Genomic DNA, 569,406 nt, shown 5'->3' on the forward strand with positions numbered 1-569,406 from the left:
AGACTTGCCCTGTAAAACCTTCTATACAACTGGGCATCATGCTCCCTGTCCCTTCCTGCAGCTGCCAACTGAATGCAAAGGGTCCAGCAGGCACAGTGAGCAGAACCTTTAGTGGACCTGGCTGCTTCCCACTGCCACCAGGTGGGCCGTGCACTGCAAGCCTACATGAAACCCCGCTGTTGCACCTTCTACTGAGATAAGCCAGCGATGTTGGGGGGCCCAGAGTAGCCCGCCCTACCCAATGCAGAAATAAACAAAGTATCCAGTTACAACATTAAGAGTGCTTAAGTCTAATATTCCCATCAGGTCAGGAAGTACAGACTCGGTACCTGGGGCAGCATATCCTTCACTATCTCCAAACAGCATTTTTTTCTCTTTGGTCCAAGTATAACATCAGTCCCTCACCCCACCCCCCACTCCTACCCACCCCCATTTCCTTCCCCCTTTGAAAGGAGTCTGTGACCCAGATGTTGTTCTCCGTCCTTTTCCTCAGGTTTTCTTTTTCCAGATTTGTCTTCAGCCGATAAAAACATCTGGCTTGTGTAGCATCTGCCCTCCAGTAGAGGAGGTAGGCTTAACATCCCCCACCCACCGACCCCACCCCTTCAGTTTCTTACAAATGGATCTTGGCAATTGGTGTGAAGGCGCTAACAGGTCCTGTGGCCAGGGATGGTCCAAGCCACCTGTAGGCAAGCTGATTTCTTCCTCTGTCCACAGCAGGCCAAGAGCAGTTCTGTTTGGGTGGAAGGCACGTCCACCGCCGGCTCTGCAGAGCTAGCACAGTATAGGCTGCTGGACTCTTCTGGCGCTGGAGGGACGGCTCAGCAGTGTCCAGCGTGTCCTGCTTTTGCAGAGGAGCCCAGCTCTGTTCTCAGCATCCACATCTGGAGGCTCACAGCTGCAGAGTATCCCACACTTTCTTCTGGACTCTTCCGGGACCTGCACTCAAGTGCACATACTCTGGACACACACATAGATACATATAATTACAAAATAATAATTAGAAAAAAAAAAACACCTTTAAAAAGAAAGAAAGAAAGAAAAACTCTTCCTAAGGCAGATGTTACTCACCCTTTGTTTTCAAGACCCAGTGAGAGGAGGAATGAGGTAGCGTTTCTTAGACAGAAACAAAATTCCAAAGTCATCAAGCCTCATTTCATAAAGAGGAAAGAGGAGAGATGGCTCAGAGGTTATGAGCACTGGCTGTTATTCCAAAGGTCCTGAGTTCAATTTTCAGCATCCACATGGTGGCTCATAACCGCCTATAATGAGATCTCGTGCCCTCTCCTGGTCTGCCGACATTCATGCAGACAGAATACTGTATGTATAAATAAATAAATAAATCTTAAAGAAAAAAAAAAAGAGGACCGAGGGATCACAGTGATTATGGAGCACTACTAAGGTCACAGAGTCATGGTCTGACCAGAATCCAGGCCAACACTTTTCCTTGCACTTTTCCTCCTTTATCTTCTAGCCCAAATGGAAACCGTTCAGTTTGAGGAGTCAGAGTAACAGATGTAATTAGGCTCCTAAGTACTGGAGTGTGCAGTCCCTAAGGACCCATCTTTCCATGCCCTTGGCCAACCTCTAGCCTCCCTCTGAAAGCCTTCGACTGCTTCTTTGAGAAGCCGGCTCCAGCACCCACTAGGGAACGCCGTAAACAGTCTGGCCGGGGGTGAGTCTCTCAATTCCAAGGTGAAGCAGCAGAAGAGTGAACGGTTCCACTTAGAGCTCCGGGGCATCTGGGAAGGGAGAGCACCAGCAGACTGGAAAGGCATGGAAATTTCCCTGAGCCCAGAAGCACGCTTGGAATAGTATCAACTGCCGCATCGCCACTCCAGCCCGGCCTTGTTAGTGAGGCAAGCCACAATCAGGGAGATAATTAGCTTGCTGTTATTTATTCACTGCTTGCACAGTGGAGAGGGCTCCCGCCCCCAGAGCTATGGGGGGTTCTCGGGGACCTCTAGTTACCAGCCAGCAAACAAACAGCAGAAGACAAAGGGCTAGGGAGAAGGACAGAGGAAGGAAGAGACCTTGGACCCCAGGCCCAGGCTCCTCTGCAAGGCTTTCTGCTCAGTGTACAGGTCCCTGGGGGAGAGCCAGGCCAAGCCGCTGCTCCAGGAGCTCAGGGCCACGCCACACTCTTCTTCGTTTTGTTCTTGGGCTGGGCTCTGGTCGATAAAGGGCGGCTGGTGTTCAGTTCCCTGTTCTGCCTCACTGAAGTCAAATTGCCTTTTTTTTTTTTTTTTCCAAGGCGACTTTCAAAAAAAGATGACATTTATCAAAGCCTGCTGAGCGGTGACCTTGGTGGGAGGGAGAAAGGGCGGGCGTACTGTCTGTGGAAGCAGACACAGAAAATGAAGAAAACCTGCAGGGAAGGAAATGCTTTCAAACCTCAGAGTGGTTGGAACAATTATGGAACGATATGGCCCTGGGTTTGGGCGTAGGCAATCTGGGCTCGGTACATGCCTCTCTGTCCATTTCAACGTCCTCACCAGCCCATTCTCACAGGCACTCCCTGGCTTCCACCCAAATTGAAGATGTTCCATCCCACTGCTAATACTGGGATGGCCTCAGGATGTAGGGTCAGTTGGCAGTCCTAGCATTTCCACACAGGCCAGGCTAAGGGGGGGCCAACTGGTTGAAAGGCTAGAGGTGAGTGTTGAGGGTTAGAAGCTTTGCCCTGATGTTTATGTGTATGTGTAGACCTTGCACCGTTGCTGTTTTACTTAACAATACATCTGTCTGGAAGGACCTGGCTGAAGCCCTCTCCTACCCCAGTTAACCGTTGGTCCTGTTGCTGCACTGGACATCAGAGCTGGAAGGAACCTCAAGGTCATCCAGTCTGTGCAGGACCCATCTGTGGATTCATTTCTTTCTCTTCTCTGGCTTTTTGAGCCTTTTACACATGAGATCTTGCTGTCATTATGCCCCATGACCACCTGTGTCTTGGTTTCCTTTTACTTAACGGTGACATTGAGGACAGACAGAGTTTCTCCTGTCTATCTTTGCACTCCGCTCTTGTATTCCTGAACACTCACAAGAGTTCTCACCATGTATGAATGGGGGTGTGTATGAAAGAGTAAATGGGGGGAAAAAATGAATGGACATCTGTGCAAAGTGGCCATGCTCCTGATCGCCTCCTATGATGCGAAGCTCACTACCTCAACTTGGAGACGATACATCACTGGGATGTCACAGGATATTCCTGAATGTGCAGTGAAAACCTGTTCCTCTCTCTTTTACTACCCAGTAGTACAGTTATGTCATTTAGAGATCCAGAGGAATAGATGCTCTCAATCTAGTAATGCATGAAGTCTATGCCTCTCAAAAATTAATGTGAAATTGCATGTATGTCTGCCCATGTACTCAAAAGGAAGGAACCTACTAGTTTCACAAAGAGAACCGTCTTGCCAAATTTCTGGACCATGCTTCATTTCTTTCTTCCCTCTTTTCCATAAACATCTATACTAGATGAACAAAGGGCTTGCTTTTTGCTTTTTCTTCTTCTTCTTCTTTTAGATTTTTCAGATTTTTAATTAATTGTATGTGGGTAGGGAGGAGGTGTGCACATGAGTGCAGTGTCCACGGAGGCCAGAAGAGGGCATCAGATCTCCTGGAGCTGGAGTTATGAGTGGTTGTGAGCCACCTGGTGTGGGTGCTGGGAAGTGAAGGAGGCTCTTGGGAAAGAGCAGAACTTGCTCTTAATGGCTGAGTCAACTTGTCAGCCCTATACTTACCGTTAAAGATTTTCCATGCTAACTTTCCTGAAAGGAAAGCAGACTCCAGGTATTATGTACCCAAGGTATTATGAGCAAAACTAACTCTGTTCCACTAATCACAGTAATTAGATGGAGAGTGGTCAAAGTACTAAAATTAAACATGAGTGGTTGGGGAGCACCTAGACCAAAGGAAAGCACTTGATAAAAATTCTATTCAAAGGAGTTCTGCACATTGGATGGTAGCAATATGACTTATTCAAGACCTTCATTTGGAGGTGAAGTATGGCCTGTGGAAACCAAAAACAAGTAAGTGACTCTTGAATTACAAGCTTTTTTTAGTATTTAAAATTTTTTATTCATATGAGTGCTTTGCCTTCACGGATGTCTGCACACCACATGCATGCCTGGTGCCTGTGGACGTGGTGAGCCTCCACATGGGTGGCAGTAATCAAACCTGGTTCTTCACAAGAACGAGTGCACTTAACCACCGAGCCCGCTCTCCAGCCCCTGCCATTCCAGAACACCATTTCGGTTCTCTAACTCACGGAGGCTCCGGGCCATGGTTCCTACAGCTAGAACCCTGGCTGTCTCTTGGGGTCCTACAGTAAATCTTCCTTCCCAACACCTGATGTGTAAAATTATCGTAATGTTATCATTTTAGGAAGACGGAGGAGGAGGAGGAGACAGGGTTTCACTATGTGTCCTTGGCTGGCCTGGAGCTCACTGTGTGAACCAGACTGGCCTCCAGATTCACATAGATCAGCCTCTGTGTCCCAAGTGCTGGGCTTAAAGGCGCTCACCACTCTACCCAGACTGCATAAAACTCTTCCTTGCAGCTGTGAAAATTCAAAACAAAACAAAACAAAACAAAAACCAAAAAACCAAACTCTTCTACATTGTTCAAAAGTGCTTAAGATGACTTCTTCCCATGCCCTGTCACCCTTTGTGTGTGTGCTGCCAGCGCCTCCCTGGGTGTCTTCATTTAATCCTGCCCAAATACTACAATGATGGCTCTTAAATCTAAGATTCACTTAGAAACACATTATATAAGATTTATAGGGCCCCAAACACAGAGTCCTAAGAAAGCCTGGGGATGGCTTTGGATTCTTCTTTCCAAGTTCCTTCGGCTTCTGATGTGGCTGGGTGAAGCCCACATCTGGAGAACATTGTTGTGAAGAGGAAGTGTCTCGCTCAGTGAAGGTTTTATTGCTGAGAAGAGACACCATGACCACGGCAACTCTCACAAAGGAAAACATCTAACTGGGGCTGGCTTACAGGTCTAGAAGCATGGCAGCCTCCAGGCAGACATGGTCCTGCACAAGAAGCTGAGAGTTCTACATCTTGACCTGCAGACAGCTGAAGGAGACCGTGTGCCACACGAGGTGTAGCATGAGCATAGGAGAGCTCAAAGCCCTCCCCCACAGCGATGCACTTCCTCCAACAAGGCCACACATCCTGATAGTGTCACTCCCTAAGGGCCAAGGACTCAAAACATATGAGTAGATGAGGGCCATTCCTATTCAAACCACCATAGGTAGTGTTGCCCAATCTCCCCGGTCAAGTTCCTCCCAGGATATTAATCATGAAGATTCTGATTCAGTAGGTCTGAAGCTCTGCAGTTTGAACTTTTTAAAGATTTATTTTTACTTTACGTATCCAGGTGTTTTGCCTGAACGTGCGCTATTTGCACATGTGTACTTGCACCATGTGCATGCAGTTCCCACAGAGGCCAGCAGAGGGCACTGGAGCTGGTGCTAGGCATACCCTCTGCAAGGGCGGCCAGTGCTCTTAACCCCTGAGCCATCCCTCCAGCCCCAGGATGAAGTGTTAATAAAGGAGCTCTTATAACTCCTACTTTCTATGTGAGAAAACTGAGGCTCAGGGTAATGTCTCCACAGTCTCACGGCTAGTTGACAGGGGGGAAACCCAAATCTAGCTGCCTTGGAGTCAACCCAGTGATTGTCCTACAAGACCCCAGAAGCCACGCCACCTACAGGGAACCCTGAACATCCCAGGCAGTTGATAGGTACTTGCTAAATTGAATACAAGCCATTTATCTTGCTTTCTAGGCCCCAGACAGGGGAAGAACTCTTTCCAAAGCATATTTACATCCCACTTTACCCAGCCTCACCCTGAGGCCTGTAACAGAGTGCTCTGCCCTAGGGACGCAACAGATGTTTGTGAGCATATGATATGGTTACTGGACTGTGCACAGCTTCATCAGCGACCTCTGGCTGTGCTCCAGGCTGCAAATGAGCTTCCCAGAACTGATCTGGATGCTGCAGCTATGGTCTGACCCAACCTGAGTACAGCAGAGATCCTGCACTCTTAAAGGAACTCCTGTCTGTGCTGGTGGCTGGACCTGTTGGAATGACATGAGCCCTCTCAGGAACTGGCACAACTGACTGACCGACCCTTGGCCCTTCTTGCTGGTTCAGCCTCCATTATGGCTTCCTTTTGACTTCCCAACCCTTTAAAAATGTTTCCTTTATTTTATGTATATGAGTGTTTTCCTTGTATGTAAGTCTGCGCACTACATGTGTACAGTGTGGAAGCCAGAAAAGGGCATCAGATCCCCTGGAATTGGAGTTACAGAGGGTTATGAACATTCACGTAGGTTATGGGAATCTGACCTGGGTCATCTGGGAGAGCAGTCAGTCCTCTTAACCCCTGAGCCATTTCTCCAGCCCCCAGCTTCCCATTCTTTAAGACACAGAGCTCTGTTCTGTCCATAAGCTCCATGGGCCCCTAGAACATAGGACTCTGCAGAGCACAGACCGCAGATCGCAGCATTCCCCCTGTTCTGTGTGTCTGGATTGTCCCTAGCAGTCTCATGGCACATTGAGACTCGGTGGAGCTGTAATTACCTGTTTGACATTAGGCCCATCAACATTCCATCACAGACAGGGAAAGAGCTCATGAGGTCCTGCCCTTCTCAGAGGGACTATTGACAGTTAATTGTGGCTGGAGTAAGAGGTACGGCTTTCTTTAGTGATGTGGCCATTCATAAGCTGCCCATACTCCTTAATAATAAATAATCTCCCAGCTATGCTTGAACAAGAAAGCTTGATTAAACTCAATTACATACCCAAATGCACATGCATGTGCACACGTGTACACAGGCATGCCCACACACACACACACACACACACACTGAGAACATGAAAGAAGGAGGCACAGTGATGAAAGAGAGTAACAGGTGTGTGAAAATGACTACAATTCATTATGTACATGTATGTACATGTATGAGACTGTGCAAGTACAAAAATAAATTTAAGAGAAAGACCCCAACCAAAGATGCAAAGACAGCCCACTCCTACTTCCTGCTATATGTAGTACCTGTTCCAGAGACTGTGTTGGGATGTATAGGCTTGTTAAAGTCTTACTATCCCATGGGGCAGGTCTTCTTATTTTCTTCATAGTGTAGGCCGAGTAACTCCTTCCTGTCACACAGCAAGGGCCAGAGCAAAGCCTGGCTGCAGAGACTGCACTCTAAACTACAAAAGGACACTTGTCTCTCCTAGCTCTTGCTGCTCTGCCCGTCAGCTTGAGAACTTGACGGTTAATATCTCTTATAACATGGGCCGTTTCTTGCTCTTATATATATGTAAGGGCCGGACCAGCCAAGGTTTTAGTTAACATGATAGCCAGTTAAGAACAGTAGAAATGGGTGAAATTCCTCAAACATAATTGAACTGGATTCAAGAGGTCTGAGTAGAGCTGGGCATGTTTGTTACAGTATTTTGTATCTGTTCAGCCTACAAAGCAAATAACTGACACAGGGAGACTGAAACGTACGTTAAAGCTGCCAGCACTTCGCCGGGCAGAGTCTGAACTGATTCTAATCTACTCGTAAACTAAACAAACTACTCTAAACTTTATAACACACGTATATTCAAAGCCCTTGCCACTAGGACCCCTGGGCAGGTCTGGGTCAAGTTCCCACCTCCAACTCCACCCCCCTCCCGCCCCCCAACCGTCCAACTTTTCTCCTCCCCTCCAGGAAGTCCCGCCTTCCACTGTCCTTCTGCCCATCTGATCGGCTAAACAGCGCTTTATTGACGGTTGATGCATTTACTCAGCCTTCTTCCACACAGGGTGACACATTTTTTTTATTCCTGTATGCCGGAGGCAGAGGCAGGTGGATCTCTGTGCGTTTGAGGCCAGCCTGGTCTACACAGTGAGTTCCAGCATAGCCAGGGCTGTAGAGATAGCCTGACTCAAGAAACAAAACAAACGAGAACAGGGCGGGGGGAGGAACGCAGATTAGATTCACACAAAGAGTTAATCAAATGGCTGTAGGCCAGGGAGGGAAATTCTTAGCTGTTTGTTTAACAATTTTTCTTCCCTAAGTCAAAAAGCCCTGATTTCCTAAACAGGAATATTAAACTCTCCCCACACAATACAAACTAGCCAAGAATTTGTATGATATGAAAATTAGCTGAGAAGTCTCAATGTTAGCTAGAATTTAATTTTTGAGTTACGAGCCTTTAAAAATCAAAAGAGATGGGTGAGTGAAGAGGGAAAGAAAATATTTTCAGGTCCATGACAAAAATCCTTAATTTAAAAAAAAAAAAAAAAAGCCAAATCCCTTTTATACGACTGTTGTCGGGAGCTCTAGGGGATTCTTGTTTGTAACCATGCCTGGGACCAGTCCTCTACCTCTGGGATGCCTGGTCAGGTGCAGCAAGCTTTCCGTAGTAAAATCTTGCCCCTCAGGGATGAAACAAGATTTTGAACCATGAAGTTGTCAGATATATTTCCAAGAAACGTCTACCTGATGACTCAGTTCAGAACTATTTTGAGATATGTCCATACGTGAGTATGAAAAGTCAAGAAAAATGTTCATAACTTAGCTATCTGAAACAATCCTTTCCATAACGGCAGGACAGCCCTGACTGTACGCTATAGATTAAATGAAATACCATTAGCGGGGGGTCCAGAGCATTGGAAACTGTCTATGGTACCCCTGCTGGCCCACACCGTTGATCCATTTTCTGCCTCCAGTTAACACGCTCGTCCTTGTGGTTTCTGGGGACCACCCAGGGCCTTCAGGAAGTGTGCATGGTTGACGGCAAAAGTGGCAACGGGGAGTGTGGAGCTGATTGTCTAAAAAGAAGGATTTATTTCCCTCCAGGATGGGAAAGCCATCAATGTATGAGCATGCTCAGAACCGAGTCAGTAAAGGAGCTAAGGAAACAGGGCTAATTTATAAAGTGGGAACTGGCCATAGAAATTCCCTTAGAAAATGCACCATCAGAAATGAAACAAAAAGGGAAATGCAGGTGAACTTCTTTTTGTTGTTGTTGTTTTGTTTTTCGAGACAGGGTTTCTCTGTGTAGCCTTGACTGTCCTGGACTCACTTTGTAGACCAGGCTGGCCTCGAACTCACAGCAATTCGCCTACCCCTGCTGGGATTAAAGGCGTGCTCCCCCACGCGTGGCCCGCAGGTGAACTTCTTGCTATGTGAAGACTGCAAGCCAATGGTGAGTGGCAAACTTTATCCCTTGAAGCAGTTCTCAACATGACCCATGTCTTTGCTAATTGCCCCAAGGTAGTCTTAAATGTATAGGCCTCACTTTCTGGAGACATGGTAAGAACAAATGTTACAGCTTTTACTAACACCTCAAAGTTCTCCACAAAATACAAGAACACTTAAAATATTCCAGTTTGGGGCCTGGAGAGGTGCTCAGCAGTTCGGAACATCTCCCGTTCTTGCAGAGAAGCTAAGTTCCCAGCATGCACAGCGGGCACTCACCAACACCTGTTAACTCCAGCTCCACAGGATCCAGCACTCTCTCCCAGTCTCTGCAAGGGCACCCACACATGTACAACACACACACACACACACACACACACACACACACACACACACACGTACTTTTCTTTCCCAAAAAAGCTTGGATCTTTGCTTAACTTTAAATTTTAAGATGGAATCTTATAAGCCAGGCGAGGTGGCACACTCTTGTAATCCCAATACTCAGGGAGGCAGAGGCAGGTGGATCTCTGTGAGTTTGAGGCCAGCCTGGTCTACAAAGTGAGTCCAGGACAGCCAGGGCCACACGTGCTGGGTCTTTATCAAACCTGGGGTTTCTTGAAAGCTAGACAGGCACTCTACCAACTAAGTTCATTCTTAAACCCAAATTTTTGTGTTTTCTAGCCCCCAAAGTTAGGTTCTTAATTCTCTACTTTGATTTTAATGGTCAATATCAGTCAATCCAACAGAAAGAAAAAAAAAAAAAAAACCCACTTCTATCGTGGAAGAAAGCAATTCATTCTTGCAGCCTCTTTTGTTCAAGTTCTGAGCTAGACAAATCAGCTTTGAAATTGCCTTGAGGAACACTGGGTTGATCTAGTCTAGCCCACTATAAATAACCTGTTGCCATTTATCTTGCACAGGTTGTCTTTTGTTGTGAATTAATAGATAGTTGTTTAGTTTAAAATGCAGCCGTGGGAGAGTTATTATGAGTCAATTCTCTATACAGTGCCACCCAAAGGACTCTCTGGGACAATGCCTTGTTCCATTGGGTAGCTAGCCACATGTCACCACTATTTTCAGTGTGGCTAGGAAAACTGAAGAAATAGTTTCTTAGTTTTTACTTTTGTTTTTGTTTTTCCAGGAGAGGGTTTCTCTGTGTAGCCTTGGCTGTCCTGGAACTCACTTTGTAGAGGCTGGCTGGCCTTGAACTCACAGCCATCTGTCTGCCTCTGCCTCCCTGAGCACTGGCGTTATAGGTTTCGTTTGTTTGTTTGTTTGTTTGTTTGTTTTTTGAGACTGAGTTCTCTGTGTGGCCTTGGCTGTCCTGAACTCACTTTGTAGACCAGGCTGGCCTCAAACTCACAGCGATCTACCTGCCTCTGCCTCCCAAGTGCTGGGATTAAAGGTGTGCGCCACCACCACCCGGCTGGGTTATAGGTTTCTAATGCTATTTGTTTGTAATTAACTCAAATACCTAGATGCACTGAGCAATGGCTACCTGTCTGAATGGTGCATGCCTAGCCTCTTGTGACTCAATACACGGCCTGTGGATGGAAGCATTAATATCTAGCCTGTTAGAAACATAGCTTCTTGGGGCCGCTCCCTGGACTAGTGATTCAGAATGTCACTATTAACAAGATTCCTCAGTGGTTTGTATGCATTTTATTTTTATTTTTTTTTTTTGGTTTTTCGAGACAGGGTTTCTCTGTGTAGCCTTGGCCATCCTGGACTCACTTTGTAGACCAGGCTGGCCTCGAACTCACAGCGATCTGCCTGCCTCTGCCTCCCGAGTGCTGGGATTAAAGGCGTGCGCCAGCACGCCAGGCTTTGTATGCATATTTTTAAAAAAATTTTAAGTGTAATCAAGATTAAGAGAAACAGAGGAGCTACCCAAATTATAGATACCAATTTTATTTTTTTATTTTATTTTTGTTTGTTTTCTTTTTCAAGATGGAGTTTCCTTCTGTAGTCCTGGTTGTCTTGGAGTTCAATCTGTAGACCAGGCTGGCTTTGAACTCAGAGACCCGCCTACCTCTGCTTCCCAAATGTTGGGATTAAAGGTGTGTGTCACCACCACCTGCCTTAGATTACAACTCTTAAATCCGACGTCTGGTACAAAGGGCCTTTTTCTTTCTTGCAACCTGTGTTTTCCCTACCTTTGAAACACAGTAGAAAGAGGGTGGGATAAGAGAAGAGAGCCTGGAATGCTGGCGCCGGGAAGGGAAGAATAGAGGGCAAAGCAGGGCAGGAGGAGCATGCATTTTTCCAGAGACACTAGCATAAAATACGACAATATTTCCTTGTCACTTATTGAATAAGGACTGTGGATCTATGGGCGTTTGTTGCATACTTTTAGTGTGTTTGAAATTTTCAAAATCAAAAATTGATGTGACCTCAGAGACTGCTCCCAACAATCCTCTTTGACTGGAACTCATGCCCTTGTGCGGTCTCTTTCTATCCGGCTCTGACTACGCAGTCAAAGTGATGATGACAGCAACACTTTAAAGAGTTAGGTCTTAGATCTCTTGCCCTGAGAGAAACTGTCCCGTCAGGGCACAGGTCTCTTGGCAACAGCCAATCATCTGAGGCATCCATATGACCCTCTGTGAGTTTTCTGGTGACCAGCTCCCATGTGAGGACATGTACCTAGCAAGTTTCTCCCGAATCTCTGGCCAACAGAAACTGTTTCACAGCAACTGGTTTCCTGATTCCTTCTTCCTTCTCCTCCAAAAAGGACCACCCACCCTCTCTGACTTCTCCCCATGCCTGGATTAAACAGGGGCGGAAGAAATATTTTTAGATTGTGCATAAGGTTAATGTGCCAACATCCCTTGAAGAGATAATACAGTCACTTAAATTCATGGTAAAACTTATGGGACAGATAGTCCTTTGTTTTTAAAACTCTTAGCAAGCTAATTTGTTGAGACATTAATTTCAGGCTTGGTCTTGCTACTGTAAGACACTAAAAAAGAAAAACTTGGTAATTTCTGCTTCCTTGTCCACTGTCTCAAGAATGAAGTCACGGATGGTACCCTCTTGGTTCGCCCTGTGCCCCGCCCCCAATCATCAATATCATACCCTGATTAACGGTTTCTTTGTGTTTGGAGGGGCATCCTACAGAAAGCACGTCAACCCCCTACCACTAGCCTTCATCTTGAGAATTACGTTAATAAAGAAACTACAGGAATCATCTCACAATCAGAAACTGATTCAAGAGAGGCGTAAGATGGGAAGTGGGGAGACCACTAAAGGGCAGTCTATAGGACACACCTCCCAACTCCACTGGGGTGCCTAGCAGGCTTGCAGGCTACGGAGCTGTTTTCTTCGACAGTATTCCAAAGTGTATGGACTAGTGGCATCAAGACGGAATGCCACAAAAACAAAAACAAAAAATAAAAACAAAATAAAGCTCTTTCCCCCAAATTTTTGGGACGTCACAGCTCCACAGAGAAAGCAGGAGGAACGTCAAAAATATGACTAATGAATTTCCCGCCAACACTGACAAGCGGGAGTCGAGCCAGAGTTCTTTAATTTGGAAAATTAAAAGACGTGTGACGCTTCTTGCCCCGAGCTTGTTCACTGGTTCCAGCGAACTTACTCCTGTTTAGACTCAACTTTTTCTGACGGTGGGTTTGGGTAGGAGGAGAGGTACTGGGGCATGAAGAGAATGGACAGAGGGAGGCGAGGCAGGAGAGGCGCTTAAGGGGCCACGGTTGCTAGCTTTGGGTCCAGCACCGGTTCGCAGAAGAAATGAACCCTGACTCCAGGCAGCCGGCGGCGTGTCCGCCGGGAGCCCGAGACAAACACACGCACGTGCGCCCCGCCCCCGCCGCGCGCACGCGCCCGGAGGCTCCGGCGGCGGCGACGGGCGCGCGCGCGGTGCTCGCTGCCCCCACGCTGCTCCCTCGGCTGGGATCGCGGCGTCTCCCGCTCGCCGCACTGCTCCACGCCTGGCCCGTGGGTCCGGAGGCGGCAGTCGTGCCAGGTGGGCTCGGGTGGACGGGTGCGGCGGTCGAGGCGAGGCGGCGGCGCGGGTGGACAGCGCGGAACCCAGCAAGTTCCTCGCAGGCGATGTCGCCGGGCGCGGGCCCCTGCGTACGCCGGGCGCCGTGACAGGCCGACCGGGGAGGTGCGGACGGGGGAGGCCGCGACGGAGCTCCCGGACTGGCCATGGGCTGAGACGCATCCTCGAGGAGCAGGTGCAGTGACCGGAGGTTCTGGGGAGGGAACGCGCGCCACAGACCCCGGGAACCTCCGGCCCTTCCCAGCCTGGTACCCTGTTGACCTTCCCTTGGTTCCTGGGGAAAGGCCCTGATGACCCCGCCTCCAAAGCTCGAGCGTACAGTCCCTGTGACACTCCACCAGTACCACCACAGGTGACACTTTGTACATACCCTCACGCTACACCAGCGACCCCAGCCCAGTGGGCCTTTGCGCCACTGCCTCTAATGCCCTAGTATTCTGAGCCCACTGTCTGCCTGCAGTGAGCCTGGGAACTACCTGGGATTCCGTCCTTTTTCAACTCGACCAAGGGGTGGGGGCAGGGGTGAGAGGGGGGAAAGTGGGAGTAGTGGTCCTTCCCTCCTGGGTCCTTGGTGACTACAAACCCATCCTCTTTCTCCCAAGCCTGTAGTGAAAGTGACTTTTCCACCCGTCACCAGAACATGCCGGGGTGACTCTGTCCCAGATCTTCCTGTGGCCTTCCTTGCTCTCCCCGGTGACACTATGCAACCCCAGCGTGACCTGCGAGGCCTCTGGCTCCTGCTTCTTTCCTTGTTCCTGCTCCTCTTGGAGGTAGCCAGGGCTGGCCGAGCTGTGGTTAGCTGTCCCGCCAGCTGCCTGTGCGCCAGCAACATCCTCAGCTGCTCCAAGCAGCAGCTGCTCAATGTGCCCCAATCTTTGCCCAGCTACACAGCGCTACTGGACCTCAGCCACAACAATTTGAGCCGGCTGCGGGCTGAGTGGACCCCCAGCCCTCTGAAAAGCCTGCACTCTCTGCTGCTGAGCCACAACCACCTGAACTTCATCTCCTCCGAGGCCTTTGTCCCAGTACCCAACCTGCGGTACCTGGACCTCTCCTCCAACCATCTTCACACCCTGGATGAGTTCCTGTTCAGCAGCCTGCACACACTGGAAGTGCTGTTGCTCTACAATAACCGCATTGTGGTGGTGGACCGGTATGCCTTCGATGACATGGCCCAGCTGCAGAAACTCTACCTGAGCCAGAATCTCATCTCTCGCTTCCCTCTGGAACTGCTCAAGGATGGGAACAAATTACCCAAACTGATGCTCTTGGATCTGTCCTCCAACAAGCTGAAGAAGTTGCCGCTGGAGGAACTGAAGAAATTGCCGGCGTGGGTCAAGAATGGGCTATACCTGCATAACAACCCTCTGGAGTGTGACTGCGATCTCTACCACCTCTTCTCGCACTGGCAGTACCGGCAGCTGAGCTCCGTGATGGACTTCCAGGAGGATTTGTATTGCATGCATTCCAAGAAGCTGCACAGTGTCTTCAGCCTAGATTTCTTCAACTGCAGCGAGTACAAGGAAAGTGCCTTGGAGGCTCACCTGGGAGAGAAATTCAACATCAGCTGTGATACCAAACAGCAAGGGATGACCAAAGTGTGGGTGACACCAAGCAATGAACAGGTGCTAAACCAGGGGGCCAATGGCACAGTGACCATGCTCAAGGATGGCAGTCTCCATTTTAAAAGCGTGCAGGTGGAGGATGGGGGTGTGTATACCTGCTATGCCATGGGGGAGACTTTCAACGAGACCCTCTCTGTGGAGTTGAAAGTGTACAACTTCACCTTGCACGGACACCATGACACGCTCAACACAGCCTATACCACCCTGGTGGGCTGTATCCTCAGTGTGGTTCTGGTCCTTATATACTTGTACCTCACGCCTTGCCGCTGCTGGTGCCGGGGTGTAGAGAAGCCCTCCAGCCATCAAGGAGATAGCCTCAGCTCTTCTATGCTTAGTACCACACCCAACCACGATCCCATGGCTGGCGGGGACAAAGATGATGGTTTTGACCGGCGGGTGGCTTTCCTGGAACCTGCTGGACCAGGGCAGGGTCAAAATGGCAAACTCAAGCCAGGCAACACCCTGCCGGTACCCGAGGCAACAGGCAAGGGCCAACGGAGGATGTCAGACCCAGAGTCGGTCAGCTCGGTCTTCTCGGATACACCCATTGTGGTGTGAGCATAGGCTGGTGGGGAGGTTCTGCCCCAGGAGAGGAAGTATACCCCTGAGGGATATGAGGGGGGATGGAAGAGAGGGCTGGATGCCCAAGGGAGTGGGTTTCTCCTGACCGCCAGGGAAATTGGTCATGGGCACAAGAGCAGGCAAGTCCCAGTGAGGGTGTGGATGCTGCAAGTTTCACCTACAGATATATTCACCCTCAAGCAGATACCGCACCCCTGCCCAAAGCCTTGGCTATTCTCTGTGGTAGAGGAAGAGGGATGCATCTGAGTTGGACAGGAATGAGGAGATGGGGGATGGGAGGAGCAGATTCCCTAAACTTTTTTTGAGGTCATCCTTAGCTCCTTAAGAGAAAACCATTTGAAAAACAAAAAAAAAAAAAAAAAAAATTTTTTTTTTCTGTGTCTCTGCCCACCCACACCTGTGAAGTTGTGTGTGTTGGGGGAGCCTCCACAGGAGCCGTGCTGGGAAACTGCAGTATCCTGTCTGGTCAGGAAGTCATAGGCGCAAGCTAGGGAATTAGAAACCTTTGGGAAATGAGTCAGGAAAAGATTGAGGCCTGGATCGATAACACTCCCTAAAGCTGATGATGTGCGGCTTCTCACTAGAGCTGCCTTCTTTCCCCCTGAGTCCTGAGTAGGTGGATCCTTGCAGGAGCCTGGCCTCTTGCCTGTCAGTTATGGCAGCAGTATAGGACGCGGTGTCTGTGCCTTGTCCTGGGGCAGGTGGCACAATGGGCAACAGAATGAATTAAGAGGTCCCTGGCAGAGGATAGCATCCTCTGTAGATAGGACGTGCATCCCAGGGATGCTAATTCCCTTGCTGAGGGCAAGCTTTCATTGGCATTTGACTCCCAATGTCTGTCTATCTGTCGGGACCAGAGTAGGGGCTACTGAAGGCGGAGGAACATTAATGGATGCCTGTCACCAATGTGGCACAGGGGCGGGGCGGGGGGTGCTCCTGCAGAGAAGATGAGGAAAACCAGCCTCTTCGATGTAGCAGCCAGCCAGCCCTACCTGATTTTCTCTGTGAATGCCATCTCTTCAGCCAGCCTTCTAAGCAACTCAGGTGGGGTTCTAAGCCTTCCAAAGGATGCTGCTCTGCGAAGGGAGGAGTCCAGTAAGGTCTGGTCCTGCCCAGTTAGGCTAGGTCTGAAGATAGACAGGGCCCAGCATTTATTTATTTATTTTTTCTCCCTTGCTGCCAAGGCTGCCTCGCTCCTGCTGCAAAGCCAAAGTGAGGGATCTTGTCGCCTGCAGGGTTGGAACCTAGAGGTCTCTGTACCAGAATGGTGGCACAGGGTGTGGCTTAGAGCTCTGGTCTCCCCCACCAGCCTCTAAGGCAGGCGGTCTTGTGACAGAGGTGTAAGGGGCACTAAACTTTGAAAACTTCTGCCATAGTCTTCCTCTCAGTCGGAGGTCAGTGCACTTGTCAGAGCAGAGGAACTTAAAAACAAACTCAGCCTTAGCTTCCATCCAGGCTTACAAAAATACTTTGGGTACAGAGGTGTCTGTGACCTGCGTCCTTTGACCATACTGTGGGCCCCCCCCCCCCCCCCCGCCGGGAGGCAGGTGTTCTGAGATTTGGAAGAGGGCCGAGCAGGGCGAAGATGTTCTCCAGCATTGGTCTTTCCCAGTGTCTTTTCTTTCCCTTGTTTCCTGTGGTTGGAAGTTGTCCAGGTCCTCCGGTTTCCTGACCTGCTTTTGAGGTTCTCAGGGGTGTTGTTTACCTGTGGGTGAGGGCTGCTTAGTGCTTAGGAGGGCCTTGTCAGGACTGGGGAAGAAAAACTGAACTAAACACCGTCCCTTGTGTGCTCCTGGGGTCTCAAGGCTGCGGTCCATCCTATATTAGTAACCTAGTTTTGTCAAGAGAGAGGCGCAGCGATTCCTCTTAAGTAGTTGCATGCTCTTAGGTACGCATGCTCATAGGCACGCATGCTCACCAGCACCTTGACCTCCACCAGGACAGTGACTCTGTGGCCCCCTCTAACACCACCATTTCTAGAACAGCCTCCACCCATGTGCACAACTTCTCACACACAATTTTCTTGTACTGTAGGAGAGACAGTGACCATGCCGGGGCTCCTCAAATGCACAGTCTTCCTGTACGTTAGTTTCCAGACACCCTGAACCCTTTACCCATACCTCCATGGCTCTGAATCACTCTTTGCAGAGGCTGGAATTAGGGGGACCACACATTGAAGCATTTGGGAGAAGGGGTAGTGAGGCACTAGCTGGTTCGTCCGACTCTTCACGAACCCTCCTGAAAGACTACACATCTATAAGACGGGAGGCTGGAACCAGAGCAATGAAGGACCCCCCCCAAAGAATGCTGGTGAAGGCTAAGCTGCTCTGGGGTCACCTGTCCTAACAGACAAGGGTAGGAAAGGAATGCTGCCTGGTCGAATTCTAAAGACTTCTGAGGACTTTGTCACTGGAGATCCAAGAGCCAGACCTCTGTCCTCAGACTCGTCAGGGAATGGGACAACCTCTTATATGGCGGTACCCTCTCCTGACACCATCTTGGTCTGGGAAACTCTTTAAAATGGGGGGGGGGTCAAGTGAATTTCACCTTCTGGGGCATTCTAGCTAGATTCCCGAGGACCAGGGGGGCCTTTTTTTTTTTTTTTTTTTTTTTTTTTGGTAAATCTTACTCTAACAGTCCTAACTCTCCCTTCTGTATCCACTTGGGCGCTAGTTCGAGACCCCTGCAGGACATGTCTGGATGTTTCCACCAGGACATTTCTGCTGGTTTAGTCTCTTCTTGCGGTTTCAGTTCTCACCCAGTGGTAGCTCTCTCCTTGTAAGAGGGAGTATGTGTATGTGTCCGTAGCCTGCGTGGATATTCCCATTAGACCTTGGGAAGAAAACTGCTGGGTGCAGATATAAGAAAGGCTGACCTTCACCCCCCACCTGTACCCAGAAACTGTATATCCAAGGAAGCAGGTGTCTCTGGAGACAGGATGTGACAGGGCTCTGCAGTCTGTGTAATTATCTGTGACCTTTTTCTTTGCTGTATCTGTGGGGTCCCTGGAAGAGGCCTGGAGAGGGTAGACCCATCTGGGGAAGAACCAAGCCAGCTTCCCGGTTTTGTGTCTGTTCTTGCCTCTGTAACTCCTTCTCTCTGTGTCTAGAACAATCCTCCCACTGTGTACACCAGGCTGGCAAACCTCGGAGCCCATGGCCTCTATAGCTAGACAATGAACATTAAACCTGGCTTGAGTCTCTGCTCTGGCAGAGTTTGTGGTTGGTTTATTTATCTTAGCCTGTGGGTGGGTTCAGTGTACTTCAAAAGGGTGTGACGTATGGAAAGAGAGTCTCTTTTAAGTGCTGTTGTCTGCATCGTCTAGGATTTTAAGTATGAACTCTGCATCACCCAGGCATTAAGATTAGGGAAGACAAAGGCAAACTTTCCCCCTCAAGCCAGACAGCAAATACATGGGGTTTTCATAGGCTTCACCGTCTGTTGAACCTCAGCTGCACTGCTGCAGCAGACAAATGTCCCCAAACAGCACACAGATGGATGACTGGTTTGGTCCCAATGAGGTAATCTGTTTGCTAGAATTAAATGCCCGAGGCAGAGTATTTTATGAGGAAGAAAGGGTTACTTAGTTCATAGTTTTGGAGGATGAGAGTCTAAGGTCTAGGGGTCCTATTTGCTGTGTACGTGGTGAGGGCCCTGTGGTGTGTATCATCACAGTAATGGGACCACATGCAGAATAGGAGACATAGGGAAACAGGGAGCAAGCTAGACTCAGGGGTCTGCTTTGCCCTTTTTATAACAACTTCTTCTTGTAAGAACTAACCAGGGACCTGTGAGAGCTAGATTAATGTCTTCTAGGATGACTTAATTGTCTCTCACTGGGTTGCACCAGCTTTCATCTCTATAACACCGAGGTCCAGGGTTCTAGGATGTGAATCTTTAAGGCACATAATTCAAATGCTGCCGAAACAGCATCCGGTGAGAATTTACCTACAGGCATTAAAATGTTAGTGTCTTTTGAGGTTTGTTGTTGTTGTTGTTGTGTTTTTTTCTCAATCAGTTAAAAATGTAAAAGCTACTATTCTTACAGACCACACAGAATCAGGCAGGGGGCTGGTCTGCCCAACAGACCATAGTTTTCTAACCTCTGAGACAACCTCAAAAGCGGCATCCCAGAGCCTTTAGCAAGCAAGAGTTTAGATACCCTGGGCGAGGGCTTGTACATAATGACAACTTCCTAGATCCCTAAGGAAGGGGATTGCCTCCCGACAGAGTTCTCTTAAAAGGCTAGATTGAGCTTTCTACTGGTACAGTGGGAAAACGCTTGGGTTGGAAGGTTGCTTTTTTCCCCTCCCTTAACGGCATGAAACAGCTCACTTTCATAAAATTTTGATTATTACCAGGATATTTTCATCTTGAGCTAAAAGCATATTCATCTAATGGGTATGTTAATACTCAGTGACCGTTTCATGTGCACTGAGTATTCTGTGTAACAGGGAAAAAATGCCCCAGAATCTTTACTTTTTCTTATAGACATACCCTACCAGAAACAGGCCTGTAAACTGTGGGCTGGACTCTGACTAGGCTCGTGGGGTTTCTGGAAGGGACTGTCCCAGTAGGTAGCAAGATGGTAAGGTTCAGGCCCACACCACCCTATATGTGCCAGATCTCAACTGATCTCAGACGCTAAGTATGGTCCGCCCTAGGACATACTTGGGTGACTGAGCCACTGTAGCCCTCTTCTGCCTGGGGAACTGTCTTTCTTCAGGAACAGTGGAGCCATTTCCCCACCAAATGCAGATGCTGAGTGAGGTCACAGCTCTCCCATAGTCCACACTCTGTATGTTTTCGCATCTTTCCCTTTGCTATTGCTGACCACCTGGTTGAGAGGAATGGCGCTGATAGAGAATAGGCTGGGAGGACTACTTGGAGTTCTTCCCCATCGTGCTATCTGAGCTCTCTCGTCTTCCCGAAGCCTTATCTCTTCCACTGTTTTTGCCCATCCCACTCCTAAGCCACAGCTCCCTGGATCATAGACAAGATAGGCAGTTTTGCCTGCTGGGTCTTGCAAGACTTTCCGTCATTCCTCACAGGCAGGGGGTGGTGGTGGTGCGGGGACAGAGAAGGCTAATGTGACAGGGTACAAGTCCAGTGCATAGGCAAACCCGGTCTTTCTTCCACCTGGCCTCTAAACTCCTCCCCTTTCTTTATTTGTACCACTTATCTTGTCTCCTAGGCAACCAGTGGTGATGCTGTACTTTCCCCACCCACATGGCAAAAAAAAGCTCAGGCCCTGCAGTAAGGACAGTTGGCTTTTTTGGTCAGGCCTCAGGGAATCTATGCTGGGAGCTTCCTCTCCCAGGGCTTTGAAAGAGAAGGCTAAAGCTGCCGCTCAAGCACTTTTATCGGCCTCAGACACTGACAGGTAGAAGATATCAAATGGCCAGGATCCTTAGAACTGCCCTGAGGCCCCCCCTGCCAGTGTGGGCCAGCCTGATTACAGTCTGACGCACAGAGGGTATAGGATGGGGCTAGGTGGTGCTTCGCATGTCTTCCCCCTCCTCTCCCGCTGCTCCCTCACTTGGTTCGGTTTACTTTAGGTGCGGCTCTGATCATCACTGCTAGGACACGCTGGAAGATAGCTGAGAACTTTTTCTTTTTAAAAAGAGAGCGCGAGCGCCGGGCGTGGTGGCGCAAGCCTTTAATCCCAGCACTCGGGAGGCAGAGGCAGGCGGATCGCTGTGAGTTTGAGGCCAGCCTGGTCTACAAAGTGAGTCCAGGATGGCCAAGGCTACACAGAGAAACCCTGTCTCAAAAAACCAAAAAAAAAAAAAAAAAAAGAGAGAGAGAGAGAGAGAGAGAGAGAGAGAGAGGGCGAGCCACTTGTGCCACCAGTAACACAATCAACCCCCCAGATTCCACAGACTAGCCTGCTCTGAAGACAGGTTAAAAACCTCTTTGGGAAATTCTGACAATAGTTGGCCAGTTAATAATGGTCTTCTGTTCTCTGACCATATCTGTGGCTAGTCAGGCCTTCTGGGATAAGGTTGTCCCACAAGAGGTCATTTGTTTGTGTTTAGCCCAGGGATGACCGTCTACTACTCTAACCACCCACCCACCCAGGGCAGTTCTGGGGCACTGCCCTCCTCCTGCCTGCAGCTTCTGTTTTCTTTATGCCACTCTGGCAAGAATGGCTAAGGCTAGACTAGCATTTCATTCCTGGACCTCAGGACAGAAAAAGACAATTTAAGATTTTTTTTTTTTAAAGACAAATGTTTGAGGCTGCATGCTGCTGTTAGTTCTGCTTGCCTTCATCCACTCTGGGCCAAATGCTGCCTGCCCTTAGACAAACGAAATGGGAAGTATCCTTCCTCTTAAGTAAAAGCTTACACAGAACTGCCTTCATCCGTGTGTGTGTGTGTGTGTGTGTGTGTGTGTGTGTGTGTGTGTGTGTGTGTTGTGTGTGTGTGTTCCACTAAAGCCTTTTGCCAAAAGCCATGCCTTTCACAGTATCACATCCCTAGTAGTAAGGATATAGGCCTGAGGCCACAGAGGGGAAACACGGGGTCAGGGTGGTAGTGCAGTGGTCACTAATAATGACCCTCCCTTTCTGTGTGTGCCCCATTCTTCCTTTAGAAGGGCAGAGTTAGGGAGGAGAGATTTAGATAAGTTATGACCCAAACTCCTGGCTGAGACCCGACCCTCCAAAATGGACCTGGAGGAAGCCATACAGCCTCAGATCTGCAGTCAGCCCACATGAGGTAAGCAATATGTAAGACAGACCTCAATAACCATGACCTTACTGGCATCTCCTGCAGGGAGAGGTAAGAGACAATCTTGCATCCAAAAGTAAGAAATGTGGCTGTTAGATGGCTCCCAAAGCCCCTCTGAGACTTGGGTCCTCTGAGCATCATCTCCTGCCATCTACTGCCTCCCTAGGAAGCGTAAAGTCCAGAGCCAGACAGAACATAACCATCTGCTTTCCACTTGTTTAATGCTTTGAACCTTGTTCTCTGGTCGAACCCTCACAACATTCCTGTGAGGTAGGACGAGAAGCAAAGGGTTTGCCTATGCCACCCAGTGTTAGGAGCTGAGACACACATAGAGCAGCTTTCCCAGCATGGGCCGACACACCTTCCAGTTCACCACACACACAGGTTCTTAGTGCCAGTCACAGGCAAGGACATTGTGAGGGTACTGACCCAGAAACTTCCTTGCTCTGTAAACTTGCTTAAGGGCACTGAGGTGGAATGCCCAGCAGGGGCCAAGGCAAGTACGCAGGAGCGCTAGAGCTGTGGAGCTACCTCAGCCATGGTGGTCTCAGCGGAGCATACTGTATTCTGTGTCTCTTGGCCTCACTCTTCACTCTCTCGGAGAAGAGCCTCTGGCGTGGCCATGCAGCCAGAATCCTGGTTCCCTCTTCTCCCACAGTGCCTTTCCATGCTGCTGCACTCCACAGCCCAGGCAGAGGGGGAAGGTGAAGGCTGGCTGACTCAGCCTGCAAGTGCTTACAGATCTGGAGCTGAAAGGCCCCAGCACCATTCAACTAATGATTATTATTAACTCTGAACAGGCCTTGGCACCACAGCCAGCTGGCTCAGGGAGGGTGCCCGGGTCTCCCACAGTGAGCTTTGAAAAAACAAGACCCACAGCAGCTATGCATGGAGGTGGAAAGGTGGGGACCGTGAGAGATGAATCGAGGGCAGGCCAGTATCATGGAGGAAGGGTGGCCTGCCTTGACATGGGGAGAGCAAGGGCAGGCTGGCAGGTAATGGCAGCCTATCTTGCATGGGGATGACAGCCAGAGCCGGAAGCGAGAGTTCTCATATGCCTGTCATTCATTCCCTGCCGCCCCCAACCCCAATGGGAGGCAAAGGGAGGCTACAGGAACAAAGGGCTCCTGAGAAACTTCAAACCCTATGCCCATTACCATTTGGGTGTGATACAAAACTATCTTTCTAATGCAGTCAAGGTTGAGTCTGAGTATAATCAAGCTTGGAGCACAATCAAATATAGAATCAGGTCTTAGCATGATATGGAAATTTGTGCAAATAATGGGTGATTTTTTTTCTTTTTTAAATATTAAGCATTTTAAGTGTTCCCATCCCCTTTAAAAAGCAAAACAGGCGACTAGCTTTCCCTAATCAAAGAACACGGACAAAGGATAGATATTTCTGTCCCCTCCTAAGGTTCCTGCCTTGCTGCTGAGAAGCCCAGGTAGTATCCAGACATTGGAAGATACAAAAAGGAAGGGAAGACGGTGTGGGGAAAGAGGGAACACACAGCCAGGAGGCATATGCAGCCGGCAGCCACAGATCCCAGCTGGAGGAAGAATACCCTGGCACTGAGGTCTTAATGGCTGTCCAGCTGCTGCCCCAGGATGTGAAGGCAGGTGGTGACGGAAAAGTGAAAAGACAGGAGGGGAGGAAAGCTTCCCTACCCCCCAAGGCGGTCTTACAGAAAGAAGGGCTCTTCCCAGTGCTCTGTCAGCTATACACGGGTCAGATCCCTAAGCAGGAGACCACCACTACCTCTGCCCTCCTCTCCACTCTGCACCGATGCCCTCCAGGCCCGCTGGTCAGAGGAAGCGACAGCTGGGTCCCTTCTTCCTGCAGAATATAAATGACTCCCCTTTCTCCCGGGGCTGGGAATAGACATCAGATGGCACAGCCCACGCAAACTGCCGGCTGTCAGCACGCCCGCCCGCCCGCCCACCAGCCCCCGCACCACCTGGGAGGAGGCAACACCTCAGGCAGGCTCAGGCTTTCCGGCATTGCCTCTGTGCTCTGAGAACAAGCTGCTGAACCTTACCTGGCCCACCCTGGGGAGCCCCCAGCACTGGCCTTGATGAGGGAAGGAAATGGGAGCCCTATATCAAAGCGACCCTACTGAGACTCTCTTTCATGTGGCGGGTTAGCCATTCCTTCCAAGTTCATGGCACACTGGATAGCCTGAGAGGGAGAGAGGGCACTGGAAACGACAAGAACAGCTCCCCTCAGCACTGCAGGGGCCTCTGCTCAGTGAGCTGTATTTAGAGCTTAGGAGTGATGCTAGCTAGCTCCCTGAGGCAAAGCATGGTGAGGTCCACTGAGAGGACTTCTGCCCCAGAGTCCACGTTTCTGTACTTTTGAATCCCACCTGCCTTGTTTCTGAGCCACCTGGAGAAGAGGCCTTCGATTTTCATAGGATCTGAGGCACCTTTCTCTTGTCTCTGGAACGGGAGCTCCGCCCTTCTCCTGCCCGCCTCCCAGGGTTTCATATGGGCTCTGTCTCCCGGGTAGAAAGCTGCACAGGGGCCTTTCCTTGTCCAGCAGTGTCTAGCCCGTACTAGGATCTATAAAGGGCCCATTTCCTAGACCAACCCACACCACAGCTAACTAGTTTGACACCCTGCCCTTACAACCAAGGATGCTCTGGGGAGTGCAGATGACCCAGGGAAGCATCTCAGCAGGGCAGACAGGCCAGTTGGTACCAAAAGCATCCCACTCTTAAGCCAAGGGGCTGCCAGGAAACAAGAACTAAGGAGAACTTAAGTGACAAGGCAAGAAGGGCAACCAGGAAGACGCTGTTTTCCTTGGATCAAGAGGGTCCTACCCCTTGGTTTTTATTTTGTTCTAGAAGCTTCAGAATAGTTCTGTGGAGCAGTGTGCTGAGTAAACACTCAAGCCGCGAGGGTGAAGCATAAGAGACCCAGGAATACTCTGCCCTGAGAATGAATGTCAGGAGCACACCCAGAGTCTACAGTCTGCACCCAGAGGTAGCCTGGAGGAGGTTCTCAGCTGAGCTAAGGGGCCCAAGAGTCAAGGGCTTGGTAAGACCAACACCCTTCTGTTCCTCCAAAGAACTTTAAAGTGACTTTAGTGCCTTTACTATCTTACTGTCCAGGAGACCCTCACAGGGTCCCTTCCCTCCACAGATTGTGGCCCTTGTTTCTTGGCTCAGGAGCCAGGTAAGCATGATTTCTGAAGGGTACAAGTGTAGATGCATCCTTCCAGGGGAGAGGAGGAAGAATGGACCAAAGGATAATATCCTGAGCTGTCCCCACGGTCCACAGCTAAGAGGATGTTCAGTGACATCAGTCTGCCAGACATTGGATGTTAAAGATAAGGGACTTTCGGATGAGAGAGCTCGGGTCCTGAGATGTGGGACTTGTCAACACAGCCTAAGAGATGATTGCAGGCTCTCCACGGTGCTGCCTTCTCAAAAGGGACCCCGATGTCTGTGGCTGTCATCCATAACGTGCAAGAGCTCCTCATCAGCCACATAAGAAACCACCACCACCACCACCACCACCACCACCACCACCACCACCACCACCACCACCACCCACCGCCCAATACTATCAACAGCGAGGCTTCAGGTTTTCCATAACCCTCCACCTGCACCCACTAGTACATTTCCCCACTTGAGCCCACTGGATCCTGCCCCAGCAGGAGCAGCTATGGTTTCTGCACCCTGTGGTTTGGCCATGAAGTACAAAATGTGTCCACTTCTGAACTGGGTCCCGTGAAGATCACCAAGGAACTGCTGAAAATCCAAGGCAAGAATCCCACTTCGAGCCAGAGTTTGGAGGCATTTCATATTTCCACTTTCTTCCTTGGCAAGTAGGAGCTGGAGATCTGGTGCATGATCACCAGGGCTGGGTACAGAGGTAGTACCAGGCACAGGTACCAGGCTGCACCTCTGATCTGGGCCTGGAACCACACTGAGTACATACCCAAGAGCACCGTTACTGTAGCCATCAGGTAGACAACCAGGCCACACGTCAGATGGTAGAGCTTGAGACGAGCCACCCTTGAGACACGGGCTGCCCGGGGACAGAGGAGGCCGAGCCCACACAGTGCCTGTGCCCCTGTGGCCAACAGTGTCAGAACTCCTATCCAGCTGTGCCAGGACACCAGATGGGACAGCTCACTGCGGATCTTGCTAGAAATGATGAAGCCCAGGCCTAGGAAGGCACAGAGGATGGCCATGGTCTGCCCTGCCCAGTGAAGTCGAATCCGGGTCTTTGGAGAGCAGAAGAAAAACAGGGAGTGCTCAGGGGAGAAGAGCAGGATAGCTTCAGCCATGCAGAGACAGAACTGTAAACACAGGAGAAGGCCAGTGAGCCTCGAGTCTGTGTGGAGCCTGGGAAAAAGGAGGTGTTGTCACACACCTAGAAAGACAGAGGAAGCCAAAGGGCTTCCAGCCTCACACACGTCTTTTCTGGACAACAGAACAGCAACAATGGACTTTCTCCTTAATTCTGATGGCAAGGCTTTGATAACATCCTTTTTCCTTCTCCCTCTTGAGGAGAAATATCTTCCATGGCCCCCTCCCCGACCTTCTCAGCCACCTGACACTGTGCACCAATCTCCCCAATCCTATAGGTTTTAGGGAAAGATGAAGCTTTCCCCCAACCCCCACCCCCTCTGTGATCCTTAGAAAGGCTGAAAAACTGAATGCTTCCCCAATGGTTAAGCTAAATATATCCAAACTCACCGCCAAGGCCATGAACACAGGGTGCCAGGAGAAAAGACCTAAGAAAGAATCACAGACAACAGGCTAAGGTCTGGGCACCACTGATAGCGCCCGGTGGTTTGTGAACCGCAAAGACCTGGCCACAAGGAAAAGGTCAGCATACCATCTCAAGCCTAAGCAAGAGTCAGGAACTTACCACAATGGGGTAAACGCCAAGGGGCCCTTACACCACCTTGGCGTAGGGTCCACATATACTGCCAGCTCAGTCCCTCTTACAGTAGACCGCAGTCTGCCCCGACCCCCCCCCACCCCCCCCACCCCCTCATCCCCCCCAACCCCCCTACCCCCACCGTCAGGCTTTTCCCTAAGGGGCCTCCTTCCAAGGAAGTATCAATTCTGTCTTTTTCAAGCTCCCAGGACTTCCGGGGCTCCGCCCACTAGGCCTTTACAACCACTCCACGACCCGCCCCTCCTCGGCTGAGGGTCGGGGTTTGGCGTGTCTCAGCCCGCCCAAAGCAGCCCCTCCAGCACTGAGGCTCCGCCCCCTTCCACGGCCCCGCCCCACCTTGCACACTCACTGGTTCCTGGCCGGGACAGCACAGTCAGAAAGATGGTGAAGCCCAAAGCTATCAGGTGCGCCAAGATCCCACTGCCTCTCCGCAGCCAGCGGGTCAGTCTCGGCTCCCTCGCTGGAGCGGGAACCAGACCTACCTCCATGAGATGCATGGCAACGCCAGGCCGGCCGGCACAGTACAGTCACCAGAGGCTTCTTCCGGGTTTGCGATTGCGGAGGTGGCGGCAGCTACAGGAGAGGCTCCTCCCCGGGGATGCTGCGGGGCGGTGTCGTGGAGGCGCCCACAGCGCCCTCTGGAGGGTGGGGGGGAAGCGCCTCGGCCCCAAAGGGCGGCTCCCGGAAACCTCCATTGACCTAAGCGAGCTCCCAACCCACCTTCATTTCTACACCTTTGTGCCTACCAGGGTATATCAAGCGGCCTGTGAAAATTACATCCGTAGCAATTGACATCAACGAAACTCCAACTCGCACGCTCCCCCAGGAGTGTGAAACCAGTGTTTTCAGCAGCTCTCCAGAGGCACTGGATTCCCCTGGCTGCTCACTGGACATTTCTGGCCTCTTCAGGAAACAAGATTCCTCCCTGCCTTAACATAAACGAAAAGCCAAAGCCAAAGCCAAAACAGAGTGACCCAAACGAAGTAATCTCATGCCTATCTTCTTTGCGGGTGTAGCTGTCCTCCTCCTGAGATACTCCGGAGGCTTAAGGCACTTTCAGCCTTTGCCACCTTCACGGCTGCACAGCAAGGTGATCCAGAGGAACCAGGGCCTCCCACAACCCCAAGTTCTTCCACACTACTATCCCAAAAAAGCTACGGTCTGGCCTAAAGAGGACTGACTGTGAGCAGCTTTACCCAGGTCTTCAAGGCAAATTTACAGAAGAGCCTGAAACGAGCTGTCCAAGGGCTGGGGAGATGGCTCCGTGATTCAGGGTGCATACTTCTCTTGCACAGGGCCTTAACACCCACCTCATGGGGTTCACAATAGACTGTAACTACCTCCAGGGGGATTGCACACTTCTGGCCTCCGCACACACAGACACACTGTAATAATAATAATAATAATAATAATAATAATAATAATAATAATAATAATAATAATAAAATAAATAAATAAAACAATAATGCTGTCCAGCACCTCTAAAGCAGTGGTGGTCAAGCTCAACCTTTGTGTGGTTGAGAAACTAAGGCTGCTTTTAGGAAGTGGGGGAAAAAACCACCCAAAAAAGACTGACGAAATAATTTGTATAGGGATGGAAGCCCAGAGTTGCTAGAAAACCAGAAAAGGGCCATAAGCCACCTCCCAAAGACCCTCAGGACAAAATCCCAAGAGTGGAGCCAAAAGTGTGACTTCCCTTCCTTTTTCCTTTCTTTTCCCAGTGGAACCACAGCTGTCTCTCTTAAGCCTCTAGGGGGGTCTTGCTCACTCAGAGCCATGCGGCTTATCATCCTCTCTGGAAGAGCCCCAGTGATACCAGCCCCAGGGTTTTGTGCACCGTGTCTATGTGCCCCAGCGTGTAGTGCCTATCACCAGCTCAGCCTCTCAGGGTAGGGCTGCGGAGAGTAAGGACACTCATTCGGCCACACCATTGTTCATCCTTTTCTATGTTTCTGTTTTTATATTTTTTTAGCAGCAACAGAACAGGGAGACAGTCTTGAGGTATTTTAAAGAGTTTTTTTTTTTTTCTTAAAAAAAATAATATAAAGTTATAAAAAGCGGCAGCAGCCTGGGGCCCAGATCTGGAGGGGAGGAGGTGCTGACGGCTCCGTTGCAGTGGGCAGGCACTTTCTCGTTAATGGGCTTTTGACTGCAGGAAGACAAGAGGTGAGAGACAGGGTCAAGGTAGGGGCCTACCTGTTATCCTTCCTAGTGAACATCTGGGTAACCCTTGAATTCCTTCAGCTGGCCTAAAAATACAACTGAGCACGGGGAAGAGGAACGCCAGCCTAACAGCGGGGAGGTGACACTGGAGAACACACATTCACACACCTGTACACACACAGGGAGGCCCTGCAGCAACTACCAGATTTTCCCTGATAGGTGCCAGCAGAGTCGGCACACACCTAATCCATACCTTAATCAGGAGAATACTACCCGGTATCACCTCCCGGAAGTCCCTCCTTACAGAGATCACAGGGACAGGACAAAGCAGGCTTCAACAGAAATGGTAAATAAGCCTAACTGCAAGCTCTCTAGAGATCTGAAAGGACGGTGTGGACCTCAAGCTGTGTACTTGCTTTTCAATGTCCCAGTGCCAGAAGAGGAGGCCCAGAGAAGCCCACCCACCCAGCTCTCCTGTGTGCTAGGACCCAAAGTCCCTTTCCTTTAGGGAAAAGCAGCTCCAAGTCCTAGAGGGAGGGTCACCGCCAGTTCAAAAACCAGTGGCCCGTTGGTTAAAGCAAAGGCAATGGCAGGATGGAGCAGCATGTTTTAAGGCCAAAGAAGACGGGGCACAGGGAAGGTCCCTCCGGCAAACGATGGGGTCACCCTGGAAAGAGCTGACCGACCTCTCCCTAGAGTTGAGAGCCCAAGAGCTCTTGTTTCCCCCTTTATTCCCTTTTCTGGAATCGTCATTAGCACCTTCTCCGTGTCATGAACCTGCTGTGTTCCCCAGCCTCAGCCCTCCCAACCCCTTCCTGCCCATGGTCTTCAGGAGGCTGGACTGGTACCTTCAGTGTAGAGCACTTCTCCTCAAAGGGCAGGGCTGGACCTGGCTTCTTGCGACGCACAGAGCAGGCCCCATCAGGAGGGGCGGCAGCCTGACAGTGCTTGGCCTTGACTGGCCGGCAGTAAGTGGCCAGGTTTCTCCGCTTCTTGGCTACCTCCTCCTCAGAGAGGCAGTTGGTTGGCAGGACCTTAGCTGGGTGTCCAGCCACTCCCCGGTTTTCTAGCTGAGAAGCCTTGACTGGTATGGGAGGTGCATGAGGGGAACCCCGACAGTCCAGGGGACCTGCTCTTTTTACTCTTGGCCCCACTGTCCCATTGAGCCCCATGCTCAGGGCTGTTTTAGTCTTGGCTGAGAGACCCCGACAGCCAGAGGGTTTGCCTTTTCCAGCAGGCTCCAGGATGCAGGTCCGTTTGAACGTGGTAGGGCCAGGGGATAACTTCCGCTTTCGAGACGGGGCCTCCATCTCCAGCCCTTCCTTGCCTTTGGATAATTTGCTGGCCTTGGAAGGGGGCAGCTTGCTGAAGGACGGCGATGGCGTGTTGGCAGGCAGTGGTGAGGTAATAGCCTGGCTACCGCCCATGCACTCTGCCTGGCTGCAGGCAGCTGCTACACTGGGGGAGCCTGCAGGGTAGCTAGGGACAAGGCTGTCCTTGATGGGGGGTATGGAGGCTGGGCAGGCAGGTCGAGGGGGTGGGCCTGGAAGTCGGGGGCAGTTGCCCATAGAAGACGGACTCAGGGGATCAGATAAAGACGGACTGACAAGATGGGATGGAGGTTCAGCCGCTGGTGGTATCTTCCTGCAGCAAAGAGAGAGCTCCACTGTGATACTGAGCAGACACCAGGGCTCCCCTAATAACTGCCAGTCTCTGCACCTTCAAATGGCCAGCAAAGCCCCAGAGCTGCTGCCCCCTGCTGGGAGACATGGGAACTAAGAGTTCAGGAAAGTGCAAGACATATGAACAAGCATGTAGACCCATAACAACCTGATTTTGGGTCTCAGTTTGGGCATCCCCGCCCCCCCCCATACTACTTTACCTAAAAGGAACTAGAAGTGATGAGTAAGCATCTAGATTTACCCCAACTACCCATCCATGCCCTCCTCCAGGCTGCCAAGTCTCACCCCTTTCATGCCATACCCTATTTGGGTTCTTAGCAACCAGCCAAAGCACACCAGACTGGGGCTTCTGAAGCCCAAGTCTGCTCAGGCCTGAGGAAGGAAGTTCTGAGTCCACAAAACTCACTTCCACATGTGTGAGCTGAGGTGCCGTTCTAGCATGGAGCTGAGTGCTGAGCAAAACCGGTCCAGCCGGCGGCTAAACACATAGCATCCTGGGCTCACCAGCCGGCTTCCGAAGGTGCAAAACTGGAGGCGGAAAGGAGGAACATGGTTGGGAGGGCCTGAGAGACAGGAGGGCATCTGCAAACAAGACTTGGCCACCCTCTACCCCAGCTCCCCAGCCTGGGCCTCCTTACCGCCTGTGGCCTAGGGGGCCGGGTTGCATAATGACAGTCAGGGGGAAGGTGGAGGTCATCAGATGTCCCTTCTTCTTCACTCTCCTCACTAGAGGCCTGGGCCCCACCCCGGGGCAGAGGGAAAGGGAATAGGCCTGGATCCCCATCACCACCACAGAGACCTTCATCATCTACTTCACTCTCAGAGGAGGCCTGGGACCTGGAAGGACCAAAGGGGACGCAGGCTTGTGTGAATGATATGGGGACAGGGTGAGGGTTTCCAGGCTCAAACAGCGTGGCCTCTCCCATAGACCAGGGCACACAAAGGGGCCAGTGGATGGTAACACAGCAGCGTTGCTTCACCCAGGACCCTGGCCCTTCCCGTTTAGCTCCCCAACGACAAGTGCTAACCCATGGGGTAGCTGAGAAAAAATGTTCACATCCTGGGTACCGAATCCGGCACACCTCACAGAGGCTGCAGTACTGCAGTGCTGCTTGGGCAGGAACAGGGTAATTAGTGGTCTGCCTGGCCCCACTGGCAGGGTTCTAGCTATTCTGCCATGCTTAGGGGAAGTGAATGCAACTGTAGGGCAGTCCCTGGGTCTATCTCCAGGGCTTCCTGGTACCTTAGGGGCTAAGTAACCCCACGGTAGGTAGGATTAAGGTTCTGTACGTACCTGGGAAGTGCACAGTATGGGTAGGTCTGCTTAGACCGGGGAGAGAAGGTGGTGTTGGGGGTAGCTACCGCTGCCACGCCTTGGACGGCAGCAGGAGACTCCTGGGAGGGGCGCTCAAGAGCAGGCTCTTTGCGTCCTGGGCTCTTTTCCTTGGGAGACTCTCCTTTGCGGGAGTTGGCCTTCAGTTCAGCCACTAGCACGTCAAAGTCCTTGGCCCTGCCTGGGACCTCCCTGCGCTGGTGCACTGAGTGGATCTAGAACATAGCAGAGGAGAGGAGTAAGGTGGTGCGATCTGAGCAGGAGTGAGGGGATCAGTCTTCTCTGACACAGAGAAAATGTGCGTTGTGGGTGAGGGGTTTTGTGCATCCGTCCGTTTTACTCTCTCACAGGGCCAAAATTCTCCTCTGGGTAAGGCGATCTCTACGGCACTCCCTGGCTAGTGCTCCCACCCTGTGCCCACCACAATTGTCCACTTCTCTCCTTCCCTGGTGTATGCCTAGCCCCATCCCTTGAGCTGAGTTTACAGTAACTTCTGACTTCTTCTTTCCAAGGTTCCGTGTCTCTGCTGGGCCCCTATCACCATGCAGAGGGATGGGGTTACCTTGCACGTCAACAGGCGTGTACAGATCTTCTTGGTCTCTGGATTTATGACCCCACACTGCCTATTGAGGTCGCACTCTTTTCCTGGGGGGAAAGAGGTGCTGATGAATCTCAAGTGCATTTCTGAGGAGACCAAGAAGAGTCTGGCCTCTTCCTGCCAAGGGCCCAAGAAACAGCAAGACTAAGGCACTGGGCGTAAACCACCCCAGCCCCAGCCCTGGCCCAGGCACTCTTCGGAGACTGGAAGCCCAAAGCAGAGCAACCCAGAACAAGAACAAAAGAAGCTACAGGCATCCGTGGATGCCAGGACAACCAACTGTGGGATGTGAGGAAGGAGATGATGGTCAATAGCCCAAGGCAAGGATGAGTGACTCTGCTGGCTTGGACACAGGGTCTCTTAACACTAGCTCAGAGACCTGGACCAGCGAAGCTTCCTGGGAACAAGCAGGACAGGAGGTGATGGGGCTTCTGTACCCTGCATGCTGTAAATGCCAGGCCTGGCCAGGACCACTCCTTCCTGACCCAAGAACAGAGGAGCCCAGGGAGGTCTCCACTCTGCCTTTCTGAGCCCCATGTCTATAACTACTCACGAGCCATCTTTCGGTGGGTTTTAGGAGGCAGCCTGGCTCCACTGGGCTCCTTCTCCGGAGGGCTGCCTTCAGCCCGGTGACTGGAGCCCTCACCAGGAATTAACTCCATGTTCTCTCGGCCAGGAGGTTCTTTAGGAGAGGGGGCCGTGGGGACTTTTCCAGGGGAGTCCTTAGGGAGGCCTCCTGGCTGACTGAGGAAAGCAGAGGGTGGAGCCACCCTGATTCCATGTCCATCGGGCTTCGGGAGACTGGACATCTTCTCCAGGTTCACCACAGGCACGAAAAGGCTACACGTGGAGAGAGGGTGTGGGCTGGGAGGTGGGGAGGCTGGGACCGGGGTCTGGACTCTAGCCCAGAGCCATCTCCTCCCTAGCTCTGGAACTTGGGTGGGCTCCAAGAAAGGCGTGGAAAAAAAAGGGGGGGAGCCCATGCTCCCTGGAATATATGGAAAGGAGCTGCAGATGGGGTTAGCTGGTTCTTGCGGTGAGCAGTCCCCTGCAGTCCAGGGCTAAGCATCAACCCTGTCATGGGTCAGAGTCAGGGCTAGTCTTTGGGGGTTGCCAGCCTCTTCTTACCAGAGGTTGTCCTTCTGGGTCTTCTCAGGAGGCGGATGGCCACGGCTCCGGGACCCCTGGCCCTTCTCCCTGGAGGAGGTTTTGGTGGAACCTGGGGCTCTACAAGCTGGGCCCTGGCCATTCACTACATGGCATTTCTGAGAGCTGGCGGGGGCTGGAGGTGGGGGTGGGGCCCGGGCATAAAGCTTGCTGAGGGGCCCATGTCTTCTTTCTGTCACCAGGAGGTGGAGAGAGTAACTGAGGTGAGTGGTATTGACTGCCTCCTTCCCCAACCTCCTACCCAGCCCACCAATTCTTTTTCACAGAACCTGAATTGCTAGAGCTTGGGTTGTGAGTCTGTCTCCTCCCCATTTAAAGTCGAGCCTTTCGAGAGTCAGAATTCTAGACCTAACTTCTTGAAGCTCTTCACTCTACGTGGTGCGAGAAGCTTATTCGAACAGTCATCCCGCCACCCACAAGACTCAGGCTGCCCCCAGCACCATCTTCCTTTACCCATGACCTCCCAACGGACACTGTCCGAAGAGTTCCACGGGCCACCTCCCTGCCCCCTTGTCACCTCCCTAGGGCGCCCCCTCACCGCAGTGCTTCTGGAAGGCTTGAGGCTTCACCACCTGGCTGCAGTGGTTACATACAACCAGATAGAAGTCATCATGGGCAGGGCAGTGCCCGAAGATGGACATGTCTGCAATGACAGGGGGCTTTGTCACTGGGGTTGGGGACTTGGGATTTCCCTAGATCGGGGAGCACTCCCACCCCACCGCTGAGAAGGCACTCTGCCTTCCAACTGACATACGACAGGTTTTCTTCGGCTGGATGTTTCCAGCTTCCACAGGTCCAATCTAACCGGACCCAGGGAGGATGGGCTTTCACGGGAGTGGGTACCAACTACATGTGGTCAAGGTCTCCAACAACAGGTCACGGGAGCCAGGGCAACTGGCTGGCTCCAACCTATCAAAATGAGGCTTCCCCAGCAGCTTTGTTGCTTCAGGCTACCTCTTCCAGTGGAAGAAGGGACAGTGGTCCAAGTTCCCCTGAGGCCCAGCCCCATGTGTACTGACTCTCACCTTCTTTAATGAGGGTCATGGTGTCCAGCTTCTTCATGGTTTTGCTGCTGTCCTCTAGCTCAGCCCCTGGAGGAGAAGCACAGCTCAGAAGGCCCATCCTCCTTCCCAGAACCCAGCAGGACCTTGCGGCCCAGTGGTATGAAGCCCACACTCCCTGATGAGAACTCAGGGTTCCTGGAGAAACTTTCAAGGGGTCATTCACAAGCACCCGTTTTTTTTCCTTTATGTGCCCCTCTGAGATGAGATGACCCCCATTAAGAAGGGTCCTAATGACCCTTCACTGCCAGGTACACAGGACAGAGTTCCAGTGCTGACTAGGTGGGTGACTATGGGTAAATGTCTTTTGAGGCTGCTTACATGGGTCCTTTCTGCTACTCTGTGGCATCCCAGACAAACGCCCTCCCAGATTCCCGCCCCCATAAGCTCATTTTGCTCTACCCAAGTTACCATAGTATCATCAAAGTTACACTCAGCTTCTCAGGTCCTGTACTGATAGGGTGGCCATAGAGTAGAGAAACTGCTGTCTTTGGACCCTTTGGCATCTTCAAAGTCTCCTTGATCAGCTACGCAAGCCCCTCCCCTTCTTAGGGGGGCTTTGTCCAGGGGTTGCCCTTGTACCTCAGTTTCTGGGTTAATGACAAAAACATCTTAGCTGTGCAAAGCAGCTCTTTCCCCATCCCCCTACCTCACTCCTTGCCCCCCTCCTCTAAGCCCCCTCCCTGTCCCATGGGTGTGTGTGCTGGGGTGGGGGGTGGGGGTGGGGGTGGGAATCAATTCTGAGTCACCAAATCTGTCTGAGTCCATTTCTGGTTCTCAGTGCACCTAGACCCTGAGTGGCCCCATCTTAGCCCACTAAGCATCGGGCAGTTTCAAGGATGGCCTGTGCTCCCATCTAGGGTGGCTCTCTAAGGCTCAGTAACAGAGTTGCCCCTTTCTACAATGAGAAGATTACTGCCAATCATAACCCCCAGACATGAGTGGCAGTGGGTCAGGCATGCAAAAGACGAGGGGGCAGCTCCTACTCTTTTACATCCCTTAAACGCAAGTGTGGGGGACTGACAGAACAGAACAGAGCTGGAAGTCAGATGTCTCAAAAGAGACCAACTGTCATTAGAGACTGCTCCTGAGAGATCTCCTCCTCCACCTCTTCTCACTCGCAAACTTCTTCAGGGGTGTGATGCTTGTTGTCACCCCCAAAAGGCCACGAGGCCAGGTGCTCCCTGGGGGCCCAGGAGACAAAGATCAGAAGGGGCTGCAGGCCTGCTCACCAAAGGCACTCAAGGGCCTACAGAAAATAGGGGTCAAGGTAGAGAGGCAAGGGGGCAGGGCAAGAGGCCCAGGAAAGGATGGAGGCTTGGAGGCATGGATGGATGATGGACGGATGGACAGAGGTTGGGAGGGTGGATGGATGCATGGAGGATGGAGGCACTAAAGCAGAGGGGGCGGGGGCTCAGGAACACTGCAGCGGGCAGGGAAACCTTGAAAGAAGCTAAGGTGCGGGGCAAAAAGCAAAGGATCAAGGGTGTGGAGAGGGGGCACAGAAGTGGGGTGCGTGGGAAACACGTGGAGTGGACTGTTGCAGATGGGTTAGAGCCGGAGCAGGTGCAGAACGGATAAAAGCTGGGGGCCAGCGCACAAGAAGACAAATAACGGCAAGTGAAGTGGGGAGCAGGTACTCTGCACCCGCAGAGGTGGGCAGGGTGGGCTGCAAGCGATGCGCCGGCGCTAGGACCCGGAGGCGCGAAGGTGCCTGAGAAGGCGGGCACTAGGACCCGGCGGGTCCTTTGTTTGGGGGGCCGGGGAGCCGGACGGCGGCTCTAGTCGGCGGCTCCCCTCAGCTGGAGGGGGCCCTAAAGGGGGGGAGGGGAGATAGTGATGGGGTCCTCGGACTCTAGTGTGGCTGTACTCACCGTCTGCCGCAGGCAGGTCGGCCCGCTCCACCCACGAGCTCCAGCTCTGTCCCGCGAAGTCATCGAGACTCGGCACTCGCCGCTCCAGAGCGGCCATTGCTGCCACCGCGCGTTCACGCACCGCCATCACCACCGCGGACGCGCGCCCGCCCCGGCGCCGCCGCCGCGCGGCCCCCTCCCCCCACCCTCCGACCCGGGGCACGCCTCCCTCTCCCCCTACCTTGCCAGTTCACTCTTTGCGCAAGCGCAGCTGGGTCTCCTACCACCACCTCCTCTCACTCCCCGCACAGCTTTCTGGGAAGTGTAGTTGCGGAGAGGTGGTGATGCCTACGGAGCTAGCCGAGGGATCCCTTCCGAAACGCAAAAATCGCGTGCGGGGAAGGAGAGATCAAAGCCTCGGGATATCCTCTTCCCACCCCTCTGCACACATCCTTTGTGCCACTAGTCCACTCTTCCAAGCTTACTGCTCACACCCGAGCCCCACACCTCTCTCTGTCCAAGATACCCCTCTAAAAGCCGTGCGTCCGCCAGCTGGCTGGCGCCCCTTCCTGGGCTGGCGGCCACGAAGCGACTCTGCTCCCCTGTAGATCAAATAGGGTAGGTGCAGGGAGGTGGGCGCAGTGAATCAGAAGGGCAAAGGGAGGGAGTGTGCAGGACGTGCTGAAGGACACAAGGCTGGGAGGGGGGTGGGAGGGCTTCAGCTCCTGTGCTCTTCCTCTGTGGGAAACCCTCGCTGCCTGGATGCAGAACGGTTTGGAGTGCTGTTGTCTGGGTTTGGGAGGACCTGGCTGAGCTTGCCAAGATCACCTGTCATTATGACAGAAGACTATCTCTGAGCCAGAACCAGCCCCGGAACTAGGGTGGCCCTAGGCTGCAGTGTCTCTGCTGATCCGTTTCTCTGCTCCTGGAAACTAAGATCGATAGCCTGCATCGCCTCTTCCCAAATCCTGGCTGGACCCTGCCTCCATCCATCATTTCGGCTTCTTTTTCTAATGAATATTTTCGCCACTGGAAGAGCTGCCGCTGAAGCCTTGGCATAGGGAGGTTTCGCATCATATCTATCGTTTCTTCCTTTTTGTGCTAAGGCCCAGAAAGTACCTTAATCACCCACCTTTCTTCTCAGCCGATAATATTTCTTCTCACCCTCACACAAGAGACAGAAGTCTGCCTTCACCCCCACCCCCCCCCCCCTTTCTCGTTGGAAATAAAATACCAATCCTCTTTTTCTTTGAACACCTCACACCTCACGCCATATTGCCATCTCTTTGCCTGAAATGAAACCAAGTTTGGGAGCAAATAAGTCAAGGTCTGTGACTTTAAGGCCGCCGACTTTCTGCTTTCCCTAGAAGAATAGTTTAACTACATAAAGAATAATATCTGAGGGCAGAAGTTCTAAACCCGAGGCCCACCCATACGTAGGCAGTCCCTATGAGGCCCAAGAACCTGATGGAATTAAATGTAAAACTGTGCCCAAGAACATTTTTCTAGGGAACGTACACGTGACTGTCTGAAGGCGGTGGACGTGCAAGTGTGTGCGGCATGAACCTTATAGTGAGCGGAGGGAAGCATATGGCCCTCAATTCCTGCTTTGGGTCACAGATGGTAGGAGGGCAAACGGAGACAGCACTGTGGAAGCCACTATCTTTTGCCTTTTGAATTTGATCCAAATTTGCTAATGAGCCTCAGTTTCTTTAGACTAATTGGGTGCCACCAAAAGAGTCGATGTCACCAGATTGGGGCTTGCCAGGAACAAGTGCTCAGCCAGCGTTCCCTATGGTCTTGGGTGCAGAGTAGCGAAGAGTCCATTGATGTCTTGGTAGGAAATGCTGATTTTTGTCCAAGAATAAAGGAAGCAGAGAGGAAAGAAATCCTCAGAAGTCCTCTGGCCTTGGCTTCTTCGTGGCAAATGTCCGCAGCACTGTTTATTCAAATGTGTAACAACAAGCACCAGAAAACGACATGCAACATTCTCCCTCCCCGACTGATCTGCAATCCCAGAACCAGGAGACCCATGATCAAGATGTGAAGGGAACTCATGTCTAAGAAACATCCTTCATGGGCATCTCCACATGGTCAGAGTCTACCAGGGCAAAGGGCAAGCTCCCTGCCTGTTGGCCTCCTGCAACAGCTAGGGAAACCAGATACCTTCTCCTACTTCAGGCAAAGTGACTGACCAGGCAAAGTGGTGGTGCTAGGCCTGGTTGGAGAGGACTTGAGTCTTATGAGGACAGCCCTGTCCTTGGCACTTACCCATGCGTGCCCAGCCCCCCTGGAGGTAATGAGGTGAACTGGTCTTTCCCCTTAGGGTGGCCATGGAGAGAGAGAGAGAAAGGCCATAGCCTAATGGCTCTTCTGACCATAGCCCGACTCTTGATAAGAAAGAGCCTTCTCAGCCCCAGAGAGAGCCTTGTCTGGAGTGAGCATGCTCAGTGGGTGTGGACAGTTCCCTTTTTAAAGTAGTTGATGGGCCAGTTGCTAACTTAGGCTCCAAATGAGAACACTTTATCCATCACATTTCAGATAAATTATAAATATAGACGCAGAATCCAAACACAGTTCAAGTAGAAGCTGCTCACAGATTCCCCACAGGGGCTTGCTTGAAGAAAAATGAAGGTCACCCCTTTGCTCTTTGTATCTCTAGAGCTGTAGGTGAAACTGTCCCCCTTGTCCTTAAGTAACCATGGGGACAACTTAGGATAGAGAGTTTCAGATTTAGGACCGTTCTTACCCTCATCAACTTTCTCCCTCCCTAAGTCTTTCCCCTAAAATCTAAAACAGAAAACAAAAATTCCATTTTTTTTTTAACTTAAGGACTTGGGAGCATCTGGAAGTGTTTAAATATCATACTTCCCCTATTGGGTGGGGGAACTGTAACCCAAAGAAGAAATGAATGGCCCAAAAGTTAAGGGTTCTAAGCCCCCAGGCACCCAAGTAATACATGTCTCCATGTGGGTAGCATTGAGGGGGGCAGGGAGGCTGGAGGCGGTGGACCGTGTCTTAAGGACAGGTTGGCACAGGAAACATTCATCTTTGGGGTGCTAAGTGGGCCAATTGACACTAAATTGGGAAATGGATGGTTTCCTTCTTCATCTTTCCCTGAGCAATCCAACTGCCAGGGTAGATGAAAGGATTTTGATCTGGGTAGGAGGCAGATGGCATTTACCCAGTTGGTACCCTCAGACCTTGGGGCCCAAGGAGGGAAGGAAGGAGGTGCCAGGAAGAGGAGACACATCAAAGACAAATATGGAACTGGGTCCCGAAGTGAAGAAGCACCAATAGCATCGGGCTGCCCAGGACTGGGGAAGGGATCAAACCTGGCTACCGTATGGAAACAAGAGGACAGGGCGAGATGAGGAGAGAGAACATCTCTTTGTAAAGATGGGAAAGGAAAAGTATGAAAGAACTAGAAAGGGTGCTGGCTTGATGAAATGAGCAGATAGCGAGGGACACGTGGGCCCGTGTTTCCATGTCCTGGGACTCCTGGGCACCTCAGCCTCATGATGGTCCTTCAGGCCCTCCAAAAGCCCACAGGAATGAAAGGAAGGCCTGGACAGACTTTTGAAAAGATCTTAAATGTCTCATCTCCAAAGGGCTGGGGGAAGGGGGAGGGGCTGACAGGTGTGGTGGGGGCGGGGCATGAAGGGGAACCATTTCCTAGCTGTCTCATCTTGTTTCCTAAATGTGAGACAAAAACCAAGGCCCAGGAGAAGGGAGTAAGGGGTTTCAAGAATAACTAGAGTTTAGGGTGCTACTGAAAGTGTTCCAGCTGAGGGAAAGGGAGGACTAAGGGGACATAAAATGTATTCTGCCAGCAGTTTTCCTGACTTCCTTCCTCGAAGCTGCAACACAATTGCAAACTCTATCTGCTCCCACTGAGTCCAGGTCTCATGTGGACCCTTGGAGTGCCCTTCCATAGAGTAACGGGTCTCTCTTGTTTCACGAGTGGTGAAAGCTATGGACAAACAGTGGCCAGAGAGGAGATTGGGGAGCGTACTGGGCTTGGGGTGGGTGGCTAAAGATAAGATACAGACTAGATGACAGCCATTGAAGGGTGTCTCAAAACCACTGCTGGGCCCTCCACAAAGGAATCAGGGCAAAGTTGCCAGCTGACCTCCCCTTGCCCGAGCCCAGGCAAGAGGCATTGAGATCCTGCCATCTGCTGCTCCGGTAGGAGAAGGGATAGGAAGCCAGTGGAGGCCTGCCCAGGTTACCAACAGGTGATGCCTAACCCATCCATTGTCTCAAATCTCAAAGTCCAGAATGAGGGGCGAAGGGAGTTGGAGGAGGAGACGAAGAGGTGCTGTCCAGTTCGGGAGTAGCCAGGTGAGGGCTTCTTACTGCTTCTCCACGGCTCCCTGCTCCGCTGCACTTTCCTGGCTGGGGCCCTGGCCCTGGTCCTGGCCCTGTCCGTGCCACGGGGTCTCTTTGAACACAAACCAACAGTTTCCAGCCCACAGGAAGAAGTTGATAAAGCCGAAGAGCTACAAAAGAAATCAGGAGAGTTTGTGAGAATCGTCAAGCAAGTGCCACAAGGAGAAGTGGGAGGAGGAAGAGACAGGGTTCAAGGCTGTTGTCCATTAAGGGTTTCTCTGGAGAAAGTGTGTAAATTCCATCCAGAGTACTCTGCCACTGTACAGCCTGGTCGCTAGCTGAATCCTGCCCCAGGCATGTGAAGTAAATCAAGGAATTCATGCTTGCCTGCTTGAGGTGAGTGTGGCTGGAGCTGTCCAAGGTACTCCTCTAAAGACTAAGCAAAGGCTTTATTCAAACAGCTATTGTTTTGTGTTATTGTTCCTTTGTTTTCTCTGTGTGCCTCTCCTGTTCTAGAACCTGTAACCCTCTCACCTCTGTCAGACAGGCTGTTGCTATTACAGGTGTGTGCCACACTAACTCTACTAAAATATTTGTTTAAAATATTTTGGGAAACTGATTATATGGCCGGGTGCAGTGGTATATGCCATTAATCCCAGTAGAGACAGAAGCAGGTTGGCGCTCTGAGTTTGATGCCAGCCTGATCTTTATAGAAAATTCCATGATAGTCAGGGATACATAGAGAGACCTTGTCCCAAAACACAAAAGAACAGGCTGGAGAAATGGCTTAGAGGTTAAAAGCACTGCCTGCTTTTCTAAAGGTCCTGAGTTCAATTCCCAGCAACCATATGATGGCTCACAAACATCTACAATGAAATCTGGTGCCCTCTTCTGGCCTGCTGGTGTTACATGCAGGCAGAAAACTGTATACATAATAAATAAATAAATCTTAAACACACACACACACACACACACACACACACACAAAGAACAACAAAAACTTAACAAGAGAGCAGTGAGGAAGAAAGATACTGATGTCTGAAGTGCACTTTGAAAAGTGTGTTTAAAAATGGGTTGGGAGCCGAGCGTGGTGGTGCATGCCTATAATCCCAGCACTGGGGAGGCAAAGGCAGGCGGACCTCTGTGAGTTCGAGGCCAGCCTGATCTACAAAGCAAGTCCAGAACAGCCAAGGCTATACAGAGAAACCTTGACTTGAAAAAAAAAACAAAACAAACAACAACAACAACAAATAAAATAAAAATAGATTGGGCTAGCCATGGTGGAGCACACCTTTAATCCTAATACTTTTGAGGCAGAAGCAGGCAGAGCCCCATCACTTGGACGCCGGCCTGTTGTAGACAGCGAGTTTCAGGCCAGGCAGGGCTGTATAGTAAGATTCTGTCTCAAAATAATAATAGAATTAGGATTGATAAGCTGGCCTGGTGGGTTACACCTGTGTAATTCTAGCACTTAAAAGATTAAGGAATGGGCTGGAGAGATGGCTTGGTGGTTAAGAGCACCGACTGCTCTTCCAGAGGTCCTGAGTTCAATTCCCAGCAACCACATGGTGGCTCACAGCCATCTGTAATGTGATCTGATGTGTACGGTATACATAATAAACAAAAAATATTTTTTAAAAAAAGATTAAGGAATGAAGACTGTGAATTCGAGACTAGTCTGGGTCTCAAAGCACAAATGAAATGAAAAGTTGGCTGTAGTGGCACAAACCAACAAATCCAGGTACAGGCTGAGGCAAAAGGATCATGAATTCAAAGGTAGCTTGGGCTATATATACAGTGAGTCCAAGCACAACTTGGGTACTACAGAAAGACCCTGTCTCAAAAAAAAAATCAAAACAAAAACCAATAGATGTGAGAAAACAGATAAACACCTATAAAGCAGATACATTGAAATGTCACAGTTCAGGTGGTGACCGTGTGGGCCTTCTCTGTAATTTTTTTTCAATTTTTCTGGATATGAATTTTTTCACAATTAAAAAAGAGAAACCTCTGTACAGGGTTCCAGAAGGCTTCTTGGTCCACTAGCCATTAAACATTCTAATTGCAGGGTTTGGGGAGATGTGGGACATTTTCTGGGTGGATCTGGGGTGGCTGAGACAACAGGGGGGGGTGCATTCGAGAAGTTTAATGCTGTGGGTATTTGATAGCTTGTGCAGATGCATCTCAACACTGCAACAACTGGATGGCTAAAACTTGGATTGCCTGCCAGCTGAAGCCACCACTCCCGCTCCAGTAGGGAAGGCTAAGTGACAAGAAGTATTTTCCTTCACACACCGGTCCCCTCACAGCTTGGAGCCCAGCCACAGACCTAAGCACCTTTTTCTGCGCATGCTCCCATGTGACACGTGGTCAAGCAGACATGAAAGGGGTAACCTCCAGGGCAGCTAAAAGTTGTAAAGGGAGATGGGAAAGAAGTGACTCAGATCGTTCTCACTCAAAAATATCTTCTCAGGTCAATATCAGATGCAGGGTGCATCTAGTCTGGGTGCAGAGCATAACGGCTCCGGGGACACCTTCTCAGAACCAGCTCTCTGGGATGCACGGGCTAGCCTGCCTTCCCCAGACCCCTTGGTGATCACAAGTCTCACCACAGAGATGTTAGCCAGCCCCATTGAGGGCGTGGCCCCGGCACTGCACACTGCGTCCTCTCCGTGGCACACAGACATGGCTGCAGTCAGGCTGGATGGCCGAGTGGCCCCTTTGACATCAGTCAAGCCCTTGCCCCAGGCAGCTGCAGCAACCAGCCAAAAGAAGGTAAAGGAGACAGTCACACAGAAATCCTAGGGAGAGCAGAGGAAGGAAGACATTCAGAACGGCCCCGTCATCAATTACTTTGTCTTCCCTCCTGCCACAGAGGTCCTCGGGTCCCAAGACAGATGTCTCTTCTCATCCTCCTGGATACCTAGACTCCCATGCTACCTGAGGTCTTTGTTCAGTGCCACTAAAGGAATGCTGCTACCCAAGTGACCTAAACTCCCTACTCTTCCCTGTCAGCTTCCCCCCAGTGGTCACCACTGTTCAAATTCTACGTAATGAAGAAGGCAGGTTCAGAAGACAATTTAGATCTCTAAAGTGCATTTTCCATCTTGAATGCCCGAAATACCGAAGCAGTAAAGGAAATGATACTCCTGATAGGTAGCTCTCGGAGAATAACTACACACATACTCATTTTATCCTCCTAAAGCATGGACACAAGTAGTCTTTACTTCATCATTATTTTATATCCAAGGAAATTAAAGTGTAGAGAGGCTGAGCCTAATGTCACACAGCCACTAAGAGCGAGCGCTGGGATTTGAACCCAGTTAGGTCGGCTCTACAGCCTGCTTTATATAGATACTGTTCTGTGTCCTCTGACTGCAAACCAACCATGAGAGGTAGGTAGCACAGAGAGTCCATTCCACATAGAAGCATCAAGGACTCAGAGAAGCCTTTGCCTTTGACCTCCCCTTTATCCCTGACTCCAGCCTTCTAACAAATGTCTCTTCCATTTCTTGGTCCCATCCCTTTGGGAGAGAAAGTGGGCAGTGCTCACTCACCACCAGTGGGAAGCGTTTGTTCTCTGTGTAGAGTTTGTGGAAGCGCAGGTAGAGGACTAGGGCAGCCATGGTATAGAAGAAGGAAAAGATGCCGAGGGTCACAAAGAACTCAGCGGGGGCAGAGAAGTCTCCCATGAGGTGCATTGTTTTGGAGGTGGAGTCCTCATCACAGAGAGGCATCTCATACTGGACCCGGTGCAACCTACAGGTGGCAAGGGAAGCTGTGCTGAGAAAGGGCCCCACCTCTCTCACACGCAGCCCAAGAAGGGCTCCTATGTCTGTTCTCATCCTGGGAAGGGAGTCATGCAGGTAGGAGCTTCTGAGGAAATCTTAAAGTCAAGATAGGAGCTACCCCAAAATTTTACTTTTTGTTTGTTTGGTTTTGTTTGCTTGTTTGTTTGTTTATTTGTTTTTGGTACTGGGGATTGAACCTGGGCTCTCACACATGCTGGGCAAGTCCTTTAACCATTGAGCTACAGTCCTACCTACTGCAAGGTTCCATGCAAACCCCATGACCCCCTCAGCAGCCACTCAGTGCCCATCTATCTGGCCAGAATCTAATATTTCTAGGGACCTTTAATTCATCACATTTATACAGTCTAACTATTTCTGGGAGCTAAACAACAAATCAGATTCCTTCTGCCCTTGGAAACACACAGATCCATATTAGACAGTGGCCAAATTAAGCTTTGAATCACTTGTTCCATGTGATTTGGCCACATTGGACAAAAATAAGTGGAAAATACAACTTGTTGTGTACAAGAGATACTTAACCTAAGTTGGATGCTGATGTGGTTTCAGACATCCTGAAAAGATGCCCTCTGCCTCCACCCTCTTCTGAACAGTCACCCCACTCCCTAGGCTCCCAGATACTCAGGAATAGCCTCTTCTACTTCCTGGTCAAGGCATACCTCCTTGTATTTGGGGGACATCAGGTTAGCACCTCACATCTAGTATTTAATAACTGAACTCTAACAAGCTTCCTTCCTTTAAGACACAGAGGACTCTGCAGAGGGTCAGAGAGCGCTGCCAAACTGTCCCAGAGCCCCACCACCCTTGCCCCCAGCAGCTGGGTTCCCTCTGTCTGAGCTGTGGCGAGCTGCCACGGGTTGAGTTTGGACTGGGCTACCAGAACAAATGATAAATCCACGTTTCACTGGGGTCAGAGTGCCTGAAATGGCTAAAGGACAGAAGGGCACAAGCCTTGTCTAGTTTGATCTAGAACCGCACACAATAAAGGGTCTTTGAAAGTGTGTGTCCTGTGAGCAGAAACAAATGGTAAGAGGTTGGGAGGAGCAGAGGAGGAAGACAGACCTGCTAACGTAGGAAAAGGAGGGCACTGGGCCGGAACCAATCCTTACTCACCTGAAGGGATAGCCGAACAAAACAATGATGGAGCTCACGTCCTTGGCTTCGTTGTTGCAGCGAACCATGGCTCCCGTCTCCCCGCTGTAAGAGCCGCAGGACCCGAAGGCGAAAATAGCAAAGAGCTGAGAGAAAGTGAAGTCACTTTGAGAGAGTCAGAGGGTCTCTCAGAGAACCACCCTTTGACGCCAGAGGATTCAGGTGCTTAGTGGGCAGAGAGTGACAGTTCCTTTTATTGAGTTCCTCCTGAGACTTAGATCCTCCTGCTTCTGCCTTCCCAAGTGCTGAGACTAAAGGCATTCACCACCACTGCCCGCTCTCGCTTGGTTTTTCCAGACAGGGTTTCCTCTGAGTAGTCTAGGCTGGCCCCATACTCAGAGGTTCTGCCTCTCAGAGTTCTGGGATTAAAGGCAAGTGCCACCACACCTGACCAATAGATTCCCTTTTATCAAAGCAGATCAGGTGTGCCTGGGAGTTTTTTAAAATTTCATTTTTATCCCTCGGTGACCAATCATGGACTCTTGCCCTTATCTTATTGGTAGCTTCCAGTAGTTCCCTCCCTGTTGGAGGTATGGTGGAGGGGAAGCTTCTACCAAGCCACCTCGCGGTACTGCCCGCCTTTCTTCCCTTCCAGCAGCACCACCGGCTGGGTGGATACTGACAGGCCTGGCTGAAGGCCAGGGATAAGTACCCTCCACTTGCCTTATCAGCCTCCACTGCTTCCCACTGCTGTTCCTCTTTGCTATCTGTTGATGCTGCCATTTCCCAGCATCAGGGTTGTTTCAGACCACTTGAACTGTTTTCTTTTCCACCTTTCACCACAGCTGTCTACACCTTCCATCTTGATGTTACGAAATGTCCCCATCCTATGATTCTCACGTTTCTTTCTGGGGGGGAATCCATGTTAATTAGAACAGAAAGTAAGAGGCTGTAATCTCTTGTTCTCCCACATTGTCTGTCCAGCCCATTTCCTGTGTGCTTCCCTTTGGCGTGCTGCAAGTATTCTCATTAAATGCTGAATATACTCTGTTAATTGTTTGCTTCTATCTGCTTCTCTGTGACTCAGTCAGTGTTTTGGACATTTGAGGAAGAAGAAGAAGAAGAAGAAGAAGAAGAAGAAGAAGAAGAAGAAGAAGAAGAAGAAGAAGAAGAAAGTATCTATACTCCAGGCCTGCATTCAGTCGAGAATCCAATTGTACCATCTTTTTCTACTGCTGAATGGAGTGAAAAGAGGTCTAGATTAGGAATCAGAATACCCGGGTTCTAGTCTTGGCCCTGTGACACATTTGCTAGGTGGCTTGGCTCTCTGAGTCCTAGTTTCTTCATTTAAACTGAAGAACTTGGGGATAAATTAAAGGCTGATTCCAGCTCTGGAATTCTTCCACCCTCTGAAGTTAACGCTATCAGCAGAGCATGCTCTTGGCTGGGTTGACCAACAGCTGCGCTCCACCCCCGGGTGGTGTCCAGTGCTATGGGCCTGCCTTGCCTGGCCTGGCCTGGCAGAGCTCCTTGCAGGAGCCATTGACTGCTCTCTAAAGGTCATGTGTGCCCCCTGCTTTTAGTAGACTTGTTTTAAAGGCATGAGAACTATCTCTATAGGTAAAGATGCCTGGGAAAGAAGACAGCATAACCTGCCTGCAGTGCCTATGTAACCTCTGCATCCAAACTCAGCTCTGAAAGCTGCCGTGGAGCACGGCTGGCTTAGCTTCCTGACAGAGCCAGAGAGTTGTCGCTAGAAGCCTCTGTATCATTACCCTTTGCGTACTCAAAGCTGGCCTCGCGAGCAAAACCATGGACCTTCACTAGCTCTTTCTCAGAGGGATTCCGCCTAGAAGTCTTTATGCCTCTTGGTTCCTTGTGCCCAGAACAAGGCACAACCAGGGTGTCACACTCGGGGAGGGTCTCACAGTTGGGTGTATTTTTATTCATCAGCTCTTAGTCAATGAATATCAAGGAAGCACGTAAAGACCCCTAACTTGGGGCAGTGTTGGGCATCTGCCAAAAGATGGCGTTTCACATGTATGTACCTGTACCAGGCACTTTAGCAGTGAGAGAGAGAGAGAGAGACAGAGAGAGAGAGAGAGAGAGAGAGAGAGAGAGAGAGAGAGAGAGAGAAAGAGAGAGTCAGAGAGCCAGAGGGGGTGCTGTCCTCATGGAGTTAATGCCTTGGAGCTAAACTCTCCAACGGGTAGTGTCCAGCCAACTGTGGCTATTTAAATGACTTCAAAGAAAATGAAACAAAAGCCAAGATTCAGTTGTTCAGTCATACCAGCCACATAAGCAAGAGTTCAGTGGTCACATACAGCAAACCTCTACCCTGATGACCAGCATGGATTACAGAACTTTTCCATCATCAGTGAACATTCTGAGTGAAAATGATGAACCTTACACCGATTCTTCCAAAAGCAAAACGTACTCATAACCACATTGATGCTAACTTTATTCTTTTCTATTTTAGTTCTCTGAAAGCCAGGAATATCCACACAGTATCTATAGTAGATAATTTTTACTTGTCAGAATGTATGTTTGTTTATTTATTCATTTTGTGGTGCCGGGTGTTGAACACAGGGTCTTAAGTACTTTAGACAGGCACCCTACCATAAACTCAAATCTCCAAACCCAGCACGCCACAGTCTGGGTGGCCGTATAGGAGATGTAGTGGATAACAGGAAAATCAGAGAATCTCAAGGCTCTCAAAAAGACCTCAGACATTATCGGGACCAATAGACTCATTCCACTTCGGGAAACAGAAGCCTCCTCCCTCTGATACAGTGATGGTCTCAGAGTCACGTCCAGCTAATGTGAGAGCTAGGCTTCACGGCCACCTGTCCAGAGTCCCTGCTCTGAGCTCTCCTCTACTTCATCCATTCTTTCTGAGAACAGAGGGATTTCTGGAGCGCTGATACTGGGAGCCCTTTGCTCTCTACCTCCCCCTCCTCCCCACCTGCCTTTGCACCTCCTCAAAAAGACAGCATAACCTCCCCAGTTTAAGGTTGGGGCTCCACTCTGATGCTGCCTGGCTTGCTGAGTATAATCCTGTCTCAACCCAAAGGACACTAGCCACCCGGGGAGCTCAAGGCACAGGAACACAGGCTCTTTCTCCTCGTCCTGCTTCACCATCTTTCTTGGTGTGGTGGACTCTGACAACATCCATTCAAATTACCCCGCAAAACAGGAAACAAACAAACAAGCAAAACCAGCAAACAAATAAAAACAAATCCTACCAATGAAATAGCTTCTTTGCTTATAGATTCCTAACACCCCCACCCCCAAGATAATAAGAGCCATCATCAGAAGGGCATATTTGGACAAAGTTAGTATGATCTCTTATTTGTAAGGAAATGGAATTCCATATGAAGGAGTCACCTGAATTCTTTTGTGCCTCACATTCAAATTGAAGGCTCGGCAGTGGCATTTGAGTAATCTCACCAAAAGGTAAGTCTACATAAAGAATAAAGTTAGGGAAGGTTTGGAAGTAGGCCGGAAGGGAAAACACATTTGTGGAATCTGCTCACTGTGGCCTTCAGGAATGGTCCATGCATCCTAAAAATTACTTTTGTTAATCCTCCCAAGAGCCCTAGAGGACATGGCTTAGCCTCAGATGAGAAATATGAGGCCCATAAAGATTACCTCACTAACCCAAGCTTTGAGAAATAAAAAGCAGAGGAGACCGAACTTAAGTCAAAGTCTATCTAACTTTGGTTCCTTGTGCCCAGAATAAGGCACAAGCAGGGTACCTAGTCTCTCTTTTCTTTTAAAGCTAGTTTTTAAGGCTATTGGAATGACTTAGTAGTGGGCAACGGCACTTGCCATGTAACCCTGGTGACCTGGCGTTCCACCCTCAAATCTATGTAAAAGTGAAAAGAGAAAACAAATATAGCTACATGTGCACTTAAACTTGTGCACATACCCATTCACAAACATACACCCTTACTGTCTCCATCTCTATATATCACCCTGTCCTGCCTTTATCTCTGTCTGCCTGCCTGTCTGCCTGCCTGTCTGTCTGTCTGTCTGTCTCTGTCTCTCTCTGTCTCTCTCTGACACACACACACACACACACACACACACACACACACACACGATAATATAAAAGTAAAAAAAAAAAAAGACCTACTTAAATTACTGGTCTAGATAGTTATTTGGCTGCACTTGGGAGACAGAGGCAGGCAGATCTCTATGAGCTGGAGGACAGCTTAGTCCTGTGAGTTCCAGGACAACCAGGGCTATATAGAAAGACCCTGTTTCAATAAAACCAAGATAGATAGATAGATAGATAGATAGATAGATAGATAGATAGATAGATAGAGTGAGGGAGTTATCTTGCTGGCTTGATATAAACCTAGTAAGATTCTTAAATTGGAATTGAGGTGAGATTAATTGCCAAGCCTTTTGTTTGGTCAGTTGGTTTGGTAGACTAGGCTGAGATCTGGCTGCCTCTTCCTCCCAACTGCTGGGATTAAAGGTGTGCAACACTATGACCCGCTTAAATTCTAAATCTGAAAGATGCTCTAAATCCTGACTCATAAAAGAATTATATCACCTTTTTCTCACAAGGATTCCAGTAAAAACCCATGTCTCTGAGTAGTAGTAGTAGTAGTAGTAGTAATAAAATAATAATAATAATAATAATAATAATAATAATAATAATAATAGTTTTCAGGTACCATTATAATAACTACAAAGCCTGTGCTTTTTGTTTCTCCTCTGGTGAGGACTGTTTCTCACACTGGTTCCTGTATGCTTTTCTGTTCATCACACTCTGAGTTTAGGTTACCTGGCATAGCACTGAAAGCAAATCATAACTCTTTACGATGCTACCTTGTGGATCAGTGGTTCTCAGCCTGCCTAGCGCTGTTGACCCTTTGATACAGTTCCTCATGTTGTGGTGACTCCCAACCATAAAAGTATTTTCATTACTACTTCATAACTGTAATCTTGCTACTGTTATGACTTGCAATGTTTTCTGATCGTCATAGGGACCCCTGTGAAAAGGCCGCTCGACCCCCAAAGGGATCTTGACCCGCAGGTTGAGCACCACTGCTGTAAATGAAGGCTAGTTCCAAGAAGCCTGACTTATCAGCATGGAGGAAGGAGGGTCCCTGTTTCGTACAATTCCTTTTTTTTTTTTTTTTTTTAAATAAAGATGAAGATCATAAAAGTCAGAGAGCTCTTGATTCTTAGAGGATCAGTGCTGACCTCGGAAGAAGACTGGACCACTGAGCTAGGAGACACTGTGTGCAGGAAGGTTGTAGGAAGTGGGAAAGACGGAAGGGAGACGTTTTATTAGATCCACTTGGCTAGTTTAAACATCACATGTCCTGTGCCTCAGGGTTGCTCACAATGCCTTCTTATTTCTGAAGGCGAGTTCCTTGGAAGCCTTACCTTTCCTACTCAGTGCCCCCTGGGTACTCAAGTCAGAACAACAAAGGGCAAGAGATGAAAGAGTGCAGCCATCACTCGTACCACTCTTAAAACAGCCGAAAAAGTGGAAAGTCCCAGAGTTTATTTATACTTGGGACTCCCAGGCTGGCCTGCAGCCCATCAGGGTCTCAGATACCCAGAGATAGTCCCAGATGCATTCCAGCTTTGATGAGTCCTATCCAAACCACAAATATTTAGGATTTGGTGACATCGCGCTAAGTCCTGTCTCGGGTGATTTCAAAGCTCTTTAAAACTCTGTCCTCCCATGTAGTAATGGTAAGTTACTCCCTTGTTGAATCTAGTACTGAGAGCACATTAATAGCTCCATATAGCACTTGGTATATGGATTGTCTAACAAAATCCTTTCTGCAAGAATGCACAAAACGTTCCCCCAGTAATTATGGTTTGAAAAACTGATTATGGAGAACTTGGTGGGTGTTAGGTCTAAGAAGAGAGGGCTTACCAGTGTCTTAAAGTACCAGGGAAACAAGACAGTATTCCGACTAGACCAAAGCAGTGACACTGAGGACTTGGGCCGGGCAATGTTTCAAGGTCACAGGGTAAATTAATGTAGAGCTATATTCTAGCATGCTGACAGGTTTGATCCATATTTGACTAACGTTGGAAACCGACGTCCAGAGAAGTGACTTGCCCAAGGTCACGGAGTTGAGAAAGGTAGCTCTAGGCCTGCAACCTACCATCTCACCTTCCCAGCTTAGGGGTCCGTTGTGCTAGCTGCCACATTTTAGTCACACTGTGATTTTTTTTTTCTTCTGTCTTAATTGTTTTTATTTAATCGTTGGACTGTTCATTCATTCATTCGTCATTCACTCTTTTACTCAGTTACAGGTACGCAAATCACTCCAGTAACCTCAGCTGAGTGTGACTCCAGGATCATCCGGGTCATGAGGGTTCTGGGCAGGATGGTTTCTGTAACCCTCTTCCTTCCCTCTGGTGCCCTCCATGGCTTTGCTCCCAAGGCAAAACGGACCTTACCCTCCTTGCCCTCCTCACCCCTCCCGCCACTGATGAGTGGTATGTGCAGGATCAGAGTTCTGGAAAGGTTACTCCCGGGTCCTCTCGCCCGAGTGAAATGTGAGCGCCCTGGGCAAAGGCGCCTTGCACATAGAAGGTCCGAATCCGGGACTCTGCATGTTTGGCTCCTCTCCCTCCTTCCACCGAGAGCTGTAAAAGCAGCCCTGGTCCTCCCCTCCCCCCGCCCACCTGTCGCCACCCCCCACCCCCCCCAACCCTTCCGCGGTGGCTGGGCCCGCTGCATCTCCCCAGCCTCCTCCGGGGCCACATTGCTTCGGGTCGGCGTCACAATCCAGGCTCCCGAAATAGCCCGGAGTTAGGGCCGACTCACCCACTGGAGAACTTTGATGAAGCCCAGCGGCTCCTCCAGGCGCCGCCAGCGCAGCCCCACGAGCAGGCGATCCACCTGCCGAGACAGAACCAGCAGACGGTCAAGGCAGCGGGCCGGGAGGGAAAGCGTGGGGTCCCCCTCTACTCACACTCGGGGAGCGGGGAAGACGGAATTGGACTCAAGCCGAACATCTGGGTGGAGAGGGGCTAGAAAGAGTCCACGGACCGGGCGCTCGGGGCGTACCTGCGGGCGCGGAGACTTGTCCGAGGTGCGGCCGGGGCTCTCCGACGAGGACATGTTGGAGCGGCGGAGCGCAGTATGGGGGTTCGGCTCCCTGGCCCGGAGGCTGCGGGGCGCGCGGGGGCGCTGGGGACAGCGGACTTGAGGCCGTGGGCAGGCCGGGCTCCAGGCTGGCGGGCTGGGTCGTGGGGGCGCTGCTGCTTGCGCTCTCGGAGGCTTGTGTCCGCCGCTCTGCCCCGCCGGCTGCAGAAAACCCCCGAGTCCGATTCAAACTTCTGTCAAACTCACTGGCAGACTTGGCAGCCGGAGTCACGTGGCGTGCGATCGCGAACCCTGCTCCCGCCCCCTGCGCTCCCCTTTTTTTCCGCGCCTAAGGGCGCCTTAAAGGGACCTGTGGAGCCTCTTAGCCGTCGGGCTGCCAGAAGGCTCCAGGTCTTTGACAGAAGTTTTTAGGGCGGGTCCTCACTGAAACAGCCCAGGTGCTCCAACACCACCCGGCCGAGGTCTGGAACCCACCGGGGATGCCTGGGCTCCTAGTGCACCTCTCCCGCTTTTCCTGGCTTCTGTCGAAGGGTGCCTCTCCTTTCCATGCCGTAATAACTAGAGCACCCAAGATTTTCCTAAGGCATCCTTAGCACTTGTGCTGTTGTAACAGTGCTCCACCAGCCAGAACCAAGAACTGGAATATAGACTTTTACTCCACAGTAGGCATGGGTTTATTTTTTAATAACAAAAGGCATTGGAATGTTAATGAGTTTTTAAAGTCATCAAACTTTAAAAGTAACGACTCGAACTCCTTTTAATAGACAACACCTTCTAAATGAAAATAAAGTCTTAGAGGAACTGCGGGCGGGGACATTGGAGTTCGTATTGAAAACGAGGCAAAGTTGCATTTTGGTTGGCTTTGAATGGGCCTCATTTCGGAAAGTGTTCTGTGGGATCCGGAAGCGAGCAGTCGTGAGTAACTGCGTGTTAGGTTTACAAGGAGTGACAGCTAAGTAGTAAAAGGTGACTTCATTTAACCAAAGACGCTGAGTGAGCCGATGGGCGGAGCTCGGAGGGACCCAGCCCCCTCCTTTGCTCTCCACTCTCAGCCCTCAAAGTCGTTCTTGGATGACCTACCTCTATTCCTACTCCCAGCATTCCAGGGTTTCAAAACCAGGGCTTTTTGATCAAACATTTCTGTTGTTATTTATACAGTTCAGTCATTGAATAAGAGCCTTCCCAAACCTGGGCAGAAGTGGGTGAGGCAAACAGCTAAGGCTGGGATCGAAGGAAACTTCTGTTATGGAGTTACACACAAATTTGGGGCTAAATAAGGGATTGCTGAGCCCACAAATATGACCTTAAAACATGGGGACCAGAGAAATGGTTCAGCAGTTAGCAACTTGCTTTCTTAGAGAACCAGGGTTTGGTTCCCGGAAATCACAAGGTGGCTCACAACCACCTGCAATTCCAGTTCTAGGCTATCCGTGGCCCCATCTGTCCTCTGGGCACCAGGCTTGCACATCAAATGCACAAACATACCAGCAGGTAAACACTCGTATACGTACAATAAGGATAAATACAGCTTTAAGAAAGTTATTCTGCTGTCTTAGGTTCCTGTTCTATAGTCTCATTTCTGTTTCATTTATTTTTCTTTTCATAGTATAAGATTTATTGTAGAGGGGCTGGAGAGATGACTCAGAGGTTAAGAGCACTGTCTGTTCTTTCAGAGGTCCTGAGTTCAATTCCCAGCAACTACATGGTGGCTCTAAACCATCTATAATAGGATCCAATGCCCTCTTCTGTCTGATGCTCTTTTCTGTCATGTGGTCATACATACAAATAGAGTGCTTATGTATACCAATACACAATTTTTTTTAAAGATTTATTGTAGAAGCATGGGGACAGAAGGAGGGAGAGCACCCCAGGGGGTCAGAGAGAAAGAGAGTAAGAGAGACAAAGGAAGAGACTATTTCATTTATTTTTATAAAGCCACCATAAAGACTGATGTGTAAGGCTAGGCATGCCTTTAATGCCAGCACTCTGGAGGCAGAGGCAGGCAGATTTCTGTGAGTTCAAGACCAGTTTGGTCTACAAAGAGAGTTTCAGAATAGCCAGGGCTATACAGAGAAACCTTTTCTCAAAAAACCAAAAACTAAAACCAAAATCAAACAGACTATGTAAATACCCAAACCACACAGATATGAAATAATATATATTACTGCCAAGCTGTGGTTGCACATGCTTTTAATCCCAGCACTTGGAAGGCAGAGGCACGTGGATCTCTGAGTTCCAGGCCAGCCTGGTCTACATAGTGAGTTCCAAGACAGTCAGGGCTACACAGAGAAGCCCTGTCTTGAAAAAAGAGACAAACAAAAATAATAATATTGAATAATACATATTACCGACACCCACTAACCAGCCTTGTTGGCCTCAAGTCCATTGCTTTTCTATCCAGCTCATCAGCGTCACCCCCCTCCCCACAATTATACTGTATGTAGGAACAGTACATGGACATTACATCATACTTTTTTTTTCACATTATTTTAAACTTTATCCTATTACTATCATGGATCTTTGACTTGCTTTCATTTTGTGACAATTATCTGACCCAATACATGTAGCTTTTTTTTTTCATTTTAGCTATAGAGAATTCCATCACAAATACAATACAGACTATGTTCTACTTTCATATTCATGAGCATTTAGGTTTGTTCCAAAAGTCCACTCTTCGAACACTCTGCTGTTATATATGTATCTCTCTTTTTGTATATGTTTCTTACACACCACTGAGTTTTCAGTGTGTGTGCACACTCATGTGTACATGTGTATGTATGCCCAAACACAAACTCTGGTTGTAAGTAAATGTATTTACAACCCATTTTATAAACTGAAGCAGGCCCAACAAGATGGCTCAAGGGGGTAAAAGCTTGCCAGGCAAGCATGACGACCTGAGTTCGATCCTCGGAACCCACAGAAAAGGAGACGAGAGACTCTCACAGCAGATACACAGGTCAGTCATAAATACAATTTTAAAAGTAGCCTGATAAAACAAAGATTTTTTTGCAAAACTCATATTTTTCTATTCCCTTTCATTAAGAAATTCTGGTCACCTAAAGGCAGATTCAAGTTTGATGGAACCTAAAGTCATTGCCAAACTTTTAATTTTTTCCTAAATTGTACTGTTGTAAGGTTATTTTTAAAAAGTTTTTGCGTTCATTCATGTGAGGGTGTGTTTGTGCCATATCCACTGTATGGCAGTCAGAGGACAGCCTGCAGCAGCTTAGTTCTCTCCTTTTACAATGTGGGTCCTAGGAATAAAACTTGGCCATCGGGCTTAGTAGCAAGTGCCTTTTTCCATGGAACCATCTGGCTGGCCCACGAAATTCTAAATACAAAATTAAGCCTTTGAGTACAAAGCCTAGGTCTCATTACTTTCAAGATAGTGATTTATTGCCCTTTGATGACGCATTCATAGTGGGTCTCTAGCCGCAATTTGATAAACATTGTGATCTGCTAAAGAGCAGTCTGGCAAAGTAATAAGATGTGGACATTTTGGGGGCTGGAGAGATGGCTCAGCGGCTAAGAGCACTGGTTGCTCTTCTAGAGGTTCTGAGTTCAATTCCCAGCAACCACATGGTGGCTCACAACCATCTATAGTGAGATCTTGTGCCCCCTTCTGGTGTGCAGGTGTACATGCAGGATACTGTATACATAATAAATAAATCATTAAAAAAAAAAAAAAAAAGATGTGGGCACTTCAACCCCAACTTTTGACAAATGCATGCATCCATGTCCACCACCATAACCGTGACCTGCAACATGGATTGCAGTCAGTCTCCAGGTAGCCCCCATGCTGACTTTTTTTTTTTTTCATTGAAAATGAAATTTGTACCTTTCTCTTTCCTAGTGTTCAAGATGTTGAAGGGAGGACATGGTTGGTCCTCTGGAGCAAAATCCTCCATATCCCTGGGTCTTGGTGTGATATCTGCGCTAACAATGCAGGAAACAAAACTTTGCCTATCATCTCTGTGAAGGGAATCAAGGGACAGCTGGGCAGACTTCTTGCTGTCTGTGGGTGACATGGTGACGGCCACAGTTCAGAAAGGCAAACCAGAGCTAAGGAAAAAGGTCCATCCAGCAGTGGTAATTAGACAAGTCATATAGAAGGCAAGATGCATGCTTGCTTTGAGGATAATTCAGGGGTCACAGTAAACAATAAAGGTGAAGATGAAAGGTTCTGCGGTTACTGGTCCAGCTGCAAAGCAGTGTGCAGACCCGTGGTCATCCAATGCAGGCAGCGTCACAGGATTCTTCAGTGCGTCTGTAAAATATAGTCATTAAAAAGGCTTTGCTCCAAAAAATGAAATGTGCTTTTCCTAGAATTTGAAATTATTCGGTATTAGTCTTCCTGAAATGAACTATCAAAATAAACTTCAAATAGAACTATATAGTATGACCCTTTTGTATCTGGCCTCGTTCATTTCAGCTTAGTGTTTTTGTTATTTTACCCACATTGTCAAATGTGTCAGTAGTTTGATCCTTTTCGGTGCTGAACAGTATTCCCTGACATTTATTTAGTATGGTGCGCCATAGTTTATCTATTCACCTGCAGAGAGTGCGTTTAGTTGCTTCCATTTTCTTTGTTATTTGTAGAACCTCTATAGACATTCATGTATTCTTGTGTGAGTACAAATGTCTAGGTCTAAGACAAATGCTCAGAAACGGGCTTTCTAGGTCATATGCAGACGTGAGTTTAACCTTATGTTAAACAACCAAACCCTTTGCAGGGTGGGCGGCTGTGGTAGCCCTGGCAATGCCCCCCTGTTACCTCATCTGCTCCAGCACTCGGTACAATTCATTCCTGTAGGCTTTCATCATGCTGAGAGACACGTGGCTATCTAGTTGTGGTTTTCTTTTGCATTTTCCTAGTAGCTAATAACGTTAGTATCTTTTCTTATTTTTCCATTTGAATATCTTCTTTGGTGAATTCGTTTGCTCAGGGCTTTTGCCTTTCTAAAAAAAAAACCAGGCTGTGCTTCCTTACTACAGAGTTATGAAAGATCTTCATAAACTCTGGGTGGGCATTCTTTGAGATATGTTTAGATAGACGGGTATATCTGTATCTCTTATGAATATCACACACACACACACACACACACACACACACACAACTTATACATGTTTTCTCTCAATCTTTAGTTTGTCTTTTTTCATTTTCTTTTTGTTGTTGTTGTTGTTTTGTTTTGTTTTTTGTTTTTGGTTTTTTGGTTTTTCGAGACAGGGTCTCTCTGTGTAGCCTTGGCTGTCCTAGACTCACTTTGTAGACCAGGCTGGCCTCGAACTCACAGCGATCTGCCTGCCTCTGCCTCCCAAGTGCTGGGATTAAAGGCGTGCGCCACCACCGCCCGGCTTTTTTTTTTTTTTTCCATTTTCTTAATAGTATGCATAAAGAAAAAGGTTTTAAATTTTGTTATGGCGGGCTGGAGAGATGGCTCAGTGGTTAAGAGCACCACCTGCTCTTCCAGAGGTCCTGAGCTCAATTCCCAGCAACCACATGGTGGCTTACAGCCATCTATAATGTGACAGTAAATAAATCTTTAAAAAAATTTTTTTTCGTTTTGGCAACATGTAAAGTAACTATCACACACCCTGTGGCCAAGCCAGCTACACATTCAAGCAAATGTTCCTCTCTCAGTGGTTTTGTCTGCTCAGTGAGACAGCCTGTTTATGCTGCCGAGGCTGCTCTTAAGCATCTAGGCCAAAGTGATCTCTGTACCTCAGCCTCACCCGTAGCTGATACAGGCACACACATCACCAAGCTGGTTTTCTTTTCATTAAACCTGCAGGATTACCCCATAACAGATATCCCAACAGATAGTTTGTGTCTACCTGTTAGGAGAACAAAAAATAATAGTTTAAGAGCAATATCTATATGAGAATCTGAATTAGTGGCATTTAATGTAATAAATACCTTTAAGGGTTTTACTTATTATTTGGGCTGATATCGGGAAGAGGAGGTGGGAGAGTGCATGGGTGCCACTCTCCAGGGTTGGACAAGTGCCTTTCTCCCCACGGAGCCATCTCCCTGGGCCCTGAAGCAATGGCTTAAATACTTCCATTGTTTTCTGAGGTAAGACAGAGGAAACATTCTTATGTAAACAAAGGCACGAATATGAGCACCCGGTATGCCGAGGACAAGTGAGTACTTCCGTTTGCTCTGGGAATGGGATGTATGAAAGTCAAATGCTAGAAAATATGGTTTGAATGGTACTAAAGGGCAACGGCCCTGAGTGAGAAACTCCTGGATTTTACTGATAACTCATGGCTGGGGTTGGTTGATTTGTTTTGAGACAGGAGACCTCAAATTTGCGATCCTCGGTCTCCTACTAAGTTTTGAACAGAACATGTAGAGCTTGGCTCCTAAAATCTAGCATGTAACAGCCAAGAGTGACTTCTTGGGTCTGTAAGGTTAATCTGGCTGCAGTGTGCAAAGCAAGGTAAGTGAATAGCTTTCCTTCCTAACACAGAGCCGGGGCCTGCCAAGGTTAAGGCCAAGACTGTAGAAAGTAGAATCTCTTGGTGAGAAGATGTGTCTCTGAGGGGACATTAGCAAGATTCCGAGGCCACTCTGCCTGCAGGTCAGGGATGCAGTCGTGCTTGCATGTCAGCATTTCTGCATGTCAGTGCTCTGATACACTGGGCTATTTTTAAGCAGTGAGGTTTGGGTGTTCTGCGGTGTGCTGCCATATCACTTCCCACATCTGCCAGAAGATTCCTTCACTCATGCTGTCTCCCCTCTATCCCTTAGTTTTCACATAAACCCTTACCAGATGCCCTATCGCCCTCTGCCCTCTCATTATTTCCAGGTCCTACTAACTCCCAACCTCCCCCCCAACTCCCCCTCTTCCACTACACTCTCGTGGCAAAAAGGCCACCAAGGTCCAGGCTGAAGGAGGCTTCAAAGTTAGAGATCTCCCCGTGAGAATGGGGAAGAATCAGACCGTAGCTGTGGCCCTCTAAGACTCAGGAGAGCATTTCAGCCAGAGACAATACTTCTGAAATCCCATAGGGGCTCCGCTTGGAAGTAAGGTCTGGAAGCTCTTCCAAACAGCTACGTCAGAGACGAACGTGGTGGGGAGTTCAAGGAAGGGGGCTAGCTATTCAGAAAGCGGCAGAGCTAGCAGTGGCCAGAGGACACTTTGTACTGTGTTTGTAAACTTTGGTTTTGCTAACGTTTTGGAAGTGTGTGTGTGTGTGTGTGTGTGTGTGTGTGTGTGTGTGTGTGTGTGTTGGGGGACTGGGCCTCACGCAACTGAGTGTCATCTTGCATTCCTAACGCCACGTCCTATCTTCACTCTCAAAGGCAAGGATTATAGGCATAGGCCACCATGCCGGGATCACAGTGTTTGCTTTCAGATGTGTTAAGTGCTGTTTAGTTTTCAATTTAAAAAGCATAAATGCTGGACATACACGATATATTGGAGTAGAGCCTGGTGCTTTAGTTTTGCTGGAGATGAAAACAGAAGCATCAGTAAAGCATTCCAACTACTCAGTGCGGGGAGGAAATCAAAGACGGCTTTAAGTGTGAGAGAGCGTTGAGGTCAGTTATAAAAACAGGAGATGCTATTAGGCCTCGAAACATTATCCTGAAGGCCAGAAAGCACTTGCCGAGCAAGCCTAATGACCCGAGTTCAATCCCTGGGTCCCACATGAATGTGGAAGGAGAGGACTGATTCCACATACGTGCTGTGGGATGTGCACGCTTCTACACCACAGACATAAAAAAATGATGGTGAACAATAAATACAAATAGAAAAGAAACATCATCCTGTCCTGTAAGATATTATGCTATAAGATGTGCATGACCAATAAAGCAAAGTTGTCCTTTTCTTTTCTTCCTTGTTTTGAAAGAGAGATCTTGTGGGTTTCTTTAGCCTGCATTTGGTGTAGGCTCCAAATAGCAAAGTACTTAGTTAAATGTTCAGAAGTTATAATATTTCTTTAAAAATCAGTGAAATTACTGCTGACCCACAATCCTCCACGCAAAGCCTTTCTCCTACTGTTGCTGCAAATCTGCTTGAACCAGAAAAGCGAGTGCATTCACCAAAGTTCTGCCAGTGCAGACTCTCAAATGAGCTTCAGCAAGGAAAGCAATTCATTGCGTCCTCTAACTAATGAATCCAAGAGTTTTCATCATGGCCGTCTCTCAGGGCTCAAATCACCATCAGATCCTGATTTTCCCTCTTTCTGTGTGGCTCTCAGTCTGTTTCTCTGACTTTGTTTTTATCTCTCTTTCTCCTTGGCTTTTCTCTGGGCTGGCCCTGTCTCCCAGGATACCCTCCCTATGGTGGCCCGTCCTACACGGGGCTTACATCTTTACATGCCGTTCCCCACCCCAGTGTTAAGGGATAAGCCTAGGACTAGTTATCATCACCTAGCTACATCCACAAATCGCTCCCTCCGCCCTCCCCGACCCCCCTCCCTCCCCTCCCACCCCGGCCCCTAGCCCCTACCTGGAGTACTACCAAGGGCCTTGCACAAGCCAGCCAAACCATCTACCCCTGTTTAGCTCTGATCCTAGCATGTCCGTGGACTCTCTTCAGAACGGGCTTCTCTGGATCTTGGTTCTGTCTCCATTCCCTGGGCTTGTGGATAACGTCCGCCTCTTAAACTCTAGCAAACAGGATGTGCAAGAGCTAGTTTACTGAACCCAGAGGTTCCCATGAGTGACTCCGGTTCAGTAAGATGCAGGGAGGACATACAGAACAGAGGAACGCGGACACTTGTGATTACAGACTGTAAAGGCTATCTATCACCCATGGCCCGCAAAAGAGATTCAGACAGTGAGCTCTGGGACGATCAGGAAGGCGGCATCCATGCCCTCCCTGTGGTGCTGGATCGCACTGCTCCTTTAAGCCTCAGTGCTCAGGGTTTTTACTGGGATCGTTTTTTTGTTTTTTTGTTTTGTTTTGTTTTGTTTTGTTTTTTTAATGTAGGACTAATCAATGCACTCATTAGCCAAGTGATCAGACTCGTTCTTTATGCTTCCTCTGCTGCCTCTGTATTGGTTTAACCTCTAGTCACATGTCACTCAAACACTTTTTCTTTCTTTCTTCTTTTTCAGTTTTTCTGACAAGGTTTTTCTGCGCACCTTTGATTGTCCTGGAACTCACTCTGTAAGTCAGGTTGGCCTCGAACTTAGAGATCCACCTACTGTTGCCTTCCAAGTACTAAGGTTAAAGGTGTGTGCCACATGCCCAGCTCAGACGCCTACACTTAATTCTCTCTTACCCATGCACACTTTGATGTCACTCTGCCAGCTTTCCAGCCTTGTTAAATCCCCTTGAGGGGAGTTTATTTGAAAAAGTAAGGGCTGAGTTGTTTGGTTTTGTTTGTTTGTTTTGCATATTTAATCTGCAAATCCTAAAGATCTTTGAAGCCTCATTCTCTGAAACTGAGAATATAGTTAAGGGAGACATCTGGGCTGTTCCTTCTCACTTCTTCCTCTGTCTCTGTAGAAATCTCTGCTTTTTGTCATTTGTCTTCTTAGCTCATCTTCCTTCCCAGTGTTATTATCTTCCGAACTATTGGCCTCTTTCCCCAATTCTTTGACAAGCTTCAAGCACCTAGTGTCTACCTTTCCTTTTTTTTCTCATCTTCTGTCATTATCCGGGGCCACTTCAAAGTCTGATGACCTCTCAGATTCATGTTCTTATTAACTCCAAGCCAAATCTCCACATCAGACATGTTTCTGCCTTTATCTCTTTTTTTTTTGGGGGGGGGGGCAGTTTCGAGACAGGGTTTCTCTGTGTAGCCTTGGCCATCCTGGAGTCACTTTGTAGACCAGGCTGTAGACCAAACTCACAGCGATCCGCCTGCCTCTGCCTCCCAAGTGCTGGGATTAAAGGCGCGCACCACTACACCCGGCCTGCCTTTATCTCTTTATCATGTCTTTAACTCTTAGAGTTGTACAGGTCATTGTTTTCCCAGGACAGGCATCTCTTCTGAAGCCAGCACTCCTCTGTTCAGTGTCCTCTTTACATGGCATGCTCAGGCATCTCAGGCCTCAACTTCCAGCTGTCACTTTTTTTTTTTTTTAAAGACAGGGTCTCTCTGTGTAGCCCTAGCTGTCCCAGAACTTGCTTTGTAGACCAGACCGGCATCGAACTCACAGAGATCTACCTGCCTCTGCCTCCCGGGAGTGTTGGGATCAAAGGCGTGCGCCACCACCCTCCAGCTTAGCTGTCACTCTTTTGAGCTTTACTCTGAAAAATCCATTTCAGAAAGTGAGTCCACTGGTCATTCAGTTGTGCAGACACCCTCACCCCTCCTTTACTCAGTCTTGTCCTTTTACCTGTAAGATAGTCTTGAATCCGCTGACTTCTTACTGTCCCCAACTAAGCTTAGCCCACCATTACCTCTTTTTTTTTTTTTTTCCCACCATTACCTCTAATTGGACTATTGCAGTAGTGCTCAATCGTATGGCCCTTTAACCCACTTTTACATGGTAGCCACTGTGATTTGGTGTGGATTTAATTTCACATTTTTTCTTTTAAATTTGTGGGGATATGTATTATAATATGTGAGGGTGGGGTGGGGTGTGTACCCACGTGCACGCAGGTCAGAAAAGAACTTTGTGGAATTGGTTCTTTCCTTCCACCATATGAGTTCCAGGCACCCGAACCCGGTGATCAAGTTTCTTGGCAAGTGCCTTCACCTGCTGAGCCACCTTGCAGGCCCTGTGTACTGTGTGTTTTTGAGACAGGGCCTTGTCGTCCTGGCCTAGAACTTGCTATACAAAACGGGCCTCAAACTCACAGCATTCTCAGGCTCCCACCTGCCGAGATCTACACACATGAGTCACCAAGCCTATTATGACCATCATTTTTTTTTTGTTGGTGTGAGACAGGCTCGGGTGGCTCAGTCAGATGGGCAGCTGATAAATGATCTTGAATACCTGATCCTCTTGCTTTTATCTACTGAGTGTGGGGATCACAGATGCACACCACTGTACCAAAACCATGACATTAAAAAAACATATGGATGGATGCTTTGTCTGCATCTATGTCTGTGCACGTGTGCACTGTGTATGCCTAGTGACCATGCACGCCAGAAGAGGGCGTCAGATTCCCTGGAACTGGGGCTACAGATGGTTGTGAGTCACCACTGTGTCCTGAAACCCATGGCCATCTGGGAGAGAAGCCAGCGGTCTTAACTCCGGAGCCATCACTCTCCCCCTGCTCATGAGCTGGTGCTGGTGTTGTTATCCTGTAAGGACATTTGAGAGAAGTTTTTATCTTGACATTACCTTACCTAAAATCTTTCAGCAAGACTCCTGTGATTTCATCCAAGTCTTTTTTTTTTTTTTTTTTTTTTAAAGATTTATTTATTTGTTATGAATACAGTGTTCTTCCTGCGTGTACACCTGCAGGTCAGAAGATCTTATTATAGATGGTTGTGAGCCACCATGTGGTTGCTGGGAATTGAACTCAGAACCTTTGGAAGAACAGCCAGTGCTCTTAACCTCTGAGCCATCTCTCCAACCCCTCATCCAAGTCTTTCCAGGTCATCCTGCTGTTTCCCCTCATGCGGACCAGGCTGTGGATGCAACTGACTCCTCTATTTCCCCAGCGTGTCAGGCTCCTTTGTGCCTCAGAGTGCCCGTATGTCAGGCTCCTTGTGTTTTGAACACGCTGTACCGTCTCCCTATCTCCACCTACACTGTGGCAGGAGCTGCTCTGCGAAGTCACGGAAGCTTCTCCTCTTCGGGAGTTCATATATCCGAAGCTTCTCCCCTGAAAAAGAACCAGCTAAGTACAGTATGAGAATGCAATAGAAGCATCACCAGAGTGGGGGAATGCTCATCTCTCTGTGAGCCACGAAGTGCACCAAAGTAGAAGCAGGAACATGTCCCAGGAGAGAGGCAAGAAGCACAAAAGACGCACGCCCTGGGCACTCTTGGGAGAGTAGAGGCAGGAAATAATGAGTGTGGCTGGTGGAAAGAAAATGGCCCCCATAGGCTCGTAGAGAATGGCTCTTCTAGGAGATGTGGCCTTGTTGGAGGAAGTTTGTCACCGGGGGTGGGCTTTGAGGTTTCAAGCCAGGACCAGTGTGGCATTCTCTCTTCCTGCTGCCTGCCCATCCAGATGTAGAGCTCTCAGTTCCTTCTCCAGCACCGTGTCTGCCTGCGTGCCACCCACCATGCTTTCTAAAATGCTGATAATGGACTAAACCTCTGAAAGTAGAAGGCAGCCTCAAATAAATAGTTTCCTTTTTAAGAGTTGCTGTGATTGGAGGCCGGTGAGATGACTCAGAGGTTAAGAGCACTGGCTGCTCTTCCAAAGATCCTGAGTTCAAGTCCCAGCAACCACACGGTGGCTCACAACCATCCGTAGTGAGATCTGGTGCCCTCTTCTGGTGTGAAGGTGTACATGCAGGCAGAACATTGTATACTTAATAAATAAATCTTAAAAAAAAAAAAAAAAAGTTGCCATGGTCATGGTGTCTCTTCGCAGCAAAAGAAACCTTGACTATGACAGTGGGAGATGTAGTGGGAAATGGCTCACCTCCTCTGGAAAGAGGCTTATTTTGTCTAATATGCAAAACAGGATCCCTCACAAAACAGTTTTATATAAAGAGAACAGATATGAACAGACATCACCCAGAATGCTATTATATTGTAGTAGCATGGGGGAAAGGTAGAATACCAAAGCAGTCCAAGCAAGGGATCACAAGTGACTGGGGGCAGAGAGCGTGGGAATGGAGCGGAGGTGGATACAGACATGTCTGAGAGGCAGAATGAATAGGCAGAACTCGGTTACTATGTAGCTCAACTCTAGTAGAGTGGTCACACCATACATCCAATAAGAAAGTGCAAGCCAGGTGGTGGCGCACGCCTTTAATCCCAACACTCGGGAGGCAGAGGCAGGCGGATCACTGTGAGTTCGAGGCCAGCCTGGTCTACAAAGTGAGTCCAGGACAGCCAAAGCTACAGAGAGAAACCCTGTCTCGGAAAACTAAAAAAAAAAAAAAAAAAGTGCATATGTGAGAGAATGCCTGTATTGTTATAAACTTGGAAAAATAAAGCGGAACATGCTGGGATGCGAGGAAGGGGGATCACGAGTTCAAAGCCAGACTGAGCTACTTGGCAAGTTCTAGGCCAGCCTGGGCTACATAGCAACCTTGTCTCGAGAACAAACCAAAATGTACAGAGCAAAGTAAAAGTGTAGCAAGTGGAACAGTGATTTTAGATAGGATGGTTTCCCAAGAGAAGGTGACAACGCTTCAGCAGGGACCTGAATGAGGTGAGGAAATGAGCCATGCGGATATTAGGAGAAAGGGTCCTTCCGGCAGAATGAAGAGTCAGCACAGAGATCCAGCAATGAGCCTGTCATGTGGTTGAGAAACAATGAAATCATGGTAAGAGAGGGGAGGCGAGGAGGAGAGAAAGTCATAACACAGCAAGAGGCTGGGTCATGAGGGTCTGGGGGTCACGGAAAGAAGTGAGTGCTGGCTAGTTTTTTTTGTTTGTCAATTTGACATAGTCTGGGTTTATCTGAGAAGAGCGAACTTCAACTGGGAAAATAATATTGACTGACGTAGGAGAGGCCAGACCACCAAGTGCTGTGATATGTCTGTGCAGGTCGTCCTGGGTGGCATAAGAAAACAGCCTGAGCAAACCTTGAACAGCAAGCCAGGAAACAGCATTCCTGCACGGTTTCTGCTTTAGTTCTTGCCTCGACTTCCCTACGTGATAGACTACAACTCTAATTAAAAATATAACCCTTTCCTCTTAAAGTTGCTTGTGGTCATGATGTTTATCAGCAATAGGAACCTGAGACAAAGTCTGATGCAAATCATTAGAACAGTTTGAACAGAGTCATGTACTGTAGAGTATACTGGATGAGGGTAAAAACAGTTTTCCGATTAGAAAGAAAAGATATAGAAGTTGGCTCAATGGGTGAAGAGCCTGCTAGAAAAGCACAAAGACTTTAGTTTAGAATCCTAGAACTCACATATAAGGTAGGTGCAGTGGTTCATGCCTGAACCCCAGACTTGAGGGCTTAGGGTAGACAGGAGAATTCTGACCAACCAGTCCGGAAGAAACGGCAAGCGTCTCAGTGGGAGATGCTCTCAAAAAATTTAAGTGGAGGGTGATTAAAAAAGATATTCGGGCTTTGCACAGGTGAGTGCACCCAAGAAAAGGTGACACTTCAGCAGAGACCTGACAGGTACACACACACACACACACACACACACACACACACACACACACACACATTTTTTCAAAATAAGGAACCTACCTGAAAGATGATGGTGGCCCAGGCGACACTCACGATGAAGGTCTTGTGAAATAATCAGGTTTGAAGTAGAAGGCAGGGTTGATAAAATGTATTAAATGATTTAGTGAAGATATTATGAAAATGAACGAATTGATAGTTCCCTAATATGCCTAGTCTGAGTAACAAGATCGTTGGGAAAACCATTACTGTATTAGATTTCTCACCGCTGTGACAGAGTGTCCAATAAAAGCATCGTAAGAGAGGAGGGATTTTATCTGTTTGCAATTTGAGGGTACCGTCCATCATAGCAGGAACTATATGGTGGCAAGAGTGGCTGGAGGTTGGTGGCAGTAACATGAAGTGGCTGGTCATACTGTGTCATAGTCGGGAAGTGAAGGCAGATGAATGTTGGTGCTCAGCTGGCTTCCTCCTTCTGCTCCCCCCCCCCCCCACCCCCCGGCCGACAGCTAAGGATAGCAGTCCATGAGTCTTACCTCCTCCGTAAACAGTTGTGGAGATGCCCTCATAGACATACCCACAGGGTATCTCCTAGGTCATTCTAAATCCAGTCAAGTTGACAATGAGTAGTGATCACTACCATTACTGAGATTAAAAAAAAAAAAAAAAAAAAAAAAACAGAGCAAGAGAATAAGGTTTGAGCAGCAGAAAATTGAAGCTCATAGTTTAAAAATATGTTGTTTGTATTTTTGGGGTGGGTTATGTGCGGTGTGCACCTAAGGGAAGCCAGCACTCGCATCCATCTGTTCTGCTTCCTGGGAGAGAAAAGAGCACTGAATCCCCTGGAGCTGGAGTTACAGGAAGTTATGAGCTACCCATTGTGGGTGCTGGGTACCTTTCCTCTGCAAAAGCAACAAAAGCTATTAACATGCTCAGTCACCCCCTTTAGCCATCCCCACCCCCCAATTCAGTCTTGGATGTCTTTAGTTTGACATACTCAGGACATCCACGCACAGTGGCCAGTGAAGATAAGTGGCTTTTCAAGGGAAAGGCTGAGGTTGGAGATACACACTTTTAGAACCAACAACATGGCCTGGCATGGTGGTGCACACCTTCGATCCTACAACTCAGAAGGCGAGGCAGACAGATCTCTGTGAGTTGAAGGCCAGAGGGCTGGAGAGATGGCTTAGTGGTTAAGAGCACTGGCTGCTCTTCCAAACGATCCAGGTTCAATTCCCAGCACCTACATGGTAGCTCACAACTGTCTGTAACGCCAGTTTTGGGGGATCTGGCAACCTGACACATACATACAAGCAGGCAGAACACCAATGTACATAAGTGAAAAACAAAACAAAGAGAATTCCAGGACAGCCAGGGTTACATAGAAAAACCCTGTCTCAAAATACAAACAAACAAACAAATCAATGATATACAAATGATTCCCTTTTAGGCAGTGTCTCATTGTGCAGTCCTGGATAATCTAAATATCACTATGTAGACTGTTGTGGTTCAGGAATAACCACACACTGACCACTTGGACACCAGACTCAGAAGGAAGTTTATTGAACACTAAGCAAATTTGACCTGTCAGAGACACAGTCTGGATTAGGCAACCAAGACTGTGACCCTGAGATGTTCTCAGAGTGAGGTGTTTTGTTTTTTTTTTTAAAGATTTATTTACTTATTACATATACAGTGTTCTGCTTGCATGTACACCACACCAGAAGAAGGCACCAGATCTCATTATAGATGGTTGTGAGCCACCATGTGGTTGCTGGGAATTAAACTCAGGATCTCTGGAAGAGCAGACAGTGCTCTTAACGGCTGAGCCAGCTCTCCAGCCCCCAGAGTGAGTTTTTAAAGGAAAAAATCATAGCCAGGCAAGGAAGAATCAATTCTATTCCAGGTACATTGTGCCTAGGTAGCTAGACAAAGTATTGTAAGAGGACTGGCTGGGATTTAGGGTAGGGAAATTTCCAGTTCCCTATCATTCCAAGAGAAAGGAACATAGCAGGATATTATGGTTTTGCTTAAGTTGAACATACATTTATCAGCAATCCAAGCAGAACATTTAACAAGTATAGACTTGAAAGTAAAAGGCTATTCTTATGTCTGACAGAACTTGAACTCAGTTTCACCTTGTTATCAAAATGGAGACTAAACACATAATGGCTTCAGTTACACTAAAGATGAAAGCAGGTGTTAACAGAGGAACTACAGTTACACTAAACCCACCTGTCTCAGCCTTCTAAGTACTGGGGTTAAAAACCATGTGCCATCACACCTACCTTATTTTTATTCATTTGCTTTTGAGACGGGGAGCCCTGGACTCTCTGTGGAACTTTCTCTGTATATCAGGCTGGCCTTTAACTCACAGAGATCTACCTGTCTCTGCCTCCCATGTGCTGGAACTAAAGGCATGTACCGCCACTCCTGGTTTTTGTTGCTATTTTTAATTAGTGTATTTGCACGTACGTGTGTGGTTATGGACAGACGTGAGTGCAGGTGACCCAGGAGTTAAGAAGGCACTGAGTCTCCTGGAGCTGGAGTTGCAGGACATTGTAAGTTTCTGAACATGGGTGCTGGAACCAGACTCATGTCCTCTTGCAGGAGCGATGTGATGTGTTTGTGCTCCTAACTACTACACCATCTCTCAATCACCTAGAAATGATTTTTTTCCCTGAGAAATGAGTATAAAACCTAAGTATTGGGCTGGAGAGATGGATGGTTCCGTGGTTTAAAAGCACTGGCTGCTTTTGCAGAGAACCCAGGTTCAGGTCCCATTGTCTAACTGGAGGTTCACAATCATCTGCACCTTCAATTCCAGGGGATCTGATGCTCTCTCCTGACCTCCACGGGCACCAAGCGTGTGTGTGTGTGTGTGTGTGTGTGTGTGTGTGTGTGTGTGTGTGTGTGTGTTGCGCATGCGCATATTGTAGGCAAATCACCACACATATAAATACAAATAAATAAATCTTAAAAAAATAAGTATTAGTTCAAGAGTAGAGGACTAGACTACTCCAAATTCTTAAAGGTTAAGAAAAAAAGGGGGGGGGGGGAATCTATCTAATGAAGAGTTTGGGAAGAAGTGTCTATAGACAATGGAAGCAAAGGACGTCATTCAAGAAACAAGTGGTCTTCACACCAGCCGCTGCTCGCGTCAAGTACGTAAGAGCTGGGGTGGCTAGCATGACCTGGATGAGAACAATGTCAGAAGAGAAATGGGGCGAAAGCTTCATTGGAGCAGAGCAGAAAACAGCAGAAAGTAAGGAAGTGAGGCATTTCGCTGTGTGACGGGAAGCAGAGAGGTAGCATACAAACTGGAGGTCACGCCACCACTGGAAGGCTTTGTCAAGAGGGAAGGAAATACTGCTGATTTGACAAGAGGGTCAGTGTGGAGGCAAAGTCCTCAAGTAGACGAGAGAGAGAGGTAGAGGTTGGAGGCATAGGTTTTGCATGTGACGGGCACCAGAGTGAGAATGGATGAGATCATTTAGAAAGAATGCATAAAACATGGAAACCAAGGACGGAATTCTAAGGAAAGAGTTTTATTTGTTTGTTTTTTAAAGGGTTGGGGAATAAAGGGCAAAGATTGAAGACAAAAAAACCTAGAAGAAACATCTATATTTCAGATTTTTAACGGCCATATCACAGGACATATTGTCGTCTGTTCTGTCTCTCCTCCAGCCTGTAAAGCTGTCCCGTCCCTGGATTTCATCTCCATCTGTCACAGTGTTTTATACACGTCTTTCTCAGCACCTACTTCATTGCATCTTCTGTATGTACCCGCTCCTTCAGACAACACTGACGTCCCTCTTCCTAGTCCCCCACCAAGAAAGAACTTTTATTCACCATCGTATGCAAACTATTTAACAGTGTGCCCTGAACATAGACGTGCACAATAAATACTGCACGGGGTGGGGGATGTGAAGCCAGAGAGAGAGAGTAATATATAAACATTAGAAAGTGTGAATGTCGTTTATGCTTTTCTAAAAGCAGTGTATATGCTGGAAAGAACTCACCAGTGAAGCCATCTGGAGTTTTCTCTGTAGCATGATTTCAATTATGAGTTCAATTCCTTTAGAATACGCAATTTTCTGTTTATTCTGGTGTCAGTCCTGATAAGTTTTGTTTTGTAATACATTTCCCATTTCGTGTGACTTGTCAAATTGGTGCAAAGTTATATATAGTATCCTCTTACATTTTTAGTGTCTATAGGACCTATAGTGATGTCACTTTGTTTAGTACGAATATTAGTATTTTTTTTTTACATTTTTCTCTTGGCTAATCTTCATAGTTTATTCTTTGCTTTGTTTTGTTTTCTGTTCAGATTTTATTTGAACTCTAATTAAAGTTATCAAAGCTACAAAAGGGGAGGGGGGAGTGTCTAAGTCACAACATCTCAAAACAGAATACTGCTACTGCCAGCAGATCCATTGTACATGTTTCTGATGAAATTCTTTTTCTCCTTCCGCTGTAGGTTCTGAGGATCAAATTCCAGTTGTGAGGCTTGTCTGGTTGTGAGCAATTGCTTTTACTCACTAAGCCATCTAGATGGCTTTATTTCTTTTATTTTATCTGCATTAAATTTGCTAGGAAAGAGGAGGAGGTCCATGAGCTTTGGACCCCCAGCTTTGGCTGAGAAACTACTGACTGTTGATGCTTCTGGGGTAAGGAGTGTCAGTTTTCTCTAAGGGTGTGGCCTCTGGTAGGTTGACCATGTTCCAGTTGACATCCTTACACTCGTGAGTATATAGGCACAAGTTTGACTAGGTGGGTTATTAAAAAAAAAAAAAAAAAAAAGGCATTAGGTTGAGACAGTAGAGAAAGGGGTGTGGACCTGGAAGGAGTTGTAGGGGTGAATGTGTTCAAAATACATTTTAGAAAATTCTCAAAGAAATAAAATATTATATTAAAATATAAAAATTGCTACTACATTCTTCAAACACCCCTCTGAAATTGAATCTTTCTGTTTGTTTGGTTTGTTTTGTTTTGTTTTTTGAGACAGGGTTTCTCTGTGTAGCCTTGGCTGTCCTAAACTCACTTTGTAGGCCAGGCTGGCCTCGAACTCACAGTGATCCGCCTGCCTCTGCCTCCCGAGTGCTGGGATTAAAGGCGTGTGCCACCATGCCCAGCTTTATGTGTAGTTCTTAACCAAAATAGAACACTAGTTGGGGGTTGGAGGAGAGATGGCTTAGAGGTTAAGAGTACTGGCTGTTCTCCCAAAGGTCCTGAGTTCAATTCCCAGCAACCACATGGTAGCTCACAGCCATCTACAATGAGATCTGGTGCCCTCTTCTGGCCTGCGCAGGCAGAACACTGTGTACCTAATAAATAAATCTTAAAAAAAAAAAAAAAAAAAAAGCATTAGTTGGGTCGTAGATAGTGCTAGTAATAGCTCATAGGAAGCATGGTCTCCATTGCCAACACATTGGTGTATCCTGAAAGTGAGCATCTGAGTTAATCAATTACCCGTGACGCCGCAATAGGCAAGCTGAAAGGCCTATTTTCATAAGCACCAGTCACTGCCCACAGATCTACTCCTTCACGCCAGGTTTGAGAATCTTTTCCATGGTTCCCATATGTTTTTCTTCTAAAAGGGAAACTTCTAGAGCAAAGTTAGCAGTATTAACTATAACAGTTGACCACAGAGGACACAAGTGATAGTTTTCTCTCCTCTACAACCCACTCTAAAAATCTCTTCACCCTAAGTATTACCTTAGCAGGTCTTGGTGAGGTATGTAGTGATATGATCCAAATATTTTTTTGTAAAGATTTCTGTATTCATCTATTATGTATATAGTATTCTGCCCTCTCGCCAGAAGAGGGCACCAGATCTCACCATAGATGGCTATGAGGCACCGTGTGGTTGCTGGGAATTGAACTCAGGAACTCGAAGAGTAGCCAGCAGAAGTGCACTTAACCTCTGAGCCATCTCTCCAGCCTCATGATCCAAATCTTTTTTTTTTTTAAAGATTTATTTATTTTATTTATTGCATATGAGTGTCTTATCTGCAGAAGAGGGTATCAGATTACATTATAGATGGTTGTGAGCCACCATGTGGTTGCTGGGAATTGAACTCAGGACCTCTGGAAGAGCAGGTGGTGCTCTTAACCACTGAGCCATCTCTCCAGCCCCATGATCCAAATCTTAACTTGTGGCAATTCCTATCTTCTCCAGTCATATTGGCTCCATGTGTTCACTCAGTTACAATGGGCCATGGGGATAATAGGAGACATCTAAATGTAGCACCTGGGCTTTGACAGGCCTGTGTCTTCCCATTGCTCATAATCAATTACTTCTGTCATGATACTGACACCTCTTTTTACTAACTGGTCTCTGGACTTAATGTAAAAGTATGGATTTTTTGTTTATGCCTTCCCTTGCTCTGAATAATGACAGCAAGACCTTTACATTTCTTAAAAGCTTCAGGTACAGTAGCTGGGCAGATACTCAGGTATTGTAACCTGATAATACTGGCCAGGCCTACTTCCCAGGCACACAGCCTGTTACCTGCCATCTTCATCTTGCCCTGGCTGCTCTTTCTGCTTCTGTGTCCCAATGGAGAGTCCTTGTATGCCCCTTCTTTCCCAGATTTCCCCCTCTCTCCGCCAAGAAGTCCTGCCTCCTAATCATGCCTCAGCTTATTGGCCATCAGATTTTTATTAAAACCAGCCAGAAGGTGATGGAGAACAATTTTTTTAATAAAGTATTGAGACAAGAGATGCTTCATAAAAATGACACTACCAAAGTTGGGCCTATACTCAACTCTCTGGGTACAGAAATCAGCATTTGACTACACAGTGCACAAAAACATCACTCCAACAGCTTAAGGAGTCTAGAAAGCCCTAGCAGCAGTCACTACTTGTAGCTCAACTAGATAGATACTTCCTGTGTTTCCTAATTAGGAGGAGGACCAGTTCTGCCAATCCCAGATTTGGGATACTAGAAACGTGGGTCACTGTTGGGAAAGGTAAGTGGGCCTGTGCCAGGATCCAGTCTTTGGCCAGTAGGCAGGTCTCATTTAATCATTGGGGTCACATTCTGAATTCTTTCAGAGTTGCCTCTGAACAACCCTTCACTTTCACCAGAATAAAAATCATAGCTCTCTCTGAGGCCAGACTCTGGGCCCACTCTTGCATCTCACTCTTTTATCCTAAAACAAAAACCCTCCTTCACAGCATCCTACGCGTGTGGCTTGGGTATACCATAAGCTCCCTGACAGTGAGTGATAGTAACACTTCTACCTGAAGATCTGTGAGGAGGAAAAGAAAACCAATGCTTAGAACAGGTGATCACTACTGTGAGAAGGGACCACTGTCTCCTCCAAACTGTCACTGATATATGGCCAGGTGATCTTGAGCAATGGAGCCATATTAGGGCCCAGAGTTTGTCTCTAATTTCACTAAGTTTCCATTACTGTGACAAATGCCTTAGAAAGAGAAGTTAGGCCAGAAGGCAGTCATCTTCAATGTTAAGCAAAGCATATGTTAATCTGCTTAGAGCCTCTTTTCCTTGTCTTTGTGCCTACCAAAGCTCTATCTGACTCCTAGACTCTAAAGAGGGAAAGGGAGAAGGAGAGGTTAAGAAAATAATTGTCTAACATAATTATGGAGGCTGACAAATCCTAAGATCTGTGGTCAATAAGATGGAAACCCAGGGGAAGCAGTGTATAGTTGGTTCCAGTACAAATGTATGAGACTTGGGAAGTCCAGTGGTTTAGGTAGGAGTCTGAAGGCTGGAACCCTGAGAACTAGTTCACGCCTAAAGGTCAAAAAAGACAACATCTCCCCTTAAGCAGCCAGGCAGGGGCTTCCTCTTATCCATATTTTTGTTCTATTCAGGTTTTCCACTGAATAGTGGGGGGAGGCTCATCACAGAGGGAAGGCAAAATGCTTTACTGAGTTTATCAATTCAAATGTTAATCTTATTCAGAAACACCCTCACATACCCAGAATAGATTTTGATCAAATATCTGGGAACTCAATGGCCCAGTCAAATTAACACAAGAGCAGGCACCACAAGCTCCAAAGTGCGCCTTTTCATACCTCAGACAACTTCAATAGAAAACTGCTGGGAAATATGGTCAAAGTGGGGGTGATGGTCTCTAACGAAGATGAGGATAACTTGGACATTTCCACCTTGATTCTCTTGCCAGCTCTTGCTGGTCTTTATGGTAACTGGACCTCAGAATCTGGCGACTAGACAGCACCATCTGACCTCCATCACATGGACAGTGGAGTGGCACCGTTCCCATCACGGCGCATGAGTTCCAGCGCTGTCAGGGGTTCTCCAGTTGTCAGCTCAGTATAGCAGAGAATTTAGGGATACCAATACCCCTACTACCAGGGCATTTTTAGTAGCCTCAGTAAACGGTGTTTCTTTTGTGCTCTTCTATGAAACGATATGGTCTCACATGCACTATGTTTCCATACAGCCAATTTTCCTACATTTCTGTTGATTCTTCTGGAGGTATTGGAGCAACTCAAAGCCTTTCTATTTCGTTCAGCATTGACCATAATTCCTCTAGGTGACTATGACAACTCCAGCAGTGACTTTCATGCCTTGGTCCTTATTCGGATGTTAAATCCTATGACTGAAGAAGTGCTCCCAAATAGATGAATCTTGATTGTCTAATTCCTAGCCCTTTGATCAAAGGACCTCAGAATTGAATTCCGGAACATTCCCTTGTTTTCTGCTCACCTAGCTCCTTGATAGAAAAATCTTATCAGGTCCCAGCTGGGTTTTGCTTCTATTTGGTTATTGGTCTAGCAGTCAGGAGAGGAAGTAGGAACAAGTCCTGTGGTTTTATTTGTGGGAGAGTGACTATGTACTCACCCTTACCACCACTGTGTTAGAGAGGCAGACAGCCCCTCCATCTTTGAAAGTACACAGAGACCTGCAGAGCAAGTATCCCTAAGGATGCCCACCTAGACATCCTATCCATTGTTTCAGGGTCCCTGGCTTTTTTAAATAGGGGTTGACCTGCTCTGGCTGTACATCGTAAGTCTCTGGAGCTCTGTGACTCTCATGCCCTGAGTCTGTGGCTCATCTGTGTCAGCTCTTCAATTACAAGGAGTTCCTCCATCTTCCAAACTTGGTCATTCACCAAGCTTTCCCATTATTCCTCTTCAGAGTCTGGGTAGCAGTAACCAGACAATGCCATTGTCCTTATACGTATTACCTTCCAATGTATTTCAAGTTCCTGAAATGATACTTCCGAGGGCTTTCCCTCTACTGGGATGTTTTCCCAGGCCAACACTGATAGAGCCTTTAGCAAGTGGCTCATCCACCACCTTGTGCTAGGAGCTACTCATCTATACTACTTAGCACAGCATGCTCTCTACCTAGCAGGAGTAAAACAGCCAGGAAACTTTTTTTTTAATCTTTGGTTTTTCAAGACAGGGTTTCTCTGTGTAGCATTGGCTGTCCTGGATTCACTTTTTGGACCAGGCTGGCCTTGAACTCAGAGAGATCTGCCTGCCTCTGCCTTCCCTAGTGCTGGGATTATAGGTGTGGGCCACAGTGCCTGGCCAGTCATTAAATGTTTAACTTGTGTTTTCCGGATCTCTCCTAACACTTGTGTTAGTCTAGCTGCACCAAGAAGCAAATATCAAGTTGGAATCTGACATGTGAGCTAGTTTCTGTCTGTCTGTCTTTCTTTCTTTTGTTTGTTTGTTTTGTTTTGTTTTTGAGACAGGGTTTCTCTGTGCAGCCTGTCCTGAACTCACTTTGTAGACCAGGCTGGCCTCGAACTCACAGCAATCCACCTGCCTCTGCCTCTCAAGTGCTAGGATTAAAGGTGTATGCCACCACTGCCCGGCTAGTTTTGAAAAGCTGCCAAAACAGAATAGTACAGGGTGGGTGGCTTGGATGACAGAAGTTTGTTTCTCATAGTGTGGAGGCTAGAAATCAAAGGTCAAGTACTGATGGGTTTGGTTTCTCCTGAGGCTTCTTGTGGCTAGCAGACAGCCATCCTCTCATCGTAGTAATTCCTCTGTGAGCATCTATCCCTGGGGTCTCTATGTGTGTCCAAATTTCCTCTTTTTATAAGGACGTCAGTCAGAGTGCATAGGGGCTACCCTAACTGGCTCCTTTGAAGGCGGTTTTAAAAGCCTTCTATCGCTGGGCATGGTGGCGCACGCCATTAATCCCAGCACTCGGGAGGCAGAGGCAGGCGGATCGCTGTGAGTTACAGGTTAGCCTGGCCTACAAAGCAAGTCCAGGACAATCAAGGCTACACAGAGAAACCCTGTCTCGAAAAACCCATAGATAAGTAAAATAAAATAAAATAAAAGCCCTCTATCCAAATACAGTCACATTCTGAGGCACTGAGGGCTAGGGTTAAATTTTGAAGACTCAGTTCAGCTTATAAAAATTTCTAAGACATATATTGTAGGAAATAGCTGTACAAGATAAAAGGGGAGAGAACAGAAAATTCTAGAGCCTGCAGACTGATCTAAGTTTGGCTTGTATGAAGGACAGAGCAAAGGACTGGTCATTGGTGGCTTGTCCTCAAGCAAGGGCCTCAAAAGCACAGAGCCCCCAGTTTGTATGAGTTCTCCTGCTATGCTCAGTCATCAGCCAGGAGTGTCAATTACTATTTCAGGAGACATTTGCAAGAATCAAAGCAGATAAAACTCCCAATATCCTTGCATTAAAAACAGTTATTTTTAAATAGTCCTACAAAACGATGGAGGTTAAAAAAATCTCATATAGGGAAGCAGCCAAATCTAAAATGTCTTTTTATGTAAATAACAAATTGTAGCTGCTAGAGATAAATGTGGACAGATGGATTTGCAGAACATAATATTTAAGAAGAGCAAAGAGACTTCAATTGATTTAAAATTACTTTTAAAAATTCCCTGCATATTTCCTGTATTTTGCCCAGGAATGTCTGACACCAAGTGATCCTAGGTTAACAAATAGCTCTATTTCCTTTATATTTATTGAGCAATTAACTTGGAAAACTATCATGCTGCCACAGTTTATATCTTACACTGTATCTCTAAAATAATTATGACAACCATCAATCAAGGAGCCCTTTTCCTTTCCTTGCAAAACTATCAAAAAGGCACCAAAATCTCTCTCTCTCATATTAATATTAATCTGCATGTCCACCTGAACTCCAGAAGAGGGCACCTGATCTCATTATAGATGGTTGGGAGCTGCTGGGAATTGAACTCAGAACCTCTGGAAGAGCGGCCAGTGCTCTTAACCACTGAGTCTTCTCTCCAGACTGGCACCAAAATGTAAGAGCTCCCATTCTGTGATTGAATGTGGAATTTTTATTAGTGCCTACATGACATTTCTCCATGAAGCAACAGCACTCTCCTCTCGCAGTATTTCATTTAGACAGGCTGTACCTAACTGTCCTAGTTAGGTTTCTAGTGCTGTGTTAAAACACTGTGACCAAAAGCAAGTTGGAGAGAAAAAGGTTGATGTTATGAAGGGAAGCCAGGGTGGCAACTCAAGGCAGGAGCCGGAGACAAAAACTGAAGCCGAGAACGTGAAGTGCTGCTTTCGGCTTGCTCAGTTTGCTGTTTTATAAGCCAGGACCACTGGCCCAGGGACAGCACTGCTCACAGTGACTGGGCCCTCCGTACCAGTCATTAATCCAGAAGATGCCCCATAGACTTGCCAACAGGCCAGACTGATGGAGGCATCTGCTCAGTTGAGGTTCCCTCTTCCCAGATAATCCCAGCTAGTGATAAGTTGACCAAAAAAACCAAAAAACAAACAAACAAAAAACAAAAACAAAACAAAACAAACAAAAAAAAAAACTTTAAAAATTAAGTGTCAATAAGAAACACTGAACTTTCTCAGTTTCCTTCAAGTCAGGGCTGGGGGTAGCCTGGTGGCAGAGGACATGTGTAACATGCACAAGGCTGATACCACCATCACCAACCCAGTACAACAAAAGCTTCCAATTTCCCAAACACACATTAATCTCTATGTAGTTAGAATGTTAAGTTCTTGGGTTTTTTTTTTTTTTTTTTTGTTTGTTTGTTCTTCTCAATGAATCTATCTAGAGTCCCTGTGATGGACTGGGTGGTACATGGAGTACTGAGCTGCAAAAGCTTCACATTTCAATCACTTTCCTTTTTTCTTAATTTATTCCTGTAACATTTTTAAAAACGTGTCAGTGGCATTCGGCACATTCCCGTTACTGGATCATCATCACCACTGTCCATCTCCAGAACTTTTCTTTTAGAAAAAAAAAAAAAAAACAAACCTCTGTGCCATTACATCATGACTCATTCCATCCTCTCTCCCCTTAGTGACTGCTCTTCTTCCCAGGACCTTGATGTTCTAGGTACCTCATACCGGTAGAATCATAGAACTGGCTTTTTGGGTCTCACTTACCACACTTAGCACTTCTTTTCTCTAACCTCCCTCCACACACCCTTGCAACTCTTCTGTGCAGTGCTGAGGACCAAACTCACACTAGGCAAGTGCTCAACCAATGAACTGTAGCCCAGCCTTAGCATAAACATCCGAGTTGTAGCAAATATCAGGTTAATTTCTTTTAAAGGCTATGTATATATGAGGTTGGGGAGAGCCCGAGTTGGCCTTTTCCGCCCGCTTCGCCCCCAGCACCACTCGACGCTGTCAGGCTAGCGCCGCTGTCCCCAGCCGCCACCATGATCATCTGCTGGGACCTCATCAGCCCTGATGTGCTGTTCTCCGACATCTACAAGATCCGGGAGATGGCAGACAGGCTGTGCCTGGAGGTGGAGGGCAAGATGGTCAGTAGAACAGAGGGTAACATCGATGACCCGCTCACTGGTGGAAACGCTTCCGCTGCAGGCCTGGAGGGCGAAGGTACCGAAAGCACAGTAGTCACTGGGTTGATATTGTCATGAACCATGACAAGAAACCAGCTTCACAAAAGAGGCCTAGAAAAAGTGCATCAAAGATTACATGAAATCACTCAAAGGCAAACTTGAAGAACAGAAAACACAAAGAGTAATGCCTTTTATGACTGGGGCTGCAGAGCAAGTTAAGCACATCCTTGCTAATTTCAATAACTACCAGTTTTTTTTTAATTGGTGAGACCATGAACCCAGATGGTAGTATGGTTGCTCTCCTGGACTACCGTGAAGATGGTGTGACTCCCTTCATGATTTTCTTTAAGGATGGCTTAGAGGTGGAAAAATGTTAACAAACTGGACCCGTCACCATGACTGGCTGCTGCTTGCCATCCATACAATACCAGGACTGGGACAAATGGGACTGATGTCATCTTGAGCTTTTATTTTGACTGTGATTTATTCGGAGCGGAGGCACTGTTTTTGTAAGAAAAAAAAAAAAACATGTCTTGTAGGTTGTTTAAAAATAAAGTGCATTTAAATTGAAAAAAAAAAGGTTATGTACATATGTACATATTATCTTTTTAAGATAATTTTTGTTTGATTTCTTTTTTTTTTTTTTTTTTTTTTTGGTTTTTCGAGACAGGGTTTCTCTGTGTAGCCTTGGCCATCCTGGACTCACTTTGTAGACCAGGCTGGCCTCGAACTCACAGCGATCCGCCTGCCTCTGCCTCCCAAGTGCTGGGATTAAAGGCGTGCGCCACCACGCCCGGCTTTGTTTGATTTCTTGATAGCTGCTCTTGTTACTCAGTTCTCACTTGCCTAGAATTCATGATGTAGAACAGGCTGGCCTTGAACTTGTAGTGGTCTTCCTTCCTCTGCCTTTCTAGTGATGGGATTACAGGTGAGTGCCCACACCAGGCTTTTTAAAAACAGACACCACAAAGTTTTAAAATTACCTTTAAAAGGCAGTCTCGCTCCATCCTCTCATTATGTGTCCAGGTGCCCGTTCTCTGTTTTTGTTAATGTCATGGGAAGTTGGAGGTGTTCTCTGCTGTTAAATTCAGAAATACCCCCCACGCCCTGTTTACTGTGTGCCTTATAAAAATTATCAGAACAGACCCCCGGCATGGTGGTGCACACCTTTAGTCCCAGCACTTGGGAGGCAGAGGCCACCCTGGTCTACAGAGTGGGTTCCAGGACAGCCAGGACTATATAGAGAAACCCTGTCTTAAAACAATAAACACACACACACAACACACACACACACACACACACACACACACACACACACACACAGAATAATTTCCATATAGTAAGAAAGATTTGCAAGTTGGGCAATTATAGTTTTGTTTTTTGTTTTTAAAGAATTCAAACTAGGGATTCCTGTCCCCCCTGCCACCCATGCACCGAGACAGGGTTTCTCTGTGTAGCCTTGGCTGTCCTGGACTCACTTTGTAGACCAGGCTGGCCTCAAACTCAAGAGATCCACCTACCACTGTCTTCCAAATGCTGGGCTTAAAGGTGTGTGCCACCATTGCCCAGCCCAGTAGGATTCATAATAGCTTCTTTGGGGGCAGAGATGTGTACAGTACAGTCGGTGTGAACCACCGTGTTGGGGGCTTCAGCCAACCTGGCTTATTGTTGAGAAAAGTTGGTAGGTTTGTTTGTTTTAATTTAAATTACATTTTTATTCATTTTGCAGGTATATGGACACACTCAAACGCCATGGAAAGTGTTCTAGTTTGCTTTCTGATATAGTGATACAACACTCAGACCAAAGGCAACTTGAGGAGGAAAAGGTTGTTTGGTTTATACTTCCAGGCTGCAATCCATTACAGAGAGAAGAGGACAGAAACGTAAACAGGAACTAGAAGCAGGCCACGGAGGGATGCTGCTTGCTGGCTTGCTCCCTCTCAAGCTCAGGCTTAGCTACGTCTCTTACAGTCAAGGGCCACGTGGTTGAGGATGGTACTCCACACAGAGAGTTGGGCTAAATGAATTAGCAACCAAGACAATGTTCTGCAGATGTAGTTACCGACCAGTCTGATCTGGGCGATTCCTCAGGGAGGTTCCTCTTCCCTGGAGGCTATGGATTGGGTCAAGGAGACAATAAAGAGCAACCGGGCAGTGTGTGTGCAAGTCAGAGGAAAATTTGCTGGAGTTGGTTCTCTCCTTCAACCATGTGGGTCCTGGGGTTCAAACTCAGGGAGTCAGGATTGGTGGCAGGTGCCTTTTACCACTAGGCCACACTCCTGGTCTCTAAGCTTATAGGATTTAGCTTATAAGAAAGTTAAGAACGCAGAACACACTTCTGCACGGTTAAGGTTATTTTGCCAGGCCTTCTTGGATTCACACACATGCCATCACCCCATGCAAGATTCAGACCTGGAGAGCCAAGGCTCAGGACCAGGATTCAGACTTGATCCTTGCTTTCTCTGCTACTTATGAAGAATAAGAACCTTTCGATCTGTCTTCTTCTGGCTCCTCTATTATTTTCCGGGGTAGGATGGGGTGGTACCTGGCTTAACTGTCCATGAGAGCTATTTATTAAATAGTTATAGGCAAGACATTCTGTGAAGTGCTATAGTAAAAAAAAAAAAAAAAAAAAAAAGTGATATGTGGGAACGAGCACAGGCCACTTAACAGCCAGGAGCATCTGGTATCTGTGTCTTCCTCCATCACTCCACTTTATATTTTGAGACAAGGTCTCTCACTCAACTCAGGGGTTGCAAGAACATAAGCGTTCCTTTCTTACCCACAAGCAGCTGCCTGTGAACCTCCTGCATGTCTGGTATATACGCGCAGGCATATTCATTGGTAGAGGTACATTTGTGAGACAGACACTTATCACTGCATTGGAAATCAGGAGAGTTCGTAAGGACTTTTCACCTCCACGTGTTCTCTACAGTAAGAGTATTTCTGAACAGCAGCTATGGGGGATTTAGAACCAGAACTTTTCAATAGAAAGCCACTGGCAAGTTGAAAGAAGATCTTGTCAGAAAGTTAACAAGAAAACGAAAAGGTCAGCAGTCTCTTTTCAATGGTCTACATGGATTGTTTATTAGACTTTCTCCTCTGTGTTTTTTTTTTTTTTTAAGATTTATTTATTTATTTATTATGTATACAGTGTTCTGCCTACATGTCCACCTGCACTCCAGAAGAGGGCATTAGATCACATTACAGATGGCTGTGAGCCACCAAGTGGTTGTGGGAACTGAACTCAGGACCTCTGGAAGAATAGGCAGTGCCCTTCACCTCTGAGCCATCTCCCCAGCCCTCTCCTCTGTTTTTGTTTTTGTTTTTGTTTTTAAAATGACAAACAGCAGATTGGCTAGAATTATAGCAAATAAATGGTGGGGAAACAGATACTAACAACCAAACCAGACGTTTCTACAAGCCTCTTACTACTGGAATGCCTTGGTGACTTTTAATCCTAATCCAGGGCCACATAGGAACTGTAAGTACGGCCAGAAGAACTTCATTTGGTGTTGCACACCTGTATTCCCAGAATTTGGGAGGTTGGGCAGGAAGATTGCCTTGAGTTCTAGGACAACTGGGGCTGCATAGTTAGTTCCAGGCTAGTGTAGGCTAGAAGCGAGCATTTATACAAAAGACAAAACAAAAACAAAACCCAAAGAACTAGAGATTTCCCTTTCAGACAAATATGGCCCATAACACAACTTCTTTCTTCTGCCTATGCATTCCCACTTATTAACGTAGAACTGACAAACAGCAGTTACTAACATTTACACTATAAAAACTGATGTTTTAAAAAAAATCTTTTTTGAGACAGGGCCTCTCTACATAGCCCTGGCTGGTATTGAACTCACAGAGATTGCCCCTACCTCTGCCTCCTGAGTGCTGGGATTAAAGGCACCACCATGACTGACCAAAAATGGTATTTTTTAAATGTTAATTTATTTATGTGTGTGTGTGTATGTGGTGTGACACGTAGGTAGGTGCCAGCAGAGGCCAGAAAAAGGCAGTGGATTCCCCTGGAGCTGGAATAAAAGGTGATTATGAGCAGCCTGACAAGATTGCTGAGAACTGAACTTGGGTGTTCTGGAAAAGCACTAGCTGCGCTTAACTGCTAAGCTGTCTTTCCAGCCGCCAGAATGATGTTTTGATATATCAAGAACACATATGCATACATGATGTACGTACATTATCATGATTAAGTGAAACCAACATTCACTACCTCTTACTTTTTTTGGATGGTGATTAAGATCTGCCTTCTTAGAAAAATTTCAAGTATATTAACCATAGTCACCCTGAAACTTTGTACTCTGACCATCCCCTCCCCGACCGCCGCCAGGACTGGGCAGAGGTTTATGCATTCCAGACAAGTACTCAGCCACCGAGCTACATTCCTAGAGTAACGACTTCCTAAGCTCTTAACTCTCTTTGACACACGATTCATTTACAATGTTTCTAAAAAGCTAAGTTGTTTTTCTACCCTTAGGAAAAGAAACGCACAAAACCACGGTACTTCTTCATGAAAATGCAGTGATTAATCTAAATCTCGGGTCCTGAGCTCTGGGTCTATGGGTCTGAAACTTGGGAGAGAGCTAAGGTGGTTGGTAGTATGCTTATGAATCCAGGGAAGACCTGGTAAAATAACCTTACCTATGCAGGAATTTGAAAAACTTTCTTGCAGACTAGAACCTATTAACTTTTAAAACTTTTTCAACAAGCCCGGCTGGCAGAAGCGCCGGACGCGCTGGTACAGACTCTGCACTGAGGTGCACACATCTCTGCTCAAGTCAAAGCTCTCAACAAAGCCGGTTCTGGTAGCCGCAGAGCTGGGAAGACAGCGAAGGGGGGACGGGGCAGGTGAGCATGAAGAAAGAGACCCATGCATGTCCCCCGGCTGCAGTCACGCGAGCTGGCGACACTTAGGTCACGATCGCGACCACCCAACTATCAGTCCAAGTCTTCCAGCTGTCCAACTCCTGGCGTACTCACGCCTTCTTTGCTAGGTTCACTCTCACCACTCGCCTCGAGTCCCAGCGCCCTTAGCAACCGCCGGTGATGGAAAGCGGAAGTGCGCTCTGATCCCGCCCTTCCCAATTTAACCCAGGTCCGGCGAGGAAACGTGTCGGTCCAATCATAGCGGCGAGAATCTTTATCAGCCAATAGAAGGGAGGCACCGGAGGGCGGGCTAAAAAAAAAGGTCACATGCGCAGGCGCAGACGGGAGCAGGGTCCTTGGTGCTGTGGCGGTGTGGTTGATTCGGGTGCTAGTTGGAGTCTTGTGCCCCTTGGAAACCCCGCGTAGCCACTGCCGCCTCCTGTCTTCGCCATGTTCCTCACTCGGTCCGAGTACGACAGGTTCGTACGACGGGAAGCAGGAGGGTCGAGATTTGGGTGGGCGAGTCCGGAGCCCAGGGCCGGGCCGCGGCCTGGGTTCTGCAGTGTCATGGGGCACCGGGGGGGATCCCATGTCTGGCGGGACCCGGGGAATCTGGTGCCCGAGGCGCCCGGTGGGATTCCCCAAGCAGGACTGGAGCGGATCCGGCTCCTTTGTGCTACCGCTGAGTCACCGCTAGTCCTGACTCCCTGCGGAAGCGGGAAGCTGGGGTTTGTGCTTGGGACCGGTGTCGGGGGGGGGGGGGGGGGTAGGGGGTCGGAACTCCGACCTTTAAACCTGGAGGTTAGGGGGTCACCAGCCCTGCGTTCATCTTTTCAACCTAGTATGACTGCTTTAAAAAACAAAAAAACAAAAAACAGTGAGATGAGCTGCCTTGGATAGACAGTTACCGGAGACTATTGAATGGCATGCTGTGCTGTACTTGGCAGTTTCAGCTACATTGCCTGCAATCTGGCTTTGTAGGAATTAGAGTATACAGTGGTTCTCAGAAGAGTTTTAATAACGCTGATGCCATTTGACCAGGGTCGGGGAGTTGAAAGCAAGTTAATTTTAGTGTTGTGTTGAAGGCCAGATGCTTTGTAAAGTCAAAGCTGTGTGCTTGTGTTTATTTTTTTAAAAAAAGAAAAAACTTTCAGGTCTTGGAAATGCTAACCAATACTGTCATAAAGCTGTAGACACTTTAACTTTCAGTTTCTGTTTAGAGCAGTTTTGCCAGCTACTGAGGTCCTTTAAAAGTTAGGGAAGGCAGACATTTTCTTTGTTCCAGGTAGTATGAGAAATTGCTTTTCTTGTCAAGTTATATTGAGCCTGTCAAAATAGTAGCACCTGGGATGGCTTTTTTTTTTTTTTTAACCCTTTTGCTGACTCATAGCAGATATATGTGAAGTTTAAAACTATTTCCTGCAGTCAAGTAACATGGTCGTTAACACTTGTCTTCCAGAGTTTTATAGAGTCATCTTTAGGAGATAAAATTTTGAGAAAATTCTAATCCTCACCTGGAAGGCTTTATTAAGTTTGCTCATTTCTTTATATATATTAGTTGCATTTTGGATTTTTTTTTTCCTTTTGTATCTGCTGAGACTAAGTAAAGCACGGGCCTCTGTAAATCTCTGTAGTGTGAGACAGAAGCATATTGACATCACTAGAGAAATGGAAGTCAGCGCTGGAAGTTCTGACGAGAAGTTGCCTTCTTTGTTAGGGCATGGGGGAACTTCACAAAGAAGCTGGTAGTTCAGATGGATTTTAATACACCAAGAGCACGAGAGCCAACACTTCTGTCAGATAGTAAAGGACAAACAAAGGGAGGCCAGTGGAAAGGCATAATGCATATTTGAGAAAAGTCCAGTCTTGCTGACTTACCACTTATGTGTGGTGCATATTGTGACACTAGTAGGTGACATGGAAAAGCCAAGATGGTGCTAGGTGCTGATGGCTTTGATAGACTGCTAAGGGTTTGGATCTCACTCTGGAAGCAGCTGTGTGCTATCAATTTTCTTTTTGGTCTTTTTAAAAAATTAATTACGTTTTTTGAAGGGAGGTGCTGTGTACACTGTACCTGCCTGGTGTCCTTAGAGGCCAGAAGAGGCTGCTGGATCTCTTGGAGCTGGAGTGACATGGTTTTTAGCCACTGTGTGAGTGCTGGGAATCACATCAGCCTCTTGCCCTGGAAGAGCCGCCAGTGCTCTTCATTGCTGAGCCATCTCTCCAGCTCCCCCCCCCCCTTTTTTTAAATTACTTTTTTAAAGACAAGGTATTTGTAGCCTAGGTTTGCCTAGAGCTAACCGGCTGGCCCAGGCTGGTCTAGAATTTGTGGTGATCCCTTCTGCCTTAGTGTTCTGAGATCTGGGGTTATACAAATGAGCCACTATGTCAGGCTTTAATGTTTTCCTTAAGCAGTTGCCTCATCACACTTGTTTTTATAAAGATTAATTGGCTGGATTAGAAGAACAAATCAGCACCAGCCAGTCAGGAAGCTGTTACAATAGTTAGGTAAAAGGTGACAGGGACATCGAGATGGCAGAGACGTTAGCACGGAGGAGGAGCTGCTATGATTTGGTATGACTTAGTATGTGGTCGGATAAAGGAGAAGGGAGAGAATGGTGAGTCAACTCACTCAGCACTCTGTCTTGGAGGAACTGAGAAACTGGGGGTGTTTAAAATACTAGGAATGGTATAGGTGAGTTGAATTTTTTTTTACAGGATGACTAGATTTAAAAGGTACTATTTCAGATTAGAAAATGTTGAATGTTGAGTGTAATTGGGCTATTTAAGAGGGTTGTTCCAATTTTAGATTAAATAGGTAAAAGGCACACTGGAAATAGAAATTTGCAATGATTGGTTTTTTAGTTTGTATGAAACAACAGAAGCAAGGGATGAAATTTGGGAGGAGGAGCCATATGCAGTGGCACACACCTTTAGTCCTAGCACTCTGGAGGCAGAGGCAGGCAGGTTGCTGTGAGTCAGAGTCCAGGACAGCCAGGGATACACAGAGAATCCCTGTCTTGAAAAACCAACCAACCAAACAAGACCAAAAACAAAAACCAAAGGAAATTTGGAGGAGGTGCAAGCCCAGTTTTGGAAGGATGAAATAAGAGCTCACGAGGATGAAGCTTCTAAATTAGGGTAAGAAAATAATTAGGTGCATAAATTTACAGAGTTCTTTTATTTCTCTGCACCGCCATGACGGCTCTGTCAGTGATTAAACAACAACAAACCTGTTCTTGAACCTTGAACTCCCTTCTCAATGGCTTTCGTGATATTTCCTGAGGAGAACTGGATGGTGATGTGCTCTCCATTCCTCATTTAGTGAGAATGTCCTCAGAGACAGTAGTAGACCAGGGGAGAGCTGTGACTCAGTGTGATTTCTTGAAGTCAGATTCTTCTCTTTCTCCCTCCCTCCCTTCCTCCCTCCCTTCCTCCCTCTCTCCCTCTCTCTTTCCTACCCCCCTTTCCTTCTCCCTGTCTCCTTCTCTCTTTCTCCCCCCACCCTCCCCCACGCACACTTTTCTTTTGAAAAACTCTTTGGTTAAACAAATTTTGAAAAATTAAGTGCTATATGCATACTGTTATGAAGTTTAGAATTCATGAACTAAGGATTGTAGTCACTCAAAAACATTTTTAAATTGTAGTTGTGTACTGAAAGAAAGCTTCTATAGCTAACAGTATGTTTGGTGCCTCTTCTCCACAGCGATTACCAATACACTGGTACAAACAAAAGGGGATCGTATTTTAGAGAGTAAAGTAGTCTGGCATAACTACATAGGTTTTAGTAACTATATGGATCTCAGTCTGTTGTAAATGCAATAATACTCTCTTATTCAATAGGTAGAGAAATGTACATTTAACTGACTCTCACCAAAAGAAAAAAATAAAATGCTCATAATGCGAAGAAAGAAAGAAAAAGAAGGCCATTTTGGCCGGATAGCTTTGGGGCATAAATTTATCAAAGGAATTGGTAGGTTGGTTCAGAATTCATCCAGATTGATTCAGGTCACCTGCTTTCATTTGTTCAGTTTGGTAAGACTGGTCAGGCTTGGGAGTTAAGCAGAGGTGTTTTCTGTATAGACCTGAGGGCGGTGGAAACACCTGGTACACCAGGCGACTGCGAGGTGTGCTGTGAGCAGGGAGTGATGGCACTTGTGCATCCTCCAGTCCCTGAGCCAGTTGTCAAGGAACTTGATTCCAGCGTTTGTACTTCTGATGGTTTCTAATACTGCTGTGTTGTTGTTTTTAATTACAGAGGTGTGAATACTTTTTCTCCTGAAGGAAGATTATTTCAAGTGGAATATGCTATTGAGGCTATCAAGGTATAGTAACAGTAGTATAGCTTTGGAAACCTCGTAGCAGCCTCACGCCTTGCGAGGAGGGCGTTCGGAGAGTCTGCTCTCGCCATTCTTTTACACATTCCTCTAACCAACTTCTATTTTATAATAAGTGGTTTAATAATATTTCTGAGGTTCATGTTGAGAATTTTTTAACAGATAACTGCTTCATAATTATGTGAGTAGTTTTTTTCTCCCATAAAAACGGAGGGACATGCTTTTGATTCAAGCCCTCTTGACTTTAAAGAGAAGTTTAGAAGTCCAGAGTTAGCTCCTGTGTTTGTGGGGGTGTTCAAGCAGGCATATGGTGGCTGCAGGTTGATACTGGGTGTCCTCAGTTGTTCTCTACCTTGCTTTTGATACAGGATCTCTCACTGAGCCTGGAGCTCTCTTACTTGGCTAGACTAGCTGGACAGACAAGCTCAGATGTTGTCTGCCTCCCCGGTGCTCGCACTGCATGTGTATGTGCACCTGCCGCAGTTCTAGGAGTCAAACTCAGGCCTTGATGCTTGAGTGGCAGACATTTACACTCACACACACACCAAATATGTACTTCATGCTGGCTGGGCGTGGTGGCGTACACCTCTAATCCCAGCATTTAGGAGGCAGAGACAGGCGGATCTCTGTGAGTTCGAGGCCAGCCTGGTCTACAAGTGACTCCAGGACAGCCAAGGCTACACAGAGAAATCCTGTCTTGAAAAAACAAAAGCAAAACAAACAAAGTTAGAACTGTATTTGTTGATTTAGGAGTAACTTAAGTAGCTTTTCCTTTGGTAGATAGTTAAGAAATCTGACAGGAAACACATCTGCAGTCTTGAATGGTATATTGAGAAGGAATGCTTAGAAGAAGGAAAGAAAAGGATGCCAGGCCCCAAAATAGAAGCTTTGGTTGTGGTTTCTGGGGTCAAGTCCACATAGTAGGTCCAATTTTTTAACAAGGACAAGGAATTACTTAACTAGTTGATCTCTTTACTGCTTGCTTGTGTCACCTCTCTGTCTCCAGTGTCTGTCTAGTCACTTCTGTGTACATAGTTCTAGTGACAAAACGCGTTCATTCAAAGCTGTTTATTACTGGTAAAAGTACTTGTCACCAAGCCTTATGGCCTGATTTTAATCCCCAAGTCCCACATGGTGTAAGGAGGGAACCAAGTCCCTCAGTTGGCCTTTGACTTCTACAGTACCCTAGCACACACCTGTATACACACACAAACATAGACAAATAAATATGATTAAGAACACTTTTTTTTTATTAATTTATTCTTGTTACATCTCAATGGTTATCCCATCCCTTGTATCCTCCCATTCTTCCCTCCCTGCCATTTTCCCCTTATTCCCCTCCCCTATGACTTCCTGTGGGGGATTACCTCCCCCTGTATAGGCTCATAGGGTATCAAGTCTCTTCTTGGTAAAAGAGCACTTTTTAAATGATAGCTCATTTTATTAGAAACCATTCATGATGGGAAATGATTAAAACGGAAGTCTTGCCTACTGAAGTTTCCTTCCATTTTGCTTAGTTTGCTCTGAACCATGTAGGTCATTCATAGCTGTTCTATAGAATAATACCTCATATGATTTAAGAAAACTTTATATCTCTAAGTTACTTCTTATAGGAGTATGCTGTAGGAAAGCAGTTCTGTAAGAATCCGGAAAAGGCAAGAAAGAATCTGACAAGTTGAAGTCATAGAATTGAAAGTGGAGGGCTAGAGAGATGGCTCAGAGGTTAAGAGTAATGGCTTGTGTTCAAATGTCCTGAGTTCAAATCTCAGCAACCACATGGTAGCTCACAACCATCTATAATGAGGTCTGGTGCCCTCTTCTGATGTGCAGGCATACATGCAGGTAGAGCACTGTATACATAATAAATAAATGCCTGCAAGCAGAACACTCTATACATAATAAATAAATAAAACTTAAAAGAGAGCCGAGCGTGGTGGCGCACGCCTTTAATCCCAGCACTCAGGAGGCAGAGGCAGGCGGATCGCTGTGAGTTCGAGGCCAGCCTGGTCTACAAAGTGAGTCCAGGATGGCCAAGGCTACACAGAGAAACCCTGTCTCGAAAAAACCAAAAAAAAAAAAAAAAAAAAAACTTAAAAGATATGGAAACATTGTAGTATTGTTTAAAAAAACAAAATACCAATAAAGATTCAGGAGTCAGATGCTGGGGTGAAAACTTGCTAGCTCAGAGAGGCAGAGAAAGCACCCAGCTGACCTTCCTGTTCAGCTCACATCCCGAAGGAAAAAGCCAAAAGCTTGCTGGCTCAGCTGACAGCCCAGGAGGAAAAAAATGCTAAAAGCCAAAAAGCTTCATTTTCTCCATGTTGTCTTAAATACCCTTCTCTTGAAGTCTCTCTCTCCTTTCTACTTAATCCCTGTCAGCTGATTTCTTGCTCTGCCTCTTGACCTAGGGTTAAATCCTAGGACTTATTAAATCCTGAGTACATTAAGCTCTTGGAATAAAAGTGTGTGCTAGGGCTGAACCACGCCATAATCACCTGTTTACAATAAACAGAAAGTTCATGGATTAAAGGTGTGTGTTAGGGCTGAGCCATTCCACAACTAGAAACAGGTTTTTATAGTTCACAATAGGATTGAATATCCTGCAGCATTGTAGATCAAGAAATAGAAAACACTGGGCCACCTGCTAGTCCTTGTCTTTCTGATAACCTTTGCTCTGTATTGAACAGTCAGTAAAATGAAGCCAGAATTCAAGATGTTAGTATTAATTTGAGCTTCAACTGAGACAGCAGTTCTGTTTAAAGCCAAGAGCTGCCCTGCTTTAAAGGATCTTTAGGGCTAGCAAATTTTAGAATATACTTGCCGTACAAGACTACCCCTCTTCCAACATACATCCTGTGCAGCAGACTTGGGCATGTGTCTATTTGCAGGCAGGGCACGGATAGCCAGGTGCTTTATTAAATGCCAGCAGATAGCCAGTGCCAGCCTACACTACCCCCTTGAAGATGCACAGCTATCCAAGTCAAATGGGCAGGTTCTGGTGGAGAGCCAATCTATGCTCGTGTTCTCCGTGAGGTACAGGGAGATGTGTGCAGCCTGCTCCTCCCTGCCTCATACTCCCCACATAGAGTCGGGAATCAGCCATGGCACCCCCAGCTATATGCGCTGGACATATGAAGAAAGAGGAAGCAAGCTGCAGGTAAGAACCTGATGAAAAAGACGACCCCTACCTTTGGCATGGATTTTTCAGGCTTAAAAAGTTGTCTTATACACTGGAAATACTTTATAAGTAATGTGGGTGAGATATAACCTACGGTAGTAGAGAATGCCTTTCAAATAGGTTTCTCAAACCTGTGATAACGTCAGTTATTAACCCGAAGCATCTGACATGGTTGCATTGCTGAGTAATACTCAAGGAATGTCATACAGACTCAGTTCAGATGTGCCCTGGTCTTTCCTGCCTCTCCTCACTCTACAAAGGTGACTTGGAAAAGAAATTTAGGCAAAATTAGAGTATAAAGATATGTTGGAGAATATAAGTGAAAAACAAAATATTGAATTTTGATGTTGTGTACGTTTGTATATACTGTCTGACATGTATGAAGTCAGAAGACAGTTTCCTTTCACCCTTAGATTCAAGAATTGAACCCAGGTTGTCAGGCTTATGTGGTAGGGTGTTTTACCCGCCGAGTCATCTTGCTGGCACTTGATGTATTTTATAAATAGCATGTCTCAGAAACATTGGCCTCTTGTAAAATAACAACAACAACAACAACTACTACTACTACTATTATTATTATTAAAATGGAATTCAGCCGGTGGTGGTGGCTCATGCACCAGCACTCTTTAATCCCAGCACTCATGAGGCAGAAGCAGGCAGATCTCTGAGTTTGAGGCTAGCCTGGCTTACAGAATGAGTTCCAGGACAGCTAGGGCTACACAGAGAAACCCTGTCTTAAAAAAACAAAAAATAAAATAAAACTGGGATCCAAGTTGCGTAGGCTGACAGTATATTTTTGTGTTGTGAAAGCAGGTTTTCTACATATTTGAACTGAGTATCTTTTCTATGTGGGGCCTTCTGGTGTGGGCCACTACTAGTAGCCCTTACCTTTCCAGCTATGACAAGCAGAATGTCTGCAGACTTTGTTGAATCTTGCTAGGGGGCAAGAAAGCCTCCATTTGAGAGTTGCTTTACTAGAAAATATTACAAGTAGCTGTGAATTGCTTCTGTCTTGTTCAGTTGGGGATTCAAGATCCTCCATAAACACCTTGAAGTGGGTAGGTGTGGATGTGATGCAGTAGAGTGCTTACCTAACAGCTGAGGGCCCTAGGTTAAATGCTTGCCCAAATTTTAAAATATGGCAATTAGAGGACACATAGTCTTGAATTTAATTTTTGAATAATGTTTTTTTAATTTTTAGGGCATACACATAGTTTTAGAGTCAAAGATAAAATGTCTATAAACTGTGTAATACAAACAGAGTCCCTTAGGCTTGTACCATCTATTTTCAGCTTCCTAGAAGCAGCACTCTTTTTTTTTTTTTTTTTTTAAGATTATCTTTATTTATTTTTATTTGTATGGGTGTTTTTACTTGCATGTAATTGCACCATGAGTGCAGTGCCATCGGAGGCCAGAGAAGACACTGGAACCCTTGGAGCGGTAGTTACATATGGTTAGGAACCATCCAACATGCAGGTGCTCTTAACTGCTGAGCCATCTCTCCAGCCCTGAAATTCTTTTCTTAAGTGGAATAGGGCAGTAGCTATCAGGATGCTTTGCATAGTACTGACGTACAGTGCTGCTTTTTCATGAAGCTTTTTTTTTTTTAAAGCTTTTTTTCTTGTTTGATGAAATTATGGTAGTTTTGTGTGGGAGTCATGGTTCTGCTATATTTATTAGTGTGAATTTTTGCCAGGTTATAAGAACTACTACTCTAGAGAAAAGTTCCTCATTTCAAGTGAGTAGTGGTGCTTCTGGCTCTTGGCCTTAGATCTGGGTAGGGAACTTGTGGGTGTCTATTTTAATCTATTTTATTGAGGTTCCTTATGCTTCTACCTCACTTCTAACCCTCCAACACTAGGTAGGTGAGAAGGATGGTTAGAAGGGACAAGGGAAGTAAACCTCTTTATACTTAGTTCCTGCTGAGTAGGGTCATTGGGTTCTTTGGAGCTATCCCAGTCTCGGCTGTCAGGATAGTCAGCAGTCCAGCAAACAGCAAACCACACTGCAAATGAGCAGCAGGACGAACCAGCAGCTGCTTTCTTCCTCTTTAAAGCATTTTCTTGAAGGTCTCTCTGTGTCTGGGCTCATGAGTCCTCAGAGTTCAACTCTCTCAGCTGGCAAAGACCACGCCCCTCTCCCCCTCTCCAAACCCTGACACTTACTAGCTGTGGATGAACTAAAAGCAGCCCCATATTCCCACACTTGGGATTAAAACAAAAACATAACACATAACTGGGTTTTCAAAGAAACAAAAATTTCCACTACAGGAACTAGTCTTGAGATTCTTAAAATTGAGCTCATATATTTTTACTTAACTTGGTTTTCAATGTAATACTTCCACTGTGCTTGGAATCTCTTAATCCAAAGACTGTTTTGGCATTTCTAGAGTAAACCTGGTAGAGTCTTGTACATGGCCAGTGGGTGGAGCAGCCATTAGCCTTCGAAACAGAGAAGGCAGCCTGGGCGGCAGCTTCTTTTCTCATTTGGCAGCGCTAGGAGTGGACTCAGGTCTAGGGTGTGTATTCTACCTTGGATCTACAGCCTCGCTTCCCTTTCAGTTTTAGTTTAGAGTTTAAGGCATAGTCTAGCTTGGTGTGGTGGCGCCTGTAGTTCTAGGCCTGGGGATCTGCTGCCTTTTCCTGGCCTCTGCAGGCATCCTCACACAGGTGCGCAAGACACAGAGAAACGCATAAATAAAAATGAATTAACATTTTTTAAAGATTCATGGAGTTCTGTGGGTCTTTCTTACAAAACAGGTTTAGTCAATGCGCACAGTGGGTCATTGTTGTATGGAAATTACATACAGTGGGAATCCAGGGGATAAAGCATGGTTGTAGGAGACTTTATGGATAGTGGGTAAATTTGGAGAAGCAGAAGGGGAGTGTATTTCACAGCAGACAGCTGGAAGAAGGGTGCTGCTGATAGGACGCCTTCTGGAGCAGTTGTGTTGCCTTGTACCTAAGGGATTGGTCGATTAATAGGGAGTGATAAAGTTGAGGGTGAAAGATAGCATTAGATGAGACAAGCTCACTTGGCTTTTAATTACAGGAAGTCCAGAGGCTGTCAGTTCTTGAGAGAAGTACAGTTAAAATAGCATTTTTTTTTCCTTATTGGTGTATCAGTAAAAGATATGTTCAGAGCAAGAGACTAGAGATGAGACAAAGATGGCAAGTGACTGGAATGGTGACGTGGAGGTGAAGAGGTGAATTTACTACACTGTGGACTGCTAGTGACTTTGGATTACATTAGTGTTTTACTGTGGTCAGTGGGGATGGTGGTCTTTTCTGTTCCCACTCTTTTTCCTCTCTTTTCTAGGGATGACATAGGTTTGGGGAGCATAACCTATTGGATAGACTAATATAGGTAGCAGGGATAAAGGCCATCGATTCCAGAAATACAGTGATTAGAACATTAGAACTCCTCCTCCCAGTATTAGAGTCAGCTCAGATCATTTTTCAGATGTGTTCAGACCTTATTGGATATTCCACCCTATTTTTGGTACTGGAGACTAAGCCCAGAGCCTTGCTCACTCAAGACAAGCACTCTGCTATGGCGTGTCCCCTGTTCCCCCAAGTCCCAGACTTCCTCTTCATAAGTACAGGATTCTGGGAATGCCCTTGCTATTCACGGGAACAGTGTAGAGTTTATTAGGCTCTCTGTTCTTCCTGCGTCCTAGGGATGGCTCTGCATATGAATGTGTGCAGAGCTTTCTTTGAGCTGTATGTGATAACCGCACCGTGGTTTTTGTTTTGGTTTAGCTTGGTTCTACGGCCATCGGCATCCAGACATCAGAGGGTGTGTGTCTAGCTGTGGAGAAGAGAATTACCTCCCCACTAATGGAGCCTAGCAGCATCGAGAAAATTGTAGAGATTGATGCTCATATAGGTAAGTAATAAGTGGAAGCTATTAAGCTATTATAGGATCTGCTGTGGGTTAATTAATCTTCTGTGATCCAAGGGGGTTCACACAGTAAACGGCTTATCTTCTGATTCGCTATTATTTTCAAGGCAGGAGGTCAGTATACATGAATGCAGACAGTGGAGATAGTTGTAGACCTCAGTTACACTTAACCTACTACCAGAAATTCTTCTCATCTTTCAAATTTGTTTTATTTTACTTTTTATAGTGTTTAGAATTGAACCCAGATCCTCTCACTGCTAGGCAAACATTCTTCCGCTGAACTATAACCCAAGCTTTGGCAAACGTGATGCTATTTAAATATATAATGACTGGGTCTTAGGCTAGTTCCCGTGATGGCTGTGTTTTCATTGACGCATGTTATGCTGGACAGAAGTTGGCTGGACCCAGTAAAGTGTGCAAAGTTGTGTTGTCTACTGAAAAAAGAGTGATTCTCAGTTTTTTTGGAGTGTGTGAGGTTCAAAGTGTTGGAGGAGTCACACAAACCTTGACCAGATGAATCCCATTCCTATGTGTTAGACTTGACTGTTTCCTTCCTGGCCCTCCCGACCCTCCTTTCTCTGGTCTTTGGTGTAACTTTCTTGCTTTGGCTCTTGACATGGTAGCATTAAAGATGTGTACTTTTACATTTACAGCTTTGTGCTGTAGTTGACTATCTTACCTTCTCAACCCAATTAATACAATGTTTGCAAAGTGATTAATTGCTGAAAGGCCATAAGAACTAAATGCCATGGTAACTGTTAGCTTAGTATTCTCTTTCATAGCTAGAGAAACAGATCTCATAGTTGGAATGTTAGGTCTGCTGTATCTCAGGTTAGCTGTCTTTTGGAGGTGGGTTGATAGGGGCTAAGGATGGAGGCAGGAGAATCAACAGGAATTTTTTTAAAGCTCACTTTGGCAACATGCATACTAAAATGTAAACGATACAGAAGATTAACATGGCCCCTGTGTAATGATGACACGCAAATTCATGAAGTGTTCTACTTTAAAAAAAAAAAAAAGAGTTTTCAAATAGTTCAATAATCTTTGGCCATCAGTCAAATGATGAAATTCTTCAACCAAGGCAGTGGCTGAAAAAGAACTTGGGATCTGATCAGTTGGGAAGGCTAAGGAAAAAGAGGGGTTCCAAAGGGAAGTGGCTTGAGACAGTGGTATCCAAGGAGATGGATTAAGAGTTATTAGACTTTGTAGTTCTGAAATTTTGGAGAGAAACCCAGGCTGAGACTGAGATTTGAGTCACAGCATTAAAGTAGCAATTATAGCAGTAAGTAGCCATAACCTTGGCACACTGAGCCATCAGGCAAACTCTCTCTCTAACTAATTGATGCGGTTGCTGAGAAGACGTTTGGTGTGATTCTGAGGTCTTCTGCTGCCGTCCATGGTGAGATAGTTTGTCTTTTCAGGTTTGGCTGTGTTTGCTTAGCTCAGAAGTGCATCATGGGGCCAGCAACGTGGCCCAGAGGATAAAGGCACTTGCTACCTGGTGACCTCAGTTCCATCCCTGGAACTCATGTAAAGATAAAAAAGAAAACTGACTCAACAGGAGTTGTCCTGCCCACCACATGTGTACTGGAATGCGTGCGCCCTCTCACACACACGCACACTGCACAGACACACAGACAAGCTGATAACGATGAAAGTAGATGCCAAGTGCATCATGGTCTATAACACTCCCTGGAGGGGTTCTTGGGCTGTAATGTGGAAATTCATGCTTGCTTGACTCCAGGGTCACCATAGATGGGTTTCTGTTTGTGTCATTATACCTATATTCAGTGGTCCTCATTTCCCACTTACTCTGTTGGGTTTATTGCTGAGATTGTTGCCATGGTTCCGGGCCAGATTTTCAGTGTTTACTCAGTGGATGAAAGTTCCCGATGGTTTTGGCCAGTTGGTCACTGTTGCTTTTACATTGCAGGTTGTGCCATGAGTGGGCTAATTGCTGATGCTAAAACTTTAATTGATAAAGCCAGAGTGGAGACACAGGTAAAAATCAGCATCTTCTCTGCTTTTTACTGTGATGCATGTGCTCCTTCTTCGGTGATGCCAGGGCTACCCAGGTTACACTGCATGGTCTGTGCTGGTAGTAGACATGGCTCTTGAGAGTGTTGTGTGTCCATTCCCCTGCTAAAACTCTCAGGACTTAGGATTTAGCTCTTAAGCCATTGCAGCTTACAGCAAGTTCTGGTCAGTAGACTCCACAGTCTCTTGCTTCTTCCAGGTTTACCTTACATAAAGCATGCATTGTATCCCCGGTTGACTTTCTGTGGGAGCATCATAGTGGGTGTGCTCGTAGTAAATGGATATCCTGGCAGCTGCCTTCTCTGCCAGGGTTATAAAATTGTTCTCATCTGGCTAGCTATGATTTGTACCAGGTGACAAGTACTGGCTAGGAATGGTGATTTTCTTTTGTAAAATTGTTATTTGTAAAACAACAAAACTCCACAAACAAATCCTTGTGTATCTGGTTTGACTGTAGTAAGCTAGTAAGAGGAAAACAAGGTTGAAGACTTTACACTTATTTTCAAGTTTGTCCTCCATACTTATGTAAGAATAATTTAACATAAACCCTAACAGGGTAAGATGAGCATTTAAAGAAAACTGACAATTGGTTACTAACACTTGCTTTGTGAAAAGACTAAACTTGCTGCCTTACTTTTAGGTGTTAATCCTATTTTGCAAGGGTAGCAGCCTTTAGGTCTTCCTCATTTCCAGAGCTTATCTGTGCACATGTGCGTACTCTCCCTCTGTCCTCTTCTCCTTTCATTTTCCCTGCTTCCTGTTGAGAATGGTCTTTTTATGACAGTCCAGACTGGCCTTGAACTCACCATCCTCCTGAATATAGGGACCGTGGGCATATGCCATAGCATCTGGCAGTCTGAGCTAATCCTCTTCTGATACAGTCAAGCACTCGGCTAGTGTTAATCAAGAGAAACATGTTGGTCTGGGCAGGTTCTAGGTCTGCTGTATAGTGCGACCCTGTCTCAGAAACAAGAGGCAGGTGAGCCTTTGGTTTCCCTTGGTAGAGAGGTGGTAGTTGTGTGAAGGAGTACCTTTCTTTGCCCTTTTTCTAGAACCACTGGTTCACCTATAATGAGACAATGACGGTGGAGAGTGTGACCCAGGCTGTGTCCAATCTGGCTTTGCAGTTTGGAGAGGAAGATGCAGATCCAGGTGCCATGGTGAGTTCGGCTTGTGTTGAGCCTGCTTGCTGTTCTGAGGACTGAGGACATTTGTCCTCTGCACATGTTTTCACAGACTCTCATTATTTGTAGCTTCTTCTGAATTAATTCTTTTTGGTTCCAGTCTCGTCCTTTTGGAGTAGCATTGTTATTCGGAGGAGTTGATGAGAAAGGACCCCAGCTGTAAGTACTGTTTCCCTCTGCTTTGGGGGTGCTGTAGTGGTGACTGATGTAACTTGTGAGGTGTAATAGTGTGAATCAGCTCAGAGGTTTACTGAAGCTAGAAAGGACTGGAGATGTAGCTCATTTGGTAGGTGCTTGCCTAGTGTACAGGAAGCCCTGGGCGTCACCCTGCTACAGTGTAAAAACCAGTGTGGTGGACTGTGCCTTAGACTGGTAGTGCTCTGCAGGGCTAGGTAGGATGGTAAGTTTAGTCTCATCCTTAGCTACACAGTGAATTCCAGATCAGTCTAACCGCTCTGCTTAGTTTGTTTTAAAAGGAAAGAAACAGCCAGGTGATGGCCCCTCACACCTTTAGTCCCAGCACTTGGGAGGCAAGGGAGTTTCAGGTTAATCTGGTCTATAGAGCAAGTTCCAGGACAGGGCTACACAGATACCTTGTCTCAAAAACAAACAAACAAACAAACAAAAAACCCTCCAAAACCCAAATAAACCAACAAGCAAGCAGACAAATAAATAGATGAAATTAAAAAATAGAAAGAAGCAATAATTAGGAAAAGGTGTGGCTTTGGAGCCAGTGTTTCTGTGCCATTTGTACCAGATTTGAGGACCCATGAAGACACCTCTGTAGAACCAGTGCTAATTCTCAGAAGAATTAAAAGTTGACTTATTACTGTTACCATCTGATCCTCATTCTCACATTAGTATCAAAAAAATTGACATAGGTGTCCATAAACACCGAGGTCACTCTCCTGTTAATGTCTTAGACATGCATAAGTGCCATGTTTCTGTTTATTCACTCTGTCATTCTTCTCACCCAGGACCCTAAAGAAGTTAGCAATTTTCTTAACATTTTCTTCTTGTTTAAAATACTGTTGTAATGCTTAAATTTGAATGTTAAATTTTAATTTTTTGGTTAGCACACAAAATTGTTTTTATTGTAACATTCCCATGTATACACAGATGTATATATCATTAGTAAGGCGTGTGTGTGTGTGTGTGTGTGTTATTTTGAGATTTTTTTTTTAGACAGAATTTCTGTGTGTAACCTTGGCTGTTTTGGACTTACCTTGTAGAACAGGCTGGCCTTGAACTCAGCAATCTGCCTGCCTAGGCCTCCCTGATTGCTGGGACTAAAGGCCTGCACCACCATGTCTGCCTAGTAAGGACCTTTTTAAAGAACTGTTTTCAAAACAAAAAGTCTTTAGGGGCTGTGCATCAGTATTTCATTGGCATGTCCTGGCTGCGGGGTAAAATGCTTAGACTTATTTTAGTGAGGCGTTTTGGCATAAGATCCCCTCTGAAGCTTTGTTGTCCTTTTCAGGTTTCACATGGACCCATCTGGGACCTTTGTACAGTGTGATGCTCGAGCAATTGGCTCTGCTTCAGAGGGTGCCCAGAGCTCCTTGCAAGAAGTGTACCACAAGGTAATTCTTAACTTCTGTGTCTAAAACTAGACTTGAAGAGTTTTGTTCTAAGTTTTGACAGTTGTTTGTCAACGTGGAATTGCAACCTAAAACAAGACATGGATCACTATTTCTCTGCCAAGTGATTTACTTACTAACCCTTTTCCTCATTTGCAACTGTATTTACCAGTATAGAGTTGTCTGGTCTTGTATTTCTATACGTGAGATTAACAGTTTGTCATTTTAGTTGTTGTGGGTTTGGGCTGGAATTGAAGCCAGGCCTCTGCACAGAACATGCTCTATTTTAGTTTTGAGACAGGGTCTCTCTGTGTAGTGTTAGATGTCCTGGTACTTGCTGTGTAGACCAGGCTGACTCAGTGGGCTCCTCTTAGCTTTGCCTCCCTAGCACTGAGGTCCAAGGCATATGCCACAGGCCCAGCTTTCATGTTGAGCAATGTCCTCACAGCTTCACTTAGCAGCTCATAATGCCTAGTGTGGATATTGCGGCAAGTGAACAGTTGGTACTGTCTTCCTAGACTGGAAAGAGTTAGGTTTTTTTAATTCATGGCAATGGTTGAAGGCTGCCATGCCCTGGTGGTTCACATAAAGGTGTCTGCTCACATTAACACCTAACATAGGCATGCTTTGGGGCTATTTTGGATTTGGCACATAAATGTCTATACAAAAGTTAGTTTTACATTTTCCTGCAATCTACTAATATGACTGTACTAGTTACTTTTCTGTTGCTGTGATGAAACATCATGACCAAGTCAATTTATAGAAGGAAGAATTTATCTGGGCTTATGGTTCCAGAGGGGTAAGAGTCCAGCATGATGAGGGCATAGCAGCAAGGGGCAGGCACAACTGCAGGAGCAGGAAGTGGAGAGTCACACCCTCAATGCAAGCACAAAGCAGAGAGAGTCCCCTGGAAATGGATGAGGCTTTAAGCCTGCAGAGCCTGCCCCAATGAATACTGCAAGGCTCACCTCCTAAACCTCCCCAAATAGTGCCGCCAACTAGGGGCCAGGTGCTCAGACATCAGAGCCTGTGATGTGGGGACATTGCTCGTTCACACCACCGCAGTGTGTAATGGTGTGATGGCTCTGAAAGACTCCATAGTTACATCACAATTTCTTACAGTACTAGAAATGATAGTAATTACCTGAGCCTTTAGTAATTCTTTTGCTATGGAGCTTCTTGCCCTTGGGTCGATGGCTGTTGAGGTTGGGGTGGCTGTGACAACTTCTTAAAGGGATACAGGGAGTTTATGGCATCAACTAACTTGCTTTCATGAAAGACTGACTAGGCTGTGGCATATTACAGTGTTTGATAGCATCTACCCACAGAGTTCTTTCCAAAATGGAAGGATGCTCAGGCTGTTCTTGTGCTTTATTAGCCAACCTTAGGTACTGTCTATGAAAAGGAAAAAGAGGCAGGACCAGTGCTTCCTGGGAACGCTTGCACAACATGTGTGAGGCTATCTGCTCTGTCCCTGTCTTTTCTTAAGCCACGTGAGCCAACCTCTGCTGTCTTCAGCTTTTCTTCTGCAGCTTCCTTCCTTTCAGCTTTTGTTGAATTGGAGAGTTTAGGGCTTTGCAATGGATTATGCTTGGTTTAAAGGAATGTTGTAACTGGTTTGATCTGTTCAGAATCACTAAAACTTTGTCATGTCAGCATTTAGAAAGCTCTTTAGGGGCTGGAGAGATGGCTCAGAGGTTAAGAACACTGCCTGTTCTTCCAAAGGTCCTAAATTCAATTCCCAGCAACCATATGGTGGCTCACAACCATCTTTAATGTGATATGATGCCCTTTTCTGGTGTGCAGGTGTATATGCAGGCAAAACACTGTATACTTAATAAGCAAATCTTTAAAAAATAAAAATAAAAAAAGAAGAAAAGAAAGCTGTTTAGCTCCTTTTTAAAAAAGACTTATTTTGCATGTATGTCTGTGTACCATGTATATGCAGTGCCCATGGAGACCAGAAGACGGTGTCACATCCCATAGAACTAGAGTTGTACATGGTTGTAAGCCACCATGTGGGTGCTGGGGAAAAGCTATCTCTCTCTAACCCTCTTTAATTTTCTCCCTCCCTCCCTTTAAAAGGGAGGGGCATCCAGGCATTGTAGTTGAGGCTTATAATCCCAGTGCTCTGGAGGCAGAGACAGGTGGGTCACTGGGGCTCATGTGCTAGGAAGCCTAGCACACTTGGTGAGTTACAGGTCAGTGAAAGGTATTTGAGGAATAATATCCAAGGTTGTCCTCCACATGCATGCAAACAGGATAATAATGAAATTCAAACTACTGTAAGAATTAATCAGAAATAACACACAAAATAATTTTATGCTTTAAAAAAAAATGTTTCCAGTAAACTTGTTCAACACAGAGTTGCCATGGGCCTGCAGTGCTAAGTATAGCAAAACAAAGCACAGTGCAATGTAATTTGCCTGTAATGTAGATGTTGCTTATGGAGGAAATTAGGTGTTAGTGTCCTGGCACTGGGTGTGTGTGTGTGTGTGTGTGTGTGTGTGTGAGAGAGAGAGAGAGAGAGAGAGAGCGTGCTTGACACAAGATAGATCCTATGGGAGGCAGAATTTGAATTGAAAGAATACCTCATCAAATTGGCTTGTAGGCAAGTCTCTACAATGTATTCTTGATTAATGATTGGTGTGGGGAGGATCCAGCTCACAATGGTTGGTGCCATCTCTGTTCAGGTGGTTCTGGGGTATATACGAGAGCAATCTGAGGGCTGGAGAGATGATTCAACCATTAAGAGCACTGACTGCTCTTCCAGAGATCCTGAGTTCAATTCCCACCAACCACATGGTAATCATAACTGTCTGTAATTGTAGTGCCATGAATTCTCATGCCCTCTTCTGGTGTACAAATGTACATGAAGACAAAACACACATATACATAAATAAATATATCTTTAAAAAAAAGAAAGAAAGCAATCTGAGAAAGCCAGGAGGAACAAGCCAGTAAGCATTACTCCTTCATAGCCTTGACATCCCTCAGTGATGAAGTGTGACCTGAGAGTTCAAAGATGAATAAACCCTTTCCTTCCAAAATTGCTTTGGTCATGGTGTTTATGGGGAGACCAGAGGAGAAGAGAGAAAAAAGAAAAAGGCCGTGCCATAGGTTAGGTGGGGGACGGAGATTTGGCCCAGATGATGATAATTAACAAGTATTTGGGATTATGGATGAGAAATAGCTTGATAGAAATTATTAGAAGCAGTTGGCATGGGGAGTAGTTTAGGAGATACTTTTTAAAAAAGATTTATTATTTATACAGTGTTCTGCCCACATGTGTGCCTGCCTGCACAAGAAGGAACCAGATCTCATAGATGGTCATGAGCCGCCATGTGGTTGCTGGGAATTGAACTCGGGACCTTTGGAAGAGCAGATGGTGCACTCAACCTCTGAGCCATCTCTCCAGCCCAGTTTAGGGAATTATCTGCCCTGCCCCAGATTAACTAAGGCTATTTTAAAATATAACAGGTATCAGTGTCCTGATTGCTAAATTATAGGCCTGATAATAAACATTATTAGGCCATACTGACTGATACATTAACCACAACACAGAGCAATAGGAACCCTAAGACAGGTAAATAAAATGAAAAGTGTGTTTCCTGAATCATTGGATTGCCTTTTTAGGTCACTTGGCATTATTAGAATGTTACCCAGGTTGTATTATCCTCTAAATCAAGGAAGTCAATTATACAGAGATATTTATTATATGAACGTTAGTAGCCCAAGATAAGACATTTTTCTTCTGACTAAGTATATTCTGTTTGCTATATACTTGAATATTTAGATTATTATATAATATACTATATTGTATAAATTAAGATGTAAGGTTTATTGATATTGGCTAAGTTGTCTGTAGATACGGGGGAGAGGGTTGGAGGAAGGGTTCAACTAACAGCTCGTCTCACTGTGTTTCAAGTCTATGACACTGAAAGAAGCTATTAAGTCTTCACTCATCATCCTCAAGCAAGTCATGGAGGAGAAGCTGAATGCAACTAACATAGAGGTATTGTTTCCTGCTTTACTCTGATTTTACAGACATCATGACTTCCATTGCTAAAGACTGACTGGATCAAAAAAACCACCTGTAATCCCAGTACTCGGGGAGGCAGAGGCAGGCAGATCTCTGTGAGTTTGAGGTCATCCTGGTCTACAGAGTGAGTTCCAGGACAGCCAAGGCTGTTACAGAGGGACCCTGTCTTGAAAAACAAACAAACAAACAAACAAACAAAACCCAAAACATTTTTTTGCCTGCTCTGTTTTTAGGTCATTGATAGCATTTGAATAATAATGTTAGAAAACTGGTGATGGTGGGAGTCAGTTAATTTAAGAATGAAGGGGCTGGAGAGATGGCTCAGCAGATAAGAGCACTGATTGTTCTTCCAGAGGTCCTGAGTTCAACTCCCAGCAACCATGGTGGCTCACAGCCATCTATGATGTGACCTAATGCACACTACGTGCAAAATAAATAAATAAATAAATAAAATCTTAAAAGATAAGAATGAAAGGAAAAACAGGGTTTGCTTGTTTGTTTGTTTGTTTTTGCATTTGCAAAGGAATTGGGGGCATGCATACCAATCAACAGTACAGTGCCTACCTAGCAGGAGGCCCTGGGTGCCCCCCCCCCCGGCATTGTAAAAATCAAACAGGATTTTTTAAAAAGATGTATTTATTCATGTATGCCTTCATGACAGAAGAGAGCATCATACAGAAGAGGGCACCAGATCTCATTATAGATGGTTGTGAGCCACCGTGTGGGTGCTGGGAATTGAACTCAGGACCTTTGGATGAGCAGTCAGTGCTGTTAACGGCTCAGCCACCTCTCCAGCCCCACATGCAGATTTTGAAATAAACAGGGAGAGATGTTCTGTATTTGCCTAGGAGTTCTTAGGTTACTTGATAAGTGTGCAAATGCAACTATGAAATTAAGGAGAATAGGGAATATTGAGGTGCAAGGCGTTACAGAGAGGAAAGGGGAGGATAAGGGTGAGGAAAGCGATTACTGACTACACTCCAACACTAGCTCAGGCTAGAATATAGGCTACCCTGAGAGACATAATATATATGTATATTTCTGTATATAAAATAAGTTTAAAGCCAGGCATGATGGCGCACACCTTTAATCCCAGCACTCAGGAGGCAGAGGCAGGTGGAACTCTGTGAGTTCGAGGCCAGCCTGGTCTACAAAGTGAGTCCAGGACACCCAAGGCTACACAGAAAAACCGTTCTCGAAAAAACATCAGCTTAAAAAGCATTGGCTACTATAATTGATGCTGTAATCACAAATCAGTAATTAAACTAAATCAGCACCAACCAGGAGGTAGGATTAATTAACTAACTCCTGATGGGAGATTGATTAACAACAAGCGTGGGAGTCTTGGAACCTTGTGGTTTCATAGGCTGCTTCAGAAGGGCAAAGTTGGGCCCTGGAAACAGACCAGCTTATCTTTAAGCAGAAGCAGAAAGGAGCTTTAGGATGGTTCCTTGGTAGAAGTGCACGGAAATGCATTCTAGAATAATATATAAGTGGGATTGTGTAATGTGTGCTTTGTGTCTTAGTTTTGACTCAGCATAATTTTGAAGTTCACTTGGTTGTATCAGTTCTAGATCTTTACCGCTGTAGGGCGTTATTCCTTGTGGCCTACTCTTTAACTTTATTGCTAAGTCTTTTTTCCAGACAGAAGCGACATTTGCCACCTCCCGTCTCCCTGGTCCCTTGGTCATTGTCCTTTACTTGCACTCTTTACTTGTCGAGACAGGCTCTGCTGTGCTGACTCCTCGCCAGGGTCTCCTGGCTAGCTCTAGTGCTTCCATTTGGCCATCTAACGCTGTCCTTCCTGATTGCCAGCCCTAAATTAAACTATTATCTTTCCAGGAAAAACACTTCCTCTTCTAATATTTCTAATCCTGGTTGATAACACCAACCTCTGTACTTGTCATTCACACCAGAAACCTTGAAGACTTGGTCCTCTTGGCACCAAATCCAGTTTCTCCTGCGTTACAATGACTGTGTTGGTGGTTCTTCTCCGCCCCAGTGCGGAGAGCTTTGCCTACTTAATGACTGCTGTGCGGTTGAGATTTGTTCCCACGTCTAATTGAAGTCCTGAGTTTTTGTCTTGCTTTGGTTTTGTTTTTTAACATTTTATTTATTTTATGTATATATCTGCATGTACACCTTGCATCCCTAGAAGAGGGCAGTAGAGGGTATAGATGGCTGGGAGCCACCATGTGGTTGCTGGAAATTGAACTCAGGACCTCTGGAAGAGCAGACAGTGCTCTTAAGCACTGAGCCCCTTGCCTTGTTTTTCATAGAATCTTGCTGGGTGGGCCAGGCTGTCCTGGAATTCTCTGTGTAGCTCAGGTTAGTCTCAGTCACTGTCCTGACTCAGCTAGCCTAGTGTTTGAGTTTATAGGTGTGTCCCAGCACAGCTTAGCTCTTAGACTTTAAACTGCTGTAATATTCTGTGCATGAGCTTTGATTGCTCTTCACCTCATCTTTCTCTTTCTTCTTTCTTTTTAAAATTTATTTATTTATTATTTGTACAATATTCTGCTCCATGTATGCCTGCCCACCAGAAAAGGGCACCAGATCTCATTATAGATGGTTGTGAGCCACCATATGGTTCCTGGGAATTAATCTCAGGACCTTTGGAAGAACAGACAGTGCTCTTAACCTCTGAGCCATCTTTCCAGCCCCTAGTCTCATCTTTTATTCCATCTGTTTTCAAGAATTACCTTGTTTTGCAATGTCATGTTCAAGTTCGTATGCATTTGCATATTCAGTCAGTCCAGTTAATACACAAATCAGAAGCTCCTTCTTCTCAGTCTCCTCCCTGGACCCTTGGGCCTCTTCTTTCCCAACAGTCAGCCCCGCTATCCTAGCAGTGACATTGAAAGCCTCTGGCATCTAGCATCCTTAGTGAGTGAAGAGTTGGCCTTTATCTGGAGTCCACTAGGTATATCCTTTGGGAGAATCTACTAAACAGCATTTCCTCACAAAGCGTGTCTAGTAGATTCTCCCAAAAGATGTTTTCTGAGACCAGATTGTTAGATGTTTTAAGTAAGTGAATTACTTACTTAAAAAGAATAATTGTAGAAAAAGATTATGCTAATTTTGTCAGCTAACTTTCATATCCTATTTTTAAATGCTGTACAGTGGGGCTGGGAGATAGCTTAGTCAGTAAAATGCTTGTAGGGATCTGAGTTCGGTCTTCAGAATCCATGTAAAAATGCCAGGCATGATGGTATGAAAGGTGGTTCCCTGGGGCTTACCAGACAGACAGCCTAGCCTACCTGGTGAGTTTCCAGCCAGTGGAGTCCACATCTGAACAAAACCAAGGTAGACACCACCCAAGGAGCAACAGCCAAGGTCTCCTCTGGTCTCCATGTGTACATGTGCCTGTATACATGAACATACATTTTCACACATACAAAATACACTTGTGTTTAATTTTAAAATTAAATAAGACATGAAAAAATTACATTTAAAACAAGCACAGGGACCTGCAAAGATGGCCTAGCAGTTAAGAGCACTTACTGGTCTTGCAGAGGATCCAGGCTGGGTTCCAGAACCCATATAGTGGCTTACAACCACCTGCATGCAGACAGAGCACTTATATATAAAATCTTTAGAAAAGAACAAAATTAAATATATATTTTTAATATATATAAATGTAGTACATAATATATTGACTATATAGCCTGTATTAGTATAATGTATGTTTCTAAAGGAATCTAGCTGAAATGTATCGGCTCTGTGTAATTTGCTGCTGCTCTTGTGATGCTTACTGAAGTAGCTTTAAGAAGTAACAATGGTGCCAGTTTAGCTGTTACATGGTGGATTAACCTCAAAATAGAAAAATGGTCAATAAGAAGTTTAATTTGGGGTCAGAGTTATTTTAAGGACCTGCTGCTGCCTGTAAAGGACATCCCAGGACAGCAGATCCCTTAGTTCCTAGTGAACAGCTGCCTCACCCACTCTTCTGGGCAAGCTAGGGCCACCAACAAGAAGCCCAGCCCATTTTACTAACCTGTTCTGTCTCTCTGCAGCTAGCTACGGTGCAGCCTGGTCAGAATTTCCACATGTTCACAAAGGAAGAACTGGAGGAGGTGATCAAAGACATTTAAGGAGGAGCCATTCTCAGCTATCTGTAGGACAATTTCAGTTCTCCTAATTGCCCTTAAACTTGATTTCCAGCTCTTATGTCATGGAAAATATCCAGTATATGTGTGTTTTTTTATGATGTCTGTACATAACAGCAATTCTGAAATAAAAAAATTTTAAAATATTTGTTAATAGTTTGTGTTTTTTAATTTTAAATGCTTATGTTGGTAGCAAAAAGGATAGTGCCTGATATCTTTGCTGTGAGCATGTCTGCTCTAAAGCACTCAGCACAACCAGATGAACTGCGGCCAGTCCAGCGCCCCCCAGTGGTTAGCAGATGTTAATATGACTGTAAATCCATTTTGGTTTTTTGAGACAGGGCTTCTCTCTCAAGTCCTGGCTATCCTGGAATTAGTTGTGTAGATCAGGCTGGCCTTGAACTTAGAGATCTGCCTGCTGGGATTAAAGGCGTGGGCCAATATCACCAGGCCTTTTGAATATCTCTTAAGGAAACTTCTGGTGCCTCCTTCCTATGACGACACTGCTCATTGACCATCGAACACTGTCGTGGGTGCCTCCCCAAAACATTGATGAGTTTGGGATGTCATCCCTAGGGCTATACCTCTTCTTTGTGTCTAGGTGGACAGTTTGGGAAGGGTACCCTTTTTATGAAGTTAAAAACTAAAACAAAAGTAATGGCCTTGGCCTTGACCTCAGTCGCAATGAGAGTTATGTACTTAAACTGTATAAGTAAGAGAGCTGTAAAATTCAGAAGTAGTTTCTGTTAGACTTTGGAAATGCACTGTGAACTTCCTCTACTGGAGCCGTTCTCATGATTGCTTAAGATTAACAGTCATTCCATTTGAACTTCAGAAACAGCCCTGGGACACTAACAGATAAACCTAAGGCTATCAATGGATATGTATGAAACTGTTGGGGGCTGGAGAGATGGCTCAGTGGTTAAGAGCACTTCCTTTTCCAGAGGACCAGGTTTGGTCTTAGCACCGACATGGCAGGCACACACATGGTCCAGACATATCAGCAAAATATCTATACACATTTTAAAATTAAAAGTTGTTTTTGCCAGGTGGTGGTGGCGCACGTTTAATCCCAGCACTTAGGAGGCAGAGGCAGGTGGATCCTTGTGAGTTCAAGGCCAGCCTGGTCTACAAGTCCAGGACAGCCAAGGCTACACAGAAACCTTGTCTCAACACCCCCCCCCTCCCAAAAAAAAGCTGTCTTAAATTAACAACAAAACCCTGTTGGGACTTGATCTCAGATCTTCAAGGTTTCAAATCACCAGGTCTTGAGTAACAGGCAAGTCTCAGTCCAGAGATGGTCTTTAAAGAATCAATTTTGGTTCATTGATAGCTTAAGAATTACTCACTGGGCTTTGTGTACGGTTTCATTAGTAAGTTGCACTCTGATGTTAAATAGTAACGATTTGAGTAGCTGAATTCATACGAAATTCATAGTGGAGTGAAAAATAGCTTGTGCTATTTGGAAACTGCAGTCAGCACAGGAAGCTTGGTCCTATATGCACACACACAATGAAAATAGAGCACTTGGGTTTATTGTCAACATTCTGAAGGTTTCTAGCGACGCTGATGCAGTTATGTAGTATGATGGGACATTCATTCAGCCCTTGGCCATGGTTGAGCTAAACTGTAGACGATGCTATCCAAGTTCAATTCCCAGCAACCACTTGGTGGCTCACAGCCATCTATAATGAGAACTGGTGTCCTCTTACGGTGCTCAGGCATACATGCAGGCAGAGCACTGTGTGTGTAATAAACATTTAGAAAAACTTATTGGGAAGCTATCTGCTATATGCAAAGTAATGCACTGGAGATATAGCTGTGAAAGTGCCATCTGTATACTCTCCATCCAGTCTGCAAACATTCTAGTGGGAAAACAGGCAATAATCCCTTTCATGTGTGTGGTGTATGCCCACCTGCACGTGCACTTAAGTATTTGTGAGGAGCCCGAGGAGGTCAGAAGAGGGCATCAGAGCCCTTGGAGCTGGAGTTACCAGTGGTTGTGAGCTGCCCTGTGAGTGCTGGCATCTAAGCTTGGGTCTTCTTCAAAAGCAGCAAGAGCTCTTAACTGCTGAGCTATCTCTCCAGCTCCAGTATTGGCCTGTAACACTACAGCTTCATGCAGAAACGGAAAAGAACATATTGCTTTGAAGAGGTGAGACGTCATTCATGAATATAAAGAGGAAAAAGAACTAAGGAAAAACGTAGTGTAGCTCTGCTGGCTTACAGTTCTTCCTCCTGTTGCCAAGGCATGGTGTCTACTTTATAGCTGAGAAAATGGTAAATGCTTTACCTGCTATAATTATAATGTGCATTGTTCAAAGAGAAGTCTTTTCTTTAGAATGCTAAGGTTACTTGTGTCCAAGAAATGATCTTACTACAAAAAGGTATGGCTTTGTGATAATTGCCTCATAGTAATATTTTTGCTTACAGAGAAATTTGGGGGAAGTATAGGTTTCAGTAACTTTACATGTTTGTAAAATTTACGTACTTCTAGGGGTCAAGTAAGATTTCATGTGTAGTATTTCACATTTCTACATCAGAAGTAGAGCACTTGCCCAATTTGAGTAAGATCCTGGCTTTAATCCCCTTGTTGCCAAATAATTAGATTTTATTTTTTAAGTGCACGAGCAAGTTACCATGTTTGAAGAAATTCAGGACACTGTTAGTGTATAACTAAAACAACACACTAAAAAGTGAAGGTGAAGCCAGGAGTGCTAGCACATGCCTATAGTTGCAGAACATGGGAGGCCGCTGAAGGAGCATCTAGTATTTGAAGCCATCCTGGCTACAAAAAAAAAAAAAAAAAAAAAAAAAAAGACCCCAAACATAGGTTGTACTAAATAGCTAAAAGATGTATCTGGTAGCTTCTCCAGCAGGTGGCACTGTTGAGTTAGCTTTCTTCTTTCCCTATAGTAAGACAATAGACCATTCATCTTTGTCACCCAAACAAAGAAATATTCCTTTGTAGCCCCTCTTTTCCCCTCCGTAACTGATCACATGCTACTGGAACTGACTGCCTTGTGATCTAATTCAGAGTTGGCACGAATTAAAAATAAATTGTATTTTAAAAATAATGTGGCGTTTATATTTCTGGAAAGAAACACATCAGTTTTCATCTTGTTCAGTAGCTAAGAAACTGGAGGACTTTTCTCTTGATTTGGCATCCTGCTCAGCATTCAGAAGTTTCACATCTCACTTCTTACTGTGGTTTTGGGAGAGGATTAAATAAGTAATTAGTTTTGTTTGCAAATGAACAAAATCAGTACTTCGATGTACATACTAGGGTTGGGCGTACCACTGCTGTACAACAAAACTCATCTGTGTTTACTGTTACTTTAAAGTTAAAAGTAACTTCCAGTTGCTTTCATTCTGGCATAGCATTTTGCATACTTTGTATCTTTTTATCTGGCTTCCTGTGTTCCTACAGAACAGCTTGAAACGTTGGGAAGAGGTGGAGTGAAGTTAGGGATTTAGAACTGGTTTTACCAGCACTGCATGTTCTGAAAGTTGTGTGCTCAGCTTCTGGCGTTGTAGGGAACAGTGGAGGGTTTATTTACTGGAGGTTGGGTATTAATTTAGGAGGAATCATATTCTGAGAAGGAACTGGTGCGATGCACTCACTGCAGGGCTAAGGGTACTCTAGGTAACTAAAATCACAATGCCTGTACTGAAATGATTATATATAAAGTCTCTTCCCATATACCTACACTTGCTGGCAAAACTATCGACATTTCCAAGTCCGGGGAAGCCAGTAAGTAATTCTGCCTCTGGACTACCTCCTTGCAGATGAGGAAGGTGACTGAGGCCAAACGTGTTGGAAAGACTTTTGCGGGTTGAGTGAGTCACAGACATAAAGACGTTCATCTGGCTCTATGGGATTTTCGCATTCACCTTCTTGGCTCCTTCAGCAGACAATGGGCGAGCCAGGGAGCCCAAGGTTAAAATCCTGATGCGCCGGTTTATGTCGGAGCCCCCTTTCCAGATGAGAGTAGTTAAGGGATTCCCTGACTTTTCCAGGCGTAGTTTCCTCCGAAGGAATTTTTAGGAGCTTTGGAGAGAGAGGGTGCGGGGGAAGAAAGGAAACGTGACCCAATCCTAACCCGAGGGTCTTGGGAGGCGCCGGGGACCCGCAGGCTGAACGAGGGGGGGGGGGGTTAGGACAGTCCCCAGGCCAACTCTGGGAGCCCAGCTCGCAGACGCCAAGCGACGGTGGGGAATGACCTCAGTCGTCCTGCCACGTTCCAGCCAATCAGTCCCGCATCTTGGCATCCGAATCCAGGACCCCCGAAGCCCGAGGCGACGCGAGCCAATGAGGAGTGGGCCGGGGAAGAAGGACAGGCCGCCAGCCTATGGGGGCGGAGAGGCCCGGCTGCGCGTATCCAAGCAGCGCCGGGCCGGGCTCGGGGGTGTGGCGCAGCGCCGGCGGGGGTGGGCGGGCGCGCCGGGTGGCAGGTGTCAGCGGCGTCTGCATTCGGCGGCGATGGAGCGGCCCCGGGGAGCTGCGGACGGCCTCTCGCGCTGGCCCCTCGGCCTCCTCCTGCTCCTGCAGCTGCTGCCGCCGTCCGCCGTCGGCCACGACCGGCTGGACGCTCCGCCGCCTCCTGCGTCTCCTCTGCTGCACTGGGCCGGGCCGGTTGGGGTGAGCTGGGGGCTGCGCGCCGCCGCGCCTGGGGGCCCTGTCCCCCGCGCTGGCCGTTGGCGCCGCGGCGCGCCCGCCGAGGACCAAGGCTGTGGCCGCCTCCCGGACTTCGTCGCCAAGCTAGCCAACAACACGCACCAGGTGAGCGCGCGGGGGCCCGGACGCCCACCACCACCCTCGGTGGGGACGACCCCCCCTTTCCCAGCCCGCGGCCCCCGGCGGCCGCCCCGCTCCAGCTGCTCTCTTTGAGGCTGGCGCGAGACCCCGGCTGCGGAGGGCGGCGGGGCGCGGGGACGCGGGGGCGGCGCGGGCCGGGGGCGGCTGCGGCCGTCGGCGCTGTGTGTCGTCACAGCCTAGGCAATCCGAGACTTTCACTCGCCGCCGCCTTCTTTGCTTCGGCTTAAGTTGTCAGAATCTCCCGGTCGTCCCCGTTTACCCCCAACCCCCCACGCCGAATGTAGAACCTCGGGTTCACCAACGCTGTTACCTACCAGGAAGCTGAAGGCATAATTACCCCTTGAGTGATTGCAGGAGAAGTTGGGCTGTCCAGAAGCAGAGGTGTGCCCTCCCTGGGTAGGCACTTTCGGGATGGTGAGGCTGGCGTCCAGAAATCCGACAGCGGTTGTTAGGTCACGGCTTGTGTTTTCATAGTTAAAGGAACACACATGGAAACGAACATGACATTGAAATCTAGCCATGAAATGACATCGCCGCCGCTCCTGGGGTGGGTGGGGGGAACTGTTTAAGATGTTTTCTCAGCATGAAGGCGCCGGAGCCTCTGACCTGTCCCAAAACGACCTTGAGAGGCTTCCAGAACCAAAATACTGTATGCGGAACCCAAAGAACAGAACAGGGCCTCTAGGACCTAGATTAGAAACAGTTGCGGGACAAACCAGAATTATCCAGAAGTTTCATCTAATGGCCTCACAGAGTTGCCACCTGTCCCAAACAGGAGTCTTGGGTTATAAACGGTCAGCCCCTTCGTTCTGTGCAGCTCTGGGCTCTTTAAATTTCTTTGCACCAGGCCCATTCTGGAGATGGCTCCAGTGTGCCTGGTTTCCTTGTAAATTGACCTACAGATGAGACTCTGCAGAAGTACTAGTGTTGTCTTCTGTGTGTGACCTGCAGCCAGCTGAGATCCTGTGATCTTTCTCCTTCAAAACTGCCTTCTTCCCCGGTGTTGAACTCTGACTACGACCTCTATCCTGTCCTGATTTCTAATGAAATGTACTGCAGATATTCTGCCTTAAGCCTGCTCTTGTCAAGACTTTCAAAATTGTGGTGCTTCTGTTTTGGGCTCAAGTACCTGAACCTTGACACATTGCTGCATTGAGAAATTGTTAGGAAATCTTGGTTTCAGCACAGCTAGGACATCTTCCTTCCCCCACCCCCACCCCCACGCCCACCCCAAATTTAACAATTGTTGCAACCCACGCATGGGAAAGGCATTTTCAGTTCAGTGTGTTTTCTGTGTTGTGTTTCTTTTTTCAAAGAGAAATTGCTCAGGGATGTGGAAGTGGGTGGCTTGTGCTCTGTACCTGTTCTTTCTTTGTTTATATTACGTTTCAGTGCCCTCCCACCCCCATTTTCTTTTGAGATCCATACTTGTTAGTTGTGAATCGGGGGGCCACAAGGAAGACTGTGCAGATGAGCCCTAGCAGAAAGCTCCATGAGGGTAGTTAAGGCGTGTCGAAGGGTGGGACTGGCTGGGCACAGAGAGATGGAATGAATACTGGGCAGTCTTCCTATTTAACGAAGGAAACAAAATTGTGTAGACTTCTCTCTCTATCAGTAGGGTGTTGAAAAAGGATCTGCAACACCGATACTTCATGCGAATTACATCAGGCCCAGAGCTTCCTAGCACCCCTGGACCCAACATCCTCACCCCACATTTCAGCGGCTTCTCTCGCTGATCCACCTTCAGATCTGCAACAGTTCCTGGTCGAATATGCCATTTATAACACACCAGCTCCAAAGAAAGTGGCAGCAAAGCCTGCTCGGAGAGAGCCGGAAACCTCCTATGAAGTTCATACGCAAAGCAGTTTCTCTGGTCCATTTTAGTTTAACTTGTTAGGTTTTTTTTTTTTTTTTTCTTCAGTCTTTATTTAAAATGGCTGCACCCCCCACCCCCACCCCACCCCCGCAGTTGTTTACCCTTCTGTAGTATCTACTTAAAAGAGTTTCTGTAATTTGAAAAAAAGTGGAACTTTTGTTAGTGGCCTTCAACTTAGATATCATTGAGTTAGTTTTGAAGGCTCTGTTTCCTCTCAAGAATTATGTCATCTGGCATGTTTTTTTCAGTTCTGCGTTTTGCAGATGTCATAATTCATCACACTACAGCGGAATGAAGAGATCTGGTATTTGGGGACCCTTTGTAACAGAGCGAAACAACAGCATTAGCATCACAGAACAACTTATTTATTTACTTATTTATTGTCAGAGACATTACATGTTTTTAGTCAGCTGGAGTAGGAAGGTGTTCTTGGGAGTAATTATATATACACACACACATATATATGTGTGTATATATTATACATATATGCATATTATATATAATATGAAAAGATCCAATCCAACCCCCTCCCCAGCACAAACACACACACACAAAAATCCCCCAAAACCAGATGTTCTTAGTTCTCATTTCTGACAACTTGGTCTCCTCTTCTTATCCTATCCTGGTGTGCGTGAATGCTTTCCCAAGGCCCAGAGACAGGGTGGAGGGAGGGGCTGCCAAGTCACAAAGATAATTCACACGAGGCAATGCGCAACCGCTAAAGGTTTTAGCAGGTCTCTAGACTGGCTTCTATAGCTTATAAGAACTTATCACCACTTGCGGGGTGCTTGGAGTTAAACCCCATGCTTTGCTCATACTAGGCAAGTGCTTGCTCTACCACTCAGCCATGTTTTCTGCCCCAGCATTTAATTTTAAGAAATCTACAAAATAAAGTATATGCCTTATTAGTGTGGCTTTCGAAGCCCTGCATGCTATGCTGTGACTTCGGCTCCTTCATTCAGGAAACCCAATAAGTAACCCTCCCCCCCCCCGACCCCCCCGGCCCCCCCACCCCCCCACCCCCGGCCTCTGTCGCTCTCGGCTTCCCTTCACAGCCTTTCAGTCTTGAAGTCTGTTTCAAGCGTGCTGTATTTATTTTGGTGGTGTATGCTGTTCACATCGAGGTCAGAGTGGTCCGGTGCTCTATGGGATTGAAGTGAGCAGAGAAAATACTTTTTTTTCCTAGTTACAGTGTTATCAATAAAAGTATAGTAGACTGGTAAGAAAAGGGAAAGAAAAAAAAAAAAAAAACATTAGCTGCCACTGAAACAGCAAAAAAGAATGGCAAGAAAAATGAAGGCAGAAGGGCACCACTTACATCTTACCAAAAACTTATGCTTCCTGATAGCATTCCGAGGGTTTGGCAGGCCATGGTGGCACTGCAGCCCCGAGGGGCCCTCTGTGCAGCCAGCCACACTAGCTGCACTTGTGTCTTCGCTGTGTTACGTTATCTTCATAAGTTACTTAAGCTTCCATGTCTCCTTCTTAATCCCTAAGATGGAGCTAAGCATACATGCTTATGAGGAACAAACAAGAGTGCATAAAAATACACCCTGTGTTAGCAGATTCAAAGTCTCTGATACTTAGCGCTCAGCGAGTTACCAGTGTCTGCTCTCACTTTTAGAGCTCACGCCAGACTTCCTTAGACTCAGTAATCATCTCTTGCCCTTAACCCCAAACTGTTACAGGCCCCACGGTTAACCAAGTGCTGCCTTTATGTGCTTGCAGTGTTCACAGCACGTGTAACCTTTGTACGTGGGAGAAACTGAGCTGGCCCAGAAGATTTTATTAATCTTGGTTGCTAAGTTGGGTTGCTTCAAAACATTCCCCCATAAGCACCCCTTTGAGGGTAGGCATGAAAGTCTGTCTTAAAGAAACAGTAGAAATGCCTTGGCCAGAGCTGCAGCGGTAGCTGACATAATTTCCTTGCTTCTCGTTCCTGTGTACAGACCACTGGATAGTTTCCTTAAAAGTTCTTAGACTTATGATTAATAGGGCTGGGCTCTCCCTCTCTCCCTCTCTCCCTCTCTCCCTCTCTCCCTCCTCCCTCCTCCCTCCTCCCTCTCTCCCTCTCTCCCTCCTCCCTCTCTCCCTCTCTCCCTCCTCCCTCCTCCCTCTCAGCTCCTGTCACTAACTACTTCTTTACACTCAACTCCCCAACTCCTACCCTGACATCAAAGCATCTGGTTTCTTAAGTAAACAGGCCCTGTGGAGAGGCTGTTGTAAGGCCTCAGCTCTGAGAAGAATGCATGTGTTTGTTTGCCCCACTGGCAGGCCTGTGTCCAGGCTGACAGGACTCAGTGTGTTGGTTGGCGCCTTTAGGGAGCTACTGCTCTCAGCCCATAGCGGAATCACCAGACCCGGAAATCTAATGATTTCCATAACACCCAGAAATCTGAAGGTTGCTGCCTTTACCGATCCCAGAATTTCCTAGCTGCCTCATTTATCCCAGCAACAGGCTGTCTTCATTCTGCCATCCCCATCCCCACCCCACCCCACTCCACCCCCACTCTGTAATCTCACTTATTACAAGGTCCTTTACTTCCACTCATGTTTGGGTCAAGGCACGGGAACTCAGGAGGCTGGCCCTCTTGGTCCTGGCTGAGCTGGGAGAGTCGTCTCCCATGCAGACTGGTCTGATGGGGACACATGCTTGGGATTCTAGGAGGGCCCATCAGCAGCTGTGATGAATGCTCGCCCACCTTGGAAAAGGTTGCTCTCCAGAAGGGCTGAGCTCTGGTTAACGTGAAAGTCAAAGGCTAGCCAGGTGTGACGAACAGCTGAAAAGGCATGTGGCATAATAGTTAGGTAAGTTCACAGCTGGCTCAAATATTTGCCTCTGTGAATTGGCGATTTTAATTAGACGTTTGAGTGTTGTCTCTGCCGGGGAAGGGTAACTGGAAGCAGCCCCCTGTTGTGGTCAGTTTCCAAAGGCTCTTGCTTTCTGCGGTGACGATAGGGACCCACTCTCTGCTCTGCTGTTCCCTTGTGCCTTTTCCTATCAGGCTCAGAGAGGGCTGCCCTCAGCTTCTTCTGAGCTCTGCCATTTGCAAGCAGCTCCTGTCAGCTCAGCAGGCATCGGACTCCCTTGGTGACTGCCATGTGTGTGCCCCTCCCTTTCATCACCGGCCATCTCTTAGCCTGTGTGAGTCCCACTGGACATGTAAAGCTTAGACCACTTGTAGGGGTCAGCTGGAGAGAATGTCCCCTCCTCGCCCTCACATCCCGTCCTGTCTCCCACCTCCTCTACCTCTGTCATCCCGGAGACGAAGATAACTTCATTTTGAGGCAGGAGAAATGAGGCTTGGCTGTTTCATTTGATGAAGAACAAATGTTGAGGCAGAAAACCCATCAACTTTGACATGTAGCCAGCTCTAGAGAGAGCTCTATTACGTTGGCCCCAGATATATTATAAAATAGTTATACTATGTTTGTAATTTCTATAGCTTCCCAGTTCACTGCCCTGGCAGTCAGGACATCTCTTGATCATCCCATTTTATGGCCTCAATGTCCATGTGTAGGTGGGTTTCAAGGGCAATGGTGCTTGAAGAACTAAGCACGCTGTGTGTCCGGGTGACTCCATTCAGAAATGGGTTAGTAAATGTAGTTTTGAACTAGTTGGGTTGAAAGCGTTCGGATAAGACTTTTCACACAATAGACTGTTAGGTGAACACTGGGCACATAGGTCTATTTAAATATTGAGACCAGTGTTCCTTCTCTAACCCTTAATCCAGCCTCAAGGAACCACCGTAAGAACAGAGCCCATGGCGCCTTGCTGAGAAAGCCCACAGTTCACGTTCTGTTTTGTGTTTCCGCCTCCACCCCTCTGTTCCTCATCTATGACCTTAGAAGTTTTGGATTAGCATACAAATGTGTTGTTTTGCATTTGAAATTCTGTGAGCCACGCGGAAGAAGGGGCCAGGGGCCAGAGGCTGTGATCGCAAATGTTTATCATCCGTCGATTCCAGTTTTAGAAGCAAACTTTGGCTGCTCAGCTTGCTGGTGGAGCTTGCACAGAGGGTGGATTTCACGTCTGGGATGGTTCCCTGCCACCTCCAGTGCTCACTTCAGCAAAATGTGCGCATTCTCCAAAGACAGTAGGATGTTTTCCAGGCAATTATGAAGGACCTTTGCCTCTCATTGTAGGGGGAGTGATACTTTTATCATCCCTTGTTGGCTGTGAATTTTAATGCTAATAAAAGCTACTTTAGTTAAGGTTTTGCTGTGTGTGTTAAGCTCTGGTGTTGTTCTCCTGCCAGTTTGTAAGTCTGGTTCAACTCCCTGAAGGACCAAGTGAAGGCAGTTTCACTTTAATTCTTTTCAGACAAGGTAGCTCTAACCAGATGTTTAATAGCACTTGCTCATTGCATGTGTGTGTGTGTGTGTGTGTGTGTGTGTGTGTGTGTGTAAGTGCAGGTACACACACATGCTGTGGCAAGCATGTAAGAAGGGAGGACAGCACTCAGGAGTTCTTCTTCCTGCCATCTTGTCAGATCTAGCTCAAGTAACTGGGCATGATAAGCAAGCACCTCCCTCTACCTGCTGAGCCACCACACTACCCCAACTCCGGATATTCTTGAAGGCGAATGAAAACCAAAGTATGAGAAACCAGGCTGCCCATGAACACATTTCTCTGGTTTGAATATTCATGAGCTCCAGGACAAGGCTGCCTGCTGGCTGCTCATGCGTTGAGCAGCCTGAATAGATTGTTAGGCTTGTTAGCTTGTCACCACCCTTGCATCCTCTGTTGACGCTCCATGACCTGTTGAGTCCTAGATTGCTAGGTCCGTAGCTGGTCGCATGCCTTAGTTCTACTGTTGAGGGCTCACTGGCTGAGAGCTGGGAGTGGACCCAGATGTCCCACATGATGCTGCCCTGGGAAGCTCATGAGCAGGTTTTAAGTTAATACATTTGCCATAGAGGTAAGGCAGGCTGTAGACTTCATTTCTAAGTCATGTAATTGGGAACTCCTCTCTGTTCCTTGAGGTCACCGTGCCCTCAGCAGAGCTCAGCCTCTCTAAGCCTTCAGGCTCCCTTGTATAACATGTAATGTTACCATGAGGGTTTGAAGAGAAAGTACAATGGATGTATTTTGGAAACCTCTAAGTACCTTGTAACTGTGACTGGTATAATTTTTTAATAACCCTGTTGATCTGTCACAGCCTCCACTGGGTCCAGCTGTCAGCCAGCCAAATGATCCTGATAAGTACAGCCCTGAACCAGCTCCCAAGGACCGTGTGCATAAAGGGAGCCACAGGAGGCAGAGATGCAGTGGTTCTCGCTCTTGGAAGGGTTGGCTGACAGGCTTGGGTAGGGGTGCCGTGAAAGGGAGTGAGTCAGGGCTGGCAGAAACGTAAGAAGCCTGTTAGAGTCCTTATTCTGGTGTTTGTTTATTTGTTCGTTTGTTTCAAGACAGGGTTTCTCTGTGTAGCCCTGGCTGTCCTAGAACTCACTCTGTAGACCAGGCTGGTGTTGAACTCACAGCGATCCATCTGCTGCTGCCTCCCAAGTGCTGGGATTAAAGGCATGGGATTAAAGCCACGCCCAGCTTTGTTTACACATTTTTCTAGCCACAGTATTCCTGGTGAATTCAGGGTACTCATAGGACCCACCTCTGTATTAAGAAATATGTATATTGGATTCTCAGTATCTGTGGGGTCCACACCTATGAATTTAAAGTTTTTTTCCAAATTGTATGTCTGGCCTTGGGAAATAGCTCATTCCACAGAGTGCTTGTGAGGCCACACTGTGACCTGAGTGTGATACCCAGAACCCACATGAAAAGCCAGATATGATGGCACTGGGAAGGCAAAGGGAGGATCCCCAGGGCCAACAGGCCAGCCAATGGACTTGAATGAGCAAGCTCCCAGTTCAGTGAGGAACCCTGTCTCAAAAAAATAAGGCGGAGGGTGATTGTGGAAGACACTGAAAAATAAGGCGGAGGGTAGTTGTAAGAGACATTAGATATCAGCCTCTGGCCTCCACATGCATGTGGACACACATTTCCACCTACACATGAACACATACACATCCACTCACCAAACACACACACTCGCCTCTCTCCTCCCCCACACTCACTCTCTCTCCCGTCTCTCTCACACACACTCACTGTCACACATCCTCACACACTCACTCTCCCTTTCACACGCACACTCACATACTCTCACACACTCTCATGCACCCACTCTTTCACACTCCCTCTCTCCCTGTCTTTCTTTTACACACACACGCACACACATGCACACACACTCTCTCACACATATACATACATACATACATACATACATACACGTTGCATGTAGAGTGAACGACTTATGGATATTATTTTGTACTTAATATTCTGTAGACAAAAATTACAGCTGGTATTAGCTATTGCAGATAGAGATAATTTACAGTATATGGGAGAGGGAGAAGAAATAGGTAAATTCTATGTAAACACTCCATCATTTAATGTAAAGAACTTGAGCTTAGTAGATTTTAATATCCAAAATGACAGGACCCATGCTCCTGGAACCAGCGCTTCTACTTCTAGAGCACCAATTTTTGGACTTGAATAAGGTGGAAGTGGGTAGAGGGAAGAATCTGGCTGCCTGCCTTCCTTCCCTCCCTCCCTCCCTTCCTCTCTCCCTCCCTCCCTCCCTTTCTCTCCCCCTCCCTCCCTCCCTTCCTCTCTTCCTCCCTCCCTCCCTTCCTCCACCCTGCTAGTGTCAATGAGGATGGATGCGGCAGGCACTTCTCAGGGCCTGTGCTTGGCAGTGTTAGAAGGGAATGCTGAGGGAATTCTTACACGCATGCTTCTTTAAGCCACCTCGCCACAGCGTCCGGGTTTACGTTGTTAATCCTTCATCCCAGTTAAAATGAGCCCCTCACTGGCTCCTAAGCCCCATGGCTCACCTCTTTTGTCCTCAGGTTCTCTTCTTGTCTAAATCCCCTCCCAGCCCTGCAGCTTTCTCCTGTTCCCTCCAGTAACAGCCAGTTCTACCATGGGGCACAGCACTCAGAGTGTCCTGTCTTGTGTTCAGTTTGGTTTATGAAAACATTTGTCCCCAGGCTGTAAACTCTTCAAAGGTAAGGACCAGCTTGTCTCCTGAGTTCATATTTGTCTCACACAGCGTTGGAGAGAAAAAATAGCTAGATGTGTTATCTGGAGTTGGACAGCTAGGACTTTGAAAGCATGTCCTGTCACTTACGAGCTGTATGACTTTGGGCACATTATTTCACTTCTCTGAGCAACTTTCTTCATTTATAAAGTAGCTGTGATGCTTTATAATAATTATGTAGCACTGCTATAATTAGTGCTCCTCCGAGGGGCAAGGGCCATGGCTCTGCTGGCGGAGTACTCGCCTAGTGTGCGTGAATCAGGCCCTGGGCTTGATCCTCTGCACGCACCGGCCATCCTTGCACTCCAGAGATGCAGGCAGGAGGACCAGAGGACCAGGCTCGAGGTCGTCAAGGCGACATAGAGGATTCAAGGCCACACTGGGACACTGAGACCCTATTTTTAAAAAGTCAGATTTAAAAAAAAAAAATCAATCAATCAAATGGTTTACTGAGCACACACATTAGGTACTATACTGGGTCCCAGATCCTGGGAGCTGATGTAGAAAAGACAGGTAGCCCTCCACCTTTGCACTTATATTTTATATCTCTGTGCTTTAAGAACCAATGAGAAAACGGCCAGCAAACAGTGTATAACCGTGACCATGGTGAGGAAGGAAACGACCGTAGGAGAATAGCTGGCAGAGGTCCTTTTATCTGGGACACCAAGGCCTTGTTGGGACTTTACTTGAACAGATACTGAAGATGAATAGGGCTTTGCCAGGAGGAACGCTCCGGGCGGAGAACAGCATGCTCATGAGGCCCGGGGCAAGGAAGAGCTTAGTGTACCCGAGATCTGGAAGGAAGCCAGTGTGGTAGTGTGGCAGAGGGACCGAGGGACTAGTTCCCATGCCCGCAGGGTGAGCAGCTACCTTTATGGTCCCGGTAGCATGGCCCACAACTGGCCAGTAGCTCTCCCTCTTTGGCTTCCCTTTGAGTCAGGACTTAGAGTGTCAAAAGCAAAATGGTAGGCACTGTGAAATGGGTCTCATTTATTGGGTAGGATTAGAAATCAATTGTTTCATAAAATTGGATTTTTTTTTTAAACCAAGCCTACTCCTGGAAGTGCCAAAGACTGTTATTTTTAATGAAAATTTTTTCCTAAAATTTCTTGGCCTTTTTAGTCTATTGTATGACCCTTGAGCATTGAGAGGCTGGATCGGGCTATTCATTCTGGAGAAACTCCATTCTCCCTGCAGTATCCTGCCCCTTCCTGCCCCCCCTACCCCCCACCCCCTCCACCCCCTAACCCCCACGCCTCTAGGGGCACCATTCCCCGCGTTTACTTTGTTTCCTCCATAAGCTAAGAAAACAGGTTTTGGTAAATTAAATTGGAATGGTGGCATGCAGTTTGCTTGGCGGTCCAATGCATAACTTAACTCATAGCTCCCAAACACACACATTACACTGCACCAGAGGTCTGCACCACTTCCTTTCCCAGAGTGCCCTGCTCCTCCGAGGATCTAAATAAATGCAGGGTTGCTCTCATAACAATGGGCGTTGGGATTAGGAAACTGGTTTGTAGATTTAAAAACAAAAATCCTTGTCTCCCTAGCAGTAGGAAAGCAAGAGTAAAGTATTGCTGAGTCACAGAATTGCAGTGCTCAGGGACCAGACATTACCGCTGCAGCGCCCTTCCCCCACCGTGATGTTAGGCAGCATTGCGCCCAAGTTGCACAGGGCTCCTGGCAGGGCTGAAAATAAACCCAGGCCGCCTGGTTATTAGCCCAGTGTTCTCCCTACATCTTGCCTCTCAGAGAACTCTGAGTAATTAAATCGATTTAGAAAACTTGTATTTGTTTTCAATGTTTAATTTTTTTCATTTCTAAAATTAGTTTCCCCATTTACCTGGAACATCTGTGATCTTATTTCTGGCCGTGTTTTCTGATCCTAGCAGTGCCTCTTTTAAAAGAACTACATTCTGTAAGGATCGTCTTCTTGCCTGTGAAAGCGTCAACCGTGTTGTGTTGCAGACCTTCCCTGCAGTCACACGTCCTGTCCCTGTGTCCTCCGTTGGAAATTGGAAGAGTAACTCTACATCCCTCCTTGTCTTGGTCAGCCCACTTGTGAAAGCTATGCCCCTGGAGTCTCAGCCCTGTGGGTGGAGGAGGAGGATTCATTTTTACCCTCAAGGAAATGGATTCCCAAGAGAGAGAGGATTTGTCTTCTTTTCTCACGAGTTGGCTACTGGGGTTGGCTGGATGCACATTTATTTGTAGCACTGCCCTCCCGTGCACGGTGCCAGGCATCTTCTATAGGATGTGCAGCTTTAATGTTTACATTTCTGCAGGAGAGAAGTCTGTTTATAGAACCCGAGTGCACAAACTCAGAGCCTGTGGAGCCCTGCTTCTCCCCCCGGGGGCTCTGCACAGGCTCTGGCACACGCATGATGGGGACACAGAAATAGTCAGCCTTTTGCAGTTATGATTTCTGCAGCCGCAGATTCAACTAATTTTGAATTAAAAGTTTTCAGAGAAAAAATTTTTGCCTGTATTGAACACATACAGATGGTTTTTCTTGTCATTATGTCCTTGGTAACTCAATGTGACTTTTTATTATACTTAGCACTTACATTTTAGTATAAGTAAGCTAGAGGTGGTTTAAGGTACAGAGACTATGTGAGGGCTATGTGGAAACACTATGACACTGGATGTAAGGAACTCGAGCATCATGGATGTGGCACCACCAGGGGTCCAGGAAGCCATCCCCCCGCAGATACTGAGGGAACATGGTTTGTTGAAGGAAGGCAAGTTTGTGGTCTGCCACCACTGCATTCTCCTCTTTGGTTGCCAGGGGAGACTGTTCCTGACTGTCAAATGGCAGAACCATCCACAAGTGCCTCAGCCTGCAGCCCACTCTGGTGAGCTGGACTCCTGGCACTGGGGCACGTGGTCATTCTGTCAGTATTTGACTTTCAAATCAAGTGTAACTAGATAGGCACAAATTTCTTATAACTGAGTTTTGCCAAGCTATGTGACTCTTTGGACCAGCCTCAAATTCTCCAAGTTTATAGTAACAGTGACTTAATTAGGCTTCCAGTTTAATTAGGTGTGAAGATGAGGTTATTTCTGTGAAGGATGTTGTGTTTTGTGGGTCTTTCTCCACCTCTGCCAGAAGCACAGATTATACACATGACTACAGAAGTGGGCACTGAGTTACCCATGGTCTCAAGTGTGTGGGCCTTCCCAGCCAAGACAGCAGGAAGTGAGCGAGAGAGGCTTGTATCACCAGCTCTTAGCCGGACAGCTTCAGAGAACGGAGTAACAGGCCGTCCCCTACTTCCTAGAGCAGTTAGAAAGGGTTCCTGAAAATCTGTTCCACAGTCAGATGATAAACACTGTTGCTGTCCGCCAGTGGCTTCCTAGTGCCCAGAACTCCCCTAGTTCCCAAAGTTCCAATGGGGTCAACCCAAAGCTCTGAAAGTGACAAGGAAGGGTAGACCAGTGCTTCTGTGAATGACAGGGTGAGGAAGTGAATTAAAATCTGCCTTCCCAGCCAAGACTATACAGAGAAACCCTGTCTTGGGCTCTCTGAGCCTGGCCTTAGCCTTCTGAGGCATCTGTCTGTTAGGAAAAAACTACTATGGGGGATGGATGGAGAAGTGGCTCAGTGGTTAAGGGCACTTGCTGCTCTTAAAGACCATCCGAGTTGAATTCCCAGCACTACACTGGGCGGCTCACAATCCACCCGGAAATGCAGAACTGAAAGCAATAAAAAAGAATGTGTCCCCATAACTTCTGCGGCTCGTGTTTTATTATTTTATGGATGTGGTTATTTTGCCAATACATGTGTCTGTGTGCCACATGTGTGCCTGGTGCTCACATAGGCCAGAAGAGAGTGTTGGGAGCTGGTGTTACAGATATTTCTGAGTTGCCGTGTGAGTGTTGGCAATGGAACCTGTGCTGTTCATATTTTAAATGGAATTCCTCCAGATTTATTTTTCCATAAAGAAGGATTATAGAACAGGTTTTCATGGATAACACAATACAAGGTCATTTCTCCAGTCATATGGATAATCCATGGTTCTGTCAGAGGTGAAGAAAGACTCAGGCTGGCTTTGAACTTGTGATCTTGCTGTGTGTCTACTTTGCAAGTGCTGTGATTACAGGCACATCTCACCAGACACCTGATGAGATCCTTACTTTATCTTGCTGATTTGAAAACTCTCAATGCTTCGTCACAGTGCCAGTATTTTATCCAAGTTCTTGTCAACTTTCTCTTTGGAATGTTAATACATGATTTTAAACCAGTCGAAGTAAATCCTCATGGCTTTCGCGTTTTGTATCACTTTTAGCCGAAGTTGTCTTAGGATTGTAAATGCACTCACTCAGTTCTAGCGTGCTTTGCTCCATTCAGACTGTGAGGGAAGTTAGCAATCAGCATTTTCCTTCTTCCCCCTACTCCTTTGCCTCTGACAGGAAGTGCTAACCTTGTCATCTGCTAAAAGGGACCTCGTCCAGTTCTACTCTCACTTGTGTCCATTGATCTGTCTTGTCTGTTCCTAGGCCAGTAGCAGGGACAGGAAATTAATGAATCTCTCTGGAGGCTGCCATCATTTCATCTTCATTTGCTTCCGGAAGAATGAAGCTGGTTTTGTGTCAGGCTGGCTGGAACCGCTGGCTGCTGGGCTTCCTACACTGAGTGTATGACAGGTGGTCTCCTCGCTGCCTGCTCTCTGCTTCCTCTGGACACTGGTTTCCGCCTGTTGATAGAGAAACAAAATAGTTACAAAGTTAATTTTTTTTTTTTTTTTAATTCTGCCCTTTTTCTAGAGCACACATTTGGTTGGCCAAACAGCTCCTGTTCTCTTTGTGGTGAATTATTTACCTCTTCGGGATTCTAGGTTACAGTGCACTTCAATTCTCCTTACATTGTAGGGACGTCTGTACAACTAACATGCAACTGGAAACAATGTATTTTAAATCAGGGTCTTGTTACATGACTGGAGATGCCTCAGCCTTCAGAGCGCTGTCACAGGTGTATGCCACCACACATGCCCACGATGCCTTTTCTTTTATAATAGTGCTTGAGATAGACATTCATCTTTTGGTTTGCTACCCTCCCTACTCCTAAACATTATGATGTAGTTTGGGATTTGACTTCTAGAATATTCAGTATGAGTACTGTTAGCGCTTTGAAGTTTTAGTAAAATAATAATTCTCTTTGGAGTTTTTTTCCTAGCCATAAGCTTTATTCTGTGCGTGTGTGCGTGTGCACACACCCACACACACATTTTATTCCTTCTTGATTAGAATAAGCTAATGTGTTGATTATTTTCAGCTCTTTATCCTACTGAAAGTCATCCTGGGCTGCTGATAAATAATTTATGACCTTGTCTCAGCCTCCTTTGGGTCTTTCAAGAAGAAATTCCATTTCTCAAGCATCAGACATTTTTCCTTTCTGGTGTTTTTATTCTCTTTCTGATTTAAGGGTAACTTGATTTATTCTGACCTTGAATATTTTAATGAGCATTTATTAGCACTTGCTGTATACTTAGCTCTACTTGGTGATATTAATGGCATTTTACTTGTGTTTTCTGTATCAACCACTTGTCTTGTTGCTTACAAACACCTGACAGAGTCACTTAGAGAAGGAGGGGGATGGGCTGGCCTTATCACAGTTTGAGGGTGCATTCCCATCATGATATGGGAGTCGTGGGTAGCAGGAACTTCACTGCATTGCATACCAGTCAGGAGGCATAAAGAAAGGTGGTGCTCTGGGCTGGAGAGATGGCTCAGTGGTTAAGAGCGCCACCTGCTCTTCCAGAGGTCCTGAGTTCAATTCCCAGCAACCACATAGTGGCTCACAACCATCTATAATGTGATCTGATGCCCTCTTCTGGCCTATAGGTGTACCTGTAGGCAGAGTACTGTATACATAATAATGAATAAATAAATCTTTAAAAAAAAAAAAAAAAAAGAAAGGTGGTGCTCAGCCTGCCTTCTCCCCCCTATGCAGCCCTAGCTGCACGTGACTCTTCCCACCTCTCTTAACCTAGTCTAGAGGTGTAGCCAAGATGAGACCAAATCCCACCTTGTTGGCAGGCAAGGTTAACCCTCGCAGTTAGTTCCCTGGATAGTTTTCAGAAGACCAGCATCTACGTTCCTGTGTTCCACCTATGCAGCCGCCTTCTACCATCTGTTCCCTCATCTGTCTTACATCTTATGTCTGTGTATACAGATCTTCGTTTGTACCACATCGTGTGATGTCTGCTATTAAGAATTCATGACAGAGAGCAGGGGGTATAGCTCTGTGCAGAGCACTTGCCCGGCACATACAAGGCCCGTTCTCCAGTACCCAGCACTGCATTACAATAAAGGGGGCGGGGATTTGGTAAGTTGAAAAATATGTGAATAGTCTTTTTAAAAATTTACTTTTATGTGCATTTGTGTTTTTCCTGCATGTATGTCTGTGAAGGTGTCAGATCTTAAAATTACGGACAGCTGTGAGCTGCCATGTGGGTGCTGGGAATGGAACCCAGGTCCTCTGGAGGAGCAGTCAGTGCTCTTAACCGCTGAGCCCTCTCTCCAGCCAGGGAATAGCCTTAATACAAGAAATGGCCATATGAGCTTTGAGAGTAAAACCCAGAAAGAGACCACACTGAGCATCGGTAGTTATGGACTAGAACAGCCAGCTCTTTCAGAAAGATTGCATGTAGCTACCTTCAGATCTTTCCCAGGTTCAGTCCCTTCCTTGTGACTTCAGAAGGAAACATCCAAGCTGTGTGAGCTAGCTCATGCCTGTAATCTCATTACTCAGGAGGCAAAGGCAGGAGATTCATGAGTTCAAGGCCAGCTTGCACTAAAGCAAGACACTGTTTCAAATACATGTATTAGTATACATAACATCCAAACACAGTTGTTGGGTATTTCTTTCTTTTTGTTTGTTTGGTTTTTCAAGACAAGGTTTCCCTGTGTAGCCTTGGCTGTCCTAGACTCGCTTTGTAGACCAGACTGGCCTCAAACTCACAGAGGTCCGCCGGCCTCTGCCTCCCAAGTGGTGGGATCACAGGTATGTGTCACTGCTCCTGGCTTCATTTTCAAGAAATGTCTCCTCAGTTTTCAAACAGTTTGAGTATGATGGGCTGGCATGTAGTTACCGTCTCTCCTATGCTTAGGGTTTGTGGGCTTATCTAATCTCTGGTTTTATAGTCTTAATCAAAATGAAAGAATTTATCTGCTTGGTTTTTGAGGTGGGGTCTTACTATGTAACCTTGGCTAGCCTGGAGCTTGCAGAGATCTACTGTCTTGGCCTCTTGAATGCTGGGATTAAATCTGAGGCTATTTCTTCTTTTCCCTCTTGTCTCTACACTCCAAATCTTCTCTCGTATATCTGTGCAACCATCTGTGTGTCGGTTAGATGGCTTGACGTTGGGCTCTGGGCTTCTGTGTTCATTCTCCCTACATGCGCCTCTCTCTGTTTGTATATTGGTATTTCTTCCAAGTTCTTCTTTGTGTTGGTATTATCTATAGTGTCTAACCTCCATTCGATTCTATCCTTGCTTATTTTTCATTCTTAGGTCTACAAATATGGTTTGGGCACTTTCCCGTTCTCTTCTCTCCTTCTCTTCACCCCTTTTCTTCTGTTAGACATGTTCGACATGTGTCCCTGTGTAGCACAGGATGACTTCAAACTTGAGATTTTTGTGCCTCCACCTCCCAGGTGCTGGTGTCACAGGCCTCTGCCAGCACAGCCAACAGATTTGAGGTTTTAAAATATACATTTTTGGTGTCTTTATTTAACACAGCCAACCTGCTCTTTAATTCCTGAGCATCTGGAGTACAACTTTAACTGTTTTGAAGCCAGGCATGGTGGCTCATGCCTGTAATCCCAGCACTCGGGGAGACAGAAGCAGGCAGATCTCTGTGAGGTCGAGGCCAGCCTGGTCTACAAACCACGTCCAGGTTGCCACAGCTACATAGATAAATTGTATCTTGAAAAACAAACAAACAAAAAACAAAGCAAAACAAAACAAAAATCCCCTAATTCTATTATTTGTATTTCTGAGTAATTTTGATTTTTCTTTTCATTACTGGTTGTTTTCTTTCTTTTTTTTTTTTTTTAAGATTTTTTTATTTATTACATATACAGTGTTCTGCATGCATGTACACTAGAAGAGGGAACCAGATCTCATGATAGATGGTTATGAGCCACATGTGGTTGCTGGGAATTGAACTCAGGACCTCTGGAAGAGCAAATGGTGCTCTTAATCACTGAGCCATCTCTCCAGCTCCCTACTGGTTGTTTTCTTACTCTTTGTATGCCTGGCTTTTTTTTTTAATTGAATCTTGGATATTGTGGGTTTTTTATAAGATTTATTTTTATAAATTTTAATTATGTCTCTGTGTGCGTGTGTGCATGCGTATGTAGGTTCCCACAGAGGCCAGAGGCATCAAATCCCCCTTGAGTTGGGATTGTGAACCATCTGACACTGGGGCTAGGACTGAAACTCAGGTCCTCTGGAAGGGCAGTACAAGCTCTCAACCACCAAACCATCTCACCAGCCCAGAATATTGTAAATTTTATTTTGATGGGACTTAAGCATTTTTGTATTATAAATATTCTTTTTTAATTAGACATTCACTTATTAATTCATATGCATGACTACCCATGCATGTGGGGAAATCAGAGGACAACTTGTGGGGGTCCATTCTCCCCTTTCAGCATGTGGGTGCCAGGGAATGAACTTAGACCCTCACACTTGGTGCTAATGCTTCACCTACTGAGGTATCCTGCTATCCCTGTCAATATCCTTGACCTTTGTTCTGGGTCAGTTTTTCTACGCGCTACAGCAAAATTTTCTAAGTGCTCAGTCCCCTTGCTTGCCGTGTGAATGTTTTCTGTGATTCTGGAAAAAAAGAGTTGGTGGTAGTTCTGTGCGGGGTCCAGATACTGGCCTCTCTGGACCTGAGAATTGACTCGTGGCTCTCCAGACTTGGCTGGCTGGGACAGCCCTGTTGCTGTAACCCAGTGTCACAGCCTGAACAACTCAAAGAATAGATGTGTCCTCCACTCACAGCTGTGGGTACCGGGAAGCGTAAGGGTGCCTGGTGATGGCTTCTGGCTGCATTGCAGCACGCAGATCACCATCGCGTGATGAAACGGGGCAAGCACACCGGCTTACAAGCTCTTCCTATTCTTAGGGAGCTTCTCCCTCCCAATTCTTACTACCTCCTACAAGAGCTCACAAGAATGTGGTCAAACCGCCACAGGTCCTCGAGAGTTCTCTTCTGGGCATCTCTCACCTCTCTAGTCTTCTACCCTGTGACCTCTGACCTTTGGTTTCCCCACAGTAACATGGCTTCTGGTGTCCACACACTACCGGTCTCATTTTTTCAATTTGGGAAACCTCTGGGTCCAGTATAGGTTCCCTTTCTAGTACAGTGACCTGGAAATTCTAGGCAGTGAGCTGTATACTTTGTAAGACCCTCTGGTCATCTCCTTTTGCAGATCATTATCTTTCACCTCCTGGTGTGTGGTAGCTAGAAAACTTGTTTCACACAGTCTTGTTTCTGCAGGGTTTTCCTGGGAGGGTAAAAGTACCTGTCATCCCGCTGGCCAAAAGCAGAAAGCCCCCTCTAAGAGCAGAGAGCTTATTATTACTGTGGGGAATTAAATAGATTTGCCCTTAGATCCCCTTCTTCATCTTTTTTAGGGCTTCTCAAATTGTTCTTTTTTGTTTTTTCTTTTTTGTTTTTCGAGACAGGGTTTCTCTGTGTAGCCTTGGCTGTCCTAGACTCACTTTGTAGACCAGCCTGGCCTCGAATTCACAGCGATCTGCCTGCCTCTGCCTCCTGAGTGCTGGAATTAAAGGTGTGTGACACCACGCCCAGCCCCCCCCTTTTAAAAAAAGATTTATTTATTTATTATTTATACAGTATTCTGCCCGCATGTGTGCCTGCCTGCACAAGAAGGAACCAGATCACATTATAGATGGTCGTGAGCCGCCATGTAGTTGCTGGGAATTGAACTTGGGACCTTTGGAAGAGCAGACGGCACTCTTAACCTCTGAGCCATCTCTCCAGCCCTCTCAAACTATTCTTAAAGAAAATGGGTTGCTCAGGAATGATAGTATATGCTTTTAATCCCAGCACTAGGAAAGCAGATGAGTTCAAGACCAGCTTGGTTCACAAATTGAGTTCCAGGCCAGCCAGAGCTACACAGTGAGACCCTTAAGAAAAAGAAAAGAAAGAAAATGGAAAATAGATTCCATGTTTATTGAGCACTTCCCATACACGTGGTTTAAATATAGTGGTTCCATCTCTGCACCAGATAACCTTCAGACCCAGTGACAGGAATAATATAGAGGAATAATACAGAGAGTGATTGGCGGGGGGGAGCCTCTTGGTGTCAACCTCTGGACTCCATGCATGCACATACATGAAGATGTACACACACATACACATAAATATTTACATAACACACACACACACACACACACACACACGCCTTACTAATGATATGTACATCTGTGTACTGATTAGAGTCTACAGCCTTTTGCTTACTAAGGACAAGTTGTCCAACCTTACCTGACATGGTGTGCCATCCCTGTGAAGGAGTGGGGCTGACTCTGTACCCTTGGTGCCCGTGCCTGTCCTAGTGCTTTCTGTTGCTGTGATCAACACCACAACCAAAAGAAGCAACCAGGGAAGGAAAGGATTTATTTGATCTTACAACCCCTCAGCCCACAGCGGAGAGAAACTAAGGCAGGAACTCAAGCAGGAGCTTCAAGGCAGGAACCGACGCCGACCACATGCAGCTACCTTACGTGTACAGCTGGGGGACCACCTGCTCAGGGCTGGCATCGCCCACAGGGAGATATGCCCTCGTCCATCTATGAACAGGGATGAAGATGCCCCATAGACACACCCACTGGCCAGGCCGATCCATGCAATTCTTCAGTTAAGGGTTCCTTTCCCCAGGTGTGTCTAGTTGGTGTTAAGTGACACACACTAGTCAGCATAGCTTGTAGTCTCCTGGATTTGCCTCCTTTCCATGGGAACTTGTTTTGTTTTCCTGCCTGAGCTCTGGTCATGCTGTCAGATCTGGTTTCATTTTCTCTCTCAATGTCAGACTGTAATAAGTATGTTTAAGTATGAAATATCACAGATGAGTACATTTTATGTAGTAGATGAGTGTCTCAATGAGCTTGTATATTTTCTTTTTTTAAAAAAGATTTATTTATTTATTTTACATGTGTTGGTGTTTTGCCTGTATATATGTCTATATGAGGGCATCAGATCTCCTGGAACTGGAGTTACAGACAGTTGTGAGCTGCCATGTGGGCGCTGGGAATCGAACCCGGGTCCCCTGGAAGAGCATCCAGTGCTCCTAACCGCTGAATCATCTCTCCAACCCCTTACCTTGTACATTTTCAAAAGCAAATGTTAAATGGCTAATGAGAAGGATGGGACAGGAGGTCAAGGGTAACAGAAAACCACATTACAGTTACTAAGTCTGGCCTGTGCCTTCCAGGGAGCTCTTACCATAAGCTAGGTCAGTTCCTGTTTTCGTACCTTACTTGAGGCTGAGGCTGCCAGTGGCATCCAGTGACCCTTGTTCCTAGACTGAGCAGTAAGATGTGGTGATGTGTGTTCACGCCTGAGTCATGTGTGCAGAGGATTGTATAAGAAGTGCAAAGCACAGGTCCTGGTTGTCTCAACTTGCAACACTGTGGTCTGATGAGGAAAACCAAGAACTCCAGCGCAGTGGTTAATGGGAGTTTTCATTTATTCGAGTCAGTTGTTGCAACCAGACCCTCTCTTGGGGGGAAAACCCCTCATGTTTAGGTGATGGTCAGAACACGTGGTAGCCCTGGCTAGCCCTGCTCCTCTTCAAGGGATTAGATGCTGTAATTTCAGGTGCTGCCTTGTCTCCCAAGAGAACATGTGGTCTTGCTCGGTGTGAGACATCTAAGGCACACTGGTGTGTCATTCTTTAAGCTTCTGCTTCCCAGAGTCTCCAGCAGCCCTGTTTTCCTCAGATGCTCAGCATGTCTGTATATCAATAGGCCTTCTGTCCCTCCGCGCCTTCTAGCTCGGCCTGAGCATCTGAGAGTTAAGCAGCGTTCACTGAGCAAGCCCTGTGTGTACGGCGCTAGTACTATTTATGGAGAGCGTTCAGCAGGGCCTTTTGACCTCAAAGGCATTTTCCATCCAGAAGGGAAATAGCACAGACAGACTCAGAAGCCCAGTCAGGAGGACCACAGGGAAAATTAGGAGATAAGTGAGGCGGTTTGTGCTCCGCGTTCCTTCTCTTCCAGCGTCTCTGTTGGGATTGGTGGTTGGAGTGACCAAGTAGCTGGCATTGGGCCGTTTATAGGCATGCTCTATTTTGAGATGGGGGTTGTGGCTTGGGACGGATATGTTATAATCATTTTCAACAGATGCTTATTGAGTGTTCACAGAGAGCACCCCTCCCTGCTGGAAACGGGCTCCCATTTGGGAAGGCTGGACATGTTGAGGGTGCGTAAGTGGAATTGCCTATTTCTCCCTAAAAAAAAAAAAAAGCACAAACGACAACCTTTGCAGATGTATATACTGGGCTACAATGGAGCAGGGCTTAGAGTGGTGGCATGTGAGGGGAAAAGGAAGGGCCTTCATTTTTGTTGTTTATGCATATATATGTGTATATATATCATGTAATTTCTGTACACTTACAAGTCTTTTCAAATGACAATAGTGCCTAGGTTGAATTATTTTGTTGATTTGATAAGTGATAAAGGTGGCGCTGGGCGCGGTGGTGTACATCTTTAATCCAGCACTTGGGAGGCTGAGGCAGGCGGATCTCTGAGAGTTTAAGGCCAGCCCGGTCTACAGAGCTAGTTTCAGGACAACCAGGACTGTTACACAGAGAAACCTGGTCCCGAAAAACCAGGAAAAAAACAAAAACAAAAACAAAACAGATTAAACATTAACCTGGACTATCTCTGTGTGGTAAATTATGAATGACTTTATTTCCTTTATTGTACTTCCTTATATTGTTTACATTTTCTATGATGAATGTATATTATTTTACAGATAGAAGATGGAAATATTTGAGTGAAAAATGTCTCACAGAGATGACTGTTACTTTCTTTTTACATGTTTTCTGTATTTTAGATGTAATATACCATCTTTTCCTGTTTTGTTTCCCAATTCCCAGTGCAGCCCCTATATGGCTTATTACTAATCTCTGTTATTGTTGGCTAGGCACACAAGACAAAGCCATTCACTTCGTGCTTCTGCCTCCCGTCATCTTAGCAGTTCCGCCTGGAAGCAGGAGAAAGCCGACCCCTAACTATACAGCCGCACTGTGAAGACTGCTTAGCGAAACTCCAATTATGCCGATTGGGTTATAATTATGTCTGTCAGTGTGGGCTCTGATCTCTTGTTTTAAAGCACCCTAAGAATACTTTGCTGTGTCTTTATATTTAGTTCTGTTGGAGAAAGCAATTAGACTCCCCATCTCCCATCTGGTGCAGTGAAGCTAACTCATCTGCTTGGCTTACGTTGTAGGAGAGAATTGAAGTTTCCAAGTCATCTGTGATTTGGATGAAGTAGCTAAGTCCTGTCTCTCCCAAATTTTATTCTGGGAATCTGTGTCCCCTTGTAATTATGATCTAACTACACAGAAGAGCAGTAAAGGATCGGATGACCTATCAGAGAGCTCATCCCTGGGGAAGGCTAATTCGCCCTTTGCTAGCTGCCACCATTGCTGCTGCTCTTCCCTGTGGGATGAGGCCTCGTGATATGCCGTCCATGTTGAATTTCAACCAGTGTTGTCATTGTGGAGGACATGTTTAGGTGACATAGTATTGATATTTCTTGGTGCAACTCCTCGTCATATATAGAGGACACTGTTTCGTAGCGAATCCCCTGGTTCTCTGGCTTTTTGAATCTTTCTGCTTCCTCTGCTGTGATGGTCCCTGAGCCTTAGGGGCTGTGTTGTGGATGGATCTGTCAACAGGGGCGTCATGGCCAGGTATTGAGCAGCACTGAGGGGATTCAGCAGGACAGACTCTCTGTCTGTCTGTCTCTCATACACACTCTCTTTCTCTCTCTCTTCTCTCTGTCTCACACACACACTAACATACACACTTTCTCTCACATATTCCTCTCTCTCTCTCGCTCTCTCTCACACACACACACACACACACACACACACACACTCCTTCTCTCACACACCGTCTGTCTCTCTGTCTCTGTCTCTATCTCTCACACACACTGTATATCTCTCTGCCTCTCACACACACATTTGAAGAAGAGGTTGTGAAGTTGAGAGGGAGTGAGAGAGAGGGCGTGAGGAGGAGTGAGAGAGGGGAGAATATGAAACGGAAATTATGTAAATACAATACTCATGAATGACATTCTCAAAATAATAAATGTAAAAAGGTAATAAAGGTCTGAATTATTTGATGAAACCATGGACTGAAAGTGAGTGGATAACATTTCTAAATGAATTCCATTTTCTTTTCCTAACAGCATGTCTTTGATGACCTCAGTGGCTCAGTGTCTTTGTCCTGGGTTGGAGATAGCACTGGGGTAAGTAATATTCTAAACTCCTTCAATCTAGCAGGATGACATACTTCTTCCTAAATATCATTATTTTTGGAAAGTCTCTGCAACCTTAGTCACAGAAAAGGTGCATTGAAAGCAGTCTTAAGACTACTGTTGTACCCCTGCTCAGAGCTAGCCAATGGACAGTGCGTTCTCCACAGTTGTGTGGAGAGTGGGAACTGACTCTGACATTAACTCTGGTGCTCCCTATTTGACCACTTCTTCTTGGTGGGGAGGCTTGGTGACACTCAGAGAAAGAGTAAGGAGGCTACCAGGATGAGACCTGATAGGCTGTGATCATATGGTGGGGGAGGAGGTCCCCTTCTGCCACAGACCTAGGGGAGGGTTATAGGGTGAAAGAGGGAGGGAGGGGGAAAGGGAAGATACAAGTGAGGGGATAATAATTGAGGTATAATCTGAATAAATTATTTTTTTTTAAAAGAAAGACCACTGTTATAGCTGGGTATGGTGATGCACACCTATTATCCCAGCACTCAGGAGGCAGAGGCAGGCAAATCTCTAAGTTCAAGGCCAGCCTGGTCAACAAAGTGAGTCTAGGACAGCCAGGGCTACATAGAGAAACCGTGTCTTGAAAAACAAAAACAAAACAAACAATGGACTATTGTTACCCTGCTTGACAAGGGTGCAGGGGTGGAGTTGGGGATGGTGGACAGGTATCCCATTAATGCCAACATTGGTGTGAGGTACATGATAACAATGCCAGAAAACTATGAAAACACAGCTCTGATTCTGGAAAGCAAGTTATCAGGGCTGAGGAGATGCCCAACGAGTAACGTGCTTGTGCAAACATGAGGGTGTGAGTTTGGGTCCCCCTCACACATGTAAAGAGCTGCACATAGGTTGGAGAACGTTCCAGTAGTTAGGAGCACACAATTTTTGCAGAGGATCTGCTCCCTGTTCCTAGCACCCATGTCAGCAGGTTCACAACTGCCTGTGGCTCCAGCTCCAGGACATCCAATGCCTCTGTCCCCTGAGGACATGTGTCCAAATACCCCCACATAGGCAGACACACACACACACACACACACACACACACACACACACACACACAATTTTTTAAAAATTTAAAACAAACAGCTGGGTGTCATAGTACATAGTACACACAGTTTTTTAAAAATTTAAAAACAAACAGCTGGATGTCATAGTATATGCCTGTAATCCTACCACTGCTGAGGCAGAGGCAGGAAGACCCCCAGAACTCACCGGCCAGGTCATGTTGTCTAGTCAGGTGGTTGTCAAGTTCATTGAGAAAACCTATCTCAGAAAATAAGGCGAAAAGCAGTGGATGAAGATACTTACATTGGCCTGTTGCCTGCACACACACACACACACACACACACACACACACACACACACACACACACGTGCACACACGCACATGAACGTGGACAAACACATAAACCCTATACATAGACACATAAGTAAAACAAGTTGTTTCTTATAATTACCCTTTAAGCTTCCAGTAGAATTTCCTTAAGTATATGTCAGTTTTTCTCATTTTTGACTTCTGTGCCAATTTCTATGATTTATTCACTTAGCTAAGATAGTTGGTAACTGTAAAATTCCCCCACTTCCCCCTCCTCTCCCCTCCTCCCCCCTTCTCCGGAGACACAGTCTCATGTAGCCTGACTAGCCTTAACTTTACAACATGGCTTAAGTTGGCCTTGAACTCCTAAACGCCTACATTCACCCCCTAGTGCTGGAATATTACAAGGTGTGTGTACCTCCATGCCTAGCTTAGATTTCTTATTATATAGATTTTTGGGACCTCTGCACTAATTTTTCTAGAATCTTCTTCTCATGTATATTTTTTAATAGAAAAATAATTACTTCCAAAATGAATTCCAAAGAGAACTAGCAGGCTGGAGGAATAGACCCCCAGACATATGTGACACATACTAACCTCTGAGGGCAGAAAAAAGTGCAAGTATTTTATAATCATACAGATACAAATTAGATAAATCCTTCCTTTATTATATGTCCTTGAACATCCCTGACTCACTGCCTCAGGCATAAGCAATGGAAAGAGGCAGGGACTTCTCAGATCCTCACAAACCCGTGGTCCTTGGTCCTTCCTAGTTTTCGGATGCTTTGCATTACAAGTGCCTTTCATTTCTTACCAACAGAATGCTTTTGTCTCTCTACAGGTTATTCTCGTTCTGACGACTTTCCAAGTGCCACTGGTAATTGTGAGTTTTGGACAGTCCAAGTTATATCGAAGGTGAGACAGATAACAGATCTCCGGGATGCTTGACTAAGCAACACACTCGGACAAAGGTTCTATCTTTCCTTGTCACTGTAGTTCAACAGTTCATTTCAATCTTAAGCAGACTGTGATGCTTGGTCCACTTTTGGATGACAATTTAGCAATATAAAGAAAAATGAGAAGGGGCTTAGCTTGCAGGAGATGAGGTTGACCTGCGAGAGGGGTGGAATAACACAGGATAAAGGGATGCTTCTACAGGTGTGTGTGCCCATGTTAATCTCATGGACTCTTACTGTCAGGAAGGCAGTGTGGGTTTTCTGCATCTGTATGTTATGAACTATACACACACACACACGTGCACACACATATATCTTCCAAGCAAATCTTTATCTAATATTTTGGAGTCTAAACAGGTTATTCTTATATAAGATGGTGGGTGGTCATTTCTGCCTAATAAGGGGCTTCTTAGATCACCGTACCTCAGGCTACCTCACTACTACAGTTCACACTCGTGATGAGGGTGGGATGTGTGTCTATGGCAGTGTGTCTTCTGCAGCTGGGGTAGTAGGTTCTTTTCCTCAGCAGGATGGAGAGCAGCTAATGCTGAAAGGTAAATGATTACCTTCTTTACTGTATGTATCTATCCCATCTCCACCCAAGGAACATAAATGGATCACTAAATCCCAGCAGCCATTGCGGAAACACTACAGGAGCCAGGGGGCCTCTGGGAGCCCTACTGGGTTCCAACAGTTCTTCGCTTGCTTCTTCCACAGCTGGTATTGGCCCCTGTGCAGGGAGCTGACACTGAAGCTCTGAAATGCATCAACCCCAATCCCCTCTCCCACTAGGTATGATCGTTGCCTTCTGCCCAGGGGCCTGGAGCCCAAGCTTTCTATTCAGCACGCCAGTGGAGGCTTAAAATAAGCAAATACTCCTGTAGGCCAAGAAGGAGTCACATCTTGGAATTCCCAAAGCCTCATGAAGGCTGGGAACTGCATTAACTGGAAACTCTATAGTCGCTGGCCAAGTTACACACAGTAGGCAGGCGTAAGTGTTAATTGAATGGATGGATGGATGCCTTGACTTCTGTGAGGTTTTATACTGAGAAGGTGCTTTTATTTGTTTCTTATAGATTGTCAGTACACTGTAGAGTCTGGGTGTTACAAAGGCCCACAGCAAGTGCCATTGTTCATGCAATTAGAATGGTAGTTAAGTAACTGCAGAGAGATGAAAAGTCTCCTGTTTCTGGAGGAAAAAGTATATTTAAAACTTTGTACATTGGTTTTAGTAGCTGTTTCTAGTACTTAAAAATCTTTGCTCTAATGAAGTCTTCCCCAGTACAATTTTCCTCATCAGCTTATGTTTCATTGTAAAAACATTATTATGGGAGCTAGAAAGACGGCTCAGAGGTTTAGGGCACTGACTGTTCTTCCAGAGGTCCCAGCAAACCACATGGTGACTCACAACCATCTATAATGTGATCTGATGCCCTCTTCTGGCTTGCAGGTATACATGCAGACAGAGCACTGTATACATAATAATAAATAAATCATAAAGCATTTTGAAATTCTAAATGGAAAAACAGCTGACTACAGCAGTGCTATCTTAGTTTATTTACAATTTATTATGTTGATTTTCTCTTTCAGTGTTATATCTATTGTGTGACTGTATTGTCTTGAGAGATGACATAGAAAAGCAAAGAGCTGCCAAGTTTTAGTTGGCAAAGAGCCTGGGGGTTGGATCTCTGCACTGCCATTTGCAAATAGAATAAACTTGAACAAGTCACGTGGCCTCCTAAGACCTTTCTGTCAGCTGTTAACAGAGGACAGTAGTAGTGCTCACCTCAGGGCTGCTGTGAGGTGAGGACTCTGGAGGCTTGGCATGGAGTGAGAGAGAGATCAGTCTGGTGACCACAGGGAACACACAGCAGCTACTGGTACTGCTGCCCCAGCTGCCAGAGCAAATGGAAAGCTTCCCATGATGGTTGGTAGAAAGTGACTGCCCCCAGATTCCTCCATTACTTTTGTTACTGCAGAAGTGGCTTCACAGCTCTCCTACCAGTAACTGCTCACAGGTCCCCCAGCTGCTTACCCTCATTGTTGTCAGACTGATATGGTTACTGTCTGTGGGACAGTTAGTTAGAATGTAGCCAAGTTTTCATTGACCCTAATGTTTCTAGGATGCGCCTCCCTGTTTGTGTCAAAGGATGATCGTTTCCAGTTCATTCTTCAGGAGCAAATGGACAACTCTTTTCCAATTCTGATGGCTTCATATTTCAAATGCTGTTTATAAAGCTCCTCCATTTCTAAGTTGGATTATCTTCCATATATAATGCTTTAAGGAAGATTTTCTTTTATGCCAAATTGTGTTGCTTATGTTTGTTTTGGTCTTGTACTATGTGGCTGGAATTGGAGTTAGTGAGTTCCTGAGTCAGAGCGTGGCACTGAGCCCCATCCTTTTCCATTTCAGTAATGTGCTTACAGGTCACAATCACTGTTTAAATACTGACCACAGGCCTACTCGAGCCTTTCACCCGAATGTCGCCCCGCAAACCCTTTTTGCTAACACCCCTTACTAGAGAGCAGTCTTGCTTGTTTGTGGTACAGTGTCATGTTACCAAGGCTCTTTTTCTTAGCATGTCAGTTTTGCTGTCATAGTCTTTACCAGTCATTCTAAATATTCATTACCTCTCCTCACTGTGAAGTGAAATCAGATTCTGTCCCCTCTCCTAGAGTTTAGGAAAAAACTGTAAATATGCCATGTTGCCTCTCCAGCTGGGCTGGGCTGGCCTGAAATGACTTTGTTGAGCACACCAGCCAAAGGGCACCTGTTGCTTCAGAAATGGAAAGGGGAGGAGCCATTTACTCAGCGTTGCCCAATCACAGAGTGAAAGCTGGCAGAATCACTCCAACACCTCTTCTGTTTTTCAGTTATTGAATTGCCTTTGTTCAGGAAAGCTTCATTTGGGATGCAAATTACAGGATAGGTAAATGTGTGCCTCCTGCTGAGTGGAGTTAGGCATGAAGGCGCACCAGAACACAAGGAAATTGTCTCCGCTGCCTCTGTGGAGGCATTACCGAAGGAACAGGCAGATCATAAGTTACAAGAGCGCTGAATTACCTCTCCAGCCCCATGTGCCAGCCTTTTAAAAATCGTTTTGTTAATTCTTTGAGAATTTCATACATTGTATTTTGATCATCTTTATTCCCCCACTCCAATTCCTTCTGGATCCATGCCACATTCCATACCCACCCAACTCAGTGTCCTCACTAAGCACAGACAGACAGACAGACAGACACACACACACACACACACACTCATCTAGTCCAGTTAGTTCTTGGTCTGTGGCATCAACTGGAACATATTTGACCTGCCCTTAAAGAAAGTTAGCTTTCTCTCTTTGCACAGCTCTCAGTTACCTCGGAAGTTGCCTCTCAGGAGCTCCTCAGGGAGGCGTGGTGCTTCCTGACAACCTCACCCTCCGCACTAGAACTCCTAATGGCTTGAGCTTGCACAGGTGTCTTGTGCACGTTGTCACACTACTGTGAGTTCATATGTACAACTGGCATTCTCATCCACGTTCATTGCTGCTCTCGTCACAGAAGGCAGGAAGTGGAAATACCCTGTGTCCATCAACGGAGGGATGAATAATAAAAGTGCAGTACATTTATGTAATGGAATAGTATTCAACTGCTAAGAAAAATAAAATTACTCAGTGTGAAAGTAAGTAGCTAGAGCATAAAATAATTATTCTGAGGCAAGCCAGACCCAGAAAAACAAATGTTGCATGTTTTCTCTCATTGTGAATCTTAGCTTTGAATCTTCAGATATGTTTCATTTGGAATACCCATAGAAGCCAGAAAATTAGTAAGCGGCCACGGTGAGGAGGCTGTCAAGGGAGGGGAGATAGAATATGGTGATAGAAAAGAGATAGTTGGAGCAGGAGGGATGAAACGGTGTGCAGGCTGGGAGGTGGAAGAAGAAGCAAGGAGAGATAACCAACACTAAAGATCTGAAAAGGTCATATGGAAAGCTACCTCAGAAGCATCCTAAATATATAGGCCTAAAAGAGTAGGCTACTGGGGGCTGGAGAGATGGCTCAGAGGTTAAGGGCACTGACTGCTCTTCCAGAGGTCCTGAGCTCCATTCCCAGCAACCACATGGTGGCTCATAACCATCTATAATGTGATCTGATGCCCTCTTCGGGCTTGCAGGTGTCCATGCAGACAGAGCACTGTATACATAATAATAAATAAATCTCTTTAAAAAAAAAAAAAAAAAAGAGTAGGCTACTGTCATTACTCGTGGTTACCCTCCATGATTTTACAGCACGATCCCATTGCTAAAGGGACTACATACTTAAGTCATAAAACATGGAGAGATAAAGCTAGTATTGACCGAGCTTAGCCAAGCTTTGCCTTGGCTAAGTAGCTTTTATACCGGTGGAAAGTGCTATTCATTCTTCCAGAGCATAAAATTACCAGTCTTATTGAGCTTGAATTATGCATTGCTACAGTGATGACCAGCTTTGCAAGATAGAACTGTTGGTGCAGTAGTGGCAGGGATGTCAAAGATGTAACCAACCAGTTTCTAATTGAATTTGAGGCCCATAGACTAGTGCATCTTTCAGATGTCTTCAGGGATGTTTCCTTTTGCAGTAGATGGCAGCTAATACGGAGGCCTATAACTGGTCAAGGTGCAAAGAATAAGAGACTGAGAAGAGCTCAGCCTTAAAGGGAACATCTGTGTCATGTCTCTTCCTCTGATGGTTCAGGTATCATTGTGGAAGAGGGGTGGAAAGACTGTAAGAGGCAGAGGCGGTGGATGACAAAGTGTTTTCTGTGCTAGCCTTTAAATGATAGGCTCAGTTTAGTTTTCACCACAGTAGATAGAGAAGGGCAGAAGGATCATGTGTTCAGTGCCAACCTGGGCTACATCGAGGGACAGTGTCACAAGCAACCAGCATGTATATGTGCATATATGTATACACATGTATATAGAAAGTTCATTAAAATATATAATGGGCATATTGCCTTTAACACAATTTCAATTTTACATACTCAAGAAATGTCAAGCAAAGCAAATGAAAATGAAAGGTCCCAGATTCTCTATTTTATTTTACAGTTCTATGGTTTTGTTTTCTGTGCCTTACTCTTATTTTTGCATCCATGTTTTTATGGTTTCCATAGGACAGAAATATCTTTTCAAAAATTATAAAACACAATAAAAATTTAAAAATAAAAACAAAGTAGCACTAGACAAGGGGAAAACAGATTAGAATAATGGATGTTTAGTATGAATTCAAATTCTGCCATTTTTTACCTGGCTTCTGTTTCAGGTCTATGGTTCCTTTGGCACATTTTAAGAAGCTACACTCTCCTGACTGATGTTTTAACTGAAAATCTCAATGTAATTGGTTCGTATTAGTTGTGACAGCTACGTTTTGTAAAATTGTCACAAATGCTGAATCAGCTGTGCACACCTTTGATGCCAGGTCTCAGCAGGCAGAAGTAGGCAGGTGTCAGTGGGTTTGAGCCAAACCTGATCTACATAGCAAAACCAGGGCCAGCCAGGGCTGCGTAGTGAGACCCTGTCTCAAGGAAGGAAAAAAAAAAAAAAAAAAAAAAACAGAAAGGAAAAAGAAAGAAAGAAAAAGCAAACAAAAACAAATGCTGAGCCAGCAAATGCTGAATTATGGCCTTACAGGATCTGTTCATAATATTTGCCGACCGATCAGTATATAATCTCACTTCACTTGGTTCCTATTTAAAAGTATCTTAGTTAACATGTGTTGTCACTTGATTACATCTGAGCTTACCTCCAACAGTGCCCCAGCTCTTAGCAAACGCAATGTTGCCCGCATGAGGCACATCTCGGTCTCTTACTTAGGAAGAACAGTGTGTTAACACTACACATGGAGAGCAATAACAAGCTGCCAGCAAAACGTGCAAACACGTAACACCAGCACCCGGGAAGGATCCTAGTGTATAGTGTGAAAGTGGGCACCACAGGCAGAGTGTTGTCTCGTTTCAGGGTTTTTTTGTTTTGTTTTGGTTTTGTGGGGGGCGGGGCTTACATATCTAGGCAAGCACTCTACCACTGAGCTCTGTTCTCAGTCCAAGCACCATCTTGTGTAACTTCTCATGGAAACAAATGACCAAGATGGGTTTCATTTCTTTTTTGTTTTTTGCTTTTGTTTTGTTTTGTTGTAACTGCCTGCAAATAGCCACAAAAGCACCATGAGTGAAGAGTTTGAAATTACAAATAAATTTAAGTGCATAGGCAAATTGCAATAAAGAGTGTGTGAGAAATGAAGACCAACTCTATAAGTATTTCCAATTAGTAAAACTATAAAATTGTAATTATTTTTTAATTAGTCATCATCAGCCTTACAGCTTTCATGTTAAGAGCTGTAGACTTAATCACAGAAAAACGAGTAAAAGAGACTCGGTAGAGGCCGGAAGAGTTTGAGGTGCATGCTGGGAAAGCCTGGATTGCTGTGAGTACAGTTTTGTGGGTGATTCTATTGAGGACTCAGAGAGAAAATAAGGAGAGATTATGTCTTAGGAAGCCTCTGTACTCCATGTCAGAACACTGCTGAAATACGGATGCAAAGGCCGCTCTGAGCAGGTCTCAACAGCAATGTGGCACATGTTACTAACAGTGGAGAAAAGGTACAGCTGTCTTATGCAGTAGCGACGAACTCGGCTGGGCTGGGCGCAGGATGGAGTGTTTAGAGAAGACAGAAGTCACGAGTGAGGGTGAAACTGGAAATACAATGGACTCATTTTTAAGCAAGGTGTTGAAGTTGCAGCTTGGCTTCCTGACAGCTGGATAGTAAGATGCAAAGGGAGAGAAATGACTTAAGACAGAATTGTTAAGAAGAAAAGAAGCTGAATTTAAGGATTAAGAACTTAAGCCGAGGGGCTAGAGAGATGGCTCAGAGGTTAAGAGCATTGAGTGCTCTTCCAGAGGTCATGAGTTCAATTCCCAGCAACCACATGATGGCTCACAACCATCTATAATGTGGTCTTATGCCCTCTTCTGGCCTGCAGGTGTACATGCAGGCAGAGCACTGTATACATAATAATAAATAAATCTTTAAAAAAAAAAAAAAAAAAAAAAAAAGAACTTAAGCCAAAAATCCTCAGTCCATCCATACTCCAGAACTTGTGGCCGTGAAGGAGGCCTTGATGAAGGCCTTTCGTCGGCACATGGAGCATTTAACTAGCCACCAGCACGGAAGCTCACACATTTGAGCTTGAGGAGGTGGGAGGGGATGAAGGAGGGCTGCTAGACTTCCTGCACGTCATAGGCTCAGACTAGGGTTACTCAGCTACTGTGTACTCTTCCCCAAGACCAGAAAGAGGGAGCCGAGACCAGCAAGGCTGCTTCCTCAGGTTCAAATCAGAGGGGAAGCATCCCTGGCTCAGTGGGCCGGATGGATGGCTTCCGCCTGAAGCTGTGGGCACAGGGCTTCCGAGCCGTTATACTTAGACAGCTCACGGCTTGTTTCAAGTCGTGAGAGAAAGAAACTTGCTGCAGTGCATTGTACTTTGATCTCACCCATACCGGATTGAGGTGATGTCTGTGATAATTTTACATTGTCAACCTGGCACAATAGAACCACCTGTAGGCTCAATTTTCTTAACAAATCTATTTTATTACTTGCTTATTAACCGAACGTACGTCACTTATAACCCGACTAACCAAAACAGTAGAAGAGGATTAAAGAACACAACAACAAAACCGTAAGGATATCAGTTCTGAGGAACGATTCTCCTGGTGTAATCAGCAGGATTTCTTCTGCTGGAACCTGGAGTAATCAGAACCCGGAACCTCAGCAGGAGCCCAGAGCCCCAAAGCCTTCCCTCGAGCGGTTCTCTCTAGGAGCGTCTTGAAGTAGAGTGATGAACAGACAAAACTATCCGAAGTCTCCAATCATTTGATCATATGGGGTTTGAAATATATATATTTTAGGATGTTTTATTCATTTCCAGTTCATTCTGATGCATAAAATATACTGACAGAGTCCTACTAACTCCCAAAGGTTAGCCCGAGTCCATTTTCTCTACTTACCCAACCAGCTGACATAGTGGAGTGTTGCCGTGGTTTTCTTGTTGCTGTTCACTGGTGTGGCTCCTTTTTCTGGAGGGGAGGGGTGTGTTCGTTGTACCAAGTTCTTAAAAAGCCCGCGATCATGTCAACAGGGCTGTGAAGGTTCCCTGAGGATGCTATGAAGGAAGGAGGATCTGTAAACTGGAGATAATGAAGCTGCCACAGCTCCTCGGACAGTTGTGTGAGCTGTTGATGGTGTGCACCCTGCAGAGCTGGCACTGCTCGTGCGTGTCTCCCGCTGGCTGCCTGGAGACAGGTCAAGGTCTGGACTCCAAAGCCAGAGATAGGGCAGTAAAGGAAACTGTTGTATGGTACCCACTCTCTGTTTTGTTTATCTAAGAATTAGGTGTGTGTTGTTTGTGTGTGTATATATGTGTGTTGGTGTATGTGTGTGTATTGGTCTGTGTGTGTGTGTGTGTATATGGGTGTGGTGTGTGTGTGATTGGTGTGTGCTTTGGTCTATGTGTGTATGTGTTGGGGTGTGTGCATGTATTGTGGTGTATGTTGATCTGTGTATGTGTCTGCATTGGTTTGTGTGTATGTGTTGGTGTACATGTCTGTATGTGTATATGTATATGTGTGTGTTGGTTTGTATGTATATGTTGGTGCATGTGTATATGTGTGTGTTGATATGTGTATGTGTGTTGGGGTGTGTGTGTTGGTCTCTGTATGTGTGTGTGTTGGTCTGTGTGTGTATATGTATGTGTTGATATGTGTGTGTCGGTGTGTGTGTTGATTTATGTGTATGTGTTGGTGTGTGTGTGTTGGTCTGTGTGTGTCTTGGTGTTTGTGTGTGTGTGTGTGTGTGTGTGTGTGTGTAGAACTCATTCTAGTAACTCTAAGACATGTGGTTTGCTCTATCGTCCTCAGAGACTTGCAGACAGGCACAGGCTTGTTTTTGTGCCTCTAGCCTCTAGTGCCAGGTAGAGACTCTGGCAAGAGAAGTGACGACTCCCACGTTGTACGGAAGAAGGACTCCACAGACAATGAGAAGTTGTCCTTAGTTCGGGGCTAAGAAGTAAAAGAACTAGACTGTGGTTTCAGCTTTGTCTTTAATTCTTTTTGTGTTTGTTTGTTTGTTTGTTTTTGGTTTTTTGTTTTGTTTTGTTTTTCGAGACAAGGTCTCTCTGTGTAGCTTTGGCTGTCCTAGACTCACTTTGTAGACCAGGCTGGCCTCGAACTCACAGCGATCCACCTGCCTCTGCCTCCCAAGTGCTGGGAGTAAAGGCGTGCGCCACCATGCCTGGTCAGCTTTGTCTTTAATTAGCTACTCGGCTCTTGACGCGCTGCCTCCCATGCGTCCCTCTTGTGAAGCGCAGGGGGCTACAAACACGGGCTCTTTGCATTTTTCATGTTCCTCAGTTTGTGATCATTTGTTGAGGTTTCTCCCCAAATGTGTAGTGTCTTATTAAATAATAAATGTGAAATTACTACAGATTTCTTCTGGTGCTGGGAAACTGGCTTGCAATGCAATAGATAATTTTAAAAATTGTATCTCTCTTATTCTTTGATAATTCCATACGTATAAACATATATTGATCATATACACCCCCATTTACTCTCTCCAACCCTCCCATGCCACCCCCTACTAGCTTATGTAGTCGTCATTTTGTTTTTCCTTTTTCTTTTTCTGTTTTGTTTTTGATAAATCACTAAGGTCAGTGATCGCTGCCCATATGTACCCGAGTGTGAGGCCATCCACTGGAATAGTGAGAAACTTCCCAGTGGTCACAGCAACAAAGAAACAAGCTTCTCCCGTCCCTAGCTGCTCCTCGTGAAGGGCGGGGCCTGTTGACTGTCTACCCCAGCCCTATGGGGTCTTGGCTAGCTTGAGCATGTGCAGTCAGCTATGGCAGGCGTGACTTCAAGAGCGTGATTGTTAGGTCACGTCTGGCACTTCCCAGCAGTCCTCCCCATCCTCTGGCAACGTTTTCCGTGATGTCCCCTGAGCTTGGCAGAGGGTGGGGAGTTGATGAAGATACCCCACTTAGGGCTGCCTAGCCTCTTCTCAGCCCTGTGGCCACTTAGGTGCTTCTGCCTTGAGTGCTGCCCACTCAATAGAAAAGTCTCTCTGACAAAGGTTGAGAGCAGGCCAGCTCCTGCATCAGTTCCAGTCCCTTTAAATGTAATAAATATATTCAGTGTTTTGTATCATCTAAACACATAGCACTAGATCTGTCATTTCTGTGGTTGTTGTTGTTTCTCAAAAGATTTTGTTATTTCTCAGAAATCTAAACATGGATTCAGATGCTTCCCAGAGGCTTTGTTGCGATGGAATTTTGGGTGAAACGTTGAGAACCCTAGAGTTGAAGCCAGCTATTTACTTTTTCTAGTTGTAGTTTTCATGCTACATGAGTAAGGAGCTATTGCCTGGGGATGTTACCCTCTCCCAGGAAAGCATCAGGACCACCACCACTTAATCACTGGCTTGACCGTCAGGAATGAGAACGTATAGGTTAGTTAGTTAGCTCTTTAGCTACAGGTAGCAGAGGCCCAACTCAAACTAGGTTGAATAACAAGGAAATTGTTGACTCACATAACTAAATATAGAGAAACAACATGCTTTGGGGTCCATTTTCTTCCGTGCTGTGTGCTCTGCTTTTCTGGGATTCTAGAATTACCTCAGTTGCCCTTTCATTGTGAAAAACTGGGACATTTTTGGGGAGTATTATATTCACGTACCACATTGTGGGGTTTCTCAACATTGATGCTTCAACACTTTGGACCAGGTAACTCTGTTGTGGGAATGCCCTGTGCATTGCAGCGTGCTCCTCGGCCTCTTTCCTAAATGGCATCTGGACTGTGATCATCAAAACTATCTCCAGATATTCCACAAGAGGGAGTGGGGAACATAACCACCCCATCTAGGGCCACTGGCCTCAGAGAAGGCTGACCAGTTTTTAGCAAGTGGTTTCCCTGTGTGGAAATGGGCTTCCTAGAAAATCTCAAGGGAAGGCCCTCTTCCCTTTGGTTCAACCTAGGCCACGCCCTTGTCCTGAAGCCTATCTCTGGTAAGGGAAGTGAAACGTCCCTCAGACTAAGGCCACTCTGACTGAGACAGTCATGAAAGGGAGAAGTCTGGCAGGTCTCCACACTACACTCTAAATATTCTTTTTATTTTCTTCTCCCTCTCAGTGAGGATTATGGAAAGAACTTTAAGGATATTACAAATCTCATCAATAACACCTTCATTCGGACAGAATTTGGCATGGCTATTGGTCCTGAGAACTCCGGAAAGGTAAGGCTCATTCCTGCAAGTGAAGTGGGCGCTGCATACCACCTAGAATATGTTAGTGTTGGACCAGTCCAGCAGTTCACAGTACTGCATTGGTGTGATTAGTTTTAATTGTCAACGTGACGCAATCTAGAATCACCCAGGAAGAGCCTCAGTGAAAGACTGTCTAGATTGTAGTGGCCTGTGGGAATGTCTCTGTGGGGTTGCCTTGACTGCATCAATTGGTTTGGGAAGACCAAGCCCACTGTGAGCAACTCGATTCCCTAGGCAGAGAATCCTGGCTGTGTAGTCTGGGAAGGATGCTGAGCACACGTAGACATGCATGAGGGCATGCACTCACTCCCTGCTCTTAACTGTGGATGTGAGCAGCTGCTTCAGAGTCTTGTCTTGACTTCCACACCATGATGGACCATATCCTAGAACTGTGAGCCAAATAGACCTTTCTCCCCTAAGTGTTTTTTTGTTAAGGTGTTTTATCTCAGCCATAGACATGAAATTAGGATGTCATTTTATTTTGGTATTGTTGTATTTTTAAATTTAAACATAATGTGATACTGATCATAAAAGAATGAGATTTAGCACAGATTTCTTTTTCATGGTCCAAGTCCAAGATGCACAAAAACCCTTCATACTTCTGGGGTAGTTGCAACACGTGCTCCCTACAACATTGTAATCTTTGTGGAAACTTCATCTCAAAGTGCAGGCTTGAAGCATGCTCAACTCAGGGACTAAAAGTAGTAAATAATGTACTTTTTATCATTTCTCTTTCTTTTGGATCTAAAATTCCCTTAACTAATGTATGCACGTGTGCTCGAACGAACACACACACACTCACTCTCTCTCTCCCCAGCCTTTCACAGTATTACTCCCTAACCCTGGCACCTTCCCTCTCCCCGGCCAGGTGATACTAACAGCAGAGGTGTCTGGGGGAAGCCGAGGAGGAAGAGTGTTCAGGTCGTCAGACTTTGCCAAGAACTTTGTGCAGACAGACCTCCCATTCCACCCTCTGACTCAGATGACGTACAACCCTCAGAACCCTGACTACCTGCTGGCTCTCAGCACAGAAGTAAGTGCAGCGGAACGTTCCTGTGTTTGTTTAGTGAGAGCATAGACGCTAAAGGTAGCCTTCTTTCCCACGCCCCCTTACAGTGAAATGTGTTGTTTTACACTCTGCTTCTACCCAGGTGTGACTTCTGTCCACTGTCTCTTCCAGGTACGTGTGATGTGTGACTGTCACTGTGTTTGTTTGTCTGTTTAATGAGCGGATGTCTGCTGCTGGAGTAATGACCTGGAGGACAGTTCGCAGCCATCTTCCTCGAGCTGCAAAGGACAAGTATCACTTGTCTTCCTCTTACGGTTGTCATTGTTGCCAGAGGGAGTTGAGAATAGCTCCGAAGACGGATTCTGCCGCTTTCTGCTGACACAGGATATCCCTGCCCGCCCCACCGGCTGCTCAGTGGGCTCCTGTTGCCAGTCTAATTGACATTGACAGACACCATGTTCTTAATTGCTACATTTCAAAGCAGTGGGCGATCCTGCTCTGTGACCCTTTTATCTTTGGTGGTTCTACTTTTCTGGAATGTCCTTCTTGGTCTCTTCCTTAAACTCTCTTACCCTTAACTGCCTTCTGTCCATCTTATATTGAGTAGCAACTTCTCCTCTGTTTTCCACTCATAATGTAAAAGTTTCTCATATCTTACCTCTGCCTCTGGCTTTCCTGTAGGCCAGCAGACTCCTGTCCTGCTGACCCCACGTATCTCCAGGTGTGTGTCCACAGGGACCTCAAACTTAATCCCAGCTGAGTTTCTCTGCTCTTCTATCAGGTGTGATCCTGTAATATTTATAGTAATTAATGATGCAGTGTACCCTCCACACATCCCTAGCCTGATGTTATTCTCTCTCTCTCTCTCTCTCTCTCTCTCTCTCTCTCTCTCTCTCTCTCTGTCACACACACACACACACACACACACACACACTCTGATCCAGTTCCTTGAGGCCATAGTTGAAGACCTCATCAACTCTCACTGGACTAAGTCATGCTCACTTCACATCTTACTTCTAGCTGGGACCCTCTGCCATTCAGCTTTCCCATTCTCATCTGTGGTTGTCGCCTTGAAAAGTAAAGCTGCGACAGCTGGGCGTGGCGGCGCACACCTTTAATCCCAACACTCGGGAGGCAGAGGCAGGCGAATCGCTGTGAGTTTGAGGCCAGCCTGGTCTACAAATCGAGTCCAGGACAGCCAAGGCTACACAGAGAAACCCTGTCTCCAAAACAAAACAACAACAACAACAAAAGTGAAGCTGTGATCCCCTCTCAGAGTACCGTCCTGTTGAGAACTCGAACACAGTAAAGCCAAGCTCCTTGGAAGGCGTCCTCCCCTGAGCTGGTCTCTCTTCTCTGGTTATCAGCTCCTCATCTGTTCACCCTGGGGTTTGCACCACTGATGATCTCTCCTCTTCATGCTCCTCCACGGTTCCCCTTCCCACCTTGCTCCGCGACCTCTCCCTGCCTCTGTTTTGATCAAACCACTCACCATTTCAGTCAGTGCAGTGTTCTTCAATCAACTGTCACTGCGCCATGTGCCTCCACTCCCCTCTTCTACAGTGGAACATCCATAACGCCATATGGCAGTGACCGTTGTTCTTATTTGTGTCCCTTGTTAAACTGTGAGATCCTGGAGAGGCGGGAATGCGGTGTCTGGGACAGTACCTGGTACTTGGGGTGCTTTGTATGCATTTGTGGTTCTCAGTTGCAGGACCAAAAGGAGCCTGAGGGGTGTGTGTGTGTGTGTGTGTGTGTGTGTGTGTGTGTCTGTATGTGTCTGTGTGTGTGTGTGTGCATATATGCATGTGTGTGTTCTGCTCAGGCAGTTTGTGTTTATTTCTTCTGTACTGACTAGTTAGATGTGAATTTTTAAAGGTCATATAAACAGCTGCACAGAGTAAAGCTGGAATTTTGATAAGTCATTTATAATCTTTCAGAATGGCCTGTGGGTGTCCAAGAATTTTGGGGAAAAATGGGAAGAAATCCACAAGGCAGTATGCTTGGCCAAATGGTGAGTAACACAAGACTCCATCTGTGCAGAGCCCTAAACTTTAGTGCTGCCAAAAGTCACATGAATAAATAGCAAGTGCTTGCTATGTGCTAAGTGCACTTCAGGGTCCCCTGAGGGATAGAGAAGGGCTGGGACACAGAGCTGGCCCTGGAGGAGTGTCCTGGCCTGCTGGAACAGGGCTTTGTCTCAATGAATGCTAAAAGGCACGTGACTACGTTACTGCTGCCTACAGAGTTTTTTCTCCGTAGCTGGTGACATCACTCGGGACATAAAATGGAGCTTTAATGTAGGGTCTTTGGAATCTGTCTATAGTCGGGTTCACACTTCCTCGTCTAGCACTCCACTTAGTTGTGTTAAACATAGTGAGAACTCAGGAAGAGCTGAAAGGGCTTCCAGACTGTGCAAGCACCACCATTTGCAGCAAGAAAACACTCCCATCTATGGGCGGCATGCCCTGCCCCTCAGTGCCCTCCCCCCAAAGACAGTGTGGAGGAGCTCTGACTAAGAGTAAAGTCGCCTTTGTCCCAGCCTGGCTCTGTTACTGCTCAGTGGCTCACTCTCTCTGGGCCTCAGTTTCCTCACTGGTGAATATGGAGGGTGGTGAAGCAAGAATCAAATCAACAGCCTCAAACCTCCCACAGTCTGCCTGCTCAGAACTGTGTTCTGAGTCTCTTCATGTCCCCTGACAAATTTCAGCAGGTCTGGTAATATGGTTTCCCAGTGTGTGGCAGATTGCTGCCAGAGATGAGCTATGGAGCTGTTAGCAGCAAGCACGCAACAGCTTTAAAAATCACAGCCTGAAAGCTGGAAGTGGGCAGGAAAGCCATGGGGGGAAAAACCAAACCAAAACAGACAAAACTCAGGGCAAAATTACTGTGCTAGACCAAGGAAGTCACTTACTTCTGCAGCATCCAGGAGAAGGCTGTATAATGGCCCAATGTGATTAATGTTCGGGGCGATGACCCGTACATAATCCTAAGAGTTTAATGTGTTCCACTTAGGAGACCAGAAGAAATAAATCATACATATTTGAAATAAATCTACTAAAATCAGTTAAAATACTAGCTATGCTACTTAAATGGGGTGGACCTTTTCCAGAATCACTCACTAAATGAGCATTTTAGAGCGTGGCTGTGCACCAACATATCAACTTCTAACAGAAATAAAATATGCACATCATGTTTAAGCTATGGTAGTCTCAGTCTTTAAAAACAATAAAGATCACTGGGTGTGGTGGCTCATGCCTTTAATCCCATCACTTGGGGAAGCAGAGGCAGGCAGATCTCTGAGTTCGAGGCCAGCCTGGTCTACAAAGTGAGTCCAGGACAGCCAAGGCTACACAGAAAAACCCTGTCTTGAAACAACCTCCTCCCCCACAACACACACACACACACACAGTTTCTTTGTTGTGTCTATGTGGTGTTTCATTTGAGATGGGGTCTCTCTGTGTAGCCCTGACTGTCCTAGAACTTGCTATAGAAACCAGGCTAGCCTCAAACTTGCAGAGATCCATCTGCCTCTGCCTCCTGAGTGCTAAGATCAAAAGTACATGCCACCACGCCTAGCTTTACACAAGGTTTTTTTACCTTAATTTTTTTTCCTCATGAGAGTTTTGCCTATGGTTATATGTGCGCAACATATGAGTGAGGTACTCATGGGGTCAGAAGAGACATCAGACCCTTTGAAGTTATAGACAGTTGTGAGCCATCGTGTGGGTGCTGGGAATTGAACCCAGGCCCTCTGCAAGAGCAACAAGTGCTCTTAACAGCAGAGCCATCCTTCTAGCCCTGGTATTTTACTTTTGCAGGGCATTTAATTGCTCAACTTTAAATTCAAGGCAGCTAGTTTACCAATGCAGGTAACTCACCTTTGAGATCTTTGGTCTCTAGGAATTCACAGTTCCATAAAAGCATGCTCAAACCCCGTACCTTTGCTGATGTCATCTCTAAGTGCGATCAGGGTCCAAATCCCATTCCCTGCAAATTGCCTTTCCAAGTTTCATCTTAAATAATTCAACCTCTGACCTACTTGTCTATTTGAGACCAAAGGACTAAATTATTTAGCTCATAAAAAGCACCGAGCTAACTTCAGATGTAAAACCACAAAGCCTAAAACCTAGCAGCCAACCTGAGGATGCCAGTCAGCGTGGCAGGTGCGACGTGGCACACATGGTGCAATGAGAAGAACAGACTAGGTGACGAGTGACTGGCAGATGGCTGGTGTAGTCGGTGCAGTCTTCTAGCACTGGGCTTCTCACAGGCTGGCACCTTACCTGTGGGCCTGTTGGGCCACAGAGTCATTTGAACAGGAATTCTTGCCTTCATTACCAGCACTATATTGGGCTGGGTAAGTGATGATTGAATGAGCTGCTCTGTGTACTTGAAGATGTTTAGAAGCATCCTGGCCGAACCCACCAGACGCCGGCAGTAAGTCCTGCCTTCTCCTCTCCCCACCTCAAGTGTAGCAGCCAAAAATGTCTTCAGACACTTTCAAGTGTTCTCCGGGAGGTGGAACTTCCCTTGTCGAGAATCCACTGCTCTAGGATTTTGCAGGGGAAAAAGGCTTCCAGTGAGAGTGACCAGAAGAGCCTCATAGGAGGGCTTGCTTATAAGTTCATGCTGAGAGACTGTGAGGGTATGACTTAGTGACACAAGAGAGAAGCATCTCACTGGGAGGAAATGGTATGACCCCGAGACAGATTTGGAGTGTGAGTAGATCAGTGTGACTGGAGGAGCTCTCACAATGGTGTGGATGACTGTAGGAGACCAAGGGGCCCAGGCTGTGGGCTGCACCGCCAACACCAGAACACAGCTCTCCACTTCACCTGTTGAATTCTTGCTATAAGCCTGACTAAACATGTGGCATGCCAGGCATATTCAGTGGATGGGTCTTGTCACACAGGCCAGGGGCTTTGTGACTAGGCTAACACAGTCTTTTAGTAGCTTTAATCCATTTCTTATCTCTGTCTTTGCCTCTTTATAGGGGATCAGACAACATCATCTTCTTTACCACCTATGTGAATGGCTCCTGCAGTAAGTATATTGTAGTCCCAGAAAAGAGTGTCCTGCTGTCCATTCAGGGCAGAACATTCTGGGTTGTGTGTGGTAGAAACAAATGATTTTCTCATCCTCTTGAAAATTCAATAGCTACAGAAAATTCAAAGTTGTTAATTACTTTTAAAATATTCAAAGTACAACTAAATTCCTTCATCATGCCCAGGTCAATACAAATGTCACTATATACGAAGATGATATAGTTGATTTTAGAAACTGTGTGTGTTACTTTTCTCATTATTGCGACCAAATACCTGACAGATGCAACTTAATGGAGGAGAGGTTGCTTTGGCTCACAGTTTTTAGAGGGCACAGTCCATTGTGGTGGAGAGGTCATGGTGGCTGAAGCAGTGCAGTTCTACTGTCTGACTTGTACACATCTTGGTGTGTCAGGAAGGAGAAAGCGCAGGTCAACCTATTTCTGTTAACCAGGCCACACTCTTAAAGGTTCCACACCCTCTCAGAGCAGCACCACCAGCTGGGGTCCACATATTCGAACATCTGAGTCTGTAGGGGACACTTCACATTTAGACTGTAACATTCCACCCCTGGCCACCGTTGGCACATTGTCCTTGTATAATAGAAAATACATTCAGCCCAACATCAAAAGTTACCGTTGTCTTTAATGGTCCCAACACTGCTCGGAAACCCTGTGTATATTCTGAGACCCAAGGAAGTCTTTTAACTGTGAGCACTTTAAAATCAAAACTCAAGTTGCATGTTTCCAATATAAGGGCATACATAACTTTTAAGGGAGCAATAGCAGGACAGCATGGAGAGATGGGGCAAAGGACTGCACCATCAGAGAAGCTGACTCTGGAGCCCCATGCCCATGTGTGGGCATCATGGTAGCATCATTGGAGCTTCAGTGACCTCTCAGCTCTTATTATCTGTGGTACATGTGGCCTCTTTATTGGGACAGCTCCTTTGGGGCCTCCAACCTTCCTCAGTATATGCCAACATTTCCAACATCCTGGAATCTATCACAGCTTCATGCATTGGTCCCTAAGGGTCTCCCTGCAGAGCCTCCAAACCCAGCTAACGTTGCCTGGCCTCATGGCCTCTTTTATGAGACACGTCTTGATGACCTGTCATTCTTGCACTCTGCTTACTGAAACCACCCCATGGACAACGCTGACAATCTGCAGCTATCTAGAGATGTATCTACCCTTCCCACGTGGACAACAGCTGCAGTGGCCTCTAAGAGCCTGCAGTTGGACCAGGTGGTCCTATATTTTCCCCAGGATGTCCAGGAGGCTCATGTTAATATTTTAAAAGAAAGTTTGAAAATGACTTTGTGGGCTTTGCCCTAGAGCCTTCATTGGGTGGGGTCTTCCCTCATGGTGCCTTTCATACTGTCCCAGTGAAAAGTCTTTGGCTTCACTTTTATGGCTTCACCACCAGTCTCTAACAATTACAACCACTTTGTCTCATCTGCCTTTCCTGCAGCCTTAAACTTGATCATGCTCCTTTCTTCAGCAAACTGAAATTTTTCACATCCCTTTCCACTGTTCCCTGGAGTTCTCACTGTAACCCTGACTACACACAAAGGGAGCAGTCAATAGCACAATCTAAATATTAAGCTGCCTGTCAATCTCCACCAAATAAATTAGTCCCTTAGTTTTCAGTTAAGCCTTACTCAACTTCTCAAATCATTAATTAAATTAAAAAAAAAAATTTTTTAATTTCAAATCACAGGCAGATTACAGCTAGATTCTTTACCAGAATGTAACATGAATGCTCTCTAACCCAGTTCCCAACAGAGATCTCAAGTCTGGCCTTCACATCAACATTTCTCTCAGAATTCTGGTCTCTATGAGTTCCCACTTAGAATGGCCCATTGAGTTGTGCTTGTAGCATTCTGGCACTTATCTATACCCTAGCTCCAAACTCTTGCACATTCCTTGAACTAGCCAGTTCTGAAAGTCACATGGTATGACTACCACTAAAGTGCACTCATTGATACCAATTTTTGGAACTAATTTTCTCATCACTGTCTTAGTCATAGTCACTGTTCCATTGCTGTGAAGAGACACCGTGACTATGGCAGCTCTTACAAAAGAAAGCATCTAATTGGGGCTTGCTTGCAGTTCAGAGGTTTAGTCCATTAACATCATGGCGCAAGCTTGGCGGCATGCAGGCACACATGGTGCTGAAGAAGTAACTGAGAGTTCTACATCCAAATCCACAGGCGGAATGACATCCAGCCCGGCTTGAGCTCCTGAAACCTCAAAGCCTACCCCCAAGTGACACACTTCCTTCAACAAGGCCACACCTCCTGATCCCTCTCAAGTAGTGCCACTCCCTGATGACTAAGCATTCAAATATATGAGCCTACAGGGGCTTTCTTAAACCACCACTTTGACAAAACAGTGACAAGAGCAAGTTAGGGAAAAGGTCACTTTGGCTCACAGTATAGAGGGCACAGTCAGTCATAGCGAGGAAGACATGATGGCTGAAACAGCTCTTTCCCTGGCAGTGGGAGTTTGCAGCATGACGTGGGTAAGGAAGGCTTACTCTCCTTTACAGTTTCTAGGGTAGAGTCCACGCAGTCAGGAGAACATAGCAACTGGAACAGCCCTGCATCACAGCCACTGTTTGTTGATATCTTAGGAGACCAGGAAGCAGCTTGTACCAGGATCAGAAGTGAATTCCACCTTCAAGTCCTGCCATCTGTGACCCACAGTCCCAAAGATTCCACAACTCCCCAAACAGCACCAGGCGTTTAAACACACGAGCCTGTGGGGGACATTTCATATCTAAACCATAACAGCCACATAGATAAAACAAACACTAGGCTATAAACAATAGGAAACTGACATCGCACAGTGATTCCTCCAAAAGATGGATTGTTTTCATGTTGGCCGAACTGTTGTCCTCCCAGTCCGTGCTACAGTTTCCAAGCAGAAAGCAAAATCCTTCCTTTATTCATGCAACAAATATCTGAGTTCTTGCTGTAGGCTAAACACTAGTCTAAGGACAGAACACGACAGCCAGGGTGTGCTTTCATGGAGCAATAATGTAGGAGCATTAGAGGATAAGCAAGAAAATAAGATCATTTAAAACAGAATACAATCATTTTAAAGTGTGCCACCAAGAGAGTATGAACAAATTGCCACTGTGTTATACAACACTGTATTTGAGTCATGAAAACTCAGAAAACCTCACATAAATAAAATCCAAGCACAAATTCTCTGTATATGATGCCCTGCCACATCGATGCTGTCACTTGATCACACACACTGGATTTAAAATACCTTTTTTTGTTTTTGTTTTTGTATTATAATAAGAGCAGTTCCAGAGCAGCTGTGTGAACAAGACTCACCAGGAAGTGCAATTTTAATCGATATTTTGTCTTGTTTAAGAAGCTGATCTTGGTGCCCTGGAGTTGTGGAGAACTTCCGACTTGGGGAAAACCTTCAAAACCATTGGTGTGAAAATCTACTCATTTGGTCTTGGGGGCCGTTTTCTTTTTGCCTCTGTGATGGCTGATAAGGTGAGGAGTCTGATGCCCCTGCTGATAAACACCGTGTGGATCTCTTTCACTGTGTAGCCCTGATAGCATTTCTTGTCCTCCTGCAGATTGTTTTAAATGTTTACCTTTATTTATTTGCTCTGTCTGTGGATGACATGTGTGTTGGGCGTGCACACACACACACACACACCGTGTGGAGGTCAGAGGGCAGTTTTCAGGAGCCCATATTCTTTCCATACACTGCAGAGATCCAAGGAATCAAGCCTGTGTTATCAAGCTTGGTGGCAGTCACTTTCATCCACTAAGCCGTCTTGCCAGCCTTATGATTTTAAATATCATAGTCAAAGCTTGGGAGAGATCCTGTCTACAGAGGCTGACTGGCTCTTAGGAGCCACTGTGGGCTTGGTCTTTCTCTCACTCTTAGTGTCACTTTTGGGCATGTAGGCCCAGTGTAGGCTTTACCAGACATGAATATCTGGAAGGAAAAAAAAGTTACACATTTACACATTATCATTTATCATAATAAGATATATAGTACTAGTTGAGTGTCCATTACATACTGGGTATGAGTCTAGATGCCATAAGATAGCAGTGAATATAGAGACTCATACCCTGCTCTCTGGGCTTGCATTCATGTGGGGAAGACCGTGCTAAGCAGCATCTTTAGTCAGTGGTCTACAGCTGTAAAGAGACACCTTTATAGGCAACCTTTATAAAGCTGGGGCTGCCTTACAGTTCAGAAGTTTAATCCATTATCATCATAGTGGGAAGCTTGGCAGCACACAGGTATGCTGAAGAAGGAGCCAAGAGTCCCACATCTGGATTGGTAGGCAGTGGGAGAGAGAGAGAGAGAGAGACAGACAGACAGACAGACAGACAGACATAGACACAGAGACACAGAGAAAGACAGAGACAGAGAGACACCTGGCCTGGCCTGAGCTTCTGAAAAACCTCAAAGCCCGCCCCTAAAGCTCCATGGAGGGAGGGGAGCACCAGGAACTGTCAGCACTACTCCGGCCCTGTGCTTGTGTGAGATCTAGGTGACCTAGGTGACCTGAGGAGGCACAGCTGTGTGACCATCTGGGACAAAAGCAATTGTGGAGTCAGCAAGGACAGAGACAAACATGCAGGCCGCCTGAGGACAAGGAGAGTGGCAGTGTGGCTAGAGCACTGGAGGGGGGCCCTGGAATGGAGCAGGAGGCTGAAACAGCTGGGCTGTGTTAGGATCCAGCCCCCACCGTAGCAGAAAGGGTGTGCCTGAGAGAAGGCTGTCAAGTGTCCAAGGGCCAAAGGAGATGGGAGATGGAGCCAGTGCTGGTGGCGCATGCCTTTAATCCCAGCACTCCGCAGGCAGAGGCAGACGGATGTCTGTGAGTTCGAGGCCAGCCTGGTCTACAAAGCGAGTCCAGGACAGCCAAGGCTACACAGAGTTTTTTTTTTTTTTTTTTTGTCTTAAAAAAAAGCAAACAAAAAAGTGGGTGACGGGAGAACTGGTGAGGTTGTTATGTGTGTGTTTGGATATATTGCCAATTGGGCGAGTTAGTGCCTTAGATGTCCCTTGTGAGATGAAAAAAAGTGAGACCACAGGAAACTTTCAAGTCATCCAGCCTCAGTGGCGCACACCTGTAATTCCAGCACTCAGGAGGAAAGGCTGGCAGATTTCTGTGACGTCAAGGCCAGCTTGGTTTACAAATCAAGTCCAGGACAACCAGGGCTACACAGAGAAACCCTGTCTCAAAAACAAAACAAAACAAAAAACCAGAACAAAACAAAACAAGAAAAAACAGAAGAAACTTTCAAGTCTTTGGCGGCAAGCAGCTGGATAAATGGCGGTGCTGTTTTCCGCCATAGTAAAGGGTATAGGAGGAACAGATTTGTGGGAGAAAAACCAAGAATTCAATATGTTGGATATGAAATGCCTATTGTCTAAGAGGAAATGTCAAGTCGGTGTTCATATATATGAATCTCTCAAAATTACATGGTATTTAGAGCCACGTGACTGGATGCGTTCTTCTGAAGAATGAGCAGGCAGAGGAGAGATGGGAGGCTTGCGCGAGCCCAGAGACAGCTCGCCACTGAAGGCTGCAAGGAAGAGAAGAATCTAGCTGCAAAGCCTGGGTGGGAGGAAGGGGTGAGGTAGGGGGGTCAGGACACCATGCTGCTACAGAATCAAGTGAAGAACGTGTTTCCAGACGTAGTGGTGGTCAGTCTGGCAAGCTCAAGTGAGATGTTGAGGTATTTGAACTCTGAGAATTACCTGTTGGGCTGGAAAGTGGGTTGTTGGTGCCCTTGATAGAATCAATCTCACTGGAGTAGTTGAAAGAGGGAACTGGGGAAGGAGGAAAATGGAACAGCCACTACCACTGGGCTACCCCTGCTGACCTATAGTACATGTTTTAAACAAATTATCAGACCATGATTTACTTGCCTTCTCAGCAGACCCCTTTACCAGCCAAATGCTTGCTGACCAATATCCTTGTAGGAATTTTGGACTCTTTGGTCTTTTTCTAGCCCATGCAAGGTTTCCTTCATTATGGCTATGGAGAGAATTCCTTAGAAGCATTTCTCTCTTGACTCTCCTGCAGTCTCCCAACATGAATTTCATCTTCATCTTTTAGATCATCAGTTGTCTAATTCTTTGGATTAATTATCTAAAGCCAGGACTATATCTCAAAGATACGGGACATTTAAGTGGTGATCATCATTTTGAGAATTTCAAGCAAGTATGTGCAAACAGTACGCAGCCAGCCTAGTGATAGCTCAGTGAGTCACATCCTCAGCCTAGTGATGGCTCAGTCACATCCTCAGCTTTGTTGAAGGAGAGAAGATGGCAGCCATTGGGAGGGCCACAGCAGAATGAAGGAGGCAGAGAAAGGCAAGATAGACTGTACTGCTTCATTGGGCAGAGGGGAGTAGGAGTTGCTTTGAGAATTGGTGCTGGACCTTTTGTTGCAATTGTATCCACTGAGGAAATGATTAATATAACTACTTTTAAAATGTTTCTATTCATGTTCCTTGACATGACACCTTGCAGAAGATTAAATGTGCAGACATTGGTATATTTATTCTAGGATACAACAAGAAGGATCCATGTGTCAACAGACCAAGGGGACACATGGAGCATGGCACAGCTTCCTTCTGTGGGACAGGAACAGTTCTACTCTATTCTAGCAGCCAATGACGACATGGTCTTCATGCATGTCGATGAGCCTGGAGGTAAGAGCCATCGAGCAGCCCATTCTTGAGTGGGTAAGGGTTCACGCTTTGGGCTTTGCTCAGAAAAGCTTTCCTTTCTATATGTCAACTTTTCCTCTTACCCCAAGAAGTTTATTGCTGTCCTAGAGCTAGTGTGCTGCACCTTTAAAAGGCTACTTGTTCTGGTGCCCACGGGAGTCTGTGGGGGTGGCTGAGCAGTTTGGAACAGAGCAGCTGTGGGTCACCTGCTCAGTGGGACTGAGTTACAAGCTGTGACCAGGTAAGTACAGGAAATATTCAGGGACTATTTTTGGTTTGTTTGATATTTTATTGAGACAGGGATGGCCTCCTTCTGTAGACCAGACAGTTTTAAACTCACAACGCTCCTTCCTTAACCTCCTGAATGCTGCTATTACAAGTATGCAATGCTTTGCCCAGTTTAGAATCTCATAGCCATTTGATAAAGCAATTTTATGTCTTTTGAACATAATGATAGAAAGTTATGCTGGGCATGGTGGCGCATGCCTTTAATTCCAGCACCCAGGAGGCAGAGGCAGATGGATTGCTGTGAGTTTGAGGCCAGCCTGATCTACAAAGTGAGTCCAGGACAGCCTAGGCTACACAGAGAAACTCTGTTTCAAAAAACAAACAAACAAAAAACAAAAACAACAAGTGGGCGTGGTGGCGCACGCCTTTAATCCCAGCACTCGAGAGGCAGAGGCAGGCGGATTGCTGTGAGTTCGAGGTCAGCCTGGTCTACAAAGTGAGTCCAGGATGGCCAAGGCTACACAGAGAAACCCTGTCTCGAAAAACCAAAAACAAAAAAAAACAAAAACAAAAACAAAAACAACAACCCAGGAAGTTAGGGCTGACATTTTGTCTCTTTCCTAATTTACTTTTCTAGTGATAATTTTTTTATATAAAACCATCAGTCTGTGATATATTAGAATTTTTTTCAAAAGAGCCTTCAACAAAGACAGTTTGAGAAGCATTCTAAAGTGCAAAGATTTGGGAGTGTATCAATGTGAATCTAAAGAGCATGGGCGTGCCAGCAAAATACCCTTGGGAAGAGCTTTTCAGATTATGTCAGGCAGCAAATGCATGGCTCCTGTGTTCCAGCCTCTAAGTAGAATTAAAGACAAACTTGAAGGTTTTGAATATGAAACTGTGCCTAACACCCAGGTCTGGGTCTCACTGTGAAGGCGATTAACGGGTGTGTGGGGCCAGGCATTCATGTCTAGACAGTTGTTTTGCTTTGTTTCTCTGTTTTCTCCCAAGACTCAGTGTTTTTTGCTTGTTTGCTCATGTCAGATACCGGCTTTGGCACAATCTTCACCTCTGACGATCGAGGCATTGTCTACTCCAAGTCCCTGGACCGACATCTCTACACTACCACAGGTGGCGAGACCGACTTCACCAACGTGACCTCGCTCCGTGGAGTCTACATAACCAGCATGCTCTCGGAAGGTGAGGCTCAGGGCGACTCTGCCTCCTTCAGCTGGATGGGCTAGAGTCTGAGGTCCTGCGGAACCTGGTGGTCCTTTCCCCCAATTACGTGTTTGCCAAGCCAACAAGCCACACTGACATTGTGGCTTTGTTGTGTAAAGAAAGAGTGCTAGTAGAAGTAGGACAGAGCAGAGCAACAGCGGTGGGAAGAGAGGGGCCCATATCGTAACATATGAGTCTTCTGTGTTTGGAGGTTTAGGCCTAGAGCTATGAACCTGAACTTGAAGCAGTCTGTTTTCATGTAGGGACTATATGTTCTACTGTAGGGCTCCCCTTCACTCAGGCTCTAGGCAAGGAAACATGTTGCTTCCAAGGACAGAGACCCTTAAAGCTTCTCTCTGTGTTTACATTTTGGTAGGAGGTTAAGGGCTGTTTTTCTCCCATAAGTAACTTGCCATGGCTTAAGAGGTCCTCAGTAACACTGGCTCCTCTTTCCCTCCTTGACCTCACCTCCGTCTCTTTTCTCTTTCATTTGCTCTGTGGCACTCACACTTTCCCTCTGCCAGTCTTCAAATGTACCAGGCACACACATCATCCATCACAGATCTGCCAAGCAGCTCCATTTCCTCCGATGTCCAGTCTTTGCCCCCGTGTTACCCTACTGAGTGAGACTTGTCTAGATTAGCTTATTTTAAACCCAGACCTGCTTCCTTGCACACATTTCCAACCCACGTTAAGTGTCCAGAGAGCTTTCCCCAGCACTAGGTTTGAGCAACTCACTTATGCATTCTGGGTAATGCCACTTAGTCACTGTTCCTAATGTTTGTTTCTTCCTAATGGAATATACGTTTCATAAACATTTGCTGCTGGTGGTGATGGTGATGTGTGTGGGCGTGTGCATTGCAGTGTGCCTGGGTGGAGACCAGAGGACTCCTTTCAGGAGTTGGCCTCTCCTTCCACTGTAGCTTCTGAGATCAAACCCAGCTTCTCAGGCATGGGCAGCAGGTGCTTTTTCCTAATAAGTCACCTCACCAGTCCCTCACAAGGATTCCTATCTGTGTTGTTCACTGATATATTTAATTCCCAGAAGCCTACAGTAGTTTTTACATCCTGGCTATCCAGTTTCTCTTTGTTAAATAAGTGAATTTTCCTTTATCTGCCTTCTTGGTTGATGTTCTTTAAAACTGCAGAGCATATTATCTCTGTACTTAAACCTACAGCAGTTTGTCATTAGGAATAGACTATAGGAAGGAGACATTGGAATTAAAAAAAAAAAGAGAGGGCCGGGAAGATGGCTCAGCAAGTGCTTGCTGCTAAGCCTGATGACCTAGGTTTGACTCCTAGGATCTACATGATAGGTTCCCAAAAGTTGTCCTCCAACCACATGCACTCTGTGGCACATACACACACACACACAAGTAATTAAATAAATGACATTTCATTTTTTTCTTAAAGAGAAAGAACATCAGAGGATAATGTACTAGCTAGTTTTATGTCAATTTGATACAAGTTGACGTCATCTGAGAAGAGGGAGCTTCGATTAATTAATGATTGATGAGGGAGGGCCTAGCCCATGGTGAATGGTGCCACCCCTAGGAACATGGTCCTGGGCTTGATAAGAAAGGAGACTGAGTAAGCCATGGGGAACAAGCAGCACCCCTCCATGGCCTCTGCATCAGCTCCTGCCTCCAGGTTCCTGCCCTGTTTGAGTTCCTCCTGCCCTGGCTTCCTTCAGTGATGGACTCCAATGTGGTAGTCCTTTGCTCACCAACTTGCTTTTGGTTGTGGCGTCTCATCACAGATGGTGAGGGGAAAAAAACCCTAGTTAGAAATTATTAATCCATGCGTAGACATAAATAATCTTGAGAATCCCTAAAGTAAGTTTGGTGTCATATATTTGAGTAAATATTAGGATTCCTGCCTTTGGTAGATTTTCCTCCAAGGCATCAAACAATGAAGGAGAGTGAACCTTAGCCTTTTCATACTCATCAGGAGTTGTGTTGGCTTTTATTTACTAAAATAGAATTAAGAATTCCTGAGACAGTCATTTTATAAAGAGCAACAACAAAAAATTCTCTTTGTAGCCCTGGCTTGACTATCCTGGAACTCACTTTGTAGACCAGGCTAGCCTTGAACTCACAGAGATCTGCCTGCCTCTGCCTTCTGAGTGCTGGGACTAAATAAAGGCATGTGTCACTACCTCCTGGCTGCAAAAGTTCACTTTAGCTCACAGTTTTAGAGGTTTCCGCCTGTGGCCAGTTATCCCCACTGTGTTTGCTTCTGTGGCACACCTCATGGTAGAAGTACAGAGCAGATAAGACGCGTCACCTCAGACATAGGAAGAGAAAGGGACCAAGGCCCTGATGTCCCTTCAAGGACACAGCCCTGTTGACCTAACTTCTCTCACCGGCTCCAAGTCTGGCAACCAAACCCTGAATCCCTGGCAGTAGTGAGGAGGAAGGAATTGAAACTACAGCACAAAAGAGAGCTTCGGGGTTTTTCAGTACTAGAAGTTCCCAATGGTTTCTGGAGTTAGCTGGGGCGTCCTGTTTGAGTGGTACCCCTTCTTCAGGCCTGTTGTTTGCCGGTGCTGAGCCAATGTGTAAGGTGGTAAGAGCGTGTGGGCTCCAGCGTCAAAGTGGAGTGGGAGGGGGTGGGAAAAGGGAGGAGGTATGAAGGGAAATGTGCTGATCATAGAATATATATAGTTTTGTTGGTTTTTTGAGACAGGGTTTCTCTGTGTAGCCTTGGCCATCCTAGACTCATTTTGTAGACCAGGCTAGCCTCGAACTCACAGCGATCCACCTGTCTCTGCCTCCCGAGTGCTGGGATTAAAGGCGTGTGCCACCACGCCCAGCTCATAGAACATATATTTATGTGAAAAAATAGATAGTAGATACATACATACATACATAATACTACATACATACATATATACATAAATACTACATACATGAATACATACACACATACATAGATGGTAGTTTTTTTTAAAAGATGCTGTTCTCAGGAGACAGTTTAGTTATGGCGGGCTGATCGAGACCTCCAGTGGGTTGGGCTTGCGCAACTCTTTCTCCAGTGCACTGGGCTTACATCACTCTTTCCCTGTTCAGATAACTCTATTCAGAGCATGATCACTTTTGACCAGGGAGGACGGTGGGAGCATCTGCGGAAGCCGGAGAACAGCAAGTGTGACGCTACTGCGAAGCACAAGAATGAGGTTTGTTGGCGCTGCCCGTCGTCGTCTGTGTCTACAGAAAAGCAGCCAGTCTGCCCTGCGCTGGGCAGTGCAGATCTTTTACATAATGAAACCTCGCTCCCTGTCGGGGCGCACAGGTGAAGGTGGAAGGCTTGAAAATAAAAATAAAGAACTCAGAATTTGTGAAGTAGAATGTATAAGGAGAAAAGAGAAACAAGATGGAGTACCATTTGCTTTATTAAATTTTTGGCTTTTTAAGGCAGGGTTTCTCTGTGTATCAATGGCTGTCCATTGGCCTTGAACTCACAGAGATCCACCTGACTCTGCCTCCTGAGTGCTAGATTAAAGGTGTGTGCCACCACTGCCCAGCATTTGTTAAATCTCCTGAGTGAAGACAGAATGGACAGGTTTGCTGGCTGTTAGCTGGGGGTTGGCACAGTGCGGATAAGACCTTTAGAAGTCCTCTGGGAGCCAGAGAACAGCCATGTTTACAGCATGGTATAGGTGTGTGTCGGCACTGCCTGGAAGAAGACCTGCTCCACACTGGGCCACTCTCTGCCTCTAGCCTGGAGGGTTTGGTGAGACTCTCACATGGCATGAGTTAGAGGGCACCTCCACCTCACGCGCTCTTTGTAGCCGTGCTTACTGCGTCTGCCTCTATCTTCTGCACACTTTTCCTGTCCCTCTGCCGTGGGCCTGCCCTGCCCTGCCCTGCCCTGCCCTGATCACCTCACCATTTCTCAAGGCAGGAGTGCTGGCTTCTTCTTCCCTTGACATCTCTGGTTCCTCTGCCTCTCCCTTAGCAACCTTCTCTTGGCTCTGCTTTGCCGGAGCAAAGGCTGTACCTCTGGTGAGTGAAGGCTGTGTCCTATCTGGCTCTCTCCACCCTTTCCTCACCGACACACCCTTGCTGTCACTCCTTGTTGTCCCCCCACACACACCCTGCATGCTCATCCTCTGTGGCCCCTCAGTGTCCTTGCACAAGTCTTATCTGTCTCCCCAAAGCCTGGTCAGCTGTCATCTGTGTTAGTCCTAGCCCTCCTTAGTGCCCCTCCAGTTAGAATCATCCCTTCTTCATTCCACTAATAGCTGGCTTTGCCTTTTAGCAAAATACACAAGCATTATGTTTACTATTGTGACCATTTGAGGGTCTTTTTGGTTGGTTGGTTGTTTTGAAACAGGATCTCATATACAGCTCTGGCTGGCCCTGTGTAGACCAGGCTGATCTTGAGCTCAGAGATACCCATATCTAAGGGGTCTTCCTTCCAAATGCTGGCATTACACACCTGGCTCATTTGAGTGACTTAGAGGACACTAGCTGTTAAACTGCTTTCACACATTCACCTACATTCTGACATTTGGTTTTCTCACCTAAGCTTTACTGAGGTATAATTGATAAATTAAAATGGCATATACTTATAATGTACAGTATGACATTTTGCTGTGTGTACATTGTAAAATGCATGATCACAGTCAAGCTAATTAATGCACACGTTCATTAACTCAGTTATCTTATTATTGTGTTGATGAGAACATTAGGTCTATCCTCCTAGCAGATTTAAGTATGTTACACAGTGTACAGGATGCTCTCAGCGATGCTCACTAGCTCTCCAGAACTTACTTGTCCAATGCAACTGAAACTTTAGAACCTTTGGCCAACATCATCTCTCCTCCTCTTGCCTCCAGATCCCTGGCAGCTATTACTCTGTGCTTTTTAGTGTTTTTTAGATTCCACATTTAAGTGACATCAAGTGGTATTTGTATTTTGTGCCTGGCTTATTTTATTTAGCATGTAGTCTCCTGTGGTTTCAAACAGCAGGCTCTCCTCTGTCAAGAATGACTAACATCCCCCTGTCCATTCGTTCATCAAAAGATACATACATTGGGGGCTAGAGAGATGGCTCAGCAGGTAAGAGCACCAGCTGCTCTTCCAGGGGACCTAGGTCCAATTCCTAGCACCCACGTACAGCAGCTCAAAGCTGTCTGTAACTCAAGCTCCAGGGGACCCAACACCGTCACACATACATACATGCAGGCAACACACCAAAATAAACATAGATACTTTTAAAACGATACATAGGTTCTATATCTTGAATTGAACAACAGTGGGTGTAGACTGTAGATATCTCCTTGAGATTCTAACCTTCATCTCTCTTAGCTATAGACCAATAAATACACTTGCTGGCAGTTCTGTCGTTAACTTTTAGGGGAAACACCACAATGTTTTCTGTGGTGCTGCTTCAGTTACATTTCCCCAAGAGAATACAGGGTTGCCCTTTTCCTGCAACTTCCACCAGTACTTTTGTATTTTTGAAGTTGTAGTGTGAGGTGACGATGCATTGTGGCTTTTATGTACATTTCCCTGACAATAGGGATGCTGAGCACTTCAAATACGTCTTGGCTATTTGCCGTCTTTGAAGAATGGCTGCATTGCCCATTTTTAAGTTAGATGCTTATTTCTTGTGTCATATGTAGTCTGCAGGTACTATCTGTTCTGTAGACAGTCAATTCACCCTTATGCTGTGTGCAGTCTGCAGGTAACTGTTCTGTAGACAGTCATATCACCCTTGCACCATGTGCAGCCTGCAGGTGTCTGTTCTGTAGACAGTCGTATCACCCTTGTACCGTGTGCAGCCTGCAGGTGTCTGTTCTGTAGACAGTCGTATCACCCTTGTACCGTGTGCAGCCTGCAGGTGTCTGTTCTGTAGACAGTCGTATCACCCTTGTACCGTGTGCAGCCTGCAGGTGTCTGTTCTGTAGACAGTCGTATCACCCTTGTACCGTGTGCAGCCTGCAGGTGTCTGTTCTGTAGACAGTCGTATCACCCTTGCACCACGTGTAGTCTGCAGGTAACTGTTGGCTGTTGTTTCTTCTGTGAAAGCACTTTAGTTTAATGTGATTCCACTTGTACATGTTTGGTTTTTGTTGTGTGTGTTCTTAGGGTCATATCCAGGGTTATTGCCTACACTATGTCAAGAAGCTTTCTCCCATGTTTTCTGACAGTATTTGACTTTCTAGTCTTACATTCAAGTCTAAGTTAGGGTGAATTTTTGTAAACAACATGAAGTCAGAATTCAGATCCTTGTTTTGCATGTAGACATCTAGGTTCTCCAGCAGCATTTCTTGGAGTTGTCATTTTCTCACGTGCTCTCGATACCTTTGTCAAATATTAATTGGCCATACATGCATGGATTTCTGTCTGTTCCATTGGCCTGTATGTTTGCTCTTATGGCAACATAACGATGTTTGGGTGACTGTAGCTTCGCTGCACGCTACAGATAGCGAGACCTGCTTCCTCCTTGTTCCTTTTTATTCACTTGTTTTTATTCACTTGTTTTTATTCACTTTTTTATTTTATTGTTTTTATTCACTTGTTCCTTTTTATTTCACAGTCTCTGAGGGTTCCATATAAATTTTAGGATTTTCTCACCATTTCCTGGGAAAATGCCATCAAAAATTTTTGTCTTTTATTCCCCCCATTTTGTTTTGATTTTTTTGAGACAGGGCCTTGCTCCTCTAGCCTAGTCTCACTTTAAACTTCCAGCTTTGCATCCCCAGCCCATCACAGCAGCAGGTGAAGTCTGTAGCTCACTTTGGGGAGTGTAGACACTCTTGTAGTCTTAGAGTTCCTTCCTGCCTGTTCGCGTCTGCGTCTTCTTTCACAGTGATTTGTAGTTCCTACCACACAAATCATTCACTTCCTTGACCAAACCTATTCTTAGCTAAGTAATTCATTTTTAAAAGTTGTTTTCAGATACATAAATCAAAAAAAGTTAGATTTTTTACAAAACATGTATTTTAACATATGTAAACATTGTATAATGTTCAAATCAAGATTAATATCTCTTTCTCAAACATCATCCATTCTGTATGGGGTAAATATCTGAAATCCTTTTTTCTAGGTTTTGAGAAACTATTATTGTCATTGTTCTATCCAGGACTTCCACCACAGTAATGAACAAAAGTAGAGACAAAGCACCTTTGTCTTATTTCTAATCATATAGGAAATGCATTCAGTGTTAAGATAAGGATTAGGGATGTGTCTCAGTTGTAGAGAACTTGCCTAATATGTGTAAAACTGTTGGTTCAATATGTGGACCGACAGTATTTACAGTAGCCAAGGAAGTGGAAGCAACTCCATCAATAGTTGAATGGGTTAAGAAAATATAGTGTACACTTCTCCACCCCCACCCAAAATGGAGTATTACTTAGCCTTATAAAGGAAGGGAATTCTGACAAATGCTATAATATAGGTCAACCCTGAGGATACTGTTGTAAGTGAAATGAGCCCATTACAGAATGATGACTTTTTCTTTTTTTTTTTTTTAATTAAACATTTTTTTTTATTTTTTACACATACATTTATATTATCAAAATGATGGTTTTTATAATTCTCTGTGATTTCATTTCTAAGAGGGACCCTAGAGTAGTCAGAGCTAGAGAGACAGAGTAGAATAGTGGCTTCTCGGGCTATAAGGAGACAGAAGCAGAGACTTGTTGCTTTAAAAGTGCTGGTTTTGGTTTTACAAGATGAGAAGAGGTGGCTAAGTGAGAATATGCTCAATGCTATGCTTAAAAAGCCACATAGGACATTTTACGAAATGAATTTTACCACAGTCTTTTCTTTTTTAAACGTCATCCCACTGAGGTTTGAGTTAAATTCAAAGTTTTATTGGGAGGCTCTGTGAAATGAGTAAAGACGTCATGCCTTGGGTTTTAATCTGGGCTTTGGTTTCTTTTCACAGTGCAGCCTTCATATTCATGCTTCTTACAGCATCTCCCAGAAGCTAAATGTCCCGATGGTCCCGCTGTCAGAGCCCAATGCCGTGGGCATAGTCATCGCTCATGGTAAGGAGCCCCACCTCTCACCATTGTGGACAGAGGCTACCTAGAATCACAGGGAGACCGCACCGCCCTTGAGCACCTCCCCTGCAAAGCCACTGTAGGTGGCTTTTGTGTTTTGTTCCAGTTACCTTTCTGTTGCTGTGATAACCCACTGTGACCAAATGCAGCTTAAGGAGGACAGGATTTATTTCATCTTATACTTCAGATCACACAGTTCATCGCTAAGGGAAGTCAGGGCAGGGACCATGGAGGAGCCTGTTTGTTGGTTTTTTTCCCTGGCTCCCTCTCAGCTAACTTTCTTATACAACTCAAGACTACCTTCCCAGAGGACTGATCCCGCCCACAGTGGGCTGGGCCCTCCCTTATCAATCATTAATCAAGACAATTTCTCACAATTGTGGGTGTAGGCCAATCTGACCTGGGCAGTCGCTCAACTTGAGATTCCCTGAGACAATGCTAGGCTGTGTCACATGTGCAGCCGAAGATTACTAGAACATGGTCCTTGGACAGAATTTCCTGTAGCATACAAAGCTTTGGGTTTTTAATAGACTCTCATTGGTAAGAACACCACCCAAGATTCGATAGCCTTCGTTTTACAGCAACAGGCCTAATGAAAAATACAGTACACTCGCAAGTTTTCTTTTGTCTGTAAGTCCTCTCTGCTGTGTTGCTAATGCGTGCTAATGGTCAATTACTTTGCAGGTAGTGTGGGCGATGCCATCTCGGTGATGGTCCCAGATGTGTACATCTCAGACGATGGGGGCTACTCCTGGGCAAAGATGCTGGAAGGACCCCACTATTACACCATCCTGGACTCGGGAGGCATCATTGTGGCCGTTGAGCACGGCAGCCGGCCTATCAATGTGATTAAGTATGCATGCTCTCACTCCCCGCACATTGTCTGCAGAGAGGGCAGTGATGGGGAAGCTCTTGGGCTTACTGCAGAGAGAGCCGTGGACCCTGATTTGCATTATTAGATTCTGCAGACTCTGGAAAGGCTCTCACAGGGAGCCAGATTAGATGCCCCTGCTTCTCCCTCTGACTGCTCCCAGCTATGTATTTTATCATTTTTTAAAACTAATTTTTGGGGGGCCAGCAAGATGACTAAGCAGATAAAGGTGTTTGCTGTCAAGCCTGATGGTCAGAACTCAATACCCAGGATGCACAAGGCGGAGGGAAAAACAGTCCCTCCCACTCCGGCTAGCTGTCCTCTTGCCCTACACACACACACACTGCTAAATGAAAAATATTGATCTTCTTTCTCCAACCCTGAAAACTGTAGAAATACCCAAGCACTCTGAGTTAGAAATGACTTAATTACAAATGTTATAAAATAATGTGACATATTTCCATTTGATCTAAGTTTCTATTAATTTAGAAACTCGTTTTTACCTGGTTCACTACTCTCTTTTCCTTTGAAAGAGGTATTTTCTCCCATGCGTTCTATGAGTGAATCCTTTCTCATATCCTGTTTACTAGAGATTCTGGAAATTAAAGTAGTTGTCAGACTGTTAAGTCATCCTCTACTTACAAAGGTTTCCTCTGGCTGGAGATGAAACACCTAGGCTGCGTTCCTGATGCTACCAGCACATGCTGGTCCTCCGTCATGATCCCCCCAACTCTGCTTTCAGGTTCTCCACAGATGAAGGCCAGTGCTGGCAAAGCTACGTGTTCACACAGGAGGCTGTCTACTTCACCGGGCTCGCTTCGGAGCCTGGAGCCAGGTCCATGAACATCAGCATCTGGGGGTTCACGGAGTCCTTCATCAGCCGCCAGTGGGTGTCCTACACGGTGGACTTCAAAGACATCCTAGAGCGGAATTGTGAGTGTCTCCTTCAGAATTTCTCACCAGAAATCTGAAAATGCCTTTTCCCAATTGGCCCATTCAGAGGAACCTCTTTCAACTGGGATAATCAAATTCATATGCATATGAAAGGCGTCTAGAGGATGTTCTGTGTAGGCAATCCAGCAATGGGACAGAGAAGCAGTCCTGGGGCCAGCAATACAGGGGGTATCTGTGCAATTTAAGTTATTCTGTCAGCTACATTATAAAATAGGTGAAGTGCATCTTCATGGTAGAATTATCTATCCATGTCCAAAATATTATCATTTCAACATGTTAGCGATATGAAAGATTATTGAGATAGTTTGGTTTTTTTTTTTTTCCTTTTTCTTCTAAGCCAACATCCCTGGCAAATCTCTATTCAGACCTGCTACATGGGGTGGGTGGGGGATGGGAGGCACGGGGGGGGGGGGGGCGAGAGCTGCCGTTCAGGACAGTGTAGCTTTGCACTGCAGGAAGGATCTTCCGTACGTTTTACCAGCCATTCTCCTGGTCTGTAAGAATAGTACATGTATGTGTTTGTCTAAAATTATTTTGTGATATTTGGGGGGGTTGCCCTCTCTAGACAGTGCGGGGGACTGTAGAAAGTGAGCTTTGTGAGGGAAGTGTTCAAAGGGACCTCTCTTTGCTCCTGTCACTGCGAAACACTGGAGTTCCACATGGAGGTTTGGCTTGACTGTGAGTCCCAGCTGAGGCTCTAGAATGGTCACTGGGCAGGTGTGAAAGACCTCAGGAAGAAAGCATCCAGCCCATGGCGCACCCAGAGTGTCACATGCAAACCCACAAGAAGTGCCATAGTACCTTAGTGAGAAAGATGTAGACTAAAAGAAAACGCTGGAGGGAGTTGCTCTGTGTTCACATGTTCGCACCATACAATCAAGGGCTTAAAGTTTGAGTCAGGCGTTCCTCTGTTAACCCTGTGGCTCCTGTGATGCAGGCCTCTCAGCGGGGACTTGCCTTTCTCTGAGGCATTTCAGTGTGATGGAATGCCTGAGGGTCCTTGTCTGCTGACCGCCTTAAAGAATCTGGAGGGAGCTGGCTCAGCGTTTACCCAGCAGGGACACTGCATTATCTCTCAGGCTTAAAGACTATGAAAGCATCTGTTAGGCACCTGCTCCCAGCAGGCTGCCTCAGCACTTGGTCTTCAAGTCCCAAAAGATAAAAATCTAGGCAACACTCTTTAATTCCAAACTGAGTATTTCCCTAGGAGTAGATGATGTGGAACGCTAAACCAGAAGCAGATGTCAACAGTGGGTTCTAGAGAAAAGCTGGGAAGAGACCATTTTCCCTTCTGCTTGAAGCCAAGTGTGTGTGGTAACATAGAGCCCAGCCTCTTGTTCGTGACTTACACTAAACAAAGGGCCCTGAAATGGAAGCATGACCCAGGCCATCAGGGCAGACAGCAGCCTCTGGGTCTGGAAAGACCCTAGTGCTCCCTCCCTATGCAGCCTCACTTCAAAGCAAAGCTTCTCCCCACCCCCAACCCCAAGAAGGCAGGGTGGAGTGTGTCTTCCTGTGCTATGAGAAAGTGCAGCTTCTAGTAGGTTCTAGGCTACAGTGATTTCGAGTTCGCAGCTCCAAACTGAAGCAAAACATTGAATCAGACATCCCCACCTGCCTCGCCCTCCCCTTCCCTTAGCCCAACAGCTGCCTCTCTCTCCCTCTCGTGGGTGGGCTGTGTGCTGTTCGACTCCAGAACATTCTGTCTGTCCCTTCAGGCGAAGAAGAAGACTACACCACATGGCTGGCACACTCCACAGACCCTGGAGATTACAAAGATGGCTGCATTCTGGGCTACAAAGAACAGTTTCTACGGCTACGAAAGTCGTCCGTCTGTCAGAATGGTCGAGACTACATTGTGGCCAAGCAGCCGTCCGTCTGTCCCTGTTCCCTGGAGGACTTCCTCTGGTATCAGCATTCCTCAGAGCCCTCTGTCAGCCCCTGTCCCACACTTGGGGAGCTAAAAAAAAAATCCCTTCCCCCAGGTAGAACAGCTCCTGCCCGTTGTCCACAAATGTGAAGCACAGAGAAAGGGGAGCAAGCATGGCTGACATCCAACAGATCAGTTTATCATGCTAGGTAGTTGTTGGACACAGCAGTGACCAACCTTAGAGATAATGACTTGGACATGAAGGACAGAAACTTTATAAGATGACGATGGTGCGGGTGTGTAGGGCAGGTGGCAGAGCGTGCACCTAGCGTGCACGGAGCCTGAGCTCAGTCCCCAGCATCAAGTAAACTATGTGTTTTGGGTCATGCTAATAATCCTAGCACCTGGGAGGTAGAGGCACTTCAGTAATAGCCTGAGACACATGAGAGCCTGTCTCGAAAAAAAGTTTTAAGGCCAGGTGTGGTGGCACACATCTTTAATCCCAGCACTGAGAGTTCAAGACCAGCCTGGTCTACCAAGAGAGTCCAGGACAGCCAGAGCTGTTACACAGAGAAACTCTGTCTCGAAAAACCAAGAAAAATTGTAAAATAGGAAGGGTTTGAGGGAGGCTAGTCTACAAAATAAGCCAAAACCAACAGGAAAAGTGGCTCAGGGGCAGGGAGGAAATGGAGCCTGGCAGGCAGCCTCCTGGAAGATAGTAGGCTTTGCATCACGTGCAAGACTGAGGATTGAGGGTTGGTGGTTTGGGCCTGATACTGGAGGTGGCATCAGTATGTTCATAGTGCTGAGGTCTCACTGAGGTTTAGAGGCCACAAGGGTGTACCTCCTAGAGTTTGGGACCATCAGGGATGGAGAATTACTTACTTGGTCTGGTATTGGTTGCTATGAGAGGCCGGTGGCACTTAATGAGGGAATTTGGGGCAAGTAAGTGCTGCTTCACCCTGCACAGAAGAACGTGCTGCTTGTGACAGGTACAGGAAGCAAAAGCGGGTCCTAAAGCTCTTGGGCAAAGGCGGCAGATAGTGCTCTTGTCCCCCTTGTCATAGTCCCCTGAACTGCAAGTGACAGCAAAATGCAGGTCTGAAGGAATTGCAGGTCTGACCCTCATGGCTGTGGCTCCTCCCATCTTCATGTCCACAGGAAACACTCCGGTCTGCTCACCTTTGGCTGACAGTCAAGCCTGAGGTTGCTCTGAAGGGTTGTCCTGCCCTTGACATCACAGGCGGTGGCCTTTCTCCCTGGGGCAATGTTGTTTCCCAATGGTCTGAGGTCCTGCAGAGCATTTGGTTGTGAGACTGTTTCCTCATTGCCTACTGGGCCCCACACCTGGGCCTTTAGTGTCTAAGACAGACAGCACCACTTGAAAGCCTCTTTTTCCCTCACCAGAGTCTGTCTGTCTCTGTCTCTGTCTCTGTCTCTGTCTCTGTCTCTGTCTCTGTCTCTCTCTCTCTCTCTCTCTCTCTCTCTCTCTCTCTCTCTCTCTCTCTCACACTCACACTCACACACACACACACACACACACACACACACACAGAGTAAGTAGCTGAAAGGAAGGAGATCTCAGAAGGCCTTGTTGAGGTGGCATTAAGCTCAGTGTCGATGAGTGGTGGCATCTGCCTCTGTGCGCTCAGGAAGGAAGCGGGTCATAGAAGCCAGTAGACTGTTGTGGGCTTAGACACCCAGCAGCACATCAAGGAAGGCTGTGAGCAGTCAGGGTAGTCACAAAAAAGAACCACTCGAAAGACAAAGTCAGGCAGATCCCCATGAACTACAGGCTAGCCTAATCTACGTAGTGTGTCCCAGGCCTTCTAGGCTACATTTGAAAAAAGAAAAATATGGATTGGAGTGCAAGTAGAAGACAGTCTAGCTAAATTTCCCTTTCAGGTGGTGGGGAAAAAGGCACTGTTTGGACAGATGTGGAATTGATGAGGAATTGCAACAGAGGAGAAAATGATAAGTTTGATGACCAGTAAGCTTTGTGGAGCCTTAGACATACATTTCCAAGGATGCAGAGGGTGTTGAAGCCAAAATACATGACATAAAAAAATAAATGAGGAGCTAGAGATATAGTTTAGTGGTGAAATGTTTGCCTAACACATGTAAGGGTTAGTTCTACAGCACTGTGTGTGTGTAATCTAAATAGGCAAAATAAAGTAATTAAAAGTATCCTCATAAGCAATATGGCTAGAGACAGGCTATAGCTCTGAGTTAGAGCACTTGGTGAGCATAGCAAGCCCTGAGTTCAATCCCAAGAGAGAGGGAGAGATGGGAAGGCAAAGGGGGTAGGTATTTGCCCAATAGAAAAGATAAGGGGGGCATTTCCAGGACAGACACATGAGAAGACACTAACAAGTGGGGGAGATTGGCTGTCCTTTCTCATTCTCTCTGTGGCACAAGGACCCAGGATGGTTGGAAAAGCAGGACCAAAACACAGATGCTTGTATAGCATCAGCCTTGGAGGAGAGGCAGGACCTTATTTCATGGGAGGGTGGATGAGAGGTACCACACAGGGGTGGGATGATGGAAGGTGGAGGCAGGGAGTGGACCCATGGCTAGAGTGATTGCTGGGCACGTGTGAGAACATGAATTCTGGCCCTCAGCAAGGCTTGGTGGCACACATCTGCAACTTCAGTGTTAGGGGTGGGGAGATACAGGCAGATCTGGAGTTCTCTGGCCTGCCTTTCTAGTCAGTCAGTGAGAGACCCAGTCTCAAAAAATAAGAGGGAGAGCCGTAGAGGAAGACACATGACATTGACCTTTGGCCTCCATACCCACATGCATGGGTGTGGACATGTATGCACATTCGTATGTCACCTTGGCCTTGCCCATAGGATGTTCATCTTTCCTCCTCAGTAAACTGCTCTGTGGCGTCTCCTAAGGGACTGCTTTCTTCCTGGCACTTTGGTAAATCCCCAAGATCACCAACTTACAAAGGGAAAGCTGTGGCAGAAAAGCCCTGGCCAGACTCTGCCTTCCCGGGTCTGTGGCCACAAAGTGACAGGCACCCCTGGGTGCCTGCCATCCTTCCACTGGGCTGTCACCTCACTGGGGACTACACAGGGGCCTTTGGGAGTTGCTTAAGACTAGCAAGGACCTGCAAAGAGTCCATAGCATTCCCAACCCGTTCCCAGCAGCTATTTCCCCCTCAGTTGGGCCATCCTCAGTGGGAATGTCAGCCGTCCACTTGACTACCAGTCTCGTGCTGCTTGCAGGCAGGCAACTTCAAAAGTGTCCTTATTGTTGATTCTTGCAGTGACTTCGGCTACTTCCGCCCAGAAAATGCCTCAGAGTGCGTGGAGCAGCCAGAACTGAAAGGGCACGAATTAGAGTTCTGCCTGTACGGCAAGGAAGAGCACCTGACGACAAATGGGTAAGATGACCTCTCCGTGGCACAATCCTCACTCCTTGAGCCAAAGCAGCTGATCTCCACCCAGGTCTCAATGTTCATGATGGCACCAGTAGTAGACTTTCTGTGATGGACTGTTCTGTCTTCTGCCATATCCACATGGCAGCCATTGGCCTCATGGGACTGTTCACTTCAGTGCAACTGAGAAGCTGAGTTTCTCCCTTTTAATTAATCTTTTATTCAAATGGCCTCCTCGGAAGCCTCAGCAGCTCTCCCCCTGGATGGACTCCCCTCTCTGATGCCTGCTACTTGTTAATGAGCTTTCTCCAGGTCACGGTTTTGGGTGCAGTCTGACAGCGACACACAGAAATGCTAAAGCTGTGAGGCCCTGAAACTGCACAAAACACCCCCATAGACAGTGTCCTCGCCACCTCCAGCCCTGGGTCCATGGCCATCCTGCCTACCTCACAGCATTTCAGTCAACAAAACGGTGCATTTGCAAATCAGGACTTCCTGATAAGGTGGCCAAGCTTATGGAACCCTGAGAACAAGTTTTAAGCCTGATGTCCTAAGGATAGGGTTTAGCGACATTTGTGCGATAAGGAACAGGATGAAACTGGATGGGGCAGTGCATGCCTGTAACCCAGCACTTAAGCTGGGGGGTGAGAGGGGAGGGTCACCTTAAGTTCAGCCGCAGTCTGTTCCACACACTAGCTCCATGCTAGCCAGACTTGCTGTGCTAGAAAGGGAGGGAGAAGAGCCTTACGTAGGCATGAGTAACTGTGATGCACGAGAGGGTCAGTGTTGGGCACACCAGATTATCTTCGTAGTGGCTCACAGGGCAGATACAAGCTTCGAAATGCTGTTCCATAGTCTCAGTTTGGAGGGTTTGGGGTCCTTTAATGTCAGAAGGTGACCCGTTGAATTGTGGAGGATTATTCAAAAGTCACTTGCATAGCTGCTTGAGTTGTGTTTTCACCGAAAGTGGCCATGTAAATCCCAGAAAATTGGCAGGTGTGGAGGTGCATGCCTTTAATCCCAGCACTTGGGAAGCAGAGGCAGGCCGATCTCTGGGTTCAAAGCCAACCTGGTCTACCTAGTGAGTTCCTAGGACAGCCAGAGCGACGTAGTGAGAACCTGTCTCAAAAACAAAAGTCCTAGAACATGAATGCAGGCAACTGTGATTGTCATGGCCCGTGCTTCAGAAGTGCTACAGCTAAGCTGGTGAGCAGCAGCTGTGTGACCCCACAATCGGGACCTTTAAGGTCCCTTAAAGGTAGAGCTAAAAGCGCGTGAAGCTGGAGATGAGTTCAGATTCCCTTGGTTTCCTAGAGACAAGCACTTTCTGCAGTTTTCAAATCTTGTTTTCTGGAAAGAGGTAAGAACTCAGGAATACATCCTTGTGTTCTGCTAAAGAAAAAGAAAAATATTCTTTTCTCACCCCTTTCTCTTCCTTCCTTTTCTCCCTTCTCTGAGACATTTTGGTGTCTGTGTGGTATGGTGTGTGTATATATAGTATGTATGTGTGTAGTGTGTGTGTGTGTGTGTGTGTGTGTGTGTGTGTGTGTATGGTATGTATACATATATATTGTGTATATTTGGTATGTACGGTGTAGGTGGTGTTTGATGCTTCTTGCACATTAATACATTTATCTGATGTATGTTGTATATATGTGGGATGTGTGGTATATGTACGTAGTGTGTGTGGTGTATGTCGTATGTACTGTGTGGTGTGTGTGGTTATGTGTATGGAGTGTATATGTGGTGTGTGTGTGTATGTGATGATATGTGATGTACACAAGTATGTGGGGTGTCTATGTGGTGCCGTGTGTGTCTGTGTGGTATGTGTGTGTGTGTTGTGGCGATGTGTGAGTGTGCTCTGTGTGTGGTCTGTGTGTGTGGGGTGTCTATGTGGTGCCGTGTGTGTCTGTGTGGTATGTGTGTGTGTGTTGTGGCGATGTGTGAGTGTGCTCTGTGTGTGGTCTGTGTGTGTGTCTGTGTGGTATGTGTGTGTGTGTTGTGGCGATGTGTGAGTGTGCTCTGTGTGTGTGGGGTGTCTATGTGGTGCCGTGTGTGTCTGTGTGGTATGTGTGTGTGATGCTTCTTGCACATTAATACAGACATTTATCATGTCTTCTCTGTTGCTCGGCTTAGCCTGCGAGCAGCTCTTTGGCTTCTCTGCTGCTCTGTAGAGCTTGTCTTCACTGAGGTGAGCTTCGAGCCCAATTTGATGACAGGCATCTCCTATCTGCGTTATTGGCAGCCTGCCTACACCTAGTCTTACTACTGCTTCCCATTTGCCATGCTGGGCTCAAGCCCACCTCTGCCACAGCTGCAGCTGAAGACAGATTTTGGAAGACTTTGACAAACGTGCTTCTTTGTGGCTCCATACACCTCACAGCCTAGACAGGCTGGCGCAAGTCCTATAAAGCAGTGGTCGGGTGCACTGCAGCCAAGAGGCCCTGGCTGCTGACGCCATGCCTCTCCCCAGATACCAACACAGCCACTGCCAGCCTCTGACAGAGCTCCTCTGCCCTTCAGGTACCGGAAAATCCCAGGAGACAGATGCCAAGGGGGAATGAACCCAGCCCGAGAAGTAAAAGACTTGAAAAAGAAATGCACAAGCAATTTCTTGAACCCCAAGAAGCAGGTACGTTGAAAGCAAATCTAGTTTCTGGGTACAGGTGGGATTTCAACATTCTGCCAGGAAAAATCCGTTACACTGTGGAACCAATATGGGATGGCCACGATGCTCCTACAGAACTCTGCACAGGAAGCTGTCAGGATGGAGGACCCATCATGTACCTGAATGACAAGCTCATCCTGCTAAGAGCTGGTGTGTGTCTGGGGGGAAATGGTATTGTGTAAAGTTATAAAAGTCTTACAAGAAGTTGTAGAGCTTCTGAGGCCCAGAGTCATTCAGAAAAAAAAAAAAAAAAAAAAAGACTTAAGAGTTGTGCTGTGTGTGAGGGATACACATGTTGAACTATCCCTTGCTGTCACCTGCTGATATGTGCATTTATTACATGGTAGTCAAAGGTTTTAGAATAGAAAGGGCAGAGCTAGGTACTATAGCTTGATGGGTAGAGTATTTGCCTTGTATACACGAAGCCCTGACTTCGATCCCCAGCAAGACATAAACAACCGTAATGATGCACACCTGTAACCCGAACGCTTGGGAGCAGGAGGATCAGAAGTTCAAGGTTATCTGTGGCTACATAACTAGTTTGAGGTCAACCTGGGCTACATGAGACACTATCTCCAAAACAGATGGGGCTAGAGAGATGCCTCAATGGTTCATAGTGCTTTTTCACAGGACCCTGGTTTGCTTGCCAGCACCCATGTCAGGTAGCTCCCAGGGATGTGGCACCTTCTTCTAGATTCTGTAGGTACTGAGCCCACACACACACACACACACACCTTACAAATAAAAATATTTAAAAACAAACAAGCCTCTGGGGAAAAAGATGACAGAGGACCTTGGACTGGAGATTCATGCACACACAGTAGGTAGGACTGTTGTGCTGACTCGCACGCACGCAGCAGGTAGAGACTGGAGTGTGGCCATGGTGGACTACCTCAGATCAACCATAGAAAGTGTGGTGCTGCTCTGTCTCTGGTGGAGCTCTGGGGATGAGCTAACCAGGGAGGCCTCCTGGTAGAGAGCACAGGGCCGCAGTGACTCGGGAAATACACTGGGGCATCTTCCTAAGGTGTAAATGAGAGGCTGAGAGGCTGAGGGTCCAGCAACCTCTCCCTGCCGTTCAAGGGGATGAGACACCGACCAGGGTGGGACTCAAGGCAATGAGGGAAGAGTGTGTGGGTGTGTGTATTTGCAAGGGGGGCAGCTTCCTCCTTCTCTACACCCCTGCCGTGGACTGCTGATGGCTGTCCTCAGAGTGTTTGTGTGTGTGTGATTGCACAGGACTCCCGCCCACAGGGACACAGCTTGTCCCAGAATCCAGCTCCGCCTCCTCTTGGATACACTGAAAACACACACTTCCTATCTCCTACCCAGCAGCAGGTAGGTTACATGCAAACAGCAATCTGATTAGGCTTATCTGTAGAAACATGCCGGAAGTTAGTAACCTCAGAATGGCCTGCCTGGAAGAGTACTGACACACAGCTTCAAAGATCCACTCAGCCCATATTCGCACAGTCTTCTTTCCTGCTCCACCCTTAAGCTCCAGGGGTTGTAAACAAGGGACATGGAACAGTCACGGCGACCATAGTCATCTTCCAGGCGTGTCCAACCCATGGCTACATACAGCCAAGATTAGCTATGAAGGCGGCCCAACTCAAAATTGTAAACTCATTTAAAATGTGAATTCTTGATGCGATTTTGTTTGTTTTGGTAACTCAGCTGAGCCGTTCTCAAGCTTGAGCTTTAAAGAGCAGTGTCAGAAGGCTGGACACCCCTGGTTTGAGGCAGTGGCCAAGGCCTCCACTGTGGACTTTGACACTGAGACCCTAAACTAAAGCTTCCAGGCAGTGGGCACTCAGATCCTCCTGCACCTGTGTGCGCTAGCCTCCTGTCACCTGGGGGGTGGAGACGTACCCTTACTAAGTGCTTTGGATTGTAGGTCACTCAAAGAAACGAGCAGTCTCTTTGAATGCAGCCCCAGGCTGTCTAACCTCGTCTGTCTGTCTGTTTTCCTTTGTCAAGAATTCCAAGTCGAATTCTGTCCCTATCATCCTGGCCATCGTGGGACTGATGCTGGTCACAGTTGTAGCAGGAGTGCTCATCGTGAAGAAATATGTCTGTGGCGGAAGGTAAGAAATGCAGAAGTGGGCCAGAGGAACCGCCTCCAACCCCCAAAGTCAGCCCAGCCCATGTGATCCAGTTCTCTTGGCTGAAACTAGGTAGTCAACGTGGTGACCCTGGAGATTATATCTGTGCAGCCATGAGTATGGAAAACTATGCTATAAGAAACACTCCCCTCTCAGCTCCAGAAACTAACCAGGTCCCCTCCCCAGGTTCCTGGTGCACCGATATTCTGTGCTACAGCAGCACGCAGAGGCGGATGGAGTGGAGGCCCTGGATACAGCCTCCCACGCTAAAAGCGGTTATCACGATGACTCAGATGAGGTAAGACACTTTCTTCTTGAGAAACTATGCAACAATTTAAATCTTTTTGTTTGTTTGTTTTTTGGGACAGGGCTTGTGGAGCCTTGGCTGTCCTAGAACTAGTGCTAGGTCTAGTAGACCAGGCTGGCCTGGAACTCCCAAAGATTGGCCTGCCTCCACCTCTCAAGTGCTGGGATTAAAGGCGTCCGCCAGCACTGGCAGGTGAAATTTTTAAGTCTTGAAAAGAATTGGTTTTCTACTAGTGATTAAGATAATCTCTGCAAAGACGGCTCAGAGGTTAAGAGCACTGGCTGCTCTCCCAGACGACCCGGGTTCCACTCTCTGCAAGCACAAGATGGTTTACAACTGTCTGAAACTCTAGTTCCAGGGAACCCAATGCCCTCTTCTAGCCTCCAAAGGTACCAGGCGTGCACATGGTGCACAGACATGCAGGCCAAACACCCACACATACAAAATGAAAATAAGTAAATCTATTTTAAGTCTGTGTATATATCTATGTATGTATATATATATATATATGTGTGTGTGTATATATATGTGTGTGTGTGTGTGTGTGTGTGTGTGTGTGTGTGTGTGTGTATATATTTGGGACCACGTTGTGCATAAGCCTGAATAATCATCACCTTAATGACCTCAAGATCTGACAAGCTGAGCAAGTAGGTGATTGCTTTCAAAATAGGCTTTCAGTTTGTCAGTAACATTGCACGTGTCTGTCTTTCAGGACCTCCTGGAATAGCTCTTCAGAGGGGCTGGGACCGAGTGGACGGAGCCTCAGTACCTCCTACACTCCCTGAGGCTCTGACTTGCGGAAATTAATTTCCCATAGCATCGGACCCAGCCCTGTTTCCGCTGCTTCCATGCAAGCCCAAAGGACCTACACTGAGGACTGCAGGGTGGGGGTGGGGACCCTGATGCATCTCACGGTTGGCTCTGATGGGGGTAAATTTTAAATTCTTTAACTTTTTGTTTCAAGTTCTGTCTTTTGTAAAAAAAAAAAAAAAAAAAGTGTGGGCTTTAGGTTTCTGTTGGTTTGTTTGTGTGCGGAGGGAAATGAAATGGGATTGAATGGAATTGAATGGGGTTCTTTCACTGCCCCCACTCTTGTGTGTTCTGTCTGGTGCCCACCCCAGGGCATCCGCCAACTCCACCATCAGCTCAACTCTCACGTCATACCTGGTGCTGTCCGTGCGCTCTGCTGGTCATGGGACGCAGCCTCACTGAAGGAAACAGGGTGCAGTGACTGGCACCGCCTGGCCAGCTTTTCCCCATCCGCGGACAGCCCTGCAACAAAGAACGCTGCGCACTAGACCGGCTGGCCTACCTCATCTCTGCCCCAACCACAACCACGGCCACAGCGGTTTCCTTTTCCCTTTTAATTAGGCAATACCCTTGTTAATTGCCCTTTGGCAACTAACTTAAACCATGTGCTTCCAACACACTAAATCGGGAAAACTTAGAGGGCAAGGAGGAGGGAGAACAGAGCTGACCAGACCTAACACCTATTAAAGACAGTGCACGGGCTGCCGCCGAGCTCTCTGAAGCTGTGTGTAAGCCAGTGAACCTGCTCAAGGATGGGGTGCAGGCCTGGCCGCCCACCCAGGCTCCCCCATCCCTTCCCTGGAGCTCGTCGAGTGCACAGTGCAGCCTGAGGACTGACAGCCACAGCCTTCCATTTTCCCTGTGTCGAGCTTACCACTGCAGCTGCTTGTCCCTTCCTCCTAGTTGCTACTGTTCATAGAACTGGGACTAGGAATGTTTTCAGGTTCATGGACTCTTTTTTGAAAAGAAAAAAAAAAAAAATCAAAGTTATAGTACCAGACTCTCCTCCTCACCCTTCCCCTGGTTTTGCTGAGTTATTTGTTGGCCGAAACCTTTGGCTAACCCCACTGAAGGCACACTTGTAGATGACGCCGTGTGTGATAGATACACTGCTTTCATGGTTTAAATTTAAGGCAGTTTCTATCTGATTTTTTTTTTCAAATTAAATAATAGAATATGATCAGTGGATTTGGGGGTGGCCATCTGGTTAAAAAAAAAAGCTGTGCCGATTCGTTTTAATAGAGCTTGGGCAGCAGCCGCGCAGGGAGCTGGTGTGGTAGGTCTCTGGCCCCCTGTCCTTGCTGTGGTCTCTCGGTTCCTCCCATTGGGACATTCTTTACGAGATACCATTTTGCTCTTTCTTCATTTTGTGGCTTGAAAGTCAGTGAAAAGTATATGTGCCAAACTAACGTTTGTCAGAATGCTGAGCAGATGGCTGACTCCTCTCCTCCCGAGAAGGAACAAACAGCAGCAGGGAAAGAGGGGGGGAAGTCGATGGAGCCTTGTAGAGACGATGACTTGCAGCTTAATGAGTCATGGCACTTCAGCTAGGAAATGAAGTCCGGGCCGTCTCTGAAGAGAACATTTGTTAGCGGCAGAGTGCTCTGGTCTTTTAGCTTATTCATTTCGTAATGATTATAAAACTTAAAAGTAATTCCAAAGATAGACCAGCTCATAAATTTCCCAGGTTTCTGTCTACCCTCACCTCCCGCCTAAGGGGAAAGACCTGTCTCCAGCACACGCTGTCTGTCTCAGCACATCCCCGGGTTGATGAGGCTAGATAAACCAATGTGTGGTGGTCATCGCTGGTGTCCAGATGGACTTAATGCCCATCTCTAACCATCAAGGACTAGGGCCCTCTGCCTCTGATGGCTTCCGGGACTTCTGTAGGACTTGGCAGTCTTCGCTTGCATTTCCCTTTTGAGCACAGCGCTGTTCTTGCCGTCCAGCTCAGGAGCCAAAGTTGAGTCTGTTGCCCAGGGTCTTCAGAGCTCTGAGGCACAGTTCTGCAGGAAGCTGCTGACTTGCAGCAGAGCGCTCTTAGGTGACTCGCTGGGTTTGAGGATATTGACCAGTGGCATTTCTTTCAGAGCCATTATTTGGCATCTTTTTGTTTTCTTTTTGGAAAACAAAATCTTATTCCCCTACTTCATAGCTGAAATAAAAAGCAACGGGCATCTGGAGCACCGCCTCTGCCTCGGTGGTTGGTCACTGTCAGGGCACACAGGACTGAGTCTCTGGGGTTGAGTCCTCCTTGCTGCCCTTTGGCTTCTACCCCTAGCTTGCTGCCTCTGTTGGCTTGGGACTGACCCTACAATAGCTTTCAGAATCAGTCACTCACAAATGTGCAATCCCAGCCAGAGCTTTAAGCTCTTTAAGCTATTAAAAAAAAAAAAAAAAATTGTTTGGTTTGTCCTGCTCAGCCTTGGAGCATCATCATTGGTGACCATACCATTATTCTTAGCATTGTGGTGGCACAGGGGATTGATTCTAGAGACAGACACAGGAGCAGTGACATTCAGCATTTGCTAGATAGATCAGACATATTACAAAGTCCATAGTGGCCTGAGTTTTAAATCCAAAGTGTTTTTTTTTTTTTTTTTCTTTTGCCTGAGACCCTAGGGGCTTGGAGTTTTCCTGTGACCCAAGGCCATGGCTAGATGGTCCTACACTGTGAAGCAGAGTGAATTCATGGCGAAGTGAATGGAAAACTGTTCAGAGGGCCTTGGAGCAGCCGCAGGGTGGGCTCAGGAGCTTTGTCAGTCTTGACAACTGAGCCTTGGAGCTGGCATTCTGGTGTGCAGACCCGTACTCAGGCTTACCTCTGGTCCCTTCCTGTCCATGCCTGTCCCCTCGCCTTCCCTTTCCAGCAGTGTAACAGTATGGGCCACCCTCAGCTCCTTTATTGGTGGAGCCTATAAACCATAGCTGGGCATACAATACCGAACCACCGCTTTGCCAGGATACCAGAATGCTGAGAGGGGCACAGGGCCATTCCAACAAGCCCCCCAGTAAAAGGGCTGGCATGGCGTCACTCATTTTATTGCCTTGCAAATAAACCATATAGGTAGAGAATCTCTTTCCTCCAGTGCTCTGGATAGCCCTGCCCCTTATGCACAGTAGCAAAGGGCTCATTCACTTAGCTTGTCAGCTTGTCAGCACAGCCCTCTCCACATTCAGCAGGGTTGCTAAAATAGGGTGGATGCACAGGCTTCTTGCTTTTCCATCACTTGCCTACCAGAGGGAAAAGTAACATGAACTTAATGTCTTTTGGAGCAAAACCAAAGTTTGAGATTTGCCATATGATGTAGTGACAGGGAAGCCCAGAGTTGGCAAGCAGGTGCCAGACTTTCTGTCCCATCGGCCACCGCTTCCGCAGGTGCAGGCTGCTGTGGGATCACTGAACTGCAGGTGCAGGTTGATTTCTTGGTTCCGTGTGTTATAACAATAAGAATTGGAGCATTAACTTGAAACTGTCTCCAAGGACTTGCTGTGTGCACTTTTTCACACTGGTACATTCCCTGCATCTGTTTATATGAAATAACACAAGCTAATCTGTACCTTTGTGTGTGTGTGTGTGTGTGTGTGTGTGTGTGTACATATATACATGTATAAACTGTATAGTGTACAAGTTACTGATTTATCGGTATGCCCCGAATTTTCAGTGCCGTTCTCATCCTCAGCATGCCCTCAGCTGTTGTCAGGTGACTTCCTGTCCCCTGGTGGTTCTGCCACTTCCCTGTGTTTTGAGCCTCCAGGGAGGAGGGTTTGGGCTGCATTCTCCTTCTCCTCATGCACAGAAATGCTCAGGGTCCCCATGTGCCTGTTGTCCTCCCTTCTTGTCTTCTGTTCCCTTTCTGAGCATGTGGCCCCTTCCCCGGCTGGGAAAGTGTAAAGCAGGATCGTGACCACCACTGCATGTGCACTGACAACTCCAGATTTCTGCCCGCGTGGGACAGAACGCTGCATGTGACGTGGGATTATCAAGTTTCAAAGACCTGTGTCAATTACACAGCAAAGCCAGACCCACAATGAAATCCCACAAAAATGGAAATAAAACGCAAAATTTCTTTAGCATTGTGTAAATAAATCTGGATGTGTTTAACTTTGTATTGGCAATCTTCTGTATATTTGCTATATATGGGTTAGAAATAAAACAGCCTGGACTTTGGTACCTAACCTACTAAGATGAGTAAGCTACAGTTTGTTAGTGGACTGTCTCTAGCTTTCTGCCTTCAAAAATCAAAACCCCAACAAAGAGGAAGCATCAGCTTGAAAGTCAAGACTGGGTGTTTCTAGTCTGAAAAGTGGTAGATAATTTACAAGGAAATGACTCCCAAACAAACAGGTTGCTTGCCTGTGAGCTTTTTTTGTTTTTGTTTTTGTTTTTTGTTTGTTTTCTCTGCTTAGCCTTGGCTGTCCTGGCCTCACTCTGTACACCAGGCTGGCCTCGAACTCACGAGATCCACCTGCCTCTGCCTCCCAAGTGCTGGGATTAAAGGTGTGCACCACTACCGCCTGGCTGCCTGTGAGCTTTCGAACTTCCTCGTCCTCTCATTTTCTTGATCCTTAGCTCCTCAAGATCCCCCTCTCACGGTGTGTGTAGGACCATCTCTCTTGTCATCTTCTGGAAGTCAAACAGCCTACCACACACTTTCTCTAGTGTCTGTCTGGACACTGCTGGGCACAACAACCCATGGTTACACTCCTGAACTGTGTGTCCTGTAGCTGGTTTGTCAAATGAGCACCAGAAGGTCAGCTGTGGCAGGTTCCCAGCTGTCCTGTCTTCCCTTGCTCTCTCCTGGTCTTTCCTGGAGTCTCAGCCTCCTCATTTACAAGTGTTGCCTGACGGAGCTTCCTGCCTATCTACCTTCAGCCATTAGCCATCCCACAGTGTCTGGGGATAGTATTGCCAGTCACTGTTTCCACTCGGTGCCCACGGCTCAGTCTGGAGATGCAGCACGCAGGCCTTACTTTTGAAGCGGCCACCCCACCCTCCAATAGGAGTTTTTACCCCAAGGATTGAATCAGTCCAGCTTCAGGGATCCTAATATATTCTAAGACTCTGCATCAGAATCGGGCTGGCCTGGAGCTGGTTTATGTAGCCCAGGCTGCCCTAAAATTGACAGTAATCCTACCTCCTCCTCCTCCTCCTCCTCCTCCTCCTCCTCCTCCTCTTTCTCCTCCTCCTCCTCCTCCTCCTCCTCCTCCTCCTCCTCCTCCTCCTCCAGAGTTCTGGGGTTACAAGGGAGCACCACCACTATGCCCAGCTCTGAACTGGACATTCTGATGGACAGACCTGATGACTCTATTTTTAAATTTGATTTCTTACAATTCTCCACATGTGAGGTACAAGAAGGGGCGGGGGGACTTAGAGGCTTAGGCCACTTTCTCCACATAAATATGGCCACGCATGGAATAAAAAAAGGCATCCCCTGAGCTGGGGAGAATAGTCAGTAAAGTGCCTACCACAAAAATACCAAGGACTTGAGTTCAGTCTCCAAGCCCAAGTTAAAAACCCCAGTGCCCAGGAGACACACATACAAAGATTCCTGGATCTCATGGGCCAGCCTAACCTAATCAATGGGCCCCAGGCCACAGTAGGCAGTCTTCTCTGAAAAACAAAACAGAACAATATGGGGCTGATGAGATGGCTCAGTGCCTGGCAATCTGAGTCCAATCCCTGGGGCCCACATTGTGGAAGGGGAGAACTGACTCCTAAAAGTGGTCTTGCGAGTGGGTCAGCAGTTCAGAGCCCTGACTGCCCTCTCAGAAGATCTGGGTTTGAGTCCCACAGAGCAGCTTCCTTAGTCCCAGAAGATCTGACACCCTCTTCTGGCCTTCACTGGCATCTGATGCAAAGACATACATGCAAACACCGATACCCAATAAAAAATAAAGTAGCCGGGCGCCATAGCACACTCCTGTAATCCCAGCACTCTGGGAGGCAGAGACAGGCAGATCTCTGAGTTCAAGGCTGACCTGGTCTACAAAGGGAGTCCAGGACAGCCAGGGCTGCACAGAGAAACCCTGTCTCAAAATAAAAAAATAAAAGGAAAAATTTTTAAATAAACACAGGACTTCGGGCCCCTGAGGAAAGGGAGGGATGTGATAGGAAACCAAATCATTTGGGCAGAGGGTACGATGTGTAGTACCACAGCTGGATGAGGCTGGAATCAGCTGGGGACTCGGGTGTAGCTAGCACTGACGGTGGGCTGGCCAAGGACCTGCATTTATGTTAGGTCCTGGCATCAGCATCCCTAGTTACACAGACCTGAGGTTCAGAGCCATCAGCTGGTGGCGGAATCGTACAGCCAGATGTCATACATTCCTGTCCCTGGGGAGTTTTCCTCCCTGTTAAGCTGTCTCTCACTTCATTTGTGCTTTATCTCCTAGGAAGGGAGCCATTGACAGCTTTCAAAGGGGGAAACGCTGGTCTGACCTAAAAATAGCTTCCATTTATCCAGCACTTAGTCAGCTACACTGTGCTGAGCACTTTACAGAGATTACCTCGTTTAATCCTCACACCAACCCTATGGTTATTATTATCTCCATTCCACAAATGAACCCCAACTTATGAGAGGCTGGGGGGAGCTGGGGATTTAGCTCAGTAGCTCTGTAGTAGAAGGCTTGTCTAGTAAGCACAGTGCCCTGGGTTCAAGCCCCAATACACACAACACATATAAACACACCATACAAACACACATATACACCACATACACACTCCATACACACACACACACACACACACACACACACACACACACACACACAGGGGAAGGGGGAGACTAGTTCCAGTACACACACACACCCCATATACACATACACAAACTACATATACACACACATCCATCATATACAAATACACAGGGTAGGGGGAGGCAAAGAGGGGAGAAAAGCCCCAGGACACACATACACATATGGGGTGTCATTAGTCACATAGCTACCTGATGACAGAGCTCAAGTGTAGCCAACTTAGTCTGGCAACAGAGGACTGACTGTCCCCATTTCTCCCCACCCCACCCCAGCCCTGCCCTTGGGGCTGAGACAGCAAAGGAAGGGTCCTCTGAAGGCCAAGGTCTGGAGACCTGCTGCTCAGTGAGTGTGGGAGCAGCTGAAGGTGTGCCTGAGGAGTGTGCGCTGGTCTCGGGACAGACGGTATGTCCTGTGCCCTGTTGAATGAGGTCAGGAACAGAGGTGTCGCTCAGGCCTCCCACTAAAGCCAGGAGTCCCTCTCACATACTCTGTGCTCAAGCGCACCTCCCTCCTAATGCTGTAGGGGTGTCATCTCATTCCCAAGATAACAGGGCCACCTCAGCCCCCCTCCTGTGGCTATTCTGGGCTGCTCTCTGATCCTCCTCTTCTCCTGGCCCCTACTTCTCCCTTCAGTGGGAGTAGGTGGGTGGGGAAAAGCCAGCCCACTTACATAAGCCTGTGGCTTCGACCCTGGGACAGCAGGTGCTCAGCCCCTCCCTCACCAGCACAGCAACAAAGAAAAGTTTCAGCTGGGAGCCCAGCATGGAGACAGCCACCACCCAGGAGATAGCCTCGTGCTGCCAGAGGCAGGTAGAAGAAGCTGCTGACCCAGTGGATGCTGTAGGATCCGAACCTTCTCACCAACGGGAGGCAGGCAGCCACTCTCTGCAGCTCCTGCCCTCTATTGAAGGTGACCTATGGCAATCCGGAAGCGGGGGGGGGGGGGGGGAATGTCGAGAGGTATGGGAGGGAAGTCCCACTGCCTCGAATATACCTTAGGGGTCCCCCAGGAATGTCCCACTGCCGCGAATATACCTTTGGGGTCCCCCACCTCCAACCCCTGTGTGCAGGCTTTAATAACTTTAGAGAACTGCTACTTAGGAGAATGCATAAATATTCCTAGGAGCCCTCACCTTCCTTCTAAAACTGTGACTTGCTACTTACATGTCTCTATTGTAGTTTTGTTCTTTAGCTGAAAAGTCAGTGAATGGCAGTTGTGGCATTTTTACAGTGACCAGCAAGGATCTGTTTATACTTTTAACCATCAAAACCAGTCATGGGTCCTGGGAGGACCCAGTAGACTAATAACCAGTTGGGAAGGGACGGGGTGAGACAGCCACCATCTGTAGTGAAAGCAGAACGGTTCCAGAGCTGTGGCTATGAGGAGACTGAGTGTCTTGATAGTGCGCTGTCTGGCTTCTGCCTGGGCCATGCCACAGCATCAGGACCTACCCTGACACCCCACACTAGCTCCCCTGGCTGAGGTCTCTCAGAATCAGAGCTCTGTGGAAGTAAGAGGCTTTTAGGAAGAAGCACCCCATTTCTACTCTCCAGATGAAGGCACTTGGTGCCTGCTTCTGCCCCATCACCCTACAACCTGCCCCAGTGCTAACTGTCCTGGCTGAGCATCCTACCCCACCCCCCACCCCCAGCTCACCTGGGCAACAGCTGGGAGCCAAATGAAAGTGTCTCCACTGCACCTGGGTCTGCAGACCCAGGAAAGAAATGAGAAATAGCTTTTTTCCTTCTTTCTAATGGTCTTTAGCTGTCCTGTTGCTGTGCTAAACATTTAGCCAAACAAAGTACCAGCATTATACACCCCCCCCCCTCAAATCTGCAGAAGATTTGAAAACCACACACGAGGAACCCATGACCTCCTGGGAAGAAAAGAGGTAGGAGAAAAAAGACATTCTAGGCTGGCAGGCCACAGTCTCAGGCTCTGGTCCCAGAGTGACCTCGGATGGGTCAATTTAACTGCTCCATTTTAGTTCCTTCTCTGTAAAGCGGTTTTAAACATCCCCCGAGGAGGAGGTCGGTTAGAAGGATCGCCGAGGTGATCTAAGATGCGCTTTGGAAGAGACTAAACCAACACAAGAACATTTCCAAGAAAGGGATGACAAGCAAGGTCTGCCTCCAAATAGGGCCCAGAAGCACAACTGCCCACCCCTTACCCTAGAGATCCTAACGGAGTTGCCTGAATGTCACGGACAGAGTCGGTGTGTTTAACCTCATTAGAGAGGAAGTAAGAGAGCTGCTGTGAGCTGACTACGATGGGACAGGAGAGTCAGAAACTCTTGTCCTAAAAGACCAAGAGAAATCTGGGCAGAGGAGAGAGAGAGACAGAAACACCAACTCCCCTATACTGAAGGGGATGGCACCCATCTCACCCAGGTGGTACCTCTGCCAGGGCGGGGGGCTCGCTGTGGACAGCTCTCTCTGGCAATTCCAGGCCCAGGTCCAGCCAGAAGCCCCCTCCTCCTGTATAGCAACTCTGTGTACTGCAGGCCTCAGGGCCATAGCTAGTGGCTCAGCACAGAGGTCAATAGCAATAAGGCTGTGTGCATATGTTAGCATCTTTCTGAAAAGACGATGACAATGACGTGAGTTCAAATCTTAGCTCTAGCCTGTTAGGGCACCTTTCTGAGCCTTCATTTTCTCCTCTGTAAACTGAAAGAGCTGACCCTGAGCAATGTCCTACACTTCTATGATGGCTGTCCACACCCACCCACCCACCCACCCACTGCTACCCTGGGGAAACCTGATAAAAAACTATGGACTATCAACCCTGCAAAGATAAACCAAAAAATATTCCTGAGGTTCACAGGGCCTCTGAAGCCCACCCAGAAATCCTGAAGGATGCTTGGACCTGGGCCTTTTTTTTTTTTTTTTTTTAACTTTATTTGCATAGGAATGCTTTATCTGCCAAAGAGGGCATCAAATCACACTGTGGATGGTTGTGAGCCACCATGTGGTTGCTGGGAATTGAACTCAGGACCTCTGGAAGAGCAGGTGGCTCTCTTACCCACTGAGCCATCTCTCCAGCCCACCTGATGACTCCTAAGTTCTCTTAAGAGTTCCAGAGACTATCTGCCTCCTAACACTGCTTGTTCCTTGCAGAGGGCACAGGGCCTGGGGGGTTGCTACAGAGAGCGAGGGATAGCAGGGAAAGCCGAGGAGGCAAAATTCATTGGTACATTCAGAACAAGCTGCGGCTGACGAGTAATGACTCCCAGGGCAAATTCATGACCAAATCAGGAGGAGGATGCAGCTGGAGTTAGCATCATTTGTCCTCAGCACCCCACAGAGGTACTGGGTCCAGGAATCGAAACCCAAAGGAACCAAAGGGGAGGCTGGGGAAGGGGCTGCCCCTGAGCTGGAGCAGATGGGCCTTGAGACAGAGAAGGGAAGGTCAACTGCTAATTCCAACAGAATTGCTCCCAGAGCCTGTGTACCCGCCTCTCCCTCTGAGCGGCTTCTAGGCCTAAAAGCTGATCCCATGGCCAGCCAGCCTGGGTGCTTTCCTTCTTTACCCTACAAATACCTACTGCCCTACCTATGATACACCAGACAGAATCCTAGGTGTCTGTTACAAAAAATAACAAAGTTACTTAAAAGGATGCCCTCAAGGTCTCGGCTAATAGAAGGAGAAAGACAAATAAATACATAAAACATAATGTGGCTCAGATGGTGCCGAAAGTATCCCAGGGGGAAAAGTGTTGGGGGTAGGAGGCGGGCAAACCTCATGCTCCAAATAGGATGATGGGCAAAGGCCTTAAAAATAGGGCACAATGTAAGCAGCAATATAATATACATTGAAGTGGACAGTTTTCTCTGTAGGTAGACCGAGTACAAAGGTCGTGAGTCAGGAAGGTACTTTATAAAGGGTTGGGCCACTGTGGCTACAGCACAGTGAGGGAGGAGACAACGCTAGGACGGCAGGACGGAGGCGCAGAGAGTTAGCAGGCCAATGCACCATGAAGGATGGCTTGATTCTGGGGCAGAAGGGCAGCCAGTGCAGAGTCTTGAACAAGAACTGACATAATCAAGTGTAGATTTTAGGGACTTTGGAGGGTTACTGAGTTCAAAAGAGATGATGGGTGCTTCTTGGACACAGCAAGATTGTCTGCTGGGAATGAGGAAGGACTGCAGACAGTGAGCTGAGGCTGTGACGGAGGTGTCAGGATCCTCAGGAGTGGTAGCAGTGGTACGTGCCTTGAATAGCAGAACTTGGGGGGCAGTGCCAGGAAGATGTCACGCTAGCTATAATGGCCCACACCTTTAATCACAGTACTTGGTAGGCAGAGGCAGGTGGATTTGTGAGTTCAGAACCAGCCTGGTCTACATAGGAGGCCCTGTCTTTAAAAAAAAAAAAAAAAGAAAAGAAAAAGAAAAAAGAAAAGAAAAAATTACCAAGATCCATCTGGAAGCAGTATCATAACAGTCAAATCAGCATATTTTTAATTGCTTAAATAACCAATTACATTTTAATAGGTGACCGACATTTTGCTATTCACTCTTCCCATTTGGATTTTCAGGGGCTGAGGGAATTCATGGGAGGGAAGGATTGTGTTGCCTCCTTTCAAAGATGGCATGTATCACACATCATTTTTGTCAAGAATTTCATATGCATATACGTTGCACTCTGATGTCAAGTCAGCATAGTTTTTCTGTTTCCTCCTCCATGCTTGTCTGTGCACACACAGACGCCGTGTGGGTGGAGGGTTTGTTTAGCTGGGATTAGGCACTGCCAAGAGATATAATGAAGTGAAGGAAGAATGAAGGATCTGGGTGATTATGCAAGAAACTGGATGTCACATGACCATGGACTCCAAGCTCGTGGGGAAGAGAGGGGTAGGCAGCATGAGATGGGCAGGGTAACATCTCAGTGGCATGGCAGAATTGCGATATGGCAGGACGAGAGGCCGAGGGAAAGAACCTGTATCAGTCAGGGGTTGCCAGCTGATGAAACAAGCACGCCTGGAGACAGTTGAGCTTCTTATTGCTGGTATAGAACCAAAAACAAATGTCCCTGTTAGGTAGGTAATTCTCCATGAAGCAATTCAGGGACACTGGCCTTTCTCCCATTGGGGCTTTGTCACTTAAGGGGCCCTATGATCATCTGCCTATAGACAGCAGAAGTTGGGGGCAGGGACACAGTGAAGTCACTTCTGGCTTCCCTGGCACTGAAATGACTGCCACCCTTCCTACTTAGACGTCATTGGAGAAAGTTAGTACCTAAACTATAGCAGCGGTCCTGGAAACTGTTCCTGGTGGGGCAGCCCAGTGCTAGAGGTAACTATACTGTGAAGATGTAACATTGGTGTTGGTGGTTAAGGAGCTGCACTCCGTGGAAAGACCATGGAAAGGTTCCGTTTCTAGGTCTGGAGAATGACCACAGGGTCCAAAGGCTGAAGCAGGCATTGAATTGATGAGTGTGAGATCAAAGGACACTCAGAACAAAGCAGGCCTGGTTCCTATTGACATACCAAAGTGTCTGTTGGCCTCCAGGCTCACTGGGTACCTGCGGCTCCTCTCAGCTCTTCTCACTCAGCTCCCTACCCTAAACTTCTCCAGTCCATGCGCTTCCCTTCCTCCAGGTCCTCATTTCTGTATAGCCATGCCAATTTGGCCACATAATCTTTTGGTTCTCTTGGCTCTCCCCTCTCTACTTGGTCTCCCTCTCTACTTGGTCACCCCCTCTTCTTGGTTCCCCCACTTCTTGGTCACCCCTCTTCTTGGTGCCCCCACTTCTTGGTCCTCCCTCTTCTTGGTTCCCCCTTCTCTTGTTTTCGTCCCCTCTCTTGTTTTCGTCCCCTCTCTTGTTTTCGTCCCCTCTCTTGTTTTCGTCCCCTCTCTTGTTTTCGTCCCCTCTCTTGTTTTCATCCCCTCTCTTGCTTTCCTCCTCTCTCCTCCTCCTATGGTCTGGTTCAGTTTTCTGGTCATATTTAGTCCACTACTTTCTCTCCATGCTCTGGGCTCTTCTGGATGCCTCTGGCTGTACTCTCCCTCATATCTGCCATAAAGACCTACCACTCAACCTTGCCTTGGAGCTACCATGCCCTTGCTTCATAAATCTGGTGCCCAAACCCCCACTGTATACAGTGAGGCAGCCTGTGAGAGGACACCAGCAGGGACTGGGAGGACAGACAGGGATTGAGACTTTCCACTGGAGGAATATTGAGGATGGAGGCAGTGAGCTGAGGCCAAAGCCACCAACCACGAAAGCAAGGCAGGCAAGGGATGATGGGTCTGTCACAGAGAACCATTTTCTGCTCATAGATCACTTTGTTTTTCCCAATCTTACTTTTATAGCCTTCAAGGAGGTGACAGTGTTGTCCTCTACAAGCAGGTTCTTCTGAGGTCTACCCATTCTTTTTGGCCACATTCCACCAAACAGGTTTCTAAAGCTACACCCGTGGCAGCCATCAATGTTTCTCTAAGAAATTCTGGTGTTTACTTCTTGAATCTCTGAAAATATTTACTTTCAAAACCATAGATGACTTTGAACCTCTTGCTCTTGTTTTGGCACCCACTTATTGACACGGGGATATGTTTATGTATGTATCCACACCTACGTGCATGCACACGCACTTGCAAATCTACACACTTACATGTGCACATATACAACATAGATCCCTCTCTCTCTCTTCCTCCAAAGCATCATTCCTTTTCTTCCCTTTGTGAGCCATATTGAGTAGCAATGTACGGACCATACCACCTCAGGAGATTCCTGGATAAAAGATTACATGAGAGGATATGACCAATTATTTTCTATGAGAATAGGAAAAAATGGCCATGAATGTCAGCAGATTAAAACTGGAGTAGATGGTCGGATAACCAAGACTTGGAAGGCCAGGCATGGTGGCGCACGCCTTTAATCCCAGCACTTGGGAGGCAGAGGCAGGGAGATCACTGTGAGTTCGAGGCCAGCCTGGTCTACAAAGTGAGAAACCCTGTCTCAAAAAGAATTAAAAAAAAAAAGTCTTGGACCTAACGTTCTATTGGAGAGACAGTGTGAGAACAACCCAGGTCAGAAGTCAATGATTCTCAAAGGAAATTTCAAAAGCTAGGGTCATCAGTCCTGGCCTAACCTCTGAAGATGAGCTCTGGGTTCTGAGTCACAGTTGCTTCCTGACATCTGAGGAGGAAAAGCCCTTGGGTGTGATGGGGAAGCCTCCCCAAGGTCAGTCCAATTTACACTTCACTTGCCTGGAGGTGTGAAGAGAGATGCCTCCAAGGAGCCCTAGGTAAGCATTCTGAGCAAAGGGGAAGATTGCTGACCAGGTCGAATTTGGAAGGTGACGGAACTCAACGCTGACAGGGCACCTCCAGCTGCCAGACCCTCTCTCCTGGACCGCATTCGACCCCTCCTCTCAAGGTCATCTGTGCCTCTCCCCTGAAGAGTCTCTGCAACCATTCACCCTCTGAGAGTCAGAGACGCCCTGGTGACTTCCTCTTGTCAGGGGCTTTGTATAAATAAAGAGCATAAGGGACCTCTTCAGGGAGGGAGGGCCTCCCCCACCTCAGCATCTCCTCTGTGTGGCCTCCTTCCTCTGGCTGCCTCATTGGCGTCCCCTTTAGACCTCAGAGGCTGCTCCACGTACCTGAGCTTATGTTCCTTTCCTTTTTTTCCCTCTAGTGTGGGTGAAAGCAAGCTAACATTTCCCAAGATATATTTGTAAAGAGCGAGAAATGCAAGATGGAGACAAACACCATCTGACATCAATAGGAGGCCCAGGCCTGGTCTCAAGCTGAGGCCTAGGCAAAGCAGGGCTCGGTTAATGCAACTCCCAGCATGAAGCCTGGCTACCATCTTCTCAACTCAGCCCTTCTTGGTCCTTGAGCCTATCCTCCTGCCTCCTTTCCTTCTCCCTCTTCCTCTGGGTGACTGGAGGTCATACCAGGCCCTGCCTCCGGCAGCTAGGTCTAGGAAGATACTGATGAGGGTGGGAGACTGGATGAATGAGCCACGCTTTGAAAATGGCTCCTTTGGACATCTGATCCCAGCTAGGGAGGCAGGAGTCCTGGGTGCCAGGCACAACTCTACACCTCGCCTGGACATCAGCAAATCAGTGTCTCTCTGAGCTTCTCCCTCGCTCCGGTTGGCTTGTTTTTCTTGTGCTCACTAAGATCCCTCTTAACTCCGACACTCTGGAAACAGCTCAGGGACAGAGAAGCCTGTTCCTTGGCAACTATGAAAGGTTATTCCTTTATCCAACAATGGAGAGCCAAGGCCAACAAGATGAGGGTTTTTTTTTTTTTAACCTTTCTTTCCAATTACTTCCCCCCCCCCTTTAAAACACACACACACACACACACACACACACACACACACACACACACACACACTCTCACATCTGCCTGTGTCCAACCCCTTCGTTGCTTGCCAAAATGGCCACAGGAAAGGAATGAATCACACAACACTTCTCTTGTTCCCACCCCACCCCCTGCCACCAAAGTCAGCAGAGAGCAGACAGAGCAGGGTCACTGGGCAGCTTGGGCGCCATGCCGGCCCTGTTCTTACTGAAAACACTTATGTCCTTTTAGCGCACAGTTTCCAAAGGTGCAGACCAAACCATATCCAACCCGGGTGGAGAAAGACAAAATAAGGAAACTAGATAAACGAGATGGTCAGCAAGTGTTGTGTATTAATATTCACTTCTTTTAAAAACTATTTATCCATTTATTTTATGCATATGAGCACTCTGTCTTCATGCACACCAGAAGAAGGAAGCAGACACCATTACAGATGGTTGTGAGCCACCATGTGGTTTCTGGGACTTGAACTCAGGACCTCTGGAAGAGCAGTCGGTGCTCTTAACCACTGAGCCATCTCCTCAATCCCTTATATTCACTTCTAAAGACAAATGGTTAAGTCATAATGAGAGGCAGGCTACAAATTGAGGCATAAAAAGAACACGGTAGGACCTCTGTCTACGTTCTCTCAACCAGCATCATTGAAAGGGTTGCTTTATACAACGTACACATTTAAACTGTTCAATCTATAAGCAAACATACTCGTGTCAGGGTGAATGCTTAGGAATGCACTTTGTGCTATCAGAAAGCTTGGAATGGCCCGACAGGCATTCACGCTGTTTGCCACAGGAATGTACCAGGGGTGGAATTTCCTCAACTGCTAGGAATCCATTTTGGCAGGAAGTCTTAGGTTGCGGGTGGAAACTGAGGCAGTATCACTTTCTAATTAAGAAGAAGAAGAAGAAGAAGAAAAAAAAAAGCAACAGGGGACTGACTGCCTTTGAGAAAGGAAGAAACTGCAGCCCTGGAAAGGAAGGAGGAAAAATGGTCAAGTGAGCCAGGTGGGATGTCTGCACTTCCACAGCCAAGGTAGCCCCCATCATCCTCCAGAGAACAGGACACCCAGGCTCCAAACCCTGAATGCCCTGAGAACCTCTCGCCTGCATCCTGAGAGGCAGCAAAAGACATTCAGCCCCCCAGTGTTTACTGGAAAGCCCCTGGAGATCAAAGGGCAAGTAACAGATGGCCCCAACCTTCCCCAGGTTTTTCTCGTGTGATCTACTATTGAGCGTAAGAAGAATGCAGCAGTAGGTAGGGAGCAGGGCGGCAATGAGTAAGAAGGGACCCAGATATGGGCTCCCTCTGGGATGACTTTGCACAGCCTCCCTAGGGCGGGGTGCTGACTCCTGCAGAGCAGGAAGCCTTCTGGTGGCCTGTGCCCAACTGGGAGGTCAGATTCACTTTGACAGGAGTGTTATTAAGGACCAAGCCACCCCACTCCTCCCCCACCCCAAAATCACTGTAAAGACAAGCTGTGAAGACCGGGCTGTGCACAGAAAGGAACAAAACTCGAATGGGTGGAAAGCCAGTGGTCCAGAGGTCCAAATCAAAAATAGTATCAGGTGCAGAGTGCAGTTTTTTGGGGGAGGCGAGGGGCGTGTTGAGACAAAGCCTCACCTGCTGGGTGCTGAGATTGTAGGCGGGCCCCACCACACCCAGCTCCCGTGTTCTTTCCAGTGACTTCAGCCTCTCCAGGGACTCCTTCAGCTCCCTGCTGCCCCCACCCCCACCCCCCAATCCCCGGCACAACTGTGGGAAGTTGTGGGTGTGAGCTTTACTCACAGAGCACAAGGGCGATTGAGAATGCCGAGTTTGATAACCAGCACAGTGGAAAAGGGTCTAGGGACATTCCCTGCGAAAGGGGCTTAACCTGATGGTCACATGGGTCATTGCCCAGAGACTACTACTGCATGCAGTACCCACTTCCTCCGAGCATCCATTTCCTATTCTCTTTCTATCACTCAGAGCACCCCAAGATCTGGCTACCTCGGGCCCTGAGACAGACTTACATCCGGAAGGCTGGGGAGACAGTCAATCTACTCGTCCCGTTTCAGGTGAGAACACCAGCCCCATTCGGGACCGGGTCAAGGTTCTGACGCTCAGAAACAGAATTAGGAATGAGGCAGCCTTTCTGACCTTGAATGTGAGGATCCACAGTACCAGAAGTCTGAGGCCAGGTCACCATCATCCTATACCCGCCCCCTCCGCAAGGTTGGGTTTGGCTAAGACAGGTGTGCCCCATGAGAGGAGGAAATGCTAAGGCAGCCCTGCTGTCTGCAGAGGTCTGGGGTTCTTAGGACTTTGGGCAGCTACTTGGCTACCCTGAGTATCCATGACCAAAATCATCTGAGGATGAAAGACTCACAGCCATCCCTGTGTCTCTTGAGACTACCCCGAGAGGAGGGAGCTCCCTGGAGGAGTCTTACCAAAAAGCCGCTAGCTCAAGGTATACAGCTCCATGTCGAGATACCGTGTGAGTCTGGGGTAGACTACAGCAACCGGAAGAGAGGGTGCATGCCCGTATGTGTGTGTGTGTGTGTGTGTGTGTGTGTGTGTGCGCGCGCGCGCGCGCGCGCGCGTCTGTCTATGAGCCTCTTGGTGGGGATGCTTAAACCTTAACCCCACTGCTCAGGGCAAGCCCAAACCTCAAACCACCTGGACTCACAATGGCTCTGCCTTGGACAACAGCCGTGTGAGTGTGCGGAACGGGGAGCGGGACTCAATTCTTTTCATCAGAGAAGCCCAACGCGCTGATTCAGGATGCTACCAACTCTGTGTGCAGCTTGGCGGGCTGCAGGCCACTGCCAACATCAATATCCTGGTGATTGGTAAGGTTGGGGAAGCGGGAGAGGTAATCTCTAGGACCTCCGGGCTGAACAGGAGCTATCACAGAGTGTCTGGGACATACATGGTGGTAGGTCATGGGAGGGGAGGGGTCTGAACAGAGAAAGGAGCCGGGGCTTTCTGTAAGTGAGATCGGTGCACGTGGGTTGCACAATGCCCACTGCCGTGGGTTTGCCCTTCCAGAGAAGCCGGGCCCGCCTCAGAGTATTAGGTTGGTGGATGTTTGGGGCTCCAATGCTACTCTGGAATGGACGCCTCCACAAGACACCGGCAGTACAGCGCTCCTGGGATACACGGTGCAGAAGGCTGACAAAAAATCTGGGGTGAGGCCCAGCTGGGAAGATGGGAGGGTGGCGTTATGGAATAAGCTTCTGGCAGCTCCACACGGGGTGAGATTAAAAAGAAACCCCGCCCCCCCCCTAAAAAAAAAAAGCAAAAAGCAAAGCAAAGCCTAGGTATCTCACACATGACATCACCTGGGGACCCCACAGCTCTGGTTCACGGTCCTGGAGCGCTATCACCGTACCAGCTGCATTGTCTCGGACCTCATCGTTGGCAACTCCTACCTCTTTCGAGTCTTCGCCGAGAACCAATGTGGGCTCAGTGAGACAGCCCCGGTCACCGCCGACCTTGCCCACATCCAGAAAGCAGGTAAGAAAGCTGAGGCCATGTGCCGACAAGACTTAGAAGAAACAGAACGCAAGCCGGAAGAGGTTTTTCACTCGCGGCATCATGGGTCCCCTTGGTGCCCACAGCTACTGTTTACAAGACCAAGGGGTTCACCCAGCGGGACCTCTCCGAAGCCCCAAAGTTCACCCAGCCTCTGGTGGACTGCACTACAGTCACTGGCTATGACACCCAGCTCTTCTGCTGTGTGCGTGCCTCCCCCAGGGTGAGTAGGGGAACTTGGGGGCTGTGGGGGTATCCTGCAACACTTCCTGCTACTATCCCATCTTGTCCTGAACTATGTCGCAGGGCATTCTAACCTGAACATCTGCTACCAGTGCTACCATCTGCCTCCTCGACAGCGGGTTACTTAGGAACTGTCAGGGCGTCTGTAATTCAAGACAGATGGATACAGACGGTGTCCCTTTTGAGTGGTGGGTCCTCCTGTACAAACACATCACTTCCAGCTAGTTTTCTGGCAGAAGTGTCTGATTCCCACTGGCTTCCCTTTATTGTCTCCTCATGCCTTGTCTGCTCGGGGCTATGCACATGGACAGAGCTCTGCTTGCAGTCTAGTCTTTGTAGTCCACACCAGTAACAGCCTTTACCAAATAAACTTGGGTCACAAGTACCAGTCAGACTGTGTGGAAGGAGACTTGTGGTAAAGGCCACTCTAGCAGCCACTTTCGAAACAGAGAGGACAAGCCACTCACAAGCAGTGGGGCTAGAATGTGCATAGATCACTGTGTGTACATAAAAAATGGAGACCCTGGGCTGGCAGGATGGCTCCGTGGGTAAAGGCGCTTGCTCCCAAGCCTGGCATCTCTGGGACTCACACGGTGTAAGGAAGGAACTAGCACCAGTAGATTTTCCTCTGACCCACCACACATGTGCTGTGGCACCAGTGAGCCCTTCAGCCCCTACACACACACACACACACACACACACACACACACACACACACACACAGACACACACACACACACAGACACACACACACACACAGACACAGACACACACACACACACACACACAGACACACACACACACACACACACACACACACACACACACACACACACACACACACATAAATGCTATTTTTAAATATGTTTAAAGTGGAGCCCAAAGCTAGGTGTTCTGATTCATACCTTTCATTCCAGAACTATGGAGGTAGAAAGGTAGATGGATCTCTCTGTGAGTGAGGCCAGTCTTGCCTGCCTGCCTGGTCTGCATAGCAAGAGCAGCCCAGGCTACACTGTCTGACCCTATTTCAGAAAAAAAAAAAAAAAATTGGTTTTGTTTCTGTTTTTGTGGTTTTTTTTTTTTTTTTTTTTTTTTTTTTTTTTTTTTTTTTTCTCCCAAGACAGAGTTTCTCTGTGTAGCCTTGGCTATCCTGGATCTCCCTTTGTAGACCAGGCTGTCATCAAACTCACAGAGATCCACCTGCCTCTGCTTTCCCAGCGCTAAGATTAAAGGCGTGCACCACCACTGTCTCGGGGGGGGGGGGGGGGGATATATATATCAATGTCTAGTCATAACCCATGATGGCTTCTTGAGCAATTTCACCCAAGGCAGGGACATTTGTTGGAGTTCAGGCACTCTAGTCAAACACCAGAAGAGGCTCCAGCTGCTGCGGAAGTACTGAAAGGGGACTGTTTTACCACAACATCAAGGGCAGGGAACCTTGCAGAAAGCCGCCTTCCACAAACCTTGTAGGACAAGTCCCAGATACTTGAATGCGATTGGCTCTTACCCTGCTCTGCTCCCGCCCCCCCCCCCCCCCCCCCCCAATCTTCCAGCCCAAGATCATCTGGCTAAAGAACAAGATGGATCTCCAAGGCAACCCCAAGTACAGAGCCCTCAGCCACCTGGGGATCTGCTCCCTGGAAATCCGCAAGCCCAGTCCCTTTGATGGAGGCATCTACACCTGCAAGGCCATCAATGCCCTGGGGGAGGCATCTGTGGACTGTCGGGTGGAGGTTAAAGGTAAAGATGGAAGAATTAGTGTCTCGGGTGCCAATCATCTCTTCCTTCCACCCTCCAAGAGTGACTGCCATAAGCTGAGATGGGAGACGGCCTCCCTTTGTATCAGTGACCAAATACCCAACAAGAAGCAACTTGAGGAAAGGCTTATTTGCCTCAGGGCTTGGGGGCACAGTCTGTCATGGCAGGAAGTCCACAACAGGGTAGGAGTGGATCCTCCCAACGCCAGGAGGACCATGAAACTGTTCCCGCACACAGGGACACATCCAGAGGCAGAGAGAAAAGAATGCTAATGCTTATTAGGTGTTTTCCTTTTGCCTCCCCTGCCACCTGACAATCCCCCCTGTCCCCCCCCCCCCCCCCCCCCCCCCCGCAGACAGGGTTTCTCTGTGTAGCCCTGCCTGTCCTAGTCTCGCTTTGTAGACCAGGCTGTGCCTGCCACTGCCTCCCAGGGATTAAAGGTGTGCGCCACCACGCCTGGCCTCCTGTTGCCCCCTTTTATTCAGCTTAGGCACCCAAACTATGGGATGGTGTCACTCATGATTAAGGTGGGTCTTCCCTCCTCAGATAAAACTCTCAAGAACAGGGTCGCGAACATGCCTAGAGATGTGTTTCCTAGGTAACCAAATCCAGTCAAGAGAACCAGGCAATTAGCCATCACAGCCGCCCAGGGCCCTAGTGTACCTGTCACCATTAAGATGCACTGGGAGTCCATTTTGTCACCCAAGGTTTCATTTCCGTCCATCACAATTCAACAGAAGAATCACTATTTCCATTTTTTTTTTTTTTAAGAACAAGGGTGAAGTATGAGGAAGTAACTGCTTTACCCGTGTTGGCTAGCTGAGGAGACGGCACTCCAGAGGCAAAGGGCACTTTCCTTTAAGGCCCATGATCTTTTGTCCCAGTTCAGAAACAACAGAGGTTGTTAGTTTTATTTTACTTTCCCCGCTGGCTTGCTTGGGGAGCGCTACACTCTCTCCCTTCCTCTCTAAGGTATCCATTCATTTATCCTTTCTTGCTACCTTGTGGGGATCTCCATCAGTGCATCTAGTATATTATTGGGGTGAATGTTCTAATGTTCTAATCTTCAGATTTCATACCCATATACAATAAATATGACCATCCCATCCCAACACATTATTCTGTAATTATCTATTTATAAATTTGCCTTCCAATTAAGCCATAAATAAAACTCTTTGTGAGAGCTTTGTCCCCAGTGTCCAGCATAGTTGCTGACACACAGAAGGCTGTAACTGTTTGCTGCCTGAGTCAGGAATGAGCAGCCCTTCATGTATCCTATTCTCTATGTATAGACTCCCCAGCCAGCATCCTGGACACCCCCAAAGCATAAGTAGGACATCCGTTCTCAATGCTCTGAGAGACAGTTTCCCAGGGATTTATGAAATATTAATGTTGAAAAAATGTCTGCGTTTTTTTCAGCTCCTCATTAAGGCTGTCCTAAGAAGACAGGATATCCGAAGAAGGTAAGGAAGGAGGCAAATGGTGCCTTGATGGATTATTTCATGGGATGGATGTGAGCCTCTCAACCATGTGCCCCTGGTGCCTTTTTACATTATTATTATTATTATTATTATTATTATTATTATTATTATTATTATTATTATTAATAGGTTTCACTGTATAGCTTTGGTTGTCCTGGAACTAACTCTGTAGACTAGGCTGGCCTAGAACTCAGAGATTCACCTGCCTCTGCTTCCTGAGTGCCAGGATTAAAGGCGTGTGCCACCACCACCCAACTTATTTTTATCTTTTAATTCTACCACTATCAGCTCTGCAGAGGGAACTGGTATAAAGTCTACTTCTACCAGGCCAATAATAGGGACCAAACCTAATAAACCTTGGGGAATTCAAGCTTCTACCTCATCAGGGTGCACTGTGGGAAGAGGTAGGTGGGGACAGTAAGAGAAAGAGAACAGGACTCCACCCCCACAGACCCACACTGTGGGTAGGGACGGGTCTGCTTGTCTCTCTACTTCTGTATCATAAGCAGGGCATTTCTTCCTATTCAACAGAAGAAAAAATTTTTGTTAAATGTCAGTAATGATTTAACATTTGGATATGGGGCTCCCAAGCAGCTCATCACTGGCAAAGGGCCATTGGGTCACTACTTAGAATGTGGTAGCTGCTTCAAATTCCCCCATCGCTCACAGGAGAGATCCTGTGTATAAACTGATGGACAAGGTGAAAGGAACGCCCAGGAGAGAGTGACAAAAACCCAGCTCCCAACATTCCCTCTGACTTTCAGCTCCTGGATGAAGAAAACCGATTTATTTGAGCCCATCAATGATACATAGCAAATGAAAACCCTAAGGGCTGCATTAACCGCACAGACTCTCCTCAGGAGAGCTTTCTCTGCCAGCTGGCTTAGAGACATTTTTCTCCTCCCTCCCCCCCTAGCAGTACCACATGGTGTCAGTGTGGCTCATTCTTATCCTTGGGTCCCTTCTGTCTCCCAGGCGGTGCACTCAGAAGCAAAGCATGGTGGCCAGTGAATTCACAGCACTGGACCCAGAGACCAAAGAGGGATGGTCTTAGCACATCCCAGATAAGCTCTGTGTCCCTGCGGTGATGGCTGTGGTGGTGACTCGCCCTCTCTTTTCAGGGCCTCCCCGGAAGCCCAACTCTGACAAGACTGAGATCTCAAGGAGCGTTAACTGCCTTGGCCTAGACTAAATAAAGTATAGATTCTCAATTCTTAAAATGTCCTCTTTCTGAGCCTTTCTTTTCTTTTTAAGATCTACTTATTATTTATACAGTATTCTACGCACAGTGTGTGCCAGCCTGCACAAGAAGGAACCAGATTTCATTATAGGTGGTCGTGAGCCACCATGTTGTTGCTGGGAATTAAACTCGGGACCTTTGGAAGAGCAGATGGTACTCTTAACCTCTGAGCCATCTCTCTATGCCTCTTTTCTTTCTTTCTTTCTTTCTTTCTTTTTTTTTTTTTAATTTACTTATTTTATGTATGAGTGCTCTATCTGCACTTACACCTGCATGCCAGAAGAGGGCATCAGATCCCAGTACAGATGGTTGTGAGCCACCATGTGATTGCTGAGAATTGAACTCAGGACGCCTGGAAGAGCAGCCAGTGCTCTTAGCCTCTGAGCCATCTCTCCAGCCCCTTTCTGAGCCTTTCTACAAGGAGAAAACTTATTAAGGTTGCAGCCAGGCTAGATGGTTCCAGAACCCTAAGATGCAACCTTTGCTTCTGTTCTGTTTCATCCAGCACATTCTCTCTCAGAGAAGTGTGTTCTTCTTCCCTGCTCCCTGCACTGGCTCCCCCCAACCCCATCCAGATAAGGTTGTCCTGGACAACCAGGCTGGCCTCGAACTCCTGCCTCTGCCTCCCAGAGTGCTGGGATTAAGGGCGTGCACCACCACTCCTGGCTACTGGCTTCTTCTTGAGACAGGGTTTTGTATATTCCAGCCTGCCCTTGAACTCCATATGTAAACCAATGGTGCCCTGGAATTTCTGATGCTCCTGCCTCCACTTCCTGAGGGCTGGGATAATAGGCCTGTGCCATGTTTTATGGAATTCTGGAGATTAAATTCAGGACTTCATGCAAGCAAGGCAAGCAGTCTACAAAGTCAGCCACCGCCGCCCCCCCCCCCCCCCCCCGGCCTCTTCACAGAGGACTGAATTCAATGCTACACAGCATGAGGCGCTGGAAAAAGATGAAGAGGACTTGCTGTCTTCCCCCACTGGCTTTGCTTTGTAAGCCGGTGTGACAGGATCCACACTCACTACAAAGCAGCAATAGCACAACACAGTCCTACCTATAATTAAAGGTGAAGCCCCAAGACCTGAGCTCTGGGGTGTTGTTTCTCTTCCTTCTATTTGTTTGCATACTTATAACAAGTCCTATATTGAGGACACTCAGTGATGGAATCTGTAAACGAGGATGATAGTCCCTCCCATTCCTGTATGTCCATTGTAGTCATCTCATCAAGAGCCACAAACTCAGGCCTGGAGGAGAACAGCTCAGTAGTCAAGGACACCTGATGCTCTTTCGGTGAGCCTGTGTTCAGTTCCCAACACCCACGTGATGGCTCACAACCACCTGGAACTCCAGTTCCAGGTGGATAAGTGTCCTAGCCTCTGCAGGAACAGGCACATACATGTGATGTACACACATACATGCAAGCAATTACATATACATATAAAATAAAGATGGAAAAAATTTTAAAGATTCTCAAATCAAGCCAGGTGGTGGTGGCACATGCCTCTAACCTCAGCACTCAGTAGGCAGAGGCAGGTGCATCTCTGTGAGTTCGAGGCCAGCCTAGTCTACAAAGTGAGTCCAGGATATCCGAGGCTACACAGAGAAACCCTGTCTTGAAAAACAAAATAACAAGAACAACAAAACAGAGAGAGAGAGAGAGACTCTCAAAATTCTCCTACCTTGCAGGGATGGCAGGCATGCACTACCCAGCTCCTAAGCCATTACATAACTGATAACCAAGGCTCCTGAGGCTTCTGTGTTACATGACAGAGTTGTAGCTCAGTGGTAGAGCATTGCATTTCAGCAGCTGTCTTGGTTCCCTCAGCATTAAAGCCCTGCTGCCGCAGCAAAGCGCATCTTCCTGTGAGGCCCTAGAGAAGTATGTCAATCTAAGATTGCACCGCAGATAAACAGTAGTGAGAGTCAAGCCTGGAGAGCGCCAACAGAGGGACAAGGGTTCTTATAAGTTCATGGGACACTGCTGGTGCCTGAAGCTGCCTTCTGACCCTGTGGTGGCCCAGGTTCCAAGAACCTTAGTGAAAAGCTAGACTGAGCAAGAGTGGGGGGGGGGGGCAGGGCAATGGGAGGGAGGGAGGGAGGGAGGGTGGGTAAGAGACGGAGAGAGACAGACAGACACAGAGAGACAGAGACAGTGAGAGCACCTGTGCAGAAATAGCCTTCTATGCATCCAGAACCAAAGTGACGTCTCTCTTTTAACCTTCATGTTACAACGAGAAAGTTAAGTCCACAAGGCCCCAAGTCATGGTATGGAAAGAGTCAGAGCTGGGGTTCAGCTGCAGACCTTTCCTGGTTTCAGTCATCTATGTCACCCAGAGAGTCTGGGTTGGAAACATGGGCTTAAAAGAGAAAATATTTCCGGCGGGTGGGGGGGTGGGGGGGTATTACGCCACATTTTTTTTTTTTTTTTTTTTTTTTTTGAGAGGGAAACGGATGTGGATTGGCTGAGAAGAATCCAAAGAGATCCACGTTCACTTTGAGGCCAAGTCTGTGAGAATTAAGCTTCCATGAGCTGCTACCCACCTGTACATCTAACATCAGCACCTGACCCAACTAAACCGTTACGGCTTCCGCACCAGCCTTGGGGAGGTTGAGAAAACAATCAGCAAGCCTAATGTCCTATGGAACACCCGTTTGAGGTTGTAGGAGAGAGCCAGGTTTGGTGGCTGTTGCTAAAATTTCTAACCTGGGGAATATATAAACAATGTGCACCCCTTCTCTTAAGGCCCCAACGACAAACAACAGTAGGAGTCCACCGAAATGTATCCGGGCGAAACAGTGAACTTAACAGGCTTACTTACAGAGCAGTGAGTGACCGTCAGAGGCAGCAGAGTGGCCAGAAAGCAGCCACTCACGCTGGAGGGTCTGAATCCAGCAGAGCTGATGACTTCCCCACGGCTGCCAGGAAAAACTCCTCCCCTCGCCTCTACCCACTTATAGCCCACAGCTCCCTCCCCCTTCCCCCACCAACCCCGTGCAATTAGGACAGAATTGCATACAGCTGGTTGAGAGGGACAGCCACACTATCAGGTGAAGACCCCATGACATCCCGGCCCCACCTCTTCCTTCTGTGAGGAAAGGTAAGCAAGTCCACTGGCCCAGCTGTGATGGTCTTTCCAAAGCCTGCACAAGAGAGAACACCTGAAGATGGTTGCAGTCTGGCTTAGAGGGTGCCTTTAATTCCAACACTTGGGAGGTAGAGGTAAGAGAACAGGAGTTCAAGGTCATCCCTGGCTATATGGTGAATTTAGAGTCTGTCTCAGAAAACAACAAACAAAAAATTAAGGGGAAAAGAAACAGATGGTGGGCATGCGCGCGCGCATGCGCGTGCACAGGCTTATTAATGGAGGAGAGAGGCACCAGGCACCAACATACACAACAGCAGAGGCTTCCCTCCGCCGGAAGCAGGCCTAGGGTAGAAGGTGGTGGGATATCCACAGTGTCTGTGGCCTAAGGATCAGTCAGACCTGCGCCTCTGCTATTTGCTGAACTAGTCACAGGCCCACCATTAAAGTTCACACATTTCCAACATCCTGGCAAAGGAATAAAATCTTCATACGAACAAGATCTCTAGTGATAGGTTAATCCTTCTGCATTAAGGAGCACTACCTTGAAATCCTGTATCATTATCATTATTGTTATTATTATTGATGAATTTGACACTTATTAAGTACTTTCTTAGCAAAGTCTTACTGTGTGCCTGGAAGTACAATTTCTTCATTATTAATTTAAATTCTTAAATAGCTGTTCATACTCATCGTTTTGGGGTTGAAAGTAGGGAGGAAAAATAATATCAGGTATTTCAAAGAAGAGGCCCTTATGCTAAGTGAAGAATTCTTGGCCCTCGGGAGCTGGAAAAGACAGTCTATTTGGTGTTCTCAGCAAACTAGCAAGGAACCCAGCCATTAAACCCAGCCACAGAGCCTGGAATCCAGGAGGTGGGGCGAGAGGAAGAGGCGGGGCTCCAAGCCCACATTGATTGGCCGGTTCTCCTCACAGGTTCGGGCTCGCGGTCAGAAGGAGGCGCTGTCAGACAAACGAGCATGCACTCTGGACTCCACCCGCCGCCCCGCGGAAGCCCCGCGAGGATGTCTTTTTGGGAACTGCGCTTTAGTCCAAGGGACAACAGTCTTTACTAGCTTCCAGGCGGCTCCGCCTCAGCCCCGCCCCCACGCGCCCACCAATCGCCCTGCGCTTGTAGCAAGAGTGGGTGGAGCCTAGGAAATTCGAACGAAGCCCCACCCTTCGGGAGCGTATTCCCGGGAACTTGGAGGTTGTAGAAGAAAAGCATCCTGCTTGGACAGTGAGTCGGCGTGGGGAAAGTGGAAACAGGGGCGGGAATGTGGAAAAGTGGCGTGGGGGTTGTGGGAGAAAAATCCCAGATAGTAGCAAGGAGGGAGACTGCCTGACTGAGGAGAGGCCAGGGCTCATCAGGTGTTGGAGCACGCGCGCCTTTCCCTAAAACAACGGACTAGTTTCAGGAGCCCGTGCTGTTCCTGGGCTCTTGCCTTTACCACCACCACGCCTCCCCACCCGAAATAATGCACCCCGAGTCTAGATGGGGCCCTAGGGCAGGGTGATAGCTACCTGAGGTAGCAGTGTTGTCTTTCAGGTCTAAGCTGACTGGCTTCTTCTGGCTGGGCATGGAGGATTTGAAAGAAGGTAAGGAAATCATAAAGGGAGGAATGAGGCCCCGAGAGCCTGCCGGGGACTGATAGCTGGTATTTATTCTTTACGTGCCTTCAGATGTCAAGTTCATTGTGGATGAGACCTTGGACTTTGGAGGGCTGTCCCCATCCGACAGGTACCAGCCCCTTTGTCCTACTTATTATTCCTCCGATCTTTAGCTGTAGCCCTTTAGTGCTACCTTATTGGCTTCTAGAACCAGGGTTGGTAATATAGCAGCATATGGTGCACTCTGATGCCAGCTGTCTGCCAGAGGCCTAGACGGGCCTCTAGGACGCATCTCTGGATGCTGGTGAGGAGAATTGAAAAGCTGGAGTGAAATTCAGGGCTAAATGTAATAAAGGGAAACTGTAATCGGGCATGTTGAGGCATGCCTTTGCAGACCCCTTCCTCCCAGGATAGACGAGAGAGTTGGGGGCGGGGCGGGAATTTGAGATCTTCTGGTCCACAGTGTTGAGACCTTGTGTCAGAAAATGGGGAATGGACTTGAAAAGAAAACAGGAGATGCTAAGGGCTAACTGGGCCTCACAGAACCAGAGATATCAATTCTCATGGCCAAAATGGAGTCGGGGTTTGGGATTATCCCTGACTCCACTACAGGAATGCCTTCTGCCATCTGTTGCACGGCATGGTGCCATTATTTGTTTCCTCAGTCACGAGGAGGAAGACCTAACCGTGTTGGTGAGTCCAGAGAAACCAGTTCGACGGGGCCTTTCCCACCGGAGTAACCCGAACGCAGCAGCTCCCGCCCTCCAGGCTGTGAGGTTCAGCTTGGGCCCGCTCAGCCCAGAAAAGTTAGAGGAAATCCTTGATGAAGCCAACCGCCTGGCAGCTCAGCTAGAGGAGTGTGCCCTGCAAGATCTGGACAGTGCAGGTGCAGGCCCTGGGAGGCCCAGCCCCAGAGGGAAGCCCAGCCCTCGGCGGGAGACCTTCGTCCTGAAGGACAGCCCTGTCCGAGATCTGCTGCCCACTGTGAACTCTTGGAGCACCTCATCCCCAAGCAGCCTGACTGGACTCCGGAGCGGTGATAAAAAGGGGTCAGCCAGGGCTATTCGGGTGGCAGCTGGGAAGAAGCCCCCCAGCATTAAGAAGGTGAGTTTGGGGGGAGGTTGAATTGCATGTGTACCTTTACAGGTGCGGGGGACACAGAAGACATACAGTGTTTCCCTCACTGGTCAGGAGGAGAAAGTATTCTACCACTGGGATTGTTAAGATTAAGTAAATTTGGTTGAGACGGGCCCGGTGGCACTTGGGAGACAGAGGCATGTGGATCTCTGTGAGTTTGAGGCCAGCCTAGTCTACAGATCAAGTTCCAGGACAGCCAAGGGTACATAGAGAAACCCTGTCTGGGAAAAAAAAACCAAACCAAAAAACAAAAAAGAAACAAAGGAAGGAAGCACCCCTCTCAGATTTTGTTGGCAGCTGATGTCTTCCTCACTGGCTCTAGACACGTCCTACCTCCTACCTCTTTTCCTTAATGCCATAAGGCAGAACACATACTGTCTCCATTCTAGGCTTTCTTTGTTTCTTGCTCTATTTCAGGAATCACCCACCCGCAATCTGTTCACCACATCCAAAAGCCCAGGGCTCTCTCCTCTCGCACAATCAACCCTTCCAGCCCGACGGAAAGCCGGTGTGCCCAGTGCGCGGACAACAGCAAGTGAGATCCGGGCGGCAGAGATGTGGGTGAAGCTGGTATGGGGAAGAGTGGGGGTGGGACTCACCGTGAGTACTCCTCTCCACAGGCCCACCCACCCCCGTGAGACCAGTCCTCGCTCCACAACCCTCAGCCAGCCACTCGCAGTGTTCATCCCGGGTACCGAGAGCAGCTAAATCTTCCGGTCGACTCCCCGCCCCCTCAGCCATCCCCAGGCCCGCTGCCCGATTGCCACTAACTAGCCAGCGGGTACCACCCAGCAAAGGCGTGCTATCTCCAGATTCTATCTCAGCTCGGAAAGGGCTTCCAAGTGCTGGAGGGCACAGAGGTAAGAAAGAGTGGACATATTGTCAGGCCAGGCATGGTGGCACATGTCTGTAGTCTCAACATTTGCAAGGTAGGCTCTGGAGAACCAGGAGTTCAAGGCCAGCCTTAGCTATATAAAACCATGTCTCAAAAGAAAAAGAAAAATTAGAGCTGGGTGTGCTGGGGAAAGCCCTTAATCCTAGCACTTGGAAGGCAGAAGCAGACAGATTTCTGTGAATTCAAGGCCAGTCTGGTCTAGGGTTCCAGCACAACCATGGCTATGTAGAGAGACCCTGTCTCAAAACAAACAAAAAAGCCAAAAACAAAAAACAAAACAGAAAACATTAGGTAGAAGGATATCTGCCATGGCCCAGCTTAATCTTAACAGCTATAACACACTTTCAGGTGGGAAAAGTGGGCCTAGGAAGAAATGTCTTGCTTTCCGTGTATCTCATGGTTTTACCTCAGTAGGGAGGCACATACCTTCATCTAGTCTTTCCTTTTGATAAGGTCAACAGAGCTCTGCGCTAACTCATCTCTTGTTTAATCCCCATCAAGCTCCTGTTTCCCAGCGAACAAATCTTCCAACCACCAGTGCCGCTCGGGGCAGGGCACAGCCCCTCAGGAAAGCTGCAGTCTCTGGACCTACTAGGTAAGACTGGTCCCTCTGCCCTCATCACCTAGGCTTCCAAGCTGCTGTGCACAGCATCCTTGAGTTCAGTGTGGAGTCGGGAAGAGAGGGGCTCTTTCCATCCTGAGGAGTGTGAACTTGGCTGGGTACCAGATGGGCTTGAGAGGGATGATCATCCTAAAGCAATCTCCTTCTGTCTCTTCAGGTAAGATCAGGACTGCAAGAAGATATCCACTACCATCTTAGCCATCAAAGGCTGGACTCTCCTCTGCCAGCTGTCCCTGGCTCCAGCAGATTCCTGCCTAGACATAAGAGGAAGAAGAGTTGCCTCCAGGGCTAATCTCTGGAGTAGAGACTACAGAGGATGGAGTGGGCTGAGCTTGAAGAGACTCAAATCCTAGCCCCATCCTGCCTGGAAGAAGCAGCAGAGGTCACCTGCCAGTGGATAGGTTCTCAGACAAAATGAGGAATGCAGGCCGAGTGACTTGTCTGTCTCTTCCCATCTTATGGTCAGCCCTAGAGCTTGACTTTCTGCCCAGACCATGGTTCACTGGCCATTTACACTTGAGCGCCTGTGGAACCAGCCTTCCTGCTCTCTAGGATGGGTCTTCCTGAATTGTTTCCTCCACCGGATTCCGGCCTGTTTGGAGAGAGGCCAGGTGGCCACCAGCTGTGAAGAGCTTGTTTCCTGTGAATTCTGCGACCCTTCGCCCAGGCCAGTCGATGAGAAGCTTACTCATCAGTCTGCATATTTTTTTGTTTTTTTACTAAAATAAAATGAAATTTAAAAAAAAAAAAATTTTTTTTTCTGTATATCTGAAAGTAGATTTTTAACAAAATTGAAGTAAACATCTGTGTAATTCTAAGGAGAGCTGGGATGGCCCTGAGGCAGGGAGGGGTTACACTGGGTCCTTGGGCTGTGACCCTGCAGCTCATCCTGCTGACTAGTCCCTTGATGCCATTCCACAGGGATGGGGCCTCCTTTCTGCAATTTAGTTAGACTGTCCAGATCAGCGTTAACTGTAGTTTCATCCAGTGTTGAGGCTGTTGTGCTAGGAACTAAGTCCATTGTCCATCATTACTTAAACTTGCCTATTACCTGTGACAAGACAGTGGAGCCCCTTAGGGGACAAAGAGGCTCTTAGGTCGTTTTCAGCTTCCCTGGTTGCCTCAGCCAGAAGATGCCAGGACTCACTAGTAGCATTCTTAGAGTTGCCCGTCCTCCCCTCCCTGCTCCCCTGCTGAATTTGAGGGCTGGCATCATCAGCATTTAGAAGTGCCTACTGCGCCCTCATACCACTGAGCTAGCTTACAATGAGCACATGGTGGTTGGGTACTTGTAGAAAACACGCTAAGGGCCTAAGAAGTCCAGCTTAGGATCTCCCTGGTTTTATAGCCTTGGGCTCCTGCTCTCAGAACTAAATCGGCTCCTTAGGAAGGAGACACCTCCCTAAAGGCAACTGAAGGAAGGAAGGGGGTACTGCTGGCAACTCTCCACCCATGCCTGTAAGCTGCCTTAGGCCTTCGGGTGCTCCTCCCCTATAACACATCTGTACGCACACGCACACGGGGCCGATACACACAGCAGGGGCTGTCTCTACACTCTCCTTTCCCTAAATGGGGAACACCAGCTTCTATAGCCACTGAAATTCCAAGAGCTGATATGCAGAAGGGAGAATATACACAGCTGCCACATGTTTTGTTCTGGAGAAATTGGGCAGGAGGCCTATCTCATCTTTCAAACAGCCTGGGCCAGGGATCTGTGCTAGCGAAATTTTGGGGGCCTTCTACTGGGTGGGCCATAGAGAGGGGCTAACTTACCAACCCGTAAGTAGCTGAGTCCCCTCGATTTCCTGGGGGTCTTCCAGGCTTTGCTTTCCGGTTTTCCATTCTGGGCCTCCATCTGAGTGGATAGGTCACTGCACAGAACTCGGGGAACAGGAGTTGCTGGCAACCTCCTGCTCTGACTGGCGTCTGCAGTAGCAACAAGCCTAACAACACACACCTAGGCATCGGCAGTAGGTGGCAGGGTTTTGTTCTGTTGTTGTTGATTTGGTTTGGTTTAGGTTTGGGTTTCTTTGACCCAAGCCCCTGAGGGTGGTGAAGAAGTAAAGCCAGACCCTTGTGCTGCTGCCACCTGGTGGCTAGAGCTGGCAAGGCATGTTCCCCTCTGAAGTGGCATCCATTTGGTAGTGCCTACTAGCCACAGCCGCCCTTCCCGCTCAGCTACCTGCTTGCCTCCTACCCTTTGGGCTGGATTTCTAATTTTCTCTCCGACCAGGACCCCTTCTACTCCACAAGCAACAGAGAAGGTCAGTGGTTTTGTTGTTGTTGTTGTTTTGTTTTTGTTTTTGTCTTCTTGCTATGCACTGTGAATGGTTTTAAGCACTTTGAATGTGTTAAGTTATTTAATCCTCCTAAGAGCTCAATTAGGCGGATGCTGTTACTGCTGCCCTCATTTTGTAGGCAGATGATCTAAGGCTCAGACAAATTAGGCCGCTTCATCTGGTTCCAGGTTTTGTGGATAATTTCAACCCTAACCCCCACCCCCCACCCTCCCCAGCCGTGGTAAGTCCTGTTTTGTTGGGTGGACTTCTCACAAACAAAAATGTGGAACTAGAAGCTGTGTTACTGAGCACAGGTGTATCCCCCAGAATGACTATCTGCTTCATTCCTCAATAGAACAGACAAGAAATGGCCCACAATAGTCATGTGGTGGCAGCGCACGCCTTTAAATCCCAACATTGGGGAGGCAGAGGCAGGTGAATCTCTGAGTTCGAGGCCAGCTTGGGCTACAGAATGAGTTCCAGGACAGCCAGGGCGGAGGGCGTGGGGGGGGGGGCAGGGAAAGAGAAAGGCCACCAATTTCCACCTGCCACTCATTTCTCCTTATCTACTGAATTCTGCCCCAGAAAACTTGTTTCTGTCTGGGACTCTGGCTGAGACCTAATCTGATCTGTGTAGCTTCTCCAGCCATACTAGTCCTATATCCGGTGTGGGGGGGGGGTGGGGGGGGGTGGGGGAAGATACCTTCCTCCCTGCCCGCCTTATCTTCCCTCAAACAGCCACGTCCTGGTGCTGATATGGCTTCAAGCTTCTCCGTCCTCGTGGGGTGTTCAAGGCTCTGCCTATTATTCTGTTTTCCAGAATCGAGGTTACTACACAGAAGCCAGTGATGATGACACAGGACCTGCACAGAACTAGTTTATTCAGTAGTATGGGGGAAAAACAAAAACAAAAACAAAAACAAAACTCTACCATATTTACAGCAACAATCAAACTGTACAATCTGATGGTTAGTATCAAGTTAGCATCCAGCATCTTTGTATTTTTTTTTTTAAGTCAAGTCATCAGTAGTTTTTTTTTTTTTTAAAAAAAATCCAGTTAAATTTTTAACCCTTTACAGGAATTGCTGAGGGGGAGGGGGGCAGAATCCATGGCAGAGAAGCCAGAGGCCAGCCTTCCAAGTGAGACAGGAATATCTTTCCTGCCCCGAACCTCTGTTCTAGCCACCTGCTCTAGAAGGGAAGTCAGTGACAAGTCTGGAAAACATGCTTAGAGGAAAGGGCAACTCAAATGAAAAGTGGCTGGTGAAAACTGCAGGGAACCATGGAGCAAGAAGGAGGAGGGTAGGCCCCAAATCCAGGGCTGCCAGGTACTCACCCAGCCTGCGATGGCCACATCAGAACCCCTGGGACCGGACACAAACCCATCCCAACACAAAAAAGCAAATAAATAAAACATATATTAACTCTCTCTTCATAGGGAGCTAGGGTCAAGTAACGGGACAACGAGGAACAGGACCTGGTTCTTTGAAGAAGAGAGCCAATTCCAGGAAGGGGTTAAAAATAGAACATGTCTCAGAGGCCACAGCAAGTCAGACAAAATGGCATCTGTCTGATTTTGGTGGGGGGGGGGGGGGGGGGGGAGTGGACACCAGAACTCAGGACTTGAAACCTGTCCTCAAGGTCCCTTAGGGCCACTAAGCCAGTTCTGTGCTTCCTCCTCCTGGTGCCGCCCACACAGCAAAGAAGCGCAACTCAACAGTGACTTGCCCTCCCCAGGAGAAGGTCGGGCAGGAGAAATGAAGCACTTTGGGGTCAGCAAACTGAGCAAACACCTGGGCTGTAGCACGTGGCCAGAGTCCAGGAAAAGGAGAGGGGCCGGGGTAGTCATTCCCCACTGTGGGGCACAGGCTTCCCCTGAAAACGGTTCATGCAGCATTTGGGGGTCCAGGGGCGATGAGTCCTTCTGCCCCTGGCCGGACAGGGCTTTTCAGTTCCTGGGAGAGGTGGAATTGATGGGTGGGAAGTGCCTTTTTAAATTTAATTTTATTTTATTTTTTGTCCTGACCCCTCACCAACTGAGGCCTGTCCGGTGCAGCCTTGTAGGGGTTCATGCCCCTGGTGTGCATGTGGCTTTGTCCTTTCCTTTTGGTGATGGCAAATGAGGGGCAGGCCCCCTAAAAGTCCCTCTCCTCCCAGAGGCACAGCAGATGGGAAACCGAAGAGAGGCTGGGACGCTTCCTGGCAGGTCCTATCCTCTTTGGGAAGGGAAAGGGGCGTCCATTTCCAGCGTATAAAAGAAATAATCCCTGAAGTCATGAAGAGTGGAGATCCTTTTTTTTTTTTTAATTCTTTTTTCCTCTTTTTTTTTTTTTTTTTTTTTCCTGAAAAAACTTTATCTTGGAGATGTTGGCCCCAGGGGTCCAAAGTGCAGTGAGGGAGAGGTGGGGAAGGGACTTGGCACTAGGTGGCCTTAGGTGCAAGGCCCAGGCTCCTCAGATGGACGTGTCATCATCGCTGCTGCTGCTCCGGCAGGCAGGAGGCAGGCAGGAGGGAGCAGGGGCAGGATAAAGCAGAGACAGGAGTCGGGGGGTGTGAGCGCAGCAGGGGGGGAAGGGAGCTTCGGGATGAAGGAACACCGGCCCAGGGTTAATGCAGGAAGTTAAAGAAGAGAAATCTGGAGAGGCAGGAAAGGAGAGTGGCAGAGAAGGCAGACAGAGGGTTAGCCGGAGCAACAGAGGGGACAGTGAGCAGCTCCCACCAGAGAAAGAAACAGAAAAGCAGCCCCAGCTCCAACCCTCTCACGCTGCCCAGGATGGGCTGCCGTACATAAAGCCCAAGGGGTCTGGTGTACCCCCAAAGGAGCACCATGGGGTCTGGGCACACGAGGGAGCTGGACTCCCCTCAGCCCATGTGTCTTTCAACTGCCGGACAGAGTGGCTGGTGGCAGCTCAGGGGCAGATCTGGCCCAGCCAGGACCTCTGCCGATAACACCCTGTCCCTCCCACCCAAGCCGACTCACTCGGAGCCCGATGAGTCCTCGTCCACTGTGCCTGCCTTGATGCTCATGGCGATGGGCATGACCCCGTTCAGCTGTTCCTGAAGACTCTGGCGTGGTGGTGGGCGAGGAGGAGGTCCATTACGGCTGCCCTCACTGGCTGAGGAGGCCCGGGAAGAGCCTGTGCCCTGCTCCAGGGGCAGCCTTAGGAGGCTGCTCTTTTCGCTGATGGTGGGCAGACACTTCTTCTTGAGGATGCCTGGGGACAAGGAGGAGGTGGGTACCGTGAGCTGTAGATGGCGCATCCTAAGAGCCCCAGCAGGAGGATGTGAGCAGAGCAGATGGGAGACTCCTCACTCACCTTTGTGAGGTTGGGTAGAAGGGCCCGGAAGGGGTCCCAGAGACCCTTCCCGAGATAGGGCATCTCCATTCTCCCGTGGCCGCTCTTCAAGGGGCCCACTACCACTACTCTCCTTTGTGGTGGTCCCAAAGTCTCCTGGCCAAGGGACCTTCCCAGACCCTGGACCCCCATCTGTCAAAGAAAGGGAGTCTATGAATCTCAGAGAGGGGAGACAGTTAGGATAGCCACCACCCCAGTTCTAGTTTCCAAGAAGCCCTAGCCTCTTGGACTTCTGTTGCCCCCCAATGGCCGCAGCCCTGGTGCTGGCCCACCCTTGGGGGTACTGTGCAGGGGCAGTCTCTCAGCTCCAGGACCCAGCAGGCTGTCCCAGCCCTGCTCGCCAGGGAAGGCGGCCTCCTCCTCCTCCTCTTCCTCGCTGTCTGACGAGTGGGTAGAAGCATAGGAACCACTCTGGTCATCTTCCAGGGACAGGTCACTGTCAGAGTCCGTGTCGGGATCTGGGAGGTCAGGGATGGATCACAACTGTCCCACCTGCCCCAGCCCACCCTCAGCAAAAGCCAGGCCCCTGCCCTGTTGGGCAGCCAGGGCCTTCTGTCCTCACCATGTTGCTGGTCTTGACCTTCCAAGAATAGGCCACCCGGGTCCCCTAGGCCGGGGGGACCCTGGCCAGGGTTCAGCGTGGACTCCTCCCTAAAAAGATTAAGACCATGCTGAAGGGATCAGTCTGGCCTCTCTAGCTGGATTCTCGGGCCCTATCTTGGGACCCTTACTGCTTCTAATCTAAAGCGTGACCCGTGCTGGCCACAGTCTGAGACGCTCAGTTCCCAGCAGCCGGCTGGTCTTGGTTCTAGCGTGCATGGTGTTTCCCTCCCTCCCAGCTCTCCCATTTCCGGGGCTCACCTCAGTAAGAAGGGGATGTAGCTGGGCTGGCTCTTGCCTGAGCGGCTGGCACTGTGCAATGAGCCAGCGGAGTCTCCGTAAGGCTGGTACAGCCGTCCATCTGCGTAGGGGCTAGGGCAGTTATAGGACTAAGCCAGAGACAGACATGTCAGTGAGTGGGTGAGTGGGAGGGACTGGTTCCCAAGCTAGAAAGTAAAGGGTCCCAGGAACTTGCCCCAAGCCCTACCTCCCAAAAGGCCAGGGTTTAAAGTGAAGGACCCCTCAAATATCGTCTACCCCTTAGGGCCTAGCAGTGGTCACAGCTATGCCATAGCTGTGCAGCACTGGACACTGCAAATGCCCTGGACTTGTGTAAGGGCTTGCTGGTAAAAATAGGGTACTTGGAACTGTCTCCCGAGAATATTCTGGGAGATGAAAAATTTATCAAAATCCATGAGGAACTCTCAGGCACAGGCTGTCCTACCTGACAACCGAGCTTGACCCCAGGTCAAAAGCTGTCATACCCATGTTGACAGCATTTCCTCCCAAGGCCACATACACACCACTGCACCCCTTCCTCCTAACACGAAGAGGCGCAGAGATGGGGAAATAGGGGGCCTGAGTTTAAAAAAAAAAAAGCAAAATACCACACACACACATACACACACACACAATAAATAAATAAATAAATAAATAAAACCACAGAGAACAAACTGGTTCCTTGGGCCTGCTTCCCTTGCTCCCATCAAAACACCTCTTGTGCTCAGACCCAGGCTCCCTCACCGAGGTCAGGGTAGACTTAGTGGTCAGAGCAGGGTCAGGACTGGGCTTTCGGCTGCAGGCAAACTTCAGTGCTTTCCGGACCTCCTTGCTGAGCACCACGTAGGAAAGGAAGATGAAGGGGCCCTGGCAGGCAGAGGTGGCAGTGGTTGGCATACTCAGGCACCTCCGCCCCAGGAATGCTCCCTTCCACTCACGAGGGCGGGGCCAGGTACCTGGACACAATTGCAGGCAGCAAAGAGGTAGTGGAAGAGGAGAGTGTCGCTGTTGACAGAAAGCAGTGCCAGCAGCCACGCGGCGCTGAGCAGCAGGAGGACCGCGAAGGAGCAACGCAGGCCTGAGCTGGAGGGCGGGGCAGTATATGAGTTCTGCCATGAGGCCCCCTAACACCAGTGCCTGCCCTGTGCCCAACCACCTGCCAGTACTCACACAGGGCCTTTCTTCTCGAAGCCCTGCCGTTGGGCGGCACAGGAGGCTCGAGCTGCCAGGATGTACAAGAAGACACTCATCTGGGTGTGGAGAGGTGCATGAGAGAAGCAGAGGTCAAAGACAGTTTCTGCCCTGCCCAGAGGGGGCCCAGAAGCCCCAGCTCTTCCAGAAAAACAGGATCTGAAGGACACTCTCATCCTGCTCATCCCAACTCACTTTCCAGAACTTACCGAAACAGCAAAGGCCACTGGTCCAGCAAAACTCCAGATAAGCGTGTCGTAGATGGAGAGCCAGCAGAAGTCAGGGTTCCCATAGCCTTCAGGATCCAAGCCCACGGCTAGCCCTGGAGCATAGAGACAGCAGCAGGGCAAGGAGCTCAGTGCGGAGGCCACAAGGCTGTAGTCAAAGGTCCCCAGAACCAGGTGTGGAACACAGAGGAGGGTCATCTGTCCGCTCTGTTCTCCAGGATAGCCCCTCGCACCTAATACCAGGTTGTCCAAGTATAGGGGGAAGCGCGTCTCGGGACCTGGGGTTTGGGGTGCATGGCATGCAGGTGGAGCCAGGGAATCTCATACCTGTGATGAAGGCAGGAACGCCCCAGCCCAGCATGTAGTAGAAACGCATGGGGCTTGCGTTGACGTCCCGCACCTCTGTGAGTGCCCGGTACAGGTGTAAGGCCTCCAGCAGTGCCCAGGAAAAGGTGCAAAGGTACAGGAAGTGGAGCAGGATGGCAATGACTGTGCAAGCAAACTGAAGGCCGGGACACTGATCAGGAACCAAGGCAGCCAACGCAAGGAGTGTACACGCAAGGGACGGGGCGGTGGGGGGAAAGCCCAGTGCTAGGTGCTGCCTCAGAGGAAGCCCAGGCTATATGTAAGAGCATCTGAGATGCTGGGGCATTCAGAGAGACTTAGAGAAGAGCAAACTGGGGGGCCAGGTGCTGGAACTGGGCCAGAGAGGGGTCGGCCACCAGGAAGCCTTGCTGGGGCTGGGAGTTGGGAAGGGACTCTGGGAGAGGAAGCGTCTTACAGGGAGGTCAGCCTGGTTGATCCCCAGGAGAAAGACCAGCTGAGCCAGGCCCAGGGCAGCCGTGAGGTTGCGTCGGATGCCATGTTGGTTGGAGCGTAGGGCACGAAGGAGAGTGAGGAAGAGGAAGGTGATCGTCAGGGCAGCTAAGGTGACTCCAAGGGCCACGTATGTCAGGGTCTTCAGTGGTAAGATCTCACCATTCTGAGGGATGAGCGGCAGGGGGTCAAGGAAGGGCAGGGCCTGAGCACCTAGCCCCTCTACTTGGTTCCCACCCACACAGCTCTGGGCTACTCCTCGCCCTGCACACCGCCCCCCCACCCACCCCGGGCCCCTATGTCCAACCTCTCGTCGGGACACGTCCATAAGCACAGCAAAGCTTGTCATGTGGTTGCACTGGCAGCTGACGTGGCTCTCGTTACGGAAGACAACTTCGCAGCCACGGGCAGACCAGCCACCTGTGCCACTGACCCTGCAGGAGGAAGACAGAGTGAGGGAGGCAGAAGGGTGGGCAGTCGGGAGCCTGGACTCTTGGCCTAAAGCCATGGGAATAAGGGTGGTACAAGCTCACAGGAGCGAGTGGTTCCAGAAGACACAGATGGGCTTGGTCCGCTCCTCAGTCTCCAGCAGCCGGAACTGCACTGTGACCGGCTTGTCCAGAGCACGTGGCAGGAGTTCTTCATCATCATGGACACTGATGCTTACTACAGGCGTGTTGATGACCGGGCGCTTGGGGACTCTGAAGATAGAAAGGCACGCAGCCACCAAGAAAGCCACGAGACACCGTTATCACCAGGAGATACTTCCACTTCCACTTGCTTGACCCCCGCCCCCCTCAACCTCCCAGGCCTTGTCCCAGCCGCTCACCTCAGGCTACGCTTATCTGGGTCATAGTTGTGTGGCAGCAGTCCGGCCAGGGTGTGGTAAATGATGACGCTGGCCACCGCCTCTCCCTGACTCAGTTCTGGGTGCCGCCGCTGCCGCCGTGCCAGCTCCTCGGTCTCCTGGGCTTCGCCAGGGCCTGCAGGCCTCACCATAGGGGAGATCTCTGGAAGTAAACGCAGGCACACTCAGCTGGCGCTGCCCTCTGATCCATCTGCGTGGGTGCCCCATGCCGAGCTGTCACCCCACCCACGTTTCCCTCACCACCACCACCCCCACCACCCCCCCCACCCCCCCGCTGACCTCTGAAGACAGACTCTGGCAAAATGACTGTGGTCTCAAGGTCCGGGGGACGCTCCCCACGTAGTGCCTCATAACGGGGCAGCTTGGTCCCGGCAAAGTTTCCCTTATCCAGGCGCACTACAGAGATGACTAGAAAGGAATAGGGTCGCAAGTCACTCACCAAGTGGGGTAGGCAGGCCCTAAGCAGGGCTGCCCTTTGAAACGGGGGTGGGGGTGGGGGGGGTGGGACTGTCTCCACAAACCTCTCCCCAGCCCAGCACCGCCTCACCAATGTTGGGTGTGATGATGGTGAAGGGGCTTAGGTAGGTGTGCCGCATGTTCTGGGCGAGGGCGCTGGCGTAAGCCTCATAGTGCTGGAGCAACCAGGCGGTGCCACCCTCCGTCTGCTGGATCAGTTCCCAGTGTCTCTTGTTGGCTGCATCCAGGAGGGCGCTGCCCACCCTCAGCAGGTTCTGGAGATGGGCACGGTCACAGTGGCATGTGCTTGGTTGGGGTCAACCTCATACCAAGTTCCAGCCCGTGCCTGGCCCAGGCTCGCCCCGCTCTGGCCTTCCCTCAGCAGTTGCCACTGCCTCTCCTGGTATCATACTGCCCGCTCCCATCACAGGTATCCTGCCTCTAACCCTTCCTCTGAGCCCTAAGTCAGAGCTACCCAGTGTGTCCTCTCGTGCCTCATTCTGTGGAATGACTTTTTGGTTCCCTGAGAAGACTGAGCTTCAGGTCGGAATCCTGTATCGCACCACGGCTTACAGGCTGGTCATGGAGGCCCTTTGGCAGGGGTGAGGCTCCTTGCAGTAGGGGAGTAACCCCTTCTGTGCCCCAAGACTGCCAGGAGCAGGATCTCTCACAGGGCCCCACCACGCCTACTACAAGCCCCACCTCAGTGAAGTGCACGTCCTGTGTGGCAGACAGCCCAAAGCCCCGCTGAGCACTCTCATGAGCCAGTAGTCGTGTGGCCAACTGGTAGGCCACCTTGACGTCACTGCCAAAGTAGCCGGAGGTGTGCTGTGTGGCGTTGCGCAGGAGCAGGGCTAGCCTCTGGGAGCGTCCCGAGTCCAGGCCTGATTCATTCCGCTGCAGGCGCTCGGCCTGGGTGCAGGGGCAGGAGGGCGGAGGGTCAGGCAGGATGCTGGGGATCGGGGACCCCAGAGTCAAAGGGCCCCAGGAGGTTGGTGGGGAAGAGGTGGTCTCCGCAGGTCGGAGCCTCAGGGAAACAGGAGCTGGGGTTCAGAAGTTCTAGTTCCAGAGACAGGGGTATGAAAACGAGAAGATGAGGGGTCGACTTACGAAGCCCTTTAGCTCTGAGAAAGTGACTGATGTGCAGTTGAAGAGGTTTGGGGGGAGCCATCCCCTGTGCTCATCACAGTGGCGCACGGCAGTGCCTGGAGGAAAGAAGCCAAGAAGGTGGGGCTTAGCCAGACAGAGGCAGCTCATAAGCCAGTCAGGAACCAGCAGCCCATAAGAAAATAGGAAGGCTGGTGTACAGAGCCAAACAAAAAACAAAACAAAACACACACACACACACACAGACAAAACCTCTGCAAAATCAGTCCAAGGCCCATGAGAACAGAGGTACATAACCTCCAACAGCAACCCCTCCCCCCCCCCACGATATTACTGTCCTTTCCATTTGGCTACCGCCACTACCTATGAATTATAGTCACTGCTAATCTCAAGGTCAGCACAGGCCCCCATCCGGTGGCTGAGTCTCTTGGGAGAGTGGCCAGCACACTGTAGTGTTCAGGACCTCCTGCCTTTAATGTGGTATGACTCCAGTTAGCCAAAGTTTAACTCCCAACCATGCACATACAGGATTTCCAACAGTTCTGTTCCGCTTGGAGATTAGGCATTCTTGGTCGGCTTAGGTTGAGGGTGAGTGAGTGAAGGAAGGTGAGACATGGAGTCTCTAGGAGCTAGAAACCCAAAAGCAGGTCCCCAGGATCTACAAGCTGGGGGTGGGGTAGGGGTGGGGACTTGCTGTCTTTATTCCTCTGACAGTGAAGGCCAAGTCTGTAAAACCTACCAAAGGAGCCTTTGGGGCAGGGGGCAGCAGCAGGTAGCCCAAAGCGTGTGCGGGGCCACCAGATCCCAGCCTCTATGGCCCGCGGGCAGCTGTCGTAATTCACTGTGGAGAACACATAGTCACCAATGAGCACTTCTGTCCAGGGCCCCCAACCTTCCACCAACATCCCCAGCCCACTGTCAGCCTCACCCCTAGCCTCCTGGAGTGCAAGCTGTTGCCATAGAGCGAGGAGGGAACCGACCTGTCCCAAGGGTCCTACCTTCACAGCCATTGGTGGTGACCTCAGCAAAAGGATTGTCACAGCGATCACACTGACGCCCAATGACCCCAGGCTTGCACGGACACTGGCCATCCTCAGGGTTACAGACTCGGGACAAAGAACCGGTGGGGTAACAGTCACACAAGAGGCAAGTGGGGCTGCCGGGGGGCCGGTAGTGATTCTCCTGGGAGGGAAGAAGCGGGGGGGGGGGTGTCACTGGACCAAGACGTCTTTCCTGGAGGCTAGAGGATCCTTCAAGCTGTGGCCTCCCCAGAGAGAGTCTCCCCTACCCTGGGTCAACATTCCCAATAGCAGAGAATGACTTGGAGTTGCACTTATCAGTGAGAAGCCAGACATTTCAGAACAGATTGCAGACAGCTAGTCCAGGGCTCACTGGCTCAAATACTGGTCCTGGGTCCCCCCTGCACCCAGATATGATGGCAAACAACCGCTTGCTATGGCAATCAATATGACAAAGGCACCGGGCAGGCCCTCATCTCTCTGGAGGAAGGGCTCATCTCCTCTGCTTTCTCTTTAGGGCCAGAAGTTACAGGATGGGGCACCAGTGGGGGCTCGATTGGGACTGTCACCTTACAGTGGCACTCGCCACTTGTCTTGTTGCAATCTGGGTCAAAGCCTTTGCTGACATCACAGTTGCACGGACCACACGTGGGGTGTCCCCACCAGCCACGGGGGCAAGGTTGGTCAATCCTGCAGAAAGAAACCCAAACAGGCATGAGCCCCCTCTGCCACAGCCACCTCCCACTTGACTCAACCCCACGTGGTCCTTTTGGCCTCGGGTGCAGCTCAGCTAGACTCTTGGAGCTCAGAGTGACACCAGAGGACAGCCCCAACCCACCTACCTGGTCTCACAATATGGCCCAAGGTAATTCGGCAAACACTCGCAGACATAGCCGTGGGGCGCGCTGGGTTTTCGGGTACACACAGACTGGTGCTCACACGGGTTCAGGTCACACACATTTGTACAGTTGTCACCATAGTAACCTGGGACAAGAAGGGTCAGAAAGGGTCACTCCCATCCTCTACTGGTATTCTCTTCTGTTTAACTCCTCCCCGTCTACGTGCCCTGACTCTGTACATCGCACCAGGCGGCTATACCCTTGAAGTGTAAAAGATGCTCGCTCAGAGATGTGACCCCTAGCACAGGCCCTGTTTCCCAGGATCCTTAGCATACCTGGGTCACAGCTGCAAGAATAGCTGTCCCAGTAATTGCTGCAGAAGCTGTTGGCAGGACACGGATTAGAGTCACAGGGATCCGGCCAGCTACAGCCTGGCTCCACGTTGACGCTCTCCCCACGGCTGGGATCCAGACTGCTAATGCCCTCAGGTGTCTCGCTTACCCTCACACCCTGGAGGGAGAAGAGCACCATTGGCCCTCAGTGGAGCAGAGGGCTCCAGGGAGAGATGGGTTGGGAGATCGGAGGAGGAGACTCACCTGCAAACAGCCCCGGAAGCCACGGGCCACACCGCTGGCTGGCCCAGGGACTCCCCCGACTGTAATATTGCTCAGGTGCAGCCCATGCAGCCGAGGGCCGAGATTGCCCTCTGCCTTCTGTTGCCCATAGTCAAAGGACAGGATGGCGTGGCCAGGGCCCCCACTAGCTCCCAGTGCCAACTGTGCATGATGCCAGTCACCGTCATTGGCCCGGCCTGGCTCCAGACGCAGAGATGAGGCCTGGAGCCCCGTGCCCTCCACACTTAGCACTACATGGCCTTCCCGAAGCTGTACAAAAAGGGGGATAGGAGAACAGCAGACCACCACCTCAATGGGTTTTTCTTCCAATCCGCTGTCCTATTTCTCAATACCAAACCTGCCTGGCTGTGGGCAGAGGAAAGATTGCTTATTCCCCTTACGGTCGATAGATGGCGCTACTGACCTACCGAATGGGCTCAGCCAACTTTTCGCTCCCCGTCCCCCATCCCCACCTGCAAACCCCGCCCAACCACCTGAGTCCAACCACACCCCCCCTCCGCCCTCGCGCCCCCAAGGATCCCGCAGCTCTAGCCAAGCCAGGGCTTGCCACACTCCCACGTGCGCTGCATCACCTGCAAGGTAATGGTGCTGCGCCCCCTGGTGACGGCCTGCAGCAGGACACCGTCTGCCTGGCGTGTGCGGAACATGAGGCTGAGGTGCCAGGGCTGAGAGATGGGCAGAGAGAGGCCGTGCCAGGCCACAAGGCTGCTGCCCAGGAAACGCTGGGGATTGGCCATTTCTGGGAAGGGCAGATAAAAAGTGACTGAAGGGCAGAGCAGTGGAGTAGGAAGTGTGGTGGCTCCATGAGAGATGGGGCCTTGCTTCCCCTCACTGTCCCGTCCTCCAGGGCATTTACCTGTCCCGGGCCCGCCCTACATTGTGCCCAGGGCCTGCCTCTGACTAGGCCCTTTGTCTCCCGCCTACCTTCTGCTAACTGCCCAGACACGCTTTTCCACCCACAGCCCAGCTTGTAGAGCCCTGCCCAGAGCCTGCTGCAGCCCTGTCAGTGATGCCAGGCCCCAGCCTCTGGCAGCTGCCGCTCCTACCCTGGGCACAGCTCTTGCCCCCGAAGCCTAGCGGACACTCGCAGCTAAATGCATCCCACTGGTTCACGCAGGTGCCACCGTTATGGCACGTGTTGCTGTCACACACGTTCTTCTTGGTAGAGCAGCCTGGAAGGGAGAGACAGGGAGGGACTCAAGGACCCCGGTCGGGGCTGGGCTCTGAAAACCAGCGGCGGTGACCACACAACCACACAGGATGGTATCCCCGTGCCCTGCCCGGCTCCTGCTCTTGGCACTCAGCTCCCAGGCTTGCCCCTACCACCCCCAGGTCCTCGTACCAGGCACAGTGCCATTGTTGGCAATGAAGTCAGCCATGTCTACGTGTCGGCTATCCACTTGGAGGTTCCTCATGCACCCCACAAAGTGCCTCATTCGGACAGGGAAGCTCTCCGGCAGATCTGGAACCCCACCCAGCAACAGAGGCCCGGTCAGGTCCAGAGACCTGGGAGAAGAAAATGTGGCGACACATGAGTTTAAGTTTATGGTTTTTCTTTCACTCACCCCCTCACTTGCCACTAAGCCCAAGAAAGGGAACACTTGGGTCAAGGCCAAGAGGCCCTGAAAGACAGTGCCCAGGTGGTAGAGGCACCCCAATATAGATAGATGTGCTCTCGGCTCATACCCCTTCCCCTCACAGCCCCCCTAGGGCCTGACTCTAATTCTCCAATACTGACCAGCGTAGGGTAGGGGCACATCAGACTGGTCCCCACTCCAGAGCCCCATCCCCTAGTTCCTGGCCCTCCTTCCCCACTTACTTCTTGCTGCCTCCTTGGGTACCCTGGGCAGCACAGGAGTAGTTGCCCAGCATAGCTCCAAAGCGCAGAGCCACCCCAGTGTCACAGCCATCCACGGTCACCACAGCTACTTTCTGCTCAGAAGGGCCTTGCGGAAGTCCTGTCTGGCCCAGCAGTGGCTGTGGATCAGAGAAGGGAGGCAGTAGAGAAAGAGCCCGGCACAGACACCCAACGGTGTCGCCTCTCCGTACACCTACACCCATGATCAAGGAGCGCCCAATGGGATGGAAATGCCTTACAAATGGCACACCGCTCTTCCCAGGCACCAGAGCGATGATGACCAGCCTCCCCCATTGCTCGCTCACAGTACCAACTAGGGCTGGGCAAACCCCTGTGCCCCTCCCCCTCCCCCACACCCACCTTATTGTAGTATTTCAGCTGTACTGTGTGCCACTGGCCATCACTGACCCCTCCGGGCACGAACGGAGACACAGTGGTGGTCGATTCCCCTAGGGAAAGGCCAAGTAAGCTGGGTCGCAGGGAGGAGGGGGGGGCGGGTAGGGGTAGGGGTGAGAGGCAGAGAAGTGGGCACGTCCGACAGGGTGGAGGCCAGGTTCCAGGTTTGACTGGGAGAGAAGGTGGGCGAGGTTGGGGAACGTCAGGTCTCAGGAGCTGGGCAGGGTGGAGGCACGGGGCTCACCCGCAGAGAAGGTGAGCTGAACCTGCTCCTGGATCACCTCGAGAGCCACAAAGTCATGCTTCTCGTTGAAGCGCCCATTGTATAGCAGCAGCCCGTTACGCTCCTTGGTAGCAAACCTGTAAGGGGGGGTGGTTATGGGGGCCAAGGAATGGAGCACCCACTTGTATGCCAGCACCCCGGCCGGACATCTAAGAGAACACCGAAGCTGGCACTTTGGCTAAGGCTATGGAGTCAGAAGGCAGATAATGAACGAACCCAAGCAAGAGCCCTGGCATCCCGGCCTCTTCATCCTCCAGGGTTGGGGAAAGAGTGCCAGCTAGACCCTCAGGGTGAGGACAGCCTGCCAGGACACCCTGAGAGCTCCGTCAACGACTGCGCCCAGTACTTTCATTGCTCTGCTCCCCCACCTAGCAGAACAGGGAGCGCCCGCCCCCCTGCCTGCCCCGCACTCTCACAGTACCCTGCAGCCCCAGGGCCTAGTCACTCACGAGAGGGCCAGGGTGAAGTGGAAACGCTGGCGCAGGCCACGGAAGGTGATGAAGGAGCGGGCAGGGAAGCTGCGTGTGGTCACCTGGCAGAAGGGTTTCTCAAAGTCCCCAGATGGGCAGTCACATTTGAAACCCCCCACCAACAGGTTGACACAGGTGCCCCCGTTCTTGCAGACACCTGGAGTACAACGGCCGGAGCGGGCACTCACTTCGCAGTGCTCACCTGGGCATAAAGGACAAGCGGTGTGAGACCCTGAGGAGAAGGGAGGGCTACTGAAGGTCCTCCCCCCACCCCTGCCCCGGATTGTAGATTAAATACGAAATGCCCCACCTCGGTCCACCCCAGCTCATGGTCCTGGCCGAGGGAACCGTTTTAGGAGGTATTGGAAACTCGGACGGAAGAGAGTAGTTGGAGCAGGCAGGTCCCTGGGGGTATGCCATAAAAGCCATGTCTTGTCCCAGGCCCCTTCTCACCTGGCTGAGCAGCCTTGCTCTACCACAACTCCTGCCACCCCCGATGCTTTGCCTGACTCCCCCCACCCCACCCCCCCACCCCCCCGATGCTCTGCCTGACTCGCTTTCTAGCAAAGGAACCAGCCCATAGAACTGAAACCGCAGGCACCGTGAGACAAAATTAACCTTCCTTGTCTTAAATTGTTTCTCTTGGGTGAATCCAGTGATGCAAAGTCTAGCACATCCCTAGCAGTGTCTCCTATGACCCCACCCAGACTCTTTTTTTTTTTTTTCTGAGACAGGGTTTCTCTGTGTAGTCTTGGCTGTCCTAGACTTGCTTTGTAGTCCAGGCTGGCCTTGAACTCACAGGGATCCGCCTGCCTCTGCCTCCCAAGTGCTGGGATTAAAGGCGTGCACCACCACGCCCAGCCCCGCCCAGACTCTTAGGAGTTCTTGCTTCCCTTTGAGTGCCTTTCTGCTCTGAAATATACACTACCCCAACGCTTCAAGGCACTCTAATCGGCCCACCATACCAGTCTCACTGTAGCTCCACGGATGCTCTGCTGCAAGCTCCTCGGAGTTCTTCAGCCCTTCCCCACACCGCTGCCTGCCCCCCCTCCTGCCCCCCCCTCCCGGGGACCCTGGTCCCAAGGCCCTGGCCCCTGCAGAGGCAAATGCCAAGAGAGGAAGGAGCTAGAGGACCGCACAGGGGCTGTGCCACCCCCCCCCCAACCCCTGTTCTTCCCCCCTTTCCCACTAGTGCCTTTGTTCCTGTCAGGCACAGAGATCGGCTTTCTTCCCTGGAGATGGGACTAGGTTTCCACTTCTATTGGAGTTGTGGGTTGGGGTCGATGGTGTGAAATAAGCCGGGGCTTCCCTATGAACAAGGCCTCAGGTGGGAACTGAGGATCCCTATGGGCTCGAACAATGCTGAGAGAGAGAGAGTGGGGGCCTGAGCCTGCGGATGGATGAGGAATCGGAGGAGTGAAAAATTCCAACATCAGATGGGAAAATCCACTCCCTTCTCTCCCTCCCCACTCAGATCCTAGAGATAGGTTCTCAGTTTGTGTGCCTAGTGACTGGCTCCTGTTGCCATGGAAACTGTTGTTCGCCTACTCTAAGCCCCCTTCCCCATCCTCCTGGACAAAGACTCCCCTCCCCTCTACCAAGCTCACACTCCCCTCTACCCCCCACCACCACCCCCAGCAGCAGCAAGTCTGGCAAGTTCTGAGCAAGACGATGCAGCAGGAGGCGCTGAGCCTGCCTACGCTACTGGCAGAGCCAGTGGGCCTGATGCTGGAGGACAGGAGGGAGGCCTGGGAGTCTGGGAAGGAGAAGGAGCAAGTGAGCTAGGAGCAGAGGAGCCTACAGGGCGGGGCAGGGTGTAAAGAGACCTGCCTGAAACCACTGGCCAATACAGAGGCAGAAATGGAGCTATTCTGCTCAGGGTTATGTAGGTCCAGCCAGTGTCCTGGAACTCCCATGACCCCAAACCCCAGCTTTTCAGTGCCTTCCTCTAGTTCCTGGGTGGGGAAAGTCTAGTTACAAGTTAATGACGGCATTCACTCAGCATTATGAAGGCCTGGTCCTGGGCCAGCAACACCTCTACCTGGATCAAATCACCCATCTCAGAACTTCCTCAAACAAAAGGCAGTGCTTACCACACAAGCAGCTTTCACTGTGTGTGTCAAATTATTTACATGAGTCCTCACAAGCCAACTTTTGACCTACATAAACTGGTTATCTGCATCTTAAATACTTAAATACTGTGGGAAGAGAAGCTTAGTAACTTGCTCCCTTTCTTCACACAGCTATTAGTGGCAAAGCTGGAACACAAACCCGGGTGCAGGACTGACCTCAATTACACAGTCTCAGTGGGTATGCGTGCAGGCGGAATGTGCTAGCGTGGATGTGGGTGTGGGTGTGTGAGCTCGCACGGTGAGCAGAAGGCTCCTCGGTCTGACTTCCTAAGCAGGCAGCTGTCAAACAGCAAGTAGGATCTAAGAACGCCTGCTGAACCTATAGTTTATGCTCTTGGGAGGAATGAGGCAGCCCCATTATTAGCCTGATTTAGGCTTGGACCACAGCGTCAGCCCTGCAGGGCCACCCCCATGGTCCCCGCCCTAGGCTCACCGGTGTAGCCTTCTCGACACAAGCAGGTATAGCCTCCCTCTCGGCTGCGGCAGCGCCCATGGGGTCCACAAGGCCTTGAGTAACAGAGGTCCACCTCGGTCTCACAGTAGTCGCCTGTGAAGCCAGGTGGACAGCGACAGCGCAGACCTCCGACAGGGTGGATGGGCCGGAAGAGCACCGAAGAAGAGGCGATGAAGGGCGCGGAGGAGTCGAAGCGCAGCACGGACACACAGCGCATGTAATTCTCGCAGGGCTCTCGCAAGCAAATGTTGTCGTCGAAGGGGAGCACGCGCTGGGCTGAGATGGCGGTGAGCAGGCTGCGGTTGAGGTACAAGCGCTCCTGCAAGTCTTCTGAAGGCAGAAATGGTGGCCCACCCCCGGGTCCTGGGGGCTGGCCCACTGACAGGCTCACATTAAGGATGTGGCCACCAGGGGCATCAGTGTCCCGCTGCACATTGAAGATCACCACGTGATCTGGGGGTGTGGCCAATGTGGCAGCCACAGCCTGGATGAAGAGTCCCAGGAGTGGTGACAGAAAGCGCTCTGGGGACATGTCTTCCAATCGCAGCGTGATACTGTGTGTGAGCATCTCGTCTGTGATGATGGTGACACGTAGTGAGCACTGGGCTGTCACACTGTGGACGCCATCTGAAGAGAAGAGACATGGATCAACATCGGGCATGGGGGTAGGCAGGGCAGATGTGCCAAGCAACAGAAGTGACAAGACACAGGGCCTGGCGTAGAGCAGAGAAGGGACCAGGCTTTGTGTGATCGCACAAGTGTAGAGTCAGGAAAAAGGAGCGACGAGGAGGGAGCATCAGGAGGGAGCACTAGCAGGAAGAAGCACTGAGGAGAGGGAGCACCAAGAGGAGGTACCCAAAGGTGCCCAGTGAGATGTGTCACTTTTGGACAAGTCACTCCTTGAGGGGTTACCCCATCCAGGCTTAAGAAAATATGATTAAAAAAACAACAACTGTTCTTTGCATAGTTTCCCAATATTCTTGGTACAATGCCCAAACTACCTTTCAGTGTTTATCCCTCCTGTCCCCCAAGACCAGTCTCTGGGTCCCTCTGCCCCAACACTGAGTTGTCTTGTCTTCGCTTACTTTTCTAGCAGGCCCGGAGTACTGCAGGTGACTCCCACCCACCCCTCGCTCTGTATATCTCAATCCCATCGCAGCCCTGCCTCTCCTCACGTTGTAGGAGGTTGGGAGTGGGAGATGAATTGGGTTGGCAGGCCACCAGGTCCCCCCTCACACTCAGCTCCACAACTGCCTGCCTGCAAGCCTGCTCTGTCCCCACAACACCTCTCACACACACAAAGCCTCCTTCCCACCCAACTCTGGGCAGCCCCTGAGGGAATCCCACGCCCAGGAAATCTAGCTGAGCTACCTCAGCCCAGTGGCGGCAGCACCCACAGCTCGAGGCTGAAGAAAGGGTAGGTGCGGGTGGGGAATCTAAGGAGAAATAAGAGGCCAGGCAGCTTCCACCCTGAACTCCACTGGGCTGGTCTCTCCTCTGGCACCAGGGCCTCTTAGTTACTCATTACTAACTTGGTTCACCAAGTTGTATCCAGAGGTCTGCCTGCCATACCCCCAGGCGGCACACTCACTTATAAACAGCTAAGTACGGACACATTCACTGGAGTCTCACCCCACCCACGCACACCACGCTCAGGAGCGCCATACACACCTGAATGTGTGCACACATGGGAATGGACTTTTTTTTTTTTTTTTAAGTAAAAATGAAAATTAGGCCGCAGAGAAAAGGAAACGGGCTGCGAGGGTCTTAGAGGGTACTCCTGCTTAAGTACACTGCCATACACATAGTGCGTGTCCAGTAAAAACCAAAATGCTGATGAGAATCCCTTGGATATAAAAGTGTCTTGAAAACACTGCAACAAGCCAGGCCGTACAGCACACCTTTAATACCAATCCTCGGGAGGCAGAGGCAGGCAGATCTCTGACTTAGAGGCCAGCCTGGTCTACAGAGGAAGTTCCAGGACAGCCAGGGCTGCACAGAGAACCCCTGTTTTGAACAACAAAAACAAAACAAACAAAGCATGGCAGCAGATGCTCCAATCAGATGCAGAATATGGCATCTAAGTGGGATAGGGCTGGAGCCAGTTGCTGGGGCAGATGTAGAAAAGACATGGGACTGCATTTTGTCTATGTCACACTTATGTCAGGTGGTGGGTACCTTGTGTGGTGAGTTGAGCCAGGCCATAGTGAAGGCGGGCACCCATCTCAGCTGGGCCCTGGGCCCACTGCCTACCTGGCCTCCAGTTTCCCAGCTGTGCTCTGCTTGCCCTTACTAACAAGCCTGATGCCATGACAGCTGCTCGCCTCTGTGCCTCCTGCTTTGCTTAGTGTACCAAGTCGGCAGCCCACAGTCCTCCAAGCCCTCTAGCCTGCCCGTAGGTCTCCATGGTGATCAGGGGCCTTTGCTTCCTCTTTTCAGAAGCCTGCACTCGGGCCCAGGGCTGGAGCAGGAGCTGATGTCACAGCCCAGTGTTTTCTGAACGGGATGGTCCCTCCAGACAGAAAGCGACACGGGACTCTACGCACAGTGCTCTTGGACCAATGAGCAAGAGCAGCATTGCCATCCCCCCGGCCTGGGAACCAACACTCCTGTATGTTGTCCGCCACCAACCCGGGCCCTGTCTGTGCCCCACCCCAGTACGTCTCTGTTGCCTCCCATCTGGCCCACCATCTGTGGCCACCTGCCCCTTCTGCTATTGTCCCCACCCCAGCAACCAACCCATTGCCCTTTCTCCTTTCTCTTTGTCCTTCTTCCCAGCCTTGGCCTGGGTCACCCCTCAGGTGCAAAGGCAGGTTGGGAATAGGAGTGAGTGGTGTGTTGCCTGAGTTGTTTTAAACAGAAGAGAGAGCTGGGGTAGGCTCTGACCCAGGAAATACCACCTGGGTCTAGGCCTCAGCCAGCTGCACCCAGGAAGATGCCAGAATCAGAGGCCCAGCCCTTCCTCTTCTGGCAGAGGCTCGGCTGTCTGGGAGGTGAGCAGGCCTTGGGCAGGTTCTCGTGTGTGTGTGTGTGTGTGTGTGTGTGTGTGTGTGTGTGTGTGTGTGTGTGTGTGTGTGTGTGTGTGTGTGTCTGAAGAAGACAGCTGCCCGGACCATTTGGGCTGGACGAGCCATCAAGGCCAGTCTGGGCTCCACAGGGAAGAAGGGAAGAAGACACAGGGACCAACAGGAGAAAACAAAGACCCAGGAAAAGAGCCAGCAGTGGAGGAAGTGGAGCTGGGAGAAGGTGGCAGACAGGCAGTGCAGGAGGGTCCCCATGGGCAGGGTGGGAGGGGAGGAAGAGACAAAGAGGAGGAGGAAGACAAAGGGGCAGTGGGCGTCAGTCCCCCTCACCCAGCTTCCTGAACTTTAGGGTTGCCTTGGTGACTGACTCTAAGGGTCAGGGCTCATGGGGGAGGGGGGAAAGGGCAGAAAGACCAGCCACAGTGGCCCTTAGTGCTGCCCCGAAACTGTTCCCTCTAGCCTAGAGGGTTCGGGCTGTGTCCCCTGGCAAGGATGCAAAGGCTAAGCTGGGCCGTCTTCCACACTGCCTCTAGGTATCTAGGCAGACTCACTACTGAGGGCTGTGGATGGAGGGCAGGAGGGAGAGGCCTTTCTTCTGCCTCTAGTGCCAGGCGCAGATGAGGGTGGCCCTGGCTTCCTCCTCCTCCTCCTCTTCCTCCTCCTGGTGGGAAACCAGAGCTTCAGGTGGTTCAAAGCCTGACCCACAGCCTTTGAGAGCTCTTTCTCCCTGGTCCCCACAGCGACCTGAGGGGGTGGAACCAGGAAGTATCTGTCCAGTTAGAAGATGGCTGAGGCCATCTTCCCTTCCCTGGTGTGTAAAGGCGGCCTGCAGTGGGATGCCTGGACTCAGCCCTGGAAAAATCGTTAACAGTCCCTTCCTCCTTCACCCCAAGTCCCAACTCCCAGATTCAGGAAAGTGAGTCTGCCTCACCACCACCCCCTGCCCCCCGCCCCTTGCTTCTCACCCTGACAGAAAAGATACAATACTGTCACTGAGTCCTCTTTTCCTTCCCCAAGTCCTGCTGTCTGAGGAGTCTGCAGGCTAAGCGCTTGGCCAAGCAGCAGGAATGTCCAGTCTGGGCTCCGGCCAGGCTCCCAGGCCCCTAGAATTCTGTTCTCTCCCCACCAAATCAGGGCCCTGAAGTCTCTGCCCTCAAAGCTCAGTCACCCTGGTACCCTCTGATCTCCATATCTATTTTCCTAAGCAATCACAGTCAGCAGGGAAGGCTAGCACCCCAAGAACAGCCCACAGAGAGTCTAAGGGCCCAGAAGGTCTATCTGCCCTGACTTCATTGCAGCCCCTCCCCCAAGCGAGACCCCCAAGCAAGAACTCAGGACAGTGGGGTCTGTTTGGACAGAGACAATGAGCTCTGGTTTTACTTCCTGCCAGGCGCTCTGAAGAGAGAGCCAAGGCCGGCTCTTTCTGCCTGGAGGAAAAAGAAAGGTCTAGACAAAGTCCATGCTATTCGATTCTGCAGCTCTACTGAAAACCTGAGGGAGAGAGAAGAGGACAGCAGGGTCTTGACCCCCTGCTGGAATCCTGTGTCCCTGTAGCCCTCTGACGTGCCAAAGGCTGTGTGAGGGTGACAGGGGTGCTGAGGGACCAACATGCCTCGCCTCTCCCAGCCAAGGTCTTCCCTCCCCCCCCCCCAGCTCCTTTGGCCTTCCAGGCTTCCACGTGCCCTTTCCCGCCCCCCCCCCAAACAATTCTTGGCAGCCATAGTCAGTGCACTCACACACTTCCTCCACCACGTCACAGTCTGGTAGGCAGGGGGCAGCCAACCAAAGCAGCCTAGCCAGCCTAGGGCAGCAGGCGGGGCCTGCGCCAGCTGCCAGGATTCCTGGGGTTTCTACACAGGCTGGTTCCTGATCTCACAGCTCCGCGTTGGGTGGCACTCCACCTGTAGTGGCTACCCAGGCCTCCCCCAAGAACCATTCGCACCCCCAACACCCCTGGTCCTCTCTCTTACCCGACACCAGCACGCTCATGATGGCTTCCAGGGGCCGGTTGTTGTCCAGGGCCCGGCTCAGTCTCAGCTCTCCCGTAGAGGCATTAAGCAGGACCAGGCTCAGTTCGTTTCCTCGCTCAAAGCTATATGTCAGGCTGTCTGAGATATCGGGGTCGTGGGCAGGCACACGGCCTATAGCACCCCCGGGGAAGCTGCTTGAGCGGTTGGTGACATAGTTGTTGAAAAGAATCTCAAAGTTGCCCAGCACTGGTGGGTTATCATTCCGGTCAAGAAGGCGGACATGGACAGTAGCCCTGCTCACCAAGGGAGCAGACGTAGCCTGGATGACCAGGATATATTCAGGCCGGTCCTCATAGTCCAAATCTACCAGAGCCGTCAACTCCCCCGAGAAGATGTCCAGCTGAAAGACCTCAGGGATGTTGCCTTCCACAATCTGGTACATGATCTGGGCATTAGTCCCTTCATCTGGGTCAGTGGCTGTGACCCGGGCCACAGCCAGCCCGATGGGGCTGTTCTCTTCCACAAACACGTCAAACTCATCCTGCTCAAAGACAGGGGGGTTGTCATTCACATCCAACACGGCGACTGTCACTTCCATGGGTGTGCGGGCTGGCGGCATCCCCTTGTCTACTGCATATGCCCGCAAGACGTACTGGGCCACATTCTCACGATCCAGCCTTCGCAGTGTCCGCACGATGCCTGACGTCGACTCTACGATAAAGTCCCCATCCCCGTCATCCCCTCCTTGGAAGGTGTAGAAAACCCTGCCGTTGAGACCAGAATCACGATCGGTGGCTGAGATCTGCAGGACACTGGTGAAGGGTGGCACATCCTCATAGACACTCCCCTGGTAGGAATCTCTCAGGAACTGGGGAGCATTGTCATTTACGTCATTCACCAGAATCTCCAGGTAGGTGGTGTCAGACTTCTGGGGGATGCCGTTGTCCCGAGCGGTGATGGCCAGGGTATAAGATACCTGGTCCTCATAGTCCAGCTCAGCCTGGGTGGTGACAGCCCCGGTGTCTGCATCGATTCGGAACTGGGGAATGCTGTCCTCCATAAAATAGGTGATTCGGGCATTCTCGCCCGTGTCCTCATCCGTAGCGCTGATCAGTACCACTGTGGTGCCTGCCGGTCTGTCTTCATTAACGTTTACTGTATAGTGGGAGCTCTGGAAGACGGGACGATGGGTGTTGGCATCGGTGACATTCACCACGATCTGAGCTGTGTCCTGCCTCGTGCCATCCGAGGCAGTCACAGCCAGCACGTACTGCCGCTCCAGTTTGTAGTCCAGCGGTAAGGCAAGGGAGACCAGGCCACCACCGCTTTGGCTGGTGATGGAGAAGCGGTTGCGGGTGTTGCCGCTGGTGATCTGGTAGGTGATGACGCTGTGAGCATCTCGGTCCACGGCCGACACTGTCACCACGCTGGTGCCCACAGCTGCATCCTCGTTGAGCCGTACGGTGTACTCCGGTTGGGTAAAGGCTGGGTTGTTGTCATTAACGTCCAAGATGGTTACGCTAACGCTGGCCGAGGCACTGAGTGCTGGGGTGCCATGGTCCCGGGCTTCCACACCAAAGCTGTAGAAATCAACCTCTTCCCGGTCCAACTCCGCAGCCACAGAGATCCAGCCTGTGCCGTTGTTAATGGTGAAGGGGAAGTCATGCCCGACTCCAGCCAGGCTGTATTCCAGGCGGGCATTGTCACCAGCATCAGCATCGATGGCCTGGACGTGCAGAACTAGGTAGCCCAAAGGGACACTTTCTAGGACAGTGGCCTGAAAAGGGGTGCTGACAAAGATGGGGGCATTGTCATTGATGTCTAGGACCTGTACTGTTACTAGACCGGAGACGTTGGAGAGCGGAGGCCGGCCACCATCCTGAGCCCGAATCCGGAGCGTATATTCTTTGGTTGTCTCATAGTCGAGCGGACTTACCACATCCAGGGCCCCTGTCTGAGCGTCCAGATAGAACTGCCCCCGAGCATTGCCACTCATGATGCTGTAGTGTACCAGAGCGTTGCTGCCCTTGTCACGATCCGAGGCTGTGACTCGGAGAACTGGGGCTCCTGGGGTCACATCCTCCCGCACCTGAACCACATAACGCTTCTCACTAAACTGGGGCGCATTGTCGTTATCATCTTCCACGGACAGGAAGACAGCAGTCGTAGAACTCCGTGGGCCCGGGTCTCGACCCTGGTCACTTGCCTCCACTGTCAATTTGTAGGACTCCACCTCTTCCCGATCCACAGGGCCACGGGTTCGGATCACCCCTGAGCGGGGATCGATCTCGAAGACTTCTGAGGGGCTGCCCCCAGCCCCCTCCAGCAGGCGGTACAGAATGTTGGCATTTGGAGGGGCATCCCCGTCAGTGGCCCTGACTGTAAGGACCTCATAGCCAACCTCCAGGTTCTCCCTGAGGCTCTCCTTATATTCTTGCTGTTCAAAAACAGGGTCGTGGTCATTGGTGTCAGTCACTAAGATGGTAAGTGTGGCCAAGGCACTCCGGCTGGGCATACCATGATCCTGTGCGGTGACCCTGAAGACATGGGTGCTCTTGGTCTCACGATCCAACTCCTCAGCTGTGGTGACAGTCCCAGTGATTGGATCCAAGGAGAAGAAATGGTTGGAGCGGCTATCGAAGAGGGCATCCATGGTGTACTCAAGTCGACCCGCCTCCCCCTCATCGGGATCAATGGCTCTTAACGATGCAACGGAAGTACCAGCTGGCTTGTTCTCAGGCACTGTGGCCTGGTAGCTGGGAGGCTGGAACTGGGGGGCTGTATTCACATTCCTTTTCCTGCGCCCACCTATAGATTCCTCTGGTGATCCTTCCCCAGGGCTGAGCCCTGGGGCCTGTGCCAGCTTGCAAGACTGGCATCTCAGCCGTGGGGCCTTTAAGCAAGGGTGCTCTTGAGGCAGGGTTAGCTTGCCTTGCGGAGAAAGGTGTCCTCCGATACCCAGGAGACGGCAGCTCCAGGGGCAGCCTTCAGAGGATGGCGGAAGAGGGATATGAGCCCCTGATACCGGACACCAAACCCTCAGGCCATCATGGTGGGGCACCAGGTGGCCAGTCAGCTCAATACCCGAATCTCTGCAGCGGCTGGTGTAGAGCCAGAGGTTCGAAGCAGAGGCTGGGCAGAGCCAGCCCACGGGGGCGCAGGCCCCAGAGGAGCCGCGTCCCCCGGACCCGAGAGAACGGCAGGGCCCCACTTGATCTCCCAGTAGTGGCGAAGGCGGCAGCAGCAGCAACAGCAGTAGCAGCGGCAGCAGCGGCTTTGGGAGGGGGGCGCTGGCAGCCCGGCTCCGCATCTCTCCCTGCTCCCGGCCAGCCGGGTCACCAGCCGCGGCGGCTTTTCCTCCGGCTCCTGCCGGCCCCGCCGCGCCTCATACCCAGGCCGGGGCGCCGGTCCCCGGGAGCCACCTGTACGTCTCGCAGGGCCTGCACCCAGATGCCTTGGCGGGGCCGCGCGCTGAGCCCCCACGATGCGCCGGGCTCCCACCACTCTCGAAGCCGGGCCCGCTCCCGAGTCACCGCGGCCACTGCGGGCTCACGCTGCGCCTCCTCCACCTGCGCTCTGGGTGCTCTCCACCTGCGCCCAGCGGCCGCGAGGACCTCGGGCTCTGCCGGGTTCCCGGGTCCCGAGCCCCAGGATGTCCCCTCCGCCCGCGTGAGATCGCCCACCTGCGTCTGCAGAGCCGCACGCTCCGGCCCGGGCCCAGCTGCCAACAACCGCCCTGCGCCACCCGCTCGCGCCCCGCGTCCCCGCCGCGGCTACTGCCGGTAGCCGCGGTCCCGGGCCCAGACCCGCGTTCCCTCGCCTTCCCGGCGGGCGGGCGAGCTCTGCAGAGCAGCGGCGGTGGCGGCGGCGGCTCATTACCATAGACCTGCTTGCGCCGCCGCGGTCTTAAAGCGGCGACGCCCAACGCGCGGAGGGTAGTGGGTCCCACCCAGCGCCCTCTTCTGCAAGGATACTCTCAGTAAGATTCCCGCCTCTGGTAGCATTTTTCTTCCCAATCCATCAGACATGCTCTCGGCCAGTGCTGGATCCCTACCACAGCTTAAAGAGGAATGAACAAATCAGAAGCCACACAGGGAATGTTAATCATGTAGCATTCTGTGACTAGTGTGCTTTCAAAACACATTCTGATTGCCTATGGAGGGGGTATGGGGGGCGGGGAATAAGGACAACTTTCCAGTCTTATTATCCCTCATTGCTGCCTCATCCTACAGATCCCAGGTCAGACAGAACTAAAAAGACTTTTTGCTCAACACTGCAAAGACTCCCCCAGACGCCAGAAGTTGTGGTGATCTCACTTGGATGCCTCGGACAAAAAAAAAACGACCCCTAAGCTCATCTGGGATACATCTTGGGTACCACTTAGACAGTTCAGGGGAAATGAAGTAGAAAATCCAGCGCAGCAAATACACTAACACTAGCCGATTCCTAGGGCCAGGGTGAGTTGAGTCCAGAGGACCCAGGCTTCCTGGGTGGGTCCTAGGGCTTGTGGCTCTGCTAACTTATAGGTAGGCCCTCCAATCTGGAGGACTGGCCTTTTTCTTAACCCCCTCCTCCCTCCCAGATCAACGTCCAATGGCTATCCTCCTACCCACTACCCACAGGTTTGTGACTAGCAAATGGCCCTGTCCACAGCTCAGAAGTGCTGAGCCCTTCCTGAAACACAGACTGAGTGGGGTTCACACAAGAGGCTGGGCCCAGCGTGCCCGGGGGTGAGGCTGGGTAAGCCAAAGGGCTTCCTCCCACTCTTAGCCCGGACCAGTGAGGGCTGTCAACTTGTGCGAGAGAGGAGACAGAGAGAGGAGACAGCCCTCGCGTGCTAGCTATGTGACCATGGCCAATTTCCCTTTCGTGAAATGAAAGGGCTTGAATATAGTAATTGATTTTCAAAAAATGTAGAGTGAGGTGATGATGTGGGTTTGGGGAGATAGCTCAGTAAGGAGAGTGCCGTAGCTTGCCGTGCAGGAATGAGGAGCTGAGTTTGGGTTCCCAGCACCCACATGAAAAGCTGGGCAGCCTCACCAGCTTGACTGCCTAAGCATGAGCCGAATAGGGCCACCAACAATAGACATTGACAAAGTGGATGGGAGAGAGACCAGGAGGCCTCAGCCCCTCACAAAGACCTACAGGCAGCGAAGGGATTTTGAGTGGGAGAAGCAGTCTTTCCCAGGGGCCGACGCAGATTTGTCAGCCAATACTAGATGGTCATCCCTGAGAAATACATACAAGTGACGTTATACCGATGGTACAGGTTGCACTTAGGAATATTATGTATATACAGATATGCATGTAATGGCAGTTAATGAAACAAAGAGGTCAGGAATTTGAGAGAGGGGCAAGGAACGCAATATGGGAAGGTTTGAAGGGAGGAAAGGCACAGGAGAGGTAATGTAATTATATTATAATCTCAAAAATAAAAATTAGTTAAAAGCCTGGGCACAGTAATGTACATCTGTTATCTCAGGGTTAGAGAAGTGGAGACAAGAGAATCCTAAGGGTTTGCTGGCCAGCCAGTCTTTTATTTTTTATTTATTAATTTATTTATTATGTATACAGTGTTCTGCCTGCAGGCCAGAAGAGAGAACCAGATTTCATGAAAAGTGGTTGTGAGCCACCATGTGGTTGCTGGGAGTTGAACTCAGGATCTTTGAAAGAGCAGTCAGTGCTCTTAACCTCTGAGCCATCTCTCTCCAGCCCCAACCAGTCTGTCTCAACTGGTAAGTCTTAAGTTCGTTAGATTCGGTCTCATAAACAGCAAATGTCAACTTCTTTACTCCATAGGCATGTGCACTCGGACGGGGACACACACACACACACACACACACACACACACACACACACACACACACACAAACACACACACACACACACACCAACAGCTTCTGGTGGGACAAGCCTATAGTCCTAGGACTTGGGAAGCAGAAGCAGATGGATCAGGAATTCAAGGTCATCCTTAGCTACAGATTGAGGCTGCGTAGGATCCTGCTTAAAAACAACAACAAAAGTGTATTTGGCAGGCTTGGGGCGGGGGGGACGGGTATAGCTCAGTGTTTGCCTAGCTATACAAAGCTCTAGATTTAGTCTCTAGCACTGGGCTGAGTGGTTGGGGTGGGTTATTTAGTAGATCTCTCTTGTAAAAATTTTAGGAGTTGGAGAGATGCCTTAGTGGTTAAAGATCACCCACCTGGTGGCTCATTGCCAGCTGTAACTCTTGTCCCAGGAGGATCCAATGCCCTCTTCTGACCTGCAATAGGCACAGTGCACAGACACACATGCAGGCAAAATACCCTTATACATTTTTTTTTATTTAAAGCTGGGCATGGTAGCACACACTTTTAACCACAGCACTCACATGGGAGGAAGAGTCAGGTAGATTTCTATGGGTTTAAAGCCATCCAAGGCAGCATAATGAGACCATGTCTCAACATTAATTAATTAATTAACTTCTTTTATCACATGTACATACAATGTTTTTCAATTTCTTACTAGTTTCTTGTTTTATTACATTTTGTGATGTGTTTTTTTTTTTAAATATTTATTTATTTATTATGTATACAATGCTTGTCTACATGTATACCTACATGCCAGAAGAGGGCATCAGATCACATTATAGATAGTTGTGAGCCACCATGTGGTTTCTGGGAATTGAACTCAGGACCTCTGGAAGAGCGGCCAGTGCTCTTAACCTCTGAGCCATCTCTCTGGCCCTGTGTGAGTGTGATATCTTTTAACCTTTCTTTCTTCTTCCTCCTTCTCCTCCTCCTTCTTCTTTTCTTTTTTAGGCAGAGCTTCACTGTGTAGCCCTGGCTGACCTGGAACTTGTTATATGAACCAGGCTGGCCTTGAACTGACAGAGATCAGCTCCCCTCTGCCTCCAGAGGACTAAAGGTACACACCATCATCAGATACAGCATTTGAGAATTGCTCCTTTTCTTCCACTGGGGATTTCAGGGGTTGTCAGGCTTGTACAGAAAATGCTTTTTGCCTACTGGACTAGCTCTCTGACCCGAGGCTTGAGCTACAAGGCAGATGAACATCTTTCCTGGGATGCAGTATGGAGTCAGTGGCCTCCCATTCTCCTGTTTCTCCAACCAAGAGTTTCTGGGCTGCTCTGTGTCAGAGACTCTCTCACACTGCTGCCCTCTGGTCACAACAGTGTCACTTGCAGTTGGCTACAGTAGAGGACTCTTTACCTTTGCTCTAGACCAGAGAACCTCCTCCCCAACCCACCGCCCCACTCCGTCCCATGTGGTCTCACAGTTATGCCAAAGATGACAAGCCAGTTTCTCCTTCTCTGCAGGGGAATATAAGAGAAACAGGGTGGAAGGATTGTTCAACTATTTTCCTGGTAGTGGTGGGTGGGCAGGATTGAAGGAGTGGACTACAATCTGACCCAAGATGGACTTTCTTCCTCTGGATGAAGTGACTCGAGATAGAGCAGAGGCATAAGTGGTCTCCACAGAGTGCTGCCTTTCCTGTCTCCTCAGACTCTATGGTTTGGGAGGCTCCAGGGATTGTGTGGGCATTTTGCTCTTAATTTAATAGCCACGTGGTGCAGAGAATGCTTGGAAATTACACTGTCTGTTAATTATCCTTTGAGTTGGGATTGGGTAATGAGACAGGTTTTTTTTTTTTTTTTTTTTTTTTTTTTTTTTTTTTTTTTGACGAAGGCACAAGCTAGCGCTTGGAGAAACTGTAGCTCACCATTCATCTGGCTCCCCGTGCGACTGAAGTGAGCTTTCTGGGTAGAGCAAAGAGCAGCTTTGACTCTGGAATGTGGCCATGGTTCCGTGGACCAACCAGGGGGCCAGGGCTGCCAGGGAAGGCTCAGGCCTCCAGATCTTCCTCCAAGTAAGTGGCCTTTCTCCTCAAGGCAAACAGGCTGGGGACGTAAGGAACCTGTCTTTGATCTCTACACACATGTAACAAATAGCACTTAGTCCTCTGCTAGCCTCAACCCCTTAGGGGGCACAGACAGTTGCCTCCCTCCGGTATTCCCATCTTCCCAGAACATGGGGGGAGGTGGAGGGGAGAGGGAATTTCCAAGTCTTGTATTCATCACTGGGAGACTCAAAAAGCAGTGTCCTGTTGTCAAGACCTCTAGAGGGGCTGCCTGCTTCATGGAGCTTTTCAGCTCTAAGGAACTTTGGGTCTCCCTCCCACCTGCTCCCTCCGCGGTCCAGTGGAGGTGTACAGACTTAAAAAGAACACACCATATATGCCTGCAATCTCAGACAGTAGGCTCGGGTAAGAGACTAAGGCCAGAGAACCAGAGTTCCAATATAGCCAAACCCTAACTCGAAAGAGAGAAGGTGTTCTGGGAACTTATTACTATATTGGAGACTAGTCTCTACGCCTATGGAAAGTACATACAGAGATAAGGTGCCTCTAGTGTGGCTTAGGCAGAATGGTTCTGGAGCAACCAGGACAGGGAGCTGAGTATGTAAAATGCTCACCTTGCAAGCATGAAGACCTTAGCTCCATCTCCAGGACCCATATAAAATACAACTAAGTGTCCATCTGTTTACTCCCCAACACTGGGGAGATGGAAACTGGCAGATCTAATCAGTAACTTGAAAAACTGGAACCTGTGGAATAGACAGCTGAATACACACACACACACACACACACACACACACACACACACACACACACACACTATGCCTGATGGTTTGAATGCAGTGTTCTCACACGCATTTGAAGACTTGGTCCTCTTTGTTGGAGGAAGTTTGTGACTGGAGGTAGGCTTTAAGATTTTACAGGAGAATTTCTGTGAGTTTAAGGTCAGCCTAGTCTATATATTGAGATCCAGGACAGCCAAAACCATAAACAGGCCCAGTTTTTTGTTTGTTTTTGTTATTGTTGGTGGTTGGTTGGTTGGTTGGTTGTTGTTTTTAAAAGGATGTGAACTCTCGGCTTGCTGCTCCGGCAGCCTGTTGCCACACTGATAGTGAGAGACTCTATCCCTGGGAAGCCATCAGCCCAAATAAACCCCTCCTTCTGTGAGCTTCCTTGGCCATGGTGTCTTAGCACAGCAATAGAAAAGTATCTAACACATACACTGAAAAAAAGAAAGGAGCCAGGTGGCGGCAGCACAGGCCTTTAAGCCCAGCACTTGTGAGGCAGAACAGAAGCAGAGGCAGGTTGATCTCTGAGCTCGAGACCAGCCTGGTCTATAGAGTGATTCCAGGACAGCCAAAGAAAGAAAGAAAATTAAAGAAAGAAAGAAAGAAAGAAAGGAAAGAAGGGAGAGGGAGGGAGGGAGGAGCTGGGGCAGGTGAGATGGTTCAGCTGATGACACTAGCTGCAGAGAAAGCCTGCAGATCCAAGTTTGATGCCTGGAACACACATAAAAGGAGAGAGAACCAATTCTGCACAATTGTTCTTTGGCTTCCTCACAAGTGCTATGGCAAGTCTACCCCTCCACCACTACCACCACCACCACACACACACAATAAAAAAATTTAAATGTAAATCTTGAGAATGATCTGGGATATGAACACGGTGGGGGTGAATACTGGGCCTAAAGGTTTAAGTGAGGATTTGGGGCGGGAGGACAAAAGAGAGGAGAGGGTGGAGCACGGGTTAGCCAAAACAAAGGATGTCTGAAAACCCATTACTTTGTCAGTTGATTATAAACTGTGTCTGTGTGTACTAAGGGGGAGCGTGACCACACTACCCTGCATCGCTGAGCAATGCTTCTCCAAGACATGTTAGTAGATGAACATGTTAGCGCCAGGTGTGGTATATATGCCTCTCCCTGTCGGGGTCCCCCAAACAGCACAGGTCACTGCCACTTCTCTTGACTGCCCACCTGAGGTAGATGGTAAGACTCTATTGCAGCTGGTGCACGCCTTTAATCCCAACACTAGAGAGACAAAGATCTACATGGTGAGTTCTAGGCTGGCCAAGGCCATATAGTGAGATCTGTCTCAGAATAAAAAGCTAAAAGAAATAAAAAAGACCCTGTTGCCGAAGACACACCACACACCGCACACCGCACACCACACACATGGAGCATTCTAGCTGGAACTGGCCTGAAAATGTCTTCCCTGCTGGCTTGCTTTCATAGTGCCAGGAGGTGCTAACAGGCCAGTGGGGGGAGAAAGGTTATCAGTGCTCTTCCACAAGCGAGATGGACCCACTGGTACAACAGTGGCATGAAAGTTATGGGTGCAATCAACTAATTTCTGATTGGATTTGAGGCCTCTTCCACACAAGGGAATTCATACAAGGTGCTGCAATTCTGGCCAAAAACCCATGGTTATGAAGGACAGAGGCCCCAGGGGGACCTGTTACTGTTGTTTTGCCAGATGGTCACATCGTCAAGCTGCCTTCTAAATCTCTGTGTTTACATCAATAGGTTCGTGCTGCTCTCAACCTTGGCTGGAGAACTTAATCCAGAGAGGCTCATAACTGGCCAAACTGCTAAGAATAAATAACTGTTGAGTGCTCAGCCCTGGATGGGACATCTGTATTGTCCCACCACGACCCAAGGCTCAGGGAACATTACAGAGGAGAGAGTGGTAAGGTTGTAAGAGCCAGGTGGTGGGGAGATGTGTGTGGTGGCATATACCTCTAGCGACGGTACTCTGTATCCAAAGTCCCAGGCAGTCAGAGCTGCACTGTGCGACCCTGTCTCTAAAACAAATAAGCAAAACAAAATATGCACCAAAAAGGCTAAGAATGTAGCTCAATTTGTAGAAGGCTTGTCTGTCTGGCAAGATTGAAGCCCTGGGTCAATCCACGCTACTACATAAACTGCGCTCCGGGTGCAAACCTGAAGCCCCAGCACTCACAAGAGAGGAGATCAGAAAGAAGTTCAAGATTGTCCTTGGGCCAGCCGGTGGTAGCGCATTCCTTTAATCCCAGCGCTTGGGAGGCAGAGGCAGCCAGATCTCTGTGAGTTCGAGGCCAGCCTGGTCTACAAAGTGAGTCCAGGACACCCAAGAGAAACCCTGTCTCAAAAAACAAAAACAAAAATTAAAAAGAAAGAAGTATGTTATACACTCTCTCCCTAGGTACAATAAATGCTGACACTGCTCTATCTCTCACAACTCTTGGAGTACCCCTACTCTAGGCCCCTTAGCAGGCTGTACCAGAGAGGCAGGACCTCTCTCTCTTGTCCTCTCACCCACAGGGCCGCTGCCATGGCCACAACCAGGAGCATGAGTGAGAAGCCCTAGAATGACCTCATACTCCAGCCAAGCCACACTCCCCACTCTCTCTCTCTCTCTCAAAGTTTCTGCTCTCAAGCCAGATTTTTTGTGCACACCATCTAGTCATACGCCGCTTTAAAAAAAAAACCAGTATTATTACTGCATTTGGTATGTAAAATGTATTACATGAGTGTGGGTGCATGCTTGCCATGACGTGCCTGTGGAGGTCAGAGGTCAACTTTCAGGAATAGGTTCTCTCTGACTCTCATGGGATCTGAAGTTCAAATTTAGGTTGCCATGTTTGCTTGGCAAGCGCCTTTACCTTCTGAGTCATCTTGCCAGCTCATATGCCGCTTTTGCTTTCCTCCCCTCCTCCCCCAACACATTTAAAAAAAAAAAAAGACATAGTCTGAAGGGTCCAGGCCAGTTTTCTTGTTTAGATGTCATACTCCAGATTTATCTGGTGTGTGTGTGTGTGTGTGTGTGTGTGTGTGTGTGTGTGTGTGTGTGTGTGTGTTTTGGAGACAGGATCTCTCTGCATAGCCCTGGCTGTTCTAGAACTCACTATGTAGACCAGGCGGAACTTGAACTCGGAGAGCTCCACCCACCTCTGCATCCCAAGTGCTGGGATTAAAGGGGTGCACCGTCATGCCCCAAAAAGATTTATCTGATTTAAGGACCCTTCATGACTGGGGCGGTAGTGGTGCAGGCCTTTAATCCCAGCACTCAGGAGGCAGAGGCAGGTGGATCTCATGTGAGTTCAAGGCCAGCCTGGTCTACAAAGTGAGTCCAGGACTGCCAAGGCTACACAGAAAAACCCTGACTCGAAAAACAAACAAACAAACAAAAAAGACCCTTCATGAAGTCTGAGTATGTTGCTTTCTTCTGGAGAGCCCTGCTCTGTTGCATACTGGGTAAAACCCAAACTCTTTAACCCATAAAGCTCCATGTGAGGTGGCCTAGCCTCTCCCTGCTCCTCACTCTCTTCTGTTGCTGAACAGAGACGTCTCAAACACCTCCTCCCTCATGCAGTTACATAGGGTATGAACCTGTCAATTTACTTACTTAACAGCTGTTCTCCACAGGACTAGGCAGAATGTGTCCCAAATACCTAGCACCCAGTCTGTGACCTGACACATAGTAGACACTCAATATTAACCATATGCATAAGTGACTGGATCTATAGGTGGATGGCACAGATGGTGGGTGTCTCTTCATGCTCTGAACTTCCATCTGGTAGGCAGTTGGGTGTCACTGCAGCATTCTCAGTGCCAGCTGTACCTAAAGGTAGTAGGCCTGATGCCCCTCCTTTCAGCTGGGCTTAATTAAAGATGGTGTGAACGCCTTCACCATGGCACCTCCCATCCACAGTGCCAGGGATGTTTGTTAGGGATGGCTTTTTAAAAAAATTTAGCATTCTATAATGATGCAAGGTCCATCCCAGATGCAGTGGAGGTCCTATGTGATATGTCATATGTGCACAGCTGAGGCCATATGTGCATAGAAGGGACAAGATAGAGGCTGGGGCTGAAGCATATTGCAGAAATCCCCAAAGCAATGCCTCCAGTGACTTAGCTGTTAGGATTCTCAGAGCAGAGAGGAGCGCACAGGTGGACATCACAGATGAATGAAGCTGCTTCTGGCCAACCCGTCTGTCTGGTTTAGGCTGGGACAGCCGCTGCTGTCAGCCTATGTCCACTAATAACTTTGTATGGGAGCGGAAAGGGAGGCCGTGTGCTTTTAGAGGCCGGAGGATCACCTGCAGGAGTCAGTTCTCTCCTTCCATGTGTAAGCCTTGCCGGTGAAACCCAGCGCATCAGGCTTGCTGTCAAGCGTCTTCACCAGCGGAGCCACACCACCAGCCCTTTCTAGAGGATCATGACTGATCCATCACAAACTACTCTGGTACCCTAAGGAGGCTGTGCCTGTAGGAGGGACTGTGGTCTGTAGACCAGCAGGATGCTGAGAAGCAGCTCTTAGGGAGCTCAGTGGGGACAGACTGTACAGCAGTCTGGCCTGGGATGCCAAGCAGGAAGCTGTCAAGGGTGACTCCTAGGTGTTTGGAGATGCATTACAGTGTATTCATTGTGATCATGAATATTTGAGGAAAAAAAAATGGCACCAGATGGGATGTGGTCTGAATATGGGGGTTAGTGTAAGCAAGTTGATATTTGGGGGGAGGGGGCAAAGGAGACGATGAGAGGTTAGAGAGGAAATTTAGGGGGGTAGCTTAAGAATAAGACCCAGGAGACAGAGTATGAAACTCTGGGCCCATGGAGACTGGGCTGGTTTAGAGGAGCAAAAAGAAATTGTTTTCTCTGATACAAAATGGAAGGGTGAATGCTATTCCCAATTATAAGCTCGGTTCTTCAGTTTCAGGATTTAAAATACAAGTGTCCCTTAAGGGTCATACCTTCTTAGCAGCAATTTACACCTCAACAAATGCAATTTCCTTATTTCTGACAGCAGGCTTCTGTAGGGGAGAGGGTGGAAGCCAATCTTACTAGACATGAGACTCAAATACGCAGGTTTTTTCAGACCAACCAGTTAAGAGCGGCCAGAGAGGATCCGTTCCTCCAGAACAGGGGGTCTCCTCGGAAGATCACGGGAACCTCTGCCTCTAACCAGAGCCCTGAGAACCAGGATCTAGGTCTTTGCAGGCACCTTGGTAGGGGAGCTGCACAACGCAGGGTTTCTGCAAGACTCTGCCTGCAGTACCCCGCCCCCATTGGGAGGGCTCTTAAAAGGGCAACAGCAGAGGCGGAGCCTTAAGCTCAGCCGGGCTCTGATGTAGGTGGGGGCTGCGAGGATGCACCCCTTCTGTGCCTATCTGGGAGGGGTTGTAGAGGAACCCCATGCTGGGAGGTAACTGGGAGAGTGGTGGAGGCCCCTCATCTTGGCACAGGCTCTGACATGTAACACATTTCTTTGGGCCCATCCCGGCCCTGCCTGTCAGACTTACCCTGGGAGTGCAGCCAGGACTGCCGTAGGCCCCTAGTAGGAGGTATGGGAACTGGGGGGAGGTACCCTATGGACCCAGAATAAACCAGAAAAGCTTCGGGAAAGGTAGAGCAGGGCAGGCTGCCGGGATTCTGTTGCCAGGAGTGGGGTGTCAGTCTGGGGGCCATTTGGTTGACTGGGTGGCTCTGTTCAGCAGGCTGAGCTCAGGATGATTCCTAGGAAACACTGGGCCAGACACTTTTGCTGACTTTCCAGAATCTTCCAAAAGCCTGCCTTCCAGTTGACTCTCTGGTGGTTGGGGCAAACATAGAGTCCCAGTAGCTTATTTGATGCACCTAGACCTGCATTCTGGGCCCTCAATTCCTGGGTGTGGGAACCAAAGGCTACTAAGGGACCCAGGGCTCTGACTCACTCCACAGGGCCTCTGGGGGTTGTTTGCCGAGGTAACTTGGGTAGCTCTAGAGGTTGGAGATGGGGCAGTCAAGGTGCCAGGGATGAGGGCATCGGCAGTAGGCTGAGGAGGTAACTGCCAGGGCGGAGTCAAGGTTACCCGGGCTCATTCCCAAGCACTCAGCATCCAGGTGGGTCAGCCCATTCCGAACAAGGCTCACAAGTTAAAGAACCAGTGTTCTGGTTCGCTCTGGAGGAGAGTTAAGCCACACCTTCCAAGTACATCAGTGACTCCCAACCTTCCTAAATGCTACAACCCTTTAATACAATTCCACATGCTGTGGTGACTCTCAACCGTAAAATTATCTTGGCTGCTACCTCGTAACAATAAGCGTGCTAGTTATGAATCGTAATATAAATATTTTTGGAGATAGGTTTGCCAGCAGTGTTCTCGATCCACAGGTTGAGAACCACTGCAGTAGACTGAGTTCCAAGCACAGACTGGGTCTCTCCTCTCATGAAGCTCTGCTCTCGGGGAGCTTAGCAACAGGGTCGACTAACAGCCCACCTGCCAGTATCTCTCGAGTGTGACCTATGCGCAAGACCTCTTTTTCTCTCCTCTGGTTTCAGGGAGGCACACATTCTGTTAACTGACCCCCAGGCCCACCCAGGGGAAGACTGGCGTTGGGGCAGGGGGGGGGGGGGGGAACGGGACAGACGACAGACTCTTCTAGGTGGCTGGAGTGAGTCCAAGTACAGGCAGCTCCAGAAAACTAGCAAGGTAGAAAATAAGTCTGCTAGTGCACAGAGGCGAGATCTGACCTGGAAGACCAGAACCCTGTGCTGGAAGGCCACAGGCATGAAGAGACAGTGTACAGGAGTGGGGAAGCAGCTATGGAGACCTAGGCCAGGCCCAAGACATACACAGGGCAACGTAGGCATTGCTAACAGACCTCCAAGGCGGGCAGCCTAGCCTCTCGATCATGGTTCAAGCTGCCTTTCTCCAAACTGAATGTTAAGGGTATGGGAATGTGACTATCTGGCCCGGAGTTACAAATGGGAGCGGCCTAGCTCTTTTGTCTCCTCTCCCAGGCTTTGTTTTCCCAGAGCCAAGGCCAGTGGGCCACAGACCCTGCCTGGGGGATCCCAGCTGGCACAGCAGGCAAGAGAACCATGGTGTGGGGACCCTTATAAGGCACCCCGTTTTGATAGGCTTGCCAAGAGCAAGGTTGACAGGACTGGCTCGCTAGCAGAAAACTGAGCACAAGGCCTCTTTCCTTGCTTGGTGCTGGGCCAAAGCCAACGAAGTGAGCTGAGCTAAAGGCCTGTCACATGCCAGGTCAAACTCCAGCTCCCAACCTCTCAAAGTCCCTCGGAGGCAGACTACACCCGGCCACCTTGCATCACTCTCCCACTTCAGAGCAGGCCCCATCTTGTTCCCGCCCGACCTTCTGCAGCCATCCAAAGATAAAAGGGAGCACCCAGAGGAAGTACTTTCACCTCCTAGGAGGCAAGCACTAGGCTGACCTAAGGTGTCATTAGAGTTGAGGATACAGATCCCAGATGAAAGGGAGTTGGTGAGAAAGCCTGACTACCACCTTCCCCCGGGAAAGGGAAGGTGCCTAGCTATTAGGACCCCGTGGGAGCTCCTGCGGACAAATCCTGCCGGCACCCCTCTGCCCTGCCTGACACTGCAGCGAGTAACTGCTGTCCCCACATGTTGATAACCACAGCTCGCGCTTCTGAGCCCAGCGGCTCTTCTGGGTTTGAGTGTCAGCTTCCGAGACCAGCCTTTCTCTTTCCCAGAAGCCCTTCCTAGGGAAGGCAAGAACTGGCAGGCTTTTCCATCATACTGGTTTCTAAGCTTCCCTGCCTTTAGGAAGGAGTGAATTTACAGAGACTCCTGCTCCTCGTCCTGAAAAGTTGTGCTAAAACTCCAGGTTTTCTAAAAAGCCTTTACTAAATACGGTACGTCTTGCCTTCACAAGTATCTTGGCTCTTCTTACTCAAAGGAGCCTCATATGGGCAGGCAGCTCAGACCCAGGGAGAACCAGCAGAGACAGGGTTCGAGCCTGGGGAGGAGACTGAGGAAGTCTTGTGCCCTCCCCAGAGATGCTTTATTGCGTGGCTTCGCTGGTCATCACTGAGAGACTCTTGGCCCATGCGAGGAGACGGGAACACCTGCTCAGCATGTAGCAGATCGCTGTGCAGTCAGGGTGAGGGGTTCAGCCTCCCCATTGCAGGGCAGGCTGGGAACCCCAGCGGACAGTGAGTGAGTGAGTCTGGCAGCCTGGAGGGAGGCAGTTCTCAGGCCTCGGTGACCTCCATGGTCTGCAGCTGGCTCTCCAGGGTGAGCTCCTTTGCTCTCTTTTTGCTGCCCTCATGTTGCTTCTTCTGCTTCTTAGATGGCTCCTGGTCAATGGGTGCAGGCTTCACGAACGGGATCAGCTCCTGCAGGCCTGGGAAAGAAGAGCCCACTCGGTGACCTGTCGTGTCGGTCACAGCCCACAGACCTCAGCCAAGAATCTGGACAATAACCCTGTCAACAAAGGGCTACTCGCAAGGGAGGGATGGCTCTACTCTTTTCTTTCCCGGTCTGAATTTAGGATCTGATAGGACACCCACGTCCATGCTATATTCCCAGCACCATGGGGCAGACTATGTCCCCTATGAAAATAGTTTTCAAAGGACCTATTCAGAAAGTGTGAAGATGGGGGCGGAATGGGGGGAGCTGTACCTGGTGGCATGAACTCTCTCAATTTCTCTGGTACAGTGATGCCCTTCTCCGTCTGATAGTTCTCCAAGATGGCGCAGATGGTCCGGGTGGTAGCACACATTGTGGCATTGAGCATGTGCACAAATTCCACCTGGGGAGAGCAGGGTCCACAGGGAAAACTGAACTCAGCCCCGTGCCCCTCTCCCTGATGACCAGGAGCCACAACTTCCCCCATCCAAAGGATGGCTTTGATGCATTTCCAACTCTGTGAAACTTGAATTGTTTTTTCTACTGACTGCCTGTAAGGTAACGCTAGGACAATTCCTCATGTCTGCATGCTTGAGAATAGTAGGTTCCGGTATTTTCGGAGGATTTGGTGGGAAGGAAGAAACCACAAGTGTGGCTCTTCCTTTTAACTCACGCCAAGCCCAACTTGGGACAAATCAGGGTCTGATCTGAGCTATTTGTTTTTGAGTTTTTTGGTATTTTTTTTTTTTATTTTAGACAGAGTCTCACTATGTAGCTCTTGCTGTCCTGGAACACACTGTGTAGACCAGGCTGGCCTTGAACTCATAGACATCCTCCTGCCTCAGCCTCCCGAGTGCTAGGATTAAAGGCATGCGCCACCACGCCTGGCTCTGAAGACTGGGTTTAGGAGAGGAGTTTACAATCTGACCTTCTTGGGCGAAAAGAGGGAAGACACTGCCTCCAACTTGTTCTGTGTGGAGAAACGGAGATTATTCTTTCTCTGGAGTTAAGGAAAACAAAGCCAAAGAGAGAAAAGCTGGAATTACCTTGTAGAATAGAGCTAGGCTCAGGTTTCTGTCTAAAAGAACCCAGACCTGACTCAGTAGAAGTCATTTCTAGTGTCTTTTGGGTCTAGACTGAGCTGATTTTCTCATGCTGGTAACATTCACTCCCAGGAAGATGAAACAGAAGTGTACCCTGTGCAGATGGCCCTGCTACCCGCTTCCCTGGGGGGGCTAACTACCTTGTCCATCATCTTCTTGGTCTGCCCATATCGGATGCGGAGCCGGCGAGCCTGGTAATCCGTGCAGTTAGAACAGGAGACCAGCTCACGGAAGGCGCCCGAGCCTGGGAACCAGGCTTCCAGGTCGAGCTTCTTACTGGCGGCATGATTCAAAGAGCCTGTAAAGAGGAAGGGTGGGCGGGGCTTCAGAAGGCCTTCTGCAGCCAGCGAGCCTGAAGAACCCTTCACTCCACACCGTACCCTCAGAAGGGAAACCACGCCCAGATCTCATCACCGAATGCTTTCAAGGGAGAAGCGTGTGATATTTTAGTCAAAGTGGGTAATGACTTGAGCGGCGAGCCGGCTCTGTCTCCGTGTGGTGTGGCCGCTCGCTGGTGAAGGTGATCTGTGAGGTGCAGGAAAGGGAGAAGGAAGAGGGGCGGGGCTCCATACCGGAGACAATGTTCACAATGTGGTAGGGGATCCCCAAAGACTGGTAGAATTCTTCTGCGGTGGCGATCATCTCTTCAAACATCTCCCATGACTTGTTGTCATGGGGTGAGGAGTACACGAACTGTTCGATCTGCGGAGGAAGAGCCGTGGAGATAGGACGCAGTGAGGCGAAGGAACTAAATAGCCTAAGTGGAGCCGGTCTAGCAGTGAGCTAGCCCCACACCGCGGGACCCAGGCCACAGTGGGTCCCACGGAGGACGAGTACTCAACTAGCCTGCACTAAAACACCCAGGCAGTCACCATCTTGTGCAGGCTATTGTGCAAAGTGCCCACACTAACCAGTTTGGTGCTCAGTCAGCCTGGGGGGGAGAGGGGGGTTGGGGGGCACGGAGGCGGCCATTACCATCATTTCCTCTCCTTACAGGGGTCACATAGCTAGTAAGTGGTGGAATCAGCACAGGAGATTCGGGGAGCCTTGTTCTCGTCTGTGCACGAGGCCCCTGCATGCACACTCCAGGCTCTCCGCCACTAAGATGTCAGCAATGAGTGGGAAAGTGGTACTGCTGGGGCTCTGGGGACACAGACCACAGCCCTCCCGTGACCAGCTGGACAGGTGGGTGGAAGAGGCCGACTCTCCCTACCCCCATCTACTCACCTTCTCAAACTGATGGACTCGGAAGATACCACGGGTATCGCGGCCATGCGAGCCCACTTCCTGCCGGAAGCAGGTGGAGAGGCCAGCATACTTGATGGGCAGATCCTCTGGCCGCAGCCACTCGTCCCGGTGCAGAGCCGCGATGGGCTGCTCCGAGGTGGCAATCAGGTATTTCTCATCGTAGGAGTTGTCATCAGACTTTTCGCTGCCTTTGCCAATCACCTGTCAGAGGAGCACATGCTAGTGAAGACTATATGACGCCTCGGCAAAGACAGTGACAGGCACAGAGGATTTTCCTCCCTGCAAAGGGAGGCAGCAGGTCTGTCTAAAGAGGAGTCCCTATTTGTAGGTGGGGTGGGGGGAAGTATAGTGCATGTGTGCACTCCACTCATAAAGCATTGCCCAACACACACACACACACACACACACACACACACACACACACACACACACCAAACAGAAAACTGGAAAAAAAGGGTGTGGTGGCACACGCCTTTAATCCCAGCACTTGGGAGGCAGAGGCAGGCGGATGGCTGTTGAGTTTGAGGCCAGCCTGGACTACAAAGCGAGTCCAGGACAGCCAAGGCTACACAGGGAGAGCCTGTCTCAAAACACAAAGAAACAAACAAATCACACACAAAAAAACCCCAAAACAAACCAAAAAAACAGAAAAAAAAAAAAATTCAACAACACTGATAAGAACAAAGAAATGCAAAATTAAGGAGCCTAAAAAACTTATTTAACAACTGCAAAACATATAATGATAGTAAATGGTCAATGCTGGCAGATGTGCAACATCCACCTGTGCACTTAACAAATATTTGTAAGTCCTTCTGCCAATGAAGCAATTCTGAGTGCCAGGCAGACCTAAACTGTACTTAGCATCAGAGTCAACTGATCAGATAGAGTTATCAATTTAAGCAGGTTTCTAGTGGGACGAGGAAAGGGATTCTGTTCTACACTAAGATGGTAGGTGCCAACCACATGTGGCTTTTAATATTGAAATTAACTGACATTAAAAAACCTGCTGGGCTGGTGAGATAGCTCAGCGGGGGGAAAGGCACCGGCCCAGCTATCATGCCTGACTTCAGTCCTCAGGGCCCACACGGTAGGAGAAAATTACCCACTGTCCTTCACACCATGGCATGCACAAGCCTCCCCAATCTCAAATAACTGTAAAAACTGTAACAATAAACACATAGAAGAAGCCTAGACCACTCTGCAAACGGCTAGGTGTGGTGGCACACATCCTAATCCCAGAACTCTGGAGGAAAACCACAAGTGAGCCAGGACTACATAGAAAGACAGCCACAAACAAGCAAACCCGCAAGCAGGGCATTCTTGTAATTTCAGTACTCTTAAAAAAAAAAAAAAAAAAGCCAGACCTCTTGGTGCAAACCTGTAAACCACGCTACTTGGAAGCTTAGGAAGTAGAATTTAAAATTCAAGGTGTACCTAGGTTACAAAGTGAATTCAAGGCTAGCTTGGGCAATTTACTGAGACCCTGCCTCAGAATAAAGAGAGATGGGCCTATACGTCAGTGGTAGTGCCCAGCATTCATGAAGCCAGAGTTCCATCTCCTGCCATGACAGTACTGCATAGCAGACAGACAAGAAGACTTCCTAACAAACATCTATGGTCAGAAATACACAGAGAGCCATGCGAGAACACAGTGGGCAGGTGGCTGACCATCTGCAAGCCAAGGACAGAAACAGTCGAGGAAATCAGCACCTTCATCTTGAACACTGGCCTCCGGAACTACAAGAAAATACATTTCTATTGTACTGGACATGGTAGCACACACTGGTAATTCTAGAACTGAGTAGACTGAGGTAGGAGGTCCAGGAATTCAAGGCCAGTCGGGGCTACATATAGTTCATGGTCAACCTGATGACTCAGAGAGACCTTGACACCCACCCCCCACCGCCCCAAAAAGAAAGAAAGCAAGCAAGAAGTAAACAAGCAAGCAAGCAAGCAAGCGAAAAGTTTAGCAAACTTGCTTTCTTGGCTGTACTCGAACACCGAAAGTGGACTCCTGTGGCAGCCCTTGTGGAGAACGTACCATGTCATCACTGAACCTTGCAACTTAAAAAGTCAGTCCACCACGCTACTTACCTTATAAAGTTCTTCATCAAACTGGCTGAGCTGTGCCACTTCCTGCATGACCTCTTTCCTCATGAAGAAGGGGGTGTAGATGGGAGTGTAGCCCCGACTTCCCAACGTCCGGAGTGCATACTGGATTAGGGCCTGCTCCAGGAATACCAGGACCCCCTATGGACCAGACACAGCACCTGGCATTGAGTTAAGTCTTGTCCCCAGGCCAGTCATCTACCACTCTCCTGCTAGAACTCACATACAGGCACAAGTGGGCAAAGGCAGGACTACCCAGTGGTTCAGGCAGGTCAGTGAAGGCCACAGACTGCAGCAACAACAACTGGGAGATATTTGTTCTCATGTGGTATTTTATTCAGTTGGTCCATTAAAAACTCATGTTTGGAAACATTTACAGTATTAATTGAACTCAATCCAGGAGACAGACTTTCAGGGTCTTTCACAACTCAATACCAGGTGATAGGAGGATAAGCAATGTAATTATACCAATGTCCGGTCTTAGGGTGTTTACCTACAACTTTGGGCGTTAGGTTTTTTGGCTTCCAGAAAGAGTGTTTTGCTCCCTTTACTAATAGAAATCTCTCCTGATGCCAGGATAGCACATTGGCAAGATAGTGGGAAACTGAGTGTTGCTATTGCCCAGAAGAGCAAGTTATGGGCTTCATTGTTTTCCTAAGCTGCACACATTACCTGTTTTTCTCCTTATTGCTCTGGCAATTGGTATGCACTATTATTTGGAATTGGCATGGTAAGTACCTCTCCAACTCAATCCCACTCATACAATCACAGATAACAATGCTAAAACTCAAGACAGAAGTATCCAGGGGATTCTTAGCATCCAAGGCCAAGAGCACATCACCTGGGCACCCTGCTAAGAGACTCCTCTTGAAGAGGTTCAAGTGGTTGGTCCTAGTGAGCCACAAGAGCAATCTCAGCATCTGAGAAGCTGAGGGGGAGCCAGCCTAGTTAGTGGGGCCTCGTCTCCAAGTCCTCCCACCTCCACCCCATCCCATGAGCACAGGCTGAAGTAATTAGCCAGCCAGGGTATGTGAATGGGTGTTTTTCTGTGTTGAGTCTTAAAACTCCAGGCTCATTTGTTAATGCAGAATGTGTAAGTGCATGGCATTTACAAAAATTATTTTACCATTTCCTTTTGGAAGAATTCCCTGAATTCACATGCCCTCTGCCCCAGTTAATCGGTGCCAGCTGCCTCCACCTACCACTGCTCAAAGGATGCTGGGTCTACTCAGAGCACAGGCTTATCACACTGGGTTTTGATTCTTTGTTACTTGTCTGACTGTCCAATTACACTGAGCTCCTCAAAGGCAGAGACTGTTCTGATTCAGTCAGCAAAACATATTCATTATGAAGGATCACTGAGTGGCTTTTGTTCTATGGAATCTGGGTAAGTACTCTCTTGCCTCAGAAAGAGAAGTGCGTCTAATTGCTACACGTTCACAGGCAGACATCGGGCACAAGTGGAGGATTTGTGAGCCTCTTCAAGTATGATTACAATTTTTTTGCTTTTTTTTTTTTAAACTTCCTTCTTTATTCCCTACTGGTTCCCGACTCTTACCTTCAGGAAGTACCCTCGACTACCAGCCACCACGGCTCCCTTTTCGCCTTCAAAGCCATCCACCATCACCACCAGGTCCACATGGGAATACTTCTTTCTGACCGTGCAGTCACCCCAAATGCGTTCTACTTTGTTGTCTGAGTCCTGAGGAAAGAAGATGAGACAGTAGAGCAAAGGGCACCAGAGCCATTGTGTGGATACGGCTAACCAAGTACCAGCTCCAGTCTCCTGTATAAGCAGAGGAAGGGAACCTCCTACCCAACAGACAAGAATTTACAAACTCACAACAAAAGCAGTCCTAGTCAGCAAACTTGGAATCCTGATTTGCTCTGAGACCTACAGCCTATTCCCTCTTTACCCTTTTAAAGGCCTCCGGCTTCTGACAATCACCTGGGGTACAGAGGAGAATGCGGGACTCTTTCTTTGTGCGCTCCCATTGGTCTCTGAGCCACACGAGGGTGGGCTCCCAGCCCTGACCCCAGTCTGCTCAGGATCCAAGGCCTCCGCACACCCCAGCCGGCTGTGAGCTCAGCGTTCACAGGGGAATGAATGAAAGAGGCACAGATGGGCCCTGCCGCTGCTAGGGTGTCTGGGAACAAAGGCTGGGCTCAGAGCAGCTTTGTGCTGGGGAGGCTCCCGCTCGGCAGGAAACTTTTATCATGCAGATTTCCCTTCAACCTGCAGCTTCCCAGCGGGGGTGGGGGGGGGGGGGGTGGGTGAGGGGTTAGGTTGATTTAGCAGATCCCTCCCACAGGACTTACTGCTACCAGGGGCAACACCAAGTGGAGGACAGCAACCCCATTTAGAAGAGATTTCTGTGCCAGGAGTCTCCTCCTACCTGCTGTCTCTGCCACTTCCCAATCAGGCAGGGATCTGACTCCTGCAATGCTCAATTGGTGGGCAGAGGGAGCACACAAAAGCAGCCTTTTCTGCCAGGGCGCCAGGGTTGTCTCTCCTCCCACACGGACGCCTGGCACTGGCACTGGTACTGGCACCCAGAGAAAGGAGCCCCCTGTGTCGGGGAGCCCCACCTACCTCATCGTTACTGATGGGCACAGAGGGGTGCAGAAGGTTCCCAATCTCTCGGAGGCTCTCGAACCGCTCAGCCTCCAGCTTCAGCCGTTCCCCATCGCACTTCTGGATGGCTTCATCGATGAGGAGGCGGACTTTTTTAATTTGTGAGACTTTCAGGGCCTACAAAAGAACAAGCCAGACTCCTCTATAGAGCACACTAGCCCAAGGGCAGGGCAGTCGTAAAAACACCAGTATCCTAACAGCTGTCCTCTAGTGACAACCCCATGGTAGCATTTTCTGTTTTTTAATTGGAGGGGAGGTGCATGAGGGAATCACAGTTGGGGCCTTAGAATATGCCAGGCAATCACCTTATCCATGACAGCATTTTAAAAATGGACAAGGAAGCCGTGTAGTGTTGGCGCACACCTATAATCCCAGCACTCGGAGGCAGAGCCAAGCAGATTTCTGCCAGCCTGGTCTTCAGAGTGAGTTCCAGGACAGAGAAACCCGGTCTCAGAAAACAGACAACAGAAAAAGGTGAGGAATGGTACCCTTTACCTGCCTTTTTTTTTTTTTTTAAAGCAACTAGGACTGCAAAATGCAGGCCACCTGTAATGCCAGCATCCAGTGGGTGAAACACCAAGAGTTTAAGCCCGAGTTACATAGTTTGAAGGCAGCCTGTGTTCTATGAGATCCTATCTCAAAACAACAGTAAGTACTGAAAAATGAATGCATTTCTGATCAGCAGGAGGGACAGACAGTCTTGCCTTAGAATCCTTAAGTGTACCCCCTTTCTCTTTGGAAAGGGGGGAAGGAGACAGAGAGAGGTGCAGACTGACCTTCCCTGTACTTCACTCCTATAGCCCCAGACGGTCAACTCTGGGCCTCTGAGGGACTTTCCACTTCTAACTGTCCAGATTGAACCAGTTTAGCACTCAAGTTTCTCCAGGAAGACAGTAACTTTATTAGAAGCAAGAGGCCCTGTCTTGTTTGTCCTGCAGCTGTTTCCCACTGCGCTCTAATTTCTCAGGGGAGCCCTCACTAGACCAAGCTAGAGGAATGAGCCCCAAGCCCAACCCCCCAAGCACAGCAACCTTGCTTCTTCTGGTTTATATTCCTGCTATGTGTCCAGGGTTTCAAAGAACAGTTTGGTGACAAAACCAGAAAATTACCGTCCTGAAACCAACTGCTAAACTGCAGTAAACTGAGAAATTCCTTGCCTTTGTGAAAGGAAATAGAAAATAGAGTTAAGATAAAGCAGCTAGCTCAGTGCCCTTTCTTTTCGTGCCCTTCACTTTCCCAGTCCCTCTATCTCTGATGACTAATCTCAGGTACAGAGGATAAAAGGTGCAGGTCGGCCCACGGTCCAGCGCAGGGATCCGAGGCTTCCATGCTGCTGTGTGGTACAGGCCAGCTCTTCCTGTCCAGGAATAAGGTGAAGACAGGGACAGAACCATCTTGGAAAAAGACAGAAACCTACAGCTAATTTGTCTGCAGTGAGGTCATCAAAATTCAACACATCCTCTGGGACCGACTCATCATCTCCCACTGGCTCTTTTTTCTGCAGGGAGAAAGAAAAGGCAATTTAATCAAGATAAAAATCCTGACATTGTTTTTATTAAACACATGCCAAAATCAACACATCATGTAAACTAATCAGCCTGCATTACATTTAGTAAGCTACAACCTGTACGGACATTAATTAACCAAAAGTCAGAAATTAAGGTTTCAAGTTCTTATTTATCTTCCTCCTTTCTGATCCGGGAGGGGTCGATACATGTGTGAGGTGAGAGGGATAACATCCTGAAAATGAGAGAGCTTTTCCTACACACAGAACAGTCAAGAATGTATCTGAAATGCTCGTGAACTACAAGACACCCGGGAGACAGAGGCAGGAGGATTGCTGTGAGATCAAGACTAGCCTAGTCTATAGAGCCAGTTCCAGGCCAACTAGGACTGCATAGCAAGACTGTGTCTCAAAAGAAAATCAAAACCAAACAAAAAACTGATGTGGTAGCCAGAAGCAGGCCCTGAGACTCAATCTTGTTAACACTCTAAAAAATACATCCAAGGTAAGACAAGGAACAGACAGATCAGGGCGACATGTTGGAATGCAAGGGGCCCCCACCTCTGGTTTCTGTGTCATTATTTGTTAGTCTGCCAGATCTCCATTTCTGGTCCTGACACACAGTGTGTGTAGAGGATTCAGAGAGCACTTAGGTAGGTGCACATGAATCTAGGAGCATTAACAACTATGAGGCCTCGGACCTGTAAATGAGCAATCACCATGAGCCCCGTGGGGTATAGAAAACACTGTCAAAGCATGCAAGCTATCACAAAGAAAAGTGCGGGGTATAGAAAACACCATCAAAGCGTGCAAGCTATCACAAAGAAAAGTGCGGGGTATAGAAAACACCATCAAAGCGTGCAAGCTATCACAAAGAAAAGTGCGGCAAAATTCCACGGTGTACTTCACGCTACACGCCTCACAGGTCTCTACGGACACCTACACACGTGGTTTTCACTCAAACACATCATAATAATAATGATAATGATGATGATGATGATAATAAATTAAATAATAATAACAATAACTATTATTATTATTATTATTATTATTATTATTATTATTATTATTATTATTATTATTATTATTATTATTATTTTATTTGGTTTTTTTGAGACAAGGTTTGCCTGGCCTGGCTTGCTTTGTAGACCAGGCTGGCCTCGACCTCTCAGCAATCCACCTGGCTCTGCCTCCCTGAGTGCTGGGATTACAGACATGGCCAACCATGCCCAGCTCAATATTAAAATATTTTAAAGAAGCAGGCTCAGTGGCAGAATTCTTAACAAGATCTCTGCAACCCAGTGGGGGTGGGGGGGGGCTCAGTGTCAGCACAGGCTGAGCCCAGGCAAGCATCTCTCTCCAGCTCTCTCCCGCCCATTAGTTTTCTTACCTTCATTTTCTCACCAATGGTTTTGCTGCATAAGTTCTTCAGCTTGTTCAAGTTGTCTGCCCGAAATCTGCCTAAAATTGAAAAAGCCTGTCAAAGACGCACGTCATTGAGATGCTCCTCGGTCGTGGCCCCTCCCCCAAATGCTCTATGCTTGGTATTAAAGGCTTGGTCTTCAATGTGGCAGACCCTTTAAGAGGTGGAACCTAATAGAAGGTCATAGAAGCCTCATGCACCAAGGGCAAGGGGCTATACCTATCTTTCCTCTCTTTGCTTCCAACTGTCACAAAGTGCGTGGGGTTTTATTGTTGTGTTTTGTTTTTTTAAGACAGAGTCTTGCTACACAGCTTTGGCTGGCCTAGAACTTGCTGACAGTTCCCAAGTGGTGGGATTACAGGTAGGTGCCACCATACTTGCCTTCTTCCACCTTTTTTTGTTTGTTTGTTTTGCTTGTTGTTTGTTGTTGTTGTTAGGCAGGGGTTCTCTGTGTAGCCCTGGCTATCCTGGAATTGGAGCCGTAGACTAGACTGCCCTCCAACACAGACTTCTGCCTGCCTCTGCACCCTGTGTGCTGGGGTTAAAGGCGGATACTGCCACACCAGCTTTTCCGTCACTTTGAGTCTCCTCAGTTAACTGTTAGTGACAAAAAAGCTGACTAACCCAGTGCTGACCTCTGCTTTAGACCTCTAAAGTTAGTTGGCAGGAAAAGGCCAATGTGGGGATGAAATTGAAGTATTAGAATCTGGGGCTGGAGCGGTGGCTCAGAGGCTAGGAGCATAGGTAGCTTCTGAAGAATGTTGGGGGTTGGTCTCCTGTTATGTATTCTAATGCTGATTACTGGCCCCCAATATCAGCTTGCCGCCCAGACGAGTACATCCTCATGTCCAATGATGTGTAAACCTTGCTCTACCTAATTTAAAGTTGATTGGTTAATAAAGTTGCTGAAGACTGTCACTGGGCAGAAGAGAAGTAAGTGGAGCTTAGGTTCCTGGGTTTGGGGTCAGAGAGGCCAGGAAGAGGAAGAGGAGGAGGAGGAGAGGAAGCTGAAGAGAGGGAAGTCGTCATTGGACAGGATGGATCATGAGCACGTGGCCATGAGGGCTGGCCTGATGGAACAGAAGCAGCCCAAATGAAACACATGGCAAGGAATATTGGGGTACGTAGCTGGGAAATAGCAAAATAGCTTAGAGGGTTGATATCTGCCCAGTTACTGTGCCTTAAGGCCTTTATTAATCTAAAAGGTCTCTGTCTCAATTATTGGGCTGCTGGCTGAGGTAGAGAAGCCCTCTAGAGTCCAATATCACTTCCACAGCAGTAGAAGACCCAGGTTTAGTTCCCAGCACCCACACCATGGAGCTCCCACCTGTCTGAAAGCCAGTCCCAGGGAGACCCAATGCCCCTGGCCTCCGAGGGCACCTGCACTCACATTCACATACCACCCCACAGAAATGTGAGCATGTGCACACATTCGCAAAAATTAAAATAATACAAATGAATCTTGTTTTTAAAAGGAACCATAAGCTGGGCATGGTGGCCCATGCCTGTAATCCTAGCACTCTGGGAGGCAGAAGCAGACAGATCGCTGTGAGTTCGAGGCCAGCCTGGTCTACAAAGAGAGTCGGCATGGTCTACAATGAGAGTCAAAGACAGCTAAGGCAACACAGAAACTCGAGGGCAGGGGAAGGTGGGGGGGACGACACAGACCATAATCTATACATCACCACAGAGCAACACAAGAAGTCACCTGGAAGATACTTCTCTGAAGCCTGTCCAATTATCTTTTTTTTTCTTTCTTTTTAACCCAACCCCATTTGTCCTGCCCAATTATCTTCAAGTTCATTTAAAAGAACCATGTGATACTTTCCCAACTGCTATTTATACATACAAACAGCATTCTGTTTATCATATTCCTGGCCTTGCTAAAGTTAATGAGTAATTCCAATTCTGCACATTACGATCAAACCATATGCAAATCATGAGTTTGCTCCTTCTGTCCCAGTCTTTGTTTTTTGCACCGTGGTCTGGAACCTGCATGAAGAAGTAATAGTAACGGCCAGGTGTGCTAATGGAATCCAACTAACACAACGCCCAACTCTACTTATAGTCAAAATGGACTCAGGCCTGGGAGTGGTAGTTCCTGTGGTCATACACTTGAAGGCTGGAGTTCAAAGCCAGCCTTTATATTGCTCACAGGACACCTATTCTTTCAACTATTTTGGAAAACTGCTTTATAGTATCTATTAAGTATGTGCCACGCCAATCCAGTTTCCACTCTTGGATACACACTCCAGCAGCAACGAGTGCTAATGTCCGCACAAGGGTGGACACACCGGAGCTAGAGAGATGACTTCACTGTCTAAAGTGTTTGCTGTGAAAACAAAAAGACCCAAATCCGGATCCCGAGGAGCTGTTGGCCAGCCAGGATAGCCCAACTGGCGAGCTCCAGTTTCACTGAAAGAACCTTGTCTCAAAAAATAAGCAGAGCCGGGCAGTGGCAGGCAGATCTCGGAGTTCAAGGCCAGCCTAGTCTGCAGATCAAGCTCCAAGACGGTCAGAACTACACAGAGAAACTGTCTCAAAACAAACAAATAGTCAATCAAACAAACAAACAAACAGGCAGACCTGGAGAAAATCTTGTGTAGCGGTGCACACCTTTAACTTCAGCACCTGGGGGGCAGAGGCAGGAGACTCCTGTGAGTTTAAGGCCAGCCTGATCCACATATGTTGGGTTCGGGGTGAAAGCTGAGAAAACTCACTTTATAGACAGGAAGCTTTATTTTCTGTGCTCGGGATCTGATCTACATACCCGAAGGGAGACTGTACAGTATTTTTAAAGTATGGGAACACAGAGCGAGGGAGAACATGGCGGCTGTTACATGGCATCAACTGAAACAATGAGACTTAGACCAGCAAGGGAATGAAGGGAAGGCAAGCTGCGCGCTGTCAATTAAGTCAAGACAGGCGACACACTTCTGATTTACGCGCCTTAATTTAGCTAACGGGATAGCAGCAACTTCACTATGTACCTCCTTTACTGGTTAACAGACAAACAGGAAACATCTGAAGAAGGCAGGATAGGCGTTGGGTTCTGGGCCTGGGAACATGAACTCAGTTTTGACCCTGCCAGCAAAATGGAACTCGTTCCTGAGATGGCTGGACCCCGGAAACAGTCTAACATACAGTGAGTTCCAAGACAGTCAGGACTAGAGAGAGGCCCTGTCTCAAAAAGCCAAAGCAGACCAAACAAAAAAACATAACACACACACACACACACACACACACACACACACACACACACACACACACACACACACGTAGAGACTGACTGAGCTACCCAAAATATCTGCCCTTCATATGCCATGTGCATACACACGTACCTGCCCATACATACAGTGCACACACATAGACATATATACCTTTAATCCCAGGCAGACAGAGCTCGGTGTGTTTGAAACCAGCTACGCGGCCTATTCTAGGCCAGCCAAAGCTACATAGTGAGACCCAGGAAGAGTGGAGGAGAGCAGAGAGAACACTCGGCAGTTGAGGCTGGCGTGAATCAGAGTGGGTGGGCAAAGGAGGTGGGTGAAGCGGACGCAGCACACAGAATGGGATACGTCACAGAAGTCAAAGAGAGCATGAGCACTGCGGCTAGAGCGGAGGGAAAGATCGAGGTGGGAAGCCCAGGCGGGCTTGGAGGTATTTTACGCTCTAGGGCTGCATGCTTTACTGTGTCGTCTCTAGCTAGGTGAGACCACTGGGCATTTGAGATGTGCTAAGCCTCAAATGAGACTGTGCCAAACACACGTTAGGTTTAGAAGACTTGGAAAAGAAAGAAAGAAAAGATTTCAGTAAATCTGAATATGGATTAATGTGGATTTTAATATGGATAAATACACAAAAAAACATGATTTTCATATTTGATAGGTTTGGAGAAGACTTTGAGGAAACCAAAGTACTTAGAAAAATCTAGGTGCAATTGCTTTGTACCCTGTGATACAGGAGAAGTGAAGTGCCCATCACACCTTCCATCTTGCCTCTGATTATATCCTGGACCCTGGGGTGGAAAGCATCCATTTTATTCTTGCTTCTTGGGATAGCTGCCTGCCTCATAGTGATAGAGAATCAGAACCAAGGAAAGTGGCATGTCCAGCACGCTGGCAAAGATGGCGTGCTCCTGACAAGTCGCTCCCAACAGCCAGCCCTACACTGCCTGTGCACAAGCTCAAGGTAAGAGAGCTAGGCAGGGCCTTCTTACATCACCCGAGGCTCGCTCCAGGTCCCTTTATGGATTCTGGAGTCAGTGCTGTATCTGTGACTCACATCTTAGCTCTTCTGTATTTCCGTGAGGCAAGAGTGCAAGACTTAGGCTACAAATCCAAGGGTGAGATCAGCATTGCCTCTAGTGGGGCTAGAATAAAAAGGAAATCTGTTTGAAGGCTCTTCCAATTGTTGGGGGGGTAAAAAGATCAGGGCCAGGGCCTGTCTTCAACTGATAATACAAAGAAACCCCATTCTGCGATGGGGATGCACGGGACATCCCAGAGGCTAGAATCCTGGGGCTTGGCTGTGTACCTCAGATACTGAATCAAGCAGCCTGGAGGCCAGCCAGGATAAATGCCCCCAAATGTGGCCTTGTTCCTCTGCTGTTAATTACAAAGAAACTGCTGCTCAACACAAGGAGTCGCAGTGCGGGTGTTACAGACCACTGTGTTCCCCACGGAGTCCTGTCAGCACCTGCAAGTCTCTACAACAACAAATGGGGACAATGTCAACGCCTGCATGGAAGCATAGTCTGAGCTCCTCATTAATACTAGTTATAAGTTCTTGCTGCCACCAACAATGGAAGAACCCCATCTTCTGACCTGAAGTTCAAGATGCGACACAACAGGGCGGTGTCCAAAACCAGCCAGGGATTCCTGTGATCCTGGCTACCTGGGAGGCTGAGGCAGTTAGATCACAGGTTCAAGGCCTGCCTGGGCTACAGACACTTAGGTTCCTCAAGGAGACTTTGTTAAAAAATAAAAAGTATCTACAGAGCTAAAAGGATGATTCAACAGTTAAGAGTGCTCACTGCTCTTGAATAAGCCAGGTTTGGTTGCCAGTACGCACAAGACTGTCACAACCACCTATAACTCCAGTTCTAAGGAGAGCCGACACCCCCCCCCCCCCATACACACAAGCTCTTGCATGCATGAGGGATACACACATACACTTAGGCACACACACGTAAGATAAATAAATATTTTCTTAATTATTTGCATCCAATTAAGCCAACAAGATATCTCTCATCACAGGGACCTGGTGTACACTGCTGCAAATAGCATCCTCTTTGGGAGTGTATGCAGTCTATGGCTTGCTGGATCGCTCTAAGAGAAGCAGTTATCTTGTGGATGTTCACGTCACTGTTCTCATAATGTCCTCAGGCTCGATTCCAGACAGAGTGCATTGTTAAGCCTCAGGGGACAGTGGCCAGCCTCACACTGGCCAGACCATCGTGTACATCTGTACTATCTTACAGAATAAGGTACACGTGATGGAAACACCACACAGGGTCAACTTCAAGTTCCCTGGCTGCCAGAACATCCTCATCTCAAAGAAGTGAGGCTTCACCAGGCTTGATGCAGGTGAATCTGAAGACCTGATAGCTGAGAAGCAGTTTATGCCCAGGGATTGGTCCCTCATAATGACAGCCCTCCCTAGCGACAGCTTCCTCTCTGTGCTGTCCCACTCCGCTAATCGTGTTCAGGAATGAATCTCACAACCAATCAGAAAACAGAACACCAATGTCTCTCCGCTTAGGAAAAAAAATAGGAAGAGGGCTGAGAGCAAAGTTCGGGGGGCATGGTACTGGATTTAATACTCAGCCTGGCAATAACAGTGACGACAGAATCTTCTGAAGTGTTAAGAGCCAGGCATGGTGCACAGAGGCAGGAGACTGTCAATCTGAGTCCAAACTGGGCTATGGAGTGAAGACCCCCGTCTAAAGAAATTAAAACAACAAAACAACCTTCCATACAGAATTTAAAGTACCCTGGACACAGAGATCTTCCTATCTTCGATAAACCTTTATCACACTCTTACCAAGGATGAGGCGCACTGCCGAGTATTGCAACACCGTGCATATCTGCATATGTGTGTATGTATGTGCATATCTGCATATGTGTGTATGTATGTGCATATCTGCATATGTGTGTATGTATGTGCATATCTGCATATGTATGTGCACAGCTTTTCAAAAATACAGGAGACCACTGCACCTCACTCCAACAAACCACACCAAGTCAGAATGGAGACAGCCCACGTTAAAGGTTCCATGTCACCAAACTGAAACTATTTCCTGTTTCCCTCTTTCCATCTTACAGAAACTTAAGTTTGAAATGACTGGTCTCCTTTTTGCCCTTTGTTTCTTCAACCAGGCTCTATAAAGGCAACCCCTTCTGTTCAGTTCATTGAAACACTTAATTATTTTACAGAATGAAGTGTTGCTGATTTCTAAAATTGACAGCTGGGTATGGTGCCTTTAATCCCAGCATTCCAGACATAGAGGAAGATGGGTCATGTGAGTTTGAGGCCAGCCAGGGCTGCAACATAAGACTTAAGACAGTTATCAAGTAAAATTAAAAAAAAAAAAAAAAAAAGGCAAGGCCGTGCGTAAGCGTATTCCCAGATGCTTGGGAGACTGCGGCAGGAAGACTGCCAGTTTGAGAACAGAATAGGCAACGTAGCAAGAGCCTAGCTCATAATAAACAAACAAACAAAGAAACAAGCGGAGGGTTTGCATAACTCAGTGGTAGAGCATGTATCTAGCATGTACTAAAACCATACATTCAAATGCTGTAAACAAACACACGTACACACCTTTTTGGCCTGGTGTGGTGGTGTGCACTTGTAATCCCAGGTAAGAAGCAGGATCAGGCCAGGTGTGGTGGCGCATGACTTTAATCCCAGCACTCGGGAGGCAGAGGCAGGCGGATCTCTGTGAGTTCGAGGCCAGCCTGGTCTACAAATACAAAGCTAGTGCAGGGCAGCCAGAATAAAACAAAACAGAACAAGCAGCAGGATCAGTTTAAGGCCAGCCTCACTCAAAGATGAGACCCTGTCTGAGAAAAGTAAAATCGTCTTTCCCCATTATATGCATTAAAAAAAATATATATTTTTATCCACCTATTTCTCCCCAGCGCCCTCGGGGCTCACCCATCTGTCTCTCTCCCAACTTCAGGTCCTTTCTTTTACAACCAACCGTCAATAGTTCCTAGTCTAACTAGTGCTCACCACCTTTAAAGCCAGGTGTGGGAGCATGAACCTGCATTCCCAGCGCAGACAAGAGGGTTGCTCGGGTCCATAAGCACGACACTATCCTGGACAAAACTGCCAGACCTAACCTCAAAAACAAATGCTTTTTTTTTTTTTTTCCCGATGGTTTGTCTGTGTAGCCTTAGCTGTTCTGGACTTGCTTAGTAGACCAGGCTGGCCTCGAACTCACAGCAATCCACCTGCCTCTCCCTCCCGAGTGCTGGGATTAAAGTGCGCCACCATGCTCACTTTTTAAGTTGGCCTTTAACATCTGTCTTATTGGTCTCTAAAGAACCTACCACTTATCTCTTCAGATAAGGGTCAAAATGTCCTAGATGTGTACATCATATACAAGAGACCACCAACATATTTAAAGTCACATTACTGCTGCCAATGCCTACATGGATATAGAAATCTTGATATTCCTGATTATGATTCAAAGCAAGATGCTCAGAACACATTGTGTTTTGTTTTTGAGGCAGGGTCTGCTGGCCTTGCATTGTCCATCTTCCTGCCTTGGTCTACTTTGTGCTAGGATTACAGGTGAATGCCACCAAGCCCAGCTCAGATTTATTTTATTTTTCTTTCTTCTTTCCAAAATAGGATCCCACTAAGTTCCTGGCTGGCCTGGAACTCACTATGTAGACCAGGCTAGTCTCAATCCCAGAGGTACATACACCTTCTTCTGCCTCCTGAGTGCCAGAATTAAAGGTAGGCACCCTCACACTTGGCTTAGATTTTTTTTTTTTTTTTTTTAGTTTTTCTTAGAGTATTTTTATCTTAAACAAAACAAAACTAGGGAAAAATCTCAGTTTGGGGCAATTCAAAACTTTATATTTACACAGAGAAACCCTGTGTCAAACAACAACAACAACAAAAACTTTATATTTGAGTGTACTCTTACAAACTACCCTATTAGAGTACCTGAAACACAGAATGAGTACACTAAGCAAATATTTGTTGATACCCTTTTTAAGACTATGTCCCCCAAAGATAAAACTGATAAACACTCCTGTCTGGCATGGTAGTGCACACCTTTGGTCCAAGCACTCCTAAGGCAGAAGCAGTGGGATCTCTGAGATCTAGGACAACCTAGAATACAGAGCAAGCTACAAGACAGCCAGGACAACACAGATAAACCCTGTCTCGGGGTGGGAGGGAACACTCTTGGATCGCAATCGCCTTTGCAGTACTCTGTTGCAAACCAGGCTCTCAGCTGGTTGCAGACCTATTGCATCAGACGCGCAGAGTCACATGACACTGACAACATCCGGTCTGCTAGGGGATCACTCCAGAGGCCGACTTGGAGGCAGAGGATTCCCGGGCTCCGTTTAATTTCATGAATGATGCTGGGTTACTTCTATTCTGCCAGCTTCCTTTTTCAAAAAGCTACCACAAATCACAGCCATCCTCGGTTATAACAAGCTTTTTTTTTTTTTTTTGCCTCCAGCATCCCTCCCTCCTATCAGATCTAGCATGGAAAAGCCTGATTATTAAAAGTATGACCACAGGGTTAGAGGAAAGGCCATGCCTAAAGCTTCGGGATCGCTGCATTTACCCAAGAGCAGACTCCAAAGTCACCAAAATGGTTCGAATGGGGTAAACCTATGGTGCTGAAGATGTCTGAGATAGCAGCCTTTGATCCCATCAAAACCGGGAAGGCCTGGCTTTGCAGAGGATGAGAAAAGCATTGGGACCGACCAAAATGTTAGGAAAAGGAAATTTTGACACGCCCCGAAGTAAAACTACAGCTCTAGCTGGCTTGTGGGCTACCCAAGGCCCTGACAGTTCTTCCTGCGCGTGCGCGCTGCTCCTTCCAGAGGCACGGGCGGCAGACAGCACAGAGAGCGCGCCGGGAGGGATCGCGGGCAGCCGGAGCTGCGGGGAGTGGGACACGCCGGGTTCCCAACCTGCTCTAGTGACAGGCAGTGTTGGAGCCAGCCAGTCCCGAGAGCATCTGACAAAAGTTGTAAATTGCGACCTTTGACGCGATGACGGAGTTTAGGATTCAAGGGACCCGGCGAGCATCCAGGCACTTACATCGTCGCCACTCACTGTCTGCCTTCACCAGCTGGTCCACCAGCCCCGGGTCCTTGAAGCGCTTCTCCTGCGTCTCTCGAATGAGGGCTGGGTCCCCTCCTTTATCCACCCGAAACAAATCCAGGTCCAGCACCATCCTTCTGGCTTCACGAGTTAACACTAGGTGAGGACCGCACCGCAGGAAGAGCCGGGTGGACGACGCACTGCGCCTGCGCGCTGACCTGGTCTCGCTGCGCAGGCGCGGGGGGGGGCGCACTCGGAGACTGCTACCCAGCCGGAAGCCGCAGTGGTAGGCGGAGTCGGGAGGAAGCGGCGAGAAATAGAAAGGGCGTGGCCTTCTGCCTGATGTTTCTCTTGAGTTAATCTTCTTTTTGTGAGGCGCTGTGAATGCCTCGGTTTCCTTTTGTTGAAGGGCGTATCTCTCTGTGTGGACAGAAGTCAGTGCGCCTTGCAGATGCCAGTTTTTCTCTATATTAATACCAGAGGACAGCTACATATTTTATTCACCGAGCTACCTAACCTTAAGATTATTGAGCTCTGGAGCGCTTTGTTTTGATATAGCATCTCACCTTATCCTTCTGACTGGCCTGCAACTATGTAAACCAGGCTAGCCTCCAATAGAGTCTTGGGATTAAAGGCCTGTGCCACTTCAGACCTAGCTTTTTTGCCCCACCCCCCAACAAGCCTTTGCCAAGCCCCCTGAGATAAAGGACAAGCCTAGGGGATCGTGATGAGCTGAGGGAGACTGAGGAAGCAGAGCAATCAGAACTTGCCGGTCCCCCCTCCGCTCCCTGACCCCACCCCCCAAGCCTCTCCCCCCGCCCCCACCTCCCACCCCGTCTCCTACAGTTTTGACTGCAGTTCTAGGTTTAAAACCAGGGAAAGAAGGGCTGTGGATCAGGAGATTAATCCGTATAATATAGCACACATCTCTTCTCACACGCCCCTCCCCCCAATCCAATTGAACTTTGTAAGAGGTTGTAGCTTAGCATGGCGCAGCACTCTGGGAAGCAGAGGCAGGCAAATCTCTGTGAGTTTAAGGACAGCCTAGTCTACAAAGCGACTCCAGGACAGCCAAAGCTACACAAAAACTGGGGCTGGAGAAATGACTCAAAGATTAAGGGAGGTTCTGAGTTCAATTCCCATCTATAATGTGATATGATGCCCTCTTCTGGCCTGTGGGTGTACATGCAAGCAAAGCACTGTATACATAATAAATAAATAAATCTTAAAAAAAAAAAAAAAAGACTGAAACTGGCTGGGCACTATTTTGTGTTTACTTAATTTGAGCATTGCCAAACTATTCTATAAACACATTCATGTTACTCTTTTGTTTGTTGAGACAGGATTTCTCAACATAGACCAGGCTAGCCTCAAACAGTGCGGGGATCAAAGAGGTGTCCCACCAACCCTGGTGTCCATACTCATGTTTTTTTTGTTTGTTTGTTTCTTTGAGACAGGGTTTCTCTGTGTAGCCTTGGCTGTCCTGGACTCACTTTGTAGACCAGGCTGGCCTCGAACTCACATCGATTCACCTGCCTCTGCCTCCCGGAGTGCTAGGATTAAAGGCGCCACCACCACGCCCAGCAACTAATTGTTTTTGAGGTAAAGTCTATGTAGGCCTGGTCATCCTGGAACTATATAGACCAGTGTGGCTTCGAACTCACAGAGATCCATTTGCCTCTGCTTCCCAAGTGCTGGGATTAAAGGCAAAGGCCACTCACTCAGCTCCACGCTAGTTTTTACTGTGCCATTCCAATTCTGAGTTTTCCATTCCCTTCTATCAGAGAGACGCAGTAGCAGAGAGCACTGCTGCTCTCCTTCTGGTGGCCTAGAGGGGCTTTAGGGCTCTCCTGGATCAAGGAAAACTGCCAGATGTGGGAGCAAGAGAACCGAGCCAGCCTCTCTCTCTGATAGAGTTGGGGTGACAAGTCAAGACTCCTGTCACACTGCACCATGTAAGAAGCTGCACTTTGGGCTGGAGAGGTGGCTCAGAGGTTAAGAGCACTGGCTGTTCTTCCAAAGGTCCTGGGTTCAATTCCCAGTGCTGAGATTGAAGCCTGCATTGTGGGCAGAACCTTACCTTTACTTGGCCCTCTATTTAAACTTAACTCTAGGGCATGGAGGGTGGTTATGAGCACTGACTGCTCTTCAAGAGGGCCAGGTTCAAATCCCAGCACCCACATGGCAACTCACAACTGTCTGTAACTCCAAAATCTAAGCCTCACACAGACATACATGCAGGCAAAACACCAATGCACATAAAAAAAATAATAAATTATTTTTTAAAAAAACAACTTAGCTCTCACTTCAGGGCCCTGGAGACAGACTTGGAGAGTTCAGCCGCTGCCTTTGTCCCTCTGTCCAATGTGGTCACCACGTTGAAAATCTTCTTCTGCTTTCCACTTTGCTTTGTTGAGATAGGGTCTCACTTTAGCTAACCTGGAACTCCTTTGTACACCAGGCTGGCCTCTATCTCACAGAGATCTGCCTCTACCTCTAGAAGTGCTGGGATTAAAGGCCTGCGCCACCACACCCAGCTTTACTTTTACACTTTTATTTGTTTGGTTTGCTTGTTTGTTTTCGAGACAAGGTTTCTCTGTGTAGACCTGGCAGTCCTGGAACACCATCTGTAGAACTGGCTGGCCTCAAACTCAGAGATACTTCTGCCCCTGCCCCTGTCCCCACCCCTGTCCTTGCCCCTGTCCCCACTCCTGTCCCTGTCCCTGTCCCTGTAATTAAAGTCATAAACCACCATGGCGGGCCGGGCCTGATTTTCACTTTGAATTTGGCCTTTTAAGTTGGCCTACTAAGGACAGCCAGACCTGAGTACTTGAGTTGGGACACAATTTGGGACCCCAATTCAATAAGAGCATCATCCAGTCAAATTCGAAGTGGGTCATAGACAACCAGCTTGTCTGGCCTGGCAGAGAAGCCATAGAGAATATTGCTCATTTGAAGGCCATATGAGTTAGGGGGGAAAAAAAAAAGGACAAGGAGCCATGCCCAGCGGTCAGTGTCTTTAATTGCAGCACTGAGGGAGCAAGGCCAGAAGAATCTCAAGTCTGAGGCTTGGGCTACACAGCAAGTTGAAGACTAACATGGGGCTGCATCCTGAGACCCTGTCTTGTGGAAACAAAACCAGCCGCCGGGCTAGATGGCTTAGCAGGTAAAGTCCTGCTGCCAACCCTGATGCCCTTAGTTCTAGTTCAGCACCCATAGATGGCTTAGCAGATAAAGCCCTGCTGCCAACCCTGATGCCCTGAGTTCAAGTCCAGCACCCATAGATGGCTTAGCAGGTAAAGGCCTGCTGCCAACCCTGATGCCCTGAGTTCAAGTCCAGCACCCATAGATGGCTTAGTGAGTAAAGGCCTGCTGCCAACCCTGGTGCCCTGAGTTCAAGTTCAGCACCCATAGATGGCTTAGCAGGTAAAAGCCTGCTGCCAACCCTGATGCCCTGAGTTCAAGTCCAGCACCCAGAGAGTGGAAGAAGAGAAGCAACTCCTGTAGATTGCCCTCTAACCTCCACAGGTGTGCCGTGGCAGTTGGCTACGCCCGCCCCACTGGTACTGTGTAGGGGTCTTTTCTGTGCCAGGTAAAGAATTAGAAAGCAGGGAAAAGCTCAAGCACAACAGGTAGCAGTTTGGCAAATCTCAGACAGCAAAACAGAATCACCTGGTCAAGAAAGACTTTGGTGGGGGCTGGAGAGATGGCTCAGTAGTTAAGAGCACTGTCTGCTCTTCGAGAGGTCCTGAGTTCAAATCCCAGAAAGCGCATGGTGGCTCACAACCATCTATAATGTGATCTGATGCCCTCTTCTGGTGTGCAGGTGTACATGCAGATACACTAAATAAATAAATAAATAAATAATAGAAAGGGGAAAAAAAGAAAGATACACTAAATAAATAAATAAATAATAGAAAAAAAAAAAGACTTTGAGGGGCTGGAGAGATGGCTCAGTGGCTAAGAGTACTGATTGCTCTTTCAGAGGACCCAGATTCATCACAACTGTAATTCCACCCAGGTCCACGAGATCAGTATGCTGACACAGACAGACAGACAAAAGACCAGTGCATGTAAAAAAAAAAAAAAAAAAAGTTATAATTTTTTAAAGAGAAAGAAAGACTTTTGCTGGGCATAGAGGTACATATCTTTAATCCCAGAACTCAGGAAGCAGAGGCAAATGGATCTCTGTGAGTTCGAGGCCAGCCTGCTCTACAGAGTACTGGGACAGTCAGAGTTACACAAAGAAACTCTGCCTTGAAAAACAAAACAAAAAAGACTTTCATTACCCAACAAGGCACTGAAGGAAAACAAAAGACACTCTGTAAAGTGGGGAGAAGCCAAAACTTGGTCTCTTCGTGTGTGTGTGTGTGTGTGTGTGTGTGTGTGTGTGTGTGTGTGTGTGTGAAGAGCTGGAAGGGGGTGGGTTTCTCTCCCATTTAGGGCTGGTCAGTTTGAACAAAGACAAGAAAACATGGCCACAAGTTTGGAGTAAACACATCCTGGCCAGGTCTTGAACTTGTCAGGCAAGTCCATAGGCAGGAGGCCCTACATGCAGGATAAACAAAACAACAACAGCAAAAACCCCTCAGGGCTTCCTCTTTAAGCTGCTAGGCTTTGGTCTCAGGTCAGGGGGGGCGAAGAAGCAGCCAGCTGTCTTAGAAGTTCAGAGTCTTTATTGTTAATCATGGCCTCTCTCCTTGTCCCTGTCAGGGAATTTACCTAACTCTCATGCTAGAAATGGAAAGCAAAAGGCTCGAGTCGTTCTTGGCTTTGTACAGTTCAGGCCCAACCTGGGTAATTGAGAGCCTATCTGAAAACACAGCAGGCTGTCGCTCTTATAAACACTACTAAACTTAAGAGTATTTCTTTCTCTAAACACGAGTTCTAGTGACCCAAATAATACCGTGAAGACGGTTAGAAGTATGTTTCAAGGGGCTGGAGAGATGGCTCAGTGGTTAAGAGTGCTGCCTGCTCTTCCAAAGGTCCTGAGTTTATGTCCCAGCCACCTCGTGGTGGTTCACAACCATCTGTAATGTGATCTGATGTCCTCTTCTGGCCTACAGGCAGAACACTGTATAGATAATAAATAAATCTTAAAAAAAAAAAAAAAAGTATGTTTCAAATAATTATAGTTTGGAAATTGCTGAATTTTCAAATTTGAATTCCTGAAAATACTGATTTAGTGTTCGTGAATGCAAAGAGTAACCTGCGAGAAATTTGAAACACCAAGAAACTTGCTCTTTTTCCACAGTATGTTATTATTCTAAAATGTATCATTGTTGCTGAATAAATGTCCTTTTTATTTTGTAACAACAACAACAACAATGAGGCTGGAGCAATGGCTTTGCAGTTGAAAGCATTGGCAGCTCTTCCAGAGGACTTGGTTTAATTCCCAGCCCCCACATGTTGGCTCAAAACTGCCTGGAACTCCAGTCCAAGGGGATCTGACCCTCCTTCTGGCCACTTCAGGTTTCAGACATAGTTCATATGATACATAAACATACATGCAGACGAAGCACCCATACACATAAAAATTAATAAGAATTTAAAACACACACATACAAGAACTCTATAGACCTGTACACATACACAAAACTAAAACCCATAGTCAGGCATGGTTACTCATGCCTACAGCCTCAGAACTTGGGATGCTGAAACAGGACTGCCATGAGTTTGGGGCCAGCCTGGGATATATAATGAGTTCTAGGCAGCCTAGGCTACAGTGTCTCAAAACAAAAACTACCAAACAAAACAAGAGCGGAGGAGGAGGAGATGGAGGATATAAAAAGTTCAAGTGACAGGGAAGTGGGAGGAGCTGAAGAAGAAAAAACTTACTGGACACTAAATAGTCCCTCCAAAGACTGATGTAGAACATTGAGATTACAAAACACTCGGATTCAAAAGCCTCTGCCAGAGGCTGGAGAGACGGCTCAGCGGTTAAGAGCACTGGCTGCTCTTCTAGAGGACCTGGGTTCAAATCCCAGCACCCACATGGCAGCTCACAACTGTAACTCCAGCTCCAGAGGATATGACACCATAGCACAGACATACAGGCAGGAAAAACGTCAATCACACAAAAATAAATCTTAAAAAAAAAAAACAACCAAGTTGGACGTGGTGGCGCACGCCTTTAATCCCAGCACCGGGGAGGCAGAGGCAGGCGGATTGCTGTGAGTTTGAGGCCAGCCTGGTCTACAAAAGCAAGTCTAGGAGAGCCAAGGCTACACAGAGAAACCCTGTCTCAAAAAACAACAAAAATAAAAAATAAAAAATAAAAAAAAAAACAAACAAAAACCTGTGACAACCTAAACTCAGTTGATGGGTACAATTCTCCTGGAGTGCTAATTGTACTCAATTAAAGTGAAAGAAAGTACTGAATCAGAAAAAGCCAGTTGCCCTGGGAAATAGTAGGTCCTTAATATCCTCTAGAACTTTCTCCACATCTAGTCTGTAATCATCCATTTCCTACCAGGAAAAGCTAAGGTCACTTGTGGTTATGGAAACAAACGCCCGTGTGGCGCCATTTGAGAGAAGCCTGCTCCAAAGGGCTCTAACAAGCTATTACTTGTGACATCTTTTGCCCCGCACCCAACCTTGGTATCACTTAATGCTTTATTACTATTATGGAAACCGAGGTGTTAGGCACTAATTCCTTAATAGGTGCTAAGAACTTTCTAGTTGTTGTTCAATGCTCCTTTCTCTGCTCTTCTTAGGCTTCAAAGACGCCATCTTCCATTCACTCATCCAGCCACCCAACCCCATAATTCAAGAACGACAGCTCGAAAGATACATTTTTATTTTGGAAAAAAAAAAAAAAAAAAAAAAAAAAGACATGCAACACCCATCCCTAACAAACTATAAATGCTTCAGATACAGAATAAGAAGGAAATCCAACATGTCCCGAGGAGACACAAGTGTGATTTCACAAAGCTGAAAACCCTTTTACAAAGCTTCTGTTGTATAAATATAGTCAGTCTTATCTTCTATATAGGGTCAGACCAAAACCAATCAAACCAAAAACAGACCAAAACCAACCAAACAAACCAACAAAACCTTTTGATGGCATAAGAAATCCCCTGGTCCTTGGATGTCCCATAATCTTCATTTGTCTATCCAGCCAAATACAGGTGATGACTACAGGATGAAATTATGTATTCTAAGACTCTAGATACCCAAATGGAGTTTACACACCATGTCCGGAGCCAACTCTCTGGCCCTAAAGCTTGTGCAAACTACCACAGTCCCGGCTCAAGGACTTGGTCTCCCTCGAGGACCTGAGGTGTCTGTTCTGAATGGTATGTTCTTGGTCAATGATGTAGCTCAGTGGAGGAACGCTTTGTTTAGCATGTGAGATACCCTGGGTTTCATCTTCAGCACAGAAAACTAAAATTGATATTCCCAAAGCCACTGACTTGCACGCTTTGAAAGGGTGACTTATGCAGTGTGTGAATGATATATTCGTGGAGCTCCTGAAATTATCTGAAGTTGCTGAGCCTGCTAGAGAAGCAACAGGTGATCCTATTCCTTCTGGGGTCATCCCAGGAGGGCAAGAGATCCTAAAAATACTATCATTGAATCAGTGCTGTTTGAGGATGCTTGTGGAGAGAGGGGCACTCAATTCCAGGATGTCAAAATAAAGAAATCCAAAGAGATGACTCCCCCCACTTCTTCTAGAACACTTCAAGCATTTCCTGTGGTCTTCATTCATCACAGAAAGCAGTTATTCCACTGGAAGCAGAAGCCCAAGAGGCTGCAGGAGACTGCCTGTGAGCTCGTGGCTTGGGTGTACACATCCACTCAAGAATACTCCAGCATGGTCAAGGTCCTGAGAGTCACTAAACGAGGGACAATTTGGATGCCCAAAGAAAACCTTCTAGATTTATCTAGCTACCATTGATGCCTTTGTTGACCACAAGTCATGGGGTAGCTTCACTTCTTTCTGACTATTAGAAACCATCATCAGGGAAGTCGTGGCTAATCAGATGAGCAAGCCACTTTGCGGCTGACAAACCACCCAGAAATGCCTCTCTGTCCTGTGCCCACGACCTGTCACAGCAGAAAGGGCCCAGGTGTAGACCATGGGTAACTGGGACATAACCAAGAGACGGCCATTCAGGCATGGAATGAAAGAGGTAGAATTCCCAGTACTAGGGAGAAAAAGTTAACTGGAAAATTTTTTCTGGTTTTTCTATTCCAGGTTTTTCCACCAGTTATAGCTGGTGTGAAAAGGAGAAGATGGGGAGGGGAAGCCCACTTTACCCGTGAGTCGGTACCTAATCTACCTTTCCAAAGGGTGTCACCGGAAGTGGAGGCCAGGAGTCTTACTGATTTTTAGCGTACACATAAAATAAGAATAGAGCAGGGGCTTCTGGGTGACCAATGCCCCAGTTGGGTGGAGGCCTTCTAAAACATCCCTACTCTCCCTCCCTGAAGATTGCTCTGTGTCTGCCTGGCATTGAGCTCCTTCTCGGTCAGTCTAGAAGTTTTTAACTCTGTGTCCTAGCAGGTAAGTTAAAGTCAGATAGCGTGACCATAGCTACTCCATGCCATAGTGGGCTGGAGTCCAGTACTTGCCCTATTAAAACCCTGGCCTCCTGTGTTCTTTCCAAATAAGCTGCTCCATCCCATGATACTCTAGGCCTGGAGGTCTGTGGTGCTCACAGATGGTGCTTCCTTGCTGGCAATATAGCTAGACTTACCTGGTTCTTTCTAGTGCCATAAGGTGATAGAAGGAACATTTAACAGAAACAGTTGCGGGGATAGATCCACTAGGACTTCGAGCAAGTGCTTGATAAATAAATGTCTTTGCCTTTAGTGAGAATATTTATGTCTTTTTGTTGGTGGTGGTTTTTGTTTTTGGAGACAGGGGTTCTCTGTTTAGCCTTCGCTGTCCTCGACTCGCTATGTAGACCAGGTTGGCCTCAAACTCACAGCGATCCGCCTAGCCTCTGCCTCCTGGGAGCTGGGATTAAAGGCATGTGCCACCACCACCATGCCCGGTGAATATTTATCTCTTAAGAGAAAGAAATGAGGTGCCTGGTTATAAAACAGAATAAACAAAACCCCTTCTTTTTTCCTTTTCTTTGTGTTTTTTTTTTTTCTCCAAGTCTTCACTTACTTTGTCCTCAGACTGTCTGTCCACTGCTCCCTATCCAAACTCATTACCCAGGAGACATGAACCCAGGTTACCATAAAGACTGCCCATCGGCTTCCAGCCTTCCCTCACCCAGCCTCTCTCCTAAAGACATGAGTGGAAAGCCTTTTATCTGAGCAGGAAACTCCCCAGCTGCTCCTCCCCTCAAACAGGAGGTCAGAAGTCAGTTCTGTACTTAAAGAACAACTATTTTTACCCCAAAGCTATAAGAATCATGGGCAGATGAGGCCATAGCTCCAGTGGGTGGACTATTTTAGGAAACAAGATGCAAGCAAGGAAACAATACATGAAGTGTGGGTATATTTGATAGGTTTGAGGCAAGCGGAGAGAAAGGTTTGGGTACTCTATAAAAAACAAGGGTCTGAAATCCAAACTTCTGATAAGGCCACAAATGAAGAGAGTCCCAGCAGTGGGAGGCGCAGGATGCTGGCACCTAAATTGCCACAGGCCTGCAGGGTGATGTGCCCAGGTGAGGAGGCAGGCGAGGCAGGGCGGGTGCCTCTCACAGGTCCATGTCTGGGCCTCCTGAAGATGTCTTCAGCGGCACTGAGTCAAATCCATCAGGAGTCCTCTGAAAGAGAGATGGTGACAGGAGCTGGCTGCTGCACAGGGGCAAATTAAGGGGGACAAAGAAGAGAAATGGAAAATAGGTGACAGAAGGAACCCTTCCAGACTTCCTGCTTTCGGATGGCTTTGTGGGAACGTAGGAACACGTTATTCTTGGACCTTCCTGCCCTCTACAGACTCAGTCAGAGAGTAAGAGAATTATGCTTCCTGGTCTACATCTTTGGAGAGTTCTAGATGTCCCAGACAGACCTAAGTAAGACCTTCCTCAGGGTAACTAGTCTTTCACTGGTGGGAGGGGAAAAAAAATCAAGGCCAAGTTAGCTAAAGGAGTCACCCTGACAAGTCAGCACAAAGAAACTAAGACCCGGGCATTGGACACCTGCTGCCACCTCTTCCTGCCCCCTCCTCTTCTCCTGCACCCTCCGCACTCACACCTGTTTGAAAGACTCCCTTGTGCAGTAGTCAGGTGTGTGCTCAGCTAGGGAGGAGTTGTTTGGGTGCCCTCTGCTGGCCCTACGCCCAGAGACAGTGGAGTCTGTATTGCATTAATGAAGCCTCACACTCACCAAGCCACCCACACAGAGCCAGCCTACCCAGTTCAGAATTACAGACTAGGTGCAGTTTAGACTTAGCTATGACTCAGCCCCTCAGGAGGGGGCCCACACACCTTGGGGATAGCACCCTCCACTGGCTAAAGGCTCTGAGGCCCTGACTTCTACCAGAAATCAAACCTACAGCTGGCTTCCTCTCCACTCCAAAAGAAAAAAAAATTTTTTAAAGAAGAACAAGAAAGAGGAGGAGGAGGAGGAGGAGAAGGAGGAGGAGGAAGAGGAGGAAGAGGAAGAAAAAGAAAGATATCTTTGTCTCTCTGTGGTATGTGTGTATGTGGCACATGTGCGTATATGGTGTGTGTGTGTATGGTGTGTGTATGTGTGTATGTGGTCGGTATGTGGCATATTGTATATGTGGTGTGTGTGTGTGTGTGTGTGTGTGTGTGTGTGTGTATAACTATTACACATAGATGGTTTAATACTCCATCTGGAAATTAAAAGACCCTAACAATCTCCCCACTAGAACACACACTGGAAGAAAGGAGCCTGGTTAAGAGCAGGCAGGCTCGGCTCCGGGGAAGGGAGCCTTCCTACAGAAGGAAGAAGGCGGTGCTTTTACGAGAGGCCAGAACAGTGCTTGAAGGTTGCAATCCGAGTATGGTGCAGGGCCACTCAGGGTCCCAGTGTCCTTGCCACTCCTCCTAAGCTGGCCCCCAGTTGAGGTCTAGACTCTCCCTACCTTGGAGGTGAAGGATTTGATCTTCCCTAAGAGTGACTTCTTGCTGGTAAAGATGAGGTCGTCTTCCACGTCCTCTCCTTCCATGATGGCACAGCTGTCCGCTGCTGGCAGGCCGCAGTCCTGGAGGGTAGCGTTCATGACCAACTTGGAGTATTTGTATTCTAATCTGTGAGACAAGGGAACAGAAGACCAAGAGATGAGAATGTGGGAGCGAGCAGAAAGGTTGGGCTACAGATAGGTACCCCTTGTCACAGGGAAGGCTAAAGCATGTGAAATGGTGTGACAGACAGATGAACAGACAGGGTCTTGCTTCCCAATTTAGCCATCTTTTTTCTTCAAGGCTGGTTGTTTCCGGGATATCAAAGGTTAATAGAAATATTGAAGTTGTAGAGTTGTGCCTTGTTTGGTTGGGCTTGGTTTTTCTGAGGCAGGGTTTCATATAGCCCAGGCTAGCCCAGAACTGATATGCAGCTGGAGGATGGTCCTGAACTCTGGCTTCTCTTGCTTCTACCTCCCAGTGTTGGGATTACAGGCATGCACTACCACACCTTACTTTTTCATTGTTAATAAAAACAAACAAACAAACAAACAAACCAAAAACCAATGCCAGGTGTGGTGATGCATGTCTTTAATCCCAGCACTCAGGAGGCAGAGGCAGGCAGATCACTGTGAGTTCGAGGCCAGCCTTGTCTACAAAGTGAGTCCAGGACAGCCAAGGCTAACACAGAGAAACCCTGTCTCAAAAAAAAAAATCAAAAACCATTTTCCTTTTTTGCTTGACTTTGAAGCCAAGTATTTTGCATGCTAGGCAAAAACTCTAACACTGATCTACAGCCTCAGCCCAAGAGTTCTGTTTGTCTGTCTGTCTGTCTGTCTGTCTCTCTCTCTCCCTCCCTCTCTCTCTCTCTCTCTCTCTCTCTCTCTCTCTCTCTCTCTCTGTGTTTGTGTGTGTGTGTGTGTGTGTTTCAAGACAGGGCTGTGCTGGACTTGCTTTGTAGACCAGGCTGGCCTCAAACTCACAGATATCTGCCTGCCTCTACCTCCCGAGTGCCACCATGACTGGCCTGATTTTTCTTTGGAGAATCTAACAGCCAGTTTTAGATAGCCCATCCCCGTTCAAGAATGATGGTAGCTGAGGCCTGCAATGGATGAGTGTCTTTAAAAGTATCCGGCCAATAGCAGGATCAATCACCAGCTCCACAGAAAATGGTCTGTAACATCCTCAGGTGTTCTCCCTGCTCGAGGATCCAACCCCTGACCTCCCTCAGACTCCAACACCCCACCATGTACTTTTGGTTCTTCTTCCAAAAGTAGCAGGTCAAGACAGTGAGCAGGATGGCGGTGCAGGTGCCAGCGGAGATGCCCACTTTCAACCAGAAGTCTATCGTTTTGCAAATGGTGACTCTCTGCTCAGGCAAGGAGATGCCCCCGAAGCACATCTTTGGTTCTCGCCACATGTACGTTGTTTTCTGTTAGGGGACAAAACAAGAACCTCAGAACTCATAACCCCTCCTCTCCCGGGATGTGCCCAAGCACGAGGCAAGCCTACCTGGATCCCAGCGACACAGCTGCTGACAAAAGTATGGTAGTCGGAGGCCGAGCAGAGCGGGCAAGCGGCCACGGTCTCCCACAGGAAGTGGAAGTTACAGCCATCACAGGTCCCATCGGAGCACATGCTAGCAAAGTAGAAAGGAGAGTGAGTTGTCACGTGATGGGCCAGTGGGAAGATCTGGTTGGAACTTGCCTGCTACACTTCTTGCTTAGTTCATCTTCTCTTTCCCCAAAATGCCTCCCTCAGCCTGCCCTTAACTTGGGTGTTCCCTCCCTCCCTCCCTTCCTTCCTTTCTTCTCCCTTCCTCCATTCCTCCCTTCCTTCTTCCCTTCTTTTCTGTCTTTCTGAGTCAGGGTCTCACTCTGTAGCCTGGACAGGCCTTACACTAACAGCAAGGCCATGTCTTGGCCTCCCAAGTGCTGGAAATGTATGCATCAGTGACCACGGCCATCTTGAGAGTGTGGTCTCTAATTTCCCTGCCTGTTTCTGCTGACGTCAAATGAGGGCTCAGTTGAAGATGTCTGAGTTCTAGAACGGCTACACTCCCAAACCCTAGGAGACTCCTGTCCTCCCCATGGACATGTGGGATTGTAGTTGAGATGGAGTTCATGCATAGAGATGTGCTGTGCATGTGCATGTGCATGTATGTGCTTGTGAAGGTCAGGGGTCAGCCTTGGGTGCTGTTCCTCAGGAGATGTCCACTGTGGTTTTGGGGACTTGGGGCACAGTGATTAGGATAGGTTGGCTTGGCCAGTGAGCTCCAGAGATCCACCTGTCTCCGGCCCCTGTTTTTTTGCTGTATATATGTCTCTGTGTCTCTCTCTCCTCTCTCTCTCTCTCTCTCTCTCTCTCTCTCCTCTCTCTCTCCTCTCTCTCTCTCTCTCTCTCTCTCTCTCTGTGTGTGTGTGTGTTGGCGGGTTCTATTTTAGTTTTTTTGTTTTTGTTTTTGTTTTTGTTTTTGTCTTTTGTTTTGGTTTTTTCAAGACAAAGTTTTTCTGTGTAGCCTTGGCTATCCTGGGCTTGCTTTGTAGACCAGGCTGGCCTCAAACTCACAGTGATCCTCCTGCCTCTGCTTCCCGAGTGCTGGGATTAAAGACGTGTGCCACCACACCTGGCTTTTGTTTTGTTTTTTAAGATAGCATTTCATGTAGTCCAGATTGGCCTTGAATTCATTATGTAGTGACACCAACCCAAATTGGAGCATAAACTTCGGTCTTTATGTGGAGAGAGTGAAGACCCAAGAAATGTGGTCAAGGCAGCAAGGCACTGGCTTAGTCCAAAAAACAAACAAGTAAGCACATATTGGTCTGTGGAAGAGCCTCCATATTTCTCCCTGTCCCAGTACATAATGGCCCCAGTAATATACAAAAATGCCTTGGTCCCTCTGTCTCTCCCTCCCAAGTATGGAGATTACAGGCATGCACCCCATGCTTGGTTTTTGATAAGCTTTGTACTTTGCTGTGTGTGATATTTGCAATGGTGAGGAAGACTTTTTCCAATTCCACACCATCGATAGATAAGTGTCCTGTCTGTGCCCTGTCTCCTTCTATTTGAGACAAGATCTCACTATCTCACTGTGTCACCCTAGTGGCCAGAAATTTGATATGTACACCAGGCTGGCCTTCAACTAAAGAGATCCATCTGTTTCTTCAAGGCTGCCAAATACAAATAGCCAAAACATTAGGAATGTAACATCTACATGATTCCTGATTGTCTCATGGCTCTTCTTGCTGTAGGTAGTTTATTGTATATGTGTGTACATATACATTATAAATGTATATGTAAAAATATATTTAATTAAAAAAGAGAGAGAGAGCGATCCATCTGCCTCTGCCTCTCAAGTATTGGGATTAAAGGCGAGCTCCACCACACCAGGCTTCTTTTTTAATTGAATTAAGGGGTCCTGACTGGATTCGGAAATGAATGATTTTTGTCTCTTTTTAAAATAATCTCTGGATCTTGGGATGGAGTGAGTCCGAGGAGGATCAGGCCATGGCTGGTGCAGCCGCCCTCCACAGGGACTACCTGGGTAGCCGCAGAGTACCAGGAGCAAGTTTCCCCGGGTTGCATCTGAGGCGAATGGTGGTTGATCTCCCAGAACTGCAGGACTGAGTCACATCATTGGATCTGCAGTGGAAGCCAATGAGGGGAAGAGTCACTCTGCTGCCACCCAGACCCGTTGTGTGGAGTCAGCATGGGGTGAGCCCTTCGCTGGGCAAGGAGGGACTCAGCTTCTGGCCTGACAGACACCGGGAGCACAAACTTTGGTCTTTATGTGGAGAGAGGGGGGACCAGGGAGATGTAGTCCAGGGGGCAATACATTGGCCTAAGAAAGAAAAGGCCAGCATATACTGGGACCTCCTTCGGGGAAGGGAAGTCTGTGGCAGAGCCTCCATATTTGCACCCTACCCCACCCCCCCACCCCATCCTGGTGCAATGGCCACAGGAATATGCAAAACGCTCAGGTCAAGTGACAGCCAACTTTTGCTCTAATGACTGGGTAGCCTTAGACCTCAAACATGCTCAGGCTTGACAACTAGGGAGTGGATAAAGAGGGAGGCGTGTAATCTTGTGGGAGAGCCCAAGGTTTCACTTGATTGAGCCTGGTCTCTCATCCTTACCTAAAAAAGAAGACTACATCTGGCATCCCCGAGGTCTCTGGGTGAAAAAGTTCAACTGGGGAGATGATCCCTTCCAAAGTCATGTCTGTCGACACCCCTGTCAAATCAGAGCTCCCGATTAGTTCTTGCTCATAGCAGTTAGCTGGCAACTACCTCAAAGCTTTCAAGGCCTGTCAACCACCAACCTTCATATCACTAAGTGGCTCATGCAAAAGTGAACCCAAGGTTTATCAGAGATGCAGGGGCACGTGGAATGGAATTGAAAACAAAGGTCAGGAAGCTGAGCCCCCTGACATGGGGGCCTGTCAGCCACATAGTCACTAATGCCTGTGTGCACACATTACACAGATACACACACACACTCTGACATACACACATATACAGAGAAACACACACAGAGACAGACAGACAGACACACACACACACACACACACACTCAAGCCAGCCTTAGGGCAACTGGATTACTCACCAATAAGTCGGTCAGCAAGACTGACTGGCTGTGAGGACACCCCAGCCTTGTAGCCTGTCACCTCTGAGGGGATGATGACCACCTGGCAGACATAGGCTGTGATGGACTTGGAGAAACCTGCCTCACCCTCAGGGAGCCGGAGGTCAGTGACATTATCTGTGCACACAGCCATTTTTTTCCCCTGGTAGGGAAAGAAGGTGTGAAAGAAAGCAAATGGTCACAGAAGAATCCTGAAAGGGGGACTCCCCCCCCCCTGCCCTTCATCTAAAAGTTAAGCTTTCCCATCAATCGTATGTTGTTGTAGAAGATTGAAGGTGGGGTTCAGGATGGAGCAGGTAAAGATGTGCCCCAGTTGCTAGACCCTAGCCCAAAACTCTCAGCTGGACTCTTAACCTCCCCCTTTGGTTTTGTGAAAGACCAAAATAAAACAAATCAAGCTGTGTGTTGACAGAAGGAGCTTTGCTTCTCTAGGTTTGGGAGTTGTTTGTTTGTTTGTTTGTTTGTTTGTTTGAGACAGTGGCTCTGCCCAGCCTGGACTTGAATTTCAGATCCTCCTGCCTCAATCCTCTGAGGGCTGGGATTGTTTCTGTGCCAGCACGCCTGGCTCCTCTAGTCTTTAATAATCGCACCCTGGCTAGTCACAGAGGTGTAGGTATCTCTTGTCTTGGTCAGCTGAAGCAAGAATTAAAGGAGACAAAATGTCCCAGATCCCCCACATCACGTCACCCTACTCCCTGCCTGCCTCTTTGATTCTCTCACTCCGCGGCTGCCTCAGGGATTCTGTGTCCCCCCCCTCAAGTGCTCATCTCTGGCCTCCAACCCACTTTTCAGTTCTCGCACGCTGCCAGCTTGCCCAGCTTACCTGGTTTCCACAGAGACTCAGGGTAAAATGATGAAAATACTTCAGCCCCTTTGAAGTGAAGCTCGGCGCTCCCGCCAGAGAGACAGTGCCTGCCAGAGCTGAGAAGTTGTAGTTGAAAATCCTGGTGGGAGTGTTTCTGGAGAAGGTGCAGTCATTGTAGCAGAGAGAGTGAATCTGAGGGGGGGGGGGGGGGGAGAGTCGAGTCAGCAGGCAGTCTAAAGGCTTGAGGGCTACAGGGGAGTGTAGCCGACTTTCCTGCAACCTGCTCCGGACTAAATGAATGAAAGAGGATTGAGAAAGGACTGAGGCGGACATCAAAAAAAGTAGGACACTGATAGGATCTTCCTTGCCATTGATGATGATGATGATTCTCATCATTATTATTATTTTGGTTTTTCGAGACAGGGTCTCTCTGTGTTAGCTTTGGCTGTTCTGGACTCGCTTTGTAGACTAGGCTGGCCTCGAACTCACAGCGATCCGCCTGCCTCTGCCTTCTGAGTGCTGGGATTAAAGGCGTGCGCCACCATGCCCAGGTTCCTTGCCATTGGTTATTGGCATACGCCTGAAGAAGGGTTCATATACAGTTGTCTGTGGTGGCTATCGTGAAAGATTCTGACAGACCCACCAGTGTGCAGACTCCGACAAGGATGTCCCCATATACACACAGAGGGCTTTTACAAGGACATCTGCCTGGCAACTGTCCACTCAACCCTGGGCTGATGCCGTTCTTGTGTTAATCATCCTGCCCAGCGATCCCTGTTCCAGTATGTCTGATGCAATTTTTTTCCTTTTTTTTTTTTTTAATTTTTTTTATTAATATATTCTTGTTACATCTCAATGTTTATCCCATCCCTGTCTGATGCAATTTTCATTCATGTCCATTAAATGTCCTCTTGTCTCAAAGTCTTTGAATAAACCTATGATGTACTGTGGCACATACTTTTCACTGCAGAACTCTGAGGTTCCCAGATGCCAGGAATCATCGGAGAACCTCTGTCTGATTTTTTTTTAAAGTATTTTATTTATTTATCATATATGCAGTGTTTTGCCAGGATGCACACCAGAAGAGGGTACCAGATCTCATTATAGATGGGCTGTGAGCCACAACGTGGTTGCTGGGAATTGAACTCAGGACCTTTGGGAGAGCAGCCAAGTGCTCTTAACCTCTGAGCCATCTCTCCAGCCTGATTTTGTTTTTAATAGCAGTAGGAATCAGACACAGAGCCTTGTGCAGGCTGCGCAAGTGCTCTATAAGCAAGTTTTTTTCCCCCAAGCAGAAGGCAGTGGGACCCTAAGTGAAATAAGGGTTCCAGAGTGGCAAGAAAGAGACTTCCGTTCTTCCCCCATCTGCAACACACACACATGGCCAATCCAAACACACTGAAACCCACTCCTTCTTGCTGCAGTTCTGTGGGAAACTGAGCTGGGGAAGGGGCTTGGCGTTCTTTTTCTCACTGCATGTTAGGGACCCACTCGGAGGCAGCCCGAGGCAGTGCCATTCCCTCCCACAGCAGCAGGGGGAGCTCCAGGGGAAGAAGACTATGGAGGATGTCCCAGGTACCCGCCCCCCCCCCAAAGATGGCCTACTACAGAGGGAGGACAACACCCCCTGCTGAGAACTCACCACCCAGGCTCACCACCTGGTTGGTGGTGGGGATGGGCTGGGTGTTGCTATGGGAACATGTGGGTATCAGCCCCTCGAGAATCCTGCCTAGAACCCCGGCACCCACGCAAGCTTGGCAGACCGCTGGCACCTTGTTGTTCTTGGTCCCCTGACCACAGGGCACACAGGCCTGTGCACCGTAGGGCTGGTGGGCTTTCAGGATGGTGTTCGGGGGGCAGAGGTGGCAGGTCCCAGAATCTCGGTGGATGTAGTGGCCAGCAGGGCAAGAGGTGCAGGAGGAGCCCAAATCAGAGGCTTCTAGGGCGCATGGACGGCAGTAGGAGGCCACGCCTCCCATGACGTTGGTGACATTGATGGAGTAGATTTTGGCAACGTCGTTGGTGTACTTTCTGCCCTGGAGGTGAAAAAAACAAAAGCAGAGACAAAAGAGGCCTGAAGCAGCAGCAACCGTAGAAAGAGCAGAGTGCTCTACAATTGTCTGTTTTCATTCTATTTACTTGCGTGTGTGCACGTGTGTACATGTGCATATGTGCATGTGAACGTGCATGCACATATGTGAGCGTGCATGTGGAAGCCAGAAGTAGACTTCAGACGTTCTTTTGCCATTCTCTACCTTATTTTTTGCGACAGGGTCTCTCACTGAACTGTCCCATGCCCTGGCTTGTACATGGGTGCTTGGGAGCAGACACAGGTCCTTAGGCTCGCATGGCAAGAGCTTGTATCCACTGAGCCACTAGAAGCATCTTTCTCACTTTATTTGGCGGTGGTTCCTGGTCTACAAGGCAAGTTCCTGGACAGCCAGGTTTACACAGAGAAAACCTGTCTCCAAAAACCAAACCAAACAGACAAATAAACGGTTTAATTATTTTTTTAAAAATGGTTTTTAAGGTGTATTTTGTGTAATTAACAACAAGACAACAAGACTAACCCATTTTAGAGCCGGGTGTGGTGGTGCATGCCTTTAATCCCAGCACTTAGGAGGGAGAGGCAGGTGGATCTTTGTGAGTTCAAGGCCAGCCTGGTCTACAAGTGAGTCCAGGACAGCCAAGGCTACACAGAGAACCCTGTCCGGGGGGAAAAAAAAAAACCTAACCCATTTTAGGTTCCATGTAAAAAGTTAACCACTATGGGATATTGATAAGAAATTCAAATATATGGAGGGGGTGGTCTTTGTAAAAGAGGGGAAAAAATCCATGTGTTTAAAAAGAAACAGAGACCAGGGCTGGGTGTGGTCACACAACCAAGTAATCCTAACACTCGGGAGGCAAAGGTAAGAGGATCCCAAGGTGGAAGGCAGCCAGCTGGGACTACATGGTAAGTCCCTGACTCTACAAACCCAGAGAGTGGGGAGTAGGGATTGAAAGCACGAGCACACTTAAGCATGCTGGATGGAGAGAGAGACAGAAAGGCAGAGACAGAAGGGAGGAGAATGCACACTCTCCAAGATAGTAACTGGGTTATCTCTGGGCAACAGGATTGTGAGCTATTTTGCTCTTTGCTTAAAACAGGGTCCACTTTATAGCTCAGATCAATTTTGTTTTCAGCAACAAATCCATATTATTTTGGGTTAAGAAAATAAAGCCAGGTTTGTAATCTTGCTCTTGGAAGGCTAAGGCAGAAGGATCATAAGTTCCAGGTCAGGCTGGGTTACATACCAAGACCCTATCTCAAAAATGAAAAAGAGGCAGAGTGACAATTCTTAAAAATAGCCTCAGGTCTGGCTTCGGTCACAGTGGAGACTGCACAGAGGGACAGAAGATTGAAGGTACCCAATGCCATCTTTCCTAGAAGTCATTTAGAAAAGGCTAGAAGCCCTCAGAGGGCTACCCAAAGCGTTCTGCTTGGCTCCTGAAGGTTATGGACTCAGAAGCATGCATGAACTCATGCCAGGAGTCCTCCTTGCTCAGAGTCTGCCCTGAGGATGGAGAGGAACTCACGGCTTCATGAAGGGTGGTCCTCTGGAAGGCCCATGTGAAGCTCACAGTGGCATTCTCCTCGATGACGTAGGTGTAGGACTGTTTGCCTTTGGCACCTTTCCATGTCTCCACCGGAGTATTGGTCCTGGAATTCATGCCCTGAGCCCAGGATAGACAAAGGAGGAAGGCATGATGGCTATGTGAAGCAAGCACTGTCCTGTGGGCTCACACACTGGGCAGACCTGTGTTAAGAACTACGGAGTCCCTGGTATTCCCTCTGGGCCTTACTCTGTGGAATCACAGTGGCCGGTGTCCATTAGACTGCCTTACTGCTGGGGCAGCTTGGGGCAGCCCTCCATGGAAGTCCTCACCACCACTACCACCAATCTCGCTGAGAAGAAACTTACCACCATGAAGTAGAGTTCACAGTTCACAGAGCAGACAGTCTCGAAGACAAACGTGATCCTGGCCACCTCTTTGTTCTCTGTGTCTGCCATCACTGACTGTGGAGGTCTGGGAGACAAACATAAAACTCATCTCAGAGGGCGCTGGAGAGATGGCTAAAGCAGTTGAGAGTGCTGGCTGCTCTTGCAGAGGACCTAGGTTCAATTCCCAGTGCCCACATGGCAGTTCACATCTGTCTGTAACCCCAGTTTAGGGGATCTGACACCCTCATACAGACAGACATGCAAGCAAAACACCAATGCACATGAAATAAAAATAAAATAAAAGAACTCATCTCAGATATGGGTGCAGTAACACCTTTAATCCCAGCCCTCAGGGAGGCAGAGGCTGGGGGAATCTCTGTGAGTTCAAGGCTACCTTTGGTCTACAAATTAAGTTCAGAGCAGCCAAGACTACACAGAGGAAACTCTGCCTCACAAAACAAATTTATAGTCATTTCAGAGGCCAAGAAGTGCTATTTGAAGAGTCTAGACAGTAGAAAGGGTCACCTGTGGGTTTGGGGGATGTGGGGGTTTGAGTAGTTATGGCCCCCATAGACTCGTGTATTTGAATGCTTGGCCTTGTTGGAGTGGGTGTGGCCTTGTTGGAGGGGGTGTGGCCTTGTTGGAGGGGGTGTGTCACTGTGGGCATGGGCTTTGAGGTCTCCTAGGCTTAAGCTCCACCCAGTGTAAAATTCCAGTCTCCTGGCTGCCTTTGGATCAAGATGTAGAACTCTTGGGTCCTCCAGCACCATGCCTACAAGATGCCATACTCCCTGCCTTGACGATAATGGACTGGACCTCTGAAGCTGTAAGCTAGCCCCAGTGAAGTGCTTTCCTTCATAAAAGCTGCCTGGTCAAGGTGTCCCTTCACAGCAGATGAAACCCTAACTAAGACAGGGGACCTGTTAGGAGTTTATTGCCAAGAGTGGAAACTAAGTCCAATTATGCCACTGAAGCTATATATGATGTTGACCTGGCCAATGTGCAGCTCCCTCAGCTAAGAAACGGCAGTGATAATTATCTCCTTTATCTCTCGTTATTGTATTGATATCAAACAGTACGCCTGGTGTGAATGTGCTTTATACAATGTGGTAAGAACAATCCTGCTCAGTCTTCTTGCCTCAGGCGGAAATGAACTATATAGATGGGCTGGAGAGATGCTTCACTGGTTTAGAGCCCTGTTGCTCTTGCCGAAGAGGACCCAGGCTCAATTTCCAGAGCCCATATAGTGGCTGACAACCACTCATAGCCCCAGTTCCAGGGGGTCCAATAGGCACACACAAGGTGCATGTACACACAGAGTAAAAGAAAGGGCTCTGTGAACCCTTTTTTTGGTTGCTTTTGTTTTTGTTTGTTCCTTTGTTTTTGATTTTTCAAAACAAGGTTTCTCTGTTCTAGCCCTGACTGTCCTGCATTCGCTTTTTAGGCCAGGTTGACCTTGAACTCACAGAGACCCACCTGCCTCTGCCCCCCAAGTGCTGGGACCAAAGGCGTGTGCCCCGACGCCCGGCCTATGAACCTATTTTTAAGTCTCTAAAACTCTCTCAGCTATCGCGAGGAGGAAAGATTCAAGGGGCCAGTGGGTGAGAGAAGGTAGTGGACCAAATACAGCACGGGCAGGATACTAGTTAATTTCCTTATTGCTGGGAGGAAGGGTCTGTGCTAGCTCATGGTTTGAGGGGACACAGTCCACACGCTGGGCAAGTATGGCACCTGGAGCATGAGGTGGCCCAGTGCACCCATGGTCTCACTTCAGTCACCATTCACGGTCTTTTCTTCATTCAGCCCAGGACCCCAGCCCACATCCAGGACAGATCTTCCCTCCTGAGTTAAACCTCTCTGGAGATGCCCTTCCTGACATACCTCAGACATATGTCTCCCAGGTGATTTCAAATCTCATCCAAATGAACCACCATGGGGTGGGGATGGGGGTAGGGCTCTGGAGAGACTGCTCAGTGACTGAGGGGACACTGGCTGCTCTTGCAGAGCACTGGGGTTTGATTCCTAGCACCCACATGGTGGCTTGCAGTTGCCTGTGACCCCAGCTCTAGGGAATCCAGTGTCCTCTTCTGGCCTCTCATGGGCACATATATACATTTGGGCAAACACTCAACAAAAGAAAAATAAATGTAAGAGCATCATGGTAGGTAAGAAAATGGCCGCTGACAGGGCCCTTGTGTGTGCTCCTCTGTTCTGGATTGATGCCTAAACGAAACAAAAGCCAGGAGCCCTCGCCTCGGTCACACTCCCATGGGATTTGGTGGAGGGCAGAGGCCGGGTTGGCTTGGACGTCCACTGGCTTTGCACTCCTCACCTAAACCCTGGCACGACCAGAGTGAGGATCATGAAGTCATTGTCTGAGGCTCCGACCGCTGTATAAACGTGGTCACCAGCCACCTCCCAGCCTGGAAAAGGAGAGAAAGGGATTAATGCTGGCAGCTCTTGGGCTAATGTGTGTTGGGTGGCACTCAGAGATAATAGTGCTGCCCTTCAAAGGATCCCAACCTGGGGCTTATCCAGTAACAAAAGCATGCATGTCCTTTCTTCCTACCTACCTCCCTTCCTCCCTCTTTCTCCCTTTCTGTCCACCACTCCCTTTCTTCCCTCTCTCTAGGCAGGATCTATCACTCTGTAGCCCAGGCTGGCCAGATCTTGTGGCAATCCTGCCTCAACCCCTCTTGTTTTATTTTTTAATATTTGTGTTGTTTTGAGAAGGATTTCACATTGAGGCCATCCTGCAACTCACTGTTGCCTCATATTGGCAGTAATGCTCCTGCCTCAGCCTCCTGAATGCTGGGGTTACAGGCATGAGCCTCCAAGATGGGCCTGTCCATGTTTTCCCTAGCTCCATTTCTGTCTCTGAAAGTAAACATTGGTAGCATGTCTGCTGGAAGGAGTGGAACCCTCAAGGGAATGGGTGACTTCCCTGGGAGTGCAGGGAGTGACAGGTAAGGGGAGGTGGGGGTGGAGAGGCAGTCACCTGTCAGGCCCTTGTATTCAAAGTTGATTCCACTGAGAACAGTAGTTTCCATGTTGGAGGGCAGCGTGTTCCACCATTTGTACTCAAATCCCACTGCAGGCTCAGTTCCTGCTGGGCAGCGGGTACAATCTAGGAGAAGCACAAGATCTGTTACCCAGGAGGAACCTTACAAGCACTGTCGGAAACTGCTGCCACACAGAGGAGCAGCAGCTAAACAGTGCATGGATAGTGCCACGGCACAAAGATATGTCAGTGGGACCAAAACGTACTTAACCCATTTAAACTAGACATGCTGACCTTACTTATCAAAACATTCATGGTGATGTACCTTTTAACCTTACTCACGTACTTTGCACTGAGACCCATGTTGTCATTAAATGCATCCATCCCAGCAGGTACCCGATCCCTCTCCCACCCGACTCCTTTGTGCAGCTTAATTTATAGGTTCCAATTCCGTCCAGCCAGTCATCTTCGTCCCCTGAACGTTCTAGTTAGCATCTTTGCCACATACTGGGAATCTCTGTTGTGAAGACTGGGACTCCTGAGGCCCAGGGCTTGTTTGCAGACGCAGTGATGAAGGAGGAAGGGTGGCTCTTAAATCTGACCTTGACCGACAGACCTGTGGACCCTGGTTCTCAGAACTGGTCTGCCTTTCACTGCCTTCCTAGCTACTCTGGGTATTTACGTGGCCCGCCCAACAGCCAGTATTAGGATGGAGAGGATGCAGGACACAGAGCGATGGAGCTGTTACCAGAGCCATTGGAGTACGAGCCGTAGGGACACGGCTCACAGGTACTGTTGTTGGTTTTGAAGAAGCCTGGGTTACAGGGTGGGCACCGGCTCTTCACACCGGAGGCAGGCAGCTTCACTGCCCCCTCAAGGTCCTCACCACAGATTTTTGGCATGGCCCATTTGTACATGAGCTGTGTCTGAGGGGAAAAAAAAAAAAAGGATTAATCAAGATTCAGTACATTTAGCCCATGTTTCAGACCTGTGGGTTGAGACCCCTTTGGGGGGGGGGGTCACATATCAGATATCCTGAACGTCAGGTAAACAGTATAAAAATTACAGTTAGCCAGGCGGTGGTGGCGCACGCCTTTAATCCCAGCACTCGGGAGGCAGAGGCAGGTGGATCACTGTGAGTTCGAGGCCAGCCTGGTCTACAGTGCAAGTCCAGGACAGCCAAGGCTACACAGAGAAACCCTGTCTTGAAAAACAAAACAAATTACAGTTATGTAATAGCAATGAACTTGTGGTTGGGGCTCACATGAGGAACCGTATTAAAGGGTCGCAGCATTAGGACGGTTGAGAATCCCTGTTTTAGACCCTAACAAGAATGGTGGGGGTTACCAGAGATTTGGGTCAGAATGAGAACTTCAGAAAAAGTAGAGAATTCTGTTCTATCACGTTGGTACACAGTAACTGTATGATAAATAATGTTGATCAGAGGACAAAAGACATATCTGGCAAGAATTTGATGACAGGAAATGGATGACCGGTTGTCTTCAGAAAACATTTGGGGACTCTTTCAAAAAAAAAAAATCATTTTATTAGCTGAGCGTGGTACTGCCCGCCTTTAATCCTGGTGCTCAGGAGGCAGAGGCAAGTGGATCTCTGTAAATAAATTCTAGGCCAGCACTGTCTACATAGTAAGACTGTTTCAAAAAGAAAAATCAAAACAAAAACTCCCCTGCACCCCCTCAATATTTGTTGGCTGTTCACTCTTTTCAAGAAGACTTTCTCTGGCTCCCCAGGCCTGTTCTAGTTTTGGGGGTGGGGTTCTCCCAGGCCTCTCACATCACCTCCGCTGACTTAACACCAGGACCCTCTTCCTCCTCTTCAGCCTCCCTATGCCCTTGTGAACTCTGCAAAAATGGAGGTTTCATCTCAGCTACCGCTGATCCTCAGCCTGACGCGTCAGTTCACACAAGCATCCCTTGTCAGGCCAGAAACAGCCAGACTACAAAGGAAAGGCTGTTTCCTGAGGCAGAAGGTCTGGTGTGGGTGGGAGCCGGAGAGAAGTACTGGGGACCAAAACCAGTTAGGCCAGTGGTCCTCAACCTTCCTGATGCTGTGATCCTTTAACACGGTTCCTCATGTTGTGGTGGCCCCCCCCCAACCAGGAAATCATTTTCATTGCTCCTTCATAACTGTAATTTTGCTACTGTTATGAATCGTAATATAAATGTATATGTTTTCTTATCGTCTTAGGTGACCCCTATGAAAGGGTTGTTCAACCCCAAAAGAGTCGTGACCCACAGGTCGAGAAGCCCTGGGTTACGTCATTTTCCAGAGACTTGGAGGCAGGAGGAGATTCCTGTGTTCTCACTAGACCTAGTTAGCACATGAGACTGAGTATCTGTGGAAAGCAGGTGGGGCCAGTGAGTAAGCAAATGGGAGAAACCAAGCAAAAGAAAATGGAGTGCGTTTGAAAAAAGAGAGCGTGTCAGTACCAAGTGGAACACACAGGCAAAAGGAATGCCTGATGTGAACACACATGACGTCATGCCCTTTGGCCGCTGTTTAGCCTGGGCTCACCGTGCAGCTCTGTGGGGCTTTCTCCAGTGACTTTCACTGACCACTGGCGCCTGAACAGTGGTCACGTCTCAGGAGCAGGGAACAGGGGGGCTCCAAGCAAGCTACCCACCTCTCCGTTAGCATCACAGGCTGTGTGAGTGTAGAAATAATCCTTGTTTGTGCAGGCCGGGCGCACTTTGCAGGTGGAAGATCCTTTTTCTAAATGACCAAAGTGAGAAGAAAATATTCTGGGTTACATAAGAGGACAGGGCTCTTAGCTGCTGGCTAGTGACCAGTGACACACCCAAGCCCATGGATGTGTCACCACACCAACTTCGAGAAAGTATTTGCTTTTTTTTTTTTTTTTTTTAAGACAGGCTGACCTGAAACTCACTGTGCAGTCCAGGCTGACCTCAACCTTGAAGCGGGTCTCCTGCTTCAGCCTCTTGGAGGGCTAGGGTTACAGGTGTGAGCCACCATGCCCCGCTAGGCATTTTATACTTTTATCTTTTGGCTTTTCCAGACAGGGTTTCTCTGTGTAGCCCTGGCTGTCCTAAAACTCGTTCTGTAGACCAGGCTGGCCTCCAACTCAGAGATTACCCCTGCCTCTGCCTCCAGAGTGCTGGGATTAAAGGTATGTACCAAGGATTTTTTTTCCTTAAATTTATTTTTATTTATATGTGTAAGGGTATTTCCCCTGCGTGCACATATATGTCTGTGCACCACGTGTGTGCCTGGTCCCAGAGGAGGCCAGAAGAGGATGTTGGATCCCCTGGAACTGGAGTTACAGATGGTGTGAACCACCATGTGGGTGCTGGCAATCAAACCTGAGTCCTCTGTAGGAGGAGCCAGGGCTCTTACGGCTTCGAGCCATCTCCACATCTAGCCTAAGACATTGTCTCGGCGTTCTACTGCCCCTTCTGCATGAGGCCGCCGCACAAAAATAAAGTTGGAACCACCATGGACTCAAGACCTCTGACTTCCTCAGCCTTAGCCTTCTAGTGCTGACTTTTACCTAAACCCAAGAGAAACACTATTAGTTTTATCCTCCTCTGGGAACACTGGGAATTGAACCCAGGGAGCCATGCATATTTTTACCACTGAACTCCATATCCTGAGCCATTTTGTCAGGCTTTTTGTGTTCTCCTTAGAATGACATGGCGTTGCCTCAATACTGTGAGCCGCCTTCACAAGACAAGTATTCCAACAAATCCACCTTAAAACAAGGGATTTCACGGTTTCATTTTGTTCTGATTTTAGAGACAACTGCTGCCCACAAGGTTGCCCATGCTGGCCTGGAACTCCTAATCTTAGCGCCTCGGATGCTAGAAAAACAAGTGTATGCCTCCATGCACTCAGGAGACATAGACAGACCAATTTCTGTGAGCTCAAGGCTACCCTGGTCTACATAGTGAGTTCCAGGGTAGCCAGGGCTACAAAGGTCTCAACAGCCAAAATAAATCTTTTTTGAAAACTGTAAGAAAAAAGACTGGAGAGGGAAACGAATATGGTCAAAATTTTTACCAAGAAAAATACCTGTAATTCATGCAAATTTCAAATTTCCCATAGGATTTTCTTTCTACAGAATAAGAAAACACCTGCGGCCCAGCGGTGGTGGCGCAGGCCTTTAATCCCAGCACTCGGGAGGCAGAGGCAGGTGGATCCCTGTGAGTTCGAGGCCAGCCTCCTTCTGTATCACCTGATAGGCAGTGTGGTGTCATCGACTAAGACACTTGTGAGCTAGGCAAGTCCAGGTTCGGTTCCTGATTCATCATTTAGTAGCTGTGTCGTGTTAGACAAATTACTTAGCCCCCTACCTCAGCTCTCTCATCCAAGGAACAGGAGAAATAGATCCTGCCCACGTTGCTAGAGCCCGGACATGCCTGGCCCACTGTATGCACACATTCTCAAAATGGCAGCTACTGGGGCTGAAGAGATTGGCACAGCAGGTTAAAAGTACTTGCTTTTCGCTCAGAGACTAGAGTTCAGTTCCACCCACACTGGGCAGTGCCTAACAGCCTGTAACTCTAGCTACAAGGGGTCCAATGCCCTCTTCTGGCCTCCTTGGAAACCTAGATGTAGATTCCGATATATCCACAGAGATACACACACACACACACACACACACACACACACACACACACACACACACACTAAGGAAATGGCAGTCACTACTATTGCCTGCAAGCTTGCACATTCTTTTTATTTGAGACCTGTCCAGGAGATTTAATAGATTAAGTGTCTCCTCCCCTCCCTTCTAGTGAGACATTTGCATCTCAGCTGGTCCCTTCCTTTTCCCAGATGACTTCCTCCATCAGAGGACTCTTCCAAGGATGCCATGTTGGATCCTTAGAATGCCAACAGATCTCTGCATCTCTTCTGTTCCTGTCTTATTAGGCTGGGCAAGAAGGCAGGAAGTGTTGGAAAACAGCTGGGATCTTCCCAGCTCATTTCTTCCGCATACAAATAGGAGGCCCCACTCAGCTGGGAGGGACCCAGGGACTCCTGCTGCTGCTCACTGACTCCGCCAGGATTGACTTGGAGGGGAGGGGCTGACCAACGTGCCAGTTCCCAGGGCCTTGGGTAGCCAGTCGGGCAGGCAGAGCACAAGTTGCATGTTAGAAAATGTATCTGGCACAAAGAGCTTTGTTGTCCTAGTTAACCATTTGCCTAGCCTGACACCCTAGGTCTACGTTTTAGCAGAAATGGTCCAGCTGTTTACACGCAGATCACTGTGATATTGAAATGGCTTTCATAAATGATTAACTCGAATGTTGAGACAGACCTCACCTCCCCAGCTCCGGGGTTTAAACCAAGGGGTTTAAGATGGGCATTAGTTAAGTGTGGAAAAGTCACCTGGCTGTTTGGTAGGGTGAGGGATTGAGAGTGGCTTGAGGATTGCCCCTGGGGGAAAAAGCATTTATCTCAGGGCTCCAGGTAGCCCCCTTCTCCTGACAATATCTTTCCCCACTTCTAGTATAGTGTTCTCTCTGGGACCCATTTTATCAAAAGGAAACACTTCCTCAGTAGACACATGGCCCCAGTGCACATACCCGCTCAGACCCTTGGCCAGCCTTTTAGCCTCTCTGAGATTACCTTCCATCTGGAAATGGAGCGCTCACTCCCACACATGCTCTGAGTAATAAATGAGATCATATATTGTGTGTAAACTTTGTGTGTAAACTTGTACACAAGTGATCTATTATTGTAAACTGTACTGAGAACATTGTCATGCTGTAAGGGGGCGGTATCTGACAGACCTTCATGAAAAATAAACTAATAAAATCGATGCTCAAGAGGGTAAGGCAAGCAGGATGCCTCGGTGGGTAAATGCCCTTGCCACCAAGCCTGAAGACCTGAGTCTGAGCCCTGGGATCCACATAGTAGGGAAGGGATGCAAGTTGTTCTCTGACCTCCATGCATGTGCTATGGCGCGCACACATGTTCATGCATGAGCTGCCTCCCCACACAGACACACAATAAATAAATGTAACAAGAATTAGTGTGTAGCTAGAGCTGGAGCTCAGCAGAGGAGGCTTGCCTAGCATGTCCGAGGTTCTGGGTTCTATCCCCAGCACCACAAGAAACATAACATCGATTATACAATACTCAGGAGGCAAGTGGGTCTCTGTGAGTTCAAGGCCAGCCTGGCCTACAGAGTGAGTTCCAGGACAGCCAGGGCTACCCAGAGAAACCCTGTCTCGAAAAGCAAAACAAAACAAACAAGTAAACAAAAAAGCAACTACAAAATAGCAGGCCTGTTTCTACATCCTTTCCCTAACGCCGTGAGGTAGATACGATCATTAGCTCTTCTATTTTAGAGGAAAAGACATGGAGGCACAATTGCTTCTCAGGCTCCCGCTAAGATTGTGCATCAAGGGGGCTGGAGAGATGGCTCAGAGGTTAAGAGCACTGGCTGTTCTTCCATAGGTCCTGAGTTCAATTCCCAACACCCACATGGTCACTCATAATCACCTACAATGAGATCTGGTGCCCTCTCCTGGAGCGCAGGAGCACATGCAAGCAAAAACACTGTATACATAATAAATCTTTTTAAAAAATTGCACATCAAAACTGCAGCATGGACAAGCATCGTGCTGGGTGGTGAAGCTGAGATCTGAGCCTGGTGCATGTGTTCTGGAGTCCCTGCTCTTGAACTTTAAGCACTGGTATTAGGAAACTGCTGGTATTTAATGTAGCACAAAGGGTTTGATTTGAGCTACAGAGCTAAGGTGCTTCTAGTTCAGCTTATACCATCTCTGCCCCGAATATCTGGTTCCCAAGAAACTGCAGATTCAATCTTGTAAGATCTCAGCTAGTGAAGGCTCGTTTCCTTTCTCAGGGAGATTTAGTCACGTCTCTTTTTTCTGCCTCCATTGGGTGCTACACTCAGTTGCTAGCCTGATCCTATTGCACCATGCAGAGTTACTCCATTTGTGTGTTCATGTAGGCAGATTTCTGCTCTTTGGTTCAACTCTGGCTGCAGCACCAAGGCCTGTCCTCACAGGCACTCAAGGTATATGAGTGTGTGACCTGGTATTCTGCTACTGTCTTCATGCTCACTTCCATGCTAGGCTTTTATTGGACTCTCATTGCACCTTTTCCGGCCTCTCTCACTGAAAAGAGTTACGTCCCCAGTAAAGGTGACTTTCCTTGTCCTGCAAGTTGATGAAGTAGTCAAAGGGGCAGACTGAGAATTTGGTGACAGAAGAAGAGCTCTAAGAATTTGACTTCTTGACTAACAATTTCATGACAACTCTTGGATAGAAATCAGTTTATGCGGCATTGACCACAACACAGTTTTTCTACAGCTACCTTGTCATTCAAACCCGTACACAACTGCTAAGTTAGAAATGGGGCCAAAGACAGACCAACAAAGGCCACCATTGATAGAGATGGAGCAGGGGAGAGAAATAAGAATTAAAGTGGAAAGACAGGAATTTAGACGTTTGCCTAGAAACTTCCTCCCAGATCTAAACTTTCTTGTCTGGCTGAAAAATCTACACACGTTTGTCAAGTTCTGTGTAGAAAAATAGGGCTTTTGTATCAGGAGTGTAGAAGTAAGCAAGCCACAGGTCAATGGCTGGTTCTGGGTTAGCAAGCACATATCGTAACACCTGTGTGACATGTGGGACTGTCTAGAAGGGGTGTGAGTCTATACAAATGAGCCTTGTGCTGGGTTTGTACATGTTTCTGTATAAGAAGGGAAAGAAAGGGTCATGATGAAGGTTCCTAGGAGGAAAAGGTAGACCAGATATCTGTCTCTTCTTGCTTGTTTCACAGCCTACCCTGGAGTCTAGACGTAGTAACCATCACTGGGCTGTCTGATAGTATCTCTCTTACACCAGTGTTCTGACATATCCTTAAATGACCAGGTCTTACTTTTTCCTTCTCTTAAACAAATGTATGTTTGTGGGCTGGGTTTATGCATTAAGTGCAATGCCCATGGAAGCTGAGAGTAGTGTATCAGATCCCCTAGAGCTGGAAATACAGGCATGAGCTGCCCCTCGTGGGTGCCATGGGTTCTGGGAAACCCAACTCAGGTTATCTGCAAGAGCAGGACACACTTTTAGCCACCAAGCCATCTCTCCAGCTCCAGGTCCTGTTGGAGGTTGGTCTGTTGTATTTTGATGCTAACCCTGCCTGCTAACCTGTTTGACCAATAAAAGGCCATCATACCTGGCCAGGGCAAATGGGATCGGTGTGGCTAAGGTTCCAGGGTTTGGAGAGAGACAGAATCTGGGGAGAAGGAAAGATCGGAGGGGAAGGGAGGAGGAGGAGGAAGGCTGCCATAGGTTAGGTGGAAGAGAAGCACATGGCCGGCGTGGATGGAGGATTTGGCCCAGATGAAGAACATTAGCAAGTATTTGGGATTATGGACGGGAGGTAGCTTGGTAGAAATTATAAGAAGCAGATGGCATGGGATTGGGACAGGGATCCCATGCCTGCCCCACTATAGGAAGAAGTTTAGGGGATCAACATCTGCCCTGCTCCAGGTTAACTAAGGCTATTTTAAAATATAACATATATCTGTGTTTTGATTGATTGATAGCGGGTTAGAAAATACTGCCATAATAATAATTATAGGCCTAATAATAAGCATTGTTAGGCCTACTGGTAATTTAATAGCAACAAGGTCCTGTTTTTCAAATTGGAATGTTTTGGGATTTTTTTTGTTTTTTGTTTTTGGTTTTTGGTTTTTCGAGACAGGGTTTGTCTGTGTTATCTTGGCTGTCCTGGACTCACTTTGTAGACCAGGCTGGCCTCGAACTCACAGTGATCTGCCTGCCTCTGCCTCCCAAGTGCTAGGATTAAAGGTGTGTGCCACCACCGCCCGGCTTCAAATTGGAATGTTTTTAGAGGCTTCTCTTCACTTTCCTTTAGAGCACTGAGACATGTCTAGAAAGAAAGAAAGAAAGAAAGAAAGAAAGAAAGAAAGAAAGAAAGAAAGAAGCAAGTAAAAATGTCTTGTGTCTAGTGGATTCAACTTAGACTATAAAAGATCCTAACTTCTTTCTTCAGCATTTGTTGTCAAAATGGTTATGCTCATAGCCTGATTTGATCATTCTACAAGGTAGGCATGTATTGAAATATCACATTTTACCCCATATATGCTGCTAACTACTTTTGCAAATTATCATGGCCAAATTAGTTAAAACCAGATTCTTCCTCTTCCTCTTCCTCTTCTTCTTCTTCTTCTTCTTCCTTTCCTTCTCCTTCTTTGTCTTCGTCTTCTTTTTAATCTGTGTACACAGGCTGTCTCTCTCTAAGCCAGGATTCAAGAAGCCAGCATTGGACAAGGGCAAGGTAAGGGTTTTTATAGCCCAGGGGTAGGGGGTTTCCAAATGGGGAATTTGGCAGGCAAATAGGTGGGGTTACAGGAGCAAAACATAACGAGGTGGTCATAATAACTTTTTGAAACAAAGGTAGGGTTGCAAGATGGTCATAACAATCTCCTGAAACTAAGGCAGGGTTTCAAGGTAGTCACAACAACTTTTAAAAATACAGACATGGTTGCTATTTCCTGGAACAGGCAAGAACAGAACCACTTGTAGTTAAGGTTACAGGTGGAGCATAGCCCAATTTTTGAGAAACAGAGATTTAATCATAAATAAGAATGAACCTAGTTTGTCTTGATTATAGGATGGCTTTCAAACAGAAAGTGGAGGCTGGTTTATCAATATATATGTAACTACTATTTGTCATTAAAAAAAATTGAAAAAGTTGTGTTTATCAATATAACCGCTTGGTTTTTATAGGTTAATTATGATAATAGATTTTTTTAACAAGTGATTAGGCATGGTGTTTGCCTATAATTCAGCACTTGGGAGGTAAAGATTGAGGGAGCAGACATTCAAAGTCGAGCTAGACCTGGTGCCACATACCTTTAACTCTTGCACCCAAGAGGTAAATGCAGGTTGATCTCTGTGAGTTCAAGGTCAGCCTCATTTACAGAATGAGTGCCAGGCAGCCAGGCCTACACAGTATGATCCCATCTCAAAAAAAGAAAAATTTTTTTTTCAAAGACAGCCTCTGTACCTCTGCTGCATTCTGAGGTTAAGCCAATAGCAAATGAGTAAACAACAAAGAATTACTGTCTTCAGTGGACCAATAGGTTGGGTCTCCTAGTTTCTTTTTTGTGTTCACTGGTACCCCCACTCCTCTCCCACATACTCCCCTCAAAAACATCACCTGAGTATTTGTCAGGATCACACGGATGGCAAGAGGTTTCTCCTTTACTTGAATAAGAGTTGGCTGGGCAAAGCTTGCAGAAAGGGGAGCCCTGCTTGGCGGCGTATGTGCCAGGCTTGCAGGGGAAACACTCTGAGGTGTAGGCCACCCCTAGGGAGAAAGAATGGCATAGAAAATCAAAGGTTGAGCCCAGACATCAAGGCCCTGGGGACCACTGTGCATCCTCCCTTAGAAACCAAAGGTCCAGGAAGCCAGCAGCGGACCTCAGACCTAAGCCCACCCTCTGTACCTGTGATGGCGATGTTTCTAACAAGCACAGGCTTGGACACTTTGGACCACACTGAGAAAGCTGTGGTTCTCCAGTAGAGGACGTTATTGCCTCTATTTAGTTCCATCTTTAAAAAAAAAAAAAAAAGACATAAATTTAGTGTTAATTCATCATAAAAATGGGCACTGCTAATTTGCCTTGGTCCTTTGCTGAATCAGCAGAGCCTATCCTGACCTTTTCCTTTGTCTTCCTCATCTTGGCCTTTTGAAGCTTTGACTTTCTTTCTTTCTTTTTCTTTTTAGGTTTTTCAAGATAGGGTTTCTCTGTGTAGCCTTGGCTGTCTCAGACTCGCTTTGTAGACCAGGCTGGCCTCGAACTCACAGTGATCTGCCTGCCTCTGCCTCCCGAGTGCTGGGATTAAAGGCATGTGCCACCACGCCCAGCTCGAAGGTTTGACTTTCTAACCCTCTCCCTCTCTTCCCTGATCCTCCATACACAATCCCTGCATCACATATGTTACGAGCATCTCTTATGGGGAGATCATAACAGGACCAGAAGGGACTGGCAGTAAGGGAGACTGGCATTCGTTCATTCTTCTCTGGTTTTCCAGAAAACTCATCTCAAAGCCAGAAAGTTCTGGCTCCTGGGATGAAGTCACAGGAGCAAACTGGGCACCATCTGGCCTGATCCAGCAACTATGAGGAGAAGAATCGCTGCACCATACATGCCTCAGACTCCCCCCTCCATGGGCTCTGGAGCAGATGCTCTCCTTTAGGGCTGTCCTGGGCCCCTCTTTTGGGACCAGAGGGGTGCTAGTGCAGTACTCACACTGTGGAACTCCCATCCTTTCTCTGTAGTTTTCATCCACCTAGAGTCATCGGCATTGGGCTGGCACTGGTCATTCTGGACCTGAGGCAGAAAGGATTTGGGAGGAGAGGCTCAGCATCCTGAGGAAATAAGGTCCTCACTCCATGCTGCACGATGCTCTCCAACGGTGTCCTCAAGGGAGAGGAGCAGCCAGGTCCCTCCAGGACCAAACTGAGAACATACAACCTACACACAACAATGTCTGAGCACTGCCCCCAGAGAATGGGCTTGCAACTCTGCCACTTACATGTCAGAACAAGTCTGAACAAGACGACACCCGGGATTTTCACAGGCTCTGCCCTCCCCCCTCTGTGTTCTTTGCCTTGTGCCTTTTCTTCTCAGCTCCCCGGGGGCCTCGGCTCATTTTGCTCACGGTTTTCCCTAGAGGGTAAACCAAAGAAAACTCCCAAACACAGCTACCTTTGTGATTGATTCCTACAAATGAGTCTGAGCCTCAGGGAGTCTGGACCTCTCCTTTCACCCTTCCTCCCTCCCTCCCTCCCTCTCTCCCTCCCTCTCTCCCAGCTAAAAGCTTACAAAAAACTCGAAGATGATGCTAGAATCCGGATAGTAGTACTCGAAGTTAACTGTGCCGGACTGCTTTAGGTTGACGGCATACATTAGTGTGGCTGTGCACTCATCTGTGTTGGAGGCGATGTAGTCTCCCCGGGGGACCCACTTGGACCTGTGAAGGAAGAGGGGCCAAGCACTATGGTGGCACTGTGCCTCCCAGACCTTTGTGCCACATTGTTAGGATCCATGTTCTCCTGTTTGTTAGGGCTTCTGGGGGAATTCCAGACTGAGGAGTCAAAAGCTGAAGCTTGGTTGGAGCTGGAGAGATGGCTCAGTGGTTAAGAGCACTGGCTGCTCTGCCACAGGACCCGGGTTCAATTCCCAGCGCCCACATAGCAGCTCACGTTTGCCTGTCATTCCAGTTCTAGGGGATCTACATAGGCACATATGTAGGCAAAACATACAAAATAAAAATAAATTTTTAAAAAAGCTGAAGCTTGGATCTTGTGGTGGCTTGAATGAGCAAGGCTTAAATGCTTAGTCCCTGGTCAGTGGACCGTTTGGGAAGGATTAGGAGGCGTGGCTTTGTTGAAGGAGGTGTGTCATCAGGGGTGGGCTTTGAGGCTTCAAAAGCCCACATCAGGCTAGCTAGTCCTGTGCTCCCCTTCTGCCTTCAGATCAGATGTGAAGCTCTCCTTGACTGCTCCAGTGCCATGCCTGTCTGCTTCCCACCATGTTTGTCATTGACTAAGCAATCCCCCCAAATTAAATGCCTTCTTTTCAGAGTTGCCTTGGCTGGGTGTTGGTGGTACACACCCTTGATCCCAGCACTTGGGAGGAAGAGGCAGGCAGATGTCTATGAGTTCAAGGCTAGCCTGATCCTCTGAGCCAGTCAAAATGCTATGAATAGTGACTGTTGAATGTTCATCCCTAAATGGAACATCCATTTACTTTCTCCACCAAGACTCAGGGAACATTGAGGGAGAGGAATTAAAGGATATTATAAAAACCAGAGGATGGGGAGGAACGCTGTGAAGTGCTGTCTTTTGGACAAAGCATGAGTGTTATACTCAGGAACTCACAGACAGTAGCTGTGGTTGCCTGTTCAAGACCAAGCCAGTCAACACTCCGGCACACAGGGGGGGGTGGGACAGGTGAAGTTACATCCCTAGCTAAAAAGCTATGGGAGGGGATCGCTTTTCTTTATGAGCATAACCTCTGGTAAGTCATCCCTAATCCAGTAAATACCACCACAGCATGCACATGCAAACAACTCTAATTAAACTGGACCATTCATGTGATATATATGTCACATATATGTTATATATATGTCATATTTATGACATGTTGGGAAGAAGAGAGGGTCCAGAGGGAATAGGAGAGGTTTAAGGGACAGGCATTTGGGATGAATGCGTTCAAAATACATTATGCATATAAAATTATCAAAGACTAAAAAACATTATTAAAAGCAAAACAAAGAGGTCAAGTGCAGCAGGAGCAACCATGCGCCTTCACTAGCCCCTCCCCTTTCTTCTAGCATGTCTCTCCCCAACTTCCAAGTGGAGTTGTAGTCATTTTTTTAAAATGGAATTTTGCCTTTATTTTAAAAACTTTCTTTTTTTCATAATAAAAATTTTTTTATTAATTCATTCATATTACATCTCAATGGTTATCCCATCCCTTGTATCCTCCCATTCCTCCCTCCCTCCCATTTTTCCCCTTACTTCCCTCCCCTATGACTGTGACTGAGGGGGAACCTCCCCCCTGTATATGCTCATAGGGTATCAAGTCTCTTCTTGGTAGCCTGCTATCCTTCCTCTGAGTGCCACCAGGCCTCCCCATCCAGGGGACATGGTCAAATATGGGGCACCAGAGTTCATGTGAAACTCAGTCCCCACTCTCCACTCAACTGTGGAGAATGTCCTGTCCATTGGCTGGATCTGGGTAGGGGTTTGAAGTTTACTGCACGTATTGTCCTTGGCTGGTGCCATAGTTTGAGCAGAACCCCTGGGCCCAGATCTGCTTATCATAATGTTCTTCTTGTAGGTTTCTAGGACCCTCTGTGGGGTTGTAGTCTTAACTCTGGTGTTTAACACTCTCACGAAGTTCTCTGTATGCATCTCTAAACAACACACTGCATCTTGTTGTTCGGCGTGTTTTAAACACCATGTAAATGACATCATACTTAATTTTTTAAAACTTACTTAGTTGGCAGGGAGGCTGGTATACAATGGTATGGGATTCATCCAAACTCACACATATAGCTCTTCTATGTGTGAGTATCTATCTACCTACCTATATCTATTTACATACATATATATACATGCATACACGTATACACACACACACATATATATGTGTATATATATATATGTATATGTATGTGTGTGTGTGTGTGTGTGTGTGTGTGTGTGTGTGTGTGTGTGTAAAATGGGGATGGAACCCAGGGTCTAACCTTTGCTAGCTATGTGCTCTTTCACTGACCCCATACATCCTAGCCCTTTTATCTTTCCTACTATCTGACAGTCTTTGCATGATTCTTGTTTATTTATGTGCCACATTGGTTTGTGACTACTGGGTGTTTAGAACGCTTCCAGGATTTTGTTATTTTTCACATTCTGCTGTGAACATTCTTGTCCCTGTGTCCTTATCCACATCTGAGTGCAGTGCTTGGGAGCAGTTGCTGACTCCTGCAGTATCTGAACTTCCAGCTTCACCGACTGCTGCTGCCACCTTGTTCCCCCAATATGCGTATCAATTTACACTGACTGGCAGTTTAAGAGGGTCCCTGTTGCTCAGTGTCCTCTAGCAGATTTGGAACTAACAGACTTTCTGCTTGCCATATGATATGGTGAGGAATGTACAGTCTAATTGGGCTTTGGTCTGCTTCCTTGGCCGTTGGTGAAGCTATACGTGCTTTCTGAAGCTTTCTTGCAACTGGAGTCCTTTTCTGGCCATACTTTAATACTCCATTTACTTATCTTGCTGGCTGGCCCGTGGATTCTCTGAGAGGACAGAAACCAAACATGTCTTGCATAATAATCTAGCCTCCCTAGTCTCTAGCTCTGTGCCTGGCAATCAAGGATCTCAGGGGATCAAACATGATGTGAGGAAAGGGCAAATTGAGACAGTTCTGCTGTTTCTGTTTTGCCTGAGACTAGCCAAGACTCCCAGCAGCTTAACAATGGCTATGAAGTGAGCCTTAAGCTGGTCCACAGTGTCCCATGTTTGCTCCAACCACATAGCCTTACAAGCTTAATAGTCAGTATTGCCTGTTTGTTTGTTTTTCAAGACAGGGTTTCTCTGTGTAACTCTGGCTGTCTTTGAACATACTCTGTAGACCAGGTTGGCCTCAAACTCACAGAGATCTGCTGCCTTGGCGTCTTTGTTTGTTTTTTGAGACAGTTTTTCTGTGTAGCCTTGGCTCTCCTGGACTTGCTTTGTAGACCAGGCTGGCTTCAAACTCACAGTGATCTGCCTGCCTCTGCCTCCCGAGTGCTGGGATTACAGGTGTGTGCCACCACACGCGGTGAGACCCTTTCTTAATAAAAACAATAAAAAAAATAAAATAAAATCAGATGATTAAATGTCTGCTTTGTGGCTCAAATACTAGTTCTTTTATGAGATTTAAGTATAGAAATGGGCGCTAGGATTGGGTGAGGCCCTAGTTTCAAGCCCAGCAGCACAAAAACAAACTGAAATGAGAAATCAAAGCCCTTTTTGTTCATTTGTTTGCTTTGGTTTCTTTTCTGACACACTCTCTGTAAGGATTGCTTTGTGTAACTTTTTATCCTGGTGTTTTCTTCCCTGGAGCCCAGCACTGCCTGTCACATGACTGTGTTATTTGAAGGTGGTGGTGCGGTGCGGTGCGGAGGAGCCTTAAAAAGCTCAGGGCTGGCTCTGAGTACCCGCCTCACCAGTGTGTCAAGCTAGGAAGCTAAGATGGAATGCTTAACCTCGCTGGGCCTCCAGTTTCTCACTCTGCAATGGAAATCACATGCCAATTTTACTGGGATCCTGTGCCGGTTCAAGAAAAATCTTCCCCGTTAAACACCCAGCATAGGGCCGAGTCCCTAAAAGGCACATCTGAAATATATATTCAGTTCTCCAACCGCGACCCCTCCCCAACTCATCCCCACTCTGGGGAGACTGGCAGAGCTCCTTCTGAGCTGGGAATGTTCCTAGTTTGTCACCAAAGCCAGCAATATGACCAACGCTTTATTCACTCCCTTTTAATCAGGCTGATGAGGGTTATACGGAGACTTAAGATTCCACTGAGAAAATACAATTAGGTTTGTTTGTTTGTTTGTATGTTTGTTTTTAAACCTGCTGTGCCATTAGAGGTTTGTCACCCTTCATCTGCCTGCCTCTATTTCTTTACGCATTTCCCTCTCATGGATGTCTGTTGATCAGTGGTAGCAGTCACTTCCAATAGTCCTCCCTCTCTCCCTCCTGCCTCCAGCCTCAGGAGGACCACAGGAGAGACTACCCAGAGAACCTCTCAGCCCCTTCCCCCAGGAGATGTGTGTGCTGTTTCCCAAACTCACGAGGTACAGTTCTCAGTGGACTCCGAGACGCTGTCATCGACTTCCAAGTTGGCCGAGAGGCTGGCAAAGCCATGAGGCAGTTCATCCCACTCATCAAACCGGATGCCAGTGCCGAGGGAGTAGCGACCCTCTGCGCAGGGCTTGCAGGACTGGTCCTTCATATCCAGAAATTCCCCAGCATTGCAAGAGAAAGCTGAAAAGCAGGGCAGGGACAAAGGTGGGTTGCTCAGATCACTGTGATCTCTGGAGGAGTGATGGGGCTGGAGGTAATATAGAGCCCAGACCTCAGGGTCAGGATCTCGGGGTCTGGACCACTAAAACTCAGGGCTAAGGGATATCTTTGTATAAAGTCATAAAGACAAAAGATGGATTTGTGGTTGCCATGGGTGACGTAGGAGACTGCAGAGAGACTGTCACTAAGAACTTTCTTTTCAGCCTCTTAGTGTCCCAAAACTTGAGTGGTTAAGAGTTACTGTGAACAGCTGGGCTCTGGTGGCACACACATTTCATCCCAGTGCTTGGAAGGCAGAGGCATGCAGATCTCTTGATTTCCAGGACAGCCAGAGCTACACAGAGAAACCCTGTTTTGACCCCACCCAAAAGATTCTAACAGCCCTGAACTTTGCCTGATAAAGGGTAGAATTTACAGTGTGCAAGAAGTGGTATCTTTGGAGGCAGAGGAAGAGTGTTTCGAGTTTAAGATCACCCTTTTCTGTACAGTAAGATTTAAGCCAGCCAAGGCTACACAGAGATCTTTTCTCTATTAAGGAAAATAAAACTAAATATCCTAGCAAAAGTAGTTGTGTCTCAATAAAGCTAATTTTTTTTTTTTTTTTAAAAGAAGAAAGGATTTAAAGCCAGGCAAGGTGGTGACTCTCCTGTAATTCTACCATTTGAGAAGGGAAGGTGGGAGTTCAGTCTCATTTACATGAGAGCTGGAGAGAGAGAGAGAAAGAAAGAGAGAGAGACAGAGACAGAGACACAGAGAGATTGAGACTGATTTAGGGCTGGGCAGGCTCTGCCTTGCTAGGGGACTTGGATGACCTGTTTCCTTGATGATGCTTCAGCCAGGAGGATGCTGGGCCTTCTGGACCATGTAAAGTCCTTCAGCCTTCACCCTCAACCCCATCCTCTGGCCTCTATCTCTTCCTTTCAGATTCTTCTATTGCCATGGAAGCTGAGTTTCTCAGCATCTGCTAAGCCACTGCGATGCCTTCCCGACTACTTCCTGATTTCCTGTTTTGATTTATTCTATAGCCTTAGGTATCTTTCTATAACATGGATTTGTACGATTAGTCTCTCTTTGAAAATAAGTGCTTGTTTCAGTAGCACATGTACTGGGAATGGAACTATACAGAGGCCAGGTAACAACAGCAGTGGCACAGCTTTTGGGTTCGGGCATTAAGCTTCTGGCCTGGCATTCAGCCTTCTACAAGTTCCTGGATCCTAACTTCCCAGCCTAGTTTCCTGTTGCATGTTTCTCCATCTTAATCCTGGTGCCTCCTCTGTGAGCCCTAGTTCCCTGTGTCTCCAAACTTCTGCTTTGCTCCTCCTAGCTACCCCTTCGTGAGAACCCTTAATTCTAGCTCTTCCTCACACTGTACTAACAAGTTCTATCTACCTGGTATCCTCGGGGGTGGGTGGGTGGGGGGAGGGCTGGGCTCCCCCAGGAAGTGACTGGCTCAGGGAGGACACTGCCATCCCAGGAGCACCACAAAGGTTTGCAGAAGAGACGGACTGAATACCTGCTCCCTCTTGTGTGTCCTTAGTGCTTGTAGGCAGCATGGGTGCATCGGCATGCTCACACACAGTAGGTGCTTAGGTATGCAGGGGCTCATTAATGTCCACTGTGTCAAGTGAGGATGGCTCTTTTGCTTCTGTTAGTTAAACCTCGGTTCTGCCCAGATCTCAGCCACACCCATTCTCACTCCCTGACCTAGATCCTGGGCTAAACCAATGGAATTTGAACGTCCTTCAGCTCCTTTGCATCTCTTTAAATAATCTCTCAATTCCGGTTTCTTTTATTCATTGTTATTCCCTTTGCATTCCTAAAAACAGGGCACTGGGGATGGAGAAGCTGTAAAGTCAGAGTCGGGAGAGGTGGGGAGGGAGTTGCAAGTCACCGCTTTCCAGTCATATCGACAGTGGGAAGCATCTTGCTTCCTGAAGTGATGCCCAGTGCATTTTAAAAGCCTGAATCTGCACAAGCTCATTTTCTTTGGTTTCCTTTTCAAGAACAAAAGCAAACTGGAATATTGCCCAATGACTGCTGTAGCTGGTTGAGAGAAATACAGACAGGCAGAAAAAAAGAATGAAAGAGGTGTGTGTGTGTGTGTGTGTGTGTGTGTGTGTGCGTGTGTGTGAGTCTGTGTGTGTTGCGACAGGGTTTCTCTATGTAGTCCTGGCTGTCCTAGAGCTCATTATGTAGACCAGACTGTCCTCTAACTGACAAAGATCCACCTGCCTCTACCTCCCAAGTGCTAGCCTTAATGGTGGTGCCACCACTCCTGCTAAATAAAATTTCTGCACCTGCACCACATTTCAGAAGGGTTGGGGAAAAGATCTGTTGTCTGTACCATCAGGAAGAGCCTAACTTGGATGGCAGGAAGCTTAGGTCAGTGGTCAGAGCTAAGTATCAGGGAGACCCTGGAACAGGAAGGCTGCTTACAGCACTCGGTGCCCTTGACGGGGTCTGGAAGGCTGGTGCACAGGCCCGGGGTGTGCGGCACGGCGACCCTCCACCTGGATCCTGTGCTGTCACACGCTGTGTACTCATAATGGTACTCTGACTGCAAGGGAAAGAACAGTGGGCAGAAGGTCCATTAGCAGAGATCAAACATTGAGTGTTCCGGCCAGTATGGGGGCTGCTGACACCCTTCATTACAGTAATGGCCCCAGGGAGGACCCTGGCAAAGAGTGAGGCATCGTAGTACCCAATGGTTACAAGGCTCCTGGGAGAAATACAATGATTTGGATCAACTTTTCCCCACCTGGCTGTGGTCTATCACTTAGAGCGTTTGTGTATGTGTGTGAGTCTCTTTGTTGTTGTGTGTACATATTGTCCTAGTGGAGGGAAGGAATGGAAGAATTAAGGAACAAACCAAGGCTGGTCATGTAACTCAGCCGGCAGAGTGCTTGCATTGCGTAGTATGCACCAAGCTCTCACTTTTAGGATCAGAAGTTCAAAGTCATCCTTGGCTGTATATGGAGCTCAAGGTTAGCCCTGGCAACCTAAGACTGAGGGCCCCCCCACCTCCCCGCCACACACACACACACAAAAATCTGTAAATAGGAGGAGTTTTTCTTGTCAAAACAGAACTTAAAAACAAGGACATTCCCCCTGGGAGGCTTGCTCTTTTCTGGGATGAGACAGGTGTTGGGAGGTAAGGGAGATGCGGGGAGGCGGGGGGGGGGGGGGGGGAACAGGGGAGTGGGGGCAGAATTGGAGGAAATAGAGGGAGGAGCAGCTGTGGTCTGGATGTACTGTATGAGAGAAGAATTAAAAGGAAAAAAAAAAAAAAAAAACCAAGGACATCCTAAAACGAAAGGCTGCCCCATATGTGTGTGTGTGTGTGTGTGTGTGTGTGTGTGTGTGTGTGTATAATGTGTGTGTGATTGTCACACAGGCTTTATTTCTAGCTCTCCTTCTGCTCAGAAAGGCTCCGAAACGCCCATGGCACCACATAAATGTCACGTTCAGCCCAGCAGTTGATGTGCCGCCATCACACACACACCTGTCCACACTTAATTTCCCTGTGCGAGGGGCACTCGTGTCCAGCTGCTTTACCTGCGCTGGAACAGCCAATTTGGCACAGCTGCCAAGTCAAGCACGGAGGGAAACAACAACGAGCACTGCTCAGGCGAGGAGACACAGATGGTGTGCCAAGCACACCCCCAAACCACCCCCTACCCCCCTCATCCCCCAACCCCCAACCCCCCTACCCCCCCCACCCCCCACCCCTGGGGTTTCCAGTCCTTAGAGCCTCCCCATAAACCACCGAACTGACTGCTTTTGTTCTGTCGAACAGTTCATGCTCGGAGCTTACCGAGAGCTGCGCTCACACATAAAATTTTTGTTACTGTCTCTATAAGCAAAGCAGAATGAATGTTTCCTTTCCATCCACACAAAAGCCGGATTCTACAGCAGGCATGATTGCAGGCAGCTGAGGCTGCCTACAAGACAGGCTGCAGTCAGTTAACTGACGAGGACGAGGAAGACGCTTTACTTTTGCAAAGAAGCGCACTCTATCCTAAGATACGGAACTTTTCCAGTTAACATCTATAAAACCAATGTGTAGAGACGGCAGAGAAGCATGTGTCGCCAGGCATGGTGGCGCACGCTGTAGGGCTCAATTTTCTTAACAATTATACTTTATTATGAACTCACTAACAGAGTGTACCTCACTTACAACCTGACTAACCCAAACAATAGGAAAAGGAGATTAAAGAACACAATAATGAAACCTTAAGGATATCAGTTCTGAGGAACGATTCTCCCCAGCGTAGTCAGCAGGCCCTCAGCAAACCCATATAATTCAACCAAGGTTGCTGCCGGAACCTGGAACAGCAACCAAGGCCCAGAGCCTCAGCCGGAGCCCAAAGCCTTGAAGCCTTCCCTGGAGCAGTTCTCTCTAGGAGCGTTCCTCGAAGTGTTGATGAACAGTCAAAACAATCCCAAGTCCTCGCCAAAGCCCCCTGGTTTGGATTAAATTATATATCTCCTCTCAGAGTCTCTACTGGGATGTTTTCAGATGACAGCATCCAAGCTCCCCCATGAAGTGGTTTGACTTCCAAGTGAAAAAACATCCTGCTCTCTCACAAGTCTGTTCCCCATCCCACACTTGGGAATCAACACAAAAACATGTCTATCTCTCCTATAGCACGCCTTTAATCCCAGCTGGGATTAAAGGTGTGGGCCACCACGCCGGCATGCAGTATGATCTTACGGAGGTTCTTCCGTCTCTGGTGACAATAGCTTGTGTCAGGTTGACACAGTTCCAAGGGCTGAGTGCAGCAGGTGCTTTTACTGACAGGCCCGTCTCTTGGCCTGGCCTTGGAGTCTCCACATAGCCAAGGACAGCCTCGAATTCCTTAATCTTCCTGCCTCCAACTCTCAAAAGCTGGGATTTACGGGTTTGCACCGCCACACCCTTCTTCCGAAGCTTGACTTTTTACCAGAATTTGTGGCTTTGGAATTAAATGTCAGTTTCAGCAAGGAGAGAAAGACCATCGGGATGAGTGTTTGTGCCCTGGGCTGCCAGCGATCTGGGCCTCCTTTTCTTCATGGTTTCAGTTGTTTCCTCTCCTCAGAGATACATATCCTGTCGTTGAGAGGTAAGTAGGCCAACTAAGCCTATCTTCATTTCAGCTCTAAAAATGATACTTTCCAAAGGGTCGCAGTGCAAGAATGAGGGTTAAGTAAAATCCACAGTATGCATATTCAACAGATATTTGGTAATGAGGCAGAAAGCATTCTATCTGTGAACCCAGTTGCCCTGGCTCGTAGAGTGCTTTCACAGTTCCCTAGGAGGCAAACCGAGAAGGAGTTGTTTTTTCTTCCTTGTAGAGTTGGCTGTCCAGTGGGGCGAAATGGCTCGCTTGTCCAAGGTCACACAACCTGTTCGTCACTGAGCCGGAACCCAGACTGTCCCAGGAGGAATCCTCTCCCGCTTTTATAGGTCTGACAAAGCACAAACTCACACTGGGCCAAATTCCACAGCCAAATCTAAAGATTAAATATGACACTGTGGGTCATCTGCCAGCAGCCAAACTAGCTTAGCTTCTGAGGCCTGAGAATTAGCGTTAAAATAGCTAATCTCCTCACGCAGGTTAATTTTAATTCACTCTAATTGCATTTGGCCTTTTGAAGGCACATGGGCCAAAGCCTTTTCATTGGTTTTCATTTGGTGTCTCTAGGTGCTATGAGGCGAAGAGATTTTCTGGGGGAAATGGTTGTTCTGCGCCTCAGAAAGTTTCCCTTTTAATGCGTGTTAATTTTCTCCGTGCCACTTGGGAAGGGTCACAGTATGCAAGGTTGCTAGCTCGGCTGCAGCTGTCTGAAAAATGAGCTGTGCTTTAAGATCACATCGTGAAAGCCAAGCCTGGACAGAGTCAGAGCAGGAAACACCCGCAGGTTTGCCCAGCTCTACTCACTCTCCTGTGCGGATATCAGTTCCTCAAGGATGTTAGTGGCTTTTCTCATCGCTCTGGCCAAATAGTGGCTAGGAAGCAACTTAAGGGAGAAAAGGCTGGTTTTGGATGGTGTTCTGAGGAAATATAGTCTGTTTGGGCAGGGAAGACATGTCAGGGAGCATGAAACTAGACCAGGAAGCAGAGAGAAGGGCATGCCATCCCTTGTCTGGCTTTCTCCTGTCCCCTTCTTATTCAGTCAAGGACCCCCAACCCATATACCGATGCCAGTCACAGCCAGTGTGGGTGTCACCCTCAGGTCATCCTTTCTAGAAACATCTTCACAGCTCTACCACTCAAACGTGTGCCTCACTAACATCCTAGGCATTTCTTTTCATCTTAGATTTTTCTTTTTTAATGTTATGTGTATGAATGTTTTGTGTGCATGTGCACCATGTGCATGCCTGTGCCCAAAGCAGTGAGGCAAAGGCGTCAGTTGCCCTGGAGCTGCAGTTCAGGTGGGTCCTGAGAATTGAACCCAGGCTCTTAACCGCTGAACCGTCTCTCCAGCCCCATGTCCTAGGCATTTCTTAATTCCATCAATTTGATACAATTATACAATTCATTGTCATCAATTACCCAGGTCATCTGTTTTTGAAAGTCCACAGAGAGAGAGAGAGAGAGAGAGAGAGAGAGAGAGAGAGAGAGAGAGAGAAGAGAGAGAGGGGGAGGGGAGGGAGGGAGGGATCTGTTCAGCACAATTTCTCCTTCTCTCCATACAAAGGTATGACACATATCTAAACTTTAGTATCAGACACAACAGGACGTGGTTGTTCCCTGCTCCTAGGAAATCAGTAAAAGGTTTCTTTTCTAAACCTTTTTTTGGGATCACACAAATGAGACTTATCCTAAGCACTGCCATTTCGTTTTCAGACTCCATTTTGATCATAAGATGAAATTAAGGTCAAGTTCCCAGGCTCTGGGGGGGAGCTTTGCAGATGGCTAGCCAGTTTCCTCCCTCTTCTTCTTTTGTTCCCCAAAACATAATGATTGTTTCTAACCATGAGAGAACAAATGATTCTGTTTGAAGAAAAATTGTGACTGTAACTTGGCACAGATACTTATGGATTTTGAACTTAAAAACTCTGTGATGTTCTCTCTTGGGGTTGGGGTGGAAGTCTGTTCTGCAGCCCTGATTGGTCAGTAGCGGCCTGAGCACAATAAAGTTTTGTCATCTGCTTAAATACTAAGATGAATATTTGAAGACACAGTCCCCTCCGTAGTCTGTGCTATTGTCCCTGACTTGTCAGTTTTTGCTGCCTAATTAAAATAAACTTGTTTTGCTGGACTCTCGTGCCTGCTTGGGTTGTTTTGGATTTGGGGGCCCTAATACTTTAATTAATCCATGCCCCATCCATCTCACACCACCCAGGCAAGTAACACTCCTGGTCACTCAAGAAAGAATAGAGGAAAGCCTTCAGGGTGGAGATCACTCTGCCTAATATTGAACCTTATCGGTTGGTAGCACTGATCTTCCAGCTTTAGAATTCACTCACATGGAGCTGGAGTGATGGCTCAAAGGTTAAGAGCACTGGCTGATCTTCCTAGAGGTTCTGAGTTCAATTCCCAGCAACCACAGGATGGCTCATAACCATCTATAATGAGATCTGGTGCCCTCTTCTGGCAGGTAGGAAAAAAGAATTCACTTGTTGTATTTTTAGTCTTTGTCCAAATATCAATATACGGGTGGACAAACATATCAGCAAGTTCGGCTGTGTTTGAATGGGGATCTGTCCTTCCTGGGTACAGTTTTTGCTCTGGGATCCACCCCTGGTACCACATAAACTGGGTGTAGTGGTACAAGCCTGTAATCCAGAATTTGGGATGTAGAGGCAAAAGGATCATAAGTTTAAGGTCGTCCTCAGCTACAGGCTGGAATTTGAGGCCAGCCTGAGCTACATGAGACTCTGATGCAAACAAACAAAACCAGAAAGTTTCTTCCTCCTTTCCTTTCAAGTCATGTATCTTTTTCTTCTCTCTCTCTCTCCTTTTAAATTATCATCAAGGGAACACATGAGATTTTGGAGATCGTTGGTGATCTATAGATTGCATCTTTGGGGTATATTTGGGTGGCATCTACAGATAGGAAAAATATACACTGAAGAGCTGGTGACAAAAAAATTTTGGCCCACAGTGCAGTAGTACGAAGCCCACAAGAGATCTGAGGTGCCTTAAGTAAAAGGCAATCGTGCTATCTCATTGCCGTTTCTTTCTTTCTTTCTTTCTTTCTTTCTTTCTTTCTTTCTTTCTTTCTTTTTCTTTCTTTCTTTTTTTGGTTTTTCAAGACAGGGTTTCTCTGTGTAACAGCTCTGGCTGTCCTGGAACTCACTCTGTAGTCCAGGCTGGCTTTGAACTCACGAGATCCGCCTGCCTCTGCCTCCCAAGTGCTGGGATTAAAGGCGTATGCCACCACTGCCCGGCTCATTGCCATTTCAGGATGCTCGGCTTCTCTAAGCTTACAATTGCCTCATGGGAAAACAGGAACACACAAGTCCAGGTTGTGGTGTGCCTTACTGTGGGATCTGACCCAGCTATTTTGAGTTTGAGTCTGTGTTTAAGACTGCCAGTGTTGCCAGGTGTGGTGGCGCACGCCTGTAATCCCAGAACTCGGGGAGGCAGAAGCAGGTGGATCTCTGTGAGTTCGAGGCCATCCTGATCTACAAAGTGAGTCCAAGAGAGCCAAGGCTACACAGAGAAACCTTGACTCGAAAAGCAAACAAACAATTGCTAGTGTTTAAGAGCAGCCAGTACTGGCTCCTGTCACACTCACAAGTGTGTGCAGGCCTCAACACTGGCTCTCAAGATGATGAGGACTTGGCAAGGAAAGTGTTTCACAGATTTCTCAAACAAGGGCCAAAGCAGTGTGGAATGGGAGGGATGGACACATGCTGTCCCTTCGTAGGGAACTGCATCAACAGTGGACGTGTGCTGGTGTGACCTGCCTAGTGTCCTCTGGAAACACTGGCCCCTTTAGGAAGACTTGGCACCAGGCGATGGCTTTGGTGGGACTGTTGGATGAGATGGCTCGCCTGCCATGGGACAGCACAAGACCCATGCTAGGCCATCAGATTTTCTCCTAAAATGAGTGAGATGAATGAAGGGAGTGGGGACATCTGGCCATTGAGTAGAGACCTGAGGTGGGTTGGAACTGAGTGGAGGATGGGACAGAGAAGTTGCACCGCAGCTGTCCAAAGCCCTCCTGACTTCTCAGGTCTGCTGGCCATGGCCCCGCCCACCTAAGTCCACAGAGGTAAAACCGCTATCCTAAGGGCAAGAACCCAGTCAGGAAGGAAAGAACACTGTGCAAGGAGTTCACATCGTCAGGATGAGAGACAGCAGAATTGCATCTGTCAGGGACTAGATGGAGAAGGAGGGGCGTGTCCATGGAAACAGAGTTTTACAAGACAGTTCTGTGGCATGCCGATGACACAACGATAGTATAAGTGTCCCTAAGGCCAGTGAGCTGAACACTTACGAACGGCTAAGATGGGAGGTGGAGACATGGTTTGGCAGTTAAGAGTGCTGGCTGCTCTCCCGTGACATCTGAGTTTGAGCCCCAGCACCTCCATGCTGCTACAGCCATATGTAACTCCAGTTCTAGAGAATTCCACACCCTGTTCTTGTCTCTCCAGGCTTCAGGCATAAAAGTGGTGCACAGACATGCATGGAGGTAAAACATGTACCCGAATAAATAAAAACAGCTAAAATGGTAAATTTTGCTATGTGTCAAACTAAAAAGCTACCATTTTTTTAAAATTACATTAATTAGCTTATTTGTGTGACACAGCATGCGTGTGAGAAGAGGTCGGAGGACAATTTTCAAGAGTCCGTTCCCTCCTGCCACCATGTGGGTCCCAGGGATTGAACCCAGGCCCTCAGGCTTGGCTGAAGGTGCCTTTACCCGATGAACCATCTCACTAGCCCTGTCCTATAAATAAAGGGAAAAGTGGGATGACTGGGTGTGGTAGCACAAACCTGTAATCCCAGTACTCAGGGAGTGGAGGGAAAAGGATTGCAAAATCAAGACCAGTCTAAATTTTTTTTTTTAAGGGGTTATGCCATGAGTCCTGGAGGACATGCCCAGCCTCAGGGTTGCTCTGTTAAATAGGCCTTCCCATGGAGACTTGCTTACCTGGCAGTCAAAATTCAAGAAACAGCTCCAGCCGGGCACAGTGGCACAGGCCTGTAATCCCAGCACTTGGGAGGTAGAGGCAGGAGGATTGCTGTGAGTTCGAGGCCAGCCTGGTCTACAAAGTGAGTCCAGGACAGGCAGGGCTGTCTTAAACCTCTCCTCCACCCCACCCCACCCACCCCCCAAAAAAAAAAAAAGAAAAAAAAAAGAAACAGGTCCAATTATTTTAGGAAAAAAATGTATTTTCAATTATTATTCAGTCAACTGACTCAACTCAAAAAGACACCAAGAGGGAGCAGTGGCAGACCGCATGGTCTTACTGGTTATGCCCCTGCAGCAGTGACTCCCTGAGGGTTACCAGATTATTATTAACAAAATCTTAAAGCATTTTTGTTGCAACTGTGCAAAAAAAAAAAAAATGTATTAACTGCTAAAAAAAATGTTTTCTTTTCAAGTATTCTGTTCTCTTACAATTAAACTAGTTAAGCTCTGTCAATATTGGTGATGTGGGACATATCTGGTCTTTCTTCTTCTAGAGAGACAGACACTCTCAGCATTATGAGTCTGAGGCCCTGGGATCTCAAAGAGTCCCAATTTTCACAGAGATGATACCCGTATGGTGGGGAGGAGACAGATCATAAAGTGCACACTAAGAAAGGAAGCTGCCATTCCATGAGCTTGTTTGCCCTACCCCACCCCCATCTCCACCCTCCTCCCCCTCTCTCATCTCCCCTCCCCCCACCCCCCCATTTCCCTAGCAGAAGCTCTTGATGCCTGAGGACTCCCAGCAAAGACAGGAGCCCATCTCTAACGCTAAGGTGATGCTAAATGCTGAACAATCCTGGTTCTTTTTCTGACTGAGAGAGGTTTGAAAGCCACAGCAAGCAGGATTCCAAAGACACTTAGCTTTGCTTCTAGAAATAGCCCCTGCAATAGCAGAGAGAGAGAGAGAGAGGACAGATGGCTGGCGGAAACACCTAAGAGACAAGACTAGATGACCGGGTGGCAGTGGGGCATCCTATCCTCCTCTTCCTGCCAGGGCATTCCACCAGCCGGGCTGCCAAGGGCGCTGCTTACAGATGGCCAGGACTGGCAGCGGAGTCAAAAGGCGAGCAGGGCGTCTGGTGTGACGACTTAATTCAGAGCGTATTCACCGCAGAGGCATGGGGACCTGAGCTGAGATCGCAAGAACTGACGTAAACCCAGGCACGTGCGTGACATTCTCAAAGAATCAATACAAACATTATGTATTGTGTTAAAAAGCCAGGCATGGTAGCTTATGCCTGTAACCATAGAAGTGGAAAGATGGACCAATGGGCTACAAGGATCCCTGGGCTTTCTGGCTACCTCATCCAGCTGAAGTCATCGGGCTCCAGGTTCAGTGAGAGACCCTGTCTCAAAAAAAAAAAAAAAGTGGAGATAAACCAAGGTAGACATCAATGTCAGTCTGTGGCCACACACATGCATAGACATGTGCATATGCACCTGTACACACATGGTAGATAGGTAGGTAGGTAGATAGATAGCAATAACATTTTTTAAAAGAAAAAATAGATTTGCTGTGAGCTCACCAAGAAAAAAAAATTCCGTTCCCAATTTTATTTCACTCCTGTATTTATAAACCTTTAAGCCAGAGCTGACTTTCAGTTGGTCAAGCCAGAGAAGTGTCCCTGTCCGAGACCCAGAAGCATCTACCATCTCTCAGCGAACCACGTTCCCTACAAATGTGCACTGCGTACTGGGTGGCCTGGGAGAACTGGTTTTAATTATTTTGCTGTGTCTATCTCTTCCCAGATTTTTTTTTTTTTTTTTTTTTTTTTTTTACGTATATGCTGGGTGCAGTGATGTGGGGAGCAAGTGAAGGGGACTGAGCTTGGGGTGGGTGGGGGTGAGGCCTTACATATGTGCCACCGGTGAGCTATATTTCCAGTCTTCAGGGAGAATTCTCCCCTTCTGGGTCATTGAAACCTGAAACCATGGCTGTGTAGTTCCAGTCACCCCAGGAAGCAGATTGGAAAGTGCCAGGGTTTGTCTTGGCTAGGAGAGGGGTTCTCAGAAACATGTTCTTTTTTTTTTTTTTTTTTTTTGGTTTTTCGAGGACAGGGTTTCTCTGTGTAGCCTTGGCCATCCTGGACTCACTTTGTAGACCAGGCTGGCCTCGAACTCACAGCGATCCGCCTGCCTCTGCCTCTCGAGTGCTGGGATTAAAGGCGTGCGCCACCACGCCCAGCAAGAACAAGTTCTTAAGCAAACCTGAGTTATCGCTAGAGGCGATTGTGACTAAGGCCTAGGGTTCTGGGAAAGACACTTCCTGCCCTCACCCCCACCGCCCTTCCTCTCCCCCGCCCCCCCCCCATACCGCCTCCTCTCCTCCCCGTTAACCTCTCCCCTCCCTTAACCACCACCACCACCCCACCACCCCGCCTCAGCCATTCTCCTTCCTCCTCTCAGATTCCCTGAAAAACAGCTTCTTTGGACATAATATTAAGTGATTCAAGTGTCAAGTGCCACTGAGCACAGGGTAGTAGTTGCTTCTTGGCTCAGAAAGCACCGGACCCAGACTGGACCGGATCCCGTGGATTAATGGCCGGTAACGTAGCCTTTTGTTTCCCCCTCAGTCCTCCCTGTTCCTCCTTCTCACCCCCTCTCTCCCTTCCCTTTACAGGGAAATAGGAATAAGCTCCACTCTGCTCAGAAACTTGGGAAATCAGAGAAATGTCACAATTTGAAATATCAGCCCTCATCATGAGACTTTGAAGCGCAGCCCTAGCTGATGTTTCCCTGTGATGCATGGATGGCTTGAGGCTCTGGAGCGAAGCAACCTGAACTCTCTCCCTCGTCCATTAGGAAGGTGGTGATGGATCTTTCCTATTGTTTTCTAGCATGGCAGACTGCAAGGAGGTGGGGAGGGCAGCCACTTGCCTCTCCACCTTTTTGTTTGTTTGTTTTTGTTTTTCGAGACAGGGTTTCTCTGTGTAGCCCTGGCTGCCCTGGACTCACTTTGTAGACATCTCTGGCCTTGAACTCACAGAGATCTGCCTGCCTCTGCCTTTCAAGTGCTGGCATTAAAGGTGTGTGCCATCTCCACCCATGGAGGTGACTGGTACCTTTAATTCCAGCACCCACCCCAACCCCTTTAGGACCACCTGTACAGAAGTACGTCTTATACTGTATCTGTCTGCTCATCAAAGCTTCCTGGACAGTGTGTGTGGACCTCTACATTACCTTCCCTCTTTCAGGACTCAGGGTTCTAAGTATGAACTTAGGTATTGGTGCTGAGGAGGTGGCTCAGAGGTTAAAAACACTGGCTACTCTTTCAGAGGACCGGGTTCAGTTTCAAGCACTCAAACCTTGTGGCTCACAACCATCTATAACTCTAGTTCCAGGGGATCTGATGCCCTCCTCTGGACTCCGAGGGCAACAGTCACAAGCACGGTACACAGAAATACATGCAGACAAAATATTCATACACATAAATAAATAAAATAGTTTATCCCATTTGTTACATAATAACAAGTTTCCTATAAGATTCTTAGCCTGTGGTGTATAGGCCACTTCTGTATGTGACAGGATACAGAATTCAGCCATGTATGTTTTCCTGGGCAGCAAGTTCATGCTTTTCATTAACTTTATTTTCTTCTTCTTCTTCTTCTTCTTCTTCTTCTTCTTCTTCTTCTTCTTCTTCTTCTTCTTCTTTTTCTTTTTCTTCTTCTTTTCCGGTTTTTGAGACAGGGTTTCTCTGTAGCCTTGGATGTCCTGGACTCACTCTGTAGACCAGGCTAGCCTCGAACTCACAGCGATCCACCTGCCTTTGCCTCCCGAGTGCTGGGATTAAAGGCGTGTGCCACCACGCCCGGCTTATCACCTCTTTTTTACACAGAAAAACCTAATTGATAGTTTGAGGTCATTTAATATTTTACTAAGCCAAGTCTGTAATACTTTAACCAAGGAATTTTCAAGTTATGCTCTGGAGCCCAAGGATTTAGAAAGACAGCCCTCATGAAAGGAAGTAGGAGATGTCCTTTTAATGGGATTACATGTTTATAGTTCTTAGGTGAAATTTTATTCACATTGAATGGTTCGTACTTCAGAGCAATTAGAGTGCTGGGGTCTTCTTGAGACAGGGGCACGTGTGACCCAGGCTGACCATGGGTTCACTTCTGACCCTCCTATTGCCACCTCCCAAAGGGTGGGATTACAGGCATGTACCACCATGCCCACATCTTAATTATAGTTTACATTTTTATTTGTGTATATGTGGGGGTGGGGCAGGAGTGAACACCTGCTATGACCTCCATGTGGAGGTAGAGGACAACTTGAGGAAGTGCGTTCTCTTGGGGATTAAGTTTGGTTGTCAGCCTTGGCAGCAAGAGCCGAGCTCCATGCTTGGTTTTATGTGGTGCTGGAGAGCAAGGCCAGCTTCGAGTGTCCTGGGCAAGCATGCCGCTGTCAACTGAGCTATATCTTGTCCCAGAATACCAGAGTCTTTACTTGAATGCTGGGCACTGAAGGAGACCCACAGGGTTAAGGATGCCTTATGGCTTTCCTCTGAGTGCTCCCAATGACCAGTTGTTTCCTCTCCCCCAACATACAAGACCCCCTTCCCCCACAGCAGGCACCAGTCTCAGCAGCTACCAAGCAACAGGCCTCAAGCTAGCTGGTCCCAGCCAGCTGTCCTCTACCATGTGAGGTTGCCTAGCAACATGGTGCCGGGAGTACTGGGGATCCCAGGTTAAAGAGTCTGGGAGAATCTTGTCCTTTGGTTGCTGCTGCTCAGAATTGCTCTTTTCTACTCTAGGTTTCGGCTTCTCCTTTTACCCAAACGACACCACTCCCACTTACCCCAGGGACACATTAAACAAAGCAAGTATTGGGATCCTCCATGTCCTGGGCCAGGCTGGATACTGTCCCCGCTGTCCCATCTGTCTGCAGTAGCATGGACTGTCTGTCTGTTTTGAGCATAGCATTGGCCCCTAGGAGACACTGAGCAGCAGTCTTGTAAGGATGAACCAACTGGACTGATAAGGTGCTGACCAGTGAGCCCTGGTGCTGGGCACTTGGCTGGCATCCCACGCATCTTTAGTCCCCTAGCTCTTCTGAAGTCTTGCTAATTTAATGCCTGCTGTCTGACTTTCCAGTTGACAGTGACAGTCTCCTCCCCTGGGTCTCACTGAATTATTGCTCCCTCAAATCCACAGTGATTTGCCCCCATAGAACTTACTATCATCCGACACACCCCATAACCTACCATATTTTTCCAGACTATAAGATGCAGTAAAACAAGAAAAACAGTAAAAACAGCAATCGGATCATAAGGTGCACTGTAGCATCCCCCGCCCCCCCCCCCACTTTTGGGGGAAAAGTGTGTCTTTTTTTTTTTAAGATTTATTTCTTATGTATACAGTATTCTGCCTGCATGTACACCTGCACACAAGAAGAGGGCACCAGACCTCATTACAGATGGTTGTGAGCCACCATGTGGTTGCTGGGAATTGAACTCAGGACCTCTGGAAGAGTAGCCAGTGCTCTTAACCTCCGAGCCATCTCTCCAGCCCGGGAAAGTGCGTCTTATGGTCTGAAAAATAAAGTAGTTGTTTGTTGCATCGTCCCCATGACAGATCACCTGTGAGCTCCACTGGACTTGGCCATTTAGTGAGTTCACAGATATAACAGGAATGCCCAGAATCGTGCCAGAGACAGCAGCTAGCCACAAGGAATCGCTGAATGGATGAACAATGGAGAATCTCTGGAGCTGTGTAAGGGTCCGGGCCCTGTTCTCGTCCTACCACTCCATGCTGCGGGGTTGTGGGTCCGCCAGATCTCCCTAGTCTATGAATTGGATATGTCACGCTGTGCTGAGAGAACGAAACAGCCCCACCTCACACCTCAAAATGTGGGTGGCCACAACCATCTCTTAGGGTGACTGTGAGTCTGTTCAGGGAAAGTTCTTGGAAGTTAAAATGTAAAAGGTAGGTGAAAGAGGGACGAGGCTCATGGGTTGTAGAACTTTGGTTCAACCTTCCAGTCTTAAAAAAAAAAAAAAAACCTGCGTCTTGGTAGGACCTGCCTGAGGGGTTTCCCAGCAAGCACTCAGGCTTTCGGTGTCCCTGACCCTGACACCGCCAGGGACGGCCTCCGCTGCCTCACTGTATCTTCCTGCCGTGACTCACCCTCTTCTCCAATCTCAGTCCCCTCATACATATGGAGTAACGTCTGTCCTTCCCTTCATTTTCTCACCTCAGAAGCTCCCCAAAGCTAATCTCTCAGAGACAAAGGCTGGCTGCTGACATTTCTGACACTCCGTAACTGTGGCCAGGCAGGCTGTCAGGTGCAAAGGGCTTTTTAGTGTCAGCCATAAATGCCCATGGGATTGAAAAGGCTTTGTCACCAGGAAACTCAACGTTTCCTGATAGGTGAGAGGACGGCACACATCTGGGTCTAGGAGGTGGCACTCTGCGAAACTGTATTTCAAAGAGCAATGTGTTCCATTAGATTGCTTTCACCAAACACAGGAAACCAGGCCGATGAGGGCCTTGCCTGTGCAGACCTGTGCAGGGACACGGCCTGTCTGGATGTCAGCTGTCTGAGATAGAGAGCTTCAACATGGAGGCCACATGTCGACAGCTACAAGTCAACAGGGCTTCAACTCCGCCACAGTTAGAGCAAATACCTCCCCTCCACAACCCCAGCGTCTCCTAGAAGACTGACACTCATACTTGGGTCACTAGGTCCCTGGGCACACTCACATGCGCTTTCAAGAGTCCTCGAAACTCTTTTAAAAGTTAATTTAATTTTATTTTATTAGTTAATTTTATTTTTAAAATCAATTATAGGATCTCAGGGCTCAGTAGCCTGGCAGATTGTTTGCATAGAATGAAGGGCCCAGATCCAATCACTAGCTGTCATAGTAGAAGCCTATAATCCTAGCATTGGAGAGATAAAGACAGAAAGATCAAAAGTCCAGAGTTATCCTGTGTTACACAGTGAGCTTGAGGGCAGCCTGGGCTGCCCTCAAGCCCCTGTCTAGGTGTGCTGGTACCTGGTACATACCTTTAATCCCAGCATTCAGGGAGGCAGAGCAGGCAGATCTATGAGTTCCAGACCAGGCAGGACTATGCAGTGAAACCTTGTTTCATAAACAAGCAACAAAGCCCCAAATAAAACAGCAATAAAAACAAAAAACAACCACAAACAAACAAACAATTGCAAGTTCTCAAAACTGAAAAGAAAAATAGACATTCTGGGTGCTCCCCAGAACTCCACCAATCAACCTGTTGTCCCCCAAAGTGGATGAAGTGATGGTTGTATCTTTACCTCTAAGATTGGCTGTTGACCTCAGGGTCAAGTGGCGTTATGCGTTCTATGGCTTTGAGCAAATGTGTGATGCTTTGTGGCCATTATTCATATGATGGTACATCATACGGAGTGTCACTGTCCTGATTCTGCCCATCCCTTCCTCCTAACTCCTGCAAACCAACAGCCCTTCCCTGTCTTCATACCTTTGTCTGTTCTGGCCACAGAGAGAGAGAGAGAGAGCCGCAGGGCACACACAGCCTTCCACCCTATTGTAACACACTCATGTTCCCTCCGCGTCTTTTTATATCTGGATAGATCACCTTGGGGAAACTTAATATTCTGTTGTCATTTGGTGTTCCTCTGAGGATCTAATTTGGGTTCAATCCCCAGCACCGTATACACCAGACATGGTGACACACACTTGTCTTCTGAGCACTTGGGCGGTGGAGGCAGGAGGATCACAAGGTCAAAGTCATCCTAGGCTACCTACGTAGTGAGTTTGAGGCCAGCCTGGGCTACATGAAACCCTATCTCAAAATTATTTTTCATATGAATGTTCAATAAATTCATTTATACTAATTGTTAACAATATTTAATGACTTCCTGGGAGAGGGGATGCTTTAACAGGACTTTCAGAGCTGGGGAAATGAGGCAGCGTTTTTCTACCTTGGGCAGCAGCTGACCCTGAGCTGACTCAGTTCCTCAGATGACTCTGGCTCATGGGGCGTTCCAACTGTGTTTGTAAAAGAAGTTCAGGGTAAGAATCTAAGGCTCTCATTCTCTGCCACTGCCAAGTGTTGTCAACTGAGACCTGGCCCAGCCAGGGATCTCTGTGGGAGATTGTCTTAAGAATGGTGGCACCTGCCTTTAATCCTGGCACTCGGGAGGCAGAAGCAGGCCAATCTCTGTGAGTTCGAGCCCAGCTGATCTACAAGGTGAGTCCAGGACAGCCAAGGCTACACAGAGAAACCCAGTCTCAAAAAACAAAACAAAAAAAACAAAAACAAAACCAAAAAAACCAAGTTGATTCATGGCTGGGCATAGTGGCGCATGCCTTTAATTCCAGCACTCAGGAGGCAGAGGCAGGAGGATGGCTGTGAGTTTGAGGCCAGCCTGGTCTACAAAGCAAGTCTAGGACATTTAAGGCTACACAGAGAAACCCTGTCTGAAAAAAAAGAGTTGATTGATATGGGAAGGCAGCCTACAAATGGGCAGTAGCATCCCTGGATCTAGGTCCTAGACGGCATAAGAGTAGAGGAAGGCAGCTGGGTGGTCAGTGTGTATAAGTTCATTTCTCTCTGCTCAGCTGCGGAAGTGATGTAGCGGGCTAGCTGTTTCCAGTTCCTGCCTTCTTGACTTCCTGGAAATGATGGCCTACGATCTGGTGCTGTGACTCCAAAGAAACACTTTCTTCCCTAAGTTGCTTCTTTTCAAGGTACTTTATCACAACAATAGAAAAGAAGCTAGAACGATTTTTTACCATCAGTGTGATGCAAAGGGAGACAGACACCCGGCCTTGGTTTAAGCAGGTTCAGCTACTGATAGGGCCGAGATCCAGGAAGAAAGCTACGCAGGCCGGCTGGCTTAGAAAAGAGCCCTGTCCGCTTGACGAAGTTTCTGCACCCAGCAAGCCCATCAGTGTCCAGCCAACCCAGGGACTCTACTCTTCCTGTGTCCCAGCCAGTGTGACCTTAATTCTGGAAACATCTAAGAAACAACTCAGGTCCACACACTGGCAAAGGAGAAAAGGATGGGCATAATTCATGTTACCTTTGGACTTCTGACTCTCTTCCTATATGGGAATATCCCCTGCTTTAAAAAAATTTTTTAAAATCAAATGTTTATCATTTATTCCCCCTTGAGAGGCTTGGTTTCTCAGTAGTCTTTGGGGGAAAGCATCAGAGGAGAACATGCCACCCCCACACCCCACTTACTCCTTCACTCCTCACATTCCAGCAGCTCACCTCGGGCCCCTTTCCCCGTCTTTCCTGATTCTGGCCCAGATACTGTGAGAGGATGCACAGCCTGTCCTCCATAACAGCCCAGCAGGATAGACAGCTGCCACATTGGGTTGCTGCTTCTCTGGCGGGCTCCTGGTTAGTAGCACCATTGACTCCTGTTCCTGATCCACAACTTCTGAACATCTGTGCTTGGCCTGCAGCAGACGCTCCACAGATACTTTGAAACATGGCGTGTGCGTTGGGAACTGGATGAGGCTTTTAATCCACTCGGACCCAGTGTAGACATCCCTGGTACACCATGACTGCGTCTAAGTCGGTGGTTCTCAACGTGTGGGTCGCGACCCCTTATATTAGCGAGCCACATTACAATTCGGAACAGGAGCGAAATTACAGTTATGAACTAAGCAACGAAAATAGTTTTATGGCTGGGGGTCACCACACCATGAGAAACTGTATGTTCAAGGGTCGCAGCATTAGGAAGGCTGAGAACCACTGATCTAAGAGAGTAAAAATATTTAGAGGGTTGGCTGGGGGGTGTAGTTGAGAAACAGGGCACCTGCTTAGCATATGGCAGGCTCCAAACAACTAGGAGCTCTATGGCCTGAGATACAGCAGGTGGGCTGGAGAGAGCTCAGCTGGCAGTGTCTGCCTTGCAAGCGTGAAGCCCTGAGTTAGACTCACCTCGTTGCATGCTGAGTGTGGCAGCCTAAGCTTATCACCCCAACCCTGGGGAGACAAAGACAGGTGGACCCCTGGGGCTTGCTGGCCAGCCAGCCTAACCAGCGGGGGTGGTGTGGGGTGGGGGTGCAGGTGTGTGTGTGTGTGTGTGTGTGTGTGTGTGTGTGTGCGCGCGCGCAAGTTCCAGGTCAGTAGAGACACTGTCTCAAAACCAACAGTAAATAATAACAAACGAACAGTACCATAGGTACTGCCTGAGTGAAAGAACAGCATCACCACTCCCTAACACCATCAGCATCACCACCCCCCAACACAAACAGCATCACCACCCCCCAACACGAACAGCATCACCACCCCCCAACACAAACAGCATCACCACCCCAGCACCTTTGTTTACCTCAGTGCACCCCACGAATGCTGATGTGATATACCCCACCATGCCTGCGGTAGTCTGCCGAAGCTGTTGTAACACCACGCTAAGCTGAGTGGCTTTAAACTTCAAGCTTTTGCTATGTCACAGTTCAAGAGACCGAAGTCTGAGATGAAGGACTCCACAGGGGACACTCCTGAGGCTGACAGAATATGTCCTATGCTCCTGTCCTAGCTCGTGGGGACCGACAGCATCTTGAGGTGTTCTTCAATCTGTTACAGCATTGGTTTTTTTGTTTTTTCCGAGTCAGTGTCCAGCTTTGAAACCAGGCTGACCTACAATGGATAATCCTCCTGACTCAGCTTCCTGAATGCTGGGACTACAGATAGGTGCTACCATGCCTTGCAGACTCCTGTCTTGACACAGCATTGTCACTGTATGTGTACCCCTAAGTCCAAATTTCCCCAGCCCTTCTTTTTTTTTTTTTGTTTTTTTTAAGATTTTTATTATTTATTTATTATCGTATTTACAGTGCTCTGCCTGCATGTACACCTGCAGGCCAGAAGAGGGCATCAGATCACATTATATAGATGGTTTTGAGCCACCATGTGGTTGCTGGGAATTGAACTTAGGACCTCTGGAGGAGCAGTCAGTGCCCTTAACCTCTGAGCCATCTCTCCAGCCCTCCCCAGCCCTTCTTAAGAGCATCTGTCAATAGGTCTTGCCCAAATGATCTCATCTGGACTTCACCTACAAAGACCCTGTTTCTAAATCAGGCCACACTGGGGTACACTACAGATACTTTACCATTCATAGAAACAGTTGGGTGACCCATAGAAACATGGGTGACCTCATAACGATGCCCACACATCAAGTTTTCTATCTATACCAAGAAAATCATGGCTCTTGGCCCTAGACTGTGAAATTTAAAATGGCTTCTTAGAGAAAAATTAAAAATGTAAAGATCAAAGCTGATCCAAGAACAGTGGCCCATATGCCTGTAAGCCCAGCATTCAGACAGAGGCAAGGGGACCTGGAATGTTGCCTGCCTAGAGTTGACAGTGGGCATGAAGTTAAAGTGACATGGTCCTATTTTTCTTTTGAGTATCCCATGCAATTGCGGGATTTCCAGGAACTTCCACTCCTTCTCCAACCATTATGTGTGTGGGTGTTCAAAAACAAAACAAAACTGTAAAACTGTATTGATTATATGTGTGTGAGACAGGGTTCCAGGTATTCCAAGCTGATGTCGTACTCACCACTTTTTTTTTTTTTTTTAAGATTTATTTATTATGTAATCAGCATTCTGCCTGCAGGCCAGAAGAGATGGTTGTGAGCCACCATGTGGTTGCTGGGAATTGAACTCATGACCTTTGGAAGAGCAGTCAGTGCTCTTAACCTCTGAGCCATCTCTCCAGCCCTACTCACCACTTCTAATCTTCTGCCTCCACCTCCCAAGTGCGTGAGCCAAGACACAAGACACAGTTTATACAAGGCTGGGATCGAACCCAGGGCTTTGTGGCAAGCACTTTACCGATTACAGTACACACCCAGCCCTCCACTGTCATTTGCATGCTGGAAATACACTACTCTTTATCTTCATTTGTTTTGAAACAAGATCTTAATTTACAGCCTAGGCTTTACGCTCCACTGTATATTTTTTTCAGAGCTGGCATGAATCCAGCCAGTACCTCATAAACTCAGCAATTCTGCCCGTGGGCTACATACCCTCCCAGGCTCCACGCAGCACCATTTTTTGAAATGAAGGGAAGGGAGACAAAAGTGCCCAGAGACAGTTCCTTAAATCAAACTTCCTTCAGGCTTCCTCTGCTGTAAATGATGAGACCTCTCGGGGAGGCGGCCTGGAGGAGAGTACCCCAGTCAGCTGCGGGCTTTCAACCACAGAGAAGAACACTGGCTGGCCTGGCCTCTTAGGGTAGGACAGTGAGGGTGTGGAGCTAGAGAGATGGGATGACCCAGGTTAGATTCCCAGTACCCTATATGGTGGCTCGTAACCTTCTGTAACTCCAGTTCCAAGGGCTCTGAACCTCTCTTCTGGTCTCCCTGGGCACTGCATGCACGTGATGCACAAACATACAAGCGGACAGAAAAAAAAAACCGTGCACATAAAATAAAAGCTTTATAGGGGCAGAGGGTGGGGCGGGCAGCGAAGGTGCTTTTAGAGATGCAGAGGCAGGCCTTCAGGCTGTGGTGATGGAGGGAGGACCGGCTGGTCTCTATGGAGATCAGCGGTATGATGAGAGCAGCAGGTGCTGAGCAGGCTGGGCAGTGATCCTGTCTTATCAGTGAGCCAACCGGCGGGCCGTACGTGCCAGCTGTTCACTGGGCAGATGTTTGCTTTGTGTCACACAGAGAGGCTGGGCTCTGGGAGCCTTGGCAAGAACTTTTGTTTCTTCTAGGAACCCAGGAGGATGTCATGTGCCAGGAAAGGCCTCTACCACTGAGCTGTAGCCCCCGACCCAGGAACAACATGGCTTCATTTTATGGTTGCTGTTTTGTTTTTCCTCTTTCTTCGTTTCTTGTTTTTTTTGTATGTATTAAAAAAAAAACAAAACAAAACAAAAAAAACAGGCTCAGAGCTGGGTGTGGTGGCGCACACCTATAATCCCAGCACTCGGGAGGCGGAGGCAAGCGGGTCTCTGTGAGTTCGAGGCCAGCCTGGTCTACCAAGTGACTCTAAGACAGCCAAGGCTACACAGAGAAATCCTGTCTCAAAAACAAAAAACAAATAAACCAACAGGCTCTCCCTTTTACTGCAGTGCAGCCAAGGATAACCTTGAACTCCTGACCTTTCCCAGCCTCAGAAGAGCTGAAATTACAGGTATGCACCACCATGCCTTGGCTACAGCCTGAGTTTTTAAGGAAGCCACTTTTCTTCTTGGGAGTTTTGGTAGTGGAAGACAGTAGCATCCAGACTGCAGGCAATGCAGAGCTGCCAGAGCCCTAAAGTCTGGAAAGACTGGTTCAAGATCCAGAGCCAGGCCTCTGCACTGCCAGGAAAAACCTGAAAGCACCCGAGGCTAAGGCAAGAGGAGGGAGCCCTGCCTCTGCTCCACCCTCAGTCTTCCTTGGCAAACTGTACTATGATCCACCATGCAAAGGAGAGGTTCCTCTGGTAGAAGCAGTTTTGTAGAAAGGAACAAAGCATGGAGAGAGAGAGAGAGAGAGAGAGAGAGAGAGAGTGTGTAGGCCATAGATAAATGTTGGGTGCTTTCTGTATAACTGCCCACCTTGGTTTTTTGAAGACAGAGTTGTCAATGAGCCTGAGACCCTGCTGAATCTGACAGCCTGCCCAGCAAGCCCCCAGGGATCATCTGTCTTTTCCTCTCCAGCTCTGGAACTACAGGTACACACTGCTGGGCACCCCTCTTTTACTTGGGTGTTACTCTTGCCTGCCATCTCTCCAGCTCTTTTTAAGATTTTTTTTTTTTTTTTTTTTTTCTTTTTGAAAACAGGAACAAGATAACTCTGGTTGGTAGCCTGGAACGCACTAGTTAGACCAAGCTGGTTTTGAACTTGCAGCTGCATTCCTGCCCCTGCCTCCTGCATGCTGGGATTACAAGTGTAGATCACCACCCTCACTCAAACAGGAACCTGACATAAAAAATCCTCCACCCATGCCTTTCTCCAAGGTTCTCACTCTTTGTGGCTTCTGCTACCAGGTGACATTTTCTTTTATACAGTTGCTAAAATCAGTGAGAGCCCACCGTTGCTGCCCCCATGTCCCTCTTCCTCCACCAGACAGCCCGGCCATTCTCACCTGAACCCCCTCAGGGCTGCACATCACCCAGGACCAGTGTGCACACTACCACCTCACACTCTGCCAGAGCAGAAGTGGCGTAGGTCCAAGAACGAGATCCGGCAGAAGAAATTAAGGCGGGATGCCAAATACCCGTCATTTTCAGGACGCTTCAGAGGGCTGCTCTGTTTAGCAGTCCCAGGAGGCTAACAGGGCAGAGACTGCCACTCCTTTATTTTATAACCACCCAGAAACAAGCCGCCAAGGTTCTCCTGCTGCTCTGCTCTCTGCCAGCTTTCAGAATGGTTAATAGAGAGTAATTAAGCCCCTTCTATTAAATTCGAGGCAAAAGAAATTATAGTGGTTTTTTTTTTAACGCTCCATTTCTAAAACTTCCAAAGTTCCATAAAGAAGAGAATTGTATGCTTGAATTCTCATTGGAAGGAGGAAGTTTCTGCCTCACAAATAGCTGGCTTTATTAAGTCAGTAATCTCGTTGTAAAACACTGCTATGCTAATTCCATTGTTAAGTCACAGATATGCTAATGCTATTGTCAAAACACTCACATGCTCCACTTTCTCTCCATGCTGCCACTTCAGAACTTAGCGAATTTTACTGGGCATCCGTGGTGCATGTGTGAATGCATGTGTGGGTATACGTGTGTGTGCCCATGAACATCTGTGTTAGTGTATATGTGTGTGTGTGCGTGCATGTGTACATGACTGCATGCGAGCATGTGAGTGCGAGTGTGGTGTGTGTGTGTGTCTGTGTGTGTGTGTGTGTGTGTGTGTGCGCGCGCGCGCGCGCGCGCGTGAGGAGGAAGTTGGGCATTCTCTATCCCTCTCAGCTTTGTTTCTTTGCGACAGGGTCTCTCACTGAACCTAGAGCTAGGCTCGCCATCAGCAAGCCCCAGTGATTCTCCTGCCTCTGCCCCTGTCAGCACTGAGTTCACAGGTGTGCATGATCATGTCAGACTTTTAAAATATATATATATATATATTAATTTTATGGATATAAGTGTTTCGCCTGCATGTATGTATGTGAAGTGTATGTGTGCCTGGTGCCTGCAAAGGCCAGAAGATGACGTCCCCTGGGATTAGAGTTACAGATGACTGTAAGCTTCTATGAGGTGCTAGGAACCCAACCCAGGCCCTTTGCAAGTACATCTCTCCAAGAGTTCCTACGCCAGGCGTTTTACCTGGGTGCACAGATTTTTTAACACAGGTCCTTACGTTTGAGCAGCAGGCACTCTTACCCACTGAGTCATCCTTCCATTTGAGTCCTGAATGGTCCTTTGCAAATATTTTATTTATATGAGTTTTATCTGTATGTACAGACACCACATGTGTATTTGGTGCCTATTGAGATCAGAACAGGGCATCAGATTCACTGGGACTCGGACTCTGGAGCTGTGGGTGGTTGTGAGCCACCAGGTGGGTACAAGGAACCAAGCTTGGGTCCTCTCCACAAGAGCAACAAATACCCCAGTAGAGGAGGGGGTGCTGCAGAGACTGACCCGCCAACCAAGGACCATGGGTGGTGAGGACCTAGACCCTCTGCTCAGATGTAGTAGATAGACAGCACAGTCTCCTTGTGGGTCCCATAATATGGGGAGCAGGGACTACTTCTGACATGGATTCTGGCCCCTCCATGTTGATCACTTCCCCCTGGCGGGGCAGCCTTGCCAGGCTCCAGAGGAAGAAGCTACAGGAAGTCCAGGCTGAGGTCAGGTGTTAGAGGAAGAGGGCTCCCTTTTCTGAGGACTAGGGGAGGGAGGGAGAGGGTGTGAGGGAGGGAGGCTACAACTGGGATATAAAGTGAACAAATTAAAAATTAAAAAAAAAATTTAAAAAGCAACAAATGCTACTAACTAATGAGCCACCTCTCCAGCTCCCTAATCCTTGTGACGTCTGTGATGTTCTCTTTAACACTCCAGCATACAGAAACATTTTCTCTGTTTATTTGTATTAATTTTTTCTTTTTATTTATTTTTATTTTTTAAATTAATTTATTCAGATTACATCTCAATTGTTTTCCCCTCACTTGTATCCACCCGTTCCTCCCTCCCTCCCACTTTCACCCTATTCCCCTCCCCTAGGGAACCTCCTCCCCCACTATATGGTCATAGGCTATCTATCAAGTCTCATCTTGGTAGCTTGCTTATCTTTTCTCTGAGTGCCACCTGGCCTCGCCATCACGGGGAAGTGTATTAATTTTTTTCTTACAGGCAGTATTCTTCCCTTGTTTGCCCTGCCCTTACTCAAGAGTTTTCACTTTTCCATAAGAAACCAACACTGATGGAGACCCGAGAGATGGACCAGCTGTCAAGAGGGTTTTCTGTTCTTTCAGAGGACCCAGGTTGAGTTCCCAACATCCACATGGTAGCTCACAATTTCCTGCAACTTTAGTTCTAAGGGAGTGGATGGTCTCTTCTGACCTCCAACGGCTTCTGCACACATGTGGTTCACATAACATGGGGTGCACATACAAACACTTAGACACACACACATGAGCATAGAAAAATAAAACATTTTAAGGAATAACTCTACATTGATTTAGTGTAAAAGAGTTTTTCTTTCTTTTTTTTCTGGAGCAGGGGGTTTGAGACACAGTTTCTCTATGTATCCCTGGCTGTCCTGGAACTCTCTTTGTAGACCTGGCTGGCCTCAAAATCAAAGCGATGTGATCCAGACTGCCTCTGCCTCCTGAGTGCTGGGATTAAAGGCGTGTACCACCACACCAGGCCCCTAAGACATTTTCTTAGTCTCTACATTTTTTTTTTTTTTTTTTTTTTTTTTGAGAGAAGCTCTCATGTGTCCTAGAACTTGCTTTGAAGTCTAGGATGACCTTTGAACTCCCAATATGCCTGCCTTTACCACCACACCTAATTTAGGTGGTGCTGGGATCGAACTCAGGACTTTGTGTATGGTAGGTGAGCGCTCTCTCAGCTGAGCTATATCTCCAGCTCTCATCTGTATTTTGTCACTGGATAGTTCCCATAGTTCCCACTGAGGTATTTGTGTCTCCACCTAAAATTCTCGGCCACCTGGGACTTAGTGTGTAACCGTAGTAGAAACAGGGTCTTTGCAGATACAATTAGTTCAGTTGAGGTTATCTTAAATTAGGAAAAGCCCAAATCTATGGTTGCACACACCTTCAATCCCAGCACTCGGGAGGCAGAGACAGGCAGATCGCTGTGAGTTCGAGGCCAGCCTGGTCTACAGAGTAAGTTCCAGGACAGCCAGGGCTACACATAGGAACCTTGTCTTGAAAAAAAAAAAAAAAAAAAAAAAAAAAAAAGAAAATTAGGATGAGCCCTAAATTTGGTGCCTGGTACCATTAGCTCCTGAGAAGACAGCAACACGCACAAGAAGAATATCATGGCCTGACAGAGGCTGAGAACCAAGGAACAACGGGATGGCCAACAAACAGCAGAATGAGGAAAGGTAAGGAAGAACACTCCTCTCCAGCAAGCAAGGGTGGAGGGCTCTGCTGCCACACCCACTTGTGACTTATAGCTTCCAGAACTCTGAACTTCCCGGTCTTTTTCTCTTCTCTTCTCTTCTCTTTCTCCTCTCCTCTCCTCCTTCTTACCGGGCCCCTAAGACATTTTCTTAGTCTCTATGTTTTTTTGAGAGAAGCCCTCACGTGTCCTGGAACTTGCTTTGAAGTCTAGGATGACCTTTGAATTCCCAATACACCTGCCTTTACCACCACACCCTGTTTAGGTGGTGCTGGGATTAGGTGGGTGCTCCTCTTTCTCTCTCTCTCTCTCTCTCTCTCTCTCTCTCTCTCTCTCTCTCTCTCTCTCTCTCTCTCTCTCTCTCTCTCTCTTCCAGGTAGGGTCTCACTATGTGGCCCTGACTGGCCTGAAACTCTGCCTCCCTAGTTCTGAGATTAAAGGCCTGCACTACCATGACTAGAAATTCCACTTTTGTTTTTGAGACAAGATCTCACAAGGTAGATCAGGCTGGCCTCAAACTCACGGATCTGCCAGTCTCTTCTTTGGGAAGCGCTGGGGTCAGAGGCCTGCATCTAGTTGTTTGAAAACATCCGATTTATAGCACTTTGTTAGAGCAACCTCGGGCACTACCACAGCCAATCGCTGGGGGGTGGGGGGGGGGGGGTGGGGGGGGGGGGGAGGGGAGTTTTTCTTTTTTCCCTTATTTTTGCAACACCTTTCAAAGGAAGTGCTTCGGCTGCTTGGATAAATGAACACCTGAGATGCTGCACCTCGTCTAATTCTAGAAGCCCGCTGTGCTGGGATTTGACGCTGGGCCCCAGCGGCTGCTTTGCCTGCTGCTGGTGCCTATCTGACCTCATTCTGTCACACACTTCATTTCACTCTGTCACTTCCTGCAACTGCCTGTTCCTTTAACTGCCTTTTATTTGTAGGGGTGGAGCTCATATCATATCTTTCATGTCTTTTTTTAGTTCTTTGTGCTCAGTAAGTAACTCAGAGACCAGTGTGGTAGAGCACTTTAACCCTAGTGCTTCAGGGGCAGAGGCTGGTAGATCTCTGTGGGTTCAAAGCCAGCCTCGTCTGCAGGCCAGGGTTACACAGTGAGAATCTTTCTCAAAAAAATAAAAGTGAATAACCTGATGAGTAAGTTATTTTAAACCAGCCAGGGTTACATAGTAAAAGCCTGTCTCAAAAAAACAAACAAAAAGTGAATAGCTTGGTGAATAAGTTGTTTTATTTAAAGTTTTAGAAGTTAAAGTTATTAAATATAAGGGGCCAGTGAGACGGCTAAGTGGGTGAAGGTGCTTGCTGTCAAGCTTGATAACTTGAGTTCGACTCCCTAAGGCCCTTCTGGTGGAAGGGACAGGCTCCTGCCAGTTGTCCTCAGGCCTCCACACTCACTGTGGCATATTTGCACCCCACCCCCACATACACAAAATACATAAATTTTTTTAAAGTGTTGAACACCAGAGAAAAGGCAAGGTCTTATAGAAAAAAAAAATGGTAATAACCTGCAATTTCTAGAGAGAATTTCAAATGCTAAGTGCTCTGACATGTCTCTTCTCTGGAAACAGGTACTGATATGGATGATATTTTTTTCAATAGTCCAAAGAAGGCAAAAAAGAAAAAAAAAAAAAAACCAGAACCCATATACTGTGGAGAAAACTAGGGCTACAAAGGGAGCCCTAAGAGACCAGCTCTGCTGCTTGGTTGGCAAAGGGGGAACATCTCAGAGAAAGAGGCATGTCCTTCCCAGGACCAAAGCTGTGGACCCCAAAGGATCTCCTGGGTTCATATAATCATCCCTCCTTAGTCAAGAACCACAGGCATTAGCAGGAGGACACTTTTCAGGAACTCCAGTTGAAGAATGTCCACTTTTTGTTGCCATTGTTTATTGAAGCCAAGGTCCCTTGAGGTGGCCCTGTTTGGGCTGGGACTTCCTGTGTAGACCTGCCTGGCCCCTGCCTCTCTGGACTACAGGCATGCTCTACCACGTCTCACTCTACAGTTCCTTCGCGATGCCTTCCTAGTGTCTAATAACCTTCTTTGTGTTTTAAAAATTCACAGTCATGTGTTAGGAAAAATCTGCACTTTCTGATAGTACAGTGACTACAGAGGTTAGCCGCATACGTGTGTGTGTGTGTGTGTGTGTGTGTGTGTGTGTGTGTGTGTGTGTACATATTTATAACACTGATTTTTTTTTTCACAGAGTGAGCCACAGAGAGATCAGTGGATCTCCCCACATGTTCACAGCTCAGGTTCTCAGTCCAACCAAGACTTTTAAGAACATGACAGTCTATCGCTGAGGGTTATGCCTATAATACTAGCACATGGGAGGCAGAGACAGGAGGACCATGCCAATATGAGGCCATCCTCATCTATCTAGCACATTCCAAAACAACAACAACTACATAGTGAGACCGTGTCTCAAAAGATCCAAAGGAGAAAGGAAGGGGTAAGAGTGGGCAGCTTGCCTACTGTGCATGACTCCCTAAGTCAGATTTCCTGTAATCCCACTTGGGATGTGGAAGCAGAAAAATTATAAATTTCATGTATCTGTAGCTACAAGCCCATTTGAGACCCTGTCTCAAAAATGAAACAAAAGGCCAGGTGTGGTGGCACACACCTTTAATCCCAGCACTTGGGAGGCAGAGGCAGGGGGAATCTCTGTGAATTTGAGGCCAGCCTGGTCTACAGAGAGAGTCTAAGACACCCAGGGCTACACAGAAAGACCCTGTCTTGAAAGACAAAAACAAAAGAAGATGAGGACGGAGAGGACACACACCCTCATCCGTGCCCCCTCAACATCCTCAACTTTCTAAAGTCACCGTGCAGTGATGCTCCCTAGGACAAGCAAGCCTGCCGGCCTCTTTTGGCCTTAGGTTTTGCAGGCAAAGAATTTAAGATGTTAATAAGTGCAGTAGGGATGGAAAGACAGCTCAATTGGTTAATGACATCTGCTGCCAAGCCTGAGGGTCTGAGTTCGGTTTCCAGAGCTCCACATGGTGGAAGGAATAAACCAACTTCAAGGGTTGTCCTCTGACCTCCCCGTGTGCACTGTGGCACATGTACACACATGCAAAGCACACGCATAAAATAATAATAGTAAGTTCGAGTGTGTTGATCTAAATCTTGGATTTTTAGGGTTGTCTAAAGTGAAAGGAATGTCTCCTTTTACAGGGAGACTCCTAGGAACTCCTGTTTGTACACTCTGTCATGTTTTACCTTTGATACTCACACCTGTGTCCACATCCTTTGGTCACTTATCATCTCTCTAAGAAAGCATCAAGCATCGTCTGATTTTTGCTTTTTACTTCATATCAGTAGAAAGGTGCAGGTTTAGAAAACCATTAACCTGACCTGACACAGAATGGCTCAGCGTGTAAAGGTGCTCACTGCCAAGCATGAAGACCTGAGTTTGATCCCTGAGACCCACATAGTAGAAAGAGGCAACTTTCACAAGTTGTCATCTGACCTCCGCACGGGTACCATAGCATGGCGGTGTACATGTGCATTTGTATGAAGGGCCCTGCTGTTTGAAGTTGTGGTCCACCCAGTCCGGACAGCTATTCAGAGCTCAGCGTTAGATGTAGGACTCCCTCTCCCCAGCAGGGCCTCCGGCTCTCTGCCTGACTCCATCTGGAGAGTGTCTTTAGACATAGATGCCCCTAACCACATTTGATCTATGGCCTTTGACACAGCTCCCTGCCTGCCCTCCCCTCCCTGCACCTATAGGGATAATTTGGTACTGTGTTCCTGTTCATATGCTAGGAGCATGCTGCCAAATGCAAATCAAGCATCCTTGGAGTGCCTAATGTACACCTATCCTACGAGCCCCCACCCACTCCCCAAGGGCTATATAGCCTTTGTTCTCCCCCAAATAAAATTGAACTCTCTCCCTGAAGAGGTTCCCAGAGGGTCGTTCTCCGTCCAGCTCATGACCTTCCAGAGCCCTGTGCCCCGCCTCTACTCCTCCTGCCTCCTTGGGCTGATGGCCAACAGCCCCCCCAGAGAAGAGGGTATCTACATATGTGAGCATGCATACACATTAAAAGAAGTAGAAAGCCATGAGCTTCGACCTATTTCCTTCGCATAATGCACAGCTATCTAAGTCTTTAAAACTGTATTAAATGGAGCACTGGAAAGATGGCTCAGTGATTAAGAGCATTGGCTCCTATTCCAAAGGTCCCAGGTTCAATTCCCAGCACTCACATGACAGCTCTCAACTGTCTGTAACTCCAGTTTCAGGGTACCTGACACCCTCACACATACATACAAGCAGGAAGAACACCAACGTACATAAAATTTTTAAAAAATCATTAGATAGGTTTCCTCTGTGTAGCCCTGGCTGTCCTGGAACTCACTCTGTAGACCAGGCTGGCCCCAAACTCACAGCGATCTGCCTGCTTCTGCCTCCTAAGCGCTGGGATTAAAGGTGTGCACCTTTAGGCACCATCAGGCCTAAGTTTCAGTCTCAGTCTTAAGGGAGTTTGCAAAGTGGGGTATAAAGATGTACTTGTCTCCGGCAGCTGTCAAGCCCTGACTATAACGATCTGTTTTGTTCTTTAATCTGGTACAACATACAGAAGGAGCTTAAGAAAGAAATATAGAGAACACTACAGACTAAGAAAAACCTAGGAGTTTGACTTACTTTTTTTTTTTTTTTTTTTTTTATTAGCCACTGCTTAACTTCCTTGATTTAGGCAACTGGTAGCCTGATAAAGTCGACAGGCCCTCCAGCCTTGCCCTTCATGTCTCAGTAATTCCCCCGAGGTCAACAAGCTCTGCTGGCTGTTCTCACAGCCAGCGTCTCCCCTGAGCCTGTCACAGAGAAGGCTAATGATGTCTTTAACAGTCAGTGCGGCTGACTAAACACTAGACTCCTACAGAGAAGAAATGTTAAGCACACTCTTTGACATAGTCGTCTTATTTTTAAGAATTTATTCTGGAGATAGACTCGAATCTCCATCGGCCTGGAAGAGGATGTTCCCTGAAGCATTGCTGTACGTGACTGGAATCAATCGCCGAGAAGCTGCTTCCACTATGTTACGATCCATACATATAGGCACAGGCCTGGAGAAGCGGCTCGGCCGGTAAACTGTTGTCGTGCAAGCCTAATAACCTGAGTTCAGTCCCCAGAACCTGTGTAGAGGTGGAGGGCGAGGACCAGCTCCACAAAGTTGTCCTCTGATGGCCACACACACACGTCACGCACATACAATAATAAGACCTACCAAAATGAAAACAAACTATAAATAGGAAAGATACGCTGGTGCAATTTTTTAATTTTATTTTTTTTATTTTTATTTTTATTTATTTATTTTTTTTTTGCTGATGCAATTTTTATAAGCAGTTTTTTAAAGGCATATGTTTTTCTTTGGAAACAAAGTATTAAAAAAAAAACAAAAAAACCAATGTCCTGGTGGTGATGTCAGTGGCACGTGCCTTAGATGCCAGCACTTGGGAGACAGAGGCAGGCTGATCTCTGTGAGTTCGAGGCTAGCCTGGTCTACATAGTGAGTTCTTTGCTGCTTATACCAATTGGGCTATTTGGATTTGGGGCAAGGACAGGCAGAGAGTGTGGTGGGTAAGAACCCAGCTGCCTGAGCTCTGTCCTTTCACTGGCTGAGAACCTTCTGACAGGCTAATACACCTTAATTTCATCACCTACAAAATGGAGGTTAATTCAGAGAAAGAAAGTAAAGTGCCTGCTAGGAGAGAAGCATTAGAGGTACAGAAACAAGTGAAGCAGACAACCGTATTAGCCTGTAGAGAGTTTGCATTCTAGTCAGAGGAGATGGATAATTTAGTGTATGCTGGGATCTGACTTGGCTCAGCGCCCAAAGGTGCTCGCCACCACAGCTGACAACCTGAGTTCGGTTCCTGGACCTCACACAGTGGGAGAAAAGAACCGACTTCCACAAACTGTCTTCTGACCTCCACATCGGTCCATGTTGTGCACACACCCACACACACAGACACACAAACATGTGCACAGGCACACAAGCACATAGGAACTTATATGAACTACAAATTAATATTGAAATTTAATGGATGATAATTGTGTATGATGCGTAACATTAGTATGTTAGAAAAATCATGCATTTTTATAAAAGTGGAAAATAGAACTAAGTCAGATTTTGTTTAGGGAGACAAAGACATGTGAAGACAAGAGATTTTTAAAAGAGAAAGAAAGAAAAAAAAAAAGAAAGCAGAAGACCAACACACTCAGGGCAGCAGTGAGTGCTGGGGCTGGGACTGGAAATGAGTCTCCTGGAGGTTTGTCACTGTGGTTTGGCTACATGGAAATCTGAAGGGAGCTGGGAAACAAATCACACAGGCCAAACGGCAGGAGGCCGCCCCTCCCGGCTGAGAAGTGGCCAGGAGGCTGATGCAGCTGGAGAGGGAAGAGGAATGGAGGAACAGGGGCCACCTGTGCACAGCGCCTTGGAGACCACAAAAAACGCTGGTTCCCATTCTAACAAGGAATATAAATGTATGTATGTATGTGTATATATGTACATACATACATATACATATATATATAATTTTCTGTGTATGGGTGTTTTGATTGCACTTATGTCTATGCACCACATGTGTGGCTGATGCCTTTGGGGGCCACAAAGCCCCTAGAACTGACGATCCTGAGCTGCCAAGTGGGTGCCAGGGATTGACTTCCCCAAGTCCTCTCTCTAGAAGAGCAGCCAGTCCTCTTACCTGCTGAGCTGTCATTCCTGCTCTGACAAGGAAACTGTCAAAGGCTGGAGCAGAAGAGGACAGAAATCAAGCTTGTGTCTGCCAAGTTTCCTCAGGTTGAGTAAACCAAGAAGTCGTTGTGGAGGGAAAGCAGCCTTGTAGGAGGGCTGGACAAGGGCAACGGTGGGGGCATAGGAAGCCATCACATTCTGACTATATTTTGAAGATAGAGCTGGTAAAAATGTTTCTGATGAATTCTGATAGGAGGAGGAGAAAGAGGAAAGCCAGGATTTGCAGCCTGAGCAGCGAGAAGGAAGGCGTTGCTAGGAGCTAAGGGGAGAGGATTCTCTGAGGCATGGGTATTGTAAGGATGCCAAGGACCAGGAGCCTGGGCATTGGGAACCTGAGCTGCTAATCAAGTGCATATCCAGATGCAGCTTGATATTCAAGGTAAGAGTTCAGGGCAAGGTCCAGACTAGAAGGGTGACTTCAAGAACCATCTCACATATATACCATATTTTTTCGAACCATAAGACGCACCCAGTTTTCAGAGCAGTCAAACAAGAAAAACAGTGAAAACAGCCATCGGACCATAATTAACCCCTCTCCACTTTTGGGGGGAAATGTGTCTTATGGTCAGAAAAATATGGTAGTCTTTCGTGTCATGATGCTGTTTAGGATCACCTAAGGAGTAAAAATCGAAAAGTCTGGGTAGAGAGAGACAGAGGGATGGAAAGAAGTTCAGTGAGAGACTTCTGGGAACTGGCAGACTGACAGCTCAAGGAGACAAGGAGGTGAAACATCACGGTGACAAGAGAAGGTGCCACCATGGAAGCAGAAACAAAGCAAAACCTCCAGGAACCAGGAGAAGAACACACAGGTAGGCTGGGAGAGCGGCTCTGTCAACTGCTGGTAGGTGAGGACTCTTGGGAACTGAGAGGTTACCAAACAGGTGTGGTGTTCCTGAGAGCTCTGGGGGTGAAAATTAATGTGGAGTGTGTTCAATAAAGGAGAGAGGCCGAGAGGTGCTGATTTTAGACAAGGTTTTCAACGGAGATCAGCTTTATAGACAAGCAGTTACATACAGCGACAACCGGAAGGAGACCACAATCAAGACTGGCAATCTTTTTCCCCATCAGTGCTCTACCACTGGCTTACATCCCCAACCCTAACGTTCTTTTCTTCTCGCTCTTCTTTTCTTTCTATTTCCTTCCTTCCTTCTTCCTTCTTTTGTCTTCTTCTTTAACAAGGTCTGACTGTGTAGCCAGGCTGGCCCAAAAGTTCTGGAAAGACAATCTTCTTGCCTTAGCCTTCCCAGGGCCCGGATTGCAGACTTAAGCCACAAGGCCTGCCTTTAGGGTTTCTCTGTGTAGCCTTGGTTGTCCTAGAACTTGCTCTGTAGACCGGGCTGGCCTCGAACTCACAGACATCTGCCTACCTCTGCCTGCCTAGTGCTGGGATTAAATGGTGTGCGCCACCACCTCGCAGCGGTGCTCTTTTTAGTGTTGAAATAAGAGGAATAATAATCCATTTGGAAGTCTGTGGGAATTCTTTCGGTTGGACATGGTGATACATCCTCAACCTCAGCATTAGAGAAGCTGACGTGAAGATCATGAGGTCTAAAAATAGCCCTGGCCGTATAGCAACACTGTCTAAGATAAATAAACAAAAGATTAGGTTGAGAAGGGCTCTAAAGAGAGGGGAGAACTGCTGACTTGCATTAGAAGGCAGGAAGGGACGGTCACAGCGGGAATTTGGCATTAGACACTGGCTAGGCGAGTCCCTCCAGTTCATCACCAAGGTGCCATCACACGGGACCGTCCAATGGTTCTGTAAAGTCCATTAAAAGTCACTCAGAAGCCACTAACAAGCATGTTTACTAAGGCATATACGCAATACCTTTTGTCAAGCACTTTTTGAGAATTATCTTGTGTAATCCCCCCAGTAATTGTGAAAAGGCAAGAACCAAGTCACCCCCATCTTCCAGACAAAATAGTGAAGGCAAGAGGTGCCGATCTTGGGTTATGTGGCTGAAATGGGAGAATGGGGCCTGAATCTGCCATCTTCAGGCCAGCAACATCCTGTAGAAATGGGAGCCTCTTACAGGATTTTCAATTTTTCCTCAAAAGTGTAAAAAAATAATTAAAAAGGTGAAATTAATCTTAATAGTATGCTACATTTAGATACTGTCTAGATCGTATCAACTTATAGTCTTAAATTACTGATCTTATATTCAGTCTTTAGATTTGACCCGTATTCAAATACAGCACCACTGGGCACAGTGCTGCATGCCTGCAAACCCAGCACTTTGGGAGGCAGAGGCAGTCAGATCTCTGTGAGTTTGAGGCCAAGGCTACACAGAGAAACCCTGTCTTGAAGAAAGAAAAAAAAAAAAAAAAAGCACCAAATCTGCATCAGAAATGTCTGATTTCTATTTTGATTTTATAAAAATTGCACCTAAGAAAATATATTCATTTACCCAAATAATCCTAAACTAAGTTAAGAGGTTTTCATTAGTTGAGTATCTATTTTAACTTTCACTTAATTAAAATGAAACAAAATTAATAATCTAGTTCCTCAGGGTCCTAGGCATTCTTCTAGCCAGTTTCCTCCTACAGCTGGTGGCCACGGAGTAGAGCGCCACAGCCCCAGACTCTCCTGTGTCCTCCCTGCTCTTTGCCAAGTTTCACCAACTTTTCCCAGAATGCTTCTCCTTATTTTTAAAATGTGTTTGCTCTGTTTTCAGATAGGGTTTAACTCTGTAGCTAAGGTGCCTTGAAACTCCCAAAGTGGCCCCAGGCTCATTTGTAACTTGAGGCAGTTCCTTTTGCCCCATGTGCTGGAGGTTAGCCGCACAATCTTTTTTTTTTTTTTTTTTTTTCCTTTTCTTTTCTTTTCTTTTTTTTTTTTTTTTTTTTTTTTTTTTTTTGAGGTAGGATCTCAAACCTCCTGTGAATCCTCTGACTTGTGCTTCCTAGGACTGCAGGTTCCTATCAGCTCTGTCACTCTTAGGTCCTTAGTGATTTAAAAAAAAATTTTTTTTTATGTGTGTGGATGTTTTGCCTGCATGTATATCTGTGGACCAAGCGTGTACCTGGTGCTTGTGGAGACCAGAAGGCGGCACTGGGTCTCTATCAACTGGAGTTAAGATCCTTGTAAGCCACCAGGTAGGCGCTAGGGATCGAACCCTCATCCTCTGGAAGACCAGCCAAATGCTCGGGTGTGCGCGCTAACCACTGCCAGACCGCAAGAGTCATTTTCAATCTGACACTGTTGTGAAGTACTTCCTGAAAGCTTCTAGGTACTGAATGTTTTCTAGATCCTCCCATGTCCCCGAGGAGCTGGAGCCTCCAGGAGAAAAGATTAAAAAAAAAAAAAAAAAAAAAAAAGAAAAGAAACAAAAAACCTAGAAGCCTCAATCATACTGGGAAGTGGTATGCTAAAGGCTCTGAGCTGAACTGTACAGAAGCTGAGAAGGTTAGTTGGACGTGGTGGCACATGCCTGTAATCCCAGCACTCTGGAAGACGGAGGCAGGCGGATCTCTGTGAGTTCGAGGCCAGCCTGGTCTACAAATCGAGTCCAGGACAGCCAAGGCTACACAGAGAACCCCTGTCTTTAAAATAAAAACAAAAACAAAAAATAAATTTAATTTAATTTTAAAAAGGAAACAGGCGCCATGAAAAAGGACCAACCACCCTGCTCACCAACCACTGCCAAACCTTGGCAAAAATCTGAACCTGCCCCTTGACGGTAATAGCGTAGACCATTTGTCTCCTTCTGCTTCTCCTTCGACCTGTCTGTCCTCTTTATGCCTTTGCATTTGTCACACTGACACTGACATGGCTCAGTCCCTTTGATAACTTTAGTAAAACTCTAACTGGCTCCCTCACTTTGCCTCCTGATCTGAATTTTTTCTTTCCCAACTCAATCATGTTCTTTCCTTCCTTCTTTCTTTTTCTTTCTTTCTTTCTTTCTTTTTCCTTTTATTTTCTAAACAAGGTCTCATGTAGCCCAGGTTAGTCTTGAATTTTCTGTGTAGCCCAGGATTACCTTGAATTCCTCCTCTCTCCACCCCCAGAGTGTTAAGAATGACAGGAAGTGATGGCCCTCGAGAGATGGCTCATTGCTTAGGGGCACAAACTGCTCTTGTAGAGGACCCAAATTTAAACCACAATAATGTCCTGGAACTCCAGCTCCAGGGGGACCCGACACCCCTAGCCTCTGTGGAAACCTGCACTCAACGCACACACCAACTCACAGACATACAAAAATACAACTTTTAAAAGTTATGGGAGTGTATGAGTCACTATGCCTGGTTTTTATACTGTTGGGAGGCTCGAACCCAGGGCTTTTGAATGCCAGGCAAACACTCTTACCAACTGAGCTATAGCCCTAAGCCTCAAACATGTCCACGCCCCCTGAGCAGGCTGTTATCTTAGCCAGAAATCCTTCTTAGATTTCTAATTGGTTTCTGACATTCTGACTTTACCTCCAGCTATCCCCATGGCAGCTGGTCTACTTGCAACTCTCAGACCCTTGTTTCCACCTGTCAAACTTTCCTCAGGCTCCTCCCCCATCTAGAAAGGCACCTGCCTCCGCGGCTGCCTAGTGAGTTCCACTGCTTACTCCCTTGAAAGGCCAAGTGGCAAGGGCTCTCTGTTTTTATTCGCCCTTCACTTCTGCCTCACCACTCCAGCCCTGCTTACTTACACATTAACCTTAGGCCAATTTTTGTTTTTAGTTTTTGTTTTTTGTTTTTTGGGGGGGAAGGTTGTTTTTGTTTTGGTTTGGTTTGGGTTTTGGTTTTTCAAGACAGGGTTTCTCTGTGTAGCCTTGGCTGTCCTAGACTTACTTTGTAGACCAGGCTGGCCTCAAACTCACAGTGATCTGCCTGCCTCTGCCTCTCGAGTGCTGGGATTAAAGGCGTGTGTCACCACCTGGCCTTAGGTCAACTTTTATATGTTATATTTGTACGCACGACTTGTTTCTCAGTGTTTTGTTTTTCTTTTATGTGCATTGCTGTTTTGCCTGCATTTATGTCTGTGTGAGGGTGTCAGGTCTTGGATTTACAGATAGTTGTGAGCTACCATGTGGGTGCTGGGAATTGAACCCGGGTCCTTCGGAAGAGCAGTCAGTGCTCTTGACTGCTGAGCCATCTCTCCAGGCCCCCTCTCAGTGTTTCTTAAGCATTTATGATATGCTGGAATATGTACTTGATGTGCACTTTCTAATTCAGTACAATCTTCACAATACTCCTGTGAGACAACCATGAGTCCTTCCATTTCATAGGACAGCAATCTGAGGCTGTCAGAAGTTAATGATATTGATTCCTTACTAAATGGCAGAGTCCTCCTCACTCACTCAACAGACTTTATTCCAATCCATGTCTGCCAGATGCCTGGGATCCCCTGGGCTTTTCAGTATGGATTGGGAAGTCCCTCTGGGGGCACTTAGCCCAGCAGCCTCAGGACCAGGCAGGCCATGTCAAAGGCAGTTTTTCTGTTTCTCTCCTTTGCTTTAGATTTGTTGTACTATGGGGTGGGGGTGGGGGTGGAGTTTGGGTCTCATTTGGCACTGAGCCTGGGCCAGCTCCTGGCTAAAGAAGTGATTCATAGGGACAAACACCATCCAGGATGTTTGGTTCCGCTGGTGACCCTGATTATTGTAAAACTGAGACAGGCGTGCCAAACCCCGCCACGCATCCAGCAGTTTCCACTCCCAGTGCTCTGCCACTGCAATAAAACCTCAAAGCCAAGTCACCCTTCTTCCTGCTTCAACCCGGTGGGAGGCCTCAGCTTTTCTAGCCAGCCTGGGACAGCAATGCTATTACTTGTCAGCCTTGTCTTGATAAGAAGGCCCAGCATTACTACCCTGTGCAGGGTCTTGAGAAATTCATGTGAAAATCAAGAACTGGGAAGAGTCAGCCCCGCCCCCCCCCTTGAACTAGATTTTCACCTTTTAGGGTTGGGGGCCCCCAAACTCGTTGGATCGGTTCATATTGCCTAATGAAGAGCTTTATAATAATGGACTCTCATTCTCTTTCTTATTAGTTTGGAGTCAAGGGTGTTCAGAGGCTGTTTGCTCAAGAAGAGTGTAAACAGAGCTTGCTGATGCCCGTGGCCAGGGAGCATGCCTCCAGCGTCGTTTCAATGCGGCAAGGAGCTGTGGGTCTAGTTAAAGCATCTGAGCAGAGAGGTGGGGGTGAGGTAACTCTGGTTTGTACTGAGGTGTGTTTTTATCTCGCAGTCTTCAAGGCAGTCCTCCCTGAGGTCGGCGCCCTCCGAATACCCATTCCACAGCTCCCAAAACTGCAGGGCGTTGAACACCTTCCCACCACCTTCAGCTCACTCACTCCTAAGCAAATATTGGCTGTTTAAATAGGTCTGAAGACAGAAGTGCACACAAAGTAGAGTCCTTAACTTACTATTTTTCTCTCCCTCTCAGCCAAGATGGTGTAAGTGTTCAAGGCCTTCAGTGCCTCATGTGGTCCATAGTGGACAAAGATCTAATGATGAGCAGCAGCTAAAGGTGGAATTCTTACCTTTTTTTGGGGGGGGGGTGTTTGAGATAGGGTTTCTCTGTGTAGCCTTGGCTGTCCTGGACTCGCTTTGTAGACCAGGCTGGCCTCGAACTCATACAGATCCACCTGCCTCTGCCTCCCGAGTGCTGGGATTACAGGCGTGCGCCACCAAGCCCGGCTGAATTCTTACCTTCTACAAAGGCAATGACAGTGTTTAATTCTTAGGCAAGGCAATTAGACCGCCGGCCACCAAGGCCAGTGAACCAGTGTCACTGGGAAGGGCATCATGTCCTTGGTCATCTTTAAAACATATCGTGAAGTGGCTTGGTAAAAATGTAGACAGTATAATTGGGACTAGTAAAAGTTCCAGAAAGCCCACTCACTGGGATCATTTCCCGGTTATGGCTGGGTTTTTCCCAGTGTGTGTGTGTGTCTGTGTGTTTCTGGTATGTGTGTGAGTATACACATCCCGCATCCTGCACCTGAAGGTCAGAGGGTGACTCTAGGGAGCCTATTTCTCACTGTGTAGCTGAGAGTGACCTTGACTTTCTGACCCTGCTGCCCCTACCTCTCAAGTGCTGAGATCACAGACATGAGCCATCTCGTCTAGTTTATTCAGTATTGAGGACTCTGACTAGAGCTTCATGCGTGCTAAGCAAGCACTCCATCAACTATGTAAAATGTGGGAGCCTTGAACACATGTCAAAAGTCTAACACTGCAGAAGGAATGTCAAATGTCTAACCTAGATAAGATTTGGAGGGGTTAAAATAGTCCTTGTAGCTACATCCCAGACATGTGGTCACTTCAGTTTTTAAAAAATATTATTTGTTTTTATTTTATGCATGTGAGTGCTTGCCTGTATGTATGTATGTATGTATGTATGTATGTATGTATATTACACACATGCAATGTCCTCAGAGATCAAGAGAGAGTGTCAGATCCCCTGAAACTGGAATTTACAGATGGCCGTGAGCAGCCATATGGGTTCTGGGAACTGAACTCAGATTCTCTACAAAAGCAAGTTTTCTTCATCCCTGAGCTGTCTTGCCATCCCCACGGGCCACTTTCATTCTTTTTTTTTTTTTTTTTTGAGACAGAGTTTCTCTGTATAACATGTGGTGGTGTCCTGAGACTTGCTTTGTAGACCAGGCTGGCCTCAAACTCACAGAGATCTTCCTGTCTCTGCCTCCCAAGCTCTGAGATTAAAGGCGCACATCACCACACCCATCCTCCATGGGCCACTTTAAATATTGATAAATCTTTTAAGTCAAACTTTATTCATGTAAAAAAAATCCCACTTGCTTCTTCCACTATTTGCCACTGGTTAGAACCCATGCATAACAGCACAGTTGTGGGACTGCACCGCACTGTTAATTGACACTGGTGGCTCAAAAGGACGGTTTTAACCCCTCAAAGCCTTAGCTAAGTTTGACATTTATCATTCCTCCCACAGTGCTAGACTTCGGAAATGTTTTCAAATCGTTCACATTTTGCATAGGGAAAAAAAAATTGTATCCTGCCTTCCCCAATGTAGTTTTTGTAAACATTTCATTGTTGTCCCTACCATATGTTTTTAAAGTCACTTAAGAGCACAAACCAAATATTGTCATTTCACTAATACAAAAACTAGTTAGTTTTGCTATTCCTGATGTCTTGTCACGTGCCCCCCAAAAACAATTTTCAAGAAGCATTTTTGTTGTTGTTGTTAGAAGGTATTCACTGTCTATTGTCTGAATTATGTTGCTAACATTTTAGAGACACCTTGACACAGGCTTATGGCACATGTTAACAAAAGTTCAGAGGAGAGCATGGGAGAAAATATGTTAAGGAGTAAATGCTAAACAAGTGTGCAAGGGAACAGCCAAGGCGTACAGCAGGGCTACAGTTGGATGTTAACATGGAGGGCACACACCAGGACACTATGGACCCCACTCCTGATCCCACCCTCAAATCCAGGGCTTCTGACCCCGGTCGACCACCACTCCCCAACTGTACTCTTATCCAAGTCCCTGCCTTTGCTCTTTCTGTTTGGCCTCTCAGTGTTTTCAACCCACTTTTTTAGGTAATTTCACCCATCTGGAAAGCAACTCCTGTCTTCTTCTCTTTCTGAGAACTGCCACTCTTTCGGACCTTACTCCTGAGCCAGAGCCTCTGAGGGTTTGTGAGGGTGATCTATTTTAGGAGTCCTCCAATGGGCTGGCCTCCCCTATGACGACACCAGCCTGCTTCCCTACCCCCCTCCCCCCAGTCCCTACTCATCCCTAAAGAAATTTGAACTCTGTGGCCCCTGAAACTGTGACTGGATCCCCAAGGTCTCTATCTGGATCTAAGCTTTTTTCCTTCTCTCTCTCTCTCCCTCTCTCTCTCTCTCTCTCTCTCTCTCTCTCTCTCTCTCTCTCTCAAACCAAAGTGGATCAGGTCAAGGCGGGTGGAGTGGACAGTACCTCTTTGCAGGCGTGAAGCTCGGGTCCAGTTCCCAGGGTCACCTGGAAGGTGGTCCCAGCCCAGAGCAACAGCCACAGAAGCCGAGATGTGCGCCTTTCAGTTCTTCCTCCGCCTCTGGCAGAGGGATGGGGGTTGTGACCAGGCTCAGCCATAGCGCTGTCCTGAGCCAGCGGCAGTAGCGGCTCAGGTGCTGCGGTGGCTGCTTATGCTGGCAGAAGGAGGAAAAAAAAAAAAAAGAGGAGGGAGGTACACACGGGGAGGATGCAAGGGGCTGGACTCGCTTCAGTCACCTCCCTGCGGCTACGCCAAGGCCGCCCATCCTTCCTCCTCCCTAGGTCCTCTCCTCCTCCTACCCACGTTGCCTTGACAACCGCATCCTCTTCGCTCAGCGCGGGTGGGGCAGGGACCACGCGCGCCTCTGATGCTCACCTGCCGGTCTCCATGGCAGCCGCCACCGCTGGCGCGCGGCGTGGGAGTGCTCGTGCCAGGGTTTGCGACTAAGCCAACAGACTTACGTAAAGCACGCAGTTGAAGAGCCCTTCAAACCATCTGTAGTAGCTCTTTTTGCGCTCTTTCCGGCCAGGGACTATTTCTAAGCATCTCTTATTTTGCAAACATGGCACATGAAACAGTAAAGGGAAGGCAGACGTCATTGCCACCTTCCAGGGATGGTCTCCTAGAGAGCCCTCAGCACTAAGTGCAAAAGCTACTTCCATCCTTCCACCCCGCCAAATCCATCCATGTTTTCACAGCCGGCTCGATGAGCATCCCTGACGTCTGCATAGTTAAAATCAAGGAGAGTGACCTAACCAACGATTTTTCAAGTAGGACACGTGAGATAGTTTTTAATTAATTAATTATTTATTTACTTTCTCTTATTCTCATTGCTTTGAAAATGGGGAAGGTTCTTTGTTTTGTCTTTGTTTATGTGAAGGTGAGAAGGACTTCTTTCATCAGCTTTTGTGGAACTCCCATGTCGTGGGAAGCTGGCGTTTTCCAACTGTGGTTCTAGAGTGCATACCTGGTCCGCGGCAAAACCAGCAGCTTCCTCCAGCCTTCTGACTTGATCCGCCAGGTGGCGCATCTCTCCACGGGAATACAGCTAGTCATAAATGGAGGAATAGTTGCCTGGCAACTGAAAACTGGGCATTCCAAACAATTGGGACCCGGGATCCTCTGCGAGCCAAGTCCTGCTGCGGCTGCGCTAGTCTCCAGGGACTAAGCCTGTGTCTTTGAGCTTTTAAGCATGCCTCACCCTCAGGAGCCTTTCTCGCAACCTCCGTTAGGTGACGAAGACACACAGTTGGGAAATCTGCGGCCTTCTAAGGTACACTTGAGGTTTCCTCAGCAAATTCCCAGTGGAGTCTCCAGTAGATTCCTGGTAACCCAACTCTGCTGAAATCATCCAGGAAATCTGTTTTCTGCCTGTCTCCTAGGTCCACTGTTAGGGTCTCTGTCCGCTCACGTTTCGGGAGTGGTTTTGAGCAGAGGGAACTGAGCTCTATTGTAGAAGATCGAGGCCCGGCAAAGCAATGGCTAAAATAAGTGATGGAAAGGCTGGGTCCCACCAAGCTAACCTTCTGTCTTGTATTGAAATCTGTACTCCAAAGGCAGATGAGTTGTGGAATGGAAAAGAATCCTCTGGAAGACACCAGGTCACACTTCAAGCATACTTCAGCATACTCCTGTTCTCTGGTTGATGAAAGAACACATTTGTATATGCGCGTGCCTGGTTTAATTGCGTTCAGTGGTCTGGAAACACAAACCATCTTTTTCCTAGTATTTGGGCTATTTGGAGAGGTGCACAATAAAGTGAAGTCTCTGGTGATTTGAGCTTGAGAACACCACCGAAGAACTTCCTTTTATTCAATACTTGCTATTTATCCGCCAGTCTGCTAAATCCTGAGGACATATAGTCTGCATTTAGATATAGTTACTATCCAGTTAGCTTAGGAAGGAAGACAGGCCAGCAACAGTGTCAGTCAAAATGCTTAGACAAGTCAGGCACATGCCTGTGACCCGAGCACTGGGCGGCTGAAGGCAGAGGGCAGGAACTCTAAGCCTGTCTGAGCTATAAGAACCTGTTTCCGAAGCCCGGCTTGGTGCTATAGGCCTTTGATCCAGCACTCGGGAGGCAGAGACAGGTGGATCACTGTGAGTTCGAGGCCAGCCTGGTCTACAAAGTGAGTCCAGGACAGCCAAGGCTACACAGAGAAACCCTGTCTCAAAAAACAAAAACAAAACAGCAACAGCAAAAAGAACCTGTTTCCGAACAAACAGTCAAACCCACACAGATATCAAAAACAAAAATGTGTTTCCCTCAATGGCATGGCACCTGCGTTTATAGCCTGAGAATAGAAACTTGAAGGAGGGGTTTCTCAGTGAAGGTGAGTGACATCCTGATGAGTTAACTGGGGCACATGAAAAAGGTTGTGTGTGTGTGTGTGTGTGTGTGTGTGTGTGTGTGTGTGTGTGTGTGTGACGTTAGGAAGGAGGAAAGGAAAATCAGGAAGCCATAGGCACACGTGCATGGGAAGGAGAAAGAGTGTGGCCTGGAGAACTGCAAAATCCACAAAGGGTCAATGTTGGTGCAGAGCAGAGACATGGAACAGTGGGTGCCAGAGACGAGACCTTGGTGGCTGAGTGCTGTGAGTGTGGTGTCAGTGGGCTAGGGGCCGTCAGAGAGGTGTTGGGAGTCACGAGATTTCAAGCGCTGGAATGTCACGATCAGAGTGTTAGAAATCACACCCAGCTGTGTCACGTCTTTCAGTAAGTGTGTGTTAAATGAGTATAAGCAAGATGGAGGGCCTCCAGACTCAGCTACATAGTGAGTTCAAGACCAGCCTAGACTTCATGAGGCACTCCCCTAAAAAACAAAACTGGTGGCCTATGTGGGTAAGCTTGATCAAGGGAGGATGTCGTTAATGTTTATAGGACAGGCCGGGCGTGGTGGTGCACGCCTTTAATCCCAGCACTCGGGAGGCAGAGGCAGGCAGATCGCTGTGAGTTCGAGGCCAGCCTGGTCTACAAAGCGAGTCTAGGACAGCCAAGGCTAACATGAGAGAGCTTGTCTTGAAAAACCAAAACCAAAACCAAACAAACAAATACCCCCAAAACCATAAGCTCAGCTCCTGGAGTTAGCTGTGAATAAGTCACTGTTGATAGAAATGTACTTTGGTTCTGTCCTTGACTATTGTGAATAGAGCGCAACTGTAGTGAGAGCAAAATTAGAGTCTTGACCAGCACTCGGGAGGCAGAGGCAGGCGGATCGCTGTGAGTTCAAAGCCAGTCTGGTCTACAAAGAGAGTCCAGGACAGCCAAGGCTACACAGAGAGACCCTGTCTTGGGGAGCGGGGAAAGAAAAAGAAAAAGAAATTAGAGTCTTGAGACAGTTTGCTGTCAGAAACCAGAGTTAAACCAGAGAGGTATCTGTGGGTTCAGGGTTTTAGTCAGGGCTGGGAAAGATCCTTCTAGTAACCAGGGATCATGGATCAACAGCAGGACAGTTTCAAGAGAGGCCAGACTACAGACAGCTGGAAGCAGAAGAGGAGATAGTAACAGTTGACTATTGAGGAAGGGGTTTCCGAGCAGGAGGCGACAGTGTGGCAGATAGACCTTGATAGAGGGATGGTAGGGGAGTTGGGGCAGATGAGGGGGTGGGGAGTGGTACAGGTCTAAAGGGCAGGGAAGGCCTCGGTCTCACAACACTTCCTCCTGCGTGAAGGGACTTTTCTGTATGATCAAAGGAGAGAGGCTCTTCAGGTTGGCATCGGTGTTTGATAGTTGGTTTTCTTTTCTTTTTTCTGGTTTTGTTCTTTGCTTTCTGGTGTCATGTAGCCCTGGTTGTCCTGGAACTCACTCTGTAGACCAGGCTGGCCTTGAACTCAGAGAAATCAGCCTGCCTCTGCCTCCTCTCATTTATGGTTCTATTCAACCTTTGTTTTTTTTTTTTTTTTAAGATAAGATTTCTTTATTTATTATGTATACAGTGTTTTTGCCTGCATGCAATCCTGCTCGCCAGAAGAGGGCACCAGATCTCATTATAGATGGTTGTAAGCCACCATGTGGTTTCTGGGAATTGAACTCAGGACCTTTGGAGGAACAGCCAGTGCTCTTAACCTCTGAGCCATCTCTCTTTCAAAACAGGGTTTCTCTGTGTAGTCTGGCTGTTATGGAACTTGCTTTGTAGGCCAGGCTGGCCACTAAGTCATAGATCCAAGCCTGCCTTTGCTTCCCAAGGGGTTAAAGGCGTGTGCCGCCACCACCTGGCCTTCTCTTGTGCCAGTAAAAGAGATGGCGAGCCGCATATAGCCTTGAAGGAAAGTGGCAGAGCCACCGAGGGCCCCAGCAGGAGTTGCTGAGTGTGTGTTTGCACCACATATACATAATTTACTTATTTGCCTGATCCTGCTGTTCAACTAATATTTAACGGAGCTGAATCGCACAGCACTTTGCTACATGGGAGAGGAGGCTGGATGGTAGTGCTCCCCAGAATCCAGTCATTGGCCCCATTGGGGTATAGCTTTAAAATACACGTGTCAGGTCAGTGTGCTTGGCACTGAGGGTACACTGGTGAAAAAAATCATTTTTTTTTATACAAGAAAAAAATCAACTTTGTGTCTTCCTCACTTACACCTGTGGGGTTTTTGTTTTTGTGTTTTGGTTTGGTTTGGTTTGGTTTGGTTTTGGTTTTTCAAGACTGGGTTTCTCTGTGTAACAGCTCTGGCTGTGCTGGACTGGCTGGCCTCAAACTCAGACATCCTCCTGCCTCTGCCTCCCAAGTGCTGGAATTAAAAGGTATGCACCACCACGCCCGGCACACCTGTGGCACTTATAGAACTAGGTGTTCAGTGCGCTTTTTTTTCCTGACATTCCTTTCCTCCATGAGTAGTCTTGCTTGCGTAATCTTTCTCTCACCTGGACACCACACATTCTGACTTTGTTCCCCATTGTATTTGTTTCCAGCTCTCCCGCAGGCCATACACTTCCCGTTGTCTGTTAATTAGAACGCTCATCTTTTCTCCAAACTCAGGACTTCTAAACATGACCGGATCATCTTTCTGACCTGTTCCCTGAGCCCGCTCCTCCACTCCCAGCATCCAGATGCACCAGCTGCTTCTGTTTCCAAGGCCCATTTCAGTCATTTCTCACTCAGAAAGCTTTGGGGGATGGGGGGATGGGGGGATGTGAAGGCCATCTGTCACCTCATTGGTTGCCTGGATTGATTCTGGTGATCTGGCTGGCTAGACAGGTATCTCTTTCCTCCCTGCCTCCCTTCTGAAGCTGCGCAGAGGATGACCTTCCCCAATAGAGGATGACCGGCCCCTGCGCTCCCCTGCTGGAACCTCCAAACAAGCTCAGAAAGCTTCGAGAACCCTGCCCCTGCTATATAGTTCCTTTCTGTAGCTGTCCTTCCGCCATTCAAGTAAAATGGATGGGGCACAGAGATGACCTTGGCCCACACTGCTTCAGCAAGGTGACCTGAACCAGGTCCTGCATGTGGTTTCTCTTGCAGAAACTGCCGCATAAGAACCCAACTCACCTTGCTCAGCAGCAGGAACCATGGAATCGGCTCAGCTCTACGCCTACAATCACCTCCATGCTGCGAGATGCCTGCTTTTTTGATCCTAAGGTACTTAGCATGGAAATAGGCCTCAATAAATCGTTCTCTCCCTCCCCCCTTCTCTCCCCACCTCTCTCTCTCTCATTTCAGACACAGAAGCTTAAAATGAAAGGTTTATTTTCTGAGCCCAGGGAGTCCTCCAGTTCGGCATTTGAACCATGTTAGTCCAAAGGGAGATTGTACATTTTTAAAGGACAGGAACACAAGCAAGGGGGCAGGGCTGTAGCACTGTCCAATTATATTTTGACATAAGGGGTTGAACAAGGGAGTTTCCATCGATCAGGATAGGAGTAGGTCGGCCCCTGGTCCAGGAACATGAACTTGTTTGACTCTGCCAGCAAGATGGAGAAGTTGTACCTGAGATGTCTGGTTTCAGACAACTGTTTCTTTTTCTTTCTTTCTTTCTTTCCTTTTTTTGTTTGTTTGTTTGTTTTTTGTTTTTGTTTTTGTTTTTCAAGACAGGGTTTCTCTGTGTAGCCTTGGCTGTCCTGGACTCACTTTGTAGACCAGGCTGGCCTCAAACTCACAGCGATCCGCCTGCCTCTGCCTCCTGAGTGTTGGGATCAAAGGCATGTGCCACCACGCCCGAATCAGACAACTATTTCTTTACAACAGAAGCTGATCAGTTATTGGGAAGCCCCCAGTTCCCCTAGCACCTGGGGCCTTGAATTTAAGTGAAGTCTGAAAATGAAACGATAGTACTTAGAATAAGTTTCTTTTGCGTGTTCCCAACAAGTCAAAGCTGCCCTCAAACTTAGTATTTAGCCCAGACTGGCCTGCAATTCTCAATCCTCCTGCCTCCATCTCCTAAGTGCTAGGATTATAGGCATATGCCAGCACATTTCACATTCATATCCTTTGCTAAGGTAGCTTGAAGTGCCTCAGCATCTTCCCTTTTCTTCCCCAAGTCAAGCTCCTGCCAACCTATTAAGTTAAAAGGCTCGGTCCAAATCATTTTTATAAAATTTCTTCTCACACACTGGATCAAATGAAAGGCTGTTCTGGGCAGTGGTGGCACATGTTTTTGATCCTCCTGCCTCTGCCTCCCAAGTGCTGGGATTAAAGACGTGTGCCAGCAACTTATTGACAAGAGTTAAGAAGTCATCGTCATGCACAGTGCAGTGTTAGGAGCTGGTGGGTTTCTGCTGTTCTGGGGAATAGGAGAGCCAAAACCTGAAAGCGATAGCTAGATACAATCTGGCTAGTGTCAAGGCGCAAAACAGGCAAGTTAACCAGGAGGACTGATTGCTCTGTAGATACCAAAGGATGATCTGGATTTCCGCTTAGCAGCCTTGTATGACCACCACACCGCGGCATTCAAGAACAAATCCGATATTCTGTTACACCAGGAGACCCTTGAGGACATCCACAGGTAAGTGATGGGCTCCAAGTCTCTCCACCTAAGGATACTACCCACCCATAAGTTGCATAAGGGTTAAATGTGACGCTTGCTACTATGAACAAGTCCATAGTTGGTTTCTTTAATCTGCAGCATAGTTTGTTTTTGTGTTTGTTTGTTTGTTTGTTTGTTTTAAGATTATTATGTATACAGCATTCTGCCCGCACGACAGAAGAGGGCACCAGATCTCATCATAGATGGTTGTGAGCCATCATGTGGTTGCTGGGAATTGAACTCATGATCTTTGGAAGAGCAGCCAGGGCTCCTAACCTCTGAGCCATCTCTCTCCCGCCCCTTTGTGTTTGTTTTAAACGTGCTGGGGAATCAAACCTAAGATATCATGGACGCCTTGAAGTGCTATGCCGCAGATCTTCATCCTTAGCCTTCATCTCAGGATTTCATTCTTCTTAAAGGAGCAGAAATCCTCATCTGGATGGTTCATCCACCCAGTTAAGCTCATCTAGATAAACAAACAGGTGCTTCAATAATTCTAGAAGATAAATAGAGCCTTGCTGAGGAATTTTAATCTAGCAATGTACTATTCCGGCTGGAATACAAACAGGCCATTGATCCCATGAGCCAGAGGCAAGCAGATCCCTGAGTTCCAGGCCAGTCTTGTATGGAGCACTAAGCCGGGCATGGAGGCGCACGCCTTTAATCCCAGCACTCGGGAGGCAGAGGCAGGCAGATCACTGTGAGTTTGAGGCCAGCCTGGTCTACAAAGCGAGTCCAGGATAGCCAAGACTATACAGAGAAACCCTGTCTTGAAACACCCCCCCCCCTCAAAAAAAAGGAAAAAGAAAAAAGAAAGAAAAGCTTAGGTCCAGCATAGTGGTACACGCCTTTAATCCCAGCACTCAGGAGACAAAGGTGTGCAGATCTCTGAGTTCTAGCTGGTGCTGCTCAGGTAGATTGGTTGAGTCAGTGAGTTTGAGTCAGTGCAATGGAGTTAATTTTGTGGCAGTTCAGTTCGTGGAATTCAGAGGCAGGTTCATTGGAAGAGTTTTACAGAAACAGGTTGCAGAGAGAGAGAACAAGCTAGCCGCAGGTGAAGACAGAATGAGCCAGAGAATGAGAAGGAACCAGATCAGAACAGATTGCCAGAGTTAGTATGAGACCAAGCAGAGCAATTCAGTCAGAAACCAAGAGAAAAGCCAGACCCAACCAGTCATCTTGGAGAGGAATTTTGAGCCAGAACAGCTGAGTTGAGCCAGCCAGCCAGCGTTCAGAAAGAACAAGAAAGGGTGAGCTTATCCAACAGTAAGCCTCAGAGACAATTACCTCAGGCGAATAAAAGTTACTTTAACAGGGCCTTGGATTTATCTCTCCCTCTCACTGTGGTGCCCCCCTCCCCACTCCACCCTCCCATTCATTTCACTCTCCTCTGTTCTCTTTCCACCATTTTCTAGAGGCAAGATCCAGTTTCCTGGAGAATGTTTCCACTCTCCTCCAGCCCCCATTACTTCTCGGGCTAACATCAGACACTGGATCAACCCTAAGAAGGAATCCATCCATAGCATTCAGGGATCCATAGGTGAGGATGAGAAGACAGGGTGGGCACAAGGGGTCTTGCTAGAGAATGACCAGGGACTTCCCCCACCCCCCCGATAGGAAAGATCAGACACTGCAGAGGGTGGGGATCAGCGACTAAGTTGTCACCCACTAGACTGATATACTAGGGACACGCTGGCAGTAGAACTAGGGAATTCAGGTTTTTAGATTGGAGTTAGGTGACATTTGAGCAGGGCAGGCCCAGGACATGAATTTGGGAATGAAAACCTTAGTTAACTTCTATCCATCCGCCGGGCGTGGTGGCGCACGCCTTTAATCCCAGCACTCGGGAGGCAGAGGCAGGCGGAGCGCTGTGAGTTCGAGGCCAGCCTGGTCCACAAAGTGAGTCCAGGATGGCCAAGGCTACACAGAGAAAACCCTGTCTCGAAAAACAAAAACAAAACAAAAAAATTCTATCCATCCATCGTAGCTCAGCTTCCCACCTTTACAAGAACATTGTCATTGTATCAATAAACTTATTGACTAAAGGATTAAGAGAGGGTGGGGCAAAGGCTCTGAAACTCCAGTTCACCTCATTCTCTTTTCTTCACAGTGTCTCCTCATACTGCAGCCACTAATGCAGGCTATTCCCGAAAAAATGATGGTGGCTTTTTCTCCACCTAAGTGGTGACAGACTGGGCTAATTTCATCATGGTGGACCATCCAGCCACCCATCTTCATTAAACAGGTTTCTTCAAGATAAAGCCTGAAGTGTCTGCTGCCTGTCCCACTTTTGACCACTCTTTCCCAGCCCCACCCCCACCCTGAGACAGGCTACATTGGCAACATTCCAAGTAAATGTTTTGCTTTGTTTTGTTTGGATTGCCGGGCGTGGTGGCGCACGCCTTTAATCTCAGCACTCGGGAGGCAGAGGCAGGCGGATCGCTGTGAGCTCGAGGCCAGCCTGGTACTACAAAAGCGAGTCCAGGATGGCCAAGACTGTTACCCAGAGAAACCCTGTCTCGAAAACCTAAAAAAAAAAAAAAAAAAAAAAGGAGTGCACCGCCACACCCGGCTGGCAGATGGATTTTTGTGAGTTCAAAGCCAGCTTGGTCTACAAAGTGAGTCCAGGACAGCCAGGGCTATTACACAGAGAAATCTTGTCTTGAAAAATCAAAAACCAAAATCAAGACAAAACAAAACAAAGCAAAACAAAAGATTTGCCTTGGTCATGGTGTCTCTTCACAGCAATAGAACAGTAATTAAGGCAAACATAATGTAAAACTCAACAAGGTACTAACCATACCCAATTGCACATGGCTATTTACTGTGATCAAATGAGGTTCATGCTAGGGATGATAATTTGATATGTAAAAACCGATAAACATGATACAGCGTGCCAACAGACTGAAAGATAAAACCCACATGATCATCTCACCAGATGGAATAAAAGCATTCGATAGAATCCAACATCCCAGGCTGGAGAGATGGCTCAGTGAGTAAGAGCACTGGCTGCTCTTCCAGAGATCCTGAATTCAAGTCCAGCCCACGTGGTGGTTCACAACCATCTATAATGTGATCTGATGCCCTCTTCTAATATGCAGGTATACTTGCATAAATAAATCTTTTTTAAAAATCCAATATCCGCCCCCCCCCCCCATAAAAGCAGAAGAAACCAGATGTAGAAGGATACCCTTGGCTGGTTTTATGTTACTTAACACAAGCTAGAGTCATTTAAAAGGAGGGAACTTCATTTGAGAAAATGCCTCCATAAAATGCAGCTATAAGGCATTTTTTAAGTTAGCGACTGGTGGGGGAGGGCCTTGCCCGTGGTGAATGGGGTCATCTCTGGGCTGGTGGCCCTGGGTTCTCTAAGAAAGCAGGCTGAGCAAGCTGTGGGAGCACAGCAGTGAGCAGCACAACCTTCACGGCCTCTGCATGGGTCACTGACTCCAGGAGTCTGCCCTGTTTGAGTTCCTGTCATGACAGACTTCATCAATGATGAATAGTGGAAGTGTAAGCAGAATAAACCCTTTCCTCTCCTGGTTGCTTTGGTTGTGGTGTTTCATCACAGCAATAGTGATCCTAAGACAAAGGTCAGGACCCCAACATTATTAAGTCTGTATGGAACAAGCCAACAGTCAGTATGGGAGGGAGATGCCTGAAAGCATTCCCTCTAAGATCTGGAACTAAGCAAGGACGGCCACTTTCTTTCTTTCTTTCTTTTTTTCTTTTTTTTTTTTTTTTAAAGATTTATTTATTTTATTTTACATGTATGAGAGCTGTATCTGCAGGTCACCTGCAGTCCAGAAAAGGGCATCAGATCCCAGTATAGATGGCTGTGAGCCACCATGTGGTTGCTGGGAATTGAACTCGGGACCTCTGGCAGAGCAGACAGTGCTCTTAACCACTGAGCCACCTCTCCAGCCCTGGATGGCCACTTTCATCACTTGGATTCAGTATGATGCTGAAGTCCTAGCAAGAGAAAACCAGGAGGAAGGAAGAGCATCCAAACTGGGGGGTGGGGGGGATGGTGGTGGGAAATCCAACTGTCATTGGGTGCAGAAGGCATGATCGTCTCTTTTGTTTTGTTTGTTTGTTTGTTTTGAGACAGGGTTCCTCTGTGTAGCCCTTGGTGTCCTGGAACTTGTTCTATAAACCAGGACGGCCTCAAACAGAAATCATCTGCCTACCTCTGCCTCCCATGTACTGGGATAAAAGGTGTGTACCACCATCACTCAGCAAAGTCATGATCTCACAGGTAGAAAACTCCAAGGATTTCACCAAAATCTATTTGAGCTAATACATTCAATACAGTTTCAGGAGAAGGATCAACATGCAAATAGCAATCTCCTACTTGGGAAACTGAAGCAGAAGAACTATAATTTAAAAAAAAAAAAATTTTTTTTTTTTTGAGGCAGGGTCTCTCTGTGTCAGCCTTAGTTGTCCTGGACTTGCTTTGTAGACCAGGCTGGCCTCGAACTCACAGCGATCCGCCTGCCCCTGCCTCCCGAGTGCTGGGATTAAAGGCGTGCGCCACCATGCCCGGCAAAAACTATAATTTCAATGTTTTCTGGGGTTATGGAATTCATTCAGGCTAACCTGGGTATTTTGGACCTTGTCTCAAAATAAAATAAAAAGGGCCGGGATATAGCTCAATAATAGGACGGTGCCTACCATGTACAAAGCTCTGGGTTCACCTGCGTTTCTGTGTACCAATAGGAAATTACGGGAACAAGAAATCAAGAAAGCAGACCCATTTGTGCTAAGTTTGAACCATGTTGTGAATGATCTCTACAATGAAAACTATAAACGCGGAGAGAAATTTGCAAAGGACGGACACTCACACAAAGACATCTTGTGTTCAGGCACTGGAAGAGCCAATACTGTTAAAATGCCCAAAGCATTCCACAGAGGCAGTGCAAGCCGAATCAAAACACTAGTAACATTCTTCATAGACCTAGGCAATGTTATGATTTCATATGTAACCACAAAAAACTCCGAATAAGGCTCAGGAGATGTCTCAGTGGCAGACTGCCTTACAAAATCAAGGACCTGAGTTCAATCCCCAGAAATCACATCCAAAAAGCTGAGGAGAGGCCCTGGAGAGATAGATGGGTCAGTAGTTAAGAGCAGTGCATTCTTTTCCAGGGAGGACCAGGGTTTGATTCCCAGCACTCATATGGCAGCCAACAGTTGTTAACTCCAGTTCCTGGGTATCTGACACCCTCTCCTGGACCCTATAGATACCATATATGCATGTGGTACCCAGACATACATGCAGGCAAAACACTCATATACATAAAAATAAATTGGAAAAAGAGCCGGGCGTGGTGGCGCACGCCTTTAATCCCAGCACTCGGGAGGCAGAGGCAGGCGGATCGCTGTGAGTTCGAGGCCAGCCTGGTCTACAAAGTGAGTCCAGGATGGCCAAGGCCATCAGAGAAACCCTGTCTCGGGAAAAAAAAAATCTGAGTGTGTTGGGCAGGAGAGATGGCTCAGAGGTTAAGGGCACTGACTGCTCCTCCAGAGATCCTGAGTTCTATTCCCAGCAACCACATGGTGGCTCACACCATCTATAATGTGATCTGATGCCCTCTTCTGGCATGGAGGTGTACGTGCAGCTAGAGCACTGTACACGTAATAATAAATCTTTAGAAGCAACAGCTGACTATGGTAGTGGCATGCTTTTAATCCTAGCACTGGGGAGGCAGAGGCAGGTGGATCTCTGAGTTTGAGGTCAGCCAGATCTACAAAGCAAGTTCCAGGACAGCCAGGACTACATAGAGAAAACCTGTCTCAAAAAACTAAGAAGGAGAAGAAAGAACGCGGCTAGATCTTGAGCTTCTGGTACCTGTCTTAGTATGCTATAAAGGTAGTAACAGAAACAGCATGTACTGATAAATATAGATACCTAGACCAATGGGGCAAAATAAAAAGCTGAGAAATAAAGCTCCACATCTCCAGCCCACTGATCTTCAACGCAGCCGCCAAGGAAGCACATTGGGGCCACCGTGATGAGATACAGGGTTAGTGCCAGCACTCAGGGAAGCAAGGGCAGGCGGATCTGTGAGGTGCAGGCCAGAGCTGCAGAATGAAAGCCTGCCTACAAATTAAACAAAACCCCTATGTGCTGGGTAGCTTTTTTGTGAACTTAACCACAAACTAGAATCATCCAGAAAGAGGGAACCTTAACAGAAAATGCCTCCATCAGATTGGCCTGTAGACATGTCTATAAGGCATTTTCTTTTCTTCATATATATTTTTATTGAGATATTTTTTAATATAATTTTGAATATATTGAGTATGTATATTTATTGAATATATACACAGGGTCTAACATGTAACTCTGGCTGTTCTGGAACTTGCTATGTAGGCCAGGCTAGCCTCAAACTCACAGAGATCCATCTACCTCTGCTTCCCAAGTGCTGAGATTAAAGGCTTGTAGGTCTGGGGGCGTAGCTCAGAGTGCTTGTCCAGCATGTATAATGCTCTGGGTTCGATCTCCAGCACCGAATAAAAACTAGGGGTAGTGAAACTGCATGTGTGTGATCAGATCTTTGGGGGCACACACCCTTATCCCATCACCTGGGAGGCAGAAGCAGGCTGATCCCTGAGTTCCAGGCTAGCATGGTCTATATAGTAAGTTCCAGGCGAGCCAAGGCTATACTAGTGAAACCCGTTTCAAAAGAGAATACAACAACCAGTCGTTTTCTCAAATAGGTTTCCCTTCTCTCAGATGACTCTAGTTTGTGTAACCACGTAAAACTAGCCAGCCCAATAGAAAAGTATACACCCATGAGAAAAGGATGAAATCCTGATAGGCAAAACATCTGGAAGTGGGGAACATTAAGTATGCCGAACACATAAAAACACGTAATCTTACTCATGTGGAATCTAAACAAGTAGCTAAATGCTCTCCTACAGCTACCAGCGGCCAGGGAGACTAAATAGTGACATCAGGAGAAATAAGTTATGATGCTCTACTGCATGGCGATTACATACAATGAAGTATCCTAAATGTAACACACATACAATATTGAGACAGGTACCCTTACCCTAATGTAGACACTACACAGGGTGCAAATGCGCTGAAAACTCAGCAAACTAAGTACAATTTGTATGTACAAATAAAATTATTTTAGGGCACCAAAAAGTGGTGGTGGTGCACGCCTTTAATCTCAGTACTTGGTAGGCAGAGGCAGTTGGGTCTGAGATTGAGGCCAGCCTGATCTACAAAGCGAGTTCTAGGACTACACAAAGAAGCCTTATGTTGAAAAAACACCATAATAATAATAATAATAATAATAAATAAATAATAATCAAAATATATTTTAGGGCTAGGGTAGTGGTTCTGTGGATCAAGTGTTTGCTACAAGGGCGAGGATCGGACTCTGGAACCCCGAAATTTACATAAAGGCTGGTGGGTACACCTATAATTCTGGGATAGGTGTGTGTTGCACAACCAGCTAGTTTTAAGACAAGCAGAAGCAGCCGGGCATGGTGGTGCATGCCTATAACCTCAGTAGTAAGGGAGGCAGAAGCAGGTGGATCTGTGAGTTCGAGGCCAGCCTGGTGGACAAAGCAAGTCCAGGACAGGCACGGCTACACAGAGAAACCCTGTCTTGAAAAACCAAAACCCAACCAGAAGCTTGTCATTCAGGGGGAGGTTCTGCCTCAGAAAAGTGAAATAAGGGGCAATGAAGGAAAAGACCTGACACCAATCTCAGGTCTCCGCACGCACACGGTCACCTGTCCTCTCACAAACACAACGCACATATATGCAAAAGCTTCGCCCCTCCCTTTTTAGTAAAGTGGTTGTAATCCCAGCCCAGGAGCCGGAGGCAGGGATTCAGGAACTCAAGGGCATCCTCGGCTACTAACCAAGTTCACCAGCCTGAGGTAGAGACCTCGCCTTAAGATAAAACAAAACATTCACCCTTACTGTCTTAAACCATACACAACGCATCCCAATCCACTATATAATGGAGCAAGTCCCTGGAGCCTTTAATTGGTGAACGTATTTGGCGTGGGGCGGTCATACACACTTACTCCCCCTTGCTAACAGACACACTCCTCAGCAGAGGCTCTATAGTGCGTGGTACTTTTTAGCTCTAGCTGAACTGCTGTTAACTAATAAAAAGAAATCATCAAACAAGCCCAGCCTAAAGCTGGAGGAGGGAACGACACAAAAACATGGTGGACAGAAAAACCGCAGCCCGCGAGTACAAAAGCCTCCATCTGCAGTCGGCGGCATGACGTCTGCTCTGGGCTCTTTCACCCTGAGCCTCGGAGATCCGTAGCACAGGGGGTCGTAGACATGAGCCCGGGATCGGCGGCCGGGTCCTGGGGCCGGGCTCAGATCAGAATCGCCTCGGTAATCAGTGGCCGGGGACAGACCCAGGCCTCGTCTATCTGATCAATTCATCACTTCTGAGCACCGGGCCCGCAGGACTGAGACCTCGGGAACCGCGGCGCCGCCACCGCCCAGGGGGCCTCGCTGCACAGCGCCCCGCCAAGGGGGCTTCGCAGGAGGGCTGCTTTTCATTTCGGGACTGCCCGGCGGGGCGGGGGTCACGACCCGATCAAATAAGATCAAGGTGTAGGCGAGGGGAGGGGCGTGGGGCGGACACACACTCGCCTTGCACACCACTCGCGCACGCACACACTCTCACATCCACACTCGCATTCGGCCCACACGCACCATTCACACAGCACAACCCCAGACACCCCACATCCTTAACCCCAGCCGCACTCCCACACGCGGGGAAGCGGAAGTTGCACCCTCTTTTAAACACTCCGTCTCGTCTCAAAGGATTCTGGGAGAAACCACAGAGTGGTCAGGCGCTTCCTGTACACCTTGGTTATCCAGAACATTCTCTTCTGCCTCCCTGTGGCTGGGAGGTCCCAAGAAGGCCTGATTTCCTTAAGTTACGATTGGGGTTTTGTTGTGTTTTGCTTGAAAGTCTAAGTAGTCCAAGGTGGTGTCTGATCCTAACGCTTCAGCCTCCAGGTGCTGCGATTCTAGGTAGGCAGAAAGCCCGGCTTCTTTTATATAAAATGTAAATACTTATACTCACATCTAGCTCTTCTCTGATTTGACCTTTTCCTTTGCCCTAAATTAAAAGATATATAATGTGTAGCTATGAAATGACCCAGTCTCAGACTTACATGTGATGACTTATTTACCATATATGGAGCAACCCTAGGTTATTACTAACAAGAGCATCATACGAGACTTTTCCCTGACAATAAATGTCATTTATCACATTTATTTGTTGACAGAATGTGGGCAGTGAGTCGTGGTACACATGTGAAGGTCACAGGACAATTACAAAAGTCCTCTTTCTCCTTCCACCATGTGAGTCTTGGAATCAAATTCAGCTGGTGGTTTTGATAACAGGCGCCTTTACCCATTAAACCGCTTTGAAACCCGGTAAATATCATTTAATCAAAGGTCATTTGAGTATTTAAAGCGACAGGATATCGAAAATGGGGGCACGTAGGCCCTCATGTTCCTAGCGTCACTTACAGAGCCTCCTGGTTGTCCAGAACTTGGTGCTGAGGGTCACATTGCTGAGCCTTCATTTAAATTCACTTTACTGAAATGTATCTGATTTTGTCTTTGTTTTTGTTTTTTGCCAAGCTTGATGGTGCCTGCCTTTAACCTCAGTACTCCAGAGGCAGAAGCAGGCTGGACTTCTGAGTTCAAGGCCAGTCTGGTCTACATACTGAGTTCCAGGCCAGCAAGGCTATATATATATAGTGAGAGACAAATCAATAACAATAAATCTGACTTTCAGATTCCAGGAGTGAAATAATAATTAGGTAGATGTACTTCATCCCTTCCTCTGGCCCTTCTCTAGTAAGGGGCGATGGGCGGCAAAGAATTTCAGCCATTAATAGAAAATGACTGCTGAAGCTGTAATTTGTACTTATGCCAGGCCTAGTTGGCATGTTCAGTGAACACAGAGGGAGGAAAGTACCCATCATACGCTCCAGAACCCCACGCCTCAGATACTTTCTAAGGCTTGGGTGGTTAACCTGATAACCTTAGGAGGAGGAAATTGACCAAGTATGCCAAATGATGCTTGTCTTTGACAGTAGAGGTGGATCTGTTGGTTAAATGTATTAGAGGTGCTATTAACTGTCGGGTCTCTTACACCCGGCAGGTAGGGCTGGAATGAGAGGGGACTTGGGCCCCCTTTTCCTCTCCCTGGAGGCTAAGCAGGATGGTGTCAGCAACCCAGCCTCCTCCTATGACACCCGGAGGAAAAATACACTGAGTAGGGAGTCTCGACTTAGCGAGGTCTCAACTTTATTATAGCGGATTTTTCTTATATAGAACATAGGGAGTGGGCGGGGCATAAGGCGTCAGGAGATATGATGTATACCCGTACATAAAGTGGCCTGATACTGTGGGACCAATTGGTTTGTGTTACATGGCTGTTGGCAGGCAGGGCTTGCACCAGGATGTACCCGGATGGACCATGCCGAGTCATTCCTATGCGGAAGTATTTACCAGAGACTGTTGCTGAAACTTGAGCCAGGCTCGGATCTGTCCTTAAGGCCTCAGAGTGCTGACAGATTCGGCCATAGGGCCCAACAATTAACCTCACTTAATGTACTTCAACTTTTACTTATTTATGTTCAGCTCCTCCAAGAGAAAGTTTGGCCATCATATCTTCTGAACTATGTTGTGTATTCAATAAGAAAGAGCCCACAGAATGACGGTACTTACTCAGGTAAGCCCACATGCTTTGCCATGGTAGAACCCAAGAGATCACTGAACAGTCCAATAAACACACATGACAAAGCAGACAAAAAACACAGGGAAAAAAGTTTATTTTCAAGGATTGTGCCAACAATGGTGAATAAAAAAATGGTATTTCAACTACAAAAAGGAACTGATTTCACTTGACCCTGGTGCACAGGGGTTCATGGATGCCAGTTGAAGCAATATTGCTACCCTCATAACTCCGCCCCTGAGGGACTTCCCCGGCAAGAAAAAAATTATCATTTTTTCTTTGGGGAAAAAAAAAAGACAGATCAGCCTAAATAAAGAAGTACACCTGGTTTCTATTTACCTTTTTATATAAAGCCAAGAAATGAAATGGGCTATTTGCTTCTTTTTGTTACATTCTGGTAAAACATCTCAAAATGTAACAAGTCAGGCATTTAGGTGAAGAGGACCGATGAAGGAAGCTGCAGAATGAAAGCTAAGAAATGAAGGTGTTTTATAGACCAAAGATGGAGACACCAGTCCTATTTGAAAATGTCATTAAATACAAAGTAATTAATGCTGAACATAGTTCCTAAGGGACAGCCAGTTGTTCAGCAGGTCCCAAACTCACAGCCACAAGATTTCTAACGATCCATAACATCCCTCCTCTCTCCTGAGGAAAGATCCTCAGGAATGGCCATGGAAAACAGCAATCTGCCCTGTGGACCATTTCCTGGACTTACACATGGAGCGTTTACTTGATGACTTTCTAAACTGTTACAAACCCTCAAAGCGCTCAAATGCATCAGAACCCAAGCTTCCATGCAGCCTTTGTTTTTGTACAGTACAAAGGGAAATTGAATTTCTCCAAGTGAGCCACTGCACTTGTCCAGTCAACCAACCTAAACAGCATTGTCTACCCTTGTGTATTACCATTTACTATTAGACCTGTTTGTTTCAGATTGTTCTAGACTTCTAACAATTGACTCTAATGCAGGCATAAGGAGGAGGGAATGGAGACATTTTCCCTTCAAATGCTGAGTCAGCTAACATCATCTGCCCAGGAGTCCTCACACTCCATGGAAGAGTTTTGACCACTCAGTAGCAAAGCTTCATTTTCCTTCACTGAGTAACGCATCTTATTAGTGGATTCTATGCGCTGTCCAAAGTGTATCGGTGACTTTTCTCATTTCATCTTCCCATGGGCTTATAGTAAATACAGAGACAGTGGAATACTGCAGTATAAAGAATGGTGAGACACAACTAAGATTTGCTGTAACCTAGATTAAATAAATTTGTAGCCAGGTGGTGGTGCCGCACGCCTTAAATCCTAGCACTCAGGAGGCAGAGGCAGGTGGAATGCTGTAAATTTGAGGCCAGCCTGGTCTACAAAACAAGTCCAGGACAGCCAGGGCTAAAACAGAGAAACCTTGTCTCAAAAAAACCAAACAAACAAAAAATAAGCCTGTATCTTTTATAACACTACAAAATTCCCGTCTACATAAACTTTCATCACAATTCTTATACTAGATGAATTTACTAGTATATGAATTGATATACTAAAATTACTAAAATTTACTTATCTCTTCTCCCAGAACTTCAAATATATTATTATTTTTCAATAGTTCCCTCCCTCAGCATTCGTATTTAAAAACAAAATAATACTAATTATCACTAAGTAATTTAGAAAGTGTTTTTTTAAAAAGTGTTATGAAATAGCAAGAGTTGGTTCATTTTCTCTGTATCAGTTGGCTAGGTGACGTCTTCTTTGGGGACACTGGTAAGTGGAAAACTGTTTTCTTGTCTCAGCCACTGCTTCTTGTCTGATAACTCTGGATTTCCCATGTGTTCAGGTTCCCATGGAAAAGCCCTCAAGCTCCCAACACATGGCAATCTGTCCTCTCTACAGTGAAGACCATACTCTTAAGTTCCCAGATGCACAGAAAGAACACATCTCAAAAGCCAAACAAGTCTTTTGGCCTTCATAACTATTTCCCGTCTAGCCCCACTCCCCCCGCCCCAATTCACCAAATCCAAATCAGCCAATGGAAAATAATCAAGCCTTAAAAATTATCTACTGGAGCATGCCTTTAGTTCCAGCACCAAGGAGGCAGAGGCAGGTGGATCTAGCTTGGTCTACACAGAGTTCCAGGACAGCCAGAGCCATTCAGAGAGCCTGTCTGAACACAGCCTATGTCCTTCCTCAGTGAGCCTTAGTTTAAAAGATTCCGATGAGGGACTAAAGAGCAAAATAGATGACCAGTTATAGGTTGTTTTTTTCAGTGTTGGGGCTAGAACCCAAGACCTTGATAATGCTACTAAGCAAATGTTCTACCACTGAGCTATCACCCAGCCCAGGCTTTTAAGCAGGATGTACATAATCATATCACCAAAGGGTGTAATTTATCTGGACACATAGGCTTGCTGCTGAGAGCTGATTAACACAGAGATGAAAAAAAGTTGGCTTTCTGGAGTCCCCTGAAGCAAAAACCAATGTTTGTGACCATGAGTTTCCCCCACATATGGCAGGAGATGCTGCTGTGTCATCTTGGGGTCACTGATGATTTTAGCTGAACTCTCCTACACTGGGTCCAGGTTTCTGACAACTTCTTCATCTTTATCCCCTTGGTTGGCAGTTGATGAGCTGGGTACTTTGGAATTCATTTGATGAACAGGACGTAAAAGGCCATTACAATACAGGCAATTGCAACAGCAGCGTGCAGCCGGGTTCCAATCACAGCAGCTGGAGGACAAATGAAGAGACATTACACCTGGTTCTTCAAAAAATCCTTGCTTTCAGACCATGTTCTGAAATCTCTAACGTGCATCAAAAGTTTTAAGAGTTTGGGAGTGTTCTTTTTTTTTATTTTTGATACAGGGTTTCTTTGTGTAGCCTTGCCTGTCCTGGACTTGTTCTCTGGACCAGGCTGGTTTCGAATTCACAGAGATCTGCCTGCCTCTGCCTCCCAAGTGCTAGGATTCAATTGTGTGCCACCATGCCCGGCTTTGGGAGTGTTCTTAAATGATGCCCTTATGCTCTCGGCTCTACTTGAATTGCTTAGCCCTGGCCTCTTGTCACCTTTTGAGATGGGCTCTCGTTGTGTAGCCCTGGCTGGCCTCAAATTTGTAGGTAGAACAGGAATGTCCTTTGCTGCCTCTGCTGCCCCCTCCACCCCCCAGCTGGTTTTCAAGCTATGTGCTGCCATGCCAGTCCTCCCCAGCCCTTCATGAGGCAGAAGCTCACTATGCAATACAGGTATGTGTCACTCACTATGCCTGTCCTTCTTTTACTCTATTTTGAAAAGACATTTACATATGATTCCTGATGAAGGTGCCCAAAGTAAAGTAAAAATATATATGGGTTAATTAAGCTAAAAGTTAAGGTTCCAATGCATTCTGTTGCAAAATTGGGAAAATGTTCTTCCTGCTAAGAGGAATTTCAGGCCAGCCTAAAATTATGTAACTTGTAAAATATCGCCACCTCACCCCATGAGATAGAGTTTTACTATGCCAGCCAGGAACAAGCTCACATCTTGGCCTCCCAAGTAGCTGGGACTACAAGCATGTGCCACCCCTGGTATTGTAGAGTTTTATTTAATCCTGGAACACCAAAAATTACCTAGAAAATAAAATATACAGGTATGCCTTAAGTAACAGCAAGTTTAAAAGTCATCTCTTCCCTCAACTTTACAAATGACTATTTTATATTATTAACTGACCCTGGGCAAAGCATTTACCACATAATCATGAAGACCTGAATCAAAAGCCACAGAAGCCACAAAGTCTGGTCACAGCAATACAAATCTGTAGTCTCCCCACTTCCAGGACACATAGGCAGTCATGTCCTGGAAGCTCATGGGCCAGAGAGCCAGATGTACACAGCAGCAAGCACACACTCACGTACTACAGATGAGTCCAAATATAGCCCCAGCCCCATGCAGTCTCCTTTATAGCACCATACTACCTCATGTGTCCAGATAAGGCCTTACCTTTGTAAAACACACCCCAAACTCCCTTCTTCTCAGAAAGCAGCCAGGTTTTGAGCCGAGGTACTTTCTTGAAGTAGGCACAGGTGCAAACAAAGAGTAAACCAAACACCAGAATCCCATCCAACGAGTACACTGTTGCATAAAGAAGAAGAGAAAGCCTTTGGTGCTGCTCTAGCTTAGGGGAGGAGACCCTGCCCAGAGCTCGGTGCTGAGGTCACCTCAATGGCAGTGCTGCCACTCAGCAGGAAGGGTCCAACATCTGGCACAAACTGTTCCTGCAACCTGCTTGTAAACAGCCTCTTTATCTCTTCACTCCCCCACCCTCATGACAAACTAGAAAACATGAGGGTATTTTGTGTGGTACTCTGGTGCTATTACTGGCTTTAAGGATTTTGAGAGTCTGAGCATAAAGATTTGCATGTGTTCTTGTTATAAAACCCTCATCGGATGTAGGAATGCTCAATCTCTAGCCAAGGTTTTCAGATCTGCATGTGTTGGTAAAGCATACGTTTTAATGGAAATTCCAAGAGTCACACTTCCTATGGCTACACTTCTGCTGTACTCAGTTGATATTTCAAGCACAATACACCATTTACAAATCAGATTCCTTCCAGAACAAAAGATGTGCATAAGAGAAAAGAAAGACAGGAGCAGCTGCTATCCACGAGGCTTGATGATGCCCTCCTGTAACTCTGGCTTGGCAAAGCTCAGCCCAGGCTACAAAGGGAGACCATGTCCTGTTTTTTTTGTTTTGTTTTGTTTTTTTGTTTCCAGACAAAGCAGGGCTGGCCTTAAACTCGTGGTCTGCCTGTCTCCCTCTTCTCAACACTGGGCTTAGGGGCGTGCCACATACATCCTGCAAAGTCCACTCTCAAAGCCAGCAAAACAAAAGGGTATCTGATGCTTACACACCATGGAAAGCTCTTAGTCCTGTTTCTGACATGTGTTATACAGGTAAGCAAAATGAATCGCATAAAGGCAGAATTTACTCAGTAATCACTATGCCAGAATGTTCTATTTTCTAGTTCACATTATGGCTTCCTGTGGGCGATGTTCCTTCTCTAACTGTGTGTACTATGGTTAAGACTGACTACCCAGAAAGCTTCATGTGAATATTGCACTCAACCAGTGCCTGCCAGTTCCTGCCAGTTCTGGGCCACATTGTCTTCCTCCAGTGAAATGATCTCACAGCCAGTTCCAGTGCATCAGCACGCTCACAGTTTCCATGGACACTCTTTTGCTCCTGCTATAAGGTCTTGTAGACAATGCCAAAAATCACCAGGAGATGACATTTGAGTGTTTAGTGTCAAGTCTATGGAAGCCTATGAGAAAAGCTTTCCTGAGCCCCTCCAATCATAGTTTCTAAAAAGGCTTTCTCACGTCCTTTCCTGTAAGACTGACTATAAAGGTCTTAATGCATCTTCTATAACTTGGAAATCATGACTATAAAATTGTTTGAAGCAGCCTGAAAAAAAAATTAGGTTAGATAAACGGGGGTGGGGGGATGGGTGGGTGCTCCCTCATTAACAAAAGGCGGTTTCTAAATCTACCCTTTGCAACATTAGCCAGGAGCTCCAGATGGAACCACCCAGCTAGGACTTCAGAGACAAACAAGCGAAAGCTTTTTTTTTTTTTTTTTCCATTTTAATTAAAAAAATAAAAAATAATCTGGGGGACTAACAACACTAATTCTATAGTGACCGACCGCCCCAGTGGCCAGAACCAACTTCTCGGAAAGAAAAGAGAGTAAAGGGTCATAACCAAAAAGTCAAGTGTGGGCACCAAGGAACTTTGATGGGTGTGGGAAGAGGGAAACTGCGAGGAGCATCCCAGACAGGAGTTAGGGGCTCCCCAAGGTGCAGGGGGGCCGGGCTGGGAGGGGGCGGGGGAATGGCCACGTCAATCTAGCCCCGCCCGCCACGTTTGGCCCCGGTCCTCTACCACCACTCTCTTCTCGGGCCCCCAGCTCTCACCGTTCGTCATGGCGGTAGTGCCCGGCAGGGGTGAGGGGTCCGGGTTCAGCAGTGGCGGCGGTGAAGGTGGGGGGAACCCGGCTCCCTCTTGACACTTCCCGATCCGGGCCGCGGTGACGGGAACTAGCCGTAGTACGCAAGCGCGAGGGCCGAGAGAAGAACGCCGAACTCAATCAGACGTAACTAGCAGATCGTCGAGCTAAGGACCCACCTGCCTGTGGGCGTGATATGCGAGGCTTCCTTTGTGGTCATGGCAACCGTATGTCTAGCTAGTTAGACTGGACCGAGACAGTGTGTTTGAAAAATAAAGGCTGGGGCTGGGCGTGGTGGCGCATGCCTTTAATCCCAGCACTCGAGAGGCAGAGGCAGGTGGGTCATTGTGAGTTTGAGGCCAGCCTGGTCTACAAAGTGAGTCTAGGACAGCCAAGGCTGCACAGAGAAACCCCGTCTTGAAAAACCAAAAAGAAAAAATAAAAAAAGAAAAAGAAGAAGAGGCCGGGCGTGGTGGCGCATGCCTTTAATCCCAGCACTCGGGAGGCAGAGGCAGGCGGATCGATGTGAGTTCGAGGCCAGCCTGGTCTACAAAGCGACTCCAGGACAGCCAGGGCTAACACAGAGAAAGACCCTGTCTCAGAAAACCAAAAAGAAGAAGAAGAAGAAGAAGAAGAAGAAGAAGAAGAAGAAGAAGAAGAAGAAGAAGAAGAAGAAGAAGAAGAAGAAGAAGAAGAAGAAGAAGAAGAAGAAGAAAGAAAGAAAGGCTGGGCGGGGCGGGAGAGGGGAGGGGAAAGGCTGGAGAGTTTGGGCTGTGGCTGCTGCTTTGTGTGTGTGTGTGTGTGTGTGTGTGTGTGTGTGTGTGTGTGTGTGTGTATGCGTGCGTGCACAGCAGCCCGCTTACCGTGGTGAGGGAGCAACTGTGCTTTTTCTTCGGCACGCAGTGTGCCAGAACATGCCGTTCCCCTCATGAGAACCAGACTTTAAGGTTAAAGTGACGTATGACCAAGAAACACCACCGTTCCGTTTCCTCCAGTTTATTTAGGTGACAGCTGGTAAGACAATCAGGAACAGTATCAAGAGGAAGCACTGGGAAGCAGGCTCCATCTCTAAGGAACTGCACATAAGGTGGCTCACGTGCAGGGTCACTTCATCTTAGCATAGCAAGCTGAAAACAGCACCACTTCAGAGAGTTGAACCTGTCTTCTTGGGGCCAGAGCTTGGTTTTTCTTGTTGTTTGTATTGTTTTGTTTTGTTTCTATGCTCTGTAGTAGTACTGTGTTCTGGAATATCTGAAACCCAACGAGAGTAGGAGGGCGGAGGGGGACGCAGCAGTAGCTGCTCAGGCGTCTGGGACTGCCTTGCTGAGCAGCTTCTCCTGGCAGAAATCTAACCAAGTTGCGTCTGATTTTTGTAAGCAAAACAAGGGACTTTATAACAAGCCCCACATATTTCGGATATTAAAGCGCTCCGTTGTCAGAGCATTCAGACGACTTCCTGAAGAATGGATTTTTCTTTCCCTTAATTTAACAGGATAGTTTCGTTTATCTTCCGCATTTAAGTCATGCTGGGGTCACCTTGTTTAAAAATCTGCCTTATCATGGCTTCTCTGGAGATGTTTTGACCAGATGATGAAAGGCCTGTCTAATGATGGAGTGGGTGGGGAGACAAAGCTTAGGTTCTTCTCTGTAAGCTGAGGCCTTTAACTATAGACAGTTTCGGTCAGCTTTACTAGAGCCTGGGTGAAACTGCTGCACTCAATCTTGAGCACTGTTGTCAAAAACCTAGGAATCCTGTCCATTCCTGCTACAGTGCCATCTGCTGGCCGTGAACTGCCTGGTTACCTAGAAGAAAACCGGAATGGAGAGGCGGGTGGGTGGAGCCACCACCAGCACCACCAGCTATAATAAAGCTTAAAGCAGGAAAGAGTCCTTGAGAAAACATAGAAATTAAGAAATTACAGCATCAAAAAAAAAAAGGTACCTAGAAAAAACCCTAATGTAACCGCTGATGCAATCACTAGGATTACATATGCAAGGGCATACACACAAACCAAGATAGGACCGCAGAGATGGGTCGGTGCGTCTATAGCATTTGATGCTCTTGCTAAGACCTGAGTTAGCTTTCCAGCACCCAAGCGATGGCTCACAACTGTATGTTCCTCTACTTCCAGGAGATCTTGTTATAGAAATAATAAGCCTTCCTACTGAAAATTTGGTCCTCACACTTAGAGATGAAGGGAAATATCCGCCTGGCTGGCCCACTGTGGTTAATGCCTAATTAGAGTTGGCCTTGGCAGAAGATTTTACTAACTCGTGTACACTTTGTCTTAAGCATTCCATAAACACTGTCATCCTTAAGTCTCTTTCAGGTCTCAGACTGAGATTACACTTCGATCAATTTAGAGACAGGAGTCTGGCCACTTAGGCACATAAGAGATTTACAAAGCAAGCCCCCAGTTACGTGCTTTCCTTTCTAGGAGTGATCATGGTCATGGTGCCTCTCCACAGCAACAGAACACTGAGTAAGACAGGCGTCTCACCCTAGAACTACCCCACTAGTTTCTGTCTCCTCACCGAGACAGAGGCATGGTGGCTCCTGCCTGAAATCCCAGCACTTGGGAGGCATATAATGCAATCTTTGTGAATTCAGGACCCATCTGGTGTACACAGCAAATTCTAGGCCAACCAGGGCTGTGTAGACCATGACTCAACAAAATTAAATGTATATATTTATACACACAGATGTATGTATGCATGTATGTCAGCTCAAATCCCCCAAACTTCAAAAAGCAATCCAAATATCTAGAAATGAGCTCAACCCAGACTATAAGAGGATTTCTGGCAGCTAGATAAAAGCCAGCATTCCTCGGGGACTTGGGAAGCCGGTGACTCTCTATCAGAGAGAGTCATTTCCTAGCAATCAAAGTGCGTGCTGGCCTCCAGGCTCCTTCAGTAACAGAAATATCTGTCACACATTTCAAAGTCCCTGCCAGCATTATAGCCCTTCTCACCTCCTCTCCAGCTCTAACCTTCCTCCCGCCCAGGGAGGAGGAACCCTCCTGATAGTTACTCATCTTTCTTGGCTATTTTCACCTACGGTTCCTGCACCAGCTGCTTCCATGATGTTCTCTCTACTTTCTCCCTATTCCCTAGCCCTGACCATGTCCAGCCTTCTCGCTCGGTTCAGTCCACTACTTTCTCTCTCTCTGCTCTGGACTCTTCCAGATGCCTCTGGCTGGTCTCTCTCTTATATCTACAATAAAGCCTTTCCATTCCAGGAAGTGGTCATGTCATCAGTTTATACATATATATTGTTTTCTCCTGTGTAAAGTGTCACTAAAATGGTAAATCCTTTCCAGGGTTATTTGATTAAGTGGACTACTATTTACAACAATAGTTGACATGAAGCATTACTCAATTAAGACTAGCTACAATTTGGTGATGTTCATTTATAAAGAATGTATTTACCAGTATCTGTGATATGTTGGCCACTTGCTGTATTTTGCAGAAATAGAGGCAAAAATAAGTCCTTGCCCCCAAAAGAACAAAACATATTGGGTAAGACAACTGAATAAACAAATTTAAGACTATACAGCCATTGTATGTATAACATTATTTTTTATTTTGTAAAATACCTGCAAAATATTTTGTTTTGTAAAATAAGCTCTGTATATTTTTTGAGTTTTTCAAGACAAGGTTTCTCTGTGTAGTCCTGGACTTGCTTTGTAGACCAGAATGGCCTCAAACATCCATTCCCTGCAGACGTGTTTCACACCAGGCTAAAGCTGGGGTCACTGGCTCTTAGAGCACAAATGCAAGGAATCAAAAGCACTCAATGGACTGGGGCATCTCAATTTATGCGTCTTTATCAGTTTATTTCGGCTGACACCCGAGAGCTGGCAGTTCTTGCCAAATGCCTGTCAGTCAAGAACAGTGGCCTGTTTGTTAGGATTGCTGTGGTCATTGTGGTGAATGCCAATCAGTCTCGGGGACCATGGCCAGGGCATTGGGGTGTAACCCAAGAATAAGTGCAGTTCTGAAGGCACAGCTTGCAACAATAGCTTCATTTGAATGAAAACTATTTGCAAGCGACGTCAAATAGGCATTCATGTGTGCTATACACATTTGTTTCCAGACGCCTAAAAATAAGGAATGAGCTAGCTAACCTTAGGGCATCAAGAGATGGATGAGAAACAGACTGTTTGTAGCAAGTTTACAATTTAGCAGGAACGGATAAGCTGCATATGGAAACAAACAGAAAGCCAGAGTTGTCGAAGGAAAATGAAAACTAAGTGCTGTGGGAGGAAGGAAAAACGGCCTCCAGAGAAGGCTTTCTGAAAGAGCAGACATTTTACTGGTCCTAAAAAGCACACAACATCTCAATAGGAAGAAAAACATTCCAGTGGGAAAGGACTGTGATCAAAGGCTAGAGAGGACAAGTCTGGGGCACACTGCTCACTCCATGCGTCTCTCAGGCCTTAGCTGAATTCCCTTCATGCTGGAAGGAGGCTTGGAGCCTTCAATTCCCTTCCCTGGTAGAAGCCTCTACAGTACCTGTTATCAAACTCAATAGTCCGTTACACCCTAAGGTTCACTTGCATTGTTTGTCATTTTATTGATGCTTACTAGTTGGCAGTTATTTATTGCTGGGCCTGGGAGATGGTACTTGCTGCCAAGGGTGACAGCCTGTGTTCAGTCCCTGGAATCCACACGGTGGAATGAAGGAACTAATTCCTGCAAATTGCTCATTGGTGTTCACATGAACACTATGGCACATATGTACAGATGCACATGATAAACAAACAAATAAATGTAAAAAAAAGAAAGAAAAGCTTGGAAACTTGTTGCATGAATAGTTGAGTGTGGCTGTGCAGAACTGGAATGTCAGAATTTGTGAGGAAGAATGTTGGGTGGCAGACTTTTCCTGGGGAGGCAACACACACACACACACACACACACACACACACACACATGCACACACACATCTATGAGGTCAGAAAAGGAGCCAGCAACAAACCAAAGTACCAATGTCTGATCTGGTAAACCAACTGAATTTTTTTTTTCCAGACAGAGTTTCTCTGTGTAGCCTCGGCTGGCCTCACTTTGTAGACCAGGTTGGCCTCGAACTCACAGCAATCCGTCTGCCTCTGCCTCCCAAGTGCTGGGATTACAGGCGTGTGCCACCATGCCCGGCTAACCAACTGAATTTGGGGGGGGGGGGCGGTTATCAATAAGATTTGAAAGTCAGGGATGACTCAAAAGCAGCTGTATCACAGAAAAGCTCACCTCCGTATGGATGTTGACTCATGAAGGCTGCACCATGCCCCTCACCTGCACCCCCACCTTCACCCTCACCCTATAGCTCTGTGTGCAGCTGGCCGGTAGCTGAACTGTCTGAGCCTCTTTCCATGAGTTTGGCTGGCCAGTCTCCTCCCCAGCTGCTAATTTCTCTACTTTAAGCAGCAGGGACCAGGCCCTCAGGAATCTTCTAAGTTTCTGTTCTCTCAGAAATTTGAGATACGAACCCTCCTATGTGGACTATGTCAATCCAGAGAAAACTGTCAAACAACAGTGACGAATGATTGTGAGCCATGGCCACTCCATTTTGTAAAGGTCCCTCATTGTGGCTAAACAATGATAATTCCGGAAACAACAGCAACTCATTTCCCTAGATTCTCCTCTGAGCCATGTCCAGCCTCAGTAACGGCTGGCCGTGAGACGTGTTTTTCTCATTTGACATCTCCCCTCCAACCCTACACTTGACTCTAGGGTCCACTCTGAACGTCTTGTAGCAGCACACCAGGGCTGTTTACTCTGCTTTACGTCTGTTCTGACTTTGTGTTCCAGTTTGTTTGTTTGTTTTCACTTTTTTTTTTTTTTTTTTTTTTTTTTTTTTTTTTTTTTGGTTTTTCGAGACAGGGTTTCTCTGTGTAGCCTTGGTCATCCTGGACTCACTTTGTAGACCAGGCTGGCCTCGAACTCACAGCGATCCTCCGCCTGCTTCTGCCTCCGAGTGCTGGGATTAAAGGCGTGCACCACCACGCCCGGCTCTGTTTTCACTTTTAAGAGGGTTGAATTGTCCACGCTTCATAGTTTATAGCATAAATGGCCCTTCCACAGTGCTTTGCTTTCTATTTATTCCTTTATACCCTATTCTCAATTTATCTATGCTGTAACCTTTCTAAGACATTTAATGTCTCTGCTTTTTTGTTTGTTTTGTTGCCTGGCTCTGACTAAGTAGCCACGGCTGGCCTGGAGTTCAGAGCTCTTCCTGCCTCTGCTTCCTGAGGCAGGGATGAAAGGCATGCACCACCACACTCAGCTCTTTCATAATATAAAAATTCTTTATTTACTATTGTGTATAGAAGCCAGAGGACACCTTGTGGAGTCTGTTTTCTCACCTTTCCCCCTTTATATCGGTCCCAGAGATTAAACCTGATATTTAGACTTACTCTGCTAGAACCTTTACTAGCTGAACCATCTCTCCAGGCCATTCTTTGTAATGATAAAGTAATAATAATGATGATGATAATGATGATAATAATAATAATAATAATAATAATAATAATAATAATAATACTGCCAGAGAGATGGCTCAGCAGTTAAGAACATTGGCTCTTCTTCCAGAGGTCCCAGATTCAATTCCTAGCACCCATATGGCAGCTCACAACTGTCTGTAACTCCAGTCTCGGGATCTGACACCCTCACACAGACATACATTCAAGCAAAACACCAATGCACATAAAATAGAAAAAAAAATCATTTTAAACATAATTTATTAGCCAGGCGGTGGTGACGCACACCTTTAATCCCAGCACTTGGGAGGCAGAGGCAGGTGGATCACTGTGAGTTCGAGGCCAGCCTGGTCTACAAAGTGAGTCCAGGACAGCCAAAGCTACACAGAGAAACCTTGTCTCAAAAAAAAAACCAGAAAAGATTTATTATATAAAAGTTAACGGGGCAGGAGAGATGGCTCTGTGGTTAAGAGCATTGGCCGCTTCTCTGGAGACTTGGGTTTGCTTCCCAGCGCCTACACGGCGATTCACAATCATCCAGGCCAGAGAATCAGAGCCTCCTTTTGGCCTCGTTGGCACTACACATATAAGGTACATAACATGCAGACAAAACACCCACACCCACACCCTTTTTTGTTTTGTTTCGAGACAGGGTTTCTCTGTGTAGTCCTGAATGTCCTGGACTCACTTTGTAGACCAGGCTGGCCTCGAACTCACGGCGATCTGCCTGCCTCTGCCTCCCGGAGTGCTGGGATTAAAACGATGCGCCAGTACGCCCGCTTTAAAAAATGTATGTCTGAGCCAGGCGTGGTGGTGCACGCCTTTAATCCCAGCATTCAGGAGTCAGAGGCAGGAGGATCACTGTGAGTTCAAGGCCAGCCTGGTCTACAAAGTGAGTCTAGGACAGCCAAGGCTACACATAGAAACCTTGTCTCGAAAATAACCAAAAGCAAAACCAAACAAAACAAGTGTGTCTGTGTGGCCTGGTGTACTTGAGTGTACCAGCCTTGGAGGTAAAATTCATCGTATCCCCCGGAGCTGGAATTACAGGCGTTTGTGAGCCTCCATCTGGATATTCATAGATTAATCATTTATGTTTTCTGAGACACGGGCTCAAGTAGCTTTGCCTAACCTCGAACTTGAAATCCTCCTGCCTGAGCTTCCTGAGTGAAGGTAGAGATTTACGAGGGTAGCATACCATGCCCAGGTTCTTCGGAATTTTTAATTCCTTCTTTAGGATTCCACCCAAGGCACGCCACTGCCTTTTATCCAATCTCAAACAGGGTTAGGAGAACGAAAGCACACCCATGCAGGCGCGGCGCCGGCCGGGCCGGAAGTGACGCACAGGCCCTTATAAAAGCCGCTAGCAGGCCGTGGGCGGGTTCAGAAGGCTGGCGGGCGGCTAGGATGGCAGATGAGGAGGAAGACCCTACCGTGAGTGAGCGCCTCTATCACAGTCTGTTTCCTCACTCCCTCGCGCTCACTAGCGGACGCAGAGTCTGACCTGCGTGTTTTCTAAGGGAATCCCGCCGAGAGTTCGGGGGTGGGGGGAGCCTCGCGGTGCTTTCCTCTTCCTCGGATTTACCTTAGCGCGTGGGGCAAGACGAGGATGAAGAGTAGAAAGGGGCTTCCTTTGATCCGGATCTGACACTTTGAGACACCCAGCCTGCTAAGGGAGATCAGAGATCACACTGCGGAACCGGCAGCCCGGCTGCTAAACAAAACTAGTGCAGGGAGCGAAAAAATGATGACCTAAAGTCAGGAAGCTTGAAGTCCGAATTCTCCTGGTCCTCTGAGCAAGTTATTTAACTCCGGGCATCGGTTTTTCTTGTCGTCGTGAGACAGCGTCAGGCCCACTTAAGGAAAGTAAATAAATGTTGCTTCCGATGACAGCAGAGAGTAGATTTTAAACCAGCATCGGGTCTTTTACAGTAGCATTGCCCAGCAGTGTGACAATTTAGTTGGTTTAAAACAAAACTCGGACCCTGAGGTAGTTAGAACTTTTACGCACCCAAGGTGTGGAGTTGTCGGGGGCCATAAATAGAAGCCTTCCTGCATGCCTTGAGAATTGGACTAGGTCTTAAGAACCCTTAGATGCTAAGTGTCATGATTTTATGCTGTTTGCTTTAGCTTATTGCTATTGAAAATTAAAGAGGGTCACTGGGCACGGTGGTGCACACCATTTTAACCCCTTTGAGACAAGGTTCCTCTGTGTAGCCTTGGCTATCCTGGGCTCTATTTGTAGACCAGGCTGGCCTCGAATTCACAGAGATTCGCCTGCCTCTGCCTCCCTGGGTGCTGGGATTACAGGCGGTGAGCCACCGAGCCAGCAGCAGCGGCGGTGCTGGTAGTGCACACCTTTAATCCCAGCACTCAGGAGGCTCTGTGAGTTACAGGCAGACAGGGTTACACAGTGAGACCTTGTTTCAAAAAGAAAAAGCCTATAGAGATAGCTTCAGTGGTTAAGAGCACTTACTGTCACACATCTGGCAACCCACAGTCACCTGTAACTCCAGCTCCGGGATATTGGACACCTTATTTTTGTTTCTGTTGGAACCTGCAGGAAGCATGGACGAAGTAGGCACTCACAATACACATAATGTCTTTCCAAAACAAAACACACACACACACACACACACACACACACACACACACACACACAAGATGAAAAGGGTGGAGCTGAGTGGTTAAGCATCTGTTTAGAATCTTGAGCTCCTAGGTTCAATTCATAGCAAACCCCCACCTCCCTCTGTCCCCCACCTTGCCCCCTCCCCCCCCCCCAAAGGAAGAGAACAGAAGGGAACCTCGCTGGAGTAGTGAATGCAGTGCAATCCTTTGACATGTCTGTATTTTTAAATTTCTAGTTTGAGGAGGAAAATGAAGAAATTGGAGGAGGAGCAGAAGGTGGTCAGGGGAAAAGAAAGAGACTTTTCTCTAAGGAATGTAAGTTGTCCTTTCCAGTGCTTTTACTGTAGGTGGTGGAAGCCTTTGAACATGTCCTTTCAGAGGAGATTTGTTATTCTTCCTAGGTTGGCCTATAGGATCTGTGTTCTCAGACTTGCCTATAACGTTTTCTGTTCTCACTGTTTTGCTTGTTTGGGTATTTATTTATTTCTTACATGTTTATTATTACTTACTGGTTTTTTGAAACAGGGTTTTTCTTGTAGTTCTGGCTGTCCTGGACTCGCTTTGTAGGCCAGGCTGGCCTTAAGCTCACTGAGATCCACCTGCCTCTGCCTCCAGAGTGCTGGGATTAAAAGCATGGGCCACTGCCCAGCTGTTTTGCTTGGTTCTGTTTTTCTTTAAAGATAATCTTTATATAGCCATGGCGGGTTTCTCTGTATAGCCTTTGCTGTCCTGGAATTCGCTCTGTAGACCAGACTGGCTTCTGACTGAGAGTTCCATCTGCCTCTGCCTCCTGGGTGCTGGGATTAAAGGTGTGCCGCCTCCACCACCACCACCACCACCACCACCGACTGAGTCAGGGCTTTGTATATCCCAGTATGACTCCAATATGTAGTATATGGTATGAGTGTGACTTTGAACTTCTGGTCCTATTGCTCTATTTCCCAGTGTATGTCCTGCTGAGGAGTGAACCTAGGGCTCTGTGTGTGTGTTAGGCTAGCACTCAACCAATACCACTAACTGAACTACACTTCGAGCACCACCACCTTTTTCCTGTGTTTTGTTTTGTTTTTTCCTTTTTGTTGTTGTATTTTTAGGAAGCTCTCATGTAGCCCAGACTGCCCTTATACTCACTGTGTAGCTGAGAATAACCATGAAGTTGTATTTCTCATGTGTCCACCTTTCATGTGATGTAAGTTGAGCCAGTGAACAGGGCAAAAAGGTGGTGAAGTGTGCAGTACTGACAGTGCCATGGAGATTATAACGTACTAACCTGTCACACGCCTTCAGCAGACAAGTTAGTCCCTTTGGGGCAGTAACAGGGTGAGCTGTTTGTTCTTGTCATGCCTGTACTAACTCCTGAAAGGCATCATGAGAATGTACTCTCCAGGTCTACGCCCAGGGCTCTTGGCTGAGCAGTGAGATGTACAGAAACTTGCATTTATGAGTGCCTGAATACAGTACTATCTAAAAGTTCTTGAAACTGCAAGACCAGGTTTTAAGTGTCTAAATCTTTTTCCATCCACACATAGTGGCACATACCTATGACCCCAGCTCTTGGGAGAGGTAGGGACAGAAGGATTTGGAGTCCAGGGTCATCCTCAACTCCATAGTGAGTTTGAAGCCAGCTTGGACTGTATGAGTACCTGTCTCAAAACAAAAACAACAGTAAAAAAACCTTTCCAGTATCTTCACTTTTTTACTGAAGTCTGACCGTTTCTTATTCTCTCTCCCTGATGCTAATTACATGACTTGTTTATGGTTTTACTTCTTGTCATGGGGACACAGGAAAAGGATGCTTCGACCAAAGCACTCTAGAAGCAGTACTCACACTGTTGCTGCTCCAAGCCTTAGTTCAGTTTCACTCGCTTTGTGATGACAAAAATTTGGAATCTTCACAGGCTTCTCCCACTGACTTAAAAGAATCTTCATGCCGCCTCTGTTTTTGCTACTTTTCAGATAGGCTCTTGTTGTATAGTCCAGGTAGGCCTTAAACTCCTGTTCCTCGTGTCTCCGTGATTCTCTCTTCCCACGTGGTTCCCAGTGATGGAACTCAGGTCCTCAGAGGCAGCAGGTGCCCTTACCAGCTGGACTATCTGCCTGGGCCAATTTTATTTAAAAAAAAAAAAAAAAAAAAAAAAAATATATATATATATATATATATACACACACACACACACACACACACATATACACACACACACACACACACACACACACACATATATATATATATATAATTTCTCCTTCCATTTCCTCTCTCCAGGCTCTCATATACTCCTCTTATTCTTTCAAATTTATTGCTTCTTTTTTTGTTGTACACACATACTAAGTAAAGTTAGTACAACTTGCTCTGTCTGTATGTCACTTGTGTGTTTTCAAGGCTGACCATTGGTTTGGATAACCAATTGGTATCCTTGTCTCTGGGAAGACTATTTCCCCCTTGGCCAACATTCCTTAGTTGCCTATAGTTTTTCAAGGAGAGTTGAGGCTTCCTGGGCTTCCCCCCCCCCCTCCACATTAGCATACCTGTTTTTGTTGTCCTGCTTGCTTTTTTTTTTTTTTTTTTTTTGGTTTTTTTTTTTGTGTAGCCTTGGCCATCCTGGACTCACTTTGTAGATCAGGCTGGCCTCAAACTCACAGCGATCCGCTTGCCTCTACCTCCCGAGTGCTGGGATTAAAGGCGTGAGCCACCACGCCCGGCCTCCTGCTTGCTTTTTTGAGACAGGGTTTCATGTAGCCTAGGCTGGCCTAGTAACTGAAGATGACCCTGAGCTTCTGAGCCTCTTGCCTCCGCTTCCCAGGTGCTGAGATTGCAGGCATGAACTACTATGAGCAGTTTCAGTGCTGGGGATCAAACTCAGGGCTTTGTGCATGTTAGGTAAGAACCCTCCTGACTGAGCCACATCTTTAATCCCAGCTCTAGGGAGGCAGAGGCAGGTGGATCGCTGTAAATTCAGATCAGAGTGAATCTAGGACAGCCAAGGCTGCACAGAGGAGAAACCCTGTAACAGAGTTTCAGAGCCTCCACTGTCATTTATTTACGACTTACCCACCCTTTGACCAAATATAGTCAACTTTGAAATATGTACATTGTAGCTTCCCTCCTCTCTTAATGTTTCTTATTTCTACAAATAGCCTACCAGCTTGGTCTCCAAATGTAGCTTTTTGGCTTTATTTTTCCCTACTTTGTGTTAGTTTTTCATGTGTCCTCCTAACAGTATCTTCTCTGGCTCAGCTCAGCTTCCCCTGGCTCAACTGTCAGTCACCAACTGTCTTGTCTTTCCCTCTCACTCACATAGCCCAATTCACTTTCAACTGTCTCCTATTTTTACTCGGCTCCATCTTCTCTAACTCTATTCAGCCTTCTTTCTTCTAGTACCAATTGTCTTTTTTGATCCTACTCTGTGACCTTATTCTTCTGCCAGCTAGACCACCCTCCTGCCTACTCCTCAACCTCTCTCAACCTCTGCTGGCTTTTTATAGCTTCTCCTATTCCCAGAAGTCCCAGAACCAACTGACACTGAAGGGCATAGTTACCCTTTAAAGGGCCAGGCACACAAAATAAGTTGCATTACAGTACAACTTTTTTGGGGGTAGAAAGGTTTGAGAGAGTTTCTCTCTGTAGTCTTGGCTGTGCAGGACTCACTTTGTAGACTAGGCGGGCCTTGAACTCACAGTGATCTGCTGTCTCTGCCTCCCTGACTGCTGGGATTAAAGGCGTGTGCCGCCACAACTGGCTTTTATTTTTTTTTTTAATGTATCTTATGTATATGAGCGCTCTATCTGATTTTACACCTACATGCCAGAAGAGGGTATCAGATTCCATTCTAGATGGTTGTGAGCCACCATGTGTCTGTTGGGAACTGAACCCTGGACCTCTGGAAGAGCAGCTAGCATTTTTCACTTCTGAGCCGTCTCTCCAACTGTAAATATGTATATAAGTTTTCCGTCCCCAGTAAAATAGGTGGAAATGTTTGTGGTGGGTATTTTGCTCAAATATTTAAGGAAAAAACAGCTCCCTGTGGGAATTTATAACAGACGCCACTTTACCTAATGATAAGAGTTAACGTCATCAATGATATATTGGTATGTACCCCTGATGTGAGAGTGTCTTGACTTTGGTATCCTTTCTGATAGTGTGTAAAAGCATTCTAAACTCAGTATAGTCGTGAGAAGACAGCAGACAGAACAGTCTGAAAGATCTGACTAAGATTCTTTGTAAGCGCTGAGGTCTTAGAAGAGTTAAAGAGTTGCCACAGGTTGTATGGAGAAAACTACAGGGGTTTCACAAGGGTTAGATGAGGAGCTCATTGCATCATACCAAGTCAATGAGATCTGTGTACAGCAACTTAGGCAATGGCTTGGAAGTTACATAACTTCAGTCCATCCCTGTTAGATGCAGCATAGAACAGATCAGTGTCTCCAAAAATGTATGCATCCTGCCAATCCTAGAAAAGCAAAGTGGAGTCTGATGGCCTGGGGAGTGTAACTCACTGGAAAGGGCATTCGCTTAGCAGGTGTGAAGCTCTGGTGGGTGTGGGGTAGAAACAAGGTATCTCAACAGGAAATGGACCCAAACAAGAAAATGAGTACAGCCGGGCGTGGTGGCACACACCTTTAATCCCAGCACTTGGGAGGCAGAGGCAGGCAGATCGCTCTGAGTTCGAGGCCAGCCTGGTCTACAAAGCGAGTCCAGGACAGCCAAGGCTACATAGAGAAACCCTGTCTCAAAAAAAAAAAAAAAAAAAAAAAAGAAAGAAGAGAGAGAAAGAAAGAAAGAAAGAAAATGAGTACAATCTAAATAAGGTGCTTGTATAATGTTGATTTCTTAGTTTGAGCTCTTTGTTATACAAATGTTATAAGGGGAAGCTGGATACTAAGCATGTGGGAATTCGGCTATTTTTATAACTCATCTGTAACCTAAAATTGCCTGTTACAAAGACAAGTTTTAAAAATAGAATTCAAAAAGAAATAAAGAATATTGGCTCCTATAGTTGTTTCCTTCCATCTGCGTTGGGACCTAAAGTGTCCTGGCATTATCAACACAAGGATAACTCTGCTATGGGTTAGTTTCCAAGTCACCCCTTTCTTCTCTTTGTTGCTTCTGCCAGTTTTTGCTTCTAAAGAGGAATCATTCTAAGGCTGAATATAGTGATGCATATGTGTAATCCCAGCACTCAGGAGGCTGAGGCAAGAAGATTATGAATTTGAGGTCAGCCTAGGCTACATGGAGAGACACTGTCTCAGCCTTTCCCATCTCAAATAATTAATTTGATAATGACAATAGTAATAAATAAAAACAATGTAAAAGGAATTATAATATACTTAATTCTTTTTCGTGTGTATACTCGGGCTGAAGAGATGGATCAGCAGCTAAAAGCATTGTCTGCGCTTCCAGAGGTCCTGAGTTCAATTCCTAGCAACTACATGGTAGCTCACAACCATTTATAATGTGATATAATGCCCTCTTCTGGCCTGCAGGTATACATGCAGGCAGAGTACTGTGTATATAATAAATACATCTTTTTAAAAAATTTATAGTTAATCATGGTGGTACTTGCCTTTAATCCCAGCTCTTGGGAGGCAGAGGCAGGTGGATCTCTGTGAGTTCAAGAGTTCAAGGCCAGCCTGATGAGAGAGAAAGCAAGAGAGAGAGAGAGAGAAGAGAAGAGGGGAGGGGAGGGGAGGGGAGGAGAGAGAGAGGACTAGCATATAGTAAGTTGGACATGTGCTAAGAAAACAACCTGATCAGCTTTTTATGTATACTTTTTTCCTTTAATGTGGATATACTTATGGTCACTATCGAGATCAAACTAAAAGTAATCCTGACAGGAGTTAGAAGCAGAAGGATTGGAAGTTCTGGGCCAGGCTGGTCTACATAGGGAGATTCTGTCACAGACAAAAGGCTAGGTATGGTGGTACATACCTGTAATCTCAGCACTTAGGAGGTAGGAATAGAAGATCAAGAATATAAGGCAAAGCCGGGCGTGGTGGCGCACGCCTTTAATCCCAGCACTTGGGAGGCAGAGGCAGGCGAATCGCTGTGAGTTCGAGGCCAGCCTGGTCTACAAAGTGAGTCCAGGATGGCCAAGGCTACACAGAGAGACCCTGTCTCGAAGAAAAAAAAAAAAAGAATATAAGGCAAATCTTGACTACATAGGGAGAGTGAGAGCCCTGAGGCACATGAGACCCTGTCTTAAGTTCTTCTCTTCCTGAGGTAGATGACATTCCAACATTGATAGCATTTGTGTACGCTTTTGAAAACATGACCAAATTACAGTTCTTCCCAGAAAATGTGTATGTACAGATAGTGTGTGACGCTTGTCTATGGAGTAATTGGAATATATAGACCACAGATTAAATGTCCTTTTTGCTTGTTTGTTTTCTGGTTTTTCAAGACAGGGTTTTTCTGTGTAGCCTTGGCTGTCCTGGACTTGCTTTGTAGACCAGGCTGGCCTTGAATTTATAGTGATCCACCTGCCTCTGCCTCCCAAACGCTGGTATTAAAGCCGTGCGCCACCACACCAGGCTGGGTTAAGCATCCTTATGAGTCCTATCTGTTCTAAGCTACAAAGAAGTGCATTACTGCTGCGGGTCAGATCAGCTGGGGTCACTTTCAAGGTTCATCTTTTAAGTATCTGTGTGACCTTGAACTGGTCACTTTACCTGATGCCATAGTTTTTTCAGCTATAGAATGGGGGTATCAATAGTGTCTAAATCAGAGGCCAGTGTGAGAATTAAATGAATTGTATATGAAAAGCCTTAAAACAGTATCTGGCCTATAGGAAAAACTATATAAGTCTTAGCTATTTGCAGTTATTTTTATTACTCTGAATTAGACTTTTCTTCTCCTTGGGATATTCTGTTGTTCTTTCAGATGAAGCCTAAAAGGGCTTTAGCCTATTTCTTCCCATAAGAAAGTAATTGGAACACTTTCCTCTCATGCTCTTTCCCCTGTGGTGATGTTGGAAACTCCTCTGACTTCACTTTTTCAATGCCCTACTACCTCTCACGCGTCCACATCACTTGCAGGAAAGTCTAAGGTGTGGTGGCGCACGCCTTTAATCCCAGCACTTGGGAGGCAGAGGCAAGTGGATCTCTGTAAGTTCAAAGCCAGCCTGGTCTTCAAAGTGAGTTCCAGGATAGCTAAGGCTACACAGAGAAACCCTTTCTCTGAAGAGAGAAGGGGAGGGGAGGGAAGGGAGGGGAGAGGGGGAGGTGAGATTAGGCAAATTAGAGAAGGGAGGGGGGAAGGAAGGGAGCATTATGGAGGCTAAATAGTTAGGCTTGGCCCTAAGACTGCTTAGATCTTTTATACCAAAATCCATACTTGGAGACACAATTGTATATTTTGCTTGTTTGAGACACAGTCTTACTCTGTAGACTAGCCTGGACCTCAGCTCAGATCCTCTTGTTTCTGATTCCTGACTGCTGGGATTAAAAAGCCAAGTAGTACCACATCTATCCATGATTGTCTTTACGCCATTGTTTTTAATTTGGTTTACTTCTAATTGGTATGGAAAAGCTACTGGTGAAATTGGTCAGCCTCTAGGTAATCCAAAGCTTTCTTGTGGGTTCATAGTGCGGTGTATGATGTACGGATTTGGGGATGACCAGAACCCTTACACGGAGTCAGTGGATATTCTCGAAGATCTTGTCATAGAGTTCATCACTGAAATGGTAAGACAGTTTTGTAACTATTAATTTGTTGTTGTTGTTGTTGTTGTTTTTGTAATTTTTAGTTAATTGAATATTTGAAATTCTAAGCTTTAGATAACACTAAAACTTTTGAAACTAGCTATTAATTTGAGTACCTGCTTCGTGCAAGTTCCTGGTTTCTATTTGCCATTAATAACAGAAATTATATAAATATATTCCAGGACTCGGGAGGCAGAGCCAGGTGGATCACTGTGAGTTTGAGGCCAGCCTGGTCTACAAAGCGAGTCTATGACAGCCAAGGCTACACAGAGAAACCCTGTCTCAAAAAACCAAAAAGAAAAAAGACAATATACATATATATATATACATATATATATATTCCAGCACTTCTGAGTTTTGTTTTTGGTTTATTTCATTTATGCATATGGGTGTTTTGCTTGCAAGTATGTCTGTGTACCATGTGTGTGCTTGGTGCCACACATGGCCAGAAGATGGTTGTGAGCTACCATGTGGATGCTGGGAATTGAACTCCAGTCCTCTGGAAGGACACCGATGCTCTTAAACACTGAGCCATTTCTCCAGCCCCTGAGTTTTATTTGTAAAAACATAACATCCTTGATTTTTTTTATTCATGTGCATTGGTATTTTGCCTGCATGTATGTCTGAGTAAGCATGTCAGATCCTCTGGAACTGGAGTTACAGACTGTTGTGAGGTGTCACGTGGGGCCTGGAAATTGAACCCTGGTCTTCTGGAAGAGCAGCCAGTGTTCTTAACTGCTGGGCTATCTCTCCACCCTGGAGTGTTTGCTTGTCTGTTTGTTTTTAATCTTTGGGAACCCTCTCCAAAGATAAAACAAAACAAAAATAAAAATTAAGGTACCTAACATTATAGAAGTAATCATAGTAACCTTCATTTTACTCTCATGTTTTACAATACTTGCTGCTTGTGTTTTAATCATAATTATTTTAGTAGCTACATAAATTTCATTTGAATTTCTTTTCTTTTTCTTTCTCCTTAAAACAAGGCCTCATGTATTTCAGGATGGCCTCACTGTGTGGCTACAGACAACCTTGAAGTTCTGATTCTCTTGCTTCCACTTCCTCAGTGCTGGAACTATAGGCTGTGCCGTCAGGCCCATTTATTCAGCGCTGGTGGTCAAGCCCAGGCCTTTGTGCACGCTAGGCAAACTATGCAACTGAGCTCAAACTGCTTTCTGACTAAGCATAGCCTTATTGTGTGAGTTACTAGAGATGATCTTCCTCTGCGGTGTTGCTGATTGAGCTCAGGGCCTCTTGAATGCTTGACAGATGCAACTGTTGTCAACCTGCATCTCCAACCCTGCACCTGACATATTTTTTTTTCAAGATTTATTTTTATTTTATGTGCATTGGTGTTTTGCCTGTATGTGTGTGTGAGGGTGCCAGATCCCCTGGAATTGGAGTTACAGATAGTTGTGAGCTACCATTTGGGTGCTGGGATTTGAACCTGGGTCCTCTGGTGCTCTTATCATCTGAGCCATGTCTCCAGCCCCTAGTCTGACATCTTGAATGGCCACTTTTTTGAACTTTTTCCTTTACCTTGTTTAGGTGTATTGCAGGGATGGAGTTACTGAGTTTGGTTGTTTTTAGCCCTCATGAGTGTTTACCCTTTATTTTGTATTATTTCCTTTCTACAGAATAAAAGTGAAAAAAATTACTCAGCAAGGCCTGAGGCTGAGCTTGGTTGAAGTACTTGCCTAGTATGTGCAAGGTCCTTCACACACTTGCGAGTGTTTAACCCAACATTGAAGGAAAACATTAGCAGTAGCAATGGTAGATCATGCCCTTAGCATGTGTGAGGCCCTGAGTTTAGTCTCCCGCACCACATTAAGGGATAGTGCTAGGCATAGTAGCTCACACCTAATCCCAAAATTCCAGAGAAAGACAGGACAATCACTGGTTAAGAAATCCAACCTGGGCTGGGTGCGGTGGCACATGCCTGTAATCCCAGCACTCAGAGTCAGAGGCAGGCAGATCTGAGTTCAAGGGCAGCCTGGTCTACAAAGTGGGTCCAGGATAGCCAAGGCTACACAGAGAAAACCTGTCTGAAAAACAAAAAGGACAAACAAAAGAAAAAAAAAATTTAACCTGGTCTATGCATAGCAAGTTCTAAGCCATCTAGAGCTACATAACAAGACTATGTCTAAAAAAAATAAAATGAAATGAAATACACACTCCCACTCATCCACCCAACAAACAAGAAAACCCAAACACTGATGAAACAGCCAGGGATGAAAGGATATAATTTCAGGGTGCTCAGCATGCAGGAGGCTGAAGCAGGTGAAGTCCAGTTTCAAGTCTAGCCTAGGCTGCATAGCAAGACCCTGTCTCAATGAACAGAAACAAAGCTGGCCATAGTGGTACGTGCCTGTAATTCCAGGCTTGTGGCAGAGGTAGGAGGAGTGCCTCATTTGATACTAGCGTAGGCTATGTTCAGGGATTTTGTCTCAATAAAACAAAAGCAATCAGAAATCAAAGACAGATTGGCTTAAGTTCAGGACCAGGTTGGTCTACATAGTGAGTTGCAGGTTATATAGTTGGACCATGTTATTAAAAAACAAAATCCCAAACCATTCTATTTTACCAATGAAGACTCAGGAGCCAGATGCTACAGTGAAAACCTGCTAGTTCAGAGAGGCAGAGAAAGCACCCAGCTGACCGTCTTTCTCAGCTCACATCCTGAAGGAAAAAGGCCAAAAGCCCAAGGCCAAAGCTCCTAGCTCATCCGACAGCCCAGATGGAAAAAGCCAAAAGCTAAAAGCCAAAAAGCTCCCTCTCCACGCTGTCTTAAATACACTTTTCTCAAAGTTCCTCCTTTCTACCTAATCCCTGTCAACTGGTTTCTTGTTCCACCTCTTGACCTAGGGTTAACTTGATTAAATCCTGTGTTCAGAAAGCTCTTGGATTAAAGGCATGTGCTAGGACTGAGCCACATTAAACAAGAAACAGGTTTTTACAGTTCACAATCTCGGGGTTCACAATGGGGTCAAATATCCTGCAAAACCAATTTCTCAAAAATAAAACAAAGTGTTACAATCTTATCTCCAAGTAGAATTTTGGTATAAACGATCTAAGAAGACTTAAGGCCGGTCTCACCATATAACGTCCATAAACCATCCTTCCAAGCTACTAAAGCCTGATATTATTTGCCTAATCTCTAATACCTACTCTTAGCCATCCCAGAACACTTTAACAAGACCATCCTCCCCAACAACAACAATAACAACAACAACAACAACAAAAACTCCACCTTTATAACAAAACAAAATCGAAGTGTCTCCAAATTTGGTAGCTTTTGTTGTTTTGGTCTATCTGTCTGTCTGTCATCTATCATCTATTTTTTTTTTTTTTTGTATGTATAGTTTTGCTTTTGTTTTTTGAGACAGGGTTTCTCTGTGTAGCCTTGGGTGTCCTGGACTCATTTATAGACCAGGCTGTGCTCGAACTCACAGAGTTCCACCTGCCTCTGCCTCACCGAGCGCTCAGATTACAGGTGTGCACTGCTGTGCCTGGCTTCTCTGTTTTTAAGGCAGAGTCTCACTATGTAAACCTGGCTGGCCTGGAACTTGCTATATGAACCAAGGCTTGTCTTAATTAACAGAGATCTGGCTGTCTCTGCCCCGCAAGTGCTGAGATTAAAGTTGTGCATCACTTTGTCCAGCCACTTTTGTACTTTTAATGTTCTTAATGGAAAGAAAAAAAAAAAAGCCTATAAAACATGAAGAAAATACTGATAATTGTGCAGTAGAAAAAGGATAAGATGGTTCTCAGATGTAAACACCAGCATGTTTAATAGCAAATTAAAACACAAACATATTTGGCTCTTAAAAGTTAATGTGTTTTCTTGTCATAGACTCACAAGGCAATGTCGATTGGAAGACAAGGTCGAGTGCAAGTTGAAGACATTGTCTTCTTGATTCGAAAGGACCCAAGGAAGTTTGCTAGAGTTAAAGACTTACTTACTATGAATGAAGAATTGAAACGGGCTAGAAAAGCCTTTGACGAAGCCAACTATGGATCTTGACACTGTTGTAATTTCTGAAATTTTTGATATTTTCTGTGGAAACCATACATCATAATTGTGGTCTGAAGTAATATTGTGATGGCAAAGCATGCAATGAAAGAAGTCTTCAATTTTAGATTTATAATGTGAGCCTTTCATTGCCTGCCTTTGTCTGACCATATTTGACTTGTTTTTTGAGCTTTAGTGACTCCTAACTTAAAGTATTGCAAACAATGCAGTTCCATCTGAGAGGGGAAAGTCGTGCTTGTGCTCTAGGTAGACTTGTGTGTTCCAAGCTGGGTACATCGCTGCATTACATGCAACCTAAATGTCCTTTGTGAGAGCCCAGGTGTGTGCTTTACGTGTCTCACGTTTTTAGATGACAGTGGCCGGAGACCTTATTAAAGATAATGGACTGGTCCATGTTTCTTTTAAGGAACTAAGTTCTTGTAAGAATTTTTATTTGAGCCCGTTGGTGGTGGTGCACACCTTTAATCCCAACACTCGGGAGGCAGAGGCAGGTGGATCGCTGTGAGTTCGAGGCCAGCCTTGTCTATAAAACTAGCCCAGGACAGCGAAGGCTACACAGAGAAACCCTGTCTCAAAAAAAAAAAAAAAAAAAAAAAAAAAAAAGATTTTTTTATTTGTCTTAATAGATTATTTGTCTTAATATTCTTTTCTAAAGTATACTTTACTGATATTCTGATATTTGCTAAGTATTAGTGGACCTCATCTTCCTCAATGATAGTAAAGCTAAAAGCAAACACCTATAGCATAGGAATAGGAAGGCGTGTCGGGATAGGCATCTCTGGTGGTGGTCCGCTGCCATGAGTATAAGGACTTCCACTGTGAAGATGAGTAGTTGGTGAAACCCATATGTGGCCGTGCAAACCATTTTTTAAGTCAGAATATATAGGCCTTGTGTGTATTTAACTTGCTATATTAAGTTATTATTCTACTTAGCTTATAATAAGGATTAAAATTGCATTCCAAGATGTTACTAAACGTTACTCTGAACCTTACTGGTGCTTCTTAACATCTCTAAGTCAGTGCTTGGGGAAACAATACCTGTTTAATCTACTGTCACAAGGAATAAAGAATGAAGAATTAAACATGTGAATACTTGAGTTTGTGGTTTTATTTATATTTGGTTTTCCTCAGACAGGGTTTCTCTCTGTAACCCAACTGTCCTGGAACTTGCTTTGTAGACCAGGCCGGCCTTGAACTCACAGAGGCCATCTGCCTCTGTGTCTTAAGTGTTTGGATCAAAGGCATGCATCACCACACCCTGCTGAGCTGGTTATTTATACCCCCCCTTTCAGGATATTGCATCTATTAGTGATATGATTCCTAGCTCTTTTATCTTGTTTTTCTGTTGTTTTTATGCTACACCTCAGTTGATGAGATTTAATGCATAACTGAGCTGATCATTTTGTATGAAAAAGCAATTGAAGGGGCTGGAGAGATAGCTCAGAGGTAAAGACCATTAGCTTCTTTTTCCAGATGGACTCAAGCTTTATTCTCAGCACTTACATAGTGTCTCACAACCATCTAACCCCAATTCCAGGGAATCCAGTGTCCTCTTCTGGCCTTCTCAGGTACCAGGCAAGCAAGTGGTACACAAACATGCATGCAGGCAGAATATTCAGACAGAAACTTAAAATGTACAAAAAGCAATTGAAAAGTTACTTCTATATTAAAATAAAAAATTACAGTTGAGGGCTGACAAGGTGGCACACCGAGTAATAAATGGACCTGCTACCAAGACTGGCAGCCTGAGTTTGAACCCCAGAACCCGTGTGGTGGAAGAACCAACTTCTGCCTTTGAGTTGGTGTCTGGCCTCCACACAGACTCTCCTTGGTATGTTCCTGTTTGTCTACCCCACATAGAAACAAAATAAGTGACAAATATAATTTTAGCAATTAAAAAAAGTCATGGTAGTGGAATAATATCTGATGCTATTTACGGTAAGAGGTATTGAGACAGGGTCTCCCTACATAGCCCTGGTTGTCCTAGAAGTCACTATATAGACCAGGCTGGCCTTGAACTCATAGAGATCTATCTGCCCTTGCCTCTCCAGTGCTGGGAATAAAGGTGTGTACCACCACCTTTCTGTCAGCTATTTTTGTTAATCAGGGCCTGTTCTATTCTGAAAGTGTACTAAAGAATTTACACTGAGAGCTACTCAGTTTTTACTTATTTTGTGCAGAAAAGGGTATGTTCTCTGAATTGACTCAATGTCTCAGTGTCTTAAATGCCTTCCTATTCTGCCAATGACCCAGGCCCATGTCACAATACAGTGTATGTGTGTGTGTGCGTCCGCGTGTGCATCTGTGTGTAGGTGTATACACAAGAGTACATGTGCCCAAGGAGGCCAGTAGACTATTTCAGATCCCCAGGAGCTGGAGTTACAGGTGTTTGTGAGTCACCTAGCATGGGTGCTGGGAACCAAGTTTTAGTCATCGGCTAGCAGTATACACTCTAAATTGCTGAACTAATCCAGCCCTGGTTGGACTTTTTGTTGTTGCTGTTGTTTGTTTGTTGAGGGAAAGTGTTTTGAAATGGTCTCTTATAATGTAGACTGGCTTTGAATCAACTCACCATGTAGTTGAGCTGCCACTCCCCAAGACCAGCTCCAGGAACAGTTGAAGAGCAGAGAAGAGAGATGGATCTGGGGTAAGAAGAAGTGAACAGGCGCTGAATGGTTGGTTAAGGGAAACCAGCTGTTGGTTGAACAACTAGCTAAAGGAACCAGTTGTTGAGAAGTTGAGGAACAGAGGAAAAAGAAATACTCAGAGACTCAGGCAGTGCAAACTGAAGGTCTTAAAGCCCAGGAGAACTTTTCTTCTGGCTCTCTGTCTTGCTTGCTGTCTGTCCTTTCTCATTATCTATCTTTCTGTCTCTCTTCCTGCTTGTTGCTACCCATCTTTCTAACTCTCTTCTTGCTGTTGCTCATCTTTCTAGCTCCTTGTTGGTTGTTGCCATCTTTCTAATTTTCTTTCTTGCTGTTCCCCATCTATCCATCTCTCACACTGTTCCCCATCTCACTCTAGCTTGCTCTCTCATGTCTGTTACTTGCTTGCCTCTTCTCCTTGGGCCAACCCAAGTATTTTATTGAAATGAGGTTCAATTTTTTTTCATTACAAGATTACATCATGAATTTTTTTTCCCATCTTTTACAATCACTAGGGCAAACAAAAATCAACAGAGTAACAAGGAAATGCAAAAAGTTCTGTAGCCTACAACAAAGCATACAACAAAACTCAATTTCCAAACGGTCAGCATAACCTGATTATTAGTTCTTAAACAATACTCAGGAAAGTTTAATCATAGGTTTCCTCAGGCTAAAGCCATTGTGTTTATAAGACTGTTATAGCAACATAGCTTGACTTAACTCCTAGTCCCAGACCAACAGGTGTGCTATTCAAGCCTAGGCTAACAGCTAAGGGGTCCTTTATTGTAAAATGTCTGTAATGCATGATGTTCCAAGCCCATCTTATATAGCTTTCAAAGCAGATTCTAAGGAAACATTTCTACAGATAGTAGTATCTAGCCAGATACTGTTATGTCCAGATCTTTTTTTTTTTTTTTTTTCTTTTAATGCATACAGTGTTCTGCCTGAATGTATGCCTGCCTGCCAGAAGGGGGCACCAGATCTCATTATGGATGGTTGTGAGCCACCATGTGGTTGCTGGGACTTGAACTCAGGACCTCTGGAAGAGCAGCCAGTGTTCTTAACCTCTGAGCCATCTCTCTAGCCCCTATGTCCAGGTCTTAACTTTCTTTCATGCAGTTTCTGCCTGAGTGTTCACAGCCAGAGCAAAAAACTCTATCATTGCCTCAAGCCTTTGGCCAGATGCCTTCTTTCAACATTCTCTGTGGGAAAAAGTTTTCCCTGTATGAATTTTCTTAAGGCTGAGAAACAGAGAGAAAAAAACAGTTATAGGAGAAATAGCAGGTTTCTAAACAACATTACACCTGGACCATAGATAATATTCAGGAGCAGTGGTGATTAGCCAGAGATCTTTGGAACTTTGTCAAGCAAAGCTTCAACAGCTGCTCTGGACGTCTAGAGAGCATGCTGGACAGTCAGAGGTCTCTGGAACTTTGTCAAGTGAAGCCTCTACGACTTATCCTCATGTCTGCGACACTGAACTTCAAGTTTCTGCTTTCCCCCTGCCGAGTGCTGGGCTTTCACTCACGTACCACTGTTACTGTATGCGTTTTGTTTTGTTTGTTTTTAATCTCATCTTTCCAAGGAGTCAAGAGATAGAATGTGAAACTAGTGAAAAAGAAGAAAGAACTTACTGGCTTACGTATTGAAACATGGGAGAGAAGGGATGGATGGATGGGGCTAAGCCCAGGCTTGACCTTGACTAAGCCAGGTACATTAGAAGAACCAAGGCTGTCTCCATCTTGTTTCTTAACCTAGTTTTACTCTCTCGATGGCCTTTGAACATGGCTAACAGTTCCAGAGTTCCATCGTTAACAACTTCAGAATGTTGCCCTTCTTAGTTGGGGTGGTTTGAATAAGAATGGCCCCTGTTTAATTTTTTTGTTGTTGTTTCTTTTTGTTTTTGTTTTTCGAGACAGGGTTTCTCTGTGTAGCCTTGGCCATCCTGGACTCACTTTGTAGACCAGGCTGGCCTCGAACTCACAGCGATCCGCCTGCCTCTGCCTCCCGGGTGCTGGGATTAAAGGCGTGCGCCACCACGCCCGGCATGGCCCCTGTTTTAAAAAAAAAATGGCTCCTCTAAGCTCATGTTTGAGCCTCTGCTCCCCAGTCAGTGGAATTGTTTTGCGAGGATTAGAAGGTGCAGCTCTGTTGGAGGAGGTTTGTCACTGGGGTTGGGCTTTGAGATGTCAAAAGCCCACAGTAGACCCAGTTTCTTCCCTCCCTCCACCTCTCTCTCTCTCTCTCTCTCTCTCTCTCTCTCTCTCTCTCTCTCTCTCCCTCCACCTTTCAGATCTCATACAAGCTCTCAGCTACTGCTGCTAGCACCATGCCTACTTGCCCGCTGCCATGCTCCTCACAGTGCCGGTCATGTACTCACCCTCAGAAACCGTAAGCAAGCCCCCAGTTGAATGTTCTGTTCTTATCAGTTGCTTTGGTCATGGTGTCTCCTCAGAGCAGTAGACAGTAACTGAAACACTAGTACAGAAATTTCCAACTGAGAGATAGGATTGTCATGCCTCTGTCTAGGAAGAAGTATGTTACATCCAGGACCTCCTGTCTGTCCCACCTCTGTGGTGAAGATGTAGTTAAGTTGGTAGAGGGCTTACCTATCACACACAAAGCCCTGGGTTTGGTCCTCATCATCTCTTAACCTAGTATAGTGTACACCTATAATCTGGATCTGGGGAGATGGAGGCAGAATGTAGAATGCGTGAGATCCTTAAAATCCCCCAACACACACACACCACACACACACACATACCACACACACACACACACCACACACACACACACACACCACACACACACACCACACACACACACAACACAGACACACACACACTCACACACATCACACACACACCACACATACACCCACACCACTCACACACACACCACACACAACACACACATACCACACACACACACACACACACACAGTCATAGACTAGCTCTGGAAAGCAAAAAGAAAAGGAGATTGGAGATTGGATTGGATAGACAAAATAACAGATGAGCAGTGATTTGACAGTCTCACTATGTAGTCCATCATCCTATGATTGCATTCAAGGATCCCTCTGCTCCAGTCTTCTGGGAGCTTACAAGCAGAGCTTATTCATTTTGAGTTTCTACTAGTAAGGTACTATAGATATCTTCCAACATCTAGAGTAGACATTAGTTACATGTGACAATTTTATTAAAATTAAATAAAATTGAAAATGTAGTTTTTCAGTTGCACTGAACCCAGGTATTGAACCCCATGGCAGTAGCTAGTGAAATACTGGACAGAGCTGATCTAACACCTTTCCATTTTTACAAGGAAGTTGATTTTTTTTTCTTTTTAAAAAAAATTATTTTTTATTTTATGTACATCTGTGTGAGGGTGTCAGATCCTCAGGAACTGGGATTACAGACAGTTGTGAGCTGCCATGTGGGTGCTGGGAATTGAACCTGGGTCCTTTGGAAGAACAGTCAGTGTTCTTAACCGCTGAGCCATCTCTCCACCCCCTGCCAGAAAAAAAAAATTTTTTTTTGAACAATGATGACTTGACAACACAGGTGCACCCTCCCCAGTTCTTTTGTTTTTGTTTTGCATAAACATGGTATAATAGAATAGCATATGAAGCCCACTTCAACAGCTATCAAACTCTTTGCCAACTTGTCTCTGGAGAGTGGTATGAAGCCAATGTCATCAGCAAAAGGAGAGCACATCCATCTCCCCAAGTGGAGCCACAGGAACCATGCTCAGACAGTGAGGTAAGGGAGAGAATGCCAGCTTTCAACTGTAAGTAAAACTTGTCTTCTTGCCTCTAGGCAGACACATAGAAACAGACACAGTATTATGAGGGTAAATCATAATGAGAGAAATCATTGGAATGCACATCCATAGCGCCAAGTAAGCGAGAACAGAGTTAGTGGAGACCCGGGGGAAGTGGCTCACCAGGCCTGAGCAGTGGGGAGGGTAGATTGCCATGCCCTCAGATGGCTTGTTGCTGACACTGGACATTTAGCTTGATTTTTCATGTTCATTAGCAAGAGTGATCCATGCATGTCTGCTTGTCACTTTAACATGACAGAATAATTTATCTAAATATTGAGTTAGGAGGTCATTTTTTCCCCACCGTAATGATAATAAACCCTTCCTAAGTTGCTTTTGTTAGGTCACACTGACAAAAATAAAGCAGCAAATATAACATCTGAACATACACTATCTACTCAGACTCTAGAAAGTTCTACTAAGTGGCTTCAAGCTCATTTGTAGACTTTGATTTTGTTTGTTTTTTGTTTTTGTTTTTTCAAGACAGGGTTTCTCTGTATAGCCTTGGTTGGTCTGGACTGTCTTTGTAGACCAGTCTGGCCTCGAACTCACAGAGATCCGCCTGCCTCTGCCTCCTGAGTGCTGGGATTAAAGGCGTGTGCCACCACGCCCAGCTAGACTTTGATTTTTTTTTTTTTTTTTTGGTTTTTCGAGACAGGGTTTCTCTGTGTAGCCTTGGCTGTCCTGGACTCACTTTGTAGACCATGCTGGCCTTAAACTCACAGCGATCCACCTGCCTCTGCCTCCCGAGTGCTGGGTAGACTTTGATTTTTTAAAACCTACTTTACCTGGGGTTCCTTAATGCCTCTATCTCCCTTCCAACCCACTGACCCTAGGTAGGAGAGAAAGGTTAGTAGGGACAGGGGACGTAGACCTTTTTAGACTCAGTTCCTTGGAGCAATTCACTCTTTGGTGTCAAGATTCCAGCAGTCCAGCTAAACAACAAACAGCAGCAGCAACAGCAAACACAAACCAGGAGCAGCCTTTTGGAAACATTCTCTGGAGCGTCTCTCTTTAGGGGTGTCTCGAAGTGACAACTCTCTGTGTCTCTGTCTCTATGTCTCTGTGTCTCTGTCTCTGTCTCTGTTCTCTTCCTCTTCTTCTTCTTCTTCTTCTTCTTCTTCTTCTTCTTCTTCTTCTTCTTCTTCTTTCTCTCTCTCTCCTCTCTCTCTCTTTCTTTCTCTCTCTCTCTCTCTCTCTCTCTCTCTCTCTCTCTCTCTCTCTCTCTCTCTCACCTCTCTGCTCCTATTTATACCCATGAGGCAATTTCCTCTCTGACAAAGATCAGGCTCCTTCTCACTAGGCAGTTAATGGTAGTTTCATATCCCACACTTGGGATCAAAACAAAAACATGTTTACATAACCAAAACTTACGCTACACTGTTTAAGGAGAAGCAGTGCTGGTAGTAAAATGTGTCCTCCTCAGGCCAGGCTGCTGCACCCCTTGGAGCACAACACTCTTTGGTGTGTTTATGTCTTTATAATCTGAGTGGCTCTTTTAAAACAAATTTCACTGAACTCTCTGAACGCCTTGGATTAAAATGTCCTTGTTCACGTCTGTGCTTGGATTCTCTTAAGACATTTGGGGGAAACTAAAAGCGTCTATTGTCCTTTTTAGAAATGAGATTTGAGAATCACGTTTCAAGGGCATCCACCTTAGCCTGTAGGCATTTAAGTCATAAGGTGCCATGAGTCATTTTGCCGTGTTAGAACCTGGGTTTTCAAATGATGCCTGACCTAGTTCTAAGAATCACAGTAGGCAGTCAGTGACTGACTGAGGCAGCACCTCAGGATCTAAGGACAGTCCGTCTAAGAAAGCTTTGTCCTTTCTAAACAGCTCACTGCTATGCAGCTAGGAGAGTGAAAGCCAAGAAGATCTAATCTTAACACTGTGGCTGAGTATAGAAGGAAAGGAGATACCTTAGGCTAACGGATATTAAGGTCGTAACACAAAACCTGATGTCACAGCAGGAAGCAAATATACAAATAAATAGTCATTGCATTGTCAACGTACAAGTAGTAAGGTATACCAGCTATCTTATTCCAGTCTGATCCTTCTATTTTTTGAACCTCCTTTTCCCCACAAGTATAAATAGTGTGCATTTGCTTCTAACAGTCTGATTTTTACTGCAAAATTAAATGTACACTATAACACTGTGTCATAGGATATGAGGGACACAGACAAATAAAACGTCAAATCTTCCCTGCCTATCAGAGTAGGGTTCATTTTCTTTCCTTTTTAAATTCAAGACAGGGCTTCCATGTAGCCCTGGAACTCTCTCTGCAGACCAGGCTACAGGCTGGCCTCAAACTCCACTTGCTTTTTCCCAGTGCTGGGTTTAAAGGAGTGGCCTACCATTGCCCATAAGGCTCATTTTCTTTAAGCTAAAATCTTGGGTTGATACAAGGAAGAAGGGTAGGAAAAGAAAGTTTTAAGAGTTAGATGTTACCCAGCTGGGCGTGGTGGCACACACCTTTAATCCCAGCACTCGGGAGGCAGAGGCAGGCGGATCACTGTGAGTTCAAGGCCAGCCTGGTCTACAAAGTGAGTCCAGGACAGCCAAGGCTACACAGAGAAACCCTGTCTCAAAAAACAAACAAAACAAAACAAAACAAAAAAAAAAAGAGATGTTACTGTCTATGGGGTCTTGATCGTGTTTGTTTTTCTTAACCAGCTAAAGAAATAAAAGGCAGGAAAAATCTCAGACATAGCACACAACAGGCAACAAACCATTAACAGTTAGCACACACACAGCAAGCACACAGAAAGACTCCCCACAGAGCAAGAAGGGATTCAGGAACTGAAGTCTGTTTTCCTATGGAGGACTAAGAGTTTTAAGTGCTTTTGGTGGCATGGGCTAGGTATCTTTCCCTTCATTTTGAGTTGGCCAGCTTAAACAAAAAACAAAACAAAAGAGGTGCTGGTATGCCCATAGCTTCAGGTAAACACATTTGCAGTGGACTGCGCGGGTTTCTTTCCCCTAGCTTGAGGTTGGGTTGGTCAATTGAGACAAAGAAAGGGGAGCTAATAGGCCACAGTTTCAGGAATACTTGCTCAGCACTGGCCTTGAACTCACCAGACCAGTCCAGACTGGTAAGCTGGGAGGGGGAGCTCTGCTTGTGGGAGAAGAGGACCATGAGGCTGAGGCCTTTGTCTCAAGTCAGGGAGGTGAGGAAGAAGCCAGAGTTTGTCATCTGGATTATCAATGTGTCCCTTTTCCTAACTGTTCCATCTAGAATCTCTGCCCACCTCCTTGTAGTGGCTGGAATGGTTAGAATCCAGGCTTGCCATATGTCAGCTGTGGGACCCTGGACAAATCACTGCCTTTATGGCTCTAATGTGAATACTGAACAGGCAATTAAGGAAAATTGTGAGGCAGAGGCAAAGCACTTTATGATGAGCTTCTTGGCTACCCAAACCAATCTAGTACCAGAAAAACAGGATTTTGTTTTTCTTCGAACACATTTTCCTAACATGTTTATCTGGTTGTTCATGATTTAAATCTTTCTAGATTGCATTGAAGATTTGAATATGTAGATGCTGCTGCAGTTGTTTGAGAGGCAAACTTCAGGCATAGTTCCTTAGATGACTTATCCTGGCAAAACAATTGAGACCATTCCTAGGATGTATCATATCTGCCACCCTTTTCTGTCCCATCCCAACATAATACTTTTATTATTTGGGGATTTCACACCATGCACCTTGATCACATTCACTTCCCAGTCGTCTCAGGTCTGGCTCCTACCTTTGTAGCCCATCCCCACAAAAGAAGGAGGAGGAGGAGGAGGAATGAAGAAGAAGAAAGAAGGAGGAGGAGGAGGAGGAGGAAGAAGGAGGAAGAAGAAGAAAGAAGGAGGAGGAGGAGGGAGGAGGAAGAAGAAGAGGAGGAGAAGGAGGAGGAGGAAGATGAGAGGAGAAGGAGAAGAAAAAACAAAAAAACCCAAGTTCAACACGTACTGCCCTATCTCCATGACAGAAGAGGGCATTAGATCACATTATAGATGTTTGTGAACCTCCATGTGGGTGCTGGGAATTGAACTGAGGACCTCTAGAAGAGTAGTCAGTGCTCTTAACCTCTGAGCCATCTCTCCAACCCCGTTATTACAATTTTTAAGAGTTCTCTTTGATAGTTGCCTGTTTAGGTTGTTACTTTTTTGCGAGAGTGTGGATGTAGAGGTTCATATCTGCTTTTTTTTTTTTTTCAACATTTAAACGTTCTAGGAAGCGTTTTTAAAAGTCTGAGAACCCCCAGCTAGTGTTAGATGGTGTTTATATTTATTTTCCTCTTTTCCTTCATCACTGAGAAGATTCCTAATAAGTGTTACCAGAGTTGCTGGGTCAGAGCCTAGATCCTGGCAGCCTTAATAACCTAGGCTCAGGCATTGACCTCAATATGCCAATTAAACAGCTAAGTAGTAATGAAAGGCAGAGAAAGATCTATTCATTATGGCCACATTAGGAAGAGGAACAAAGTCATCCACTGACCTTCCCAGTCAGTCCTCAGGGAACTGACCGAGGTTTAGGATCAAGCACAGGGCCAGAAGCGCGCATGGCTAAACCCTCCTGGCTTGGGCTTGGCCTCCATTACCGTGCAGTCTAACCAGTTGTCAACATTGTGTGAAATCTCTTTCATGGAGACAGTGTCTTCCTCTGGCTGGCACCAGGCTTCAGCCTTTTCCCACTTCCAGCATGAGATTGCCAGGGAAATTCCAATTTTCTAGAGTCTGATAACTGAAAGGAGTGGAATGCATTTCAGAATTTCTTTATTCCTGCCAAGCTTGCTGTGCTGGTTTGAATAGGAATGGCCCTCTTAGGCTCGAATATTTCAATGCTTAATCACCAGGGAGTGGCACTATTAGAAAGGATTAGAAGGATTAGGAGGCTTGACCTTGTTAAGGAAAGTGAGTCACTGGCAGTGGGAGTTGACAGTGAGCACACACAGTTTCAAAAGTCTATTCTAGGCCTAGAGTCAGTCACTCTCTCTCTCCTCTTTGTCTGTCTGTCTGCCTGTCTGTCTGCCTGTCTGTCTGTCTGTCTGTGTCCCTCTCTGTCTCTGTCTCTGTCTCTCTCTCTTTGTCTCTCTGTCTCCCCTAAGGATCAGCATGTTATTCTCAGCTCCTGGTCCAGTGTCGGCCTGCTGCCTGCTGCTGTGATTCCTGTCATGATAATAGTGGACTAAACCTCTGAAATTGTAAGCAAGCTTTCAACTAATGTTTTTTCTTTCAAGTCCAGGACAGCCAGGGCTATACGGAGAAACCCTGTCTTGAAGACCCAAAATAAATAAATAAAGTGTTTTTTTTTCTTAAAATAGTTGCCTTCATTGTGTTCTCTCTTCATATCAATAGTGACTAAGATACTTGTTATATGATTTTCTTTTAGGAATTTGGTGAACTGGGCAATTGATGTTTTGAAGTTGGAATTCCTTTTTCCAGACAAGGTTTCTCTGTGTAGCCCTGGACTCACTTTGTAGACCAGTCTGGCCTCAAACTCACAGAGATCAACCTGCCTCTGCCTCCCGAGTGCAGGGATTAAAGGTATGGACCACCATACTCAGCCCCAAAGTTCAGAATTTTTATTCCCCCGCCCTTCAAAATTAAATATTTTCTCCCTACAACTTTTCCTTTAAACTATGATATTGTTTTGGGGGGGGGGGGGAATGTTTACTCTTCCTCCTGTTTTTGCTTTTGTTTTTTTCAAGACAGGGTTTCTCTGTGTAGCCTTGGCTGTCCCAGACTCGCTTTGTAGACCAGTCTGGCCTCGAACTCACAGGGACCCACTTGTCTCTGCCTCCCGAGTGCTGGGATTAAAGGCATGCGCCACCATGCCTGGCACCTCCTCCTTTTTGTATGTGTGGCATGTGCGCATGGGAAGCCAGACGTTGACATTGGGTTCCTTCTCTCATCGCTCTTCACACTATTTACGGAGGCAAGATCTTTCCTTGAATCCAGAACTCGACAATTAGTCAGCTGTGCCCCTCACCCCCACCACCCTATCTCTGCCTTGGAAGCTCTGGGACTCCAGGTGGTCGCCAGTCTTGCGTAAGTACTGACCATCCAAACCTTGTTCCTCATAACTGCATGGCAGGTGCTGTCCACAGACCCATCTCTTCAGTCCCATCTTATTTTGAGACAGGGTCTTACTGTGTAGCTGAGCTCAGGCTGACCTCCAACCTGCAGTGCTCTTTATTGTAGTGAGAATTTTGGAATTTTGGTTTCTTTAAAAAAAAAAAAAAACAACTTAGAAATATTATGGGAATATGTTTTTGTTTTAATCCTAGGTGTAGGGATAAGAGGCTGCTTCACAGCAGGTGGCTATGATTTGCCTTTGGCAGGTATGTGATTTTGCCAGCTTCAGATAGTTTCTATGAGTGTGTGACATTTGGAATTTTAGTAACTTTTTAGGGGATATGTATATGCTAGAGTCAGGATGGGTGGGTAACTGGCTGTTGTGTTCGTTGGTTGGTTGGTTGGTTGGTTGGTGGTTGCTGGTTGCTGTTGATTGCAGTTTGTGCAGTTGAGCACAAAAATAAGAAATTAGATATCCTGACAGCTAATGCTCCTAATCTGCAGGAAGTGGTCTAATGATACCTCTATCCTTTTTTCTCTCCTATCCAGTGTTAAGGGGGTTGGAAGGGAAGAAAAAAAAAAAAAAAAAAAAAAACGTGAAGGACCGGGCGTGGTGGTGCATGCCTTTAATCCCAGCATTTGGGAGGCAGAGGCAGGCGGATTGCTTTGAGTTTGAGACCAGCCTGGTCTACAAAGTGAGTCCAGGACAGCCAAGGCTACACAGAGAAACCCTGTCTCAAAAACCAAAAAAAAAAAAAAAAAAAGTGAAGGGTGGAAGAAAGATTTTTTAAAAAACCCACAAAGTAGCAAACACAAGGTACAGTTTTGCTGGAATTACAGGGATATACCAACATACCTGGCCTTAAAAAAAAATACTGCATTTATTTGCTAGGTGTATCCATGCAACAGTGTTATGGTTTACCTGGCTTTTTATTGTGAAGTGGATATTTTTTTTTTAGGTGGTGGCGGGGTGGGTGGGTGGGTGGGGGTGTCTCACTTTATAGGCCTGACTGAAACCAGGCTGGCCAAATCCCTCAGCCTCCTGAGCGGTGGACACTTGACCAGACAAAATTCTTTATGCCAAGGTCGCCTTCTAGAGTTCTGTATTGTTACAGTTCTCGGAGGTTGAATTCAGCTCCTTGATTGAGCATCACACACGTGGGAGAATGCTGCTACACGGCTATTGGAGGAGTGGGGCTCCTACTGTAAACAAAAGGGCAAGCGAAACAGTGACCTTGGTAAGAGCTTCAAGGAGGGATGAACTTTACACCTGCAGAAACTGGAAGCGGACAGTTTTTATGGTGGGAGACGGAGTATGGAAAAGGGCAAGAAAGGAAGATGAAATTAACCTTTATTAGTACATTATTTTTTAAAATAATTTAATTTTATTGTAGAGTGAGGGTGTCAGAGCCATTGGAACTAGGATTAAAAACACCTGTGAGCTGCCATGTAGTGGCTGGGAATTGAACCCAGGTCCTTTGGAAGATCAGACAGTGCTCTTGACCACTGAGCCGTCTCTCCAGCCCCTATTAGTAAATTATTGAAAGTAGAATTAAGAGTCAAATCCAGTACACAGAAGATTTCTACATTTTGAAGTGTCAGATCTGTGGCAAAACACAACGACCAAGGCACCTTATAAAAAGACAGCATTTTCTTTTCAGCTCAGGGTTCCTGAGGGCTTAGTCCATGACCATCTTTTCAGGGAGTATGGTGCTAGAGCACCAGCTAAGAGCTTACACGTGAGCCACACGCACCAGCCGCAGCAGAACTAACAAGGAATGGTCTGCGATTTTGAAACCTCAGTGACCACCCACAGTGATACACCCCCTCCAACCAGTTCCCACCCTAATTCAGTGGTTCTCAATCTTCTTAATGATGCAGCCCTTTAATACAGTTCCTCATGTTGTGGTGACGACCCCCCTCCCGCCAGTCATAAAATTATTTCTGTTGCTACTTCATAACAGTTTGTAAGGTAACAGGTTGTAAGGAAAGTATCCGATACACAAGACATTTAATATGGTAGCTCTCAAGGGGGTTGCGACCCACAGCTTGAGAACTACTATCTTTTTTTTTTGTTGTTGTTGTTGTTTGTTTGGTTTTTTTGGTTTTTGAGACAGGGTCTCCTAATCCTTCCTAAGCTGTCCACCAACTGGGGACCAAGTATTCAAACATATGAGTCTATAGGGGCCATTCTCATTCAAACTACCACACCAGTCCACGCTATTCTGGGAGACACACACTGTCATCCGATGGTTCTGGGCCTGCATCCTCCTTACAGGCGTTGCCTAATTGCACAGAAGTTGAGGGACGGGAGCCTCCTGGCTGCCAACCCTTAGGTCCTGCCCCCGTGTTAGGCCCCGCCCTCAGCCCCGCCCTCTCCTCCTGGACCGGCCCAGCCGACGTTCTTCTGCGCAGGCACCTGCCTAGTCGCCCCGTGAGGAGGGGTCCTGAGGCGGCCCCGGGGACGAGCAGTGATTGGCTGCAGCTGGCGGCTGGAGCTCGGTTCCAGCGGCGCTTGACAACCGCAGTCTGCGGAGCCGAGCGGTCGGAGGCGGGATAGGGGCGGACGCGAGGGAGCAGGGCCGGCTGACGAGCTGATGGATTGACGTGCGGGCTGCTGAGCCCAGACCGCCGCCCTCCCTCACGCTCGCGCCTCAGCCCGAATTTGGCTGCCTTGGGGCTCCGGCCGCCGGCCTCTCCGCCGCGTTTTCCTCCGCCGCTCATTCCGGCTCCGCCCGGAGCCTTCAGGTGAGTGGATTCCAGGAGGCGGGGGCGGGCCGCCGTGCACCGTGGGTTGCCATGGTCACCCGTCACCACCTGTCACTGGCCTGATGAGGTGCAGACCCCACGGCCCCTTTCTTGGGCGGCGTTCGCGGCCGGGAGGAGTGTCTTGGGTAGGCTTGGGTGGTGACTGCGAGGAGATGGGTCGTGGGCCTTGCCCGGGTGTCTCAGGGACAGGACCTGGGACCCGCCAGGCCGTCTACCCAGGCCGCCGCCGCCGCTAGACCACACCTTCCCCTCGTTGCCAGCCTGATCCCGAAAGCGGAGCGATGCGCCTGGTCCTGGCATGGGGTGGGTACCCACCTCGCCGCTGCCGAGGGGCGCGAGGCGGGCTGACTGCGCTGCATCTGCCTCGCCCCTCTGCTGGGCTGGAGCGAGACTGAGGGCTGCGCTCTTGTCCCTCTCCCAGCTCGTCGTGGCTGGCTATTGGGTAGGGAGTGGTGGGGCTGGGGGCGGGGGGAGACTCGGGGTGTGTGTGGGGTTCGGGTTTGCCCCTTTTGATGTCAGTAGTCACTGTGGGGGTCTGGTAGGGTGGGGACACAGGGGCATCGGCTGAATTTCGAACGCGGGTTGTTCCGGGGGACGCCTGCGTAAAAAGACACCGGAGGTTGTGGAACTCAGAGGGTTAAGCCCCTTAGCCGTATTGGGGAGAAAAAAGATTGGGGCTCTGGCTCTGGGACGACGCCTTTGGCAAAGGGGTAGGGACCAAGGTAGGCAGGGGCAGTATTTGACCTGATGATTTTTTTCCCCCTGTGCATCCAGACATGCAGTTAGTAACTAAGAATGGTGTCTGAGGGGAGCTGCTTTTTTTTTTTTTTTTTTTTTTTTTTTTTTTTTTGGCAACTTGGTTCTCACTGCATAATGAAAGGAGAAGTCTTTGTTCCACCCAGATTCACCCAGATTCATCGGTTGAAATCCTGACACTTAGTACTTAGTTTCCCCCCTTTGTTGTAGAGTTTATAGGATGCTATAAAAAGTTAATGGCACAGAAATGAATATACAGGTTTAAAAGGGCTGTAAATATTTTTTTCACAGAAAATAGAAGTTCAAATTTTTTTTTTTGGTCTCAAGTATTGGCATATGTTGTGTTAATATTTTACTAGAAAGGAGAAATGCATAAGAGCCGATTTTTCTTTATTTGGCAGATTTTGGAGGTCTTATTTAGAAGGAAATGAATCATTGTACATTAAGAGGGGGGGGCAGGTACATTGCTTCCAACAACAAAATAACACGTAAGTGGGATAGACAAGTAAATAATTCATAATAGTATAAAGTAAACAACCAAAATATAAACTCCTTGAATTTGGGTGCCATTATTGATTGTGTGTGTGTGTGTGTGTGTGTGTGTGACATTTAAATTGTTATTTTCCATCCTGTCACTTTCAATTTTTTTGTCCCTCTTTATGAAAATCAGTAGTAGGAATGTATAAGAGAACAAGAGTGCTAACCAATGTTTTCAGTTACATAATTGTGCACAGTCTCTTTTGTTTTTGAAACAATTTGTTACTAAATGGACACCATATGACTTGTTTAGTATATGCTATAGTTTGAAAAACATTTCAAAATAAGAAAAATGTCCAATTTTCCTTGGTAGGTCAGTTCCCTGGAAATAAAATTGCCTGGATTTAAGTGTCTCTTTGCTACTGTAATTACAGTCTTGGAAGAGATATTTATCCTACCATTGACCTTGTTTTCTTACTCTGTAAAATAGGGATAATACCTGGTGTTGCTTTAGTCCGGGAGTAGACTGCGATGTTGAATAAATAAGTCAATTCATTTTCAAGCACTTCGGGAAAATATTAAGGCATCTGTTGACTACCTTTTACTAGAGAGGAACGTTGACAAAGATTCTTATCATTTTTAACATTTCTAGATTCGAGGCCTTATTTATTTCAGTGGCCTTAAAGAGTTCATAGGAACAATTGAGGTGTGTGCCCATTCTCAGTTGAGGTTTTTTTGTTTTTTGTTTTTCTTTATTATGGTGATATGGGGGAAAGAGTGTTTTCTTCTTGTTTGTGGGTAGTGATGCTTTCTTGCAAATAAGGCTACTACTAATAACAAACTTGAGTTATATTTGGCGCCAGATAATCCTCACCATGGGTCACCAATTCTTGACAAAGGATGGTATAACTTTATCGTCTCTGACCCAAGTTTTTCAAATTGAGGTATCAGTGGCTGAATACTATCTAGTATCCGTAAGACCCTGGGCTAATAAAGGATGAACAAGCTTCAGTGTCGAAGAAACAGATCTGTAGGCATGTAAATGAAGTACACATGAAATAATCCTTAATTTCACTTGAAGAATTGGATATATTTATACAATCAAAGATGATACGAAGGCAATATCCACATTAATTTCTAAGGTAACATTTAAGAGATTTCAAAAGAGATTCCCTGTTGGAGTTTGTTGAAGCTAAGTGAACTCTAATCTGTGTTTAGTTTTTTCTGCCCTTAAACATAAAGTTTTAAGGAGCTTTGTCTTAAGTATTCTTAGTTAATAAAAGGCAAATCCTCATATAGCACAGTGGGGGGGGTGTTAATTTTATTTTTGTAATTTCAATTTTTTTGGTTTGTTTGTTTGTTTTTGTTTTTGTTTTTTCAAGACAGGGTTTATCTGTGTAGCCTTGGCTGTCCTGGACTTGCTTGCTTTGTAGACCAGGCTGGCCTCAAACTCACAGAGATCCACCTGCCTCTGCCTCCCCACGTACTGAGATTATAGTGTGCACCACTCTGCCTGGCTCTATAATTCCAATTTTTAGAAAATCCACCATTACTTAAATTCTAATTATCTTCTTGTTTTTTGTTTTGCTTTTGAGACAGGGTCTTACTATCTATATAGCCCTTGCTGCCCTGGAACTTACTGTGTAGACTAGGCTGGCCTCAAACTCACAGAGATCCAGCCACCTGCCTCTGCCTCCAGAGGAATGCTGGAACTAAAGGTATGCACCACCACTGTCCAGCTTATCCCCTCTTGTTTTAAGTCCTGTAAAAAGTTAAGAGTATCGTACTGTGAATGGTGCAGACTTTTAGTTTAGATCAGTTGTTCTCAGCCTGTGGGTTGCAACCCCTTTTGCTAACCTCTCCTTTCACAGGGGTTGCACATCAGATATTTTGCATATTAGATATTTACATTATGATTCATAAAAGTAGAGACTTTTATTTATGAAGAAGCAATGAAAATAATTTTGTGGTTGGGGGGGGGCCACCACAATATAAGGAACTGTATTAAGGGGTTGCAACATCAGGAAGGTTGAGAATGATTGGTTTAGGTAGCCTGACTCATTTCATTCTGGGCTATGTACTTACTTTCTCTACAGACAAGTTTCACACCTCTGAGCATATGTGTAGTCACCTGTAAAATGATGGTCACAGGGGCACGAGAGTCATACAGACGGTGCATGAAATATCTAGCCTAGGATACAATGTAAATAAACATCAGTACCTTTTACTTTCTCTTTGGATTCAAAGACTAATAATCTGAGCTGATGAGATGACTCAGTGGTTAAGAGCACTGACTGCTCTTCCAGAGGACATGGGTTCAAGTCCCAGCACCCAGATAGTGGCTTATAACCATCTGTGACTCCAGTCCACGGGTTCTAACACCCTCTTCTTACTTTTGTAGGCATCAGGTGCTCAAGTGATACACAGACATACATGCAGGCAAAACACCCATACACATTAAATAATAAAATAGAAAGTTTAAAAAGAAGAATAAATTTTTATGCCTATTTTTAGCAGGAAACTTCATTGTCCCTTGAACTGCCTTGGTATTTTATATATAATTTTCTTTAGATACTCCTCTTTTTTTTTTTTTTCTTTTTTTTTTTTGGTTTTTTGAGACAGGGTTTTCTCTGTGTAGCCTTGACTATCCTGGACTCACTTTGTAGACCAGGCTGGCCTCAAACTCACAGCGATCCACCTGCCTCTGCCTCCTGAGTGCTGGGATTAAAGCTATTCATTTTTTTTTTTTTTTAAATAAAACATCACAGTTTTTTTTCTTTTCTTTTATTTTTTTTGGTTTTTGAGACAGGGTTTCTCTGTGTAGGTACCCTTACCTGTCCTGGACTCACTTTGTAGACTAGGCTGGCCTCGAACTCACAGTGATCCACCTGCCTCTGCCTCCCGAGTGCTGGGATTAAAGGCGTGTGCCACCATGCCCAGCAACATCACAGTTTCTTAAAACTGAGAGTGTGTGTGTGTGTTCATATTTACCATAGTAACTTAACCATTGTATCTGAGGTATACAAACTAGTGTTAGCACATAAAAAATACTTAAATATATGTTTAAGACTTTTTATTACATGTATGTCTTCACTTATTTTCTTTGTGTGTGCATGCATAGTGCAGGTGCCTACGTCAGAGGGCAACTTGAAGGAATCAGCTCCCTCTTTCTATCATGTGGGCCCTGGCATCAAATTCAAGTCATAGACCTTGGTGGCAAGTGCCTTTACTTACTGAGGCATCTTGCCAGTACTAGTTAAACGAGTTTGTTTAAAAAATTACAAGTTTTGTCTACCAATATTGAAAAAAAAATTGGGAGTTAGGTATGGTGGCACACACCTGTAATCCCAGCTCTTGGGAGATGGAGGCATGAGAATCATTAGTTCAAAGCCAGGTTGAAGCCAGCCTGAGCTATGTGAGATCCTGTCTCTAAAAAGCAGCTTGCCTGTAATCCCAGTGCTTGGGAGACTGAGGCATGTGGATTGCTGTGAGTTTGAAGGTCTACATAGCAAGTTCCAGGCCAACCTAGACCGCAATAATGTCTTAATAAAGGGGGAGGGGAGGGAAGAAAGGGAGGGGGTTGGGTGATGAAATGTTAAGTACTGCAACAAGAAGATCACAAGTAAATTAAGGGTAGTGTTAATTTTACTCCATATAGTTACTGACCAGACCAAACCAGAAATACTGTGTTCCATTCCAGGTGCTTTAATTAAGACAGATATTCGTGTGTATTCAGAGGAACATCATCTAGATGGTAGGAGATGTGGAAAATGGTTTTGTAAGGCTCCATTACAATATACATAAGACCTAAGAATAGTACCCAGTATTTGTACATTGAAAACACAGCAATTAATCTTGTTTTGGGGATTCTGCTCTATAGTTTTTAGCTCAATAATGGAACAGAACCTTTGTGATCTAATTCTAAACTTTTTCATTTTTATAATTTTAGCTTAATTTTGTTTAAAAATTTCAAGGGTTTATCTTTACTTTTATTCTTGTGTGAGTGTGTGTGTGCAAATGCCATATGTTTGTAGGTGTGTTCTGTGGCCATAAGAGGGTGCTGGATCATTGGGACAGGAGGTAAAGAGTATTGTGAGCCACTGGGTGTGGGTACAGGAATTGAGCTTGGGTCCTCTGCAAGAGGAGTGTGTGCCCTAAACTGCTGAATTATCTTTTCAGTGTGTGTGTGTGTGTGTGTGTGTGTGAGAGAGAGAGAGAGAGAGAGAGAGAGACTGTGTATGTGTGTGTGTGAGAGAGAGAGAGAGAGAGAGAGAGAGAGAGAGAGAGAGAGAGAGAGAGAGAGAGAGAGTGTGTGTGTGTGTGTTTATTTTGGTTTTTCAAGTCAGGGTTTCTCTGTGTGGTCTCGGCTGTCCTGTACTTTCTTTGTAGACCAGGCTGGCTTCTAACTCACAGAGATCTGCCTGCCTCTGCCTTCAGAGTGCTGGGACTAAAGACATGTGCCACCATGCCTGGCCAGATATTTAATTTTAAAATTAAAAGTTGTCTTTGTGTGAGAAATCCAATGACATAGTGTATACCTTTATCTGAAGCACTCAGTCTGAGACCAACCTGAGCTATGTATGTTGATGGTGATGATGGTGATGATCCTTTGAAATGGAATCTCTCTGTGTTTCCAAGACTGCCTGCAAATCCCAAGGTTTATCCTCCTGCCTTAGCCTCTCAAGTATACGCCACAGTCATCCTGGGTGAGGCAATCCAGACCCAGAAAGACAAGCATTGTTATTTCCCTCATATGTGGATGTTAGCTTTTATGATTTAGATATGTTTCATTTGAATTCTCAGAGGTTAGATAGCTAGTAAGTGAGGGGGAACTTTGGGGGAAGGAAGGGATGTTTCAAGTAAGGAGAAATACAATATAGTGTTATAAAGGGATAAATGGGAAATGAGAACAGGGTTAATGGTGGGGGATGGGAGGGCAGGGTAGAAGAGGGACAACTAACTTTAATGGCCTTTGAAAAGCATCTGGAAACCTATTACAGTATATATAACAGTGTATATAACCATATATAAAAGGAGTTTAAGTAGGATTACCATATAATGAGGGGAACAATAGCCTAACTAAACATCATATGCCACCAAATAAAAACCCCAGTACCAAAAGTGGATCACATCTTTTTGAGTTGTTGGCCAGTGGGGTTCCATAGACTTCCCTAAAACATTACAAGGATAGCATGCCAGTGCAATGCAGTCCTTCACAACTTGACAGTAAGATACTATTGCTGAAGACACCACACTCTTAAATCATCGATCATGGAGAAATCTAGCTGATGTGCAGCTGGAAGCTTCACCATTACTTGCTAGTGTTCTTGCCGATACTGCCAGAAGGTGTTTTAAACAATACTCACCGAGCTATGAATACTGCGAGCTGTAATAATGAACTGGCTGCAAGATGTGTCCGTTAGTGCAATAGTGGCACAAATGTTATGCGAGTAACCTACCACTTTTTTGATGCAAGATATTTGATCACACCATGAATCCCAACATTGTGTACTGCATAAAATTGTTTCTAGTTGTGATGATGCTCAGTCCTAGCACACACCTTTTAATTCAGGAACTTTCTGCTTATTATAAACAGATGGCTGGGGACTGGAGAGATGGCTCAGTGTTAAGAGCACTGCCTGCTCTTCCAAAGGACCCTGGTTCAATTCCCAGCACCCACATGGCAGCTCACAACTATCTGTAACTCTAAGACCTGACACCCCTACACCAACACATGCACATAAATTAAGATTAAATAAAATATTAAAAACAATAAACAGATGGCTGTGGTGTGGCTCAGCCCTAGCACACACCTTTAACCAAGAGCTTTCTGTAAACAAGATTAAATAAAATTAACCCTTGGTCAAGAGGCAGAGCAAGTAGCCAGTTGATAGGAAGTAAACATGGGAAAAACCAGAGAGTGAGGAAGTCTGGAGGATGGATAGATGCATTGGAAGTAGAAAGGAGGGACAATCAATCTGAAGAGGTTTTAAGATGGCGTGGAAAAGAATGGGCCTTTTCCTTCTGGGACATTGGCTGTGTAGAAAGATCAGCTGGGTGCTTTCTCTGCCTCTCTGAGCTAGTAAGGTTTCACCCCAGCATATGGCACCTGAGTTTTTATCAGTAAGATCGAACATTTGAGATTTTGTATTTAAAACAATACTTTTTGATTGAATTTAAGGTTTATTCCATAAGATGGAACTCATACCTGGTAATGACTAGATTGGTCATAGACCCTAGGGGAAAACCTGTTACTGTTATTCCACTAAATGATCATAGCAATAATAAAATGATTTCCTAATTACATATTGCTATATCCACAGATCAGTGGAAGTGTGAGAAATTGTCTTGGGTTATGATAAAGTACAAGTTACTCTGAAGTGACATACATACGTACATACATATACACACACATACCAGCTTGTTACTTTAGAGTTTACTTTTAGTTATAGGAACATAGAGATATGTGCACATGTGTGCAGATGCCTGGCAGTACTGGCATTCAAATAGGCTGGTTTGGAATTAACTGCTTGTGTTTCCACGTGTTGGGATTACAGACGTATGTCACATCCCTGGATCAGACTTGAGGTTGTTTTGTTTTCTTTTTCTTTATATTCTCTCTCTCTCTCTCTCTCTCTCTCTCTCTCTCTCTCTCTCTCTCTCTCTCTCTCTCCCTCTCTCTGTGTGTGTGTGTGTATGTGTGTGTGTGTGTGTGTGTGTATGAGACATGGTCTCAATGTACAGCCTTGAGTAGCTTAGAACTTTTATGTAGACTGGCCTCAAACTCACAGAGATCTGCCTGCCTCTACCTTCAGTGTGCTGGTATTTTTAAAGTGTGTGCTACCATAACTGTTTGCTTATGTTTTATTATTTAAAAATTTTTTGGAGCCGGGCGTGGTGGCATACACCTTTAATCCCAGCACTGGGGAGGCAGAGGCAAGCAGATCACTGTGAATTTGAGGCCAGCCGGGTTACAAAGCGAGTCTAGGATGGCCAAGATAACATAGAGAAACCTTGTCTCAAAAAAAAAAAAAAAAAAAAAAATTGATATAGGGTCTTCCTGTGTAACTCAGGTCAGCTTCCAACTTTATGTAGTCTAGGCTGGCATTGAACTTGACATCCAACTGTTTCAACTTCTCAAGTACTGGGATTACTGTTTTGTAAGCACTCAATTTTATGTAGAAATTTTTGTTTTATTTTTTTAAATTGTATGTGTGCATGCCAAGTGTATGCAAGTGCCTGCAGAAGCCAGAGGGGAAGTTGGATACTCTATAGCTTGAGTTACAAGTTTGTGAGCCGCCTGGTGTGGGCGCTGGGAGCTGAACTTGGGTTTCTGGAAAAGTAACACACTCTCTTAACTGCTGAGCCACCTTTCTAGCTCCACATTTATATTTTTTGAATGTGTAATATTTATACATGGTACAAAAGATTTAATAGACACATTATAGAAAGTCACCTAACCATTTCTGTTTTATATAGGTCTTTGGAACACAACCATTATCACCAATTCCTTGTGTCTTTTTCTAGAGACATTTTAGGGATATGTACAACATATGATTGAAGCTTAATTTATTCTGTAGCTAAGGTGGCACCAGGCTTTGAACATCGTGTTTCTTTTACTTATTTTGAAGTAATGTCTCACACTGTACCCAGTTGGCTCTAACTCACCATAGTCTAGTCCTAGTCCCCACCTTTTATTCCACTGCTGTGACTTAGGAGTGTGCCACCATGCCCAGGCATAGTGTGCTCTGTTTTGCTTTATCTTTAAAAAGGTTTATTCTCTGTGCCTGTGTGTGTATTTGTGTGTGCACACCATTGTACACAGATGGAGGTCAGAAAATAACACATGGAAATAGGCTCTCTTCTTGTGGACCCCAGGGATCAAACTTATGATTTTCAGGTTTTGTGACAAGTGCCTTTAAAATTTTTTAAAAGGCTTACTTGTTTATTTTATGTGCATAAATGTTTTGGTTGTATGTATATCTATGTGAGGATGTCTGATCCCCTGGAACTGGAGTTATAGACAGCTGTGGGCTGCCATGTAGGTGCTGGGAATTGAACTTGGGTCCTCTGGAAAAGTAGCCAGTGCTCTTAACTACTGAGCCATCTCTCCAGCACCCCCTCTTTAATTTTTGAGTGGCCCCTACTGGCCTTGAACTTGTTCTGTAGCCAGAAGTGACTTCATCTCCTTCCGCTTCCTTCTGGGGGCTGCAATTGGCGGGTATGCGTCACCACACCTGGCTATGTGGTCCAGAACTTCTTGCATGGTAACTAAGCACTTTATATCAACATCCGCAGCCCCACAGTCTGCTTCTGTGAGACACAAATCACCCATAGCTCTGGAAGGTAAGATAAAATAATTGATAATCAGAAGTCGGTTATCAACATTAAGAAAGAACACAAGTGACGGGGGTTGGTGACGCACACCTTTAATCCCAGCACTCTGGGAGGCAGAGGCAGGCGGATCACTGTGAGTTCAAGGCCAGCCTGGTCTACAAAGTTAGTCCAGGACAGCCAAGGCTACACAGAGAAACCCTGTCTCGAAAAACAAAACAAAACAAAACAACAAGAACAAAAAAACCCATAAATAAATAAAAGAAAGGATACATGTGTTTATTTGACAATTAGCAGAGGCGATAGAGCATTAGAAGGAAAGGTTTGTTTGTAAATGATCTAAAGAAAATATATTTTAACTGAGCTTATAAATTCAACATTTCTGATTATCCCAGACTTCATAATACCCTGCAAAATATTTGCTCCCTGTTAATAAGATATGAATTGAAGCAAATCACAAAAAATAAAGGCAAATTATAGAAAGGAGACTGTAAGCACTTTTGTTTGTTTTTGTTTTTTGAGGTAGGTTTTCTCTGTGTAGCCTTGGCTGTCCTGGACTTGCTCTGTAGACTAGGCTGGCCTCGAACTGTCTGCCCCTGCCTCCCTGAGCGCTGGGATTAAAGGCATGCGCCACCATGCCCGGTTTGTAGCATGTTTTTTATGACTATAAAGTTTAGACTGTTCTAGTTTCCTCAACTTTAACTTCTGAACTGTTTTTAGCCTCCCATGTTTTCCTTCTTTCTAATTCTATATTTTAAGTAAGCAACGTCATTGCAAAGAAGCATTAAATCATTTCTATTTATATTTGCGTAGAAAGCTAACACTGATTTTTTTTTTTTTTTTTTTTTTTTTTTTGAGACACTGTCTTGCTGTGTAGAGCCCAAGTTTTCCTTGGATATCTTGAGTGCTGAAATTACTGCAGTATGTCACCACTTGCAGCTATTGATATTTTTTTCATGAAAATTTTCTTTCTCAATGTATGAAAATATATTTCTGTTACCATTGTTTTTAAGCTGTTGTAAACATTGATCGAACTTTAATCTGAGATTTCTAAAACTTTTTTTCTTTTCCTTTTTAGTTTTTTTGAGACAGGGTTTCTCTGTGTGGTCCTGGATGTCCTAGAACTCTCTCTGTAGACCAGGCTGGCCTTGAACTCATGGAGAATCACCTGCCTCTGTCTCCCAAGTGCTGGAACTAAAGACATGTGCCAATATGCCCAATGCTAAAATTTTTATATTATTTTATATCTTTTGTTTATTTTGTTGTTATAAGTGTTTTGCCTGTAGGTAGTGCCCAAAGAGGCTAGAAGATGGCATCAGATCTCTTGGGACTAGAGTTAAAGAGGGTTGTGAGCTGCCGTGTGGGTGCTGCACATTCAACCCTACGTCTCCTGTAAGAGCAGCCAGTGGTTTTGTTTTTGAGACAGGGTCCTTCCTTGTGGCCCTGGCTGTCCCTGACTCAACGTGTAGATCTGCCTGCCTCTGCCTATCATGCTCAGCTGTAGTCAGTGGGTTTTTTTTTTTTTTTGTGTGTGTGTGTGTGTGTTTTTTTTTGTTTGTTTGTTTTTATGGGGGGGGGGGTTGAGACAGGGCTTCTCTGTGCAGCTCTGGCTCCTGGACTCACTCTGTAGACCAGGCTGGCCTCAAATGCAGACGTTCACCTGCCTCTGCCTCCTGAGTGCTGGGATCAAAAGGTGTACCAGTACCACCAGGCATGTGGCCTGTGTTCTTAACTATTGTGATGTCTTTCCAGCCCTCCTCTCTTACATTAGAAAGCTATTTGTGTCACCTATCTGATTATTGAATATTAATATAAAATTTACTTCTCAAAGGAAAGTCCCTAAGAAACAATTTCATGTTGTGACTTCAAAAGATCTATCATTTATTAATGGGAATGTAGACATTGGCACCACCCCCACTTCAGTGGGATATACCCTAACTGTTGTCTCTTTGTGAATTCTTTGCTAAGTATGTATTTCCAGCAACCATAGATTGGGAAGCAGCCAAGATGCTTTTAGAAAATAGTTGCTTTTACAAAAATAGATGCTTTTACAAAATAGTTGGATCAAAGGGCCAGAACCCTGTTAAAAATCAAAAACATTTAGAGAAGTTGGAAACAAAAATGACTTCGTTTGCCCCTAGGAGAAGCATTTTTTTTTTCAGTGACTTTTTTTTTTTGCATCTCAAGGTCATTTGACTAGCATTAGTTGAACATACTAGTGTCATTCCCCCTGCCCCACCCCGCCTAGAAATTGAAGCTGGGGCCTTCAGCATGTAAAGCAAGCATTCTATCATTGAGTTATAATTTCATGCCCTTTCCTACACTGTCTTTTAAAGGCAGTGGTTTTGCTGTCTAACCCAGGCTAGCCTTGAATTTGAGAGCCTCCTGCCACAGTCTCTTGGGTGTTAGGATTATAGGTGTGTGCCACTATGCCTGACTTGCATATGCATTAAAAGATTTTTTTTTACATGTAGCCCCACATAAGTACAGTCTGAGCAATCCAAGATGCTGAGTTGAGATGACCATGTGAACCTGAGAGTTGAGACTGGACTGGACAACATAGTGAGCCCTTGTCTCACCCTCCTTCTCTTCCCTCCCCAAAACACCCTCCAGGAAAACAAACAAGCAAGTAAACAAAAAATGGGCATGGTAGGGTAGCCAGGAGGCCCCGCTACTATGACTGTGCCAGGAATGGTTCAGTTACACATCTTCCAAGCATATGTATATTTATATTGTATCCTGCAAGAATGAAACTTTTAGAATAAAATTTCTGAACTAAGTGATTAAAATACCATAATTTTCTACTGGGAATTCCATAGTATAGAATTACAAGGTGTCTTTTGTTAATTAGTTGTTTTCCAAACCTGAACTAATTCTAAATAATTTAGAATATGCTTTCTGTTACCTCAGCAGTCAGTGTAAAATAAATGTTTTTGACAGTGTGAATCTTTTTCCTTTAGGCTTGTTTGTTTGTTTGTTTGTTTGTTTTCAAAACAGAATTTTCCTAAATAGCCTTGGCTGTCCTGAAACTCACTCTGTAGACCAGGCTGGCCTTGAACTTACAGAGCTCTGCCTGCCTCTGCCTCCCAAATGCTGGGACTAAAGGCACAGCCCATCTTCCTTTAGGCTTTATTGGTCAAAAATAATTGTAGCACTAAGCTTGTAATTGTGCTGGTCACAGCACTATATGACTATAGTCTTGATTATGGGGAAGCTGAGCCTGAAGGAAGGATCATGTGAGGCCAGGCATTGAGACCAGCCTGGGTAGCACAACAGGCCTCTAAGCATGGTTATGAGTTAAGGTGGAACAATTACCATAAATTCCATTCTAGAATTACTTAATATTTAGACTAAATGCTGACTATGAGATCTCTAAAATATTTATACTGAACTACATTAGAAAATTATAGTTGCAGTTCTTGCTGAGTGTGTAGTTAATACATGGTGAGATGCCCCTAAAGTCTCATTATCAAGATGGAATATTTTCCTGCAAGTGAAATTAGTTAAAGCCACTTTTTATTTTTTTAGTAAAATTATATGAAGATTTGAGAATGTTAAAATAGCTAATCAGTGTGTTTGGGAGAAATCTCAGGGAGATAGTTTTAAAATGTGGTCAGAATTTAGTGAGTATAGCTCGCACTGACTTTATTTATCCTCTTGTGGACAAACAAGAGGATGTAGCAAAGGGAGAATCTGAGTGAGGAACTGGACAGTTGGCCTGTTGGAAGAGAAGTTTGTGTTTATCTGTTAACTGAAGCAGGCAGGTATTGCAGTACTGTGAAAATAGACATATTACTCTTTAAACTGTTTTAAAACTCATGCTTGTATTTACGTTTGTATGTGCCTCTGCACACCTACACCTAGGCAGCAGGCATTTTAACCTGCTGAGTCATCTTACTTGCCCCAACTATTAACCCCCCGACCCCCCCACCACCCAAGAGAGGGTTTCTCTGTGTGTATCCCTGGCTGTCCTGGACTCACTATGTAGACCAGGATGGCCTGGAACTTAAAGGGATTCACCTGCCTCTGCCTCCTGAGTGCTGGGATTAAAGGTGTGTGCTGCCACGCCCAATTTTACTTTTTAAAAACAAATTTTTATTTATTTATTTATTATGTATACAGTGCTCTGCCTGCATGTACACCTGCAGGCCAGAGGAGGGCATCAGATCACATTATAGATGGTTGTGAACCACCATGTAGTTGCTGGGAATTGAACTCAGGAGCTCTGAAAGAGCAGTCAGTGCTCTTAACCGTTGAGCCATCTCTCCAGCTCCTGCCAATTTTACTCTTAAATCACTAAATATTTGAGTTGAGGGGCTAGGGAGATGGTTCAGCAGTTAAGAACACTGGCTGCTCTTCCAGAAGACCTGGGTTTGGTTCCCAGCACCCACATGCTGGCCCATGCCCTCTTCTGGAGTCCTCAGGCACTGCATACATGTGGTGCATAGATACACAAGCAAGGCAAGATACTCAGACACATAAATAAATGAGCCTGGTAAAGTGGTACATGCCTTTGATTCCAGTGCTCAGGAGGTAGAGGCCATTCTGGTCCATATAGGGAGTTATAGGTTAGTAAGGGCCTATATAATGAGAGTGTTTCAATTACTTTTCTAGTTGAATAATTTTCGTAACATGCTTTGCTCCTTATCCATGTTAGCCTCTCTGCATAAGAGACAATATGCTATTTGCTGATGAGAACATTCTAGTTGGCTGTACATATGCATTCCTCTTTATAAAGAAATAAAATGACAAAAATTAAGCAGATTGAAAAGAACAAAATTGGTTAAAAAAAAAAAAAATTGGTTATCTACCAGCATGCGCTTATGTTGCTGTTAGATAGACTTGGTTAGAACAACTTGGTCCAGTAAGAAAGACCATGCTTTTTCACAGCCCTGTTAGTCGTCAGGTAACATGTCTTTGCAGCTAGTCCATTAACCTGTAATCTTTTGCATTGCTCTGAGGAATTTTTTTTACATGTATTTATTTTGTGTGTGTATGAGTCTTTGCAAGGCACAGAGTGTGCAAGTCAGAGGACAGCTTGTCAGGAGTCTGTTCTCTTCTTCCACTGTGTGGGTTCTGGATGTTGAACTCAGGTTGTCAGAATTGACTGCAAGTGTCTTTGCTTTCTGAGCCATATTGCCAGCCCTACTGTATGTGGGAAAGATTAAGCTTTAAGCTTTGTCACAGGTGGAAGCAGTCTTGGGGGGCTTTACCCTTGGGGCACCCCATGAATACCTTATGACAGACTGAATGGAGCCATCCTGGGCCTGGAATTCAGAAAACAGACCTGGGAACCCCAACTGGTCTATTGTTTTTCTAATTGACCCTCAAGGGGCGGGGGGAGGAGACCACCCTTCCCATGTGACTCAGGCAGGTGGGGAGGAGAGAACAACAAGTTCAGCGGAGCAGCGGACCAGCTGGACCAGCACGTGGGCCAGAGAGACACCTAAGGACCTGTCCCGTGGAACGGATACCGGAAGGTTCACTCTTTTGTCCCTTTAATCTTTTTTCCTTCTTGTGTAAGCTAGTTGGGTTGTATAGTAAAGTTTAATTATTAAGAAACAGAGCCAACAACTGTAAGTTCATTTGCTTTTCTGTAATAGAAGTATTTTATATTTATTGTCCCCAAAGATATTCCAAATCATATTTATAATCCGGGATCTTGTTTTTGGAGCTAGGTGACTCTGGCCTTACTCATCAGCATGCTGCACGGATCCCTTTTCAGATACATAGATACCATCTAAAAACTTTCTGATGTCCTCGTTCTTAACTGTTGTGCCTTGTTGAATCAAAGTCATGGACTTTGAAACAAATTCAATATTATTTCCTTCATGGATTAACTCATCCATCTGGGCTTGAGAAATGGAATGACCTGACCTTATCTAAAACCCGAGGTTGTATTTTTCACCTAAGACATTTCAGATTTCAATCAGAGACCCATTCTCCTAAATAATACCATTGACGGGCAAGCGAGCATACACAGACCTCCCCTTGTAATGGAAGCTTAGTGTAGCACCCTTGATCATGTTCTGACCATGTCTACAGATGGCTCAGACGGTGCTGTTTGTCAGCCCAGAGCCTCTTCTTTCCAAGGAGACTCAGCTTGATGTTGATGTGCTTGAGTCCCCCTGGAGGGTTCCCCTGGGGCCCTTTACAGTAACAGCCTGTGTCACATTTCCTGGAATGTGGACATCTGATGTGTGAGAATGGTCTGTGTTCTCACAGTAGATGTGTCCTTGTTCTTGTAATTTGTCAGGGAGCTGAGTATTTACTATGAGTATTAACATTTGAAAAATACAGCTGTAGTGGGGAGACTTGGTGACACTCAGAGGAAGAATACGCAGGCTACCAGGAAGAGACCTGATAGGCTGTGATCTTATAGTGGGGGATGAGGTCCCCTTCTGTCACAGACCTAGGGGAGGGGAATAGGGTGAAAGAGGGAGGGACGGGGGAACCGGAAGATACAGGTAAGGGGATAACAATTGAGATGTAATTTGAATAAACTACTTAAGTAAAAATTAAAAAGAAAAATACAGTTGTATATGGCTTGTACAAAATGAGAGTACTGATCTGATTTTGCTCAGCCCTCCTAGCTGTAAATCTTTTTACTTTCATGGCCTATGTATTTGGTTGTGTCATTACAGATGTATAGGTAAGCATTTTAGGAGGCATTTCATTTTATTTTTTTCTATTGAAAACTTTTTTTTTCAGCCGGGTGTGGTGGTGCACACCTTTAATCCTAGCACTCAGGGGACAGAGGCAGGCAGATCGTTGTGAGTTCAAGACCAGCCTGGTCTACAATGTGAATAGACCAGGCCAGCCAAGGCTACACAGAGAAACCCTGTCTCAAAAAACCAACCAACCAACCAAAGAAAAGCAGTCACACAAACAAAATCCATAAACACAAAATTGGAAACCATAATATACAAAACAAAAAGATCAGTATGATTTAAAAAAAAACTCAGACAAAGCTATGAGACCTCCCATCCATAAAAAAAAAACATCTACAGAACTATTATTGAGTTTGTTTTGTGTTGGTCATCTGTTGCTGGGCATGGAACCTGCCCCTAAGTGTGGTTTATATACCGAGTGAGACTCTGTTGGGGAAAACTAATTTTTCCTTTGCCAGTGGGTACCAATTGAAAATAGCTTCTTGGTTAGGAGTGGGAGCGCCAGTCCACATCCTCCTCTCGGCACTGGGACCGCATCTGTCTTGGACCTGTGCAGGCCGTGTCCCTACTTCCTGTGGGCTCACGTGTGCATCAGCATTGTTATGTCTGGAAGGCACTGTTTCCTTGATGTCCTCCATCGCCTCTGGCTTTCATAACCCTCCTGCTTCCTCTTCTGCATAGTCCCCGAGCCCTGAGGGGAGGGGAAGTTTGATGATGTCATCCATCTACAGCTGAGTGTTCTAAAGCCTCTCACTCTTTGCATATTGTTCAGTTGTGGGTTTCGATATTAGTTCCCATCTCCTGCAAGACGAAGCTTCTCTGGTGATGGCTGAGTGAGACATTGAGCTATAGGTATAACAGAATGCTGTCAGGAGTTATTTTTCTTGCTGTTTTCCTTTAGCAGAACAATAGTATTTGGTTTTCCCTTAGGCCCGTGGCCAATCCAGCCTCAGTAGAAGGAATCTAAAGTGTTGAAATATAATTGTTATTACCACTATCACACTGATACTACCTAGAACTTAACCTGTTTTAATTGAGCCTTATTTTGTTTAACTTCAGAATGATTCACGAGTGGATCATTGAGCATGTTTCCTAGAGTAGAGGTGAATTCAGCCTAGCACAAAATTGTAAACTTGCTTAGAATTACAATTTTTTTCTTTTTTCCTTTTCCTTTTGTGTAACTCCATTGAGGAAGGGGCGATGTTCTTGAAATGGGCTTTGTAGGTGACAGCATTGTATCACAGTGTCCTAGTGTTAGACATGCCTGATACTGTTCCTGAGAGATTATTTTGAGGTACTTCAGACCTCATTATTTAATCTGTCATTACTTCAGTGCATGTTTCTCACAGATTAGTACCGCTCCCCCCCCCCCCCCCCCCAATGACAGGGTTTCTCTATGTAATAGCCATGGATGTCCAGGAACTCTCTTTGTAGGCTGGCCTCGAACTCAAAAGATCCTCCTGCCCCTGTCTCCCGAGTACTGGGATTAAAGGCATCCCCATGCCCAGCTACAGATTAGTACTAAATCTGAGCCATTCTCCCCTATGCCCCACCCAGAGCCAGGATTTCTCTGTATAACTGCCCTGGCTGTCCTGGAACTCACTCTGTAGACCAGGCTGGCCTCAAATTTACAGAGATCCGCCTGCTTCTTGAGTGTTGGGATTAAAGGCATGTGCTGCCATGCCCAGCTTCTAAACCATATATTTAACACATTAAAGAAACAACTCAGTTTTGATAGGTAATTTCTTTGTGAAATACATACACTAAAAACTCCTAAGCAGCTGGGCGTGGTGGCACATGCTTTTAATCTCAGCACTGTGGAGGCAGATGCAGGTGGATCTATGTCTATAAAGTGAATCTAGGGCATCCAGGGCTACACAGAGAAACCCTGTCTTGAAAAAAAAAACCAAACCAATCAAACAACAACCCCAAGACCTCCCAAGCAACATTGTCATTTCTAGGCAATTAAACTTACACATAAAACCATAATACTAAGTTTTGTTGTTCCTGTCTATTTAGGCTAGCAATATGACGGCCGAAGAAACGGTGAATGTGAAAGAGGTTGAAATCATTAAGCTGATTTTGGACTTCTTGAATTCAAAGAAGCTTCACATTAGTATGCTGGCACTTGAGAAGGAGAGTGGAGTCATAAACGGCCTGTTTTCTGATGATATGCTTTTCCTGAGGTATGTTAGTATATTACTATGAGGCTTATATGGAGCTCTTCCAAAGAAGAGTATTAATTCAGTAATATGTATAATATGCTCATGAAGACCATAAGTGTAATCAACTTTTTTCATAGTGGAATATTTGCAGTGTATAGTAATATATCTGTAGAATATTTTCAGTGGTAAGATGCGTAGTCTTCAGTCACACCCTTAAAATATAGTATCAATTTAAAAGTACTCAACAAATCCAAGGCACTGGGAAGGTAAAGACAATATTCTAAAATATCCATAAAAAGTGTATACAAGTGAATTCCACAAAATAAAGCATTTATCATAAAAATATATTCATTATTTAAAAATAAAGAAAGTTCACCACTACTAAGAAACAATTGTGATTCTTGCACATATATATTTCAGTTTTGTATGTGTATTTTGCCTGAGTGTATGTCTGTGCACCAGATGTGTACCTGGTGCCTGTGGAGGCCAGAGTAGGGTGTCAGGTCCCCTGCAACTGAAGGGAGTTAGAGATGATCGTGAGCTGCGGGGGTGGGGGGGCCTGGGATTTGAACACAGGTCCCCAGGAAGAGCAGCCAGTGCTTTTAGCCAGTGCACCATCTCTCCAACCCCTTTTGTATATATTTTTAACAAATAGCAATTTTCCCCCAGGTATTATGGTGTATCTCCTCAATCCCAGCACTTAAGAGGTAGAGGCAGGCAAATGTCTGTGAGTTCCAGGCCACACAGAGCTACATAGCAAGATGGTTCAAAAAAAAAAAAAAAAAAAATAATAATTTTGTCATCTCACAGGGATTCTCTGTGATTACAAATATATATGTTAAAACTTTTCCATTTAACCTCCTCCCCCCTCCTTTTCCCTCTCCCTCTCCCTCTGTCTGTCTGTCAGTCTGTCTGTCTCTCTTCTCACGGTTTTTTGAGACTGGGTTTTTCTGTGTAGCCCTGCCTGTCCTGGACTTGATTTGAAGACCAGGCTAGAGTTTTCTTAAATATTCTACTGAGCAGGTTTTGTATGTGAGACTTTGTATCTTGAATTATTTTCCTAGGGCACAATTCTTAGTGGAGAATTTGCCAGGCAAGGGGAAATCACATTATTTGCCACAGTGGAATACTGAATATATTCCAAGCTGACTTGGGTGGAAAAGAAAACTCCAAACTCCCACATAGAAATATGTTCTGTTTTAATGAATCCAATGAAATGGAGTGCATGTTTTTGAAAGAAATGAACTGTTCCTAATTCATAAACACAAAGCTGAGAGGAGAGCACTGAGGTTTCTCATATTGTCTGCAGCTTATTAAGCTTGTTGCACTTCCCTATGTCCCATCTTGTCCTCAGCCTCAGGAACCTACTTAGTGCTAACGTGAGGAACCAGTACTGAGGTAGTGTTCTTTTGCCCTTGTCTTTTTTTTTTTTTTTTTTTTTAAATAAACCAATGTGTTTACTAGGTTTATTTACAAAAACATGAGGCTACATGCAAGACCATGAGTGATTCATAAGCAACTATAACACTGAAGTACGCATGCTTCATAGGTGATAACTCGTAAGAGCTGCAAACCTACAGCTCTCTACAGGGCCTGCAAACAGCTCCATACATAGGAGAATCTCTCTCCCCTAGCACCTCTTTCTTATATCCATAACCTTGGTGGGGGCGGGGGGGTGTCTTGTGAATCCTTTTAGCTTCAGGAACTTCCTGAGATTTGTGAGTTGTTTATTTCTTGAGTTTGGTGAGCCTCCGACTTCTTTCCTGGAGATAACATTGCAATTAGTCAGATCTTCTGCTTCCCGTGGACAAAGATAGCAGAGACACCAACCATCAGCAGCACCGCGGAGCTGAGGAGCAGAGCTATGAGGACTGGAGCTGAAGATGATGCCTCCAGTTAGATGATTTGTCTCCATTTTCATTGCTAAATCCATGGTTTCTTTCACCATAGAAATCTGGGGAGTGGGGAGCTCCTCTCTATGAACCCTGAAACCAGGATTTGTGCCCTGAAACCTGATGCAAAGCAATCTGGGAAGGTTTCCCTGTTGAACACGTCCCTTCACTGCTTTTTGTGTCTGGTGGCCAAGCTCCTCTGGGCTCCCTCTGGCTGCCCCTTGTTTTCATAGGCCTTCTTAGGGGAGGCTTGCCCTTGTCTTTTTTTTTTTCTTTTCTTTTGCTCCTCTGCCTCCTCTTCTTCCTTCCTGGCCGTCCAGTAACTCACTCTGTAGATGAGGCTGGCCTCAAACTCAGAGATTCACCTGTCTCTGACTTCTGAATTTTGGTATTAAAAACCACTCCAAGCTTGCCTTTGTCTTTTAATTGTTGATACCTCTGGAATTTAGTACTGGCCCTTGAGTTCTCTTCAGGAGCCTGTTGGTGTGTGGTGAGATTTTACTGGTCTGAGGTGAAATGCAAAGAATTATGGAATAGTAATTTTGTTAATCTAATGTATTCATCTTAAAGAGCAAACCTTTGAAATTGTGTCCTTCCTCCATTTTAAAGATTAAAACTTCCCTTTATAAAACTACTATAACATACATTGTGATTGGTTATTATTATTTTTTAAATACAATGTTGGAACTCTTATATAGGTCCCATCTATCCTTTTTATAAATTTACTGTTATTTTAACTCCAAAATCGAGAAATTGTTATTGTAAAAGAATAGTACTAATGTTTGAAGAATCAAAGGTTAATCTCATTGTTTGCTTTTAATGTCTATTTTGTCATCTCTTCTGTCATCTGTTAGTGTGACCTGAATTGATGAACATTCTGGCTTTTCTTTATTTAGGCAGCTAATTCTGGATGGTCAATGGGATGAAGTTCTTCAGTTCATTCAGCCTCTAGAATGTATGGAAAAATTTGACAAGAAAAGGTAACATTTTATTTTAAAGTTTTAGTGTCTTGTCATTGGCAGCAATCTAGCAACAGAACAGAGCAATAAATACATTAAGCCACAGTCTTGCTGTGAAGCAGCATGCAGTGGATCCGGCTGCACTGGAGTGCTTTGTAGGATGAGTTACTCAGTTACAGTTCTTGAAGGCTGCACAGCCACTGTCAGATTTACTCAGCCAGTAGTGTGTGTGCAGAGGCAGACCAGTGCAGAGTCAGAGACCATTCTGCTGACTCTTGGCCTCAGTGCTCAGTGAGCAGCCAGCTGTACTGTGTGTCCTTATTCTCCTAGTGTAACAGTGGCCTTCCCTCCTTCCTTCCTTCCCCTGGCTGCCTCTAAGTTTTATGCTTTATCACTGGCTTTTAGCAGTTTGATTATGATATGCTTAAGTGTTGTTCTTTAATTTGTTTGTTGGTTGGATATTTCCTGCTTAGGATTTTCTGGGGGGGCTATATGTTTATTTTTCCAATTTGAAACATTTTTGGCCATTACTTCTTCAAAAATGTATCTTTCACTTTGCATTTTCCTTCTAGGATATAATATTAAATGGAATTTTGCCCATAGGACTGAGAATTTTGTTTGTTTAGATTTTGTTTGTCGTTCTAGGGACTGAACATAGGGCGTCCTACATATTTAACAAATGTTTTCCAGTAAACTATAGCTGTAGCACACCTCCCCTCCCCATCCCACCCCCTCCTCTCTTTTCTCTTGAGTCAGGGTCTCATTAGTCTCAGATTGGCCTCAAACTCCATACTAGAGCATGAGCTTGAACGTCTGATCCTCCTGCGCCCACCTCTTGGGTACTTGGATTTATATAGGTGTATACCACCAAATTCAGGTCAGGAGGTGATGGGGATTGAACCAGGACTTTGTGCATGGTAGGCAAACATTGCGCCAACCGAGCTACATGCCCAGCCTACTACCTGCAACTTGAAAAACATTTGTTCAGAGACAGTGTCTTGCTCTATTACTCAGAATGGACTGGACTTGTAATCTTTGGTTTCCACATTCCAAATAGTAAGGAATTTCATCTCAGCCTGGGCTATACATAGTATCTATCACATAAGTTTTTTTGTCTTTTATAATATTTCTCTGAGATATTCTTTTGTTGTTGTTTTTTGTTATTTTTTTCTGAGGTTCTGAGAAAGTGTTTCTTTGTGTAGTTATGGACCTCCTGAGTGCTGGAATTAATGGCCTGCACCACCACCACAGGGCCTCTCTGAGATCTTTTTTTTCTTTCTGGTTTTTCAAGACAGGGTTTCTCTGTATAGCGTTGGCTGTCCTGGACTCTTATTTGTAGACCAGGCTGCCCTCGAACTCACAGAAATCTGCCTGCTTCTGCCTCTTGAGTGCTAGGATTAAAGGCGTGCACTACCATGCCTGGCTTTCCTTTTCTTTCTTTTTAAAAATGTTTTATTAATGTACATTTTTGTTGTTGTTTCCCCGCCCCTGCATGTATGTCTGTGTGAATGTCTCATGTTCCCTGGAACTGGAGTTACAGGAAGTTGTGAGCTGCCATGTGGGTGTTGGGAATTGAATCTGGGTCATCTGGAAGAGCTGCCAGTGCTCTTAACTACTGAGCCATCTCTCCAGCCCCTTTGAGGTGTTTTTTGTTTTGTTTTTCGAGACAGGGTTTCTGTGTGTAGCTTTGGGTGTCCTGGACTTGCTTTTGTAGACCAAGCTAGCCTCGACTGCCTCTGCTTCCAGAGTGCTGGGGTTAAAGGCATGGACCACCATGCCTGGACCCTCTAAGATATTCTTACCTGTTCATTTCCTGTGGTATTTTTCTTTAAGCCTTTGAAATTAAATATATATTTGCTAGTGTATTTATTGTTTCTAGTTTGAGCATCTAGTCATACTAGGTTCAGATTGTTTTGTTTTGTTTTGTTTTTTTAAGACAGGGTTTCTCTGTATAAAACCTTGGCTGTCCTAGATTTGCTTTGTAGACCATAATGACCATGAACTCCCAGAGATCCCCCTGCCTCTGCTTCTTTGAGTGGTGGGATTAAAAGTAGTGGCCACCAAGCCTGACTCAGGTTCAAATTTTACTGAATTTCTTTCTAACTTTAAGTCACTTAAAAACAATGTACTCATTTGGGCTGGAGAGATGGCTCAGTTTTTAAGAACATTGTCTGCCCTTCCAAAGGACCCAGGTTCGATTCCTAGCACCCACATGACAGCTCACAACTGTCTGTAACTCCAGTTCCAAGGGATCTGATACCCTCACACCAATGCACATAAAATAAAATTCTAAAAAAGTATACTCATTTTATATAAAGTATTCTTCTGCCCCTGTAGATTTCTCCATCTCCCAAATGCTAGGGACAGAAACCAGTGCTCTGCACATGCTAGGCAAGTGCTGTACAACTGAGCTATATTCCCAGCTTGAGACTATGAATTCTGTGATCATCCTTTGAAAATGTGGACTTGTAAAACATTTTCAATTATTTTATGTATAAGGTGGGTGTATCTGCATGTGGATATGAGCACGTGAGTGCAGGTGCCTAAAGACACCAGGGGTCTGGGGTCTCTTGAGCTGGAGTTACAGGCAGCTGTGAGCTGCTTTCTGTGGGTGCTGGGAACTGAACTTGGGTCTTCTGCTAGAACAGCAAATGTTTGTTCTTAACCATTAACCAACTACCTTTCCTAAAAGTGTTGGTTTTTAATTCAAGCAAGTAGTTAACTTGTTTAGTCTCAAAAAGCACTTTTGTCTCTTTGTGGATTCTAGTGAAATTTCTTCTTGATCCTTTCACTTTTTTTTTTCTGTTGTTTTCCCAGAGTTCCTTGGCTTTTCCTTATTATATTAATCATTTTGGGAATAGCATTAGTTTGAGCACTTGAATTAATACAAGTTGATTTTAGTGCATCTCTTACCCTGCCTCCCTTTTTTTCCTTTTTCTTTTTGTCCCTCTTTTATCTTTATCCTTTTTGTTGTTGTTGTTTTCTTCACTCATTTTCTGTCTGATCTAGCAGTATCAAGCCAGGATGGTGGAAACTTTTTTTCTAAAGATTTATTTTTGCCGGGTTGGTGGTATTTTTGTTTCCAATTATGCTTATGCATATGTACACATGAGACAGAAGACGATGCTGGATCTTCAGGTGTGGCAGTAAGCACTCTTACCTGCAGAGCCATATTCCAGACCAATTTGATCATTTTAAAAACAAGATGGTTGGCGTTGGTGCTCTAGGCAGTTGATAGACTGTGGGCCTGGCATGTGCAGAGTTCTGGATTTGGTCTACAGCCCTGCATGGAACAAACTTGGCCTGTTGTGCCTCAGAGGATCTGGCTTGGCCATCATTCTTTCTCTAACACAGTGTCTTGCCATGTGGCCCAGGTTCCAGCTCATGATCCTCCTTTTCCCACCCCCTGCATCTGGGCTTATAGATGTGTGCTACCATGCCTGGTATTGTACAAATTTCTAATCACTTTAATGTTTCCTCTTTCACAGATTTCGTTATATTATCTTGAAGCAGAAGTTTCTAGAAGCTTTGTGTGTTAACAATGCAATGTCTGCAGAAGATGAGCCCCAGCATGTAAGATTTTTATTCCTGAAGGTTTGCGCCATAGTCTTGTTTTCAGCTATTTTATTCTGTAAACCAGAAGATTATTATCATGGGTTTCCCAAGTTTTCGTGTGCTGTAATGAGGCAAGATCTGTAGTTTTGCAGATGTAGTACTTTTAATCTGTAGTCCTTCAAAATGTGTTCTGTGAGTTGAACCAAGGTGCTGTGTGAGTGCTTTAAGGGTATATATATTCTCCTCCTTGAAGGTGAGTTACACCAAGTCCTCTTCTACTTTTCGTTTTTTGCTCCAGAAAGTTTTACATGACCCTGGACTTATTAGTATGCAAATAAAGCACTTAATGATCAGAAACCATAAGGAATTTTATTTCAAAATGGTATACATATTGGTTTACCATATTATTTATTAAAGATGAAAGCAAATTTTTTTTTGTTTGTTTTTGTTTTTTTGAGACAGGGTTTCTCTGTGTAGCCTTGGCTGTCCTGGTCTCAATTTGTAGACCAGCCTGGCCTCTAACTCAAAGCAATCTGCCTGTCTCTGCCTCCCAAGTGCTGGGATTAAAGGAGTGCGCCACCATGCCTGCCATGAAAGCAAATTTATATGCTAATGAAATATGGATATGCACATTTGTTTAATTCTTTTATATGTGTGTGTATATATGTGAGGTATAATCTGTGTGTGTGTGTGTGTGTGTGTGTGTGTGTGTGTGTGTGTGTGTATATACTTGTGTGTACATGGAAGCCAAAGTGTTCTCTTAGGCTGTCCTCCTCAGTTACTCTCTGCCTTGTTTCTTTGAGGCAAAGACTGGGAAGGACCCAGTGAGGCAGGCAGTCAGTAAACCCCAGTGATACGATACTGTCTCCACCTACTCCGTGTTGGGGTTATAGGCATGTGTGAACCATTCTTGGTTAACTCTGTCCTCTCACAGGCCACACTAGCTGGCCTGTGAGCTCTCTGGGATTGTCCTTTCTGTCTTTCTGTTCCAGCCCTGGCATTAGGTACACGTAGCACACCTGGCTTTAGTGGGTTCTGGGGGTCAGGCACAGTTCATCATCCTACATGGCAAGTGCTTTACCTACTGAGCCATCTCTCCAGTCGCTCTAGTCTTTTATAAAGAAAGGCATTTGAGTTTGGTTCCCAGCATGTATGTGCTGCCTCATGATCATCTGTAACTCAGTTCCAGGAAGTCAACACCATTTTCTGGCCTTCCAGGGCACTGTACACACATATGGTGCACATATATGCATGCAGGCAAAAGACTGATGCACCCAAAAGACAGAAAAAAGGTAGACTCCCATGTAACCCAGGCTGGCTCTGAGCTGGCTTGGAACTGAGGATGACCTTGAACTTCTGTCTGGTTCTCCTGCCTCTGCCTCCTGATTCTTGCTCTTTGTTACACAAAGGGTTAAATTTTGGCTAAATATTTTATATTGCAAGATATAGCAAATTGTTAACCTTTTTAGAGTTGATCCAATTTTAAAACTTTATCATTTATTCATTATTTTATGGGGGTGCATCACCCATATCATGGTGAAGTATGTGGAGGCTGGAGGACAGCGTGCAGGAGTTGGTTCTCTCCTCCCACCATCTGGTCCCAGGGATCAAACTGAGGTCCTCAGACTCTATCTTCTCAGTCACCTTGCCAGCCAGTGGTTAATATTTTGACTTTATAATTGTTAATACTTACAGCAACACTTTGCATAAATACATAGTACAAAATGGCAGAAGTATGTTTAGGATCATTTTAAAAATTGTTGGAAATTTTGTCTTAATTTCACACCAGAAGTAATAAAAAATTTAAAATGAAGCTCAAGCAACTCAAACATAAACTTTAAATGAGTTTTTTGAAGCAGAATTGAAGTTTATTAAGGATATTTTAAAATATATATTTTTTAAAAAAATATTTTATTTAGTTTTTAATCTATGTGCATTGGTGTCAAAGTGTCAGATCTTGGAGTTACAGACAGTTGTGAGCTGCCATGTGGGTCCTGGGAATTGAACCCGGGTCCTTTGGAAGAGCAGGCAGTGCTTTTAACCACTGAGCCATCTCTCCAGCCCCTTTTAAAATATATTTTAATCACCAAGGATTAGGACAGCAGTCCTCAAACTATATATATTTTTGTTGTTGTTCTCTCCCCCCCCCCCCCCTTTCCATTCACAAGGGTGGAGATCAGTTTGAGGTGGTCTTCTTTCACCATGTGGATCCTGGGGATTAGGCTCAGGATTATCAGGCTGGTAGCAAACACTTCACCCGGTGAGCCACTTTCCTGGCTCAGTTCTGGAGACTGGAACTCTTGTCTCTATGCCTGTGCAGCAAATGCTCTTATCTACTGAGCCACACCCACAACAGATGAATTATGGGGCACAGATACTTAGATCATAGCAAAACCCAAAGAATATTACAATGGATTTTTTTTTCCATGATGGAGAAATTTTTGCCAGATACTGATATTCACAAGTAGAAAAAAACACTGGGACGAGTTTTAAAAACTCAACTTGTTATTTTGAGTTTGTCACTAACCAGTTGATTCAATCTGTAAGATAGGCCCAAACAGTTAAATTCTAACATCAAATGTGGCTAACATTTGACACTGGGGCATGATATTGTCATCTACAATGCTTACAGTCAAGAAACACACAATTGAGTTGGAAAAAAAAACAACAACACAATGTTTTAGGTCAGTTTATATTTTTGGGTTGGGCCGTATTCATAGCTAACCTGGGGCACATACTACCCACAGGTTACAGGTTGGACTTGCCGACAGGATGTATTTAGTATCCACATTGTTGTCAATTATCTCAATCTAAGCTTCTTTCTGTTCTGTTTCTTTTGTTTTTGTCCACTATAATTTTGCTTTTTATTTCCATGTGAATTTATTCTAAGACAAGTTGAGACTTTTTGCAATTGGGATAAACCAAATAATCAACTCTTTCAAACAATTGACATTGTCAAAGCTGTGCATGGAGGATCTCAAATGTAATTCCAGTATTCATAAGACTAAGACAGCAGGGGCTTGAGTTCAAGACCAGCATGAACTAGATAGAGACCCCGTATCTAACCACACTAACAAAATGAAATTAAAGTACAAATATTTGCAAAGAATTTTAAGTCTGAAGTGAATTAGAATGCTATTTTTGTGTTTGTGTGTGTGGTTTTTTTGTTTTTGTTTTTTGGGACAGAGTTTCTCTATGTAGCCTTGGCTGTCCTGGAACTCACTGTAGACCATGCCAGCCTCTGCCTCTCTGAGTGCTGGGATTAAGGCGTGTGCCACCACGCCCAGCTAGAATGCTATTTTTGTAAGTAGAATTTTAATTTGTAATTAACCAAAGTCTTCATTTGTAAGTTGTAAAAAATCATCAGTTAAAAATTATTACACATTCTACAAATGATATGTGTGCTTTCTGGTGCCAAAATGTATCTTATACTCTCAGCTTTCATTTCTTATTTTAAGGTGATCACTTGCCTTTCACCTCTTTATAGTCACCCTTTGTATTTTTAGCTGGAATTCACCATGCAAGAAGCTGTGCAGTGTCTGCACGCTCTAGAGGAGTACTGCCCCTCTAAGGATGATTACAGCAAGCTCTGTCTGCTGCTCACCCTGCCTCGTCTGACCAATCATGCTGAATTTAAAGACTGGAATCCCAGCACTGCACGAGTTCACTGCTTTGAAGAGGTCTGTGTCATGGTTGCAGAGTTCATCCCTGCTGACCGGAAGCTCAGTGAGGCTGGTTTTAAAGCAAGTAACAATCGCTTATTCCAGCTCGTAATGAAGGGCCTACTGTATGAATGCTGCGTAGAATTTTGTCAGAGTAAAGCAACCGGCGAAGAAATTACAGAAAGTGAAGTACTTCTTGGCATTGACCTCTTATGTGGCAACGGGTGTGATGATTTAGATCTCAGTTTATTGTCTTGGCTTCAGAATCTCCCTTCCTCAGTCTTTTCTTGTGCGTTTGAACAGAAAATGCTTAATATTCATGTTGACAAACTTCTGAAGCCTACAAAAGCTGCATATGCTGATCTCTTGACTCCTCTTATAAGCAAACTTTCTCCCTACCCATCATCTCCAATGAGAAGACCTCAGTCAGCTGATGCCTATATGACTCGCTCTCTCAATCCTGCTTTGGATGGCCTCACCTGTGGACTAACCAGTCATGATAAGAGGATCGCAGACCTTGGGAACAAAACTTCCCCAATGTCACACTCCTTTGCTAACTTTCACTACCCAGGGGTACAGAACCTCAGCAGAAGCCTCATGCTTGAGAACACAGAATGCCATAGCATCTATGAAGAATCTCCTGAGCGGTAAGCATTTGCTCATAAAAATAAGGATGTTGTCAGTTCCGAGTAGCCTATAGTGTGCATGCAAATGCTCTTAGTGTTCATTACTTTGTAGTTTTAAGAATTTAAGTTTATTTTTAAAGTTAGCTTACAAAGTAAAGGGTTTCATAGTGCCATGCATTTTATACATGTGTCATTATTACTTTGTTCTAACTTGTCTCCTTCTTCACTGTCTCCCCCGTGCTCTTGCCCACTTCTGACTGGTTCCCCCTTTATGTTTTCATACACATCTGTTCCTTTTTCCTTTTTCTCCCCTTCCTTAAGACACCTTCCTCCCCTGTCATGATCCCCCTTCTAGTTTGATGACTGTACATACACTATATACATAAATATAATTCTAAATAGGTCCTCCATAGAGAAAATGTGGTATATGTCTTTCTGAGTCTGGCTTATTTTGTTTTGTTTTGTTTTGTTTTTGAGACAGGGTTCCTCTTTGTAGCTATGGATGTTCTAGAACTTGCTCTGTACACCAAGCTGGCCTCAAATTCACAGAGATCCACCTGCTTCTGCCTCCCAAGTGCTGGTATTAAAGGCATGTACCACCACTGCCCAGCGAGTCTGGCTTACTTCATTTAATACAATCAGTTTTAGGTGTATCCATTTTCCTGTGGATGTCATGATTTCATTTTTCCTTATGGCTGGCTAAAATCCCATTGTGGCAGGTGTGGTAGTTACACACCTTTAATCCCAGCACTTGGGAGGCAGAGGCAGGTGCATCTCTGAGATTAAGGCCAGCCTGGTTTATAAAGCAAGTCCCAGGATAGCCAGTGGTACACACAGAGAAACTTGTCTCGAAAAACCAGTAAACAAACAATCAAATAAAACCTCATTATGTACTGTGACCTGCTAGCAAGATGTGCCCACTGGTGCACTAATGGCAAGTTTTCTGACTGGATTATAAACCTCTCTCCATTGGAGGGAATACATGCCTGGTACTAAGCCAATGGCTGGGGAGGTTATAGGACCTACAGGAAGTATATTTCAGGTCTTTTGTTAAATGAACATCTAGCTAAAATGCCTTCTAAATATTTATATTCAAACTCACAGAACAGTACTGCTCTTAGCCTGGGTTGGGAAAGTTCCTTTTAGCAGAGGTTAACAGTTAATGTCACAAATGGTCAAAGTACTGAGAACAACTGTTTGTTGAGTGCTTAGTTCTTTTGGGGGGGGCGGTGCTGGGGTTGGTTTTTTGAGACGGGGTTTTTCTGTGTAGCCTTGGCTGTCCTGGACTCACTTTGTAGACCAGACTTGCCTCGAACTCACAGAGATGCACCTGCCTCTGCCTCCCGAGTGCTGAGATTAAAGACGTGCGCCACCACACCCAGCTGAGTGCCTAGTTCAAAATGGAACGTCTATACCCTCTTCAAGACCCAGGAAACATCATCAAAGGTGGTTTTGGCGTGAACTGTTAAGTGCCTGAAGATGGAGAGGAGTGCCTTGAAACATTGTTTTCTGGAAGTGGCATGGCTGTCCCAATCACCAGCTCATAGTAGTTGAGGCTACCAGCTCAAAAAGGAAAAAAAATAGATGTGCAACTAGGAGAGGGAACCAGTTGAGGACAGCAAGCCATCAAAAGATCAAAGGGATAAGAGAGGTAATTGGAGGGTGAAAATGGTCACAAACATTTTACATGCATAACATCAGAAATCAAATACACATTATCAAAGGCATAGTGTGTAATGTACAGGAAGAAACAAAATGGCCGTAAAGCGTTCCACTGTGTATGCCCTACATTTTCTTTATCCATTTGTTGGTAGTCATCTAGGTTGTTCCATTTTCTCACTGTTGTGAATTGTGCAGCCATTTAGAAACACGGTGTACAGGTATCTCCACACAGATGTGTTGACTTGCAGCTTTTGAGTACACACTCCTGTGAGTACTGTGGCTGGGTTACATGGTAGTTCTATTTTTAGATTTTTGAGAAACCTCCATCTTGATTTCCATAGTGGTTGCACAAGTTTAAATTCTCACCAGCAATGGTTATGAGTTCTTCTTAGTCCACACCCATGCCAGCTTTCATCATCATTTGTCTTCTTGACGATAACCATTCTAACTGGAGGTTAGGTGGGATTTTAAAGCAGTTTTAATTTGTATTTGTCTGGTGACTAAGGACATTGAACACTGTGTAGTATTTATTGGCTATTTGTATTTCTTGTTTTGAATATTATCTGTTGAATCATTAGCTCTTTTTTTTTTTTTTGATTTGGTGAGTTTTTATCTTCGGTGTTTAATTTTTGTAACTCCTCCTATAGTCTAGGAATCATTCCCTTGTTTGATTTATAGTTGGTAGTCTTTATGCTCTGCAGAAGCATTTTAGTTTCATGTAATCTCACTTTTCCAGTTCTTGGGATTATTTTCTGTACTATTGGAGTCTTTTCAGAAAGTCCTAGCTTCTATCTATGGTTCTCTGTGTGTGCAAGGCTGTCATAGTTGTTGTAACTCATAGCAGCCTGGTGATGAGCGTTCTGCCACATGCACACATTCTTAGGAAATCAGAAGGACAAGCTCCTAAGTAAAGGGTGCCTTTGTGACAGTGGCTAACTGCCTTCCTAATCATTACAGCTGGGTTTTTATATATCCTTATATATTCTGCTAAAAGAGTCAGTACTTTAAATTAAATTCTTTAAAGTGAAAAATCATTTAGTTTCTGTAGTTGATTTCATGGTGTTCTGTATCCATAGGTAAGATGACATTTTTCTTTTTTTCTGATGTTTTGAGACAAGGTATGTATCCGTGGCTGGCCTGGAACGCACAGTGTAGAGCAGGCTGGCCTCATACTCATAGAGACCAACGTGCCTCTGCCTCCTAAGTGCTAGGATTAAGGGTATCCATCACCACACCTGGGTCTTTACTAACATTTTTGAGATTTATGTAAAGCAGAAATTGTTGATATTTTTAAAGAACATTAGGAATAACCTGACATAAAATACCCAAATTATGCCATTAAAAAGATCATTTTATTAAAAATGTGGAAAGATAGTACACTTGGAGGCAGAGGCAGGCAGATCTCTGAGTTCAAAGCCAGCCTGATCTACATATTGAGTTACAGGACAGCCAGGGCTATAAAGAAACACTGTTATAAAAGAAACTTTTATTCGGGCTGGAGAGATGACTCAGAGGTTCAGAGCACTGCCTGCTCATCCCAAGGTCCTGAGTTCAATTCCTAGCAACCACATGGTGGCTCACAACCATCTATAATGAGATCTGGTGCCCTCTTCTGGCCTGCACGCACACATGCAGGCAGAATACTGTATACATAATAATAAACAAATAAATCTAAAAAGAAAGAAACTTTTATTCACCTGTTTCAGTTGTTATCTTGGAGGCTTCCTCCCTCTGTCTGCCAACCTAGGCCTAGTCCTGGAAGCTGCTAGCCTCTGTACAATCTAACCTAGGCCTAGAATATTTTCAGCCTCTGAGACTTACTGCTTATACTTAATAAGCTCACTCTTTCTTGTTCTTACTGAGCTCTGGGCTGGCTGGTTCAACTCGGCTGTTCTGGCTCAAACTCCTCTCCCAGCTGACTTATTCTCTGCCTGGCCTCAGACTAACTCCAGCAATCTGCTCTAATGTTCTGGCTCTTTCTCATTGTCAGGCTCATTCAGTCTTCCCCTGAGTTCTCGCTCTCTGCAACCTGCTCTCTTACTGTCCTGGTAAAAGTGCCTCCTCTATCCTCCTTCTCTGTGCTGCTCCCTTAGGTAGCTTCCCTTTCCTCTGTGTTCTCCTGACAGTTGGGCGTATCGTATTCTGCCAAATCTTTCTCTGAGTTGTCATTTTTTCTACCATTCAATTATATATTACTTTCAAGCATGGGTGCTTCCTTCTACAAACTAACTTTACCTTCATAGTTTGGGATTAAAGGTGTGTACTACCATGCCTGGACCCAGGCTTTTCTTTATCTGAAAGTTGCTCTATACCAGGCTGGTCTTGAACTCAGATCTGTTTGCCTCTGACTCCTGGATTAAAGGCATGTCTTTGCAGGGTGGGAATGGGGGTTGGCCAGGAGGATCTGTGAGTTCAAGGCCCTCCTAATTTACAAAGTGAGTCCAGGACAGCCAAGGCTACACAGTGAAATCCTGTCTCAAAAAGCCAAAACAAGCAAAGAAACACAACAACAAAAGAAAACAAACAAAGATGTGTTTGTATTTCTGCTGGATCACATAGACCTAGAAGGTCTCTGGATGTGATCTCTTGCCAGAACATCCGCATTGTCTCAAAATTAAAAATAAATAAATAAAAGAATCTTGAGCAATCGTAAAAAAGTAAACAGATCTGGCCGGGCAGTGGTGGTGCATGCCTTTAATCCCAACACTTGGGAGGCGGAGGCAGGCGGTCTACAGAGCTCCAGACAGCCAAGGCTACACAGAGAAATCCTGTCCCGAAAAACCAAAAAGAAAAAGAAAAAGAAAGAAAGAAAAAAAATTAGAAAGATCTGTTTTGTTTTTATGTTCAGTGAAAATAAGCCAGAGAATCTCTCTTAATAAACATTAAAAAGTCTTAAAACTCTATAGAAACTTATGAGAAGGAATGAATAACAAAATCACAACTCATATTTCATAAAGATAATATAAGTATTAAATCATCCAGCCTATCTAGTTTGTTGCTGAATCTGAGTGACAAAGAATGAAAATGAATTTTCTGAAAACACATACTACTAACGTTAAGTTGGAGACCCTGCTTCCCCAGTAAACATGTGTCCTACCTTGGCATTGCAGTGACACCTCAGCTGCATCGTGTGGGGAGCTGAGTATCTCTTGAATACAGGAGTTTGAGAGCACAGAGCAAGAACCCTGTCTCAAAAAAAAAAAAATGTCTAAACATGCTCTATATTTTGAAAGCATTTTCTTTATTTAAGAAAAGAATACTTGGGAGGCAGAGGCAGGCGGATCCCTGTGAGATCGAGGCCAGCCTGGTCTACAAAGTGAGTCCAGGACAGCCAAGGCTACACAGAGAAACCTTGTCTCGAAAAACAAACAAAAAAACAAAAGAAAAGAATAACGACATCTATTTTTTAAAAATAATTGATAAACACTGAATCTTTAATAGTCTTTTTTAATGCGAGTAAAGTTCCTCTTATCTCTGTTTTTCTACTTTTTCGGAAGAAGTGACACACCTGTTGAGGCCCAGCAGCCTGTGAGCGGTGAGCCCATGTGCCAGGGCTCAGGGTTAGAAAAAGAACCTGCAAGTGGAGCGCAGAATCCAGTGCCAGCTAAACAAGAAAAAAATGAGGTAATATTTACCGACTATAATGTGCTTCAGATTTCTTCTCTATGTAAAAATCAATAGTATTTCTTGTATAAAATTTAAGAGACTTTTAATATTTTGAAATAGTACAATGATTTTATATATTCTTTTTCTTTAAATGTATTTATTTTTATTTTATGTGCATTGCATGTCTGTGGGTGTTAGATTTTGGAGTTACAGACTGTTGTGAGCTGCCATGTGGGTGCTGGGAATTGAACCTGGTCTTCCAGAAGAACAGTCAGTGCTCCTAACCACTGAGCCATCTCTCCAGCCCCAATTTTATATAGTCTTATTATTGGCTCATTTTCTGACTTCTCTCCAAAGAATTTATAATATGTTTAATTGTCATATATTTTATACTTTTAAGTAGAAGAATTTATAAAAAATCTAAAATGGCTCTCTCTCTCTCTCTTCCCCTTTACTCTCTGTCTACTCTTCCTCTCTCTCTTCTTCTTACTCTTTCTGTCTCTCTTTCTCTGGGGTACCCCTCCCCCCTTTCCTTCTCTCCCCATGCTCATGTAATAAACTCCTTTACAACATTAAAAAAAAATCTAAAATGCCACATATTGGCATTTCATGACTCCAATAATCGAATTTATATTAAATGTGCCTACTTTTGATTTTAAAGGCATACTCTAATTTTACTTATTATATTTAATAAACAAGAAATTGGAAATATATACTGGAGAACAATAACTTTTTTTCTAAATCTAAGGTTCTATTTTTATGTGTTTCTCACAGGAAATTGTATTATGACATACATAGAATATAATGTGCTATTCCAAGTGTTAAATGTGATGTTTCCTTTAAAAAATAATTATTGGTGTATGTGTGTTTGTGTATGTGCATGCACATGCATGATATACATGAGCACTGACATGCTATGGTGCATGTGTGTAGGTCAGAAGAGAATTTGTGGTAGTTAGTTCTCTCCAGACTCAAACTCAGGTTGTTGGCTTGTCTGGTAGGCACCTTTACCCACTGGCCCATCTTTCCAGCCTTAAATAATTGGTTAGGAAGATGAATGGGAAATATTGAGACTGCTGAATTTAAAACCAGCTCTTACTCATGAAACCCAGTTTTTAGGCAAATACAATGTTTCTATCTATAGAAAAATATTACATGTTTAGTATTAAATATGTTTGATAAGGTTAATATTTTTCTAACTAGTAATACAGTCTTTCAAAATGTATGTAATTTAATTAATGCCAGGTTTATCATCATCTGCATGTGTACTCCTGGACTGTGTGCCTGTTTAACTGTTTGCATGTTTACTTCAGTCAGGAGTGCACAGTAGCCTGTCATTTCAGTCAGCTGGTACAGAGTAAAGCAAAGGAGCTGTCAGTTTGTGACCATTAACATGTGGATGCTATGTTATTTTTTCAAAGAGCAATGTAATTTTTAAATTGTCCTAGTTGTAATTTTATAGATGAAATTGAAAAAACATAATTCAGTAATGGTCTGTTGACATGTATTGTTTTTCTAATATTTTTAAGCTTCGAGATTCCACCGAACAGTTTCAGGAATATTATAGGCAAAGACTCCGCTACCAGCAGCACTTAGAACAGAAGGAGCAGCAGCGGCAGATATACCAGCAGATGCTACTTGAAGGAGGCGTGAACCAAGAGGACGGTCCTGATCAGCAGCAGAACCTCACCGAACAGTTCCTTAATAGGTCTGTTGCCTGTCACTGTGAATAGGAGATTCACTTAAAGCCATTCAGAGTGCTCGGTGAAGGCTGGGTCTGGCGAGGTGGCTCACAGTTAAGGTCACGTGCTGCTTCTTTCAGGAGACCCAGGGTTGGTTCCCAGCATCTGCATGGTGGCTCAATAGGCTCCGAGCCTCCTACAACTCCTCTTCTGGCCTCTGTGGGCACCAGGTACACACATGGTGCCCATATGTACCTGCAGACACATTCATACACATGAGATCTGTAAGAAACATACAGTAACTGCTACTTTTCAGGGTTTTAGAATGTTTTATGTAATGCAGACTTACATAATGTTTTTCAGTTACAAAATCTAGTTTTCTCTTTGTTCCCCAAGTAAATGTAGCTACACTGTGGTGACCAGCCATGGGCTGGAAGCTGGTGGGCTAGGTGGATCCCAAGGTAAAATAAGAGTACAGGAGACATTACTTTGTTTCTTTTCCTTTTAAATGCTAACATTTTACTGTACTAGTGTTTTGTCTCTGTGCACCATGTGCATTCCTGGTGCTCACAGAGGCCGGAAGAAGTCATTGGATCCCTGCTGCCTGGCTAATCTGTAGATTCTTTTGGATTCAGTTTATTAAAATGATTCTTTCTTAAAATTTCTTCTTGAACTATTAACTATACTTTTTAATGATTGAAAATTTATTTGTATATATGTAATGTATTTAAAAATTAAGAGGCGGTGTGGTGGTGCACGCCTTTAATCCCAGCACTCAGGAGGCAGAGGCAGGTGGATTTCCGTGAGTTCAAGGCCAGCCCGGTCTACAAGGCTACACAGAGAAACTCTGTCTTTAAAAACCAAGAAACCAAAAAAAACCAGAAGCCAAAATACATGTATTTAAATGAGCAGAGGTGGTTGGAAGATTGCATGTCTATATCTAATACATATGAATATGTACCTAGACCAGTTTTGGCATGTAGGAAAAGTGCGTTAGCTGTTGGCTATCATAATTATGACTAGGCAGTTACAATGATGACTTCAGTCTGTCATGTTCATCAGTGTTAGGAGTAATGTGCTTGACTCTCTCAGTCTTGTATACATCATTTGAGCCTGAGATCGACCCTATCATCAAATCTCCACACAGGGAGTGACTGTGTTGATGATCTCACAATCTAAGTAGGCCTCAGCATTCACTTTGGGGAGTGTTTTCTTTCTTTTTAAAATTATTTCTATTATTATTTATGTATTTTATACATTTATTTTATTTTATGTGAATGAGTGTTTTGCCACATGCATGTGTTTGTATATGTACCACCTGCATGTCTGGTAGGTATTCAAGCAGGTCAGAAGAGGGCATAGGATTCCTCAGAGCTGGAGCTAGAGAGTTGGGAGCTACCATGTGGGTGCTGGGAACTGAACCTGGGTCCTCCGGAAGAACAGCAGTGCTCTTAACTGCTGAGTCATCTCTCCATCCCTGGGGAGTGTTTTCTTCCCATCTTGGATCAAGCTACTGCCTGTCAAAATGATCCTAATCCAAAGAATTGCCACTTGTTGGTTTAGAGTATCTTCTTCATGCCCACAAAATCCATAGTTGCTATATGACTTTCCAAAGAAGACAGCTCACAGTGAATTCAAGGATAAAGTACCAAAAGGCTCTGATCGTCAGTGGTGATTAAGATGTGCTCCCGTAGAAATAGACCGTCCAGGAGAGTTCATTCTTTAACACAATCAGAAATAGAAATAAAGTAAGTTAGTTTCAGTCTGGAGCATATTTATTGTTTTGTTGTTAGTGTTTTTGCTTTTTGTGGTTTATTCTTTTTTTTAACCCAAGGTTTTATTTATTTATTTTTTTGTATATGAATGCTCCATCTGTTTTGTTCTTTTGAGAGAGGATCTGGCTTCTAACCCTGGCTGGCCTAGAACTTGCTATGAGGACCGCCCTAGCATTAAATTCACAGCAATCTGTCTGTTTCTTGCCTTCCAACTGCTAGAATCATAGGCTTGAGCCACCAGGTCTAGCTAGAGTTTATTTGTTGTTAAACAGTCGTTTTCAATTTTATTGGTAATTAGAGAGTAAAAGTAAAGACAGTCTATGCTATAGATAGGCTACTGAACCAATGAGATGGCCCCTGCTGCCACTCCTGATGACCTCACTTCAGTCCCTATGACCCACATGGCAGAAAGAGAGAAACCACTCCTGCAAGTTGTCTTCTGGCCTTTACAAGTATGCTAAGGCTCATGTATTCCCCCACCCCGCATTAATTGATTTAAGTAATTAATCTTTTTTGAGACAGTGTTTTTCTGTCTAGTCCTGGCTGTCTTGGAGCTCACTCTGTAGACCAGACTGACCTTGGACTCACAGAGATGCGCCTTCCTCTGCATCCCAAGTGCTGGGATTAAAAGCATGCACCATCATCACCCAGCATGATTGATTAATATTTAAGCCCATAAGATAGTCATGTCTATAACTGTGCATGAGTTTCCTGTGTGCACATAACTTCTACATCAATTTTTTGTCATCTTAATAGTGCTGCATCAAAATTTTATACTTCTGACTGTTTGATCAGCATTGTAATTGCCATCACTGATTTGGCACTTATTATAGGCATATTCTATCCTGCCTTCATCCTGCTCTACTTTAACACTGGGCTATAAATTGAAACCCTGACTCAAAAAGGAAGAAAGAGAGAAACCCCCAAATGACAATCAGACTGATCTGAGCATTTTGAAGTCTCTTTACACTTAATGTCCAAATTTACTTAGGTGGGTTTTTGGGGGGGGGGTGGCCAGGGAGCATATCACAGGATTAATGGTTTATAAAAACATAATTGGGAAATTCTAATTAAATTTGTACCTAATAAGTATTTAATAAACATTGAATTTTTCCTGATTCTTGTTATATTTTTGTTTTTTTAGTTGATGATGTCTCTCTGTAATTCAGGATAGCCTCAGCCATGCTTGCCTTTTGTAAAAGACTTCAAAAACCAAACATACACACAGCGGTCAGTAAAGGGAAAGGAGAAAGCACAAAGAACCACCATGCTTCAATAACCACACCTCTTGTGTTAGTCTTCTCTCACATTGACTCTTGCCTGAAGGGGTGATCCTGGGTCATCCCTAGACCTAAGCATTTTTTGAGGGTCTCACTATGTAGGCCTTAGCATCCCTGCTGATGGGATTACAGATGTATGCCATTAAGGCAGCCTAGATCTGAGGGAGCCTGGTACTTTCCTCTGCGTGCTTTGCATAAGCCTGAGCCCCCCAGAAGGAGTCAGGCTACGCAGATGAGAGATTATTAGAGAGAGAATTAGTGTGGTCGAATTGTTTAGTACCCATTTTATCTCTCTAGTGCCCCATCAGAGTCTGGCAAATGATAGTTAAAGGATGAGTGAATAAATGCAGATCTGAACAACAGGCTACTCTTATCATCCACGTTATAGTCAACAGGACATTACTGCAGATAGAGATAAATGAAATGAAAATAACTTATTTTATTAGAAGAAAATTTGGTACCTTGATAGTATTATTGATAATATTTTGAAATTAAGTTTTTTTTTTTTTTTTGAGGTGGGGGTTTCTCTATGTAGCTCTGTAGACCAGGCTGGCCTCAAATTCAGAGATCTGGGATTAAAGGGATGTATCACTACTACCTGACAGCTTTTTTTTTTTTTTTAATTTACTTTAATTTTATGTACATTGGTGTTTTGAGTACATGTATGTCTATGTGAGGGTATTGGATCCTCTGGAACTACAGAGGAGCTACAGACAGTTGTAATCTGCCATGTGGGTGCTGGGAATTGAACCTAGGTTCCATGGAAAAGCATTCAATGCTCTTAACTGCTGAGCCATCCCTCCAGACCAGCTGCTTTTTTTTTTTTTTTTTTTAAATCCAAAACATCACATATACTAAGCAATGTGTTTTACTTCTGAGCCTGTCTTCTTTACAGTGTGGTGCTGTGGGGAAAATTGGATTATCTTTTTTAGTATCTTGGTTATGTCTTACGTTGATGATGACCATTTTCAAAATATAATTTCCCCTAGATTACATATGTGCATGTGTTTGATTTGTCAAGCTTTTGGCTTTAGATGTGTTAAGAATGTTTCAAAGTACATTAAAAAAACAAACAAACTACCTATGTTGTTTACTTTTTTAGGTCTATTCAAAAGCTTGGTGAATTAAATGTTGGAATGGATAGTCTTGGTAATGAGGTGCCAGTGCTCAACCAACAGTGCACTGGGAGCAAAAACAATGGATCAAATAGTTCTGTGACTAGCTTTAGTACGCCACCCCAAGATTCCAGTCAGAGGCTAATACACGATACTTCAAATATTCACACAAGCACTCCTCGTAATCCTGGATCAACAAATCACATCCCTTTTCTTGAAGAATCACCCTGTGGAAGCCAGAAGTAAGTGCTTGACTATAAAACTTGAAATGCTAACTACTTGCTGTAATGATAGGAACATAAACTTGAACTTGTCTTTGGAGCCTTACAGAGAGTTGAGGGTTTCTCCCAATCTCTCTCTGACCTGCCTTCACTTGTCTCTCTTAATCTCTTTATAGTCTTCTTTGCTGTCTGTTTTCCTTATTGGTAAGACCCAGAACCAAGACAGTTTTTTTATTTTATTTTATTTTAAACCATCTTATTGAGAGAGTCTTTAGTTTGAGGCTTTATCTTGATTTTTACCTCCTTTACCTTTGACATTTTCTTTCTTTCTTTCTTTCCTTCTTTCTTTCTTTCTTTTTTGTTCTTTTCGAGACAGGGTTTCTCTGTTCTCAGTTGTAGACCATGCTGGCCTTGATCTGCCTGACTTTGACTTCCTGAGTGCTGGGATTACAGGCGTGTGCCACCTCATCCAGCTACACCTCTGACATTTTCAACAGATAATTTCACAGACTTTTTTTTTTTAGTGAACAAGAGTGTGTTTTTACAACATGTTAGAGTAATTATAGAAAGACAGTTTTGGCAACTATGAAAAAATTGTAGCAGCTAAACATTTGCATATTTATGTTTTCACTACTTAGAACATTTTTGTCTTTGTTTCACTAGTAAACAGGGTTGGTTTGTGCATTGAGAATAGTCAAGCGGCATTTTCTTGCATTACCATAAAACACTTCTTGGGTGTGGTTAATTTAGAAGTGTGTAACTTCCTTTTGACACTTGGGTACTTATAGGAATTAGCCTTGTAATTAATGTCATATTCTACTTTTGTAACTGAGATACTGGATCCCAGGCTGTTACACAAGTGTCCATGAGTAAAGACAGGAACTAAATCTTTTTTTTATTTAAAATTTTTATTTATTTTATGTATATGAGTGCCCTGTCTTCATGCACACGAGAAGCGGGAATCAGCACACTGTAGATGGTTATGAGGCACCATGTGGTGCCTACTCTGGAAGAGCAGTCACTGCTCTTAACTGCGGAGCCATTGCTCCAGCCTCCAGAAACTAAATCTTAAAGTTATGCTTTATTCAAAGGTCCTCAGGTCTGAGAAGACAGCAAGTTAACACCCTGACCTCCACATGCACAGCATAGCACACACCCACACATGCACACAGTATGGCACATACCTGTGCACACAAACATGTAAATAAATGTAAAAACAAAACCCATCTCAAGGTAAAAAGCATCCAATGATTTGTTACCTTTTTTCTCTCTGGGACATGGCTTCAGGATAATTCTTGCTTTTATTTATTGGCTTTAAGCCATTTTTCTTTTTTCTTTAAACAAAAACAAAACAAACAAACGAACAGGCCTAGAGAATCCTGGGACTTTCAACATCATCTTCCTGGGATCTTCTTTTGCTTTTCCCTGTGTTGTTGGATCCCTGTTTGTAGTATCTCATGTAGTTCTTAAAAAGAGCTATATGTCAGAAGTAAAGTTTCTCACACCTTGTATATCTGCTTACATTCACTGTATTTCACAGTGTTGGTATAGATGGGGGTTGGTAACCATTTCTCAGTGTTCAAAGCCCTGTGACATGATCTTCCAGTTTCAGAGCTCTTATGAAGAAGTCTATTTTTTTTTTTTTTTTTTTTTTTGATTCTTGATCGTTTATGCAAGGCCTGTTACTTTTTCTGCTCTGACGTTTTTAGCTCGTTTTCTTCCCTGATGTTTTATAATTTTATTTTATGGAATCTTCCATGGCACTTTTAAAGCTAGAAACTTAAGTTTTAAGAAGTTAGAAAAAGTGTTTAGTGATTTCTTCATCTTTATTTTCTATTGATTTCCCCCTGATGTGATGTTTTAATTGAGTTTTCATTGTCTAAAAATTTACTTTAAAAATATATTGCATTTTTTTCTGAGATTAAATCTTCTTGTCTATAAAGAATATAATATGTTTTTAGGATTAGGGCTTTGTTCTGTGAAGTGTTGTACTTTTCTTGCTTGCTTTAGTCTCTGACTTTCTTGAAGACCACTTCTTCGAGTATTTCGGAGCCTTTGGCTGTCTGTAATTTTGAGGAGTTTTCTTAAACTTATTAGAATAGCTGCTTGTGATGGTGATTGTCTTTGGCCTTGCAAAATGAGGAGTAAGTGGGAATACTGTTCTAATAAAGGGTAACTGTTAATTTCGTTTTTTATCTCCAAGGCCAGGTAATTTTCTTCAAGAGCAATTTCTAGGCTTGTGCTTGGGGCAGGATTAAGCCTTACAGACAGGGACAAGCAGAGGAAATTTTTGACCCTTCATTATACAGTGTAGAGTCTTGACCTACTTTCCAGAATGGCATCTTGCCTTCTCTTTACATCTCCTTGGTATCACCAAATCCAGAGCCTCTAGGTGTCCCCATGTAGTAGCTTAGAATGGAATTACTGACAGTGATTTGCTAAGAGAAAAAAATAAAGATTGAAAGGTTAAATTCACTTAGCTTCTTTTTTGATTTTCAGAGTAAACTTTATTTGTTCTTCTGTTCCCACAGCTCATCAGAACATTCTGTCATTAAGCCATCTCTTGGAGATTCTTCAGGGAATCTGTCAAGATCAAAAGGGGAAGAGGTAATATTTTGTTTGTGTGTTTGTGTTACCAAGAAAAAAAATTTATTTTTGAGACAAGGTCTCACTGTGTATCTCTGGCTAACATGGGTTTGCTGTATAGACCAGGCTGGCCTCAAATGCACAGTAATCTGCATGCTCTACCTCCTTAGTGTTGGGATTAAGGGTGTGTGCCACCATACCCTACTGTAAAGATTCTTATTTCAAAAAAAAAAAAAAAAAAACTGTAGAGGTAGTCTTATTTATCTGGAAGTAATTGGGTAGATCTCACTGAACTAAGTGGAGAGTTTGTTTTTGAAAACACATTTGGGGGTTCAATGTGATGGCTGTCTCACTGGGGAACAGTGCTTATCATCAAGCTTGACGAGCTGAGTTCAGTCCCCAGCACCCACAAACTAGAAATAGAGAACTGACTTCCAGAAGTTGTCTTCTGATCTCTGTCTTCATATGTGTGCACCCATACAAATAATATGTTAATTTAAAAGTGAAAACATTGTGAGCATTCATATTAGTGGCCTAGTGGTGACCTTGAATTTTCAAGGTGAGACTTTGTGCTACTCTCTGAACTTTATGGTGGCTTTGATCAGATATTTATACTTGGATCAAGTATTTCCACTGGGCCTTTCATCTCAGCACATTTTGTACTTTGGAATCAGATAACCTTTCCTACTAGAATATTCTATCTTGTCTTCTCTAGCTCAAAATTTAACCTTATAAATAAGGGTATGTTTTCAGATGCCTATAGGAATCAAAACAAATGAATAGTGTCTACCATTTTCATGATAAGTACTCAGGAATATTTGTTCCTTGTTTTTTTTTTTAATGAGCAAAAAATTTATTTATTCATTTCTTGCATTTGAAGTACTCCTCGATGACATCCTTGGCCTGAGATTCTTTGCCATAGTCCTTAACCACTACACAACTGCAACCGACCACTTTCCGTGGCTTTCCCTCTCGATCGATTTTACAGAGGCCTCCCCATTCCCCCAGTTTCTTGTTGTCATCAGCCTTAATCAGGTTGATCTGGTGCTCAGCACACAGCGCCTCCACCAGCTTGATGTACATGTGCTCATCGCAGTTGGATGCCAGCACACAAAGGTGGGCCTGGCGCTTGTCTAAGGCTTTGGCAGCTTCGTGTATGCCACGTGCTAGGCCATCGTGGATGAGGGTGGTCTTCAGCACCTCTTGAAGAGCAGTGTTGACGTCCATTACACCTCCAGCAGCAATGCTTTCCTCGGCCATGGCGGTGGATTACGGGTGAGGCCGAATCTTGAACACACCCGAGCCTCCGCCTCCGTGCAACTTGGCGGCGGCAGGGGAAAAAAACTTTTTTTTTTTTTTTTTCCGAGACAGGGTTTCTCTGTGTAGCCTTGGCTATCCTGGACCCGCTTTGTAGACCAGGCTGGCCTCGAACTCACAGCGATCCACCTGCCTCTGCCTCCTGAGCGCTGGGATTATAGGCGTGCGCCACCACGCCCAGCTCTTGTTCCTTGTTTAAAGAAGTGCACAATACTGGTAGTTCCAGTTTATCAAGAAAAGCTAGCATCTGATTTTTATATGAAGTCTCCTGTTATGCAAATGGATACATATTTAAAAAAAAACACTGTGGTACAAATAAAATCAACTTATTTTACTTCTGCAGTCAATAAACTTTTGTTGTTGTTGTTGCTGTCGTTGTTTTGATTTTTCTAGACAGGGTTTCTCTGTGTAGCCTTGGCTGTCCTGAAACTCTCTCTGTAGACCAAGCTGGCCTTGAACTCACAGAGATCCGCCTGCGTCTGCCTCCCAAGTGCTAAAGAAACTCTTAATAATAATGTTCAGAAGGGTATTTAATGAACCCTTCCTTTTCCTTTTTCTCTTATCTCCTCATACTATGCACTTACATGTCCATTTCCTATACATGGACTAACAGTTCATACAAATAACAGAATTAAGAAAAATATACTGGGCTGGAGAGATGGCTCAGAGGTTAAGAGCACTCACTCCTTTTCAGGAGATCCTGAGTTCAATTCCCAGCAACTACATGGTGGCTCACAACCATCTATAATGTGATCTGATGCCCTCTTCTGCCCTATGGGTGTACATATAGACAGAGCATTGTATTCATAATAATAAATAAATCTTTAAAAAAAAAAAAGAAAGAAAAACATACTAGCTGCGCGGTGGTGGTATACGTCTTTAATCCCAGCACTTGGGATATATAGAAGAATATATTAAATATGTTACATAGTATATACACATTACTATATATTAGTTTTAGTTTATATCAGTATTAGTTTCCCCTTGTGTCCCTAAGGATGCCCATTGTTTTGATGCATAAACGCTTGGGTATTAAGAGAGACAGTCCCTTCACTGGTTATTGTGGGTTTCTAGGCTATTAATAGAGCGGAAGCGATTTGCCCTTTTTGCATACTTGACAATGATATTTTCCAAAGACAAGATTACATTAAGGCTGTCAACCATGCTGTCTGGCGATCCCTGGTCCAGGTCCAGTCAGTCCTGCTCAAGGTAGAGCAGTGCTGGTTTTTTGTTTGTTTTGTTTTTTGTCTTTGACAGGGTTTCTCTGTGTAGCCCTGGCTATCTTGGACTCTTCTTTGTAGACCAGGCTGGCCTCGAACTCACAGAGATCCGCCTGCTTCTGCCTCTCCTGGGATTAAAGGCGTGTATTACCTTGCCCGGCTAGCAGTGCTATTTTAAAGGACAAAAGAGCAGGAGCTTTGGAAGTCTTTTCTCTGGGAGATTGCTGTGGACAGAGACTGACATTTAAATAAGCATGAAACTCAAATATTTTGATTAATATCACTTTCATCGTTTTAAATGGCCATTCTACAATTTCAGTTTGAAATGCTAAAATATTAATTGCTGTAAGCTGTCTATTTATAACTGTAAGTGTATTAAATTAATAATATCCTTTTATATTTCTTCTTTTCTTCCTGAAAGATCACTGACTCTGTTGCCCATTCTGGGCTAGAACTACTTCTCCCACCTCCGTTTCTCGACTAGCACCCCGTGAATTTCCTACTAGAACAAAATGATGCTCTGAGTTTTTTTTGGGGAGGGGTGTTGGTTTTTTGTGGGGCATTTTTGGGTTTTCAAGACAGGGTTTCTCTGTGTAACGTTGCCTGTCCTGGACTCACTTTGTAGACCAGGCTGGCCTCGAACTCACAGCGCTCTGCCTGCCTCTGCCTCCCGAGTGCTGGGATTACCCCGCCTGGCTGCTCTGTTGTTTTTGCTAGGCCTATACATATATGAGTTCCCCAGCTCCAAAAGTTAAAGATAGCTTAATGTGGGAGTATACAGTCTGATATTATAATTTTTTAAAAGATTTATTTATTATTTACATAGTACTCTGCCCACATGTGTGCCTGCAGGCCAGAAGAGGGCACCAGATCTCATTATAGATGGTTGTGACCCACCATGTGGTTGCTAGGGATTGAACTCAGGACCTTTGGAAGAGCACACAGTGTTCTTAACCTCTGAGCCATCTCTCCAGCCCCATGATGTTATAATTTTAATGTTTATTTATGTGCATGAGTGTTTTTCCTGTGTTATATCTGTGCACCACGTGTGTACCAGATGCCCACAGAGGCTAATACCGGGCACCAGTTTCCCTGCAACTGGATTTATAAATATGCGTTTGATGGGAATTAAACTCAGGTCCTCTGGAAGAGCAGCCAGAGCTCTTCATTTTTAAAGACTCATTTGTTACTTTATGAGTGTTTTACATTAGGTACAATTTTATTTTTGTGGTATTTATATATTTTATCTGTAAAGTTCTTATATTCCAGTGGAACAATGCAAGACAAAAAACAGTAAGGCTCATTATAGATTGAGAATGTATATATATATTTTTTTCTTTTGAGGCAGTACTACTTGTGTCTACATGTATGTATGTAATGACACACATGCCTGATGTCTGAGGAGAGGGCATCAGTTCTCCCTGCATTGGAATGATACATGAAGCTGAACTGCTGCTGTGTGGGGGCCAGGGACTGAACCTGGGTCCTGTACAAGAGCAGCAAGTGCTCTTAACTGCTGAGCTATCTCTCCAGGCACCATGTTTGGTTTTAATCTGACTAGTAATGATTAGCTAAAGCTAGAAACATTATGTTTAACTTGGATTTGTCACTTAAAAGATTATTGGCAGGAATAATATGGTTGAACTAAATTTAAAGTGGAACGAAGGTGACTCAAGCTTGTTTTTCCATATAATGACTTCTATATTCATTCTTTCCATAGGATGACAAGTCAAAAAAGCAGTTTGTTTGTATTAGCACTCTAGAAGACACACAGGCTGTTAGAGCGGTGGCTTTTCATCCAAGTGGTAGCTTGTATGCTGTTGGTTCAAATTCAAAAACTCTGAGAGTATGTGCCTACCCAGAAAAAATTGATCCAAGGTAAGACTAGCTGTCTGTGTTCTTCTACTTGTCCAAGTTTTCAGTTAGCTATGTTGGTTGTTTCCTCATATTTGTCATTTCCTTCTGTTAAGCTATATTAATTAGTGCTTAGGAAATATATCCATCATTATTAATTTATTCATTTTTCCGTAAAATATTTCTGAGCATGCCATTTCACATCAGTAAGTCTTTCTGATTTCCAAAACGTATTTTTTTTTAATCTGCCAAGTTCCTACATTCCATCTAAATGATGTGTGACCAAAACTAGATTATGGCTCATTACAGATTGATGAAATACACACTTTTTTTCTTTTGAGGCAGCATTGCTGTTGTAACATAAGTTGGCCTGAGTCCAGATTCTTCTGCCTTTCCCCCTTTGCAGGGAGACCTGCCACCAAACCCTGAATTACATTTCCTATCATCTCAGAGCAACGTCAGATAAACTATAGCAATTGCTGATATTTGGACATTTTTAAACCTACAGAAATTAAAATTTCATTTTACCCTCTTGTTCTAGCAAATTATAGGATCTGGCATTATAGGATTATAAGATAAAAGACATGCTGTGGAAATGGTCATATACGTTACTTACAGTTCAATGGTGGTATAGTATTTGTCTGTGATACATAAGGCGCTGGACTAGATTCAGTCTCCAACACAGCAAAAAACAATTTTTTTGTTTTAGATGTAACTTCACCAGAATCTAGATTGGAACTTTTTGCTAAGGTACTGTTTTTGTCTTGTCTTTTTTTTTTTTTTTAGAATGTCTGCTATGAATAAACTAGCATTATAGGGCTGGAGAGATGGCTTAGCAGTTAAGAGCACTAGTTTCTCTTCAAAAGGACCTGGCTTGGAGTCCCAGTACCCATATGGTGGCTCACAATCATCTATAACTCCAGGACAACCAGTATCCGGGGGCACCAGGCACAGGCACAGAAACGATGTACAAACATACATGCAGTCAAAACATACACATAAAACAAGATTAAAAAGGAGCATTATAAAGAGGTGGTGCACCTCTTTAATCCCAGCACTCAGGAGGCAGAGGCAGGTGGATGGATCTCTTTGAGTTCGAGGCCAGCCTGGTCTACAAAGTGAGTCCAGGACAGCCAAGGCTACACAGTAAAACCCAATCTTGACCCCCCCCACACACACACACAAAAGAGATTATGAGCTACTTGGTAAATTTTTGTGTGTTAGGGAAATAAAACTGTATTAGCACTCTAGAAGACACACAGGCTGTTAGAGCAGTGGCTTTTCAACCACGTGGTAGTTTGTATGCTGTTGCTTCAAGTAAAAAAAGTTTGAGTATATGCCTATCTAGAAGAAATTAGTTTTCATATTAAAAGAAAGATATCCAATCAAATAAGCCATATAAAGCTAAAAGTTGTAATTATTACAAGTATTATGCAGCATATTGTTTTGACTTAATTTTTTTTTCTTTTTTTCTTTTTTTTTTTTTTTTTTTGAGACAATGTTTCTGTGTGGCCTTGCCTGTCCTGGACTTAATTTGTAGACCAGGCTGGCCTCGAACTCACAGTGATCCGCCTGCCTTTGCCTCCTGAGTGCTGGGATTAAAGGTGTGCGCCACCACACCCAGCTCTGTTTTGGACTTTTAAGCAATTTTTAAAATGTACTGCTTATTTGGGAATGTTACACATGTATGTAATGTATTTTGACAAATCCACTCTTTCTCCCCCCTTTAACTCCTTCTAAGCTTCTCCTGAACATACATCCCCCTTCTAACTTCATATACTTTCGTTTTTTTTTTTTTAAAGTTAAATACATACTGACTCTAGTTAGTTAGTGTTTCCCATTTACATATGATTATGGGCCTACCAGTGCCAACACCCCCAGAGAAAACCAATTCTTCCTCTGCTAACAGCCATCAGCTGCTAATAGTTCCTCAACCAGCAGTGGGTTTCATGAGCCCCTCTCTGTCCATTGCTGCAGCTTTGACTGGCTTGGCCTTTTGCGTGTCTAGGTAAGCACAGCTGCTGAGTTGATGAGTGCAATAGCCGTGCCATGTATAGAAAAGAGCATTTTGTAACACCCTTCCCCTTCTATAATGGTCTGTTGGTTGGTGTAGCTGTCTCATTAGAGCTGAGCAGTGACAATTGCTATTCTCAGCACTTTGACCAGATACACATCTGCATTAACTATTGCCACTGCAAAAAGGCTTCTCTCACAAAGTTGAGAGCAGTACAGATCTGTGGGTATCAACATAAATATTTAGATGGCAGTTTGACAGCATGACCATTTAGCAAAACATCAGTAGTAGGTTACCCCCCAGGGGCTATGATATACCTGTATCATGGGCTTTCAGCTGGGTTAACAGTACCAATGTTTTGGTTTTTCAAGATAGGGTTTTGAGCTGGGCATGGTGGCACACACCTTTAATATCAGCACTGGTGGGTGGGGTGAGTGGTAGAGGCAGGCAGATCTCTGTGAGTTCAAGGCCAGCCTGGTCTACTAAGAGAGTCCAGAACAACCAGAGTTGTTACGCAGAGAAACCCCACCTTGGGGGAAAAATCAAGATAGGGTTTCTCTGTGTAGCCGTGACTGTCCTGGAACTCACTCTGTAGACAAGACTGACCTCGAACTCACATCCACCTGCCTCTGCCTCTTGAGTACTGGGATCAAAGGTGTACGCCACCACTGCTCAGCTAACAGTTCCATTTTTAAAAGAATATTTAAAGACTTATTAAAATCCTAACAGAACAGAATTGGTGGAGTTTTCATAGTATTTTTTATTATCTCTATATATGAATAATAATTAAATAAATAGTAATTTTGACTTTTGCCCTGTGAAGGCATTTAAAGACTTAGATAAGAGGCTACAGAGATAGATAGTTTAGTGGTTTGAGAGCACTTGATGCTCTTGCAGAGGACAGAGTTCAGTTCTTAGTACTCACATTGGTGGTTCACAACCCTCTGTTAACTCCGGTTCTAGGGAGTCCAAAATCTCATTCTTGCCTCTGAGGAAACCTGAGTACATGCAGGCACACACATAAATTAAAAATTAAAAACTAGGGAAAGGAATAATAGAGCTCCTGTTAGTTCATAGTGTTAAATTTTTTGTTGCTCATTGTATTAATAAGTAGATTCATTTATTTATATTTTATGTATATAAGTGTTCTTGCATGTTTGTAAGTGCAACATATGATATAGTACCCACAGAAGCCAGAAAAGAGTTACAGATAGTTGCTAGCAGTCATGTGGGTGCTGGGAACTGAACCCAGGGCCTCCACAAGAGCAGCAAATACTCCTAGCCAGTGAACTGCCTCTCCAGCTCTGTTTTACTAAGTAGAAATACTTGAAAAAGAGAAAACAGAATTTTAGATCAGGGAATGGAAGGTAGCAGTAGTTAGGGGGACACAGCCATGTGTAGAGTTAATGTCATGGTTTGTGTTTGTTTGAAGTTAACCTTGAGCTTGGGACCATGCCCCCTTCTCAGCAAGCACTTTCTGATCCGTATCTTCTTTTCCCTGCAGCTGTTCTCTGACTTATCACTTTCTAGGAAACAACTCTTCCTATCTCTGAGCTCAAAACCTAATACTTTACCACAATGACTCACACAGAGTAGTCATGACATTATCTACGTCAGCTAGAGTTTTAAGCTCTGGAAAGAGATCTTAGGTCTTTTTTATTTTTATCCATTTCTTGCCTTTTTTGTTGTTGTTGTTTTTCATTTTTCAAGACAGTGATTCTCTGTGTAGTCCTGGCTTCCTGGACTTACTTTGTAGGCCAGGCTGGCCTCGAAACTCAGCAGCCTCCCTGAGTGCTGGGATTATAGGTGTGCACCACCATGCTCAGCTTCTCACCTTTCTTAAACTCAGTCACATTGTTTATTACTTGTTAATAAATATTTATTTCACTTTCTAGTTTATATTAATCTTTGTTTTTTTTTTTCTGAGAAAAATTTATGAAGAATAAGATAAATGGAAATTTAATATATATTCTATATATTTATTTATATCCTATTTATTATGTGATCTGAAATGAGAGATTTATGTAATAGTTATAATTTTACTGTGAAATAACGTTAAATAAATTTACTGAAAATAGGATATAAGATGATTTATATTCTTTTTGTGATTTTGGAAGTCTAATAATCTACTCTCTGTTGGGTAAGTGTCATCCACATTTAACAATGAGCATTCTGGAAGCTGAGGCAAGAGGGTTATTGAATTCAGAGCTAGTGTAGGCTTTGTAGGATATATCTCAAGAAGCCAAGAAATCCAACCTCTCCCCTGATAAAACTTTGTTGCTGGGTATTATTTTTCCCCATTCCCTTATATTAGACCATTTCATGTTAACTAATTTTCAAAAGCAAGAAATTGAAATATCTTTATGTACTTTTTCTTTTCAGTGCACATGACACTCCTAAGCAGCCAGTGGTACGATTTAAAAGAAACAAACATCATAAAGGATCTATTTATTGTGTGGCTTGGAGTCCTTGTGGACAGTTATTAGCAACAGGATCAAATGACAAATATGTAAAAGTGCTGCCCTTCAATGCAGAGACTTGTAACGCAACAGGTAGGGCCTGAGTATGCAGCAGTAGCTGCCAGTGTCCATGTACGGTTGACCCTCAGTGTCTCTCTGTTGTCACTAATGAAATCTAAGAACATGGTCTCAAAGAATTTATTTTTTGTTCTCATTATTCCACTCCAATGAGGCATTTTTTAAAATGAAAGTCTCATAGGTAGTCAAGTGGTATATGAATTTTATAAAAACATTAATGTTAAGAATAATTTTTAATGACTAAGGATATAATTGACTGATAGACCATTTGCATAGTGTGCATAAACATGTTACATACAGACAGAGCGAGACAGAGAGCGAAAGAGAGAGAGAGTGAAAGAGAGAGAGAGACAGAGACAGAGAGAGAGAGCGAAAGAGAGAGAGAGACAGAGAGAGAGAGAGAGAGAGAGCACGAGCGCGCGCCAGAGCCAGAGCCTTTTAAATAACTACCATAATAACGGATATTTTCTAGAGCATATCTTTCCTTTTTGTTTGAAACAGACAGGGAGGCAATGAATTTTCTGTAGCTCTGTTGAAAGGGCAGTAATAACTGAATCAGTATTTTAATTTCTTGAAGTTTTGCATTCAATAAATGAGTTGATTATGTCAGTCCCTAAGTGAAAGTATAAATCATACTACTGCACTATTTTTAAATTAATCATTTAGGTTAGCATGCAGGATGATGGCCTCGCTCTGCTGTTTTCCTATAGATATGTTGTTATGCTTTGCTCTGACCTACTGTGTTATCCGCGGCCAGTGCTTAGGCAGTTGAGCATCCTCTTCACACTGTAAGTTGAGCAGCATGTTTTTTTTTTAATTCTTACTGCTGTTTCAGGACCAGATCTGGAATTTAGCATGCATGATGGGACAATTCGAGATTTGGCATTTATGGAAGGCCCAGAAAGTGGTGGAGCTATTTTAATAAGTGCTGGCGCAGGAGATTGTAACATTTATACCACCGATTGTCAAAGAGGACAGGGTCTTCATGCTCTGAGTGGACACACAGGTACGTAGCAGTCACGCTGGGCACACAGTCCTTGTGCTGGTCTGGTGCTGGCTTGTTCAGAGTGGCTTTGATGAATTCAAAAAGTTCTTAAGCCTACTAGTGGGATCTCTTTGTAGTATTTTTTTTTTAATTGTTTTTTCAAGACAGGGTTTCTCTGTGTCACCTGGCTGTCCTGGATTCAACTTGTAGACCAGGCTGGCCTTGAATTCACAGTGATCTGCCTGCCTCAGCCTCCTGATTGCTGGGGTTAAAGATGTGCGCCATCACGCCTGACATGGTAGATCTTTTTGAGACAGATTTTTAGTTCAAAAACTTTCATTGAGACTTTTGAATATCAGAGCAATATTAATGCCATTATGGTTTACTTATTCATCACAGAATTCCTTTACTTTAATCATCACAGCCATTATATGATGTGGGAAGTTTTATCCCTATTTATATATGGAGAAACTGAGGCAAAGGGAGGAAAGCTAGTAACCGGCAGCGCTCAGATGAGGTTCTAGATCCAGTCCATTCAAAGCTAGTAATCGAACATCACAGAATAACCGCCTACGTTTTCTTCATGAAAAAGTTGTCATTTTTAAAAGATTTATTATGTATATAGTGCTCTGCCTGCACGTATACCTACACACCAGAAGAAAAGATTTATTTATTGTGTATACAGTGTTCTGCCTGTATATGCATGCCAGAAGAGGGCACCGGATCTCACCATAGATGGTTGTGAGCCACCATGTGATTGTTGGGAATTGAACTCAGGACCTCTGGAAGAACAGCCATCTCTCAGACCCACCTTGTCATTGTTTTAAGTGGAAATTCTTGTCTGTACTAATTACTGTATCTTGAAATGCACAAAGAACATATTTTTCTAATAGAGTCACCTAAGAAACACTGAATTTGTTCAAAGTGGTTTGTTTTGGGGTTTTTGTTTTGTTTTTCTCTGTGTGGAGCCCTGGCTGTCCTGGAACTCGCTTTGGTAGACCAGGCTGGTCATGAACTCACATCAATCCGCCTGCCTGGATTAAAGGTGTACATTACCATGCCTGGCTTGTTCAAAGTGGTTTTGATGAATTTAACAAGTTCTTAAATCTATTTGATAATATCTGCAATCTCTACGATACGGCATATTTGGTTAAGCGGTCATGAGGAGAACTTCCTTTCAGACATGCTGTAGAAGGCCTTTCCCACAGTGGTAACTGCATGTGTGGTCGTTTACAGGGCATATTTTAGCACTGTATACCTGGAGTGGCTGGATGATCGCGTCTGGTTCCCAGGACAAGACGGTGAGATTCTGGGATCTCCGAGTACCAAGCTGTGTTCGTGTGGTCGGCACAACATTCCATGGAACTGGTAGGTTTTCCATAGATGTGAATCAAGTTCTGTGAGAAGGGAACTTTATAAATTACTCTAGCGTCTGCTTCCCCATTCCCACCTTCATGTGAAGAGGAGAAGTAGGGCTGGGAAGACTACCTTATGTGAAGCTCTGAGTTTAATTCTTAGTACTGAATAAAACAGGTCAGCCTGGGCTAAATACATTGCTTTAAAAAAAAAAAAAAAGGATGGTGGGGGTTGGAGGAAGAGCTGACTTTGCATTTTATATTTTATTGATTAGTTTCAAATCTTTCATATGTTATCATATTTGTAAACTGATAATAGACTAGACATTGTGTTCCAAATTGGTAATTTTAATGTATATTCATTTATCTATGTATTATGTATGTGAGGTATGGGAGTGTATGTACCCGCACAGCTTGCACTGTGTTTGTGGAGTCAGATGACAACTCGTGGGAGTCCATTCTCGCCATGTGGGCTCTGAGGATTGGCCTGAGTCAGATTTGCCTGCAGTGTGCCTAACTGCCATCTCTCCAGCCCCTCTCCTTTCACTTAAAGCTCTGCAGGGCTATTTATAGAATATTGCACATATTCTTTCTAATGCTTTCTGACGTTAAGGCCGGGTCATGCACGCCTTTAATCCCAGCACTCGGGAGGCAGCAGCAGGCAGATCTCTGTGAGTTCAAGGCCAGCCTAGTTTACAAAGAGAATTCCAGGACGGCCAAGGCTACATAGAGAAACTCTGTCTCGAAAAACAAACAAGGGCTGGAGACGTGGCTCAGAGGTTAAGAGCACTGTGTGTTCTTCCAAAGGTCCTGAGTTCAATTCCCACCACCCACATGGTGGCTCACAACCATCTACAATGAGATCTGGTCCCCTCTTCTGGCCTGCAGACACACATGCAGGCAGAATACTGTATAAATAATAAATAAATCTTTTTTAAAAACCAAAACAAAGCCGGGCGTGGTGGTGCACGCCTTTAATCCCAGTACTCGGGAGGCAGAGGTAGGCGGATCACTGTGAGTTCGAGGCCAGCCTGGTCTACAAAGTGAGTCCAGGATGGCCAAGGCTACACAGAGAAACCCTGTCTCGAAAAACCAAAACAAAAAAAACAAAAAAACAAAAAACACCAAAACAAACAGAAAGAAAAGAAATAAACATAATTTGTGTTTGTTTAAGCTCAACTCTTTTTAGTTCTCCTGTGTCAACCATTCTTACTCTCCCTAATTCTTTCGTGCATTTTTATATGTGTAGTGTAGAGTTCACTTATGTGCAGATGCACTTACACTGTGTGTGCATGTGGAAACCAAAGGTCAGTTGACATCTGGTGTCTCCATCTATTTCTTGCCACCTTATAATTTTTTTTTGAGGGTCTCTCACTGATTCTGGAGCCTGCCATGTCTGCCAGACTGGCTGGCCAGTGACATGGAGTTACAGGAGTGCACCCCTGGCCTAGCATTGTCATGGGGGCCATGGATCTGAACTCGGGCCTTTCACTTGTCCCGCTGAGGAGCAACGTCCTTAGCCTTCAGCTTCTCTAATGAAATAATAATCATGTTATGTTTACTTTGTGCGTGCGCGTGTATGTATGTGGGTGGCTTGCCATGGGTTATGGTTCTCTTGTGGAGGCAGAGGGCAACTTTAGAGAGTCCGTTCTCTCCCTCTGCTGTGCGGTTCAAGGAATCGCACTCAGGTCATCAGGCTTGCTAGCAAGCACTTCTGCCTGCTGTGTTGATATCATCTCTGATTTTGATAATTTACTACAGTAACTCATTCTGATAGTTGTTTGTTTTTCTCATGCAACTGAGATGACTATGGAGGCATTCAAAGGAGGTGTTTTCTTCTTCTTGTTGTTTGTTTGTTTGTTTGAGACAGGGTTTCTCTATGTCACCCTGGCTGTCCTAGACTCACTTTGTAGACCATGCTGGCCTTGAGCTCACAGAGATCCACCTGCCTCTGCTTCCCGAGTGCTGGGATTAAAGGCGTGCGCCACCACTGCCCTGCAAATGAGATGTTGAATGACTGGACACTAGTCTGTGGAAAGCTGCTTTATTTGATTTCCAGGATTCGTTTATACTTTTTGTTGTTGTTTTTCTAGACAGGGTTTCTTTGTGTAGTCTTAGCTATCCTGGACTCGCTTTGTAGACCAGGCTGGTCTTGAACTCAGACATCCATTTGCTTGTGCCTCCTGAGTGCTCATATTATAGGCATGTGCCCCTGTCTGTAAACATTTGTGTGTGTGTGTGTGTGCGTGCGTGCGTGCGTGCGTGCATGTGCGTGTGTGTGTGTGTGTGCGTGTGTGTGTGCGTGTGCGTGTGCGTGTGTGTGTGTGTTTACAAGTACTTTTATTTATTATTATTATTATTATTTTAATTTTTAATTTTTTTTACTTCACATCTGTCTGTAGCCCCCTCCCTAATTGCCTCCTGATCCTCCCTCCCTCCCCTAGTCCTCAGAAAAGGGAGCCCTCCTCCCCTAACATCTGACCTCAGCTTATCAATTCTCATCTGGACTGCCTGTATCCTCTTCCTCTGTGGCCTGGCAAGACCTCCACACTAGGGGGAAGTGATCAACGTGTGAGGGCACCAGAGCCCGTGTCAGAGGCAGTCCCTACTTCCCATGTTGAGACCCACAAGGAGACTGTGCTGCCTACTACTACATCTGAGCAGAGGGTCTACCACACCATGCATGGTCCTTGGTTGGCCTTGCTTAGAAACTTGCAGAGAGGGGCTGGAGAGATGGCTCAGTGGTTAAGGGCACTGGCTGCTCTTCCAAAGGTCCTGAGTTCAATTCTCAGCAACCATATGGTGGCTTACAAGCATCTAAGATGAGATCTAGTGCTCTCTTGTGGTGTACATGCCGGCAAGACACTTTGTATATATGATGAATAAATAAATCCTTTAAAAAAAAAAAAAAAAGGAAACTTGCAGAGATACATCACTACTTCACATGGAATGTGAGGTGCTCAGCAGTCCCGCCCAGCCTGCCTTTTGTGTCTCAGCCTCCAGGTGCTTTTCATGCCTTTACTGCTTGAGCCTTTCTGCTTTTACATGCTTTTCATTTAAAGTTTTCTCATGTACTTCTTTCAGACCATAATAGTTTCTTTTTTCTTGTCAAAGCTTCAAGACAAGGTTATCTTATTTTACATAGGTGTGTTTATACTTGTGTATACATACATACCATTATTTATACTGTTTACTGTTTTTCAAGATTTAACTTATTTTAACTTATATCCTTTTTTTTCTTATGAAATTTCCAAAGACTACTTGTATTGGGTACAGCTCTTCAATCTTATTTTCATGATTGATCTCCTTTACGAAGAAAAATCTTTATTGTAACAAGCAAAACTAAATGTTAAGTAATAAAATTTACTTAGATTCATTTGAGTTTTGGCAGGCCCACGTGCTATTATTAGTGTTTAAGTCTTCTTTACCACAGTCTTTTTGTATTTGTGTGGGGTTATGAATGCCTCATTGAGAATACATGGTAAAGGTAGGGCTTTATCCTTCAGGCTCAGAACCTTATTTCTCTCTAGTTTCTGTTGTTAACAAGCCATGGGCTACCTTGGAACCCTCTCTACACTGTTGTTTTACAATATAAAGTGTTAGTGAGTTTCCGGTACCCTCAGCTGGACACTCAAAGCTGAGGAGTAGTGAACACAGTGGGGCAGAAATGTTTTTGTTTTGCTTTGTTTTGTCTTTCAAAACAAGGTTTCTCTGTATTACAGCCCTGGCTGGCCTGGAACTCACTCTGTAGACCAAGGCTGGCCTGGAACTTACAGAGATCCCCCTGCCTCTGCCAAGTACTGGGGCATGTGCCACCACTCCCAGCTCAGAGATTGATTTCTTTCTTTTTTTGTTTTGTTTTGTTTGTTTGTTTGTTTTGAGACAGGGCTTCTCTGTAGCCTTGGCTGTCCTGGACTTGCTGTGACTAGGCTGGCCTTGAACTCATAGCGATCCACTTGCCTCTGCCTCCTGAGTGCTGGGATTAAAGGCATGCGCCACCACACCTGGCCAGAGCTTGATTTCTTACAGATCTTGTTTTATACTTGCTTCTGAAAAAGATACAGTGATTATTAATTTAGATGTTTCCATATCAGTATAACAGTATTGATAAGCTATATTAGATCATTAGTGTCTGGTTCAGTGATCATGAATAGCTACATTGTGGCTTAAGTGTATTAATTTTCTATGTTGGAATTTTTGTGTCTCCACTATAGGCAGTGCAGTGGCATCTGTAGCTGTTGATCCCAGTGGCCGTCTGTTAGCCACAGGTCAAGAAGACTCTAGCTGCATGCTCTATGACATAAGAGGAGGCAGAATGGTACAGAGTTACCACCCTCACACCAGTGATGTCCGCTCTGTCCGCTTCTCTCCTGGAGCTCACTACTTGCTAACAGGCTCTTACGATATGAAAATAAAGGTGACAGACCTACAAGGTGATGAAGATTTGCTTCCCTTTGTTTTTAGTCTCCTGTTCTATTTGGGATCTTTCTTCTGTGTAATATGATTGACTAACATTTTTAAGCTTTAATTGTATAGTTATTTATTGAGAAGATTGCATTAAGATTTCTTATAGTAAATTTTTAAGTAAATGGAATGAAATTTTATTTAACAAAATTCATTTAATTAAATTTATTTACAGTGACTTATTCTGTCATATAAGTGATGGATTTATATACTCTTTAGCACCCTTAAAAATATATTGTACAATTTGTATAGTTAGTGCTTCAGTATCTACCTAAACGTTTGTTATATAGTAACTAGGGACAGATGAATTAGATAATTAGCTCCCATCTTAATGGAGCTTGCATTTTAGAGGCCAGTGAAAAGTAGAAATCTTTTTTATTTTTTTAATTTTTATTTATTTACTTTTATGTACATTTGGCATACATGAATATCTGTGTGAGGGAGCTGGATCCACTGAAACTTGAGTTACAGACAGTTGTGAGCTGCCATGTGGGTGCTGGGAATTGAACCTGGGTCCTCTAGAAGAGCAGCCAGTGCTCTTAACCACTAAGCCATCTCTCCAGCCCCAAGGCCAGTGAAAAATAAACTAACAAATGATGTAATTTTAGGTACTGGCCAGTGCTATTAAAGTTACCAGTAGGAAATAGTGCCTGGGCAGGGAATGCCTGTTTAGACAGGACAGTGATGTAGGTCTCTGCATGGAGGCCTAGACGGGGCGGAGGAACAAGCTGTGCCAAGGCCGTCAGTGAAGAGCAGGACACACACAAGGGTGCTGAGGCAGGAGCAGACTTGGAATGCCACCAGTCATGGGAAGGGGATGTAACAGTCTAATTCTGAAGCACAGCTTACTGGCATAAAGGGGACTGTTGGTTTCTTCTGTTGTTGGTTGCTTTGGCTTTTTGAGACAGGGTTTCTCTGGTAACAGAGCCCTGACTGGACTCGCTTTGTAGACAGGCTGGCCTCAAACTCACAGCGATCCACCTGCCTCTGCCTCTCAAGTGCTGGGATTAAAGGTGTGTGCCACCATGCCTGGCAAGGAGTCTATTCTTTTAAAAAGCAGTTTAGGTTAATAGGAAAATCTAGAGGAAGATTGAGTGCCCATGTACCATCTGTCCTTCACATGAGTAGCTTCCCCCGCTATCAGCCTTTCCACCAGGAAAGTGATGAACTGCCTGCATTTAAAAAGTTACAACACAAGGGCTGGAGAGATGGCTCAGAGGTTAAGAGCACTGACTGCTCTTCCAGAGGTCCTGAGTTCAATTCCCAGCATCCACATGATGGCTCACAACCATCAAAGATCTGGTGCCCTCTTCTGGCCCACAGGTGTACATGCAGGCAGAGCACTGTATACACAATAATAAATAAATAAATAATTTTAAAAGTTACAACACAAATCCTCTGGAAGATTTTAAATCAAGAAGTAATATAATCCAAATGATATTCTTAACGTAATTTGAGTTCTTCGTGTGTGTGTGTGTGTGTGTGTGTGTTGTTAGTAGGACAGGGATAGAAATGCAGAACCAGAGGTGCTGCTGGAGTCAGCCTGATTGGGGGCATGGGGGGTGTCTGGGAAGTGGGGGTGAAAGAAGTAACTGAGTTCAAGCGTGTTTTAATTGAGATTAGAGTTAGGGAGTGAGAGAACAGGAACCAGTGGTGCTCCCAGGTTTCTGACATAAGCGTGGAGACAGTGCTGCTAGTGAAAAAAGATACATGAATAGGGCAGAAGAAATTTGGGCAAGAAAACCAAAAACTGGGTTTTAGACAGGTTAAATTTAAGATGGCTGTCAAGGTATCCAATGAGGTATTAAATAATTATTTAAAGGCTGGCTGTGGTGGCTCGTACCTTTAATCCTAGCACTCAGGAGACAGAGGGGGGTAGATCTCTGTTAGTTCAAGGTCAGCCTGGTCTACATAGTGCGTTCCAGGACAGCTGGAGCTACACAGTGAGACCTTGTCTCAAAACAAACAACAGGATTACTAGGGCACTAATATGAAGTTCAAGGTTGGGGATAATGTGTGAATCGTAGGCATACAAACACGTGAGATGGAATTTCAAAGGATGTAAGATACAGAGGGGACAGAAGAAATGCGCAAGCTGACTCCTGAAACCCTTCGAGCTTTAAATTGAGAAAGGAAGGAAAACCAGGGAAGGACCCTGATTTCACTGAGATGGAGCAGCAGTGGAGGAGGAGGTGGGGAGGTTTGCAGAGTGCGGCCGCTGTGACAAGTGCTGCTCTGCGTATGTTACCAAATGCTGACATTTATCTCTGTCTAGGCCTTTCCTACGGTAGCACCCCAAAGTAGCAGGAAGTCTGTACAATCTGTGTAGCCACTTAGTTTTTCCTTATAAGCCAATATCTCTTCTTTCTCCATTTAGGGGACCTCACCAAGCAGCTTCCTCTCATGGTGGTGGGGGAGCACAAGGACAAAGTGATCCAGTGCAGGTGGCACACCCAGGACCTTTCCTTCCTGTCGTCTTCCGCAGACAGAACTGTGACCCTCTGGACTTACAGTGGCTAGCGGCCACCCCGCGCCAGTCCATGCAGTGAAAGCACAGAGACTCGACACTACTGAATTGTGCGGACTACAGGCCTGAAGAGCGCAGACTGCCCAGAAAGAGTTGAGCGCGAGGAAGCCCCTTGTTCCCATGTCCTGGCAACAGAAGGCGTTGGGCGGTGTTTTCAGTCTTCCGTGTCTGTTCATGCTGCTGTGTGCTCTCGTTGCCAAAGTCTTCAGCAGAGCTCTTACGCTGTTGGTGTGCACGCCACGTCAAGTGACAGGACGTGTTCATGGTTTACTTATTAAATGCACTCCTCGGGTTTTACTCAGATTACAGTTTTATACATACACTGACATGGAATTAATAATTTAAGCAATTGTCACATAAAATACAACCACGTTCTCCCCAGGTGAAACATAGGTAGGTGTTCAGAAATTATTTTGTTCTTGTCACAATCCCATATGGTATGACGTGTCTTCTAGAGGTCAGAATGTGGTGAGTCTCTCACATGTTACGTGACTGCACATAGTGATCATGGAGTTCACAGATGAAGGGAAACTGCCCCACAGCTCATTCTGAGATTAGCTACTTCTTTTGCTTAGCCCCAGGGTGTGGGTACTAATGTGTCACGCAATATTGTTTCAGGCTGAAAGCTAACGGTTTTGCTTTGGGAACTTGTTGATTTTATTTTTGAATGCACAAGATACCTCCCTTCCGGCAGGGCAGGGCAGCAGCAGTTATGTGGGACAATATTGAGTGGTATGGTTAACTTACTGGGTAGCCTTTCCTCTTCACAATTAAAGACTTTGCCATGGCCCTAGCATGGCTTGAAAAGCTATGTCTGCATGATAATTTAAAATGGAAACTGAAACTTTGCACTCCAGAAGCTTATTTGGATTTTTCTTGCACAGTTTTGTGTAATGAGGAATAATGACTTTATTTGTATAGTACTATAGAAACTAACATTTTATGTATCTTTATTTTCATATTGTTCAGTATTTTACTTTAAGTTATTAAATAGGCTATTTTATTTATTTCATCTGCAGTTATATTGACCTGTCTGTGCACTATATGTAGTAAGCATTTTAAATCTATAGTCCACCAGTGGGAAGGGTAATAGAAGTGTACTGTGCTTTTATTTCAATAAAGACCTCTTGACACCTACATGCTATCATTTCTCACAGTCTGAGTCTGTGGCACTCCTTTCACAGTGCTGTTACCGGTTTTACTTGGAGAAGGTGGGTCCAAGGAGAGAGGTCCTGGGTGTGTGGGCCCTCTCTCTGCTTCTTACTTTTTCCTAAAGCTCTTCCACTGACTAATCTCTGTAGCCCCTAGCAACTCCTAGCACTTCTGTTTTCCTCTTCTTCCCTCCCTTTCTTCCACCCTCCCTTCACTCTTCAGGGTGTTAAAGGATTGAACCCAAGACTTTGCACATGCTAAGCAAGCAGTCTGCTACCCCTGAGCTGCACCCCCAGCTTTTTGTTGTGATTTTTAATTAACAAAGCCTGGCATAGCAAAGGGCTGGAACAGCTCTGCTAAAGCACTTGTCTAAGCATGCAGAAGACCCTGGGCTCAGTCCCTAGCACTATAGAACACAGACAGTGACGTGTACACGTTCTAACCCAGTGCTCTGGTAAGGTGTGGAAGCTTCTCAATGTTTAATAGCCTTGGAAGCAGAAGGGAACAATATGATCTTAAAATTAATCAGTTTATCTTAATGCACAATTTCACACATTTTGCTTTGGTTTTTTTGTTTTTGTTTTTTTAACTTTTTGAGACAGGGTTTCTCTGTGTAGCCTTGGCTGTCCTGGACTCACTTTGTAGGCCAGGCTGGCCTTGAACTCACAGAGATGTACCTGCCTCTGCCTCTCTGAGTGCCGGGATTAAAGGTGTGCACCACCACGCCCAGCTGTCTTGTTTTGAGCAAGGTCTTACTCTCAGCCCTGGCTGATCTGGAGTTCAGAGATCCTCTTTGTCTCTCTAGTGGGATTAAAAGTGTAGGCCGCATGGGCCCCATTTTAGGAGATTTTTTTTTTTTTTTTTTTTTGAGGTAGGGTTTCTCTGTGCAGCCCTGGCTGTCCTAAAACTCACTCTAAAGGCCAGGCTGGCCTCAAATTCAGATTCATTGCCTCTGTCTTCCAAGTGAAAGTTTTCCTTTGAGGAAATGAACTTTCAAAGAATACACAGCTCTCTCTCCATGGTGTGTAGAACAGTGTGTGAGACACTGTAAGTGTAGGTGAAGCCCTCTGTCCAGCTGCCTTTGACTATACCTAGTTTGCTGTTTGCCTTTTTCTGTGGTTTGCACCAGGCCAAAGGGTAATCCACAAATAGAAGTTGTCATTCAGAGGCAGCTTTCTTGCTCCCTGATGGGTGAGGCATTCTGCCCTGCTGTGCTCTGACAGCCTAAGGGAAGTGTTACTTGACAACAATGCACTGTAGACTAAGTGTCATTGCTGGTCTCTGTCCTTTCCTCAGCAGGCTTTTCTGCTGGAGCTTTGAGTGGGACACCACCATAGCTGCAGCCACCCTTTGTGCCTTACTGAGCTCTCTCTCGACATTTCAGGAGCAGATGTTTCACAGTTCCTGGGAGCTGCTTTTCCTAAAGGCAAAGTTACTCATTTGCCATAAGAGATGTTATAAAAGTTACTAGTGAAGTGACTGCTTCCGTGGGCAGCATCTCCAGGGCCTCTATGCACACAGCTACCTAGGAATTCTAGAGCAGTTCTTTGCTCCCACCCTTCCTCTCCGTTTTCCCTCCTTTCTCTCCCCACTCCTACTTTCTGCTTTCTCATAAAGTGTATGTATTTATAGGATACTATGGGATTTTTCAACTCCTTTGTATATTTTTTTCTTCCTGCTTTTTGAAATGGTGCACTATGTGTTGTCACCTTAGTATGTAATAAAATATCAAAACTTTTCCACTATAGCCCTGTTAAGTTTCATGGTAGCAGATATGCATGGTGATACATTCCTATATAATAGCAAGTTGGAGGTCCTTAGACTTTGTCTCAAAAATTCATATTCAAATAAGTAGATAAATATAGAGTTACGGATCTAGCTCTGTGGAGAGCCCTTCCTGATGGGAGTCTTTAGATTTTATTCTGCCCTACCCCAGCTCCCCTGGGTTCATAAAGTTATGTATCCTACTTTAATCGTTGGCAGGGAGAAAGCCTTCAGGGCCCTCTCAGATGAGGTATGAAATTCATTTTGTAAAAAAAATTTTGCTACATTTATTCATAGACACACAAGTTAGTGTGTGTGTGTGTGTGTCTGTGTACACTGTGGCATGTAAAGGAAGGTCAGAGAACATCTTGTAGGATTTAGTTTTCTTCTTCCACAATATTGGTCCTGGGAAGCAAATTCAAGTTGTCAGGCTTGGCAGCAAGCTCCTTTACCTGCTGAGCCACTCATTGGCCTGGATTTCATTTCTTCTATTGCATTGTCTTATATTAAAGCACCAGGAATTACTTTATTTCAATAACTATTTGGATGTATATATGCCCATTCCTTATGTCTCTGCATTGTCTTCCCCCATGGGTTGAATTGATTCTGAACTTCTTACACAAAAGGAAATGCCACGACCAAAGTGTCTCCTCTTCCAGCTGCTCTCAGGATGTGAGAAAGGAGTCTGAGTGAAAGGTGGTGCTGTGGGAGGGAGGGAAGAATGGGAGGATACAAGGGATGGGATAACCATTGAGATGTAACAAGAATAAATTAACAAAAATAAAAAAAAAGAAAGGCGGTGCTGGACTCTTGAGGTCTAACTCAAATCTCCCCCTCCCCCCCTTCTCTTGTTTTTTTCAAATCAACAATATTTAGCTCTTCTAAAAAAATTATAAGCCCCAAAGATACAGTAGACAGTAAAAGAAAGTCCATGAAATGTGAGAAGACATTCACAAATCTTTAAGATACTATATAGGGAGTTGGAGAGAGAGCCTAGTGGTTAAGTAATGTCCTGAGTTAAATTCCCAGCAACCACATGGTGGCTCACAACTAGCTGTAATGGAATCTGCGTCCCTCTTCTGGTGTGCATGAAGACAGCATTCATAAACATAAATATTTTTTTAAAAAAGAATAATTATTGGGCTGGAGAGATAGCTCAGCCATTAAAGGCTAGGCTCACAACCAAAAATATAAGACTATATAATTATCTGAACATGGCACTTGGGAGCCTGAGGCAGGAGAATTTCCACAAGTTAAAGGCCAGCCTGGGCTACATAATAAATCTCAGGCCTTCCTGTGCATGTGCGCGCGCGCACTCACACACGCGCACACACACACACACACACACACACACACACACACACACACACAGAGAATGAGAATTACAAAAATGTAACATTCAAAACCAACCAACCCAAAACCCTGGTTAGAAAGGGATTTGAATAGCTGTTCACCAAAGAAATACATGAAAAGATTCTTTGCTGGACTTGGAAGGCAGCTTAAGGTCAGCCTGGGAAAGAAAACAAGGCACTATTAAAAAACAAACAAACAAAATACACCCACACAAACACAGCTGAGTATTAAGGACATTTTTCTTGGGCACCTGTGATTATAAAATGATGCTCTATGCCGCAGTTCTCAACACAGGCAGCATATCAGATATCCTGTGTATTAAATACTTACAATTCATAACAGCAAAATTTTAGTTATGAAAGAACAATGAAATAATTTTGTGATGAGGGTGTCATAACACGAACTGTATTAAAGGATCTCAGCATTAGGCAGCTTGAGAAACTCTGATCTATAGAGATGCTGGCTGTTCCTACCAAATTAAAACTTGAGCCAGCTGTGGCGGCACCTGCCTGGATTCCCGGCACTGTGAGGCTGAAGAGGGCAGTCTGGAGCTGGAGGCTGTCCAGGCTACACAATAAAACCCTGTTACAAAATACAGGATTAAATAAAAATATCACTCAGCAATCCCACATTCAAAATACGTTACCGGAGGTGGAGAGATGATGGCTCAGTGGTTAAGCGTACTTGTTGCTCTTGCAGAGAACGACTGGGCTCAATTCCCAGCACCCATATGGTGGTTTACAACTGTCTTAGGGTTTCTATTGCTCTGAAGAGAAACCATGGCCATGGCAACTCAGGCAGTGGTGGTACACACCTTTAATCCCAGCACTTGGGAGGCAGAGGCACATGGGTCTCTCTATAAATTGGAGGCCAGCCTGGTTTACAGAGCAAGTTCCAGGATAGCCAAGGCTACACAGAGAAGCCCTGTCTTGAAAAACCAACCAATGAAACCAACAAATGAGCCTGTAGAGTTGACTCAGTGATTAAGAGCACTTGTTGCAAAGGACCCGGGTTCTACTCCCAGCACCCACACGAAGGCTTACCACCAACTCCTCAAGCACCTGCAAGTGTGGTGCACATACACATGAAATAAAAAAATAAGTCTCAAGGAAAAAAGAACCATGAGAGTAGAAGTGGGGCTGATGTGAAAAATGGAATCAGAAGAGGGGGAGGATGTTGAGTACTTTTATCTTTTTTTTTTTTTTTTTTTTTGGTTTTTCGAGACAGGGTTTCTCTGTGTATCCTTGGCCATCCTGGACTCACTTTGTAGACCAGGCTGGCCTCGAACTCACAGTGATCCGCCTGCCTCTGCCTCCTGAGTGCTGGGATTAAAGGTGTGCGCCACCACGCCCGGCTGAGTACTTTTATCTTAACAAATATATTTCATTACGAACTTAGTGACCAACTGCACGTCACTTATAACCCAACTAACCTAAACGGTAGGAAAAGAGGGTTAAAGAATAACAAAACCATAAGGATATCAGTTCCGAGGAACAATTCTCCTGGCATAATCAGCAGGATTTCTTCTGCTGGAACCTCAGCAGGAGCCCAGAGCCCCCAAAGCCTTCCCTCGAGCAGTTCTTTCTAGGAGTGTCTCGAAGTGGAGTGATGAACAGCCAAAACTATCCCAAGTCTCCAAAGGCCCCGTCTCCAGTTTTGGGGGCTCATCTATATGTCTCCTCCCAGAGTCTGTTCATGGGATGTTTTCAGCTGGCAACAATCAAGCTCCCACACGAGATGGTTTGTCTTCTAGTGGATTAACCTCACCTGTTCTCACAAGACCGTTCCCCATCCCACACTTGGCATCATAACAAAAACAGATTTATCTCTCCGTCAGGAGGGGGACAAAAGACAGTATGGTAAGGCGTTTGATCAGGAAAAGCCATTGTAATTAACACGTGCTATTAAGAGTGGGGACACAGCTACATGAGTTTAATTAGGGTTGCTTACATGAGCATAGATGAGTGTGGACGGCAACTTAATCAGTTACTGTATCACTGAAGAAAAGACCTTCTCTTCCCCAGCAATCATTAACTAACTGCCACAGCTCCTCAGGGGAAGGGTGGGGCCTACGGTGTTAAGACAGGAACTCCCAGCAACTAGTGAGTTCATCACTGTTTTTTTTTTTTTTTTTTTTTTTTTTGGTTTTTCGAGACAGGGTTTCTCTGTGTAGCCTTGGCCATCCTGGACTCACTTTGTAGACCAGGCTGGCCTCGAACTCACAGCGATCCGCCTGCCTCTGCCTCCCGAGTGCTGGGGTGAGTTCATCACTGATTGCCAGGGAGGCAACACTCCACAACACTCCTAGGCTTCTCTGCCTCTCGGATTGTACCCGTCCACCCTGCTGTGATGTTCCTTGAGCCTAGGAAGCAGTGAGACAGCCCACTTAGGGCTGAGCATTCAAGTCACTTTATTCTCTGCTCTTTGAACAGTTATGAGCTGCTGTATTAACCACTACTACTGCAAAACGAAGCTGCTTTGACCAGCGCTGAAAGAAGGTACTAATCTACAGGTATAAACATAAATATTTTGAAAGCTGTTTGATATGCGCAACACATCTATTCAGCAAAACCGTCGCTTCCTCACTAGGGCATATGACTTTTGACCAGGTCTACTGTGCCAGGCATGAATCCCCTCCTGTGCAGTGGGCCTCAAATCAAATCAGAAAGCTGGCAACCCACTTAACAGTTTGCCACTATTGCCAAAGTGGGCACACCTTGTGTGAGAAGGGAACAGGGTGGCACAGGCAAGGTCCACAGCAGGGCAAGACTGTTGACGACTTCTTCCCTATAGCAGTCTCTAGTGCCACAAAAGCTAACCAGCCGGGGGTAAGGATCCAGTGCGCGTGGTTTCTGCAGCACTAGGAGCATCCCATCTAGATTTGGTGGGCAACCAGTAACCGTAGCAATGGGGCTGGAGAGCTGTTAAAAAAAGAACATACGCCAGGCGTGGTGGCGCACGTCTTTAATCCCAGCACTCGGGAGGCAGAGGCAGGCGGATCGCTGTGAGTTCAAGGCCAGCCTGGTCTACAAAGCAAGTCCAGGACAGTCAAGGGTACATAGAGAAACCCTGTCTCAAAAAAATAAAATAAAAAATAAAAAAGAATGTACTACAGCCCGGGAGGTGGCACATGCCTGTAATCCCAGCACCCTGGGAGGCAGAGGCAGGCTGATCTCTGTGAGCTCAAGGCCAGCCTGGTCTGCAAAAAGAGTCCAAGAAAGTCAAGGCTACACAAGAGAAACCTTGTCTCGAAAAACAAAAACAAAAAAAGTACTCCAATTTTGTTCCCAGCATCGGAGATTTGTAGCTCACAACCACGTATAACTCTGTCTCCATGGTATCTGATGAGATGTCTCTGGCCTCTGCTGGTACCACATTCAGAATTAAAGATAAAATACATTTTAGGGCTAGGGATAGCTCAGCGGTTTAGATCACACGTTGCTTTTGCAGAGGACCTGGCTTCAAGGCCCAGTATCCACATGGTGATTCACAATTACCCATAACTCCAATTCCAGGGGGATCCGGTCTCCTTTTCTGGCCTCTGTGGTTACTAGGTGCGCACGCGGAACACATAATACATGCAGGCAAAGCATTCATACATATTAAATAAATCTAAAAATACTAAAAATACTTAAAAAGTTTTAAACAACATGTGTACCAAGAATACCGAATTATATACCAACAGTAACTCATAGCAAGTTAATTTTTGTATCCATTTCTGGCGTGGGGATCGGGGTTCCTCTTTGGAGACTTTCCTGCGATTGCCAAGCCAGAAGTCGGGGAGAAATGCAAAACAAACCTTACATCTAAACGCTCTATAGTATGCCAACTTCTCATTTACCTGACTTAACGTAGTACTCTAAGTAGATTCGGTTTTATTGCAAACGCCATGCTGTCGAGCATATAGAAACAAACTAATACTAAGGAATTATACTTTGTGTTCCTTTAACACACTTGGGTTCAGTGTAGACTTCAGAGCGGAGGAGCCAATCAGCGGCGCGCGCGGGAAGGCCGCACAGCCGCGGGCCGAGCGAGTCGATGAGTCGGCGCAGGAGCGTGGTGCGAGCGCTCGGCGTCTGAAGGAGGCGGCTCGCCGTCTTCCGCGTCCGGGCTGGCAGAGGTCGCTCTGGAAGAGCGGGAGGGATCCTCAGACGTGAGTGGGCACGCTCTGGTGTGTCGGGGTGGCCCGCGTGGGAGGCGGCAGCGCGGGAGGCGTCGGGGCGCTGTCGGGGCCTGGGCCTGTGGCGAGCCCCAGTTCTGTCTTCCGCGGGCTACATAGCGCCCGCCAGTCATTCCCCGGCCTCATCTTCGGTTTCCCTGGGAATGCTGAGCGGTCCGGCTTGTTCTGCGCACCCTTGCTCGCGTTATCTGAAAACTAGGCATAATCTGCAACAAATGCTGACGCCCAAAATTGATTTACATTGGATTTGTTGTAGCTAATGGTATGGAACTCCAACTGTAATTTAAGTGTATAAAGTTAGGAGACGTCGTAAGCCGCGTGTTTATGGTTGGCTACAAAAACAAGTCCGGTTTTCTCCAGGACACTGATTATAAAAGTGCGATTCCCAGTGGCGTCTGGCCACACATTAGAAATAAAAAACTTCAGCGTGGCGGTGGTGGCGCTCGCCTTTGATCCCAGCAGGAGGCAGAGGCAGGTGGATCTCTTAGTTCGAGGCCAGCCTAGTCAGCCGAGTGAGTTCCGGGACAGCCAAGGCTACACAGAGAAACCCTGTCTCAAAAACCAAAAAGAAAGAAAGAAAGACAAATTCTCAAGTTTAAGCAAAGACAGGACCATGCGTGAGCTAAATAACTCCCCGTTTCTAGGTAGCACCGAATTTGACTCCCATATTCCAGTTAGTCCTGCCTGGCTGGTTAGACGTCTGCATTCATTGAAAGCAGTGACTTTTGAGGCTTTCCCCATCGTGGCTGTCAATCACGCAGCACTTGAGCGCACCCCAAGACGGTTCCTGTTAGCACCTCCTCTTCCTAGTTTTCCCATCTGTTGGTGATACGACCCAGCGGCGGTTCCTCCTTACCCTTGAACCCTAACCTCCGAGGACCCTCCATGAGCTCAGAGCCCGTGGGCAAGTTACACTTTTCCCTAATTTGTTAAAGAAATTGAGACAGTACTTTTCCCAAGAGTTTTTGTAAGGACTAAAGGAGTGCAAGTTTCAATAACAAAGTGTTATCTATTATTGTAGGAGAGTGTAATAACAAGGGGCGATGAGAAAAATGGTAGAAACAGACTATTGCTCGCTGACAAGAACAACACAGGTTCTATCGATAAACTAGAGTAACATAGGATGCCTTTGTGGATTTTTTTTTTTTTTTTTTTTTGAGCTAGTCTATTTATGTAGCACAGGCTAGCCATAGCTCAGAAACTTGTTTTTAAAACAAGCTCTCAGCAGGTCTAGATGCAGCTTTGGAGGAAGTGCGAAATCATTTCTATGTTTTTCCACCCACGAGTTCTAGCCTTAAATTAATGACCACAGCACTCTGATGGAAGGGCCTTGGATTTCCAGCTGATTCTGTTTTCGTTTTCCTTCACACTCCTTCCGCTCTTCCTTGATTTCTCATTTCATTCTACTGTGGTATCTGACCCTCGGGCCGTGCATCATTTTAACCATTCTGTAGTCTTAGAGTTGTTTGTTTGTTTGCTTGTTTTTTTGCTTTGTTTTGTTTTTTCGAGACAGGGTTTCTCTGGGCAGCCTTGGCTCTCCTGGTCTGTAGTCTTAGTTAACTGGTCATTTGTGGAGAAAGCAACATGCTTGCCAGTGGTGTGACTGTGAGTGATGCTGGCCAGGCTTTTGGTCACCTTCCGTTGTGTAATGCCCTCTGCTCTTTTGTTTTCTAAATCTCTATTACCTTCACCCTAAGCTCCGTTTCTTACTGAGAAAATTTGTCTTCCTTCTCACTCATTCTATTAATAGTGTGGTGCCCATGGTGTGGTGCCCACGGTGTGGTGCCCACGAGAGGGATACAGGGCGTCAGTTGAGGGTGTCAATAGGTGGCTCAGTTCACTGTGTGTTTTGCTAGAATAATCAACAAGGATTCAAGGAAGCACAGAGAAGTGTTTAATTCAGATCAGGCTTACCTTCAATTTTATTAGCAAAACATAAGCGGTTTGCCCTTGTCGTCTTGTGGTTACTGTCCTGTAGACATTCCGTGCTGGTGGAAATATTCTGTTTTCAGTGTTTTAACATTACGTGGCAATTAAAATATTCAGCTTTTCTCATTAGCGCTATGTCAAGTGCTCAGTGTCCTCATGTGGCTAGTGGCTACTGAACTGGACAGGAAGCTGCTTAGGCAGGGTAGTCACTGAGTAGTTTGGAGTGCTGTCACCTCATTTGAATCTTTAGGTTTATTTCATTTTTCTATGTATGTGCCTATGAATGTGTGTCTGAGTGCCTGCAGAGTCTGAAGGAGACGTTCGGATCCCTTAAAGTTACAGGCACCTGCGAACCACCCAGTGCGGATGCTGAGACTGGAGCTCAGGGCCTCCGGGCGAGCAGCAAGCGCTCTTAGCCAGTGAGGGGCTCACTAGAGCCTCGTTTTAGTCTTAATTTCATACCTTTTAAAATTATTTGTCTCAGAAATCGGGGAATGGTTGGCAAGATTGCTCAGCTTGGTAAAGGTCCTTGCTAGTAAGCTTAAGAGGACCTGAGTTTGGAATCCCAGAACCCACATGGTGGAAGGAGAAAGCCAGCTCCTGTAGGTTGTCCTTGGACCTCCACCATGTATGCTGTGGCACATATGTGTCCCCCTCCGGCCCAGAAGGGATTGTTTTTTAATCGGTCGTGCAGGTCTGGTTGAAATGTCTGGGGTGGGGGGTCAGTTGATAAAGTGCTTGCTGCTCAAGTGTGAAGATCCTAGAATTCATGTAAAAATCCAGGCCCAGTGCCATATGCCCTGGGTCAGGGCGCTGGAGGCAAGAGGATTCCTGGAGCTCATTGGCTAGAGACTGAACTGATAACTTCCTGGATTCAGTGATGGGATACCTGATAATCACCTCTGGCTACAACATGTGTGCACACATACATACACTACACACACATATAATACATTTTAAAAGGAATATTTGTTTTTCTAGCAAATTGTATTGTGCTTTAAGGCACGCACTATATAATTCATTTCATTGGCTTAAAAATTCATTTTTGTGTGAGTGTGCGTGATGTGCATGTGGGCGCTTGTGCCATAATGCTCATGTGGGGTCAGAGGACAACTTTGTGGCATTTGTTCTGCCCTTCCATCTTTACCTGGGCTCTTGGAGTTGGTCTCCAGTCGCCAGGCTTGCGTGGCAAGGCCTTTCCTTGCTCAGCCATCTCACCCAGCCTGACTTGTGGGCTGTACGATCAGGTAATACTCCATTCCGTGAGGCGATTGTGCTCTCCATTACAATTTAAGGAATTCGGAGGCCGGGGAGACAGCTCAGTGAGTGAAATTGTAATTGATGGACTTTGGGGCTGTTTCTATTTTTTGGCTAGTTTGAAAAATTGTGTGCCCATTTCATACAAGTTTATATGTAGCTATATATCTTTTGGGTATAGAAGAAGGAATCAACCCAGGGGTCCCGCTCAAACTAAGGCACCAGCCAAGGACAATACAGGCGGTAAACTTTAAACCCCTCCACAGATCTAGCCAATGGACAGGACATTCTCCACAGTTGAGTGGAGAGTGGGATATGACTTTCTCACGTACTCTGGTGCCTCACATTTGACCATGTCCCCTGGAGGGGGAGACCTGGTGGCACTCAGAGGAAGGACAGCAGGTTACCGAGAAGAGACTTGATACCCTATGAGCATATACAGGGGGAGGAAATCCCCCTCAGGAACAGTCATAGGGGAGGGGAATAAGGGGAAAAGGGGAGGGAGGGAAGAATGGGAGGACACAAGGGATGGGATAACCATTGAGATGTAACAAGAATAAATTAATAATAAAAAATTTAAAAAAAAAAGAAGGAATCAAATGAAAGAGCCATATTAAAAAATTCTATTATATATATGTATATGTATATATATATATATATATACATACACACATACATATATACACACACACACACCATTTTATTGTATTTTTTAAATACCGTGTCATGTATCCCAGGCTGGTCCCAAGATCAGTATGTAGCTAAGGATAACCTTTAACTTCTGGTCCTCCTGCATCTGCCTCTCCAGTGTGAGGATTACAAGTGTGCACTACAGTGTCTGGTTTACGAGGTGCTGGGCATTGAACGCAGGGCTTTGTACTTGCTGGTCAAGTGCTCTTGTCACTGAGCGTGTCCCAGCCATTTTAATGGGCTTTTTTGTTTTGTTTTTTAATTTAATGTACCGTCTTTATGTTCTTTATTCAGAAAGTGTTAACTCTAGAAGGAAGTAGATTTTACTACAAAACAATTCGTTCTTTGTTTGAAGCCTGTTCAGGATGCTGTGCTCGCTGCTCCTTTGTGGATGTCTGTTGCTGAGAACTGGTTATGCTCACGATGATGACTGGATTGACCCCACAGATATGCTTAACTATGACGCTGCTTCGGGAACAATGAGAAAATCTCAGGTATTTATTTTGTACATGACTGATAAGCCTTACCTGCCATGATGGGCACAGTCTGGTTTGTCGTTTCATACAGAGCTGTGAGAGCCATATGAGTGATTAGCAGTCATGCAAAGTGCTTTTCCCGCGTCTTCCGCACTGGGCCTTGAGTGTAGGGCCTTAAAGATGCTAGACAAGCACTCAATTCTATCTGGTTATTTCTGTTTGAATTCGGATGTAGAGCCCATCAAGGAGTAAGCCTGTAAAAGGTTATTAATGTTGATTTATTAGATTATTAATACACGTGTTATTATTTTATTAGTATTAAGGCTGATTATTAATTCCATGACAGTTATTCCTTCACCCCCTATTATATAAACGAAAGACACAGAATCCTGTTAGATTTTTAATAAGCGTTAATGCACTAGAACTGGGCAGATAGTAACCCCCTAAGCTATCTTGTCTATCTCCCAGCCCCCCACCCCGCGCCACTTGCTTTAATCATTCCTGTCTGGGCTACCTCCCATCCACAGTCCCCAGTTCTGCTTCTGCCCTGTCAGGCCAGTCCTCAGACCAAGGCGCTCTCAGCCGTGGTCTTTTAGTTAACATGGTGACCTGCTCCTTTCTTCTCCCTCCTCTCTCATCCTCTCCAGCCTTCTGCCACCACAGAGCCTGCTAACCTTAGCTCCGCCTGCCTCTCTTCTGCCCAGTCCAGGCTGTAGGCAACTCTATTATCCAGTCAGGGATAGTTTGGGAGGCAAGGTTTACAAATGTCATTTTGGGTAAGTGAGATTTTACTCACTCATAGGACAGCGAGGATCTTGGAGGGCAAGCAATCAGCACCTGAATGCGTAGTCCAGTTCAACCACAGCATCAGCCAGTTTTGTTTTTGGTTTTTAGCGTGTATAGCAAGTGAAGAATTTAAGAAGCAATGTCATAAAGTGATAGTCAAACTTTTAGTCTTTATTCATTGGAACCTATTTTTACAACTGAAGCATAAAGAATAAAATCTCTGCTTTGATTTAGGTGAAATACGGTATATCAGAGAAAAAGGAAATGAGCCCTGACGTGTCACATGCAGAGGAATTGTCCGACTGTTTGAACAGACTTGATTCTTTAACTCACAAGGTTTGATTTTTTTTTTTTTTTTCCATTCACAAATTAAATATTTCTTACGTTAAGTTACTGTGCTGGATAGTTTTATGTCACCTTGACACAGCTGAAGTCATCTGAGAAGAGAGGACCTTAATTGAGAAAATGCCTCCATAAGATGGGCTGTAGGGCCATCTTAGTGATTGATAAGGAGGGCCCAGCCCCTGGTGGGTGGTGCCATCCCTGGGCTGGTGGTCCTGGGTTCTGTAACAAGGCAGCCTGAGCAAGCCATGGGGAGCAAGCCAGTCAGCAACACCCCTCCGTGGCCTCTGCATCAGCTCCTGCCTCCAAGTTGCTGCTCTGTTTGAATTACTGCTCTGACTAGCATCAGTGATGAACAGGGATGTGAGTCAAATAAACCCTTTCCTCCCTGAGGAGCTTTGGCCATGTCTTTCATCACACCAGTCGTAACCCTCGCTATAACAGTTACTTGTTTTCTTGTCTTTGCTAATTGTTATATTTGTAATGTTTCCGTGTACTACACAATTATATGTTTTATCGATATAATTTTTTACTTACATCTTGTTTTTTCAAATAGTGCCTAGTATTTTAGTAATAACATAATTTTTGTGCTATTATAACCTTGTTGGTACAACTAACAGAATTTCATCTAGATGGTTATCACCAGTCATACTGCTGAGCCACTGATGAGTAAATTAGCTTATTAAAGGTTGCACTAGTTGTTCTTCCAAATGTGAAGGGTGGTTATAAATATCTGTATTTAGTGCAGCCACTGTTCACTGTGATAACCACTCTGTGGATCATTCAGACAGTGAGATGGTTGCATCATGGAGAGGCTCTGCAGTGGGGAGGGAGGCTATTATGTGGTCACGGAGGAAGAGCAACAGTGCTGATGGCCTGAAGTGACACAGTGACAACGGCGAAGAGGATCAACAGATGTGACACGTTGATGGGTGAGGCTAAGGGACAGCGAATAGATAGAGTGAATGAGTTATGTACCCATCTTGGGAGACAGGGAGAGTTTTAAGTGAGGTCCACGTGTGTCCGGGTCCAGTTTTCTAAGCATTTGTTTGTGAGTAACCTATACCTTGTCCAAAAAAAAAAAAAAAGGTAACAACCAGCTCTTACTTGATTCTGACGGCATTACAGGCGAGAGCTTGACCTTCTCAGCAGCCTTTGATGCTGTTGATTTTATGTATGATTGCAGGTTGATGATTGTGAAAAGAAGAAAATGAAAGACTATGAAAGTCAAAGTAACCCTGTTTTTAGGAGATACCTAAATAAGATTTTAATTGAAGCTGCCAAGCTTGGACTTGTAAGTATTTGATAATGCAATATTAATCACTGTAGTAAATATGTCAAATCATTTGTTTCACATAATGTGAGGAGTTGTGTCATGCATGGCCACACACACCTGTCATCCTAGTTAGTGCTCAGGAGGTTGAGGCAGGAGGATCTCCAGTTTCAGCCCAGCCTGTATCCCCACCACAAAGTGAAGTCACAGAGCCTTGTTGGGCTTTAACAGAAAACAAGGCTTCACCGTTTCCCTGAAGTTGTTCATACAAGATTCTAGGAATCACCTGGCATTAGGTGCTGTGTGGTGGGAGGTGAGCAGACAGAGCACTGTGGCTTTCCTAGGACCTCTGCGGATTTGCTCAGTGACTCGGCTGCTGTGCCACTAGTGGGCCTGAGGACATAGGGAGATAACCCTGTCCAGCCTTTGTCATTTTCCCATCCCCATACTTCCATAGCTGTAAAATGTAAAATCACCGCTTGAGGACAAGAAATAATGTGTTTGTAGTAGTCTTTCTTTTTGCTGTTTATTGCGGTGGGTTCCTCCTTTGTGGAATTGTATATCATGCACATGTGCTACTTAGAATGGTGAGAGTTCCTTATATTATTTTGTACTGCTGGAAAGCCTTGCACATGCTAGGTAATAGTGTTGCCACTAGGCAGTAACCCTAGCTCCAATTTCCCATATGTTGTTTGTTTGTGTGTATATATGTATATATTTATTAATACATTTTTTAAAAATATCATTGTTTCAGTTTGGGGAAGCAAGACATGAACAAAGCTTATAATTGTGCATTTTACATCTTTTTTCTTTTACTTTTTAAATTTTTTAATAATTTATTCACATTACATCCCAATTGTTATCCCGTCACTTGCTCGTATTTTCCCGTTCTCACTCTCCCTCCCTCTCCCACCCTATGTCCCCTCCCCTAGACCTCTGACAGGTCTCATCCTGATAGCCTGCATCCCCTTCCTGTGTGTGCTCACAGGGCCTCCCTGCCCAGGGGAAGTTGATCAACTAATATTGTATTTATAAAACTCACTTTTATACTTATCCTCAGACAGAAGGCTGAGAAGTGCTATCTGAAACTCATTTGTAAGTGCACGAGGTATTTTTTCCTTATTATTTATGTCACCACAATTGGCCTAGGAGTTGGAGGTAGACTTTTGTTTGGTCTGGCCGTGCATTCTAGCCCCCAGAAGTAGGTCACAGGTTTAACTTTTGGTTTTTGAGACAAAGTCCCATGTAGCCCAGAAAAATAAGGGATTTGCTTGTCATATTTTTGCAAGGCTCATACTAATCTCTATAGTTCCAGTTGTTGTATATGGGCAGCCTAAGCAAGCTCAGGAAATTTCCTATTAGTAGTATTAGGCAGTTTTTGTTTTTTGTTTTTTGTTTTTTTTTTTACACTAACAAACAATTTAGATAATTAACAAAGAGGAAAATACCTGGAGATATCGCTTAGTTTGGCAATGTTTGCCTAGCTTATACAAAGCGTTGCGTTTAAGCCTAAGTGCTCAGTACACGAGGCATAGGTGTGCATGCCTCTAATCCCAGCACTCAGAGTCATCCTGGGCTATTGAGGGACTGTGGGACTGGGATTAATGGAGGAAAGGTCAAGGGTCAAAGAGACGCTCCTCCCATCCCTCCCATCTCCCATCCTGGCAGCCAGATAGTCCCCACTATCAACTGCTCCACAATCAACCCTAGTAAGAATTTACTACCCTGACAGTTATCAGGCCTTAGTTGTTTGACCTGAAAGGCTTTATCCCCTTTGTACACACTAGCCTTAGTATGCAGGTGACACATTTTCCACCACCCCTGTCCTGGCCAGTTGTAGCAGTTCTCCAAAGCTGTTCACAGGTGTGTGTTCTTTGCCTGTGCACTCACTGCTGGGAAGGAAAAAAGAACGCTAATCCCGTAACTCTGTTCAAGGACCTACCCCTAAGTGATCTGACTTCCTCCCGCTAAGTCCCACCTCCTAAAGCTCCAGCCACATCCCTGTAATACAACCTCGGGCACCAAGTCCTTAGCACATGGGCCTTTGGGGAAATTGAACACCTAGACTGTGAAGCCTGGGTGTGCTCGCACTCACCGATAATCCCTGTGCTCAGGAGGCTGGAGTAGGATCCCTGGCTTGAGGCTGTATTTGGCTTCAAAACAAGACTCTGTCTCAAAAAAATGAAACTAAAATCTAAATTATACATCAACTGGTCAATGAACGTCCATTGTGTACAGTGATTTTTCTCATGAACTTGCTCTAATAAAGAGATAAATGTATTTTTGGTTTTTTGAGACAGGGTTTCTCTGTGTGGCCTTAGCAAGGCCACACAGAGAAACCCTGTCTAGAAAACCAAAAAAAAAAAAAAAAAACAAAAAACAAAAAAAAAATTTTTTTTAATTGTTTCTTATTTGACCTACTGTAAATTTTAGGCTGTCTGAAAATCGTCAGCAAATGGAAACTGATAAATTGAATCATAAAGATGCAGTAACTTACTTGTTTGTGAATTTATCTGTTCATTAAAATTTGTCCCATCAAAATCAATATTTGATGATTTTAAAAAATTACTCACTTTTTAAAATTTGTATGTGTGTGTGCATGCACATGTACATGTATGTGTGTTCACATGGGGAGGCCAGAGATGAGTTTGGAGTGTCTTCCTCAATCCTTTCCACTGTGTATTCTGAGGTAAGGTCTTTTTTTTTTTTTTTTAAGACTTACTTTTTTTGGTTTTGTTTTTGTTTTTTTGTTGTTGTTGTTGTTGTTTTTTATGGTTTTTCGAGACTGTCCTGAACTCACTTTGTAGTCCAGGCTGGCCTCGAACTCACAGCAATCCACCTGCCTCTGCTTCCCAAGGGCTGGGATTAAAGGCGTGCGTCACCACCACGCCCGGCTCGACTTACTTATTTTGTATACAATGTTCTGTCTGCATGTACATCTGCAGGCCAGAAGAAGGCACCAGATCACAATGTAGATGGTTGTGAGCCACCATGTGGTTGCTGGGAATTGAACTCAGGACCTTTAGGAAGAACAGTCAGTGCTCTTAACCTCTGGGCCAACTCTCCAGCCCTGAGGTAAGGTCTTTAACTGAACTAAAGCTCACCAATTGGGCAAGACTAGCTGCCCAGCAAAAGCAAGCCCCAGGGATCCTCCTGTCTCCATCTCTCAGGGAAAAGATTTTGGGTTTGCACCCCTCAACTGGCTCCCCAGCCCCCCGTTCCCCCGCCCTGAGACAGGATTTCTCTGTGTAGCCTTTACTGCCCTGGATTCAGCTTTGTAGACCAGGCTGGCCTTGAACTCACAGTGATCCACCTGCCTCTGCCTCCCCGAGTACTGTGATTAAAGGCGTGCGCCACTGCGCCCGGCCTACAACTGGCGTTTAATGTAGGTGCTGGAGAGCTAACCTTAGGCCCCATCCTTGCAGAGTAGGCACTTTCCCAGTTGAGCCCCACCCTGAGTTATACATAAACAGGTTTGAGTTGCTGCCTTGTTTCAGGCCTCCTCCTCCAGACTGTTGTTTGTATTCCTGCAGTTTAGGGTGACCTGTTAGATGCCACATTTTCCACATTTTGCGGGTAGGGAGGGATTTCATTGTTTAAAGTGCTTTCATCTTTTGGAATGTCTCCCAAATGTGAAGTGCCACCTCCAGTTCTTACGTGCAAGAAGCTTATAATGTGCTCTACAGAAAAAAATAACACCCAGCCATAAATTATAGGACTGTTAGCCAGGCTTGGTGGCGCACGCCTTTAATCCCAGCACTCAGGGAGGCAGAGGCAGATGGATCACTGTGAGTTCAGCAAACCAAGTCCAGGACAGCCAAGGCTACACAGAGAAACCCTGTGGGGGAGGACCTAAATAAATAAAATTATAGGACTATTGGCAGTGTGTTCTGTGGTAGTGAGTCGTTAATATTTATAACTAAGGTGTCAACAGAAACAGAATTATCTATTGATCAGTTGACAAGTGTTATGACAAGGGGTGCACAGGAAACTAACCTATTTTCTTGTAGGACTGTGACACAACACTTGCGAGGGGCTTTGTGAGACCTGTGTACTTTACACAATCCAGCTGTGCCTTAGTGAAATGTCTGCAGCATTAAAAAAAAAAAAGATTTATTTATTTATTATATACAATGCTCTGCCTGCATTAGGCCTGCAGGCTAGAAGAGGGCACCAGATCTTGTTATTGATGGTTGTGAGCCACCATGTGGTTGCTGGGAATTGAACTCAGAACCTCTGGAAGAGCAGACAGTGCCCTTAACCTGAGCCATCTTTCCAGCCCGTCTGTAGCATTTTAAATGCTTTTTACATGTATTTGGATTTCATGCTAGCCTTTGAGGATAAGTACATACTATTATACTGAAGAGTATTATAAACTAATACACTTTTTTGTTGTGTTGGCACCCACAATAATTTGTACTGTGTTATATTGAGTTCCAAAGCGTTTTTATTTTTTCAGATACGGTCAGGGCTAACCTGGAAGTCCTCTGCATCCTCCTCCTGACAGCTGGGAATGTAGGTGTGCACCATCATGTTGGGCTCAGACTGGTTGTAAACTTAACGCTTCATTGACCAATGTGATAAGACACTTCTTGTTTTGTCTTGTCTTGTTTGTCTTTTGGTTACTGACACAGCCCGACGAGAGCAGAGCTGATGTGCGCTATGACGCTGAGATCCTCCTTAGCAGACAGACTCTCTTGGAGATACACAAGTTCCTCGGGGGAGAGGAGTGGAAGCCAGGAGCCCTGGATGATGCACTGAGTGATATTTTAATCAACTTTAAGCATCATGATTCAGAAGCATGGAAGACCTGGCGATTTGAAGACTTTTTTGGAATAGATCCTTATGATGTGTTTATGGTAGGAGGGCATGAGGGCGACAGGAAGCTTCCTTTGGAAAAGTACTTCCAAAATGCTAACATTAAGAACCAGCTCCTCATTGCAGGGATAAATACACAGAGAAACTGTACAAATAATTTTGTTTGAGTCTGGTTCTTTTAAGGTTGTTTAAACATTATTTTCATTTATTTTGTGTGCATAATTTTGTGTGTGTGTGTGTGTGTGTATGCGCGCGCATGCAGAAGTCAGAAGACAGCCTGCTGTATTTGGTCTCTCTTTCTACTCTGTGGGTCCTGGGATTGATGGCGAGCTCATTAGCCTGCTGAGCTGTCATCTCCCTGGCCAAGCCTAGCCTTTTTTTCTTTTTTAAACAGATCTTTGGTGGGTTTGGTGGGGAAGGCCACTTAGCAATGACTCTGATTCCTGTCTCTCCTTATAAGGTACTCTTGTGTCTACTCTGCATTGTGGTATTGGTGGCTACGGAGCTGTGGACGTATGTTCGCTGGTACACGCAGCTGAGACGTGTTTTTATCATCAGTTTTCTCGTCAGTTTGGGATGGAATTGGATGTATCTATATAAGGTATTAAATAAGATTTTCTTCTAGTTAAAAATAAGATCATAGCAACCAGAGACTATAATCCACTCTTAGAGCAGTCTAGCCTTTGGTCTGAGTGAAGACTGTGGTTGGGTTGTCAGTAGTGGAAGTAAGCTGGTAGTTGTGAGCCATGTGTAATCTTACCAGTTAATGAAGAAAAGCATAGTTCTACTTTTTATCACCTGCTTATTATTTGCTAGCATAGAGCAAAATGGAAACATTTTAGAAAGTCATAATTTGGAAAGTGAGCTTTTATTCTCTGTTAGAAATTATGATTAAAAATAAAGTTTTCTTAGCCGGGCGTGGTGGCGCACGCCTTTAATCCCAGCACTCGGGAGGCAGAGGCAGGCGAATCGCTGTGAGTTCGAGGCCAGCCTGGTCTACAAAGTGAGTCCAGGATGGCCAAGGCTACACAGAGAGACCCTGTCTCGAAAAACCAAATAAATAAATAAATAAATAAATAAAATAAAGTTTTCTTGACTATAAGAGTTAGGTGTATCCACTGTAGAGAAATTAGAAAACAGATAAATGGCCCAGATGTGTGACGCATGCCATTAATTCCAGCACTCAGGAGGCAGAGGCAGGAGGATCTCTGTGAATTCAAGACCAGCCTGGTCTACAAAGAGAGTCCAGGACAGTCAGAGCTATTACACAGAGAAATTGTGTCTCAAAAAAAAGGGGAAGGAAAAAAAAGAAAACAAAGATAGAGATAAAACTAATTTTTAAAACTCACTTATAATTTTATGGACAATCACTGTTGAAATTTTATTTATTTACATTTTGAGAAAGCATCTCCCTATGTAGACCAGGCTAGCCTTAAACTCAGAGCTTTGCCTGCCTCCCAGGTGCTGGGAATTAAGGCATATGTCACCACATCTAGTCTGTTGATTTTTGGGGAGTATTTTTTTTTCCAGATTTTCCCCTATTTTATATCTTTCAAAACTGGAATGAGACTGTAGAAATGTAAAAGGATGACTGTTCCTTAATAGAACAGTGTAATCACTGAGGGGAATTGTCATTTCAGTCTTCCTGACAAGGGGACATCAGGACCTTCAGTGAGTTCCTCTGATGGCATCAGGGTTCCACTTTCTTTTCCTGTTGCTCTGACTTCCGTGGCTCTGAAGCATATCACTTACATGTTAAGCACATAGGTTCCTGGTGGAGTGTTAGTTGCTTCAGTGAATTCCCCCGGGAATGTGGTTTTATGAAAGCTATACACCTGACCCTAGAGGCAAAAAAGACTTGGGTCTGGAAACCCTCCTCACAGATAAAAGGTGTCATGTCGCACTTGCACATAAGCTATGCGCACCCTCTCAGGACTTGAAGTTGTCTGTGCTCACGTACACCCAAGACAGTGTAGAAGCTGTACATGTTTAATATCTTACGGTTTTTTCAGCCTGTTATTAGATACTAATCATTTATGTTAAGCCCACCAAGAGCAAAATGTTATCTTATCATCAATTATAAAAGAACTTGAATTGTGTTTATGTTTTCAGTCATGGCATGAACTACATATGAATTCCTTTACAAACATGGTCTTGCAGGGTGGTGGTGGTGCACGGCTTTAATCCCAGCCCTTGGGAGGCAGAGGCAGGTGGATTTCCGAGTTCAAAGCCATCCTGGTCTACAAAATGAGTTCCAGGACTGCCAGGGCTACACAGAAACATAGTCTTAATGCCTCTCTACCCCCAACTCCTAAAATAAATAAATAAATAAGTTTTCCTTTTTCGTAATTATGTGCAAAGATGGTATGAGGCATTGTGGTTAGTTTTTTTTTTTTTTTTAAAGATGTATTTATTAAGTATACAGTGTTTTGCCTGCATGTACACCTGCACACCAGAAGAGGGCACTAGATCTCATTACAGATGGTTGTGAGCCAACATGTGGTTTCTGGGAATGGAACTAAGGACCTTTGGAAGAAAAGGCAATGTTCTTAACCTCTGAGCCATCTCTCCGGTCCCTATAGTTTTTTTTTTTTTTAAGACTTATTTATTATGTATACAGAGTTCTGTTCTGCCTGCAGAGCAGACGAGGGCACCAGATCTCATTCTAGATGGTTGTGAGCCACCATGTGGTTGCTGGGAGTTGAACTCAGGACCTTTGGAAGATCAACCAGTGCTCTTAACCTCTGAGCCATCTCTCCAGCCCCAAGTTTTTTAACCTTTTATTGCATTAAGTCTGCTTTTGTAGCTGGGTGTAGTAGGCACACCTCTAATCTCAACACCTAGGTGATAGGAAACAGGAAGATTAGGAGTTCAAAGTTATTTTCAGCTACCATAGTAAAGCCAACCTGGGCTATACAAGATCTTGTCTCAAAAACAAGAAAAAAGTGTGTTATCTCTAAAATAATAACCATGAGCTGAAAATAACTATAAATTTTTTTTTTTTTTTTTTTAATTAATCCCAGCACTAGAGAGACAGAGGCAGCAGATTTCTGTGAGTTGGGTGCCAGCCTGGTCTACAAAGTGAGTTCCAGGACAGCCAAGGCCACATAGAAAAACCTTTTCTGGAGGGGAAAAAAAAAAAAACCCCAACAACCAACAACAACAACAACAACCCCCCCCAAAAAAAAACAATTTTTTTTTTTTTTAAAGGCCTGACAGTAGTGGTGGTACATGTCTTTAATCCCAGCATTCGTGATGCAGAGTATCTTTGAGTTTGAGGACAACTTGGTCTACATAGCAAGACTCAGGACAGCCAGTGAGACCCTGTCAAAAAAAAAAAAAAAAAAAAAAAGGCCAGGCATGGTGGCACACGCTTTTAATCCCAGCACTCAGGAGGCAGAGACAGGTGGATCTCTGTGACTTTGAGGCCAGCCTGGTCTACAAAGAGAGTTCCGGTACAGTCAGTGCTGTTACACAGAGAAACCCTGTCTCGTGAGAAAAAAAGTTAAAGTCTTGTTTGGATAAATGATACAGAAAACATTGAAATCTGAGTTCCATTGGATTTGCATTCCCAGCCATCACTGTCAGTGTTCTTTCGTGCTCATCAGGTAGCTTTCGCTCAGCATCAGGCTGACGTTGCCAAGATGGAGCCATTACACAACGTGTGTGCTGAGAAGATGGACTGGACTGGAAGTCTCTGGGGTAAGGTGTTTGTTTATTTGTCACAATTTTAAATAGAATTTTTGAGAATGAGAAAAACAAACCATAAAACAAAACAAAAAGAACTAACAGAAAACTGACCAGTAGCGACAAAAGCTTCCCACAGTGGAGCCTTTGATATGAGGGCACGTGCAGGGCGCAGGTAGGCGGTAGGGCTGGGGAGAGCACCAAAGCCTGTGACAGGAGGGCATGTGCAGGGCGCAGGTGGTAGGGCTGGGGAGGGCACCAGAGCCTGTGACAGGAGGAGGGCTCCGGGAGGGGATGACAGTAATCCAGCTACTCCAGGGCCCACAGCTTTAGCAAGACCCTGTCTCAAAAAGGGACGGGGTGTAGCTCAGGGTTAGAGCCGCTCTACCCCCCGCCCCCCAAAGAAACAAACAAAACAAAAATTTAGAAGTTTAAAAAGTAGTGACTTTCTGAACTCACCCAAAGTCTCAGGAAAGACAGCAGCTGTGTATATGTGGCTTAGATATTTTCAGTCTTCTGCATTAGACTGAAGGACCATAACGTTTTCTAGGTCCTCAGCAGAAATTTATTAAAAGAGAGTCAATGTATATATAAAATAATAGCTATTTTAGCTTTAATCTCCCTAGTTTGACATAAAGTATTATTTTGTAGCTTTCCTACACCTTTTTAAAAAACTAAATGAAAAGTTTGTTTTTTATCTTTCCAGATTTTGTAAAAATTCTCACTATATTGACAACTGTAACTGTTGAAATCTAGAACAGAACGATTTAATGTTCAAAGGCATTTTATAAACAGAAGTCTGTAATGACTGACTCAGAATAGGGTCTGTGAATCTACAAGTAGGTTCCAGAATGAACTTCAATTTTTTTTTTCATTTAGATTTCTTTTAAAAATGTGTTTAGCAAGCCGGGCATGGTGGCGCATGCCTTTAATCCCAGCACTCGGGAGGCAGAGGCAGGTGGATCGCTGTGAGTTCGAGGCCAGCCTGGTCTACAAAGTGAGTTCAGGATGGCCAAGAAAAACAGAGAAACCCTGTCTTGAAAAAAAAAAAACGTGTTTAGCTGTTTTTCTTGCATGTATGTTTATGCACCACATGTGTGCCTGGTGCCCAAGAAGGTCAGATAAAGGCATCAGACTCCCTGCAGCTGGAGTTAGTGATGGTTGTAAGCCACCATGTGGTGCTGGGAGCAAAGCCGGGCATTGTGCAAAAGCAACAAGTGCTCTTAGCCACTGAGCCATCTCCAGCATCCCCCACTCCGCTTTTAAATTGTGGGGTTAAACTAGTTCGTCTTGGGTTCTTGACTTCAGGAGACAACATGGCTCCTCTACTGCAGGCTAGTTCCCAGACCTGCAGAAGGCTTCTCTAGAAAAATGAAGGGAATATTCTGCTTTGAAAATGTTGTCAGAGGTGGCTTTTTAAAGTGAGTTTTACTGAGAAAGAGATTAATAGGTATTTCCCCCAGGTACATTTTACACAGCTTCAACAGTGTACTGTCAGCCAGGGTATCAACTGACCTACTAGGCTTAGTCACACTTCCCACTTCTACTCATGTTTATTTGCGTGTATAAAAAGCTAATTATTTACCTCTTGGAAATCTATAAAGTAAACTTTTTTTTTTTTTTTTTTGTCTCCATAAGACTTGTCAAATCTGAATGGATTTTGAAAATATGATTTTGAACTTGAGATAAATAACTATAGAGAGTCTATTTAAAATATAAAGCAACTCAAAATTTACTATTGGGTGGGCAAGGATGGTCAAAACCAAAGTAATTTTACTTGTGAAAGAAACACAACTACGTTTGTATCATTCTGTCTGTTTCTCTATATAGAATGGTTTAGAAGTTCGTGGACCTATAAGGATGACCCATGCGAAAAGTACTATGCGCTCTTATTAGTCAACCCAATTTGGTTGGTTCCACCAACAAAGGTATAGAATATATTTTTGTAATAATTACAGTGTGTCACAAATTCTTTGCCTTTATAAAGGATAGGGCTAATAATAAACCTTTGTCCTAGGGGGGAAAAAGCCGGGTATGGTGGCGCACACCTTTAATCCCAGCACTCGGGAGGCAAAGGCAGGCAGATCGCTGTGAGTTCGAGGCCAGCCTGGTCTACAAATGCGAGTCTAGGACAGCCAAGGCTACACAGAGAAACCCTGTCTCGAAAAACTAAAAAACAAACCAAAACACTTCCATTAAACCTTGGTCTTAAACTGTAGGTGGGTGTGGTGGCAATGCTATAATCCAGGTACTCGGGAGGCACAGGTGGGAGGACACAGGAGGACACAGTTCAAGGCCTGGCTGGGTCATAATTTGTGCTGTATGAAGAAGTTAAGTTGCTCTGATGTTTGGTTTTAGGCTCTGGCAGTTACACTCACTAACTTTGTAACGGAACCATTAAAGCACATCGGAAAAGGAACTGGTGAATTCATTGAGGCTCTCATGAAGGAGATTCCAGTGTTCCTGCAGCTTCCGGTGCTTGTAATTATAGCGTTGGCTGTCATGGTTAGTACATTGGCCTTGCTGATAACTAACAAGATTGTGATTTATAAAAGAGGCAGTTCTGAAATCCTTAGACTTCTTTGGTATAAACCAAATTGAAATAATAACACTGTGCCCGGAGGCATAAGCTCTTTTTAAGTTTAACTTGAAAACACCGGAGATTGGTTGATTGCTTCCTCTGTGAAGAAATGAGGCTTTTCTCCAGTCTGAGCCTTACAGCATAGAACAGAGCAGGAAGGGTGTAGGAGGAGTGGGCGTGTGTACTGAAAAGCGGTTTGGGGGCTCCACGAGTAGTTACCTATTAAAAATATTGCTCTTAGTTCCCTCACAGTCAGCTCAGCATCTTGTTTGTAGCCATGACCTCCCCAAAGCACTTGTTCTTTGAATCAAAACTGAAGACTCCCCAGCGGTGTGGCTCAGGGCGCTGCGTACACTGGCTGAGCTGTCCCCTTGGGCTTTGTCTTGACGCCTGACCGATTATGGGATTTAGTGGTTAATAATTTTCATCATTTGTGTGATGTATAAACAGAAAGAAACATGAGCAAAGACTAGGTTTTACATTTAAATTTCTAGAACTTTCTAATTTAAATGTTTAGGTCTCAGAATACTTGTTACATATTCAAAATGTGGCAAGCTGATTGAAATGTTTTCTTAATATTAAATATATTTTATGGCTACTTTGGCCTCTACTAGTCTAAAGAAAAAGTTTTTAATTTAAAGAACAAAATTAACATTTTTATATCCATAAATGCTGTTAGACATTTTTGTTAAATCCTGAATAAAATAGTTCCTACTTCATTATTTGTCAGTCACTAAGTCCTTAGAATGTTTTTCTTTTCTTTACAGAGCTTCTGCTATGGTGCTGGGAAGTCAGTTCCTGCACTGCGACACATAGGTGGCCCTGAAAGAGACCCTCCTCGAGCGCTTGGACCAGACGACCGAAGGCGGCAGAAGGAACTCGACTATAGATTCCGTGGTGGAGCAGGTGATGCAGATTTCTCTTATAGGGGCCAAGCTGGCTCCATTGAGCAAGGCCCGTATGAGAGAACGCACGCATATAGAAGAGATAGTTTGAGACGGAAAGACATTGACATGAGATTTCACACTGGCAACAAGAATCCTGAAGTGCTTCGGGCGGTTGATTTACCTGACGCAGAGGCACAAGAGCATCCAGAAGGTGCATCCAGAGTAAGTCAGCAACTGTTTTATTTTGCTGCTTGTTCACTCTAGGCCCAAGTGCTTCTTACAGAGCTCTGGTTGTTTTTATTGTTTACCCTCTGTCAGTTAGGTCACCAGTGATCGGACTAGTCATCCTCTTTCCTCATTGTTGTCACCAGTCCAGCTTCCTCAGAAAATGAGATTTGCTTTTCACGTTAAATACCATTCAGCTGTATTGGGCATTTCATATATTGGCTTCACAGGAAGCCAACAAGTGAGCCTGACTGAAATTTCTGTTTTTGACAAGATCAAAGAGAAGTCGTCACCAAGGGCCTGAGAGGGTTGGGGCTATAAAGCTCTGTAAATCTCTGACAGTGCAGCCTGGATGGAAGACAGGGTTGGGCAGGGATCAGAAGCCCTCTTTCTCTTCCTATTATCAGGATCCCCATAGATTCTACAGTATAGAAGAAAGTGATAGCAGTTGGCTGCACCTGGCTTTTTACCTGCAAGATGATGAGTTCTTTATTATTGGTTTTTGTTTATTAGCAGTCCTGGGGATTGGACCGGGGTTTCACACATGCTAGGCATCGGAACTACATTTTGTAGCACCACTATTGTTTTTTAAAGGGACATTTCCCATTCTGCCTTAGAAAGGAATTGTCATTTGCAATATTTGAATTGCAGCTAGAAACTCTTTGAGAAAGCTGTAAGTACAAGAGACTGTTAAAATGACAGAAATTGAGCTATGGGTGCTTTTATGGATGTTGATGTATCTACATAACCCAAGACTGTTCTAGCTCGGATAGCTGCTGGCCACCTGTTACTCATTCCAGTGGGATTTCCCAAGCCATCTACCACAGGGGCCCTGGGGTCTCCCTGCTTTGCCATGTGCCGCGTCTACCAGCTTACTGGTCATCTCCGGCTCTCGCTGTGTGCTCTTTCTACCTTGCTGACAGGACATCTGTTTTTGTTGCTCACTGTGTGTACACACACACACACACACACACACACACACACACACACACACACACACACACACACACACACACACACACCTTAAACTGCAGTCTGACAATAATCTATCTAGCACCTACGTCATTTTTTCACGTAGCCTGTACTTGAAATGTTATCCTTGTGTTGGCTGTCTGATTCCTTCCCACACCTAAGTGCAGGTTCCTGTGGGCGCGGGTTTTGTGTTTTGCTTGGTCTGTATTCCCAGGACCTAGAACTTAAAACAAGCTCAGTAAGTATTTGTAAAATGAGTATTCTCACTGAGCAGGAAGAGACACACGTTATTGGTAGCCAATCCTCTTGACCTCTCCTAAGCAGAGTCAGTAGACCATCTACAATACCTCCGTCCTCATCCCTCCATGTTCAGTTTGGTGAGGCTTAGTGCTTTAATTACGATGTAGGTCTAGAACCAGAATTTTAGAATGTTTGACGCATACTATAATAGATTTGGATAAGAATTGTAAATGAAACTTTACATTTTACTAAATAGTTAAAATATAATTCTATATTTTAAAGCATAAATCATCCATTGTGACGACAAATCTTAAAGAGCTTGGCGAGCTCCCGGGAGAAAGCACCCCGACAGAACACAGCCAGCCTGCCAAAGCTGTCTCTGGCCAAGCACCCGCCACTGCAGAAGGCTCGCCCGCAGTGGAGAAGGCCCCGCTGAAGACAGCCGCTACCGAGTGCAGCGCACAGGGAGGCAGCGCACACAGCGCAGGAGCTGCAGCCGCTGCATGCGGGACTGATCTTGTCGGCCGCCCCTGTGGCTAAGGCACGAGGCGCAGCTCTGACGTCACCTGTGAAGTCTGTGAAGTACTGCCTCTTCCTTCTTCCCTACAGACGCATTCAAATTTACTACAAAGCTCCAGCCTTATAGACCATCCGACTTTTAGCTGTTAAAATGTAGCCCATAATTTTAGAACAAGGTTTTGTAAATTTTACATTTTTAAGTTAATGCTATGGCAGCTACGCTATAATTAAGGTAACTGCATGACAGTGATGAAGTAATTTTGTTAACAGGCATTTAGAGGAAGCAGCTACTCAAAGTGAGTGTTTGCCGATGAAGTCCTCCGAAACCTAGGTTACTAACGGCACATCTGGCCGGCTCTGACGTAGATTTAGTGCTTCCACAGCAAAGGGCGTTTAATGCAGCTGTGTCTGCTGTGGCCCCGGAGTACACCTCGCCGGGCAGGTCCACCTGCAGAACAAAGTGACTTTCTGGTTACCAGGCCTGATGCCTTGTCTTGCATTTTATATTGGCCTGCTTCTACCAATATTTCAGTGTCACACTTCATCAGGGACTATGAGCATGGCTTTATTGTCCACCACAAGTTGCCAGATGGATAAAAGTTCCAGTCTTCATTTTTTTAGAGCCTAGCGTTATTTGATGCTATTTATTTATATGGCAAGCTACGTTTCTTGGCTATATGTAATTCTGGTTTTCAGAGAGCTGTAGATAGAGAACAAGATGTACTAACTGGATAGAGTATCAATCAACATTTTTTAAATCAACATTTTGTTTGTGATTTTAAAGTGCATTCTCCGTTGTATGCCTTTAAAAAGAGCAATTTTTATATTTTGTACAAGTTCCCAGTTTTGCTATGCTCTCAGGTGTCTTTTGTTATAGCCATGCCCATATTGCTCATTTTATTCAGCTGCTCTCCAAACATGATACTACTCAAGAATTAAGTCTTGAAATTGAGTTTTGATTTCTTGACACAAATGTATGATGTGTCCTTTTTTTTCTACTTGGGTATCTGAAAAACTAATTTTATAAGTCAACTTTTTTTGTTGTTTTTGTCTTTTTTTTTTTTTTTTGAGACAGGGTCTCTCTGTGTAGCCTTTGCTGTCCTGGACTCACTTTGTAGACCAGGCCGACCTCAAACTTTCAGCGATCCTCCTGCCTCTGCCTCTGCCTCCCAAGTGCTGGGATTAAAGGCATGCGTCACCACGCCCGGCTTTCAACATTATTTTTTAAATCATCATTGTTAATGTCTTTGTTACCTTTCTGATGAAATACTAACCTCAAAAAGGCAAAATTCTCCAACAAACAAAAGGATTTTGTATTAAGACAGTTTTATAGCAGACACGCGTAATGCACGGGTGAAGGGAAGCATGCAGTTTATTCAGACTCTGAACATCTGTGCATAAAAGCAGCTGTCTCGGTGGACAGACCCATCACCCTAACTGGTAAATGCACTTCCAAGGTGTGAACTGTCCTTTGAGCTCTGGTATAATTCTGAAGAGATGTAAGTGCCTCCTCTAACAGATGTACCTGAGAGGAAAGGGGCAGGTAGATCTCTGAGTTCAAGGCCAGTCAAGGCTACACAGAGGAATCCTGTCTCAAAAAAAAAAAAAAAAAAAACCAAAACAAACAAAACAAAACATTTATGGGGCTGGAGAGATGGCTTAGTGGTTGGGAGCACTTGGCTGCTCCTTGGGAAGACCTGGGTTCAATTCCCAGCCATCTTCATGGCAGCTACAACTGTCTGTGACTCCAGTTCCAGGGCTATCCAACACCCTCACACCAGTGCATATAAAATTTAAAAAAAAAAAAAATATATAACTCATCCTTGCAATTTTTTTTTTCATTACAGATACCCATTTGGGGATGGAATCTACTTTGACAGCTAGCAAAGCAACATGCTGTCTTGAGTGATTGCAGCAGTTCAGGGAAGACGTGATAAAAACAAGGTGAATTTATCAAGGCCAGTTTATTGCAGAAGAGAGAGAGGGCTCATTTCAAGTGACTAGCAAGTATTTGTCATTGAGGTTAAAGCATATTGTAACTATTGTAACTGGCTTTTAAAAAAATAAGGACAGGGCAGGTAGCTGTTAAAAGCACTTTTTAAAATGGAATAAATGTTAAATGCTTACAGGGTCTTAGCCACTGTAAAAACAAAATAAACACTTATTTTTACATTATTTTGATCTGATGCACAGTTTTTGCTTTCTTGATGAATTTTCTTGTATAAAAAGTGTCTGTGCCACAAGCAGGCCAGAAGATGGTGATATTGTGAGCACTGTGGATGAAGGTAAGGCCTGATGACGCTGGGGGTCTGTAAGCCTTGCATGTTTAATTTCTGTGAATTTTCATATGCTTTCTGCTTTTGTAGTTTGCATTTTTGGCCAAACCAACCACAGGATTCTCTGGTTTCCCAATAGTAAGCCCTACAAAAAGTAGGTTTTATATTGTTTTATAGCAGTTATGTAATAAAAGAGACAAATAGCCCAAAGCATGCTAAAATTAGTTTATTTCTTATCTCCCCCACTGGCTTTGCCTAAAAATATAATGAATATAGTTTTCTTAAAGAAACTAGAATTTTATGACTATTTTTAATCTTTTTTACATAGGACATTTACATTATTCCCAATAAACAATGCAGTTCACTCTATTTATAGGTAAGTATAAAAAAGTAATTGTCAACTAGATCCTTAAAAAATGACCTCAGTAAGAGGACTGAATTCTACCCTAGTCAAGGAATCTAACAAGTTGTCCAAGCAAAATCCCAAGGTAAGTTAAGTTGATGAAGCACCTTACAGGACAGTCCGCCCTGAGACAAGTGTCTAGAAGAATGTCAGTGACTCAGCACTTCAACCTAAAAACATGGTAACCACTGTAGTGCTGTCTAGTTCCCCCCTTTGGAAAAAGTTGAATTTCCCTGCAGTGTTCCGAGGGAACTAGTATTTTCTTTAGTAGGAAACACCGCAGCATCTAGTGGTTTTCTAGTTATTTTCCTGGATGCTTAAATTCCAACAGAGCACTGTTTTGCAGAAGTTCGTTTAGTGCAGACTCAGGTCTCTGTTGGGTCTTTCCGCAGCAGCAGAGCTCTTTGTTCATCCATTCTTTTAGCTTGAGAGCGTAAAATGAGGCTAAGAAAGTCCTCGTCAGGGACAGTGGGCCCCTTTGTGGCAGCAGGCGGTGGAGCACATCTTTGATCATCTAGTCTGGACCCCTAAAGATAAAGAGAAATTAAAACATGATCAGGATGGAAAACGCCAAGCTGGATCACATGCTAGTCAGATTTATAAGCGTTTCTTTTAGCTTTTTTCAGAAACTTAACTTTAGGCCTGAAACTTGAGTGAGAATGTAGCTAGTCTATCATTATGTAATGGGCTTCATAAATGTCATAGCAGTACACCTGTTCACAAGTGATCCGACACTGACATGCCAGGGCAACTGCCCGTGTATGACAGTTTCACATTAGACTCTAATTAGTATATCTGCCCCGTCTCTCTACAGCGGTTTGTATATAACACATTCTAGAATGGCCTAGGCCAGGGGCCAAACAAACTTTTGAAGTTGTTTGCTCAAAGGTGACCCGAAGCGTTTTCCCCCGCAGCCAGCTCTGTACAAAACTGATGTTCTCAAAGTCACTCCTCATCCTGATCACCCACCGTCTCTTCATCCTTTACGTCTTTTCACGGCAAGTACCCCTGCCGGTCTGTCTCTCACTTACACAATGTACACACTTGCCTCCTGTCTTCCCACTAAAGTGTAAGAGTTTCCTTGAACCCCAGATTGTACCTGTAACATGAGTGGGGTTCAGTGGGGTTCTGAATGACAGGCAAGGAAATAATAACAGCCTAATGCCCAGTGAGCCCCTCGCAGGAGCCTGAACGCTGCCAGAGCTGCCGGGCTGTTACAGACTGGATGAGTGTGCACTTACTTGACACTTGACAAGGATGTCGAAAAAGTCTTCATCAGGCTCTTTCTTGTCATTTGTCATCAGGCGCTCAAGCACCGACTGATTGTTGTTTTTTGTCAGACGGAGCCCTGGCAAATTACTGAAACTGGCCCTCTGGTCATCCAGACGGCGGCTCTGGGAGCTGGCAAGAAGATCTAAAAACTCATCTGTGTTGGGGGATACCACGGAGACAGACGGTGCTATGGACAGGTGGGACAGAAAAACACCTAAATGTTACAAAAATGCTGTATAACATAGCTGTTCTCCAGCTTGCTGTGCTCTGCCGAGGGCACTGCTGCTGCTGTGCTCTTCCCAGCAGGCAGCACTCGTGGGCTCCCACTGCTCCACTTTATTCAGCATGGAGCTGGATTTCAGAAGGTGATTAAACAGTTTTTTCCTTATATAATTTCATCTAGTGGTTTCTTGTTTTGTTTCCTTCCGTGTTCTGAATGGGAATCATTTAGTGAATGAAAGAGTTAAAAAAGTGACAATCTTTTTTTTTTTCGAGACAGGGTCTCTCTGTGTAGCCTTGGCTGGCCTGGACTCGCTTTGTAGACCAGGATAGCCTCCAACTCACAGCAATCCGCCTGCCTCCCAAATGCTGGGGTTAAAGGCGTGCACCACCACACCCGGCTGACTGGCCAATCTTAATCTATGGTAGAAATCATCTTTTTGTAGAGGAATGTAACAATGAAAGTAAACTTTTAAATTTCAGGTATGAAATGTCTTGTGATCTGTATACAGTATATAAATAGCCTACTGTGTGTGCTACCACAGGCGAGGGCCCACTACTTACTAGACAAATGCGCCACCACTTAGTGAAACCCTGATTCAAGAAAAGGCTATTACCATCTAGTAGCCAGGCTGGCTTTGAGTTTACTTTAAAATTCCTGTCTCAGTACCACATGCTAGGATTACGGAGTCTTTTACTGCATTTCCTATAAAAACTATAAGAAATTACAGTACCAAGGACAACTATTAAAACTGGGGGAAAGCAGGCAGGTGAGGAATTCAAAGCCAGCTTTGGGTAATGAGTGTGAGGGCAGCCTGAGCTATTCCTCAAATAAGTATGATGCCCTAAAACTGAAGGAGCAGCAAAGATGGCTTACTTTTTATCATCTTGGGGGTAGAAGACGACGCTGCTGTGGATGCTGTGCGACAGTTTTCTTGTAAGTAGCACCTCTGGTCATCCATCCTGTTGCTTTGAAATCGCCTTAGTAAGTCAAAGAATCCTTCATCTCCAATAGTGTCTGCATTGATTTTCTAAAAGAAAATCGAGTATGCTTAATTATTGCTCTTTATCCGGAGGTCACCAGTGGTCAGGGTGTAATCACATGCAGAAGGCATAGGGTAAAGATTAAAAGCAAAAATTGCCCTTTTATTTTAAAAAAGAATTCAAGTAGCAATATTGGTAATAAAATGCTCCCATGTTGATCCCACAGGAATCCTTTTTAGCTTTTGAACTATTAATTCCTATATTTCTTATGTCACAGGAATATATCTGAAACTGGCTTGGACACTTAAAACTATAATCGTAGCTTCTTAGAAACTGAGGCAGGAGGACCACAAAGTTCAAAGCCAAGTCTGGGCGACTGGGTGAGTGCCCCACATAAAATTTTACAGATGTTCTTGAGATAGCTCAGTGGTAGAATGCTATGTAGCTTGTTTGAGGCCCTAGATTTAGTCCCCACTACAAGAGAACAGCACCTCAGTCTCCAGAGACAATCTACAGATACTGCAATGCAGAGTCATGCCAGTCAGTGGTGGGGATGTGACCTACGTGGGAGGAGCCCACTGATGCCTAAGCTACAGGATAAAGTGTGAACAGCCTGTACAGAGGCACACGAGGCTCCATGACTCACTTATGTTTGTAAACTAACTGGAAAAGCACATATATTTTCCTTGCATAATACTTTCCAAAGTCTTTTTTCGGGAGGGGGGAACACCAGTACTAGGGATCAAATACCTCAATCTTCAGGAAAACCCCTTCTCCAGAGTCCTTTTGAAGACCCCGAGAAAAACTTTCAACTAAGTGTTTGAGAAGGAAGGAGGGTCCCTTTCATTTGTATTGCTCCAAACCCAAAAAAAATGCATGTAATTTCTAATACAAGCAAACATACAAAATGTTACAGGATTAAGAAGGAGTAAATAAATTAGGGAAAGTCTCTTTTAAAATTTAACAGGCATTTGCAAGCTGGAGATGCTTTATATTGACAAATACAGTTCCAAGGGTGTATCTGTTTACTGGACAAGGGACTGAAAGGTAATGGTGGGTCAAGAAAGCATCTACCTCTATAGGCAAAATACTGACGGACTTTTGAAATGCGGTGCACTGCAGCCAGTTTTAAGCAGAACCTGTCCCCCCACCCCCCAGCTGGATCCAAGCAGCAGAAACAAAAGCAGGAAGGTCATTCAGGTGTGCAATCTACAAGTCTAGGTAAGAGATTTAAGTATTGGATGAAGATTTAGTAGAAAAAAATTTTCTAGAAGAGAGACATTCAGATCTAAGGAACAAAATAATCCCAGTGTAGCTAATACAATCTAGTAACACCTAGCTTTCTAGGTGGAGACAGAACACAGGGCATCCTATAAATAAGACGTAGAAAGAGTAGTTAACTCTGGATTTAAAAGGAATCTGCTGTCTGGAAATGAAGTGCTCAACTGTAATCAAATACGCTGTTATCACCAGGACCTTGTTCTAGGTGCAAAAAGACTATAATTTACAATTCTTTACATCAGAAACGGCATGATGCTAGGCATGGTGACCATATCTATAATCCCAGCCAGCCTGGTCCATGGTAAGACCTTGTCTCAAAACAGCCCCCTGTAGGGAGTGGCACCATTAGAAGTTGTGGTCTTGTTGGAGTAGGTGTGGCTTTGAGGTCTCAGATGCTTAAGCCGGCCTACTGTATCTCTCTTCCTGCTATTGCCCATCCAGATGTGGAACTCTCAGCTCCTCTCCAGCACTATGTCTGCTTGCGTGACGCCATACTACCCGCCAGGATGACAATGGATTAAACCTCTGAACTGTAAGCCAGCCCCAATTAAATGCTTTCGTTTATAGGAGTTGCTGTGGCCATGGTGTCTTTTCATAGCAACAGAACCCTAAGACAACTTTCTTAATCAAAAAATGGTTATGGCCAGGCAGTGGTGGCACATACCTTTAATCCCAGCACTCGGGAGGCCAACAGGGAGAGCTCTGAGTTCAAGGCCAGCCTGGTCTACACAGGACAGCCAAGGATACACAGAAAAACCTGATGCTACCAAATACTTTTCTTTCTAAGCTAGTATCTATTTAAAAATCCATGAAGATGGGGCTGGAGAGATGGCTCAGTGGTTAAGAGCCCTATCTGCTCTTCCAGAGGTCCTGAGTTCAATTCCCAGCAACCACATGGTGGCTCACAACCATCTATGAGCTCTGTTGCCCTCTTCTGGTGAGCAGGTGTACATGCAAGCAGAACACTGTATATGTAATAAATAAATCTTTTTTAAAAAAATCCATGAAGATAAACAATCCATTCTTCTGTTCCACTAGGTCCAGTGCTGTAAAACTAATTCATTAAAAAAAATAAAACCTGGAGCTGGAGAGATGGCTCAGAAGTAAAAGAGAACTGGCCACTCTTTGAGAATTCTTGAGTTCCATTCCCAGCAACCACATGGTGGCTCACAACCATCTATAATAGGATCTGGTGCCCTCTTCTGGCAGGCAGGCACACATGCAGACAGAACACTGTGTACTTAATAAATCTTTAAAAAACAAAACCTTTGAATCTTTTTTTCTGGCTTCAGACATAAGTTAGTAAGAAATGACAGTAAAATCAACAGTACTTTTGCAAACAGTGACTTAAAACAGTAGTAACTACTGTCCAAAACCATGGAGCAGCTTCTCTATGAACAGCGTAGGCCCTAGGTGAGGAGAGGAAAGATTGCAAGACATATTCTCTGACTAGTATATACAGTACTTGCTGGCCACAGTTTGGTGTGAGTACAAGGAAGCTAAAGTATTACGGTTGGGCACCTACAGTACTCCAGATTTAAAGATACCTTCTGAGAATTTGGAGCTCGGTGCTCGATGGAGTTACTGGCGTCTTGAAGAACTTTAGTGGTGGTACTGCTTTTGTACTTTTTCCCCTTCAGTCTGTTAACAAACAGTAGCTTTGCAGAAGGTTTGGCAATAAGAGATTTTTGTTTAGCAAGAATTTCACTGTTCCAATTCGGTACCTATAAATTGTAAATGGAAAACAAGGCATGAAAAAAAACCCCCCACATTCACAGCTCCATAGGCGGCTTTGTTGCTGCTGCTCTATGTTTTGTGTCTGGAGAAACGGTCTCATTACCGTAGCCTGACTGGAACCCAGTTTGGCCCTGAACCTTCTGCTTCAGCCTCATAGTAATGAATCTGTTCAATATATTCAACAGCATATATCAAATGTGAATGCTTTTATAAACGTAAAAAAAACAAAGTTTACCCAAATCCTTTAAAAATACACTTGCAATGGTCAGAGAAAACAAAGTATTATTCTGGATGTGAATTACATAAAATCTGTTACAGCTAGATACTTTTGAGTATATGTAGAGTTTTAACCAAAACAAGTACAGTTTATATAATGCAAATAACTTGTTGCTAAAACTAGTCATTTCACTAATAAATATGAAATAAATTCTCAGGAGACTAACCAATCTGCCAAACTGATTTTTAAGTCAGGTGCAATGGCAGCTACTCTTGGGAGCTGCAGGGAGGTGAACTGTACATCAAGATCAGCCTCAGCAACAACAAAAGAACAAGTATGGACTGAGCGCACGCAAGTATATGCAGTGTACACAGTACCCTACACCTGCAATCTCACCATCAGTCTCTAGAGGCCAATGTCACAGCTCACTTAGCACAGAACGTTCATGGCAAATACTAACATGTAAGTCACTCTAACAAGGCACAGAGCAGCTCTTCCAACCTGGAAAAGTTCCCTGTGAGGTACAAACTGGCTACCTAGTCCCTGCTCCAAGGCCAACAGGAATGAGGCATGTGGCCAGCAAGTTAGTCAAGCAGTGGACTTCTTTTCATACACAGCTCATAAGGGAAAATTACTTGCTAGAGGGAACTTCTTGGTCTTTTTGATTTTGTGTGTGTTGTTTGTTTGTTTTGAGACATGGTCTCTTTTATGTAACTTCATGGTCTATTGAGTAGAAAAAAGAAAATGGCCTGAATTTAAGAACATAAACTGTACCTCAAAACCCATTTTAATAAAACAAAAATTAAAGTGGAACTGTGCCTTAAAAAGTATGAGGGACAGGATAGAGAGATGGCTCAGAGGTTGAGAGCACTGGCTGTTCCTATAAACGTGCCAAGTTCAATTCCCAGCAACCACAATGTAGCTCATAACCATCTATAAGGAGATCTGGTGCCCTCTTCTGGCATTCAGGCATACATGCAGGCAGAATACTGTATTAAATAATAAATACATGTTTAAAAAATTATGAGGGACCCCTCATATCCTCTCAGGAGCCAGTCCTGTCACAGGTCTCCAGCTTGTTCCAAAGATGCCCCCACCCCTCCCACCCCTTCTCCTAGCTTTCTCCCCCCACCCCCCTCTACTTATCTGTTCCCCACTCTTGTTCCCTCCACACCCTCTTCATCCACGTCCCATGTCAACTCTGTCCCCCTTCTGAGTAGGAGTCAGGCATCCTCCCTTGGGCCCTCCTTGTTACTTAGCTTCTTTGGCTCTGTAGGCTGTGGCGTGGTCATCCTGTACTATATGGCTAATAGCCACCTATGAGTGAGCACATACCATGCATGTCTTTCTGGGTTACCTCACTCAGGATGATTTTTTCTAGTTCCATCCCCAAGATTACATAGAGAGAATGGGTTACTGACCAGACAGTGAACCGTCTCTGTCATATCTTAGTTTTGGAAGCTGCTTGCCTGCACTTAATACATATTTAGGTAATATTTATTCCATCTCAAGTCTCTGATGGGGTTGAAGACTAGTTATAGTTTCAGTTAGGCTTAAGATGTTTAGGGTTTAAGAAAATGTTTTAAGATCTACACAGATTTTTTTTTAAGTTGATAAATACAAGGTAGGACAGAGAAGGGTTTAGGCACTAAACTTCAGGTCATCTACATATGACAGTATTGTCTTCAAGGCTGCCAAATACAAATGAGCTGAGCATTTTGAATGTAACTTTTACATATGGCTTTCCTGACTGTCGCATAACTTTTTACTGTATGTAGTTTATTATAAGTCCAAATGAAAAAATTAGGAGGGAAAGATATTTCTAATCAAGAATTTCTTCTTTTAAAGACATGAAAGGAGAGGGAGACTTTCTAGGGAAGAAAGAGTTCAGCACAGGTGGGAGGAGAAAGAGCAGGCAGTGGATGTGAATATGGCTGGTGTGTGCGCGTGCGTGCACAGGCATGCACAAGCACATTGGGGACTGAAACCAAGAATCCACTAATCAACAAAATCTGATCCATGAAATGAGAGAGCAGGACAAGGCATTTCATACTTCAGATCTGAGACACTGGAGCCTCCGTTCCCTCACCGTACCTTTTCCTGCAGGAAGGAAAACCTTACCCCAGCCTCCTGGTTCCTTATTTATACTTTGGGTTTAATAAAATAATTCATTAACTGTTAACTGTATTATGAAGGAAAAAAATCCACATGGCTAATTCTTCCAGAACCAGCAAGCTAGCTCAGCAGATACACATGCTGCTGTCAAGCCTGAAGACCCGAGCTCAGAGTCACATTAGGAGAGAACTGACTGCTCAAAGCTGTCTTCCATCATCCACCAATGGACCAGCACTCTCACACACACACCTCCCTTCCTCCTACCCCACCCCATACACACAATGGCATTTTTTTTTCCAGGAACATTTTAAAATTACATTTATTTATTGTGTGTATAGGACACATGTTGAGATCTCCAGGTTGCGAGGCTGGATGGCAAGCCCCTTACCCGATAAGCTATCTCACAGGCCCACGTTTCAAACATGTTGAAATGAAAAGAATCCTGGATATGATTCAAAACAATTATATCTTGAATGTTTAGAGGCTAGTTATGCAAAAAAGTATAAACCATATGCTGGTTCTAACAGCGGAGCACGAGAGCGCGCATGCTGGTTATAGCCACAGGGCGCCAGAGCGTTAAGGACATGCAGAGATGGGTTTTGGTTTTCACACATGTTGCTCATGCTGGCCTCCAGCTGCTAACCCTGCCCCAGCCTGCTCGGTGCGTGGATTACAGGTACATGCTGCCAAGCCTAGCTAGGAGATGTTCTTGATGCATGCATCCCTGCTTATTAGGAAGCATCTGCAACACTCATGGGAATGTCAGAACAGTCAGCAACTAATATACCTGAAGTTGCTACTGGGATGAGAGGCTACTGATTTTTTTTTTTTAATTTCTTACAATTTTCTAAAGTTGCTATAAAAATATTTTATAAGAAAGTATTTTTGATGATATAATACAAGGCAACAAAGGCCTATTTTAACAACGTAAATTCAGCTGAGTGAAAGTGGAAATAGCCTTGATTTGTCTCCAGTAACATTCATCCAACTACAATACCTTCTCTGCACTTACTATCAAAGACAACGAGAGCCAGGCAGTGGTGGCACACGCCTTTGATCCCAGCACTCTAGAGGCAGAGGCAGGTGCATCTTTGAGTTCGAGGCCAGCCTGGTCTACAGAATGAGTTCCAGGACAGCCAAGGCTACACAGAGAAACCCTATCTCAACAAACCAACCAACAAACAAATAGGTGAAAAGCTAAAAACAAACACAGCTTAGGAAGGATAAATCTTGAATAAAAGGTACTTCAGCTAAAAAAGGTGGGAAGTGTTTCATGGGGTCGGGGAAATGGGCCTGCAGTACTAGTGCTTGCTGCTTTGAGTCTCAGAACCACCACTACCACAACCAAACATAATGCCAGAGCTCCCCTTGGTGTCTGGGCTTGGGGGGGGGGGGGGGCGCATGAAAATCAGCCAGAAGCTTGTGAGCCAGCTAGGCTTGACTATCCTGTGCAGAAGAGGGAGGGAGGGAGGAGTAGGGGAGACAGGCCGGGCCTGTAAGATGGCTCAATAGTTTGAAAGCTGCTTGCTGCCAAAGCTAATGACCTCAGTTTGTCCGTGGGACCCACATAAAGGAGGAAGAGAATCAACTCCCACAGATTGCCCTCTGACTTCCACACACATGTAATGGGGATGCGCACACACACATAGCTTAGCAATGATGCTGCTGTGTGATGGAAGGCAGGAAGCTGCTACCTGGGATCCTTCAATTCAAAGGATTGTTTAATGTTTAAACAATGTTTAATGTTTAAACAAAATGTTTAAACAATCTAAATAGCCTGTATTTCTAGCCTATCCCAGACACTCTGCAGAAGCAATAACTGTAACTTTTCTTATGTGCCTTTCCAGAAATGGCTACATGAATCTACAGAGTACATGTGCACTGTCGTTAGGAAGCACAGGACAGTTATGCTGCACTCATTCTCTCTGCACTGGACTTTTTCTGGCTCTTTTTAAAAGCAAATGGTTAAGTGGTATCTACACAGGGAAAGGCTTAATTAAACGCTTTGACTTAAAAGTTACTGAAGTCTGGTAACAGTTTATGGAATTTAAAAGATGAAATAGCCAACCTTTTCTGGAGTTAACTTCATAAGTTCCATATTTTCCATACTGTGTCTTCGTCCCAGCTTGGAGCGTGCACCTTTGTAAAAAACATTAATTCAAATAAACCAGGGAGCCGCTCAGAACACAAAGCTGGCACCACTATACCACGCTGTTCTACCATCTGATTCACAAATCTGTGTGGAAGGAACACACATGTTTCTGAAGAGTAATTATTTCCCATGCTATATAAAAATAGACAGTCCCTCTAAAATGCTTTGATGTCAGAGCCGCATTTTGGTTGCAAACTAATCACTGGTTACGAGCATTACCCATGGTTTAGAAAAGGCATTTTAGAATGGCTGCTCTACATTACCCATGTAGCCTCAAAGAAACCCAAACATACTGTGGTCAAAATGAGTCAGTCAGGGGAAAGCCGTAGCCTTCAGTTTTTCCTGAGTTTCCCATTTCCAGACAGGTTCACTGCCAGTCAGGAACAAGTCGAGTGAGTAAAAGCCAAGGTTCTCAAGAACACTCAAGAGTTTCTATAACCACACAAGCGTTTAAAAAGTGAGCAGTATTCTTTTCTAAAGATTTATTTTATGTGCATGGTGTCCTGTCTGAATGTGTGTCTGCACTGCATGCATGTCTGGTGCCTGAGGCGGCCAGAGAACTAGAAGCAGAACTAGAATCACAGATGATTGTGAGCCACCCTGTGGGTACCAGAACCTGAACCCGGGTCCTCAAGTAGAGCAATTGAGCAATCTCATCTGCCCTTAAGCAGTGTTTTTTAAAGGCATAATATAGCTGGTCATGGTGGTTGCATGTCTGTTAGCCGCTCACTCAGATGGCTGAGTCTGGAGTGGACAGTGAGTTCGAGCACAGCCTGTGCTACACAGCAAGACCTTGTTAGAAACAAGCCGCCACAACCAACAAAAGGGCACACTCTAGAACTGTCCTGACACCCAGCATCAGCTTTAAAGTGGGATCAGCATGTGAGTCTCCTTGTCTAAGCCCCACTATGTAAATGCCCCTCTCTGCTGTTGCTTCTTCCCCTGGCGCTAGAGATCCTAGAGTTGACACATACCAGGCAACTGTGGTTACCACTGAGCCACCCTTGTCATAGACCTTTTACTTTAAGCACACTGTATCCAAGATTCACACAGCTATCTCCTTTTGGTTAGTTTTTGTGTGATAAATCATCTTTTTTCATCTTTTTATTTTCAGTCTTAAAATATCTTAAGAGTTTATATGTTTTTCTTAAAAGTAGATTGGATCTTATTCTTGGACTAATCTGATACTCTTAAATGAAGCATTTTTATTTAAAAGAATTACAGGCCTATTTGGATATCTGGGCTATTTCCATACTTACTCTGCTTACTGATAAATTACACTAACTGATTATCTGTATAAATCTGATAAATCTGATCGAATCCCGGGTTGCTCTTCATCATTTAAAGAATATGTTATTAGTTGCAGTCATCAAAACCATGTAGATGTGTTGGCATGACCTTCCCTCACATTGAGGGCATGTCCCTGTATTTTCAATTGTTAATTCTGTGCAGTATAGAGCTAAGAGCTGGCAGGAGTTTGGTATTGTCATTTCTATGGTCCATCACTAATTTTTCTATTTGGAAATGTTTGTCCTTCCTGACCTGCCAAAGGGCAAAGCATCAGAGATGGACCAGGCGCTGCCCTGCTGCTGACTGGTTCAGACTGGAAGGTGGCTTTTTGTATAATAAAGAGCTGACAGCCAGAGCTGGGGCAGGAAGTACAGGGGTGAGACTTCCGGATACAGAAGAGGGAAGCTTGAGGAGATTCTGAAGGAAGACTGAGGGGGCTGGAAGCAGGAGTGAGAACCAGGTGGAGAGATGGCATGGTGGAGAAGTCAGGAAGGTGAGTGTGTGAGTGTGAGTGTGTGTGTGTGTGTGTGTGTGTGTGTGTGTGTGTGTGTGTGTGTGTGTGTGTGTGTGTGTGTGTGTGTGTGTGTGTCTGGCAAAGTACTTCTGACACTAAGCTACCCGCAAAGTCCTCTTCCCACTTTACTGGTTAGGAGAGCATCGCTGAGCGCTCAGCCTGGCCTTTAATGGCCTTCTCAGTAGCAGGGCTACAGGCCTGGGTCCCCAGGTCCAGACTTCTATGCTACTTTCTTGATACTAATTTCCAACTTTATTGTACTGTGCCAGGACAGGCTATTTGCTTAATTGGGTTAAAATAAATTTTAAATTTTGATTACAAGCTCTGAAGTGATCAGTTTTAATATTTCATGAAGTCCATGTTTTTCACTTCTTTTTTAAAAAAGGCTTTATTTTCATTTGTCTGCGTGTGTGTTATGTACCTGTGAGTGCTGGTAGGAGGGAGCTGGACGTCATGTAGGTGCTGGGAATGGAACCCCGGTTCTCTGGAAGAGCAGCCAGTTCTTTTAGCTGCGGAGCTATCTCTCCACCCCAAGCTCTTCTCTGTCGTTCTAAAACATTCTAGTGAAGGCACTGAACTAGAGCATGGAACAGGAGGAAAAAGGATAGGATCTGTCCCAAGGTTAGATGATGAACAGCAAGGGAGAAAAAGGACGAGGGAGGTGCGCCCAGGGCATCTGGGCATTAGAGATGTGCTGGATGGGGGACTGTGAGCAGAGCCAGGAGTGTGTGCCTGGCATGCAGAGCAGTCACTCAGGTGGCCGTGACCCTGACAAGGCGTTACACTAGCAGAGGAGCCTCAGTGAGTGGGCTCTGATGTTGGGGAGAGTGGGGGAGAGGCACTAGTATGAGTCTCCAATTAGAGGGGTTCATGAGGACGCAACAATTTTTGTTTGGGTTTTGTGGTCTTCCAAGACAGTTTCTCTGTGTAGCCCTGGCTGTCCTGGACTCATTCTGTAGACCAGGCTGGCCTCGAACTCAAGAGACCCTCCTGCCTCCACTTCCCTGAGTGCTGGGATTAAAGGTGTGTTCCACCACCCGGCTAGGACAGTTTTAAAAGATGAGAATTCTTACAACATAACAATGTGAGGCCGGGCGTGGTGGCGCACGCCTTTAATCCCAGCACTCGGGAAGCAGAGGCAGGCGGATCGCTGTGAGTTCGAGGCCAGCCTGGTCTACAAAGTGAGTCCAGGACAGTCAAGGCTACACAGAGAAACCCTGTCTCGAAAAAACCAAAAAAAAAAAAAAAAAACAATGTGCAAGTTAAACATGGAAAAGCTTTAATTTATCCAACTACAAAGCACAACTGCAATTTATAACACATCACACACTTTAGAATGTTTTATGAAATGTTCTTTGATGTTTTAAGATTATCACTACTTCTAGCTAGCCGTGGTGACACACGCCTGTAATCCTAGCACTCGGCAGGCAGAGGCAGGTGGATCACTGAGAGTTCAAGGCCAGCCTGGTCTACAAAGTGAGTCCAGGTTAGCCAAGGCTGCACACAGAAACCCTGTCTCGAAAAACAAAAACAAAAACCAACAACAACAATCAGTACAGATTTCTTCTCATTCTCTCTGCATTTAGAGAAGAAAGCTCCAATGACAAAGCTAGTTTTTTTCATTGGCTTTTTTGCCTGCACATATATCTGTGGGCCATTTTTGTACTGTTGAGGTGTACTCTTTGACATAGCTGTTGCCATTCCTGTATTCAGCTTATAAGGTGAAATTAAGTTAAAAACTTTACAACTTTTCAGCTCTGCTTCCTGTAAGTTGTTATCCACAGCTGACATTAACATTCTCTGCCAGCTGGTCAAGTTAATCCACACTGGGCGACTCAATGATGTACTTTGTTATCTACACATGTGGCTGCCGTCTGGCTGCACCTGTTATCTACACACTTTGGACGCACTCTGACCCTAACTGCCGCCTCATTTACATCAGTCGGCACGAATCGGCCGAAAGGTTAGCTGATAATACTTTGTCTAGTTAGCTAGACATTCATGTCATGGCCGGTGCTGCAAAATAGACCGTGCATGTCTGCGATTGGTGTCTGAGTGGTTCGTGTGACAATTCTTATACAACAACAGTACCTGGTGCCAGCGAAGGCCAGAGAAGGGCATCAGAGCCCCTGCAACTGGAGTTGCAGTTATGAGCTGCCATGTCAGTGCTGGGACTCAAACTCAGGACCCTCTGGAAAAGCAGCCTGTGCTCTGCTGAGCCATCTCGCCAGCCCATGATTGTGAACTTAAGCTTAGGAACCAAGATTTTTTTTTTAAACGGCATTGATTGATGGGGGTGAGGTATGCATGTGCCAGGTCAGAGGACAACTTGGAGGGGTTGGGTCTCACCTACCAGATGACTTCTGGAGCTTGGACTGTGGTCATAGTGCAAGTGTTTTATCCATTGAGCCATGTCTGTGGCTCATGAAACCAAGTTTTTAAAATGTATTTCAGAGCTGGGCATGTTGGCACACACCTCTAATCCCAGCTCTTAGGAGGCAGAGGCAGGCCAATCTCTGTGAGTTTGAAGCCAGCCTGGTCTACAAAGAGGCAGGACAGCCAGGGCTGTTATACAGAGAAGCCTTGTCTCAAAAAGACAGGAACAAACAAAAGAATTGTAAAATGCTATGTTCTGTGGTGACAGGTTAACTGTGTAAAATCAGAAAGGTGGGAGAAGTGACACTTCTGTCACACATGCTCTGAGTACAGCAGGCGCGCTGAACCAGCAATTTAAAAGAAGCTTTTTATTTTCTAACCGCGAAGTCAATCTTAAACATAAAGAAGTGGGGCTTTAAGAGCTGCTACGCACCGTGTAAGCTGCTGTCAATCTCAATGTTTTCAGACATCATGGAGTTATTCGTGCTGTAGCTCAGCCCAAGAACCATCTGCAGGTCTGAAAGGTTCAGCCGTGCCGTCAGCTCCCCACTTTTGTCCCCAACCTGTAACCATAAGTGTTTCTACATTAGAGTGACACTCACAGATAAATGGTGAACATCAGTCCACAGTGCACATACATACATACATACATACATACATACATACATACATACATACATGTAACCAATTCCAAGTACCATCCCCATTTCACATGAGGGAAATAAAGCTCAGGTACCTGAGCTCAAATCTCCATCAGGTGCACCAAGAGCCAGTCAGTCCTCGGTTCTAAACAACTTTTTCTTTTAAAACTATGTTATTTCTCTCCATAGAAACAAGGGTCAGAAGATGAGTGTTCTGGTAACATCCTATCCCCACATGCCCAGCTCATCTCACTGCCCCCCAGGGCACGGCAATACAGTCATCTATCTGCTTACACAGCTCTACGAACACTCTGGAAAGTCACCCTGCGCCACCACTGCCGTGTCTATCAGAACGGGACGCAAGCGGGACTTCTTTTGTTTCATACCTCTCTTGAAATTTCCAAGTGCTTTTCAGCAAAGTGCATTGCTTGGTCATGATTTCCTAGAGCAGTGTATGCATTTCCTAAACTCCAACACGCTCTTCCTTCGCCAATTCTAAAATACAAATCAAAGTTAACATGCAGTTATCTGAAAAGAGGACCCGGGAGAGAATAGAAGCAACCCAGCAATAACTGAAGGTATAAAGCATGCTTTGGGCTGACCTAACCTTTCAGATATGGAATGAGGATTCTAGATAGAAATGAGAAAACGCAGGACCAGACTCAAAGTCACATATTAAAACATGGAAACGCTCTTCAAAAATAGCAGCCAGAGGCAGAGCAAGTAGATCTCTGAGTCTGAGGCCATTTTGGTCTGAGTTCCAGGACAGGCAAGGCTACACAGTGAGACCTGTCTTACCACACACACACACACACACACACACACACACACACACACACACACGCTAGCTGCATCATGAAACACCAAATCTGCTACACAAGACACACACACACACGCTAGCTGCATCATGAAACACCAAATCTGCTACACAGTAAGACCTGTCTTACAACACACACACACACACACACACACACACACACACACACACACACACACACACACACACGCTAGCTGCATCATGAAACACCAAATCTGAGGGAAAGGACTTGTATCGTAACCAAGTCATTACCTTTCCATGGAAGCCTTATCAGTAGCCACTCAGTGTATGTTCAAGGCCAGGGCGGGGTGGGGGCGGTGAGCAAACTCCTGTCCCCTACATCTTGAGGGAGCGCGCTTCATTTGGGATAACTACTAGAGAGCAACATCTAGCACAGATGTTGTCTTCCATAGACAACAACAACAAAACCAAAGCAGTCACCACCAAATCTCCGCCGGCAAGTTCACCTACTTCCCAGGACTGCTACCTTCTCACGGAAACCCGGATCTGCGTATTGAGCACCCATGCTCCCCGTAGGCGACAGTCAGCTGGAGATGAGCAGCAAGTACCCCTGACCCCAGCATCATCTCTGACATCTCCACAATGCGCACACCGAGGGGAAGCAGCTGAACTTGTGGCCTGGTCACTCATTCACACCCACTCGTCCTCACCCACAGGCTGTATGTAGCATGCAGCGGTGACGAATCAAACAAGACACCCCTTCTTAGAGATGGAAACAAATGGGAAGAGCCAAAGGGAAAGCTGGAACTCATTAATAGATCCGCGTAACCGGAAATGGGGGGGGGGGGCAGGGCTGTAATGTACCTATCCTTGAGCTCCTGAGCGATTGCTAAGTGCTTTAGATGGAAGTCGATGGCCTTCTCGTAGTCCTGAAGCAACGTGTACGTGTTCCCCAGGCTGTAGCAAGACTGGGCTTCCACAGCTCTGTCTTTTAGCTGCCGAGCCAACAGCAGTGTCTTCCTGAAGGAAACCAATTCACAGAAAGCTCATTTTAGGTTTCAGTTCTAAGAAGCATAGTGTTAACATCCTCCATCGCTGCTGCTTTCTGCTGCCCTTTAAGTGAGTCTGAGAGTCCAATATATTTTCCATTACTTTAGAAAAAGAAAAAAGATGTTTTAAAGTGTAAGAAAAAGGCAGATTCAGACACTAAGTCCTACCAATTCACCGAAACAGAAGAACGCTGAATCATGAGGTCAAATGCCTCTAGAGAGTGTCAACATTGCAAATATTTCGAAGGCTGCTCCCCCTTCATGCTGCTGAAAACATACACGTGTTCATGTAACAGCTGCGTGTGTGTGTGCGTCGCGTGGAGACCCAGAGTTGCTATCTAGCGGGTGTCTTCCTTGTTGCTCTCTATCTTTGAGATGGGCCAGGCTGGCTGCCCAGCAAGCCTCAGGGATCCTTCTGTCTCTGCATCGCGACTCCAAGTGCTTTGGATTACAGGCACAAACCACCAGGCCTAACTTTTTAGGTGGGCGCTGGGGATCGAACTCGGGTCCTCATATTTGTGTAGCAAGCACTCTGCCATCGAGGCTATCTATCTCCCTAATTCTAACGTCTGTGTGCCTTAAGTTACACTTAGAAAAAAAAATCTTTAAGGGTCATAGTCACTGATACACACACACACACACACATTTCATTTAACAGTACCCAAATTCTATCTAACATGTGGTACTATCATCAAGAAGTTAGTGTAACAGGTTAGAACGTGGGCCTGGACCAGTACTGTCTGACTTAGATGCTGCCATGGCTAGCTGTGTGGTCCAGGGCAAGCCACTCAAGCCCTCTGTCCATCTTCTCTGATATAATGGATGGGGAATAGCTATCTCACAAAGATTCTGTGAAGGTTTACGTTGAATCGCTGTGGACATAAGCTCAATGCTCAAACCTGCAGATTTGAGCCTTTGGATTTAATCATTTAAATGACTCATGATGTTGGCAAAAATCACAATTACCTCCTACCACTCACGATGTACATGGTGATGGTAACGCCAGAGCTCTCAACCTGAGAGGTTTCATTTCACACTAACCGGCAGGTCCTGATTTCTGAGCCTCCAGGAACTGCCTTTAAAGCCCACAGCACAACTGCTTCTGGTCCACTTATTCACTGGGTAGCCAATTTATAAGTGAGCAGAAATCTTTCTAGATCTGTATGCTGAAAAGCACAGGCCATATTTGAACAGTCCTTACAGGGGCCTGAAGACAGCTGGAGGTGAGATCCAAAAGTATCGCTTTTTTTGTTGTTGTTGGAGACAGAGTTTCTCTTGTAGTCTTCCTGGCTGGCTGGCCTGGAACACAGAGACCTGCCTGCCTCTGCCTTCTAAAAGTATTGCTAACCTGTGTTTCTGAACACATGTTACTGTCTGAGTCCTAGCCTGCTTACTGTGGCGGGGAGCAAACCTTTACAGTGAATTCATACTTCTTTAATCAAAAAGTCATCAATTTGTAACAGGACTTTGCAACATTTAACACGGGCAGGACATTTAATAATGAAGACTTTCTGTATTCCTTGGCTTTCAGCTATATTAAACTTGACAGTTAAAAATCAAAATGTGTATTATACTTCTCCCATCACAACACAGTAGGAAGGAAATTTCCTATCTAGCTAATGCAGCTGTTCTCAACCTGTGGGTCGTGACCGCCTTAGGGGTTGAACAGCCGTTTAAGGGGCACATAGCAGATATCCTGCACACCAGAGACTTACATTACAATTCATAATAGTAGCAACATTACAGTTCTGAAGTAGCAATGAAAATAATTTTATGATTGGGGGTCACTACAACATGAGGTATTATATTAAAGGGCCACAGCATAGGAAGGTTGAGAACAACTGAGCTTATCAATAATCAACCAATAAATAATAACCATAGGTAGATGTTTAAAGACAGACAGCTTTTTCTTTTGTATTTTTTGGAGACTGGTCTCACCATGTACCTCAGACTGGCCTGAGACTCACTTTGCAGACCAGGTTGGCACCAAATTCAGAGCAATCGACTGGCTGTGCGTCCCAAGTGCTGGGATTAAGGACATGTCCCACACCACAGCCAGATTTTTCTTTTTTGTTTGTTTTGTTTTTGTTTTTTTGAGACAGGGTTCTCTGTGTATCCTTGGCTGTACTGGACTCACTTTGTAGACCAGGCTGGCTTCGAACTCACAGCGATCCACCTGCCTCTGCCTCCATAGTGCTGGGATTAAAGGTGTGCGCCACCACTGCCTAGTCAGATTTTTCTTTTTAAAGTAACAAAAATAGAGAAAGTTTACTAAGAGAAAGGCACTCCTAAAAATGAGATTGGACTGGTCGCCTCAGAAAGGCATCCAGCAAAAGCCAGGGTTGTTTTGATGACAAGCTGACTGAATTCCCTCCCACAGGAATCCCTAAAGCTTCAACGCAAATCAGCCTGCGCTTTTGGTTCAGTCTGAATGAGCATTCACACCCACTAAGCAAACCCTCAACAGTGTAGACAGCACAGGGCAGGCAACTGGAAACAGGCTAACCCTTGCTCCCTCTGTTCCAGGCTACAGATGGGCTAGAGGGACCCTGACCCACAGGCTCAGGCTGGCGATGCTGCAGGCAGATGTGGGACACCTTAGCTTTGGCGAGTTGATGCGGGGCAGAAGGGAGAACATTGGCTAAGACGATGGGGCACTACGGAAAACTCAGGGATCGTCAGTGGACACCAAAACCTGCTTTAAAAAAATTAACAAAACTTTAGATGGGTGGTGGTGGCGCACGCCTGTAATCCCAGCACTTGGGAGGCAGAGGCAGGAGAATCTCCGTGATTTTGAGGCCAGCCTGGTCTGTAGAGTTAATCTTCAGACAAGACTGAGCTTTGTCACTTCCATTTGGCCTCTCTTATGACTAATAATTGAATGAGATAAAACACATCCCCCCCACACACACCATACATGCTAAACAGTCACACAAAGGACTTTAGAAGTTTACAACTTTAAACAAAAAGTTTTAAGGATAAAAATTAAAAACATAATGAGATGCATACTGCTGCTACTAAATATTAGGTGAAAAGCTCCATGTGAATGTGGGTGCAATCACAGCACTCAAGAGATAGAGACAGGATTGCCAAGTCAAGGTCACCAGCTGAGACTCTGAGTAAAAGATAAAACCAAATGTGGGTACAACTTTGTTGAGCACTGTGTGCCAGGTTACGCACTTAGCACTTTAGTGCTTCCGCCCAGTTCCCCCAACGACCATGAACCCTGCTGTCTGCCACAGACAAGGAGCTGGCTTGGGAGCCTAGGTCCTGCCACCGGCACACACCGCCCAAAGCCAGGTTTCAACCTAAAAGCCCACATGTGATGTTATGGGATGCATAATTATTTTCAGTTATCCACAAAAATATCTGACTAACTTGTAGTATTCGGAAGCGGTTTCGAATTCACCCAGGAATATGTATGCATTTCCGAGGTTGCTGTATGCTCTCCTTTCAGCCGCTTTGTCTCCAAACTCTTTTGCGATCAGGAGGCGCTGCAACAGAAACACACCAGGACTGAAGACTGCCAATCACTGCCCTCGGCTCTGCTGGAGGAGAGGATCTGGCTCCGAGGCTTTCCACTTACCTGTTCGTGAGCTATAACGGCATCCCTGAAGTTGCCCAGGAGGTAGTGTGTGTTCCCAAGATTCCCAAAGGCTCGTCCTTGGGCTGCTCGGTCACCCAGAACGGTTACTAACGACAGGTTTTCCCTGAGTGGCGACAAAAAGTGGTGGCAATGGAACTTTATGAAAATAAATGTTCTTAGCTGATTGATTCACAGACAGAATTCTTTTTTCACAGCTGGGGATTTAAGCCGAGGGCCTATGCGTGCTAAGCAAGCCTGTCCGCTGAGCTCTCATCCCAGCCCTAGAGTTAATTTCTACTTGTCAGAAAAAGTAAACTTCTAGTTATGATGTGCGACACTGTAAAGGTGCGTTCTGAGGCGAGGCAGCTGTGGAACGGCTGGGATTCTTCATTCACGGAAGCCATTCATGTCAGCCTTTATTCACAGTCAGCAAGAGATGATCCTGGAGCCCAGTGAGTGTGTAAAACTCTCCTGGCCGAATACTAACAGAGTTATAGTTCTTGCTTTCATACCGCTGAGGGGCGCTGGTCTGCGGCTTACCCGGAACTGCAGATTTCTAGTACTGCAATAACATTTAAACAACTGTTTCCAGTCTTCATGTTGGTCTATGGGTTTTTTTGTCTTTTTTTTTTTTTAGGTTTTTGGTTTTGGTTTTGAGATGGGGGTCTCAATATGTCATCCTGCAGCTCAGAGAGTCTCCCAGGCTACTTTCAAGTAGGGAGAAAAGGCGCGTGCTGCCCCAGCCAGTTTATTAGCTCACGTTTTTTCCTTTGACAAACTTGGAAATCTACTGAGTACAGGACTGGCCGGGCGGCACCTGCACCCCTAGGGCCACACTGTCCATACTCACTCATAGAGGTCCACAGCTGCCTGCAGGGCACTTCTCACTTCTTCGGGAAACTCGCCCACATCCTGGGGACCGGGGCAGCCAAAGCTTTTCCCTTTGGCATGATACACGTTTCCAAGATTGTAGAGTGCTCTTGCTTCTCCCACCTAGAGCGAGACACCAACAAAGCTGACGTCCTGAAGTCGGAGGCAGGGGCTTTACACTGCTTATCCCATGTACTGATTTAGTGTGATAGCATTGTCTGTGTGTGGGTGGTGCATGTGCCACAGTGCACAGGTGGAGATCAGAGTTTGCCCCTTCCAGCCCTCTGCTGGCTGCACAGATTGCAGTAAGGTCACCAGGCTTGAACCGGGCTCCCATATGTTTGTAATACCATCAGAACTCTTGTCAAAGAAAGGATGGGTCCCCAGAGCCAAACACATGAATTCACTCATGGAGAAGGACCTTTTGCTATTTGCTTTTCTATTAAAAAAAAAAAAAAAGTCTTTGTTTTCCTCTTTTGTTTTTATGAATATTTATAAACTATGGGGGCTAGAGAGATGGTTCAGTGGTTAAGAATGCCAACTACTCCTCCAGAGGTTGTGAGTTCAATTCCCAGCAACCACATGGTGGCTCACAACCATCTATAATGTGATCTGATACCCTCTTCTGACCTGCAGGTGTACATGCAGATAAAGCACTCATATACATTAAACAAACAAATAAAGCTTTAAAAAAAAAAAGTTAGACTATGGAAGTGGGGTTAGAACACAAACCTATCTCAGTGAAGCCATTGCCACTTGGCCTGCCATCCCTATTACCTTGTCGTTAAGTTCTCTGGAGATGTCCAGGTGTCGCTGGCAACATACTATTGCTTCATCAAAATTCCCAAGCACTTTTAAGGTGTTTCCAAGATTGCCACTGGCTTTGGCCTCCCCCAGCTGATCTCCAATAGTCCTAGGAAATAAATTTGAAAACATATGATGTTAAAACTATTCTTTAAACTTAAAGATGCAAAGAAGTGAAAGAACAGTTTTCCCAGAGGACAAGAGACACACTTAAGATAAAACTCATTAGTCTTGAAACCTATTTTAAATAAAAATTGAAGTTTGGCCGGGCATAGTGGTGCACACCTTTAATCCCAGCACTTGGGAAGCAGAGGCAGGTGGATCTCTCTGAGTTTGAGGCCAGCCTACAGAATGAATTCCAGGACAGTCAGGGCCATACAGAGAAGCCCTGTCTCAAAAAACCAAAATAAGAAAAAAGAAAAAAAGAGAGAAAGAAAGAAAGAACATTTTCTTTTCTTTTTTCTTTCTTTCTTTTGGGTCTTTTGTTTTCTTGGGTTTTTGTTTGTTTGTTTGTTTTTGGCTTTTCGAGATAGGGTTTCTCTGTGTAGCCTTGGCTGTCCTGGAATTCATTCTGTAGGCTGGCCTCAAACTCAAAGAGATCCACCTGCCTCTACCTCCCAATTGCTGGGATTAAAGGCATGTGCCACAACCGCCTGGCTTCTTTTGGATTTTTGAAGACAGGGTGTCTCTGATAGCCTTGGCTGTCCTGGACTCATGTTGTAGACCAGGCTGGCCTCGAACTCACAGGGATCTGCCTGCCTCTGCCTCCCTGAGTGTTGAGATTACAGGCATGCACCACTGTACCCGGCTGACACTTAAACATTTCTATAGCTAATTTTCATCCATTTAATTAAACTCTAGGGCTGTTTCACTACAATTCAATTATACTGTGTTACATAAAAATTAGTTTTTAAACGCAATGTCATTAAGTTAGAACTCATCAAATACACTGCTTTTTCTAAGTGAATGGAAGTGTTTTGTTTTGTTTTAAAGTAAGAGTGAAGCTGGGTATGGTGGCTCACACCTTTAATCCCAGCACTTGAGAGGCAGAGGCAGGCAGATCTCTGTGAGTTTGAGGCCGCCTGGTCAACAAAGTGAGTCTCAGACAGTCAAGGCTATACAGAGAAACCCTGTCTCGAAAACAAAAACAACAACCTCAATAAAAATAAAGTTAGAGTGAATTTAGAGAAGAACTGAGAAGCTGAAATTACCTTGCCAGTGTTAAATCGTGGTGGTGGTACTCTAGTGCCTTGGCATAGTCATGTAAGTAGAAGTAAGCGTTGCCCAGCTGGCTGTAAATAGCACTGAGTGTTTTGAGGTCTTCAGTTCCGACTTGAACTGCGGCTTCAAAAAATGACACGCCAGCACGGCAGTCCCCTGATTTACACAGACGTTCTCCTTCCAAGGCCAGCTCAAGGCAAGAAGCTTCCATTCTGCAAAATTACACAGGGCAGACACTTAAAACATTACAACTACATCAGTGATTTTTTAACTTCCAATAATATAATAAATGTGGACTTTGTGGCTACTCTTGATCATACCAATGCTTAGTAGAATCATAGAAAAATTACTGACAAAAGAGTAAACACTTAATTGTAGCAGCAGCTAATTTGCCTACTGGAATTTCTCTGAGCCTCAGAGGTCGGTTGGTCTCTCTCTCTCTCTCTCTCTCTCTCTCTCTCTCTCTCTCTCTCTCTCTCTTTTAATTTAATCTGTGTTTTATTTTCATCTGTTTTTCTTTTTTTCTTTAAAATCTTTTAATTAATTTATTCATATTACATCTCAATGGTTATCCCATCCCTTGTATCCTCCCATTCCTCCCTCCCTCCCATTTTCCCCTTGGGTACCTGCACATCTTATATACAGTTGGTTCTAACTGGCCCATCCAGAGTTACCCACTTTACTAGGGAGGCTATCTAAAGCAGTGTTTCCATCCACCCATCCATCATTCCATCCACCCTTCTCCATCACACACACACACACACACACACACACACACACACACACACACTCCTTTCCCATCTTTTTTTGGGAGGGGGGTTGTTTTTGTTTTCTAAGACAGGCTTTCTCTATGTGACCTTGGCTGTCCTGGACTTGCTATGTAGACCAGGCTGGCCTCGAACTCACAGAGACATGCCTGTCTCTGCTTCCCTCCCTGAGTGCTGGGATTACAGGCGTGTGCCACCATGCCTGATCTCCCTTTCCATTTTTTACAAGCACACAAACAATTAAAGTCTAAAAGAATAAAGGAACTAAATGTCTTGATTCAGCAGAGAACAGAAGGTCAAGAAGCTTCCTCAGAACACAGAAACTTAGGTGGAGATGGCTTAGCTGGTACAGCAGGGGGTGGTGTGAGGACTATGGATAGCCTGGCTATTACAGCACCTGCCTTGCAAGCATAAGGACCTGGTTTCATTCCCCACACCCATGTCAGCATGGCACGTGTGGCACACGCTTGTCGCCCTGGCTTTGGAGAGGCAAGGGGTCCACAGACTTGCTGGCTAGACAGTCTAGCCTAGGTGGCAACCTTTAGGGCAGTGAGAAACTCTGTCAAAGGAGATGTATCGTCTTCCTGGGAACAATGACACGCCAGGCTGCCCTTAGAGGCATACATTAAGATGGTTTGTAAAAGTAGAAAATAAATGTGACGGAACTAGAAAAGGTCAGGACAGAGATCGACAGAGATCAACAGAGCCAACTGCAAAGTGTCAAAGCAGACTTGACTTAGAACAAGCAGCTCTTCGCAGCCATCTGTAACGGGTAATTTTCAACTTTAGACTCTGGCATCGTCTCCTTAGTAACTCTAAAGACCCAGTTGATGTCTACCGCTTGTTCTATGGCGTATGAACTCATGGAGGCAATCCAGTCGATACAGTCAAGGCTCTGACGCCGCTACCACCTCAGATGGAACCAAGCAGACATAGGAGGGAAGAACTGAGCACATGGGAGGTGAAAGCAATCTAGCCAGAAACATAACCAGCTGTCGTTTTACATTTACTTATGCTTTCACAGTTCCACACAGGTATACGACATGCGTGATCCTCTCTTACCCCCTCCCTGCACTGCCAAGCCTTTCTTCCTGTCAACAAGTAGTCCTTCCAGCTTGTGGGTATGGGAGGTATTGGTGCCTTACTGAATCTAGTTAGGATTCCTTGAGTGAGCATGAGGAGAGGTCATTTACTTGCACTGGGCAACTTACCAGTAGCTACAACCCTGGGAATATGACCCTCCCCCCCCCCACCCCCATCTCCTAGCAACTGTTAACTGCCTACAGCTCTTCTAGAAAAGGTGGGGGACTCAGGAGTCCTCCCCAGCTCATGATGGAATGTTGATAGGCCCAGTCTTGTGCAGGTATTTAGTTATATTTGTAGGTTTGCTGTTGTTGGTTTGGTTTTTTGTTTGTTTGTTTGTTTGTTTTGGTTTTTTTCCCAAGACAGGGTTTCTCTGTGTAGCCTTGGCAGTCCTGGACTCTCTTTATAGCCTGGCCTATACTTGTGTATTTCCCCTCATTTCTTTTTCTGTCTTGACTCAGCCTCACTCTGTAGCCCAGGCTGGCCTCGAACTGGAAAGTCTCCTGCCTCAGTCTCCAGAGTACCAGGATCACAGGTATGCACCACCACAAACAGCTATTTGCATTTCTTTTTTTCTTTTAAAGATGTATTTACTATTATGTATACAGTGCTCTGCCTGCATGTACACCTGCAGACCAGAAGAGGGCATAAGACCACATTATAGATGGTTGTGGTTGCTGGGAATTGAATTCAGGACCTCTGAAAAAGCAGGAGGCACTCTTAACCACTGAGCCATCTTTCCAGCCTCCCTATTTACATTTCTTTATGTGTGCGTTTGAAATAGAGAAAATTTCCCTTTACATGAAGGTTGCTAGATGAGGTATCTGAACTGTTGTGTTTGTCTAAATACTGAAACCAGTGAGTATCTACTGATTACCAGAGGGATACACTTTGAGAGGGCAACAGAAGCGTGTACGTCTACATATATGTACACAATTATTCACATGGAAGGAATTTGCAAACAAGACCTATGTGTTTGCCTACATCCATATAAAAGCAACTATCATATAAAGTAAACATCCATATAAACACATATCACCAGTACAAATATATGGGATTTATACATTTATTTACATAACTTATCATCAATCCCAATGACATGATACAAAACAAAATCTATCTGTAGACAAAATGATATCATAAGAGTTACACATTCTGAGAGAACACAGTGGCTAGCCCATCGTCATCAGAGAGCTTCCCCAGCAGCTGATGGACCATATGCCTGAAGCCTGACGTTAGGCAGAGAGAGCCCAAATTGAAGTTTTCTGCATTGGGCCCCTCCCACGGGAGTCCTGGGAACCCACAGAAGAGGAGGAAGATTGTAGGAGCCAGAGAGGTGAGGATACTAGGCCCACGGAACCAACTAAAGAGGGTTCACAGGGACTCACCAGGACGGAAGTGGCAATCACAGAGCCTGCAGGGTCTGTGCTAGGCCCTCTGCATACATGTTATGGCTGTATAGCTTGAGTTTTCTGTGGCACTCCTAACAGGGGGAGTTGGGGTGTCTGTGACTCTGTCACCTCCTCTTGGGGCCCTTTTCCTTCTGCTACGTTGCCTCGCCCAGCCTTTATATGAGGGTTTGTGCCTAGTTTCACTGTAGCTTGTTATGTTGGGTTCAGCTGACATCCCAGGGAGGCCTGCTCTTTTCTGAGAGGGAACAGGGGAGCAGTGGTTCTGGGGGAGAGGAGGAGTGGAAGGAGTGGAAGGAGTGGAGACTGGGGTCAGGATGTATTGAAAACAACAACAACAAAGTAAAAGGTTACACATTTGTGTGCATGCATGTGTGGGCTTAGTTACCTGTGTGTACAGTCGGGAGGCCAGAGACTGCAGTCAGGTGTTTCTCCACCTTACTTGCAAGACAGTCTGCCCCGAGACTTAGAGTTCACCCATTTGGCTCCACTGGCTGGCCAGTGAGTGACTCACCTGCCTCTGCATCCCCAGTGCTGAGGTGACAGGCATGCATGCTATCACACCCAGCTGCTACACGGGTGCTGGAGAGCTGAACTCAGGCCTTCATGTTTGTAACCCACTTTACCTACTGAGACACCCCCAGCCCAGGTCACACACTTTAAAAAGACATTTTATGTAACTGTCACTAGAAACCACGGCAGTCAACTGGAACCCTGCTGGCCTCACTGGCCTCTGAGACCATGAGAAACCCCAAGTTATTACAGTAACTAATGTCTCAAATAAAACTTGAAACTCTCCAGGGCACTGTTAATGCAGACATATTATGACTCTATTATATATTATGAGGGAACAAGTTAATGTTTTGACAAAATCCCCAACTCCAGTCAAATATTTGTAATTGTAAAGTACAAGTTAATTATACACATTTTTCAGAAGAGCATTAAACAATGACCGAGAAAGTAGTTTGCTATCCTTTCTGTCATGAGGGGACAACTACTTCAGCTGTTTACCAGTGCGGCTGGAAACAGAACACACTCAGATGTGGAAACAGATCAGGACAACACTCCTCCCACACTGTGAAAGAACCAGCCCTCTTAAAGACCCCCATTAAGGCCAAAGTCTGGGAAAATGTAAAAGTCGGCCTACTCAGTCCTCCCTTCAAGACCCTCATTAAGGCCAAAGCATGTACATTTCTAGGGGGGTCCAGCTTGAACCAAGGACAGACAGATATCAGATCACTGTGTGTGTGTGCGGCAGGGACAGGAAAAACCTTGAAGAGTCCAACTTGACTCAAGGTCTCAGTCTGTGCTCAGAGTCCAGCTGGACTCAAGGACAACCAGCTGTGCTTAAAATTTCCACTACCCCTCCCCAACTAAAAAAGTTCCTAAACGCCCCCTGTGACTGCTTCAGCCAATCTTTCCCATAGGTCAGCTTGCCCCTCCACCCACTATCCAACCACCAAACGCCAAGACTTGTAACTCCCTGCTTGCAGCTTTTCTGCCCAAATGCCAACCAGTCACATACTGTAAAACTCATTTCTTTGTCTAAAACCTATTAGAGGCCTGTGCCTCTGTTTCTCGGGGTCTGCAGCTTGAAAGATCTGGACAGACCCCATCTCGATGGCTCAATAAATTCCTATTCCTATGCATTTGCATCGACAATGGACTCCGTCTCTTAGTGGGGACTCCTGGAATAGACTAGAGATCTCTCTAGAGGTCTCAGTCTTACAACTGCTTCTCCAGTCTTTCCTGGTGGCCTGTCTAGCTGTATAATAAAAGAAACTACTTTCAATAAATGGAAGGAGGCCCACCATCTGTGACTATCAACTGTCAGCCTGACAGGACCAGCCAGGAGGGAGCTTCTGAAGCTATCTGTGAAGGAGTTCTGTATTAACTGGGGTGGACTCACCCTAAATGGGGGTGTGGCAGTTGGGATCCTGGACTGAATGAAAAAGATGACGTAATTAAATGCCAGAGTCACTGCTCTCCACTTCCTGAGTATCGATGGAAGGCAACCACTGCCGCCAAGCCTTCCCTATCCTGATGGACTGGTCAGCCATTTTGTGACAATATTCAGAAAAGTAATTAGTACAAATGCATCAAACATGTCAGGTGTAATTCCTCCTTTGCACAAGCCTGTGTTATTTTGACTCCTCAACTAATTTTTCTCACTTCCACATTTAGCATCTTCATTACCTCCTTAATTATATTGTATCAGTCAACGCAAACACAACATACAAATCTTGATGCTGCGTTTGCAAATATCTAACAATATTGATTATGTTCAAATCCGGCCCCTCAAAAGCATGGCAAGGTTTCTCCTGATAGATCGTGGAAGTCAGGACCTAGGATCGGAAACGGGGGTGCTGCTCCCTACCTCCTTTCACAAGCCCTGGCTCTGCCTCCCAGTGCACTCTGCCTGGGCAGGAAGCTTCTCTACCACCAGTCCTAGCTCCTATAAGCCATCTCCACACTGCACCCCAGGAGCCATTTTGAGACAGGTCTCTAACCGGCCCGGAACTTAGAGTGGGCTGCACTGGCTGTTGGTGAGCTCCAGAATCTGAGTGCTTCGGCCTCTACAGCACAGTGCCACTGAGCCTGGCTCCTGCTTGTTTGGGGTTTTAGTTGTTGTTGTTTACATGTGGGTTCTAGGGATTAAACTCAGGTCCACGGAAGGCAGGACAAGCACTTGCCAACTGAGTCGCCTCTGCAGGCCCCCACATTATCTTCTATAATATTTTCATTTTATTTATCTGTATGTTTAGTGTATGTACAGGTTTGTGTGTTCAGAGGTCAATGGAGGACACTGTGTGTCCTGAAATACTGTAAGTAATGGCCAGTAAGCTCCAGGAATCTATGTGTCTCTACCTCATCCCTCACAGTGTGGTTACACACATGGCCACACCTGGCCTTCATGTGAGTGCTGGGGATCTGAACTCAGGCCCTCATGCTTAGGCAGCCAACACTCTTACACTGAGCATCTCCCCAGTCCTATTTCTTTCCTTTTAGGAATATTTGTTTTTATTCTTACTCCTGTGTCTGTCTGTCTGTCTGTCTGTCTGTCTGTCTGTCTGTCTGTCTCTCTCTCTCTCTCTCTCTCTCTCTCTCTCTGTGTTATGAATGTATGCCATGTGTGGAGGTGCCCTCCCTCAGACGCCAGAGAGAGTATCAGACCCCTTGGAGTTTGATGGACTTACAGATGGCTGTGAGTCTGACATTGGTGCCAGGGAACCAAATTTGGGTACTCTGCAAAAAGCAAAAAGTGTTCTTAATGGCTGAGCCATCTCTCCAGCTTGTAGTTTACTCCTTTTACTTGAATGCAATTATCTTAGTTTTACAAAGTATTGAAATGTTTATTATTTATGTGACAAGGACAAACAAGGACAGGTCCCAAAGAAATACAAAACAAAGAAATTAATGTTATGAATATAACATAATCATTTCTGTCTGTCTCCCTCCCCCCTCTCCAGGCTAACCTAGAATTCAGAGATCCACCTGCCTCTGCCTCCAAGAGTGCTGCTGGGATTACAGGTGTGTGCCACCGTGCCTGACATTTTAACATATCCATCTTTCAATTTAACAATTACGAATACAATCAATGTTTCATCTCTACTCCTAAGATAACTGCAACCCCAGATTATCTTGAAATAAATTCTAGAATGTGTATTTTACTAAAAATAGATATATTGCTAAAAGTATTTTTAATATCACTAAAAGTATTTTTAATATCATCATCATTTTAATTCCAGAAAGCGGTAGGGTTACTTGAGCTCAGGAGTTTGAGACTAACCTGGGCACATAAGACCCTATCAAGCAGAGGGAGAGAAAGAGAAAGAGACAGAGAGAGATTGATTTTGTGTGTAAAATTATGTCATCACACCTAAAGTTCTCTAAAGTCACTCATACTTTCTTAAAGTTTAGAAATGTGTTCATTTTATTATCAACATACATGTTCCTAAACAGGTGTAAACTTTCCTAAAGTATTCTGATGTTTCTAGGGAGGGGTCTTCCTTAATTATCAAGGGAAATACTCTAAAACTGTAGTCACTGACCTATAGAAACTCCTCAAGGGATAGACACGGAATTCTACAACAAATGAGCCAAATGGATAAACAGAGCATGCTGAGTACTTACAGCAGCAGAGGAATGTACAGTAGGCCACACCTAACGCAAAGCATTGCATCGTCCCCGGAAACTAGACACAGCCACACTCTACAAAGCACTGATGAAGCTGGGGATGTGTTCGGTATATTTTTACTATAGATAGTTACAAGTATTTCATTGGTGAAGTCCTATAGCAATGTGCAACCAGGTCTGACGTCATGGGAAAAGAACAGAAAAATCTTCCTACAGGGAGGGGGCCAATCCTTTCCAAGTTATCTGCAGTTCATAGACTGTATCGGAGGGCGCACCACACTTTGCAGTGATCCTTCATCTGAGGTAATGTCCAACAGAGTTGAGCAGGCATGTACCCCAAACAAGTGCTAAGCAACCTGGCTGCCCTGAGGTACTAACGACCAAAGAAATAATGGAGAGCTAAAGAAGGAAAAGCAAGCCAGTGTGGTGGCTTAACCCCAGCTCTCAGGAGGCAGAGGCAGGCAGGTCTATATGAGTTCAAGGCCAGCCTGGTCTACAAAGAGAGTCCAGGACAGCCAAGGCTATCCTGACAGAGAAACCCTGTCTCAGAAAACAAAACAAACAGAGGAGGAGGAGGTGGAAGAAGAGGAGGAGGAGGAGGAAGAAGAGGAGGAAGAGGAAGAGGAGGAGGAGGAAGACAACAAGGGCAGCCATTCATTCGCCCTAACTATAGTTTGTGCGGAGACAGAAACACGCACAGGTCACCATGTAAGCAAACTAAGAAGCTTAGAAAAGGTTTCTATCTGAGGTTTCTAAGCTGAATCTTAGACATTCAGTAGAATTAGCTAAAGCAAGCAGGGGATTCATTCACCATGCACAGCCTAAGCAAAAGCACTGAGACACAACAGAGCAGTGCTCAGAGCTCCAAGTGCAAGATGGAAATCACAGAAGGCAAGTGTACGGCTCGGCACAAAGGCAGAGGTGGAGCATCTCACTTTGTGTTCAGCTTAGCTGATCCAGGCGTCTAGGGGCCACGCACGGCTGCTCAGGCAGCTCTGTTTTCACTGAGCCCGGTGGCAAACTGAAGGTGATTCCAGGAAGGTAAGAGTGGGGAATGCTGGGAGTGAAGAGGGAAGATGCTGGGACCCTGAACCAGAGCAGTCTGGGAAAGCTGCAGATGGCGGATGAAGCTAGCAGCACTTCCTGCAGAGCAGAGAAGGGAAGGGAAGTAAACGTTCAGGTGTGTGTGTGAGGATACAGTGGCCTAGGGTTAACATGAGAGTACTGCATATTAAATGCCTGTCCAAGACTGTCTTCCATTCTCCTCTCTCTAAAAATATTTTTGCTGGGTGGTGGTGGCGCACACCTTTAATCCCAGCACTTGGGAGGCAGAGGCAGGTGGATCTCTGTGAGTTCAAGGCCAGCCTGGTCTACAGAGCGAGTTCCAGGAGTATAGAGCTGTTACACAGAGAAACCCTGTCTCAAAAAAAATTTTTTTAAGAGATTTATTTATTACGTATATAGTGTTTTTGCCTGCATGTACTCCTGCATGCTACAAGAGAGCACCAGATCTCATTATAAATGGTTGTGAGCCACCATGTGGCTGTTGGAAACTGAACTCAGGACCTTTAAGCTTTTAACCTCTGAGCCATCTTTCCAGCCCACCCCTCCACCCTCTGCCCTCCAGTCCGTCTCCCCGGCCCCATCCCCAAGGTCTTACTCCGTACCTACACTAGAACCCCGTATCACTCAGGCTGGCCTTGACCTCAAAGCAGTACACTCCTACTTCAGTACCAAGTGCTGAGACTACAGGAAGGGGCCACATACCTCAGACATTTGCTCACCATGTTCTATGCGTGCACACATGCACATGTATACCACTGTATGCCAGAGAGGCCAACTCTTGAAAGTCAGTTCTTTCCTTCCATCACGTACGTGCATGCCAGCTTATGCTGCAAGTGCCTTTTCTACTGAACAATCTCGCCAGCCTGAGTTTTTTAAATTTTTAGTAAAAATGTTCTCACTGGGCTGGGGAAATAGGGAAATAAAGTGCTTGCATAAGGGCATGAGTTCTAGGCGGGTAAGATGGCCCAGTGAGTAATGGTGCTTATCCAGCCTGGTGACCTGAGTTTTAATTCAGAACATGGCTGCTCTGGCAAGAGATCACATTCTTCTAGGTCTGTGTGGTCCAGCTGGAATACAAATACACCTTTAATCCAGGAGACAGAGGCAAGCAGATCTGAGTTCAAGGCTGGCCTGGTACAGAGCAAGTTTCAGGTAAAGAAAAGCTTAGGTCCAGGTGTGGTAGTGCATGACTTTAATCCCAAATGAAGGTAAAGTTCGTTTGTAGAAGGAAGCACCCATGTTTGAAAGTGATGTCTAATTGAGTGGCAGAAAAAGTGACAAATCAGAGAAAGATTTGACAGAACAGATTTCATGAGAACAGAGAGGAAAAGGAAGCTACGTAAGGGGCAATGCTGAGAGAGAGGGAGGCATTTTACCAGGACAGTAAGAGAGACAGGTTGCAGAGAGAGAACTCGGGTGAAGATGAAAAAAGCCAGAGAATGAGAAGGACAGAAGATTAGAGCAGATTGGTGAAGTTAGTTTGAGTCCAAAAAGAGCAATTCTGGGGCCGAGAGAGAAGCCAGATTGAATCAGTCAGCTGGGAGAGGAGTTTGAGCAAGAACAGCCAAATTGAAGCAGCCAGCCCAGAGCTCAGAAAGGACAAGAAAGGGTGGGCTTATTAAGCAGTTAGTCTCAGAGGCTGAAAACATTCTAGGCCTAGGTTAGATTGTACGGAAGCCAGAAGCTTCCAGGACGAGGTCTAGGTCGGCAGACAGGCAGTAAGCCTCCCAGACAACAACTCAAAGAGGCAAATGAAAGTTCCTTTTACACCTGTTTCACACCCCCAGAATCCACACTGTGGAAGGAGAGAACCAACTCACACAAACTGTCTCTGACTCCCTAAACATCATGAGCTAAATAAATGCAATGTAGTTTTTAAAGGAAAAAAGTTAGAGCCTAGGACCCACATTAAAACACCCAATGTGTGCCATGCTCTTGCAATCCCAGTGCTGGGAGACTGAGACAGGCCGGTCCCAGGCCTGCTACCAACCAACCCCTGCTGCTGAGTCCCAGTCCTAGCAAAGACTCCTTTTAAACACACGTTAAGACATGAACAGTTTAGTAACAAACACAGGAGATTTTGAGTGCCGAGACCAAACTCAGTGGCAGAGCACTTGCCCACCATACACAAGGCGATGGGTTCAATCCCCAGCAGGAGAGAAAACAGAGAGAACACTGATGAACCTTGGTGTCTGGTTCATTAATACATTTTAAAAACGAATCTACTGTTATATAATCATCTTACTAAATAATTATTTCATGGTTTGACAAGATCTTCCAGATTCAATGCCAAATATCAACAGAGATATGCTTGCTGTGTCCCTATTCTATCAGAAATGCCGTTAGTATCTTATTACTAAATATTAAGCTGGCTGTGGGTCTGTCCTCTCATTCCCACCTTATTTAAGCCATCTGTTTTGAAAGGCTGACCAGAAAAGACCCTAAGTTAGAAACTCTCACAGCAGCTTGTCCGCCTAGTACCCACAACGTTTTTAAAAAATATTCCTTTTTTGCATCTCCAATGCACACGTTACAAAGCATAAAGCAGCTACACACAAGTCCTCCCAGAAAATATTAATAAATGACAGTACATAACGAGTCTCTACTGCCATTTTCCCACAAAGAGCACACAAAACTTACCACCACCACCAGACTCTGCTTGCAGAACAGACTAAATGTAGTCGGTATACTTTTGAGAATTTTGAGACCGAAAAAAAATGAAACGGACAAGAATCAAACAGACATCGAAGGCAGAGGAACAGCTACATGCTGAGAGAGCATCAGTCTTACCTGTAGCGAACATGGAAAGAATGGTCCTCCCTCAGGGTTAGCAAGTCTCCCTCCATCCAGGCATATCATAAGCTGAGGGAATGCGAGCTTCCTGTCAGTGTGCCAGTCCCGTCCTTGACAGCGCAGAGGAGTTTGCAGAACACTGTCCGGTTAGTACATGAATGACCTGGTGTTAACACGTCCTAAGCTCCTGCTGCTTCTTATTAATAATGAAAGGAGGTCAATGTCAGACAGCTTAAAGGTTCAAGTGTGTCTGTCCCAAATCCTTGCATCTGTGGCCCCTTCAGCAGCACTTCAGCAACATTTCTGTAAAAAGGAATACAAGATGCTTTGCTGGAAGTCCTGTTTTCAAAGATCAACCTAACGTTATAAGCTGTACACGATCACACCACCATGGCCCCGCCATTGACTGTGGCCAGGCAGTCACCACGCTGTGTCTGTCTGTCTGGACTGCCACCACGGAGATTGGAAGCACAGAGGTGACTCTAAGAGGTTTGCTGGAGAAGTGCACTTAAATTTAGCGCTGGCTGGAAGTATAATCATCTTACGTAATTATCACTATAAAGGGAATCATGGGAAAAGCCACACATCAGACTAAGGCCTTAAAATAGAATTGTGATACCCTGAGCTTTTAAAAACTGCTATTAACAAATCAAGTGAAAGCCGGGCGTGGTGGTGCACACTCCAGCACTCGGGGAGGCAGAGGCAGGTGGGGCTCTGTGAATTGAGGCCAGCCTGGTCTACAGATCGAGTCTAAGACAGCCAGTGCTACACAGAGAAACTTTGTTTTGAACCTCCCCCCTCCAAAAAAAAATCAAGTAAGAAACAACAACTGTCTGAAAAAGTCAACTAAACTCTGCAAATCTACTCTTTCAAAAGGGACACCACTTGGTAGTTAAATTATAGTTGCGTTCATTTGCAAGTATATTCTATTTTAGTTCTTTAAAATAGTTGCTTTAACACTGACCAGGTACAATAGGTACAATGGGAAATATGTATAAATGAGAAAGAATCAGACAAGATATTTACTTAACACAACTGATAAGACAATATGCACGCCCACCGTCCTGAGACTCTCCTGGACACCCCAGCCTCTCCACTGCCTTCTGTCAGACGGCCTCTGAATGGACTGTTCGCCATGCTCTTGCTTAACTTTACCACAAGTGTGTGCACAGCCCTGAGCAACACATCATCTTGCTCTCTACAGTTTTGTTCAACACCATGTTTCAAGAGTCACTTAAAGCTGGACATGGTGGCGCATACCTGTAGTCCCAACATTCTGGGAGGCAGAGGCAGGCAGATCTCTGTGAGTTCGAGGCCAGCCTGGTCTACAAAGCGAGTCCAGGATGGCCAAGGCTACACAGAAAACCCCTGTCTGGAAAAGCAAAAAAAAAAAAAAAAAAAAAAAAAAAAAAGTCACTTAAATCACTGTTGCCCACAGCTGTAATTTGCATATTCTCCCCTCCCAGCATACTCCATTATATAGTGAGTGTATTTTTCAATCTGCTGTTGATGAGCATTTGGATTGGAAAAAAAAAATTTTTTTAGTTTAGTTTTGTTTGTTTTGTTTTTTGAGACAGACTTTCTCTGTGTAGCCTTGGCTGTCCTGGGCTCACTTTGTAGACCAGGCTGCCCTCAAACTCACAGAGATCCGCCTACCTCTGCCTCCCAGAATATTGGGACTACAGGTGTGCGCCATCAAACCTGGATGGATTGTTAAAAAAAAAAAAAATTCCTACTTTTTACTATTATAAATGAACTTCCACAAAGATTGTTACTAATAATCTGATGTACTGACAGGCAGCAGAGGCGACATAGTTAGAAAAATAAGCCAATGAATGGAAGAAAAAAAATCGAGTGCAAGAAGGAAAGAAATGGGAGGCTCTCGGGTATAACGGGAGCACCACGGAAGGAGCAGACATAACCTTAAGGAACAAAGGCAGAGCAGTCCTCAGACTTAAAGGCTCCAGTCAGCAGACGCAAGCAGCACAAGTCCCGACACAGCTGGCAGAGATGGTCCATGTTCAGACACACCAGAAACCAGCACACTAGAGAAGAACCAAAAAGACATAAAGATGTAACCTAACCGCAGAGCCCCAGGATTCCAGCGCTGTAAACAAGCCTACAAAGCCTTCACTGGCGACTGTCCAGCGTTTTACTACATTTGCAAAGGTGAACAGCTGCTGCTTGTGGGGTCTACTGCAAGGCTGTCTCCCACTTTCAGCGGTCTCTTCGTTTCTACCGTTTGCCCAGGCTTTTCTTCACGCTGCCGTCGACAACAAAGCCCGATTCTTCTTCCATATAACACCCTGTAAGTGTCACAGCTACAGCACAGCCAGACTGTAAGTAATGAGCAAGCCTTGCTCTGCAGTGAATGCCCTTAGAGCAGCGAAGCAGTAAGGAGACGGGAGGCCAGCCTTGGGAGACTGCCATGCTTCCTAGAGGAAACGAGGTTCACATCTGCGTGGATGTAAGGAACATACACTATTATTCCTCCTAGTGCTTCTCTCGCCCCACAAAGGAAGCAATAACTTAAGGATGAAAAGAGAAGTTACAGCTATTAATGAGTGACTCTCTTCCTCCAGCTCCACCCCTTTCTCCCCCCCCCCCCCACAACTCCATTGTGTATCTTTCTCCCATTTAAAAAGAGGACAGAAGAGAATTAGTGTAGATGCTCAGAACAGTGGCTCTGAAGTGCATCTAGATTACACGACCAGCTAAAAGGGCAACCAGGTGGTTGTCCATCATTCACTGTGAGGGTTAGCCTGGCATAAAGTGAGGTGCAAGAAAAGGTATTTGGATCTAATTTAAACTTGAATTGTATTTAAATATCTTGTCTTCTATGAGATAATGAAATTCCCAACTTTTACTAATAACTAAAAACTGTTAACTTCAAAGCCCAGTGTGGTGGCACATGCCTTTAATCCCAGCATTTAGGGAGGCAGAGGCAGGTGGATCTCTGAGTTCGAGACCAGCCTGGTCCACAAAGTGAGTCCAGGACAGCCAGGGCTATACAGAGAAACCCTGTATCTAATAATAATAATAATAATAATAATAATAATAATAATAATAATAATAATAATAACAACAACAACAACTATACTTGTAAAAGTGTAAGCTGTTTACACATTTAACAGATTAGCAAGTGTATACCTTACTTTATAAAAAAACTGCACATAAAACCACATCAATTGATTGAATAACCAGTTAACTGATTTGTGTTGTGTTTTGTTTTAATCTAGGGTCTCATATAGCCCAGGTTAGCCTTAACTCCCTACCTCACCAAGAAACTCCTGATCCTCCTGCCTTCAATTCCAAAGTCCTGGAATTAAGGGTATGCCCCACTGTAGTGGATGTAAACATGTTTTTGTTTTGATCCCAAGTGTGAGATGGGGAACAGACTGTGAGAGATCAGGTGATGTTTATCCACTAGAAGATGAACCACCTCGTGGGGCGGGGGGGCGCTTGGTTTTTTCCAGCTGAAACGCATCTTAGTACAGACTCCGAGAGGAAATTATATATGAGCCCAGAACAAGGGGCGGGGCTTTGGGGTCTTGGTATTTTTTGGCTGCTCATTGCTCCACTGCTCCACTTCGTTGGAGACGCTCCTAGAGAGACCGCTCCAGAGAACACTTCGGGGCTCCAGGTTCCAACAGCAACTCTGGTTTAATTGCTGGTCTGCTGAAATCCTGCCGGCTACGCCAGGGGAATGGCTCCCAGGAACAGAGTCCAAAAAGGTCTACTTCTGTTCCCATTAGCTTCTTTTCTTTCCTATCTAGGGTACGTGGGTTGGAAGGGAGATATAAACATTAAAGAAACTCAAATAAAGCAGGTTTTGAAAAGGTTGAAACCTACACCCCACCACAAACAACACATAAGTAAACTGTTACTATGGTTGTAGTGTTCACGTTTATCCCCCCAAACTGCGTTACACGCTCTGTAACAACTAGGTAGCATTTTCTTCTCTCTTCTCTTTCAACTCTGGTGCTCCACCTGCTACACAAGTGCTCCTGCATCTAATTTTTTTCAAGACAGGGGTTTCTCTGTGTAGCCTTAGCAGTCCTGGAACTCCCTCTGTAGACCAGGCTGGCCTCGAACTCACAGCGATCTGCCTGCTTCTGCCTCTGCGCGCTGGGATGAAAGGCCCTGACATTTGAGAACTACTCACTGAGCAAACCAGCACTTGCTGCTCTTGGAAAGGACGTGAGTTCCGTTCCGTTCTCACGGCTCACAACCATCCGTAACTCCAGTTCCAAGGCGCCCAGTGCCCTCTTCTGATTCTGCGGGCACCAGACAGGCCTGCAGTGCACATACATACATACATGCACATAAAGCTGATCTTTTAAAAAAGCCTATACATATTGGCAACACCCATCAGATAACTTACTTTTCTTACCTCCAAGTCAGGTCATCTTTAATCTTTTACATCTTATTAATTTCCTCTAAGGAATGACGTTCAAATTCGTCAAATCCCTTTAGTTGTAATATTTCATGTCAAACACAGCAGCCTTCTATCAATGAACACAGGAGTAAGTAGGAATAATCCAGAACAAACTCAAAACAAGGTCCTGCTACATCAGAATTCAGAGTACAGGCTGTAGTAACACATGTGTATCGTGGTAACTATGGAAGAAATAAAGCAGAGTGCCAAAACAGCCTCTTCTAGAATAAACTCTAGCCTAGGTGAAACTGGTTATTTTATGTCAAATTATGTGCATGTAAGTAGACATGAACTTAGTTCTAATTCCACCACACCTTGGTGCTGAGGACTGAACGCGCAGCCTCAGGCATGCTAAGCAAGCGCTTGACCACTGAGCTACACCCTCAGCTCCTCCACAAAGTCTTATCTCTAGTCAAACTCTATTTGAAAGATAAGCAGAAACAAGTTGGCAAGTAGCAAGAATAGTACCTGCAAAACGAAGAGAACAGTTAAGTGTTCTTACTTAAGGAAGTCGAGGCTGGGTGATGATGACTCAGTAGGGCAGAGTGCATGGGAAGATACACACACACACACACACACACACACACACACACACACACACGATGACTCAGTAGGGTAGAGTGCATGGGAAGATACAGACACATACACACACACACACACACACACACAAGATGACTCAGTAGGGCAGAGTGCATGGGAACACACACACACACACACACACACACACACACAAGATGACTCAGTAGGGCAGAGTGCATGGGAAGATACACACACACACACACACACACACACACACACAAAGATGACTCAGTAGGGCAGAGTGCATGGGAAGATACAGACACACACACACACACACACACACAAAATGACTCAGTAGGGCAGAGTGCATGGGAAGATATAGACAGACAGATAGATATAAACACACACACCCCAACACCTACCCAAGGACTAGAGAAATGGCTCAGCACTCATGAGTCTGTACTACTCTTCCAGATGATCCGAGTCTGATTCTCAGCATGCACATCAGGAGTCTTATACTTATCACTCTGGCTCCAGAAGATCTGACACCTCTAGCCTCTGTGGGCACTGGTAGACACGTAGACACACACACACACACACACACACACACACACACACACACACACACACACACACGATTAATAACAAATCTTAAATTCTCTGATGAAAGAAAAAACATAGCACAAAACAAAAGAGAAGAACGTGGAGAAAGGGGAACCTAGGAAAGACAAAGGCAGGAACACAGCCCTAAAGGTAACATGGCTTCCAGTTCATTGTGCTCAGTGCTCAAATCAACAAAAGGCGATGCTCACTTTGACACTGAAACACAGTACTAACGTGAGAAACCAGTGCCTGAAATGAGATGGTCAAACCCAAGACGAAAATGAAAACAGTGCCCACTTAGGCAATCAAGGCGGGAAGGCAGAGTGTGAACTGAGCTGACAGGACTTCCAAGACTGGTGAAATAGTGCCCATGGCGACTGGCAAACTGGATTATAAACTACACTGTGGAAGGAAAACACTGGACTGTTTAAATGTGTTCAACCTGTACGTCACAAAGTACCATATTCACCAATGATAACTAAAAATGTAGCATCTAAAGGTCTGGGAAGAAAGAGCTGAGTGACAGAAACTCCTGGATTTGTATCTTGTCTTTATCATTATTATAAGGGGGAGGGAGGAAGGGAGGGAAAGAGAGAGGAAGAGCGAGAGCTCCTTCCACCTTGGTGTCCAGGGACCAAATTCAAGTGCTTTTACCTTTAAGCCATCTCAACAGTCTAAATATCCATACATTTTTAAGCTAAAATATATTAAAGAACTCAGTCTTTAAAAAAAAAAAAACAAAACTCAGTCTTTTTCTTCTTTTTGGAATCTAAATCTTTATAAAGTCAGTAGCAAAATTAAAAAGAAATTCCACCAGGATTAAAAAAAAAAAAAAAAAATCAAGGCAACACACAGAAGTCCTGATTCTCCCCCAGCATACTCTATAAGCCAACAATGTAAACTATGCAGAACACTGTGAGCTGATGAGTAACTCAAGATATATGCTCCACCATACCTAAGTGCAGCTGTTCTATTAACTGGCATATATGCTTATAATCTTCAGTGTCAAAGGAAGGCTAGTTTTAGCAACAATGCTAGTATTGGTCATTGTCTTCTCTGGCACAGTAGTTACTTAATTAAAAATCCTGCCCCAAAGCCAGGCGTGGTGGCGCATGCCTTTAATCCCAGCACTCGGGAGGCAGAGGCAGGCGGATCACTGTGAGTTCGAGGCCAGCCTGGTCTACAAAGTGAGTCCAGGATGGCCAAGGCTACACAGAGAAACCCTGTCTCGAAAAACCAAAAAAAAAAAAAAAAAAAAAAAAATCCTGCCCCAAAGATCTGTGTCTATTTCTATGTGCAGATGGTACATGGATGTGTGTGTGTGTGCAGATGAATGCGGAAGCATGTACTCTCACATGCATGTGTAGAGCCCAGAAGCCATGACGGATTTCTTCCTCGATTGCTCTCTAAATTTTTGAGACAGGCTCTAACACTGAGCGTGGATCTTGCCAATTCAGCTAGGCTCGTTTGCTGGCAAGCCCAAGGACCCTCCATGTCTTTGCCCGCCAGTATGGATCATAGATGCACAGTGGCACTCTCCTGGTTTTTGGTTGGTTGGTTTTTAGGGGGTTTTATTTGTTTGGGGGGGGGGAGTTGACAGGACTCTACGTCACCCAGGCTAGCCCCGCGTCAGCTCTGTAGCCCGGGAAGAACTAACTCTGATCCTCTAACCTCCTACTCCCACATGACTGGATAACAAGCATGTGTCACCAGAACTTGTTTCCAACGTGACTGACATTTAAAATCACAAGTATGTTAGGGTTAGGGATGTTAGTTCAGAAGAGCACCTGGCTAGCATTCATGATAGACTGTGTTCCATTGCTAGCACTGACTGTGGGGTCAAAGACTACTAAACACAGTCAAATAAAAGAAAAAGGCTGTACATTAAATATGTTCATGACAGTAAAACTAATACTTTGCCCAGTTAGTTGGTTTTATTGCTCATCATACTAAGCTCCAGAATTTAAAATTTTCTTTTCTGCAAAACTATTTCAAATAACAAATCTTTTTAACTCCATTAGTTAGATTAACAAGCTTTCAAGGAGTGGTTTTTTGTTTTGTTTTGTTTTGTTTTGTTGAGACAGGGTCTCTCTATGTAGCTCTGGTTATCATGGAATTTGCTATGTAGATAAGGCTGGCCTCCAACTCACAGAGATCCCCCTACCTCTGCCTCCTAAGTACTGGGATTAGAGGCGTCTGCCACTGTGCCCAGCACTTTCAATGACTTGTAATGGCTTGATTAAAAATGATCTCTAGCTAATTATGCTTAATTCTTAAATAGGATATACCGATGTAAAACTCAGCTATAGAAGATGTGGTAACTTTTTTAAAAGAATGGGAAGAGGCCATTCTTGAGCAGGGAAAGGCATACATTCAAAAGCACTTTGCTGCATGAAGCTTGGTCCCTTTTAGGTTATTTACATAGCGCCAGCAGGAAGTTCAGTATCTTTCTAAAAAAGACATTCTAAACTTTAATTAAACATGATATATTCAGTAATTTCTAAAGGACTAGTCCCGTCAAAACAAACAAAAACAAAACAAGGGATCACAGCAAAAGTTACAATGTAAAAAGACTAAAAGCACAAACTAAGCCCAGTTTCTAAAAAGTAAAATATATATATTTATTACCTTTTCCTATCTGTAGTCTTTTAGTTAGTAAAGATGGATTCAAATTTTACCTTTTTAGAGACTACTAAATTATCTGACAAACATATAATTAAGAGTTCAAAGAAATAAATGTAAAATAGTCCCATGACTACTATTAATAGAAAAAGAGGAGCATTATTAGCCAACAATGGGAAATACACAACTCTGAGAAAAACTAGTTACCAAGCCACTTGCAAACATGACCCGCAGACATTTATTGTCACAATAATTCTCTCATCTGTGACTTCCCTTTTCAGTGTCAATACCTACAGTCAACAGTAGGCAAAAAACTATTAGAGGCTAAATTCCAAAAAGCAAATACATCACAAGACTTTACTTATGAGCCATTTTGAGTGTCATGAAATTCCCCAGTTCTACCCAGAGTGTGAGTCATCCCTCTGTGTCCAATGTATCCACACTGTGTATGTTACCTGCCCTGTTTAGTCATTCGCCAGTAATGACCCTGGTCAGTAGATGTCACAAGTCCTCATTCAAGTAATTCTTATTTTACTTAATAATGGCAATTTCATTACAGTATATTGCTACAATTGCTCTATTTTTTATTATTAGCTGTTGTTAATTTCTTACTTAACTTAATTTATAAATTAATTATCGTAGGTATGTTCATACAAGAAAAGACTGGTTAGGTGCTACTCAAGGTGTCAAGACTGGAGGTCTTGTGGATAAGACAGGCTACTACTGTACCAATGTTGGTCAATCACAAATTTTAATCTGTCAATACACGTACATGACAATTTAAAAAATGAATAGTAGAACTGAATATAACTGGTTCTTCCTTAGTAAACAGCACTAGATCAGTTCTCTTAAAAGGGCAACATCAACTTCAAACATATTTTAAAACAAAAATGAATCCTAAATGCAAAACATTACATCCAACGAAAGAGCTCTAAAAATTTGAGTTTAGGATTTGTTATAGGAAAATATATACAGTATATATGTATATATATGTGTGTGTATATATCATGTATCATGATCTTATATATTAAAAAAGTTATGAATCAAGCCAGGTGGTGGCGCACGCCTTTAATCCCAGCACTCAGGAGGCAGAGGCAGGCGGATCGCTGTGAGTTCGAGGCCAGCCTGGTCTACAAAGTGAGTCCAGGACAGCCAAGGTTACACAGAGAAACCCTGTCTCAAAAAACCAAAAAAAAAAAAGGTTATGAATTACCTTCTATGGAAGGGAATGTTTCTACTCAGCTTAATTTTATGAGAATTCTAATTTAAAAGGAAAAAAAAACCAACCTTCTGTGGAAGCAAGGAAATTTGTACTGCAGGCACTCTGAGGGATGGTAGAACTTATTAGGCAAACACAGCAAGGCATTCTATTTAAGGGAAGCGACTCAAGCAAAAGCAAAGAGGTGGAGTGTGCAGACTGCTCAGGGAAAGCACGCTGGTTAGGAGTGAGAGAGACCAACCTGGTCTACAAAGGGAGTCCAGGACAGCCAAGGCTAACACAGAGAGAGACCCTGGCTCCAAAAAAGCAGTGAGAGAGACTTCTGAGAGGGTAGAACAGTACTGGACTGTGAGGCTTGCACTGTCTGGCTCAGGCAAAGTTTTGGCAGTGTATTTTTTCTGCTATGGGAACCTTATAGGAACCTTTTTTTTTCCTTTTTATTTTCTTTCTTTTTTAAAAAAGATTTATTTATTTTATTTACTGCATATGAGTGCTTTATCTGCAGAAGAGGATATCAGATTATCTTATAGATGGTTGTGAGACACCATCTGGTTGCTGGGAATTGAACTCAGGACCTCTGGAAGAGCAGGTGGCGCTCTTAACCACTGAGCCATCTCTCCAGCAACCCCCCCCCCCTTTTTTTCTTTTCCAATAAAGAAATAGCAAAATTGCATGTTAGGAAGAGAAACTGGCAGTATCACATAGGGCAAGATGAGGAGACAAAGGCGAAAAACACTACAAAACCTCAAAACTGAATAAGAAGCCTCCTCTGGTCACCTCAGAACACCAAGGACATTATTCTGTGTGTGACAGATGCCCAAGAATCTTCCTTTGATTTTTTACCTGAGAAGAAGACAAAAACTACGAGGTAGCAAAGAATTCACTAATGCTAGGTGGGTGCAGCTCAGTTGGGTAGAAGCATGTGAGGTGCAGCCCTCAGCTCTGCAAAACATAATGAATTTTGTAATAGCTCAAAACAAGAGTTTTAACACATTCCTGTTTGACAGTGAAGACTGTATCTATCTATATTCATGTGAAAATTAAGGAAATTTTATCCTTATGTTTTTAGAAAGGTTAAAAGATATGAGAAGTGTTGTTTGATTTAGAAGACAAGAAAAAGCAAGGCCATAGAAGGGCAGAAATATTCCTTCACATTGAACACAAAACACTGGCCATATAGGTGGTTTTAAGTAGAATAGCAGGCCACAAATGGGACTCCGAGGTATGTGGAGATTTAAATTCATTACAGCTGGTGCCCTGAGGTTGGGCAATGGTTTCAATCTCACTAGTTACTTACTAATGACACAATCTTAAAAATAAATGCCCACAGTTGGTGTTTTTAGGTAACTCTTGGGCTATTTTATGGGTAAGGCTAAGGCTGGTGTTCAGTTTTTGCTTAGTACACAAGCAGCTGTGGATCTGACCCTAAGTGTGGCCAGGGCATACCTGTAATCAGCTCTGAGAAGGTGGAGGCAGGACAATGAAGGAGTTCAAGGCCAAACTGAGCTATCTGAGATCCTGTCTCAAAACAATTTTTAAAAAGGGAGGAAAAAAGAAAGCTAGCCATTTTACACCAGGTGTAATTTCTGCACCTCTGTAATCCCAGCTACTGGGGAGGTTAAGACAGGAGGACTCCAAGTTCCAGGGTTCACCAACCCTGGAAGCTTAACAACACTCGGTCTCAAATAAATGAGCTGGGATGTACCTCGGTGACAGAACTCTTGCTTAGGGTTCACATGGCTCAGGGTTCAAACCCAAGTATAGAGGTGGTGGGGTGTGGGAGCACGTTTACAAAACTACTATATTCTATTACTTTTTGCAATTAGCCTAGTATTAAATCTTAGATTTGCATTAAAACATGCTTGTAATATTGCATGTTTGACTTACTGAAAATTCAGGTAAACTACTTTTCAGGGGGACATGCTTCCACAATACCCCCCTGTCTGAGTTCATAACCAGTCTAACCCTTGAATTTTAAGTTAGAAACAGTTTGCAAGAGGAACCTATGAATGCCTGCAACTGGCCTGGCACCCCTGAGTCGCGCCTTCCCGCTCCCCCGCTCCCCGCCCCCCCCCCCCCCCCCCCCCGTCAAACGACAGCGATCTTCGCTTTTGTACTTCTGGATAGTGAGCCCGCGCCCTTGCCATGTAGAACCCCCAGACAAACGTGCTCTTTATCAGAGGCAATCACGGTGGGCACTAGCAAGGCGGAAAATCTTCAGTTTAACCTTCCAAAGAGGTAGCCTGAAAATTCAGTTTCTGAAAATTCACACAACCCACACAGCACTGCAGTAAATACACGCCACCGACAGGAAAGCCAAGAACTTAGCTCTTCTAATTCTACAGCGCGGTTAAATTATGCATTAAGGCAAATAAAATTTTCCATCATTACTCGTTCCAACAGTTCAAGTGATACTAGTTACAATTACCTAATTGTTTACCATTAAAATACAAGGAAATTAAGTTTTCCACTTTTCATCTTAAGGTACGCTTACAGGTTTCGGAGTTAAGGTCTCATCCTTTGACGCTTGCTTTAAAACTGCAACAATGTATCAACTTCACCTGCCAGTAGAAACCCGACAACTCTGGGCTCCAAAAGCTCACGAGTTTATAGGTGAGCTCACAAAACTGTCTGGCTTGGAGACCCGGTCGTGGGGGGTGGGGGGCGGCGGCGTGCCTCGGATTCGATTCTACAAGGGATAAGACTTTGCACCTACTGTCTGTTACGCTCGGGAGACGCGTGAAGTCGCTGCATCCTAGCAAACGTTTTCAAGATCTGCAGAACCCAGATCCCCAGTCTCCCTGCACTTCACAGGACGACAACCGAGCGCGCGAGCCGGTGCCAAGCCCCCCGCGGAGCCCTGAGGTCTGGCCGTCACCCGAGCCCGTCGAGCCTACGTGGCCGGAGACCCCCGCCCCCCCTCCCGGCCCCTCTCCGTCGCCCCCTCAGGCTCCGCTCACCTCCCTCCAGCCGACGGCTCCGGGGAACGCCGCGCCGGTGCAAGGATGAGCGCCTCCGGCCGCAGCCCCGGGACCAAGGCGCTCGCCCCAGGCGGGTCCCCGCGGCGACGCCAAGCCAAGCAGGGGCACCGTGGGAGGCCGGCGCGCGCCCCCGCCGCTCGCCCCCGGCAGGTCACGTGGGCCAGAGCTTCGGACTCCCACCCCCTGGCCTCTCCGACTGTCCCACCGCCAGCAAGGATCCCTCAGCGGCTGTGCTCCTCTGCGCCTGCGCCTCGCTCCAGGGCTCTCCCATTCAAACTGACAACGCCCCGCGTCTTTTGGACCAGCCAATGGCGACGGCGGAGGCGGGGCTAGGCGGGTGGGGGGCGGGGCTAGGTGAGCTGGGGCTCAGACCTGAGAGCTTGCCTCCCTGGCTATAGGGTTTAGTCCTCTTAGTTTCAAAGGGGCTCGTCCGCCACCAACTAGAAGCTTATTGTCCCCGAATTTCTCCCTCAGACGCCGAAAAGTGGAACAATAAACATCAGAGTTCAAGCTGGGTTCTAGTTCAGACTTTGAACGCGGCAGCCCCAAACCCAGTGCCTCTTTTCCCTGCAGGCTCAGTCCCGCCCTGGGAAAGTCTTCCAAGAGGCAGAAGTGAGGAAGAAAGAGGCCTGTGTGAAAAGGAACAGAGGGTCCCGTGTGAAAGTCTGAACAAGGAGCCTCAGTTCTTGAGGCTGTGTCACAATTCTGGCGTTTCCAGCTGTTGGAAAAGCAAACTCCTTTTGACTGCTGGATCGCTGGTTCCCAAGGAAAAACAGTGACGAGTTTAATCAGCTCCAGCAGCCACATTCGCATTCTATTTGTGTCTTCATGTTCAAGTTCACACCGAAGAATAGGTTGTAGTTTGTTCTTCATAAAACATTTAAAACTACTCTCTCTGGTGTGAAGATGATGACGTTAGTCACATTATAGATAGCTACTGCTTATTTCTCCACTGGGATGAAATTTTAATGTTTTGCAGGGTTGGGCACGTGCTAGAGAAATTCTGGTTTCAGTATCTCTCTGGTGATGGCGATGACCACTGTTCCAAGGAACATTTCTCCTTACGTGTGTGTCATGGAAAGTTGTTTGGAGATAGTGTTGGCAGCAACTAGGCCTGGATTTGAGTTTCAGCTCCGCCTCTTCCGACTGACCGACCTTGAAGAAGTTCGGCCGCGTCCTCTGTAGCCTTAGCTTCCTCGCCTGTAAAACACAGGTCTGTGATGATGCTTCAGGAAGTAAAGTTTATGAAATGGTTAACCCAGCTGCTGACACATCGAAGCTGCTCAATAAATGGCACCTGTATTGTTATTTTCAGGAAGCACCCTTAATACGAGGTTCTTATAAACAACTGAATTGGCTGGTTGTACTATTTCAGAGGTAGGTATTATAATTCTTCCATACTCGTAAATTGATACAGTAAGCCACAATGGACAAATGTTAAATTCGGCACAGCCAGTGAATCATTTCTCTCCCGCATCTCTTCTCCCATAGACTTGACTTTCTATCTCTAGTATTAGTTATGTTCATCTTCCTAATCAGTCGGCTGAGTTATCTTCTAAGTTATCTTTCCAAAAGCATCCGTACATCAGACTGTGCCATTCTTCTACTTGAAAGCATTTAATGGTCAAAAAACCAAAAAAAGTAACAAGATCTGGGTATTGTCTCACATGTCTTTAATCTCAGATCATGGGAGGCACAGGCAGGTGGGTCTCTGTGTGGTGGAGGCCATCCTCGTCTACATAGTAAGTTCCAGAACAGCCAGGGCTGCATAGTGAGACCCTACCTTAAAAAAAAAAAAAAAAGAATATATACATATATATTTTACATATATATACTTTTTAATAAGTGCAGTTTAGAGTAATATATATATATCACAGGTTTGAAACTGAAGTGACATAGATCATAAAACAAGAATGTTCAGTATATTTAAAGAATTAAAGCATAAAAATATAATGAATCAAGGACTACAAAAACTATACATACATATATATGTGTGTGTGTGTGTATATATACATATATATATGTATATATATATATATGTAAAACTGTATCCTATGAGAATGCTTTTTACTTTTACTTTTTGGAAAAGTTGATTTTCATTTTTGTATATGTATGTATTGTGTGAATGTGTGTCATGTAGGACCAAAAGAGGACAGTAAATCCCCTGGAGCTGGAATCACAAGCAGTTGTAAGCCACCTGGTGTGGGTGCTAGGAACCAAACTTGGTCCTCTAGAAGAGCTAAGCCATGTCTTCAGTCCTCCCTGCCTCTTGGTTTTAAATTAAAGATGGTATTTAAAGAAAAAAAAAACTGAAGCAATTTTGCTCTAACCTGATTTTGGTTTAGTGCTATTTCCAACTAGCTGGGGAAAGCAAATTACCTTTAGAGAAGCCAAATTTAACCAGATCCTCAAAAAAGTATACAGAAAAAGTTCCAGGAAATGGGAACACATAATCAAATCAGAATTTAAACAAGAAAACATGCTAGCTTATGCAAGGACCTGAAGAGGACAAACAGGCAGCAGAGTCCAGTGCACACAGACTTTGGGGGTACAGTGGCTCACACTGCTAATCCCAGCACCCCGGGAGGCAGAGGCAGGCAGATCTCTGTGAGTTCAAGGCCAGCCTGGCCTACAAAAGCGAGTCCAGGACAGCCAAGGCTACACAGAGAAACCCTGTCTCAAAAAACATATATATGTATGTATGTGTCTATGTCTATGTATGTGTATATATATGCATGAATTAAGGACTGAAAACAAAACCAAGAACAGGAAGATTAAAAAAACAAAACAAAACAAAACAAAAAAAAAAACAAAAAAACAGCAACAACAATGAGACTTCTAGTATAAAAGGGAAGCAACTGAAAATTTAAGTTCAGTGCACAGGTTTGAAAACTAAGAGATGAAAAGTGAGCCACAAGGCACAACTCAAGAAGCATTTTCAAATAAACGTGAAATGTGAAAAATAAAATGAGATGCCCCAACACACATCCAGTCAAAATCCAAGATGATGGGGCTGGCGAGAATGAGTGGCTCAGCACCACATGGCGACTTTACATCTACTCAAAGCTCCAGTTACAGGGCCTCCGAAGCCTTCTTCTCCTTCCTTAGGCACCAGGCATGTGGTGCACATACATTCAGGAAAAACACTCATAAAATTATCTTTAAAGAGCTTAATTCAAAAATGAAAGCTGGGCCAGGCGTGGTGGTTCATGCCTTTAATCCCAGCACTCAGGAGGCAGAGGCAGGAGGATCACTGTGAGTTTGAGGCCAGCCTGGCTTACAAATTGAGTCCAGGACAGCCAAGGGAAAAAATAAAACAAAACAAAACAAAACAAAAAAAACAACAACAACAACAACAAAAAGAAAGCTAGGAATATAGCTCAGTGGCACAGTACTTTCCTGGCATATGTCAATTCCCAACACTGTAAAAAAATAATAATAATAAAATAAAAATGGCCAGGCACAGTGGTGCATGCTTTTAGTGGCAGCACTTTTCCTGTCCTTTATTAAGTTGGTTAACTCAGGTAGTCTATCACAGTGACAGAAAGCTCAGTAACACTAAAGTGTATCCACTTGGCTCTGGTAAATGGCAGAGCAATCTGTCTTGAGGCTATGCTTTTGACATCTCTTTTTACTGTCTCTTACCAATTCATAAAGAAGTGAGGAGGAGAGGCATATGTGACTGACAAAGGATTAACACTTAGTATTTATAGAACTAATAGGGAATGAAGTGACCTAATATTAATAAAGGTAACAACCCAAGAGAAAAAGCACAGGACAGGACCAGTCTTCGAGGGCCCTTCAGCTTCCCTACCTTTTAAATAACGCAAACAAAACAGCAGCGGTGTGACCTGGAGGCTGCCAGACAGCAGATGAGGCCAAGTGCTTTTGACTCATGTGATGCTGTGTGCAAACCAGCTACCCTATTGTTCAAAGGACCACTTAGCAGGGTAAGCTGCAGAGAAGAGACCCAGCAGTCTCCTATGACTGACTGTCCTGAGCCCAACTTTAAAGAGAGTTGGTTCACTGTTCTTACTCAGATGTTCTCCTCTGAAGATAATTCCTCTGTTTTATGATGCTATTATCAGTCTTAATTATGGGATTGCAGATGTGCCCAGAGGTCCCATCGAACAGAATATCCTAGCAACCTAAATTATCGTCGTAAGGAACTCTTTCTACTCTTACTGGCTACACTCCACTTTAAACATTTGTCACGGATGCTTACCAGACATTGGCTTATGAACCAGCATGACCCCTGTAGGACCTTTATCTCAGAGATATAAAGAACTAAGTAACTTTTTTTTTTTTTTTTTTTTTTTTTAATGACAAGGTCTTGCTATGTGACTCTGGCTGGGCTGGTGCTGGCTACGTAGCACAGGCTGACTTTAAAATCATTGAAATCCTCATGTCTCATCCTCCTGAGTGCTTGGTTAGAAGCCATTTGCCCTAGTAGAGTCACTTTTAAGATATATCTCACTTCTCGAGCCGGGCATGGTGGCACATGCCTTTAATCCCAGCACTTGGGAGGCAGGGGCAGGTGGATCTTTGTGAGTTCGAGGCCAGCCTGGTCTACAAGCGAGTCCAGGACAACCAAGGCTACACAGAGAAACCCTGTCTCTTGGCCTCCAAGTAGATGAGTTCTATATCTTGCAGATTCAATCAATCGTGTATTGAAATATCATACATATCCAGACTTGTAATTATTGCCCAAGAAATAGAGTGTAGCAGCTGTTCCTGGACCATGTGGTGGTTTGCATGAAAATGACCCCCATAAGCTCATATATTTGAATACTTGGTCCCCTGTAGTGAAAGTGTTTGGAAAAGATTTAGGAGGTATGGCCTTGCCTTATTAGAGAGGTAGGTCACTGAGGTTTCAAAATCCCACACCATTCCCAGTTAGCGCTCTCTCTCTCTCTCTCTCTCTCTCTCTCTCTCTCTCTCTCTCTCTCTCTCTCTCTCTCTCTCTCTCTCTCTCTCTCTCTCTCTCTCTCTCTCCCTCTCTCTCTCTCTCCTCTCTCCCTCCCTCCCTCTCCCTCTCTCCTCTCTCTTCCTCCCTCCCTCCCTCCCTCCCTCCTTCCCTCTCTCTCCCTCCGTCCCTCTCCCTCCCTTTCTCCCCCCACCTCATGGTTGTTTGTCGTCTCTATGCGTAAGCTCTCAGCTACTGCTCCAGCACCATGTCTGCTTGCTGCCATGCTCCCCCACCATAGGTGGACTCACCCTCTGAAACCGTGAGCCCCATTTATTGCCTTCATCCATGAGCCACCTTGGTCCTGGTGTCTTTTCACAGCAGTAGAAAAGTAACTTAAGTCAGGCCACATGTGATGCATTGATGTTTAATTTCATTTCCGTGGCTCCGATAAAATACTCTGACAAAAAGCCACTTACAGGAGAAAGAGCTTAACTCACAGTGCCAGTTTACACTCTATCTTTTTGAGGAAGTCAGTGCACAAATTTGAAGGAGCTGGTTACATCACACCCACAGCCAAGAGCGGAGAGAAATGAACACATGTCTGTTTGTTGCTCAGTTGGCTTTGTTGATGCAGCCCAGGAACCAAACCGAGGGAATTCTACCACCCATGTCAGGCTGGTTCTTCCAGTTAAGTAGGGCAGTCAAGACAAACCCCCCCCCCCCAACCCTACCCACGCCAGATGTGCCCACAGGCCAACCTGATCTAAGCAATCCCTCACTGAGACTCTCTCCACAAATGGTTCTGTTTTATCAAGTTGACAGTTAAAACACCATCACAGTGGCATACTGTCTTAGCTAGGGCCTCTATTGCTGTGAAGAAACACCGCTGCCACAGCAACTCTATTTTAGTGTGTGTGTGTGTGTGTGTGTGTGTGTGTGTGTGTGTGTGTGTGTGTGTGTGTGTTTGAGACAGAGTTTCTCTCTGTAACAGAGCCCTGACTGTCCTGGACTTGCTTTGTAGACCAGGCTGGCCTCAAACTCACAGAGATCTGCCTACCTCTGCCTCCCAAGGGCTGGGACTAAAGGCTTGCGCCACCACCGCCTGGCCCTTTCCTTGAGGCTGGCTTACAGTTTCAGAGGTTTAGTCTATTATCATCATGGCCGGAAGCATGGTGGCATGCCGGCAGACATGGTGCTGGAGGAGCTCAGAGGTCTACATCTTGATCCACAGGCAGCAGCAGGAGACTTTGTGCCGCCCTGGATGTAGCTTGAGCATAGAAGACCTCAAAGCCCACTTCCTAGTAAGGCCTAATAAGGAGGCCACACCTCCTAATAGTGCCACTCCCTATGGGCCAAGCATTCAAACACATGAGCCTCTGGGGCCACACCCATTCAAACCGCCACAAGTACTATAACCTAGAAATGATTCAAAATATACAGGAAGAATGGAAGGATTACATGCAAATACTACACCGTTGTACATAAGGGACTTAAGATGGTTTTTTTTTTTTTTTTTTTTTCTTTCGCCCCCCCCCCCCATTTGCTTTGTAGACCAGGCTGGCCTCAAACCCACAGAGATCCACCTGCCTCTTCCTCCCTGAGTGCTGGGATTACAGGTGTGTGCCACCATGCCCAGCTAATTTAAGGTAGATTTTGGCATCCTGGAGGTCCTGGAATCAATGCCTTAAACACACTGATAGAGCGCTATGCCAATATGCATAGCTGAGATTATGAAGATAATATTGGCTCTTTTAAGACTATTTGGACAGCAATAACACATGAGTATCTGAAATTCTACCCATTGCTTCCACTCACAACTTGTTCAGTTTGCCCCCACTACCTGTGGCACAGCCATATCCACTGGAAACAGCAAAGGTCATGAAGCCAGCACAGCTGTTTGACAAAGTTCCAGCCAAGCTGGCCAAATGCTATGATCACTGTTGTTCTGTTTCTTACTTTTATGTTTTGGTCTTTGCGTGTTGCATTCTTGGGGACTTTCCATGTTATGATTCATTTTCTATCTTTTCTCAAGAAAATTATGGCTGTGTCTTTTTAGGAAAGTCCTAAACATACTATCCCTTCTGCTTTTAGGGAACTAACTTTATCTGACCCTATTTGGAGGTCTTCCTTATGCCCTGGAGATTGTGATAAATAGGCAAGAAGCTAGAAATTTCTAAATGAAGCTGTGACTCCAGGATTCTTCTTGGCGTGTCTGCCCCTAAACAAACTCAAGCAGTGGAATTGGTGCAGGGTAAACAGATGCAACAGACTCTGACTGGCCAGGAGAATTAGCAGCAGATTCAAGGCCTCCCTTTACAATAATACACTTAGAGCTCTCAGAAATGTAAAGATGGGGGATTGTATAGGGTACACCCCTGGAGGGCTAGAACTCAGTAAATAAGATAGATGGATGAAATTATATAGTAAAAGGACTTAGGTATTAGTATTTGCTAGTCATAAAAAGACCTGTTCAGATATTTTCTGTTTGTCTGGAGTGCTTTCGAACTGCAGATACTGCCTAAAGGCAGGCCGTTGTATATTAAATGTGTTTGCTTTGGCAGAGATATTCTTTAGATTCTTTGAATTGGAGTTATAGGGCTAATAATAAAAAATAAAACCAGGTCTAATTGTATTTTCTAATTGTGAACCTGTAACCCTGGATCACACACACCCAGAGACAAAATGATATATCAAATCTGTAATTCTTGGGTAACCATTAGTCTGTCTTTGTTCTGTGAAATCTGTATAAATAAAGAGACGACCTGATTGCTAGTCATTCAGAGCTTCAAGATTCTCTTGACCACCGCACCTGACTCACTTCTCCTCACAGACTCCTCATCTCCTCTTGAGACAGACACCCCCCACCCCCACCCTAACCCTGTCAAATGGCCAGGGAAGCCTCCCATCCCCTGCATGCCTGACCACAGACTTTGCTTAAGAAGTCTTACAGACTTCCTCTCTCTCTCTCTCTCTCTCTCTCTCTCTCTCTCTCTCTCTCTCTCTCTCTCACCTTCTTTTCAGTCCATATATATATATATATACACACACACACACACACACATATATATGATAAATGTCATTACAGAGATACTGAGTGTTTTGCAGACTTGCAGCAGAGGACCCTGCCCTAGTGTGGGGGTGAGAGAAGGTTCTGGGTGAGTGACATGCTAAGAGATGAGGAAGAAATAAGCAGGAAAGAGAGCTGAAGGAAAGTGGGGCAGACACCTCACAGAGTGAATGGCCTAAGAAGAAAAGGCCACAGTGGCAGCAGACAATGTACTTGATGAAGGGCAGGCCAAGGGACTATAAAAGAGTAAGCTTGAAAAGTAATTCTTTTAGGGAGAAGATTCTGAGCACCATCCCCCCTGTACCCACAGTCACCCAGAAAGACACTAATCATGATCTTTCCATAGCAAACAGGTTTGGTTTTTTTTTTTTTTTTTTTTTTTTTTTTTTTTTTTACAATAACCTTATTGGCATTTTGGATAAACTCTCTATTGTACA

General features: G+C 46.2%; 18 protein-coding genes, 3 non-coding genes and 3 pseudogenes across 31 annotated transcripts; 13 read left to right on the forward strand and 11 right to left on the reverse strand.

The window, feature by feature from the left end:
* Positions 1 to 13,088: 13,088 nt before the first annotated feature.
* Positions 13,089 to 19,343, forward strand: Amigo1 (adhesion molecule with Ig like domain 1). 2 transcript variants are annotated; one of them, XM_051165471.1, is made up of 2 exons: positions 13,089 to 13,577; positions 13,828 to 15,663. In XM_051165471.1, the coding sequence occupies exon 2, from the start codon at positions 13,927 to 13,929 to the stop codon at positions 15,406 to 15,408; it is 1,482 nt and encodes a 493-aa protein (XP_051021428.1). In that variant the 5' UTR covers positions 13,089 to 13,577; positions 13,828 to 13,926; the 3' UTR covers positions 15,409 to 15,663. The 2 variants fall into 2 exon arrangements, with proteins under 2 accessions (XP_051021428.1, XP_051021429.1); XM_051165472.1 differs by lacking the exon at positions 13,089 to 13,577 and adding an exon at positions 18,542 to 19,343 and having other exon boundaries at positions 13,771 to 14,829.
* Positions 19,344 to 25,793: 6,450 nt separating this feature from the next.
* On the reverse strand, positions 25,794 to 27,863 carry LOC127206212 (probable transmembrane reductase CYB561D1). Of its 2 annotated transcripts, none has more exons than XM_051165474.1 (3): positions 27,562 to 27,863; positions 26,872 to 26,909; positions 25,794 to 26,517 (listed from the first exon to the last, which is right to left on the reverse strand). In XM_051165474.1, the coding sequence occupies exons 1-3, from the start codon at positions 27,574 to 27,576 to the stop codon at positions 25,968 to 25,970; spliced, it is 603 nt and encodes a 200-aa protein (XP_051021431.1). In that variant the 5' UTR covers positions 27,577 to 27,863; the 3' UTR covers positions 25,794 to 25,967. The 2 variants fall into 2 exon arrangements, with proteins under 2 accessions (XP_051021431.1, XP_051021430.1); XM_051165473.1 differs by having other exon boundaries at positions 25,794 to 26,471; positions 27,429 to 27,858.
* An 820-nt stretch (positions 27,864 to 28,683) lies between these two features.
* Atxn7l2 (ataxin 7 like 2) lies at positions 28,684 to 37,105 on the reverse strand. 5 transcript variants are annotated; one of them, XM_051165749.1, is made up of 13 exons: positions 36,958 to 37,100; positions 36,202 to 36,267; positions 35,495 to 35,673; positions 35,048 to 35,113; positions 34,561 to 34,665; positions 33,984 to 34,194; positions 33,409 to 33,695; positions 32,820 to 32,902; positions 32,219 to 32,472; positions 31,563 to 31,761; positions 31,331 to 31,452; positions 30,091 to 30,886; positions 28,687 to 29,228 (listed from the first exon to the last, which is right to left on the reverse strand). In XM_051165749.1, exons 4-13 carry the CDS (start codon positions 35,082 to 35,084, stop codon positions 29,214 to 29,216), a joined length of 2,109 nt encoding a protein of 702 aa, XP_051021706.1. In that variant the 5' UTR covers positions 35,085 to 35,113; positions 35,495 to 35,673; positions 36,202 to 36,267; positions 36,958 to 37,100; the 3' UTR covers positions 28,687 to 29,213. The 5 variants fall into 5 exon arrangements, with proteins under 5 accessions (XP_051021703.1, XP_051021702.1, XP_051021706.1 ...); XM_051165750.1 differs by lacking the exon at positions 36,202 to 36,267; XM_051165746.1 differs by lacking the exons at positions 35,495 to 35,673; positions 36,202 to 36,267 and having other exon boundaries at positions 28,684 to 29,228; positions 33,409 to 33,599; positions 36,958 to 37,105.
* A 3,906-nt stretch (positions 37,106 to 41,011) lies between these two features.
* On the reverse strand, positions 41,012 to 53,506 carry Sypl2 (synaptophysin like 2). Its single transcript, XM_051165864.1, has 6 exons — positions 53,224 to 53,506; positions 52,981 to 53,055; positions 46,191 to 46,315; positions 44,826 to 45,027; positions 43,878 to 44,069; positions 41,012 to 41,438 (listed from the first exon to the last, which is right to left on the reverse strand). Exons 1-6 carry the CDS (start codon positions 53,275 to 53,277, stop codon positions 41,292 to 41,294), a joined length of 795 nt encoding a protein of 264 aa, XP_051021821.1. The 5' UTR covers positions 53,278 to 53,506; the 3' UTR covers positions 41,012 to 41,291.
* Positions 53,507 to 57,123: 3,617 nt separating this feature from the next.
* On the forward strand, positions 57,124 to 57,549 carry LOC127206148 (60S ribosomal protein L23-like; annotated as a pseudogene).
* A 22,544-nt stretch (positions 57,550 to 80,093) lies between these two features.
* On the forward strand, positions 80,094 to 80,722 carry LOC127206308 (translationally-controlled tumor protein-like; annotated as a pseudogene).
* An 8,642-nt stretch (positions 80,723 to 89,364) lies between these two features.
* Psma5 (proteasome 20S subunit alpha 5) lies at positions 89,365 to 109,633 on the forward strand. Its single transcript, XM_051165536.1, has 8 exons — positions 89,365 to 89,440; positions 96,392 to 96,518; positions 98,467 to 98,534; positions 99,623 to 99,730; positions 99,855 to 99,913; positions 101,235 to 101,337; positions 105,263 to 105,349; positions 109,393 to 109,633. Exons 2-8 carry the CDS (start codon positions 96,470 to 96,472, stop codon positions 109,468 to 109,470), a joined length of 552 nt encoding a protein of 183 aa, XP_051021493.1. The 5' UTR covers positions 89,365 to 89,440; positions 96,392 to 96,469; the 3' UTR covers positions 109,471 to 109,633.
* On the forward strand, positions 97,437 to 97,541 carry LOC127206779 (U6 spliceosomal RNA). Its single transcript, XR_007832873.1, has one exon. It is a non-coding gene; the product is annotated as a U6 spliceosomal RNA (small nuclear RNA).
* A 4,320-nt stretch (positions 109,634 to 113,953) lies between the features above and the next one.
* Positions 113,954 to 186,901, forward strand: Sort1 (sortilin 1). Of its 4 annotated transcripts, none has more exons than XM_051165475.1 (21): positions 113,954 to 114,268; positions 137,741 to 137,800; positions 139,984 to 140,057; positions 151,296 to 151,398; positions 152,297 to 152,461; positions 154,378 to 154,451; positions 157,434 to 157,483; positions 160,870 to 161,000; positions 164,051 to 164,195; positions 165,486 to 165,641; positions 168,734 to 168,840; positions 173,565 to 173,667; positions 174,367 to 174,535; positions 175,296 to 175,486; positions 177,226 to 177,415; positions 180,652 to 180,768; positions 183,286 to 183,394; positions 184,670 to 184,768; positions 185,411 to 185,517; positions 185,722 to 185,833; positions 186,555 to 186,901. In XM_051165475.1, the coding sequence occupies exons 1-21, from the start codon at positions 113,969 to 113,971 to the stop codon at positions 186,567 to 186,569; spliced, it is 2,577 nt and encodes an 858-aa protein (XP_051021432.1). In that variant the 5' UTR covers positions 113,954 to 113,968; the 3' UTR covers positions 186,570 to 186,901. The 4 variants fall into 4 exon arrangements, with proteins under 4 accessions (XP_051021432.1, XP_051021433.1, XP_051021434.1 ...); XM_051165476.1 differs by having other exon boundaries at positions 160,873 to 161,000; XM_051165477.1 differs by lacking the exon at positions 184,670 to 184,768.
* Positions 186,902 to 194,141: 7,240 nt separating this feature from the next.
* Mybphl (myosin binding protein H like) lies at positions 194,142 to 208,747 on the forward strand. The gene is made up of 8 exons (XM_051165634.1): positions 194,142 to 194,318; positions 203,690 to 203,778; positions 204,357 to 204,552; positions 204,752 to 204,891; positions 205,060 to 205,219; positions 205,324 to 205,460; positions 207,037 to 207,223; positions 208,661 to 208,747. Exons 1-8 carry the CDS (start codon positions 194,171 to 194,173, stop codon positions 208,669 to 208,671), a joined length of 1,068 nt encoding a protein of 355 aa, XP_051021591.1. The 5' UTR covers positions 194,142 to 194,170; the 3' UTR covers positions 208,672 to 208,747.
* Positions 208,748 to 214,985: 6,238 nt separating this feature from the next.
* Positions 214,986 to 217,349, forward strand: Psrc1 (proline and serine rich coiled-coil 1). Its single transcript, XM_051165566.1, has 4 exons — positions 214,986 to 215,760; positions 216,211 to 216,328; positions 216,414 to 216,653; positions 217,190 to 217,349. Exons 1-4 carry the CDS (start codon positions 215,149 to 215,151, stop codon positions 217,285 to 217,287), a joined length of 1,068 nt encoding a protein of 355 aa, XP_051021523.1. The 5' UTR covers positions 214,986 to 215,148; the 3' UTR covers positions 217,288 to 217,349.
* A 4,238-nt stretch (positions 217,350 to 221,587) lies between these two features.
* On the reverse strand, positions 221,588 to 245,392 carry Celsr2 (cadherin EGF LAG seven-pass G-type receptor 2). The gene is made up of 34 exons (XM_051165448.1): positions 241,569 to 245,392; positions 236,555 to 237,202; positions 233,969 to 234,191; positions 233,481 to 233,596; positions 233,201 to 233,289; positions 232,802 to 232,959; positions 232,325 to 232,488; positions 232,029 to 232,154; positions 231,555 to 231,721; positions 230,944 to 231,231; positions 230,683 to 230,857; positions 230,351 to 230,492; positions 230,078 to 230,198; positions 229,488 to 229,671; positions 229,229 to 229,330; positions 228,493 to 228,587; positions 228,085 to 228,294; positions 227,474 to 227,657; positions 227,206 to 227,334; positions 226,888 to 227,068; positions 226,592 to 226,759; positions 226,366 to 226,492; positions 226,024 to 226,224; positions 225,570 to 225,744; positions 225,225 to 225,337; positions 224,995 to 225,074; positions 224,781 to 224,907; positions 224,569 to 224,691; positions 223,807 to 223,934; positions 223,508 to 223,596; positions 223,218 to 223,403; positions 222,907 to 223,077; positions 222,570 to 222,804; positions 221,588 to 222,224 (listed from the first exon to the last, which is right to left on the reverse strand). Exons 1-34 carry the CDS (start codon positions 244,876 to 244,878, stop codon positions 222,197 to 222,199), a joined length of 8,763 nt encoding a protein of 2,920 aa, XP_051021405.1. The 5' UTR covers positions 244,879 to 245,392; the 3' UTR covers positions 221,588 to 222,196.
* Positions 245,393 to 258,327: 12,935 nt separating this feature from the next.
* Positions 258,328 to 278,103, reverse strand: Sars1 (seryl-tRNA synthetase 1). The gene is made up of 12 exons (XM_051165564.1): positions 277,880 to 278,103; positions 268,550 to 268,620; positions 267,073 to 267,153; positions 265,614 to 265,772; positions 264,579 to 264,722; positions 263,006 to 263,161; positions 260,891 to 261,112; positions 260,236 to 260,365; positions 259,804 to 259,961; positions 259,489 to 259,560; positions 258,834 to 258,963; positions 258,328 to 258,555 (listed from the first exon to the last, which is right to left on the reverse strand). Exons 1-12 carry the CDS (start codon positions 278,013 to 278,015, stop codon positions 258,404 to 258,406), a joined length of 1,611 nt encoding a protein of 536 aa, XP_051021521.1. The 5' UTR covers positions 278,016 to 278,103; the 3' UTR covers positions 258,328 to 258,403.
* On the forward strand, positions 273,802 to 273,931 carry LOC127206793 (small nucleolar RNA SNORA70). Its single transcript, XR_007832884.1, has one exon. It is a non-coding gene; the product is annotated as a small nucleolar RNA SNORA70 (small nucleolar RNA).
* Positions 278,104 to 287,376: 9,273 nt separating the features above from the next.
* Elapor1 (endosome-lysosome associated apoptosis and autophagy regulator 1) lies at positions 287,377 to 361,794 on the reverse strand. Of its 2 annotated transcripts, none has more exons than XM_051165657.1 (22): positions 361,282 to 361,794; positions 320,439 to 320,559; positions 317,771 to 317,963; positions 313,248 to 313,395; positions 312,672 to 312,752; positions 311,865 to 311,970; positions 311,576 to 311,725; positions 304,014 to 304,102; positions 302,118 to 302,295; positions 301,367 to 301,495; positions 300,701 to 300,791; positions 298,348 to 298,453; positions 297,962 to 298,099; positions 296,155 to 296,418; positions 294,401 to 294,574; positions 293,539 to 293,719; positions 293,070 to 293,166; positions 292,474 to 292,575; positions 290,446 to 290,572; positions 290,187 to 290,365; positions 288,897 to 289,062; positions 287,377 to 287,610 (listed from the first exon to the last, which is right to left on the reverse strand). In XM_051165657.1, exons 1-22 carry the CDS (start codon positions 361,432 to 361,434, stop codon positions 287,542 to 287,544), a joined length of 3,042 nt encoding a protein of 1,013 aa, XP_051021614.1. In that variant the 5' UTR covers positions 361,435 to 361,794; the 3' UTR covers positions 287,377 to 287,541. The 2 variants fall into 2 exon arrangements, with proteins under 2 accessions (XP_051021614.1, XP_051021615.1); XM_051165658.1 differs by having other exon boundaries at positions 287,377 to 287,641.
* A 436-nt stretch (positions 361,795 to 362,230) lies between these two features.
* On the forward strand, positions 362,231 to 370,633 carry Cfap276 (cilia and flagella associated protein 276). Its single transcript, XM_051165659.1, has 5 exons — positions 362,231 to 362,609; positions 366,798 to 366,914; positions 368,162 to 368,277; positions 369,714 to 369,838; positions 370,409 to 370,633. The coding sequence occupies exons 1-5, from the start codon at positions 362,529 to 362,531 to the stop codon at positions 370,477 to 370,479; spliced, it is 510 nt and encodes a 169-aa protein (XP_051021616.1). The 5' UTR covers positions 362,231 to 362,528; the 3' UTR covers positions 370,480 to 370,633.
* Positions 370,634 to 376,653: 6,020 nt separating this feature from the next.
* Positions 376,654 to 377,064, reverse strand: LOC127206753 (small Cajal body-specific RNA 2). The gene has a single exon (XR_007832850.1). It is a non-coding gene; the product is annotated as a small Cajal body-specific RNA 2 (non-coding RNA).
* Positions 377,065 to 381,149: 4,085 nt separating this feature from the next.
* On the reverse strand, positions 381,150 to 385,129 carry Tmem167b (transmembrane protein 167B). The gene is made up of 3 exons (XM_051165665.1): positions 384,981 to 385,129; positions 383,008 to 383,139; positions 381,150 to 381,761 (listed from the first exon to the last, which is right to left on the reverse strand). Exons 1-3 carry the CDS (start codon positions 384,988 to 384,990, stop codon positions 381,679 to 381,681), a joined length of 225 nt encoding a protein of 74 aa, XP_051021622.1. The 5' UTR covers positions 384,991 to 385,129; the 3' UTR covers positions 381,150 to 381,678.
* Positions 385,130 to 392,852: 7,723 nt separating this feature from the next.
* Taf13 (TATA-box binding protein associated factor 13) lies at positions 392,853 to 406,284 on the forward strand. The gene is made up of 4 exons (XM_051165664.1): positions 392,853 to 392,922; positions 394,353 to 394,431; positions 401,699 to 401,796; positions 405,668 to 406,284. Exons 1-4 carry the CDS (start codon positions 392,896 to 392,898, stop codon positions 405,836 to 405,838), a joined length of 375 nt encoding a protein of 124 aa, XP_051021621.1. The 5' UTR covers positions 392,853 to 392,895; the 3' UTR covers positions 405,839 to 406,284.
* Positions 406,285 to 421,012: 14,728 nt separating this feature from the next.
* On the forward strand, positions 421,013 to 483,574 carry Wdr47 (WD repeat domain 47). Its single transcript, XM_051165666.1, has 15 exons — positions 421,013 to 421,123; positions 439,402 to 439,568; positions 442,336 to 442,419; positions 445,887 to 445,971; positions 449,460 to 450,262; positions 455,401 to 455,527; positions 457,039 to 457,217; positions 461,349 to 461,603; positions 464,114 to 464,189; positions 468,426 to 468,583; positions 472,956 to 473,125; positions 473,946 to 474,116; positions 475,332 to 475,463; positions 479,665 to 479,883; positions 482,292 to 483,574. Exons 2-15 carry the CDS (start codon positions 439,411 to 439,413, stop codon positions 482,432 to 482,434), a joined length of 2,760 nt encoding a protein of 919 aa, XP_051021623.1. The 5' UTR covers positions 421,013 to 421,123; positions 439,402 to 439,410; the 3' UTR covers positions 482,435 to 483,574.
* On the reverse strand, positions 436,402 to 436,998 carry LOC127206149 (60S ribosomal protein L9-like; annotated as a pseudogene).
* Positions 464,986 to 465,503, reverse strand: LOC127206371 (40S ribosomal protein S12-like). The gene has a single exon (XM_051165663.1). The coding sequence runs from the start codon at positions 465,426 to 465,428 to the stop codon at positions 465,030 to 465,032; it is 399 nt and encodes a 132-aa protein (XP_051021620.1). The 5' UTR covers positions 465,429 to 465,503; the 3' UTR covers positions 464,986 to 465,029.
* Positions 483,575 to 490,740: 7,166 nt separating the features above from the next.
* On the forward strand, positions 490,741 to 511,593 carry Clcc1 (chloride channel CLIC like 1). The gene is made up of 11 exons (XM_051165429.1): positions 490,741 to 490,863; positions 495,122 to 495,260; positions 496,263 to 496,364; positions 497,557 to 497,664; positions 502,278 to 502,502; positions 502,922 to 503,062; positions 506,070 to 506,163; positions 507,979 to 508,076; positions 508,507 to 508,653; positions 509,497 to 509,838; positions 511,336 to 511,593. The coding sequence occupies exons 2-11, from the start codon at positions 495,132 to 495,134 to the stop codon at positions 511,591 to 511,593; spliced, it is 1,644 nt and encodes a 547-aa protein (XP_051021386.1). The 5' UTR covers positions 490,741 to 490,863; positions 495,122 to 495,131.
* A 2,466-nt stretch (positions 511,594 to 514,059) lies between these two features.
* Gpsm2 (G protein signaling modulator 2) lies at positions 514,060 to 561,084 on the reverse strand. The gene is given in 16 exon segments (XM_051165667.1): positions 514,060 to 514,622; positions 514,624 to 514,778; positions 515,493 to 515,710; positions 516,620 to 516,773; positions 519,555 to 519,731; positions 524,145 to 524,215; positions 528,842 to 528,971; positions 529,436 to 529,544; positions 530,692 to 530,847; positions 534,255 to 534,370; positions 534,463 to 534,586; positions 535,313 to 535,455; positions 536,110 to 536,245; positions 537,348 to 537,569; positions 548,609 to 548,914; positions 560,973 to 561,084. Coding segments are annotated over 15 exon segments (2,037 nt in total). The 5' UTR covers positions 548,665 to 548,914; positions 560,973 to 561,084; the 3' UTR covers positions 514,060 to 514,552.
* Positions 561,085 to 569,406: the final 8,322 nt, after the last annotated feature.

This window comes from Acomys russatus, chromosome 23, assembly GCF_903995435.1.
Source record: "Acomys russatus chromosome 23, mAcoRus1.1, whole genome shotgun sequence".
Classification (NCBI taxonomy): domain Eukaryota; kingdom Metazoa; phylum Chordata; class Mammalia; order Rodentia; family Muridae; genus Acomys; species Acomys russatus.

Coding starts and splice junctions, on each gene's coding strand:
- Sypl2 (XM_051165864.1), bottom strand. CDS start 53,277: ATGTCCTCGTCGGAGAGCCCCGGCCGCACCTCGGACAAGTCTCCGCGC. Junction 53,056..53,223: donor ACAAGTCTCCGCGCCCGCAG/GTACGCCCCGAG, acceptor CTGTCTCGGCAG/GTGGATCGCCTGCTCGTGGG. Junction 41,439..43,877: donor GGCTGGCTAACATCTCTGTG/GTGAGACTTGTG, acceptor TTTCTTTTGTAG/CTCTTCGGCTTTATCAACTT.
- Sars1 (XM_051165564.1), bottom strand. CDS start 278,015: ATGGTGCTGGACCTGGATTTGTTTCGGGTGGATAAAGGAGGGGACCCA. Junction 264,723..265,613: donor TGCCCATCAGTAACGATGAG/GTAGGTGGGGCT, acceptor TTCTTTCCTCAG/GACTCAGACAACAAAGTAGA. Junction 259,561..259,803: donor CCAAGAAGATGATGGACAAG/GTAGTTAGCCCC, acceptor CCTTAACTCCAG/AGAAAGAATAATCTCCGTTT.
- Amigo1 (XM_051165471.1), top strand. CDS start 13,927: ATGCAACCCCAGCGTGACCTGCGAGGCCTCTGGCTCCTGCTTCTTTCC.
- Mybphl (XM_051165634.1), top strand. CDS start 194,171: ATGGAGACAGCCACCACCCAGGAGATAGCCTCGTGCTGCCAGAGGCAG. Junction 194,319..203,689: donor GCTCCTGCCCTCTATTGAAG/GTGACCTATGGC, acceptor TCTATCACTCAG/AGCACCCCAAGATCTGGCTA. Junction 204,892..205,059: donor AGGCTGACAAAAAATCTGGG/GTGAGGCCCAGC, acceptor GGGACCCCACAG/CTCTGGTTCACGGTCCTGGA.
- LOC127206371 (XM_051165663.1), bottom strand. CDS start 465,428: ATGGCCGAGGAAAGCATTGCTGCTGGAGGTGTAATGGACGTCAACACT.
- Psrc1 (XM_051165566.1), top strand. CDS start 215,149: ATGGACTTGAAAAGAAAACAGGAGATGCTAAGGGCTAACTGGGCCTCA. Junction 215,761..216,210: donor AGCCCCCCAGCATTAAGAAG/GTGAGTTTGGGG, acceptor GCTCTATTTCAG/GAATCACCCACCCGCAATCT. Junction 216,329..216,413: donor CAGTGCGCGGACAACAGCAA/GTGAGATCCGGG, acceptor TCCTCTCCACAG/GCCCACCCACCCCCGTGAGA.
- Taf13 (XM_051165664.1), top strand. CDS start 392,896: ATGGCAGATGAGGAGGAAGACCCTACC. Junction 394,432..401,698: donor GAGACTTTTCTCTAAGGAAT/GTAAGTTGTCCT, acceptor GTGGGTTCATAG/TGCGGTGTATGATGTACGGA. Junction 401,797..405,667: donor TAGAGTTCATCACTGAAATG/GTAAGACAGTTT, acceptor TTCTTGTCATAG/ACTCACAAGGCAATGTCGAT.
- Tmem167b (XM_051165665.1), bottom strand. Junction 381,762..383,007: donor TTGGGGTGTGTTTTACAAAG/GTAAGGCCTTAT, acceptor TTTGTCCTCCAG/CTGCTGTGATTGGAACCCGG.
- Psma5 (XM_051165536.1), top strand. CDS start 96,470: ATGGAGCCTAGCAGCATCGAGAAAATTGTAGAGATTGATGCTCATATA. Junction 99,731..99,854: donor ATGCAGATCCAGGTGCCATG/GTGAGTTCGGCT, acceptor TTTTGGTTCCAG/TCTCGTCCTTTTGGAGTAGC. Junction 105,350..109,392: donor TGAATGCAACTAACATAGAG/GTATTGTTTCCT, acceptor GTCTCTCTGCAG/CTAGCTACGGTGCAGCCTGG.
- Cfap276 (XM_051165659.1), top strand. CDS start 362,529: ATGCCTCACCCTCAGGAGCCTTTCTCGCAACCTCCGTTAGGTGACGAA. Junction 368,278..369,713: donor ACCCTTGAGGACATCCACAG/GTAAGTGATGGG, acceptor ACCATTTTCTAG/AGGCAAGATCCAGTTTCCTG. Junction 369,839..370,408: donor TAGCATTCAGGGATCCATAG/GTGAGGATGAGA, acceptor TTTTCTTCACAG/TGTCTCCTCATACTGCAGCC.
- Sort1 (XM_051165475.1), top strand. CDS start 113,969: ATGGAGCGGCCCCGGGGAGCTGCGGACGGCCTCTCGCGCTGGCCCCTC. Junction 157,484..160,869: donor CTATGTGAATGGCTCCTGCA/GTAAGTATATTG, acceptor GTCTTGTTTAAG/AAGCTGATCTTGGTGCCCTG. Junction 168,841..173,564: donor CTGCGAAGCACAAGAATGAG/GTTTGTTGGCGC, acceptor TTCTTTTCACAG/TGCAGCCTTCATATTCATGC.
- Clcc1 (XM_051165429.1), top strand. CDS start 495,132: ATGCTGTGCTCGCTGCTCCTTTGTGGATGTCTGTTGCTGAGAACTGGT. Junction 497,665..502,277: donor AAGCTGCCAAGCTTGGACTT/GTAAGTATTTGA, acceptor TTACTGACACAG/CCCGACGAGAGCAGAGCTGA. Junction 502,503..502,921: donor ATCCTTATGATGTGTTTATG/GTAGGAGGGCAT, acceptor TCTCCTTATAAG/GTACTCTTGTGTCTACTCTG.
- Atxn7l2 (XM_051165745.1), bottom strand. CDS start 37,084: ATGGCGGTGCGTGAACGCGCGGTGGCAGCAATGGCCGCTCTGGAGCGG. Junction 34,195..34,560: donor AGCCTTCCAGAAGCACTGCG/GTGAGGGGGCGC, acceptor TCCTGGTGACAG/AAAGAAGACATGGGCCCCTC. Junction 32,903..33,408: donor AACCCACCGAAAGATGGCTC/GTGAGTAGTTAT, acceptor CTTTCCCCCCAG/GAAAAGAGTGCGACCTCAAT.
- Elapor1 (XM_051165657.1), bottom strand. CDS start 361,434: ATGGCTGAGCCTGGTCACAACCCCCATCCCTCTGCCAGAGGCGGAGGA. Junction 300,792..301,366: donor TGAATACAAGGGCCTGACAG/GTGACTGCCTCT, acceptor CTCCTTTTCCAG/GCTGGGAGGTGGCTGGTGAC. Junction 290,573..292,473: donor GGTACTCTGCGGCTACCCAG/GTAGTCCCTGTG, acceptor CTACTTTGCTAG/CATGTGCTCCGATGGGACCT.
- Celsr2 (XM_051165448.1), bottom strand. CDS start 244,878: ATGCGGAGCCGGGCTGCCAGCGCCCCCCTCCCAAAGCCGCTGCTGCCG. Junction 234,192..236,554: donor GTGTCGAGAAGGCTACACCG/GTGAGCCTAGGG, acceptor CTTTATGCCCAG/GTGAGCACTGCGAAGTGAGT. Junction 222,805..222,906: donor TTCTACCCAACCTCACAAAG/GTGAGTGAGGAG, acceptor CCTTGTCCCCAG/GCATCCTCAAGAAGAAGTGT.
- LOC127206212 (XM_051165473.1), bottom strand. CDS start 27,576: ATGCATCTCATGGAGGTAGGTCTGGTTCCCGCTCCAGCGAGGGAGCCG. Junction 26,910..27,428: donor GCTGTCCCGGCCAGGAACCA/GTGAGTGTGCAA, acceptor ATTCTTTCTTAG/GTCTTTTCTCCTGGCACCCT. Junction 26,472..26,871: donor CTGTGTTCATGGCCTTGGCG/GTGAGTTTGGAT, acceptor CTGTGTTTACAG/TTCTGTCTCTGCATGGCTGA.
- Wdr47 (XM_051165666.1), top strand. CDS start 439,411: ATGACGGCCGAAGAAACGGTGAATGTGAAAGAGGTTGAAATCATTAAG. Junction 445,972..449,459: donor CAGAAGATGAGCCCCAGCAT/GTAAGATTTTTA, acceptor TTGTATTTTTAG/CTGGAATTCACCATGCAAGA. Junction 479,884..482,291: donor AAAGGTGACAGACCTACAAG/GTGATGAAGATT, acceptor TTCTCCATTTAG/GGGACCTCACCAAGCAGCTT.